Source organism: Schistocerca serialis, chromosome 4 (genome assembly GCF_023864345.2).
Source record: "Schistocerca serialis cubense isolate TAMUIC-IGC-003099 chromosome 4, iqSchSeri2.2, whole genome shotgun sequence".
Lineage (NCBI taxonomy): Eukaryota > Metazoa > Arthropoda > Insecta > Orthoptera > Acrididae > Schistocerca > Schistocerca serialis.
Window position 1 is genome coordinate 638,510,971 of NC_064641.1, and position 576,716 is coordinate 639,087,686.

At 40.3% G+C, this 576,716-nt stretch overlaps 2 protein-coding genes across 2 annotated transcripts; both read right to left on the bottom strand.

Moving 5' to 3' along the window:
• Window positions 1-2,647: 2,647 nt before the first annotated feature.
• LOC126474653 (fatty acid synthase-like) lies at window positions 2,648-335,193 on the bottom strand. The gene is made up of 28 exons (XM_050102131.1): window positions 335,123-335,193; window positions 291,116-291,247; window positions 290,541-290,771; window positions 272,059-272,248; window positions 238,262-238,491; window positions 233,142-233,443; window positions 226,793-226,937; window positions 226,598-226,714; window positions 209,327-209,435; window positions 197,803-198,057; window positions 197,439-197,600; window positions 175,366-175,679; window positions 165,672-165,935; window positions 149,709-149,899; window positions 128,643-128,894; window positions 127,281-127,395; window positions 115,489-115,659; window positions 91,173-91,352; window positions 90,823-91,021; window positions 85,796-85,979; window positions 76,869-77,017; window positions 76,533-76,780; window positions 63,735-63,947; window positions 47,813-48,077; window positions 37,393-37,919; window positions 34,534-34,770; window positions 14,604-14,846; window positions 2,648-3,051 (listed from the first exon to the last, which is right to left on the bottom strand). The coding sequence occupies exons 1-28, from the start codon at window positions 335,147-335,149 to the stop codon at window positions 2,908-2,910; spliced, it is 5,796 nt and encodes a 1,931-aa protein (XP_049958088.1). The 5' UTR covers window positions 335,150-335,193; the 3' UTR covers window positions 2,648-2,907.
• A 28,618-nt stretch (window positions 335,194-363,811) lies between these two features.
• On the bottom strand, window positions 363,812-533,327 carry LOC126474654 (fatty acid synthase-like). The gene is made up of 6 exons (XM_050102132.1): window positions 533,270-533,327; window positions 444,941-445,082; window positions 418,074-418,226; window positions 417,723-417,896; window positions 397,187-397,387; window positions 363,812-363,960 (listed from the first exon to the last, which is right to left on the bottom strand). The coding sequence occupies exons 2-6, from the start codon at window positions 445,080-445,082 to the stop codon at window positions 363,812-363,814; spliced, it is 819 nt and encodes a 272-aa protein (XP_049958089.1). The 5' UTR covers window positions 533,270-533,327.
• Window positions 533,328-576,716: the final 43,389 nt, after the last annotated feature.

Sequence of the window (576,716 nt, forward strand, 5' to 3'; positions counted from 1 at the left end):
TGGGCAGTTATGAGGCAGTATTGGAACAGCCTTCTGTATTATTTGGAAGTGGAATCATTTGATCCCTGTAAGAAGAAATAGAGAAAATAGAATGGGAAATTCTACTACGTCTCCTGCAAATCTAATTAACATGATCAAAATATTTACCTGTCAAACCAACATTACTGGACAACATAAGCAATTCATAAAGCAATGTAAATATGTGTACAATGCTCTGATAAAGGGTACTCTCATAGGCACATAAAAACACTTTCAGAGCAATGGAACCAAGATATCTATCAGTGTGAAAATTGTATGATAGTAATACAAATTTCCATTTTCTGTAAGTTTCCCATCACACTGCCTTTACTCAGCCTTTTTCAGAGAGTGTGTCCTGGTGTATCTTCTAAGATCACTTACTGAAGACTCTATCGCATGCCTCCTAGGAATCATGTTTAGAAATGCTTCTTAGGTGGACTTAGCCATTTCTAGATGCTCAGTACTATATTCACATATGAGAAGAGAGAGAAATTATGTGGTACCAGTACTTGATATGGCCTGTGATGTTGGTTTAGGAGTTGCTAGATTTACATTATCTCACAGGAAACTTGTTGTTTACTTGGAACAGATCTGTTGTCCATTTTGTAGAGGAAAAGGAACCGCCAAACAGCTACAACTTTTTTACTTGAACTTCATTTGCAGGTTAGTTTCAAAAGTTTATATCCATTCTCAGTGCTGTGTGATGTGCCAGTATAACAGCAAACATACGTAAGACAGCCACTGCGACAATCTCTTGGAATCTGCCTCATGTTGAGGTCAGCCCCTGAACACGATGTGAGAGCTTGTAGTTGTTCTTCTCTTGTGTTTGGTGTGGTGTTATATTGGCACATCAAACAGCATTGAGAATGAAAATTAACTTTCAGAATTAGTCTGCAAATAAAGTTTAGGAAAAATATTTTGTAACTGTTTAGTGGATTCTTTCCCTCTACAAAATGAACCACACAGCTGAATACCCAACCGCCACATGGAACTGCATCAAGATTTATTGGTATTGTAGGAAAATATCACATGCAATTGTACATTTAGCTGCTTCTCCAGAATTCTTTCAAAAGTTGTAGGGTGGCATATTCAGCACTCCACTGTGTAGTACTCTCTGTCCTTGATATTATTGTAGTGTTCCAATGTGCAGCAAAATACAAGGTGTTTTAAAAAAAGTCACAGATTACTACAAGAGGTAGTATTAGTCAAAACTAGAAGAAAAGCCCCAGTAATTATATGTCCAGAAAGTGATACCTGTTAAGATAGGGACATTACCTATATTTGAAGCAAGTACGTTGTAGTATTCGGTAGTGTAGGCCACCTTACTATTGCAGCACACTGCACAAAGAATTACCACCACTTTGGAGAATGTTACTATTGTAGAAAGGCAATGATCATGGTTTACACATAATGGGGCACCAACCATTGTCTACAACTCGTGTGACAATATCTCACCACAATGTTTCAGTGGCAATCTATTCATTGAGGAGGTCCTGTAACATTGCCTCTCCATTCACTGGACCTGAATCTGTTGGATTTGTGGCTCTGGGTATATTTAAACGCATTGGTGTATGCTGAACCCATTGACAATGTGCAGATGTTACAGGAGTGTGTGATCAGTGCACGTGACACAACCCAAATAGAGAAAAGAAAGCATGATTCACTGGGATGATGGGCTGAAGGATGTGTCGGGATGAATGGAAACCAATTGCAGCACTGCTGCACTACTGTTTAACAGACAGATGAAAATGAAAGGGCAGACTGACCCATGTCTCAAAAGGTATTGGTTTGTGGACATGTCATTATAGGAGCTTTACATCTAGTTTTGACCAATACTATCCCAAATATGTGGCTCTTTTTTAAACAACCCTTAGGTGCATTACATTCACATACCCACACTCCTTTTTGCCTCCATTTTAACTGGATGACCTTAAATCATGAAGACCTAGATTCATGTCTATCTCATTATCCCTAGGTCAGATTTATACAGGTTACACTAGAAACTGCAAGGGATAGAATTTGCCAAGTGTATACTGACACAACACCTAACAAAGAGCTTTCTGTTCTTTCACTATATGGTGCATCTCCCTTCCTCAAAATCACATTGTAGGTTCTTAGAGATAGCTCATAATCTAACCATTATAAATGGATCAATTTCAACTCCAAAGACGACAGAGTAAAATATGACACAGGGAGAAGTTGTTTCCTTTAAACTACATTAGGATAAATTACCAAAATACTTTCTTAAAGGCAGTTTTGCTACTGAAACACTTATAATGTAAAACTCAAAGGCTAATTATTCCTTCTTTAGTCCAGGATTTCAAGAGGAATTTCATCATTTCATATAAATGATCAGTAACCGAAAATAGTGGAAAAATCCATTTATATACAGCTGTATTGAACATAATCAACATAAATTATTGAAACAGTAATTTTGATTGTGACTTGTAATTAGAACTACAGCTATTAAAAATGAATACATTCTTCAGTATGATCTCTTCACAACATGAGTTTATAACTAAATTTAAAATAAAAATAGCAGTTTTTAATTACATGAACTGTTAGAAGAAATCTGTTATACATATACATCAACACATATTTTTACTGATAATTCATGTGATATAAAATTATTAATACAGTTTTCTATTTCAGTGCAATACAATTTTATAATATTTTTAGTACATTATAGGAATGAGTAATACAATGACAGTAATAATAATTATCCTTATATTTTCCAGTCCATCCAACATAATATTGTAAATAATAAACATGATATAACACCAATAAAAAAGATCTGTAGGTGATGCATGTATTATACATGCCAATTATGTGAGCAAAAGAAAAGTATTTGCCTAATGCACTTGTATGGCCCTGTTTCACAGTTTATTGTCAAAAACCATCTGGTAGCAGAGACTTGTGTTCTTCTAACCATTCATTAATGTTATCAGCTACTGCTTTACATCTCTCAGGACCTTGCAAAAATGTTGTATGGTTGCCTTCTACATATTTTATATCAAAAGGTCCAGTGGTTAGCTGTCATTAAAGAAAAAAAATATTAATTATCTTACAATGGTTTAATATCTTTTCATGAAAATATTAGGTTTAAGTATGAATATCAACTAAAAATACAAATTACTGTAACCAGTTAAGTTTACTGCTTTTTCCACTATGGATTTTGGAGAAGTATATCTCCATAATCAGGTGGCTTTATTCAATAATAAGGCATAGATGAATTGTGTGGATAAGTTTTTATGGGCAGCATGTGGTACTCTCTGGCAGCACGAGACAAACCATTGTGTAAGTACAAGGCTCAAAGTAATGTGCATGCCTTGACCGCACAGGTGAATGGTAGTGCAAATGTAAATTACAGGCTAATTTTCTGTTCGTGTTTCCTTTATGTCTGCTTCCAACAAACTGAACTATATAGTGCAGCTGTAGAAATATGTGTCTAGATGAAACATGTACAGTTTACTTATTTATATGTCCATATAAATCTCTTTTTCAATACATATATTGTGACAAGATATTGGACAGAAAACCTTTTTAGCTCTTGGTTTTACAACTATCAAACATATGTCATGTAAATTTTTATAAAAAATTGGATCCATAATGTTAATACTTAGAAATTTCATTAACTACTATACATTTATAACTTGTTTCTACAATTAAAAGCATGAATTAAATTTTTTCTTGCATAACACACTATGAGATTGAACGGCAGCAGTTTTACAGTTAATAAGTTGCCACAGACTTTTTAAAGTTTTGTAGTTCAGGAAGAGATTTTATGTTTTGATAATCTGTTGTATAGATTTGTTCCTGCATGATATACACCTTTTTGGCATACTGTGGTGTTACAATGACTAACATGTATGACAGTGTGACACTGTCTGACATGGTACTGTTTACCTTCAGAGAGTGTGCAGACACACATTTATGTATTAAACTCCATTACTCAATTAGAGACAGTAATAATAAAACTTAATAGATACATATAGAGTGAATCAGGAGGACATGTACATGCTTTGAGGGATGATACCATTAGCAATTCTGAACAAAAAACACCATATGAACATATGTCCTGTTATTAACAGTTTCCGAGAAAACTAATTAAAACAATGGGGAACACAACAAATGCAGATGATAGTAAATGAAAAATATTGATCTAATGCTTTGTTTGATTCTATTCATTTCCCCACAAAATATGTTAAAAATATACACCATCAACTGCATTGCATTTTACAGCTGTTATAGGCAGCTGGTGTGTAGCGGATTTGAGCTCACTCATGTTACTTGAGTACCTGGGCGGCATCACGTCCTTCTCACCAGTACTTACATGCAAATACAAAGCAATATTAGGCTATGTGGTGTTGCCTTTACTGATTATTTCAATGCTCATTTCACTTCGGGTGACCTCGGTGGCCAAGAAATGACTTCATGGTGACTTATCCAGTGTGCAGGATATGTTTGAGTGAGGTACTGTGTGGCTGCCATACAGGTGTTCATTGGAAGTCTTTCATTCAGAATCACCAACACTATCACCCCTCAAATCATGTACCTTCCTGCATCCAAGGTACATCACTGTATGTAGAGATTTTAACACTGATTTAAACTTGGGAAGTACACTAAACTCTCACTAATTCAGCTCTCAGTAGTTCAACTTCTCAGTAATCTGGGTCTACATCCAGCCTCTTGTTTATCAAGCAGAAATGAATCATCATGTGCAACAATGTTGATATTTCATTTAATGTTAAACAATGCTATACATTCCAAGAGGAAGAGAAACTGAGGAAGAATATGTTGCTAAGTGGCTGAATAGGAAAAACTGTCAGTTACACAAAATTTTAACAGCGGAATAAATAATTGAAAGTGTGCAGAAAAGTAATGACTAAAAGGGGAAGCAAAACAGGAAGAGAGATCATGAAGATGTCTTACACTGCTGGTGCTGAAGCTGCAGACATCTTCCTGGAGCACATTATGCAACAACCAGAAACATGCAGTACTGATGTAATGCTTGTAAAGTGGTTGTGAGTGGCTGGAGACACGTATCATCATTAGTCACATACCATCATTGCATCAACTAAAAGTTCAGTACGTGCTTCAGAGTGAGCAATACTACTGTATATGTACACACTCAAGAACAAAGTTTTCTATGAAGTGAATGTATAAATCCCAATGGTGACTTTTTTTTATTGCATTATGTGTAAAAGTGTTGTACAGGACTATTAATACTTCTGCATGTGTGATGCAATTGTTTCTATATTCTACTGTTCCAATTGTTTATGTTATGTGAAACTACAAATGCACTAGCTGCTTCATCATGAGTGGTCTCTGTTCTGTCACTCATGCCTGGTAGAACATCACACTTATCTACACTAATGTACTCTATAAGTTTGCTTTTCAACTAACAAAGCAAAAGCAGACTGCCGAAAGAACATTGCTACAAACTCCGCAAAGCCTTTTCACATGTCCAGGAAATGTTCTCCCATATAACAGTTTCATGCATAAATAAAAACAAATTGTCATCACTGGGGTTTGTACATGCAGCCTCTGGTGTGACAGTCTCACACACTACCAACTCACCTGCATGAGATCTGCAGAACGGTCACTCACTGATATACTTGACCTGTGCTACGTAGCACTGGTGACACTTTTAATTACCATTTACCCCTGTTCTACTGAACAACAGTACATAGCATGAACTCAACTGGTGTTTTGGTTGATACTCTATTTACAATGTTTGGTACCTATCTGAGTATGTGATATCTGGAGGCTTGGGTGTTAGTAGCATCTACTTTAATTATCTCTGTAATAAGTCAGTGAGTCAAGGTGTACTTCCAGAAAGACTGAAGCTAGTGCTAATATCCCCTATTCACAAAAGTGGCTATAAACTAGTGATATCTAATTATGAATCCATCTCTCACCTTTATTTGTTCTCATAATTGTTTTAGAATATAGCTTATAACAGAGTATTAAGAACAATTTCGTAACAATAACATTTCAAAAACAGCTCAGTTTCACTTCCATAAAGACATCTCCACAGTGAAAGCATTTTTTTATCATTTATCAGACTCAATTCTGGTTCAATGGAATTTTCTATGATCTTGCCATGGACTACAGTTGTGTAGATTACAATATTCTACTAGCTAAACTAAAATGTTATGGTGTCAAAGGCATAATTCCTACATGGAAGACAAACTTGACTCATTTCACATTGCTAAAGGCTCTCCTTCATTATGGAGTTTATTGAACACAATGTATGTCTGTACACTATATGATCAAAAGTATCCAGACACCTGGCTGAAAATGACTTACAAGTTCATGGTGCCCTCCAGGTAATGCCTTGACGACAGCTTCCACTTTCACAGGCATACATTCAATCAGCTGCTGGAAGGTTTCTTGGGGAATGGCAGCCCATTCTTCATTGAGTGCTGCACTGAGGAAAGGTATCGATGTTGGTCGGTGAGGCCTGACAAGAAGTCAGTGTTCCAAAACATCCCAAAGGTGTTCCATAGGATTCAGGTCAGGACTCTAAGGAGGCTCATGTTATTGTTGTGTAACCACTCCGCCACAGGACATGCATTACATCATATGCTCGATCATGTTAAAAGATGCAATCGCCATCCCTGAATTGCTCTCAACAGTGGGAAGCAAGAAGGTGCTTAAGACATTAATGTAGGCCTGTGCTGTGGTAGTGCCATGCAAAATAACAAGTGGTGGAAGCCCCCTCCATGAAAAACATGACCACATCATAACACCACCACCTCCAAATTTTACTGTTAGCACTTCACATGCTGGCAGATGACATTCACTGGGCATTCGCCATACCCACACCCTGCCATCAGATCGCCACATTGTGTACCATGATTTGTCACTCCACACAACATTTTTCCACTGTTCAATTGTCCAATGTTGAAGCTCCTTACACCAAGCAAGGTGTCATTTGGCATTTACCGGCATGATGAGTAGCTTATGAGCAACCGCTCGACCATGAAACCAAAGTTTTCTCACCTCCCGCCTAACTGTCATAGTACTTTCAGTAGATCCTGATGCAATTTGTAATTACCGTGTGATGGTCTGGATAGATGTCTGCCTATTACACATTATGACCCTCTTCAACTGCCGCTGGCCTCTGTCAGTCAACAACCGAGGTTGGCCTGTACACTTTTGTGCTGTACATGTCCCTTTATGGTTCCCCTTCACTATCACATTGGGAACAGTGGACCTAGGGATGCTTAGGAGTGTGGGGATCTTGAGTACAGACATATGACACAAATTACATCCAATCACCTGACCACGTTCGAAGTCTGTGAGTTCCATGGAGTGCCCAATTCTGCTGTCTCGTGATGTCTAATGATTACTGAGGTTGCTGATATGCAGTACCTGGCAGTAGGTGGCAGACAATGCACCTAATATGAAAACTGTATGTTTTGGGGGGTTTCTGGATACTTTTGATCATGTAGTGTATGTATAAAATGAATGAATGAATGAATGAATGAATGAATGAATAATTTCCAACTTAAACTTCACTATGTACATGTCAGTTTGTATAACTGAATAAATGACTGAAGATTTTTGTCATGGCAAGTATTACCTTTCATTGCCCCACAGTTAACTTTAATGAATAAAAATGCTCTTATATTGTTTGTTGGCAGCAGCACATATTATTAAAGGTGACATGTAGCAGCTCAAGAAATATTGAAATTTTCCTCATAATTTCCAGTCAATGATCACAAATAAGTACCCACAGATTATTAATTTCAGTTCTGCTTCTGTTTAAGTTTGGTTGGTAGGTTGGTTGATTTATGGGAGATCATCCATCCTACTGGATTGAGGAAGGATGGGGAAGGAAGTTGGCCAAGCCCTTTCATAGGAACCATCTTGGCATTTGCCTGATGCGGTTTAGAGAAATCACAGAAAACCTGAATCAGGATTGCTGGATGTAGGTTTGAACCATCGTCCTCCTGAATGCAAGGCCAGTGTGCTAAATACTGTGGTACCTCACTCAGTGTTTAAGTTTACATAGTCTTTTGAGTATATTGATACGAATGCACACAAATTTATCTACATTGTCTCAGCTGACTACATTCTATCTACACTGCTGCTCATCTGGGGATAGGCACTGTGTGGCATGGAGCAGATGAGGGGAAAAAGGAAGGGAGGGAGGTTTGGAGGGTTGAATGAATGACTGACAGCTGGGAGGCAGAAGTAACAAGTACACAGGATATGGGTGTGACACCAGAAAGCTTGCTCTGGCACAAATAGGGTGTTGCAAGTGGTGCAAATGATTTGGAGGGCTGGATTGCAAAGGGGAAACAATGGACAGGAAAAGAGAGACCACAGAGAGGAGGGTGTGAGTGTAAAATGATGAAGTAATGGCAAAAGGGTGGGGTGGGGGTGGGGGGTGGGGGTGGAGATAATGGTAGGATAGGGCAAGAGGAGATTGAGGTCAGGAGGATTGATTGGAAGATGCGTTTAAATGAGAATTCCCATCTATGTAATTCATAGAAGTTACTATTGGGTAGGTGGATCCATACGGCACACATTGCGAAGCAGCCATAAAGTTGAACGTGTTGTGTTTAGCTGCATGTTCCACCATGGGGTGGTCATGTAAACACAAAAGGTTGTGCACAAGCCACAGTGCAAATTGTGCATAATATTACTACTTTAATAGATGATCCCGACATTGATGGAACTGGACTAGGATTTGCTGAGTTAGTGCACAGGACAGGTTTTGCTCCTGGTCTTCCACTTGGTTATGACCCGTGTAACAGGGGTCGGCAGCAGATATGGCAGCAGAAGTATCAACCAGCATATTTCAGAATAAGACCTTCAGAGTATTGTGCAAAAAATTGTTTGTCACAGCAGATGTGCCATCCACAGATGGTAAGATTGCACAGAAGAGACTTTTTAGTGAGGAAGGGAAGGTATCTATCAGAATGGAGGTACTGTTGAAGGTTAGTGGGCTTTATATGGGCATACATATTTAAGAAGTCATTAGAGATGAGGTAGGAGTCACTAGGAAGGTGGCACACTAGATGTAGGAAGAACATATAAAGCAGATATGAGAGAAGGTGTTGAGGAGTGAGGTGAAGTCTTGATCCTCAGTTCAGATGATAAAAATAGCATCAATGAACCTGAACCAGAAAATGAATGTAGAATCTTGGGTGGCTACAAAGGTTTCCTCTAGATGGCTCATAAACAGGTTTGCATTAAAGGGTGCAATGCATGTGCCTGTGGCCATGCCACAGATTTGTTTATTTACTGTCATTACAAATGAGAAGTAATTATGGCTAAGGACATAGTCTTCCAGGTGTATAAGGAATAACATAGTGGTTTCAGAGTCAAGAGGATGTTGGGAGAGGTTGTGTTTGTGAACAGCAAGCTCTGTGCCAAGGAGGGTGTGGGTGTATAGTGAATAGCAACAACAGTGACAAGTAAGAGTCCAGCCAGCTGGATAATGGGATGAGGATGGTTGAGAGGCAATAAAGGTAGTGGTTGTGTCTTTCACATGGGAAGCTAGGCTACAGGCGACCCCACACCCTCCTCTCCACACTCTCCCTCTTCCTCTGTTTTGTCACCCCTCCCAATCCACTCTCCCACTTTACTATGTGCCACATGCAGCTATGCAGCTCACCCAGTCTGCACCAGAGGTGGGGACAGTGTTAGTGTTGGTGGTGGTGGTGGAAGATGGGGGTGGGGGGGTTGGGGGTGGGGGGGTGGGGGGGGTGGGGACCTCACTGTTGCCACGTTCCAATCCTACTTGCTTTGTTGCCCCCTTTCCATGTATCATCCACTCTTCCCTCCAACCTTTCCTCCTCCTTTCTCTCCTTGCCCACTTCACCTACCACAATATCTTTTGACTCCTTTGAAAGTGAGACAATGTTGCAAATCATAAAACTGATGCTACATTTGTGCACTTCCTGAATTTCTGTGTTCTGCATTGTGACAATGTTGCAACTAAAAAGCAACAGGAAATACTGAACGGTGCCTAACAACGTGGGCTGTAAATCACATATGATTTTATACAGTAGCAATAAACTGGAAACATGTGAAGCATTTCAGTGTTCACACAGTAGGACCAGATAGGCAATAAACATAAGTTATAAGTTACTAGTGTCAAAACAGTTTTCTGCACTTAATTATTGTAGCATAACAACTTAAGTGAATATGGTCAAACTGATTAATTATATATTTAAATTGTGGAATACCAGATGCCAGTCCAGCACACATTCTGTTTGCATTTCCGTACCCTACTAATATCTACCCCGTCTTTGCTTGTCACTCCACCTTCGTCCTGGCATCTACTATGACACATGTGTTAATGAGCAATGGTAGCAATGTTATACTTGGTTCCTACATCATAAAATTGTTTGCAGACAGCAGGATGCCACCTGTATACATGATGAACATACTAGGGTGACATCTCTTATCTACGTGAACAATAGCTGCAATAACCAAACTGCGGTCACCACTGACATCAGTATTCATGAATGCAAAATAAAAATTTACCCCGTTATAGACATCAAGACCATGTAACAGTAGCAGTAGTCTTAGCAATATTATATGTGAGTGCTTCATCACAAAGTTGTTTGTAGATCGTAGGACACCACCTATAAACATTATAAACAGCTTACACATCTACTGAGCACCCAGTGGGAGCCACAGAGGACAGGATGCTGCAGTGAGCACCCTGTGTGGCTACTGAAGAATAAACCACTTCTCATCTTTCGACAAGACCAATGTATAAATTAATTTATTAAAACGCACGCACAGTACAGTCACCAATTAATCAAAATTTAGCAATATCAGCATAGCCTTCACTCCAAATACATATAATAAAGATCTAATTTGCAACTATGTGAAGTAAGAATACAACAGAAACATATGCCCCTGCAGTAGCAGAACATAGCTACACAGTCTCCGACAACATTAAAGTCTTGTAAGCAACAATCTCATGTTGAAGAAAGTTTTCCAAAGAAATAATTGTGGCAATATTATTGTTATCTATATGAACAATAGCTACAGTGGTCACAATGAATATCAATATTCATCAACAAAATGCCATTGCAAAGTGTTGTCACTGCCACACTAGTGTGTAGGTGTTTTCTTTATACACCCATTCAGGATAGTAGCAGTTTGTAGTGGCTGAAATTATTAGAAAACTGTTATCAGTGACTTACCTCATCCAGATTGTGCATTGTCATATAAGTAACCACACAGTTACACAGGTACTCAGTCAGTGAGATGCCACCCCAAAATGTTCATTAAGTGTATAAGTGGTTTCCTACTGTCTAATAAGAAATTTATAATATAGAAATCAGGTGTAACATTGATTTTTCTACTGCCACTTATCAGTAACTGCTTCATTGTCCTTCTGTCTATTGTGATGTGAAATTTGATTTTGCTTTGAGCAGCAATAATGTTCATGGTGGTCAGAATGTGGTTACTGCCATTATTTGAGTTGATAAGAATAACACTGCCAGAATTACCACTCTGGAAAACTTTCTTCCCTGAAATGTTGTAGCCTACAAGACTTTAATGTTGTCTGAGACTGTGTGGTCATTTACTGCTAGTTCTAGTTCATCTGTCGCTGTCAAGAAACCTGTGTGTATTCCTTCTACATGTACTTGCAAGTTAAGTCGTGAAGACACATTATGTATTTGGGTTAAAGGATGTTGATATATTGCTAAATTTAATACGTGACTGTCCTGTGTACACATCATATTGAAAATAAAGATTAATACAAAAACCTTTAATTATGACGTCTAAAGTGATGCACACACATCATCTTAGTTACTAATCTGATTCAAAAGTCCAAGAACTGTCAGCCTATGGGAATGTACCATCTGTATGTTGCATGTGAAGTTTGCTCTTTAATATCAGCATTGCAGATCCTGGACTCAAATCCCACTTTTGGATGATGTATTTCAGCATGCTTTGTGTTGGCTGTCATCCTTCACTAACAGGAGCCCACAATCTTTATTGAAAACAACAGCATTTTAAGCAGGCTTGAAATAATGTTGTGCGGGGACAAAACAAAACAGTACAGTATACCTGTGAAATATATAATGCCCTCCCCATGCACTTGAAAATGAAATCCAAGCTGACAACTGCTATTGACTTGGTTGCTTTCAATGAAGAGCACAAGTGGCTCACTTCTCTAATAGCACTGAGCTTGAATACTGTTGACCTTCCTGTTAAGCAGCAGCAGCAATAATGGCAACTGTTTTGTAGAGAAATGTTTTGTTGTTTGCTACAAGCTGAGAAATATTAGTTCTCATTTATGGCTGCAATAGCAAATTAATGAGAAAAGGAAGAAGTACAAGAGTGGTCCACAATTTAAACATACAAAGCACTACTCTTGTGTATTAATTTGATTTAATGCAGAACATTCTTACGCTACTCAAACTGATAATATACTTCTTTGAGAGGGTAGGAGCCATTTAGTTCCAGTGTCATAGGAGTTTTCCACCTGCACTCTTGACATAGCCGTTACTGTCTAAAGGAATTCACTGGTGTCTACAAAACTATATCCTCAGGTACATTACTTTGGAATCAAGGTAACACCGCTTGAAGTGAGGTCTTGATTGACAACAAATGCATCAAAATTTCACACTCTAATAATATCAGCAGTTCTTGTGTAGCACACTAAGTGTGTGAATGGTCATTGTAATACTATGAAGTATCTATGATTCAGAGCACAAAACTTAAAATACATTTTGAAAAAGGAAATGTAGTACTACATTCATCAGAGTACTGTGCAGTCCTTAACAATCCCAGTCTGATATGGTGTACTACAAGGCTTGTTACTTGGTTCCTCATTCCTTCTATTATATACAGGTCAGATGAACACAAAGCTGACATTTAGACATGCTATACTATTTGCTAATGATCCAAGCAGTCTGATAATGTCATCTTTGAGTGAATAACTCTGTGAGACCCATTGTACCACATGTTAGGGCTTTTCCCCTATTTGATTCACATATGGAGTGCAAGAACAATTGCTCAAATGCTTCTGTGCACATTGTGAGTAGTCTAATTTTGAATTTGTGGTCACCATTGGAGATGTACTTAGGTGTTGTAATATATCTCTCAGTTCCTCACTTAACACATGGTAAGTAGACTTTTACAGTATAGTTGGCCATCTGATTTCAAGCATATACCAATTCAGGTTTTTGTACATCTCCCATGTGACCTTCCATGTTGCCCTACTTTGTATGCATTCAGTATCTGCTATTTGTTCTATATGTGGCATGTGTCCCACACACATAAGTGATATTCTAAGATAGTTTGTACAGGTGTATTTTTAGCAATCTCCTTAGTAGACTGATTTCACTTTTCCAGTATCCTACAAGCGACTCTGTCAGCCATCTGCTTTACCTGTGACTGAGCCTCTATCGTCATTCCATTTCATATACTGACAAATTATTACTCACAGGTATTTATATGATTTGACAGATTTCAATTGTGACACATATATGTCGTTTTGTGAAGTTCATAATTTAGCATTGCTGCTATTAACACTGTATGCCTGGTCATTAATGTACAAATCAATAGCAAGGGTCCTAAACACATCCCTGCTGCATGCCTGAAATTACTTCAACAGCCATTGATGACTCTCCCATCTGAGATAACATACTGCATTCTCCTTACCATCCTCCCTCCCAGTCACAAATTTCATTTTATACCATATATGATCATACTTTTGTTAATAACAAGTGGTGTACAATACAATGATCCTCGCTTGTTGTGTTCAGATGTCATTGACCAGAACTTTGATGACGAGTATACCTGCCCTCAAGTTCCCATGCAGTGCAACATCGGGCCACTATCGTATCTGAGTGCTCCACAAATCTGGATATCATACCATTCAACCAATGCCCAGATGGAGATAACCAATGAGGCTGCTTTCCCATTATATACCTCATCGAGCCTAGTAAGAGCACTAAAAATCGACAACACTAATGCGCTCTGGTGTCCGTTCTACCTGTCACAGAGAATTGCAACTCTAATAATTTACATACCCACTGATCGTAACTTTATGCCAACCTTCACACTGAGTCCTGACCACACAATTGTGCATGCCATTTTAATTTCTGTCTTGGTGTATTCCAGTTTCTTGTTTACTGCTGAAATACACTAGCTCCTTTTCCATTAGTGTATCCTTACTGTTAGAACATGCATTACAAATTTTGTGAACTGTTGCACTACATGTTAAGACAACAGAAGAATCAGTTGTTGAACAATGATACATAATTCAAGTTTTAGGAAACTTAAATTTTCATTTTCTTCTTAATACTTTGAAAACAAACTGACCTATTTTTTTAGAAAGTCATAAAAGTGAAAATAAATATGTATCAAGAAATTGTGTGACTGGTGCAAGCATTACAATTTGACACTACATCAACAGCTTGCAGAAAAACATAGAATATATGAGGTTTTGTACCAAGTGTAGAAATATAAGAGTGTAGGGCACCTGTTTGTGTTCAAATCTCAATATCAGCTGAGGACACTCTTATAAAAATCATAAATTTTGTTTTGTTATTGTTAGTCAATTACCACTGTAATTAAAAGTTGGAGCGTACCTTTTGAAAATTATAGCGTTTGTTTATTCTGTGTTTAATGATGCCATCAGTTGCCGCTACAAGCAGGAGAGGTGCTTTCACTCCTCTGTCAGATGGAATTCTGTATTCATTAATGGCTTTCATCAGCCAGTAGCAGTTCTCAAGAGCTGACTGAAGATCTTTGGGGTGGTGTGGACCAACAAGGTGGAGACAGTACTCAAGTCGTGCGCACCAATCAGGCAGAGAAAATAGTTTTGATTTCAGCTGTAACGAAAATTTAAATCCTCATTAGTTGCAATCTGGGATGGAAAAACAATAATGTATAAAGGATAGACTGCTACTCACCACACAGAGGAGGCACTTCCAGTCAGGCCTCAGTACCATGAAATGACAGTGGCTTTGTGTGTGAGAGTTGTGCATGTGTGAATGTCTGTGAATTTTGTCTACATCTGACAAATTGCTTAGTGCAATAGTTAATAATATCTAGCAGTCTTTATTCAGTGTGCCTGTCTGTCACTCTATACCTCCTGTATGTGGTGAGCACCAACCTATCCTTTTCATATAGTTGTGTTTACAAATTATTCAAATGGTTCAAATGGCTCTCAGCACTATGGGACTTAACATATGAGGCCATCAGTCCCCTAGACTTAGAACTACTTAAACCTAACTAACCTAAGGTCATCACACACATCCATGCTCGAGGCAGGATTCTAACTTGCGACCATAGCAGCAACGCGGTTCAGGACTGAAGCATCTAGAACTATTCGGCCACAGTGGCTGACTACAAATTATTCAAAAGATTATTTTGTTGTTAGCTATAACAATTTCTTGCTTATGAATGAAAACACAAATTGTTTACATTTTACAAAGGATATTTTTAAAATAAGGTTCATTTTAATAAGAAGAAAAATACTGTGAACATCACTGAAATATATTTTTGTCCATATTCTACAGACTTTTATCTACATTAATAAATAATTTCCATTGTTGTTCAAACATTTGTCATACCACCCAACTAATTTTTGAATTCTGGCAACAAATAAATCTCCTGCCTGCAAAGAACCCCAATCCATGACCGCAGTTTTCACTTCTTTATTGTTGTTGAACTGTTGATTACCAAGAAACACCTTTCAAGGTCTGGACTGTAAGGTGCTTGTTCCCATCCAAAAGATGTGATAAGATGATGTGTCTGTGCAGAACACGCGGCCTTGCATTGTCACAGATCATCATCACACCGGAAAACAGTAGACCATGTCACCTGGTTTGTATGTCCCACCGGAGTCTCATGCACTCAAGAATAACACATTCAGTGGGTGATTCAATTTTCTTAAACATCATGAACTCCTACAGCTCAGTGAATGGACATGTAGCTGCAAATAGCATCTAACCACATTCGAAGCTTGCTGGTAACAGAGCTGCATATGCACTTTTGTGATTGCAAGTCACTCTCACACACATTTACAAATGGGTCTTATCTGAAAAGTAACCCTTATACAATATGTATTTATCTTGGTAACCACTCAAGCACCAAGACTGGCTAATATGAATGTAACATTGTTTCAGAAGTCTAACATAAAACTTCCTGATATTGTGAGGAAAGGTCACAACTACAAGAAGTCACCCACTTGACAAACTATGAGCAAAGCTCAATCTTTGGAAGCACTTTAGAACAACTAACACCTGGTGGGTGGTCTTCACTTGTAGGCGATTAAACTCAGTTTAGTATGGTTCCATACCATATTTGACGTAACATTAGATAGAACACTCACAAGAAGATTACTGCTGCTTATGTCTGTATATGTGTGAATGGATATGTGTGTGTGTGCGAGTGTATACCCGTCCTTTTTTCCCCCTAAGGTAAGTCTTTCCGCTCCCAGGATTGGAATGACTCCTTACCCTCTCCCTTAAAACCCACATCCTTTCGTCTTTCCCTCTCCTTCCTTCTTTCCTGATGAGGCAACAGTTTGTTGCGAAAGCTTGAATTTTGTGTGTATGTTTGTGTTTGTTTGTGTGTCTTTCGACCTGCCAGTACTTTCATTTGGTAAGTCACATCACCTTTGTTTTTAGATATATTCTTCCTACGTGGAATGTTTCCCTCTATTATAACATAAAACACTTGTATATAATACTCACTACCATGATAATTTGTTAGGAGATTGTCAAAATAGGTGAATACATTACAGTACACTAGAACTGCTAATATTTACAGAATTAATACAGTCAGAATTAAATACTGTTATGCACTTTTAATAAATTTATCGTACACAAAATACCTAATCTTGCCTGTTGTGACCAAGTTTTGTCAAAACTGAAATCTAAAGACATTTTTACGTAAGCTGGTCTAACAGTCCCTGTTAAGATATTCATCTATAGAGCACAAGGAGTTGCCTATAAAAAAGTCTTTCAAACTCTGTTTAAACTGTACTTTATGTGAAACCAAATTTTTAATGGTTGCTGGCAATTTATTGAAAATGTTCATTCTTGAATATTGGGCCCCGTTTTTGGATAAAGGTAGTGATTGTAGGTCTTTATGCAGATTGTTCTTATTCCTAGTATTGATACTATGTATTGAGCTATTAATTGCAGGTAGAGGTATATTACTTGCAAGAAATTTCATTACGGACTAAATATTCTGAGAAACAGTGATTGGAATGCAAAGTTCCTTGAACAGGTTTCTACATGATGTTCTTGAATTTACACCACAAATGATTCTTAACATGCTTCTGCACACTAAAAACTTTTACCCAGTTTGTTGAGGTATCCCAGAATATGATCCCATATGACATAATAGAAAGAAAGTAAAAAAAGTACGCAAGTTTTTTATATTTATATCTCCTACATCTGACATCATTCTCACTACAAAAACAGACATGTTTAGCCACTTCAGCAATTCTATGGTATGGCCCTCCCCAACTGTTTTTATTATGAGTTGTAATCCCATAAATGTAACACAGTCAACCTCTTCAATCTGCATGATTTCATATGCTATATACATGGTGGAAAGAGATCTCTCACATGTTGGGAACTGCATATAGTGGATCTTTTCAAAGTTTAATGAGAGTGAATTAGCTTTAAATCATTTATTAATGTCAGTGAAAATTTGATTAGCAGCCATTTATAAATCTGTACTTGACTTGCTACCTATTGCAAAGTTTGTATCATGTGGAAACAAAACAAACTTGGCATCTAGCAATGTAACAGATGGGAAGTTATTGAAGTATGGAAGAAAAAAGGAACGGACCAAAGATGGAACCTTGAGGAACACCACTGTAATTAATTGCCAACCAAATGAAGACTGGCTGTTTACTGCACTGGTGTTTTGCAACGACTCCATTTGTTTCTGTTACTTAGATAAGACACAAATCATTTTGCACCACTGCCAGTGACACCATAATATTCTGATTTACTTAAAAGAATACTGTGATTCACACAGTCAAAGGCTTTTGACAGGTAACAGAAAATTCCCATAGCCTCTAATCTATTATCTAATTAATTAAGTACATTCTCACTGTGCGTTAAATAGTTTATCAAACAATGGAAAGTCCAGGATGGAATAACATCAACATGAAAAAGACAGACTGCTACTCACCACATACAGGAGACAATGAGTCATAGACAGCCACAATAAAAAAATTCAAAAATATTTCAGCTTTCACACAAAGTACTACTTCTGAAGTAGGAAACACGAACACACTCACACACACACACACACACACACACACACACACACACACACACACACACACACACACACACACACACACACACAAGCTGAGACTTTGTTGTAGAGCAACATGAGGTTCTTCAGAATAACATATGCCACTATTATCTCTTAGCTGACATAATATGTGTGTGTGTTAAAGAAGTATTTTAAGTAGTTAGTAAGTGAGGGGCAGCAGACTGTGTGGCCCCTTTGTGGTGTATGTGCAGATCTGTGAAAAGAAGAATGATCTCTGAATATCTGCAAGGTGTGTTAGTGATTGTGAATCTCCACCTGCTGTGGAGGTCTGTTTAGGCTTTGAAGTTATGGCTTGGTGGTGCCTTTGAACTCAAGGAGAAAAGTTGCATTCACAAGAATGGTCACATCCAGAAATGGAAGAAGATATAGTCTGTAATCTATTCACTATTCTGTCATAACATGTTTAAATGAGAGCTTCTGTTATAAGCCTAACTACATGAGAGTAATAGCACAGCAATCTGTGAACATGCAACTGTACTTATTTTATGAAGGAAGCATAATATATAAAAGTTTGTTAAAAGTGGATATGTTATTTCACAGTGCGTTGGAGTAGTTGTGTGCTCTCTTACCCTCGACCCTCTGCAAATGGAAATGAAGTAACATGGACAGAAGCAGCAGCATTGCATAGCAGGTTCATTGCATCAAGCCCGAAAATGTGACCATCAAGATTAAAGAAGTTAACATTTATTACAAATAGCATCAGTGGACAGCTTGTAAATGAAGTTGTTTGGAGCAGTTTACCTCAAGAATCCTCTTTTATTTCATTTCTGTTTGCATCCAAGGTGAAGGATGCAGAAAAGAGGCATAGAAATAAGAGAGCTTTTGAGATACAAGAAGGAATTTTCAAGGCAGAACAGAGAAATATATGACATTGCCTAGAGGAACTGACGTAAACAACATAGAAGATGTAGGTGAACACATGCTATACTATCATCCAATATAACTCTTATGCTTAAGAGGTTATTGGCAATTTGGTACAAACCTAATAAGTGACTTATCACATCAGAAGACATAAATGAAATTAGTTGACCATATCATCCTGGCCAGGAACAAGAAATATTCAGATGTTGAAATAACTGTAAAGATTCTAGTCAAGAAACCTTATATTGATGAAATGGAAGGTTTTGGTATGCTGATTCTGAGGCTATGGAGCAGCAGTGATCTTCAAGAGCAACTCTGTGGCAGCTGACCAACACAATAGCAGCACACCTTCACTTTGCAGAATGGTAGCTGGTCAGCTGAATACAGCAAAGGCTACACAATTTGCAGTTAGTAGTGTGACTCATTAGGTGAGCTGAACCAGTCCCAAGTGGGAAATGTTTTCTTGTAGTTTGTTCATGAAGTGGTGTAGACACACACAATTGAGTCTTTTGAGTCTTTGTGTTGGTCTCAAAAAAAAAATCACAGGACATCAAGATCCATAAGAGTAGAGACTGCTGACATTGGGTGCCAATTACTAGAGGCAACATGGAAAATAGCTGAAGATGTAGAGAAATTCAGAACATTAGAGGAACTGTCAAATACTGTTAAAAATCTTAAAACTCAAGAGGAAAAATGGAGAAATAGTATTAAAACGTGTAAGGCAGAGTTAAAAAATAATATTAATACAGAAGGACAGCCCTAGAAGAAGTATCTACACAAGTAGACTCATCAAACAGTAAAACTAAAATATGGACATGACTATAGCAAATTTATTAAAGCAAATAGTGAGAAGAATGTTTTAAGTAGTTTGGAGGACTACTTAAAGAAGTAGATGAATCAGACGTACATGAGGAACTTTAATTCATAAGCACTCTCACCAATTCTTTGAACCATATTGTGATACAGCAGAAGGAATTTCTAAAGTTGACATCAGATGGTACAACCTGTTGCCTTTTTGAAGCACTTTAAGGTAGTGGTACCCAAAGATTGGGCGGACATGACTAAAATTAAATTAAAAAAAAAAAAAAAAATTACAGTACAGTTACCAGTATAGGTTTAAGGCATTGAGTTAGTTTTACATAGTGTTTAAAAGAGAATTTCTGTATCCTGGTGAACTTACTAAAGTTTATGAAATTGTAAACCCCAGAATGAGAAATACTTGTGCTGTAGAGAATATGAAAAGGAAGAAATGATTATGGATTTCATCAAACATATACAAAATACTGTATTTACTCGAATCTAAGCCGCACTCAAATCTAAGCCGCGTCTGAAAAATGAGACTCGAAATCAAGGAAAAATAATTTCCCGAATCTAAGCCGCACATGAAATTTGAGACTCGAAATTCAAGGGGGAAGAAAAGTTTTAGGCTGCATCTCCAAATTGAAACAAAGTTGGTCCATTGTAATATGAGACACAATTTAGGTCGAATGAATGACGACACAGCTACAGTAGTTTGCTTCGAGTCTTAAGCTTAGCAGTTAAGCTTTACCAGGTAGCCATTGCTATGTGTCAGGCACTCCGTCCGTATATATAAGGGTACCCTTCCTTTTTCACGTGCTTCATCTGGTTTGAATTGATTGATTATTTTTCTTTGCTCTTATAAGTGCCATTCTCTTTGTTATAGGTGTTTACATTACTGTACTGTGTCATTAATTGTTTGTCGCATTCTGATAATGAGTGTTTACGGCCTGTCGCCGCTCGCGGCATGGCTTGCTTTTGTGCACGCTACCTCCCCTTACAATTAAAAAAAAAAAAAAAAGAGATAGGAATCGTCTCATTAGCAAAACAATGGCAAGAGACTGCTATTTGTTGTTACTTACACTGCTGCTTTCTTCGATAATGATCAACAAGAACCAAATAACAGACTGCGTATGATAGATGATGTTCTGAACGAGAGTTTAGCGAAAATTTTTCTCCATTTGAAAATCTTTGCAGATGCCTCTGTACATTACATTCTGCACAGAAATTAGAGTCATCTTAGATTTAAAAATCTAGTCAATTGCCGTGCTTCATTTCTAACTGTATCACTATTAGGCATAAGAATAATACGAGTATAAACATGACACCATATGCATATTCTTCCGCGTTTGCTGTTGTCTCACTGTAGTTTCGTAGTTTATTAGGCAGACAGGATTTAAATGAGATAGCAGCAAACACGAAAGAATACATGGCAAAATGTTTATATTCATATTATTCTTATGGTGAAGAGAATGCTGCATGTGATTCACAATTCATCAAGTTCCTATTAGCAGCCATCTCTTCTCACAGGTAGGAAAAAAATCAGAACGTAAAGTTGGCCATATTGACAAACAGTCTTGCCAGTCGGATTTTCGTAGTACATTGAAATGCTGCTACATTCGAAGAGGAACAATACAGAATTTGTATTTACTTCGTTGGATAATGTATGAAAATGCAGTGGTCGAAACTCGGGGCTGAGAAAAAAGCTCGTCTTCCACCTTTTTTTTTTAAATTTATTTACTGACGCAGAGGTTTTTGGCGCCAGTATTTATCTTTGTGCCTGCAAAGCATGCCTTTGTAGCGCTACATATATTTGACGGCATAAGTTAGTTGTGGCGGCACCTACCAACATTTTTCAGAACTTCCGCTTACTTTGCACTCGATTCTAGGCCGCAGGTGGTTTTTTGGATTACAAAAACCGGAAAAAAAAGTGCGGCTTAGATTCGAGTAAATACGGTAGGCTTACTAATGAAGATATTTGTATGTGTACTGACTTTGAACTTTCTGGTAATATAAGTACAAGTGAAAATGAGTATTTAAATGAAGCTTTAAGCTACACTCCTGGAAATGGAAAAAAGAACACATTGACACCGGTGTGTCAGACCCACCATACTTGCTCCGGACACTGCGAGAGGGCTGTACAAGCAATGATCACACGCACGGCACAGCGGACACACCAGGAACCGCGGTGTTGGCCGTCGAATGGCGCTAGCTGCGCAGCATTTGTGCACCGCCGCCGTCAGTGTCAGCCAGTTTGCCGTGGCATACGGAGCTCCATCGCAGTCTTTAACACTGGTAGCATGCCGCGACAGCGTGGACGTGAACCGTATGTGCAGTTGACGGACTTTGAGCGAGGGCGTATAGTGGGCATGCGGGAGGCCGGGTGGACGTACCGCCGAATTGCTCAACACGTGGGGCGTGAGGTCTCCACAGTCCGTCGATGTTGTCGCCAGTGGTCGGCGGAAGGTACACGTGCCCATCGACCTGGGACCGGACCGCAGCGACGCACGGATGCACGCCAAGACCGTAGGATCCTACGCAGTGCCGTAGGGGACCGCACCGCCACTTCCCAGCAAATTAGGGATACTGTTGCTCCTGAGGTATCGGCGAGGACCATTCGCAACCGTCTCCATGAAGCTGGGCTATGGTCCCGCACACCGTTAGGCCGTCTTCCGCTCACACCCCAACATCGTGCAGCCCGCCTCCAGTGGTGTCGCGACAGGCGTGAATGGAGGGACGAATGGAGACGTGTCGTCTTCAGCGATGAGAGTCGCTTCTGCCTTGGTGCCAATGATGGTCGTATGCGTGTTTGGTGCCGTGCAGGTGAGCGCCACAATCAGGACTGCATATGACCGAGGCACACAGGGCCAACACCCGGCATCATGGTGTGGGGAGCGATCTCCTACACTGGCCGTACACCACTGGTGATCGTCGAGGGGACACTGAATAGTGCACGGTACATCCAAACCGTCATCGAACCCATCGTTCTACCATTCCTAGACCGGCAAGGGAACTTGCTGTTCCAACAGGACAATGCATGTCCGCATGTATCCCGTGCCACCCAACGTGCTCTAGAAGGTGTACGTCAACTACCCTGGCCAGCAAGATCTCCGGATCTGTCCCCCATTGAGCATGTTTGGGACTGGATGAAGCGTCGTCTCACGCGGTCTGCACGTCCAGCACGAACGCTGGTCCAACTGAGGCGCCAGGTGGAAATGGCATGGCAAGCCGTTCCACAGGACTACATCCAGCATCTCTACGATCGTCTCCATGGGAGAATAGCAGCCTGCATTGCTGCGAAAGGTGTATATACACTGTACTAGTGCCGACATTGTGCATGCTCTGTTGCCTGTGTCTATGTGCCTGTGGTTCTGTCAGTGTGATCATGTGATGTATCTGACCCCAGGAATGTGTCAATAAAGTTTCCCCTTCCTGGGACAATGAATTTACGGTGTTCTTATTTCAATTTCCAGGAGTGTATAATGAGTTTTCAGCTTAAGATTTTGAAATAAAAATTTCTGTAGTTCAACATGGCAGAACTACAAGTGAAGATACTCAAGTACATATTAAATTTGAAGCTTTGTTGCAGAAAGAATATGAGATTGAATAGATATGTGGATGGAGACTTGATACTTTATCATGCATCCTATGTTACGTACATACATGATATCTAACAGTGAGAACTGTATTGTTTAATGGATTGATGGGAACCAAAGACTGAAGAGATATTTACAATCAGACCCTGGTGGTTATTCTCTAACCTTCTATAGAGTACTCACAGAATCTTTGCAGATGTAGTGTACTCATGTAATCTGTGCCTGAATAGACAAGAGTTTTGTTTATTTCATTAGTTGGTTATTGGGATTTGAATGTTTTTGTTGTTATAAGTACTTACTTGAGGTGAATTTAGCCTTAATCCCCCCTCCCTCACATCAACTGATTAATAAATGAAATGAATTTAATTGAAAACATTTGCGTGTTTGCTTAATGTAAGTAGTTTTATGATGTATTCATTTAGCACTGAATAAAATATTTCAGAGGCACTGAGGCATTACTGTGGATTGTATTGGTTAGTCAATAAGTTAGACTTGCATATTAAATAAATATAATAATTGATAATAATGGATATTAAAGATGACTAAGGCACTTTTTATGTGAGAATGCAGCGTTGCTGCACAATATACATGGTATTCACTATATTGTAGGAGTGGATGAAGTAAGTGTGAAGATGATGAGAGCATCTGGCAAGTCTGGATTGCAATGGCACTATCGAGTCATGAGAAAAGTATGGAAAAATAAGGAGGACACCTGAAGACTGGTAAAAGGGAATCATTGTGTCACTTTTTAAGAAGGCTCATGGCAGATTATGTAAAAATTATGGGGGAATTGGGATGGGATGGGATGGAATTGGGATGGGATGAATAGGGAGAGAGGGGTGCAGGAGGAGATGTAAAGAAAGAGAGGAAAGGGAGGAGGAGATGAACAGCAATACAAGGTGCATAAGAAGGAGAGAAAGAGGGGAGGGTATGGACAGAGAGAAATGGGAGGAAGAGATGGACAGATATGGAGCTGAGAAGGTGATGGGCAGAGTGAGAAAATAGGTGACGATGGACCAAGAAATGTGCACATTATATGTGACATACATGTATGCAGGTGAAGCCATGGAGAAAAGACTAGTATATACACTGTAATAACCACCTTCCTGGCATGGACAGAAGTGACACATGCAGGAATGGAGTGAATGACGTTCTGAAAGGTACAAACAGGGGAGGGGGGGGGGGGGGGTGGAGCCATGGCTACTCCAGTGCTGAGGCCAACTGTGCTAGGTTTCTCAGTTGAGGATCTGTGGCACAAAAGCCTGATTGTGGTGGTCCCACAGATTTTCAAACGGGTTTGAATTTGGGAAGTATGGTGGCCTAGAGAGTATGCCAAACTCATCTTGGTGCTGCTAAAATCGTGCACATACACTACAAGCTGTGTGACGCACTGCATTCTCATGCTGATAGATTTCATCATGCTGGGAAAAACAAACTACATTTAGGATATAATGTAAATGGATAGATAAAAAGATCTACTTGCCAAGTGGTGGCAGGAGAACACAAACCAAAGAAAGTTTAACTTTTACAAGCTTTCGGAGCCAGTGGCTCCTTCCTCTGGCAGAAGAGTTGATGGGGAAGGAAGAGGGCTGAAGGAAAAGGACTGGAGTGGTTTAGAAAAAGGGGGTACAGTTCAGAAAACTCTCCTGGAATCCTGGGTCAGGGGAGACTTACTAGACAGGATGAGAATGAAAGTGACTGTTGGGGACTGCACTGGATGAGATTTGAAAATCTGAGTGGTTAATGGTGGAAGATAGGTTAGTATGCAAGACAGAGATTACTACTAAAACATTGTGCACAAGTTAATAAGGGCAAAACATTTAGTAAATTGTAACAGATTTGGGAGGGGAAATGGTGAAAAATAGACAGGTCAGGAAATGGCAGATGTATAAAAGTAAAATGGACTGAAGAAAGGAGTAGTTACAGCAAATAACTGCTGAGACAGAAGGAATTAACATAAATTAAGACCAATTGGTTGGTGAGAAACAAGGACATGTTGTAGTGCTAGTTCCTACCTTTGGAGTTATGAGAAACTGGTGTCTGGGGGGAACAATCCAGATGGCGCATGTGGTGAAACAGGCACTGATGTCATGATTGTCATATTGTAGAGCATACTCTGCAACAGGACATTGTGTGTTGCCAGTATACAGCCTCTGCCTATACCCATTCATCCTGACTGATAACTGGGTGGTGTGTGTATTGTGTATTAAACTGGGACCTAGAAACGACAGAGAGGCCGCCATAGCCCTCAATGGTTCACAACCCCACAACAGGCCACAGCAGTCCACCCAATCCACTGCCACCCCACACTGAACCCATGGTTCTTAACTGAGTGGTAGTCATGCCGATGCAAAAGGCCACACAGTGTTTGCATAACAACTTGTAAAAGGTAAACTTTTTTATGTGTGTGTTCTCCAGCCACCGCTTGGTGAACAGATTTTTTTATCTATCCATTTACATTAAATTGTTAATAATAAATTACATGTAGGGATGAATATGGTGCCCAAGAATAGATGCACACTTGCATTGATCCATTGTGCCTTCCAGAATGATGAGACCCTGCAGGGAATGCCATGATAACATTCCCCAGATCATAATGCTCCCTCCTTGTTGGCTTTCAGGGCTTCCATACCGTAGATGCCAAAGGCCAACTGTCTGATGGAGCATAAAACACGATTCATCAGAAAAAGCCAGTTAAAGCCTCTCAGTGAACGTCCATTTGCAATATTGGTGTGGAAATTCCAGCTTTCATCGCTAATGAACACCAGTTTGCATGGGTGCATGACCTAGGTGACTGCAGCGGAGGCCTATACACAGCAGCATTCATTGAATCGCCATTGAATTGAAACAGTTGGTAGCCCAATGCTTCATCCGGGTGGTCAGTTGCTTGACTGTTACATGTCTATTTGCTTGTATGCACCTCTGCAGCCAACAAACATAGACAGCGTTCAGATTATTGTGACTGGACCACATATAAAGCAGCATGTATATACATATGTTTGTATGTATGTATGTCTAGCATCTCCTCCCAAACCCCTGGATTAATTTCGGTGAAATTTGACAGACAAAACGCAAATTTCATGAGTTTCGGTAATGTGGCATTAATGGCCTCCTAGTTCCAACAGGAGCACTGATGCAGGCAAAAACATGTTTTTCAGCCTCATCTATATAGGCTGCACTGCATGAAGGATGTGTTGAGGGAGTAGTCTCAGCCTGCTTTATTGACCTGTTTGCTGGGGCTACATGTGTGGATGGGCATGACAGGGCGAAGGATGAGACTGACAGAGGAGTGAATGGACAGCGAGAGAGGCCAGGAGCGGATCGATACGGAGAACGGATAGGAAGAGACAAACAGAGGGAGGGAATGGATGAGATAGTTGGCTGATTGGTTGATTTGAGGGACGGGACCAAACTGCAAGGTCATCAATCCCATCAGATTAGGAAAGGATGAGGAAGGAAGTCAACCATGCCCTTTCAAAGAAACCATCCTGACATTTGCCTGTAGTGATTTATGGAAATCACAGTAAACCTAAATCCAGATGGCTCGATGTGGGTTTGAATTGTCATTCTCCCAAATGCGAGTACACTGTGCTAACCACTGTGCTACCTTGCTTGGTGGTTGATATGGACAGAGGGGGAGGGATGAGGAGGATATCGACAGGGAGACAGGAAGGAGGAGATGAACTGAGAGAGTAGGAGTAGGATATGGACAGAGAGGGGGGGGGGGGGGGACAGGAGAAGATGGACAGAGAGAGAGCTGGGAGGGTGAGGTTGACACATAGATGGGGCAGCAGTGTATGTGCGCAATGTATACGTTAAATGTGATTGCAAGAGAAGCCACATGGGAAAACCTAGTATACAGAGTGAAGCTAAATTCACGCACTCAGGATTCACAGCACGATTCCTCACATGCCAGTGATAAAAAAATGCCTGTCACAAAATTTTGTCCAGCAAGTATATCCAGCAGACAAAGGATCTTCAAGAGTGGCAATCTGGCAACACTATAACCACATATATAGTAACACCCTCTGTCAGCTCACATTTGTTGTGCTGTGCATTTGGTGCAGTGGATACAGTTTTGGAGTAGTATGCAGGAGGTTGAGGGTTCAATCCTGGGTTGGGGCACACTTCTTTGATTTGCTTATTTCATTGTATCATTTCCTACTCTAATATACACTGTTTCTTAGTTACATTTACCCTAAATTTACAATATTTTGTAACGCTGAACATAATAAATATGTGGTTAGACAAATAAGAAATAGACAGTTGAAACAAATGACCTGTCATAGGACAGAGTAACTACAAAAACATTATCAGTTTTGAGATGCTAAAGATGATAGCACAGCACAACAACGCAACATCTACTTGTCATTTATACTACAAGTAATATGAGTGCTAAGACATTGCACATAAGCAACCAGTGACAATAATGATGTCCATATTAATGACCACATGACCTTCAGAAGAGAATACATTGTCCTCAGCACAATAGATGCTCAAAGCAACTTCCCTAGCAAAGACACATCCAGCCATTGCGTAACCCGCCAGGTCATACAGCTCTGGACCCTTCACAGCAAAGCTGCAACCACAGTAGCAAGAACAACATGAATACAATCTACCAATTCTTCCACATCCATCGTTGGAGTAGAGTGCACATGCTCCTTCAGGTGTCCCCACAGGAATAAATACAGGGGATTTAGGTCAGGTGAATGGGGTGGCCATACAATTGGACCTTCATGTCTGAGCCAGTTCCCTAGAAATGTTCTCTCCAAATACTGTCGCACATTAATTCCAAAGTGAAGGTGCACTATCATGTTGGAACCATAACTTCTGCCAAACATGTAGTGAAAGATCTCCCAGCACATCAGGCAGCTACTTTGAGAGGAATGCATGATACCTTCATGCAGTTCACCGATCAGGGAACATGTATGGGCCCAAACACGTGTCACCTAATATTCTGGCCAAGACGTTGATACCAAAGCAAACTCGATAGCCACGGTCATGGTTTATGTGCGGGTTAACCTCACACCAATGGTGGGCACTATGCATACTGAAGACATGCTCATGATGGAATGCTGCTTCATCCGAAAATATTACGGTGTTGATGAAGTCATCGTTGGCTTCCTGTTGTTGTTGGAACCATTCACAGTATTGCATCCACTGATGGCGATCTGAAGAATGCAGGTCTTGCATGAAAGCATAAGGATAGGGGTGCAGCCCTCTGTGGAAGACCTCTGTCACGCAATTGTGGAAGAAGAGAACCTGACTACTGAAGATGCAGCTCCAGATGACGAAACACATATTTATCTGGATGGCATTGAAGAGGATATCTAGCAGCACATTCACGAGTTGCAACACCAGCCTGGTTATCAGATGCACCAAGGACCAGAAAAATATCCACATATTCATTGTTTGTGTATGCCATACATCTACCACACTGGTTTAAATGTTTACAATGAGAAAATTCGATACATGTACACATGTAGATTGGAGTCTATCACAGGCGCGTTACTCTGCTCAGCTCACAACTACTACTTGTCTGGCAGACAGTGCATACAGTATAAATATGTCATCAGTCTTGCACGCTGTTGTACCTAACATGCATTACCCCTCTGACAGATATTGTTCTGCATGATTCATCCCGACACCGCTAATTGTGAAATGTTCAGTTTCGAATTACACTGTTTCTCTAACTGTAATAGATGTGATGTTTCCACAATCCCATTGATAGAATAATAATAATAATAATAATAATAATGCATTGAGATATGTACTGAACAGCATGTGGTTACCAGATTCAGTGTTGAAAGGCATAATTAGTGGGACCATGGTGATAACACATACAAATAGTAACTGAGTTTGGACATTATTTGCAAAGCACATTGCTAGTACTACTGGTAACGTAAGGCCCTAAAGAAATGCCATGGACCTCAATGAGGCAAGTCTATGAGACCACTGGAGAAGGGTACAAAGAAAACAAGTTTTGCATCTAGAAGGTGAAGCGGTGCGAATAAATTCATGCCCATGGCATGGAAAGGGCTTCTTTCAAAGCTGACCAATCTTCAATTTCTATGATTGCAGTATGTAAGTGCATACATTTTATAGAGGACCTGCTGCAATCACTGTTGATGATTAAGATGCCAGATACCATATAATGTGGACTACATAAAAAACATATGCCTCAGCCCAGGGTCGAACCATCGACCTCCTGCATGATAATCCAAAACTCTATCCATTGCACTAACTGTACAGTGCAAGTAATGTGAGCTGACAGAGTTAGTTACCATACATGTGGTTACAGTGTTGCCAGATTGCCACTCTTTAATGTCCTTTTTTTGCCGGATGTACTAGCTGGGCGAAATTTTACGAGAGACATTTTTTTGTCGCTGGTATGTGAGGAATCACACTGCAAAGCCCGAGTGCATGAATTTCTCTCCACCCTCTACATACAAAGCAGCTTGTGTATATGTCCATGATCACCTCTCAAATGCCTGGATCAACCAAACTTGGCACACAAATATGAAACTTCATGATTATCACCACTGTCAAATTCATAATCTCCTAGCTCCAAGAGGAATGGAGAGATACAGGCAAGGACATGTTTTCAGTCCCTGTCATACAGGCTGCCCTCCACAACAACAGTCAACTTCACAATTATCAGCAGTATGTGGTTTATAAGCTCCTAGATACAAAAGGAGCAGATGTATGAGCAGAAATATATTTTTCCAGCATTTTCCATATAAGTTGCCTTCCAAGATAGGCATGTTGTGTGGGGATAGTATCAGCCCACCTTATCAAACTGCTCTGCATGACAGGCTATACATCATGAGCAAAAATTGTTTTTCAGGCCTTTGATGTGTAGGCTGCACCGCACAGTAGGCATGTTGTGGTAGCAGTTATCACCTTCATGATCTGTTTTGCAAGGGTCACACATGCAAATGGGCACAGCTGGGGGAAGGCTGAGATAAATGGATGGAGGATGGCCAGAGATGGAGCAGGAAGGTATGGATAGAGACAAGGGAACCAAAGCAGATGGATAGGCAGAGGGAGAAGGAGTGAAGTGGCAGAGAGATGGGGCAGGAGAAATGGATAAGGATAGGGAGAGGATGGGACGGATAAAGAGGGCAGGTAGGAGGGGATGAACAGAGAAAGAAACAACAGAGAGGAGCAGGCATGTTGAGTGGGTATTATCAGCATGCCTTCCAAGGACTACACATATAGATAAGCATGGCTGAGGAGAAATGGGAGAGAACATAGTGAGAGATAGGCAGGTGACTATGCATAGGGAGAGGGGGCAAGGGGAGATGAATCAGGAGAGGAGGGAGATGGGCAGAGAGGGGCCGAGAAAGGGATGGAAAGAGAGAAGTTGGAGGTGTAGGAGGTATGTGGAAAACGGAGAGGGGTATTCAGCAGATGAAAATGGAAGAGCATGTGGAAACATAGGTAGAAGAGAGAGAAGTTGTGAGGTGTAAGACAGAAAGTGTTTGAGGAGGCATGGGGAAATAGATAAATACCCACAAAACGCACAGGCATTCGGATAGTATATGTATAAAGCTGTATGCATATATATCTAAAAACAAAGATGCTGTAACTTACCAAACAAAAGCATTGGTATGTTGATAGAGACAATAAAAAACACACAAACACACACACAAATTTCAAGCTTTCGCAACCCAAGGTTGCCTCATCAGGAAAGAGGGAAGGAGAGGGAAAGACGAAAGGATATGGGTTTTAAGGGAGAGGGTAAGGAGTCATTCCAATCCTGGGAGCGGAAAGACTTGCCTTAGGGGGAAAAAAGGATAGGTATACACGTGCGCACACACACACATGTCCATCCGCACATATACAGACACGGGCAGACATATGTAAGTGCAAAGAGGTTGGGCAGAGATGTCAGTCGAGATGGAAGTACAGAGTCAAAGATGTTGTTGAATGACAGGTGTGGTACGAGCGGCGGCAACTTGAAATTAGCGGAGGTTGAGGCCTGGTGGGTAACGGGAAGAGAGGATATATTGAAGATTAAGATCCCATCTCCAGAGTTCTGACAGGTTGGTGTCAGTGGGAAGTATCCAGATAACCTGGAAGATGTAACACTGTGGCATGATGTGCTGGCTGTGCACCAAGGTATGTTTAGCCACAGGGTGATCCTCATTACCAACAAACACTGTCTGCCTGTGTCCATTCATGTGAATGGACAGTTTGTTGCTGGTCATTCCCACATAGAAGGCTTCACAGTGTAGACATGTCACTTGGTAAATCACGTGGGTGCTTTCACACGTGGCTCTGCCTTTGATCGTGTACACCTTCCGGGTTACAGGACTGGAGTAGGTGGTGGTGGGAGGGTGCATGGGACAGGTCTTACACCGGGGGCAGTTACAAGGGTAGGAGCCAGAGGGTAGGGAAGGTGGTTTGGGGATTTCATAGGGATGAACCAAGAGGTTACGAAGGTTAGGTGGACGGCAGAAAGACACTTTTGGTGGAGTAGGGAGGATTTCATGAAGGATGGATCTCATTTCAGGGCAGGATTTGAGGAAGTCGTATCCCTGCTGGAGAGCCACATTCAGAGTCTAATCCAGTCCCAGAAAGTATCCTGTCACAAGTGGGGCACTTTTGGGGTTCTTCTGTGGGAGGTTCTGGGTTTGAGGGGATGCATATATGTATTTATGAATAGCTGGGGACTCCTCCTATGCCCCTTGATTGATTTCAACTAAATTTGATGCACAAACAGCAAATTTCACAAGTATGAGTACAGTGGGGTTTACAGTATCCTAGCTCCAGTAGAAGATGAGACATGTGTAAACCCGTGTTTTTTCAGCCCCTTCCATATGGGCTGCCCTGCACAACCAGGTATATATTGAAGTGTGACTTGGGATTGATTGATTTCAACTAAATTTGGCATGCAAACAGCAAACTTCATGAGTATCAATACTGTGTGGTCTACAGCATCCTAGCTCCAGTAGAAGATGAGATATGTGTAAATCTGTGTTTTTTCAGCCCCTGGCTGCGGTAAGGTAGAGACTGCTGGAGGAGATGGACAGAGAGTGAGAGGTCAAAAGAGGGGTGTATAGGGAGAGGGAGAAGTAGAGGAGAGCCATAGGCTGAGTAGGAGGAGATGGACAGAAAGAGAGGGGCGACAGATAATGAGGGAAGGGAAGAGGAGATGGTCAGAGGGATGGTGGCAGGAAGAGATGGACCAAGAGAGGCAAAGAGATAAGGAGGGAGAGGGTGAAGGAGGGGAGGGACAGAGAGGAGGAGGTGACGGTTAGGGAGAGGGGGAGGAAGAGGTGGATAGGGATACACAGGCAGAAGTAGATGGGTGGGGAGAGACACGGAGGAGAAGGTACATAGGAAGAGAGGGGCAGAAGGAAACAAACAGGGAAAGTTGGGGAGGAGGAGGTGGATATGCAGAGGAGTGAGGGGGCTATGAGAAAATGAGTGGGGAGAGGGGGACAGGTGGAGATGGCCGTGGGAGGGAAGGAGGGGAGAGATGTACAGAGAGAGATGTGGAGAGGAGGCAGGAGATGGAAAGAGAGAGAGAGAGAGAGAGAGAGAGAGAGAGAGGAGAGAGGGGAGGAAGAGATCCACAAAGAGAGAGGGGTGAGGAGGAGATGGGCAGAGGTATGGGGAGAAGTAGTTGGGCAAAGAAAAAGTGGAGGAGGAGAGGCATAGGGGAATGGGGTGGAGGAGACAGACAGAGAGCTGGTAGGAAATGATAGACAGAGAGAAAGGAAAGGTGTTGATGGACAAAGGGGGTATGGGGGTAGGAGGCATTTGGAGGATGATGCAGATGAAAACAGTTTGCACATGAAAAAAGAACTGGCTGTGCAAACACAACTGGAAGAGGGAGAAGGCATGAGGCCAAGAGGGAGAGTCTATGAGGAGGCAGGTGAAAAGAGGACAGGTTGTGAGGAGGCATGTGCAAGATAAAATTTATATATACCCGTGCAAGGCCAGGGTACTCAGCTAGTGAGATAACAAACCATTCAAATGACTCCTTGAGAACATTCTAAATAGTTCATATATAGAACTGTGCTCTCGTGTTAGAAAGAGAGAAATGATATAATAACTGAAATAGCAAATACCATAAAAGGAAGATACACAAATAAAATACAAAACACAGTTATTGCTTCTAAAGAGCTTTATTTAGATCTGGTAAAACATATTCATTATTTTGTAAAAAGCATATTTGTGCCATTAGTTGTATAATTGTGCATTCACATGAGAAAGATAGTGTACATCAATGGGTTGAAAAGACATTTTCACAAAATATGACCCAACCAAATGTAGGACATACATAATTGTCACAATAGTCAGTCTTAACACAGTCCATAGAGAAACACTATGCCTTGGCACAATTACAATTAAGTGTGGAGTTGTCACCAAGTATGCACTACTGTAATTGTACCAAGGTAAGGTACAGCATATATATATATGAACTGTAATACGACAGACTATTACAACAATTACATATGTTCTACATTTATTTGGATCATATCTGATAAAAACGTATTTTTATTTTGATCCATTGATGTACACTGTATTTCTCTTGTGAAGATGATTACAATTATAAAAACCAGTAGAGAATAAACATACAACTGTACAGCTGATGACACAAATATGCGTTTTTAAAATTATCTAGCGGCTGTAGATGGTTACCTATGAAAATCTCTACATTCATTATTGATTTTCATCTCTGATGTTTTATTGTTAATAAGTTTGTCTTTGTTGGAATTCCATTCCTCACCATACTAATTTTTAATGTTGCCTCTCAAGAGGCCCATACATTTTTCTTATTCTCCGTTTCTTGAATTCTCTTTTAATAATAAAGGGTTGATAAATTAATGCTTAATAACTTTAGTTTCCTTTGTTATTCAATCGTATTATAATTTTATTTGTTCTCATACGACTGAATGCTGTTCACATTCAGTAAATATTAAATCTAGGTGTGTGTACTTACCTTTTCTTCATCAAGCTTGGAAAGGAAGTGTGATACTATTTGTGTTAGTAATCCAACTTCCAAAGTCAACAATGTTGAAAAACCAGTTTCCAATGGATTCGGTAAAAAATCTAATATAATTAGAAGCACTGTTTCTCCAACTGCTTCCATCTGCCTGGCCATTTCAAAACTGATGGCACCACCCGCAGAGTAACCAAGAAGTATATAAGGACCAGTTGATTGTACTGCATGCATTTGCTGCAAAAGGATTCATATTGGGACTAAGTTGTATTGATTTATAAATATTATTTATTTCAAGTAGAAAATAAGAGGGCACTACTTTATTCTTTAAATCCAAATGCATTTGTCTTCAGTTGAATCCTACCTATGTGTAAGTGCTCTATGACTGCAAGAGTTGTTTAATGATTATACCATTTGTATGACATCTTTCTAAGCTTGTTATCAATAGATGTATGAATTTAATTAAAGTGAAAGGCCAGATCGAATTACTGATAAACAATATGTTGAAAGCAAATTTCCTGCCTCTGCATGTAGGACACTTTCCTCACTTTTGGAGCTAGTACTTTCTTTTTCAGGTGGAGAAAGGAATAGGTTGATTCAGGTTTAATGGAAGAGTAAGTCACTCATACTCCAGACCTTAGGATAAGGAGGACCCAACTACTGTGAGGACAAAGACAGCCAATCTTTGTGTCCTCCTATTGATGTTGTGCAGTTCCCTCTTTTCTATCTAATCTAGCTAACTTTTATTAAATGAGTATTATTTTAATATATTTGTTAAACTTATAACTTTTTACATTTTTCTTAAATCATATAGTAGTACAATTAATAGCATTAAACATTTGATATCTCACACCTCTACTTTTAACTGAAGCAATAAGAGAAAAGTTTAACAGAAGATCTATGTGCCACAGAACTAATTTGCATTAGATGTAAATCTAATATTTTATATATATATATATATATATATATATATATATATATATATATATATATATATATATATCTAAAAACAAAGATGATGTGACTTACCAAATGAAAGTGCTGGCAGGTCGACAGACACACAAACATACACACAAAATTCAAGCTTTCGCAACAAACTGTTGCCTCATCAGGAAAGAGGGAAGGAGAGGGGAAGACGAAAGGAAGTGGGTTTTAAGGGAGAGGGTAAGGAGTCATTCCAATCCCGGGAGCGGAAAGACTTACCTTAGGGGGAAAAAAGGACAGGTATACACTTGCACACACGCACATATCCATCCACACATACAGACACAAGCAGACATATTTGAAAATATGTCTGCTTGTGTCTGTATGTGTGGATGGATATGTGCGTGTGTGCAAGTGTATACCTGTCCTTTTTGCCCCCTAAGGTAAGTCTTTCCGCTCCCGGGATTGGAATGACTCCTTACCCTCTCCCTTAAAACCCACTTCCTTTCGTCTTCCCCTCTCCTTCCCTCTTTCCTGATGAGGCAACAGTTTGTTGCGAAAGCTTGAATTTTGTGTGTATGTTTGTGTGTCTATCGACCTGCCAGCGCTTTTGTTCGGTAAGTCACCTCATCTTTGTTTTTATATATATATATATATATATATATATATATATATATATATATATATATATATATAAATGAAAGTGCTGGCAGGTCGACAGACACACAAACAAACACACAAAATTCAAGCTTTCTGCTTGTGTCTGTATATGTGTGGATGGATACGTGTGTGTGTGCGAGTGTAGAGTGTATACCCGTCCTTTTTTCCCCCTAAGGTAAGTCTTTCCGCTCCTGGGATTGGAATGACTCCTTACCCTCTCCCTTAAAACCCACTTCCTTTCGTCTTTCCCTCTCCTTCCCTCTTTCCTGATGAGGCAACAGTTTGTTGCAAAAGCTTGAATTTTGTGTGTTTGTTTGTGTGTCTGTCGACCTGTCAGCACTTTCATTTGGTAAGTCACATCATCTTTGTTTTTAGATATATATTTCCTACGTGGAATGTTTCCCTCTATTTTATATATATATATATAACGGGAAGAGAGGATATATTGAAGAGCAAGTTTCCATCTCCGGAGTTCGGATAGGTTGGTGTTAGTGGGAAGTATCCAGATAACACGGACGGTGTAACACTGCGCGAAGATGTGCTGGCCGTGCACTAAGGCATGTTTAGCCACAGGGTGATCCTCATTACCAACAAACACTGTCTGCCTGTGTCCATTCATGTGAATGGACAGTTTGTTGCTGGTCATTCCCACATAGAATGCGTCACAGTGTAGGCAGGTCAGTTGGTAGATCACGTTGGTGCTTTCACACGTGGTTCTGCCTTTGATCGTGTACACCTTCCGGGTTACAGGACTTCCCGTTATCCACCAGGCCTCAATCTCCGCTAATTTCAAGTTGCCACCACTCATACCTCACCTGTCATTCAACAACATCTTTGCCTCTGCACTTCTGCCTCGACTGACATCTCTGCCCAAACTCTTTGTCTTTAAATATGTCTGCTTGTGTCTGTATATTTGTGGATGGATATGTGTGTGTGTGCGAGTGTATACCTGTCCTTTTTTCCCCCTAAGGGAAGTCTTTCCGCTCCCGGGATTGGAATGACTCCTTACCCTCTCCCTTAAAACCCACATCCTTTCGTCTTTCCCCTCCTTCCCTCTTTCCTGATGAGGCAACAGTTTGTTGCGAAAGCATGAATTTTGTGTGTATGTTTGTGTTTGTTTGTGTGTCTGTCGACCTGCCAGCACTTTCATTTGGTAAGTCACATCATCTTTGTTTTTAGATATATTTTTCCTACGTGGAATGTTTCCCTTTAAAAAAATCACCACTTACTCCTAATAAGAAATGTATGATTGTGCTAGATTTCTATCTTACTCACTCTGACATAAAATGTAGCAAGCTCCATAAATGTTGTTCGTGGTGACTCATAGGAAAATTGCAGTCCATAAACTGTTCTCTTCATGCTGTGTGCAGTTTCTTTTAAAAGTCTGCAGGTTCCATCTATTGGATGCACAAAGAAAATGGGCAATGTCTGATGACAGGGTTCATCAGCAAGCACCACCAATGTCTCTTCTGGGACAAGTGGAGAAACACTGAAGTCCAGAAGAACAAATTGCTTTTCGGCTGCATTCGAAGGTATCTCATCCGTCCTTTCCATTTGGAAGTGATTCATGTTTTCTGGTGTCTCAGCTTCAGTAACAGAACTAGCTCTACCACTGAGATCTGATGTGTGTGCTCTTTCAAAATCAAGCAGATTCTGAACAGTCAGAGAGCGAGCTTCCTCAGCACTAAGAGATTTTCCAAAATATTGTTCAATGCAGAGACGTATCTCTATTTGCATTAATGAATCCATGCCAAGTGATTCTAATGTAATATCTGGTGATAAGCTGCTAATGTCAGGTAGTCCTGGAATTGGAAATAGATATATGTAAATTTTTAGTCCAATTTTACATTTTACATGTAACTAAAGATCACTGAATAGAGTTATTGCACCTGAGACAGTAGCACCAATTGAAATTTGTTATGTCGGACATACATATCATTTCAGACAATTAAATTTGTGGAGGTGTGGGAGGAAGTCAGCAGCTCAGTAACAACTGCTGCGCCAAACTTCATAGATTGTGCTTCAAAACTGTTCCATCACCACAAGTTTCCTGCCTATCTTTTCTTAGGTGTTCTTGTACTTTTTCTATGTGGACAATACTTGGAGAGAACATGATTGGTAAATTTATATCTGAAGCATTTTTCAAAATCTGTTTTCTCCATGGATAACTATGACTATTATTGAAATTATACTAGTTTTCCAGATTCAGAAGGATAACTAGTATTTTCTACACACAGTATAGGAGGTGGGAATATAGACTTTTCCAGCATTTACTGCTGATCTTTAGTCTCCAGCCTGGTGACGGTGTTAACATTATACACAAGTTTGATGAGTGCCACATCCATCTTCTTCAGGCAAACTATCAAAAGACTTTGGACATTTTATTTACCTACTGAGAGACAGTTAAGCTCTCACTCTGCATATTGAAACTGTGGTTCATTGTGGACAACTTGTGGTGCTGGCAGTGATGGTGGCAGTAGTGCTGCTGATGGTGCTGGTGGGGAGGGTTGAGTTGGAGGTGGTATGGCAGTGGTTGTGCTCTTAACCCTCTGGGTGTCATATCTGTGCACAACCACATGAACTCATATTGCATAGCTGCTACAGCAGCATTCCACATCAAGGTGATCTGATAGCCTTGTTGACTAAACTGTCATTAACCCTTATTTCTGTTGATTCATTTTAAGAGCCACTGTTTCAGAACAGTAACTTGCTGTTTTTAAAATTAAACAAATGTTTTTTGTTGAGGCTCTGTTACGCTACCACTTACTTTCCTTTGTGACCCAGACAAATACATCCAATGTGTTCTGTACAGTACTGAAAGATACAGCACCACATTTGCGTACTGTATTAATGGCTGCAGCACTGAATTTGTCTGCTGTATTAATGACCACATGTACACATTGAAAATGAACTATAATACGGGTGGGCCTTGCCAAAGTGGGGGAACACTTTTGTTTCATATGAAAAGACCTGGACAGTAGGTGCAAAACTAACTCATGTGCTGCCTACATATTATACATACCTACATCTGGGTAGATTACAGTTCAGATGCTGACACTGAAGTAAAGGAATGCCACACTGACACTAAACAACATAGAAATTGTACAAACAACAACAATAACAACAAAAAACACAATAGGTTACAAGCAGAAAGATAACACATTCGCTGTAAACAACCAAAGATAGCCAATGTCTTAAGTTATCAATATCGAATATTAATTAACAACTGATGAAAAAGTACATTAACTCTCTTCATCTATTGTTTGACCATAGAGAGAGAATGCTGGTTGAAATCTGAAACTGATAGCTGTGAAATTTTTGATGAAAATTTAAGTGTATATCAAAAGGATACGCAAATTGGAAATGGAGGTGCTGTATTTGTCACAGTAGACAAGAAACTCAGATCCACTGAGACAGAAATTGAAACTGCATGAGAGATTGTTTGGGCAAGACTAATTATCATGGGTGGGCATAAAATGATAACTGGATCCTTCTACTGACCACCAGCCTCATCTCCTGATGTAACTGAAAACTTTAGAGAAAACCTCAGTTCATATGTACATATGTTCCAAAACCTTACTACATTGATTGGTGGAGGCTTTCATCATCCAACAATTAATTGGGAAAATTGCAGTTTTGTTAGTAGAGGGCAAGATAAGACATCCTGTGAAACATGATGACATGTTTTTTCTGAAAACTACTTAGAACAGACAGTTGGGAACCTCACTCATGATGGAAATATATTTGGCCTAATTGCAATAAATAGACCTGATCTCTTTGAGGATGTCCACATCAAAACTGGTATAGGTGATCATGATGCAGTTGTGGCAACAATGATTACCAAGGCACAAAGGACAACTGAAACAAGCGGAAAAGATAAAAAAAAATCAGTACATGGCGGGAGCATGCTGAGGAACTATGGCTCAAGTTTAAAACAATAGTTGATCATGCACCAGATAGATAGGTTCCTAGCAGAACAGTTCATAATAGGAGGGAAACTCCTTCGTATAACGTTGCTGTGAAGAAATGTCTAAAGAAACAGAGACTATTGCATAATAGGTGCAAAACAAAGCAAAGGACTATAGACAGAGAGATGCTGAATGAAATGTGTTTGGCTGTCAAGAGAGCAACGCATGATGCTTCAATGGCTACCGTAGCAGAATATTGTCAAGTGATATTTCACTAAAACCAAAGAAATTTTGGTCATATCTAAAGTCTGCTAGTGACACTTAACTTAGTGTCCAGTCCCTAGCAAATGAGGCAAGGACTGAAATTGAGTGTAGCAAAGTAAAAGCTGAAATGGTTAACTACATTTTCTGGCATTCCTTTACACAGAAAAACCTAGGAGAATTGCCAAATTTAATTCTCATACCACTGAAAAGAAGAAGGAAATAAATATTAGTGTCAGTGGCGTTGAGAAACAGCTGAAATCATTAAAACTGAGCTAAGCTCCATGGCCTCACGGAATCCTTATAAGATTCTACACTGAATTTATGGCTGTGTTAGCTCCTGTTTTAACTATAATCTATCATAGATTCTTCGAACAAAAAGCCATGCCTAGTTCTTGGAAAAATTCATAGGAAGCACCTGTCTGCAAGAAGGGTAGTAGAAGTGATTCACATAACTATCATCCAATACCCTTGAAATCAATTTGTTGTAGAACAGGACCAGCCACAGCAGCCAAACTTTATGCATGCAGTGTGTGTGGGCCACTGGCAGGCCGAGTCATGGACTGTCACTTGGCTTTGGCTTTGCTCGGTCCTTCCCATAAGTACCCGCAAATTCTCAAGATTTCATTTAGCATTATGGTGCGGCATTTTGCAGTCAGCTCAATGGGAATGACTGGAGAGAGGGATGAGAACTCTCAACACATATAAGTGAAGGGTACTGCATATTTGCTATGAGACAACGTTATAGTACCATGCAAAAACAATGATGACAATTTAGATGACAATGAAAGCATAAAAAATTACAATGATCAACAGACCAGATTTATTTTTCTGTACATCAAGAAGGACTTCGTGCTAAATTTACAGGCATGGATGGCTTGAAAAAAATTTATGGTACGAATAGTAAAATTTCTGAAGTCACAAACGATATTCCGTTTTCAGTTGCTATAGTTTTCAATGGAAATGAATAAAGAGTAAGGAGACTTCTTATATTATTGCAAAGTGCGCTGGTATTTTCAATTTCAATCTTGCTATTGTTAAATTTATGAAGGAAATGGGGTGCAGGAATGAAAATTAGAACATCTGGAATGGATTGCAGACTTCACATTTTGGACTTAACTGCACATGCCCACAATAAAATATTGCAAGATAACTTCTTTCTGATTTTATGGGGATGCATTTAAAAAATAAAAAATTTAAAAAAACATGCTGTAGAAGGGACATATTCTGACAAAAACAATTCAGTTCCCTACTCTTAATTGTGTTAAAGAAAGTAAATGATTTGAAGAATTCATTGTGGCCTTGCAAGAATTACAATAATAGTTTTATAAAGGTTTTGAGGATACTATCAATCTTACACCTGTTTTCAAGGTCGTTGGCCATTTCAGTTGAATGTGCCCCTACACATGTTCAAATGTAACTGATTGATCAGTATGTAATTCCAGTTTCAATTACAAATCTTTTTCCATAAAAACTGTCCAGGATGTCTTAATTGCTTTTCTTGTATAGATTTTCTGATTCTCCATAATGAGGTTGCAAAAGTGCCATAATATTTCAATTGATATATTTGTGTGAAAGACCTTTTTTCGATTATCAAACTCCATAATGAGGTTGCAAAAGTGTTATAATATTTCGATCGACATACTCGCATGAAAGAGCTTTCTTCAATTATGAAACCAAATAAGTCATAATCATGTGGCAACTTGAAAGCCAAACTCTGAGAAATTGTCTGTGTCTTCTGTATGTCAACAGTTTGGACCAAATAAAAATTAAGTCTCCAGCATGCCAAAAGTAATTAATTACACTGAAAACTTGTTTTGCTTGGGATCTATGTTGCTGAGAAATGTGAAATACAAAACCAAGTCATATGTTGTATGACTATACAGCTAATTAAATGTGGTACTTTTACTATTTTTCCCTCTTCTCCCTCCTCATGCTCAGACAGTGCAGTGTGGCGATGGGGGCAATGAGAAGTGAGGCTGAGTACTTTGGCACTCAGGCCTGTCCAAGGTCTGTGAACCAAAATCTTGGTCACCCCTGTTGTAGAATCTTAGGATGTAGTCTGAGCTCAAACATAGTGAAGATTCTTGGACAGAATGACCTCCTCAATGCCAATTAGCATCAATTTCGAAAGCATCGATCATATGAAACCCAACTCACACTTTTCTCACACAACATGCTGAAAGCTTAGGGTCAAGGCAGTCTGGTAGATACAGTACTTTTTGTTTTGTTAAAAGCATTTGGCCACACATATGCTTACTGTCAAAAGTACAATCATATGGGTTAACAAATGAAATTTGTTACTAGATTGAGAACCTTTTGGTAGGGAGAACACAGCATTTTATCTTGGGTGGAGAGTCACATCAGATGTAGAAGTAGCTTCAGGTCGTGGCTCAAGGGAGTGTGTTGGGACCATCACTGTTCATGATGTATATTAATGACACTGCAGACAATATTAATAGTAACCTCAGACTTACAGCAGATGATGCACTTATGTATAATGAAGTGCTATCTGAAAGAAGCTGCTTAAATATTCAGTTTTATCTTGATAAGATTTCAAAGTGGTGCTTTAAATGTTCAGAAATGTAAAACCGTGCAATTCACAAAAAAAAAAAAAAAAACCTTCAATATCATCCTGCCTAATAAAAAATCACACCTTTCAGGTTGTCTGTCATACGCTCAAGGGTGGCTGGAGAGCTGCATAGCCCAAATGGTGTAATTTTGAAGCATTCAGGTATTATGAAGGCAACGGAATGAGGCAGTGCAACTGTTAAGACAATGAGCTCATATTCAGGAGAGCGCAGTTGCTCTGTCCAGCTAAGCTGATTTGGGTAAATTCCAGGATGGTTTCTCTGCTGATCATCTGAGCTATCCTCATAGACTACCTGTCCTATTCCCATAAAGCATGTTATGTATGCTGTGCATTGTATATTTTGACCTACTGATTTTCATAGTGTTACCTTGAAAATTCCTATATCATTCTGAGAGGATTCTTGGATGAATAAAGATAAATACATAAATAATTTTTCCCTGGTCAGCACTGTCAACTTTGATTTACCAGTAGCCTGTCCACATATCTTTTGATGTGAAATATTTTGTTCCTTTCAAGCAGTCTGGGGTGTCTTCAATGCGTGGCAGTAGGTAAAATCTTTTTTCATGATTTTGTTGTCTTTGGTACAGAGCAGATAACACTTGCTGATGTTGTTCCTCAGTCATGACTGGTTCTATTGACAGTTTGATAGTAACTTCCAACAATGCATTGTCTACAGGGACAGCAGAGCATGATTTTTCGTCAATGGCACTGAGCCAAGTAACTTTCTGCAATCAACATAATATTCACAGTTTAACTGACACCTAGACTGATTATTGGAAGTCATCTCATTGATGACAGTAGGATAATACATCTTCAATGGCAAACAGCTGCCCCAAGCAATCTTTCTTATGTTTGTGTACTGATTCTGGAGTTCTGATGTTCCACAGATTTGAAAGCCTCTGTTCTGTCATTGATAGTTATTCTTGCAATATAAGTTCCTGCTCACTGGACGTATTTCCCATGGGTGACCTTCAGCATGATTACTTTTGTACCATGGAATACAGCCTTCTTTAGCTGTTGACAATAAGCATTTGGCAACAAGCATTTGACATAACAGGAAAAAAACCTGGGTCTTCTAGCGCCAGACATGTCAGCCATTGACAATATTCTGTGATATCTTGGTAAGTGTTGTCCATGAAACCAGAATACTATCAGGACATTGTTCTTAAGATGTGTAAATTCAGGAAACACATGGATTCAAAAACAACAGTAAGTAAATGTGACAAAGTTGCTCCTCAAGAGCCCATAGCCATTGCCCATCACTATACAGAAGTACCAGCCACTGCCTTGCTGTTGAAGCATCAATGGAGGTGAGGCTCCCCCCCCCCCCCCCCCCCCCCCCTGCTTCATTTGGTGACCCAGTTGAATCATTTGAGCTATTCTGTCATGTCATTACTAGGACATCTGGAAAACACAGGTGAATGTTTCATGTGCAGCTGACTTATTGTTGTTTTGGAATAGATCGGTTTCCTGAATTTATGGATCTTAGGAACAATGTTGTAATAGTATTCTGGTTTCTGTCAATGTAAATGATGGCTTTTACATTGCCTAGTTGGAGCCACAGGGATACAGGTGTTTCACACTACCTGATGTGACCACGAATATCATAGCATAACCACAATCAAGTCCAAATCCAAAAGTACGGTCATCAATTAAATACAACATCTAGTACAGAAAGTAAGTTTATTATTCACTCCACTGTGTAGACAGAACAGAACTGTCACCTGGAGTGAGGGTGGTGCTATTTATAAAAAGACAGAATATTCCAGAATATGCAAACATTGCATATACGAGGGGGGACCCAAAAGAAACCGGATTGTTGTCATAAAAAATTTATTGATGAACCTTTTCACAAAATTACTTCAGTCACCTTCAAAATATTCTCCATTACATGTGATACACTTGTCAAGTCTCTTTTCCCACTGTTGGAAGCATGTTTGGAACTCTTCAAGTTTGATATTGTCCAGTGTCCTTTGCGAAGCTGTTTCTACCGCCTCCACATTGTCATAATGCTCCCCTTTTAGCGTTTTTTTCATTCGTGGAAATAGGAAAAAGTTGCATGGGGCTGGGTCTGGCAAATATGGAGTGTGGGGAATGACAGACCACCTCCGAGATGCCAAATAGTGGGTCACTCGTAAGGCCGTGTGTGCTGGAGTGTTGTTGTGATGCAGAAACCAGTCACCTGATTGCCAAAGTTCCAGGCGTTTCCTCCTCACATCCTCTCCCAGATGCCTTAAAACATCCAAGTAAAAGTGCTGGTTAACAGTCTGGCCAGGGGGTATGAATTCCCGATGCACAATTCCACAAACATCAAAAAAGACAATGATCATCGTCTTCACATTTGACCTCACTTGTGTTGCTTTTTTTGGTCTAGGAGAGTTGGGAATCCTCCACTGGCTTGATGCTTGCTTGGTTTCTGGGTCATACCCGTAACACCAACTCTCATCCCCTGTAATGACTTTGTTCAAGAAGTTTGGAACACATGAACTTTCTGTTTTCACCTCCTGACACACATTCATGCAGATGGTTTTTTGCTCCTGTGTGAGAAGGCGTGGAACAAATTTAACAGCAACATATCTCATGTGCAAATCCTCACTCAAGATCAGCTGGCATGAGCTCCAACTGATTCCTGTCTCTGCTGAAATTTGGTCGATCGTTTGGCGATGATCCTCATTGATCTTTTGGCGGACCTTTTCAATGTTCTCCTCATTTCGCGATGTTGAAGAGTGTCCAGAACGAGCTTGGTCTTCAACACACGCCTCACCATGTTTAAATCACCCAAACCACTCGAAAACCTGTGTGCAGCTCATAGTGTCCTCCTGGAAAGCTTCCTGAAGCATTTGGTGTGTCTCCATTGCAGTTTTTTTAAGCAGGAAACAAAATTTCACACACATTCTTTGTTCTTTTAAAGTTGCCATAACGACTTCGGAGAGGTAACCCGCCAACAGTCAGAGAAACACAATACCACACATGCACATTCAGCTCTACACTGATGCCGTCTGAACACTGTTTCATGAAGGTCTCTACTAACACCATCTAGCATGAGGACCCTGCACTACGTCTACGAGTGGCAGCGCCCTCAGAATCCAGTTTCTTTTGGGTCCCCCCCTCGTGAATGTAATTTTTAGAATCTTCTCGAAATGATAAATACTACAAAACAAAAATTTCTGGTGATCCGAATTTGAATCTGCAGCACATCAGCCAGCAACATTAAACACTATTCAAAACAGCATGCAGCATAGGTTGTGGAAAAATTGCAGTCATACGATACTATGTTTTTCCACTTCATGACATGCACAGTTTGACAGTTCTGAACATTTACAGCAAACTGCCAATATTTTTGCCACTTTGAAATCTTACCAAGTTCTGACTGAATATTTGAGCAACTTTTATCAGACTGAATTTCATTATAAATAACTAACTGCATCAACTGCAAGAAGTATGAGGTTATCAGCATTGTCTGCAACATAGTTAATGTACAGTACTAAACACATCCTGGGGCATGCCTAAATTACTTTTACATCTATTGATGACTAACCATCTGAGATAACAGGCTGTATTCTCCCTACCAAGAGATGTTCAAGCCAGTCACAAATTTTGCTTGATAACTAATACATTCACACTTTTGTGAGCAAGTATTGCTACAATATTGAGTCAAATATATTTCAGAAATCAGGAAATAATGTGTCTCTCTGCTTGCTTTGAGTCATGGCTCTCAGGATGATATGTGGTAAATGTGTGAGTTGAGTTTTCTCTGACTGATGTTTCCAGAATCTATGGACAATGGCATGGAGGGGGGGGGGGGGGGGGGGTGAGGGTCATTCTGTTCAGGATATCTCATTCTGTTCAATCTCAGAATATGTTCTAAGATTCTAGAATGGACTGATGTTGATGATATTGGATAGTAGATTTGTGCTTCACCTCTGGCACCCTTCTTGCAGGTAAGTACATCTCACCAATGCTTTCTGCCCTATGATGTGCATAACTTTTGGCTCATCAGATCTACAATACGTTGTGGTTAAAATAGAGCTAACTCATCCGCAAGTTCAGCATAGAATCTGACAGAAATTCCAACACACGTGCAAGAACTGGATCAGGGCAAAGGAACATCTGAAAATGGCGTTCAGCATTTTTGCTTTTGACTTTGTTTTGCTATCCACTATTCAGCTCACCCATGATTGTCTGTGCACTGGCCTTGGTACCACTAACAGTCTTTACATATGACCAGAATTTCTTTTGAGTTTTGTGAGAGATTCTTTGGTAATATTCAGCTATGGTAGTCACTGAAGGCTTCAGACATTGTCTTCTTAATAGACAAATGTGTTTCATTTAGCTTTCTTCTGTCTATAGCCCTATACTTTATCTTACACCTACTATCCAGTGTCTCTGTTTCTTTAAAAGTTTATTTACAGTGACTGTATACATGGAGGGTCCCTCCAACCATGAACTGTTCTATTAAATTCCTACCTATCAGGTGCATGATCAATTATTGATATAAATTGGGGCCATAGTCCTACTACATGCTACTCTTCAATGCTAAATGTTTCAAGTTCCTATTGGCATATGATGCAACTGCCTCATTATCTAGTTTGCTGAATACATAAATCCTTCTACTTGCTTTAAGTGCCCTTTGTACTTGTTGCTACAGCTGGCTCATTGTCACTGATACCAGTTGCGATGTTGACATTCTAAAAGAGGTCAGGTCTATTTGTAGATATTAGATCCAATACATTCTTCTGAACAATTTCCTTCTGCGCTTAAATCTTTGAAGTTTAGAATTATTTTACCACCACACTGTTACTTTAACAAACCATCTAACAAACAAGTTATGTGACACATGAAGTAATAATATTATGTACTGGACTGTCATATGGTTGACAAAGAGAAAATAGTATTCAATATGAAGTATATAAAATTCAATTTGTTAACAAACCTAGAACTTTAGTAATATTGGTTAACAGTTTATCATTTCTTTGATGTCCTTTGATGGAAATACCAGTATCTTTGGTGATCAAAATACATCTTGCTACACTTTCTTCGTGGTTTAGCATTAGCTTTTCAAGTTCCATCATGCAGGAGGCTATTGTTTGATGTTTTACTCCAAAATGAAATTCCAAATCAGCTGCAAGTCCAACATCAGCAATTGGTCCCCACTGAATAGCTAAACCAGGTAATCCAGATTCTCTGCGGTATTCAACCTAAAAATAAAACAGTTGCAACGAATTAGAAATTAGCGTTCACTGAGACATCTTCTACCCCTTTAATGAAATAGTTATTCTCAGTTAGTCGTGCATATCCTCCCAAAAGGCAAAGGTCCTGCATCCAAATACCAGTCTAGCACATAGTTTTAATCCTAACTTTGTATGAAGATACCAAGTCACTGCTCCATCAAGCAATTACCAAACCTACTTTTTTTTGTGGAGTAATAGAAATGAAAGAGAAACAAAAGAGAAAAATCTCAAATACAAAAGAAAAGGAAAAGCTTCAAAACACTGCATTTATTACTCTCACTCATTAAAAATCACTATTAAGAGATTTTTGTGAGAATTGGAAGCTTGTCAACTGCATTCAGGATTAATTGATTTATATGGTGCCCCACTTGCTACAGTGGTAACTTCTGGCACTAACAATCAACAGTATCGTTTTTCTATTTATTAAGTGTTAAGAATTGACTGCACAATATAATGGCTTGAAGAACTTGAAAGAAGTTGAAGTGCAGTGTTACGTACGGCATAATACTATGTTCAAGAGATTACTATTTTTAAATGATTATCTATGACATAATCCTTGACTTATATTTTCTCTTTGTTTTATATATGTTTTATTCTGTTGCTGAATGTGCTATTAAATGGAGTTATGTGAGTTTTCATTTGGTTTTTATGTTGCAATAAAATTAATTTATCTAGTTCCACAACAATTGGCGACCCTGATGGTCACTGACATGAAATTCAATGAACATACACATCAACGGCATCACACATCTTCTGCAAACCATTTCACTATAAGTGACGATATTCTGCAGAATATCTGCTATTGTGCCTGACACCCAATGCACAGACGTTAATGACAGTGTGTGCCAATGATCTAGATGCACTCGAGCAAATCGCAGATCACAAAACAGAAACATATTTGTCAATGTACGTTGCAACAGTTTGCCCACAGCCTCAGGCAGATAACACCCTCACCATGTTACAAGCACAGGTTGCTGAGCTCACTGAGCACGTTGCTACACTACAGACCCACACTACCAGTCACCTACCTCATCGTCATTGCTCACAGGGAAATCAAAGCCGCTAACCTTCGTCAGCCAGAATCTGCTTGTACCACCGACAGTATGGTTCCGAAGTGGAGAGTTGTAGCCCACTATGTAAACAGGAAAACTCAGCAAGAAGTCACTGAAGAAGGCCAATGGCTCTCCAAACAGCAGCCATTAAGCGTTTGTAATGGAACATGGCACAAAGCTACCGTTTTTCGTAGACCCAGTTGCTGATGTGTCAGTCTATCCCCCTGCCCATCTAATGAGTCACAACTGTGATGACTGCCACCTTTTCATCGCTAATGCTTCATGATTGCAATTTATGGTCATGTCACAATGGCACTGAACTTAGGCCTGTGGTGCAAATTTGAATGACACTTCATTGCACAGGACATGAAACATCTCATACTTAGAGTGGATTATTTTTATCATTTTTGGACTCCTTTCTAACCTCCATCACTGACACCCTCTTGACACCACTTTGAAACTAGCATGTCAAGGGCAAACACATCATGTGGAAGACACAGCAGTATAGATGGTTACTGGTGATACTCCATTCACAGAGTTCATCAGACAATTCCTGGAGATGCTCATCAGACAGTGCTTGGATATCACATGCCAGAATCCCATAGTAGCACCTATGTAGCACTTGACAATGCGCTATATTTTGGCTACACCCGCTCGACTGCACCACTTGATACCCCAGAAACTGAAGACACTGAAGCAGTAATTCTCATCCATGCTTGCACAAGGAATCTGATGCCCATTGAGCACTAGTTGGTCATCTCTACTACATGTGGTCCCAAAGAAGAATAATGGATAGTTTCCATGTGGTGACTATAGACAGCTAAAACCATTTCAGATTGATATCCAGTACCACATATCAAAGATTTTACATTCCCAGTAAGCTCATCTTTCCCACAATGGACTTGGTTTGTGCATTCCACCAGCATCGGAAGACATTGCTGGGACTGCCGCCTGAATATGGTTCATGAATAAAGTCGCACCCAACTTAGACTTTTGTCCTGTGTATTTTGATGACATCCTGGCCACTTCAAACCCAGAGGCACAACACCTGTCACTCTTATGACAGATCTTCACTCGCCTATGTACACATGGACTGCTCATCAACCCATTGGGGGGCATCATCAGAGCAGCTGAAGTACAATTCCTAGGCTATACTATCAATGTGCAAGAGATACGGCCACAACAAGAGAAAGTAGAAGCTACCCTTCAACTTCCTATAGTGAAAGACAGTTAAGGAATTATGACAGTTCCGTGACGTAACCAATTTTTCTTGTCAGTTGGTTTGCAATCTTGCACTCCTAGAAGCACTCCTGAATAAATTCGTGCATGGTGCACTAAAGTCAAAGGACAAACTCCAATGGAATAGTGAAGCCTAGTTGGCATTTACCAAGCTGAAGACTCTCACAGCAGAAGCTACTCTTTTAGTGCACCCAGTTCTGCATGTGCCTCTCACCCTGACTGTTGATGCATCTACTGCTGCAATTGGTGCTACACCACAACAACCAAATAGATGAGCACTGGCAGCTTTTAGCCTTTTTCTGTAAAAAATTATTGCTGTATCAACAGAACTGATTGCAAACTGTATGCTGCTATTAAGAAATTTTGTCACATGTTGGAGGGACAGCAGTTCACTCTCATCACAGAACATACGAGGTGCATTCAAGTTCTAAGGCCTCCGATTTTTTTTCTCCGGACTGGAAAGAGCACTGTTTTAAAATGAGGCCACGTTCATTGTCAATACGTCCCAGAGATGGCAGCACCGTATAGCAGATGGAATTTTACCGCCAGCGGCGAGAATGAGAACTGTTTTAAATACTTAAAATGGCGATGTTTTCCTTACTTGAACAGTGTGCAATCATTCGTTTTCTGAATTTGCAAGGTGTGAAACCAATTGAAATTCATTGACAGTTGAAGGAGACATGTGGTGAGGGAGTTATGGATGTGTCAAAAGTGTGTTCGTGGGTGTGACAGTTTAGTGAAGGCAGAACATCGTGTGACAACAAACCGAAACAATTTTGGGCTCGCACAAGCCGGTCTGACGACATGATCGAGAAAGTGGAGAGAATTGTTTTGGGGGATCGCCGAATGACTGTTGAACAGATCACCTCCAGAGTTGGCATTCTGTGGGTTCTATGCATACAATCCTGCATGACGACCTGAAAATGCGAAAAATGTCATCCAGGTGGGTGCCACGAATGCTGACGGACGACCACATGGCTGCCAGTGTGGCATGTTGCCAAGCAATGTTGACGCGCAATGACAGCATGAATGGGACTTTCGTTTCGTCGGTTGTGACAATGGATGAGACGTGGATGCCATTTTTCAATCCAGAAACAAAGCGCCAGTCAGCTCAATGGAAGCACACAGATTCACCGCCACCAAAAAAATTTCGGGTAACCGCCAGTGCTGAAAAATGATGGTGACCATGTTCTGAGACAGCGGGGGCATAATTCTTACCCATTGCGTTCCAAAGGGCACTATGGTAACAGGTGCATCCTACAAAAATGTTTTGAAGAACAAATTCCTTCCTGCACTGCAACAAAAACATCCGGGAAGGGCTGCGCGTGTGCTGTTTCATGAAGACAACACACCCGCACATCGAGCTAACGTTATGCAAAAGTTTCTTCATGATAACAACTTCAAAGTGATTCCTCATGCTCCCTACTCACCTGACCTGGCTCCTAGTGACTTTTGGCTTTTTCCAACAATGAAAGACACTCTCCGTGGCCGCACATTCACCAGCCGTGCTGCTATTGCCTCAGCGATTTTCCAGTGGTCAAAACAGACTCCTAAAGCAGCCTTCGCTGCTGCCATGGAATCATGGCATCAGCATTGTCAAAAATGTGTACGTCTGCAGGGCGATTACGTCGAGAAGTAACGCCAGTTTCATCGATTTTGGGTGAGTAGTTAATTAGAAAAAAAATTGGAGGCCTTAGAACTTGAATGCACCTCGTAAAACACTGACATATGCTTTCTGCCATCGTGAGAATGCGTCCTTGTGTCAGCAGTGGCATACTGTGGTACATTTCTTCCTCCAAATCACGGATTTGAACATGCCCAGCTAGACCTCAGAGTACCTCTCCCACCACCAGAAGGATGCACCTACTGCCCTACAGCCATCAATTGTTTTACAAGCTGCCTCGAGGCATTCTTGACTGCCGACATAACTTTCAAAACTGTCACAAATGTGTTCTTTTGGAGACAAGATTTCACTGATGAAAAGCATGAGGTCAATTATTTGATGTCAAAAAGAAAAGCTGAAGAAATACAAATGAGATGCAGTTGGCCTAGATGGAAGATTAATACATGTTTCATTCAAACAGGTACCATATTGTTCAATACCAAATGAAACTAATATTTTGTAAAAATATATGCTAACACTATTGAATTAGGAAGTGAATGTTGAAATAAATCTATACTTTACTGATATCTGTAGAGTAGTAGACAATGATACAGCAGTGTCACAAATCCCTCAATATCATTCTCATTCTAACTATATTTTGTTGCATTTAAAATACATATTTTCTTTGTGTGAGTTTGTAAATCCATTATGATGTATAGTAACTATTTTTTTTTTGAAAATTCATTTATCGCATTATTTTTTTTCAATATATATGTTTCTTCTTACTTTCACCTAGTTACTGAAAACATCAATTATCCTATAAGATCATTGCTTTCTATATCAGTTATAATCAAATAAACTTATTCTTGCCAAATCGAAAATAATAAAAATCCATTATAAAATCTACATTTAAAAGAATTATCCAACAATTTATATTTTACAAAATGTACTTGTCATTCAAATATTATTTTCTACATAAAAGTTACTGCAATTGAATTGTATTGTTATCTAAGAAACTCTGTGAGCTGTTGTTTTACTTTGTGATATTCGGTTAGTTGGTATGTGGAGAGTTGGTATGAAGAGTTGATTGTAAACAGACACAGTGAGGCAAGACTGGAACTTCTTTCGATTGCACTCAAGTAAAATGCATTCATAAAGTTATGTCGATGTACATAAAGTGTCCGCACTCAAGATGTGATTTGTCAAATATGTGAAATATATAAAAGTGATTCTTTAAAAAGTGTTTCATTTACAATGTAACAAGTTTACACACTTATATTAATTCAGGCATGAACAGTACTTCATTATTAACCTTACTGTTTGGTGAGTGGATTGAATAGATTTTGTTCTGAAATGTGACAAACTCTGGCTTCTCTCACTGAGAATATACACCATTTTATCACAGGACAGCAAGCAACATCACATTTACTTCAATATCAAGAGAATTAAGGTGAGTACAATTTTTTAACTTCAGATTTCAACAACACTTAATTAACGTAAGTAGCATCCATCTGCACTCCTCATCCCATGAAGTGATCTGTAAACATTTCTGTGACTATTACTGTAGACAGAAGTTTTGAAGAAATAATTTTAGTCAGTTGGCTATCATCACTGTTGAATTAAACTATGAGACTGGGTTGTTTAAATGTGTGGGCTCTGTCTGAGATCATATGCAGCTCAGGCCCAAGCTGCCAGAGCTGACAGTGATGTATGCATGAGGTGTGCATACTTGTGTGAATGAATCGTATGTGTTCCTCTTTTTCTGATGAAACCTAGTAGTGTTTTGAGAATTTCCGCATAAATTCAAGAACCACTCACCCTTTGACCATCTTGAACACATGATATTTTAAATATAAGTGTGAGAGAGCCTATCTACTGCGTGTCGCCTGTCTGTGTGTGCAGGTCTGAAGTGTGTTGTAGACCGGCGGTTGAACAGCACTGACAAATGTTTGCCAGTCGCACCATGGAAGTTTAATGAAAGAACATGACAGACTCAAGAAACTTCCATGTTATTCCACACTGCTTTATAACTTTGAATATTGCAGTGAAAAAAAAAAGAAGAATAGTTGAAATATTGTTAAAAGGATGCTCGTTTTGGACTTGGAGAGGATAAGACATGTATTCCGATTCAGGATGAGAATGGACATGGTTTTTAAGCCAACTTTCTCTTATGTGTAAATGAACTTTGTTTCTAACTTTTGGATATATGAGGAGACTTACTTGACAATGTTTGTTTATGTGGAGAATAAGATTTGTAAAAGTTTGATGTTTAAATATACATCGTTAAGTGAATCAAAAGAAACTGTGTACGTCTGCTTATTTTTATAAGTAGAAAGAGTCTTGAGAAATTCCTGTTCCTAGCAAATATACTTCAGAGAAGAAGAGAAAAGAAGGTTGCAGCAGCAAGCTAACCAGCAAGGAAAGTTGGCTGACAATCTCAAGTAAGTCATATCGTTAAGGAAGTGGGAATTTACACACATACTTCAACACTTTAAGTCATCCAAAGCATTAGAACATGCAACCAGTGAAAAAGGACTCAAAAAACAGGAATTCTAAGACCAAAAAATGAGAAAAGTGGATGTTGTACGTTGCTATAGCAACTAAACCAAACACGATAAAGAATTTACTCCGAGACTTCAGGACATGCCCGAGTATTCAAAAGAGAAAAAAATTGAATTGAGAAATAGTGAAGAAGATTCTAGTGTGTTTTCCTAAGAAGAAATACGCCAAGATCACTTTGACTAAGAAGATCAGGTGCGGGGAATTGATAGCTCTCACACACATCGAGGGGATGCACATGCGGAAACCAACATCCGACACCACCAGCACCAGTTGCTGTTCACCAGTGCTGACCCACTTCCACTTCTGCTCACCAACACCTATGCAGAAACCAATGACCAATGCCACTGGCACCAGTTGCTGTTCACTGCTGCTGATTACACATTCACTCATCGACGCAGCCCAAATTCTACGCCGGGTGAGCATGAAGCAGAACTTCATTGTTTAAATACAATGTGGTAGAAACTGATGCATGAACTACATTAGTGTAGTTATTATGCTTAAATTTAATTTTTAAATGCTCACAAGGTCCAAAGTTGGTAAAATTATGAATAACAAACAGCAAGTTGGGGAAACTCACAAACCAACAATGGCTGTGAGAGTTACGAAAGAAGGACCTAACTGGTCGGAGTTAGTAAATTTGACGAAAACTTTAAATGATAAATTAGAAGATCAAAGTACTCAATTAAATACTAAATTAGATGGCCAGAGGACAGTTTAAATTGCTCAAAATGCTACTTTAAGTAAGGAACTAAATGCAACTCAAAGTAAAGAAGTAGGTTTAGTAATTCTAGTTTAAATGCTCAGAGTGAAGTTCTAAATAACCAGAGTGAAATCTTTAGTAGTGAAGCAACAAACCTAGGTTTGTTAAATGCCAAAGTTGATGCACATCATTAAGTGAAGCAAAAGAAACTGCGTACATCTGCTTATTTTTATAAGTAGAAAGAGTCTTGAGAAATTCCTGTTCCTAGCTAGTATACTTTGGAGAAGAAGAGAATAGGAGGTTGCAGCAGCAAGCTAACCAGCAAGGAAAGTCAGCTGAAAATCTCAAGTGAGTCGTATCGTTAAGGAAGTGCGAGTCTACACATATACTTCACCACTTTTAAGTCGTCCAGAGTGCTAGAAGCTGTGGCTGAGAGCTTTGTGTAAATGTCTTTTAATTGTGCCTGTCTGTTAATTGATATGTCATCTTTACAGTAATTAGCAATCTATCTTTTGCTACATTGTTGATATTCCTAGCTGCAGGTTCTAATGTTTAATTTTACATTAAAAATAATTATTTTTGGTTTGGTCAACTAAAAATGAAACAGTGTGTTCACTCTAAATGTAGTATGTGTCTTACAGTCGATAGAAAATCCTTTCATCTTCTTCTGAAATGTAAATATGATTACATGCACAGTGTAAAATCTATGGTTATGTTACTGGGAACTTATTACCATGTTTTGTACTTAGTCTTAGTAACTGCTGGAACCGACACCTTGCTTAAAGTCTTTTACTGTCATGAACAATTTTCCCTTTTATTATGTCATATCTTTCTACTACACTAATCTTAAGACGAAAATAGCTTTAGAAACCTACGTCTGACTTTCTTGGAAAGAAAAAAAAACTGGTGAAACAGACATGCTGAGGAGACTTCAATAATGATATGAGTACTAAACACAAAAGAAGGAACTTAAAGTGAATGAGATGAAGGAACCATTACTATTAATTACAAGTGGACTAGAAATAGGAGGAGTAAGTGACAAGAACTTTTATACTTGACAAAAATGATTATGATGACATGGTTCTTTAAATCAGTGTAGAACAGTGATGAAAGAGTGAAGAAAAGTTTTAGAGAAAGGGTTTCATAACAAATTTTATAATCTATTACATCTTACATGTACTACATTATGTGAATGTAAATGAATACTACTAACCGTATGAACAGTGATTTAAAAAATGAATAATAATAATAATATTTTGTAGTGTAATAAAATGTGTGAGGCATCAAATTTTTTTTCTTTTTGTATATAAGTTAGTGATATCTGTGCAAATACTGCGTCATTCTACTTTGAAACTGAAGAAAGTCAAATATTCAACAATTAACACAGCCAAAAAATCACAAATATCTATTATTTACACTAAAGTGTTTGACATTTTGAAAACTGGAGTCAAAGTAGAAACTAAAGTCCATAGGATAATTAATGGTATCATAATATACTTAGGGTTCCATAGGGTCCCATACATAATTGTGTATGGTATTAAATGGGAGAGTATTGAAATGAATATATACTTTTATGATGTCTGTCACTAGCAGATGATGATACAGCTGTGTCACATGAACCTCTTGATGCCATTTTCATTCTAACATTCGCAAAACATATTTTCTGTGTGTGAGTTTGTTGATCCATTATGATGTTTTGCAACCATTTTTGTGAAAATTCATTTCTCATACTCTTTTTTTCATTATATTTTGAACATCTGTTTCTTCTTATTTTCACTCAGTTACTGAAAATATTAATTATCCTATGTGATCAGTCTTGTTTTCTAAGCCAGCTAACTTCAGACAATATTATTCTTGCCAAATATAAAAAAATCTGTCATTAAATCTATATTTAAAAGAATTACCCAACAATATATTTTACAAAGCGTACTTGTCATTTGAATATTATTGTTTGATGAATGGATTATCATGAAACATCAATTTCAGGAAGAGTTAGACTTTGTTCTGTAACAGGAGAGGCTCTGGTGTCTCTCACCAAGGATATACCCTGCTTATCACAGAATATTGAGCAAAAACAATACATACTTTGGCATTGAGAGAATTAAGATGAGTGTAACTTTTTTATACAACAGGTATCACAGGCAGTGTCTATCTGCACTTCCTGTTCCATATAGTGAACTACAAACATTTCTTGAACTACAAACATTTCTGTGTATTCATTTAGACAGAAATTTCAAAAAAGTAATTTTTGTCAGTTCACTATCATCATTGTTTAATTAGGCAGTGAGACTGGGTTGTTTAGAATGTGCACGCCAAACAGAAGTCAGAAGCCTCCACTAAAAGCAGCTGCATTTACATTTTCCTCATTTCCACATCTCATTGAAATTTGGAGAGATGTTTACTCAGGTTTTCTCATAAAGAGATGTAAATACACAAAGAACATAATATCCAAGCAAAAGTAACAGCATGATCCTGATGATTGTGCAGTGTGTGTGTGTGTGTGTGTGTGTGTGTGTGTGTGTGTGCGTGTGTGTGTGCATGTGTGTGTGTGAAACCAGTGAATAAATAGTGTCCTAGCAGTTTTTGAGGTTATTTGTTAACTTACTTATAAATACAAGTACACACTGCCATTAAAACTGTGACCCCAAGAAGGATACCAAGAAACAAAATGTTACTTATTGTAACAGAATAGTTGGATGAATACATGATTAAATTATGTAAATGATTTATGGGGTGTAAAGGGTAAGAAATTCTGTACGCAGAGCAGCCATCTCTGGCTACAACAGAGGCTCTAACACAGCAGGGCTTCAAGTCAAACAGAGCTTAGATGACAAATACTGGTATGTCATTCTATACTGCTTCATCTATTCATCAGAGTTAATGTTTCATAGTGGCCAGCAAATGGTGGAATGGCTGTCTCTTGGAAATACATTGCTATTAAGTTTTCAACAAGTAAGAGATCTAGAGAATGTGCAGGCCAGGACAACAGGTGAACACTTTCTGTATCAGTGGCGGATACATATGGGGGTGCGCACCCCACCCCCTTTGTGTGGCCGCCCGCATTGCAACCACACCGTCCCCGCCAGTCAGCCCACAAGCTATTTGTTCATTTCTTTTGTCAGTTGACTCAACTGAATCGACTTATCGAGTAGTTGTACTTTCCTATGTAATCTTATTTTATACATTTCTGTCCAGCACATAGATAGCTAACACATACCCAGGAGAAAAGTCATGGCCATTCTAGTGATCTTGATACATTATTCTATCTTGGATTTGTTCAAGAAAAGTCATGAATCTTCAATAAATAGCATTATAAATACGGATTATTTGCTAAATACAAAGCTAGTTTACATTTAGAAGCAGAAATATTAAGACTGAAGAATGAAAAGTAAAAAGTCCAAGTTGAAGCAAGTGCAAATGTGAAGATTAGTCAAGAGTGAGAGTTATCAGTTGATTGTGAAGTATTAATAATAGTAATACAGTAATTTCTCAGTAAAACTATTGTTACGAGACTTGTAACAACATTTTTACTAATAAAGTAACAATAGTTTCTCATACCTAACTCGTAATATGAGTTAGGTATGGGAAACTATTGCTGTGTATATATCCATTAATAGTGACTTGCAAGAAGATTCCTAAAAATGCATTGTTACTACATAGGCCCTCTATCGAATGCCTTAGAAAGGAACGGAATTGACAATAAAAGTTCAACACACACAAATTGCCGGATGACATCAACATCAGAAACTCACCCTTGTATTATACATCATAAGATACATATTGGCTTGTCGCTTTCACAGTAAGTATTTGTTCATACTCCATAAAGGTCTGGAAGTGTACATTCTGGCAGCAAATGTTCTCAAAACAACCGAACCACATACCATATGTAAATCAAGCAGGGTCACTGCCTGGTAGTCAGTTTGAAAGCTACAATCATTGCGATAACTTGGAAGTGATAAAAAGTGAACAACTGTGATTATTGGCTATTACCACAGACTTCAGTCAGTGTTGTGCTCAGTGATATTAGAAAAATGTGGAGTGTGACCATGTGTGATTTAGTGCTAAGAGTACTAGTGTTGCAGTTTTCAGCGTGAATAAAGTTTTAAGTTGAGAAAAATTGGCATCTAATTTACATATGTCATAACAGTATAATAGAATGGATTGTTATGTAAAAAAAAAAAAAAAAAAGAAAAGTAGAAAAATCTGAAGATTCTGATCACCATTCGGCCATAAAAACACCACCTGATGTACAGTCAGAGCCCAGCACTTCATCGAAACTTCCACAACACAATTCATCGACTAATTCCTTTAATCCCATGGCTATTGGCAATTATTTGGATATATTAGTGTCAGGAAATATTAGTGATGATATACAATACAAGCTTCTCACATCTCCAAGGAAAACTGGAAACAGTTATATCTTTCCTACTTCCAAGCACAACAAGAGGGGATAGGTTGAACACTGACAGGTGCATAATAATCACTTTAAACAGCATCCATGGCTGGTGTTCTCACAAGTTAAAAAGGGACTTCTTTGCATTAACTGTTCAGTTTTTGTGAATTATAAGATAGTTGGAGGAAAGAAATCCATTATCACCAAGGAACTTGTGACTGAACCACTAACAAAGTTTGCCAAACTTACTGGTAAAGATGGTGACCTCGACACCCATGCTCAACTCAAGCACCACATTTAAGTATCAACAGATTCAAAATTATTTTTGGCGACACGAGACAAACGCGAACTTGAGATCATAAATTAATTTTCAAGACAGGGAATGGAAAGCATTAGGGAAACAGAGACCATGTTGTATCTATAACAAAAACAATCATATTTCATGTAAAGCAAAATATTCCTCTGCGAGGGGATAGAGATGATGGGAGTCTATTAGAAAACAAAATGATCATGAAAGTATAGTGAGTAATGAGGGAAACTTTAGAGCTCTTCTAAGATTTATAATTGACGCTGGAGACTTGCAACTAAAACATCACCTTGAGACCACTAAAGCAAACACCACTTGCATAAGTAAAACAACACGTAACAAACTTATGTCATGCTGTGAAATAGTGATGTTATCAAGAATACTGGAGGAAATCAAAGATTCTCATTATTACAGCATAATCTTCAATAAGACCATGGACATACTGCACGTGCCCAACTGAGTTTAGCTGCTAGATATGTTGACGGTGGTGGCAAATTACACGAAAGATTTTTGGGTTTCGTTGATATCCATAAAGACAATGATTGTAATGGAAACATTGACAATGAACCTCTAAGAGAGTCAAGATGTAGAGCATAGAGTTACTGGTGAAGTATTAGGAACTACAATTCTATGGAGACTGAAAAGCCTTTCTCTGTCACTGGAGAACTGTGTGGGTATAGGCTGTGTGATTGCTCAGTTAATATGTCAGAATTGAAAGGAGCTGTGAATACAATAAAAAAGAAAGCTATCAATGTGCAAGTAGCACCTTGTTGAAGTTATCAGCTCAACATTGCTGTTTCTCACAGTTGCAAAGTTACAAGTGTGGAAACTAGCTTGTAACTATTGAAGAAACAGTAGTATCGTTCTTTACAGCATCTAGCAAGCCATTCGCAACACTGAAGAGTCACGTAAAACAATTGCGCAGTCACGTCAAACAAGGTGGGTTGAGCAACATGACGCTGTTATTCAATTTGCAGCTGATCTTGCAACAGTTAGCAAAGTTCTTAAAGAAATACAGTTTTGGAGTGATAGAACAATGGCTGCCAAAGCCAATATTTTCCTTCGAGCTCTCTCTAATTGTGAGTTTATTATCACTCTGTTTACACTGAGTGACATTATGAGCATTGCATAACCACACAGCAAAATTTTATGAGACCCTAGCTTGGACATCACGATGGCAAAAGCAAAATTAGATTCAATGCTCAAGGTGTATGATGGCATGAGAGCTAATTCTGATAGCCACTTTGCTCATACTGAAGAGGTGAAGGCAGTTACGGAAGAATTACAGGCAGACAAAGACACAGTGAAAACTGCAATCATAATGATGATGCTATGAGGTATTGGAAAAGAATTGTTTTTATTCCAACACTGGACCATGTTATGACTGACATGAGAAAATGTTTTGCTGAAGAAAATATTTATCATTTAAAATTCAACATACATTTGCCCTCACAACTACTGAAACATGACAGTAATGATCTGGCAGATAAATTGAATCAGTGCTTAACTGAACTACTTTTCTTTGAAGAAGAATCACTCTTTGTGATTAAAAAGAGATGCAAACGGTGTCTGTTTGTCCTAGATCTGACTATCCTACTTTGCTCAAGCTGTACAAAATATCTGATTGTCTACCTGCATCTACTGCTACAGTAGAAAGAAGTTTATCAACATTGTGGCATACAAAACGTGGCTGAGGTCGACAATGGAGGAGGATCAACTTAATGGCTTAGCTCTATTGAACACTCACCCTGACATTGATTGTCGTATTGATGATGTAATCAACCAATTTGCCAGGAAGAATAGGCACACAGAATTCATCATTTAGGGAAGAGAACCACTATTGTAACTTTTTTATATCATAAGATAATATTGTCTTGTATATGTGTAGAATCAGTTTAAATAAAACTTTCTTAACCTTTTCATGTGACTTGATTATTTTTTATTAGGGTAAAAGTAAAGATAGCTCAGGATATCTTTAGTGCCCGCTCCTTGAGGTTTTTCTGTTCCTGCCACTGTTCTGTACTGAGGTAGATCAGGACACCACAGGCAACATGATGTTTGCATTATATGGCTGAAAGATAACATCATGCAGATCTTAACATAGGGCACAGCTATTGGCGTTAACACTTAAGAAATGTAAGAGTTGCTGTCTGTATTACCAGCTAGGCATACCAAAGGTGGACATGTTGTATATGTAATGACACACCACAGCATCACACCAGATGCTTAGCTTGTATGATGATAGTCTGACAACATTTGTTCTTCTTGGATTCTCCAAGCATGGATATGTATGCAGGTCAAAGACGACATGGTGCCACTCCTGTGGCCAGTGATGTCATTGTCTGCTCCATTGACTCTCTCTGTCATCATGTCAAGGAAAGCAATAACAATTGTCACTATATTGATGTTATGTGCTCCTTCGGAAGTTACTGAACTACTTGTGTTCATACATGTCTTGCTCAAACCAAGCCTGTTTCTTGAGTCAAGATACATGACACAACTGTATGAACCTGGACACTGAGTGAACAATACGTCTGGCCCCTCAGGCAATACCCACATGGGGTCACTGAGATCCTGCATGTGATTGGGTGTTACCCTCCCCCACCAACTGGTTCTATATTTGCATGACACTTTTGGGATTTGGCCAGCACAAGTAGCAGTATCATGGGATAATAAACTGCAGTGATACTGTGATACTGCCACTGATGAATTGTGACACATGTTGGTAGGTGTTTCACGTTCTACCAAGATCTTCTCACAAACAAACATCATTCAAATGTGATTTTTGCATGAGAAACACACTGCATAATCTTTCCTTATATACAAAATGTATTTGGTATTATACCTCCGTAGTTTGTGTAATTGCTATGAAATGTTAGTAGTTTTCATATAAAAATGTGTGGTACACTTTATGCCAGTTTGACATTTGTGGCATACTGCATACCAAGGGTGCCCATAGAGTAGTTTACAGTTGAGGAGGGGGGGGGGGGGGCTAGATCTGGGAGTAAGAAGTATTTATAGTATTTTGGAAGATGGGAAACCAACTTTTAATAGATCACTTTCTTGAAAGAAAAGCATCTGACTACACCATGTTTATTCCTTTCTCTAAGAGCTCGGAGGGTGGGGAGGCTCCCCATGCTCTTCGGTACGGGTGGCCTTGCTGCATACAGTGCTTCAATTTTTAACAAGCATACAAAGAAAAATAGTATACACTACATATAAACCCTTCATCAACTAAACCTATCTGTCATAATATGGTTTGTGGTGAATAACTGACTAATATTCTTCTTCTTTTAGAACACGAGACCCATGTACTATCAGGGGCAGCACTCATTGCATCATTTATGTGTTTCATTATTAACTGTTGTTACTACATTACAGGTTTTTTTTATAATTACCAGAAAATAAAGTCAGCTGTACTCTATCAAAGCAAATTAATACTTTCAAGATAGGTCCAAGTCTCACTAGAACACTGGCTCATAGCCACAGATGTCTTCTGAACTATGAGTCACAGAATGCTGTAATTTTTCAGGTTTATTCAGTAGCATATGTTGATACTGTCTGAAAAATGCAGTGTGAATACAGTTAGTAATAACGAAATAATAAATTAAAACACCAACTTGTAAGACTCAGGCTACATCTTGAAAGTGTTAATGTTACCTTAACAGAGATGTAATTTCTAAAAGAACAATCTCTTGTTCAGCTATAGAGATGATAGAAAATTTAAAATTAAAACAATAAGAATTTTTTTTTCTCTCATACACTTACTAGACGTTCTACTGCACAGTTGGCAAAGGCATAATTTGATTGGCCAGGCATACCACATCCTGCAGCTACACTTGAGAAAACTACAAAGTACTTAAGGCCAGGGCATAGTGTTCTAGATTCCATATCTAACCAGTGTGCTCCTGTATATTTGGGCTCCCACACTTCACGGAATGTTTCCACTGACTGATTGTATATGAAGCCATCTCTTATCACCTGTTACGAAACAATGCAACAGATCTGTTATCAATATGATTAATGCAAATTATATAATGTGAGTAGATAGTGCACAAATTAAACAAATGAACATTCACAGTTCTGGGAACATTACATAGCCACACTTCATTGGTAGTAAAGGTCATGTGTGACAAATTAACTTTAGAGAACCTGAATTTGGAAACTCAAAGACATTCATAACCCAATAACAAAGTATGTTATTAGACTGTTTTCTATAAAGTAAGTATAGGATTTTAAAAAATCTTATGCATGTTACATTGTACATTCATTCAGTCACCAATATAGAAGAACCAAAGACTGAAAATGCACATAAAATTGCCAATAAATTCAACAGCTATTTTTCAGAAATTTGCACAAATCTCCTAACCAACTCTTCAAATACTGTACACTCTCTTCCCAAAAATCTCCTGACTAACTCTCCACACACTGTACATCTGGCTGTTCCAACCGAGCTCCAGGGAGCCGGAGCGCTCCAGAGCACTCACTGTGGCAGCTCGGAGCCTGCGTGGAGGGGGGAAAGTGAACTCACTGCCCCTGGCCGCATGCAGCCACAACTGATGCAATAATACATGTTAAATGACAGCTATGACTAGCCGTGGGAGCCCTTTACATCTATTGGAGGATACCTTTCTATTCATTAAGAGGGGTGGTCATCCGCAGTGTCTTGTATGTCATAAAGTATTTAATTCTGCGAAGAGGTACAATATACAATGACATTATACACATCTTCACGCAGTGCACTATGATCAGGTAGAAAGTGTTTCATGCAGAGAACTGGTAGACAGGCTTAAGAACGACATACCAAGAGACGTAAGTTTAAAAACGGTTTTATAATACGGAGGGTATCAAAACATTCAACATAGTTCGTGTTCTGTAATGAGTTTATAATTTTCAGGTGAATGAGAACAGAGAAAGCACTACTGAATCTGCAATTCGAGAAAGCTAAAGGGCTGCTCACATCATTGCGATGAGTGGCAAGCCGTTTTCGGTGGGACAACTCGTAAAATTGTGCATGGTAGCAGTTGCAGAATGTTTGTTTCCTAGAGAGGTGCAGGCAATTGAAGGGGTTTGCCTGTCGAAGCAAACAATGTCTCATAGAATCCTGGACATGACAGCTGCTTTAGAGACAAAGCTCAGGAAAAAGGCGGAGAGCTTTGTTGTATTTTCGATAGCGCTTGACGAAAGCACTGACATATCGGACTGTGCTCAGCTTGCAGTCTTTGTGCGTGGTGTCGACATGGAGCTGCAAGTAACTGAAGAACTCTTGGATGTGGTACCACTCGATTGCACCACAACAGGACGTGACATTTTATAAAGCTGTTTGTGAATCAGTGTACAATATGAATTTGCCAAGGGATAAGCTCCATTCTGTAGCGACAGACGGTGCACCACAAGTGATCGGGCATCACCAAGGTTTTGCTTCTCGTTTGAAAAATAAACTTCAGGGATGAATTTGGGAAAGACATTTTGACTCTTCATTGTTTTATTCACCAAGAGGCACTGTTTGCTGAAATAGTAGAGCTAGGTCGTATAATGAAAGATGTCGTGAAGTGTGTGAATTTTGTGTGGCATCACCAATTCAAAGGATGTCTGAAAGATATGGAAGCCGAGTATGGGGATATACCTTACCACAGTACAGTTCATTGGCTGAGTCGGGAAAGGTTCTTGATGATTTCTTTGCCATTCATGAGGAAATATCCCTTTTTCTCAAAATGAAAGGGGAAGAAATGCATTGTCTGAAAGGTATAAAATGAATATCAGACCTGGCGTTCCTAGCTGGCATAACTATGCATCTGAATAATTTAAATCTGTCATTGCAGAGCAAAGGGCAGCTAATCGTTGACATGCATGACCAGATCAAAGCGTTCATGGAAAAGTTACGTTTATTTGAGAGGCATATGAGTAATGGACATTTAACATTCCTCATTCGTCTTGCTTCTTTAAAACTACCTGAAGGTACTACTTTTGTGGATTACCAAGCAAAGTTAAAGCAGGTCATCACGTCGTTTGAAACACGATACTGAGGCCTCACTAGTTCGGAAATGGAACTTAAGGTGTGCAGCACTCCTTTTTCAGTTTCCCCCGATGACTTGTCATCGTCACTTCAATTGGAGATTATTGATTTGCAAAATTCAACTTTGTTGAAAGAGAGCTACTACAAAACATTGGATTTGTCATGATGGTATTGTTCATTACAGCAAAAAACATTTCCCAAGCTTCACAACAGTGCCGCTCAGATCAAGTGCATGTTTGGATCTACGTATTGTTGTGAGCAGCTTTTCTCAGCAATGAAAAGAGTAAAACATAAGAAATGATCATTTCTTCAGGATGCATCAATGGTTGCCATCCTCTTCATTAACACTATGAACACTTTGGCGCCTGATAGTTCCGATCATGTAATGAAAATAAAATGTCAAGCCACAGAGGCCCAATAAATTTAGTATGCAATTTCTTGTAAAACAGTTGTTTCTTATTTATTTCCTGAACATCGTATTTCCTGTTGTAGCATTTCACTACGTCCTAGCAGCTAAGAGTATGAGGTTGTCAATCTTGTAAGATGCATCTGGTACATCAAAACGCTTGCCTTGCCACCTGCCTCAGCCAGTCGTGCCACGTGCCGGCCCACTTGAATGGTCACAGCGAGCAACACGGCTCCCTGGATCAGGGAGCGCTCCATGGCTCACAACGGAGCCGACGAGCTGGAACAGCCTGCTGTACACTCTTTTCTCAAAAACAATACTCCTCTGAACTCCTTTCTCCTATCTCCTACAACACCATCTGAAATCGAAGATATTATTTAAAAAAGAGTTCAAAAGATTTATTCTGCAGGGCATGATACGATACCCTGCTTCTTACTTCACAAATGTTCAAATTACATCAGTGGACCCCTGTCAAATATCATAAATACCCCATTTCTAGAGGGAACATTTCCAAACCAACTGAAACTTGCTAAAATTATACTTCTCTACAAGAAGGGAGAGAAAACGGACATAGCAAACTATAGGCCAATTGCTATACTATCTGCCTTCTCAAAAATATTTGAACAGTGTACGTCAATTAGATTAGAAATATTTTTAAATTCTAACAACATAATAACATCATCCCAATATGGACTTCGGAAAAATATGTCCATCAGATATGCTTTGTATGCATTTGTAGAAAATTGCTCAAGTTTTGTTGACCATAAACAACCTGCTGTTGGTATATTTCTTGATCAATCCAAGGCATTTGACATGGTGGACCACCAGCTGCTTCTTATGAAACTCTAGAAGTATGGGATTAGAGGTGTAGGCCACAATTGGTTCCGTAGCTACCTGCCACAATTGGTTCCATAGCTACCTCAGTGAAAGAAAGCAATACGTAGAAATAAGAAAATCAAAGACACCCAGGCACTGCAGGTCAGATACACTACATACAACAAATGGCGTCCCTCAGGGCTCTGTTGTTGGCCCTGTTCTTTTCATATTGTTCATAAATAATCTCCCAGAACACATACCAAATGCCAGTTCCTTATGCCAATAACACAAATATCCTGATAACCAGTAGGGGTGACACATTGCAAGATGCAGTCAATGAAACTACTTGTCAATTACAATCTTGGTTTGAAGCAAATAGATTACTCATAAATACTCAAAAAACTGTAAGTATGAACTTCCACACTAGACAAAATCTTACCCCCTTCAATGCAGTTATAGTTATTGGCAAAGATGACATTACAAGGAGGCAGGACACTGAATTTCTTGGACTTACCATCAATAACACTCTAAACTGGAAACCACATATTGAGGTACTGTCACAAAAGTTTAATAAAACCTGTTTTCTATTAAGATCATTAAAAGACACAGCCAGTGAAGATACCTTGAAGCTGGTGCAACATGCCCTGTTTGAGTGTGTCTTGATGTATGGTCTAATCTTCTGGGGAAATAGCTCTGATTCTCTCATAATTTTCAAGTTGCAAAAACAAGTGGTAAAAAAAAAAAAAAAAAAAAAAAAAAAAGAGAGAGAGAGAGAGAGAGAGAGAGAGAGAGAGTCACACCTAGTGATTATGTGGCTGGTGACCACGGGGCCCCGAGCTGAGTCCTGGCATTGGTTCCACTTACTTATGCCAGGCTCCTCACTTTTATCTTTCCTATTTGGCCACCCTCGGCCAGCCCTTGTTCTTTTCCAACCCTGATGCTATTTGCTTTAGAGGGCTAGGGGTCTTTCATTTTCCAACCTATAATTCTCATGCAGTGTCTGAGTCAGAGCGGGCGGCTGCAAAAGGTGTCTGTATCCCATGTTAGGGGTGGCCTCCAGAACTGCGGAAGGCAATGGAATACCACTGCAGATTATCTTCCCTACATGTTGCAGTCTCCATTTTATGCACAAAAATGGCTTCCTCTCATGTTAAATCAATGTCCGGAGGTAAAATAGTCCCCCATTCAGATCTCCAGGGAGGGGTGAACAACTTGAAAGGAGGCAAAAAAAATCAAAATGAGAATTGGTACTTGGAATGCTAGAACTCTGCTACAAGCAGGAAAAATAGAAAACCTTAAAAGAGAGATGGAAAAGAATCATATGGACCTCGTAGGAGATGCTGAGGTAAGATGGAATGGACACGGAGAGTTGCAGTCAGATGAATATGTGTTGTACTACTCAGGAGGAGAAGTAAAAGGAATAAATGAAGCAGAAATGATTATAACAAAGGAATTGGCTAAATGTGTGGAATATGTAGACTATGCAAATGACCGGGTTATTGGTGTAAGGCTGAAAAGAGCACAAAAAGATTTACTAATTGTCCAGGTGTATATGCCAACTTCAGGACATGATGACCAAATTGTAGAGGAAACGTACAATGTAATAGAGAGAATAATGGACGAAAATAAAAAATGCTGCAAAATAGTAATGGGAGACTGGAACGCCATTGTGGGAAAAGGGAAAGAGGGAAACATAGTAGGCAGTTATGGTCTTGCAAAGAGAAATGATAGAGGTGAATGGCTAATTGACTTCTGCAGGGAAAGGCAGCTGATAGCGGCAAACACATGGTTCAAGAACACAAGAGGAGGCTCTACACTTGGAAATCACCAGGGGATAGATACAGAAACCAAATCGATTTTATACTGGTAGAAGGAAGATACAGGAATGGAATCAAGAAGGTGCACACATTACCAGGTGCAGATATTAATAGTGATCACAACTTACTTATGGCAGAAATAGAAATAAGAATGAAAAAACTGAAGAAAGCAACCATGGTGAAGAAGTGGGATCTAGAGAAGATAAGATCCAACAAAGAACAAATTACAGAAATGCTGTCTCGGGGGTTTCTAAACATATTATGAGACAAAGAACCACCCGATAATGTCAACGAGTACTGGAATATCTTTTATTAATAATATATTAATTTGCCAACAAGCTTTCAAGCTTCTGTGGAAGTATAGATTTTAACTGTAATGATTATACACACACATGAATTTCATTTAGTCCCTTGGTACATTCATTTTCACTCTTTTCCTGAAACACTGTGTTTCTGAGGTAAACTGCTCCAGTTCCTTCCTCCTTTACCTATGAAAGAATATCTCTTCACAGTCTTTCAAGGAAATAGTCTTACTACTTTTTAATATTAGTCTATGCACTGCAACCAGAAGCAGCCCTACAAACATTGTCCAATCTGGGAATTTTTCTCCAGCTCTCCACTGACTTTCATTTTAATGCCTTTATTAAGATAATGACACACTGCATTTCTCGAAACTAGATAGATGTTGCTGCTTTCCTTTCTACATTTTCCAGGTCTGAAATCACCTATGACTGGTTTGGTTCCCATTTAGTATTAGAATACTCCAGACAAGGCCTCAGAATGGGCTCCTTTCTTCACCTTCTTTGAACATGCCATGAAAATCTCATCGTGGAGACAAGGATGCTGTTTGCCTTGCAAACTACCCTCCTCAAAGACCCTAATGAAGTTTGCTATGAAATATCACTCTTAGATACTTGAAATTAGTTTGCACTGAGACTATCTCTGTCCCCAAACTTATTCTTAAATATTGTCTTAGATTTCCTGGAGCAGAAACTGAACAACTGGTTCTTGCTTACATTCATGCTCATTCTATTTGTGATTATAGGTTCACAATCGCATATCAACCCAGATAGTCTCACAATCTTGTAATTGCTTAATTCTGCAATATACACTCAGATAATCTGCAAAAATTCTAATATTAGAGCAGATTGCTGTCATATGTCATTTACATGTATTATAAAGAACAAGGATACCAGCACACTTGCCTATGACAGTACCTGCACTTTTGCAGAGACATCTTCTCTTATAGTTACCCTCAGGATTCTGACCTTCAGCAATACTTTTACCCAAGCTGTGTCCCATGGCAGCTTATTGAAGACATTGGCATCAGAATAAAGAACCTTGCTCTGAACACTAGTCAATAAGACAAAGTCTACATGGAAATTATTTTTCCCTCTTGTGTTGTGGTTGTAGGATTCACAATTAAACTGAAATGATACCACGAGGTACTGGCAGAAGTAAAGCTGTGAGTACTGGGCGTGAGTCGTGCTTCGGTAGCTCAGTTGGTAGAGCACTTGCCCGCGAAAGGCAAAGGTCCCAAGTTCGAGTCTCGGTCGGGCACACAGTTTTAATCTGCTAGTAAGTTTCATATCAGCGCACACTCCGCTGCAGAGTGAAAATCTCATTCTGGAAACTTCCCCCAGGCTGTGGCTAAGCCATGTCTCCCCATATCCTTTCTTTCAGGAGTGCTAGTTCTGCAAGGTTCGCAGGAGAGCTTCTGTAAAGTTTGGAAGGTAGGAGACGAGGTACTGGCAGAAGTAAAGCTGTGAGTACCGGGCGTGAGTCGTGCTTCGGTAGCTCAGTTGGTAGAGCACTTGCCCGCGAAAGGCAAAGGTCCCGAGTTTGAGTCTCGGTCGGGCACACAGTTTTAATCTGCTAGGAAGTTTCATATCAGCGCACACTCCGCTGCAGAGTGAAAATCTCATTCTGGAAAGTTTATACAGTTCATAGGCAGTTGGCACACCTGACTTCCCACCTTCAGGTAACTGCTGACTGTGATGGCAGGGAGGACATCTGACCACAAATTTAAATAAAATAAATTTGCCATATCTTGAGTACAGTGGATCCCATACAATATGGGATTAATGCTGTGAAGAAGAAGGACAACAACACAGTTTGACAACTAACATAAGACAGAAAAAGTCAGTTACTTAGGAGAATGTAGGTTTCCCCTTGTCCTCTTAGCTGTTGCCTCTCATTCTGCGATCTGAGTACCTGTGCTTTTAAAGCTATCCTTTTTTGCTCCATTAGGAAGAAACCAACAGTTCCAAAAGGTAGGATAGTTTTGTATGTTTTTATCTTTTATTGATTCCTGAAGATAAATACTGACCAGAAATTCTGCCTCATATATTTATCTTTTATTATTCATCCACACAATAAAATACGTATCTCATAAGTATTTCTTTTACAGTTTTTGTTTTTGAAGGAGCAGAATTGTATGTTCTAAAGCAGGACAGCTATATTTTTCATTGTAGAATGATTTCTGATTAATCGTTGGTTAGGTGGATGAATGCGAGTTTTCAGAATTTCCCAACAGATCTGTTGTAAATACTTTCTTCAGGTTTGTTGCTGGATCTTATTGTGTAAATTGTACAATATTTCTTTGCTGCAACAGTTCGACATCTTCAAGTGGTGGCAGTTGCTGCTGTCACTGCTGCAAGGTGCAAATTCTTTTGCTGTACCCTTTGGTGTGATTCAGTGTCTCTTTCTTTACCCCAAATTAATTACATTAGCAAAGTGTAGAGGACTGGCAACATACTTAATTATTTTAGCCTTGGGTTGGCAACTGCTCTTTTTGAAACTTGTTTCTTAGAAAACTTTCTTTGATGAAGACTATGTTTGTGTGTGCTGTACCTGAGAATGAAATGCCATATAAAATGAATGAATGTGCCACACTATAATAAACAGATTTCAATGTTTTTACATAACATTATTCCCAGAGAACTGTATATGCTTAATAGGTATTGTTCAGTTCCTGTGGAATTTTCTCTGTATGATGATAACTTTATAAAATGCTATTTATTCACTCATCAAGAAATGTTGTCATCTTCTTTTATGATGTTTCTGTGCCTTCAATTGTTGTGGACTTCTAATGAGGAGGGTGAGTTATGTCTGAGCAGGAAAGCCCATGAGCAAAACTCACTTGTGTATGGAACAGCAGTTTATTTTTACATGTCCACAAGAACAGCCTACTGACATGATCAGTATCTAGAATGTTGAATGAAAATATCTTTCATCCATCAAAATTTCCAGTTGTTATTTTGTTTGAGTAGCCAGTTTTGGTGTTACATTACGCCGTGTTTATGTGCAGTCAAAATAGGGGCTAGCATTCAGTCACTGGTATCTGCAAATTTTTGACACAGCGATCTCTTCAATCATCACTCTGGTCAGCAAGTGATGATCAAAGGGATCGCTGTGTCAAAAATCCATGGATACCAGTCACTGAAGCTGGCCCCTATTTTGAGTAGAGCAGAAGTGGAAATCTTCCTACAAGTCAGTCACGAGGCCTGAAGATGGTACAGGGTGATTCAAAAAGAATACCACAACTTTAAAAATGTGTATTTAATGAAAGAAACATAATATAACCTTCTGTTATACATCATTACAAAGAGTATTTAAAAAGGTTTTTTTTCACTCAAAAACAAGTTCAGAGATGTTCAATATGGCCCCCTCCAGACACTCGAGCAATATCAACCCGATACTCCAACTCGTTCCACACTCTCTGTAGCATATCAGGCGTAACAGTTTGGATAGCTGCTGTTATTTCTCGTTTCAAATCATCAATGGTGGCTGGGAGAGGTGGCCGAAACACCATATCCTTAACATACCCCCATAAGAAAAAATCCCAGGGGGTAAGATCAGGGCTTCTTGGGGGCCAGTGATGAAGTGCTCTGTCACGGGCTGCCTGGCGGCCGATCCGATCCATCGCCTCGGGTAGTTGACGTTTTGGTAGTTACAGACAGATAAGTTCCAATGTGGTGGCGCTCCATCCTGCTGAAATATGAATTGTTGTGCTTCTTGTTCGAGTTGAGGGAACAGCCAATTCTCTAACATCTCCAGATACTGTAGTCCAGTTACAGTAGCACCTTCGAAGAAAAAGGGAACAAAAACTTTATTGGCTGAAATGGCACAGAAAACGTTCACCTTAGGTGAGTCACGTTCATACTGAGTTGTTTCCCGCGGATTCTCAGTGCCCCATATACAGACATTGTGAAGGTTGACTTTCCCTTTAGTGTGGAAAGTTGCTTCATCACTAAACACAATCTTTGAAACGAAAGATTCATCTGTTTCCATTTGAGCAAGGATAAAATCACAGAAATCGATTCTTTTAATCTTATCAGCTGCAGACAGTGTTTGAACCAATTTCAGACAATAAGGTTTCATAACTAACCTTTTTCGTAGGACTCTCCATACAGTTGATTGTGGAATTTGCAGCTCTCTGCTAGCTCTGCGAGTCGATTTTCCTGGGCTGCGAACAAATGCTTGCTGGATGCGTGCTACATTTTCATCACTTGTTCTCGGCCATCCAGAACTTTTCCCTTTGCACAAACACCCATTCTCTGTAAACTGTTTATACCAACGTTTAATACACCACCTATCAGGAGGTTGAACACCATACTTCGTTCGAAATGCACGCTGAACAACTGTCGTAGATTCACTTCTGCCGTACTCAATAACACAAAAAGCTTTCTGTTGAGCGGTCGCCATCTTAGCATCAACTGACGCTGACGCCTAGTCAACAGCGCCTCAAGTGAACAAATGTACAACTAAATGAAACTTTATAGCTCCCTTAATTCGCTGACAGATAGTGCTTAGCTCTGCCTTTTGTCGTTGCAGAGTTTTAAATTCCTAAAGTTGTGGTATTCTTTTTGAATCACCCTGTATAATGTAGTGCCAAATTGGTTGCTCAAATAACATAAAGACTGGAAATTTAGACAGCTGAAAGGTATTTTGATTTGACATTCTATATTGAACAGCTGAGGTCCAAAAACCATCTGTATGAAGATGGACTTACAGAAACTGACCAGTGTCTGGTCCTTCACTTGTTGAAGAGATGCACCAAGCTACAAGAAATCTGTACAACCAACAAATAACACAGGGGATGCAGATGAAATGTCTAGAAGTAGTCCACTTCTAAATAAGAAAAACAAAATATCTCTAGTCCTGTCCCATTGCAACAATCCAGATTTAGGCTAATTAGACAATATGAATTGTTTGATACCATTTTCACTCGTGAAGTTTTTGATACCCTCTCAGGCTTAAAAAAAAAGCAATACATGATTTTTACAGAGGTGCATAACACACAGGAATATTTTCAGTTCTTCTATTTGCCTTATTTGGTTATGAGTGACAAGAACATTTTCACAAACTGCAACCTGCAAAAATGAAACACCAGAAAGAAAGCAATCCTAACAATTTTGCATTCAAACAATGAAAAAGCATTTGTAAATAATGTAAATTGCCTTCATTTAAGCCACTCAAGCAGTAATAAATGCCATGTGTAATTACAAAACTTTCAAAGTTAATGTAAGTTATGCCAGACTGTAATGTATTTTCCATCAGGTAAACAGCCATCTTTGTACTGTGAAACATACCTCGCTTCACTAAAAATGGTTTTGTTTGATGCCAAGCCAAACTATTTCAAAATATAAACAAAATTTTTTACATGTTACATTCTGGAAATATCAATTTTGAATTGTTTGTTATTTCACACATCTTTTATCGCTGTTCTGACTCTCAAATTTTTTTATACATAAAAACATACAACTTTATCAAAATGTTCTCCATTAAGAAAACTGGATGTTAATGGAATAATTAACTTGAGAATGGAGGCTTCCAGAATATTCTGGTGAGCCAACACAGATTATAAATACTAGTCAAAAACATGCCAGATGTTAGTTCTATGTGATTTGTTTCACAGTATAGTTCATAATTTGCATTCCACATAGAGACATCAGTTTTATGTTAGCATTATCTTTGCAAGTAGTTCATGGATCCTTTTGTTCTCTGAAAATATGTGCAAACTTCCCTGTTCCTTGCACTAGTGCTTGTGATTTGTTTCAAATGTATTATGGTGCGAATTTTTAGAATCTTTGGTGGAAAAACTTGAAGTTACTGTCAATGTGATCTCCTGCTGTGATATTTTACTAATTTTTCAAGTTATTGATGGGAAATAATGCAAATTAATGACTAACAAGACGAATCAACATGTGCCCTTTCTACAGATAAAACCCATCATATTTCCTAGTCAATAAGCTACTCTTCAATAGAGGTCCATGAAAATTAGAAGTATATTATCATTCAAATAATAACTCATTTAAACCATTGCTCATCCTCATGTACATCAATTCTTTCATATTAGCATTCAAACTGCTAGAAGAGTGCATAATATGTCATAGACATTTTTCAGTTTGTACATCTATTTAAGTTGAATAGGAGAGAGTGGGGTTACACCATGTGGCACAGTCATTTATAATACTGTCAGTAGAGGCTGAAATTTTCACAATTCACTTACTTTTGTATGATACCACTGAACCCATTGACTGCCAGTGCCTTTAGTGTAACATGATTCTACCTTTTACATCAAAAGTGATTGACTTAAAACATCAAAAGCTATTAACGATAATGGAAACTACCATCTGTTCCAGCTGGAAATAGCAAGAAACCTTGTCATAGACAAACTATGTAAGCTGTGTAACTGACAGCTTTCTGTGATACTACTGCATGAAAATAATCAATTTGACAATGATAAGGTGACTATTATCACAGATGGTATTTAGAGCAACCCATAGGCTTCCTGCAGAAGTGCACACACTCAATTAACACATGTCCAGTGATCTACAGGTACACCATGTCTGATCTGGCAGGGTTCTGCATAGAGGGTTTACTTTTACCATTATAAAGCTGAAGACGGGTAAGATACTGTGCTGGCATATAGTGACTGAAAGTTACAAACATCCAGCAGCTCTCTTAACATTTCATAGAACTACCTTAATGCTGCAAACTTACAATCATCACTTAAAGGAATATGTGAAATGGCAGGTACTGAAAGGCACATGAAAAAACAGAAATTAAGATAATTATTGGAATAAAAGTGTACTATGGCTCACCACTAACCTGAAAGTCAAAAGCAACTTTTGCTCTTCAGTGTGCTAATCTCTTTCTTAAAATAGTCAGTAAAATGTGTTCTGCTTTGAATGAGTCATTGTTACTTCATTTACATTAGACCAGTACAGTCTCTGCCCTCAAGACAGTCTCCTCAAAACAGCCAAATATTATTGTTATGTACATTCATGACTTTTCACAGATGTAATTCAATATGTTTCTGTAATATTTTATGTACCCGGAATGTAATTGTATATTTAGTACAAAAATGTGCTCATCATAGCTGGTAACAATCTATCATGCTACATTTTGTGTCACATTTTTGGTGCATCTAACGTTTGTCTCCATCATACAAAACTGGTATTGCTGTAGGTACTTTCATTTTAGACAAAAAATGTGTCACTTACTGCAGCCAGATGAAATATACCTATGACAGTGCCCATTTTATTTGCCTGAGCTACAATGCTTTTTGTTCCATCACTTGTGCAGATATTATCCACTGCAATATGCACTGTCACACCCTTTTTCCTCCACCTTTCTACGCAGTGCTGCTGATATGCTGTGCAGGCCCCTCTTCTAGATGTTATGACCAACTGTTGCAGGCCACGTGAAACTAGCCAGTTTGATAGTTGAAGGCCAACTCCTCCAAGACCACCTATGTATTGCAAATTTGTAGATAATTTTACCATAAATCTTAAGATACTATTTACATGAATGTTTTTATTTTTGTAATAATTATATACCTGTTACAATACAGACTGCACTGGGGCTGAAGCTAATTCTAGGTTTTGCCTGTACCCTCAAGGGCTGTGACACCTTGGACTCATTATGTTTTTCTTCTTCCCTGATACAAAGCAGCACTTTTCCTATATGGTGCGCACCAGCCATGTACCTGAAAAAAAGGTGTCAATGTATATATTAATTTACTCTTTAAAAATATAACAAATAGCAGTTATACATACCGGTGTGTTTGTTTCTTATTGTGGTGGGACTCAGTGCTGAAAATTTTATCTGAACATACAGAAATACAAAGCTAGTCTACTTTAACAAAGAAAGACAACAGGAATGCACACAGGTTAACACATCAAGTTATGAATAATTTGTACAAAATTAACATATTAATCCAAAGAACATGTTCAAGCTAACCTTCCCTTCCTTAATTTCATACAGATTCAAACCATTGTGGATGGTAGAACATTTAATGACAATACATATATTTTTATAAATATGTAAATGCCCCATTCCTCCAGTTTCCTCAGTGCACTATTCTCAATGTTCTTTCACCTATGACTGAATACCAACATTCCATGAAAACTGCAGTCCCCAGAAAGAACGGGCTAAATGAATAACAGAGAATGTGTAGAAAAATGTACCAGCCAAATGTCATGGTAATTCCATCAAATGGCATACATGGATGCCCACCAGCATCATCTCTTGTGTGACCACAAACATCAGTATTGCACCAAACTCATTCAATGACTAACACTACATCAAAGTAGAAATGTAAAAACTGCTAACGATATGCCTCACTGAAGCTGAAGAACAACATGTCAACTTATTAAGTTTCGTGAAATGGATTTATATCATCATAAAATTTTCATTTCTACAGAGTATACTACTAGAACAGTGATCCACATGTGGAATTAGTGGACATAAAAGGCAAGATCTAGCAGCAGCTGAGGGTGGAATGGGAAGAGTACCATCTTCTCGACATGGGCATATTAGGGGTTGCACATTCATCCACATTGCTGGGTCAGTGCTGCAGCATTACAAGGGGTCCAAATCTTCCTGTACTTGTGGTGGTTTGATACCACATGCTATAGGCTGGACTTGGAGTGCACATGCAATTTTTGTAAGTTTACATTTTCCTAAAATGTCCCCACAGTACAGACACGAAATTAGTCATTGACATGCTAAGTGGCAAATTGTTTTGTTTGATTGTGGATAACTTCCAATTTGAATGTCCCACACTGATGGTTAGACACCTATTAGACACTACCATAGTGACTGTAACCTGGCAGTCTGCACTATTGGGTGGCAAAACAGACAAATGTGAAATGGCAATGTCTGCATCTATGTCTACATCTATACTCTGCTAGCTAACTTTTGGTGTGTGGTGATGATACTTCATGTACCACTGCCACTTCCCCTTTTCCTATTCCAGTCATGAATGGTGGCATAATTCCTTTGTGGTGCATCTTTTCTGTTTTTTCTTTTTTGTATTTTTAGCTAAACTTATTAACTCAGTTTATAGTTTGTCTTTTGTTATCATATAAAGATAATTGATATATAAGACATTCACATAATGATTTGACTGATTGAACTATGCCTTAAATATTTCTTTAATCTATTTAAAAACATTCAAGGTAATTGCTTTTATTCATAGTCTTTTGTTTAGCAGTTCTTATTCCTTTTCAGATGTTGTATTATTATCTTCAAACTTTAATGGTTTGCAGTTGTAGAAACAAGGACATAAAAATTATTTTTCATTACTTTTTAGCAGTACTTACCTTGATTTGGGGGAATAGTTATTTATTTTTCAGGCAGACTCTATTTAATTTTAATGTTGTTTTGTGTAATAGTTGGACAATGTGCACACTTCAGTGATGTTTACAGTGGAAATCCTCGTCTGTTTTGATGTCATTATTGTAACAGAGTGTCTGAACATATGGCTTTGATCCATTTACTGATTTAAAGTAAGACAAAAACTTCTCAGGATTTTCTGTCAAATCAGTACATAGAATTTTACTTTTGAATTTGCTGAATGCTTCATGCATGGCTCTCCTTACACTAATTTTGGCTTAATTCAGTTTTTGTTAGTATATGAGGCTTTGGCTACATTTAAATTTGCAGTGAAGCACTCTTTGGTTTCGTAGCAGCTTTCTAACATGGCTGTTGAGCAATAGGGGGTCTTTCCCACCTCTCATAACCGTGCTCGGCATATGTACCCATCTAAGGCATATTGTATATGGACTTTGTGCATTTATGCTCAACATTTTTGGTCCTGGGGACAAATTTTTCATATTAACTACTGAGGTAATCTGAAATTCATAGTTTGTTGCTCTTGCTAAGCAGAAATATCTTTCTACCTTTCCTGCAATTTACAAACATTCAGTGATGCTGTAATGGCCTTAGATCACTGATTCCTTGTTCTACCCTGAGTTGGAAGAAGTTTGTCCTTTTGGTGCCCAGGAGAGCAAATACATAATTTTCATGAGTTGATTCTCTGATAAGCTGCCCAAGGTAATTTCCAGATATGACATTTAGAACAATTTTGCATGAGTCCTTGTCCCTGCTGCCTGGCTAAATCACTTGAGTGTCCCAGTCTATAGCTAGTAGGTTGAAATCTCTACCTAATACTATAACATGATTAGAAAATTTACACAAAATCTTCTTTAAATTTTTCCTCAGATGCTCCACTACTTCTACTTCTGAGCAAGGGCCCTAGAAAAACATCCAATGACCATATTTATCCTCCTTAGAACTTACCTTCAGCCAAATTATTTCATTGTGAATCTGTACTAACCTTAAAAGATATTATTGTGTTATTTACACCTATAAACATACCTTCACCACCAGCCATACCTTATTTTTGCAAGGGACATTCCAATCAGAATATAGAATTTCATTACTATTAACATTTTGTTTCAGCCAGCTTTCTGTCCCTAGTACTATGTGGATATTATTGCCATTTATAAGCAACATTAGTTCTATAGCCTTCCTATAGTTCCTCCTGCAGTCAACTAATATTATATTAACATTTTATTTCTCTGATCTGAAATCAAAAATGTATCTCATTGGACATGTTAAGGGGTTTCTCTACCCTAAAAAACTGCTACGTGCATGCTGCAAATACCTGCTACTCTTGTAGCTGCTTTCTCAACTCAACAGCAAAAGTCAAGAAATTCACATCTCAGATTGACAAAGAGTCATCTGATTCACTAGTTCAAGCCATCCACTTGGCTCCAAACCAGAGCACTCCAATCAGTTCCGGGAATGATGCTGCAAAATGCTATCTCTGCTTCCACATTAAATGCAGGGCTAGCTGCCTTCACCAGAGCAGCCAGCCACCTGTAGCAACTGATGATGGCCTCTGAACCCAGGTGGTAGGCTTCACTAAAGCTGACAAGAGCCACGTTTGCGGTTGGTTGCAGCCAGTGCACTAAACTGTTAGAGCCTGCTTCACATTTCAGGTGTGACCTCCACCCCCCTTCCAGAAAGCAAAGACAGGCCTCCATTACCAACCTGTCCACTATTTCCCTAGGGAGCTCCAACACCTGCCTAATGTTAGGGCTCCCAGTGACAAAAACCCCTACCTTTGCGTTGGTTCAGATCTTTCAGGAAGATTATGCCCAGTTCCAATGAACAAATTGTCCCACACTGGCTCACATGTGCTTTCCGCAGAAATAAATCAAACCAGGTTTTAAGGCTAAAGGGGACAGCTCTGTGGTCATTATACAATTTTGCCATCCACCTAGTGATTTGTGACCCAGCCACTTCTTCCCACTCATTGTCAGGTGAGTGCCAACCAGCCAGGATGACTGAATTTGAAGGTGCTGCAACATCAGGGCAGCACCCAGAAGCCTGTAAACTGCCATCAACACAGCTTACAGCTGTTTACGGACAGCAACCAATTCCTTTTGCATCCATGAACACCAGGTGCAGTCCCTACCCGACTTTAATCAATGTTCATCTGTACTGTAAGGAATATAACACTAACCCAATTAGTCACGGGATGCAATCTAAATACTGCTGCTATCCTACTTCTAGTTTTTATTACATTCCAAAGTCATCTCATACAATGGAAATGCACTAAAATGGAAGCAAAAACTTAGAATAAATTAGTACATATTAGTCAACACATCAAAAGACACAGATACCATTCATTTCTTCACAGAAGAATGGAGAACAAAAACTAAACTAAAACATGTCCATAAACAGAAACTGCTGCTGCTCCCAGCACAACCACTCAACTGAATGACAGCAACAACACTGAGTAAGCCAGTACTGTATGCAACTATCATAAGAATTAATGATCTGGGGCAGCATAGGACACAACACACAATATCTACACCAACATACTGAGTGCAGTCCAGATAGTGATCACTATATCAGGGTGATTTTAGGACCCAAGATAAACCACTTATTCACACAACACCACATGCAAATATTTAAGCAATACAGTGCCTAGCTGTGAGAAATGAGCAAAAATTTTTCATTGAATGACTGATATTTTCCTGACCTGCAAATTCGCATGATATATTGCTAACTGAACATGTCTGCAATATTTCTGGTCAAAAATTTGTTTTCCATGATCCTCTGACAACTCCCATCTGTCAACAAAACTCACATGCAAATTTTGTAAAAGGAGATTCCTCACTAACATTTCTACGTTATGTTTGATTCTTTGTCCAGATTGCAGCATATGGAAGCTCCATACCATGAAGAATCCTCACTACTGGCTGTTGTGTATAATTCTGCCTCATTAAATATATCCCGAGAATCAGCTAGGATTGAACCACAAACCTTCAGATTTGTAGTGTGGCATTTACCCACTGTACCATGAAACTGCAAGTCTGCAAATACTCAGGTGACAGAAATATGTCAAGTGGCATGGTTATTCTTGTAATGCAAAATATTAAGCATGAGGGTAGCTAAGTAACCAACTTTTTAAATATTTACAGTGTGAATCTTGTCCATGTCATGACCTATTATACAACTGAATTATTAACTTGACTGACCTGGTACTTATAATGTTTCAGGTTGAATTAAATGATCATTGCTTCAAGCTTTTATTAGCTGCACTTAAGAATTTTATCAGTTGGTACTGTGGAAAATTATCTACAGGGGGAAAAGTTCTGAGTGACACTGAAGTGAAATTATAGTAAGAAGTACGAGCAAGATGACATATCATATTTTTTATTCAGTAATATATATGAACCATGGACCTTGCCGTTGGTGGGGAGGCTTGCGTGCCTCAGCGATACAGATGGCCGTACCATAGGTGCAACCACAACGGAGGGGTATCTGTTGAGAGGCCAGACAAACGTGTGGTTCCTGAAGAGGGGCAGCAGCCTTTTCAGTAGTTGCAGGGGCAACAGTCTGGATGATTGACTGATCTGGCCTTGTAACAATAACCAAAACGGCCTTGCTGTGCTGGTACTGCGAACGGCTGAAAGCAAGGGGAAACTGCAGCCGTAATTTTTCCCGAGGACATGCAGCTTTACTGTATGATTAAATGATGATGGCGTCCTCTTGGGTAAAATATTCCGGAGGTAAAATAGTCCTCCATTCGGATCTCCGGGTGGGGACTACTCAAGAGAACGTCGTTATCAGGAGAAAGAAAACTGGCGTTCTACGGATCAGAGCGTGGAATGTCAGATCCCTTAATCGGGCAGGTAGGTTACAAAATTTAAAAAGGGAAATGGATAGGTTAAAGTTAGATATAGTGGGAATTAGTGAAGTTCGGTGGCAGGAGGAACAAGACTTTTGGTCAGGTGAGTACAGGGTTATAAATACAAAATCAAATAGGGGTAATCCAGGAGTAGGTTTAATAATGAATAAAAAAATAGGAGTGCGGGTTAGCTACTACAAACAGCATAGTGAACGCATTATTGTGGCCAAGATAGACACAAAGCCCATGCCTACTACAGTAGTACAAGTTTATATGCCAACTAGCTCTGCAGATGATGAAGAAATAGATGAAATGTATGACGAGATAAAAGAAATTATTCAGGTAGTGAAGGGAGACGAAAATTTAATAGTCATGGGTGACTGGAATTCGTCAGTAGGAAAAGGGAGAGAAGGAAACATAGTAGGTGAATATGGATTGGGGGGAAGAAATGAAAGAGGAAGCTGCCTTGTAGAATTTTGCACAGAGCATAACTTAATCATTAACACTTGGTTCAAGAATCATAAAAGAAGGTTGTATACCTGGAAGAATCCTGGAGATACTAAAAGGTATCAGATAGATTATATATTGGTAAGACAGAGATTTAGGAACCAGGTTTAAATTGTAAGACATTTCCAGGGGCAGATGTGGATTCTGACCACAATCTATTGGTTATGAACTGCAGATTGAAACTGAAGAAACTGCAAAAAGGTGGGAATCTAAGGAGATGGGACCTGGATAAACTGAAAGAACCAGAGGTTGTAGAGAGTTTTAGGGAGAGCATAATGGAACAATTGACAGGAATGGGGGAAAGAAATACAGTAGAAGAAGAATGGGTAGCTCCGAGAGATGAAGTAGTGAAGGCAGCAGGTAAAAAGGCAAGTGCTAATAGAAATCCTTGGGTAACAGAAGAAATATTGAATTTAATTGATGAAAGGAGAAAATATAAAAATGCAGTAAATGAAGCAGGCAAAAAGGAATACAAACGTCTCAAAAATGAGATCGACAGGAAGTGCAAAATGGCTACGCAGGGATGGCTAGAGGACAAATGTCAGGATGTAGAGGCTTGTCTCACTAGGGGTAAGATAGATACTGCCTACAGGAAAATTAAAGAGACCTTTGGAGAGAAGAGAACCACTTGTATGAATATCAAGAGCTCAGATGGCAACCCAGTTCTAAGCAAAGAAGGAAAGGCAGAAAGGTGGAAGGAGTATATAGAGGGTTTATACAAGGGCAATGTACTTGAGGACAATATTATGGAAAAGGAAGAGGATGTAGATGAAGACAAAATGGGAGATAAGATACTGCGTGAAGAGTTTGAAAGAGCACTGAAAGACCTGAGTCGAAACAAGGCCCCGGGAGTAGACAACATTCCATTAGAACTACTGATGGCCTTGGGAGAGCCAGTCATGACAAAACTCTACCATCTGGTGAGCAAGATGTATGAGACAGGCGAAATACCCTCAGACTTCAAGAATAATATAATAATTCCAATCCCAAAGAAAGCAGGTGTTGGCAGATGTGAAAATTACCGAACTATCAATTTAATAAGTCACAGCTGCAAAATACTAACGCGGATTCTTTACAGACGAATGGAAAAACTGGTAGAAGTGGACCTCGGAGAAGATCAATTTGGATTCCGTAGAAATGTTGGAACACGTGAGGCAATACTAACCTTACGACTTATCTTAGAAGAAAGATTAAGAAAAGGCAAACCTACGTTTCTAGCATTTGTAGACTTAGAGAAAGCTTTTGACAATGTTAACTGGAATACTCTCTTTCAAATTCTGAAGGTGGCAGGTATAAAATACAGGGAGCGAAAGGCTATTTACAATTTGTACAGATATCAGATGGCAGTTATAAGAGTCGAGGGGCATGAAAGGGAAGCAGTGGTTGGGAAAGGAGTGAGACAGGGTTGTAGCCTCTCCCCGATGTTATTCAATCTGTATATTGAGCAAGCAGTAAAGGAAACAAAAGAAAAATTCGGAGTAGGTATTAAAATTCATGGAGAAGAAGTAAAAACTTTGAGGTTGGCCGATGACATTGTAATTCTGTCAGAGACAGCAAAGGACTTGGAAGAGCAGTTGAACGGAATGGACAGTGTCTTGAAAGGAGGATATAAGATGAACATCAACAAAAGCAAAACGAGGATAATGGAATGTAGTCAAATTAAATCGGGTGATGCTGAGGGAATTAGATTAGGAAATGAGAAACTTAAAGTAGTAAAGGAGTTTTGCTATTTAGGGAGTAAAATAACTGATGATGGTCGAAGTAGAGAGGATATAAAATGTATACTGGCAATGGCAAGGAAATCGTTTCTGAAGAAGAGAAATTTGTTAACATCGAGTATAGATTTAAGTATCAGGAAGTCGTTTCTGAAAGTATTTGTATGGAGTGTAGCCATGTATGGAAGTGAAACATGGACGATAACTAGTTTGGACAAGAAGAGAATAGAAGCTTTCGAAATGTGGTGCTACAGAAGAATGCTGAAGATAAGGTGAGTAGATCACGTAACTAATGAGGAGGTATTGAATAGGATTGGGGAGAAGAGAAGTTTGTGGCACAACTTGACTAGAAGAAGGGATCGGTTGGTAGGACATGTTTTGAGGCATGAAGGGATCACAAATTTAGCATTGAAGGGCAGCATGGAGGGTAAAAATCGTAGAGGGAGACCAAGAGATGAATACACTAAGCAGATTCAGAAGGATGTAGGTTGCAGTAGGTACTGGGAGATGAAGAAGCTTGCACAGGATAGAGTAGCATGGAGAGCTGCATCAAACCAGTCTCAGGACTGAAGACCACAACAACAACAATATTTCAAGCACTTTTTCGTGACATGACAACTGCTTCAATGATTTTAATGACTTTCTAATACTAACACATGTCTGTGAAATAAAATTACATTCTTCACCTTGAATTAGTGTTATGTGTTTAGTAACAAGAAATTAAGGTAACTTACTTTTTCATTAACTGTCACAAAGTCAATCATACATACATTTCAGTGATTCAGCATTACAAAAAGACAAGATTAAGATGTGATGCGCATGTTAAAAAAATGAGAGTTGGCAGGATACCAACACAGGAGGCAAGAAGCAATAGGCCTAGTGCAAGACTGTGAGATAGACAGATTGTTGGAGTAAGGCAATGTGTGAAGAAGAGAGGGGCTATAGATGATGATAATGATGTTGATGATGGTGAGTGTGACAAAGTGATGGTTCAACTAAACAATTTTAGCACAAAACTGTGAACAAAATTTAAGTGAAGAATAACAAAACTCACCTGAAGGCATCTTCTGCTTGATTTCTTGAAAATACTTTCCTGGGCAGAGGTTTTACAACACCTGTCCTTAACCCTTCCTCCATCAACTTCTTCAGCTGATAAATTTCATCATCATGATGAGATCCAAAGAGTAGATCCAGACGAACTCCATGAAAAGAAATATTTTTCAGGAACACACCAAGACCTACAAAAGAGTCACTAACTTAAGAAATTAGCAACCAACTTAGTATTTATAGGCAAAATATGTGATAGAACCACATTTATACTGCTAAAAGAACTCTCTGAGTCAGTGGTTTTTAACTGTTAGCATAATTGTCTTCTGCCTTTAAGGTGCAAGATTTGATTTGTTAATTTTTTATTATGATTATAAATAAAAATCACATACTGTAGTGGCTAACTGCAAGTGATAAAAGTCAGAATGCAAAATATTATGAGTTTCATTGTGGTGGGGAAATTTTAATAGAGTTACAGGCTTATTTTAAATGTACCGAGGGTTAGTGAAGTGAAACGAAAAAGAATGTGAATATTTACATTCATGTGATTATAAGCTATAGTGTGGTTCATGAACAATAGCAGTTCATGCAGGTCAAGATATACAGTGGGATTGCAGTACTGCTAGTTCTAAGTGACAGTTGTGGTATGTGCATACTCATGTTTTGCACTTGAAGGCAGCATGTTTCCTGCAAATTATGTCTCTTGCTTGATTATGTAGAATTTGGCACTTACCACCACCATCAGGAATGACAACTGACACCAAATGAAATGAAAATTCACTCACTAACTCATTATGATCACTTTGCCTACAACATTCACAGCAGAATGCTCAGAACACTATCAAATACTCATAGGCTGTCACAGAATGCATGATGTAGGTGCACAGAACAAGCCTAAAACGGACCACCACTGTTCGTGACTCCAATGATGTAGGTGCACAGAACAAGCCTACACTGGACCACCATTGTTTGTGACTCAATCAAATTACTAGTGAATGGTGTAACACTTGCTGGTATCATTATGCATAAGAAAAAGGGTCACAGAGTGAGTTACTATGACAAATAAAGTCTTGTCATTTCCTTCCTAAAACTGAAATAGTTATACACAAAAACACTGGTTAGAAATTGAATTACTGTACACAAAAACTGGTTTTACACAAAAACTGGTTGTATACAAAAACTGGTTGTACACAAAAACATTGGCTAGGAATTGAATTAGAGGTAGGTGTTGAGGTGTCAACCAAAGAGCGGGGTGCAAAAGCGAGTTTGGGACCTTGCATCGAAACCACAGAAGAGAATAGTCGCTGCATGCCAAACCAACAAATGAGCAACATCTGCATAGTCATGCCTCCTAGAGCTTCTCTTCACCACCGCAACAGCTCGTCTACATATGGCTGAGCAGAGAAATGCTTGGCCCAGTTCACAGTCAACAATCAAGATGACAGCGTCATCTTAGAATGGTCACAAGTGTATTAAATGCCTTAGGCAGAACATTAATGTGAATATTATGTTGCTTAGTCATCAAGTGAAGGATCTTCAAAATTTGTCTGTATCATGCGATACCTTAGTATCCAGAGGCAGTTCTAAATACTCAGAACATTCTTGAGGAAATGGACTGTACAAAGTTCAGTCAATATTCATGTCTATATTGTAGTAAAGTGAAATTTTATAAATTGTAATTCCACTCAATCTCCTTCCAGAGCATACCAAAGAACCTGCTGTGCTGGTAAGTGTATTTTCATGAAGCACTGCCAAATTTCATATGAAAAGAGAGCACTTTTGTAAAATCAATGAATGGAATAAACTGGTGAGGCAAATGGATGTTATGTCTCTTTAATATGATCTCCATCATAAGGCATGAAGTGAGGTACTCAAGCTCTAGTGAAGGATATGGTTGAGTTTGACAAGGCCTGGATAAATATTACATGATAGGAAAGCACTGGTTATCAATTGATGGAATCTATGTAACAAGAAGAATAAATTAATGATGAATGGCAATGAATTTATTACTTTTGAACACATTATGGGAGAGGCAGTGATCAATGTCTTACAAATATTCAGTATTAAAAACAGTCTTGATCACGATTTATTTATCAAGGTGATCAGTTTCGACCACTACTGTGGTCATCTTCAGACCATTGAGTAGGAACCTCTTTCTGTTGGAGAATCACTACTCTAGTGATTCTCCAACAGAAAGATGTTCCTACTCAATGGTCTGAAGATGACCACAGTAGTGGTCGAAATCGGTCACCTTGATAAATAAAGCGTGATCAAGACTGTTTTTAATAGTAAATGATTTTATTGGCATCATGGGGAGGAATGGTATGGGCAATCTATTTGCAGATCATTCAACAGCATTTGTTATGCCACAGAAGTATTTGATTATGTTGAATAATTGAGGAGAAAAGTAGATTAAGTACAGACAGATGGATAATCAATCACAACAGACCATGTGATTTATATATGGAGAAAATAAAGAAAGAAAACTGTACCTGTTATAAAAATGGCAAGATGGGGCAAAAAGCTGTAAGACAAGGATGTAACTCAGTCTCACCGATGTTTAGCTTGGATGTTGGAAAGACACAAAAAGAAGTGAAAGCAAAGTTCAAAGGAATAGTGCAAGGGCAATATTTACCAGTATTAAGGTCCATTTATAATTTAGCTCTTCTGCAACTAAGAAAGGAGGAAGACTGAAATGAGCACTTAAATGAAACGGGCAGTACTTCTAAACTCAGATTAAAAAGTAAGAGAACAAAGACACAAATGACATAGAAGTATGAAAGTTAGTTGCAAAACATCAAAACTGAGGATGATACAGTAGGATAAATCAGTTAATTTTTCTATCTACAAAACAGGAAGGATGTCATAAATATAACAGTGCAAGAACAAAAACATTCCTTAAAATAATCAAGTCTGTGGTATGAAACAGTGGCTTTCAATCAGGTAAATAAATCTCTGAGACAATATACAGCACTGTGCAAAAGTAAAATATATTTGGGGAGTCAAACAGAAAAAGAGGAAGCTTGAAGTACTGGGTGATCAAAAAGTCACTATAAATTTGAAAACTTAATAAACCATGGAATAATGTAGATAGAGAGGTAAAAATTGACACGTATGCTTGAAATGACATGGGGTTTTATTAGAACAAAAAAAAAAAAAAAAACACCCCGTATTGCTAGTCGTGTGAAAGATCTCTTGCGCGCGTCGTTTGGTGATGATCGTATGCTCAGCTGCCACTATGGTCATGCTTGGCTTCCCAGGTCCCCAGACCTCAGTCCGTGCGATTATTGGCTTTGGGGTCACCTGAAGTCGCAAGTGTATTGTGATCGACCGACATCTCTAGGGATGCTGGAAGACAACATCTGACACGAATGCCTCACCATAACTCCGGACATGCTTTACAGTGCTGTTCGCAACATTATTCCTCGACTAGAGCTATTGTTGAGGAATGATAGTGGACATATTGAGCATTTCCTGTAAAGAACATCAGCTTTGCTTTGTCTTACTTTGTTATGCTAATTATTGCTATTCTGATCAGATGAACCGCCATCTGTCGGACGTTTTTTGAACATTTGTATTTTTTTGGTTCTCATAAAACCCCATGTCATTCCAAGCATGTGTGTCAATTTGTACCTCTCTATCTACATTATTCCATGATTTAGTCAGTTTTCAAATTTATACTGACTTTTTGATCACCCGGTATATCAAATCTTTTCATAATGAGGTGCACTAAAATTTAAGTGCAAATTAAGAACAAAGAAATTATATTAATGTTATGTGTTCTAAAAGACCAATGAGTAGATAATTTGGTTGTGCAGAGAAGAAAAAGAGAGAAATAATAACTGGAGCAGACAAAAACTTGAAAACTGAACAGTGACCATCAAAGACAATTTGTATGATGAAATTAGCACAGAACAGGAAAAATTGAGCACTGTATCACAGTTTCCTTAGGTATCTCATTTACGTGTGGTGTAATCCCGAAGTTTAAAATAAAATCCTGGACTTGGCAGAAACAAAAGTAATTTGATTTTCATAGATAACATATTATAACTGAGAACAATAAATGTAAAGTTGTACATTGTATCTAAGGCAAATATCCAGACCCAAAAATATATAATAATAATAATAATAAAAACAAACCATAGAATGATAACGACGTTTTCCTCAGGAACAGTTCAATTTAGTTCTTTTGTATATGTTACTTTTACAGCAGTGTTAGTAGAATTTTGGCACTACAGTTATAAAATATTTTAGTTTATAAATGAATTACTGACAATTTCTCATGAAATTAGATAGATATTTCCATGCTATTTATGCATGTATTTTCAGACAATTTTAATATATAAAAGAAGAGTCCCTAGTTCAAGATTTTTTCCTAATGTGAAATGTGAGATATGCTGTGCTGTGAGAAACAATATAACTTGAATATCATCACACATTCCTATGTAGGAGAAATGCATTATACTGTATTGTAATACAGAAGAGGGTATTAAAAATAGTGCTGTCCTGGTCACGTAAATATTTTTTTCCAGATGTGTGCAAGAGCAAGTTACATGTTAGTAATTGCAACAGGTAATCATCACAACTGAAAGCTACAACACGTCACTTGTATCTATGCTCCCAAATGATAATATTATGGTAGTTAACTATGAAAATACGGATCATTTAAAACTTGGACAAACTGATAAAGTTGTAAAATAACACAGAATTTGAAACAAGTTAAAAGCATGAAAAGATTTTTAAAAAGTAAACGTAATATTCAAGCTCCTTTGGGCACTGAAATTATTACAGACAAAGCATTAATTCATATAGAAAATCCTGGGATTGTAAATAGTCACAGTAAACAAGCATTATTTCATACACGGGTCTGTCTCCTACAAAATCAGTAGTTCATGTATAATTCAAAAACTTTAATCATGAAATTTGTTGAGTTTTGAGTATTACAATGAAACTGGTCAACACTTCCTTCTCACAGAATGTGTAAGTGTGAGATCTTATTGTGCATTTATTTTAATGAACAGACCCAAATTTTACCTAGCTGTTTGTCAGTATACAGATCATACTGTCCAATTTCTATGAAACGTCCATATTCAGCAACACATCGAACTGAGGCTTGTAGTTTATCTCCAGAAAGAGAATTGAGAACAAGGTCCACCCCTCTTCCTTGAGTTTGCTGCAGAATATGTTGTTCAAAGCTCGTATCTCTTGAATTTGCAAAGTTGCATTCCTTTAGCTGGAATTAAAAACAGAAAACAAAGTCCTAGTAGCTCAAGCATCTTTTAAGAGTTACTTCCGTTTATTGACAAAAAATAATTGATTCATCAGTGCAATAACTTTACCACTCAAGTCTTGTTTATAGGGCATAAACTGAATATTGCTCTTACCTGTGGGAATATTGAACGAAGTGTTTGTTTTTTATGGTGGTTGCTAACTGTAGTATATACAGTGCAATTCATGTGCAGTGCAATTGAGATAGCTGCTTGTCCCACACCACCACTTCCTGCATGAATCAGAACAGTCTCACCATGTTTCAATCTTCCTCTTATGATAAGAGCATAATATGCCTGAAATAATAAAAAAAATGCTGTGCATGAGTCATACATTTATAAACCAAGAGAAAATTACAAAGAAAGGTGCATATTGTAATGGTAGTTTCATAAATATTAATGTGTTTTTTATTGTTCTTGCTTTATTGCTTTGCACTATGACCTTGCTGACTGACATGAGGAAGACGTCTGTCCTATAATATTTACTGTAACTTCAAATAAAGTTCTACATTGATTGCGTTAGTAATTTTTTGCTTTGGCTACTTACTTTCTATTCTTTGAATGTGTGCATTTATTTTCTGTGAGTCAAGAAACAGATTTAAAATAAGCAGAGCAAGGAGAGAATAAATGTACAATCCATTTCTAATCTATTAATGTAATCTGGTAATTGAAATATGACCCCACACTCATTTTATGTTACCCAAGAGTCAATAATCAACATATTTTTCAATATGAACTGGAAGGATGCTCACAGTATATATGGATAAATTGTATACCTGTACCATTGTCACAGGCTGTTTCAAAAACTGAGTCCTCAAAAATATAGCCCATGTTTGTAGATTAAACATTGCTCAGCCATGGATTACATGATGAATGACCATCTGTTCTCAAACCACCACTTCATTTCTTGATTGTTTTATTGTTCCTAATGATCACTCTTATAAACCCCTGAGTATATTAATTAAACAATGGAAAACTCAGAACGGAATAATAAGAATCTTATGAAAAGGTTAGATTGTAGTGTAGGTGTTGAGTCGCAGACAGGCACAACAGAAAGACTGCTAAACAAGTATGCTTTCAGCCAAAGGGCCTTCTTCTGAAGTAGGCAACACACACACACACACACACACACACACACACACACACACACACACACACATGACAACTATCTCTGGCCTCTTTAGGTCAGACTGCCAGCAGGGAGAAGCATACTGAGTGGTAGGGGTATGGAGGCTAGGGGTATGGAGGAGGCGGGGCAGGTGGGGGAGAGATAGCATTGAGGGGTGGAGGATGGTAAAGTGCTGCTTATGGAAGCATACAGGGATGGAATGGGGAGAGGGTAGGGCATCTAGGTGCATTCAGGAGGTTAGATGGAGAAAGGGAGGGGGGAGATGAAAGGGGGGAAGGCAGGAAGGGAGTGGAAAAGGTGAGAAGTAGAAAGACTGTGGGTGGATTGGTGTTTGTGGAATAGAAGGCTGTGTAGTGCTGTAGTGGGATAAAGGAAGGGGATAGTTGGGTGAAGGATAGTGACTAACGAAGTTTGAGGAGTTATGGGAATGTAGGATGTATTGCAGGGAGAGTTTCCACATGTGAAATTGTGAAAAGGTGGTGTTGGTAGGAAGGATCCAGATGGCACAGACTCTGAAGCAGTCACTGAAGCGAAGAACATTGTGGTGGGTAGCATGCTAGCAACTGGGTGGTCCAGCTGGTTCTTGGCCACAGTTTGTTGTTGGCCATTCATGTGGACAGGCAGATTGTTGGTTGTCATGCTCATGTAGAATGCAGCACACTGGTTGTAGCTTAGTTTGCAAATCACATGACTGCTTTCACAGATAGCCCTGGCTTTGATGGGATAGATAATGTTTGTGGCTCGTCTGAGTAGGTGATGGTGGGACAATGTATGGGACAGGTCTATCATCTAGGCCTATAACAGGGATATGAGCAATGAGGCAAGGGATTGGAATAGGGGTTGAGTAGGGATGGACAAAGATATTGTGTAGGTTCAGTGGGCAGTGAAATACCACTGTGGAAGACATGGGAATGGGTAGAGGGTGGGACATTCCTCATTTTAGGGCATGATGACAAGTCGTTAAAACCCTGGCAGAGAATATGATTCAGTTGCTCCAGTCCTGGGTGATATGACTCATAACAGAAAAGTTCCTGTGTGCCCTCTGTGGCCAGACAGTGGGACTGTGGGAGGTGGTGGATGCATGGAGAAATGAAGCATGGGAGATATGTTTCTGCACACAGTTGGCAGGGTAATTTCCATCTGCAAATGCATCAGTGAGACCCTTGGTATGTGGGAGAGAGGCTGCTCATCACTACAGATGTCATGATCACAGGTGGATAGTCAGTATTTAGGGACTTCTTGGTAAGAAATGGATGGAAACTGTCAAAGTGGAGGTATTTCTTGTGGTTAGTGGATTTGATATGGACGAAGGTACTCATGTACTCATCTTTGAGGTAGAGGTCAACGTCAAGGAAAGTGATTAGTTGCATTGAGGAGGACCTGGTGAAGTGAATCGGGAAGTAGGTGTTGAGGGTTTGCATGAATATGCATAGGGTGTCATCACCCTCAATCCAGATCACAAAGACATTATCAAACTGAATCAGGTGAGGGGCTTGGGATTCTGGGTGGTTAGGAATGATTCCTCTAGATGGCCCTCGAATAGGTTTGCAGAGGATGGTGCCACGGAGGTGCCCAGTGCTGTACATTATGTCGTGTCAAGTAGTAAGACTGGATACTTTGTTAATTTATACTAGCAGTGGTACTGCTCCAATTCCGCAGTATCGACTCAGCAGGATGGGTGGTGAGAGTCTCACTTTGTTTGTATCTGATTCAGTGGCTGTTCTCAGTTGTCAATCCTAATTTATGTAAGTACTGGATGGACTATGTTTAAGGTTACATTTTCAAAGTCACATGAATCTTTGGACTTATCACTCTTTAAGATTAATGCTAGACCAAATAGCATAGTACCAGTAAGGTATCAGTTTTGGAATCTTGCAAGGCTGAAGTGAGGCTGCAGCAGCCACATGTGTTATGTGTAGAAATGTTAGTCATTTGGTTCACAATTGTTTATGATCTAGATGGGCAATAATACATGGGATGAAGCAGTTTATAAGAGTTTTTGAGTACTGAGTGCATTAGTTAGATAATTGTGTTTCTGATATTGAACTAGGTGTAATGTATGCAAAATGGTAGAAACACATGCTGCTACCACTGAAGTGCCTTATGCTCCTCTAACACAGCAAGTGTGAGTGCTAACAGAGGAAAATATTTGCCAAAAGCAGCAGCATGAAGAGCTCCTTCATAGATTGAGGATTTGGAAGCTTTTCAGGTACAGTCACAGTTTGGGCCAGGGGAAAATGAGGCAGAGTTGGGAATGGATTTTTCTCCTTTTGATTGAGCTGTAGCCACACTTATCAATCCCTTTTCATGTAAAAAAAAGCAGAATATGTGTCAATATTTATTAATGATAAGGCAACTATTGCTTTAATGAGCATTTGGTCAGCTGAAGTAATGCTTCATGTAGCTAACCTACATTTAACAGGGGAAGCAAAGGCAGATGTGTTATATCATGAGACCTTCAGTAAAGCACAGTCATTTCAGCAGTGTTTGTTGGACTATGCCAGCATAACAAAAAAACAAAATGTCGTGTGGTTTTTTCATGAGAAGCTCCACACTTTGACTTTGAAATACAGTGAATCAGTGGAAGTATTTTCAGACAGGATTCAGAAAGTCAACATGCAGACATATGTGCCTACCCAGGATGCAGAGTCCAATAAGGTGTTACTGCAGGGAGTAAAAAACAGAGCGTCACATATTTTCTTGCTGGGAATACTCATAGAAATTACACAAAGATTTCACAGTGAGAATACAAATGATTTAACAGCAGCTCTTAGAACAGGAGCACAATGAGAGGAGACAGATTTTATCACAAAACAACAGATGGATCACCATTCATTCTCTCCAGAGGTCAAATGTTACAGGTTTGGACATAAGAGCTGTACACAGAAACAGGTTAGGCAACTAGAGTGTTATTCATGTGGGAAAATGGTTCACAAGCATCAGATTTTTGGAAGAGGAAAAATAGGAAACATTTTCAATAGAGGCAGCTATTAAACTCAAACAGAAATGCTTCTACTGCTGGATAGCAGTCATGATAGACAATAACACTCCACATGTTAATGGACAGACAGAATGCTACTTAGTTTGCTTAGTGAGTGGTATGGCACAGAGGTTTCTTGTCAACATGGGGGAGCATGTGTCCATATCAGCCTGGATCTGGTGAGCAGGGGAGACTTGGTGCACCATAATATAAGTTACATGGAGTCAGCAATAACAGTGTAGAGTCATTGGTTACAACAGTACTGGATTTTACTATTGGGAAAACTAAGTTTATGGAGCAAATGAAATTTTGCCAAATGTGGGTGAAGGATATTCAGTGATTCTTGTGCTATATTTTCTTTAAGAACTGCATGCTAGGACTGATTTCGACAATGCATATATGGTTCCAGTTAGCATTGATAAATCTGACAGAGATGATGTTAGCATGTCAAAAGGTATACTGACAACCTCTCTGGAAAGATTAGAGGAAGAAGCCTTTGATAGGTTGAGTCTGGGTATAAGCCATAAGCAAATGGTCAATACAACAGCATTATGTGAGAAGGTGGGTTACTCGAAACGCACTAATCACACAGCTTGGAAGAAATAGTGACTTGTTTTGTACAAATGGGTGATTACCAGCAACTCCCTTAACTGAGCACCATATACTTAAAGGGGATAGTGCACAGATTTATAGGAAATGGTATTGCATAGTGAGATATATACAGCATTTAATGGGGGAGTGCACTGAACAGCAACTATGAGATGGGATCATAGAACTTAGTGACAGCTTCTGGAGCAAAAATGTAGTTATTGAGCCTAAAAAATCATTAGATGTAAATAAGAATTATAGGTTTTGCTGTGATTATTGGCTTCTGAATGCAGAGACTGTTGGAGATGTTTGTCTGATCTCTAGTATTATGGAGCCCTTGGGTAATTTGGATCAGTGTTGTTACTTTACTATAATGCATCTCAAAAGCAGTTATCATCAGTTACAAATAGTGCCCTAGGGGTAGGCTAAAGAAAGCATTTATGACACCATGTGAACATTATCGGTGTTAGTGGATGCCATTTGGTTTACAAAGCCACATGTGACTTTTTTGTGGTTACTGGATGGAGTTTTAAGAGGGATGAAGCCAAAGAGTTGTATGGGTTATTTAGATGATACAATAATTTTTCAAAAGAGCATGTGAGATGATTGGAGGATGCTTTTAATAGTTTGCAGTCAGCATATCTGACTCTTCTGTTGGGAGAGTTAATTTGGAGTTGGAATGGCTGCTTGGATCGGGTGCGGGGGCTCATATTGGTGTGGTTCCTGTTGATTATCTCAGTAGGTGGTACTATACCAGGCACGGCCTACATCTCAACAGGAAAGGGAAGGGGAAACTGGCTGGGGTAATAGCAGGAAATTTAAGGGGGGGAGGCACTGCCATGAATGGTAAAATACCATTGGAGCAGCACCTTTTTTAGGATAGGTAAGACAGAAAGATGTCAAGTTCTAAGAGAGGTCAGGATTGAAACAAATCTTCAGTTTAGGAAAGAAATTAAACAGCACAATTCTAGCGCATTGGATCACCAATCACAGCTATCAATTATAAATTTTCACCAATCACCAGAAATTTTATCTCCACCAAGTTGTATCTCAGTCCTAGGTAATTCCATTGATGAATTAAAGTCACCCAACCCAGTTGACATAATCTGCCTCTCTGAACACCATGTGACCACTGGTATAGGAACTAGGCCTAAGCACAATGAGAAACTCAGACAGGAGAGTACTGCAAATGTTAGAATAAGGAAAGGTTCTCATAAAAGTATAATTAAAAATAATGTAAGTATATTTCATCAAAATATTGGGAGTTTAAAGAATAAAGTAGATGAGCTTCTGGTTTGTTTAGAAGATTTAGAAGCTGAGAATGAAATAGATATACTATGCCTGTCTGAGCATCACATTGTTACTGATATGGATAAGGTAAATGTAAGTGGTTATAAGCTCTCTGCACATGTAATGAGAGAAAATATGGAGAAAGGAGGAGTTGCCATATATGTCAAAAGTTATCATTGTGCAAAAAGTATAGAAACAAAAAAGTTTTGTGTAGAGAAACATATAGAAGCATGTGCCTGTGAGCTTAAATTAAATAAAGGCACATTTATAATTGTAACTGTATATAGGTCCCCATCAGGAAATTTTCATCTATTTCTGAAAAATTTGGACTCCTTGTTGTGCTATCTGTCAGACAGGGGGAAGCAAATTATTATTTGTGGGGACTTCAATGTAGATTCTCTGAAAGAGGGTAATAGGAAAAATGACCTTGAAGTATTACTTGGTTCTTTCAATTTGACACCCGTTATTGATTTTCCTACTCGGGTGGTAAAGGATAGCAGCTCACTGATAGATAACTTCTTTATAGACCAAGATAAGTTTAACCAGATAAATGCTCAGCCTGTTGAGAATGGTCTTTCTGATCATGGTGCACAGCTGGTTACAATATATGACATAGCTCCATTCAGCAATACTAAACAGTCCTCCAAAGTAGTACGTTCAGTCAACGATTTAACAATTGCAAATTTCAGGGAAAGCCTACAGCAGTTAGACTGGGATGAGGTGTACCGTGAACCTGATGCCAATTTAAAATATAATTTATTTCATGACATTTTTGTAAATGCATTTGAAAACTGCTTCCCCAAGAAAATAGTTAAATATACTCGTAAGAAACCTTGTAACAAACCATGGCTTACTAAGGGTATACAAATATCTTGTAACCGGAAAAGGGAAATGTATCTGACAGCAAGAAAGAGTAGTGACCCAGAAACTATCAAAAATTATAAAAACTACTGTGTTATATTAAGAAAAGTTATTAAAAAATCCAGGAGTATGTGTATCATGTCTGAAATCAGCAACTCTGATAATAAAATTAAAACAATTTGGAATATTATTAAAAGAGAAACAGGTCAACCAAGAGCAGAGGAAGACAGTATTACCATCAAATTGAATGAAAACTTTACGAACAAAAAGTCAGAAGTTGAAAATATTTTTAATAATCATTTTCTAAATGTTGTGGATATAGTAGGATCCAGGTGCTCATTAGAAGATGCTAGGCTGTTAATGGAAGAGGCCACACCTATGCAATTTGATACAATTGAAATCTCACCCACTTCTCCCTCTGAAATTAGGAAAATAATAAACTTGCTTAAAAGCAAAAACTCACATGGAATTGATGGCATTTCCAGCAAAATACTAAAAGCTTGTTCTCAACAGATAAGTAAGATTCTCAGCCACCTGTGTAATAGCTCTCTGTAACAGGGCATTTTCCCTGATAGACTGAAATATGCTATTGTTATACCTTTGCATAAAAAGGGGGATAGATCTGATGTCAACAATTACCGTCCAATCTCCCTTCTAACAGCTTTATCCAAAATTTTTGAGAAAGTAATGTATTCAAGAGTAGCTTCACATATCTGTAAAAATGAAATACTAACAAAATGTCAGTTTGGTTTCCAGAAAGGTTTTTCAACAGAAAATGCCATATATGCTTTCACCAGTCAAATTTTGAATGATCTGAATAACCGAACACCTCCCATTGGGATTTTTTGTGATCTCTCAAAGGCTTTTGATTGTGTAAATCATGAAATTCTGCTAGACAAGCTCAAGTATTGTGGCATGAGTGGGACAGTGCACAAATGGTTTAATTCGTACCTAACTGGAAGAGTGCAGAAAGTTGAAATAAGTAGTTCTCGTAACATGCAAAGATCAGCACTTTCCTCAAACTGGGGAACTATCAAGAATGGGGTTCCACAAGGGTCAGTCTTGGGTCCTTTGTTGTTCTTATTATATATTAATGACATGCCATTCTATATTCATGAAGAGGCAAAGTTAGTTCTCTTTGCTGATGATACAAGTATAGTAATCACACCTGAGAAACAAGAATTAACTGATGAAATTGTCAATACTGTCTTTCAGAAAATTACTAAGTGGTTCCTTGTAAACGGACTCTCACTGAATTTTGATAAGACACAGTACATACAGTTCCGTACAGTGAATGGTATGACGCCATTAATAAATATAGACCTTAATCAGAAGCATATAGCTAAGGTAGAATATTCCAAATTTTTAGGTATGTCCATTGATGAGAGATTAAATTGGAAGAAACACATTGATGATCTGCTGAAACGTTTGAGTCCAGCTACTTATGCAATAAGGGTCATTGCAAATTTTGGTGATAAACATCTTAGTAAATTAGCTTACTACGCATATTTTCACTCATTGCTTTCATATGGCATCATATTTTGGGGTAATTCATCACCGAGGAATAAAGTATTTATTGCACAGAAGCGTGTAATCAGAATAATAGCTGGAGTCCACCCAAGATCATCCTGCAGACATTTATTTAAGGATCTAGGGATATTCACAGTAGCTTCTCAGTATATATACTCTCTTATGAAATTTGTTATTAACAACCAAACCCAATTCAAAAGTAATAGCAGTGTGCATAACTACAATACTAGGAGAAAGGACGATCTTCACTATTCAAGATTAAATCTAACTTTGGCACAGAAAGGGGTGAATTATACTGGCTCTAAAGTCTTTGGTCACTTACCAAATAATATCAAAAGTCTGACAGATAACCAACAAGTATTTAAGAAGAAATTAAAAGAATTTCTGAGTGACAACTCCTTCTACTCCATAGAGGAATTTTTAGATATAAATTAAGAAAAAAAATATTAAAAAAATAAAAAAAATAAAAAAATAAAAATAAAAAAAACAAAAAAAAGTAGTTATATTAACTTAAGTATGTTGTTAAATTAACCTAATTATGTCATGTATTGGAAAATTCGACTCGTTCCACATCATTACGAAATATCGTATTCATGATCCATGGAACTAGTATTAATCTAATCTAATCTAATCTCTAATCTGAGCACGTTCAAGTGCCATTGTGCTCAAACTCGAGTTAACTATCTGGGACACATAATTAGTGTAAATGGTATGGTGTGCAGGGACTTTCTTGTCTTACAGAATGATTCAAAATTTTCCACCTGCTATGAACAATCAAACAGATACAGCATTTTGTCAGTTTGTGTAATACTACTATGAATTCATATGAGATATTGCAAAAATAGCTGAATCTTTGAACAGGTTACTTAAAAGGGTGTAAAGTTTCAGTGGACATAATGAGTGAAAGCTAGCACTTTAGAAATTAAAGGAGGCATTGATTTTGGATTTGGTACTGATTTTTCTCAGTTGTGTCTGTATATGTGTGGATGGATATGTGTGTGTGTGCGAGTGTATACCCGTCCTTTTTTCCCCCTAAGCTAAGTCTTTCCGCTCCCGAAATTGGAATGACTCCTTACCCTCTCCTTTAAAACCCACATCCTTTCGTCTTTCCCTCTCCTTCCCTCTTTCCTGACGAAGCAACCGTTGGTTGTGAAAGCTAGAATTTTGTGTGTATATTTGTGTTTGTTTGTGTGTCTATCGACGTGCCAGAGCTTTCGTTTGGTAACTCACATCATCTTTGTTTTTAGATATATGAAAATGATGTCTTAGACAAGATTGTGATTCCTTTTATGTGATGGTTCACTAGTATTCAATTCAGTTTTAAGATGAGCAGTGTATTATGTTTGAAAATAACAATTTACTTTACATACTTCACATTCTATTATTTTATCTCTTTTAAATGACAATATCATTTACAAAGTTTTAGCACTAGTGATGGTATGCATGCACAAAAGTAATTTGTTTCCCATGTTGGGGATTCTATTGTTGTTATCTCATTTAAAGTAAGGTATTATTTACAAATCATACAAAAGCTCTGCAAGAAATTGAGGATTTCATAACCACTTTTCCAATGAGCAACCAATATTACTCAGCAGGGTAAGTGATTTTCTTTTTTTACATCATAGTACATCTTTCAACTTATATTTTTCATCAAAATTTAAAAGTGATGAACTGTAACACCTTTTAAGTATGAATGTTGTTTTCTTAAACTGTCATCAATTGCAAGTAGAAAAGAGTATTTATATCTTCCTGTATGGGTGGTATTCACTCTCAAAGGCATAGTTTACAACATACACATTTCACTGTATTTTTAGTGCATGATGTCTTCATATTCAGTTTAACTCCAGCCACCCAGGAAAGAGCAGCAGCGGCAGTTGTTTATGTTAGACACAGTGTTTAGTTTAGTTCTTTTCTCATGATCTTCTATCAATAAGTGAATATTGTCAGTGATTTTATCTATGTTGATTACTGCTTACTCTCTTTGTCAGAAAAGTTCCAAGACAGGTTTTAAAAAAAACATAAAATTGCACTTACCAAGTAATGATCCTAACTCCTATCAAAGTAGTCCCCTTGGCTATCTATGCACAGTTGCTAATGTTTCTCGAGGTCTTGGAAGCTAGCAGGGAAATTTTCAGCTGTGATGCTTGTAAGCTCATTTGTCATTGCCCGTTGGATGTTTGAGATATCTTGATGAAGCTTTCCTTTAAGTCACCTTTTCATGTGCAAAAACATGAAAAATTCACAAGTCAAGATGCCAGGCAAACATGACGGATGTGAGATGGCAATAACAGAATTTCTGATCGTTTACTTAGTAACACATAAGGCTGTATGGGGTGTTGCATTGTCATGCAATAAGAACCAGTCATGAGGATGTCACAAATCCAGGAGGCAACATTGAATTGCTTGTCACAAACAATTCAAGACTTTGACGAAAATTTTTGGTTCACTGTTTGACCTGGAAGATCATGCTCATGATGAATTAATCCTTTACTATCAAAGAACATAATAAACATTTTCTTTGTTCTTGAAGGTTGTTATTTGACTTTCTTCAAGGCTTGTGATCCAGGTTCCTGTCATTCAGCATTCATGTGAGAGTCATACTGGTAGCACCAACTTTCATCCCCAGCAATAATCTTTGACAGTAATATGGGATCACTTCTGGCTCCATCCAGTGGTTCAGCAGAAATTCTTATCTTTCCTCATTCCCTTCATCTGTTAGTATCTGAGGGATGGGCTTTGCACCAAGTTTCTTTTTCCCTAAGTCTTTGTGTAAAATCTTATGACACAAATCATGATTCAAATTAAGTTCTTCTGATATTGGATGCACAGTTATGTCTATATCTACAGGGATACTCTGTGAATCATTCTTAAGTGCCTGTCGAGGGTTCATTGAACCACCCTCACAACAATACTCTATCATTTCTCTGCTGAACTGAGTGCAGAAGAGACGAATATCTATATCTTTCTGTGCAAGCTCTGATTTTCCTTATTTTATTGTGATGATCATTTCCCCCAATGTAGGTTGGCATCAACAAAATATTTTTGCATTCAGAGGTGAAAGTTGGTTGGTGAAATTTTGTGAGAAGATCCTGCTACAATGAGAAATGCCTTTACTTTATTATGTCCACATCAAATCCTGTATCATGTCCATGACACTCTCTTCCCATTTCTCAATGTTACAAAATGTGCTGCTCTTCTTTGAAATTTTTCCATGTACTCAATCTTATCTTATCTGGTAAGGATACCACACTGCACACCACTACTCCCAAAGAGGACAGACAAGTGTAGTGTAGACATCTCTTTAGTAGATCTTTTACATGGCACTCTCTTTAGTGGATCTGTTGCATATTCTAAGTGTTCTGCTAATAAAATGCAGTCTTTAGTTTGCATTCCCCACAACATTTTCTATGTATTCTTTCCAATTTAAGTTTCATAATTGTAACTCCTAGGTATTGAGTTGAATTTACAGCCTGTAGATTTGATTGGTGTATCATGAAACTGAAGTTTAACAGTTTCCTTTTAGTACTCTTGTGTGGTCTTCTTGCAATAACTTCCTTACAAGCTACACATTTGCATCGGTTTGTACTGTACATGGGTGAATAGTTCTGGGATTGTCTTGCACTGATTTTCTGCCTTCATGAAACCTTTTGTGCCACTCGAAAACATGACTTCTTGGAAGTGCCTTGCCTGCATATGCTTGCTTAATCAATGTTCACATTTCAGTAGGGGTTTTCCTGAGCACAATGCAGCACTTAATTTCGCTCTTTGCTCACAATCAGCATTTTTTGTGTCACTGTAACTAATGCATCAAATCCAAACATTGTGCTGCTAAACACAGCACTGTCACCTACTAAGTTCACATGGAAACACGGGCACAGTCATTTCAATCAACATTTGCTCCTTTTTAGTATTGTAAACTCAGAAAAAAAGACCTGTCCTGGAAATTTTTCTGACAAGGAAAATATTTACATTTTTAAGAGCTTGTGTGTGTGTGTGTGTGTGTGTGTGTGTGTGTGTGTGTGTGTGTGTGTGTGTGTGTTTGTGTGTTTCTTTGTCATTAGCTTTTGTGTGAGGTGACTTTACAGTGAAAAGTAACAGTTGATACATCTATTCTTCAGCAGTGTGATTTATATTTGTTTTAAGAACTTGTGGGTTTTGCAACCTTAGTGTATAGTGAGAAAGTTGCAGTTGTATGCATCCCAAGTTCAGTAGCACAGTAGTCAGGTAATTTTATCTCTTGCTGAGATCTGTTTGTTCTTCCTCTATTACTCTTGAGTGCTTTTTTGTATTCTTTGAGATTCTATACAGTTTTTAAACAGTTCAGTGTGAATGGGAACTGTCCTTGTTGTGTGTGAACACAAGGACAATTGGCTGCTGTCCAGAAGCAGCTGGAAGCTGTATTGTCCAAGGTCACCAGGCTTCTACCTACTGCACAAAGCTGTGCCAACATTGGGACACCAAAGGCAAGACCTACAAAACCTTTGGTGCCTTGAAATCTCTTGATTGCCATGTTGTCACTGTGTCTTCCATTACACAACATATAACTGGTCTGTCTTCACTTGAGAGTGAGTGGCAGGCATTGGTGTGTTTGCATATCTCTAGGCAGAGGGAAAATGTGGGAAGTGGCTGCACTGCTGGCTTCTTATGCCTCAACAACAGGTATGAGGCACTACTCATAGTTGATAACATTTCTGAATCAGCATGGGTAGCTTCTCCTGTTGGGCCAGTGGCCGATTTTTCAGCCCAGTCCCAACAAGCTCAGAGGGTGAGTATGCTAGTCATTAGGAGCTCCAACGTTACATGGGTAATGAAGTCCCTCAGAGAAATAGCAGGCAGGTCAAGAAAGAATGGCGGTGTACGTGCAGTATGTTTGCAGGGAAGTCTCTTCCAAAATGTGGAGAAAGCTGTGCCAGTGGCTACTGCACACATTAGTTGCATAGTTGGAGCAGAGTGGAAGGTCTAAGCCAGAGGCTGAGACAATCCTGCAACAATACTGGATCCAAATTTCTTGAGCTCTATCAAGAGGAGAACTGTGTAGGCTCCTCTCAGTAAGACAGGTGTGCACTACATGCAGGAAGCAGTTACTATGATAGTAGACTGGCACGTGTGGCATGAACATGGGCTTTCTTTTTAGGTTAGGGGAACCAGCCTTTGGGATCAGAAATGAACTGCTTGCTGGATTATTCTCAGAGAATGTTAATTAGCAGAGATTGTAAATATAAAAGATTAATATGATATAAGTGAACTGCAGGACCATCCAGAACTAGTATTGCTTATTAAAGATAATAACGACCAGACATTATTATGAATGGAAAGCTGGTTGAAACCAGAAGTGAATAGCAATGAAATCCTAAATGCAGATAGGAATGTACACTAAGGAGACAAAGAAACTGGCACACCTGACTAATATCGTGTAGGGCCCCCGGAAGCATGCAGAAGTGCTGCAACACAAGGTAAAATGAACTCAACTAATGTCTGAAGTAGTGCCGGAGGGAATTGACACTATGAATCCTGCAGGGCTGTCCATAAATCCATAAGAGTACGAGGGGTTGGAGATCTTTTCTGAACAGGACGTTGCAACGCACCCCAGATATCCTCAATAATGTTCATGTCTGGGGAGTTTGGTGGCCATCAGAAATGTTTAAACTCAGAAGAGTGCTCCTGGAGCCACTCTGTAGCAATTCTGGACGTGTGGGGTGTCACATTGTTCCATCAGAATTGCCCAACTCCATGGGAATGGACAATGGACAGGTGATCAGATAGGATCTTATGTACATGTCATCTGTCACAGTTGTATCTAGACATATCAGGGGTCCCATATCACTTTAACTGCACATGCCCCACACATATTACACACCCTTCACCAACTAGAACAGTCCTCTGCTGACATGCAGAGTCCATGGATTCATGAGATTGTTTTCATACCCGTACACATCCATCTGCTCGATACAATCTGAAATGAGAGTTGTCCGACAAGGCAACATGTTTCCAGTCATCAACAGTTCAATGTCAGTGTTGACGGGCCCAGGTGAGGCATAAATCTTTGTGTCATGCAGTCGTCAAGGGTTCATGAGTGGGCCTTCGGCTTGGAAAGCCTATATCGATGATGTTTCGTTGAATGGTTTGCAAGCTGACAGTTGTTGTTGGCCCAGCATTGAAATATGCAATTTGTGGAAAAGTTTGTGTGAAGCAAGCTGAGATATTTTTACTTCCCATCTTGTTTTGCCATCTGCCTCCTCAAATTTGTTTTTTCACTTTTAACTTATTACCATTAACATATGTGAGTGTAATCTGCATTTTCATCAAAGAGAAAGGTTGGCCCTCAGTTTTAAAGAATATAACACCAGATCTAATTTCGTGTATGTATTTTTTTATGTATGTAATTGATTTTCTAATTTATTTCAACTATTCCTAGTTAGTACTTTCATTAAATGGCGAAATCAGTAATTGTTCCGTATCTTAAATTCTAGTGTTGACTTATAAGGTCTGTAATAATTATAAACATTTGGAGGAACAACTAACAGTATTCTTAAAGTATTTATTTGGCTCTATTTGAAAACATGTTAGCAAAATCAGCTGGAGGTGTGGCTGCAAGCTATTAATGAGGCTTATGGAAAGTGAAAACAATAGTGCACTGGCTATATATAACTGTGTATTATTGGGGGTTGTGAACAGTGAAAGTAAACTACTGTCAAACACAACTTCGCATCTGTTGGCTACATTATTATAAGTAGTCAGTGTTGTACTTCCACTACCCATTTTTAAGCCAGTATCACAATGCAGTACGTCGGCATCAAGGACAACACATGAAGAAATGAAGCAGGTGAACCGTCACAGGTTCCACTTCTGTCATGTTAAACAATTCTCTTCAGTCATCATTGGTCCCGTTCTTGCAGGATCTTTTTCCGGCCACAGCGATGTTGGAGATTTGATGTTTTACCAGATTCTGATATTCAGGGTACACTCGTGAAATGGTCATAGGGGAAATTTCCCACTTCATCACTACCTCGCTGATGCTATATACCATCACTTGGGTGCTGTCTATAACACCAAGTTCAAACTCACTTAAATCTTGATAACCTGCCATTGTAGCAGCAGTAACCAATTTAACAACTGCGCCAGACCCTTGTTGTCTTATATAGGCATTGCCAACTGCAGTACCATATTCTGCCTGTTTACATATCTCTGTATTTGAATATGCATGCCTATCCCAGTTTCTTTGGCGCCCCATTGTATATTAAAATGAGAGGTTAGATGCCAGTGATCATGGCGCATTTATTGCAGTAAAGAATTCAATAATATTTAGTGAAATTATGGATTCCAACTGTGAAATAATGTGGCTGAAGTTAAGCATAAATGATGGGTCAAACATAGTAACTGGATGCTTTTAGAGACTGGCTGCATAAGCAGCTGTAAGACTGTGATAGTATCAATGACATCATACATCGTAAGGACTCTTAAGAAAAGTAGGAAAATATTTCTGCTTAGCGAGAGTGGCAGGATACAAATTATGGAGACTATCTGAGTAGTCAAAATCAAATACTCAGTTCTGAGGAGGAAGATCTGGAGCACAAATGGATAAAATTGAAATCATCATTCAGTAGGCCTAGACAAGTAGTTCTAAGAAAGGCTTAAGGGGTGGATAAGATGCATGGGGTCTTAATAGCAATGTTGGAAAGTTTCTCTGTCAACAAAGAAAGCTTCATTACACATTTAAGAGAAGTCAAAACTTAGTTGACAAACAAACACTAAATGAGGTGAAAATGAGCATAAGAAGAGCAATGAGAGAAGCATTCAATGACTTTGAAAGTAAAATTTTGATAACTGATCTGACTGCAAACTCTAACAAATTTTGGTTATACACAAAATAAATGAGTGGAAAGCGGGGCTGAAATCATCTGATAGTTCACTCAGTGACCATATTGGCATCAAACTGGAAGATGACAATGAGAAGGCTGAAATACAGGGTTTGGTATTCCAAAACTGTTTCACTGTGGAAGATCATAATAGGGACAATCCTTTCATTCATTGCAAGGACATTGAAATGGCTGCTGTTGGGATAAGTGACATCAGAATACAAACGCAACCAGAACTGCTTAGCGAAAGAACAGCACCTGGATGATATGACATACCCATAAGATTCTACAGAGATTATGTGAAAGAATTTCCTCCCCTTCTAGCAAAAGTCTATAACAGGTCACTGAGCAACCAAGGTTACTAATCAACTGGAAAAAAGTGCAGGTCAATCCTGTTTTCAAGAGAAGCCTTAGGACAGATGCACATAATTGTATGCGTATACTAATGAAGTCAGTTAGATGTATAATTATGGAACATGTTTTGTGCTTATGTATTATGACATTATTGGAGAAAGAAAATATCTTCTACAAAAATCAACAATGCTTTCACAAACAGCAATATGGATTCAACAAACAGAGATCTTGTGAAACTCAGCTGAGATTCACAGCACTGTAGACATTGGCACTCTGGTTGATGCCATGTTCCTTGACTTCAGGAAGGCATTTGAGACAGTCCCACACTGTCATTTAGTGAAAAAATATGAGTGTAATGAGTATCAAGTCACATCTGTGACTAGAATCAAGATTTCACTGCAAAAAGAACTCAATAGAAGATCTAGTGGATAACACCAGAACCTCAAAGAGACTGTTTTAAAACGATGCAGTTGTCTGTAAGAAGATGTACTGAACTGCAGGAAGCTCTGCAGAGGATTAAGGAATTCTGCAGGGCCTCGCAGGTTACCCTGAACATAAATAAATGCAACATATTGTGCATACATATGAGAAGAAATCCACTTCTGTACAATTACACTATCAGTGACAAATTGCTGAAAACAATAACGAATATCTAGGAGTACCATCCAGAGCAGCTTAAAAAGGTGGGTTGACCACATGAAGGACTGTGATTCAAAGGAAGAACCTTAAGGAAATAAAGTTCATCCATGAAAGAAGTGACTTGACTTATTTGTGAGCATTGCTTATCAGTATGGAACCCTTTACCAGTTGTATTAACAAAAGAGACAGACAAGATCCTACAACGAGCAGCGTATTTCGTCATGCGATCATTTGGTCATCAAGAGAGTGTTATGGAGAGGAGATTCTCAATCTACTCCAGTAGTAGATATTACAATAGAGGGAATGTACATCACAGAGGGTTTTACTACTGAAATTCTGAGAGTATGTTCTGGGAAGAATCGGATAAAATATTAGTTCCTCCAATATACGGCAAAATGACTACAATGAAAAATTCAAGAAATTAGAGCTAATACAAAGGTTTGCTGACAATCATTCTTCTCACATGCCAATTCGCAAATGGAACGGGAAAGAGGGGATCAGATAGTGGTGCCAGAAGCCCTCACAACCAGATGGCTTGCAGAGTTTTGACACAGATGTGGGGTACTACTGCACACACATGGGAAAAACATGGATCTAGTATGCCACACAGCATACAACACAACTCTCAACATTGCTCCCTCTCCTGGGGAAACAGTGGCCCATTTTCATAGTTCTCACTGGAGTCAACTACAGCACCTGGAGCTAGATCTTGTTATTGGTCCTCTGTATGGCAGTGCTGACGAATCCTCATATTCTGGTCATGTTGTCTCATCCTCTTCATTATGATGACAATCAAAGATAGCCCCTCCCATCAAAACTTTGTGATTGCCATCACAGTCTTCAGTTTCCTTGAATGAGAAGCCCTCACAATGATCTGCACCTCAGGATTGTAGTAGGGCTTCATGTGGAGGACATTGGATGACGTCTCTGTGCTTTTATATTTTCGATGAATGATCACCATCCTCAACTTTCTATTGATAACTGACAATCAAGGAAGAATAGAAAATGATCCAAAGTAACATTTTAGTAAATTTTCTGACAGTTCCACTTTCCACACAGGAACAAAAACCCATAAAAAGCTTCTCAGGCTGTGTCTCACTGGCTGGTGCTCGCTCTAATAGCAATCTCTATCTTTCTCCCGGGTGTCAACTGGGAGCCAGCTGTCTTGCTTCTTTGGTCCTAGTGATGAGGTGCTTCACATAGCTATTCAGAGTAATGTCCAGCTCAAAAAGGAATAGTACATCCATTGTCATTTCAGCCTAGCAACCGTGGAGCAGAAAGAATGGTGTGAGGCCTGTAGTGTATTTCTTTGCTTGTTGTATGTAAATGTCATGACAAGCAATATTGTATCCCAATGTCTCTGTTAGACATTGTCCTATCTAGAAAGCATATCTACGAATATCTTATCAAAGCATTCTGTGTGGCCACAATCTGTGGGTGGTAAGCATTATCAACCTGTATGTGATGTTGCAATGTGACATTACCTCTGAGGCCAGTTTCGATTGGCAAACTTTTCCATGATCAGAGATCACCCCATTAGGTGCTTTATGCTTCAAAATGATGTCTTCTACAAGGACTTGGCAATTTATGGAGCTTTGGCAGTTGGCACAATTTTGATGATAGAACAGCAAGTGAGGTTCACGTTCTTCGACTTTAGGATCCCACCCAAAAGGTCAACTCCAGTTCACTGGAATGGTGCTGTTGCATGTGGAAATGGTATTAGATGTCCCAGAGGTAAATATGACACATGCTTCTCACACTGACATTCCTTACAGTGGCTCACATAGTGTCTAACAGATTGATAAAGTCCTCACCAATGGTACATGTGTCTGATTGTGTCTAGAGTCTTTACGAATCCCATGTTAACAGATGTTGGAGCATCATGGAAAAACTTCAGTATAACTGGCCATAGAGGAGTCCAGACGATGAGCAATCATTTCCAAATCACTGAATAATGGTTCCTCTTACATAATGCTATGTATATTAATGGAATTCTCCTTTTGGTTGGTTCCTAATTCTTCAAAGCTTCTATGGATTGCCCTGTGTTCAGTTGCAGTGTCATTTAATTCAGGGAAGATGGAGGTTCATATTCTGCCACACAATTTCTTGAAAGTCAGCCAGCATCCTTGTGTAGGCATCCAATTTTGTACGCCACTGTGAAGTTGTATACCTGGAGCCTTAGTCCCCATCTTGCCAGTCAACTCAATGGATCCTTCAGGCTAGACAGCCAGCACAGAGAATGGTGGTCCATCACAACAGTGAATGGCTTTTCAAGTAAATATAGTCAGGACTTGTTGATGGCCAAAACAACTGCAGGGTACTTTTTTTAAATTGTGGAGTAGTTCTGCTCAGACTTGCAGATTACTCTGGAAGCACAGGCCATCACCATTTCAGCATCTTCTGAATTTGAACTAGAAGTGTACCTATGCTGTAACCACTAGCATCAAAGTGAAGTTTTGTCTTGGCACTCTTATTATACAATGCAAGGACTGGAATATATGTTAGTGTCTCCTTAATAACAAGGAAAGACCTTCCCTTCACCTTGTTCCACAAAAATGTGGCATATCCCTCTAGCAGTTCTTGCACAAATCCTAGTGTCCTCCCCAAAAATGAAAATCTTCATCATCATAACACAAAACAGAAAACTGACTTTTACATGCATCAAATAAAGACCCGTTTGTACCAAAAAGGAACATTACACCATGGTAAAGTTATTTACAATAGATTTCCAACAGAAATTACAATAATAAATGGTTTAAAAAATTTAAAGCAGTATTAAAGGAATGTCAATTAATGTATTCCTTCCATAGTCTGGAAGAGTTCCTCCAAAATCTTTGAGAGCCTAAGTAAGTTAATGGTAAGTGTATAAGTCACATTCCTTATCACCTACAAAAATACTGTGTAGATGCCTATCTACTTGTAGCATGTACAGACTGTAATCATTAATATTAATTTATTCATATTTTCAGTTGTAATTTTCTAGATGAAGAGGTTTAATTATAAGCCAAAGCTGGAAAAAATTGTATTCATTAATACACAGAAAACATAATGTAAACATGAAGATACATTTGCACTGACCTGTTCAATATTAGATGTGCTGTACTCCACATGCAAGATTTACTGGACCAAATAATAAATACAAATACAAGAGCTGTGCCTTGGTACATAAATCCTTTATGAATCACCAGCAGTACAAGTACAGTCTACAAAAGTTTCTCACATAGTGAATGTGTTGAGGAGTCAGAAAATCTGAGAGTGCTCTTATTTTCTCTGATCCTGAATAGACCCCATCTCCATTCACTATATTATGTTTGACAAAATGAAAGTCTTATCCCATGGCTCTGCCTACTGGTTATCTGTCTCAAGGAAATCAATGAGATCAGAACGTGCAACCACTTCAACTGGTATAGCCACTATACCCATAAGGGTGGATGCAAATGGGCTTCAATGCTGAAAAGCTACAGAGAAATAACCTAAGTCATCTTCCGTCTAATGAAATCGGCATTGCTACAAATGTTCTCCACTCATAAACATCACCTTAACCTCTGGTAGGATATGCGAGTTCCATGATTTTGTGGCATCTCCATAACATAATTCAGCCAACTAAATAATGTATCATAAGGTTACAGATAACTTCCAATGATGATGACAGAGGAAGTTATTGAAAGAGTGAAATTAGATACAAATCTGATGTGACAAGAAACCCACACTCATTTATTCACATATCACCAACATATTGAAAGAAACATGAGGGCTCACAAAATGTTGACACCAGGATTTCTTCTTCAAAGGCCTCCATAAACATTTTTGCAACATCTGAACTCCTTCCACCATTAAATTAGATTCATAAAGGAGACAGAAGAAAACCAACCTCTGTTTTTTGAAGTGCTCATCAAGTGAAGTACACACAGCACACTAGGACACAGTTTTTACTGTAAACCTATGCATACAGAGTTATACTTCTGTGTGTCCAGCAGTCATGTCCCCTCACAATGTGAAGTTATCCTAAGCACTCTAGGATTCACAAAATCTCTGAACAAGAGTTATTAGCAATTTCCTGAAAGGGTTGTTACAACAACTGTCAGATACAGTGCCCCTCAAAGCTATGAAAGTCTGAGCCACAGCTTGCACAGGAAAAGGAAAAGCCTGTTGCAATGGTGCTTACCCCTTATGAGGAAAACACATCAGTGATATCTGGGAGAACATTCTGGAAATATAGTGAAAGCACCACCAAGACAAAAGCCTTGTAGGATTCTGTTAAGGATAACCTATAACTCTGGAAACCAGGAGTCTTCTGCATTGTTTGACAATATAAGAAAATGTAGACAGCTCTGACTGTGTGGATGCCCAGGAGAGATGTGTGGAGCCCGATGGTCACATGAATAAAGAGTATGAGTATAAAGTCAGCTTTCCTGGAGCACTACATCTCCAAAAGATATATCATGAATTAAGATGGCATCAATTTGTTACAATCAGCCATCACATTCTGGTACTTCATCTTGAAAATATCTGTAGAAATCCAGGTATGAAATGAATTTTTAAATGAAGACAGCAGTTTATAATTAAGTAATGCTTTGTATAAGGGGCATTCAAAAAGAAACAAGCCGGGGCTTAATTACAGAAACCAGTACCTGTATGTTAGAAGTATTGACCATGGCTGTTGAAACACTTGTCCCACTGTGACACAAGGTGGTGGATGGCTGTCTCATAAAATTGCCGGGGCTGCGATGTTAACCAGTTCTGCATGTATAGCTGGACGTTGTTGTCCAAAGTGAGTGCAGGAAAGGTTATCCTGATGTTCTTCTTTGACCAAGGTGGCCCCCTTCTGATTCACTTCCTACAGCAAAGGACAACAGTGAAAGCCCAGCATTACTCGCAAACCTTGACCACTCATCACGAAGTGATCAAATCAAAAGGACCAGGTAATCTCACCCTTGGTGTCATTCTGCACCATGACAATGCAAAGCCTCATACAGCCAATACAGTTGCAGCACTCCTGAAGAAATTCAAATGGGAGGTTCTCAGCCACCCTCCATGTAGTCCAGACCTCTTTCCCTGTGATTACGCCATTTTTGGTCCCCTAAAAAGGATCTGAGGGGCAAATGATTCGCCTCGAACGATGATGTCCAGCTATACGTGCAGAACTGGTTAACATCGCAGCCCCCAGAATTTTATGAGACAGCCATTAATCAGCTTTTGTCACAGTGGGACAGGTATTTCAACAGCCAGCATCAGTACTTCTAACATACAGGTATTGATTTCTGTAATTATACCTCTGGCTTGTTTCTTTTTGAACACCCCTTATATCCATCCTTGAGTGATCCCCAAAAACAACAATAGGCAATGGGAAGTTTTGCTTGCATCATGCTGCCTGAAGAACTAAGACTTCAGCATAGTCACGGCTGCCACACTCCAGCAGTGTTGTGAGTTTGGTAGTTGTGGCATAGTATCTGAGGACCACTGTCATGAGTTTTGTAGTTGTGGCACTGGATCTGAGGACCATAGGACATTTCCTGACAGTGCACTTCTCCTTCCACTTCATTAGCAGAGCCATGTCCAAGCATTGCAGGATTGATAGCAAGATGGCGGGAATGCACAAGACAGTGTGAAGCGGAAGAAGATCAGTCATCAGGACCACTGCAAATGGCAACAAGGTAGTTTGTTGAAGTAATATACCATCTCAACAAAGTCACGTGGCTGTTTGTGTGTGTGTGTGTGTGTGTGTGTGTGTGTGTGTGTGTGTGTGTGTGTGTGTGTGTGTAAGTACAGTCTAACTTCTGCACAATTTCAGTGCAGTAATGTGTTCATTGTAAATAACTATTGTAGTAGTTGTATTATATGTTTTTGAACTTATAAATAAAAAACATTTTTTTAAATTTTAAATTCAGTGCATTAATGTGATCTTAGTAAATGAGTGTTTGTAAGATAATTCTTTCATATAGAGTTCATTACAAAAATGACAATCATTCCACTTGGGAACTGTGGCAGGTACATTAGCTTATTTGTTTCAGTTGTAAATATTTGTCACGTATTTTTTTTTCTGACATCTTCTACAGCCTGGAGGACCTCCTCACTATGGATCAATTGTAATAAACGTAAATCTAATCTAATCTAAACACATGAGAATTGTTGAAAATTGTCATACACTGGAAAAATCTTAAAATCATGAGAATGAAAATTATTCTCAGCTTTTAAACTTGCATTCTTCTACAGAGCTGCCATAAACCAAGACAAAGAAAGTCACTCTTCTGTGTTATAGGCATACATCAAATAATGTCCTCAGAACTATGATATGTGTCAGTCACATTAGTTGAGAAAAATACAAGATTGATATCTAAGAAAACATGTGCTCATTCACTACTAAACATTTCAGTTTTTAGATAGCTTTACTATTTTTGTGTTATATTAGTTTGTTACCTGTAAACGACAGTATCTCTTACAAAGGTTTATGAGGAGTGGTGATGTGTAGCAACAAAACAATTCATTTAATATGTTGGAAATTCTGCTGTTGTTACCTCTTTTAAGGGAAATTATAATTTACAAAGTTCAGGAAAGGTCAAAAAGAAAACTTAGGATTTCATAATCAGTTTTCTAATGGACAGCACAATTTCAATAAGCAGGCAGTGTAATTTTCTTTTCGTACAACATATTACATCATTCAGCTTATACTTTTCATCAAAAGAAAAGGTAACTGTGACATCTAAAGTATACAATTTATTTTCTCAAACTGTCATTCACGAAAAGTGTAAAGGTGTCAATTATTTAAACATGTTTTCGTGTCTGCTTTTATGTGAAGTGTTCACTCTCAATGACATTTATACACCCTACACATTTTCACTGAATTTATACACAAGATGTCTAAAGCTATTTGTTCAATGAAGCATATTTTTATTGAAGGAATAACTACAATAATTTGAAGCAAGTCCAAAGAAATTTTATTGGCTGACATAAAACACCTAAAAAATGGGTTGTGCACATTTCATCACTTACACCAACTAAGCCATACAAAAACAGACATTAACTACCTGTTTATAATGTCACAAGGTAAATCATATTCATTATATGGGTTTGCTCAAGATGTGGAGACCAGGAGACCAAATATAAAATCTGAGTCACTGCATCTGTTTGACACAGTAACTTGCTGCCTTTTTTTTTTTTTTTTTTAAAAACTCCTTTATGCCACACAAAATCATGAATGCAACTTACTGTAGTGTATACAACAGGTACTGTAGCTGCATCCTCCAAACTCCATGACTGTGGGACATCATAAACATTCTCAGCAATAACATAAGTTGCTAAGCCTTGGCCAGGTAGAAGCCCCATTACTCGTCTACCATTTTTATCTTTACCAGAGAATTCCAGACCAAGTATGCTGTTCTGAAAACGTATTCAAATGGCAATATACTGAAAATGAAAAACATAGCTGTAATATATAAGATTTGAAAGTGTCACATAGTGACTTACCTAGTTGGCTCCCTTGGCAAGTACTGAAGAGGACTCAATAAATAGTGTTAAACCATTCTCATTACATATGCGATGTACACCTACCAGTATTACTCTTGATAGTTTGCTAAGAAGATGTGTTATAACAGGCAGTAACATTGATACTTTTAATAGTGTGAGTTCTGATGCTTGTTTGAGGCATATGCAAAAAGTATGCTTGAATTTAAATGTTGGCTGCTAGGAACAAAGTTGCATGAATGCAGTACCCTCTAATTATTGTTTACATACAGTAGTCATTTTACAGAGGGGGAAACAAACAATAATGATTTCAAAACTCTTTTCCTCCACCAGTTGTGAAACATGTGCTGTAATTTGATTTTTGTATGCAGTAGGATCTGCAGGTGCTCAGATCCTTCCTGCGTTAACCCTAGTTTATGAGCCTACATAAATGAAAGAAGGAAAGCTTAGGCAGAGGTGTTGATACTTTAAAGTGACCATACAAATGTACATAATGAAGAACAGAGTGGCATGCTCAGCTCCAAACCTGGTGAAATCATGCAACAAGTTGACCAAAAACTGTGATCCAATCACTGATTGACTATGGGTGCTCAGCTGACAAATGTCCTCAAGTTGGACACATCAATATTTACATGGCTGTCATGGAAAACCATAGATATCACACACTGTGTGTAATGTAGATACCAGAAATGCTTACTAACAAACACCAAGACCAAAGAATGTCAAACAGATTTGCATTTTTGGAGCTCTGTCAACAAGATGGCATTGATTTTTCTGTCATATTGTTGTGGGTGATGAAACATGGACATCCTACACCAGTGCAGAACTAAACAACAGCCAGTGCAAAAATATCATTTGGCTTCACCAGATCCAAAAATTTCAAGTAATAATTTTACTCATGTCAAAAAATAAACACTACCATTTTCTGTGTCAAAAGAGCATTCTTTTGCTTGATTTCATCGAATATGGGTCAACAGCTACAGCTGATCTTCACAGCAATATACTCACCAAACTGACCATGCAATAAAAATTGACACCCCTTGAAAAATGTCTTCTCAGATAGTCCTCCCATATGACCATGCATGTCCATACACCGAGGCCTGTACCTAGTATGAGATTCAGTATTCCTGTTGGTAGCTTTTTGATGACTTCATCTTGCATCTTCTTGTATTGGAAACAGTGGATTGGTGGATAGCAATCTGATGGTTTCAAGGGATTCAAGACTATTGTTATGAACTAGTTCAGTATCCAATTGGAGAACTTCTATGCAGAGGCTTAGGAAGGTAATGTAACATTATGTAAAGTGCATGGAAGTGAATGGTAATAATGTAGAAAAATGAAGTAAGTTTGTAGAAAACTTAAACCAACAGTAAATGGGTTCCTTTTCATGAATATATTATGCTGTACTGCAGAATAATGTACTTGGCATGGCTGAGCTGAACCAAGACACCTTCCTTAGTAATGCAAGAAGCCAAGGAAATTGATTCAAGCCATGACAGCTACGTAGAATTCGAACAAGGAAGTCCACTGATATAGCAAGTATTACAGCCTCACCACCAAGACGATTTCTTCACACCATTTCCAGACTGGTCTACCTGAGTTGCAAAATTATGAACACAGCAGAAAGAGGGGGCATTTATTATGTGGCTGGCCTGATTTCCTGATGGTCAGGCCACAGCTCTGTCATGGTTTGACTGGAAGGAACCAGTGCCATAGATGTGCACCAGGCACCTGCTCATTTTTGGCAGAGGTATTTTCAGTCTGAAATCAGCCAGCTTTGATGAGGGGCCTATGATGGTCCACCACACACTCATCTAGCATCTACAAGCTTCTGTGTTACTGGAAACTCAGTTCTGGGATTTGAACACTGTTAGCCATAGTGCCACTGTTCAAGAAAAGCCTGATGTGGTGGACGTACCACATTTTACCAGCGGGTCATTTGGTGGCCTCCAGCATGAGCATGCACGAGCAGCTGCTCTTCAGCCATCAGATGGGTGAGCTCCATGCAGAGTTGTTGGACTTCCACTAGGCAGAGTAGCTGATGCCCATTGGAAGTCCTGCCAGCTCTGTGCCCTTGGACCACCTCTGTGTCCCTGCCACAGCAACACATGCCATATGTTGATTTTGCTGGCTTCCTGGCTAGCCACTTACTCCTACTGCCTTGCTGCCATCAGTGGCCTGTAATGGTGTTGCAGCAACTGTTGTATTCAAGCAATAAATGATTGGTTTGTTAATATGGTTTTACTAATGCCCCAATGGGTATCCAACAGATCTCCACCAATTCATCATATACTATTGCACCCTATAACAGTAGAGGTCACAACTTCAGACTTACAGTTATTTTTATGATCAAACAGCACATTCTTTTGAATATGCCTCAGATTATGAGTAAAGGATGTACAGGCTTCACAACTGTAAATCATATGTCCTTAAAGCCTGTACCCACATGAAGCTGAGTTAACCTTGGAGCAGAAATTGGTAAAATGAAATTCCATTTTTAAAGAGGACTGTTTAGCAAAAATATGTGGAGAAATCTATCACCTAATAGAATGTCTGTTTTTAACAAATAAATTTATAGGGAGATCTGGAAATGAAAACTAGGAAATCAAATATAAAACATATCCACTGTAAGATTTGATGGGCCTACAAGAGGGCATAGAAATGCTTTGCTTAGGCTTCTTGTTGAAGGCTTCTGCCTTGGTCTTCTGGGATGACAATTACATCTGAGATTTCCTGTTGAACAATTCTGCTTGAAACTCAGACCAAGGCTTTTGTCATGAGCAGTGATATATATGATTGCTGTGGAACAGGATAGTGCTGCATCCTGCATGGGTCATATGCAGATGTGGACTAAATGCCTGGTGATGATATAACTGCTTTTCAGGAGCTGTCCATCTGTCAGAAGACTGCATTTACCTCCTGCTACCCAGAATTAAGATGCCCTGGTGCATGTGAGTTGCTCATAGCTGTTCAACAGCCATCAACCATGAGGAGAAGCCAGGGACAGTATCAAAAATGAATTACTATTGAATATGATGTATGACTATAAAATTGAACACTGTCTCTTTGTGAGTCTTGTATTGTACTGACTTTTCTCTGCCATCCAACAGTCCACAGCTCATTTATTAAGAGGTCTACTACATGTAAAAAGTACATGTGTTTTATTGAAAACTGATCCAACTGATTGGTGAGTGTCATTCCATTCACAGATTTGAAGAAATAGAAGTTTTGTTTGCTGTGGTTAATGGAGGAATGCTATTTGGATGAATACAGTACCCATTTGTATGGTGATATATTGCAAAATTTCATACATTCGCAAGTGCTGTGATAAACTTGTACTGTTATCATTAATTGTAGGCTTTAACTTAATTATGCTCTTCTGAAATTTTGGAAAACAGTAGGCCTATCCTTGTTCAAAACAATTATTATCTGATTTCATTGCACAATTACATGAGATGTAAGTTATTTTGAGAATTTTCAGATGCTCACAGAACTGCATTCTGGATATATAATTTATTTCATAGCAAATCAGAGTTTGTGGTTCACAGTTCTGCCAAGAATATATCACCCCTGAACTTCATTTTATATCAACACAAATAAATGTGCATTTTTGAGAACTTCCAGAAGCTACCATTATCTTTTGCATAATCTATGAGGAATTTGTAGCAAATCGGTGTTTGTGGTTTAGTTACTGTAGCAGATATTCTAACTAACATACTGTGCTACATCTAGTTTTCCCTTAAAGAGGAGTAGCTCTATATATTATCTGCATTTATCATTAATTAACTCTGTTTTTGAGTTCACTATTAACTATAATTAACCCCAAAATGTTTTAAGAAATTAGGAGTTTTTACCACAGTTTTTTCATGTTGCATTAATAGAAATCTTGTTTTGCGTGTTGCTTCAATTCTTTAGGAAATTAGAAAATTTTTAGCTCAATGGATTAAAAGACAAACAGTGGGCATAATTTAAACTTATTTGTTCACTGCTTCATAATACATTGCACCAGCCAAAATTTTTGCCCCACTGTATATGCTGTTCTTGAACACTGGAGAAGTTGGTTGACATTCATAAGCAGCTGGAAATCGCCCTGAGTACTGTCAAATGATTGTCAGTTGCTCGAATCAGTGTGTTGGAAGAGCTCTCTAGAGTCATGTACCTGTGATATGAGTACCATGGCACTTCAAGTACCAACTTCTCCTGTGCATCCTGTCTCCTCTCCGGAAAGTATAAAATTTGTCATTACTCATCCACTTGACTGTGAATGGCAGGTCAATGATATACCTAGGTGTCCTGTACAGGGTGGTTGGGGATCAAGTAGGACTCAGAGTTGTACCAATCCCCCTAACCAACGAGTTTGAGGTACTGTCTTTTACTGAAACTGAGCCATTGGGGCTCACGTCACCTGCTTTGTCATATCAGGAGGGGGCAAACAAAAAAGGGTCTATTTATTGTCAGCAGCTTAAACTTATGGCAAATGATGGTAACCCTCAGGGAAATGGCAGCAAGAGCTAAGAAAGGACACCAGGTGCACTCAGTGTGTATGCCAGGGGACCTCAGTCAACATGTTGAACAGGCTATTCCAGCTGCCACAGAGGGAAAGGGGTGCAACCAGCTGCAGATTGTGGTGCACATTGGAACAAATGATGCCTGTTGTTCCAGTTCTGTTGTCATTCTTGGGTCATTCCAGTGACTGGTAGAGAAGGTTGAGAAGACCAGCCTTGAGCATGGAGTTTCAACGAAACTCATAACTTGCAGCATTGTCCCAAGAACTGATCATGGCCCTTTGGTTCTGAGTTCAGTGAAAGGGCTGAACCAGAGACTTCAAAAGTTCTGTGACAAGCTAGGCTGCAACTTCCTGGACTTGCACCATACGATTGAGAACATACATATCAGAGGCTGCTACTCAGGTAGCTGACTATGTGTGGTGTGCACATGACGGTCTTTTAGATTAGGCAACTCTCCATTCAATCCACATAACAACAGCTGTAGGAAACCCAGAAGTATCAGTGTAAGATTGTAATACCTCCCACAGGTGAGAGTATTAAAATCCTAATGGTAAACTGCCAAAGCATTCACAACGAAGTGCCATAGTTTGAAGTGCTAATGAATAGCAGTGAAGCTCACATAATACTAGGTACAGAAAGCTGGTTGAAACCTGAAATTGATAGCAGTGACATTTCTGGGTAAATTTTAAGTGTATATTGAAAGGATAGGCAAATGTGAAATGGAGGTGGTGTATTTGTCACAGAAGATAAAAAACTCAAATCCATCAAGGTAGAAATTGAAGACACAAGTGAGATTATTTGGGAAAGACTGAGTGTCAGAGGTGGGCTTAAAATGATAACTGGTTCCTTCTGTCACCCACCAGACTGATGTAACCAAAAACTTTAGAGAAAACCTCAGTTCACTTGTACGTAAGTTCCCCAACCATACAGTAATCATCAGTGAAGAATTTAATCATCCAACAATTAATTGGGAAAATTATGATTTTGTTAGTGGTGGGTGTGATAAAACATCCTCTGAAACTGTACTAAATGCCTTCTCTGAAAACTACATAGAACAGATAGTTAGAAACCCAATTAATAATGTAAATATATTGGATAAAATGGCAGCAAATAGATCTGACCTCTTTTAGGATGTCAGCATTGAAACTGGTATCAGTGACCACAATGTGGACGGTTGTGTCAACAATGACTTCGAAAATACTAAGGACAGCTAAAACAATAAGAGGGATATATATGTTCAGTAGACTAGATAAAAAATCAGTAGTGTCATAATCCATTGAGAAACTTGAAACTTTTATCTTACAGCAGGAGCATGTACAGGAACTATGACTCAAGTTTAAAAGAATAGTTGACCATGGACTGGACAGAAATGTCCCCAGTAGAACAGTTCATAATGGGAGGGAAGCTCCATGGTATTCAGTCACTGTAAAGAAACTTTTACAGAAACCAAGATTACTGCACAATAGATGTAAAACAAACTGCAGGGCTATGGACAGGGAGATGCTGAATGAAAGATGTTTGGCTGTCAAGAGATCAACATGTGATGCCTTCAGTGACTACCAGAGCAAAATTTTGTCAAGGAATCTTTCACAAAACCCAGAGAAATTCAGGTTATATGTAAATCCAGTTATTGGCACCAAAGTTAATGTCCAGTCCCAAGTGAATGAGACAGGAGCTAAAATTTTGGGAAGCAAAGCAAAAGCAGCAGAAATCTTAAACTCAATTTTCAAATGCTGCTTTACAAACAAAAACCCAGGATAATTGCCACAATTTAAACATTATACCACTGAAAAGATGAATTACGTAAGTGTTAATATCAGTGGTGTTGAGAAATTGCTGAAATTATTAAAATTGAGCAAAGCTCTAGGGCCCAATGGAATCTCTGTCAGATTCTATACTGAATTTGCAGCTGAGTTAGCTCCTCTTCTAACTACAGTCTTTCATAGATCTCTCTAACAAAAAACCCTGCGTTCTTGGAAAAAAGAACAGGTCACACCCATCTACAAAAAGGGTAGTGGAAGTGATCCACAAAACTACTGTTCAATGCTCTTTTCATTGATTTGTTGTAGAATCTTAGAACATATTCTGAGCTCAAATATAATGAGGTATCTTGATCAGAATGACCTCCTCAATGCCAACCAGAAATGGATTTCAAAGCCATTGGTTACCTGAAACCCAACTTGTGCTTTTTCTCACATGACATACTGAAAGCTTTCAATCAAGACAATCAGGTAGATGCTGTATTTCTTGATTTCAAAAAAGCATTTGACTCAGTATCACATCTACGTTCATTATCAAAAGTGCAATCATGTGGGGAATCAAGTCAAATATGTAACTAGATTGAGGAGGTTTTGGTTAAGGAGGACACAACATGTTATCTTGGATGGAGAGTCATTGTCAGATGTAGAAGTAGCTTTGGGTGTGCTCCAGGGAGTTGTGTTGGGGCCCTTGTTATTCATGTTGTATATTAATGACCTTGCAGACAATATTAATAATAAAATAAAGCTTTTTGCAGGTGATGGACTTATCTGTAATGAAGTAGTATCTGAAAGAAGCTTCACAAATGTTCAATCAGATACTGATAAGATTTCAAAGTAGCGCAGACATTGGCAACTAGCTATAAATGTTTACAACTGTAAAATTGTCCACTTCACAAAATGAAAAAACATAGTATCCTATGAGCGTAATATCAACGAGTCACTGCTGGAATCGACCAACTCATATAAATACCTTGGTGTAACACTTTGTAGGGATATGAAATGGAATGAACACATAGATTCAGTCATAGATAAAACTGATGGTAGACTTTGGTTTATTGGTAGAATACTGGGGAAGTGCAATCAATCTACAAAGGAGATTGCTTACAAATCACTCGTGTGACCAGTTCTAGAATATTGCTCAAGTATGTGGGACCCGTACCCGGGAATCTTGAATGTATACAGAGAAGGGCAGCATGAATGATCAAAGTTTTGCTTAATCCACTGGAGGGTGTCACAGAGATACTGAAGGAAATGAACTGGAAGACTCTTGAAGATAGACATAAACTATCCTGAGGGAGTCAGTTGTATTCAAAAGTTTCTTCTTTTCTACAACTTCATGTAAGCATGAATTAGTCAAATCTGCATAGTTATGAAAAGTTAAGAACATATAATCAAAGATACTGAAAGCAATAGGACTGTTAACCCTAACATAACAAGGCATACAGCATCTAATCTGGTTTGGCACCTTTCGCAGCTTGTGGTCTAGTGGATAGCATTGCTACCTCTGGATCATGGGGTTCTGGGTTCAATTCCTGGCCAGGTTGGGATTTTCTCTGCCCAGGGACTGTGCATTTGTGTTGTCCTCATAATTTCATCATTATCATCATCATTTGTGACAGTGATAGACTGGATTGTGTAAAACTTGGACTGTTTGAAAATTGGGACTTTGTACAGGCACTTACGACTGCGCAGTTGAGTGTCTCACAAACCAAACATCATCATCATCTGGTTTGGCACTAAAACTAAATAGATGCCAGCACACTTCATTTCTGGCTCTCTAAACAAGATGCACATTTTACACAACATACACTGTTGGTGGTTTGTTAGTCTGATGTGAGCCAAGGTTCTTAGTGATCATTCAGTGAGGTGGTGGTCAAATTCTTGCCAAAATAAGGAGGACAGAACAAAGAAAATAGGATAGAAAATGTTGGGTTCTGTAAGAAGAAGGAGATGTGTAGATCCAAATAATGCATAAATCAGAAACCAGTAAGAGACTTATGATTCTGAGAGGCTAGAAACACTGCTCAGTACCTTCAAAGGAGAAATCAGTTTAGGTGGTGATGTTGCTCTTGTTTACTATGAAGGAGGTGATGAGTTTGGAATCAGCCAATGTTGCGAGCAGTAATGTTTTGTGGTGTAAAGACCATGGGCATTGGTGAAGCTGACACAGAGGAAAGCAGCATCAAAGGTAATAAGCAAGTGCCAGGTGCTGAAGAGAAAGGAAAGACAGAGACCTGATCGAGAAAACAAATTAGTGTCCTTAATATAGGAGGGTAGGCTTTAGGAATTAATTTGAATGCCTTCCTTCACACAAGCAGAGATTCATTCAGTGAGAGTGCAGTAACTTCCCACAATAGGATGACATGGTGGCTTTGGTTAATGGATTTAGGAGAGAGTATTGAGGATTTTTAATGGATGTAGAAGTTAGGAGTTGCAAAGCAGGAGATTTTTACAGAGAGAGTGAAGTTAGTTCATCAACTTAAATTTCAGGATATTGTGTTTGTGCCATACTAAATTGGTGAAGACTGATGAAGCTTGAGTAGACAGAAACCAATGTGCAAGGAAGATTTGCAGCCAGGCAGGGAAATTCAGTGGTCAGGCTAATGGACTATGAGAATGGGGTGGAGAGGAGCCCATGGTTTAACACCAAAGCAGTAACATTATTGACTTTTGCTAAATACCAGGAAAGTTTCCTGTCTTGCAGGAAGTAAACAAAAGGACAATTAGGGTTTAATATTACATCAACAATGAAATCATCAGTTATGGAGCACAAGCTTGGATAAGAATAACAATGAAGTCATCTGAGATGGAGCACAAGCTTGGATAGGACAAAGTTATGCAAGGAAATCAGTTATATACAAAACTGTATTAAGGTAGGGGCAAACTAGCGAACTGATCAGAGTGGCAGGTTTTGGGTGGCAATTTTTGTGGAAAACTGTATAAAAGCCATGAGCATCAAACAAGTTCCTAAGGTTTAAATCTCCCACTCGCAAGAGAAAATTAATTCATGCACATTAGCAGTGCTGAACAGTTTCCATCCTACTTTCACACTCCAAAAATTTAAATCTCTCATTCACTGTGGATTATTAGATGATATACATACAGAAGTGTGTTACATAGTATTGTTTATTTTTTACACTATTCACAAGGTAAGAAATACTTCGATACAGTGATGTTAATTAGTTATTTTTATAACTTATGAGAGAGGATTCTTACATATTTAATATTCATTTGTTAATTATATTACATTGTGGTTGGAATGGCATTAAGGTATGTCCACAACAGCATGGTTTCTTTAATTATGTTAATAAACTCTTAACAAAAGTTATTCAAGAATAGTTTTTTTCCTGTTCATAATAAAGAAACATATTTTTGAAACTTTCTGGGTATGTTTTATAAAGAGATTTTTTCAACTTCTGTCAGGCAAATGATGAATTAACTTATCATCACATTTATGTCAACTTTATTACATTGTACATGCACCAGTAATAGCAAGTAGTAGCAGGTCCACACTGGATGATTTTTACACAGATGACTGAATACTGTCTGCTTTAGTTCATTAAATCAAATGGGAAGTAACTTTTAATGTGATTCCTACCCTGTTGTCATTGGGTTCTGCTTTGCAATATTTTGATAATCACTGAAGATAATTACTGAAAGAAAGTGAGTAGGTGGAGCTCAGTACCATCTCTGGCAAAAGAAAAAATAAAACAAAAAGAAGAAGCACTGAAGAAAGTTCTGTGCCGTGACTTTTTAAAAAATCCGGTAGACAGGAAACACTGTGCTCAAGTGAAATTGTAGAAGAATCAGGAAGTTACACCCCAAATTAACATCAAAAAGAAGAAAAAACACTTTCACCAAAGGAAGGCGAAAATTGATACCCCTGGTTGTTGAAGAGCATTTCACACCCAGTGATGTATCCTTTTCTTGGGGTGGGGGGAGTGACTAATAAAACCTGTGACTATATCACAATGATGCTAAAAAATTGCAACTTAGAAAATGTTAATGCAAATTAGAATACAGCTCTTCAAACATACTTTAATAATCCTGCATCTAATCGCTGAAGAGAAAAATCATTTTCTGCTGCAAGATGCACAAAAAATTATTTAAGGACTTCAAAAACACAAGATCATCTCAGTTATCTTGAGGTCCTTGCTACTGAATCAGACTTCACAATGAAACTGGTCTATGAAGATGTTGTAAACGTGTCTGCAAATGACAGGGCAAGGAAAAAAAACCTTGTTATTTAAAAAGTCAGTGTTTCGCCTCTGGTACCTTTCTAAAAGAAATGTAACTTATTCGTACTGTTCGTATTTAATTTTAATAAATGCACTGTTATAGTGTTTGCATTTGTATTTATTGTATGGAACTTTATTAAGTTTTTTTTTTATTTGTAATTTTTCTAAACTACAAAATGTCCAAAGATTCTAGTTAGACTACATCAGGATCAGGCAGAGATTCCAAAATCAGATATTGGATCGTAAGGCATACCTAACCAGAGGCAGACACAGACTCAGACTACAATTTAGTAATGATGGAAGAGTAGGCTGAAGATTAAGAGACTAGTGAGGAAGAACCACAGATCAAAGAACTGGGATACGGAAATACTAAGGAATGAAGAGATATGATTCAAATTTTATGAGGCAATAGATACTGCAATAATGTATAGCTCAGTATGAAGTTCAGTTGAAGAAGGAATGGACATCTCTAAAAATAGTAATCACAGAAGTTGGAAAGAAAAATGTTGGTACAGGGAAGGTAACTACAAAGAACTTAACCACACCATCACAGTATTTCGGGTACAGGTTGGAGCAATGCCGTATGGTATGTGCTGTATGGAGAAAAGCATAATTACAAAATACAACAGAATAAATAAATGTACTGTAAAAATGAAAAAGCAATGGAAAAATAACTCAATGGATGAAAAATCTAGGAAAAACAAACAAATAAAGTAGAATAATGTGCAAAGGATGCTGGCATCATACAACAAAGCATGGGGAGACAACAGTAGGTGTGTGTGTGTGTGTGTGTGTGTGTGTGTGTGTGTGTGTGTGTGTGTGAGTGCATACACATTGTTAGCTCTATCTGTTATTTTCAATAATTTTGTTTTATCTTTCCTGAGTTGATTTGCATACTGCTGTAGCATCACACTAGAGGTAAATTATTACAAGTTGATCTGATTCATGATGTGTTTACACATATGATTTTTATTACTTTTTGAAGCAGAAATAAGAAACTTCTTAAAAATTTCATTCAATGAAAAGCTTACCTGTTGTGATAATTTTTCTGGGAGAACATTAATTGGGAGTTTTCCACTTGCCATCATTATGTCTTTGAAATTGAGGGCAGAATAATATACAGAGAAATAAGTTTCTGGAAAATCCCTGTTAAATAAAATACATTTTGCAATTTTCTCATTTGGGCAATATTTTCTGTATACAAGAAACACATACATGCAGACACACACACACACACACACACACACACACACACACACACACACACACACTTTATGACATGAAAAAGTTCTTGAATATTCAAAGTAGTAGTATTATATTATTAAAAGAAAATAAACATTTGTGTTCACTAATCTCTGTGAACATAAAATGTTCTTGCTCTTTAAGTGTTTTTATGACACAAGAAGGACAAATGTTATTGCTTTTGGGAATATTTGGTTAGAAAGGAATAAATACAGTGGAAGTTTTAAATCATTCTTTAAACATTTTTTCTGGGTGAGATAGCAGTATGGCGTACCAGCACATACCATGAAAAATCAAGCACTGAGTAAGTGAGTCCACCTCCATAGATGAAAACTCAACATGGTGACTATGCAGAGGACCCAGATTCAATTTCTGACCATGCCAAGGTTTTTGTCTTTGTGAGAGGGCTGGAATACAGTTCACTGTTTCATGAAGACAATAGGAACTACTTAAATGAGATGCAGTGATTCTATGGTCTGGAAAGCTGATGACACCTTGGAGAGCAGTGTGCTGATACCATGCCCTTCCACACCTATCCAAATGATGTCTTAAGACAATTCACTCAGGGACAGAGTACGCTGAAAAGCTCTATGAGAGGCAGGACTTGTCTGGTGAAGTGCTAGTTGAAGAAACAGGAGTTGACGCAGAAGAGATAGGGGATCCAGTATTAGGATCAGAATTTAAAAGAGCTTTTTAAAAGAACAGCACAGTGGCTGGTGAACATTGTGTATTCACTCTGGGTCAGATTACAAAGTTATTTTAAGAGTAAGTGAAGATCTTTGATAGCAAACAGAAATGCCATAATTTTTATAATTCTATCAAGTGGGCCTCTGTTGTTCTCAGTGCTAAATTAATGTGCAAGCATACTTCACCAGGTACACATAAAGGGAAATAAGAGTGTTTCTGTTACATAGGTTGTCAACAAATATATGTTTAATAAGATTCAGTAATTTCAGGCGTCTTGTAGGAATGGTATTACTATCATACAAAAAACATAAGTTCCTACAAACATTGCTATTATATGTTGTTTGTTCTTCAGAATGATACCAATATGCACTATCCTATTGCATCTCACATTAAATGTGACTGTAGAGATAGTTGGAAAGAAAGACAATGAAAATTGAACAAGAAACATGCATTTTTTAACTCACGCTGTATTACTCATCAATGGTGGCTCTGCCTGCACCCAGTATAGACTTGACAAATTTCCTGGGTTCTGTATGTTCATGTAAGCATATTCTGTCATTACTGAAAGTGGTTCTGGTGGTTGCAAAGTGTATCTGTAGCTTCCCCAGCACCGATCTTTATATACATTCACTGCCAATCCTAATGCAAGTTGATTATTGTAGAATGGAAGATTAGGATCGAATTTGGGAACATCAGAATCAAGAAGTACCAGACACCTGCAACAGACAAAATAATTCAATTGCATACATGAATAAGAAACTTTCAACTCTTAAGGTACAGTATTATGTCAGAAATGACAACAATGAATCCAACATTTTCACTAGATGTCTCTGAACAATTATTTTTACCACCACACGAATAGTTGATTCATAGCCATGCATTGTTTACCTCACTTTGAAAATCATTGCATGAAACACTTCAGAAGAAGACTTAATGTTACCACAGACTGGTATAAAGAGTGTTTTAATGCAACTACACTGTGTAAGCATTATTAAATCCACCACATATTCCTGTTAATGCTGTGATCATTATACGTAGTTATTCATGAACTCTGCAAGTACTGAAAAAAGACAGTTAAACTTGTTTAAATGGAAATGGCTGATCAGACTATACTTGCTCATTTTTTAACAATATTTATTTTATGACAAGCCATGTCAATACCAATTGTTCAGTTCTGCTAGACCAATGGGTGGCATTATTAACTTCCATTAGACAATACGTCTCTTTGTCAAGAATGCAAAACCTGTATGGTGCAAAAAGTGGCAACTGTCCCTGAATAGGGAACAGTGAGAGATCACACACATGAGTACAAAAAGAAAGGCATTAAATTTTGGTTACATGATAAACTACACAAATTTAAAGGCTGCTAATTCAACCAAATAACTAGAAGCTACAATTAAGAACAATTGACATTGGAATGATCACATCGGTAATGTTGTGGAGACGGCAAACCAAAGACTGCTTTTTATTGGCAGAACAATTACAAGATGCAACAGAACTACTAAAGAAACTGCTGACACCATGCTTATTTATCATCTGCTAATATAGTATGGGATCCTTACCAAGTAGGATTGATATAGGATATCTAAAATGTCCAAAGAGGGGTAGCTCCTTTTGTATTATCACAAAATAAGGGAAAAAGTGTCATGGATATGAAAAGTGAGTTTGTGTGGCAATGATTTAAACAAAGGTCTTTCATATTGCCTCAAGATATTTTCCAGAAATTCTAATCACCAACTTCCTCCTCTGAATGCGAAAATATTTTATTGTCATCAACCTACATAGGGAGAAATGATCATCATAATAAAATAACAGAAATAAGATTTCACACAGAGAGGTTTAAGTGCTCATTTGCCCCAGGCTCTGTTAGAGAGTGGAACAGTTGAGAAATAGACTGAAGGATGTTCTAAGAACCCTCTGCCAGACACTTAGGTGTCAACTGCAGAGTAGTGATGTAGATGTAGAAACTATACACTGATGGGAATTTCTTCACATTCCTCTCCACTTCCTTTCTCAGTTAGATGTGTTTAGCACTGGTCACTTTGCTGGCAAAATTATTTTTATTGCACTATTTCACTGTAGGATTGTACAGAAATATAAACAGAGGAAAGGCCAAGATGTAGTTTTCTTAATATTTTTTTGCAAAATTTCTCTACTGCAGTGTCACAATGGGTGGTAGGTTCACCTGACATGCCAGTGACGGAATCCCACTGCACACATTTGTTGATTCTTTGGCTATTAAACAATGAAAGTTCTCTTTTTCTTGAAAACTGTGTTAAATAGACTCTGAGTCTGAGTTTTCTTGCCTACAGTATTTTAGGAATGGTCACTCTATCAGTAAGAGGATTTCACAACACTGTTTTCAAATATGACTGAACCATCACTAGAAGACCATATCTAGGCAACCAGCACATGAGTCAAAATGTTATTAATCACACAGGTTTTGTGGTGATATGGAATAACACGTGTAACAAAAAGATTGGCAAATTGATCATCAGATTTCTTGTAACAAAGATATTGCCAAATTGATCATCAGCTTTCTTTAAACAAATAATTTCATAATTAAGTGACATCAACAAAATTATATCTTCCATCTTTTTTCTTGGTGAGATTCATTTTGTTCATTCATTCACTTATTCAGTAAGTAACTCATCGTACCCTACAGAACCTGTTAGGAAGAGGAACCTTCCACTATGTTAATGAGCAAAAATATACATTAACAAATTGAAGCAGCTGAATTAATAATTAAATATCATTAGTTCAATATAAACTATTTGAACACACTAAAGTTAAATTTAACATAATACAGGCAGAAGGAAAGCCATTACTTCCAAATGAAAACTTCTATTTTCCTCACTATCAGCTGTTACCACTTTCTTACATACATATGAATACAAAAAAGGATAGTTTGGTGCTCACCACCTAAAGGAGACATTGAGTGGCAGATAGGCACATTTAAAGTACATTTATAAGTATATTAAAATGTCAGACAAAGTCTTTCCTCAGGCATAGAAACAAACAAACACACACACGCACACAAAACACATAACTCACAAGTACACATGGCATATTGAAGTGCTAAAGCCTGACTGCTGTAAGCAGGAAGCACAGCTGGGGTTGAGCAACTATGATCGTGCTCTCTACCAGGTTTTAGACTACCTCTCACCATGCCTTGAAAGGAGAGATATCTTTAACACTACACTATCCTCCTCACCCCTCCCAGAATGGCATTCTGCCCATCCACCCAACCTATGGAATATCATTGTCCATCCCTGTTCCACAACTCCTCCCAATCATCCCTGTAACAGATCTAAATGTAAGACCTGTTCCATACATCCTCGCACTACTCCACCACATCAGAGGCAGGGCCACATGTGAAACCAGCCTGATCTACCAACTTAGTTTGAACACTGTGCAGCATTCTTTATTGGTATTACCACTATAAGGCTGTTTGTTCACATGAATGGCCACTGCAAAATCGTGACACAAGAGACAGCTGGGCTACCTAATTGCCTGTGTCATCTGCCTCTATCCTAGCCAAGGTTACTGCTCACTGCAGTAAGGCCTGAGTGCCCAGAGCAATGGTGGTCATCTGTGTTTGAGTTGTGCATATATGAATGTGTGTGTGAATGTGTGTGTGTGTGTTTTCTCTCTATGTGTGAGGAAGGACTTGTCTCATAGCTTAGTGTATCCTTAAATGTGATTGCCAGCCACTCATTACCCTCTCCAAGTGGTGAGTAGTGGCCTATCATATTTCAGTGATGTTATTAGAGAGAGAGAGGAGAGGGAAGGGGGCAGGGGAGAGAGACAGAGAGAGAAGGAAGATAAAGACAATCCAAAGCAGACCAGCACATTTCATCACATGTTCATTTTGAAAGTACAAGAGCATATTGGAAATGCTGATCAAACTACAGTGGCAAACATTACAAGAGAGGTGAGTTTCATGGGGAGATTTACTTTTAAAATTTCAAGAATGAAAATTATGAAAGGAGGTACTTAATATACTACTCAACACTTTATGAAAGATTAAAACGGTGTGCCATACCAGGATTGAAACTGGGACCTTTGCCTTTCGCAGGCAAGTTCTCTAACAACTGAGCTACCAAAGCACTACTCATGACCTGCCCCTCAACTTTACTTCCACCAATATCTCATCTCTAATCTTCCAAACTTCGCAGAAGTTCTCCTGCATAACTTGCAGAACTAGCATTCCTGGGTGTAAGGCTATTGCAAACACATGGTTTAGCCACATCGTGGGGGATCATTTCTAGTATGAATTTTTCAATCTGCAGTGGAGTGTGTGCTGATATGAAACTTTCTGGTAGATAAAAATTGTGTGCCAGACTGGGGCTCAAATCTGGAAACTTTGCCTTTCACAGGCAAATGCTCTAGTGACTGAGCTACATGAATGTGACCCACGACCTGTCCTCATATCCTACCTTCCAGACTCCATAAGAGTTATGCAGGAAAACTTCTGTGAAGTTTGAAAGGTAGGAGACCAAGTTCAAGTCCTGGTCTGGCACATAGTTTCAATCTGTCAGGAAGTTTCAAATCAGCACACACTCTGCTGCAGAGTGAAAAATTCATTCTGGATGTGGCTAAGATCCTTTCTTCTCCATGTTCTGGAATATATTAGTTTTTCACATATTTGTCTTGGAAATGACCATGGAGGGAAAATCAGAGAAACTGGGCAATTATTGAAGCTTTCAGCAGTTAGTCCTCTAGCATATCATTTGTAAATAGAAAGGAATGGGAGAACTAATAGTTGTTGTTGTTGTGGTCTTCAGTCCTGAGACTGGTTTGATGCAGCTCTCCATGCTACTCTATCCTGTGCAAGCCTCTTCATCTCCCAGTACCTACTGCAACCTACATACTTCTGAATCTGCTTAGTGTATTCATCTCTTGGTCTCCCTCTACGATTTTTAACCTCCACGCTGCCCTCAAATACTAAATTAGTGATCCCTTGATGCCTCAGAACATGTCCTACCAACCGATCCCTTCTTCTGGTCCAGTTGTGCCACAAACTTCTGTTCTCCCCAATCCTATTCAATACTTCCTCATTAGTTATGTGATCTACCTATCTAATCTTCAGCATTTTTCTGTAGCACCACATTTCGAAAGCTTCTATTCTCTTCTTGTCTAAACTATTTATCGTCCATGTTTCACTTCCATACATGGCTACACTCCATACAAATACTTTCATACATGACTTCCTGCCACTTAAATCTATACTCGATGTTACCAAATTTCTCTTCCTCAGAAACGCTTTCCTTGCCATTGCCACTCTACATATTATATCCTCTCTATTTTGACCATCATCATTTATTTTGCCCCCCAAATAGCAAAACTCCTTTACTACTTTAAGTGTCTCATTTCGTAATCTAATTCCCTCAGCATCACCCGACATAATTCGACTGCATTCCATTATCCTCGTTTTGCTTTTCTTGACGTTCATCTTATATCCTCCTTTCAAGACACTGTTCATTCCATTCAACTGCTCTTCCAAGTCCTTTGCTGTCTCTGATAGAATTACAATGTCATCGGCGAACCTCAAAGTTTTTATTTCTTCTCCATGGATTTTAATACCTACTCAGAATTTTTCTTTTGTTTCCTTTACTGCTTGCTCAATATACAGATTGAATAACATCGGGGAGAGGCTACAACCCTGTCATACTCCCTTCCCAACCACTGCTTCCCTTTCATGTCCCTTGACTCTTATAATTACCATCTGGTTTCTGTACAAATTGTAAATAGCCTTTCGCTCCCTGTATTTTACCCCTGCCACCTTTAGAATTTGAAAGAGAGTATTCCAGTCAACATTATCAAAAGCTTTCTCTAAGTCTACAAATGCTAGAAACGTAGGTTTGCCTTTCCTTAATCTTTGTTCTAAGATAAGTCGTAAGGTCAGTATTGCCTCACATGTTCCAGTATTTCTACAGAATCCAAACTGATCTTCCCCAAGGTCGGCTTCTACTAGTTTTTCCATTCGTCTGTAAAGAATTCGTATTAGTAATTTGCAGCTGTGGCTTATTAAACTGATTGTTTGGTAATTTACACATCTGTCAACACCTGCTTTCTTTGGGATTGCAATTATTATATTCCTCTAGAAGTCTGAGGGTATTTCGCCTGTTTCATACATCTTGCTCACCAGATATTAGAGTTTTGTCAGGACTGGCCCTCCCAAGACCGTCAGTAGTTCCAATGGAATGTTGTCTACTCTGGGGGCCTTGTTTTGATTCAGGTCTTTCAGTGCTCTGTCAAACTCTTCACGCAGCATCGTATTTCCCATTTCATCTTCATCTACATCCTCTTCCATTTCCATAATATTGTCCTCAAGTACATCGCCCTTGTATAGACCCTCTATATACTCCTTCCACCTTTCTGCTTTCCCTTCTTTGCTTAGAACTGGGTTTCCATTTGAGCTCTTGATATTCATACAAGTGGCTCTCTTCTCTCCAAAGGTCTCTTTAATTTTCCTGTAGGCAGTATCTATCTTACCCCTAGTGAGATAAGCCTCTACATCCTTACATTTGTCCTCTAGCCATCCCTGCTTAGCCATTTTGCACTTCCTGTTGATCTCATTTTTGAGACGTTTGTATTCCTTTTTGCCTGCTTCATTTACTGCATTTTTATATTTTCTCCTTTCATCAATTAAATTCAATATTTCTTCTGTTACCCAAGGATTTCCACTAGCCCTCGTCTTTTTACCTACTTGATCCTCTGCTGCCTTCACTATATCATCCCTCAAAGCTACCCATTCTTCTTCTACTGTATTTCTTTCCCCCATTCCTGTCAATTGTTCCCTTATGCTCTCCCTGAAACTCTGTACAACCTCTGGTTATTTCAATTTATCCAGGTCCCATCTCCTTAAATTCCCACCTTTTTGCAGTTTCTTCAGTTTTAATCTACAGGTCATAACCAATAGATTGTGGTCAGAGTCCACATATGTCCCTGGAAATGTCTTACAATTTAAAACCTGGTTCCTAAATCTCTGCCTTACCATTATATAATCTATCTGATACCTTTTAGTATCTCCATATATACAACCTTCTTTCATGATTCTTAAACCAAGTGTTAGCTGCTCTGTGCAAAATTTTACCAGGCGGCTTCCTCTTTCATTTCTTAGCCCTAATCCATATTCACCTACTACGTTTCCTTCTCTCCCTTTTCCTACACTCGAATTCCAGTCCCTCATGACTATTAAATTTTCGTCTCCCTTCACTATCTGAATAATTTCTTTTATTTCATCATACATTTCTTCAATTTCTTCGTCATCTGCAGAGCTAGTTGGCATATAAACTTGTACTACTGTAGTATGTGTGGGCTTCGTATCTATCTTGGCCACAATAATGCGTTCACTATGCTGTTTGTAGTAGCTTACCCGCATTCCTATTTTCCTATTCATTATTAAAACTACTCCTGACTTAACCCCTATTTGATATTGTGTTTATTACAACGTAGTCACCTGACCAGAAGTCTTGTTCCTCCTGCGACCGAACTTCACTAATTCCCACTATATCTAACTTTAACCTATCCATTTACCTTTTTAAATTTTCTAACCAACCTGCCCGATTAAGCGATCTGACATTCCACGCTCCGATCCGTAGAACGCCAGTTTCCTTTCTCCTGATAACGACATCCTCTTGAGTAGTCCCCGCCCGGAGATCTGAATGGGGGACTATTTTACCTCCGGAATATTTTACCCAAGAGGACGCCATCATCATTTAATCATACAGTAAAGCTGCATGCCCTCAGGAAAAATTACGGCCGTAGTTTCCCCTTGCTTTCAGCCATTCGCAGTACCAGCACAGCAAGGCCGTTTTGGTTATTGTTACAAGGCCAGATAAGTAAATCATCCAGACTGTTGCCCTTGCAACTACTGAGAAGGCTGCTGCCCCTCTTCAGGAACCACACATTTGTCTGGTCTCTCAACAGATACCCCTCCATTGTGGTTGTACCTACGGTACGGCTATCTGTATTGCTGAGGCACGCAAGCCTCCCCACAAATGGCAAGGTCCATGGTTCAGGGCGAGGGGGGCAGGGGGGGGGGGGGGGGGAACTAATAGTCATACTGATTAAAAATTGTAGGGTATGTGAATAAATGTGGATGTTGTTGAGATCTTGCTGCATACCATTATACTAAAAACACAACTATACTCTGAACCATAGCAGAGAGACAAGTGTGCACTGAAATTATCTTTGTGTCCTGTAACACAGTTGTGTAAGTCACAGTCCATCTTGTGAAATGAGTGTAAGAATTCCAAGATCTTTGTAGAGTCCTTTGCAAGATGTTTCATTAACATGTGATTTACCAACTGACCTGCCGACACTGTGAAGCTTTCTATGTGGGAATGACCAGCAACAAACTGTCCATTCGCATGAAGGGACACAGGAAAACAGTGTTTGGTGGTAATGAGGATCACCCTGTAGCTAAACATGCCTTGGTGCATGGCCAGCACATCTTGGCACAGTGTTACACCGTCCTGGTTATCTGGATACTTCCCACTAACACCAACCTGTCAGAACTCCGGAGATGGGAACTTGCCCTACAGTATATCCTCTCTTCTCGTTACCCACCAGGCATCAACCTCCCCTAATTTCAAGTTGCCGCCGCTCATACCTCACCTGACTTTCAACAACATCTTTGCCTCTGTACTTCCGTCTCGACTGACATCTCTGCCCAAACTTTTTGCCTTTACAAATATCTGCTTGTGTCTGTGTATGTGCGGATGGATATGTGTGTGTGTGCGCGAGTGTATACCTGTCCTTTTTTCCCCCTAAAGTAAGTCTTTCGGGTCCCGGGATTGGAATGACTTCTTACCCTCTCCCTTAAAACCCACATCCTTTCATCTTTCCCTCTCCTTCCCTCTTTCCTGATGAAGAAACCGTTGGTTGCGAAAGCTTGAATTTTGTGTGTATGTTTTTTTTAGATATATTTTTCCCATGTGGAATGTTTCCCTCTATTTTTTATATATATATATATATATATATATATATATATATATATATATCTCTGTGTGTGTGTGTGTGTGTGTGTGCGCGCGCTTGTGTTTGCATATGTGTGGATGGATATGTGTGTGTGTGCGCGCGAGTGTATACCCGTCCTTTTTTCCCCCTAAGGTAAGTCTTTCCGCTCCCGGGATTGGAATGACTCCTTACCCTCTCCCTTAAAACCCAATTGCTTTCGTCTTTTCCTCTCCTTCCCCCTTTCCTGATGAGGTAACAGTTTGTTGCGAAAGCTTGAATTTTGTGTGTATGTATGTGTCTGTTTCTGTTTCTATCGACCTACCAGCGCTTTCATATGGTAAGTCACATCATCTTTGTTTATGATGAGGTGACTTACCGAACGAAAGCGCTGGCAGGTCGATAGACACACAAACATACACACAAAATTCAAGCTTTCACAACAAACTGTTGCCTCATCAGGAAAGAGGGAAGGAGAGGGAAAGACGAAAGGATGTGGGTTTTAAGGGAGAGGGTAAGGAGTCATTCCAATCCCGGGAGAGGAGAGACTTACCTTAGGGGGAAAAAAGGACGGGGATACACTCGCACACACACACATATCCATCCACTCATATACAGGCACAAGCAGACATATTTAAAGACCCTATATATATATATATATATATATATATATATATATATATATATATATATATATATATATATATATATATATAATAGAGGGAAACATTCCACGTGGGAAAAATGTATCTGAAAACAAAGATGATGTGACTTACCAAACGAAAGTGCTGGCAGAAACAAACACATACATACACAAACAATTCTAGCTTTCGCAACCAATGGTTGCTTCATCAGGAAAGAGGGAAGGAGAGGGAAAGCAGAAAGAATGTGGGTTTTAAGGGAGAGGGTAAGGAGTCATTCCAATCCCGGGAGTGGAAAGACTTACCTTAGGGGGAAAAAATGGACAGGTATACACTCGCACACACACACATATCCATCCGCACATACACAGACACTAGCAGACACAAAATTCCAGCTTTCGCAACCAACGTTTGCTTCATCAGGAGAGAGAGAAAGAGAGGGAAAGACAAAAGGATGTGGGTTTTAAGGGAGAGGGTAAGGAGTCATTCCAGTCCCGGGAGCGGAAAGACTTACCTTAGGGGGAAAAAAGGACAGGTATACACTCACACACACACACACACACACACACATATGTCTGCTTGTGTCTGTGTGTATGCGGATGGATATGTGGGTGCGCGTGCGAGTGTATACCTGTCCTTTTTTCCCCCTAAGGTAAGTATTTCCGCTCCAGAGATTGGAATGACTCCTTACCCTCTCCCTTAAAACCCAGATCCTTTTGTCTTTCCCTCTCCTTCCGACTTTCCTGACGAAGCAACTGTTGGTTGCGAAAGCTTGAATTTTGCGTGTATGTTAGTGTTTGTTTGTGTGTCTATCGACCGGCCAGCGGTTTCTTTTGGTAAGTCACATCATCTTTGTTTTTAGATACATTTTTCCCACGTGGAATGTTTCTCTGTATTATATTCATATATATATATATATATATATATATATATATATATATATATATATATATATATATATATATATATATATATATATCTAAAAAAAAAGATGATGTGACTTACCAAAAGAAAGTGCTGGCAGGTCAATAGACACACAAACAAACACAAACATACACACAAAATTCAAGCTTTCGCAACCGACAGTTGCTTCAACAGGAAAGAGGGAAGGAGAGAGAAAGACGAAAGGATCTGGGTTTTAAGGGAGGGTAAGGAGTCATTCCAATCATGGGAATGGAAAGACTCACCTTAGGGGGAAAAAGGACGGGTATACACTTGCGCACACACACAGACATATCCATCCACACATATACAGACACAAGCAGACATATTCAAAGACAAAGAGTTTGGGCAGAGATGTCAGTCGAAACGGAAGTGCAGAGGCAAAGATGTTGTTGAATGACAGGTGAGGTATGAGAGGTGGCAACTTGAAATTAGTGGAGATTGAGGCCTAGTGGATAACAGGAAGAGAGGATATATTGAAGGGCAAGTTCCCAACTCTGGAGTTCGAATAGGTTGGTGTTAGTGGGGAGTATCCAGATAACCCGGATGGTGTAACACTGTGCCAAGATGTGCTGGCCATGCACCAAGGCATGTTTAGCCACAGGATGATCCTCATTACCAACAAACACTGTCTGCCTGTGTCCATTCATGCGAAGGGACAGTTTGTTGCTGGTCATTCCCACATAGAATGCGTCACAGTGTAGGCAGGTCAGTTGGTAAATCACTTGGGTGCTTTCACATGTGGCTCTGCCTTTGATCATGTACACCTTCCAGGTTACAGGACTGGAGTAGGTGGTGGTGGGAGGGTGCATGGGACAGGTTTTACACTGGGGGCGGTTACAAGGGTAGGAGCCAGAGGGTAGGGAAGGTGGTTTGGGGATTTCATAGGGATGAACTAAGAGGTTACGAAGGTTAGGTGGATGGCGGAAAGACACTCTTGGTGGAGTGGGGAGGATTTCATGAAGGATGGATCTCATTTCAGGGCAGGATTTGAGGAAGTCGTATCCCTGCTGGAGAGCCACATTCAGAGTCTGATCCAGTCCCGGAAAGTATCCTGTCACAAGTGGGGCACTTTTGGGGTTCTTCTGTGGGAGGTTCTGGGTTTGAGAGGATGAGGAAGTGGCTCTGGTTATTTGCTTCTGTACCAGGTTGGGAGGGTAGTTGCGGGATGCGAAAGCTGTTATCAGGTTGTTGGTGTAATGGTTCAGGGATTCCGGACTGGAGCAGTTTCGTTTGCCACGAAGACCTAGGCTGTAGTGAATGGACCATTTGATGTGGAATGGGTGGCAGCTGTCATAATGGAGGCCCTGTTGCTTGTTGGTAGGTTTGATGTGGACGGACGTGTGAAGCTGGCCATTGGACAGATGGAGGTCAACGTCAAGGAAAGTGGCATGGGGTTTGGAGTAGGACCAGGTGAATCTGATGGAACCAAAGGAGTTGAGGTTGGAGAGGAAATTCTGGAGTTCTTCTTCACTGTGAGTCCAGATCACGAAGATGTCATCAATAAATCTGTACCAAACTTTGGGTTGGCAGGCCTGGGTAACCAAGAAGGCTTCCTCTAAGCAACCCATGAATGGGTTGGTGTACGAGGGAGCCATCCTGGTACCCATGGCTGTTCTGGGTTTGAGGGGATGAGGAAGTGGCTCTGTTTATTTGCTTCTGTATGACAGCTGCCACCCATTCCACATCAAACGGTCCATTCACTACAGCCTAGGTCTTCGTGGCAAACGAATCTGCTCCAGTCCAGAATCCCTGAACCATTACACCAACAACCTGATAACAGCTTTCGCATCCCACAACTACCCTCCCGACCTGGTACAGAAGCAAATAACTAGAGCCACTTCCTCATCCCCTCAAACCCAGAACCTCCCACAGAAGAACCACAAAAGTGCCCCACTTGTGACAGGATAGTTTCCGGGATTGGATCAGACTCTGAATGTGGCTCTCCAGCAGGGATACGACTTCCTCAAATCCTGCCCTGAAATGAGATCCATCCCTCATGAAATCCTCCCCACTCCACCAAGAGTGTCTTTCCGCCGTCCACCTAACCTTTGTAACCTCTTAGTTCATCCCTATGAAATCCCCAAACCACCTTCCCTACCCTCTGGCTCCTACCCTTGTAACCGCCCCCAGTGTAAACCCTGTCCCATGCACCCTTCCACCACCATCTACTCCAGTCCTGTAACCTGGAAGGAGTACACGATCAAAGGCAGAGCCACGTGTGAAAGCACCCAAGTGATTTACCAACTGACCTGCCTACACTGTGACGCATTCTATGTGGGAATGACCAGCAACAAACTGTCCATTCGCATGAATGGACACAGGCAGACAGTGTTTGTTGGTAATGAGGATCACCCCGTGGCTAAACATGCCTTGGTGCACGGCCAGCACATCTTGGCACAGTGTTACACTGTCCGGGTTATCTGGATACTTCCCACTAACACCAACCTATCCGAACTCCAGAGATGGGAACTTGCCCTTCAATATATCCTCTCTTCCCGTTATCCACTAGGCCTCAATCTCCACTAATCTCCACTAATTTCAAGTTGCCACCACTCATACCTCACCTGTCATTCAACATCTTTGCCTCTGCACTTCCGCCTCAACTGACATCTCTGCCCAAACTCTTTGCCTTTGAATGTCTGCTTGTGTCTGTATATGTGTGGATGGATATGTGTGTGTGTGCACGAGTGTATACCCGTCCTTTTTTCCCCCTAAGGTGAGTCTTTCCGCTCCCAGGATTAAACCCAGATCCTTTCGTCTTTCCCTCTCCTTCCCTCTTTCCTTACGAAGCAACCGTTGGTTGCAAAAGCTTGAATTTTGTGTGTATGTTTGTGTGTCTATTGACCTGCCAGCGCTTTCTTTTGGTAAGTCACATCATCTTTATTTTTAGATATATTTTTCCCATGTGGAATGTTTCCCTCCATTTTTTTAATATATATATATATATATATATATATATATATATATATATATATATATATATATATATATCGCAGGTTTCAGGCCAAATAGATCTTGCCCAGAACAGATTTTAGTCCTCAAACTAATTCTCAGACATCAAAAAATTTACAATAAAAAACTATTTTGTACCATTGTAGATTTTAGAAAGGCTTATGACTCAGTGGATCGTGAATCTCTTTTCCAAATTGTGAAAGAACAATGCCTGGATCCTAAAACCACGGCAATTATCAGAGACACGCTAGCTGGTACAAAATCAAAAGTAAAGTTCAGAGGAGAAATTTCAGAATCCTTTGAAATAAAAACAGGTGTGAGGCAAGGTGATGGACTCTCTCCGTTGCTATTTAACTGCGTTCTAGAAAAAGTAATACAAGAGTGGCGCGAACGAAAATTGGAGTTAAAAATTGACCAACCAGTGAAATTAGGACGAACAAATATTCGAATAGACTGTTTGGCCTTTGCAGACGACTTGGTTATTCTAACGCAGGACATCCAAATTGCTCAGAAACAAATAGAAATTCTTAAAGAAACAGCAGAAAGAGTAGGTCTCCAAATCTCATTTGAAAAAACACAGTATATGACTAGCAACAAACTGGCACCCAAACTTTTGGAAACTAAGTATGGAAAAATCAAAAGAGTTTCGCAATTCAAATATTTAGGTGAAACAATCTCAGAGCCTGGTCTAGAAAAAATTGGAAATGAAATTCGTTGTCAAAAGATGGAGACAGCTTTTAGACTTACAAAAGACATCTACAACAAAAAATGTCTCTCGAGGTACTCTAAATTGAGATATTACACTACGGTCATAAAACCAGAGTGCCTTTATGGGGCTGAAACGCTAATTTTAAACAGAAAAAAGGACATTCAAGAAATCCAAAAAAGAGAAAGAAAAGTAATCAGAAAAATTCTAGGTCCAAAATATACTGAAGAAGGAACATACAGGCTAAGAGCAAATAGTGAAATTCAACAATACACCAGCATATATTCGGATATGAAAAAACGCAGATTAAAATTTTATGGGCATATTAAAAGAATGGATGCTACCAGACTAACTAAACAAGTAGTGGAATTCTACGAAAATCGAAGTAAAGCTAAATTTGAGACAATAAAATGGATTGCTGCTATAAAAGAGGACATGAAAGAGGCAGATATAAAACAAGATGAAATTCGAGACAGAAAATTATTTAGACAAAAAATTCATGACTGGGTAGTTGGTCAAGCTGAAAAACCAAAGAAAACTGGAACCACATGGTCTGATGAAAGGAAAAGAGCTCATTCCGAGAGAATGAAAACAATTTGGGCAGAGAGAAAGTCTAAAAGAAAATAAATATATATATATATATATATATATATATATACACACTTATTTTACAATACTATTAATCTAGTAACTAACAGATAAATCCAGAAATATCGATTAAGTTAAGAGCTTCTTAAGACTGTATTTTTTCTGCTCAATAACAAATAAAAGTACTTAAAGAGACAGTAATATTTTAAGATGTACTTAATTTTGATTGCTGTTTGTAAATTTGGTTTCAAGCTAAGTTGGTCGCTTACTTCAGAGCAGATGGGTAAGTAGTGGAGCCACTGTAAACCTAAAGGACGTGAGAGGGGGAAATGTTTTACACTTTATCTTCTAGTACTGACAACTAAGTTTGCCTCATGTTGATCAGCTGTTATGGTATAAATTTTGACACATAACATGGATTAGTGAATGTGCATTACAGAGACAGTCATCTTCAAATGTGGTACTGCTTTGTAGCAAGGGATATATATATTGTAGAAAAAAGTGACATCAAAACAGTTACTAAACATTTCTGGTCATGTATCATATTATGTAATGCATTTAGATATAAGTGCAATTACTGTTATTAAACACTTCATAACCTGCTCACACACACAAAACAACACTTCGTCAAGCAATTACTGTGGCACAACTTTAGGGTTGCTGTGGGTGGCAGCAATCTGAAACAGTTGACACACAGTGTTCCAAACGGTGCAGACTTTTAACAGTACTTTGGGGCCGGTGACCAACAGTTGCATCCTCACTATAGTCAGTCTACTGGGGGCTGATAACATACTGATTTATGTAGGTTACCAATTAATAGTAACATCAGAATATATGCAGCCCGAGATGCTGCCCCACAATATTAGTATTGGCTCTTGAGCAAACCACTGGCTTAAACCATTGATTATTATGCTTGTTCCACCAGAAAATACCACAGGTTTTTAATTGTCTCTTAAACCACTGTTAGGTAATGTAAGTGGAAAATATAAGTAAACTCAACACCAAACTTTCCATGTTCTCAAATTTTATGTTCCCTCATCCTCAGTTTACTTTTAGTCTTGTAGTATACATCTTCGGTGGAATACCCCGCTTTCTGTCATATAGATACAAACACTTGTAAGAGGGATACTGTGGTGTCACCGCCAGACACCACACTTGCTAGGTGGTAGTTTTAAATTGGCCGCGGTCCATTAGTACATGTCGGACCCATGTGTCACCACTGTGTGATCGCTGACCGAGCGCCACCACAAGGCAGGTCTCGAGATACGGGATAGCACTCACCCCAGTTGTACGACGACATTGCTAGCAACTACACTGACGAAGCCTTTCTCTCATTTGCCGAGACACAGTTAGACTAGCCATCAGCTAAGTCAATGGCTATGACCTAGCAAGGCGCCATTAACCATTTTAAGATAGAGTCTCACTTGTATCATCAAGGAATGCTGTACACAAATAATGGATTAAAAGTTAAGTATTATAGCAGCTACATACTTTTATTGTTACCATTTATTACGTATCCTGTTTCAGACCTCTCTCTAGCCTAAGTGAGATTACGCGTGCCTTTCGGCTACTTCAGTGTGGCGTAGCTGTCTTGTTACGTCACCACAGTTGGCGACGAGTCAACGGAAAGGGTCTTGTTCTTTCTAATTGCTTACATTTACTTGTGCCATGGCTTCGCCAGATGTACTGTCCGAATTTTATCGCTTGCAGAATCAGCAGACGCAGGCATTATTGGATGCCCTGGGACAGCTCGTCCAGGGTCTACGTGCACTGCAACACGATGCGGCAGCCGCCGCTTCACCGCTACCGCAGTTGCACCGCCGTTTCGCAAGTTTGACCCAACCCAAGAGACATGGACTGAGTGGTCACGCCAGTTTGGATTTCATCTCGCCGCCTACAGAATTCAAGGTAACGAGCGGCAGCCTCATTTATTGGTGTGTGTAGGGGTGCAAATGTACCGTGTGATAGTGAAATTGTTTCCCCGATGCGACGTAGCAACACTGTCCTATGACGAAATTTTGTTGGCATTGGACGCCTATTTCAAAGAAACAGTCAATGTCGTTGCAAAAAGGTATACGTTCTTTCGTACAAAACGTATGGCCGGTCAAACTAATAGGGAGTGGGTTGCAACATTGCAAGGCCTTACACGGGATTGTGCTTTTGAGTGTGAATGTGGACTCCCTTATTCAGATACAATGGTACGTGATGCAATTGCACAGAACTTTTCTGATGTTCGTATATGGGAACAAATTTTGAAACTAGTTAATCCCTCCCTTCAACAAGTGATAGACATCTTGGATAGACAAGACAAGCTTGACTTTGCTCAGGAATCATTTGAAACTTTGCCAGCCGTGTGTAACATTAACCAGCCCGCCGGGCGCGCTGCGCGGCCCGGTAAACTGCCCTCACGCACGTCCACGCAGCTGCCGCCACGCTCTAAACCAGGTGTGCCGCGCCAGCATACAAATGCAGTGAAATCATGCCCGCGGTGTGCTCCTAGACATTCGCGTGAACATTGCCCGTCACGCCAAGCTATTTGCTTTTTCTGTAATAAGAAAGGACATGTTCAAAGTGTTTGCCAGAAAAAGCTCCGATCAGACAATCATAATCATTCCAGGCCTTTTGCTTTGTGCCGGAATTGAACCAAGGACACTCAGGCTCGTGGACCTTCGCCCATGGACGTTCATGTAGTTAATTCCACTTCGTCCAGTGCCACTTTCTCTAACAGTGACTGTGTTCGTCCCACAAAAAGTGTGCGTCGACGTCGCTGGAAATCACGTCAATTAGCAAGTGATGCTGTACCTGTATCAGTTCAAATTGCACAAGACAGTCGCACTTGTCGCCAGCAGGACAATAAACTTTTTGTAGATTTGGACTTTAATGGCAAGGTCATACCATTCCAGCTCGATACCGGAGCTGCAGTTTCATTGCTCAATCACGACACGTACACACAACTGGGCAAACCTCCGTTGCGTGCCGTAACTGTTAAGCTCACTACATATTCAGGACAGCAGATCCCTGTGTTAGGACAGTGCACTCTTCTTGCAACATACAAGGGACAAACAAGACTTGTGTCATTTTACGTTCTTCGTTCTTCTACTGCAGTGAACTTGTTTGGTTTGGATTTATTTCAGTTGTTTAACATGTCTATAGTAAATCAGGTCCTATCAGTGAATCAGACTGTGCCTTCAGACAGTGTTTCTCGTCTGTGTGAAGAATTTGCAGACATTTTTGCACTGGGCCTTGGTTGCGCTAAGAACTATGAAGCACATTTGGAACTAAAAGTCAACGCGCAACCGAAATTTTTCTGTGCGCGCAATGTTCCCCACGCATTGCGTGATGAGGTCGCAAGAACATTACCCGATTTCGAATCACAAGGTGTGAGTGACTGTGCGCAATGCATCTTCCCTTTCAGCTCCGCTTCATCGCTTACACCGTACAGGTGTTCCGTTTCTCTGGACGACGGAATGCGAATGCGCTGTTCACCAGTTGAAATCGGCGTTGCTTTCTAATACTTGTCTTACGCCATTCGATCCCCAGAAACCCCTTTTGTTGATGGTAGATGCATCGGATTTCGGGATCGGTGCTGTGCTTGCGCACAAAGTTGGCTCGCATGATCGCCCTATTGTCTTTGCGTCCAAATTGCTCTCGTCTGCGCAAAGAAATTACTCACAGATAGAGAAAGAAGCTTTGGCTCTCGTGTTTGGTGTTACTAAGTTCCATGATTTCTTGTATGGTTGTCACTTTACCATCATCACAGACCACAAACCTTTGACATCGCTTTTCATCCGAACAAGCCTGTGCCTCCGCGTACAGCGCAGAAATTTATTCGCTGGTCTATTTTCCTCTCGCAGGAAAGCTACGATATCTTGTATCGGTCCACTGCTACGCACGGAAACGCCGATGCGTTGTCCCGTTTGCCTGTTGCTGAGAATAGAGCATTCGATTCTTCCGAACTTGCTTGCATGTTCATTGATGCGGAAACCGATGAAGTGGTCGAATCGTTTCCGATTGATTTTCGTCGTGTAGCTACAGCCACAGCTGCTGACCCTGGCCTTGCTACCGTTTTGCGTTTTGTTGCTACGCAATGGCCTTTGTCAAAGTCTCGGATCGAGGATCCATTGGTTCGCCGATTTTTTGCTCATAAGGAGAGACTTTTTGTAAGACGTGGTGTTTTGTTGTTGCGTTCTGATAATGATCAGTCCAGAGTCGTGGTCCCACGTTCCTTACAGTCCACTGTTTTACGGCTTCTTCACCAAGGACATTGAGGTATAGTGCGCACGAAACAACTTGCTCGTCAGCACTGTACTTGGTTCGGAATCGATGCTGCGATTACGAATATGTGTTCTTCTTGCATGGCGTGTGCCGAACAACACTCCGCACCGCCGCGGAAAGTCTTTGCATGGCCAAAAGCCACTTCCCCTTGGCAACGCTTGCACAACGATTTTGCTGGTCCATTCTGGAATGCTCGATGGTTGGTTCTGGTAGATGCCTTCAGTAATTTTCCTTTTGTTGTCCGGATGTCTTCCACGACGTCATCTGCCACCATCCAGGCGTTGTCTGCTATCTTTTGCATTGAAGGTCTTCCGCAGACTATTGTTTCCGACAATGGCCCACAATTCATGTCCGCAGAATTTCAGTCATTCTGCCAGGCCAATGGTATTCAACATCTGACATCCGCGCTGTTTTCGCCTCAGTCAAACGGTGCCGCTGAACGATTGGTCCGGACTTTCAAGTCACAGATGTTGAAGTTGAAAGAGTCACATTCTCGGGAGGACACGTTGCTGCTCTTTTTGTCTTCGTATCGCTCTCAGCCCCGAGATGGTCGCTCGCCAGCTGAGTTGCTCCACGGTTGTCCTCATCGAACCTTGATATCTTTGCTGCACCCGCCGCATCAGGTTCCTGTGCAGCGGTAGACTCCTGCTTTTGCTCCAGGCGACGTTGTATTCTATCGCAACTTTCGCGGTTCACGGCGTTGGCTCGCAGGGCGCATTCTTCGCTGCCTCGGCCGCGCGATGTCTTTGGTTTTGGGGGCCTCTGGTGAGGTGCGTCGGCATCTCAATCAGCTGCGCCTCCGTCGTCGCACGGGTTCTGCCGCTCCCCGTCTGCTTTCAGTGATGGTGCCGTCCGGTCAGTGCCCTGGGGACCCATCTACTGGCTCGCATCATCCCCAGGTGTTACCGACGATGCCTTCTATTTTGCCCCATGGCGACGCGCCGCTGCCGCCTCCGCCGCCGCCGCCTGTCCTCCAGCCGGCGCCGCCCGCAGTGGATGCTTCGCTGCAGCCGCCAAGCGCCTACCTGGGTCACGCGCCGCCGATCGCTTCCCGTGACCAGCTGTCCTCCGCCATGGAACTCTTGCCCGCTCCGGACCACATGACGTCATCGCGCGTCGGGTACCCCGACGCAATGGAGGTCGACCCTTCGGCCCCTCCTGTCTCTTTACGGACGCATACACCGCATGTTGTCGTGCACCCTGGACTAGGTTTTCAGGCGTTTCCTAGATCCCCTCGGACCAAATGGCCGGGTGCAGGTGGCACAGCCTCGCCTGTTGTTAGGCTCCCCACCTCATCGCATGCGTCAACATGGGGTCCTCCCCACGGCGGGCAGAAGCCTTATAACACGACCGTTCGCCGATTTGCGGGGGAGGAATGTGGTGTCACCTCCAGACACCACACTTGCTAGGTGGTAGTTTTAAATCGGCCGCGGTCCATTAGTACATGTCGGACCCACGTGTCGCCACTGTGTGATCGCAGACCGAGCGCCACCACAAGGCAGGTCTCGAGATACGGGATAGCACTCGCCCCAGTTGTACGACGACATTGCTAGCGACTAAACTGACGAAGCCTTTCTCTCATTTGCCGAGAGACAGTTAGACTAGCCTTCAGCTAAGTCAATGGCTACGACCTAGCAAGGCGCCATTAACCATTTTAAGATAGAGTCTCACTTGTATCATCAAGGAATGCTGTACACAAATAATGGATTAAAAGTTAAGTATTATAGCAGCTACGTACTTTTCTTGTTACCATTTATTACGTATCCTGTTTCAGACCTCTCTCTAGCCTGAGTGAGATTATGCGTGCCTTTCGGCTACTTCAGTGTGGCGTAGCTGTCTTGTTACGTCACAACAGATACCATTAAAGGCATAAAATTTTAGCCTCCCAAGTAGAAGCCAATTGTCCACAGAATCGGAGATTTTGGCAACATCACTAAATACAAGTACATCAACATAGTTTTTGTTACTTATTTCTAACATAATTTCATTTTTAATGTCACATACCTTTTCGGGTGAGTGTATTACTTACAATCTTTATGAAAGCTTAACTGAGAAAAATTAAAACATTTCATTTTGAAAAATGACACAGTAATCTATTGTAGGCCACTTCATCGAAACATTGTGAAAAGCCTGGATAGAGTAAAATGAGTACCTAATTGGATATTATTTGCTTACTTCATTTTTTCTAAATGGACATCACTAGATCATATGTCATTAAGCAACTCTGTGTTGAGTCACTGACTGATCACAAAGAAGCTTAAAAGTGGTCCTACCAAGATGGTACAATATTTTAATGCCCCACAGGAAACATCATCATAGCCAGAAGAATTGCTGTTTCTTAGTAAAATGATAATTTTAATGTTCTCCTCAGGAGTTGTTCCTTTGAAAACATTTTCTGTTATTGGAATACACAGTGTCCACATCAGTAAAATTTGTTTATATTTGTTCTCCCTACTTACCTGATTTTCTCCCCTCCAGGTTCTTTTCTAAGGCAGTTGACTGAACCCACTACACCATTTGATATCTTATCTTCTGAAATTAGAAGTATATCATGCTCTCCACCTTCTACACACTGCTTCAGGTCCTTCACCCATGAAAACTGCTTGTCACTTGTAATGGTTATTGTCTTCAATTTTGGTCTTGCAGTTTTCTACAAACAATGATAACTAGTACATTTTACTAAATAGGAATACATGCATTTGTAGAAATAACCATCAATGCCAAAAGTAACCAACAAATGTACTTCACTAAACCCAAAAATGTAGATTTTTGGGAGAGTATATTTCTCACAACAGTAAAATGGGTTGCTAGTATACAGGGTGTTACAAAAAACTACAGCCAAACTTTCAGGAAACATTCCTCACACACAAAGAAAGAAAATATGTTATGTGGAGATGTGTCTGGAAATGCTTACTTTCCATGTTAGAGCTCATTTTATTACTTCTCTTCCATTCACATTAATCATGGAATGGAAACACACAGCAACAGAACGTACCAGCGTGACTTCAAACACTTTGTTACAGGAGATGTTCAAAATGTCCTACGTTAGTGAGGATATATGCATCCCCCCTCCATCGCATGGAATCCATGATGTTCTGATGCAGCCCTGGAGAATGGTGTATTGTATCACAGCCGTCCACAATACGAGCATGAAGAGTCTCTACATTTGGTACCGGGGTTGCGTAGACAAGAGCTTTCAAATTCCCCCATAAATGAAAGTCAAGAGGGTTGAGGTCAGGAGAGCATGGAGGCCATGGAATTGGTCCACCTCTACCAATCCATCAGTCACTGAATCTGTTTTTGAGAAGCGTACGAACACTTCAACTGAAATGTGCAGGAGCTCCATTGCGCATGACCCACATGTTGTGTCGTACGTGTAAAGGCACATGTTCTAGCAGTGCAGGCAGAGTATCCCGTATGAAATCATGATAATGTGCTCCATTGAGCGTAGGTGGACGAAACTAAAATGAAATCTAACATGGAAATTAAGCGTTTCCGGACACATGTTCACATAACATCTTTTCTTTATTTGTGAGTGAGGAATGTTTCCTGAAAGTTTGGCCGTACCTTTTTTAACACCCTGTATACATGTACTTTAATCATGTATTTGTAAGTGATAAAAAAATTAATAAAGTGACTGTATATGAAATAAGAAAATATTGGCATAATAACTCAACAACCATGTTGCCATACTGTATATTTATCTTCTGTAGCAATGGCATAAGTATATTCCTAATTTTCATAGAACAATCCTGAATTAGTGAAGATGCAACACTTTTCAATCATTATGTGGTGAACACTTCCTTCAGGTACCACTACAGAGCTTAGTGTACTGAGCAAAACAGTCTCAAAGCTTAGTAAACTACACACTACTTTCAGAGTCTGTCTAAGAACTAGTGTAACTAATTTCCTGGTCATTTGGAAGGAGTGAATGGTTATCTTTATGCTGGGATTAATGGTGGGGGATATCATATGATCTAGGGGACCTGGTTCACTTGCTGCTGAGCCTTTGCAGTGTGTAGATAAAATGTTCCAGAACTGTTTCAGTAAACTTAGGATTAAACTGAATAGCTCTGCAAAGCAAATTGTTAATATGACCTGTGAAACTTACAAGGAGTGAAGAATGACATAATTTTGAGGTACTAGTAAATGAAATAATTCATATGCTTAAATGAGTTGCATCAACAGCCTCATGCTTGTTAACTGCAATGGGCTTACTAAGCTTAAAAAGTTTCTGGTAGTGGTGTACTGATGTAAGATGAGGTGTACTGATGTGAGACAGGCATATTTTGAAGACTATTAATTGATTGTACATGTATTGGACAAACCATAATCTCTTGCTATTAAAATTCTCTTGAAAACCATAAACTAATTGCAGTAAAAGTTACAGCAGTCACAACAGTAGTCTGGATGATTTTAGTCTAAAGTGGAAAATTATATTGACAGTTTCAGCCACAGTATTATTAGAGGCACTATTTTAATAGAAAAGTTGTACAGTAACTACAAAGAACAGGAGGATATTATTTACAATTTTATATGAGAACAAAGAACATACAGATAGCATTGGATTTAGAATGAAAGTACATGTAAAAGTATTGGAGTGTAACAAGTTTTTAAATGTAACCATATGTTTCACTTCTTCCTATTAAACCAATGAAAGGCATTCATGGGAAAACATTCTTTAGATAAGTGTCATAGAAACAACTTCCCACTGTGCATGCGTTTGTGTGACCTATGTCCAGAAACGAGAAGCCTTAGGACAGAGCATTAGTGATAATAATGATAAAAAAATTTCAAGAAATAATGGAAAAAGATACAACATTAATGGGAGCAACCCAAGTAAACAACAAAGAAGATATAGGTGAGCACATGCTGTAGTGTCACCCAATGTAATCACAATATTTGAGAATATTTGAGAAAAAGTAATTTTGTGATTTGGTAAAAACCAAGAGTGTTAATTATGACAACAGATGGGATAAATGAGATTACCTGTCCATATCAACCACATCAACAACAAACATTTACATGTTGAAACAACCATTAGAATGAGTCAAGGAACAATATGCTGAAACTAAGGTTTTGGCATTCTGATTCTGAGCCTACAAGTGCAGCTGCAACTTCCAATGGCAACACAACAGTAAACCATTGTGATGGCAGTGCAGGATCACTTCATAGCATAGCAGCTGGTCAGTTGATTACACAGTGAGCACACAATAGGCTCATTGCTATGACACCAAGCTCATGCAAAAGATATCAGCATAACTGTAGAGCTTGCTGAGCAACCGATTAGGTGAGGTATAAAAAGCCTCAGACTAAGATTCTTTTTACTGATTTGTCTGTGAAGTGCTGTAGATACATGTTCTGTTGCTTCTTTGTGTTAGTATCTAAACAGAATCACAAGATTTCATTGTTCTTGAGTGTATATATAGCTGTTATAACTATATGCCTGTTACCATGCACAAGGTGAAAAACAATGTAGCCAAAATACACATATCAAAAAAAGTTTTGCATCACCTCAGTTACAAGAGTTCTGGAACCTGTACAGAAAATTGGAATAGAGATCAACATAAACATCATTTCCACCCTTTTTAATGCTCATGAAAACCACACATTGCATGTTGTACCACCAAACAGTGAGACCTTGAGAAGTGGTGGTTCAGATTTCTGTACACACCAGTACCTCTAGTACCCAGTAGCATGTCCTCTTGCATTGGTTCATGCCTGTATTCATCATGGCATACTATCCACAAGTTCATCAAGGCACCATTGCTCCAGATTGTCCCACTTCTCAATGGCGATTATGCATAAATCCCCCAGAGTGGTTGATGGATCACATTGTCTGTAAACAATCCTTTTCAATCTATCCCAGGCGTGTTCGATAGTGTTCAGGTCTGGAGAAGTTGCTGGCCACTTTATTCAAGCAATGTCATTATCCTGAGGGAAGTCATTCACAAAATGTGCATGATGGGGGCATTAATTGTTGTCCATGAAGATGAATGCCTCACCAATATGCTGCTGATATGGTTGCATTGTCGATCGGAGGATGGCATTCACATATTGTACAGCTGTTATGGCGCCTTCCATGACCACCAACAGCATACATTGGCCTCACACAATGCCACCCCAAAACAGAAGGAAACCTCCACGTTGCTGCACTTGCTGGACAGGGTGTCTAAGGCGTTCAGCCTAACTGGGTTTCCTTCAAACACGTCTCTGATGATTGTCCGGTCGAATGCATATGCAACACTCATCAGAGAAGAGAACATGATGTCAATCCTGAGCGGTCCATTTGGCATGTTGTTGGGCCCATCTGTACAGTGCTGCATGGTGTCATGGCTGCAAAGACGACTCGCCATTGACATTGGGAGTGAAGCTGCACATCATGTAGTCTATTGCGCACAGTTTGAGTCATAAACGTCGTGTGGCTGCATAAAAAGCATTATTGAACATGGTAGCATTGCTGTCAGGGTTCCTCCGAGTCATAATCTATAGGTAGCGGTCATCCACTGCAGTAGTAGTCCTGGGCGGCCTGAGCGTGGCATGTCATCAACAGTTTCTGTCTCTCTGTATCTCCTCCATGTCCGAAAAACATCACTTCAGTTCACTCAGAGGTGCCTGGAAACTTCCCTCATTGAGAGCCCTTCCTGGCACAAATTAACAAATATCATTACCATCCAGTGATAAAGCAATGCTTCTTCTCCAGTGATTGTCTTTAATTTCGGTAATCTAACAACTGATTTCTGACTACTGAAGCTACTGACATTTCGTTCATCACATAGTTCAAAATCTCTGATTTAGCTTTGATTAACCACTAAATAAATTAGTAATATAGTGCTTCAGATAAGTAAATGAAGATAACAGGTATAAAGAAAATATTTTTGTAACCCTTATACAAACAAAAAAAGTACGCACAGCAGTGTTCGAGGTTAAGCGAGACACTGGGTGGTTACATCCTCTCTATTTTTCATCTTACCATTTATCTCTTTAAACTGGTCTTGAATTTCAGTCAGTTTGAGTCATAAATGTCGTGTGGCTGCATAAAAAGCATTATTGGACATGGTAGCATTGCTGTCAGGGTTCCTCCGAGCCATAATCTATAGGCAGCGGTCATCCACTGCAGTAGTAGTCCTGGGCATCCTGAGTGTGGCATGTCATCAACAGTTTCTGTCTCTCTGTATCTCCTCCATGTCCGAAAAACATCACTCCAGTTCACTCAGAGGTGCCTGGAAACTTCCCTTGTTGAGAGCCCTTCCAGGCACAAATTAACAATGTTGACATGATCGAACCACCGTATTGACCATGTAGGCATGGTTCAACTACAGACAACATGAGCCGTGTAACTCCTCCCTGTTGGAATGCCTAGAACTGATTGGCTGTTGAACCCCCTCTGTCTAATAAGTGCTTATCATGTATGGTTGTTTACATCTTTGGGTGGGTTTAGTGACATCCCTGAACAGTCAAAGGGACTGTGTCTGTGATACAACGTCCACAGTCAACGTCTATCTTCAGGAGTTCTGGGAACCGGGGTGATACAAAACTTTTTTTGATATTTGTATTAGAAAAACTAAAAACAAAAAGTGAGCTGTCCAACTTTGTAAAAATTCAAGCAGAAAAAGTAAATAAATTAGACAAAACATCTAATAATAGAAGTAACCACAGACAAGCATTATATGAGGTAACTATAAAAGTAGACAAAATTTGTAAAATAGAAGAAACATTAAGAAGTTAAAGCTCGAAATGGAAAAACAATATGGTTTAGTCAGGAAATGATCATATAAGCAATAGTTAGATTTCTTATATCTTTTATAGGGTCAGGTTAGACAATATAAGTCATTAAATACAGATGTACTTATGACATTGACAAAATAAGTTGGGTAATTATGTGTGTACATACATTTCACAGGGCTGAAATGATGTGATTGACGTTGACATTTAGACTCACAAATATAACTAAATGATGTATGACACGTGGTTACCCGTTATCTATTGCCTGTCCACAGGGAAGAGTTAGAATCAATTTTTGGGGCCTGTATGAGTGAAGCTGGGACAAGGCTATTCTGTAATTGGGATGGGAATCTGTCTTTTGGGGACTGTCTTCTTTCTTCCTTCAATCATGATGCACCAATACTTACCTTTCACTTCATTCTTCTCCAACAGAAGCACCAGTGCTATCTTTTCTCTTTACATATTCATAGGCTACTTTTGCTATAACCCTTCTCTTATCTATATCACATGGAGTAATTACAATTTGTTTCCACAGGACAAGCTGAGATATTATGAATAAGTTGTGGAGTACCACATATATGATGTACGGACAGATTTCTTTTTGGCACATAGTAGATGAGAAGATCATTTAAATTGTGACAGAATGCACATGTTATTGGTATCAGTTAAATGGAGGATACAGCAAGGTTGCTAATACTGCCCCTAAAGCAAAATGTGATGTACTAACACATATGAGAAAATGGGATAGCAAGGCATGCAAACTGTTTGGCTGATGCTACAATAGATGGCATTAGCATTACACTGATAAAAAAATGCTAATAACTGTTTTAACAAATGAGGAACAAAGTTAGCAAAAAAAACCTCTTGTTATCTCTGATAAGAGTCCACTAGTGCACAAAAGATTTATGTGAAATGCAATAGTTATTGATTTACTACATCTTTTACCATAAAATGGAAGAACTGCATGACAGTTGAGTAAAGGATCTGTATATTGTAATTATTAAAAAGATTAATAACAATCTTATGAAAAGGATGGATTGCTACTCACCATATAGTGGCAATATTGAGTCACAGACTGGCACAACAGAAAGATTGGTAAACAAGTGAGCAGGACACACTGCAATAGATCACAAGCATCACCTATCCTGTCAAAGTCAGGGCAAACTGTGAAAGCAGTCAAATGATCTGCACGCTAAGCTGCAACCACCATAGTGCATTCTATGTGGGCATGACGACCAACAAGCTGTCTATCTGCATGAATGGTCACTGACAAACTGGCCAAAAGACAGCTGGACCACTCAATTGGTAAGCATGGTGCCCAACACAACATTCATTCTTCACTTCGATGACTGCTTCAATCCTGTGCCATCTGTGTTCTTCCTATCAACACCAGCTTTTCTGAACTGTGCATGTGGAAACTATCCTTGCAATGTATACTACGTTCCCAAAAACTCCATAGCCTCTACCATCATTAGTCACTGTCCTTCACCCACCTCGTCCCTTGCTGGCTCCCACTCATGCTGTACACAGCCTTCTGTTCCACCAATGCACCCATGGCCTGTTTACTTCTATCCTTCACTGGTTTCTTCCCACCCCCCCCCCCCCCTCCCCCCTCCCCACCCAGCCTCAGTCTAACCTATCCACTGCACCTAGGTGCTGTAACCCTATTCCCACCACATCCCTGTATGCTCCCACAACCAGGACTTTACTGTCTCCCACCTCCACTCTGCTATCCTTCCCCTCCCTGCCCCTGCCTCCTACTTAGCTCCACCACCCAGATTGCTTCTCCCATCATCAACAATGCAGCTGCTCACAGTCTGGCCTTGGCAGCCAGAGACAGTGGCCATGTGTGTATGAGGTGTCCTTCAGAGATTTTAGCAACTTTTTGTTGTGCCTGACTGTGACTCAACATCTTCACTACATGGAGAATAGCAGTCTATTCTTTTCAATAAGATTGTTATTTTTCCACCTTGAATTTTCCATTATTAAAAAGACTGAATAGAGACTGACAGCAAACTAGAAGGTGTTCCCAACAGGATTTATAAATATATGTTTTAATGTACATAGCGATTATTTGTACACATAAATGAAAGAAAATTAACGAAAATGTATGTCAACCCTCAGTATTTCTGCACAGTTTTTAAGGAAAGCAAAGTGTAACCACGTGAATAATAAAGGACAAAGAAAAATATTATATATTATAATGTAGTAACAAGGAATATGTTATTGGAAAAACAAACCTTAAAGACATGTGTATGAAAGTAAAGCTTTTTATTAAATACTTTAGTAATATATATGTTAGAAACAGCATTATGAGAAGCTTAAGAAAAAGGATACAAACGAAACAAGCAGTTAAGTTTCTAATGTTTTAATTAGCTGCATCAGGTCACTAGGCTATGGACAGACTTTGATTTTGGCAGGTATAAGGGGATTAGTCAGAGACTCTGCATAAGATCGAAAAATTTATAAAATGAGGTGTATCTGGATTTTATGTAGATAGGGGAGAGATGAAGGCTAGGCAAACTCATAGAAGGAATCATCTTATCTGTGCTCAGATGTATCTATGGAAAGAATGACCAGAACCGCTTTTGTATGCAAGAGAAAATGGAGAAACAATTACATAAAAAATAATACAATGTATATACACAATATCCTGCCCAGAGAATAAGGTGTAACCATTGCTAGTACACAGACACGAAGCTGTAAAGTGACTATGAGACTCACTAACAAAGCATTCTCCAAAATAATTCTAAGTACATAGACTTAAATGTGTGATATTCATTCTTTGAATCTTTGGTTCTGAACATATTTGACTGAATTTGTGGAAATGAGAGTGTAAGTCCTTATAGTAAATAATGGTTGAAACCTTTCCAGACTAATCAATTGGAATTACATTTGACTAGAAATAATGTACTAATGGTGGAGTCTGACCAATTATGACAAATGCTTCATGTGGATTTCTTATGATGGTGCAATGATGTATAAGCAAAGTAACTGGCTGTTAATAACAATGCAGCAAAATATGTAATGAGAAAGTCATTTATGAGGGGATCCCATAAGTAGCTGACCCAACAAAGAAAACACAAAAATTTTGGAGGAAAAGTATTTATTTTTCAACATAATCTCCTTTCAGCTCCACACACTTTTCCCAATGATGTTCAGTAAGTTTGGTACCCTTTTTATAATGAGAACTGTCTAACTCCTCAAAAAGCCATTAGCTGCCAACATCACCTCTTCATTTGTTGAAAATCTTTGACCTCCAAGCCATTTTTTCAAGTTTGGGAACAGAAAATAATCCAAGGGGGATAAATCTGGTGAATAGGGTACATGAGGTAGCAATTCAAACTTTAATTCATTCATTTTGCCCAATGTGATAACAACCTGTGAGATGGTGCAATAGGTTTGCATAATACTTGCTGTTGATAGTTTTTCCCTTTTTAAAGAAAGTCAATGAAAATTATCCCACATGCATCCCAAAAAACCAACAGCATCTCCTTTCCTGCAGATGAAATGGTCTTCGTCTTCTTTGGAGTTGGTTCTCCAATTTATGTCCATTGTTTTGATTGTTCTTTTGTCTCAGGAGTGAAGTGGTAGACCCATGTTTCATCCATGGTTATGAAATGGCACAAAAAACCAGGTTTGTTGCTGCAAAACTTCGCTAAACACTCAATTCAAACACATTCATGACACTGTTTTTGTTCAAGTGTGAGCAAACATGGCACAAACCTTGCACACAGTTTTCTCATGTCCAAATTTTCAGATAATATGCAATGTACCACACTTTTTGAAATGCCTACTATGTCTGCTAGCTCGTGCACTTTCAGTCAACGATCATCCAGTATCACTTTGTTGATTTTCATCACTATTTCTGGTGCTGTCACCTCGACCACTGTGATGCTCATCTTGGCAGCTCATACAGCCTCATTTAAAAAAGAGTATCTAATAACAATGACCAATTTTCCCCATTTCCATAAGTTCACTCACAACGTTCACTATTCATGGCTGCCAACAATGACTGGCATCTCTTGGTGAGGCCAGGTACTTTGGGACAACACTTGTACTAGATTTAATAAAGGAAACAATTTAGTGTTTTAATCAATATTTGTTGTTAATCTGAACAACTTACATTAAGAAAGAATGGAGATCTGTGATATCTTTAGGTAAGTATTATAGAGAGAACTTCCCACAGTGCACACATTTGCTTAAGTTATGTACATATGTGGGGAGAGAAATGTGAGCACAGAGCTTCTGTAATGCATGGCAGTGATCATGTGTCTCTATCTGTCATGGAGGGTCACTTATACATTGGCTTTGCAGCTTGGAGATGTCGCAAAAGTATCAGAAAAAGAGTGGCTGTTGACAACATCAACATCCAGAAATAAATAAAGGATGTTCTGTAATCTGTCACATACTTCAGGAGTAACATGCTGAGAGCTGCTGTCATAAGCTTGGCTGTGAAAAAGTGAATAGTAGCTGTACAACTGACATTGTAACTGCTTTATGAGAGAAGCAAAATACAGAAGAGTTCATGAAAACTGGATACATGATATTGTAGCTAAATAGCATAGATGAAAGCTCTCTTACAGTCCTCAACCCTCCGCAGATGGAGAAGAAGTCACACGGTACAATGAATGGCACTGTATAGCAGATCCACTGCATCAACAAAATACAAGAAAGCATCTGTGAGAAAGTAATCAAGGTAAAAGTTATCGCGAAGAGCATCACATGACAGATGATTAGTAAATGAAATTACAATGAAATTCAGATTTTTAGCTGCTTACAGGTGTTGATAAATATTGACAGAGAGAGTTAAAAATGTGTGCCCTGACCGGGACTCGAACCTGGGGTCTCCTGCTTTCATGGCAGGCGGTCTGTCTGACTGAGCCACCAAGGACACAGAGGACAGTGCAACTGCAGGGACTTATCTGTGGCACTCTCCCCGAGAGACCCACACTTCCAAATTACTGTTCACACACTACATTTGTAGTGCCCCTGCCCACTATGCTCATTACTCGTGGCAGTCAATCTTCCAATTCCTGTCGGAGTTCGGGCAATGTGAGGGCATACGCACTGAAGAAGTTTACTGGCCAGTAAGCCTTATATATATGAATGACATGTCAGAAAGAACAGATACCATCTTCTTATGGTGATTAGTGAAGTTTTTAACTCAATTACAACCCATAACTGGAGCTTAAACTATTCAATAGATGAAGGTAACAAATTAAATGTACATCTAACATATACATATATACTCCACAAGACCTGCCCTATTGCATATATGTATGGAACAAAGAAAAATGATTGTCTGTAAGCCACTGTATGAGCTCATTCTTGAACCACCTTATTTGTATGATCCCTGTGCAAGACATATTGAAGAGTCAGCAGGATCATCACACAATTGTCCTTGAACACCAGTTCTCTAAATCTAAGTAAAATGTTTTTGTAAGAAAAACAGTGCTATTTCTATAGATATTCGAATTTAAGTTCTTTGACCATTTTCATTACACTTTTGTATGGGCTGTGCTGATCTTTTACAATCCTAGCAGCACTTCTCTGAACTCATAATTCAATATCTGGTCCTATACCTACCCCATAAGTACTCCAAAAGCTGCTAGTATAATATGGTGTTGATCACATTGGCCTAAAGTATGTGATTTTCCTTACAGAGCCCATGCATTTCCTCAGAATCTTTCATCTAATGTAATTCTTCATTTGATTTGATTATGATTGATTTGACTTGTTCATTCTACTTCATACTGCTTATCCTTCATTTCTTTATCATCATCATCATCATCCATTCAAGATAAGTGTATGTTGAATGAATGGATGGATGGATGGATGGATAAAAAAGCCTATTCTAAACATTTCCAGGCATTACAGTTCTCAGTTATATGCACTGAGGTTGTCCATGTGTATTCCCTAATGTCATTTATGCACCTTCTATCAGAAGCTTTAGAGGGCTGCCTCAACCCCTTTTTAATTTCTTGTAATCCAGCAAAAAACTTCAGTGATTCACATATCACAAATACTAAATTTTTACCTGCAACTACTGTTTTCAAGGTAATGTTTAATAAAGTGACATATGTGTTGACAGGGTGATTCTTTTGAACCCAGGGTGATTCTTTGAGAGATGCTTCTTTTCCTCCAGCAACATTTTAATTATCAAGCTTAAAATGTACTCCAAGATCTTATCACAGATGAATGTTAATATTATTTGTCTTTAAGGAGAATGGGTAGCTATGAGAGATGAAATAGTGAAGGCAGCAGAGGATCAAGAAGGTAAAAAGATTGGATAACACAAGAGATATTCAATTTAATCAATGAAAGGAGAAAATATAAAAATGCAACAATAAAGCAGGTGAAATGGAATACAGATGTCTAAAAAACAAGACTGACGGGAAGTGCAAAATGGCTAAGCAGGAATGGCTAGAGGACAAATGTAAGAATTTAGAAGTATATATCACTAGGGGTAGGATAGGTTCTTCTTACAGGAAAATTAAAGAGACCTTTGGAGGAAAAGGAACCACCTTTATGAACATCAAGCACTCAGATGGAAAACCATTCCTAAGGAAAAAAGGTAAAGCAGAAAGGTGAAAGGAGTATATAGATGGTCTACACAATGAAGATGTAATTGAGGGAAATATTATGAAATAGAAGAGCACATAGATGAAGATGAGAACAGAGATATGATACTATATGAAGAGTTTGACAAAGCACTGAAAGCTTTAAGTCAAAACAAGGCACCTCGAGTAGACAGCATTCCATTAAAGCTGCTGATAGCCTTGGGAGAGCCAGCCATGACAAAACTCCTCCAGCTGGAGAGCAAAACGGATGAGACAGGCAAAATACACTCATATTTCAAGAAGAATATAATAATACCAATTCCAAAGAAAGCAGGTGCTGTCAATTGTGAAAATTATAGAACGATCAGTTTAATAAGTCAAGGTTGCAAAATACTAACATGAATCCTTTACAGAAGAACGGAACAACTGGTAGAAGCTGCTCTCAGGGAAGATCAATTTGGATTCTGGAGAAATGTAGGAACACGTCAGGCAATACTGACCCTACGACATCTCATACAAGATAGGTTAAGGAAAGACAAACCTAAATTTACAGCATTTGTAGACTTAGAGAAAGCATTTGACTTTGCTGACTGAAATACTCTCTTTCAAATTCTAAAGGTGGCAGGGGTAAAATACAGGGACCAAAAAGCTATTTACAATTTGTACAGAAACCAGAAAGCAGTTATAAGAATTGAGGGGCATGGAAGGGAAAGAGTGGGTGAGAAGGGAGTGAGACAGGGTTGCAACCTATCCCCAATGTTATTCAATCTGTATATTGAACATGCAGTAAAGGAAACAAAAGAAAAATTTGAAAGTAGCAATTAAAGTCCAGGGAAAAGAAATAAAAACTCTGAGGTCTGCCAACAACATTGTAATTTTGTCAGAGACAGCAAAGGACTTGAAAGAGTAGTTGAATGGAATGAACAGTGTCTTGAAAGGACGGTATAAGATGAACATTAACAAAAGCAAAACGAGGTAGAATCTTCAGGCATGAACTTAATATTAAATACTTAAGATGAGATTTCAGATTTTGTCTGCTATGGTTTTGATTGATCTTTCATTGCTTCTTGTAAATCCCTTGTTATAGAGGTATTAATTAATATTAAGTTTTCTCTCACAGTTTAACTCAATTCTCTTTTGTAGTGAACTACTTTACTTGTTATGTATTTTTCTGTAGTATGGCTTGTATCAGTTTCAGCTTTAGCTATAGTTTTTCTGAATTTTTTTTAAGTTGATATAAATTTTTGCAAGTGATATTTTAAACAGATTGTCAGTGACTGTGTGTTAGTTCTAAGGTGAAGCTTTCATTATCCTGAATATTGGTTTTAAAACTATAATGCTTTATTAGACATGGTATTATCAGAAATGGTATTATGCTGTTGCCTTCCTCTGAGCTTTTGACTTACCCAGAAAGTTGTTTGACAATCTACAGTTTAATGAGAACTCTGAACCACAGAACAACTAAAAATTTTTTGCATGTAAACTTATGCCTGTTAAAATTGCAACACCAGGCAAGAGAGGAAATAATTAACTTTTACTTGTGCACTCAGAGTATAAAAAAAAAACAGAAATAATACATCAGTGCATTTGTAGCTGATTTGAGAGTATCAAAATACAAAATTAATTACATAGACCTGCCACCTCTAACAGCCAGAGTCACTGGCTCTAACCCGGTTGGGCATCGAGTCAAACAGAGGCAGGATGTCACATTTTGGTGTCATTCCATGCTGCTTCAACTTTATGTCTGAGTTAATCAATTGTAAAGGTGGTGTGCCATTCATTAGACAATTCACAGTCAGATGTTTTCAATGGTTGAGATGTCTGGAGAACTCGTTTTCCAGCACAACAGTTGAACACCCCCTATATCAAGAAAGATCGCGGAAACAAGGGTAATATGTAGTATTGTGTTATCTTGTTAAGAGATAATGCCATGGAGACCCCAAATGTAGGTATGGTCACCGGCCTTAATACATCACAAACATGATGCCTGTTGTCCAAATTATCAGCTAGGTGAACCAGGTGTAACCGTACTGTTTACTCAATGGCATACTGTACCAACACACTAGATGTTAGGCCCATTATGATGATGATTTATGCAATGTAGCAAATATTGTTCTTTTCAGAGCTTGCCCACACATACAGGTCCAATGTGACCTTGTACAAGTATTTGGAGCTCATCTGAAAAGAAAAAATTGTGCCACTCATGTGCCCCACAACATTGTTTGTTGCATCAATGTTAGCACAATTGTCTCTGGTGTAATATAAAGAGCAGCCCCAACAATGGTCACTGATCTGAAAGCCTGTGGTGCTCCAGACATCATAACACTGTAAGTGTTGTGACTCAAGGTGCATGAGGCAGTGCAATCCCGTACAGCCAAACAATGTATTCTCATCCACAAGTCACTTGATGCCACTGAGATCCTGCATGGCATGGAGTATGGTGCTCCTGAATCCATCAATTCCATATCTGCATGAGAGCCATGGAATCCCTATAAATATAAGCAGCATATGCTGAATGATTAATTGCAGTGTCAACAGAACACAATTCTGCCACTGTCAAATTCTGACACAAGCTGGTAGACATTTCTCCTTGACACATAACATGATCTTCTCACAAACAATAAACATTCAAATGCACTTTCTGACTGGCAAATACATTGCATAATCTTTCCTTACATACAGAATGTAGATGGCATTACTCCTACCTTCTATGAGCAGTTGAATTGAAATGTTAATTATTTGCATAAACAATAATTTAGTACCCTTCATGCCATTTTCACTGTTAGTTGCACATTGTCCTTGTTGTGTAGCAATTTTAATGGTGAAAGGTGTATAAATTATTTCCAGAGGTGAAAAAGTGAATATAGATAAGAAAAATCCTAGGACTGAATCTTAAACTTTGGATTAAAAGGCTCATCCTTATTTAGATACTGAAGTCCTATCAAACACAACTACTCTTCTAGCTATCTTCATGATATTTTTACCTTTAGTGGCTGTCATCTGTATAGTAGCATCATTCTTGCTAATTTCTGTCTCTTAGCTAACACAGCTAATTTAGAGTCCACATGCAAAAAAGATTGTAAATTTCCTTTTGCATGCAGACTCTAAATTACATATTTGAAGCAGTTGTCTGATGTCACATTCAGTATGTATGTTTCACATCTTAGCTTGAATTAGTACTGATTTTGCACATAGCAAATTAAATCATCTAGTTTCGCCATCCAGCAAACACCGTGAAAATCTATCTATCCTTTTTTTTTTTTTTTGTAAATCACAAGTTGAAATGTCAGGTAAAGAATTAGTGGCTCACACTTGTAATAATCTATGTATTATAATACATATGGTCACCAGTTATCATAGATAAATACATTCTGTTCATTTGAATTGTTTGATTTAGGGAATAATTCTATAGAGGGAGACAGACACATGTTTCAGCAAATATTAGTGACAGAACATACACTGAGTCTGGATTGTGTAACCAGGTAGGCTTTTTGAAAGAAAATATGATCCAAATTAATAGAATCTGATGATGTGGATTAATAAGTTACAGAAGGGTAGTAATGATATAATCAATATTATGTACCTTGAATGGACAATACTTGCTTGAGTTTACAAATAACTGATTGTTATTTCTTTGAGCCGTACTGTGTATCAATTGGCTGGCTCTCCCTTTCTCCCAGATATTCTTGGACTGGTATGTCCTTGTCCATTTAGATTAGTAGTATAACAAAATCTCTGACCAGACAGTCAGGGAAAGCAAAAAATTATCAATTCCAAATGATACACTACAACTATCCAAACAAGAGAACATAAGGACCATTATCATGAGAAAAGAAGTAAAATTCTTGCTTATTATAAAGTTATAATTTATTAAGATATGTTTTTTAGAATGAATTAACTGGAGATTGCTCCAGAAAATTTATCTCTTAGTAAATATGAAACTAGAGACTTTTTTCCCATATGTCATTAGATTTTTCTTAAAGACTGATTCAATTGTTTTGTAAAGACATTAGTCAAAGACTGATTACCGAGTTTTTAAAGATATGCATACTTACATATGAAACATGGCATTTTGTACATTGTTATTTCCATAGTCATTCTTGTGTCTTCAGAATACAAGTCAAGTGTACTTACTTCCTTTTGGAGCAAGTATATGTATGTTCCATCCCTTGAAGAAATCTTTGAAAGTACTTTCATTTCTGGAGGTAGACTACTGGAGTTTGAATTCAGAATCATGAAACCATCATTCTTCATTGCCACCCTTCGTTTCTGATCTAAAGTGTCAGTTAACACTAGATCAAAATCATTTATTGTTGGTTTATTACAGACTGTTATTTCTGAACCAAGTTTTGTGTCAACTTCTGCCGAATTTGTCTCAGAAATCAAGTACTGTTTCATCTGAAACATAGTAACATATGTTATTATTAATAAAACTTACAAACTTCTACATATAAAGACAACTTTTTTAATGGAACTGAATGATTGTAGTTAGGGGCTTTCAAAAAAAGTTTATCAGTGGACTTAAATGACATGATAATGAAATAGTTCCACAACTTCTTGCATTCATATAAAACTGTGCAAAATTATGAACCAGAATTGCTGGCTTATATTTATGTTCTGGAATTGAAATATTTATTACTGCTGCCTCATCAGGAAAGAGTTTGTTCCGAAAGCTTGAATTTTGTGTGTATGTTTGTGTTTGTTTGTGTGTCTATCGACCTGCCAGCGCTTTTGTTCGGTAAGTCACCTCATCTTTGTTTTTATATATAATTTTTCCCACGTGGAATGTTTCCTTCTATTTTTTTATATATATATAAAAAAACAAAGATGAGGTGACTTACCGTGGAATGTTTCCTTCCATTATATATATATATATATATATATATATATATATATATATATATATATATATATATATATATGACAGTATCCTAGCTTTTAGAACTACTAGCACCTTCTTCCTTGGAGATAGGAAGGGATAGGAAGGGATAGGTTGGGGAAGGTTGAAAAGGAAGAGCAGGTGACTCAGACCCCAGGATGAGAGAGGCATATGTTGTGACAAAAGGGGGACAAATATCTTTATCTCTCCTTCTCCTCAAGTCAGGGTGTGAGTGACCTCAACATTCTGCAACAGATGCTTCCTTCTTTTCCTAGAAAGAAGATACTATTAGTTCTGAAGGCATGTCCATTAGAATTACTGATATTTCACCCCTTTGCGAAAACCACATTCTGTTTGCAGAGCAGTGATTTGATTTATTGTAAGATATTTCACACAATCACTTTTTTGTGATACAATCATAACTGGTTTAGGCCTTCAAAAGCCATCTTCAGGTACTGTGGGGAGCATTTGATGAACTAGTGTTCATGTGCTATCAACTCACAACAATACATGAGCACTAGTTCACTAAATGCTGCCCATTGCCTCAGAAGATGGTCTTTGAAGGCCTAAACTGACTGGATTTGTATAATGAAAAAAGTGAATACATCAAAAATAAGAAAAATAATACCTTACTATTTCAGAAATTGAAGGTAAGTACTTGCCAACAATTCTTGTTCATAATTTTATAGTCAAGTATAGTATTGTTACACAAGCCAACCCACTACTGGGCTGAAATTTTTTGAACAAATCAAGCAAAAATAAGAATTGTAGAATAATGCTGTGTATCTTAATTTTCCTAAACACATGTTCATTATCAACCAATGTGCCATCTGATTCCATTGCAATCAGCTGCACCTGAAGAAACTGTAAATGGCGATTATGTCATCTTGCTAAGTGATCTTTCCTTTCTTTTTTTCCCCCGTAATATCTCAGTATGTTACAAAGGTACAAGTGTTACCAACACAGCCAATTATTTGCCCTGAAGCATTTATAAATATTCTGGGAAGCCAAGGTTCATGATTTGTGCTACAGGTCAGTCATCCAGTGTTGGAGAATGACCTTCTCAACATTTTTCAGTGTATTATTATTTTCAGTGATAGGCATTGATGTTGTTCTTACATGTTTTTTAATTTGATGTAACCACCTACTACTAGGTCAACATCATTGCCTTGTCTTATATCTTGGAATTCAACAAAGATTTTCTATCCATTTGCCTGCCCATGTGTCTCATGGATCTCTGTTTAATATTCATTACCACTAGAATTAAGTCTTTCATGTCAGTCTCTTCCCTGACACATTTGTTTGTTTTCCTGTTCCTCCAAATAATTCCCCACATGTTCTCTCTACTGCTTACTAAGCAACTCTCACTTACTGAATTCCTTTCATATTTAAAGTCAATTTCTCAGTGTTGTAACTCACAACTCATAATTCACACTAATGGCCATTTCGTTTTCAGACACCTAAAAACCTACATTTTATAAATTCTATTCTGGTTTTATCAAAAGCACTCAAGGCCATTTGTACTCATTTATATATTTTTCTAGAACATACCAAGTCATCTTCAGCTACACTGCAAATGAAAACTCACCGACAGGTTCTATGGATTCAATATTAATTTGTGACATTTTCTGTTTGTTACATCACTTTTACATTATTTCAGTCTTGATTTTCTTGAAAGAAATTTTGAACATGACAAAAGGTACCATCCACTAATTTCAGCAACTGCTCACTCCTATTCAAAAAATCCACCTAATTGTAGTAGCAGTCAACAGGAATCAGCTGTATTGGGCCAACCCAGATGACCACTTTAGCCAGGAGATGTCCAAGGGCATGTTTTTGCTTCAGCCAGCTCATTCTTTTCTCAGATGAAGAAACCATTGTGTGATAGACATTACATGAGTAACGGAGAGTTGATTTTTGACATAGGACATTTTGTATTTTGTATTTTTGTATCTTTTTTTTTTTTTTTTTTTTGCATGGAGACACCAACTGGTGTCTTTTGCAAACGTCATAGCATTTTTTTACAAGTTTAGTACACATATACAGGGTGTTACAAAAAGGTACGGCCAAACTTTCAGGAAACATTCCTCACACACAAAGAAAGAAAATATGTTATGTGGACATGTGTCCGGAAACGCTTACTTTCCATGTTAGAGCTCATTTTATTACTTCTCTTCAAATCACATTAATCATTGAATGGAAAGACACAGCAATAGAACGTACCAGCGTGACTTCAAACACTTTGTTACAGGAAATGTTCAAAATGTCCTCCGTTAGCGAGGATACATGCATCCACCCTCCGTCGCATGGAATCCCTGATGCGCTGATGCAGCCCTGGAGAATGGCGTATTGTATCACAGCCATCCACAATACGAGCACGAAGAGTCTCTACATTTAGTACCGGGGTTGTGTAGACAAGAGCTTTCAAATACCCCCATAAATGAAAGTCAAGAGGGTTGAGGTCAGGAGAGCGTAGAGGCCACGGAATTGGTCCGCCTCTACCAATCCATCGGTCACCGAATCTATTGTTGAGAAGTGTACGAACACTTTGACTGAAATGTGCAGGAGCTCCATCGTGCATGAACCACATGTTGTGTCGTACTTGTAAAGGCACATGTTCTAGCAGCACAGGTACAGTATCTCGTATGAAATCATGATAACGTGCTCCATTGAGCGTAGGTGGAAGAACATGGGGCCCAATCAAGACATCACCAACAATGCCTGCCCAAACGTTCACAGAAAATCTGTGTTAATAACGTGATTGCACAATTGCATGCGGATTCTCGTCAGCCCACACATGTTGATTGTGAAAATTTACAATTTGGTCATGTTGGAATGAAGCCTCATCTGTAAAGAGAACATTTGCACTCAAATGAGGATTGACACATTGTTGGATGAACCATTCACAGAAGTGTACCCGTGGAGGCCAATCAGCTGCTGATAGTGCCTGCACACGCTGTACATGGTACGGAAACAACTGGTTCTCCCGTAGCAGTCTCCATACAGTGACGTGGTCAACGTTACCTTGTACAGCAGCAACTTCTCTGACGCTGACATTAGGGTTATCGTCAACTGAACGAAGAATTGCCTCATCCATTGCAGGTGTCCTCATCGTTCTAGGTCTTCCCCAGTCGCGAGTCATAGGCTGGCATGTTCCGTGCTCCCTAAAACGTCGATCAATTGCTTCGAACGTCTTCCTGTTGGGACACCTTCGATCTGGAAATCTGTCTCGATACAAACGTACCGCGCCATGGCTATTACCCCGTGCTAATCCATACATCAAATGGGCATCTGCCAACTCCGCATTTGTAAACATTGCACTGACTGCAAAACCACGTTCGTGATGAACACTAACCTGTTGATGCTACGTACTGATGTGCTTGATGCTAGTACTGTAGAGCAATGAGTCGCATGTCAACACCAGCACCGAAGTCAACATTACCTTCCTTCAATTGGGCCAACTGGCGGTGAATCGAGGAAGTACAGTACATACTGAAGAAACTAAAATGAGCTCTAACATGGAAATTAAGCGTTTCCGGACACATGTCCACATAACATCTTTTCTTTATTTGTGTGTGAGGAATGTTTCCTGAAAGTTTGGCCGTACCTTTTTGTAACACCCTGTATATATATATATATATAGACACACACACACACACACACACACACACACACACACACACACGAATTAATAGAGGGAAACATTCCACATACACAATAATTTATTTTAGTTTAATATTAATATTCACTTAAAGAGTATAAACACTTGTCAATCAAGAAATGTTTCAGTTTCACTTTGAATAAGTTCCCTTTGTGGCACCTTATAGAGCTCGGTAATCTGTTGTACCATATTTGACCACTAATACATGGACTATGGTCTGTTGTTTTTAATTTTGTTCTTTGTCTGTAGTAGCAGTCTTTATATTTTGTATTACAGGCATGCATATCAGAGCGCTTTGTTTCTTTGTTTTGATGCGTCACAAAAAATATAATTAATTTGTAACGATACAGTGAGTAGACTGTTAGGTATTTATGATGAACAAAGATTTCCCTGCATGAATCTCTATACCCTAATCCATGGATAATTCTGATTGCTCTTTTCTGTAGGGTTAATATTCTGTTCATATGTATGTCGGCAGCACAACCCCATATCTCTATCCCGTAGTTAATCTGTGGAAAAATGGTTCCATAATAAATTGTTTTTAATGTCTGATATGGGACTACTTTTGATAACTGGCTGATTAGATGTAATGAACTGCTGATTTTATTGCATAAAAATTTGATATGGTTTACCCATCTTAGATTTTCATCTAGGTGAATACCTAGAAATCTGCAGCCTTCTGTGTCCACTACTTCAATTCCACCTATGTTACTGATAGAGGTTTGGTGTGAGTTTGTAAGTTTAAATGGCAATAACTGAGATTTACTGATATTAACTTTCAAACCCCTATCTTGGAAATAAGTAGTTATTTGCTGTAGTCCCCCAGTGGATACCAACATTAACTCATCATTTTGTTTACCAAGAAATAACAGTCAGGTATCGTCTGCATAGGTTACCAATTGGGAGTTGAAAGGTTGCTCTATATCATTTATGTACACTAGGAAAAGGAAAGGGCCTAAAATTGAGCCCTGGGGTACACCTTGTGTGACTGTCTCAAACTCATCATTTTGTTTACCAAGAAATAACAGTGAGGCATCGTCTGCATAGGTTACCAATTGGGAGTTGAAAGGTTGCTCTATATCATTTATGTACACTAGGAAAAGGAAATGGCCCAAAATTGAGCCCTGGGGTACACCTTGTGTGACTGTCTCATATTTGGACTGGAAATTAATGATCTGATTATTGATTTTGTAAGTCAGCATTGTACACTGCATGCGGTTAAATAAATATGTAGCCAGCAATTGCATGGATGCAGCATTTACATTGTATGACTCAAGTTTACTTAAAAGTAACTCATGTTTTACCGAGTCAAAGGCTTTAGTAAGGTCTAGAAATATGCCAGCTGTTTGCATTCCTTGATCAAGGGCACCATACATTTTGTGAAGAAATTCCGTAATTGCTGTGATAGTAGTATGATCTTTTCGGAATCCGTGTTGTGTCTCTGTTAGGAACTTATTTTTCAAGAAATAGTCACTAAGTTGTGTCAGCAGCACAACTTCAAATACTTTGCTGAAGACAGGTATTAATGATATGGGCCTGAAATTTGAAACCTCTTCCTTGGATCCTTTTTTATGCACTGGTTTAACTGTGCTCCATTTCAATACATTTGGAAATGTATGTTCTCTGATACTGCAGTTTACCAGGTGGGTGATTATTTTAACTAATTCCTTATTACATTTTTTAATCACGATACTACTCAAACCATCCCATCCAGATGAGATCTTATTCTTTAGGTTATTTATTATCCTGCCTAGTTCTTTTTCACTTACTTGTTTGTATTCAAAAGGTGGCTCTTCAAAGCGGCAGAGCTTTACCTCACTACTCACAACTGTGTTATTAATTGGACTAACAGCTGCAGGTATAAAGTATTTATTGAAAACATTGCAGACTTTATTAGGATCTTTAATTGTGTTTCCTTCATGTCTTATAATTAAAATTTCAGTTTCTGGCTTCGGTGTGGCTTTGCAAAATTGATTTACAATTCTCCATGAGGTCTTGGCTATATTGTCTGATTGAGCTATTTCACTGCTGTATATCTGTTTTTTTAGATTTGAAAGCTCTTTCTTAAAGATTTTCTTGGCTTCGTTGTACTTGGCCTTAAAAACCTGCAGGTTTGTTAACTTGTGTAACACATCCAGGTCCTGGATGTTTTGCCTGAGTTTTATCATATTTGCTGGAAGTATCAGTCTGTTGGTTTTTGCACTTTGGTTATGGGTGAACACTCTTTGTATTTTCTTAACAGGGCAGCATCTGTCAAAGTGTCTTAGCATAGTATCATAGAATTTGGCCCATTTGTTTTCAGATCCTTCAGTCTGGTAAACCGGATCCCAGTCCTCTATAGCTAATTTATTTCTTAAGGCAAGGATGTTACCCTGTTTTAGGATTCTTTTATTTTCGATAACTTTTGTCATTTTTGGGATGCTTGTGTTTACATACTCTACAAGCTGGCATTTGTGGTCAGAGTAGTGAAAATCCATATTCCAGCACCTAACACTGTCTTTAATATGTTTACATAGTATAACGTAATCAATTCTGCTAGATATGGACTTTGTTACCCTGGTATCACTATTTACTACATTTATGAGATTATATGAGTTAAGAGTATCTATTAACCTTATATTACACAAACTGGAAGATTTTGCCTCAATATTCAGATCACCAAGTATAGTTAGGTCACTTGGACCACAACATCCCACTACTCTACTAAATATGTCTATGAAGCTAACTACATCCGCCTTTGGTGGATGGTAAATCCCAATAACTTTCTCATAACCTCTCTACACTCTTTGGTGTGGACTTCAATGCCTGTCACTTCAATCAAGCCTTCTTTGTTGTACTGGTCTAGATAGTTTATTTTCTTGTACTGGAGGTTCTCACTAATTTAAACTGCCACACCACCACCCTTATGTTGCTGTCTACAATAACTATTTGCTAAGGAGTAGCCCTCTAGTTTACAGTAAATAATTTCATCAGATTTTAATCCATGCTCAGTTAACACTACTATATGAGGTGACTGTTCACTTACAAAAACCTGTAATATATTAAGCTTATTTCTAAGGTACTGTATGTTTAGGTGCATGAGCCTTAGTGGTATTTTTAACTGGTCACTCTGATTATCTTCCTTTAAAATGCACTGAGTTGGTTCACTTACATAAGTTCTGGATCCAGGCACTAAAAGTGTTCCTGTTCTTTGGCAATCTTGCATTTCTCAATCTACTACCCAACCTGGCTTCTATCTGTCTAGTTGTCAAGGTAGCTGTTGAGGTGCCTTCTTGCTCCGTACAGTCCGAGGAGTTGCCGAACTGCCTGGTGTTGCAGTAACTGGGGTTGTATACTCCACCACATTTGATTGAGTAAGTGATGCTGAAGAGTCTGCAGTTGATGCAACAGCTTCTGTTGTTTTAACTAGCTGGCTTGGCCAGTTGTTTTTACCCAGTCCTGGGAATTTGTTAGTTGCTTTACTTTCCCACAGAAACATGTCACTTTGAACTCCGGGTTTTATTGGTCTTGAGGATCTTCTACGAGTACAATGTGTTTCTGGACTTTTGAATATCTTGTTCCTGCAAACTGATCTTCCTACTCCATTGTTCGTTACTGTCCTCTTGACAACATTGTGGTTGATTTCTGGTACTGTAATTTTTTCTTGCTGTGGTATTATTTGCTCAGTTCCATCTGGATCCTTCCAATCAAGTGATATTGCAGGATTTAGTTGATTTTTTGGAGAGATGGCTGCAAGTAGAGTTCCTGAACAGCCAAACTGCAGACTTCTACAATCAAGGTCTCTGCCACATCATATCTGTTGGGAGTCATGTCTCACTGAATAGTCAATATGTAGAGAAATATCATCATCGGTGTGGAGGGTAAAAATCGTAGAGGGAGACCAAGAGATGAATACACTAAGCAGATTCAGAAGGATGTAGGTTGCAGTAAGTACTGGGAGATGAAGAAGCTTGCACAGGATAGAGTAGCATGGAGAGCTGCATCAAACCAGTCTCAGAACTGAAGACAACAAAAACAACAATCATCATCAAGTTTCATAGTCACAGCTTTATTTTTCAAGGTGAGAATCAAAACTTTATGACTAGTTCTCATGATTATATAGCTACATAACAAACACTACAGTTATATTGGTTGTTTTATACACAGTGGCCCTAGCTGGCTGAGTGAGATAGAGGGAAGGAGTGTGGGAATTGGTTGAGGTAAGTATGTGTGGAACAAGGGGAAGTTAGCTAGGTTTGGAGAGCAGCAGAGGGTGATGTGTTGCTCTTAGCATCAATAGTAAAATGAGAATTGAATAAAAGGGTACGAATCAGAAAACTGAGAAGATGGGATAAGGACAGAAAATTTACATCAAAGTGAGTACAATGGCTGAACGGGGGACGCATGGGATGGAAAATGAGAGGAGAGGAATGGGGAAAAAAACAAGGTGTATGGGTGGAGTTAGTGAAGTTTCAGGCTCAGAAGAGCTATCGCTTGAAGAAGCAAAGAGAGGAGACATAGGGAGGGGTTGATATAAATTGAATTGGCATTGAACCAGCTGTTGAAATCACTAATGTTGCGGAATGCAGTATGTTCAACAGCTGGGCAGAACATCTTCAGCAGCTAGTCAGTCGACCTTATGGGTAGCCACAGTTTGGCAGTGGGCATGCTTTAGGTAGACAGTTCATTAGCTTTCAGACTCACATAAAACACAGCACAGTAACTGTAGTACAGCTGATGTATCATATGGCTGCTTTTGCACATGGCCCTACATTTGATAAGATAGGAAATGCCTGTGAATTGACTGCAGTAGGAGATGATGGGTTGGTGGATAGTACAGGACTTGCATCTATACTGTCCATAGCAAAATGACCTATGTGGTGTAACACTGTGAATGAGTAAGACACAGGGTTGAATTAGGCTATTACATCGGCTGCGTGGGTCATGGAATATTAATTCTGGTCATGAGTGTAAAGTTTTGGATAGGAGGTCCTTCATCTCATGGCATAAAGTGTCAAGCCCTCTTGAGAAGCTGTTGACTGTTTCACAGCTTACACACTATTGGGTAATTTTATTTCCTGTGTCAACTTTCACATTATTCTAGAAAAGGTGGCTTTCTGTTGAGTTAGCACTGTATCATCTGCAACTTCATACAGCCTTTCTCATTACATTACTAATACACATGAACTGGGAGAGTATGACTTAATATCACAAAATGATAATTATAAGGCATATAAGATTTAACAGTCTTAGTATTACCAATTTCAAAACATTAAACTCATTCTGTTATGATAAAGATAACTGCTTACCATCATCCATGGGTTTTCAGAAAACCATTTTGAAACTGCAGAAGTATATTTAACTTTATCATTGTCAGAAAAAACAGCAGTTTTAATGTTAACCTGTTTAACACAGTTTTCAATAAAGATCTGTAGACAAATGCCAAGAGCTGTAAATGTATCTGTAAGGAAATTATGATAAGGAACAAAATTTTTGTAACTGCACGATGGCTGTTCATTTGGTGAACGGCGTGGTATTGCTGCTGTCTCTGCGTCAGAGAACTGCATTCCCTCACAGCCTACAGTTTTTAGTGCTTCGTCAACAATGACAAATACAGCTTCACCTGAAATAAAGGGACCTTTCTGAACATTACATTTGGTACTAAATGATTATAATTTGTTACGTATAAATTGTATAAAATCAATGTTTACTTTTCACTCCAAATGAAAGAATATTAGTCATGAAGTACACAGAAGAAATATTATCTAACTAAGTTATGAATAAAATATGTGGAGACAAAACAAGTACAGCTGAAGAGCAAACACAGAGGTGAAGATGGTAACTATCAACCTGGGTGTGTCACTATGCTGTGGAAAGCAAGAAGAAGCAAACATGTAAGTCATACTGCTGCAGCGAAGCATTTGTAACTTTTACTCCTTCTGCTGTGACTTAATTTTCTGGAGATAAAATAGTCCCTCATTCAAATATCCAGATGGGGGCAGTCTCAGAGGAGCTTAATAATGGTAACCAAGACTAAAATAAGATTAAAGCAATTAGCAACATGGATTTTTAGAGCACTTATAGCATGAGGTAAACCGGAGAACATAAAATGGGAGATGACGAGGCTAAAACTAGCTATACCTCTACATATATAATCTATCAGCCACTGCATGCAGCATGGTGGAGGGTGTTACATACCACTATTAGTCATTTACTTTCCTGTTCCACTCACAAATAAGGCAAGGGAAAAACAACTGTCTATAATCCTCTGTAAGTGTCCTAATTTCTCTCATGTTATCTTCAAGGTCCTTACGTGATATGTATATTGACCGCAATAGAACTGATCTGCAGTCAGCCTCAAATGCTGGTTCTCTGAATTTCCACAACCATACCTCATGAAAAGAGAGTCATGTTCCTTCCAGGGATTCCCACTTTATTTCATGAAGCATCTCCATCGTACTTGCACACTGATGAAAACCTACCAGTAACGACTTTAGCAGCATGCCTCCAAATTGCTTCAATGTCTTTCTTTAAGCTGACATGGTGAGGATCCCAAACACCTGAGCGGTACTTAAGAATGGGTCACACTAGTGTTCTACACACTTTGTCCTTTACAGATCAGCTACACTTTTCTTACCAAAATTTCTTCCAATAAAATGAAGTCAAGCATTCACCTTCCCCATAACCAACCTGACTGACTCATTCCATTTCACATCTTTTTGCAATGTTATGCATACATATTTAATCAGTGTGACTGGGTCAAGCACCATGCTACTAATGCTGTATTCAAACATTGTAGGATTGGTTTTCTTGCTCATCCATGATAACTTACATTTTTCTACATTTAGAGAAAGCTGTCATTCATCACATCAACTATAAATTCTGTCTAAGTCACTTTGTATTCTTCAGTCACTCAATGACTACATGTTCACATACACCACAGCATCATCAGCAAACAGCAATAATTTGCTATTCACACTGTCCGTCAGATCAATCACATATATAAAGAGTAAGAGCCATCCTACCACACTTCCCTGGGGCACTCCTGATGCTACCCCTTTCTCTGATGAATACTCACTGTTGAGGACATGCTGGGTTGTATTACTTAAAAAATCTTTGAGTGACTCACAAATCTGGGAACGTAATCCATATGCTCAGACCTTTGTCAGCACTCTGTAATGGGATACCATGTAAAAAGCTTTCTGGAAATCTAGGTATGTGGAATCTGGCTGTTGCCCTCAATCCATGGTTGTCAGGATATCATGTGAGGAAGGATAAGTTGAGTTTCATACAAGTGTGCTGATTTGTGGACAGTAGCTTTTCTGTCTCATAGAAATTTATTATATTTAAACTCAGAATGTGGTCAAGAATTCTGAGAAAACTGGTGTTAAGGATACTGATCTGTAATTATGTGGGTACATTCTTACACCTCTCTTGTATTAGGTATGAGTCAAAGAAGATTTCTGGTTTGGACAATTTCCATGTAATATACTTAGTCAACTAAAACAAAATAACTAGAGCTGGTGTAATATTCTCAATGGAATGGGGAAAAAATGAGTCAAAAGCTAATTGCTGCATAGTGACAGGAAGTCATCATTATCATCTTGGGATCCTTCCAGAGAACTGGACACAACTTGTGGACAATATGCATTAATCTGTTTCAGTCATTACAAGCATCTTCTCTTTTTACATCTTCCAGTGTTGCTCCTTTCTGAAGAAGGTATTCACGTGTTTGGTCTAGCCACCTTCTTCTGGGTTCTCCAATAGGTCTTCCTCTATGTACTGTCATTTCCAATTAATGCCTAGGGGTGCTAGTCCCTTACATCCTTTGCATATGCTCAAACCATTTCAACCATGCAATGCATAATCTTTTCTCCATTGCGTAGGTCATTTGCATGTCACTCCTAATGCACTCATTTCTTGTCTCTTATTGTTTTTTTGCATACTAGATTATAAAGAATTGATTTTGCATGATTGTAGTTTGCTGATGCACCTTTTTCATAACACATTGTCCTACAAGCCATATGTTATGATTGGCACAAGATATGATTTGGACATTGCTTGTTTGGCTTTTATGGGAACTGCTGTATACTGCACTAGTCTTCATATTGGATACAAGAACATGGAATCTTCTGACACTCTGTTCTGAACTTCTAGCTCAGCAGTTCCTGGTTTGATACAATGCATCCAAGATAAGTAAAGCTTTCTAGACAGTCAATTATTTCTCCAAGGAGTCTAAGGTTACATTAACCAAGTGTTCTGCTCAATTTCATTTTTACATTTTTCTTCTTACTCACAGTTAACTTGTACTCATTAAATTTATTAGTCCAGCGATATGATTTCCTATGAATCTCTTGTTTTGTCTCTTGTAAGAAGGCAAATATCACCAGCAGAATCCAATCCAGTCAAATCTCCAGATTCTACAGCTTTAATTTCTTTAATAATTCAGTCCATTAGTGCAATGATATATACTGTGAATAGTGCAATATCTTGTTGTATGCCTCTCTTTTTCTACTGTACACTGATTTCACAGTTTTTGGACCCTCCAAATTAGAGAACTTGGAAGCTCTAGTTTATGCAAACATTCTGATATATTGCTCTTTGAAACAATGTTGTCAGCTTTTTCTATGCCTAAATAGACTACAGTTGGATCTTTCCGCTATCACTGCAATTTTCAATTAGGTGTCTAACTCTGGAAACTTGGTAAATTACTACTCTGTTGCCTCTGAGAAGGATAATAATAATTAAACAGAAAGCAGAACCAGTAGATTTAACTGTCATTCAAGCAAATATAACAACATTTGGACATGGTGATCATGATCTTGGGAACACTACAACCAACCCCCATTGTCTGGCTTCCAGTCCTATCACATTATGAACCTCCACACATCTGATGACAATCAGCAGCTCAGTGGGTAGCTATATCAGTCATTGTCAATCAAACCCTATGCATCCACCAATATTTTCCTACTGGGGACCGTCTCAAATCCCGAAAACCATTCAGTATGGATGAAGCAACACCCAAGGATGAAAGGACTGCACAGAGAGACGAGTGACAGTGGATAGCTGTGAAGAAGAGCAGCCTGGTGCCTGACCCAACAGTGCAAGTGCCAGGCTTCGAGCTACCATGGAGTCACTGGATTGCACTGAACAGACTACGAACCAGATTTGGACAATGCAGACAATTAATGGTGAAGTGGGGACTAGCCAAATATCCCAGGTGATTGTGGAATGGAACGGACTATGGAATATATTTTAAGTTGTGATGTGTATGGTTTTCCTAAAAAAAGTCTTAAAACATCCACTTACTGACAGTCAATGACAAAAAAGATTGGATACACAATTCCATGTTTATATTGTCATAATCTACATATTTATGAACATTGCTGATTTTTGTTTAGTTTAAAATTTATTTTCTGTAGTCTGGATGTGGAATACAAAATAAATAAAATAAGAAGATGTGTACAAACACCTGGAGTAAGTTTTGCTATATGTGTTAGACATAAATAATCTTATTACTGTGGGTAACTGAAATGCTGTGGGAGGAGAAACACAAGAAGCTGAAATGACAGGAAGGTATAGATTAGGAATTAAAAATAAAAGAGGAAAAAGGTCTTTCAATTTTTGCATAAAAAGAGAGCTTTTCATCAGAAATACATAATATTAGAACCACCCAAGAGGATGCTTTTCATGGATAAAACCAAAAACTGAATACAAATCGTTAGTTCAAAAGATAGCCAAAAAGTTGAACAATAGGTAAATTAAAAACACTGAGTAGCACAGAAAACTATAGAAATTCCAGAATGAGATTTTCACTCTGCAGCAGAGTGTGCACTGATACGAAACTTCCTGGCAGATTAAAACTGTGTGCCGGACCGAGACTCGAAGTCGGGACCTTTGCCTTTCACGGGCAAGTGCTCTGCCAACTGAGCTACCCAAACACAACTCACGCCCGGTCCTCACAGCTTTACTTCTGCCCAATACCTCATCTCCTACCTTCCAAACTTTACAGAAGCTCTCCTGCGAACCTTGTAGAACTAGCACTCCTTTCTTTCAGGGGTTTGAGTTGTGCTTGGGTAGCTCAGTTGGTAGAGCACTTGCCAGCGAAAGGCAAAGGTCCTGAGTTCGAGTCTCGGTCCGGCACATAGTTTTAATCTGCCAGGAAGTTTATTTACTGTAGAAATTCATTGCAGTTATAACTGAAAGACAATATAGGTCAAACAATAAACCTCTGTTGGGAAGGAAGTAGCAAAGGACAAAACTAGTCCCTCACAAAATGAACCTAGGGAACCACAGATAAATGATCACTTAACAGCATTAACAGGACACAGGAAAAGTTCAAAGGAAAGAAAATGAACTCAAATAAAGTAGACTAAGAAACTTAGTTAATGGAAAAGCAAAAAGAGCTAAAGCATAATGATGACAAGCCACATGTCACAAAATTAATTAATATTACAGACACATGACCAGATAAGAAACCAGGAAAAAAAAACCAAAGAAATTCAATCTGCTCCAAGCAGGGAATTTTTTATAGATGATGAGGACATAGCTAACAGATGGAAACAATATATTGAAAAGTTTTATTATGAGACAGAACAATTAAGCAAAATGGATGGAGAAAAAGTAGAAAAAATGGAAATGAGGCATGACATTACAAAAGAATTTGAAAAGGCATTAAATGGTTTGAAATAAAAGAAGGATAGTGGTATTGCTAACATCACAGGTGAAATGATTAAAGCCTTAGATCCAGAAACAAAACAAACTTCTGACATATCATTTAATCAGTCATATCTATAAAGACAGTAAATCATCTGTTACATTTTATGTGTAGTGAAGACTCTTTGACTGTTCATGTTTTCTTTGAACTACAAAACATACATAGATGTTCTTTGCGGTTTACAATTGCATGATGTAACAAACTATTTATGATGTGTTGAATAAACTGTATTTCCACACTAAATTTGGTAACCCCAAATTTGCAAATAAAATTCCAGAACAATTGCTTTGTATGCCCAAAAACTGAATTGCATACTGAAATGATGAAATGCATCTTACATAAGTTTTTGTGTTAACTGCACCACTTGGAACTAATTGTGAACAACCATGTCAAATATTTAATGCCTACATGACGTACACATAGGGTCCTGGAAGCACATTGACAAGAGTGGCAAATGTGAACCTTAGTCTGGCTGTGGTGAAAACTTGCCCTTCTGGTCAGTTGGAAAATACAGTTTGATAGTTTGCCCAACTTGAGAGACAATTTCTCTCAGTCCACATCACCTCAGATGAAACTACATATATTTATGTGGAGGCTGCAGTTAATGATCAAATGGCTACAAAAGTACAACAGCCTAGCTTCACCATCAGGCACTGAAAAGTAGACTTCCATCACGCAGGTGCTTGCAATGTGCATACTGCAGTCAGAAGCCAAGCAACTTCAAAAACGGTTCACCACTTAGAAAGTCTGTAACTGCACACCATCCCAAATACTTCATCATCTTTGCTCACTATCGGGTGATGCAATTAATGATGATTTTCTGTGAAATATATGGCTGTTGGTCTTGCCTACAGCTGCACACAAAATACTCACAGTTATCAATGGTGATCTTGAAACTGTTGATCAAACTGCTGACACAATAATTGATATGTATCCATTACAGGTGTCATAACCATCTCTACTAAGACAAAGGACTGCTAGAACAAGTAAGTGAACTATGTAAACAAGCCACAGACTTAAAAATATAGTGCTCCACATGTGTTGCAACAATGACAATATTCTTGCAGAAACGAGCATTCAACTTCATGCAGAAACAAGCATTCACCCTCCAGGGAGAATATCTGCTGGTATCACAGACAATTTGGAACTGTAAAAAGTGTTGAACATCCTGAGACAAGGAAAATGCTGCTGGAAATCAGTAGCAACAGTGGCTTATTTCAAACCAGACAGCAGAACTGTGTACTAAGTTACAGTTCCTCATAAACGTAGGTCCTGATGCCTAAATGCTGATGGCAGCCACCTGTATCCTGCAAATGACTGTTCCATCAAGACTTATGAGCATGTCTCCTTACATTTATCCTTCAAAGTTTGACATGAATTAGTATGGAGATTCTTTGTCATTGAAGTGATACCCCCAGTAGTTTGAGCATATTTCTTATCACTTTACAGCCTCCTCCCAGATCTTTGGCATTGACATCTACTTGACTCTAAAACATTGTTGTCTACTCACGCATTACACAATGCCAGTCTTGCTGGCATCAAGGTGACTGATGGTGATTCACCATATAATGGCCTGCTCTGCCATTTCCCTGAAGGCACATGTCCTTCACCTACTCCAGCATCAATAAAACACTCAACAGTTCATCACATTGTCACCATACCATGACAACCAGTTCACATACAGTCTTACTGTCACCTCCACACACACTCAAGTTCACAAAGTAGAGATCTCCTCCATGTTTGCATAAGCGATTTGTCATCCTTCAAATAGTAGCTGGGCCTCATAACTTCATATTGTCCCTAACAAGAAGAAGGTGACTATTGTCAGCTAAACACCAGAATAATATCTATCACTTCCCTCTTCTACATAGCAAAAACTTTGCTGTGAACATTAATGGGAAGACAGTTTTCTCCACAATACATCTTGTCCATGCTGTTTATCATGTACCCATTGAACAAGAAAACATACCTAAAACTGCAGTTTGGATTCCGCTCATACTTGCCATTTGGATGTGCAATGATACACAGGCTTTCCAGCATGTCATGGATGAAATATGTAGAGACTTAGAGTTCTGTCATGTCTATACTGATGACCTGCTCGTTATTATTATCCAATGAGGTAGAGTATCTAGCATGCCTACAGCGACAGTTCATCAGGTGCAAGAAAATGGCTTAGTGAGTAATCTTTCAAAATGTGATGTTAGAGTGACAGAAGTAAAATTTTTAGAGTATCATATCTATGCACAAGGTATTCTGCCACTTCAAGACAGAGTTTAAGCTGTTTCAAACTTTCTACAGATCACTACAACACATGAATTATGGCATTTCTTGGAATTGACAATTTTGTTTTTGGTGCTTTGTGTGAAATCATGCAGTGTTAGCAACTTCTCTCAATGAAATGCTGGAAGGTTTGCCTCAACCCTTGCCAGGCGCAACAGTGGACTGATAAGAAAGCATCCTCCAACAGAGTGAAAGCCACTACTGCAGAAGCTGCATTATGAGCTCACCCATTTCCTGATGCACCTCCAACACTTATGGTGGATGCATCATCAACTGCCAATGGAGATGCATTATAACATGTAAAACATGACTGGCAACTCTAACTTGCTTCTGTAAAAGATTATCACCATTACAAGCTAATTGGTCAACATATGACCATGATCTCTAAGCAGTATACATCTCCATCAAAAAGTTTATGCACATGCTCAAAGCAGATTTCCATTCTTATTACAGACCATAAGCCATTTGTGTTTGCCTTCGATCAGAAGCCAGACAACACGTCACTGCCCCAGTTGCGGTATTTGGTCTTCATTCAAAATTTACACTGGATGTTCGACACGTTAAATGGTGAGCAGAGTGAACCAGCAGATGTGCTTATCTTGATGAACTGCGAAGAAGCTCGACTTCATAGTACTTGTAGACACTCAGGAAAGAGAGAACAAACTGAAGGCTTCCTTAAAACACCATCAGACCTACAGATCCAAACTATTAAAATACCATGCTTGAATTTAGTTCTATACTGTGACGTATCAATGACACAAGTGTAACAATTTGCTACAGTAGATTTCTGATGGCAAGCAATTTTCCCTGACCATGGCCCCTCTCACCAAGCAGTATGGGCTACTGTATGACTAGTGAAAAAGGCATTTGTTTGGCTAAATACTGCAAAGCATTTGTCTACCAGTGTAAATCTTGTCATCATAACATAATAACTCTGCACATTACAGCTGTGCTTCGTACTTTATCCCCACTGAGTCAATGATTTGATCATGTCCACGCTGTCAGTATTGGACCTTTACCACTCTCAGAAGGATACCAATATTGCCTAACAGCGACTGACGATTTCTCTCAAGGTCCTGAAGCCAACCCAATAAAAGATGCAACAGCAGCAACTGTAGCCACAACCCCCCTCCCCCTTTTTTTTATCAGAGTATGCAGGTCGTTCATACCTCTTCAAAGTACTTGCAAAACTGCCTGCCATGAACTAAATTTGAACCTGCACCTCCCACCTTGCCACTAATGTTGTTGTAGAATGGCTCCATCAACAATTAAAGGCCTCACTTAGATGGCATGCCACAGAGCATTGCACTGACAGCCCCCTGTTGTGATACTAGCCCACCAAACAGATTTCAAAGAAGAATTCAACATGATTGCCTGCAGAATTCTCCACTGACACATCAAATATTATTACTGAAACTGCAGAGTTTGCACAACACCAGAAGAATATTCTATCCAGCAGACATTAATTTTCTTTGACTTAAAATCCTGCAAACCATTCTTCATCCTACACAACGCCATTTGGAAACCTCTCGAACCACCATATTATTGTCCATACACAGCATTGGCACACCAGGACATAAGGCAGATTTTACCTCAGATCAGGCTCACACTGGTTCAGAGAAAGCAACTAACGCTGACACACTATCAATGTGTGATTCAATGAGGGCACAGAATGCACCCAGCTTTTCACCATCACAGCCTGTGCCTGTGCGGAAACTTCCATTCACCGCTCATTGTAAGTGTTATGCACTGCAAACAAAGTATCACTGAGCAACTAAAACTGTTAATACTCATATCATTTAGTAGCCTAATATACTGAATTTGCACATAATCTTCTTATGTATCTCTAACCATTAGTTTCACTCAAACAGGAATAAGTAGGTAGGACACATCGTTAGGTATCAAGGAGTCATTAATTTGAAAATCAGAGAGAGAGAGAGAGAGAGAGAGAGAGAGAGAGAGAGAGTGGAGGAGGAGAGGAGGTGGAGTAGGAGATTAATGGTTAACATCCTGTCAAAAACAAGGTGTATGGAGGGGGCTTGGATAAAAATTATAGAGTGAGACAAAGTTTGACTACAGAGAGCGGGTTCAAACTGTTGCAATAGTTATGGAGATACTAAACGTTTTGGAACAGATTAGCTAGCAAGAAGAGTAATATCGAATCAATCTTCTGACTAAAAACAAGAACATGAACAACAGGATTCTATGTGGGCTGTTAACTTTGCTTTTACAATGAGACACTGTCCAGTGATTATTATCCGTGATGGAGAAGCAAACCAGACATTTTGGACTGCCAGTCAGTCAACTTTCAACAATGAAATTTGTTACTATAAAGTACATATTTATTGCAGAGACTACTTCATCTCCTGCAGCCTCTCTTTGGGCATATACTGTACACTGGATCAGTGGCATAGAATGGGCCATCAAATCAATGATAGCTTCTGATACAGTTGTCTAGAAAGCACTTGATCTATATCTACTTGACTGATTCAGATGTAAAGTTCGTCATTCATCATAACCTAAATTATCGTGTAATAAAAGTTGTGTCTGATGTAGCATAACAATTACTTCCCTCTACAACACGAAATTTCTTGAAATTATCTATCTCTTTTCATAACACTCCTTTTTAATTATATTTAATTTATTAGCTTACCTCATTTAATTTAAGAGTTTGTACTTTATTTCCTATTTTGAAATTATCCATAACATTACTAACATTTATTGGAAGTCAGAACCAGCTCTTATTCTTGGCGGCATCGTAAGTTTCTGAGTGGTAACTTCCGTGGGCCTCTCCCATGAAGCCTGCCTGCGTGAAATATCAACATTATGATACACCTGATTTACATACAAAGAGAAACTTCAGTCTGTGAGGGTCCCCAAATTCTTTTCTGAGCCACTGATTCAAGCTTAAAATTAATTTTCAGTGTCACCTAAAATGCATAAATAATAATCTAAGACAAAAAACATTGTGTTATCCAACATACAGCTTATTTGATGGCATACAAATGATGTCACATGCCACCATTCTGAAAGTGTGTATTTCAGCTGAGCATGGCAGTTTTTAAGTGAGTTATAGCAGCTCTAGCAGAGTGATAGGAGGGACAGGTGGTGGTTGTGCTACACAAGTCCAGATGGCACTGCATATAATCTGTCCTGAGTAACAGTGTGGTGGTGATTCTGATGGTAACCATATTGAACGGAAGCAGACACAAGTATTTATTTGTGGTGGAGCATAATAATAAAAATAAATAAACACTATCTAAAGTTTTCATTTGTTATTAAAACCTTGCACATCATCCCAAACACTAATGAAATCTTGGAAAACATACTTTTTGTAATAGTGTAGCACAGCTTCTTCTTTTGAGTGCACCTGTTAAATTTGTAAACTCTTATTATCATTGTTTTTAAGTCAGGGTACTTGAAAATGGCCAAAAACCAAAATTTTACTAGAGTACAACAATTAATGTAAAACTGACAGGTGAAAATAGGATGCAATCTTTAAACAAGTCAAGGTATGATTTAACAAAACACAAGGAAATCAGAGAAATTTAATGTGTATACTGCATTAACAATAAACTGTCATTATACTGCTCAGTAGTGTTACGTTTATCACACCTAAATTTAACCACACAAATTACAAAGAAAGCTGTTACTTTTCTTAAAAAGAAGAAGAAGAAGAAGAAGAAGAAGAAGAAGAAGAAGCTGTCATCTCCATTATACTAAGTAACTACTGTTTATCTGCTAAAGGTAGCTTAATATTTGTATGATTAGAATGGTATTCTTCAAAGGAAATATTTACCTCCGTCTCCAAACATCAGAGTCCCACTTATAACACATGACTTATTATCAAGCAGCTTTACAATAAACACTGCTACTTGTCATGCAATTAAAGATGTTGCAATCTATGAACATCCCAAAGTAAAAAGACGAGCAATATTTATATAACTATTGGCACACGACATATGTTGTTTCATAGGTGAATCTTGCTTCGATGTTCTGCCAGTTACAGGGCTGGTATAGGTGGTGGTGGAAGGGTGCATATGACAAGTCTTGCAGCTGGGACAATCACAGGAGTAAGAGCCACAGGGCGAGGTGGTGGTAGAAGGGTGCACATGACAAGTCTTGCAGCTGGGGCAATCACAGGAGTAAGAGCCATAGGGCAGGGAAATGGATGCATAGTGTCTGACAAGAATACTGCAGAGTTTGTGGAGAGGCAGCACAAAAAGCTGTTTTAGGAGTTGTGGGTTGGACCTCAGTATAAGGCATGATTTTAGGAAGTCATAGCCTTGTCAAAGTAGCTGATTAATACATTCTTCTGTAGAATGAGTCTTTCCCTCTCATCACACCTGGTAAATTTTCCTTGGCCTGTGGTACTATGTGACTTTTCCAAACTCTCCCCATTTCCTAAACCTCTCCAGTCCTTTCTTTCATCCCGCTTTCTTTCCCTTCAATGCTCCTGCCAGAAGGAGCCACTGGCTCCAAAGGCTTGCACATTTCTTTAACATTTACATGCATTTTCTCTTGCTGTCATTACTAGTTGAGTATTTTTTTTTATCCATTTAATATATTATATTTTCAAAAACTGACTGTTTTAGTTAATATGTGAACATAGGTATTCATAATTGTTATAGATTTCCAGGAAGTACAATAACTAAAACTTTCTCATCCAAACTCATCTTTAAAATAAACTTAAGAAAGAAAGGAAGAAACATATTATTATAGCAGCTGAACTAAGTGTGAATGTGATGAGTCATGAGAATGTCCGTCCCTGGTAGCTGAGTGGTCAGCATGACAGAATGGTTCGATTCCCAGCTGTGTTGGAGATTTTCTCTGCTCAGTGGCATCAAATTGAAAGACTTGAACTTGGCGAACGGTCTCCCCTATGGGAGACCCTCATTACCCAACATTTAGATTTTTTAGTCATGACAATAGCTCAAAACAGTTTTTTGACTTAACTCAGAACATTTTTGTCAAGTCACTAGAGAAAATGCCCATTCAGCTACATGTATAGACAATGTATTATCAAATTAGATGTTCAAAGTGAAAATAAGATCTGTTTGGATTTACGAATTTTTGACAATTCTGTGTTGTTTATTCAGCTGCCAGGAATAAAGAAACCAAATGGTAAGAATGGTTATATGAAAATAAACTTTTGTAAAAAAACTTGAACATATTCCATGACAAGACAGACACAGTAAAATGACATATAGATAACAGTGTGTCAAGTACTGAGAACTTCAATAATTTTTAAGAACATTTCTAGAGGTAATCAATGAATCATTCTCACCTAGGATCTTGCACCGCAAAGCCAAAAGTAAACTAAACTGATTTACTCCAGGCTTAAAAAAAATCTAGTGTGAGAAAATGAGAACTACATAATGTTCTGAAACACAATTAAAACTCTGACTTCATTAGCTACGTGAGACAGTAAGAAGTTATATTTAAAAGTGTTGTTAAAACTGCCAAAAGAATGTCAAATGATGAGTTTATTTTAGGACATATGAATAAGTCTAAAGTAGTATGGTCTGTTATTAAATACAAATTAGGTACAATAGTTAACTATCAAGAAATTTAAAAAATAAAATGAAATACCAATATTATTGTAGGTTATATTCAAATGTCTCAATGCTCTGATAAATTTCTCATAAATATATCAAACTCCAACAGAGATATAAGTACTTATCAAAACAGTGTGAATTTCTTTGGCCTGGATGGGAATAGTGAGCCCTCGTGATATTTAGTAAGGAATCACACACACACACCAAAGAAAGTACATTTTTGTGTGATAAAATAGTTCACCCTTTGCCTTAAATAATCAATCTGTCATTTGAAAAAGCCAACTTCCCTGATGTACTTAAGTATACAGAGATAAAAATACTACACAAAAAATGATCAAAAAAGGATTAGCAAACTTATACTCCTGTCTCTATCTTCCCAGTCTTATCCAAAGTATTTGATAAAATAGCTACAGTCCAGATAAAAAATTTTAGCACAAAAAATTATGTTATTCTCAAAAACAAATGTGGATTCCCAAAAGGGAAAAAGCACCTGAATGCAATTAATGAATTGATTGAAAAAAATCAGCTCATCACTGGACAAAATCAATAAAGCGGCATGTGTCTTCTGTGACCTTACAAAAGCTTTCGATTCAGTGACAGTCCATGCTACTTCACAAATGAGACAGATACACCATCAGACAAAGTGCTCTGTAGTGGCTTATGTATTATCTGACAAACAAGAAGCAAAGGAAAATCATAACATTTAATAACATGAATTATGATTCTTAGCGAAATACAATTTCACAAGGATTCCCTCAAGATTCAATCTTAGGGCTAATCTTGTTTCTCATTTATAATAATGATTTACCGCTCAATGTCAGAGTCCAACCAGTCTTGCTTGCCAATGATAACTCAGTACTTATTGAAAAACAAAATGTGAGAAAAATTTTGGATGGCACCATAAACACACTAAACAACCAAGATACATAGTTTCAACATAATGGTCTTAAACTTAATGTTTCATTACACAACTTAAAACCAAATAGTCAAAAATCTGTTACACTAGTATTGCACATAAAAATCAAGTTATGGAAAAAGCTCAGTCCATCAAATTCTTGGGACTAAACTTGAACAAAAATTTATGCTGGCAATCACACATAGATTATTTAGCAGCAAAATAAACAGCCCTGATATTGCAACAGAAGTACTATTTGAGGTAACAAATATAAACAGCAGGAAAGTGGCATACCACAGTTACTTTGAATCCACATAATTATGACGGTTTTTTTTTGGCGGGGGGGGGGGGGGGGGGGGGGGGGGGGATTTCAAGCCATGTGCTGCTCCTCCAAGAACATCCTTTTGTCCATTATTCAATAACCTAAAAATATCATCAGTCCATTATTCAATAACCTAGAAATATCACCAGTCTCTGGATCGTACACATTTGTGATTACCATCTTACTATACAGAAATCCTGAGCTAGGTGAAGAAAACCATTTCAAATACAAGCACAACAATAGATGCAAAGAAAATTTCATTCTTTCAAAATACCACTTAAAACTCTACCAACAGGAACTCCAACACATGAGAATGAAAACGTACCTAAAACTCAAGGGTAGAGATGTACTGAGCATGTAGATAGGTTCACTGAAGATAAATCTTCATGATTTCCTGGTATAAAAGTGCTAGTACTCAGTGGAGCAGTTTATGAATGATGAGATGACCACTTGCACAGACTGGCTTGTTTAGTATCACAGTGTCATAAATAATGTTGTATTTATAAAATAATGCCTGGGAAATTTAGACACCACTTTGTGGTGGTCATCACCAGCTGATACCCATACCTGAGTTTTCATTTTTATGCAGCATCTCCATTATTGCATGGCAGTGCATTTGATGGCTTAGCAGATCAATTCTGGCATGAAGAATAGGGCCACATAGATTACATATAATAGACAGTGGAGGGTGCATCTCTGATGTTTTTCATTTTCCTGCCTCTGATGTTAGTGGTCAAAATGTAAAACAGCAGCTGAGCTAGTTGTGCATCAGCAATTACAACCATCTGCTGCATTGCACCAATTACACAGGTCAATGTTTAAGCTCTTTAGATTATTCTTGAATTGGACCTTATAGTGCTTCAGGAACTTCTACCTTTGCTCACTTCACTATACAAAATTTAATGACTAAGTCTGTTGTTTCTTATCCACTGGACATGTCCATTGTGTGTTGGTGACCAGTAATGGTGGCTTAGAGTTTACATCTTTGCCTTCTCAAGAATAGTAATGTTTGATATGAAATTACCTCATTTGATATTCATAATGTTTCTAAGCTCCTGTTGATTGCAGCATTCTGGTTTCTTAACATCACAGTCATACAGCACTTAGGTTTTGCAACCACAGAGCAGGGTAGGAGCAACATCTGCTTGATACACCATCAGTCTGGTGCATAGAGTCAATTGAACAGTGTTAAGGGTGGGTATCGGCGACTCTTGGTCTGCCACAATTTCAAATACATGTGCCACCAGTTATGGTGCCACATTTCCTACAGCCATCACTGTGGCATGAGAGCACTGCTACAAATGGTTAACCACTGCCAATGAGATGCAAGCATCCCCTCTCCAGAGCTCCAGCAGTAGGTGTTCTTAAGTGCAAACACTCATGCACTGAGCCATTTTGTGTGTTTGCCAGGATGACCCGACATAGGAGACATCCAAAAGCAACATGTGTGGCATTAATTCTGTTCTCCATGTTGTTTTCTGATGAACATTTAGCTGATAATGTACTTTCCAGAAAGAGGAAGTGATTTACTTGTTAGAAACGTGTACAGGAACAAGAGATATTGAAATCCGAAAGGCAGTTCCAGGAGCAAGTAACCTCATTTATGGATGTTGGTAACAGGTCAAACCATTTACATGCAGTACTGCAGCACTTTACACACAGTTGCAGTTCTGCAGGTCTGCAGGTGTGTGAGCTAGTGAAGCATCCTGCAGTGCAATTGCCTGGGTGAGACTCATAAATCTTTTAGAACACAGTCTGGATTGATTAAATAGTCCTCCATCATAGCTGTATTTAAGTCCACTAGTGTGATTGCTTCCAGATGATGTCTTATTAAACACAGCTGCTACAAGCAGAGCAAAAACATTTGCGTGAGGATACATCCTTGTTTGAGACCATTTGTGATAAGAAATATGTCACATGTTTCATTTTGGTATAGCACTTGCCCAGACATGGGGAGCTTGAATGAATTGAACAGTGTTAAGGGTGGGTATCGGCCACTCTTCGTCTGCCACACTTTCAAATACACGTGTCACCAGTTATGGTGCCACATTTACTACAGCCATCACTGTGGCATGAGAGCACTGCTACAAATGATTAAGCCACTGCCAATGAGATGCAAGCATCCCCTCTCCAGAGCTCCATCAGTAGGTGTTATTAAGTTCAAACACTCAGACACTGAGCCATTTTGTGTGTTTACTAGTTGAGTAACATTTACAGACTTTTATTGTGGCCAGGGCTCAACATCTTCTGAATTGAAATTGTATTGAAGAGTGATAGACTTATAAATCTTTTGTTATCTATATACATTTCTAGATTCAAATCTACTGTTAACAACTGACACAGCAAATACAGCAATGAAGTTATGTATTATTTTACTATTCGATGTTACATATACAATAAATTAATATCTGAATTCTCTGTGCATGAACAGCATCTGTTCCTTGCTCCTGTATCCACTAAAAACCCAACAGCATGCAAAGGAAGATATAAGAAAGCATAACCCAAATGTTTTAAGGCCTAACACGTAACTTTTCTGTGCACAGTATCAAAGGTCTTTTTTAGGTCATAGAACACAAATACATTGACAGAAAAAATGCAATATCAAAAAATAATTAATGTACAGTAGTGAAATGTTGGGAACACATTTGTTTAGATAACATATTTAAGTGACTAATATTTCAAGATCACAGGTTAATGTAAGCGTGTGATAAGCCATTGCAAATGTGAAATGCTGGTACATTAACAACCAATGTAAATGGCAGAATGTTGAATATGAGCATGCAAACATGCATGCATTGTATTTCACAGGTGCTGGATGTCAGTTTATGGGAGGGAGTTCCACGCCTGCTGCACTTTGTCAGTCAATACAGGCATAGCTAATGCTGTTTGTGGATGATACTGGAGTTGTCATTTGATGACATCCCATATGTGTTCGATTGGAGGCAAATTTGGTGATTAAACAGTCCAAAGCAACACACATTAGAGTATGTTGAGTTACAACAGCTGCAAGTGGGTGAGTGTTACCCTGTCAGAAAACACCACCTGGAATGCTGTTCATGAATGGCAGCACAACAGGTCAAATCACTCGACTGACATACAAATTTGTGGTCAGGGTGCATGGGAGAACCACAACAGTGTTCCTGCTTTTATATGAAATCGCATCCCAGGTGTAGGTCGAATGTGACTAGCATGCAGACATGTCGGGTGCAGGTCCTCAACTGACCTCCTACTAACCAACACACAACTGGCACTGGCACAGAGGCTGAACCAGATTTCATCAGAAAACACAACAGACCTCCACCCTGCCTTCCAATGAGCTCTCATTTGACACCACTGAAGTCGCAAACAGCGGCAGTTTGGGTTCAGTGGAACGCACGCTACAGGTTATCTGATTCAGAGCTGTCCTTGAAATAACCAATTTGTAACAGTTTTTTTTCTGTCACTGTGGTGTCAGCTGCTGCTCAAATTGCTGCTGCAGATGCAGTACAACGTGACAGAGCCATAAGTTGAACACAATGGTCTTCTCTTTTTGTAGTGGCATGTGATCATCTGGAGTCTCAAGACCACTGCTGCCAGCAACCATGTACAGTGGCTACATTTCTGCCAGGTCTTCCTACTGTATCACAGATGGAACATCCAGCTTCACATAACCCTATTACACAAACTCATTCAAATTCTGTGAGGTGTTAGGCATTTTTGACTAACATCACTTGTATGCGACTGGTGCAAAATTTGAATAGACATCATCTTTCAGTTTTGTTTATGTCACATGACTACTTCTTGATGTCACCCTTTTTTTTCATCAATTCAGTAAAGGCTCATGTTATTCCTTGCACTTCTCCTGCAGTTGTCATGCACAGAGGATTATATCAATAGTTCATCTGGAGCAGCAAAATCAGCAGCACTGAGATTAAGAAAGTACAGTCTCAGAAACAGTCTGGAGGTCATTCAACAGAACTGTACCAAAAATTTAATGAATCATAGAGCAAGAGTATGCCCCAGTAATTGCCACATATGCTACAGTCACTTTTTTAAAAAATATTGAAAATTTTGGAGTTCTTTAAGTCTGCTGGTACCTTATGGGTTTCTCACATTAAAAGAGACTGGGAGAAGAGTCTGGCTTTTGGAGACAAGACACTACTTTGAATGATCTCCATGGGGATGTTGTCAGGTCTTGTTGCTCAGTTTGATACTATCTAGAGCCTTGCTGAATTCATGAAATGTCAGTGAAACTGCCACCCAAGTTTGTGTTGGATGTTGTGGAACATGTATGAGAAAGTGTCAGAGGCAGAACAATTTTCCAAGAGTGAGATGAAATGCTGTTTCCAGTAAAACAAGATGTGCTGACTTACAGTGAGAATGCTCATACTTGTGGCAGCTTTCAGAGTTCCTGATGAAGAATGAAGTGATCCACATATTTTTCTTATTCAAGTGTAAAAATTCTGCAAGTCCCTGGAATCTAAGAGACTTTGAAGTTTGGGAGTTCCTTGGTTTTCTGTTGATTCCAGTCATTCTTGATTGTTCTTATTTTAGCCAAACATTTCTGCTTGAATTCTTAAAGCCATCTTTTCTTTTCCATGGAGGATGGATCTTGAGCAAGAGACAGGTAAGCGTCCCATTTGACATTTATGAGATTCTTAATCCCCTCATTGTTCCCTCATTGTTGTCATCAAATCAGTCATTTCTCTTCTTTGCATCAGAACTAATGAGATCCTCTGCAGTCTTTCTGAAGATGTTTTTAAAGTGGCCTGCCCTGTTCAGTATTTTTTGAGTTAACTGTTGTACTGCTAAGTCAATCCAAAAGCATGTCTTGCAAGAGAGAAAAAACTTTTTCATTTCTGCAGGGTGTGTATGTAGAATTTTCTCGTGGAAGGTTTTGAGATGTAGGATCATGGTTTATGATGGACAGGAATCCTTTCAGATGGCTAACCAGCAGTTGGTGATCAGTCCTGCAGTCATCACTGTCTTGAGCTGTGTCTGTGATCAAGACATCATTTTTGTCACACTGCCGAGTGATGAAATAGTCAATGAAATGCCAGTGTTTGGACTGTGGATGCATCCACATAGTCCGTCTTATACTGATTAGCTAAGCGAGATTGCCAGTTGGTAATAAAAAGTTCATGCTCATGTGAAGACCAAGAAATGGCAGCCCACTTGCACTGCAGTTTCCAACATCTTGATTAACCCTGCTGTTTCCCCAAAAACGACTCTCTCTTCCTACTCTAGAATTGATGTTACCAAGTAACACAAGTTTATCTTTGGTAGATATCTTGACGATAATTCTGCACAGTTGCTTGTAGAACTGATTTTTTGTATGCTCTTTACTGTCTAAAGTGGGAGCATAGGCAGAGTTTAGGGTGACGAAGCAATCTCCAGCAAGGGGAATTAGAAGAATCATAATTATTTTACTGATAGCAACAGACATTAATATTGCTTCACTATTTGCTGCAAATCCTACACCGAGGACCATGGTTCTCCTGCATCCTTTCCTTTCCGGAAGACGGTGTACCCTGAGCTGACCTCGCTAATGTCTCCTTCACCTGATAGTCTGGTTTCACTTTAGGCAGCAATGTCTATATCTAATCCAGCTGTCTCAAGGATGATGAGAGCTGTTCTTATTTCTGGTCTGTTACTTAAGTAAAGAAGAATACGGACATTCCATGTTCCTATAGCTATAGTCCTCTTCCTTACTGTAGCACTGTCCTTGCTGGTGGAGAGGTCTGCATGTTCTTGTGAAGCTACGCCAGTGGTGTAGCTACTTGCACAGCCTCCTAAGCCAGACAGGTCTCAATGGATGACCCTGAAGAATTGTGTTCCAGAATGCCCTATCTCTCTATTCATCCCTTTCTGTTGTTTTTTTCCCCAATGCCCTAGGACCCAACAGAGAAGTGGAAAGAAGAGGAACATCTCATACCAGATATTCCAAATGATGATTTAGGCAGAAGAGGTTATGACAGATGAACTGGGTGTAAAGCCACTGCTCAACTGTCCTGGAGTTCCCTCCTGATCATTGCAGTTCTAATGTCTGAAATCACATGTCTCATACCCTTGTGCTGTGATGGTATTGTGCTAAGTGATTTGAAATGTATCAAATAGCTCATGCCATTGGCTTATCAAAAAAAGAAAGAAAAAACATTGCATGTTTTACATGGAGAATTTACTATGAGAAAACTCTGAGAAAGAGTCAGTCATAAAAACAATTTCCTCAGCAATGTAGAGGCTACATTTCAAAATAATTCAACTGATTTGGTAAGTTGACTTGTTATTGTGGATGAGATGAGGATCAATTACTTAACATTAGAAAAGAAATTGCAATCAAGTTGGTGAATAAAAGCCAGTGATCCTGAACCAAAACAATCAAAGCCAATTCCACCTGCCAGAAAGATTATTTCCAGTGTTTCCTTGCAAGAAAACGCTGTTCAAAAAGTATTTGATCTTATTTTTTATTGCTGAAAGCAACAATGGTGTCATGGTGTGTGCACTTTCTATGTTTGTAGGCATACATAGTGGACATGTCTGATTTTTTTACAACTGTGGAAACAACCAATCACTGGCTAGCCATTGACAAGTGAACATGTGAAAGTGATAGTCACCAGATTTTGTATTGTGGGCAAAATGACTGAAATGTGGAACAACTTTACTGCATCAAATTTTGTTTTAAGCTCGGTGATTCTCAATTTGAAACAATCTGCAATATTTGACAAGTGTTTGGGGATGAAACAATGGATACCACACAGATAAACAAGTGGTAAAACTGCTTCAAAGATGGCAGTGGAAAGTTAAGCATGTTCAGTTAGGCCCTCAACATCCACATATGAGGTTGTTATTGATCACATAAGGACACTGATGATGCAGGGTAGATGAATCAAGATAAGAGAACCTGCAGACATGATTAAAATTAGTACTGGATCCATTCATTCCATTTTAACAGAATGTATGGACCTCATGAAGATTTCAGCATTACCTATGCCCGAGTTGCTAACAACTGTGCAGAAACAACTTCATTCAGAGGTTGCACAGGACGTGCTGGATAATATGAACAGTAGTCATAACTTTCTTAACATAGAGATCACTGGAGATGAGTCTGGGGTTTATGGGTACAACCCAGAAACAAAGTTGCAGTCATTGCAATGGTAGTGTCCACCATCCCTAAGACCCAAAAAAGCAAGGCAGGCCTGCAGCAGTGTAACAGTAATGCTAACAGTCTTTTTTGACTCCAGTGGCTTGGTCCATGATGAGTACACTCCAGATGGTATTAACGTTAAGGAGCACCGCGAAGGGGTTCTGCATCACCTTCATGAAGCAGTGAGAAGCAAATGGCCAGACTTGTGGGCAGTGGGCAGTTGCCTCATTCACTGCAATAAAGAACCTGCTCATTGTCCTCCATTAATTGTGTTGGGATGGGTGTGTAGAAGCTGGAGGGGACTACTTTGAAGGTGAATAGATTGATTTTGTCAGTAATAGTCAGATACTTTATAAATAGTCCTCATTTGAATAGCCTTCATTCTAACTGCTACAAATGTCATCTGGACAAAATAAATGAAAGCTAAACAAAAAAGAAGAAAAACAATAGAAAAGTGACTAAAGTTTAATACTCTTTGAATACCAACCTGCCTGACAAATTTTCTCTGGATTGATAACCACCTTCCGAAGCTTTGTTGGGACACAGACATGTGAGAAATATCTCCAAGCACTCTTCATTAAGGCTACCTGCAAGACAGTGTCCATTAGAGCAACCCAGTTCTTGGTGAAACACACTTTGGCTCCACTGTCTGCAAAAAATGTAATTTGTTCAGTTATTCACCAAATATCCACTATGATTTAAACTAAAAGGGAGAAAAATTATTGCACACATGAAATAAAGAGTGAGAAACTATATCTTGTCAGAACGTTTGTATGTACATAATTGAAGAAATTTTTTATATACTGTTATATGACAAACAGGCATTAAATATTTTGCATTAGTTTTCATACCATCTAATTCCAATATTCCTTTAAACACTCCTGTGTACTGATATCCTTGTAAGTGCAAATCCAAGTACACATCCTTACTCTTGAGTAATGGTACAGCACTTTGTTGAGCAGTCTGAGAAGCATTATTCATGGTAATAAATTCCTTGTCTGGTTCCTGACAGACAAATATGTGACCAGACACAACTATTTCATCACTTTCACAAATAACAAATTGCCCTTCTCTAAAGAGGATCTCGACACTGAAAGTGAGCTTCCCTGGAATGAAATATGCAATGTTTTTATTCTTTAATATTATTCCCAAATAAAGTTACTGGAATGGTTATCCATGTGTCTTAATGTTTAATTTTTAAAAAGCTACCATAAAATTAAGATACCAAGCTCACTAGTAGTCAGTACACAATTCCGTCATCAACAGTTGCTTCTAAGTTAGAAAACATCATTATCAATCGAGAGAGAGAGACCAGGATGGAATAACAACAATATGCAAAGAACACATTGATGCTTAGCACAAAGAGGAGTTGAGTCACAGAGGAACACATTGAAGAATAATGCTGGAAATATTTCAGCTTTTGGACAAAGCACTTCTGCAAAAGTAGGAACTCTCACACTTTCACACGAGAATGACTCATACATATGGCCACCATCACTGGTCACTAAGGCTTGACTGTGGCTATGACTGACATGAGCTGCAATGTAGTGTGTGTAAGGAAGAGGTGTGGGGTGGGGGGATGCAGGGACAGCAGGGGAAACGCTACTTCTTTCCGTTGAAGTGTGCAGGGATGTGGTAGAGGCATACCCTGAGATGAGAGTATTCTCTCCATTATCCTCCCTACCCCTCCCACCATGGTATTCCACTGTCTATCCAACCTGTACAAATCTTTGGCCATACCTTCTTCACCCCTGCTCACAACCCTTTGCCTCATGGATCATCTCCCAGCAGTAAACCTAGATGGAAGACCTGTCACATTCATCCTTTCACTATCATCTAGTCTACCCCTGATATTGGTATCTCATAACAATTCATCTCACCCCCTTCCTACCACAAGCACAGCCACCCCATGCTGCACCTAACAGCCCTATCCTGTCCCCACCACATCTCTGCACACTCCCACAAGAAGAAATAGCATCTTCCTCTGCATTTCCAGTCCTTCATCACCCCATAACTTTTTCTTACTCCCACCACCCACCCCAGCTAGATTGCTTCTCAGGTCGGATGCAGTTGGAATCAACATATAGTGCTCAGTGCAGTGGCCATGCACACACGAGTTGTTCTGTATGAATAAGGTCTTTGTCCGAAAGATGAAATATTTGTAGTATTCACTCTTTTTCAATGTGCCTGTCTACAGCTCAGTGCCCCTGTTACATGGTGAATAGCCTTATCAGTAATACAAAATCATGAACAATCCTACAAATAAATAAAAGTTAATGTTTGTCATAATTGAAAGCCATGAGATGATCAAGAGACATTAAATTACTGAATCTTAGGTATCATAATAGCTTTTCTTATTTGAAGAGAACTATAAGAAATGAGAAGTCAGAAGAAAGCTGTCAGTAAAAGAGTAAATGTGCCACAACCCAATGTCAATCAAGGGTGTCAGCAAAAGAGAAAGTGGTGATACACAGAAAGTAATAAGGCTTTATATATGTACATTTCAATAAAAATGTGGAAGAGAAAAACAACAGTCCTGCACAGGAGAAATACAATAGGGCCAAGTGAAATGGGTTAAGAGGCAAAATATTAACGTGAGAATGGAAATAGGAAATGTTTTTGTGCCAACAACAAATGTGTTGTATGTCATAACAACCACTTCACATGTATCTGGGGTTGGGGAGGTGAGTTAGACAAAAGTCCATTAAGGAAGCAGTCAGTCCATATCCTGAGTACACTTTACAATATGAACTTATGTATGGTATGCATATGTGATACAGATGATCATATAAAATTAATCATTTCATTCAGTATGGATTCTAACACACTCAACAATACTATGAAAAGAACAGTTACTACTCACCATATAGCGGAGATGCTGAGTTGCAGACAGGCACAACAAAAACATTGTCAGAAAGTGAGCTTTTGGCCAACAAGACCTTATTGGCAATAGACAACATAAACACACATGCTCAAGCAAATGCAGCTCACACACACATGATCAGAGTCTCTGGTTGTTGAGGCCAGTGCGCAAGCAACAGTGGATGATGTGAGAGGCAGTCAGGCGGTGTACATACGGATGAAATTGGAATGACGAGGGGGAGGAATAGTAGGGTAGGGGTGAGGGGTGGCAAAGTGCTGCTTGTGGGAGCATACAGGGAAAAGCTGGAAAGAGAATAAGGCAGCTAAATGAAGTCAGGCGGTTAGACAGAGGGAAGGGGAGGATGTAGTGGAAAAGAAGAGAAGTAAAAAGACTGTGGGTGCACTGGTGGAATAGAGGGTGCTGTAGTGCTGGAATGGGAACAGCGAAGTGGCTAGGTGGGTAAGGACAGTGACTAACAAAGATTGAGGCCAGGAGGGTTATGGGAATGTAGGATCTGCTGCAGATTGAGTACCCACCTGAACAATTCAGAAAAGCTGGTGTTGGTGGGAAGGGTCCAGATAGCACATGCTTAAAGCAGTCACTGAAATAAGGAACGTCATGTTGGTAAGTGTGCTTGGTTGTTTCTTGGCCACAGTTTGTCAGTGGTCATTCATAAGGACAGACAGCTTATTGATTGTCATGCCCACACAGGGAGCAGCAAAGAGGTTGCAGCTCAGCTTGTAGATCACATCTGGTTTCATAGGTAGCCCTCCCTTTGATGGGATAGGTGATGCTTGTGAGCAGACTGGAGTAGGTGGTGGTGGCACAATGTATGGGACAGCTCTTGCTGTGAAGTAGTCATTGAAGTGAAAAACATCGTGTTGAGCAGCATGCTCAGCTTTGTTGATGGTCATTCATGCAGACAGAAAGCCTGTTGATTTTCATGCCCACATAGAATGCAGCACAGTCATTGCTGCTCATCTCGTAGATCACGTCTGGTTTCACAGATAGCCCTGCCTTTGATGGGATATGCGATTCTTGTGACCCAACTGGAATAGGTGGTGGTGGCAAGATGTATGGGACAGGTCTTGCATCTAGGTCTATTACAGGGATATGAGCCATGAGGAGCAGGTGTTGTGTTGGGATGGACGAAGATATTGTGTAGGTTTGATGGGAGGTGGAATACCACCTTCCTGTGCCACACGAACGTGTATCTCATCCTACCAACCACTCACCATTGCCCACTCCTTGTCCTCTCCATTCCAATTTGCATGTAATAGCTTCACCTCATCTCATCCCCCTTCTTCACACTTATGCACCAGACAGACCTGTAACCAACACTACAATCTTTATGTTTATTTTTTCTTTGACCTCATTGTGTCTTCACACCAATTTCTGTTGGTTTTTGCATTGCACTATCCGCTACTTCCTCAAATTTCATCTCGTTTTCCCTTACTTCATCAGTTTCATTCTTCTTGTGATTTTTCTTGTTTGGGTGTATTTTTGTGAAATTTTTCGGACATATTTCTACATTATTTAAGTATTTTTGCGTGTTTTTATCCATCACCATGGATCATTGCTCCTTCCATCTGCTTCAATACAGAAAAGGTTTCTTAATCCCTAGCCAAAACCAGTCTCACATACTATTCCTGAGTTGTTACTTGGCTCATTGAATCCCTCCAAATAGCCTTACCATTATTTATTCATATCCGACTACCACTCTTTCTTCCACAATGACTTCCATATATTCAGATTTTGTCAATCCTTAGCCTTCACCAACATAGCCCTGCAAAACCATATCAATGAGGCCCAAACCTCCTTGCAACACTTCCTCTCCATCTGAAAAATTCTCCTGTTATGCAATCCCAAATTCCTGGATCCCATATAATACACTGAAACTCTTGCCCTCCAGGAACTATAACAACATGCGCAATGCAACCTCAAAAAACTCTTCACTCTGTTCACTTCATACTCCTGCTTTGGACTACCATTGTCCATCAACTCTACAACAACTAAACTTCCCCCACACCCCCTCATAGCAGACAATCCCTGTCTTGCAGACCTACTACATTTACTCCACCCTCAAAAAATTCCTCCCACCTTCATACAGAATCTGTAACCTAAACAGACCCAAAACATAGTCATGAATCTTTCCTCCAAAAGCCTTAGACCTGCAGAAGTATCAGTCCTTTCCAAAGGCCTCACATTTTGTCCCACTCTCAAATTCAATAATGCTGGATTTGTTAAAAACATTCTCTCCTTCTCCCAGTCCATACAGTGGGAACACTTTTTTGCCATGGACCCTACTAATCAAACTCAACCGAAGATGAATTTTGAACTCTTCCTGACTCAGTTCACCCCTCCATCCAATCGTGATCCACCCCTACTGTCCCCAAATCACAGCCTGTTAACTTTCCAGAATTTATTAACCTTAAATCTTGCCTCACCATCATTCCCAAAATCCCTCAATATGAAAACAAATCTTACATTCACAGAAAAAACTGCACCGAAAAAACCACAATTCAATTCACTACCTAAAAACTGATCCTGGCCTTATAAACCTGCTCACAAAGGCTCCACCACAAGGATTACCTGGCAGAAGGACTCCACCAACTGTCAGATTCATCCACCTACAGCCCCTACCACAGTGACCCCATTCTTGAAATCCAGCAGGATCTCAAGTCTCTTCTCAAATCCTTCAGTCCATCCCAGATCCTCTCCCCAAGTCCATCTCTCTATTCACCCCTACTACTACCCACACCCATATCTTCTACATGCTTCATAAAGCCCATAAACCTAATGATCCACGACACACCATTGAGGCCAGTTACTGTGTCCCCAAGCCTATTACCCACAACCTACCCCAAAAATAAAAGATACCAATCATTTCCTCTAACAACTCTCCATGGTTCCTATTCCCTTACCACTGGTGCATTGTGTGTCACTATTGCTGCCACCTCCCTTCACACTAACATCCCTAATACCCATGGCATTACTGCTACTGAACACTACCTTTCTCAATGCCCAACAGATTCCAAACCTACAACCTCCTTCCAAATTGCCATGACAAACTATATCCTGATCCACAATTACTTCTCCTTTGAAGGTATTGCCTACAAACAAATCTGGAGTATGGCTATGGGCACCTGCATGGTACCCTCCTAAGCTAACCTATTCATGGGCCATCTATAGGAATCCATCCTAAACACTGAGAATCCCAAAACCACTCAGCTGGTTCAGAGTCATTGATTACATCTTTGTAATCTGGCCCTACTCAACCCAAAAAGCCAACTTCCTCCATGTTGACTTCCACCTCAAAGATGCCATATCAGTACCTCCATCCATATCAAACCTACCAACCACCAGCAATACCTCCACTCCAATGCCTGTGATCCACTCCATGCCAAGAAGTCCCTTCCATACAGCCTAACCACTCAGGCCATCGCACCTGCAGTGACAAGCATTCGCTCTTGAAATCTACCAAGGGTCTCACTGAGGCTTTCACAGACCACAATTACCTCCCAACCTTGTATAAAAACTGATCTCATGTGCCTTATCTCTCCAGTCACAAACCACTTCCCAAAGTTTCACTATCCAGCCACAGAGGAGCATTTCCCTGATGACTCAGTACCACTCAGGACTGGAGCCACTGAATCACATTCCCCATCAGGGTTTCAGCTACCCCTCTTCGTGCCCTACTATCCTTACCACTCCTCACACCATGGTAATCCTCCACCCACTGAACCAACACTATATCCTTGTCCATCGCTACACAACCCCTGCTGCCAAAACTTGCCTCATGGCTCATATCCCTTTAATAGAGCTAGATTCACGTTCCGTCCCATACAGCCTGCTACCACAACTTACTCCAGTCTGGCCAAAAGCATCACCTATCCCATCAAAGGCAGGGCTGCCTGTGAAACCAGTCATGTGATTTACAAGCTAAACTGCAACTACTTTGATGCATTTTATAAGGGAATGACAACCAACAAGCTGTCTGTCCACATGAATGGCAACTGACAAACTGTTACCAAGAAAGAGCTGGACCATCCTGTTGCTGAGCAAGCCACTGAACATGATGTTCCTCATTTGAATGACTGCTTCAGAATGTGTGCCATCTGGGTCATTCCTACCAACACCAGCTTTTCTGAATTGCACAGGTGGGAACTGTCCCTGCGATATATCCTATATTACTGTAACCCTACGGGTCTCAACCTTCGTTAGTCATTCTCCTTACCCACCTAGCCCCTTCCCTGTTCCTCACCCAGCACTACACAGCCCTCTATTTCATCACTGCATGCACAGTCTCTCAGATTTTCTTCTTTTCTACTGCTAACACCCCCCCCCCCCCCCCCTTCGTCTAATGTGCCGACTGGATGTGGCTGCCCTACCATCTCTCCACCTTATCCCTGTAGGCTCCCACAAACAGCAGTTTATTGTCCCCCACCCCTACCCTGATATCCCTCCCTCTCCCTGCCCCTTCCTGACTGCCTCTCCCACCATCAGCTGCTGTGCACAGCCTGCCCTCAACAGCCAGACACTGTGGTCATGTGTGTGTGTGAGTTGTGTTTGCATGAGTATGTGTGTGTATGTTGTCTGTTTCTGACAAAGACCTTGTTGGCCAATCGCTCACTTTCTGATAGTCTTTTTGTTGTGCCTATCTGTGACTCAGCATCTCCCCTATATGGTGAGTAGTAACTACCCTTTTCATAATGTTGTTACATTCCATCCTGGATATACCATTGTTTCATTTTGTTTTAAATAATTGAAGCATTTCTTTTGGGCTGTTGTCATATGCAATACATACTGGTATGTATAACATATAGCAATAAATCTCCATCATTTCATCATATATTTTCAAAAAGAGGAGTTATTTTGAAATAAAAAAGAAAGATCAGTGTATATGTTTCACACTGTTGTCTTGTATTACTTAATGTATTGATTCGAAATGGGTTGACATATACGTTTCTGAAGTTGTAAAAAAATTAATGTAAAATGTTTTGGATTGAAATTTATTATTCTGTATTTAGGTATCTGTTAATTGTTCATAAAAATGTAATATGTTTCATTGAAAGCATAATTTAAAGAAAAAATAACAAAAGTTCCACATTACATAAAATTACTACGCAGACAGAAGTTACCTGGACTAAATGCCAACTGTCGCATGAGTGGAAACATTTTGTTAGCTATTGATAAAAGCATAATATATTTTGACAAAAAAATATTTATTTCAAAAACACTGTTTGCAAAAGAAACTAAAAAAATGTACAACTTTAAAGTATAAATTTGAAATTAATTTAAACAACAATTATTACCCTTTTGTAGCACCAACTAATAAGTTCCAAAAATGTATACTTCTCTAAATTTATGTTTTAATCATAAAATTACTGTAATTAAAAAGTGTATTGCTTGAGAAGGTTTCGGCATGAACAACTATGCTGTAAATAGAAGTAAGTCATACCAAGTGCATTCAGATGCTCAGATGTTATTAAGCAGATCAGTTGTTCAGATTGTTAAGAAGAGCTTTGTCAAATCTTATTTTGATGTGGATTTTAATTTTGTTGACATTTTAAAATGTTTAAAAGAATTATGGACAGAAATAATCATCAAGAGTTAAAATGGTGAACAGTGTTTCAATCAGTACAAGAACAAACATACTCCTGTAGACAATGGCTAGATATCAAATGAAAATGATCGACAAGAGAGTCAGAAAATATAAGTGAAAATATTCTAGTATTTGTAAATGAGAGTAATTTGTAATGTAAGAATTGATAGCGCATCATGTCCACCCATTCTGTTATGTGACATCCTTTCATGGTCAGCTAATCTTGGCCAGTCTCTCACTACACCACGAATACGTTTCACATCTCTGCCAGTGTTGGTTGTATGGTTATACTGCTTTCTTTGTCGTCCTGTCAGTCAGCAATCCTGCAAATTGTGAAGTGCACTCGGCTATTTGGTTCTTAAATGCTGCTCAAATTCACAGCAGCTTTTTGAAGTTTATGGTGCAGGTTTAATGAATGATGGAAATGAGCATAAATGGTATAGGCTGTTTAATGAAGAAAGGGCAAATGTTCATAATGAAGAATGATCTGGATGGCCTAGTGTCATGAATGAAGACTTGACAGAAGAAACTGGTGAGACAATTCGCCAAAATAGACACTTTGCTATTGATGAGCTGCATCAGAAATTTCCACAAGTTTCAAGGTCAGTAGTTTTATCATGCTGTTACTGACTAACTTCACAACAACAAAAATGTGTGCAAGATGGGTGACAAAAATGTTGACAGAAGAACACAAAACAAAGCAAATGACACATTCTTTGTTCATTTTGGAGAGCTGTCACAAGGAGGGTGACAAATTCTTGCATCACACTGTGACCGGTGATGAAACATGGATTACGCATTACACTCCAGAGAGTAAATATCAATGCGGTGAGTGGCATCATTCAAACTCCCTGATCAAGCCATGAAAATTCACACAACAACCTGCAATATGGAAATGCCAAGTTTTTAGGGACTGGAAAAGCATTCTCCTGTTCGAATTTTTACTAAGAGGGATGTCAATAAATGCTAAGAGGTACTGTGAAACGTTATTATGGCATAGGCACGTTATTCAAAATTGCCAGCAGGGACTGCACTCTGGTGGTGTCTAACTGCTTCATGACAATGCTCGGCCTCACACTGTGGCAAGAAAAAAAGACATAACTGAATAAGTTTCATTGGGATCATCCACCATACAGCCCTAAGTTAGTACCATCAGACTTTCATCCATTTCCAGAACTGAAGGCATTTCTTCATGGAAAGCACTTGGAAAATGATGAAATGTTAAAAGAAACTGTTACTATGTACTTTGACAGTCAGGTGGCAGAGTTCTTTGATGCTGAGATCCAAAAGCTGATGCCATGACCTGACAAATGTCTAAATGTTCATTGTGACTATGCTGAGAAGTGAAAAAATGTCCATGTTGTAGTTTGTGATACAATTTACATTAATAAATAACATTTCTCTTACTTCATTACAAATTGATCCTTACTTTAAAAATTACCTTTGTAGTTTCTTCCCAGCAATAATTAAATAGCGCCACATGAGTTTTTGAAATGTACCAGAAATACATTTACAATAATTAATGTTCAGTTTTATGATTATCATCATTCTGGAGGAGGTCACAGTACAATAAGTGATCTCTTGTCCAGGATGAATATTAGAATATGCACAGCTTACATGGATACACATCTGGAAACACTGTAAGATTTCAGATTTATTATATAATGGTAAGATAGAGATTTTTGAAATAGAGTTTAAACTAGAACACATTTTCAGGGGCATATGTGGACTCTGACCACAATTTACTGGTTGTGAACTGTAGATTATAGCTGAAGAAACTGCAAAAGGTAATAATTTAAGGAGATAGGACCTGGATAAACTGAAAGAAACAAATGTTGTAGAGAGTTTCAAAGGGAGCATTAGCGAACGACTGACAAAAGCAGGGGAAAGGAATACAGTACAAGAAGAATGGGTAGCTTTGAGAGATGAAATAGTGAAGGCAGCAGAGGATCACATAGATAAAAAGATGAGGGCTAGAAGAAGCCCTTGGGTAATTTAATTGATGAGTGGAGAAAATATAAAAATGCAGCAAATGAAGCAGGTGAAAGGGAATACAAACGTCTAAAAAATCTGCTTGACAGGAAGTAAATGGCAAAGCAGGAATGGCTAGAGGACATATTAAAGGATTTTGAAGGATATATGACTAAGCAATGATAGATACTGTCTACTGGAAATTTAAGGAGGCCTTTGGAGAACAGAGGAGCAGCTGTATGAATATCAAGAGCTCAGATGGAAAACCAGTCCTAAGTAAAGAAGGGAAAGCTGAAACATGGAAGTATACAGAGGTTCTACAGAAGGGAAATGAACATGAGGCAATATTATAGAAAAGGGAGAAGATGTATATGAAGATGAAGTGGGAGATATGATACTGCAAGAACAATCTGATACAGCACTGAAAAAACTAAGTCGAAACAATGCCCCATGAGTAGATGACATTCTGTCAGAGCTACTGATAGCCTTTGGAGAGCCAGCCATGACAAAATTCTTCCATCTGGTGTGCAAGATATATCAGACAGGTGAAAAACCCTCAGACTTCAAGAAGAATATGATAATTCCAATTTCAAAGAAATCAGGTGCTGACAGGTGTGAATATTGCTGAACTATTAGTTTAATGAATGATGATTGCAACATACTAACATGAATTCTGTACAGAAGAATTAAAATTTGGTAGAAGGGAACATCAGGGAAAATGAGTTTGGAGTCAAGAGAAATGTAGGAACATGTGAGGCAATACTGAGCCTATGATTTATCTTAGAAGGTAGGTTAAGGAAAGGCAAAACTGCATTTATAGCATTTACAGACTTGAAGAAAGCTTGTGACACTGTTGACTGGAATACTATCTTTGAAATTCTGAAGGCAGCAGGAGTAAAATACAGGCAGTAAATGGCTATTTACAACTTGTACAGAAACAAGATGGCAGTTACAAAACTTGAGGGGCATGAAAGAGAAGCAGTGGATGAAAAGGGAGTGAGACAAGATTGCAGCCTATCCCTGATAATATTCAGTCTGCGCAGTGAGCAAGCAGTAATGGAAAGCAAACAAAAATTTGGATTAGGATTTTAAGTTCAGGGAGAAGAAATAAAAACTTTCAGTTTTGCTGATGTCACTGTAATTCTGTTAGAGATAGCAAACCAAGTATTTGGAAGAGTAGTTCAATGGAAAAGTCAGTGTCTTGAAAGGTGTGTGTAAGATGAACATCAACAAGAGCAAAATAAGGATAATGGAAGGTAGTCAAATTAATTAAGGTGATGCTGAGAGAATTAGGTTAGGAAATGATACACTTAAAGTAGCAGATGAGTTTTGCTATTTGGGCAGCAAAATAACTGGTGATGCCAAAGCAGAAATGATATAAAATGTAAACTGGCAATGGCAAGAAAACTTTTCTGCAAAAGAGAAATTTGTTAAGATCAGATATATATTTAAATGTTTGAAAGTCTTTTCTGAAAGTATTTGTATGGAGTGTAGCCATGTGTGGAAGTGAAACATTGGTGATAAACAGTTTAGACAGAAGAGCTGCAGAAGAATACTGAAAATCAGAAAGGTAGATTACATAACTAATGAGGTGGTACTACATAGAATTGGAGATAAAAGGCATTTGTGGCACAGCCTGAGCAGAAGAAGGGATTGGTTGATAGGACACATCCTGAACCATCAAGGAATCACCAATGTAGTATTGGGGAGAGACCAAGAGACGGATGTCGAGAGCAGATTCAGAAGGATGTAAGTTGTAGTAGTTACTCAAAGATGAAGAGTCTTGCACAGGATAGAGCAACTTGGAGAGCTTCATCATACTAGCCTTTGGACTGAAGACCACAACAACATCTGGAAAGAAACATTACACACTCATTTGTTTACAGTTAAATGTTTTGCATTAAGAGTTTTTATGCATACAAAATGTCAGAAGTACCAGTGGATGGAAAAATACTCGCCCTCTGAAAATGCACATTGTGAAAAAGGACTGGTAGCTTCTCATACTTGATGCTTTTATGCGCTGCCAGTGTCTTCCAAGCGAGAACCTGGGAACATACAGAAAATATTACTATACTGTAAATATAGGGATTCTAAATCTTTGGTAGAATACAAATAATGGCAGGGGTAATGTAACAACACTCTATATTTGTTTCCACCCAAACCCACATAATACTGTGGGTTCAGTTTTTATTTTCTTCTGTCAGGCTGTCTCTCCTACCTTGCAACAATTGTGCATTTTCTGCACTATGTATATCTCATTTTGATTGTCTGCTTGGTGCCAAAAGATTGCAGCACATGCAGTTGAGTTTCTGAAGACAAAACATCATGCCATCATCAGTTTATCACCTCATATTTAGGTTAAATTGAGTTGTTCCAGTGATCTCTGGCTAGGACTGTTGGGGAAACAAATATGTAATATCGTACTATCAACAGTTATCAGTAATCTTATATCTATACACAATAATTTTGTGTAATATTGTACTATCAACAGTTATTAGTAAACTTATGTTCATGCATAACAATTTTGTGTTTAATTTGTAATAGCGTGGTTGTGCAGGTTGGGTTTTTACAGCATAACATTATCATTGAATAGACACTGTTGGGTGCTTGCTTTATCACTGATTTTTGCATATTTCTAATGGAAAGACTTGATATACATTAGCTTTGTTGGATACAGATCTAACAAAAGATCAAATTTGTTTTATTTCAGAGGATTCTGATTGAGTGCTGTTTCATCTAGTCTCTACTGCACTTCATAGATATTCCAGTTGTCAACTGCTGGCTTCTCTAAAGAGAGCACTGCTGTGAAAAACAGACTGCAAAAAGAGCATTATGGATCCTCTTAAATTTAGGAAGTCTCTGGCAGAGGCTCTTTTGGCTTGCCAGTCAGAAAGACGAAGGGCAGAAAAATGTGAGGTACTGTTCATAAATGAGTTAGGTGCCTCAAAAAAGACAAAAATGTACATACCTCATCCAAGACCAGATCTGGGCAAGCAGTACAGCGGGTACGATCACTGGCTCACAGTTGATGACATTTAATTGTTAAAAGGCTGCTCCAGTTACTGATATTGAGTTTATTTAAGTCTACGAGTGATTTGGGTCTTCACACACACAAGTGATTTTCAAAAGGATCTGAAAACTGAGCTGCCATGAATAAAGGTCACATGATCATTTGACCTTGCTCCAAAACAGAACAGTTTTCAGATCTGTTTGAAAATGGCCTTGTTGTGAAGGCCGAAACCAGTCATGGACTTATGTAGTATATATCAACAGATGAAAGGGCCTTTCATTAATCGAATATACAGTTGTAGGGTAACAGTTCGGTTCAAACATATGGAAACTAATAAGGATGAGAGTTTATTATCACTAACATGTTAATATGAGAGCTACAAAAGCAGTATTAAAACAAAATGCATAAAATGAAATCAATACCTCTGTCTTGAAGAGGGAAAGGATTGTTTCAAACTCTTTCATAAAAAGTGAAGCAGTCTGTGTTTTTATTACAAACCTTATGAACTTGACATGATTATTACATTTTTATAACATAAAATATGAGTTGTTAGCATTTATATCAAACAAAAGTAAAGTAAGAACAAGTTTCTATTCATTATTGTTCTTCACAGTATCACACATATTGCAGTACGTCAGACGACAATTAAGCTGAAATAAAACCCAACATGCACTATTATGCTAGTGCTTTTGCCATTACATTTTTATTGAAATAATTTTTTTACTATTTTTTGCATTACCTAATATGTCATAATATTCAGATACTTCAACTGAAGTCAACTTTTTAAAAACAAAACATTTTCTTGGTGCAAAGTGATGTACTTAAGGTATTGAGGCATCAACAGACAAATGAACAGGACTCAGAGCATTGCTGAGTTTTCAGACAAAACCTTTGCCGATCTAACAGAATACCTATGTGTGGACATACACACATTGTGCAGAAACATTTTCCTGGCTACCAATAATGAGCTGGGACTGCAGGCTGGCTGCAGGGTAGAGAAGGACAAGGGCTAGCAGACAGTGAGGCCAGAAGGATTGCTGGAGCAAAGGTGGCATTTCATCTCCTTTACACACAGAGGTTAGTGCTAGGGTGTAGGATCCAGGTTCACAGGTTATGAAGCCACCATTCACGTTGAGTATATTGTGCTCAGTAACAAGTGCCATCTCTGCTTTTAGTCACTCCCAGCTGTGGTCACTGATTCAGATCAACAGCTGGTTTTTGGTCATTCCCACATTAAATGCTGTACATAACTTATAACAGACCTGATTTGACACAGCTGTTTCCACAGGTGGCCCCTGCCTCTGATGTGGTAGGATATGCCTGTGACAGGACAGGAGTAAAATGTACTAGGTGAGTGAGTACAGATGCAGGCCTTGTGTGTGGGATGATTGTCGGTAGGATGTTCCTCATTTCCATGACGACAAGCAGCCAAAACCCCTGCAAAGGCTGTTCTAGTTCAGGGTGATACTGAGTCATGAGGGGAGCGCAGCTTTTCAGTTGGTTCATGGGGGTGATGGGGGTGATTCGAAGATCAGTTGCTTGTGTAAATGTGGTAAGGGAAATCTGTTTGTTAACTAGGTTTTGGAAGTAATGCCTGTCTGTGAAGGCCTTAGTAAGACCTACAGTTTACTGAGCAATAGATTGCTCATCACTTTATATGTGCTATCCAAGGCTGGCCAGACTATGTCTGAGAAACATTTTAGTGTGGAAGGGATGACACCAATCTAAATACTGGTAGTATTGGTGATTAGTAAGTTTGCATGCACAGAGGTTTTTATGCTTCCACTGGTGAGGTGGAGGTCAACATCTGAGAACATGCCATGCTGTGTGGAAGAGCACCAGGTGAAACAGATGGTAAAGAAGAAAGTGTTGAGTCTCTGAGGGTATGAGAATAAAATGTCTTCACCCTGGGTCCAAATCATGCACATATTACCAACAAATCCACACCAGACAAGGGCTTTGGGATTCTGGGTGACTTTGAAGGTTTCCTTAAAACAGACCAGAAACATGCTAACACAGGAGGGCATCAGGTGTGTATCCTTGGCTGTGTCATGAACTTGTCTGTGTATAATCCCTACAAACAAGAAGTTGCTATGGATGTGGATGTAGTCTGTCAGGTGTATCATGAATTAAGTGATGATTTGGAGGTGGTAGGCTGTTGGAAGAGTTAGTGTTTGAGAGTGCCAAGGTCATCAGCATGGGGTATGTCACTGTATAGGGTGGTGGTATCAACAGTAACAACTAGGGTTCCAGATGGTTAAAAGATGGTGAAGGAAGTGGTTAGTATCTTTGATATGGTACGCTAGGCTGCAAGCAATGGGTTGGAGGCATTGGTCAATAAGAACTCAGATTCTTTCAATGGGGGCACAGCAACCAGTTAAAATGGGGCATCCAAAATGGCTAGCTTTATGAGTTTTGGGAAGCATGTAGAAGGTAGGTGCACTTGGGGTACCTAGGGAGGGATTCTGGGATGGACTGAAGAATTTCTATAGGGATTGGAGGTTATGCTGCACTTCTGGGATGTCATGACTGTGGCAGTAAGAATCAGACAGTTGACAGAAACCTGCAGTTCATTACATCTGTGGTGGAGCCTTTGTCTGGAGTGAGGATGATTAAATCAGGGTCTGACTTAAGGGTGTGGCTGGGTATCATTTAGTCCATCAAGAAATGGAAAATCAAGGCTAGAGTATAACAACATTATGAAAAGAATAGTCAGTACTCATCATGTAGTGGAGATGCTGAGTCACAGATAGGAACAACAAAAGACTGCCAGAAAGTAAGCTTTTGGCTAGCAAAGGCTTTCATCATAAATAGACACCACACACACACACACACACACACACACACACACACACACACACACACGCACGCACGCACGCACATGCACACGCACATCTCTCACAAATGTGACCACAGATCCTAGCTGCTGAGGACCCCCCCCCCCCCCCACACACACACATCTCTCACAAACGTGACCACAGATCCTAGCTGCTGAGCCTATGTCCTCTATCTGCAACTCAGCATCTCCACTATATAGTGAGTAGCAACTGTACTTGTTGCTGTGGTCTTCAGTCCAGTAACTGGTTTTATGTAGCTCTCCATGCTACTCTATCCTGTGCAAGCTCCTTCATCTTCGAATAACTACTACAACCTACATCCTTCTGAATCTGCTTAGTGTATTCAACTCTTGGTCTCTCTCTGCAATTTTTACCTTGCGCACTTCCCTCCAATACTAAATTGGTGGTCCTAGATGCCTCAGAACATGTCATACCAACCAATCCCTCCCTCTAGTCAAGTTGTGCCACAAATTCCTCTTCTACCCAGTTCCCTTCAGCGCCTCCTCATTGGTTACATGATCTACCCATCTGATCTTCAGAATTCTTCTGTAGCACCACACCTCAAAAGCTTCTATTCTCTTCTTGTCTAAACTATTTATCATCCCTGTTTCACTTCCATACCCTGGCTACGCTCCATACAAATACTTGCAGAAAAGACCTCCTGACACTTAAATCTATACTCGATGTTCACATATTTCTCTTCTTCAGAAATTCTTTCCTTTCCATAGCCAGTCTACATTTTATATCCTCTATGATTCAACCATCCTCAGCTATTTTGCTCTCCAATAACTAATCTAATTCCCTTGGCATCACCTGATTTAATTCAACTACAATCCATTATCTTTGTTTTGTTTTTGTTGATGTTCATCTTATATTCTCCTTTCAAGACACTGTCCATACCATTCAGCTGCTGTCCCAGGCCCTTCGTTGTCTCTGACAGAATTACAATGTCATTGGCAAACCACAAAGTTTTTATTTCTTCTCCCTGGATTTTAATGCCTACTCTAAATTTTTCTTTTGTTTCCTTTACTGCTAGCTCAAATACAGATTAAATAACAATTGGGATAGGCTGCAACCCCGTCTCAGTAACTTCTGAACCACTGTTTCCCTTTCATGCCCGTCGACTCTTATATCTGCCATCTGGTTTCTGTACAAGTTGTAAATAGCCTCTCGCTCCCTGTATTTTACACCTGCCATCTCCAGAATTTGAAAGAGAGTATTCAGGTCAACATTATCAAAAGCTATTTCTAAGTCTACAAATGCTAGAAGTTTAGGTTTGCCTTTCCTTAACTTACCTTCTAAGATAAGTCGTATGGTCAAAATTGCCTAGCATGTTCTAACATTTCATCGAAATCCAAACTGATCTTCCCCGAGGTCAGCTTCTACCAGTTTTTCCATTCATCTGTAAAGAATTCATGTTAGAATTTGGCATCCGTGATTTATTAAACTCATATCTTGGTAATTTTCACACATGTCAACATCTGCTTTCTTTGGGATTGGAATTATTATATTCTTCTTGAAGTCAGAGGGTATTTCGCCTGTCTCACCAGATGGAAGAGTTTTGTCATAGCTAGCTCTGCTAAGGCTATAAGTAGTTCTAATGGAATGTTGTCAACTCCCAGGGCCTCATTTCGACTTAAGTCTTTCAGTGTTCTGTTAAATTCTTCATGCAGTATCGTATCTCCCATTTCATCTTCACCTCCGTCCTCTTCCATTTCCATAATATTGCCCTCAAGTACATCACCCTTGTACAGACTCTCTAATAGTCCTTCCAACTTTCTGCTTTCCCTTCTTTGCTTATTGTTGGTTTTCCATCTGAGCTATTGATGTTCATACAGGTGGTTCTCTTTTCCCCAAAGGTCTCTTTAAATTTTCTGTGGGCAGTAGCTATCTTACCCCAAGTGATATATGCTTCTACATCCTTACATTTGTCCTCTAACCATCCCTCCTTAGCCATTTTGCACTTCCTGTCGATCTCATTTTTGAGATGTTTGTGTTCCTTTTCGCCTGCTTCATTTACTGCATTTTTATATTTTCTCCATTCATCAATTAAATGTAATATCTCTTCTGTTACCCAAGGATTTCTACTAGTCCTTGTCTACTTGATCCTCTGTTGCCTTCAGTATTCCATCTTTCAAAGCTACCCATTCTTTTTCTTCTGTATTTCTTTCCCTTGTTATTGTCAATTGTTCCCTAATGCTCTATGTGAAACTCTTTATAACCTCTGATTGTTTCAGTTTATCCAGGTCCCCTCTCCATAAATTCCTACCTTTCTGCAGTTTCTTCAGTTTTAATCTACAGATCATAACAAATAAATTATGGTCAGAGTCCACATTTGCCCCTGGAAATACCTTACAATTTATAACCTGGTTCCTAAATGTCTGGCTTACCATTATATACTCTATCTGAAACTTTCCAGTGTCCCCAGGCCTCTTCCATGAATACAACCTTCGTTCATGTTAGTTATCATTAAGTTATGCTCTGTGCAGAATTCTACTAGACAGCTTCTTTTTTCATTCCTTACCCCCAGTCCATATTCACCCACCACTTTTCCTTCTCTTCCTTTTCCTTGTATCGAATTCCAGTCCACCATGTCTATTAAATTTTCATCTCCCTTAACTATCTGAACAATTTCTTTCATCGCATCATACATTTCTTCAATCTCTTCATCATCTGTGGAGCTAGTAGGCATATTAACTTGTACTACTGTGATAGGTGTAGGCTTTGTGTCTATCTGTGCTACAATAATGCATTCACTTTGTTGTTCATAGTAGCTTACCCGTGTTCCCATCAGTTGATTTTGTATTTACAACCCTGTATTCACCTGACCAGAAGCCTTGTTCCTCCTGCCACTGAACTTCACAATTCCCACTATATCTAACTTCAATCTATCAATTTTCCCTTTTTCAATTTTCTAACCTACCTGCCCAACTAAGGGATCTGACATTCCTCACTCCGATTCGTAGAATGTCATTTTTGTTTCTTCTGATAACGATGTACTCCTGAGTAGTCGCCACCCAGAGATCGAGATAGGGGACTATTTTACCTCCAGAATATTTTACCTAAGAGGACGCCATCATCATTTAACCATACAGTAAAACTGCTTGCCCTCAGGAAAAAATGATTGCTGTTCACAGTACTATCACAGCAAGGCCGTTTGGTTGATGTTACAAGGCCAGATCAGTCAATCATCCAGACTGTTGCCCCTGCAACTACTGAAAAGGCTTCTGCCCCTCTTCAGGAACCATACATTTGTCTGGCCTCTCAACAGATAACCCTTCATTGTGGTTGCACCTACACAAGAGGTTTTTGATATTCAGAAGGGATCTAGGAAAAGAGAATGAGGCCCAGGGATTAATTGAAGGTATTAGAGAGGATCTGGTTAGGAGGGAATATGTGACAGACAGGGTTGGACATATGTATAAATTGGAAGAGGCAAGGAATCTTGATTAGCCTTAAATAATGTGCTGCAGATGAAGACAATCTATTCCCCAGAGAAAAATTCTTTAATACAAAAGAACATATTAATTACTCCTTCAAAGAGGATTTCATTTAAACTTTGTATGTACTTTGGACATTGGTTAAATAGGTTGATATCCATATGACAGGGATTGTTGTCTGCACCTTTTGTGGTATTCATTGATAGGGGCTAATTACAGTCTCTCCATGTGTTAGCAAATATGTTTATCTTTGTTGAAACTATTGTACTGCCCATATTTTAAAGTTAGTTGCATGCTTTTAGAAATATATATTGATCGCAATGTAAGTAATTTCTTACTTTAGAACACCTTTTACATGCTCATTATACCTGAGATTGCACAGAATTCTAACTGCCTCCTTGTGAAGGATGAATACTCTGTTTATAAGTTTGGATGCAGCACATCCACTTACTTCAATTCCTATGTGACACACAGATGTTGAAACGTGCTTCCCATGAATGGATCAATATGCATACATGTACTTTCAAACAACTGACAGTTATGTACTGATCTCATGCTGGCTGCCAGATACCTTGTAACTGTGTCATCTGAACAAGACACAGCCAGGGAAAAAGCACCATAGGGGCAAAGATGCCAGCTGCCATAGAGACTCGTGACTTGAGCAAGTTCCACCGCCACCACAGGTAGTGCTGAGGATGAAGATATCAACTATGCCTCGGCCCACCAATGAAAGGATGACAACAGACAGAAGTCTACTCAGAAGATAGAAGAGCAGCTCTTGCCCACTTGGGTACAGATCATCGTTCATGGCTGACTTAGGCAGGGAATGTTGTGTAGTGAACTCTTAGAAGTGAACAGATAGTTGTTGGAAAATGCATTTGCTATTTACTGTAAAGTTTTACAGTAAATAGCAAATGCAATTTACCTATGATTATTTGCACTTAACCATTGAGGGCCTTTTTTGTGTTTTACATGCAGTATTGCAGACTTCATTATTCAACAAGTCACCAAAACAAGTAAACCTTTCTCACTCATATGTATGACTTTGTTACTAATTTGCTGGAGTGTTGTAGAACCTTTATTCTCCTATCCTGGGGCATAGATGTGTCAAAATGGTAGGCAGAAATTGTCTTAGCAGTGTACTACACCAGAAGCTGTTTCAAAAACTCACAAACTCAGCCTACCATAACAACACTGGCAACTCAGCCTCCACAGCAGTAGTGACAAGGTCTTTACAAAACTGCAGATGAGGGCTTACAAAAGGGATGGCATCAGTCAACTGCTCATTTCCTGAAAGAGACATACATGCATTCCAACAAAAATGAGTGACACACTGTAGTGGGGGTGGCAAGTTGAAAAGGTCTTTACAAAACTGCAGATGAGGGCTTACAAAAGGGATGGCATCAGTAAACTGCTCATTTCCTGAAAGAGACATACATGCATTCCAACAAGAATGAGTGACAGACTGTAGTGGGGGTGGCAACATTCATATTCTGTTATTATGAATGGAAAAAGGAACGGTGGGTTGGATTTATAGGTTTTCTCTAACTACCTGAAGAAATAGTTCCTCCAAAGCAGTTTATTCCCAAAGATAACATATAAAAAAATTTGACATAATTACAAATGCAGTTGCCCATGAAGTTAAATAACTTCCAACACGATTTTTACACACAAGGCAATACAGCTGAGGGTCATATTAATGGGATATAGGGAAAGCGTTAACTGGTGTGCTGTTTCCATGTCTGTTTAATTAATCCTGTGTGCCCACTATCATGTTTGTCTCCATCTCACCACCAAAGATTCACACAGTTCTTTCATTTTGCACTCGTTTGCTCAAAATGTAGGAGGTCACATGTCCCATGATAAAATCTTAACTTTTCATTGCCACATTCCACAAAACACTGCCAAAATCTTTCCCCACCATACAACAAGATTGCAACATCCTCCTTTTATCACTTGGCTTCCAAGTAAGGCAACCTTTGGAATTTTATTTTCTGATTGGCAAAGTTAGCCAGAGCGTCATTCCGTATTTGGTGATATTCTGTGACATTGGTTGCAACTGCTTGTTTCTTCCTTCCTCTGGATGCTGGAATCTGGCAGTGGTTCTCACTAATTTCATGCCATTTCCCACCAAGACACAGAAATTTCAAGTGGCCACTTCTGGTCTCTGAGTAATGGAACTGCAGTTGCTGCCATAACAAATCTCCAGCTTCAGTGGTGCCATGTGTATAGGCACTTCATAGAACACTTTCGTGGAGGACTTGGTGGCCGCAAAATGAATTGCAAAGCAATGTGAATCCATTATTGGATTTCTAGTGCTAGTGCATTTTATTGACATATTGTGATCTGAAAGCTTGTTCCTGTCCTCCACTCATGCAAGCAATGCATAATTAATTCCAACAGAATATTGGCTTCTCACCTGTGATCTCCATGGATTATTACTACAGTCATTGCCAGTTTAAAACCATTTTTCCATACAAGTGACTTATCATTTAGCATCCCGACCTTCCCTCTTTTTCCGTCACACACTTCCACATACATCATTATTTTGCTGCTAACTAAAATGCACCGCTTATAAATCTTACACTTGTGGCACTGCAAGAGGCCACTATCAACTGTGCTATATATTGCATAGAAATCTTACAGTTGTGCATCATCTGGGTCCCCTCTCAGATTGATGCCACAAGTAGTGTCTTGTGTTGCTTGTGTCTTAAACTGGCTCTGATTACAATACAATGGTGCATAAAACATCACATTTAATTGTTCATAATTCAGTCTTGTGTCACTGTTCTTAATGCATAACCCGAGTTTCTTATAGTTTGGCACAAAAAAAAAAAAAAAAAAAAAAAAAAAACAATCTGATGTTCCCAAGCCAGACACCTATCTAACATTACACTATGAAAGTGACCACACCATGATTTACCATAGCTCTACTAGAGCTACACTTCGTAATATTGTTAGCCTCTTCTTGTTCAATTTGAATAACCTGATAACTCTCTTTTATGTCTGACTATAAGAGACTCTTATATGATACCATAAGTTTACAGTAGCAACTCTTGAGAATCTGGATCAACTGCATTAGATTTGAAGATGATATTACCATAATAGCTGATAATGAAACACAAAATATGCACAATATGCTTTTTAAATTTGCAACAGTCCTGGGAAAGTTGTAACTTGAAATTTATAGTCAATAACTCAAAATTGTGATACTAAAAATATCAAATTAAAAAAGGACACCTGACACAAAACAGTGGGAAACAAAAAAAAGTTGATAAATTTTGTTAGGTAAACACCTTAAACACTGAAGATATAGCATGGAAATCAGAAAACAATGTAACAACAAAATATGCTTTCACTGAAAGATCTGGAGGGTACTTCTCTACGGCTCTGAAAGCTGGACACCGGTGAAGACCGACAGAAAGTGCTTAGAAATACAAGAAGTTAGTTACAAGTTCCATGGATCATGTTGTATGACAGATCGTATTGCTGTGGAATGAGTCACTTTACATTCACATCAGAAATTAATTTGTGCATACAGCTACATTCTGAATCTTTTTAAGTCTTTTTTTATTTTATTTACCTTTTCAACAAAAAGAAAAAAAAATACAGATCTTTATGCTTTACAGTAATAGTAGTTCTTCTACTGAATAAAAGGAGTTGTCAAGGAGAAACTTTCTCAGTTTGTTAGCAAATTTTGCTTTGCTTTCTGTCAGACATTGTATATCACTGTGTAAGTGGTCAAAAATTTCTGTTTCAGCATTGTGTATCCCCTTTCATACTGAAGACAACTTTAATGTGGAGTAATGAATGTAATTTTTGCTTTTGGTATGGTAATTATGTGCCTCATTGTTCCTTTTGAACTGTTGGGTGTTATTTACAATAAACTTCATGAGGGAATAGATATACTGTGAAGCAGTAGTTAAAATACCCAACATCTTAAACAGATGTCTACAAGATGACTGTGGGTGAGATCCACATTTTACTCTTACAGAACATTTTGGTGCAACAAAGACTTCAAAAGATGAGTTGCTATAGGATATTATTCTGTATGACATTATTGAATGAAAATATGCAAAATATGTCAACTTACTGATTTGTCTATCCCCAAGATTTGCAAGGACTCTAAGCAGAAATATGGCTGAACTATGTTGTTTTAGGAGCTCCAAAATGTGTTTTTTCCCAATTTAAATTCTCATCAATACAGACCCCTAGGAATTTTCAATTTTTCACCCTCATCGTTCGTGTAGTAGGCATAGAAATGCAGAAATGAATATGCTGTGTCTTTTGAAAACTGAGGATGAGACCATTTGCAGAAAACCAAGCAATGATACTTCTATGAGCTTTATTTACTATTTCTTCTGTTTCTGTGTGTATGCTTGTATTGATAAAAATAGTAACATGCCTTTGGAAAAAATTAATGAGCAACAACTGAACTGAAAGAAAAATCATTGAAGATGTATTCAAAGAAATCAATTAGCAAAGGAACCTCAGAACAACTACTTACAAAAAGGAAACTAAGGCTCTCGAATATCTATATTTAAAACACACAATGGCCTAGGAAAATAACAGTAGAATTTGTATTGGAAGAAACAAAACATCAAAATTCTCAAGAAATAAAGAGGACAGCACAAAATAGACAAGAGTAGTTATAGCAAAAATGCATAGCCTTTAGAATTTGATGATGATGATAACAAATAAGTTGCATTATCTATAATATGTAGACAGTGGAGTTTACTTCTGTATTCAGTTCTTGATTGATTATTGAAGATAGAGCATTATATGTTGTAGAAAACTTGGATCAGGCATTCAATATATGCTGCAAAAGACAAAAAGGAAATGCCACTCTAAATGCAATGATCTATTATCCTGTATGGAGTGCAGTATCACAAGGTATGCCTCAAAACTCCATTCTAGAGCCAATCTTCTTTGTATTCTATGTGGATGACTTTCCCTGGATAAATTCTCCAACAAATATTTTGGCAGATAGTACTTGTATTAACTTAATCTGAACATCACAAAATACATTATTGTGTAGTTCAACACAAAAAATTCAGTATACCAGAGAATTAAAGTGGATGATAAAACATAATGAGTGGAAGAAGTTGACATGGTCAGATGCCTTGGATTACTCTGGGACAAAAATTTACGCACCATACACATGTCAAATTTCTATCATGTAAATTAAGCAGTTGTGCTTTTGCATGGAAAATACTTATAAATGGTACTGATATCAACACACAAATAGCAGATTATAGTTATTCTGAATCTGTCATTAGGCATGATAAAGTTTTCTGGAAAGTTGAAGAACTATATCTTGGGCACTGAAGCTACAGAAGAAAATTGTTAGATATATGTATACTGCACTGTCAAAAGAATCTTGTTATCCACTACTTTTGAATCTACAAGTCTGAACTGTCCCTCTCTTATAAATGTATGACATTATAGTCATATCGCACAGCAGTTAAAATCATTTGGGGAAAACCATTTTGGTCACACTTACAACACAAGAAAGGTAGATAATATTATCCTTCTTGCTCACAACCGAATTTACATGAACAGATTTCACTATATATGGTGATGAAAGTTTGAAACAACTTAAAAGACAAACATACTCAGTATGAAAAAAGGTAATCTAAAAAAATAAGGTTATAAGACATTCTGTGAAAGAAATATTATTATTCAGCAGCAGAAAGAACTGATAATTTGTATGAGATGTACCTTAGTGTTAGATTTACTGGATAACTTTTTAGACTACTGTTATTATGAGAGCAGTAATGCCCGGATAGCTGACACAAGATACAAAGAAAAGTTTTACAATAGCCATCAACTGGGTTGGAAAAAATTTATCTCTGTAAATAAAAAATAGGTCATTCATGCCACAGAGAGCTGGTCTAGGTGTTGGCAAAGAGTTGTTTTCATATCACAATCTCAGGAGGTGGTAGTGGATTGCATAACAGAAGATTCATCAGTAAACAGTTGCCAATTTGCCCATGAAAAGCACACACTGAAAAATAAAGTGTAGAGTGTACTGGTGGAGCAACAATGATCTCCCTTGCCATGGTGTGGAAGCAATGGGGCCAGAGTTTAGTTTTGTCAATGGGTTATTCAGCACAGTACTGGAGAACAGTGTCTGATAAAGTTTGTGTTGTTCACGGATGAAGCCCACTTCGCTCAGAATTGTGTTAATAATTGCTGCAATAGCCACATCAATACCACAATCACCAGCCGTTGTGGCTGAGCAGTTCTAGGCGCTTCAGTCCAGAACCGCACTGCTGCTACGGTTGCAGGTTCGAATCCTGCCTGGGGCATGGATGTGTGTGATGTCCTTAGGTTAGTTAGGTTTAAGTAGTTTATAAGTCTATGGGACTGATGACCTCAGATGTTAAGTCCCATAGTGCTTAGAGCCAACACCACAATCACAATAGTACACCAGCAAATCTGTTAATAAAGCCACATTTGCTTCCACACTGTTTGAGTGATGCATGTTACTTGTTGTTCACTTTAGATGAACTGCCACAATTGTTGGAGACAGTACCTTTTGTTTATCAGAACAGAGTGTGGTTTCAACATGATGGTGCACCACCCCATTTTGATTTTATGCATGGAAGCATCTTAACAGCATACACTCTCATCATTGGACTGGAGAGAGAAAATCCTTCCCGTGCCCAGTGTGACTGTCGATTCTAATTTCTGCTGATAATTCCCCGTGGAGTTATATGAAGTCGTTGATCTCTGTGGAAAGTGTACTAATATTTTCAACAAAATGAATACAGGTATGAATCCATACAGACAGACAAACTGATAGCACAATTTATGGTTTTTTACCACAATCTTTTACAGTAGAGATGGAAGCATTTTACCATATCTGCTTTAATAACAATGCATTCTCTGAATCTGTACATGTGTTAGGGTACAGTACTCTATACTTGGACTTAAGGAGAATTACTAATAAGTGAATCAGTAACCCAGTAAGATAAGAGAACAAATCTTTCAGATTTAGAATCAGAAGCTGTTCTATGAAGATTTCAGAAAGAGGAGCAGCAAAAAACAAGATGTAAATAGGCAACAGATTTTGGAAGAAAGAGTTACCTAATTCATTTACTTTCTCACTAACTAGTACTCACTTTCCATTCAACACAAAATGAGGGGAATTCTTCAGGGGGGGGGGGGGAGAGGGGGGGGAAAGGGGAGAGAGGCAACTGCTATAGAAGAATGATATATTATACTGACTACAAATGAGTAGGGTGTACTACTGAATTACACTAATCTAATTTTTCTTGGGCAGGCTGATAGCATTTGTTTGCTGTGTTGTGTTTTAGGTGCCAAGTTCATGAGGAGCAGTGGGCAGCAAAACTTTTGTTGCTGTAATACTCTTCACTGTAGGGTACATGCAAAAATGATTTCACATTATATAGGTAGATTGTAGTGTGAGACTAAATTAAAGATTGATACTAAATTAAAGATTGATATCTGTTCTAAGGAATGAAGGGAAAGCAGAAAGGTGGAAGGAGTATATAGAAGGTCTATACAAGGGTGATGTATTTGAGGACAATATTACAGAAATGGAAGACGATGCAGATGAAGATGAAATGGGAGATACGATACTGCGTGAAGAGTTTGAAAGAGCACTGAAAGACCTGAGTCGAAACAAGGCCCCCGGAATAGACAACATTCCATTGAAATTACTGACGGCCTTGGGAGAGCCAGTCCTGACAAAACTCTACCATCTGGTGAGCAAGATGTATGAAACAGGCGAAATTCCCTCAGACTTCAAGAAGAATATAATAATTCCAATCCCAAAGAAAGCAGGTGTTGACAGATGTGAAAATTACTGAACTATCAGTTTAATAAGTCACAGCTGCAAAATACTGCTGCGAATTCTTTACAGAAGAATGGAAAAACTAGTAGAAGCCAACCTCGGGGAAGATCAGTTTGGATTCCGTAGAAATGTTGGAACACGTGAGGCAATAGTGACCCTACGACTCATCTTAGAAAATAGATTAAGGAAGGGCAAACCTACGTTTCTAGCATTTGTAGACTTAGAGAAAGCTTTTGACAATGTTGACTGGAATACTCTCTTTCAAATTCTGAAGGAGGCAGGGGTAAAATACAGGGAGCGAAAGGCTATTTACAATTTGTACAGAAACCAGATGGCAGGTATAAGAATCGAGGGGCATGAAAGGGAAGCAGTGGCTGGGAAGGGAGTGAGACAGGGCTGTAGCCAATCCCCGATGTTATTCAATCCGTATATTGAGCAAGCAGTAAAGGAAACAAAAGAAAAATTCTGAGTAGGTATTAAAATCCATGAAGAAGAAATAAAAACTTTGAGGTTCGCCGATGACATTGTAATTCTGTCAGAGACAGCAAAGTACTTGGAAGAGCAGTTGAATGGAATGGATAGTGTCTTGAAGGGAGGATATAAGATGAACATCAACAAAAGCAAAACGAGGATAATGGAATGTAGTCGAATTAAGTCGGGTGATGCTGAGGTAATTAGATTAGGAAATAAGACACTTAAAGTAGTAAGGGATTTTTGCTATTTGGGGAGCAAAATAACTGATGATGGTCGAAGTAGAGAGGATATAAAATGTAGATTGGCAATGGCAAGGAAAGAGTTTCTGAAGAAGAGAAATTTGTTAACATTGAGTATTGATTTAAGTGTCAGGAAGTCATTTCTGAAAGTATTTGAATGGAGTGTAGCCATGTATGGAAGTGAAACATGGACGATAAATAGTTTGGACAGGAAGAGAATAGAAGCTTTTGAAATGTGGTGCTACAGAAGAATGCTGAAGATTAGATGGTTAGATCACATAACTAATGAGGAAGTATTGAATAGGATTGGGGAGAAGAGGAGTTTGTGGCGCAACTTGACTAGAAGAAGGGATCGGTTGGTAGGACATGTTCTGAGGCATCAAGGGATCACCAATTTAGTACTGGAGGGCAGGGTGGATGGTAATAATCGTAGAGGGAGACCAAGAGATGAATACACTAAGCAGATTCAGAAGGATGCAGTAGGTACTGGGAGATGAAGAGGCTTGTACAGGATAGAGTAGCATGGAGAGCTGCATCAAACCAGTCTCAGGACTGAAGACCACAACAACAACAACATCTGTATGTATAATGTGGTGGTCATACATGTTCATTAGAAACAAGAAACAACATGTTTTAATTGTAGCAGTATGCTCTAAATATTTAATTTATGATTTAAATTAAATGACATCTGAGTACTGAGAACATGATCAAAATAAAAAAGAGATATAAAAAATAATATGTTTTTGTCTATAAAACTCATTGTCTGACAACATTGAGAGGTAGGCAATCACCTCATTTTAAACTATATGTATGTTACATTAAAATATAGCACATATCCATATTAAAATCCTCTTATTATTAATACAGCAAAGCAATACCATTTTGACATGCAAAAATTATTGTAAATAAGATATAAATTATGAGGAAACCTACTACTTAGAAAAAAGCTATTGCCTTTCAGATTATACAGTTGGAATGCAGTTCATCTACGCTTTCAGTTAAGTACATAGAGAAACAGCAGTTAACACTACACTGTGAAAGAAAAATTTAGAAAAATTACTACACAGAATGTCAGCTATCATGGAGCAACTAATGTTGAATTGAAAATTACTGTGAGATGACATAAAGAAAATAACTAAAACTAAAGTATAACAAATAGAAAAGAGAAACCTAATATCACAGAAAGCAGTTATTCAAAAATGAAATAGTGTCATAAATAAACCTGAATCAATCAGTATTGTAAATATTGAAATATTAAATTAAATTTATTCTCTTGCACCACATGAGAAGAAATAAACAGAAAAATTATAAGGAAAGATCAATAAACAGCAGGCATATGTTGATTTCTTCTGTTAAATATTCCTTAATTGTGACCAGTATATTACCAGATATCCAGATGCTGGGAAGATTATTCTTCCATCAATTGTATGACCCCTGTACCACTCATCTTCAGGTTTGTTGAGATCAATCTCGTATGTATGGTAATGTTTATTTAGCCAGTCCTAGAGAAATATAAAAACATGTCAAATGCATGAATCAACCTCAGTTTTTGGTTGTGTTTCCTTGTGTTAGAGTTTTACCTTATCAGAGAAAACTGGTACAAACCACTCCCGATCATGGTTCCATTTTACTAGGGATGAAATCTGTGGTGTGCCAGTGGGGACTGGGTACTGAATGCGAGGGTATAGTTTTGTAAGACATATTTGCGATCCAGACAAGTACAACCTGGAATACATTTCATACCATTATAAAGCAAGTCATATTTTTCTCTTGAGAAGTGCAAATAAGAATTAAAGTGCTTTTAGTTCTCTGGGTAGTTACTGAAACTTGTTTTATGATGAAATAACAAATAGCCCAAAAATAGGTTGTGCACCACACTCTGACGCATAGTTTACGTAATTTTGATCAGCAACCACTTTCTCAATACTCTTTTGACCACAGGAAGTTACTACATTCAGCCACCTATGAACTAAATGTGAATTCTTACTTCAGTAAAGAGAGCTGTGTCTCCAATCATGGACAGTCTCTTATTGTGCCTTAGAGGGCCATTTCAAATTTAGACCATATGTGCTCATCAAATTGTAATAACCATAATTATGTCATTCAAACACTGCACCACTATTGCAGAACACAAAAAAATCAAGATATGCTTCAAATTGGTTGCTCACAATGAAAGTAAATAAACAAAAATAAAAGAAAAAGCTAATAATTACCATATGATAATTATACCTTGATTGTACAGGATGACAGAGAATAACGGGAATATTTGAAATGAGTAATGCCAGCCATGTGCAGGTGGCAGCACTGCAGGTTCATGACAGTTAGTGAGTAAACAGTCCGCCATTTCAGTAATCATGGATCATTGGAACAGACATCAGCGTGCATTAGCCATAAAAATGTTTTATAAAAACAATGATAGTTTGGTAGTGGTGCACAGGGAGTTTTGACATTTTTATAATTTAGGACAATATTATGACATTCTGTCAAAACATGCAATAAAATGTTGGATTAATAACTTTGAATAGACTGGATCTGCCCTCAAAAAGAAACCAGCAGGACAACCAAGAAGTGTGCATTCTCCAACGAACATTGATGTTGTACGCGAGTCTGTCTTACAGAGCCTATGGAGTTCAATTCATAAGCAAGCAGCTGTGGTTGGAATGTCCCAGGAGAGTGTTCACAGAATTCTTCATCTTGATTTAAAATTGCATCTGTACAAACTACAGATGGTGCAACAATTGAAGGACAATGATTACGAGTTACAATTAGGATTCTGTCAACAAATGATAACAAAAAAAAACAAGTTGTGGATGTCAGATGAGGCACATTTTCATCTCATAGGTTACCTGAATAAACAGAACTGCCATTACTGGGTAAACACAAATCCTAATGACGATCATGCGTGCCCTTTACAAGCTAGTAAAGTGACATCATGGTGTGGCATTTCATCACATGGTTTATCAGATCGTATTTTTTTGCAAATGAATGGGGAACACAATAACTGGCAGTGCCGGTCATTACATGGAGATGTTATGAACTTTTGTTATACTTGCACTGAAAAACTTTCCAAATGTTCAAGAAGCCTGGTTTCAACAGGACAGAGCGACATCACACACTGTAAGGGAGTCAATGACATATGTGCGAGAAGTTTTTGGCAATTGTGTGCTCTCACAATTCAGTAACATTCTCTGGCCCCCAGATTTATCATTTGTGATTTTTTTCTTGTGGGGCTATCTCAAAAGTAAAGTCTATACAACTCGATCAAGAACCCTGGATGAGTTAAAGCAGAGAATTTGGGATGTAATTCACAGTATCCCAGCTGAGATGTGCACTGTCTTTTAGGAGCCAACTGAGAGTGCTGTGTCAGCCCAGATAGTATACAACTTCCTCCACACAATCAGTTTGGTCTCATAGTACCCATTACTAACAATGCCCCCCCCCCCCCCCCAATCTCACTCAAGTAACCTGTATCATAGTGCATGGAGATGGTCAGTAAATGACACCCAGAATGGAGCCTGGATCAACAGTATCATGTTCTTTTCAATGATGAGTGAGAAATTTTAGTATTTGACACCTGATGATCACCAGAGAAGAGCATGGATGTGGCCAGGTATCATGCACATTCCAAGTATGCAATTTCACAAGTTTAGCTGGAAGATAGGACAGTCATGTTATGGGATGGTGTCATACACATGTATCAGACACTTCTCATGGCTACTGAGAGTAATTTTACAGCTGTGCTGCATCAGGACAGGATACTTCAAGCTATTGTCCAGTGCTATAATCAAGATTTTGATAATGGGTTCATCTTTAAAGATGATAATCAATGAGCACACTATGGCCACCTCATGAACACTTTTCTCTAGGAGCAGTCATCAATCAAACTGAATGTTCTGTGGTATCTTCTGATATGAACAGTGCTGGTTCAAGAACATTTTACCACATGAGCAACTTAACATTTGGTACCCACCTTCCCCTCTTTTCCCTCATTCCCTTTCAGCTGTGTCAGTTTTCTCCATTAATTTTGATATGCACCGTATACAAATCTTATACTTGGGCAGCCCTGGCACCCTTGTAACATGGCACCCCAAGTGGATGCTAATTATGGTTTGTCCTGCTAAGGAATCTTGCATTTGTGGCACCTCTGGTCCGTTCTCACTTCAGTGCTCCAAGGGGTGACTTGTACTGCTAGGGCCTTAAAATGGGCCTAGATGTGAATCTGATTAAGCATACTTGCAGTGCACCATTGCCAGAACACTCCTCACACAATGGATTACCTCAAGAAAGCTACCATTAAAGAGTGGGACAGGCTTGAGTAGCAACATCTCATCCACTTTGTGGATAGTGTGCCAAGGAGTTTCCAAGACTGTTAAAATGTGGCTAGTTACCGTTGTCACCACCTATCAGCAAATGGCGGAAGCACAGTTGTACGACCGAGCGAGGTGGCGCAGTGGTAGCACACTGGACTCGCATTCGGGAGGACGACGGTTCAATCCCGTCTCCAGCCATCCTGATTTAGGTTTTCCGTGATTTCCCTAAATCGTTTCAGGCAAATGCCAGGATGGTTCCTTTGAAAGGGCACAGCCGATTTCCTTCCCAATCCTTCCCTAACCCGAGCTTGCACTCCGTCTCTAATGACCTCATTGTCGACGGGACGTTAAAAACTAACCTAACCTAAACCTAACCACAGTTGTACAAAGATATACGCTTTCATACCTTTATTTTGATGTTGTTTTGTTTTTACTCCACAGCAATTTTTTTATCTCCTTCTGACTTTAAGCCCACATCCAGTGACTGTTTTCTTGTAACAATACAATTATTATTTAATTAGCAAGTTTAAGAAATAGAATCTAAGAAATGAATGTAATGAAGTCTCACTCAGGATATGAGGTGTTATGGTGATTGGCCCTGAATACAAATGTGAATATTTCAAAGTGAATGGAGATGTACAGGGGCAAGATGGAAGCACTGTGAACAGGATCAAATACACTCCTGGAAATGGAAAAAAGAACACATTGACACCGGTGTGTCAGACCCACCATACTTGCTCCGGACACTGCGAGAGGGCTGTACAAGCAATGATCACACGCACGGCACAGCGGACACACCAGGAACCGCAGTGTTGGCCGTCGAATGGCGCTAGCTGCGCAGCATTTGTGCACCGCCGCCGTCAGTGTCAGCCAGTTTGCCGTGGCATACGGAGCTCCATCGCAGTCTTTAACACTGGTAGCATGCCGCGACAGCGTGGACGTGAACCGTGTGTGCAGTTGACGGACTTTGAGCGAGGGCGTATAGTGGGCATGCGGGAGGCCGGATGGACGTAACGCCGAATTGCTCAACACGTGGGGCGTGAGGTCTCCACAGTAAATCGATGTTGTCGCCAGTGGTCGGCGGAAGGTGCACGTGCCCGTCGACCTGGGACCGGACCGCAGCGACGCACGGATGCACGCCAAGACCGTAGGATCCTACGCAGTGCCGTAGGGGACCGCACCGCCACTTCCCAGCAAATTAGGGACACTGTTGCTCCTGGGGTATCGGCGAGGACCATTCGCAACCGTCTCCATGAAGCTGGGCTACGGTCCAGCACACCGTTAGGCCGTCTTCCGCTCACGCCCCAACATCGTGCAGCCCGCCTCCAGTGGTGTCGCGACAGGCGTGAATGGAGGGACGAATGGAGACGTGTCGTCTTCAGCAATGAGAGTCGCTTCTGCCTTGGTGCCAATGATGGTCGTATGCGTGTTTGGTGCCGTGCAGGTGAGCGCCACAATCAGGACTGCATATGACCGAGGCACACAGGGCCAACACCCGGCATCATCGTGTGGGGAGCGATCTCCTACACTGGCCGTACACCACTGGTGATCGTCGAGGGGACACTGAATAGTGCACGGTACATCCAAACCGTCATCGAACCCATCGTTCTACCATTCCTAGACCGGCAAGGGAACTTGCTGTTCCAACAGGACAATGCACGTCCGCATGTATCCCGTGCCACCCAACGTGCTCTAGAAGGTGTAAGTCAACTACCCTGGCCAGCAAGATCTCCGGATCTGTCCCCCATTGAGCATGTTTGGGACTGGATGAAGCGTCGTCTCACGCGGTCTGCACGTCCAGCACGAACGCTGGTCCAACTGAGGCGCCAGGTGGAAATGGCATGGCAAGCCGTTCCACAGGACTACATCCAGCATCTCTACGATCGTCTCCATGGGAGAATAGCAGCCTGCATTGCTGCGAAAGGTGGATATACACTGTACTAGTGCCGACATTGTGCATGCTGTGTTGCCTGTGTCTATGTGCCTGTGGTTCTGTCAGTGTGATCATGTGATGTATCTGACCCCAGGAATGTGTCAATAAAGTTTCCCCTTTCTGGGACAATGAATTCACGGTGTTCTTATTTCAATTTCCAGGAGTGTATATTAACCACTTAATAGCAACTCAGAGTTACTTGTTTCCCACCAACATTTCTGAATAGTTTCAGAAAACAATAAACACTGTTTAAATATTTAGTACATGCAAGCTGAATTCACTCCTGCACATTGTCAAAATGTAGCTAAACATTTGCACAGCAAATGTATTACTTTTATATAGCATCTGACACATTCAACATTATAGAGACAAACTATGAACAAGACCCAACAGTCATTATATTAACTACGTAATGGGTATTTAAGCTTTGGAACTCAATATTCTTTATTGTATATTTCAACACAAAATAACTATCAATGAGGCATTAATAAAATACATAATATTATTACCCCACTAGAAGAAAAGGGAAGGACAGATTGTTATCCAACACATAGAGAATGCATTGATTTGCAGACAGGTGCAGTGAGAAAGACTTATAAAACATTTAAGGTTTTGCATACAGTCCTTCTTCCACAGTAGAAAAAAAAATGCACACATTCACACAAGCACAACTCACACACACATGGCTGCTGTTTCCAGGCACTGGGGCCCAACTTCAGCTGTGTCTGACATGAGCAAGAAACTGTTGGGATGGGTGGTTGGGGATGAGGTGAAGGCATGTATTGGGGAAGGGAACAGATATAGGAGTAGTGGTCAGTGAAGATGCTACACTGCCTGTGGGAGGGTGCAAGAACAGGGCACGGCTGCTAGATGGGGTGTTGATATGCTTTGCTTGGGGAAGGGGGGGGGGGGATGGGAGGGGAGGGAGAGAGGTAGAGACAAGGAAAGGACTATGTAGGTGGACTGCTTGGATAGAAGGCATTTGATTTGATTCAGTTATTATTTACTTCAGTGTCATCACTTTCTTCCAATATGTGTAATTTCATTACAATACATGTACCTTATTGACAAGTACAGAATTTGTTTGGTGCTTGATGGTCATTGTAGACTAGTCAGTAGATGATAAAATAACCATTGCACATCTCAGGTATGCATTTCTGTTCTGCCTTTGGCTGGTATCATTATCAGGATCCTCTGACTTAATGGCCAGCTCTAGAGTCAACATTTTGGTAATGGGTTTCTCTATCTAGGTGTCAATACATCACCCACCAAATAAACACCTTCCTCCAGGAGGCTATGGTATGTGCTCACTTGTGTTAATTTGAGCATGTTTGGGAACAGTTAGTTGTCACAGGGACACTCCTCACATACTGGGTGATCCCAGAATTGCTGCAATCTAAGAATGGTGTAGATTTGAGCAGAAACATCTCACCTGCATAGTAGACATAGTGTCAACAATGAAGTTAAATCAAACAATGTCAACAGACTTATTAGCCCATGTCTTCTGTAGTCATATTCTCCACCTTAAGATCTTATGCAGAACATTTCCTCTTTATTGTTTAATTTTACCACTAGTTTACCCAAACATACAACATATGAATAAACCTAAGTTATTAGTGGGTAGGTGGTGTTACAGTCTGCTTAATCTCCAGAAAAAAGTTGGCTGCTGACTGTGATACAACTTACCTTCCCAAAACAAGAGAATACTGCAGCAAAGAGTTGTCATAACGTGACATTGTACTTGCTGTTGACACAGAAGTAGGCAGTGCCCCACGCATTACTCCCTGCAATATTCCTTGTGGAGCTATTTCTATTACAAATGCATTGTGCGGTATCATAGACACAGCATCTGAGAATAATACTGGTGACATCATGTTGTGTGTTAGGTATTCAGCAGAGCATTCTTTTGCAAATGAAGAGTCCCATTCATTCTTATGTACACTGGAACTAATCCATTTCTCTGAACGTTTCCTTGATTTTGGTATCACCTGTTTAAATTAAAGACAATTTTAACACTGAATTAGCAACATATTCTAGGAAATGTAAAGGAAGTTAGTGATCTTATGTAACAAAATTAGCTGGCAGAAAAACATCAGAGGTTTATAAATGCCTTTCTCATAGTAAGTAATGTATATCACAAGCCTATAGTTTATTCAGCTCTACTAATAAATAGATTTATCTCCGTCAACAATCATTCTGGCCCAAAATGATGAAAATAGCTGGCGCTAATACCATATTGCACTCTGGACCACAGCACTGTGATATATGACAGAATTTGCAGTATTTATTAGAAAAGTCATGAACTACAATTCATGTACAACACAGAACAAGATAGAAACAATGTGCACAACTATAACTTGTAACATTCAGATCAATTTGGTTTTAGTATGAAAATAAAAGATGAGAAAATTGATTCACTTAGTGATAGAAACTGTCAAATAAATTTACCACTTTCTGAAAAATTGTGAAGACCTTTGATAGTGAGACCTATAACATGTTAAAGGAAAGTTCAAAAATCAGACAAACTAGAGGAAGTAGAAACCATAACGGGACTTCATGACATGCACCTACAGTTTGATCAGAGAAACATAGACTCAGTGGTTATTTGTGTGTTCTTCTTAAAGTATGTAAATGATACGTCTGTCCCATAAAGTAGCCCAACAAAAACATACTCAATAAGAAAGGATTCATGGTCAGTAATGTACTGAGAATGAAAATAATCACAAAAAAATCTGTGTAAAATTCATAAGTATGTGACAATATTAGAGAAGGAAAGCTGCTACTCACTACACAGTGGAGATGCTGAGTCATGGTAGGCACAACAAAAAGATTCACACAATTATAGCTTTTGGCCATTAAGTCCTCTGTCAGCAATAGACACACATTCACACACACGCATACACACACACACACTTACGGAAACGCAACTTGCACACACGTCTGCAGTCTCAGACAACTGAAAACGCACTGCAAGCAGTAGCACCAGTGCATGATGGGAGTTGTTACTGGATGGGGGTAGAGAGGAGGCTGCGGCTGGGAGAGGGAGGGATAGTATGGTGGGGGTGGCGGGCAGTGAAGAGCTGCAGTTTAGACGCAGGGCAGGAGAGAACATGGTGAGGAAAGGGGGGTGGGGGGTGGGGGTGGGGGGTAAGTAGAGGAAAGGAGAGAAATAAAAAGAAAAAGAAATTAAAAGACTGTGTGTGGCAGTGAAATGACAACTGTGTAGTGCTAGAATGGGAACAGGGAGGGGGCTGGATGGGTGAGGACAGTGACTAACGAAGGTTGAGGCCAGGAGGGTTACGGGAACATAGGATGTATTGCAGGGAAAGTTCCTAACTGCACAATTCAGAAAAGCTGGTGTTGGTGGGAAGGATCCATATGGCACAGGCTGTGAAGCAGTCATTGAGATGAGGAATATCATGTTGGGCAGCATGTTCAGCAACAGGGTGGTCCACTTCTATTTTTGGTCACAGTTTGTCAGTGGCCATTCACACGGACAGACAGCTTGTTGGTCATCATGCCAACATAGAATGCAGCACAGTGTTTGCAGCTTAGCTTGTAAATCACATGACTGGTTTCACAGGTAGCCCTGCCTTTGATGCGAAAGGTGATGATAGTGACCGGACTGGAGTAGGTGGTGGTAGGAGGATGTATGGGTCAGGTCTTGCATCTAGGTCTATTACAGGGGTACTGGCCATGTGGTAAGGGATTGGGAGCAGGCATTGTGTAAGGATGGACGAGTATATTGTGTATGTTCAGTGGACGGCAGAATACCAATGTAGGAGGGGTGGGAAGGATAGTTGGGGGGGGGGGGGGGGAGGACATTTCTCATTTCAGGGCATAACGAGAGGTAATTAAAATCCTGGTGGAGCATTCAATTTAGTTGCTTCAGTCCCGGATGGTACTCAGTCACGAGAGAAATGCTCCTCTGTGGCCGGACTGTGGGACTTCGGGAGACTGGAAAGATAAGGCACGGGAGATTTGTTTTTGTATAAGGTTGGGAGGATAATTACAGTCAATGAAGGCTTCAGTGAGACCTTTGGTATATTTTGAGAGGGACTGCTCATCACTGCAGATGTGACAACCACGGGTGGCTACACTGTACGGAAGGGACTTCTTGGTATGGAAGGATGGCAACTGTCGGACTGGAGGTATTGCTCGTGGTTAGTAGGTTTGATATGGAAGGAGGTACTGATGTAGCCATCTTTGAGGTGGAGGTCAACATCTAGGAAGGTGGCTTGTTGGGTTGAGTAGGACCAGGTGAAGCAAATGGGGGAGAAGTTGTTGAGGATCTGGAGGAATGTGGATACTGCGTCCTCACCTTCAATCCAGACAGCAATGATGTCATCAATGAATCTGAATCAGGTGAGGAGTTAAGGATTCTGGTTTTTTAGGAAGCATTCTTGTAGGTGGCCCATAAATAGGTTGGTATAGGATGGCCATGTGGGTGCCCATAGCCATATCCCAGATTTGTTTGTAGGTGATGCCTTAAAAGGAGAAGTAATTGTGGGTGAGGATATAGTCGGTCATGGCAGCTAGGAAGGGGGTTGTTGCTTTGGAATCCATAGGGTGAAGAGTTTGACAGAGCACTGAAAGACCTAAGCTGAAACAAGGCCCTGGGAGTAGACAACATTCCATTAGAACTACTGATAGCCTTGGGAGAGCCATCCCTGACAAAACTCTATCATCTAGTGAGCAAGATCTATGAGACAGGCGAAATACCATCAGACTTCAAGAAGAATATAATAATTCCAATCCCAAAGAAAGCAGGTGTTGACAGATGTGAAAATTACCAAACTATCAGTTTAATACACCACAGCTGCAAAATTCTAATATGAATTCTTCACAGACGAATGGAAAAACTAGTAGAAGCCAACCCCAGAGAAGATCAGTATGGATTCTGAAGAAATGTTGGAACACGTGAGGCAATACTGACCCTACAACTTTTCTTAGAAAATAGATTAAGGAAAGGCAAACCTACATTTCTAGCATTTGTAGACTTAGAGAAAGCTTTTTACAATGTTGACTGGAATACTCCCTTTCATATTCTGAAGCTGGCAGGGGTAAAATACAGGCAGCGAAAGGCTATTTACAATTTGTATAGAAACCAGATGGCAGTTATAAGAGTTGAGGGGCATGAAAGGGAAACAGTGGTTGGGAAGGGAGTGAGACAGGGTTGTAGCTTATCCTCGATGTTATTCAATCCGTATACTGAGCAAGCAGTAAAGGAAACAAAAGAAAAATTCGGAGTAGGAATTAAAATCCATGGAGGAGAAATAAAAACTTTGAGGTTCACCAATGACATTGTAATTCTGTCAGAGACAGCAAAGGACCTGAAAGAGCAGCTGAACAGAATGGACAGTGTCTTGAAAGGACAATATAAGATGAACATCAAGAAAAGCAAAATGAGGATAATGGATGTAGTCAAATTAAATCAGGTGATGCTGAGGGTATTAGATTAGGAAACGAGACGTTTAAAGTAGTAAATGCATTTTGCTATTTGGGGGCAAAATAACTGATGATGGTCAAAGTAGAGAGGATATAAAATGTAGTCCTTCAATGGCAAGGAAAGGGTTTCTGAAGAAGAGAAATTTGTTAACATCGAGTATAGATTTAAGCATCAGGAAGTCGTTTCTGAAGGTATTTGTATGGCGTGTGGCCATGTATGGAAGTGAAATGTGGACAATGAAGAGTTTGGCCAAGAAGAGAATAGAAGCTTTCGAAATCTGATGCAACAGAAGAATGTTGAAGATTAGATAGGTAGACCACATAACTATTGAGGAGGTATTGAACAGAACTGGGGAGAAGAGAAATTTGTGGCAAATGGGTTGACTAGAAGAAGGGATCGCTTGATAGGACATATTCTGAGGCATCAAGGGATCACCAATTTAGTATTGGAGGGCAGCATGGTGGGTAAAAATCGTAGAGGGAGACCAAGAGATGAATACACTATGCAGATTCAGAAGGGTGTAGGATGCAGTAGGTACTGGGAGATGAAGAAGCTTGCACAGGATGGAGTAGCATGGAGAGCTGCATCAAACTAGTCTCTGGACTGAAGACCACAACAACAACAGGGTGTCTAGAAAGGTAGTGCTCAATAGCAGTAAGGCCATGGGCATTAGGAATGTTTGTGTACAGGGAGGTGGCTTCAATAGTGATGAGCAGGGCACCGTGTGGTAAAGAGACAGGAACTGTGGAGAGTTGGTATCTTTTATATAGGAGAACAGGTTCTGGGTAATAGGTTGAAGGTGTTGGTCTATGAGAGCAGAGATTCTCTCAGTGGGGGTGCAGTGGGTTGTCCTGGGTGGTTTGGTTTGTGGACTTTAGGAAGCATGTAGAAGGTGGGAGTGCAGGGAGTGGTGGGTGTAAGTAGAGATATGGACTCCGGGGAGAGGTTCTGAGATGGGCCTAAGGATTTGAGTAGTGACTGGAGACCCTGATGGATTACTGGAATGGGGTCAATGTGGCAAGGTTTGTAAGTGGAAGTATCTGACAGCTGACGGAGTTCTTCCGCCAAGTAATCCTTGCTGTTCAAGACAATGGTGGTGAAGCAGTCATTGAGATGAGGGATATGTCAGCAGGTAGGATTATAAGGTCGGGATCAGTTTTTAGGTAGTGGACTGCGGTCCTTTCTGCAGATGTAAGGTTAGTTTGCATGTTGAGGGATTTGGGGAATGATGGTGAGTCAAGGTTCGAGGTTGAGAAAATCTGGAAAGTTAACAGGGGGTGGATCACGGTTGGATAGTAAGTATGCGATGCACACATTTCTTTTGCTGATGAATCAAGTAATTCCTTTAGCTACTTACCTTCTTCATATTCTGTAGGAGTACGTGTTCAGCAGACTTTATATATCTGCTATGGAAGGCGACTCCACCTGATTCAATTTCCTTCACAATCACATCCTGTCTGCTCAGCTTCTTCTTCAACATCATGATGTCTGAGATTGGGCCTGATAGTGCAATATGACTAGAACTATTGTGGCATGCAATATCAACACAGGGATGGATGATATCTTTTGCTTGCTCTGCTGAAATCCCTGTTAAATTAAACTGTTTCAAGTTAATGTAATCACAGCAATAAGAAAAATATTAACTGCTTTTGCAGTGTATAAAACACATTAAATACAAAGCAAAAATTACTTTTGATAAGTTACTAGTGTGTCTCTTATTGAGACAGGGTAGGCACACATGATGCAAACTGAGATTATGAGATAGACTGCATACTTAAGCAATTTTGGATTTTTCACAGGAGTGCGTCAGGAAGTTTACACTTTGCTCTATGACTACATTTCTAACATAATCTTAGTTGTTTCAGCCAAAAGTGGGCTGTAATACTTCATTTACAGTGTTACTCGCTCGTCAGCTCATAACATGCATTTTCTTAAACCACATTCAATTTCTTAGAGCTGAAGCTAGATGAAAAGCTCTCTTCATTCAGGATGTGAAGTAGAAACTAAATGCTGAAATTTTTACAATGACAATTTTCTTCACTATCTCTGAAACTAAAATTCAAAATTTTGTTTATTTCAAAAACTTTTATTCTACTACATACTATGGTATCATATTTTGAGACAATTTTGTGCATTCACGAAGAATATTCTTAGCCTAGAAAAGGGCAGTCAAAATTGTCTGTAGTGCCAATGTACAAATTTACATAAGCCTTTGTTTCCACTAACTCTGCTATCCTTGTATACATTGTAGGGATGAAAAATTTTTACTGTGCCAAAAAGAAATTTGCCATCTTCGTCATGTATGATATGTTGGTATCTTATGTAATAAATGCAATGATTTTATTATAGTAATATCTGTTTAGTGAAAAAAATACAAAGCATCCCCCACCCCCCACCCCTGCCCCTTTTGCATGTACATCAAGGAAATTTGGTGAGCAGTGAAGGAATATCTTATGACCAAGTTCTCTAGTCACCTCACCAATGGTCATCTGCCATAATAAGAAGCCTGAACCAAGGCCACATCTCCTGCAGACATTATGATTGTCTAATGAATTATTATGATTGTCTAATGAAAATGTGGTTCATGGTGTGGGTTCCTGTTGTCATGTCCTAGTTCATGAATCATGGGCAACGTATGAGTGGCCAAGTAAGTGGTCCCGACAGTCGGGATACCAGTTACTTTGGAATAAGGCTGGGCATCTCGGACATATTCCGAGTCATGGTAACCTTTGTGCTCATACGGCAAAGACTACCAAATCCACCGGTTAGTCCCTCAACCATTAGGGGTAAAACTCAATGGGACTCGGGGCAAGTAAGGCTAGCAACCTGCTTCCCTGGTGCTTTAAATATGATGCTGGCAACAATCAGCAAAATGCCTCAGACCTTTGGAGGTGACAAAGTCCCACCTCTAACTGACAAACCAGGGACTCCTAAGATACGACTTGGCAAACAAATGGTAATGAGATGGGGAGCTATTAATATCAATGGGGGCTACTCTGGGAACAAGGTAGAGCTAGCTGGCAGAGGCTGCAAGTAAGATGGGGCTGGACATTTTAGCTGTTAGTGACATTCGGGTAAGAGGTGAGAAAGAAGAGGAAGTGAGAGAATACAAGGTCTACCTGTCAGGAGTCAAAGCAGGAATAGCTCAATGGGGTGTAGGTCTTTACATCAGGAAAGAAATGGAACCCAGCGTAGTTGCAATAAGGTATGTAAACGAATGACTGATGTGGATAGATTTGACATTGTCTAGCAAGAAAATTAGGATTGTGTCAGTATATTCGCATTGTGAAGGGACAGATCAAGATAAGATGGATAGTTTTTATGAGGCACTCAGTGATGTAGTTGTTAGAGTAAAGGACAAGGACAGTGTTCTGCTCATGGGTGATTTTAATGCCAGGATTGGAAATCGAACAGAAGGGTATGAAAAGGTTATGGGTAAATTTGGAGAGGATACAGAGGCCAACAGGAACGGGAAACAACTCTTGAATTTCTGTGCCAGTATGGGCTTAGTAATCACAAACTCCTTCTTTAAACATAAGAACATTCACCAGTATACTTGGGAAGGCAGGGGAACCAGATCTGTCATTGACTATATAATAACAGATCAGGAATTCAGGAAGGCTGTGAGGGACACATGTGTATTCAGGGGATCCTTTGATGACACTGATCATTATTTAATCTGCAGTGAAATTGGTACTGTGAGGCCGAAAGTGCAGGAGGTCAGGTCCATATGTAGGAGGATAAGAGTGGAGAAACTTCAGGATAAGGAAATCAGGCACAAGTACATAACAGTGATCTCAGAAAGGTACCAGTTAGTTGAATGTAGTCAATTACAGTCATTGGAGAAGGAATGGACAAGGTACAGGGACACAGTACTGGAAGTGGTTAAAGAATGTCTTGGAACAGTAGTGTGTAAAGGTAGGACGAAGCAAACAGCTTGATGGAATGACACAGTCAAGGCAGCCTGTAAAAGAAAAAAGAAGGCTTATCAAAAATGGCTACATACTAGAACTCAGGTAGACAGAGAAAGTTATGTTGAAGAAAGAAACAAAGCCAAACAGATAGTTGCAGCATCTAAGAAGAAATCTTGGGAAGACTTTGGAAACAGGTTGGAGACTTTGGGTCAAGCTGCTGGAAAACCATTCTGGAGTGTAATTAGCAGTCTTCAAAAGGGAGGTAAGAAGGAAATGATAAGTATTTTGGACAGTTCAGGAAAACTGCTGGTGAATCCTGTGGGTTCCTTTGGCAGATGGAGGGAATATTTTGAAGAGTTGCTCAATGTAGGTGAAAATACGATCAGTAATGTTTCAGATTTTGATGTACAGTGGGATAGGAATGATGATGGAAATAGGATCACATTTGAGGAAGTGGAGAAAATGGTGAATAGATTACAATGCAATAAAGCAGCTGGGGTGGATGAAATTAAGTCGGAACTCATCAAATACAGTGGAATGTCAGGTCTTAAATGGCTACACAGGATAATTGAAATGGCCTGGGAATTGGGACAGGTTCCATCAGACTGGACAAAAGCAGTAATCACACCAATCTTTAAACATGGAAACAGAAAAGATTGTAACAACTAAAGAGGTATCTCTTTAATCAGCATTGTGGGTAAAATCTTCTCAGGTATTGTTGAAAGTAAAGTGCGAGTACTAGTTGAGGACCAATTGGATGAAAATCAGTGTGAGTTTAGGCCTCTTAGAGGTTGTCAGGACAAGATCTTTACCTTACGGCAAATAATGGAGAAGTGTTATGAGTGGAACAGGGAATTGTATCTATGCTTTATAGCTCAAGGAAAGGCATATGACCAGGTTCGTAGGAGGAAGTTATTGTCTGTTCTACGAGATTATGGAATAGGAGGCAAACTTTTACAAGCAATTAAAGGTCTTTACATGGATAGTCAGGCAGCAGTTAGAGTTGACGGTAAATTGAGTTCATGGTTCAGAGTAGATTCAGGGGTGAGACAAGGCTGCAACCTGTCTCCACTGTTGTTCATATTATTTATGGATCATATGTTGAAAACAATAGACTGGCTGCATGAGATTAAGATATGTGAACACAAAATAAGCAGTCTTGCATATGCGGATGACTTAGTTGTGATGGCAGATTCGATTGAAAGTTTGCAAAGTAATATTTCCGAGCTAGATCAGAAATGTATGAAGATTAGCATCTCCAAAACGAAAGTAATGTCAGTGGGAAAGAGATATAAACGGATTGAGTGCCAAATAGGAGGAACAAAGTTAGAGCAGGTGGACAATTTCAAGTACTTAGGATTCATATTCCCACATGATGGCAACATTGTGAAAGAACTGGAAGCGAGGTGTAGCAAAGGTAATGCAGTGAGTGCTCAGCTACGATCTACTCTCTTCTGCAAGAAGGAAGTCAGTACCAAGACTAAGTTATCTGTGCACCATTCAATCTTTTGACCAACTTTGTTGTATGGGAGCGAAAGCAGGGTGGATTCGGGTTACCTTATCAATAAGGTTGAGGTTACGGATATGAAAGTAGCTAGGATGATTGCAGGTACTAGTAGATGGGAACAATGGCAGGAGGGTGTCCACAATGAGGAAATCAAAGCAAAACTGGGAATGAACTCTATAGATGTAGTAGTCAGGGCGAACAGGCTTAGATGGTGGGGTCATGTTACACGCATGGGAGAAGCAAGGTTGCCCAAGAGACTCATGGGTTCAGCAGTTGAGGGTAGGAGGAGTTGAGGCAGACCAAGGAGAAGGTACCTGGATTCGGTTAAGAATGATTTTGAAGTAATAGGCTTAACATCAGAAGAGGCACCAATGTTAGCACTGAATAGGAGATCATGGAGGAATTTTATAAGGGGGACTATACTCCAGACTGAACGCTGAAAGGCATAATCAGTCTTAAATGATAATGATGATGATGATGATGATGAATGAAAATAAATGAATATTGTTGTTGTTGTTGTGGTCTTCAGTCCTGAGACTGGTTTGATGCAGCTCTCCATGCTACTCTATCCTGTGCAAGCTTCTTCATCTCCCAGTACCTACTGCAACCTACATCCTTCTGAATCTGCTTAGTGTATTCATCTCTTGGTCTCCCTCTACGATTTTTACCCTCCACGCTGCCCTCCAATGCTAAATTTGTGATCCCTTGATGCCTCAATACATGTCCTACCAACCGATCCCTTCTTCTAGTCAAGTTGTGCCACAAACTTCTCTTCTCTCCAATCCTATTCAATACCTCCTCATTAGTTATGTGATCTACCCACCTTATGTTCAGCATTCTTCTGTAGCACCACATTTCGAAAGTTTCTATTCTCTTCTTGTCCAAACTGGTTATCGTCCATGTTTCACTTCCATACATGGCTACACTCCATACAAATACTTTCAGAAACGACTTCCTGACACTTAAATCTATACTCGATGTTAACAAATTTCTCTTCTTCAGAAACGATTTCCTTGCCATTGCCAGTCTACATTTTATATCCTCTCTACTTCGACCATCATCAGTTATTTTACTCCCTAAATAGCAAAACTCCTTTACTACTTTAAGTGCCTCATTTCCAAATCTAATCCCCTCAGCATCACCCGATTTAATTTGACTACATTCCATTATCCTCGTTTTGCTTTTGTTGATGTTCATCTTATATCCTCCTTTCAGGACACTGTCCATTCCATTCAACTGCTCTTCCAAGTCCTTTGCTGTCTCTGACAGAATTACAATGTCATCGGCGAACCTCAAAGTTTTTACTTCTTCTCCATGAATTTTAATACCTACTCTGAATTTTTCTTTTGTTTCCTTTACTGCCTGCTCAATATACAGATTGAATAACATCGGGGAGAGGCTACAACCCTGTCTCACTCCTTTCCCAACCACTGCTTCCCTTTCATGCCCCTCGACTCTTATAACTGCCATCTGGTTTCTGTACAAATTGTAAATAGCCTTTCGCTCCCTGTATTTTACCCCTGCCACCTTCAGAATTTGAAAGAGAGTATTCCAGTTAACGTTGTCAAAAGCTTTCTCTAAGTCTACAAATGCTAGAAACGTAGGTTTGCCTTTTCTTAATCTTTCTTCTAAGATAAGTGTTCCAACATTTCTACGGAATCCAAACTGATCTTCCCCGAGGTCCGCTTCTACCAGTTTTTCCATTCGTCTATAAAGAATTCGCGTTAGTATTTTGCAGCTGTGACTTATTAAACTGATAGTTCAGTAATTTTCACATCTGTCAACACCTGCTTTCTTTGGTATTGGAATTATTATATTCTTCTTGAAGTCTGTGGGTGTTTCGCCTGTCTCATACATCTTGCTCACCAGATGGTAGAGTTTTGTCATGACTGGCTCTCCCAAGGCCATCAGTAGTTCTAATGGAATGTTGTCTACTCCCGGGGCCTTGTTTCGACTCAGGTCTTTCAGTGCTCTGTCAAACTCTTCACGCAGTAGCTTATCTCCCATTTCATCTTCATCTACATCCTCTTCCATTTCCATAATACTGTCCTCCAGTACATCGCCCTTGTATAAACCCTCTATACACTCCTTCCACCTTTCTGCCTTCCCTTCTTTGCTTAGAACTGGGTTGCCATCTGAGCTCTTGATATTCATACAAGTGGTTCTCTTCTCTCCAAAGGTCTCTTTAATTTTCCTGTAGGCAGTATCTATCTTACCCCTAGTGAGACAAGCCTCTACATCCTTACATTTGTCCTCTAGCCATCCCTGCTTAGCCATTTTGCACTTTCTGTCGATCTCATTTTTGAGACGTTTGTATTCCCTTTTGCCTGCTTCATTTACTGCATTTTTATATTTTCTCCTTTCATCAATTAAATTCAATATTTCTTCTGTTACCCAAGGATTTCTATTAGCCCTCGTCTTTTTACCTACTTGATCCTCTGCTGCCTTCACTACTTCATCCCTCAGAGCTACCCATTCTTCTTCTACTGTATTTCTTTCCCCCATTCCTGTCAATTGTTCCCTTATGCTCTCCCTGAAACTCTGTACAACCTCTGGTTCTTTCAGTTTATCCAGGTCCCATCTCCTTAAATTCCCACCTTTTTGCAGTTTCTTCAGTTTTAATCTACAGTTCATAACGAACAGTTTGTGGTCAGAGTCCACATCTGCCCCTGGAAATGTCTTATATGAATGAATATTATATGGCAGTATTTGTACTGAATGATGTTAATGATGTAAATGGTCTCATTTTGGCCACAATCAAATCAAATTCTGTTTTATAACAGTTTTTAACATGCAGCATTATGCTGAACATACAATGGTAAATAAACTCAGCTGAAGTTATTCCAAAGACAAAAAAATAATCATTCAGTTTAGTGGCATCGATAGGTCATATCGACTATAGACAACATTAATCCTTGGGACTCAGGTCGCTCATACAAGTCACCATGTTAATTCAGTCTGTTCTTATACCTTGTACTGTGTGCACGTGTATGATAATTGTCAAAATATATGTATGTGCAGATATTAGTGGGGACAGTTTATTCCATATACCGACTTTTGTATCCTGTTCCCATATTGGTGACCCTGCAGTTTCTACATCTTCTGCGACTTCTGTGCCAGGTGTTGTAAATCAACAGGTTACACACACGCCGCCATGGCCACCTCACCCAAAGCTTTGTTCGAAGATTTGGAAGCCCAACTATGGCTGCCAGACCCCTTCAATCCTTCGCCAATGGCCGGCTCTCCATTACTCCACAGTTATTAGTGATCTCCAACCATGTTAACCTCAAACTTTGTTGTTCTACAATGGTCGAGTGCTACATGATTATCTCAAACAATGGACTCAGGTTTCATGTCACCGGACTGTGCTCGCCAACATGTGAAATGTGAAGTGGATAATATACAGAGCAGTGTACCTACTGATTGATCATATAATGTTCAAAGTGATCTACATTTGCACACATGCTTTGACTCTCAATGGGCCGCAACAACAGTTACTGTCGTGCCATATGAAATGCCACCATTTGTGCAAAATGCACCCGGCCACTATCAATCACGATCTATACCAGTTTTGCAGACTAACGATGGACATTTTTGTGCGTGAAATTTTCCTTGCTCATCTCCCAGACCTGTTGCTCAATTTTTCGACCACGTGGGTTCGAGTACATCTTTCAGTGTTTTGCCAAGGGCATCTTAACCACACTGCAGTGATCTTCTGCAAGCTCCACTGGTAATTTATAATCTGACCCCATGGGGCATGTTTTCAATGTGTGTGGAGAACTCACACTTTTGTCTCACGAGTTACCAACCCCCCACACACACACTCGCAGGGGACCCTGGTTCCGACTGCTCAGCCGCTCGCCTCTCCCACAGCTCCACCTATGTCTGCCTCGCCGGGCTTCCGCATTATTTCTGTGGTGGGCAAATTCAAATCAGTACCTGTAGCCTATGGTCCAGTTTATGGGGCCTTTACACATATCAAGCAAGCACTCATTCCCACGGTAATGAGCGTGCCAGCTGCATTGTGTTTTTGCGACACGTGAAGGACAATGTAACCCACCGTAGCTACCAACATTCTTGCCAGTAACGCACCCACACCTACTGTGCCAGCCCGCTGTACGGCCTCTCCTGCCACAGACCAGCCGGTTTTCCAAGGGACACCGAAGCCACCTTCGCAGGTCGTCTGCCGAAGCTGCCACCTTTATCCGAAGACAACCCTGTATCATGGTTTGCGCTTGTCAAGCATCTTTTTGAGTTGCATCATGTGTCCAATGACAACTCTAAATTCCTGTGTCTTGTCACACACCTCCATGATCACTCAGACTTAATTGAAATCTACTCCTCCCATCACCACCTCCACCAAAGTACGAGTTCACAAAGAAAACGATCATGGAATGACTCGCCTGCTCACCAGAAGAATTAATCGTCAAGATCTTGTATGAGGGACACCTGAGGGACCGAACTCCATCACAACTCTGGCCCCGCCTTCAGTTACTTGTGAATGAGTATAACATGCCAGACATCACTCTGTGGACGGTGTGGTCTGCCAAATTGCCTACCAACCTACAGTTCCACCTGCTTCCACACTCCTTCGAGTCAATTGGCTCTCATCTGCGCATTGCAGACCAACTGTATTCATTGCTACGACAACACCAACCAGCTCACCACTCACCACTAGTTGGCACAACTGCTTCTGCTTACTGGCCGTCTGCTGGCAGAGGCAGGGCTCGCTCCACCTCTGCACCTTCTACACCACCCGGCAATATCCGCTCACTCTCGCCACTGTCCGAGCACTCCAGGATCACCCACACACCATACATGCTGGTATACATGCCGGAACAAATCAACAAGGACAACCACCACAGCAACCAGCTCATCTGTGCTGTTGGTACCATAAGACTTTTGGTGATAATGCCAAGAAGTGCTGATTGCCTTGCCAGCACCCAAACGCTGACTGCAGGACCTAAAAGATGACGAGTCCTGTGGGGAACCTCACAGGCATGACATTTCGTCATGGCTCGTTTTCCTAGTCGACACTGGTGCTGACTTCTATGAGCTGTCAACGCATCAACGTTACACACCTCAGGCTCTGTCAAAGTTACGGTGCACCTATCTCCTTCTCTGTGTTTTCTGTGGACTTTCTACATTGCTGAAATCGATGAACCAATTCTCGGTATGGATTTTTTGTCCCATTACAAACTCTCTCTGAACGTAGTTCAGGGCTCAGTGCTACACCATCCCACTAACACTCAGATACTGTGCTCCCGCACTTATGTTTCATGTTCTGTTTTTCTTGTGACATGTGAGTTGGTACGCGAGTACTCCACCCTCGCAGGTGACATTGTGACCTGCGTCACTAACCTACTGTCAGAATACGACTGGGCAGCACAACTCCACCGGGAAAATGATGACCTGAAACAACGAATAGCACAGACTTACAACGAGCTTGTCGCGGCTCATATCTGACTGCTGAAACTGCAGTCCACAGTCTCGCCACCTAATCATGTTTCTCCAGCAGACACCAGCTCAGATACTCATCAGGTTAGTCCAAAAATGTTAATTGTGTGTGATGATTCGCATCTGGTAGACTCCACTTCCCCGATGTGCTCACCACATTCACTGCCATATGTGTCAGACAGTGCTTCTAATAACAGTCGCACACGCGATACAACCACACCCACCATGCAGCCCCCCTATTAGGCACAAGGTTAGGCACCTCAACCGTATTAGGTTGCATGCAGGGCGTCAGCAAAATAACGAACTTTTGGAGGCAGACATCCTGCAACTGTCAGAGAGCAACTGGTCTTCACCGATCCACCTCATCCTCAAACGTGATGGTTCTTTCTGAATGTGTGGTGATTACAGACATTTAAATGTTCATACTGTCATGGACAATTACCCCTTACCTAACATCACTGCTGAGACCATGGCCAAGGGTTTTATCTCCTCATGGATTGCTAGGTTCGGGTGTCTGACCACCATCACCACCGACCAGGGTCGGCAGTTTGAGTCTTTCCTGTTCACCATTTTATGTAATGTCTGCGGCATAAAGAAAATTCACACCATAGCCTACCACCCACAAAGCAACAGGTTAGTGGAATGGTGGCACCGCACTCTAAAAACAGCACTCAGGTGGTGCGACTGCTTCTGGTCCGAAGCACTTCCATGGGCACTGCTCAGCCTCCATTCAACTTTCAAGCCAACTTACAGGAAACTATCTCAGAATTCGTTTTCAGGGAGAACTCCATCCTACCAGGGGAATTCAGCCTCAAGAACCTGAAGAATCCCCCCCCCCCCCCTTCCTCCAGGGATTTCATAAGTCACATGCGCACTCACTTCAAACATGCATGCCCACACCCACCTATCAGCCACTCCTCGCTAGACACTTACATGCCAACTGTTCTCAACACTTTCTCCCACATAATGCTGAGAGATGATTCGGTCTGACAACCTCTGCAACCACCTTATCTCGGACCCTTTAAAGTCCTCCGGCAGGGTGATACAACTTTTGACATCATTGTCAAAGGCAGTCCACAAACTGTTTCATTACACCGACTCAAGCCAGCATTCTTGGACCCCGACGTCCCTCTGCTGGCTCAGTCTGATTCTCCTAACGACTCTCCCGCCAGTCCCCCTCCCTCCGTGGAGTCTGACAATGTTTCTCCTCGGGCCACAAAGACACTTTGCTCACCCAATGCCTCCCCATCACCTTTTGTGGGTTTCTCAGACATGTCATCCTCCACCCTGTATGCGGGCTTCGCTGCTACCTCATTGACTATGGAGACACTGTCTCCCATAGTCACCCTGCTCTGCAACGTACCCCCACACTGGGTGGATGACATTTCAGTCACCACTCTTGATGACTGAGTTCTCATTCTACTCACAGACACCATGGCCCCGCCAGCCAATGACCAGTTAAACGTCAGTGTTGTTCATAGCCTCACCCTCCCATGTGAGTGTAACCTGATGACAATTTGTGCCTTCAACTCGCCAGACAGCTCGATTAGCATCCGGGCTTGCCACACCTACAAACCACCATCCACCATTCAATCTGCCTGCTCTCAGGCTGGCCGCCGCATCGTCCGTCCTCGCTGGCTCAACAATTTCAAGGTGGACCTGCCTCCCGTCGCTCCGCCTCCGCACTCTGTCCTAGTCGTGTGTCTACCAGCTCGTATGACCACAAACAGCATCAATGCCCACATGGTCTTCCCTCAAGATTCACATGTGGTACTCCGTACTGCGGGGTGGAGGGGGGGGGGGGGGCTGGGGAGGGGGCTGTGTGGTATCGATAGGTCATAACAACCATAAACAACATTAATATTTGGGACTCAAGTCACTCATCCAAGCCTCCATGTTAATTCAGTCTGTTCTTATACCTTTTACTTTGCGCACGTGTATGATAATTGTCGAAATATGTGTATGTGCAGATATTAGTGGGGACAATAGATTCTGTATACTGATATTCGTTAGAAAATTTAAAAAGGGAAATGGATAGGTTGAAGTTAGATATAGTGGGAATTAGTGAAGTTCGGTGGCAGGAGGAACAAGACTTCTGGTCAGGTGACTACAGGGATATAAACACAAAATCAAATAGGGGTAATGCAGGAGTAGGTTTAATAATGAATAGGAAAATAGGAATGCGGGTAAGCTACTACAAACAGCATAGTGAACGCATTATTGTGGCCAAGATAGATACGAAGCCCACACCTACTACAGTAGTACAAGTTTATATGCCAACTAGCTCTGCAGATGACGAAGAAATTGAAGAAATGTATGATGAAATAAAAGAAATTATTCAGATTGTGAAGGGAGACGAAAATTTAATAGTCATGGGTGACTGGAATTCGAGTGTAGGAAAAGGGAGAGAAGGAAACATAGTAGGTGAATATGGATTGGGGGACAGAAATGAAAGAGGAAGCCGCCTGGTCGAATTTTGCACAGAGCACAACATAATCATAACTAACACTTGGTTTAAGAATCATGAAAGAAGGTTGTATACATGGAAGAACCCTGGAGATACTAAAAGGTATCAGATAGATTATATAATGGTAAGACAGAGATTTAGGAACCAGGTTTTAAATTGTAAGACATTTCCAGGGGCAGATGTGGACTCTGACCACAATCTATTGGTTATGACCTGTAGATTAAAACTGAAGAAACTGCAAAAAGGTGGGAATTTAAGGAGATGGGACCTGGATAAACTGAAAGAACCAGAGGTTGTACAGAGATTCAGGGAGAGCATAAGGGAACAATTGACAGGAATGGGGGAAATAAATACAGTAGAAGAAGAATGGGTAGCTTTGAGGGATGAAGTAGTGAAGGCAGCAGAGGATCAAGTAGGTAAAAAGACGAGGGCTAGTAGAAATCCTTGGGTAACAGAAGAAATATTGAATTTAATTGATGAAAGGAGAAAATATAAAAATGCAGTAAGTGAAACAGGCAAAAAGGAATACAAACGTCTCAAAAATGAGATCGACAGGAAGTGCAAAATGGCTAAGCAGGGATGGCTAGAGGACAAATGTAAGGATGTAGAGGCCTATCTCACTAGGGGTAAGATAGATACCGCCTACAGGAAAATTAAAGAGACCTTTGGAGATCAGAGAACGACTTGTATGAATATCAAGAGCTCAGATGGAAACCCAGTTCTAAGCAAAGAAGGGAAAGCAGAAAGGTGGAAGGAGTATATAGAGGGTCTATACAAGGGCGATGTACTTGAGGACAATATTATGGAAATGGAAGAGGATGTAGATGAAGATGAAATGGGAGATACGATACTGCGTGAAGAGTTTGACAGAGCACTGAAAGACCTGAGTCGAAACAAGGCCCCCGGAGTAGACAATATTCCATTGGAACTACTGACGGCCGTGGGAGAGCCAGTCCTGACAAAACTCTACCATCTGGTGAGCAAGATGTATGAAACAGGCGAAATACCCTCAGACTTCAAGAAGAATATAATAATTCCAATCCCGAAGAAAGCAGGTGTTGACAGATGTGAAAATTACCGAACTATCAGCTTAATAAGTCACAGCTGCAAAATACTAACACGAATTCTTTACAGACGAATGGAAAAACTAGTAGAAGCCAACCTCGGGGAAGATCAGTTTGGATTCCGTAGAAACACTGGAACACGTGAGGCAATACTGACCTTACGACTTATCTTAGAAGAAAGATTAAGGAAAGGCAAACCTACGTTTCTAGCATTTGTAGACTTAGAGAAAGCTTTTGACAATGTTGACTGGAATACTCTCTTTCAAATTCTGAAGGTGGCAGGGGTAAAATACAGGGAGCGAAAGGCTATTTACAATTTGTACAGAAACCAGATGGCAGTTATAAGAGTCGAGGGACATGAAAGGGAAGCAGTGGTTGGGAAGGGAGTAAGACAGGGTTGTAGCCTCTCCCCGATGTTGTTCAATCTGTATATTGAGCAAGCAGTAAAGGAAACAAAAGAAAAATTCGGGGTAGGTATTAAAATTCATGGAGAAGATATAAAAACTTTGAGGTTCGCCGATGACATTGTAATTCTGTCAGAGACAGCAAAGGACTTGGAAGAGCAGTTGAATGGAATGGACAGTGTCTTGAAAGGAGGATATAAGATGAACATCAACAAAAGCAAAACAAGGATAATGGAATGTAGTCTAATTAAGTCGGGTGATGCTGAGGGAATTAGATTAGGAAATGAGGCACTTAAAGTAGTAAAGGAGTTTTGCTATTTGGGGAGCAAAATAACTGATGATGGTCGAAGTAGAGAGGATATAAAATGTAGGCTGGCAATGGCAAGGAAAGCGTTTCTGAAGAAGAGAAATTTGTTAACATCCAGTATTGATTTAAGTGTCAGGAAGTCATTTCTGAAAGTATTCGTATGGAGTGTAGCCATGTATGGAAGTGAAACATGGACGATAAATAGTTTGGACAAGAAGAGAATAGAAGCTTTCGAAATGTGGTGCTACAGAAGAATGCTGAAGATTAGATGGGTAGATCACATAACTAATGAGGAAGTATTGAATAGGATTGGGGAGAAGAGAAGTTTGTGGCACAACCTGACCAGAAGAAGGGATCGGTTGGTAGGACATGTTCTGAGGCATCAAGGGATCACCAATTTAGTATTGGAGGGCAGCGTGGAGGGTAAAAATCGTAGAGGGAGACCAAGAGATGAATACACTAAGCAGATTCAGAAGGATGTAGGTTGCAGTAGGTACTGGGAGATGAAAAAGCTTGCACAGGATAGAGTAGCATGGAGAGCTGCATCAAACCAGTCTCAGGACTGAAGACCACAACAACAACAACTGATATTCGTATCCTGTTAGCATAGTTTCAATATTTCTTAATGTGTCTATGAAAGAATTTAATTTTCAAATGCAGTCAGTGAGAAAGTCATGATCAACTAAATACACATACGGAAAGAAGTATTTTAATTGTGAGAAGTACAAAAAGTGGGAAATGATATCTCTGGTTTTGAAACAGCTTGCTGATATAAGATTTCCAAACTAGTAAATGGTGTTTCTAAGACTGAAGTGAGCTATCAATTGAGTGGGGATGAAAGATATTTTACTTCCACTAGCTGAAAGTAATCACAAAGCATATTAATGTGGAAAATTTTAATTTGAATGGTACCACAAAAGCCAGGAACTCACAGAATTTATCTGAGTGTCAGATTAAGTATTATTGTTGGTTGTCTGAGTAATTAACAGAATCAACAACTATATTACAAAGACTTCTGGTAAAGACTACAGAAAATAATATGTCCTTCCTTGCACTGTTCTCCTTTAAATGATATGAAGTTGCAAACATGACAGTACATGGCCAATGCATGCAATAAATATGATGAAGACAGGAACCCATTTTTGTCATAGTTGTTGTTGTTGTTGTTGTGGTCTTCAGTCCTGAGACTGGTTTGATGCAGCTCTCCATGCTACTCTATCCTGTGCAAGCTTCTTCATCTCCCAGTACCTACTGCAGCCTATGTCCTTCTGAATCTGCTTAGTGTATTCATCTCTTGGTCTCCCTCTACGATTTTTATCCTCCACGCTGCCCTCCAGTACCAAATTGGTGATCCCTTGATGCCTCAGAACATGTCCTTCCAACCGATCCCTTCTTCTAGTCAAGTTGTGCCACAAACTCCTCTTCTCCCCAATTCTATTCAATACCTCCTCATTAGTTATGTGATCTAACCATCTAATCTTCAGCATTCTTCTGTAGCACCACATTTCAAAAGCTTCTTATCTCTTCTTGTCTAAACTATTTATCATCCATGTTTCACTTCCATACATGGCTACACTCCACACAAATACTTTCCTACATGACTTCCTGCCACTTAAATCAATACTCGATGTTAACAAATTTCTCTTCTTCAGAAACACTTTCCTTGCCATTGCCAGTCCTCATTTTATATCCTCTCTACTTCGACTGTCATCAGTTATTTTGCTTCCCAAATAGCAAAACTCCTTTACTACTTTAAGTGTCTCATTTCCTAATCTAATTCCCTCAGCATCACTCGATTTAATTTGACTACATTCCTTTATCCTCATTTTGCTTTTGTTGATGTTCATCTTATACCCCCCTTTCAAGACACTGTCCATTCCGTTCAACTGCTCTTCCAAGTCCTTTGCTGTCTCTGACAGAATTACAATGTCATCGGCAAACCTCAAAGTTTTTATTTCTTCTCCATGGATTTTAAATAAATGGCCTTTCTGATTTGTAAGTAGTAGTACAAGCTCGTTACAAGGTAAATGACACATTCACCCACTAAACACTAGAGGAAAATTATTTGAACATTATTAACTTTTCTTTAATCATTATGCAGAGAGCCATATAGTAATCTAGAGGGTTTCTTTCAGAACTGAAAAATTTGAGGAATAAACTCTACATTCTGAAATCTATGTTGAAAGGCTACATTGTGGCATACAGCTATTATTTTGTACAGTACTTCCTGTATCAATATCTAGATCTACTGCCATAATCTGCAAATTACAGTGCCTGTACCATTCACATACAGAGCACAGGAAGAATGGCTGCTTAAGTGCCTTTGTGTGTGATTAATCTAATCATGAAACTGTCTCCCAGATCAAAACTGTATGCTGGACCAAAACTTGAATCTGGGACCTTTGCCTTCAATGGGCAAGTGCTCACTAACTAAGCTAGCCAGTCATGACTCATGACCTGTCCTCATAGTTTTACTTCCACCAGTTACTAATCTCCTATTTGCAAAACTTTACAGAAGTTTCATATCAGGATATGCTCTGCAGCAAAGTGAAAATTCATTCTGAAAACAATTCCCAAGGCTGTGGCTAAGCCATGTCTCAGCGCTACCCTTTCTTCCAGAAGTGGTAGTCCAACAATTTATGCAGAATTACTGTGAAGTTTGGAAGGTAGAAGATGAGGAAATAGTGGTAGTAAAACCTCGAGGGCAAGATATGAGTCAAGCTCAGGTAGCACAGTTGGTAGGACACTTGACCATAAAAGGCAAAGGCCGTGAGTTTGAGTCCCAATCTGGCACGTAGTTTTAATCTGGCACACAGTTTAATTTGCCAGAAAGTTTCAAATCAGCACACTGTATGCTGCAGTATGAAAATTCACTCTGGAAACCTAATCTTGTCCAGATACTACAGAAGCATTGTATAGAGGGCTGTAGATTTGCTACTTAATACTGTTCTCAGAACTTTGTAAGTAGGCTTTCATATGAGTACTGACATCTTCCTTTGAGAATCTTCCAGGATAGATTTTTCAGTATTCCATGATATTGTCTCGTGGATCAAACAAACCTACTACCATGAATACGGCCCTTTCTGTATACAATCAATACTGGAAATTAGTCCTATATGACATGTGTCCCACACACTTAAGCAATCTTCTAGGATGGCTTACATGAGTGTTTTGTAAGCAACAGCTATGGTACCTGTGACTGAGCCCATGTGATCGATCAATTTCATACCCACACAAATTTTTACACCAAAGCATTTGAACGAGTTGACTGAATTCATCTGTGTTGCCAGCAGATAATATACATGATGACAATATGATGAAAAGTATAGATTGCTACTCAGCATATAGTGGAGATGTTGAGTCACAGAGTGACACAATGTACATTTAAGGTAAATTGTCAATGATTGGAACACTTTGAAATTGTAACAGTATCTGCCTACACATTGCCAGAAATTGATTCAGTGTAGACAACCACATCACTTGCAAAAAGTATGAGGTTACTGTGACTGTGCAGGCTTTCCTGACATTAGTAAGTCTCTGTACTCTGGTCAAGTTAGTTGCCCGATCCCACAATAAACATGGCTCAGTGTTTCAGTGACCCATATGTCTGCCATCTTCAGGAGGGATGCTGTTGCTGTTGCTACTGCTGAGTCCTGCTGAAAATTCATGGAAAGATTAGAAATGGTCATCCTACATAAATGCACATGATGTACAAGGCATATGCAACACCCATCACCAGTGCTGCCCCCAATAGTGGGCTTGTGGCATCACCTATAGTAGAAATTATAAACAATATCTCAAAAACTGGACACCTGGTAATCATCAGTCATCTCAAATTTCATTCCAGGGCCCTGAAACAATGTTCCACTATTGTCAATTTTGCCACCTGTTACAGGCTTGAGTGCAGACAATGTTATATGCACCTGTCCTGAACCATGCAAATTGACCAACCAAAGTAAGCCTTCCCATAATGACATGGAATTTTTTATATGCAAGGCTCCCTAAGTCCCAAATCATCCTCGACAGGGCAGAGTAGTGCCTAATCTTGATTGGTTTTCAGAAAACACTCTTAATGTCAATGTGTGCACATCCATAGTGCAGCGGTAGCTTTACCGCCTACCACGCACGGGGGCCCGGGTTCGATTCCCGACATGGAAGTGGGTGTTGTGTGTCCTTCATAATCATTTTCATCATCATTAGCACACAAGTTGCCAAAGTGGCATCAACTAAAAAGACTTGCAATACGGCGGCCGAACCCCATAGGGATATCCCAGCCAATAAATGTCATATGATCATTTCATTTCATTTTTCAATGTCTTAAATTTCTTCCAGTCTTAAAGGATATGATGCCAGCAGAAGGAATAAATGCCACATGCTCCCAGCATAATGAATAAATGCCACACGTCTATGCCCCTCTTCATGCACTTCCACAAAAGGTACACCTCTGTACGTAGATGAATCTGCTACTCAGTATATCTCTTTTCCTTAAACAGAGGTGCCAAGTGTACAAGAGCCTGTTAACCTGATCAGAAATAGCAGGTGTTCTTTGTACCAGAGTCCTAAACACACCCCTGCATTCATATGGTTGGAAACTCTTTGCATGCAGAAATCAGTTACCACGAGCCAGTTTTTTGTGAACACACTTTCCCAGTCTACCATCACATTTTTTCCACGCCGTTACATCCAAAATTGAAAACTATTCAGAATTTTCAACCTCTGTGATTAGTTTAATGCTTGGGTGAAGACAACTGAACTTGTTCAAAAATCATTTAAGAACATCATGTATACAAGCCAGACAAAAACAGAGGTCATCATTGTATCTCCAGAAATACATTGCTTTTACAGTCAATGTTCTTAGTGCCCTGTAGTCCTCCATGAATGAACTGGCAACTCTGGCTGATGCAGGACTGCCTGTAGCAGCTTGGTTAATCTGTTCAAATATATTTCCATTTAAAAACATGTTAGATTTCAGAAAATTAATGAGTGACTGACTTTTTTTATTGGTCCAGTTAGATCAGACAGCAGAAATTGTACAACTGATGCTGAACAGATCAAAGAAAAGTTAAAGTAATATATAGTGTTAGCAAGTAGAAGCAAATTAAAATTAGTTACATATTCTTTAATAGTCATTGGGGACTGGAATTCTATAGTAGGGACAGGAAGAGAAGGAAAAGTAGTAATGTGAGTATGGAATGGGGTCAGGAACGAAAGAGGAAGCCGCCTGGTAGAATTTTGTGTAGAGCATCACTTAATCATAGCTAACATTGGGTTTAAGAATCATGAAAGAAGGTTGTATATGTGGAAGAGACCTGCAAACACTGTAAGATTTCAGATAGATTACATAATGGTAAGACAGAGATTTAGGAACCAGGCTTTAAATTGTAAGAGAATTACAGGGGCAGATGTGGATTCTGACCACAATTTATTGGTTGTGAACTGTAGATTAAAACTGCAGAAACTGCAAAAAGGTAGGAATTTAAAGAGATGGGACCTGGATAAATTGAAAGAACCAGAGGTTGTACAGAGTTTCAGACAGAGCATTAGGGAATGATTGACAAATACAGGGGAAAAAATACAGTAGAGGAAGAATGGGTAGCTTTGAGAGATGAAATAGTAAAGGCCAGAGGATCAAGTAGGTAAAAAGACAAGGGCTAGTAGAAATCCTTGGGTAACAGAAGAGACATTGAATTTAACAGATGAAAGGAGAAAATATAAAAATGCAGTAAATGAAGCAGGAAAAAGGAATACAAACGTCTTAAAAATGAGATCGACAGGACATGCAAAATGGCTAAGCAAGGATGGCTAGAGGACAAATGTAAGGAGGTAGAGGCATATATCACTAGGGGCAAGATAGATACTGCCTACAGGAAAATTAAAGAGACCTTTGAAGAAAAGAGAACCACCTACATGAGTATCAAGAGCTCAGACTGAAAACCACTCCTAAGCAAAGACTGGAAAGCAGAAAAATGGAAGGAGTATATAGAGTGTCTATACAAGGACGATGTACTTGACGGCAATATTATGGAAATGGAAGAGGACGTAGATGAAGATGAAATGGGAGATATAATACCATGTGAAGAATTTGACACATCACTGAAAGGCCTAAGTCAAAAAAAGGATCTGGAAATACACAACATTCCATTAGAGCTACTCATAGCCTTGGGAGAGCCAGCCATCACAAAACTCTACCATCTGGTGAGCAAGATATATGAGACAGGCGAAATACCCTCAGACCTCAAGAAGAATATGATAATTCCAATCCAAAATAAAGCAGGTGTCAACAGGTGTGGAAATTACTGAACTATAGTTTAATAAGTCACGGCTGCAAAATACTAACACATATTCTTTACAGACAAATGGAAAAACTGGTAGAAGCTGAACGCAGGGTAGATCAGTTTGGATTCTGTAGAAATATTGGAACACATGAGGAAATACTGACCTTATTACTTATCTTAGAAGATAGATTAAGGAAAGGCAAACCTACGTTTCTAGCATTTGTAGACTTGGAGAAAGCTTTTGACAATGTTCACCGATATACTCTCTATTAAAATCTGATGGTGGCAGGGCTAAAATACAGGGAGCAAAAGCCTATTTACAAGTTATACAGATACCAAATGGCAGTTATAAGAGTTGAAGGGCATGAAAGGGAAACAGTGGTTGAGAAGGGAGTGAGACAAAAAAAAAAAAAAAAAAAAAAAAAAAAAAAAAAAAAAAAAAAAAAAAATTGGAGCACGAATTAACATCCATGGAGAAGAAATAAAAACTTTGAGGTTTGCCGATGACATTGTAATTCTGTCAGAGACAGCAAAGGACCTGGAAGAACAGTTTAACGGAATGCACAGTGTCTTGAAAGGAGAATATAAGATGAACATCAACAAAAGCAAAACGAAGATAATGGAATGTAGTCGAATGAAGTCAGGTGATGCTGAGGGGATCAGATGAGGAAATGAGACACTTAAAGTAATAGATGAGTTTTGCCATTAGGGGAGCAAAATAACTGATGATGGTTGCAGTAGAAAGGATATAAAATGTAGACTGGCTATGGCAAAGATAGCATTTCTGAGAAAGAGAAATTTGTTAACATCCTACATCTACATCTACATCCATACTCTGCAAGCCACCTGACGGTGTATGGCAGAGGGTACCTTGAATACTTCTATCGGTTCTCCCTTCTATTCCAGTCTCGTATTGTTCGTGGAAAGAAGGATTGTCGGTATGCCTCTGTGTGGGCTCTAATCTCTTTGATTTTATCCTCATGGTCTCTTCGCAAGATATACGTAGGAGGGAGCAATATACTGCTTGACTCCTCAGTGAAGGTATGTTCTCGAAACTTCAACAAAAGCCCGTACTGAGCTACTGAGCATCTCTCCTGCAGAGTCTTCCACTGGAGTTTATCTATCATCTCCGTAAGGCTTTCGCGATTACTAAATGATCCTGTAATGAAGCGCGCTGCTCTCTGTTGGATCTTCTCTGTCTCTTCTATCAACCCTGTCTGGTACAGATCCCACACTGCTGAGCAGTATTCATGCAGTGGGTGAACAAGTGTACTGTATCCTACTTTCTTTGTTTTCGAATTGCATTTCCTTAGGATTCTTCGAATGAATCTCATCTGGCATCTGCTTTACCGACGATCAACTTTATATGATCATTCCATTTTAAATCACTCCTAATGCCTACTCCCAGATAATTTATGGAATTAACTGCTTCCAGTTGCTGACCTGCTATATTGTAGCTAAATGATAAGGGATCTTTCTTTCTATGTATTCGCAGCACATTACACTTGTCTACACTGAGATTCAATTGCCATTCCCTGCACCATGCGTCAATTTGCTGCAGAGCCTACTGCATTTCAGTACAATTTTCCATTGTTACAACCTCTTGATATACCACAGCATCATCCGCAAAAAGCCTCAGTGAACTTCCGATGTCATCCACAAGGTATACTGCGAATAGCATTGAGTAGTATAGATTTAAGTGTCAGGAAGTCTTTTCTGCAAGTATTTATATGGAGTGTAGCCAGGGTATGGAAGTGAAAGATGGATGATAAATAGTTTAGACAAGAAGAGAATAGAAGCTTTTGAAATGTGTGCTACAGAAGAATGCTGAAGATTTGATGGGTAGATCATGTAACTAATGAGGAGGCACTGAAGAGAATTGGGGAGAAGAGGAATTTGTGGCATAAATTGACTAGAAGAAGGGATCAGTTGGTATGACATGTTCCTAGGCAACAAGGACCACTAATTTAGTATTGGAAGGAAGTGTGGAGGGTAAAAATTGCAGAGAGAGTCCAAGAGTTGAATACACTAAGCAGATTCAGAAAGCTGTAGGTTGTAGTATTTATTCAAAGATGAAGAAGCTTGCACAGGATACAGTAGTACGGAGAGCTGCATAAAACCATCTCTGGACTGAAGACCACAACAACAACAGCAACAACAACAACAACATATTCTTACAATTTAATTTTTAAGCAACTTTTTTTGTAGCATATTCAGAACTGCTTTTACAGAATAGAAATAGTGCTTTGTTAGAAATGTCTGTAGTTCAGTTTAAGTTTTAGATACGTAGCGATGTTTATTTCCTCTAGTGTCTTATTGTGTAATGTTGCACCAATGTCAATTATGTTCCTTTGATACACTGTTGTTCTGTGATAATTTTTTGTCATTGTTTGATTTTCCTCTGGTACAATAGTTGTGTACATTTTTGTTTTGTAGTGGTTTGGCTGTTTTCAAGAGATAGTCTCTAGTGAACGAGATAGTTTCATAAATGAACAAGCTTGGAACATTCAGAACACCAGGTTCAGTGAAATGAGATTTGCAGGACTCCATCATATTTAAGGTCAAAAATTATTCTTTGCATTCAATTATCTTTTGCAAGTTATCTTTTGCATTCAAAAAAGCTTTAAGCTGTTTGTTGAGTGCCCCCGGAATATGAGCCCATATCAAAGCACTGAGCACAACTGTGCTTAATATGCCAGCTGTACTGTTGTTTTTCTTGTCATAGACTTTAATATTCTTAGACTACAGCACACAGATGAGAGTTTCCTTGACAAGTTATTTATGCGTGTGTTCTACTTTAAGTCTAACTGAACCCACAAACCCAAAAATTTTGTGACACATTTCCTAGCGGATAATTTTTTACTTGTGCTGGAATAGACATTTCATTAGATGAAAGAAACAAATGGAAGTTGACACACACAGTTTTTTTTAATATTTACAATGAGTTTGTTTTTTGTGAACCACTCAGAAAAACTTTTCATAAAACTTTCTGCCGTTGACTGCAAGGTGTCTGGGCTGGATTCCATAAGCAATATGCTGGTGTCATCAGCAAATAGAATAGTTTTTTGAGGACTCACATTCAGAAAAAATGTGTCCACATAAATCAAGAAGAGCAGTGGACCTAAGATTGAGCCCTGCAGTACACCATACTTTATTGGTAATCCACTAGAAAGTAAGGACTTGTTTCTTGTTTTTTTCTTACTGTTGAATTCATACTGAAGTGATACCTTCTGCCTGCAGTTTTTTTAGATATGAACACAACCAGCTATGTGCTACACCTCTTACTCCAAGTCTTTTCAATTTTTCATGCAGAATGTTATGGTTTAGGACATTGAAGGCTTTTGACAGGTCTAGAAAAATACCTGTAGCTGGCAACTCCTCATCTAGTTTTCTCTAATCAAACTCAAAGGCTCTCGCAGAGGGACTAATGTAAATAGAGATACCTCATCAAAACTAACAAGCAAATTCAAAGGGTTCAGTCTCCAAGACTTCAACCATTAAAGTGATCCCGCAGAATTAGAGATACAGTATTTGGTCTTGCCAATATGTGTGCACAGAACAAATTTTAAGTACTTCATCAGGTTTTAAGGGGATGCATCCAAATAACTAACTACAAGGCATAAGGGTATTTTCGGCAGATTATAAGATCTTGGTGAAATGGCAACACCAAGCTGGAGCTTCTTGCACAAATCTTACAACAATATGCTTGTTTTAAAAAGTGAAAGAGTCTTGCTTGTAATACTGTCCAGTATGTAATCTTCTGTAAGACTAGTTGTTGAGTAGTGAATCATTTTTAGGAAGTAATCACCATATGTCAAAACAATTATGCCTTTCCCCTGTCAACTGATAAAATGAGTACTATTACATCACCATACCAAATGGAATGAAAAGCTGGTCTCTCCACAGAAGAGGTGTTATCCCACAATGCACAAGCTCGATGGATTGTGAAGGGCAGTTTGCCCACTTACAATCTATCAACATACTTAACATATATATTCTTCACTCATTTGTTGGCAAATACAAACAGCATATCTCCAGTTCTGTGGATTTTATATGATAGCTGAAGTCTTTGAGGCTGGATCCTTCAAAATTGCATGTGACTTTTGATGTGGTATCTCTATTTACATGGGCACTGTGGAAGAGTCTTTGAGTTTTATTAGTGAAAATCTGCAAGAGGAATTGTTGAACCTTTGTTGCCATTTGGTGACCTTTATGTATTTTCCAGTTAATGGCAAAATTTTTGAACGGATCGATAGAGTTGTTATGGGAAGTCCTTCATTGTCTATAGTTAGCAGTTCTTACTTGAGGACTGTGAACATTGGCTGTGAAAGCAATGTGTTCCTGTGGATACAATGATGACACTTGTTTTTGTCTGGCCTCATTGCTCTGATGCTCTTAGCAGACTTTTAGACCACTTCAACTGCCTTCATCCTAGCATTAAATTTATCATGAAGGTTGAAAATGACAAAAAAATGATGATACTCTTGGACATATTGTTCACCAAAAACTGACTCATATAAACTAATATCTACATGTAAACAGATTCCACATACTGCACGAATGCAGTAACATTCTCAGGACTCTAGTACACAGAGTATTTGCTGTTTCTGATGTGGACTGTCTAACACACAAACCTGCAATCTGGCATATGTGTTTAAGGAAAATTAATTATCCAAGAATTAGATTCATTCGGCTATGGAGTTTGAATCATCCATGGATGTGCATGTGTGGTATTTATTCCTTATGCTGGGCATTTACCATTTAAGAAAGCAAGAACTTTAAGGACATTTCCCTTAAGACTGTATTCCATTCACCTATTGAGATTAGGGCACTACATGGCTCTGTTAAGGATGATTTGAGACTTAGGAAGCCTGGCATATAAAAAAAATCCATTTAAATATGGAAAGTCAATTTGCGCAGTTCAAGGCAGATGCATGGATCATTGCCATCACACAAGGCTATGACAGCTAGAAAAATTAGCAGTAGTGAATTGTTTAAATCGTGGACATGGATTGAAATATGACAAAAGTCTGATAAGTTGCTAGTATGTCTGGTTTTCTGAACAGCATTTATAAGGAGTGAACTGAAATTAGGTTTGCGGACAACTTGATTAATAGGGATAATAATTTTTCTCTCGGCAGGATGTGGAAGTCAACATTATCTTGCTTCAAAGCACAACAATCTTTGGTGGAGCCACCCTGAGTGTTTGAGGATAGTCTTTGTGTGAGAAAAATTGTTAGCAACAGAGTCTACTACGGGTGGTGCCAGAAGCCCAGTCTTTAGAGCAGCATTGTTGGTGGGTGTTGCACTTGCCATGTACATCATGTGGGCCTACTTAGGATGACTATTTCCAGTCTTGGCAACATTATTCAGCAGGACTTCGCTGCAGCAGCATCTCTCAATAAGATGGCAGCCACACAGGTCATCAAAAGATTGAGATACATTTAGTTTAGGATCCGGCAGCATACCCAAGGAGACTGCCAGCATGAGGTTACTTTTCATACAGGGCTATTCTAAATGATGGACCCATTTTCAAAAATTTGTATGTATTCAAGTACAAATCTAAAATGAACAAGCTTTATACCAATGAAAAGAGGAAGTTTCAAAGTTTTTGTGGGCAGTGGTGGGCGGGCAGGTGGTGCTGGTTTCAGAAGTGGGTGGTAGAGTTAGTGTGGCAATAGGGCTGTCATTCCATTTCACTGTCAGCTGTAAGTGAGATGGCCACTGTGGAGCACAAGGTTTTCTGCATTCTTAAGTTCACAAAAACTGAGTCACAAATTGTGGTGCAGTGGTCATTTCGTACCAAATTTGGTATTCAACCACCAACTTGCAAAAGCATTAGCTGTTGGTTTAAGCAAGTTTAAATAGACTGGGAGTGTGTGCAAAGGAAAAGGCACAGGTCAACTGTGTGTGTCAAAGGATGATGACTGATGGATTCAAGAAAGTTTTGTGCACACTCCCAGTAAGTCTATAACAATAGAGCCAGTCGAGAACTTGGAAAGTTCTGAGGCGGCATTTGCTGTGCAAGCCATACTGATTACAACTTGTGCAGGCTCTCAACACCAATGACAAAGAGCAGTATCTCGTATTTTGTGGTTATGTGCTAGCAAAGATGGAGGATGATGAATTTCTACAGCATGTAATTTTTAGCAATGAAGCGACAGCTCTACCTTAGTTGAAAAGTCAACAGACACAATGTTCACATATGGGATTTGGAAAATCCACATTCACCATTGCAACACAAAAGTGACTCACTGAAGATCAATGTGTTCTGTGCCATATCCCGGATAAAGGTTTACGGACCATTTTTCTTCGCAGAAAGAACTGCAATGGGAATCATGTACCTGGGCATGTTGGAACAATGGCTGTTCCTTCAACTTGTGGAAGATTCCCAGGACTTCATTTTCCAATAGGATGGAGCTCCGCCCCATTGGCACCATGATGTATAAGGGTTTTTTAATTACTCACTTCTCAGAACTGGATCGGTCATAGGGGACTTGAAGACTTGACTCTGCACTTCTGGCCACTGAGATCTCCTGATCTCACACCGAGTGACTATTTCTTATGGGGTTATGAAAAGGAAGCTGTCTGTGTCCCACCTCTACCAACCACTCTGAATGATCTGCAGAACCAGATCACTGCTGCTGTGCACTCAGTAACAGCAGATATGCTTTCACATGTGTGGGACAAATTTGGCTACCACGTTGATGTTTGCTGTGCACCCAACGGTGACCACATTGAACATTTATCACATTTCTAATTATTAAATAATTATTAAGAACAAATTAATTACAATTTATTAAATTTATTATATTGATATCAAACATTATGAAAAAAACTTTGAAACTTCCTCTTTTCATTGGTATAAGGCTTTTTCATTTTGGATTTGTACTTGAACAAATACTAAGTTTTGAAAATGGGTCAATCATTTAGAATAACTGTGTATTCTCTCCCAGGTCATTAACATACAGTATGATGAGAAAGTATTCTGACTCTCTTTCCTGGGGGGCACGCTTGAATCTACTCCCACATCTTTAAATTACTATCTATCCATGATAACATGCTACAGCCTACCTACAGGATACAATCAATCCAGTCACAAATTTCAAGTTAAAGTCTTGGGCTGTATTGTATTTCTTACTGCATGTACTACTATAAATTGTTTTTATTTTTATAATGTTACTTTTCAGTTTCTTCTTTTTATTGTCTACTTTCTGTGACTTATGTAGATATTCACTCCATCATCAAATTGCTTTGGCTCAAATGTACCCATGAAACCTGTTGAATTAAATTTACTTAAACCCTATCTGCACGGTGTTGGTGCAACATCAGTGGAGGCAGGAGTTTGAAACAGAACCACCAATCCGCCTAACAATTAAATGCATAATTGACAAGTCTGAATTGCATGGAACAATTTGTGATACTCATGAAGGAAGATTAGGAAGACAGCATACAGCCAAAAGTCCTACTTCATCAGCTCTTGAGTTGGAAACTTTGTTAATTCTCCACAGATGTCTGCTACACAATGTGCATGTGAAGTGGGGATTAGCAGTACAAGCGTACAAAGAATTCTGAAAGCTGCAAAGTGGAAAGTTTACATTCCACAATTACTGCACACGATTAACGATGATGATCCTGATCACTGAATGCAATTTTCTGAATGGTATCAACAAATGGTAACTGTTGACAAACAATTTGTGACGAGGGTAGTGTGGAGTGGTGAGGCACAATTTAACTTAATCGAACCATGGATTGGCATAACAGTGTGTACTGTGCACTGTAAAATCCACATGTTTATGTGGATAAAGCAGTCAAATTACCAGGGGTTCATATGTGGTGTGGCCTATCATCTAGGGCCTAAGTAGAACCCTTTATCTTTGATGATACTGTCACTGGAGAAGTGTACCTGGAAATGTTACACACATCAATTTTGCCAGGTATATGTGTGCTTTATGGAGCTGATGAAGAGATCTTCTACCAATATGACAGGGTGCCACCACACTACCACCTAGCCTATCTGTACGAGCTGTACTGAATGATACTTTTCCGGGGCACTGGATTGGATGAAGAGGGCCCATTGAATTCCCTCCACAGTTGCCAGATCTAACACTTATGGACTTTTACTTGTGGGGAACTTTGAAAGATAATTTCTATCAACGTAAGTCATGCATGCTGGAGGAATTTCGTAAGGAGATTACAGCAATGTGTGCAGCGAGCTCCACTGAAACACTGACTGATGTAGTTGTGGCGACCACTTGTCATTCTGTTATGTGTATAACCACCAATGGTGAATATTTTGAACATTTAGAGTAACCATGTGCTAAACTGAAGGTTGTGCAACATGTATGATCAATTATTAAATGTAAAATAAATGCATAAGTAATACTTTTCACTCTGGTGAACTCTGTATTACAATGGGGAGCTTCAGTAATAGCTAGTGGTGTGGATGTGCAGCTTATACAGGGTGTTTCAAAAATGACCGGTATATTTGAAACGGCAGACAAACTATCGAAATTACAGTAGTTACAATTTTCAACAACAGATGGTGCTGCGGTCTGGGAAACTCTATAGTACGATATTTTCCACATATCTACCATGCGTAACAATAATATGGTGTAGTCTCTGAATGAAATTACCCGAAACCTTTGACAATGTGTCTGGCAGAATGGCTTCACATGCAGATGAGATGCACTGCTTCAGCTGTTCAATTGTTTCTGGATTCTGGTGGTACACCTGGTCTTTCAAGTGTCCCCACAGAAAGAAGTCACAGGGGTTCATGTCTGGCGAATAGGGAGGCCAATCCACGCCGCCTCCTGTATGTTTCGGATAGCCCAAAGCAATCACACGATCATCGAAATATTCATTCAGGAAATTAAAGACGTCGGCCGTGCGATGTGGCCGGGCACCATCTTGCATAAACCACGAGGTGTTCGCAGTGTCGTCTAAGGCTGTTTGTACCGCGACAAATTCACGAAGAATGTCCAGATAGCATGATGCAGTAATTGTTTCGGATCTGAAAAATGGGCCAATGATTCCTTTGGAAGAAATGGCGGCCCAGACCAGTACTTATTGAGGATGCTGGGACGATGGGACTGCAACATGGGGCTTTTCAGTTCCCCATATGCGCCAGTTCTGTTTATTGACGAAGCCATCCAGGTAAAAATAAGCTTCATCAGTAAACCAAATGCTGCCCACATGCATATCGCTGTCATCAATCCTGTGCACTATATCGTTAGCGAATGTCTCTCGTGCAGCAACGGTAGCAGCGCTGAGGGGTTGCCGCGTTTGAATTTTGTATGGATAGAGGTGTAAACTCTGGCACATGAGACGATACGTGGACATTGGCGTCATTTGGACCACAGCTGCAACACAGCGAATGGAAACCCGAGGCCACTGTTGGATCACCTGCTGCACTAGCTGCGCGTTGCCCTCAGTGGTTGCCGTACGTGGTCGCCCTACCTTTCCAGCACGTTCATCCGTCACGTTCCCAGTCCGTTGAAATTTTTCAAACAGATCCTTTATTGTATCGCTTTTCGGTCCTTTGGTTACATTAAACCTCCGTTGAAAACTTCGTCTTGTTGCAACAACACTGTGTTCTAGGTGGTGGAATTCCAACACCAGAAAAATCCTCTGTTCTAAGGAATAAACCATGTTGTCTACAGCACATTTGCACGTTGTGAACAGCACACGCTTACAGCAGAAAGACGACGTACAGAATGGCGCACCCACAGACTGCGTTGTCTTCTATATCTTTCACATCACTTGCAGCACCATCTGTTGTTGAAAATTGTAACTACTGTAATTTCGAAAGTTTGTCCGCCTGAAAATGTACTGTTGTCCCAAGCATATTGCAACAAATGGTGTATTTCTATCGCTGCTCGTTCAGCATTGTCCCTTCTCATTTTCACTTCACTATCACATTGGAAATAGTGGACCTAGAGATGTTTAGGAGTGTGGAAATCTCACGTACAGATGTATGACACAAGTGACACCCAATCACCTGACCACGTTCAAAGTCCACGGGTTCCACAGAGTGCCCCATTCTGCTCTCTCATGATGTCTGCCTATTACACATTACGACCCTCTTCAACTGACAGTGGTCTCTGTCAGTCAACAGACGAGATCGGTCTGTACACTTTTGTGCTGTACGTGTCCCTTCTCATTTTCACTTCACTATCACATTGGAAATAGTGGACCTAGAGATGTTTAGGAGTGTGGAAATCTCACGTACAGATGTATGACACAAGTGACACCCAATCACCTGACCACGTTCAAAGTCCATGGGTTCCACAGAGTGCCCCATTCTGCTCTTTCATGATGTCTAATGACTACTGAGGTCACTGATATGGAGTACCTGGCAATAGGTGACAGCAAAAAGCGCCTAATATGAAAAATGTATGTTTTTGGTGGTGTCCAGATACTTTTGATCACATAGTATACTTTATTACTCCATGAGCTCAAATGGCTATGAGCACTATGGGACTTAACATCCATGAGCAGCAGTACAGAATTTGAGATCATATTTGTTGGGCCTCTTGAGCATGAAATGAGTGAACCTGCATCTTGATTTGCTTGGTAATAGCTGCTCACCTATGGTTATATTTTCTTCATGATGGTAAGAATGAATACTGTTTTCATGAACCTTACCCAAATTTTAGTTACAAGAGCAAACTTGTTGGCTGACAGGCATTCAGCTTGGATCAATCGAAATGGAGAAATATGAGAAGCTCCTGAAATCTGTCCCTTGGCATAATGTTCTTGACAAAAGAAGGCCCCAAGAATGTGATCAAAGATTATCTGCAAACATAAATTTTGTACAAGCAAATATGACTGTCATCAATTTTTCCATTTCCTCCAGTGACGTGGCCCAACATGGTTTTTTTATTACTTTTGAGTATTTGATTCTACAAATTTCTTTATAAGATATCAAAAATGAGATGAAAAGTGCTGGTAGCAGAGTTGTCTACTTGTTGTCAAGTGGAAGTTGTGGGACCTCCTCTCTCTTTTAGAACATTCAGAGTAGACCTTCTCCCACTAGATGAAAAATTTGCAAGCTCCCACTTAGTTCTATCCCTGGCAACCATCTTTGTAGAGGCATTCAACTGGGCATGCTGTGAGGTTGGAAGTAGATGAGTATCTACATCCTCCTCCACTAATCATTTCCTGTTCACACTGTCTTCATTTTTATCTTCTTTTGTCTCTGGTATAAAATATTTATCTTCATTGTGACACATGGGGTGAAACGTTTTATGAAAATATTCCACTGCAAAAGCATTTTTAAAGCCAAATCTTTGAAAATTGGTGTTTAGCTTCTCAGTTAGAGATGAAAAAATACATGTTTCACTGTTTTTAGTAATTCAACCCCTAAGGAGCTGAAATTGTATCAGACAGATTTGCTGACGCATCACTGCCCAGCTCAATTGTCCAAAATTCCATTCCTAAGAGATGAAACAGGGAATGGAAGAGTTTTTGAAAGTATGCCACTATAAAGGGAATTCTGAAGGTAGAACCTTGAAAACTGGTATTTGTTTTCTCAGTCAGAAAATTAAAAATCTGTGATTCTTCATTTTTGGATATTCAACCACTAAGGGGGTAAGATAGAGAGTGAAAGTTTTTTGAAAATAAATAATTACTAAAGAACTTGTAAAGGATTTTTAATGCAATATCTATGACAACTGGCATTTAACTTCTTGATTTCAAAAAAAAAAAAAAGAAATTGTGTTTCAGTGTTTCTGGAAATTGAACCCCTAAGGGAGTGCAATAGGAGATAAAAATTTTTAAGACAATATTTTGTTACATTAAAAAAAATTTAAGCTAAATTTATGAAAATTGGTATTTCACTCCTCAGTTAGATATAAATAAATATCTGTTAGGGGATGAAAGTGGCTATGGAAACATCTCCACAAGAATGTGAAAGGCATAATCAATAAAAAATTTGACTCCAGGTACCAGAATCAGTTTTCAGCCATGGCCACACTTCATGGCTTTCAATAGTGTAAAAACCGTAGCAGGTGAAGCTTCCTGGCAGATGAAAACCGTGTGCCACACCGAGACTCGAACTTGGGACCTTTGTCTTCCGCAAGCAAGTGCTCTAGGCAGTGCTCATGGCAGATTAAAACTGTGTGCCAGACTGAGCCTCAAACTTGGGACCTTTGCCTTTCGCAGGCAAGTGTTCTAGGCACACAGTTTTAATCTGCCAGGAAGTTTCACATCAGTGCACACTATGCTGCAGAGTGAAAATCTCATTCTGGAAGCTTAGTAGGTGTTGCAATTTGTGAACAACATAAAAGTTCAGTTGAATAAAAATTTTTTAAAATCACTGCAGGGCATACAGTCTACACGAGTGAAGTAGTGAGCACTAAGCTAGTCTCATTATAAAGAGAAGAAAAATTAGGTAGAGTCATGTGATTTCATGAACAAACTAAAGAAAAGAAATTGCTGTGACACTGAAGAAGAAAAACTGACAGTGGTTATTTTGTCCCCTTCTGCTGCTCAAATGTTAACAGGTTATGCCAATATGACCAATAAATCATCTCATATAGATGTTCAAAGTCAATAGTAGCTAACTAGAGTACCAAAAAAGAAACAGTTGCATATACAGAGCATCAACCAAAGCAAAACAAATCTTACCATGCACTGAGAGAAGAAAATCTCATAAAACAAAAAAGGAGGAAAAACATAGCTTAGAAGACAAAGTCACATACTGCAATACTGAAAATGTAAAATGAAGGACAGTGGTCACATGGAAATTATGTGCCAGCTCCTCGCAACCTGTTCAGTAATGTTACATAAAAATAAAATTTTCTTCTCCTTCTTCTGCATCTTTTGAAAGTAGTACAGCCATGGAAAGTACTTACAGCCCTGTTTTCTGTGACCCCCTCAAGCACAATTTTCAATAAAATTTTTCTTCTATGTTTGCCTCTTTTGATGTAAATTTACACATGTGCCTGACAATGAACTTTCTCTATGCCTGCAGTGTGCAAAGACTGTGCTGGCATGCTATACATTGAAGAGGTAGCAATGAGAAAGTGTACAGGCCAGCATGCAAGAATCAACTGAGGTGATCACACCTTTGAAACAACATGTACTCGCCCAATGCACATGACAAAAATGTGTTTCTGTGCAGATGCCTCCTAATTTTGCATGAGCTCTATGTGACTGCCCAACAAAACACTACTCTAAAATGAAATTCATATTTTGACCTTGCAAAACAATTTCCAGTAATTTCCAGTCACCTAAACTGAGAATTATGCTCTCTAAGAAGCCCAAATGTAAACTGAGATTAGGACATCACCTCCCCAGCACTAGGCTTGTTTGCAAAATCTGTAATCAGTGGCTCATACATACTTATTGAAGAATGTGTGGAAACAGTAAATGTCTTTCTTATTGGTGACCTATTGGGGACAAACAGACAGATGTTAAAATTCCTTTCAAGTTACAACAAAATCTATGAGGAGTGGCTCAGGTGTTTGAGTCTTGGGAAAGAATAGCTGACCTAACATAAATTTTCAAGAGTAGACAAAAAGCTATATCCTTACTTCCATGTATGTGCATTACATTAACATTAGTTGAATAAAACTAGAGAAACCCATAGCTTCTGGCCTGTTTGTCCTACAGAAGTTTTTGAGAATATAGTGCATTACTAATCCAAGAAGTAAAACATTATGTTCTTGCACCTTAAAGGCCTTCTTATTATCTGTAATTCAATGAACACCAGAATGAAGAGACAAAGTAGATAAGATTAAAACTGAATGTTCACCTGCTGAAAGCATTGCTCCGCCACTAAACTCCATACTTCTTATAGCTTCTGCCCTGTAGTAAGCACTAAGCACTGCCTGTTGAGCTGTTAAGCAACCATCTGCAAAACCTGCTGCAATTTCTCCAAGTGAATGTCCAATGATGCCATCTGGCTGCACACCAACTGCTCTCAGTAGAGTGACTAAGCAGATCTGGAAAATACAAAAGAGGATTCAGCAGATTCTTTAGTACCTAAAATTAGATTGTTCTATCTGACTGAGTACAAACAATGTCAAATTACTTTCTAACTGTATCAACTGTAAAAGACATGAAAATGTTACTCTGTGGAAACATGGAACCTATGTGGGTGTGATACGCAATGTTGCTGGATGACTGAAGTTGAGCACTTCTATGAGGAGAAGGAAGGTGGAGATTAGTGTTTAACGTCCCATTGACAATGAAGTCATTAGAGATGGAGCACAAGTTTGCATTAGGAAAGGATGGGGAAGGATATCGGTCATGCACTTTCAAAGGAGCCAAGTCAGCATTTGCCTGAAGTGATTTAGGGAAATCACGGAAAACCTAAATTGGAATGACTGGATGCAGGTTTGATCCATCATCCATCCAAATGTGAGTCCAGTGTGCCACCTTGCTCAGTAGCACTTCTACATTTGCAACTTTCTGCAAATGAGTCATTAAGAAGAGAATGTGGACAGTACAAATAACTTAAGTATTCTATGCAACAAAGACCTAATATTCAGGTACTCTTTAATGAAGTCTATGAAAACAGATTCTGTTCCACCATGTAGCAAGAAAAAGAACTATGACCCATATAATATCAGAAAAGAATACAAAACACTGTGTGTGCCACACAATAATCTCCAAGTATTCAAACCATGTCTAACATTGTGCAGATTGCTTGGTCACTCTTAAGGGGATGAGTTCAAACAAAATTTTATTAGAGGAAAGAATTTATTACTGTTTGTTGGTAACTATCTTTGCTTGAAATTGTGCTGACCTTTTGTTGAAAAACATATTGGCATGAGTAGAAAAATTACAAATATGCAAAAATCACACAACTGTATTGCAGTTATTATTGTGATTACAATGCATTTTATCTCATGATAGTTCTATTCAGTCATTATTCTTTGTCTTTTGTCATTATCTGATGTCAGTATTGCAATGGAATTGAGTTTGTAAAATTTTGCGAAAATTTCAATTAGAAATAGGGTACTGAACAAATAATGAGAAAAGCACAATCATGCATTTTATTTAGTAGGTAAAGGTACCTGGACCCTATTGGGACAACAGAGCTATTTTCTACTGCTGACTTCAGTAAAAGAGGAATACAAAAATTAATTCTTTTTCACTTTTCTTCCCTGCTAGAATTAATAAGTGCCAAAATAGTAATGTGCTTACTAGAAGTGTACTTTTCTTTAGGCCTACTGAAATTCATGCAACTTGTAGAACAAACTGTCTGACTTATGGGAGTCATTATAATTCATCATGCATTTGTTGCATTTTTGAAAAATTTTCATAACATTGTTTATCGAGGGAAAGGAGTTTACAAGATCTAATTCTGTATATGTAATTATGTATATTTTAAACATGTTAGATGCTATACAAAGCATGTTAATACTACATGGTGCATTTTAAATCCTTAAAAAATATCTTAAGAATTTGAATCTGGTCGCATAAAGAATGTATTAACTTCCAAAAAGGATATATGATTGTGCACTGATGATAAATTCTTCCTGTAAAACATCCTATTCTGTGCTGAACAAAAATGCTCTTGGGATGGGCACCACATTCAGCAACAGAATTTAAGCTTGTAAGACAATCCCAAGAGATATGATATTGGACAGAGGTCCACGTTGAGAGACCAAAAAATAAATTGAAATGGATCACTTCTTTGTTGCTGAGAGGAATATTGGTCTTACACTGTATCATGTATAACAGATTTTATTATTTGTCTAGGCTGCTTTTATTTTTAAAATGAGCAGCTTTGGTTCCACATGAACCATCCTCAAACATGTAAATAAAAATAAAACAACTAACCAATGTACACGGTGTCTGGGAATTCCCATTACAAACTTCTAGAACTTGTTGATGAGAGTGAGTATGTAATATTTTGAATAGGAACCCACATACCATTTCTGTTCTATGATGGCTTCAATTCAGATGGATAACACACCCATGTCTGCTGAGGGAAAGAGGAAAGTCTCAGAGTTGCCTGTCTTGGTATGCAACAGGGTAGACAGCATGATGTGTACTATGTCAGATGGTCATCTGATACCACTTAATGTCTACCATGCTGCGAGACTCCTGTAGAAACAGAGGAAGGTCTGCTGGGACAAGTTCTGGTCACTGCACTAGGTGGAGTGTGTGTACCAGAACAGACTTCACAGGTACAATATCTGTAACTATGTTGGTGGACAACATAATGTATACACATAACATATAAGTGTTAATAGAAACAAATGTGCTTAAGTGATAAATGGACATTTCGTTATGTTTCCTTTCAAATTGCACTGTGTCATGCCTAATTCAGTTTTAAAGCTGAAGTGGATGAATTAAACATCTGAATTGAAACCATCATAGTATGGAAATGGAATGTTTCTGGGCATGGGTTCCTATTCAAAATATTATGTGCTCACTCCTCTCTACAAGTTCTAGAAGTTTGTAATTGGAATTTTTGAACACTCTATATAATCTATGAAGATTTTGTTTTGGTTAATTGCACACATCAAAACTGTGAAAGGAATAAATCAAAAACTTGAAATATTAAAAGAAATGAACAAGTTAAAAAACTTAATGGAAGTGAATATTACATTAGTCATTTATCATTCTACCAGGTTACCATTTAAACAAAGTTGTTAATTTGTGCTGTTACACAGATTATGATGTCACTGTAGTGACAATGGTTACTAAAGTTAATAAATCCATCTAGAAGGCTAGGAGAATATTTTTGCTACATAGAGCAGATAACCAGTCATTAGCACCCCACTTGACTGAAAGGATATCATATAGATGAATTTTGGACAAATTTAAACTAATTGCAAATCACACACTGGCAGAATATGTGGTATGTAAGTAGGAAGTGTATTAAGGATGGAAAAGACCCACCATAGTTTAATAAAAAATTCAGAAAATGCTAAATAAGTAGAGAATGTTGCACTCTAAGATCAAATAAGAAAATACAAATAGTGAAGGATGGAAGTTATTAGAAATTTGTGCATCTCTAAAAAGATCAATATGTGAAGCGTACAACAGCTTCCACCATCAGACCTTAGAAAAATATCTTGCAGAGAACCCAAGAAAATTCTTGTCCTAACGTAAAATCACTGCATGGGCCAAAAACATCTATCCAATCAGTCATCGATCAGTCTGGTGTGACAATAGAAGACAGCAAAATGAAATCTGAAGTTTTCAATTTCACGTTTAAGAAATCATTCATTGAGAATCACACAAATGTACCGTCATTTGACCATTGCGCAGGCTCCCATATGGAGGACATAGTAATAAGTATCCCTGGCATAGAGAAGTAACAGAAAGAGATGAAAACAAATAACTCAACAGGTTCAGATGGAATCGCAGTTTGGTTTCACTGAGAGTGCTCTATGGCAGGGTCCATTACTTTGCCTGCATTTATCAAGACTCTCTTGCTCAGCACAAAGTCCAAAGTGACTTGAAAAAAGTACAAGTGACTCCTGTTTTGACCACATTCCAAGCCCAAATATAATAAATTTATTTGAGACTCAAAAGCTTCTGTCCATGAGACAGCATGAATTTGGAAAGCATAGCTTGTGCAACACTCAGCTTCTCATATATTCTCATGAACCATGGATGAAGGGTAACAGGTTAATTCCATATTCTTAGAATTCTGAAAATCACTGAAATGCTTGCCCACTCAAGACCGTTAATAAAGGCCCAAACATACATATCAGGTTCACAGATATGTGAGTGACTCGAAGACCCATTATATTTTCCTCAACAGCAAGCATTCATGAGACACAAGGGTATTGCCAGAGATGTCTCAGAGAAGTTTGATAGGACTACTCTTATTCTCTTTATAAATAAATGAACTGTTGTTACCAGTAGGTTTGATCAACATTTGATTATTATGGAGATACTTAGTGAACTCAAATGTGAATCTATGAAGGGAAGATGACATTCTTTCTGCAAAACACTACTGGTAAAATTTAGAGAACTGCCATTTCAAACTCACTGCAAAACATTATTTCTGCTGCAACATACATTTTGGGTAGGGCCCACAAAGATAACATTAGAGAAATTAGGCTCATACAGAGGCATATAGACAATTGTTTTTCCCTCATTCTGTCTGTGAGTGGAACAGAAAAAGACATGACTACTAGTGGTACAAGGTACCCTTTGCCATACTCCATATGGTGGCTTGTTAAATACGTACCAGTCTGTTTTCAACAGGAGACAAATAATAACTGTTTAAAATCATAATAAACAGTTAAGAAAAGTTAAGAATAGATTTAATGATGGTAGGACATCATCATTTAAACCATAATGAAATGTTTAAAATGATTGGCATAACTGCAAATGACAGAACACAAGGTGATGCTGCAGTGGCTCTACACAATGGAAGAGGCACAATTTCAAGAATGCAAAGTCATTATCAAGCATATGACAGTTCAGAAGACAAGCTCCAAGGAAAACCAAAGGTTACCATGAAAAGGCAGATTTCTGTGCCTTACACCCCTGGGAAAAAGAACTTCAACAGCCAGAATGTTAAGAAGTGTCTTGTAAAATCTAACATAATTATGTTAACTCGAACTATTAGAAATAGACTGCATGAAAGAGGCCTTCACACTGGTTGACTCTTAAGGGCTCCAGCTACTCGCTGAGTAAATCACGCATGTCATGTTTTATAGTGGCAACAGCAACAAAATTGGACAGTGAATCATTGGGATCAAGTCCTTTTTACAGATGAATCATGCTTCGGTTCACACCCAGAGAAAAGAAGAATGCTCATATGAAGGTGGCAAGGTGATGCACAAAGGCTTAGGAATGTACAGGAGATCCACAAATTTCAAGGAACTTCTGTCATGTCTGCGGAGAAATAATGACCAATTGAAAAATTGACCTAGTGAAACATGGTGAGCAAATTTTTATACTTAAATATTTTGCAACCTCTGGTGCTTCCAATCACTGAATAGTATGTGTCTGAATTTCTCCACATACATGATAATGCCAGACCACATACTGCAAGTGCAGTGTCTGAATCACCTGAAAGATGCAGTATTCAAGTGCTACAGAGGCCTGCTCAATTTTCTAATCTAAGCACTGTACAGCACCTATGGAATAATGTGCAAAGAAAAGTTTTGGAAGATGTAGACAACATCCAGTATATGGGTCAGCTGCACACTCAGCTTATACAGGGCTTTTATAAATGAATATCAGGGTTTTAATGCTTTATAATATTTATTATATTAAACTTACAGTTATAAATGATAAGTCAAATGAAAGAGCAACTCAAACAGTTTTACCAAGAACCTTGTTAACGTTCAATGTGAGCACCATTTGTCAACATCCAGTATATGGGTCAGCTGCAGACTCAGCTTATACAGGGCTTTTATAAATGAATATCAGGGTTTTAATGCTTTATAATATTTATTATATTAAACTTACAGTTATAAATGATAAGTCAAATGAAAGAGCAACTCAAATAGTTTTACCAAGAACCTTGTTAACGTTCAATGTGAGCACCATTTGTCACACACCACACACCAAGTCTATAGCCGAGTTCTTCCCAAACATTGATAAGTGTGTCTTCAGTGATTGTGGTAACAGCTGCTTCAATCCAGTTTCTTAATTCAGGAAGGTCTGCTGGTAGTGGAGGCATGTACACACTATCCTTGATGAAGCCCCAAAGGAAAAAAACCATATAGCGTTAGGACTGGTGAATGTGGAGGCAATGCAAAGCAAGCCCTGTCATTGGGCCCCTTGCAGCCTATCCAGTGCTTGGGTACAGTGAAGTTCAACCAACTGTGGCAGAAACATTGTGCACTGTGCATGCCCACTGGTGCCAAACAATCTGTTTGAGTTGCTCTTTCATTCAACATATCATTTATAACTAAGTTTAATGTAATAATATTATAAAGTGTTAAAACTCTGACATTCATTTGTAAACACTCTGTACATCACTGGCGGAATATTTCTCAAGATGAACTCTCACATCTCATCTCATCAATGTCAAGGAGGTGCTAAATTGTGCATAGCTCAAGAGGAGGTGCTAACACTTACTAATGTTAAAAATATACTAACAATAGAGATTGGTAAGGTTTTACAAACTTCATAATTGTATGGCCATTTACAATTCTCTTGCTGCATTACTTATTCAGAAATCATTGAATATTGTTACAAAGTTATGTAATGAAATGATTAAATATTGTCAAAAAAGTTATCTAATGACATGTTACAGGGAGCAAACAAAACTATGAAAACACCATGTTTATACAGTGTAGGGAAACATTTGGCATTGAGAACAATTTCCAGTCATCTTAGAAAAGATAATTATAGGTTTTCAAGGGAATCTCACACCATTCTTCATGCAAAATAATGGCAAGCTTATGTAACAGTGCTAGAGTGGATGGTGATCAAACACTCTCCTCTCTAAAGTAGATGACATAGACTCGATAACATTAAGACCTGGGGACCGAGGTGGTCAGGGAAGATGCAATAATTCATCCTCATGCTCATAAAACCAGTCCTAGATGATGGGAACCTTATCATCTTGAAACATGGCATCACCATTGAGGAAGAAGTACTGTACCACAGAATGGACCCGTTCAGCCAAAATGGTCACATAATCCTTAGCAGTAATGTGACATTGCAGAGTAGCCATGGGTCCAATGGGAAACCACAATATGGCTGCCCAGATCATCACTGAATGCCTGCCATGTTACATTCTTGGCAGAGGCAGCCTTTATAATACACTTTGAAAAGTAACAGCTCATTGCCCACACAATTTTGAAGTTAATTTGGATTGCGTGATTAACTGTTGTTTCCTTATGTAGGGCCCATATAGGTAATTTCACTGTTTGAGCTCTGTTAACATAATTTACAACAACTTCATGTCAAAGTAATCACTAATATTGCTTCCATTCACCAACTCTGTTTATCACACTGTCAGTTGGCTATGCTAATGGCTAACATAACAACATATAATTACCCCATAATTACTGTAACTCATAAAATGATACCAGATTAATAACGTAAACAAAGTGTTTATTTGGGCTGCTGCATTATATATGATATTCTGTTCACACTAAGAAATAATGTAACTATATTTGAAACATGAAACATGGTAGGAATGCTTGGGATATTGTAGTTTTGTTTATTCATATTATTTCATTTATTTTTTCATGAAAAAAAGTGAATTTACTACATGCAACAATAGGTCAATTGTTAGCAACACTATATAACATCCATGAGAAATTAGTGGGAAGCCCAGTATCAGTATGATGTAAGATCTTGAGCAGTGAATTTTTATCTGCTTTTTTGCTGATACTATATCTCTGAATTCAAGCCACATCTGGTCTGCACCTATATTGTTAATTTGGAAGGAGTGGAGATTGTCCCTCAGACAGGCGTCAAGTGAATTTTTATCTACTTTTTTGAATAGGTACCTTTTTCGTTTATTTTGGGGGGATTTGGGAGTTAAAATATTCAATCTCACTACAACAACCCTGTGTTCACTAATCCCTGCCCATTTTGTTACTCATTACTAATTCAGGATTATTAATTGCTAAGAGGTCAAGTGCGTTTTCACAACCTTTTACTATTTGCATGGGCTCATGAACTAACTGCTTAAAATAATTTTCAGGGAATGCATTCAGCAAAGCTTTAGATGATGCTTTATGTGTACCTCCACAATTAAACATGTATTTTCACCAGCATATCGAGGGTAAGTTAAAGTCACCACCAACTATAATTGTATGATACAGGTACATGTTTGAAATCAAACTCAAGTTTTCTTTGAACCTTTCAGCAATTGTATACTCTGAATTGGGAGGTCAATAAAAGAATCCAATTATTATTTTATTTTGGTTGCCAACAATGACCTCTGCCCATATTAACTCAATCTACGTCAATTTTGCGAGAAGATAAACTATTTCTAACAGCAACAGACACACGACAGCCAACCATGTTTAGCCTATCCTTTTGGAAAACCATTATGTTCTTTGCAAAAATTTTGGTTGAGCTTATCTCCAGCTTTAGCCAGCTCTCAGTGCCTGTAATGATTTGAGAATCAGTGCTTTCTATTAGCACTTGGAGCTCTGGTACTTTCCCAACACAGTTACAACAGTTTACAACTGTTATACTGATGGTTCCTGTATCTACGTTCTTCTTGTGTTCAGCCTACACCCTTTGTGACCAAAGCCCTTTTTGTGTTTTCAGAGACCCTCTACCCTAAAAAACTGCCCAGTCCATGCCACACAGCCCCTGCTACCCCTGTAGCTGCCTCCTGCATATGGTGGCCTCCTGACCTATTCAGCAGAACCAGAAACCCAACCACCCTATGGCGCAAGTTGAGGAATCTCCAGCTTACACAGTCACAGATCCAGCTGAGCCTCTGATTCAGACCCTCCATTGGGCTCTGCACCAGAGGTCCACAATCGGTCCTGTCGACTATGCTCTGCTTTCATCTCACACGCAAGACTGGCAGTCTTTACCACTTCTGTTAGCCACTCAAAATCAGAGAGAATCTCTTCCAATCCAAAGTGACACACATCGCTGGTACTGACATAACCACCACCTGCAGTTGGTTGCATTGCTTATGGCAGGACCTATTCCATGTCTGGAATGACTCCACCTGGTATGCACATGGAGTGAACTCTGTGATCTGCAGCTGAAACAATAACTGATTTCTCACATGTTCTGAGAACAATGGTCTTCTCTGGCCCTTTTCACTTAAGAAACATACTGGAAACATCAACTACAGTGAAGCAATGAACCAAAGATAAGTTCTGGTCAGTGTTTATTATTTTGAACAAATTTCAAGAACATTGATTTCAGTTGCCATTGACAGAAGTAATATTCTGTAAAGACATTTACTTTGAATTATTTTCAGTTGACAGGATTTATCTCCAACAAGAAGTTTACAGAGCGGCTTGGAATGGGATACATCATATGTAAACTCACCCAGAAATTGGATATTCAATGAAACAGGACTCAACTGACCAAATGGCTTTCTTCAGTTTCTCCATAGTCCAGGTGTTATGGCTTCAGCACCATGTTTTCCAAACCCTGTACATGTATATGACACATATACAGCAAACAGATCCCCTATGATTTTTCATTGAGAGTATACTAGTTTCCTCTTTAGAATAAACCTACTTCGTCTTTCTATATGGTGGTGATGATTTCATTGTTTATGTTGTATGAAACTGTTTGCTAGATTTGATGGTGGAGGGAGGGAAGGAAGGAGGAGTGAAAGACAGAGACAGAGATGTTAATTTATGGCTTAATTTTGACAAGCTGTCTGTACGTGCAAATTTAATTCATGCAGGTTTTTTAACTAATGATAATAATGTTAGATTCCATTTAACATTGGTATTTTGATATGCTTGACACATGAACCATGGACCTTGTGGTGGTGGAGTGTCTTGCATGCCTCAATGATACAGATAGCCATACCTAGGTGAAACCACAATGAAGGGGTATCTGTTGAGAGGCCAGACAAACGTGTGGTTTCTAAAGAGAAGTAGCAGCCTTTTCAGTAGTTGCAGGGGAACAGCCTCGATGATTGTCTGTTCTGGCTTTGTAACATCAACCTGCCAAGCTAGTACTGCAAACGGCTTACAGCAAGGGGAAACTATAGCCATAATTTTTTTCACATGCATTGTGTGCGGTGTATGGCTAAACAAAGATGATGTCCTCTCAGGTAAAATATCTTGGAGGTAAAATAGTCTCTCATTTGGATCTCCAGCCAGGGAGTGGTCAGCAGCATGTCATCATCAGGAGAAATGATACTGGGATCCTACGGATCGAGCATGGGATGTTAGGTACTTTAATCAGGTTGGTAGATTAGAGAATTTAAAAAGGGAAATGAACAGGCTGAAGTTAGTTATAGCAGAGATTAATGAAGTTCAGTGGCAGGACAAACAGGATTTCTTTTTGGTGAGTACGGGCCTATAAACACAAAATCAAATATAGGTAATCCATGAGAAAGTCTAATAATGAATACAAAAACAGGAATGCATATAAACTACTATGAGCAGCATAGTGAATGCATTATCATAGCCAAGACAGATACAAAGCCACCATTCTCCAGTGCAGAACAAGTTTATATGCCAACTAACTCTGCAGATGATGAAGAGACTGAAAAAAAAATGTATGATCAGATAAAATAAATTATGCAGATAGTTAAAGGAAATAAAAATTTAATTCTAATGGGGGACTGGAAATCAATAGCAGGAAAGGAAGAGATGGAAAAATAGTATGTTAATATGGCCTCAGGGAAAGGAATGAAAGAGAAATCCACCTGACAGAATTTTCTACAGACCATAATTTAATCATTGATAACACTTGTTTTAAGAAACATGAAAGATTGCAGAACCATTAAACTGCAAGACATTTCCAGGAGCAGCTGTGGCCTCCATCCACAATTTACTGCTTATAAACCATAGATTAAAAAGGAACAAATTGCACAAGGCAGTAAATTAAAGAGATGGAACCTGTTTAAGTTGAAAGAAGTTATTTACAGTTTCAGAGAGAGTATTATGCAATGGTTGACTGAAAAAGATGAAAGAAAGCAGAATGGGTAGCTTTAAGAGATCAAATAGTGAAGGCAGGAGAGGAGCAAGTAGGTAAAAGGACAAGATCAAATAGAAATTTATTTGATGAAAGGGGAAGATGTAAAAATGCACCAAGTGAAGCACGTGAAAGAGAATAAAAATGTCTGAAAACTGAGATTGAGAGGCAGTGCAAAATGGCTAAGCAGGAATGGCTAGAGGACAAATGCAGGAATTTAGAGGTGTATTTCACTAGGGGAAAGATAGATACCACCTACAGGAAGACTAAAGAGATGTGTGGCAGCTGTATGTATATCACGAACTCAGATGGAAAACCAGGTCTAAGTAGAGAAGGAAAAGCTGAAATGTGGAAGGAGTCTGCAGAGGCTCTGTTCAAGGAAGATGAACTTGAATGCAACATTATAGAAATGGACGAGGACATAGACAAAGATGTGATGGGAGATATGACACTGCAAGAAGAATATGACAGAGCACTGACAGAAGCAAGGCCCCTGGAATAGACAACATTCTGCCAGAACTACTGATAGCCTTGGGAAACCCAGCCATGATAGAACTCTTCTATGTGTTGTGCATGTTGTGTGAGACAGGTGAAATACCCTCAGACTTCAAGAAGAATGTAATGATTCCAATTCCAAAGAAAGCAGGTGCTGACAGTTGTTTATGTTAACAAATTATCAGTTTAATAAGACATAGTTGCAAAATTCTAGCAATAATTCTTTACATAAAAATGGAAAACTGATAAAACACTAACCTTAGAGAAGATCAGATTGGATTCTGGAGAAATGCAGGAATGTGCAAGGCAATACTGACTCTATGACTTAACTCAGAGGACAGATTAAGGAAAGACAAATCTACATTCAAAGCATTTGTAGACTTGGAGAAAGCGTTTGGCATTGTTGGCTGGAAAGCACTCTCTGAAATTACGAAGGTAGCAGAGGTAAAATACAGGGAATTAAGTCTATTTACAACTTGTACAGAAACCAGATGGCAGTAGTAAGAGTCAATGAAACAAACAGATGCTGAGAACGCCTATGATTGTAATTTTTGTTGCGGACTGGATGTCATTACAACTCTTCAATAATAATAATTCCAAGTCACTCAATGGTCTCACTCAAGTCTTTCAACTGGATGCCACTTCAGCAACTTATGTGGGATCTGCAGTTTATCGTGGAATGGAACCATACCCTGCAAATTTTCGGATTGTTGGGAGGTAAAGAGTAGGTTCATAGGAGGCTGAAATATTTTATGGTCTGACTGGGATTACATCTGCAATCTTTCAGTTTCCAAGCATGCACTTTACCAGTAGACCACTGAGCTTGCCACCTCTTTAATGAAAAGGGTATCATCTGAGGGAAATCAGGTAAAACTCTGAAGATAATATTTTCTATTTTGCATTTTTAACGTGTTTGTTTTTATTATTCAGCTAAGTATACCAAATCTGCTCTCACAGAGAAAGGGGACAACCTACAGATGGCCACAGATGGCATAATGTAACATAATTGACTCACAGAAAAGGAAACATAAAACATTCATATCATCTGATCCACTTTTAGAGGAATTTCAGTGTAACCATGTGGCCATTTTGTTTCAACATCAGGAGGAAGTGAGGAATGAAAAAGTTACAAAAGGAGCAAATATAGAAACAGGCCTTTATATCACCACATAAAAATAAAATGTATCACAAAGAACAGGAAAATATTACCAAAAAAAAATTTTAGGAACAGATACAGAAATTCTCAAAGCCAAGAAAAAAAGATTTTTTAAAAAAAGTTGACATACAGTTGGAAGAATTGGGTGAAATTTAATCTAAATTGGTCAAGTCAGCTCATGAAGTCACCACAACACAGAGAACAAAGGAACACACATGATAGAATTCACAACGTGAAGAAGCACTATAAATAAGGAAGTTTTGAAATAAAAACAATCTAGGCTTGTATGTAAGTTGTTAAAATATAAACTTTATTAATCAGTAACCAGTTTAGATCATGGTCCGGTCATCATCACACCATTAAAACTCCATGATGATGGCTCGAGAGAGTGGCAAGGATCAGCCCACTATGTAAAGACAATAAACAGTGGTTATCGGCAGGCTGATCCTTGCCACTCTCTCCAACCATCATCGTGGAATTTTAATGGACAGTTTATGATCGTATCATGGTCAAAACCAGTTTGAAGATTTACAGTTGTCATATTTTCAGCAAATTCAACAAATTATTAAAGAACTAGAAAACAACAAAGCTCTAGGGAAAGACAGTGTTGTTGCAGAAATGTCGAAGGATGCACATGATGGAACTGTTAGGCAACCACAAAAGCAATCAATAACATATAGGAAACTGAAAAAATACAAGAAGACTGGAAAATATGACTTACTCATCCTTTACACAAAAAGGGTGACAAAACAGATGTAAACACATACTGAGGAATATCTCTTCCCCGAGTCACATATAAATTCTGTCAAAAGCTGACCAAAGTAGATTGGAAAATCAAATGGAGGAGCAATTAAGGAAATACCAGGGAGTGTTTAGGAGAAGAAGATCATGCATTGAACAAATACCAAACTTAAAGCTCTTAATTGGGTATCAGAAACACTGAGCCCAAATTGTTTATGTGTCCTCTGTTGATTTTAGAAGAGCTCATATTTATGTCAATAGAGATACACTGAATTCAGAGCTGACAATAAAACAATGACAATCATCAAGCAAACTTTGACTCATACAACTTCCAAAGTCAAATTTTTAGGTGAAAGAACAAAACTTTTGAAACTAAAACAGGGATGAAGCAGGGGGACTGGCTGACTCCATTACCATTCAATTGCATTTTAGAGAAAGTAGTACAAGAATGGAGAAAATAACAGTTAACACTAAAAGACAGTTCTCATGCAAGAGACCTGTATGACCTGATGAGAATTCACAATCTAAGCTTGGAAGTGAAAAATCCCATAAGGCGCTGTTCCACTTTAGAAACCCTGATAGACCATGTTATCACAAATATACATCAGTCTATATAAAAAGTTACTGGATTAAATACTGTAATTTGAAACCATTCAGGACTGTCACTGAAGTAATGGACATCTCAGAACACAATGAAGTCATATTTACGGAAGTAAGACAGATGGAAGAAACCAATATAAATACGTTAAATATTATGATTAGATCAGAAAAATAGAGTAATATGTATATTGCAAAATTAACTGATGAATGCAGGAAAGCTTTCAACTCAAAAACTATTACATAAATACTGTATACACCAAGAAAAACAAAAATGTACCTAATGAGGAAGTTGGGTAAGGAACAGAGCACATTAAAAAAAAAAAAAAAAAAAAAAAAAACACTCCAATGCAGTCCACCAGAACAGAAAGAGTGGTTACTGGAGATAGTTAACAAAACCAAATCAGTGTACTTCAAGAAACCAACTGAAAGTCCACATAATACAGCAAAGATTATCTGGCCTTTCAGTAATGGAGATAGAAATGTAGTGAGCAGCACAAACAGTGGAAACATATGCAAGTGTGAAGGCTTTTGTAGCCATTGTCCTTGTAGGTAAAATGTTGTAGGTTGTTAGGCATGCCACTGTATTTTTCAATTTTTTCTACATGACTGACATTTTGATCCATCTGCTGGGCTCTTATTCAGGATCCCGTAATGTTCCCAGTAAGCTGAACACTCAGCCAGCAATGAAGACTGCAAGACCCTGAAGAAGATCTCAGCAGATGGGTCAAAAGATGGTAGCATAGAAGAAAGTGAAGATTCGCCTACAACAGACAATAAATGAGAAAGGGAAGACCCACATGAGGTGGTTCCATTTTCAGTGAACACTACACCACTGTAGTAAACAAACTCAGGTGGCAAAATGCCACAAAGAAAAAATAATAGAAAATAATCTAAATGTAATATGTTTGCTCCATTATTATACAGAGAACAGAGTAGTATGAAAACTAATAAGTAGGATGAAAACAAAAAATATAGAATTACTGCTCATGGTATTTAGAACAGTCACTGACACATTTTTAATAAACAAGTCTGTGGAAGATTCTCTGAAGCCCTCAAAGCCAATAGAGTGATTGATTACATGGTGTGATCAAAAAGTATTGGAAGGAAGGAAGATTGGGTACCAATAACAGTGAGGTCATTAGAGATGGAGCACAATCTCGGATTGTGTCAAGGGTGGGGAAGGAAATCAGCAATGCCCTTTCAAAGGAACAGGTGCATGCCAGCAGAAATGTTCATGCTGAAAATAAAGTTGGGGATGCAGACCTACATGAGACAAGCAGTTACAAGTTCTTGGGAATGGTAGTCAACAAGGACTTGTTTTGGGAAAAACAAATAGATAATGTAGCACCGTCACTAAGTTTTGGCATGATTGAATAATTGCCTCTGCCACAGATAATGCAAGAGGTTTTGGAAGCAAGCGAGATCAGAGCTGACCAAATGCAGTTGCAACTGGAGCTAGCTGCTGATAAGGCAAATACTGGCTCCAAGGTACTAAGTCAATTACTACGTGCTGCAACTCACTGGAGGAACCAGAGGCATAATAGGAATGATACTGCAGAAAAGCAGAGCCACTACAGCCTGTGTGATCTAGCTGTCTTACACCTGAGTTGTAGTTTGTTGTTGCTTGCGCAACATTAACCCAAGCTGTAACAAAACAAGGACAGGCCAAGTCTGTATAAATACTTGTAATTCCTCATCGAAGTCTGCCAGTCGCAAGTCCTGAGGGGGAACTATGTTGACCTAAGAGCCTATGAGTCTACAAGGATCAACAAGTCACCGGCTTCAGACTCTGCCACTACTAATTGCAGCACTGTTGCTTGCATCATGCCTGATGATGTGGATTTAGCACCCTCCAACCAGCAGGCTACCTGAGGCCCTACTTCAGCTGATGCCAGCTTCCTACCTTAGGAGTCAACCATACAAGCCTGGGGTCTTGCAGCCACTCAGCCATCGTTTCCTGTTCAGGGAAAACGCTATGCTGCCTGCATTTGTTTGTGTGGGTGGATTCTGATGCTGCTGTGAGCATCTAACCCATACTAGGGCTACAGTGTGATTCGGCATGCCTTAGCACACATCATCAAGTGCAACTGGATAGCCTTTAGTCTGCAGTCTGGGCAAACTGCTTGCCACCAGCTGCTACATACAGTTAGCACTGTTGCAAGGTCATTGCTATCATTAATTTATTGCGCAATGCTACTGATGGTCGTACCTCTTCTCCGACTGCCTACAACTTACCTACTGGGGACATTGACTTCTCTGAAGATCACTGTGACTGCTGTAGTTTATTGAGTAATAAATGAATATACCAATCCTGATGTTTTCATTTTGATGTGAGAGATGACTACTAGGCTCCAAAAGGACCCTACCCAGAATGGTGTACTACTGGCTTCCTGACACTAATAAGTCAGTACCATCACCCACCACAGAAGCCATCCACTCCCAGCCATTGCAGTAATATAGGTCTAATCAAACCTATTCCTAATGAGGATGTTGTCTAATACAGTAAATGAAGACACATTAATAAAGATGTACTACCATCTCATCTATGCATTCTTGTCACATAATGTACCGATTTAGTGTCTTGCTGCCAACAATCATATTGAAAGAACAGTTAAGCTTCAAAAGAAAGCTTTGAGGTATATTGTAAAGTTACATATATAAATGATTATTTACCTTAAAGAATATTGCACCAAATCCCCAAATAAAGCTTTGCATACGTATAACACTAGAAACTGGACCGATTACCATATGACAAGTAAACGAGTGAAAGCAAAAGCTAAGGTCCTTATAGAAGGAGAGTGTATTTTTTACAATATGCTCCCAGATGACATAAAGAGTATAAAAATATTGTCAGCATTTACAAGAAAATTAAAATATTACTTGCTATGAATTGTCACTACAGCATATCAGAACACCGACACAAACTTCACAGCACCTAAACACAAAACTGTATGTGCTTATGGGTAAATGTGTGTGTGTGAGTGAAGAAAAGAATTAACAACGAAGTTGTATTATCATATTTGTTGTCTGTTTTTCATTTTTGTGTATTTAAATATTCTAATTAAACAATGGAAACTTCAGTTAGAAATCTTTACAATATAGGGAAAGACAGATTGCTATTTACCATTTAAAAAAAATTATGTCAAGTTGCAGACAGGCACAATTAAAAGTTGCTGACATAAAGCTTTCGGCCACAGCCTTCATCAGTAAAAGAGAGACACACACCATTCACACACACAAGCAAGCACAGTTCATGCAACATATGACCATCAACTCCAACATCTCGGGCCGGAATGTCATTTACCTATAAGCACATACAGTTTGTGTTTAGGTGCTGTGATGTTTGTGTAGGTATTATGATATACTGTAGCGACAATTCATAGCATGTAGCATTCTGGCCCGAGATGCTGGAGTTGGCGGTTATGTGGTGTGAGGTTTGCTCGCTTGTGAGTGAGTGTGTGTGTGTGTGTGTGTGTGTGTGTGTGTGTGTGTGTGTGTGTGTGTGTGTGTGTGTGAATGGTGTTTGTCTCTCTTTTAATGATGAAGCCTGTGGCTGAAAGCCTTATGTAAGTGCCTTTTAATTGTGCCTGTATGCAACTTTATATGTCTTCCTTACAATAAGTAAAATCTGTCTTTTCCTATACTTTAAATATTCTCATTGTTAGTAGACAAACACGAAATAGTAATAAATATTATGTGAAAGAAGTTAGGACAAAACATAAAACAAAAAGAATAACTCTCCATGAAGATGAACCATGTACATATATATTTAACTTTATATGTGGGTGAAAATGTATTTAGGTACTTTTTGCTTTGGTAAGTAGTGTGAATATTTCTGTTTCTGTGTGCACCTGTATAGCTGTAACCAGGTGAGTAACAAATAACAGTGCTGTTTCTTGCTTGTTTTTAAATGGTAATGTCTGATATCATGTAAAATGATCTAAGGGCAAATAAATAAATAAAATATAATAAATTGTGCAAAGAACAGCAAAAGTTTGGAGAAAGAAGTAGACTCACTAGTTGGAAACAGTTTTAAGTGTTGCATTGGTCCAAGACAAATTGTGTGAACTGAATGTGCTACAGAGGCTGGTATTACACTAGGTTGCAGCCACTGGCAGACTGTTTGACAGTTAACCATATTGAGGGCTGCACCAAAGGGAAGATAACTACATGGGTGAAAATCTGCTTAAAACCATTACAAATCTAGATTTCTTAAATATAGTGTTTTAATAATGTGTTTATCACATCTGCTCCCGTTTTTCTTGTTTCAGGTTGTAAAATGATACACTCCTTTTGCTAATATTAGATTAGATTAGATTTACTTTCATTACAATTAATCCATAGTGAGGAGGTACTCCAGGATGTAGAACATCTCAGAAAAACAATAATACATGACAAATATTTACAACTGAAACAAATAAGCTAATGTACCTTCCGCAGGTCCCAAGTGGCACGATTGTCATTTTTTTTTTTTTTTTTTTTTTTTTTTTTTTTTAATGAACACCATATGAAAGAATCATTTTACAAACACTAATGCACTGAATTTAAAATAAAAAAGTGTTTTTTATTTATATGGTTATAAACATGTAATAGAACTACTATAATACTTACTTATAATGAACACATTACTGCACTGAAATGGTGCGGAAATTAGATTGTATACACTATGATAAATTTTATTTCTCCTTAATTATTATAAAATTCAACTGTTATTCAAAACTCACCTGGATTGTAACTATGGAAATGAATGCTTTAGTATGATTTGTGTATATATCATTTTGTTCATCTTGGAGGATCTCAAAAAGATCAATTTTGAATGGATACAGTGACTCTGCACATTGTCTTATGATGTCTTTTAAGACTGATAGTTGCAGAAATATCCTTCCTGCTGCCGGCCATTGGCTACCAAGTCCAGAGAAAATAAACCACACTGATTTTCTTTGTTTGTTGCAGACCTGTTAAGGAATATAAAATGAAGATTAGCTGGTGAAATACCTGCTAAATAACAGAAGTTCAGTGCAAATTATAGTTGTATACACTCTGTTATATGTTTTCTACTGTAATTAAAAAAATTGTATTTACCCATCATATTAAGAGATATAAGGTAACTTTTTTGGTAAACAAACCATTGTTCTTCACAGTAAAACTAAGATTCAGGATTTCATAAACAATATGCCACTATCTGAACTTGCTTGTAAGTTCTACGTTCTGTTGACACAATTCACATCACATCATAATGTTTGTAGTAATTGCGATCAATGGAACAAACAACTACCTAATAATGAAGAATTTCACTTACTTGTACGTCTTGCAGGCTGCTGCCATTGGGATTCATCACCATGTAGCCCCTCCAGTCATGTCGTATGATGTTTACTGAGTGTATTTCTTGTATAAGTGCTTGGAATGCATGATTTTTATTCTCATCTTGAAGCTGCTCATGTAAAACAGAAGGGTAGGCTAAATATCTGGCTTGAAAGCTATCCTGGTCAAGATCTTCTACTCTTATGGTTTTGAACTAATAATTTGGAATTATAACATTAGATACATAAACAGTATAATATAAACATTTATTAACCATAAACATCATTAAGGGCAAATTATAATAAATTTTTATGTTTTATATTATATGTATATGTACAATTCTCATCGAATGTAGCATTAAAATTAAATGAAAATAGTCGCAAAATATGCACTTAGTAAAAGATTCTTTCTCATCTCCCACATTCTTAATTCCAGTATCAACCCATTATAATGGGATATGATATTCAGAATAACATAAATTTAGCTGTTTCACTACAGGAGACATAAGGGATTAAAGCCATTTGATTCCATTAGACAAAAATGTGTACACAGGACCTCAACTACAAACTCTGTTTCCTGGAAAAAGCTTTTTAACTAAGCAGTTGAATTTCATATAGTACAGTATAGAATAGTACTTTGTTGATCATTTTTTATCTTTTCTGTATATAGTTACAGTGAGATAGCCTATAGCAACTACTACACACTGACACCACAGTCAGCATGGGTGATAGCCACTCACATCGAAGTTTGCGCATGAGTGCGAAATGAAGACAAAAAATGCTGTCCTTATGCAGAACATTTTTACCGCTAGGGGTGCAGTGATTCGCCTTCAGTGATGAGCCACATATGATCTTAGAATAGCAGAGCAACTATCGATTTTTACCCTTTGTTTTTTTTAGAGATTCTGTGACTCTCATCAATGTAGTAACTCTTACACAACTGTGAATGTGGAGAGTTAACAAAACTATTTGAAGTTCCATCTCATCTTCGATTGTACGGAAGTTCAAGTGCAGGATTTTCTCACATAGTTATACCTCTCATCAGTGGTGACCCCTAAATGATTTTGTCGTATGGAATTAGCAAACATTGATGGAACCATCTATGGTATCACACCTGGCAGTGCGCCTCCCACCCTTTTGGCCCCACAATCCCGTATTGTGGTTTGCTCAGGTGGAGGCAAGCTTTTCCTACACTGGAATAACTGTCAATAACACAAAATTTTCTTTGGTCATAAGCCAGCTAGACCAGTGTTATGCTATGGAGGTCCAAGACATAATAACAGCTCCTCTGACAGAAAACACCTATGACAGATTAAAAGCAGAGCTCAACGTCATATAGCGGCTTCACAGGAAGATCACATACGCCAGGTATTGACTCAAGAAGAAATGAGTGACAGGAAACTCTCACAATACCTTCGCCATCTTCACGACAAAGTGGACATTGGCACCATTCCTGACAACCTCCTACACACGATTTGGAGTAATCGTCTGCCAGCCCAGGGAAAAGTCATCATTGCTACACAGTCGGGCATGTCACTGGACGCGGTTGCGGAACTTGCTGACCACATTCAAGATGCCATCATGCCATGCTAGCAGGTCAGTACAGTAACTATTCCTTCCAGTGTTATGTCCATAACCCCTACAGTGTTGTGTGCCGATTACAATGCCCTGGCCACTAAGGTAGATCTCTTAAGTGCACAGATGGCAGCTTTGCTTTCACGTCATAATACGAGCCACTGTAGTCAGCATAGCTGATTACATTCAAGGAGTCACTCTACTTCACATACTATGTCAGAGTCAGGCCCCACAGTTTTCTGGTACCACCGCAGATATGGCAAGCAGGCGGAAAAGTGTACAAGCCCATCCACTTTCCTAAATGAGAACAACGGTCATCAGTAGGCACCACCAACTGCCCCAACACCTCTCACTGCCTAATTATAAAGGATTGAACCACGGGAAGGAAATACCTAACTGATACTGGAATAATGAGAACAACGGTCGTCAGTAGGCACCACCAACTGCCCCAACACCTCTCGCTGCCTAATTATAAAGGATCGAACCACGGGAAGGAAATACCTAATTGATACTGGATCTGATCTGTTTTACCAAGGAAGTCAATCCACTTCTACAGGCCATGCAAGGCAGTCAGCTTAGAAGCTGCAAACAATACGGAGATCCCAACTTACAGTACACGGCGAATCTAGGCCTGCGTAGGCAATTTACATGGAATTTCACAGTAATGGATGTGGCTGAGGCAATAATAGGTGCTGACTTCTTAGCGTATTTCAAACTTTTGCCTGATGTATCTAATGCCTGCTTTGTGGGCAGCCTTACTGGTCTGACGACCTCCAGATATCACCGTGGTACTAGAACCAGTAGCATCAAGCTTGTGCAAGTAGCAGATGAAGAGTATCGTGGAATTTTGTAAGATTTTCTGGCCTTAACTAGACCACAAGGAATGCCACAACAGGTGTTGCATGACACTGTCCACCACATCAAAACTACTGATGGACCACATGTGTCATGTCGCAAATGCAGATTAGCATCTGTATGCCTTGCAATAGCAAAGGCAGAGTTTGATCTTATGTTGAAGGAGGGAATTATTCGCCCATCATCTAGTCTGTGGGCATGAGCATTACACCTAGTACCTAAAAAAGGTGAAGTCTGGCGTCCATGCGGCAATTATCAAGCACTGAATGCTAGGACTATTCCCGACCGCTACCTGGTACCATTAGTACATGACTACAATAATGCTCTTCATGGCTCAACAATATTTAGCATCACTGATTGTGTGAAGGCCAACATGTAAATCCTGGTCATGCCAAAGGACATTCCCAAGATGGCTATAATTACACCCCTTGATTGTTCTACTCAAAGTTTTTGACTTTCGTGTTGTGGAACACTGCATGGAACTGGCAGCGGTTTATAGATTCCATCTTGTGTAGTAGAGGCCATCTTATAACTGCCAAAGCCTACCACCATAAAAGAGCAATGCAGATACCTTGGGATGCTGAATTTTTACCAGCATCACTTACCACATACCGCCGAGCAACTATCGCCTTTAAATGCAGCACTATCAGGCACAAAGGTACAAGGTAATGCTCCTGTGCAAAGGAATGAGATTATGGACGTGGCATTCAAAGCAATGAAAGACAGCCTTGCTCATGCCACCCTACTCACTCACCCAAAACTTGACGCTCCGTTTGCCTTAGTGGCAAAAGGCAGCCAGTTTGCAATCGGCTCGGCTTTACAAAAATGGGTAGATGGTGCATGGCATCTGTTGGCATATTTTTCACATAAATTGATGCCTTCACAGCAGTGCTGGAGTGCATATGATAGGGAGTTGTTACCAATTGATCAAGCATTTCAAGTCACAGGTTGAAGCACAGGATTTCGCAATTTATACTGACCACAAACCATTGGTATACACATTCAGTAAGAACAGTGATGATTGCTCACCACATCAGTACTCTCAACTAAAGTTTATAAGCCAATTCACTACAGACTTGCAAGCACATTTCCAGATAGACCAACATGGTGGCTGACTGCTTAACCAGAGTATCTGGTGTTTCACAACCACTGAACATGACGGAGCTAGCAGTAGCACAGAAAGAAAACCACGAACCACAAGCAGTATTATGCAATGACAAAACTTCACTAAAATTGCAACTGGTCAACATTCTGGGCGAAACTGGCATGGTCTGCTGCGACATACTGCATGGCAGATCATGATCATATGTACCGACCGCATTCTGCCAGACAGTGTTATATAACATCCATAACCTCTGTCACCCTGGAGTGCGCACAATGGTTAAGATGGTGTCAAAGAGGATTGTGTGGCCGGGCATGGACAGAGATTGTCATCAGTGGACTAGAGCTTGCCTGTGCTGCAAGTGATGCAAACTTGCCTGGCACGTGTACGCTCCAATAGGGGAGTTCACAGATGTCAATGAGTGTTTTGCTCACGTTCACCTAGATGTGGTAGGACCACTCCCTTCCTCAGATGTCCATCACTATTTAATGACAATGATCGACAGGTACATGCGTTGGCCGGAAGCAGTACCTAATGATGACACTTCAGCAGAAATGCTAGCAGCAGATTTCATGTCAACATGGCTCGCAAGATTCACCTGTCCTCTCCATATAACAACTGACAGGGGGAGGCAGTTCGAGTCTGAATTGTTCACGCAGCTAGCCAAGTTCTGCAGATACTCGCACCATAAGACCACTGCCTACCACCCAGCTAGTAATGGTATACTGGAAAGATAGCACCGCACTTTGAAGGCGGCACTGATGTGCCACGGGACCACATGGACTTCAGCACTGCCCATTGTCCTGTTTGGTCTGAGGACTGCATACAAACCAGACACTGAGGCTTCACCAGCAGAGCTTGTATGTGGAGAGTCACTGAGTCTACCAAGCAAATTCATCGATGCCACAAAGACATGTGACTTTAACCATCAACCACAATTCCTACATACTTTACATAAGACTGTGGACCGCGTGAAACCAGTGAAAGTCACAAGGCATGGAAAGCATAGGACTTTCGTCCATAAGGATCTGGACACGTGCACGCATGTTATGCTTTGCACAGACACTGTCAAACCACCACTGCAACCACCCTACACTGGACCACACCGTGTGCTGTATAGGAGCTTACATACGATGGACATTCTCATTAATGGCACAAAAGTTACAGTTTCAATAAGTAGAGTTAAACCAGCCTACATGTTCAAAGAGGTGCCGAGTACACTGCCAAAGATTCCGAGAGAGGAGAAGGAAGGGACCACAATCCAGCCTCCCATTCCACCACCACCTCAACCACATCAAGAAAAGTAAAATGCATGATTCACTTGGGAAGACACGTTCATTTTCCTGCCAGGTACCGAGATGACTTACCACTTTCCGCTTTCGCCAAGGGGCTCCTGTAGCAACTACTACGCACTGACACTGGAGTTGGCACATGCGATAGTCACTCATGCCAAAGTTTGCACATGAGTGCGAAATGAAGACAGAAGAATGCTGTCCTTACGCCAAGCATTTTTGCCACTTGGGGCGTAGTGATTCACCTGCAGCAATGTGCCACATTTGCTCTTAGAATAGCATAGCAGTTACTGATTTTTACTTTTTGTTTTTTGTAGAGATTCTGTGACTCTCATTGATATAGTAACGCTTACACAACTGCGAATGTGGAGAGTTAATAAATCTGTTTGAAGTTCCATCTCATCTTTAATTGTACGGAAGTTCAAGTGTGGGATTTTCTCACATAGTTATACATCTCGTCAGTGGTCAGTAACCTGAAACCTCCACCATTTGATGTTTTATGTGATTAAACCATATCTATCTTGTAATAGAACTTGTTTAAGAGGTACATTTTAAGAGTTGCATTTTATTGTTAATGTATGCCCATTTAATTTATAGTAAAGTTTTATCTGTTCTTGCTATGATTCATTTTTCCTCATTTTTTTGTGAAAGTTCTGTACACAGTTGTAGCTTTTGCACAGTATTATCACTTATTGTGAAAAGAAGCTGTTCTTTGTTTTCTATATCTCTTACACAGATGTTATGACCTCCAAGATATATAAACAAGGCAACATAGCATGTCATGATTTTGGAAAAAGTGGCTTACATTGTTTCTGAAAGTTGTATTTCCAACTGTCTTAATAATTCTTCATGTTGTGAAGCATCTTATACTTCCAGAATAGTTTCCTCAAAAAAAATTCATATCTTAGCAATGATTCCACATGTCCACAGTATACATTTTTAATAATCTACTGTGTTCTGCATCCTGTTAGAATTTCAACACAACAACATGTAATACTTATTTTATTAGTTATTTTGTTGGTTATTCATAAGTAGATGTGTCATCTTAGTTGGAAAAGTAAACTATTTTTATAAAAATAACTAAATCATGCATACAATAATATTATCTCATGTAGGGCTAGATTAACCTCTGTTTTTTTAAGTTGTGATATATTGTGTACAATGTCTTTCTCTTCATATTTGCATATAAAGTTACAATTAGTCAAAAAAAAAAAAAAAAAAAAAAAAAAAAAATACTTCCACTCTAGGGATTCTTTTGTAACATACAATTGGTCCCTGCCTGCACTATACAGAAAAACACACTACACTTCACTGCATAGCACTGTGCACACATGTGCACTTTCTCTCTCTCTCTCTCTCTCAGCTGGCATCAAAACCTTAATGATATTTCCACCATTCTATTGAATTCTTCATGCTGACACATTGTTCATTAAGTCCACAATTCATCCCTTTTTGATTATATCTATAGTCCAGAGATTTTAGTGCCATCCGCAGTTTATAGTTGCTTTCTAGTCACAGAGTATTTCTAGAGTTTGTGGGCATTTGCTTTGTGAGGCAAGTACAAATATTACAAGTGGTGTTTTCCTTCTGCATATATTATAAAGCTGTTTTTTGAGAAATACTCTGCGGTATGTGGCATGAATTTTACTTCATTTAGCTCATTTTCAACTTTGCTTCTAATTAGCACATTTGTCTCATCTGAAAATCTAATTCATTTTTGCTTATGTGCAGATGATCCAAATCATTTCATGAAAATTAAGAACATGATTGGGCCTCAGAGTAATCCTTCAGATACATTGTATTTAACTTGCTCTTTTTCAGAGTGGCACACACTCATCCTTTTTCCTGCTTCTACATTTACTTCAACTATTTCTGCCTGTTTGGAAGCTAGGAGTTGTGTATTATATTCTGTATACTTAACAGGTCCATTTAATGAGTTACAGCCCATGGCTCTTAGCTTCAGAAGTCTTTGTGGTGTCTAGAAATATAACTGTTACATTTTATACACTGAAGCACCATAGAAACTGGTATATGCATGTATATTCAAATACAGAGATACATAAACAGGCAGAATATGATGCTGCCATCAGCAATGCCTATATAAGACGACAAGTGTGGGGCGCAGTTATTAGATCCGTTACTGCTACTACAATGGTAGGTTATCAAGATTTAAGTAAGTTTGAACATGGTGTTATAATCGTGACATGAGCAATGGGACACAGTATCTCTGAGGTAGCGATGAAATGGGGATTTTCCCATATGAGCATTTAAAGAGTGTACCATGAATATGAGGAATCCTGCAAAACTTCAAACCTCCAACATCGCTGCAGCTGCAAAAAGATCCTGCAAGAATGGGACCAACAATGGCTGAAGAGAATTGTTCAGCATGACAGAAATGCAATCCTTCCACAAATTGCTGCAGATTTCAATACTGGGCCATCAACAAGTGTCAGCATGTGAATAAATCAATGAAACATCATCAATATGGGCTTTCAGAATCAAAGGCCCACTCATGAACCCTTGATGACTTCACAACAAAATGCTTTATCCCTCGCCTGGGCCTGTCAACACTGACATTGGACTGAGGATGACTGGAAACATGTTGTCTAGTTGGACAAGTTTCATTTCAAATTGTATCAAGCAGATGGACGTGTATGGGTATGGTGATAATCTCACGAATCCATGGACCCTGTTTGTCAGCAGTAGGCTGCCCGGGCTCGTGGAGGCTCTGTAATGGTGTGGGGCATGTTCAGTTGGAGTGTTATGGGACTCATGATATGTCTAAATATGAGTCTGAAAGGTGACACATATGTAAGTGTCCTAACTGATCAGCTGCTTCCATTCATGTCCATTGTGCATTCCAACGGACTTGAGCAATTCCAGCTGGACAATGTGATACCCCACACATCCATAATTTTTGCAGAGTGGCTCCAGGAACACTCTCCTGAGTTTAACCACTTCTGTTGGCCACTAGACTTACCAGACATGAACGATATTGGTCATATCTGGGTTACCTTGCAACGTGTTGTTCAGAACAGATCTCCACCCCTTCATACCCTTACGGATTTACAGGCAACCCTGCAAGATTCATGGTTTCAATTCCCTCCAGCACCACTTTAGACATTATTTGAGTCCATGTCATGTTGTTTTGCAGCACTTCTGCATGCTTGCGGGGGCCCTACATGATACTCAGGTGAACCAGTTTCTTTGGCTCTTCAGTATATATTGCATAATCAAGTCCACACCTCACTGGGAAAATTAAAGATAGCTCTTTCTGTACAGCTACATTCATGAAACAGTACTGTGAGTTACATAACAATTTTTCTTCTATGAACCTTAGAAGTCTTTATGTAAAACATTTGTTTTTCTAATATTTTGATTAAGCTAGATAACAGAAAGAAATATTCCTGATGATAAGAAAGAACTGTAGATATTAATAAGGGATTTGGCTATTACTGCTGCATACATCTTTACAATAAAATTATCAATGCTATCAATTCCAGACAAAAACTTTGATTTTAGTTCACTAGTAACTTTTAACATCTTTTCCTCTTCTGCCAAGCATAGAAGTGTGTATTTTTGTTCATAATGCTTCCTACTTGTTCTCCTCTGTCATTTAGTGTATGCAATTTTGCAATATTTTCTGTTACTTCTGTAAAACTGAAATTCACTTATTTGCTACCTTGTAGGGGTTTGTTAATTTGATTATTCTTCCAGATTAGCAAGGTGGTGCTCTCCACATATTTCCCTATTTCTTTCCTAATACTGTCCCACATTTTCTTCATTTTATTTGGACTATTTCTTGAAATTATCATTTATCATCCTTACAGATATTCTAGTGGTTTTGTTAAGATTATGTTTTATTTATTTATTGTTATTGTACCTGTAGGTCATAGAATTTATTCAGCAAAGCACATCATGATATAGGACAAGTCAATTTGAAAATGATGTTGAGACAGTGTATGATGAGAGATGACAGTAATGGTACATAACTCACATAGCAGAATACATATAGGATCATCATCATTTAAGACTGATTATGCCTTTCAGCGTTCAGTCTGGAGCATAGCCCCCTTATAAAATTCCTCCATGATCCCCTATTAAATGCTAACATTGGTGCCTCTTCTGATGTTAAACCTATTACTTCAAAATCATTCTTAACTGAATCCCAGAACCTTCTCCTTGGTCTGCCCCGACCCCTCCTACCCTCTACTGCTGAACCCATGAGTCTCTTGGGTAACCTTGCTTCTCCCATGCGTGTAACATGACCCCACCATCTAAACCTGTTCGCCCTGACTGCTACATCTATAGAGTTCATTCCCAGTTTTTCTTTGATTTCCTCATTGTGGACACCCTCCTGCCATTGTTCCCATCTACTAGTACCTGCAATCATCCTAGCTACTTTCATATCCGTAACCTCAACCTTGTTGATAAGGTAACCTGAATCCACCCAGCTTTCGCTCCCATACAACAAAGTTGGTCGAAAGATTGAACGGTGCACAGATAGCTTAGTCTTGGTACTGACTTCCTTCTTGCAGAACATCTACATCTACATTTATACTCCGCAAGCCACCCAATGGTGTGTGGCGGAGGGCACTTTACGTGCCACGGTCATTACCTCCCTTTTCTGTTCCAGTCGCGTATGGTTCACGGGAAGAATGACTGTCTGAAACGCTCCGTACGCGCTCGAATCTCTCTAATTTTACATTCGTGATCTCCTCGGGAGGTATAAGTAGGGGGAAGCAATATATTTGATACCTCATCCAGAAACGCACCCTCTCGAAACCTGGCGAGCAAGCTACACCGCGATGCAGAGCATCTCTCTTGCAGAGTCTGCCACTTGAGTTTGCTAAACATCTCCGTAACGCTATCACGGTTACCAAATAACCCTGTGACGAAATGCGCCGCTCTTCTTTGGATCTTCTCTATCTCCTCCGTCAACCCGATCTGGTACGGATCCCACACTGATGAGCAATACTCAAATATAGGTCGAACGAGTGTTTTGTAAGCCACCTCCTTTGTTGATGGACTACATTTTCTAAGGACTCTCCCAATGGATCTCAACCTGGCACCTGCCTTACCAACAATTAATTTTATATGATCATTCCACTTCAAATCGTTCCGCACGCATACTCCCAGATATTTTACAGAAGTAACTGCTACCAGTGTTTGTTCCGCTATCATATAATCATACAATAAAGGATCCTTCTTTCTATGTATTCGCTATACACTACATTTGTCTATGTTAAGGGTCAGTTGCCACTCCCTGCACCAAGTGCCTATCCGCTGCAGATCTTCCTGCATTTCGCTACAATTTTCTAATGCTGCAACTTCTCTGTATACTACAGCATTATCCGCGAAAAGCCGCATGGAACTTCTGACACTATCTACTATGTCATTTATATATATTGTGAAAAGCAATGGTTCCATAATACTCCCCTGTGGCACGCCAGAGGTTACTTTAACGTCTGTAGACGTCTCCCCATTGATAACAACATGCTGTGTTCTGTTTGCTAAAAACTCTTCAATCCAGCCTCACAGCTGGTCTGATATTCTGTAGGCTCTTACTTTGTTTATCAGGCGACAGTGCGGAACTGTATCGAACGCCTTCCAGAAGTCAAGGAAAATAGCATCTACCTGGGAGCCTGTATCTAATATTTTCTGGGTCTCATGAACAAATAAAGCGAGTTGGGTCTCACACGATCGCTGTTTCTGGAATCCATGTTGATTCCTACAGAGTAGATTCTGGGTTTCCAAAAACGACATGATACGCGAGCAAACAAACATGTCTAAAATTCTACAACAGATCGACGTCAGAGATATAGGTCTATAGTTTTGCGCATCTGCTCGATGACCCTTCTTGAAGACTGGGACTACCTGTGCTCTTTTCCAATCATTTGGAACCTTCCGTTCCTCTAGAGACATGCGGTACATGGCTGTTAGACGGGGGCCAAGTTCTTTCGCGTACTCTGTGTAGAATCGAATTGGTATCCCGTCAGGCCCAGTGGACTTTCCTCTGTTGAGTGATTCCAGTTGCTTTTCTATTCCTTGGACACTTATTTCGATGTCAGCCATTTTTTCGTTTGTGCGAGGATTTAGAGAAGGAACTGCAGTGCGGTCTTCCTCTGTGAAACAGCTTTGGAAAAAAGTGTTTAGTATTTCAGCTTTACGCGTGTCATCCTCTGTTTCAATGCCATCATCATCCCGGAGTATCTGGATATGCTGTTTCGAGCCACTTACAGATTTAACGTAAGACCAGAACTTCCTAGGATTTTCTGTCAAGTCGGTACATGGAATTTTACTTTCGAATTCACTGAACGCTTCACGCATAGCCCTCCTTATGCTAACTTTGACATCGTTTAGCTTCTGTTTGTATGAGAGGTTTTGGCTGCGTTTACACTTGGAGTGAAGCTCTCTTTGCTTTCGCAGTAGTTTCCTAACCTTGTTGTTGAACCACGGTGGGTTTTTCCCGTCCCTCAAAGTTTTACTCAGCACGTACCTGTCTAAAATGCATTTTACGATTGCCTTGAACTTTTTCCATAAACACTCAACATTGTCAGTGTTGGAACAGAAATTTTCGTTTTGATCTGTTAGGTAGTCTGGAATCTGCCTTCTATTACTCTTGCTAAACAGATAAACCTTTCTCCCTTTTTTTATATTCCTATTAACTTCCATATTCAGGGATGCTGTAACGGCCTTGTGATCACTGATTCCCTGTTCTGCACTTACAGAGTCGAAAAGTTTGGGTCTGTTTGTTATCAGTAGGTCCAAGATGTTATCTCCACGAGTCAGTTCTCTGTTTAATTGCTCGAGGTAATTTTCGGATAGTGCACTCAGTATAATGTCACTCGATGCTCTGTCCCTACCACCTGTCCTAAACATTTGAGTGTCCCAGTCTATATCTGGTAAATTTAAATCTCCACCTAAGACTATAACATGCTGAGAAAATTTGTGTGAAATGTATTCCAAATTTTCTCTCAGTCGTTCTGCCACTAATGCTGCTGAGTCGGGAGGTCAGTAAAAGGAGCCAACTATTAACCTAGCTCGGTTGTTGAGTGTAACCTCCACCCATAATAATTCACAGGAACTATCCACTTCTACTTCCCTACAGGATAAACTACTACTAACAGTGACAAACACGCCACCACCAGTTGCATGCAATCTATCCTTTCTAAACACCGTCTGTGCCTTTGTAAAAATTTCGGCAGAATTTATCTCTGGCTTCAGCCAGCTTTCTGTACTGATAATGATTTCAGCTTCAGTGCTTTCTATCAGCGCTTGAAGTTCCGGTACTTTACCAATGCAGCTTCGATAGTTTACAATTACGATACCGATTGCTGCTTGGCCCCCGCATGTCCTGACTTTGCCCCGCACCCTTTGAGGCTGAGTGGATCGTAGCTGACAGCTCACTGCATTAGCTTTGCTACACCTCGCCTCCAGTTCTTTCACTATGTTGCCATCCTGTGAGAATATGCATCCTAAGTACTTGAAAGCGTCCACCTGTTCTAACTTTGTTCCTCCTATTTGGCACTCAATCCGTTTATATCTCTTTCCCACTGACATTACTTTCGTTTTGGAGATTCTATCTTCATACCATAGTCCTTATATTTCTGATCTAGCTCTGAAATATTACTTTGCAAACTTTCAATCGAATCTGCCATCACAACTGAGTCATCCGCATACGCAAGACTGCTTATTTTGTGTTCACATATCTTAATCTCACCCAGCCAGTCTATTGTTTTCAACATATGATCCATAAATAATATGAACAACAGTGGAGACAGGTTGCAGCCTTGTCTTACCCCTGAAACTACTCTGAACCATGAACTCAATTTACCGTCAACTCTAACTGCTGCCTGACTATCCATGTAAAGACCTTTAATTGCTTGTAAAAGTTTGCCTCCTATTCCATAATCTCGTAGAACAGACAATAACTTCCTCCTAGGAACCCGGTCATATGCCTTTTCTAGATCTATAAAGCATAGATACAATTCCCTGTTCCACTCATAACACTTCTCCATTATTTGCCGCAAGCTAAAGATCTGGTCCTAACAACCTCTAAGAGGCCTAAACTCACACTGATTTTCATCCAATTGGTCCTCAACTAATACTCGCACTTTCCTTACAACAATACCTGAGAAGATTTTACCCACAACGCTGATTAAAGAGATACCTCTGCAGTTGTTACAATCTTTTCTGTTTCCATGTTTAAAGATTGGTGTGATTACTGCTTTTGTCCAGTCTGATGGAACCTGTCCCAACTCCCAGGCCATTTCAATTATCCTGTGTAGCCATTTAAGAACTGACATTCCACTGTATTTGATGACTTCCGACTTAATTTCATCCACCCCAGCTGCTTTATTGCACTGCAATCGATTGACCATTTTCTCCACTTCCTCAAATGTGATCCTATTTCCATCATCATTCCTATCCCATTCTACCTCGAAATCTGAAACATTACTGATCATATTTTCACCTACATTGAGCAACTCTTCAAAATATTCCCTCCATCTGCCCAAGGCATTCACAGGATTCACCAACAGTTTTCCTGACCTGTCCAAAATACTTGTCATTTCCTTCTTACCTCCCTTTTGAAGACTGTTAATTACACTCCAGAATGGTTTTCCAGCAGCTTGACCCATAGTCTCCAACCCATTTCCAAAGTCTTCCCAAGATTTCTTCTTGGATGCTGCAATTATCTGTTTGGCTTTGTTTCTTTCTTCAACATAACTTTCCCTGTCTACCTGAGTTCTAGTATCTAGCCATTTTTGATACACCTTCTTTTTTCTTTTGCAGGCTGCCTTGACTGTGTCATTCCACCAAGCTGTTTGCTTCATCCTACTTTTACACGCTACTGTTCCAAGACATTCTTTAGCCACTTCTAGTACAGTGTCCCTGTACCTTGTCCATTCCTTTTCCAATGACTGTAATTGACTACATTCAACTAACTGGTACCTTTCTGAGATTGCTGTTATGTACTTGTGCCTGATTTCCCTATCCTGAAGTTTCTCCACTCTTATCCTCCTACATATGGACCTGACCTCCTGCACTTTCGGCCTCACAATCCCAATTTCAACTGCAGATTAAATAATGATCAGTGTCATCAAAGAATCCCCTGAACACATGTGTGTCCCTCACAGCCTTCCTGAATTCCTGATCTGTTATTATATAATCAATGACAGATCTGTTTCCCCTGCCTTCCCAAGTATACCGGTGAATGTTCTCATGTTTAAAAAAGGAGTTTGTGATTACTAAGCCCATACTGGCACAGAAATCCAAGAGTTGTTTCCCGTTCCTGTTGGCCTCCGTATCCTCTCCAAATTTACCCATAACCTTTTCATACCCTTCTGTTCGATTTCCAATCCTGGCATTAAAATCACCCATGAGCAGAACACTGTCCTTGTCCTTTTCTCTAACAACTACATCACTGAGTGCCTCATAAAAACTATCCATCTTATCTTGATCTGTCCCTTCACAGTGCGAATATACTGACGCAATCCTAATTTTCTTGCTAGACACTATCAAATCTATCCACATCAGTCATTCGTTTACATACCTTATTGCAACTACACTGGGTTCCATTTCTTTCCTGATGTAGAGCCCTACACCCCATTGTGCTATTCCTGCTTTGACTCCTGACAGGTAGACCTTGTATTCTCCCACTTCCTCTTCTTTCTCACCCCTTACCCGAATGTCACTAACAGCTAAAATGTCCAGCCCCATCTTACTTGCAGCCTCTGCCAGCTCTAGCTTCTTCCAAGAGTAGCCCCCATTGACATTAATAGCTCCCCATCTCATTACCATTTGTTTGCCAAGTCGTATCTTAGGAGTCCCTGGTTTGTCAGTTAGAGGTGGGACTCCGTCACCTCCAAAGGTCTGAGGCATTTTGCTCTGATTGTTGCCAGCATAATATTTAAAGTACCAGGGAAGCAGGTTGCTAGCCTTACTTGCCCCGAGTCCCATTGAGTTTTACCCCTAACGGTTGAGGGACTAACTGGTGGATTTGGTAGTCTTTGCCGTATGAGCACAAAGGTGACCACGACTCAGAATATGTCCGAGATGCCCAGCCTTATTCCAAAGTAACTGGTATCCCGACTGTCGGGACCACTTACTTGGCCGCTCATACGTTGCCCGTGGTTCATGAACTAGGACATGACTACAGGAACGCACACCATGACCCACCTACAAATAGAATATTTAGACAAAATATAAAAAGGTGGTGTGTGATAAGAGACAATAGTGATGGTACATACTACCCATAGCAGAGTACATATAAGAGATACAGTCAGAAATCAATAACATACAATAATTAAATTATCTTACTACGTAGAAATCCCTACAAGTGAATTAACAGCTTATTACAAGTAATGAAAATTTTGTGGCACATACTTCACACAGCAGACTACATATATGAGACACAGACAGAATGTAAATAAGATACAATGATTAAATTATCTTACTAAGTAGAGATAACTACAAGAGAATAAACAGCTTATTCACAGTAATTAAAATTTTGTATTAAGAAATTCATGTACAGAATAGAAACAATGATTTAGTAGTAATTCCTTTAATTTAATTCTCATTATTTTGGGGTTTTTGCTTGTTTTTATGTCTGTTGGGAGGTGGTTGTATATTTTAATGCCCATACACTTAACACCATTCGCATATAATTTTGTGTTGCGAGCTATAATTTGTAATTGGGTTTTGTTTCAGTGTCATGTGTGTGACAGTCTGCATTTCTGTGGAGGGATTCCAAGGGCTGTATTGTAAAACAAGCTATTTCCATTATACATACGTTTTAAGATGCCCATCAAAAGGTGGTGTGGTTTCTGTTGGTTTTGATATGTCATTAAACAATCCCTGTCTTTTTTTCCCAGTGTAATTCAAATACTCTGTCTATTCCTTGTTTTTATTTTAATTAATTTTTTTCAAGGAATAGGAAATAAAACTTAAACAACAGATTAGAATACTTATGAATGAAGTGCACTTTTCATAATGACAGTTTTATGAAATGGAAAGATGGCTACTTTCCATATAGTGGTGATGCTGAGTCAAACAAGCCAGCTTTTGCTAAGAGGACCTTTATCAGAATTAGATAAAACACACACACACACACACACACACACACACCAGATCAGATGCATACAAACACAAATGACCACAGTTGAGATTTTTTGTTGTTGTGCCTATCTATGACTCAACATCACCACCATATGGAGAGTAGCAATCTTTTCTTCTCATAATGTTGCCATTGTTCTACCTTGATTTTTCCATTGTTTGATTTTGCACTTTATATAGCTGCTTCTACCTCCTTCCATATTCCTTAGCAAGTTAGTCCACAAATGATCATTGTAATTTCTTACAGAGTTTATTATATACTGATCCAAAAACTTCACTTAAGAGAATAATGACCCAGGTGGCCATTATATGTGTATGTACCGTGAGTTCATTATATAGCAGCAAAAACCACATTTCCAAGTGATCTCTGTACAATAGTTAAAATGTTGTGGATGATCCTATGTCTGCTGTCATATTCTAATAAAAACAGTGGAATGGAGATACAATTAAATAAATGCTTATGTATGAACTTCAGACAAGATCATCTCACAAATGATGCGTACTCTAATAAAGAAACAATGCAAAACTTCACAAAAGAATCACAAAAGAAAAAATGATTAGCATCTTAGTGAAAAAACAGTGAAATTTCGAAAGGACTTGAAGTGCCTATCTTCACATTATACTCAAAATGAAAATAGGTGTTACCCTCGTGTGTTTGTAAAGTGAGACAGTCATGGCAAAAACAGAGTGGAATGTAATAAGATTTTTGGAATGCTAACAACAAACATTGTTCCAGCAACAAAAGCTTACCACTTTAAAGACCAGATAGGGCCAATATCTCATTAGTGTATCTCATTAGCATATTAGTGCATGTATCTCATTAGTGTATTATGCAGGAAAAGGGATTTAAAATTGAATACCTAACAGACAAAAGTCAGTTGAAAACAATGGTGCACTTATTCTTGTGGACAACCACAGACATCATTTGACAACAAAAATTGTAATCATTATATGAGGGACAAACAAATGTTGAAATGTACAGTCTTGACTTCAAGAATTCATTAAATATGTTCTTACCCACACTGTCACACTTGTCTATATTGTTCAGTGTTTTACACAAATTTGATTTGCAAAACATTAAAATTAGGTTCTATGAATATAATAATCATATTATGAGCTGTGAAGCAAACTATGAGTATGTGACTGTGCTTGAAATAAATTATATTCTCCACCAACATTTGACACACAGGAGGAAGAAAAAAATGCAAAAAATATTGTAAATAGAACAATACATCAGTGAAAATAACCAGTTTTTTAAAATATACTATAATAGGATAGACAAAAAACCCTACTCACCATGCAGTTGCAGGAGTACACACATATAAAGATATTGCAATTTGCAAGCTTTGGAGTCAGTAACTCCTGCTGCTGGCAGAAAGGTTATATGGGAAGGAATAAGGGCAAAGGAAAGGTACTGGTGAGATTCAGGAAATGGGGAGAGTTCAGGAAAGTCTTAAATGGCCTCAGTTCAGGGGAGACTTACCAGATAGGATGAGAAGTAAAGATTGCATCAGATGAGATTTGAAAGCCAGAGAGTTTAAAGATGGAAGATAGGGTAATATGCAAGACAGAGGTTACTGACAAAACATTGTGTGCAGGTTAATAAGATCATAAAGCTAAATGCATTGTACGAGGGTGGTTTAAAAGTTCTCGGAATCACCATGAGAGGTCAGTGCTAGCACAAGTTGTTCACATGATATTCATTGTTGCCTGTAAACACGTGCCACATCAGTGCCCTTGGAAGAGAGCTGCGACAGTGAGCTGGCTCTGTTGTTGTTCCCACATAGTGATTTGCAAAGATGGAAAAAATTGAGATTTGAGCAGTGATTAAGTACTTTGTAAAGAAAGGTATGAAAGCAAAGGACTTTCATGCTGATTTCCAGAATACACTGGGGGACTCTGCTCCTTCATATTCAACTGCTGACAAGTGGACAAACAGATTTAAATTTGGTCGGTAGAGCTTAGATGATTATCCATGCAATGGTTGGCCAAGATGTGTCACTACTCCAGAAATCATTGCAAAAGTGCACAAAATGGTCATGGAGGGTCGACAATTGAAAGTGCGTGACATTGCTCAAACTTGCCAGATGTCATCTGAAAGGGTATATCAGATTTTAACTGAAGAATTAGAAATGAAAAAATTATCTGCAAGATGGGTGCCACGACTCTTGACAATGGATCAAAAATGCATGAGAATGGACATATCAGAACAATGTTTGGCCCGTTTTAGGAGAAACAAACAATGTTTTTTGTTCCGGTTTGTGAACACAAATGAAACTTGGGTGCACTACTATAAGCCAGAGACAAAACAACAGTCAAAGCAGTGGAAACATGCTGATTCTCTGTCACCACAGAAAACAAAGACAATTCCTTCAGCAGGAAAAGTCATGGCATCAGTGTTCTGGGATGCAAAGGGGATTCTGTTTGTAGATTATCTCCCCACTGGGCAAACAATTACTGGAGAATATTTTGCTAACTTCCTGGACAAACTGCAACAAAAGACATGCAAAAAAAGGCTAGGTTTAGCAAGGAAGAAAGTCACCTTCCATCAAGACAAAATGGTTCCAATGGCTCTGAGCACTATGGGACTTAACTACTGTGGTCGTCAGTCCACTAGAACTTAGAACTACTTAAACCTAACTAACCTAAGGACATCACACACATCCATGCCCGAGGAAGGATTCGAACCTGCGACCGTAGCGGCCGCGTGGTTCCAGACTGTAGTGCCCAGAACCACTCGGCCACCCCAGCCGGCTTCAATCAAGACAATGCGGGCCCAAACCCATGTACCATTGCCATGTAAAATTACATGAACTAAGTTATGAACTGTTGCCACACCTGCCGTATTCACCTGATATGGCTCTGTCAGACTTCCATCTCTTCCCAAAACTGAAATTTTTCTTGGTGGACAGAGATTCACTTCAAACAAAGAACTGTTGCCAGAGTTGACAACTATTTTACAGGCCTGGAGAAAACTCATTTTCAAGTTGGGATCAAGGCACAGGAACAGCATTGGACCAGTGCATTAATCTACAAGGAGACTGCATTGAAAAATAAAAGATGTTTCAGTGATGTAAGTGCTTTTTCTCTATTCTTTTCTGAGAACTTTTCAAACAACCCTTGTATGCAATAGATGTGTGTGGAGGGGAGTAATGACTTGTCAGAAAATGAAAGATATAGAAAACTAAAACATGGTGAAGGAGGAACAGTTACTGAGAACAAATGCTGAGACTGAAGAATGTAATGTAAATTAAGGTCAAGTGGGTGGCAAGAATGAAGGAAATGTTGTATTGCCAGTTTCCAGCTGCGGAGATCTGAGAAACTGGTATCTGGGGGAAGAATCCAGATGGCGTATTACAGTACCTGGTACATAATGTATCATTTCACAGATGGTCTTCTCTTTGCAAATTACAGGGCTGGTGTAGGTGGTGGTATGAGTGTACATACGGCAAGTCTTATGGTGGGGACAATCACTGGGGTAAGAGTCACAGAGTAGGGAAGTGGGTGCTGAAGGAGCATATGGTATACAAGGATACTGCACAAACTGGAGGGTGACAAAAAGCTATTCACTTGGTGAGTAGATTTTTTATCTACGTAAAAATAATAAGATGTTCTTGGTTTAGTCTAAGATTCTAAACCCAATTCCCAGGACATCAGATTACACAAACAGAGCCAAACAGAAGTTAAGCACTTAATCAAAAATACCACGCTGAAGGCAATCAAACAAACCTACACAACTTACTCCAAATCCAGCAGCAAAATCCCAACTGAAGAGTCAGCTTCTAAACTCTGATTCAGTAATTTGAAGAACATGACTCAAGGGCCATCAAACAGTCTGCTCAATATGTGGCATGGCAGGCTTTTCTTCCCTACCCACAAAATTTTCAATACATTTATTTGTCGACACGTAATACCTATACGTAAATCTTTAAACTTATACTCTATTAAAACAATTATTCAGATAATCACTTCAAGTGCTCTGATTCCATTTGTGTAATTAGTTCTCATTAGGCACTCTCAATTAAAAGTTACAGGTAATAAAGTCAGTATTAGGGTTTGTTACATGCATAAGACTATGAACTAAGGCTTGTATTTAAGAAAGGTAACCTACACCATTTGAAAGTTAAACATTCCAACTTCCCAGTAAAGTATATTTAAATTGCCTACAGCTCTTTATCTTTTGCAATAACTAAACTTAAGAGTTCAGAGCAAGTCCCATTTTCTGTTGCACATTTTGCAATAAACACTGTTAGATTCTCAGCTTGGGCTGCATATTTTTGCTATTTTAATTTTTCTGTACAGAATGACATACAGTATTGATTGACCAACTCATTAATTAACCATTTCAGGTAATTCACCCTAATTTGCAATGTGGTTTTCATGCATGTAAATGAGGGGATTCGCATTGCAGAAGAAAAATACTTTCCACTTATTTTTCTAAATCTGTAAACAGCAGCATTTTCTGTAACCAAAAATTCTATTGGTTCTCATAATTAATCAAAAACAATATATCCCATAACAGTTTGTTCTTATACCATTCTTTATAAGACCAACAGGCAGTCTGCAGTTTGAAAGTAAATGAGTAACATCTATGTAAGTCTGCAGGTTTTCATGACGTAAATTCTCCTGGGTTGTTAGGCTGCAGCATACTTCTTTTACACAAACAATGGTTCAAGCCCTCAGCTACAATATTCTGCCCACACCTATATGAACACTGTCAGATATCAGCATGACATTCTCTTACACTGAAGAGCCAAAGAAATTGGTACACTTGCCTAATATCGTATAGGGCTGCTGCAAGCACACACAAGTGTCACAACACAACATGGCAGGGAATTGACTAATGTCCGAAGTACTGCTGGAGGAAACTCACAACATGAATCCTATAGGGCTGTCTGTAAATCCATAAGAGTACGAGGGGGTGGAGATCTCTCCTGAACATCACATTGCAAGGCATCCCAGATATGCTCAAAAATGTTCATGTCTGGGGAGTCTGGTGACCAGCGGAATTGTTTAAACTCAGAATAGTGTTCCTGGAGCCACTCTGTAGCAATTCTGGATGTGTGGGGTGTTGCATTGTCCAGCTGAAAGTGCCCAAGTCCATTGGAATGCACAAAACAAATAGTGGGAAAAGCAGGCGCCAGGTTGAGATTCATAGGAAGAATTCTAAGAAAATGTGACTCATCGACGAAAGAAGTAGCTTACAAAACGCTTGTTCGTCCGATTCTTGAGTATTGCTCATCAGTATGGGACCCTTACCAGGTTGGATTAATAGAAGAGATAGACATGATCCAGCGAAAAGCAGCGCGATTCGTCATGGGGACATTTAGTCAGCGCGAGAGCGTTACGGAGATGCTGAACAAGCTCCAGTGGCGGACACTTCAAGAAAGGCGTTACGCAATACGGAGAGGTTTATTATCGAAATTACGAGAGAGCACATTCCGGGAAGAGATGGGCAACATATTACTACCGCCCACATATATCTCGCGTAATGATCACAACGAAAAGATCCGAGAAATTAGAGCAAATACGGAGACTTACAAGCAGTCGTTCTTTCCACGCACAATTCGTGAATGGAACAGGGAAGGGGGGATCAGATAGTGGTACAATAAGTACCCTCCGCCACACACCGTAAGGTGGCTCGCGGAGTATAGATGTAGATGTAGATGTAGAATGGATGTAGGTGATCAAACAGGATGCTTATGTATGTGTCACCTTCAGAGTTGTATCTAGATATATCAGGGATCCCATATCACTCCAACTGCACATGCCCCATGCCTTTACAGAGCCTCCACTAATTGAACAGTCCTTTGTTGAAATGCAGGGTCCATGGATTCATGAGGTTGTCTCCATACTTATACACATCCATCTGCTTGATACAATTTGAAATGAGACTCCTCTGACCAGGCAACATGTTTCTGGTCATCAACAGTCTGTTGTCGTTGTTGATGGTCCCAGGTGAGGCATGAAGCTTTCTGTTGTACAGTCATAAAGGGTACACGAGTGGGCCTTTAGCTCCAAAAGCCAATATTGATGATGTTTCATTGAATGGTTCACACTTTGAGACTTGTTAATTGTCCAGCACTGAAATCTGCAGCAATCTGCAGAAGGGTTGCACTTCTGTCACGTTGGATGCTTCTCTTCAGTCATCATTGATCCCGTTCTTGCAGGATCTTTTTCCGGCTGCAGCGATGTCAGAGATTTGATGTTTTACGGGATTCCTGATATTCATGGTACACTCATGAAATACTCATATGGGAAAATTGACACTTCATCGCTACCTCAGAAATGCTGTGTCCCATCGCTCATGCGCCAACTGTAACACCACATTCAAACTCACTTAAACCTTGGTAACCTGCCATTGTAGCAGCAGTAATCGATCTAACAACTGCACCAGATATTTGTTGTCACATATAGGCATTGCCAACGGCAGCATAATATTCTGCCTGTTTACATACCTCTGTATTTGAATACGCATGCCTATACCAGTTTTCCTAGGTGCTTCAGTGCATAAAAGGAAAGCTTTGCTGCACTTATGTTGGAGAACTTAGATATTGTATGTACTTGTGGTGCTGGCTGAGGTCACAATTATGCATGTCATGTAAGTCAAAATACACAAACCAGCAAACATAATAGTGAAGAATTTTAACGTTAAAATCTTTCACATGATTACAAAATATTGCTCCAGATGATCGACCATTTCAGAATACGGGGAGTAGCTCACAATTGGTTCACCTCTTACTTTAACAACAGACACCAAATGGGCATTTTCCACAGTGTTAAGATTGGCTGTGATTTGTGGTCTGAGTGGGGTACAGTCAAATGGGGGTGCCCCAGGGATCACTCCTGTTCCTTATTTATATAAATTACATACGCTCTAGTATCACAGGTAACTCCAAAATATTTCTGTTTGCTGATGACACTACCTTGGTAGTAAAGGATGACGTGTGCAACATTGGCTCTGTTTCAAATAGTGCAGTTCATTACATAAGTTTATGGCTTGCAGAAATTAAACTAATGCTAAATCACAGTAAGACTCAGGTTTTACAATTTCTAACACACAATTCAACAAAACCCAATGATTTAATTTCACAGAATACAATTAGTGAAACTGAACAGTTCAAATTTCTAGGTGTTCAGATAGATAGTAAACTGTCATGGAAAGCCCACATCCAGGGTCTTGTTCAAAGACTTAATGCTGGCATTTTTACTCTTCAAACAGTGTTCAACATGAAAATTAGTCAACTTTGCTTATTTTCATTAGCTTATGTCATATGGTATTATATTTTGGGGTAACTCTTCCCATTCTAAAAGGTAATTTTTGGCTCAGAAATGGGCAGTTCGGGTAATAACTGGTGTTAGTTCGCAATCCTCTTGTCGACCCCTGTTCAGTAGTCTGGTTATTTTGACATTGCCCTCTCAATACATATATTCTTTATTGTCATTTCTTGTTAACAATATCAGCCTATTCCCAATTAGCAGCTTTCACTCAGTTAACACTTGGCAGAAATCCAATCTGCATTTGGATCACACTTCCTTAACCCTTGTGCAGAAAGGTGTGCGGTATACTGCTGCATCCATTTTCAGTAAGCTACCACAAGAATTCAAAAATCTTACCATTAATCCATGCACTTTCAAATCAAAATTGAAGATTTTCCTCAAGGGTCAGTCCTTCTAATCTGTTGAGGAATTCCTTGAAAAATTAAGCTGAATCTTATGTTATATTGTTGGTTGTGTTTGCGTAAACTTATGGCTTGACTTTTTTTGGGTTCATAAACATTTTATTTTATCTGTTATTACTTTTATGTTTTAATTTCATTGACATGTTCTATGACCTTGGAGATCTGCTCCTCAATTTGGTCTTAGGGAACTAGGAGATAGACATTTAAATAAATAAAATAACTCTAATTAATATGAACTGTGACGGAATTGTATTATGACTAACAAGTACTGTAAAAGGTTATTGTTGTACAAGTGAGTGACTGTTGCAGTCGGTGATGTTAATTATGGACCAACTTAAATGAACTACTTTATTGAGTAATTATAAAGTGTAATTATATCTGATGAATCACTAAAGCAGTGTGCTAAATGCAAACAGTTTATTTTAGGCAAAAATTGAATACATCACCATTGCAGAGTGATTGTTAAGCATTGTAAGATCTTATTCTGGACAGTTGCGTTAATTTTCTTTTGTAGTGTACAAGCTGTTCACCACACTTAATAAGTAAACTTTGCAAGGAATAAAGGAGTATGCTAATGGAATCTACTTGTTGGATTCATGCAAATTTTCGAAGGAACTCCATTCCATGCTTCTGTAGACTTTCAGCTTTGGAATGATCAAGATTGGTGCTTCTGACAAGACAGTGAAATATGTGTCAATTCCATCACAAACAATATTTAAAAGGGGGAGACATTGATCTTGACCAAACCTGAACAGTCTGTGGAAGTGGTGTGATGCAAAAAGTCAACAGTAGCTCAGATAAAGCCAAATTGATGGACAGCTCAGTGGTTGAAAAGACTCTGATGGAAAACTGCAATGGATGCAGGCAATGATGGAAGTAACGTGATCGAGGGATCATCAGTAATACAGAGAGGTTGCCATATCGATGAATCATGTGACAGAAAGGACTTAGACATCAATAAGACGAAAGTCTCGAAACAGCTTCACATATGATTTATATGGACATGTCATCAACAAATATGACAGAGTTGAGTGAGGTAATAAAACGGCCTCAAGAAATTTGAATGTTAATGGAAAAAATCAGTAAATAAATTATAGCAACAAAAGTCTTTACATGTGCCAATAAAATATGCTATCGGTCACAAACAGGTAAAAAAGGTAAAGAGAAGTATCCTATGCATCCAGTGCAGGTCTTGGTATCACGACAAATGTGTTAAAGTGAATCTAAAATATATAAAAGACGAACATGACTGGACATGCCGTCAGTGCGTTGTGAGTGTCACGAAAAACGAGGTAATGGACACGATAAAATCAAAAGAAAAAATAATAAGTGTGCTTACAGAGGATTTAATGACTATAAATACGAAATATGAAGAACTTCGGCAGAAATATCAAGAACTGGAAACGAAATACAAAGAGATAGAGCGAGATCATCGTCTAGCACAAGACAGTGTTGTTAACCGTCGTTCTGCGCAAAAAACGTGGCGTTTGCCGAAAAAAACAAACAGACAGACAGTGAGTACAGTTCCGGCGATACCGCTAGCAAATAAATTCACAACACTAGACGAAGACTGTGATAAGACAAAGAACAATGATGAACAAAAATCAGTGACGAAACTTCCAATCGAGTGCGCAGCCAAGAAAACATCTAATACGAAAAATAAACCAGTGAACATCAAACGACGAGTTGTTGTACTTGGTGATAGCCACGCCAAGAAAATTGCCGAAAAAATAAATGAGTACAGTACATTATTCACGGCTACAGGTATGACGAAACCCAGTGCACCTTTGACTTAGATAATTAAGAGCAGCAACTCACTTAATGAGCTATCTAAGAATGATGCCGTCATAATCATGGGTGGAAGTAATGATGTATACAGAAATGAGAGTAAACATGCGACCCAGTGTTTAAAAACTACATTACTTGACCTGAAAGTTCCGAACATCATAGTTACTAGTTTGCCTCACAGATACGACCTGCAAGACAATTCCATCGTAAATCTGGAGCTTGCAAAAGTAAACAGACAATTCTACAAAATATGCAAGTCCCAACAAAATGTAACATTTCTTGATCTTCCAGATGCAAGAGATTTGTTTACGAAACATGGGCTACATTATAATAACGCTGGCAAGTCATACGTTGGCAAAATGCTAGCGAAATTAATACAAAAAGACGACGACGTTGCAAGAAAACCAATTGCTGTGCAACCAGTTTCGACCAAGGAAATGGATAAACGAGAAAACAATTTCAAAATCGCAGCCACAGCGCCAGCTCAAACAGGAACATCACGTCCAGAAGATGAGACGGTGCCAGAACCAGCCTCAGAACATACAGCAGAGACTGAAATTATTGTCAAGAAAACTGTACCTACTCATCATACAGATGCTCACACACAGGGAAACTGATGAAGGGGGCCAGTTCTATCCGAATTTGGCCCAATACAACGAATCCAGAACAAGCAGTCAACACTCAGGTGGACGTTCCGTTACTTTATAGTCAAATTAGTTTTAAAGACCCTCTACCTAATAATATATGCAATAGTAATTTCGTTATGCACTTGAACATAAGAGGTCTGTCTGAAGGAACGATCAAGAAGCTTTATGATATAGAAATTTTGCTAGAAAATGTGAAACAATCTGTGAAAGTAATATGCCTTAATGAACATTGGCTAAAATCTGAAAATATCAGTCTCCTGAATAAACTTACAGGTTATAAACTGGCTACCAGCTTTTGTAGGACCAATGGGTATGGAGGCTCTTGCATATTAGTTCATTCCATGGTAGACTATGATATCAGACAGAATTTTAGCCATCTGAATGAAGAAGGCACATTTGAAAGTTGTTGTATAGAACTTAAAGAGTATAACACACTAATTATCAGCATATATCGCACCCCTGGGTACCATATAAGCTCTGTATTTTTAGATAAGTTTGATACATTGCTACATAAATTAAAATGTGAGGAACTGTGCAAGAAAGTGGTTATATGTGCTGACTTCAACATAGATGTAAGGACTGATGACAAATTTTCTTCACACTTAAAGAACCTGGTAGCCACAAATGGGCTAAATCTCAATTTCGATCAGTATACAAGAATTACAGCAAGCTCTGCAACATGTATTGACAATATTGTAAGTAGTTATAATTATTATGTAAAAGAAAAGTTTCTTCTAGATTTAGGAGTATCACACCATAAAGCACTATTTGTATCACTACTGAAGCAAAATTCAGTCTGCACAACAAAAAGATGTAGGAATTTCAGTCAAGAAAATGTGGAAGTATTTTGCAAAAAACTAAGCCAAACCAAGTGGACAGTCAGCAAACACACTTCCACAAGTGACAATTACAATAACTTTTTAACTGAATTATTGGGTATATTCAATGAATGCTTCCCTTTTGTAACAGTGAGGACCAGGTCCCAAAAAAGTAGATACTGGGTAACAAAAGGAATTAGAGTGTCTAGTGCTACTAAGAGGAAACTGCATATGGAGGCAAAAGTAAAGCGAAGCCCTCAATTTCTTAAGTATGTAAGCACATACAAAAAAACATTTGACAAAATACACTCCTGGAAATTGAAATAAGAACACTGTGAATTCATTGTCCCAGGAAGGGGAAACTTTATTGACACATTCCTGGGGTCAGATACATCACATGATCACACTGACAGAACCACAGGCACATAGACACAGGCAACAGAGCATGCACAATGTCGGCACTAGTACAGTGTATATCCACCTTTCGCAGCAATGCAGGCTGCTATTCTCCCATGGATGTAGTCCTGTGGAACGGCTTGCCATGCCATTTCCACCTGGCGCCTCAGCTGGACCAGCGTTCGTGCTGGACGTGCAGACAGCGTGAGTCGACGCTTCATCCAGTCCCAAACATGCTCAATGGGGGACAGATCCGGAGATCTTGCTGGCCAGGGTAGTTGACTTACACCTTCTAGAGCACGTTGGGTGGCACGTGATACATGCGGACGTGCATTGCCCTGTTGGAACAGCAAGTTCCCTTGCCGGTCTAGGAATGGTAGAACGATGGGTTCGATGACGGTTTGGATGTACCGTGCACTATTCAGTGTCCCCTCAACGATCACCAGTGGTGTACGGCCAGTGTAGGAGATCGCTCCCCACACCATGATGCCGGGTGTTGGCCCTGTGTGCCTCGGTCGTATGCAGTCCTGATTGTGGCGCTCACCTGCACGGTGCCAAACACGCATACGACCATCATTGGCACCAAGGCAGAAGCGACTCTCATCGCTGAAGACGACATGTCTCCATTCGTCCCTCCATTCACGCCTGTCGCGACACCACTGGAGGCGGGCTGCATGATGTTGGGGCGTGAGCGGAAGACGGCCTAACGGTGTGCGGGACCGTAGCCCAGCTTCATGGAGACGGTTGCGAATGGTCCTCGCCGATACCCCAGGAGCAACAGTGTCCCTAATTTGCTGGGAAGTGGCGGTGCGGTCCCCTACGGCACTGCATAGGATCCTACGGTCTTGGCGTGCAACCGTGCGTCACTGCGGTCTGGTCCCAGGTCGACGGGCACGTGCACCTTCCGCCGACCACTGGCGACAACATCGATGTACTGTGGAGACCTCACGCCCCACGTGTTGAGCAATTCGGTGGTACATCCACCCGGCCTCCCGCATGCCCACTATACGCCCTCGCTCAAAGTCCGTCAACTGCACATACGGTTTGCGTCCATGCTGTCGCGGCATGCTACCAGTGTTAAAGACTGCGATGGAGCTCCATATGCCACGGCAAACTGGCTGACACTGACGGCGGCAGTGCACAAATGCTGCGCAGCTAGCGCCATTCGACGGCCAACACCGCGGTTCCTGGTGTGTCCGCTGTGCCGTGCGTGTGATCATTGCTTGTACAGCCCTCTCGCAGTGTCCGGAGCGAGTATGGTGGGTCTGACACACCGGTGTCAATGTGTTCTTTTTTCCATTTCCAGGAGTGTAGTTAAACTAGCAAAACGTACTGCAAATAACGACTTCATTTCAAATGCAAAAAACAAATCAAAAGCTGTTTGGTCTGTTATAAGAAGTGAAGTTGGCAGTGAGGCAGAGAGAAAATGCCCTTCTAAAATAGTGATAAATGGTAGGGCTGTTACAGAACCCAGTGCCATTTGTGAATCATTCAATGACTTTTTCATAAACTGTAACAAATTTGGTGACTGTTCACCACCAAATACAAAGCCCAATATGACAGATAGCAATTGCACATGTTTTAAGTTTTCTCATGTTTCCATCTCAGATGTCATCAAAATCATAATGTCCCTAAAAAATTCAAAATCTGCGGGGTGGGATGAGGTCCCCACTGAAATAATAAAAATAGTCCGTCACAGTATTGCATATCCACTCTCTTTCATAATCAACCAATCATTTGATGAGGGATGTTTCCCAGATCGATTAAAATATGCAGAAGTTTGGCCCATACACAAAAAAGGCAAACAAGATGAATTGGGCAACTATAGGCCAATCTCACTGTTACCAATTTTCTCAAAAATATTTGAAAGAGCTGCATGTGATCAGATTGAAAATCACAATTCATCTAACAGCATTATCTTAGGCAATCAATATGGTTTCAGAAAAGGCCGCAGCACAATCCATGCAATAAATGAATTAGTCACAAAAGTCAGCAGATGTCTTGATGATAGAATGTGTGTGTCAGGCATCTTTTGTGACCTGTCCAAAGCCTTCGACACAGTAAATCATGACCTGCTTCTCCAAAAATTGGCACGCTATGGTTTTCAAGGCAAATCTCTTAGCTGGATGTCATCATACTTGGCAAACAGAAAACAAAGAGTACTTATTAACATCAACGGCAAGAAATTTCTCTCTGGCTGGAAAAACACTCAATTAGGTGTTCCACAAGGCTCAATATTAGGGCCACTGCTTTTTCTATATTATATTAATGATATGCCATGTCAGGTCCAGTCTGATACTATCCTCTATGCAGATGACTCAACAGCTTTAGTCTGTTGTAAAAATGAGGTAGACCTAATTCGTCATATTAAACAAACACTTGGGGAAGTGGAGGCATGGGTCAAAAACAATAACTTGACATTAAACTTTACAAAAACAGAAATTGTTCATTTTACCACAAAACAATCTGCACAGTCTATAAGTGAAATAAGGTATATGGAGAAAAAATTAGAGACTGCAGACTGTGTCAAATTCCTTGGCGTGTTAGTCAATAAAAACCTGTTATGGAGTCGCCATGTGGACAACATACTGGGTCGACTGAATAGCCTTGTATATATTATGAATATCTTGTATAGTATTACTGATTTAGCTGTAAGAAAAACCATATATAATGCATATTTTGTTTCAGTCATTAGGTATAGTATAATTTTCCGGGGGTCTGAAAAAACAAATTTACTTAGAGCTTTTAGACTACAAAAAAGAATCATCTGGGCAATGGTGGGAGCAAAACCAAAGCAACACTGCAAACCTTTATTTGTAAAACTGGATCTAATGAGCATTCCTAGCATATACATCTATGAAACTCTCACTTTCACGAAAAGAAACCCACAACTTTTTGAGGGCAACTTCTTCTTGCATCAATATGATACAAGACATAGAACGAGCTACATGTTACCTACCCACCATTTAAAATCATATGAAAAAACCCCATACTATATGGGCATGAAATTTGTAAATAAAATATGGAAAGATATGGATGACCCAAATGGAAAAAGGCACCTAAAGAGACCTGGAAAAATATCTGAAAGATAAATGTTACTATAGTGTAGAAGAGTTAATGAATGGTAACAATGCATTATAATTGTAATTAAAATACCTCTTTGAAGATGTTACACCATGTATATTATTAGTTTATTGTATTTTTAGTATTGTTATATATAGTGTAAAAACTGACAAGTCACCTATGTCACAATCTTTGATTGTATAAGACATGTTATGTGATAATAAAAATTGAATTGAATTGAATTGAAAACAAGCCACCAAAATATATTGTCAGTCACAAACAAAGTTATGGGTACTGAGATTTTGCTAAACATCAAACTACATTTTATTAGCACTCTTTACATCATACGACACTAGCCAAAGTCATGTCACATCATCTCACTTTCTATGCCAGACTACATACTACCAAATTACTTCTGTACAAGTATTTTCAAAAATGGAGACTTGCAATCTTAATCAAGCATCAGTTTTGGCACCTCACTGCGCAAAGAGACTTTGACTAGAAGTCAATGGTGCAAATAGAATTGTTGCATGCATCTATTGCTCCTAAATTTGAATTGTGAGTCATTCCAATACAGAACTGAAAATGTTCTACACAGTCTTCATCTAGCCAAGAAGTCTGGAGAGCTATGTGGAGTCTTCAATATTGACTTTCCAGAGTTCAGGAAAAGGAAAGAGTGATTTCTAAATCTTACAGATACTTACAATCCCAGTAAAAAATCCTACTGTTCCTTTCCTGGATCAGATATTTGTTGAATGCCAAATTGTTCTTCACTGGACTCATTGTCCACTGAAAACTATTAAAGAACTATAACACCAAGATGGTTCAATAGACATAACTTAGAAGTATTCAATGCCTTATTACCTATGGTAAGATGGGAAGGATTTTCTCATATATATGACACCGCCAAGAAGTTTGAGCAGTTTTAATGATTAATTTTAAATTGCTTTCCCTCTCAAAACACAAGTAGTAAGAGACACAACTCCAAAAACAGAGCCACGATTTACAACAAGCCTCAAAAGCCAATGAGTAAGGAAAAGAGAATTACTTAAATACAAAAATGCCATAACATAAATTATCTTTCAGTCATATATATGGCTGTATTATAGGTGCAACAACAACAAAGGGGTATCTGTTGAGAAGCCACACAAATGTATAATTCCTGAGGAGGGACAGCAGCCTTTTCAGTAATTGCAGAGACAACAGTATGGATGACTGACTAATCTGGGCTTGAAACCAAAACAACCTAGCTGTGCTGGTACTGAGAACACCTTAAAGCCAGGAAAAACTACAGCCTTAATTTTCCCCCAGGGCTTGCAGCTCTACTGTATAGTTAAATATTAACGGTGTAATCTTGGGTAAAATATTCCAGAGGTAAAACAGTCCCCCATTTGCATCTTTGGACCAGGATTACTGAGGAGGATGTCTCCATCAGGAGAAACAAAACTGGCATTATACAGATTGGAGAATGAAATTTTAGAGCACGTAATTGGGCATGTAGGTTAGAAAATTTAAAAAGGGAAATGTGTGGGTTGAAATCAGATGAGGTAGGAGTTTGTGAAGTTCAGTGGCAGATGCAACAGGACTTCTAGTCTGCTGAACACAGGGTTATAAATACAAAATCACATAAGTAATGCAGCAGTAGGTTTAACAATGAGTAAGAAAATAGGAATGCAGGTAAGCTACTACGAACAGTATTGGCAATGCATTATCATAGCTATAATAGACAAAAAGCCCACACCTACTATAGCAGCCCAAGTGTATATGCCAACTAGCTCTGCAGATGATGAAGGGAATGAAGAAGGAGATAAAAGAAATTATTCATATAGTTAGGGAGACGAAAATTTAACAGTGACGGATTACTGCAATTCTATAGCAGGAAAAGGAAGAGAAGGAAAAAATAGCAGTTGAATACTGACTGGAAGAAAGGAATGAAAGAGGAAGCTGCCTGGTAGAATTTTGCTTAGAGCTTAGTTTAATCATCCCTAACACTTGATTTAAGAACTATTAAAGAACACTGTATATGTGGAAGAGACCTGGAGACATTGGAAGGTTTCAAATTGATTATAATATGGTAAGACAAAGAGTTCAGAACCAGATTTTAAATTGTAAGACATTTCCAGAGGCAGATGTAGACTATGTTTTACTAGTTATCAACTGCAGATTGAAACCAAAGAAATTGCAGGAAGGTAGGAAATTAAGAAGATGGGACTTGGATAAGTTGAAAGAACCAGAGGTTCTTGAGAGTTCCAGAGGGAGCATTAGACAATGGTTGACTAGAATAGGGAAAAGGAACACTGTAGAAGATGGATGGGTAGCTTTAAGAGCTGAAGTAGTGGAGCCAGCAGAGGATCAAATAGGAAAATGACAAGACCTGAAGAAATCCTAGGAAAACACTGTAGATATTGAATTTAACTGGTGAAAGGTGAAAATATAAAAATGCACCTAGGAAGCATGTGAAAGGGAATACAAATGTCTAAAAAATGAGATTGATAGGCAAAGCATAATGGTTAAGTGGGAATGGCTAGATGACAAATGAAAGAATTGAGGAGCATATTTCACTAGGGGAAAAATAGATACCAACCACAGGCAAATTAAAGAGATTCTTGGAGAAAAGAGAAGCAGGTGTGTGACTACCAAGAGGTAAGATGGCAAACCAGACCTAAGCAAAGAAGGGAAAGCTGAAATGTGGAAGGAGTATATAGAGCATCTATACAAGGGAAATGAACTTGAAGGAATTATTATGGAAACCGAAGTGGATGTAGCTGAAGGTTAGATGGGAAATATGATGCTGCAAGAAGAATTTGACGGAACACCAAAAAACCCAAGTTAAAACAAGGCCCCTGGAGTAAACAACATTCCATCAGAACTATTGATAGCCTTGGGAGAGCCAGTCATGACAAAACTCTTCAATCTGGTGTGCCAGATGTATGAGACAAGCAAAATACCCACAGATTTCAAGAATAATGTATTAATTCCAATTCCAAAGAATTCAGTTGCTGGCAGGTGTGAAAATTACCAAACTATCATTTTAACAAGTCATGGTTACAATACACTAACAGAAATTCTGTACAAAAGATTTGAAACACTGGTAGAAATTGACCTCAGGGAAGATCAGCTTGGATTTTGGAGAACATACAAAGCAGTTTTGGTTCTACAACGTGACTCAGAAGATCAGCTAAAGGAAGGCGAACTGACATTTATAGCATTTGTAGACTTCGAGAAAGGTTTTGACAATGTTGACCTGAATACTCTCTCGAAACTCTGAAGATAGCTGGGGTAAAATACAGGAATTGAAGGGCTATTCAGAACTTGTGTAAAAGCTAGATACAGTTATAAGAGTCAAGAGGCATGAAAGGGAAGCAGTAGTTCAGAAGGAAGTGAGACAAGGCTATTATTGCCTACTCCTGATGTTTCATTCTGTACACAGAGCAGCAGTACAGGAAAATAAAGAAAACTTAGGAGTATGAAATAAAGTTCAGGGTGAAGAAACAGAAACCTTAAAGTTTGCTGATGACATTGTAATTGTGTCACAGACAGGAGAGGACTAGGAAGAGTAGTCAGATGGAAAGGTCAGTGTCTTGACAGGAAGATATAAGATGAAAATCAACAAATGCGTGACAAAGATAATGGGACATATTCAAATTAAATCAGGTGATGCTGAAGGAATTAGATTAGGAAAGGAGACACTTAAAGTAGTATATATGTTTTGCTATTTGAGCTGCAGAATAACTGATGATGGTTAAAGCAGAGAGAATATGAAGTGTAGAATGGCATTGGTACAAAAAGCATTTCTGAAGAAGATGAAATTTCTGGATATCGAATACAGACTTAAGTGTTAGGAATTCTTTTCTAAAGGTATTTGTCTAGAGTGTAGGAATAGAGTTTTTGTAATGTGGTGCTACAGAAGAAAACTGAAGATTAGATGGATAGATCACATAACTAATGAGGAGGTACTGAAAAGAATTGGGGAGCAAGAAATTTGTTGCACAACTTGACTAATAAAAGGGTTCAATTGATAGGACACATTCTGAGACATTAAAGGACCACCAATTTATTATAGTAGGGAAGTGAGGGGGAATTGTGAAGGGAAACCAAGAGATGACTAAAAAGAGCAAATTGAAAATGATGTAGGTTGTAGTAATTATCTGGAGATAAAGAGGCTTGCACAGGATACAGTAGCATGGTGAGCTGCATCAAACCAGTCTTTGGACTGAAGACCACAACAATAATGATACCTCTCCCCTATGCCATTATATTCAGAAATGCATTCAGATATGCAAAATAGTTAAAACCAGGCAAAGAAAAGAAAGAAAGAAAGCATAAGTTCATATCAGAGATACCAAGTAAAATCCAAGTAGTCTGCAAAGTAATAAAGAAGGAAGCAAATAAAACAAACCTTAAAAGGAAAATGTCAAAGTAATAAAGAAGGAAGCAAATAAAATAAACCTTAAAAGGAAAACGTCACACTGTACGGTGATAATATGAGAGTTATTAATTCCCAATAGATACTGTGACATAGTTTTTCAGGCAGTATTCTACATATGTCACAAGTAATTTAATAGTCAGTGATAACAGAAGTAGTCCAAACAAACGTCAAACAAAGTACATTCTATTTATCCTCAATATAAATTTTTGAAACAATTCCATAGGATATCGTTCACATTGAAATAACATTTAAAAATGTTCTCAGGAACTGACAGAGTGCCAGACTTTATCATAAATCAATTCATTAGAAATATTTCAGTTGTTGTTGTTGTTGTGGTCTTCAGTTCAGAGACTGGTTTGATGCAGCTCACCATGCTACTCTATCCTGTGCAAGCTTCTTCATCTCCCAGTACCTATTGCAACCTACATCCTTCTGAATCTATTTAGTGTACTCATCCCTTGGTCTCCCTCCATGATTTTTACCCTCCACGCTGCCCTCGAATATATTTCAGTACCTCTTGTAAATTAGCTGATTGTCAAAAATTTCCAAACTTATCTCTACTCTTTAGACAGGAGAGACAGCAAATGAAGAGACCATAGATTGGCTGAAACTTCCTGGCAGATTAACCCTTCTGATACCGAGTATTTTTTGTTACACTGAGTACCATTGGGGTCTTTAGTGACCCCAAAGGAATTTATTTTTTATTATGGATAGTTTTAATAATGGTAGGATAAAATCACATTCCTTATTTTTTCCACAATCTAAAACATAATTTCAGTGACATTACATTATATTAAAATGCATATTTTTTAAATTATTTGTTTCCGTAAAATTTACAAACTATTCTCATGAAACAACAAACATTTTTGATTAAATTCCGAATTGACATTGATGACACATTACACTTACAGCAATAAATTGCAGAGTGGTTTTTACACACAGAACATCCACATTTTGAACATTTATGGGTGAATTTTTTATCCTCAGACCTTTTTTTTGGTTGTACTGTTGATGGAAGTACCATGGAAATAATTTTGTCTGGCTTTCTTCCGACAAGCTGCTTTCCTAATGCTATGAGAAATGCCTGTCTCTTGTAGTTGGTCCTTTCTGCCCAGTCTAGTGTAAGATGTAGCAATATGATAAATGCATTCAGTGCACTGATATCAATCATGTTGTAAAATAATACCATTGGCCACCTTCTGCTCACCCTCTTTGTAGTGTATGTTCTAACCAGCTTGTCCATGGTATCTACTCGTAATTTTGTTTTATTATAATCCAGAATCATTACTGGCTTGCATTCTTCACAATCTTCCATTTCCTTCCTTGAATGCATTGTACTGAGCAAAGTTACAACTTTCCCCTTTTTCGGACAATATGAAACATTTGAAGCATGCTCTTGGAATCCAAAAATAGATGAATGTTTGACTCGACCTTTGGTCTGTCTGAAAGCTTGTGGTAGTTCTCCTTCACTTTTTCTAATTGTTCCTATGAGTGTGAGATTGATTTTCAGAAGTTCTCTCGCCAAACTAAGGCTAGTGAAAAAATTGTCAGTTGTTACATTTCTGCCACTGTTTTCCAAGCGTTTCACCATATCTAAAGCAACTCTCTTGCCTTGACCAACTTCAAGAGATTGATTTTCTTGTTAACCAGTGTAAACTTGGAGATTGAGAACGTAAGATGTTGCACTATCACATACTGCCCATAATTTCAATCCATATTTTCCTGGTTTTGAAGGAATATATTGCCGAAATGGATATCTACCATGAAATGCCACAAGTCAGAAATATATGTTACTTCTTGTTCAGGCTGGACATCTGCACTGTCCAATCTTCTTCTGAACTTCCGTCTGATTGAGGAATATTCTCTTCCAAGATGACAATTTCTCCATCGCTGCATGAGACATCAGGAACTATATCGCTGATATCACTACTTGATTCTCCAGATAGAGGATTATCCTGCAGTAATATTTCAAGCACTTCATCTTCGGAAAGGTGATGAGACATTTTCAACTAAATGCAACACATACAATAGTAGTCTCCACGTGTATGGAACAAATAACTGTCGACTTATAAAGTATTGGTAACAATCACATGCTACAACAATATTTACAAGAATAAAACAAAGGAAATACAGCAACAGTTCCAGGTTCAATGTAGCATTATTGGGTAATAATACGGCAAGAGAGCATTGGGGTCGCATTTGACCCCAATGGTATTCAGTGGCTCTTTCTTGATTTTCTGCAATACTAAATATTTTCAAAAAGTTATAGTAATATATTATGAACCCATTACTTAATTCAGGAAAAGTCCGAATTTTTCATAATTTTTAGGAATAGGAAATAAGGTATATTTTACAGAAAATTATGGCCTGCGGTCATTACAGACCCCACGGTATTAGAAGGGTAAAAACTGTGTGCTGGACCGAGGCTCAGACTTTGGAACTTTGCCTTTCGCAGGCAAGTGCTCTACCAACTGAGCTTCCAAAGCGGGACTCATGCCCCGTCCTCACAGCTTCATTTCTGCCAGTACCTCGTCTCCTGCTTTCCAAACTTTACAGAAGCTCTCCTGCAAACCTTGCAGAACTAGCACTGCTGAAAGGAAGGATACCGAGGAGAGTTTGAGTCTCGGTCCAGCACACAGTTTTAATCTGCCAGGGAGTTTCATATCAGCGCACACTCCGCTGCAGAGTGAAAATCTCATTCTAGAGTACTTGAGATTTTATCACTTATAATAAGTGTTGTTTTTTGCTGAAATATGTCAAGCACCACTAACCTGGGGCATTTTTACAGAGAGACTGAAATATGCCATTGCTAAAACTCTCTGTAAGAAAGATGATAGGAGAGATATAAACAACTACTGATCTGTTCCACTGCTGCTATCATTTTCCAAACTGTTTGAGAAGGTTACTATTTTAGAACAGTATCCCAGCTGAGCAACAATAACATCCTTAGCAAAATATTATTTAGATTTCAGAAGAGTTGCTCAACTGAGAATGCCACCTACACATTTAATCAGCAAATTTTACAAGCATTAAATAACATAGCACCTTTGGTATTTTCTGTGAGCCATGTCACAGACTAACTACATTACAATGACATTTTAAGCTGACTGCAGAACAATCCTGACTGACACTACGTACACTTTGTGTAACGATTACAAAAATAAGTTATGAGAAATTAGGCCTCATACGGAGGCATACAGACAGTCATTTTTCCCTCACTTTGTTTGCAACTGGAACAGGAAGGAAATGACTAGTAATGGTACAACGTACCCTCCACCATACTCCACATGATGGTTTGTAGAGTCTGTCTGTAAATGTAGTCTTCTATTGTTTCTCATATATTTAAAAGACCTTCTGTCAAATAATAGTCTTTCTGCAGATGACACTACAAATGTAACCAATCTAAACACACATGCATCAACAGAAGAATGGTACATAATGTTCTTAAAACTATTCTGCAAATAATCTCACTCTCAATTTCAAATAGACACAACATATTCAGCTCTGCATACTGCAATGACATAAAGGTTTTCCTCTTTTTCAAACAGAATCTATTGATGGTGGCTGAACTGTTAATGAATCACTCAATACCACTTCCATTCAGTATTTTGCTGGGGAGCTGGTTTTGATATTGTATTCAGCCATTACTTTTATTTCTCTATCCTACCCATAAGTTATGAAAATATTTGTTTTTTTTTTTATACATAAAAACATGTGCACTCTGAAAAACTAGTCATCCAGGTATTTTTATATTTAACTTTAACAAAATTGGATAAAATAATTATTCTTGTTAATGCAAAGTATATTTTACAATAATGTATGAATCTATATTTTTCTAATGTACAAAATTAATCTTGTAGTGCAGATCAGTGAACTAAACCAGCAACAGCAACAGCAACAATTAGTATTCAGTAATCTGCAAAGCAAAAGCCAGACCACCATACTGCAAAGTTTTGATACATAGATTTTAGCACCTAGACCACTGAGGTCATGAGAAAGATAAGCAGTGTCCAATGTTTCATATAACTACCACTCAATGGACAATTTTTTTTTTTTTTTTTTTTTTTTTTGCAAGAATGCAATGACTCACTAGAGTGCACAGTACCTATTTTTTCAAGTGTTTTCAGTAATACCACTGCAAAAGATAGTTATAACATCTAGTTGTGTTACACCAACAAATAGCATAACACATTTTAAGGAAACTGTATTTTCATAGGGATAAGGTACATTGCACTCGATTACACTGATCCACTGTATCCTTTCTTTTAGTTTATTAAAAACTGATCAGCAGCACTTTATGGTATTTTCTATGCTTCCAAACATGGTGGCAGTAATTTTGTGAAAATCCTGTCTTTGGCCCATGCTACCATATTGATTATTTCCGTCAGTGCCAGCCAACAGTTAACCACCATGAATACATCACTAAAAATTTAATTGTTGCCAAAATGGCACGTGTCAACACTCAGTTTGGATGAATAAATCCTTCAAAATGTAATTATTGTCAAACCAGCACATGGAAATTTAAAATTCTTATTGCCTATATTGAAGAATTTCAGTATCATAAACGTAGCTGATCATTATCAGCAACAACACAATAATTTTATTTGATGAAGGAGTCAGGTGCAGCCGACAGTTGCAGAGAGTTATTTTAAAATGTAGATTTTCATTTGTAACAACTGTTAACATTAACAGCTTCTGAAGAAGGATAACTTATGATTATCTGAAACCAGTAAAGAATGAATACATACCATCTGCAACTGCTGGTTCTACCTGATGCCATCCCTGAATCAAAAATATACCAGACAAAGTATAGTATGTGCATAAAAAGTTGCCAGTCATCTTAGGGTGCTGATTGTAGGGGCAGGTAGATTTGTCTTTGTGGGATGAGGGGATGATATGCGAGAACGTTTTATTGTTTGTCTTCCAGTCTTGACAACTCAGGGATGTGCATTCCTCATACCAATTAGCTGCTATGCTATAAATTTCATATGTAAGTAACATGGCTTAGTGAATGCACATTATAGAGATGGCCATCTTCAAATGCAGTTCATATTTGTAGCAAGGAATATGAAACTGAATTAAGACTGTTGTTATACAATTCAATGAGTAGAAGAAAAATGACATTCCAAACATTTAGTAAATATTTGTGACTGTGTCTCATATTGTGCAATGCTTTTAAATACAAGTACAATTAATTTTATTAATCAATTAATCATCCACTCACAAAACAACACAACAACAGTGTAAAAGTTTTGGAGTGGCTCAGACTTGCAGCCATGTGGAACAGAGAGCAGTCAGCAAACAAGAAGAGTTGCGAATGGTGCTGACTTTTATTGACCAGTGGTTGGAGGTTGGTGGCCAGTTAACCATGTCCTTCCTATAGCTAGTCTACTGGGGACTCATAACATACTAATTTATTTAGGTTAGCAATTATATAATATAATAATTCCAATCCCAAAGAAGGCAGGTGTTGACAGATGTGAAAATTACCGAACTATCAGTTTAATAAGTCACAGCTGCAAACTACTAACGCGAATTCTTTACAGACGAATGGAAAAATTGGTAGAAGCCGACCTCGGGGAAGATCAGTTTGGATTCTGTAGAAATGTTGGAACACATGAGGCAATACTAACCTTACGACTTATCTTAGAAGAAAGATTAAGGAAAGGCAAACCTATGTTTCTAGCATTTGTAGACTTAGAGAAAGCTTTTGACAATGTTGACTGTAATACTCTCTTTCAAATTCTAAAGGTTGCAGGTGTAAAATACATGGAGCGAAAGGCTATTTACAATTTGTACAGAAACCAGATGGCAGTTATAAGAGTTGAGGGGCACGAAAGGGAAGCAGTGGTTGGGAAGGGAGTGAGACAAGGCTGTAGCCTCTCCCCGATGTTATTCAATCTGTATATTGAGCAAGCAGTAAAGGAAACAAAAAGAGTTGGAATTAAAATCCATGGAGAAGAAATAAAAACTTTGAGGTTCGACAATGACGTAATTCTGTCAGACAGCAAAGGACTTGGAAGAGGAGTTGAACGGAATGGACATTGTCTTGAAAGGAGGATATAAGATGAACATCAACAAAAGAAATATGAGGATAATAGAATGTAGTCGAATTAAGTCGGGTGATGCTGAGGGAATTAGATTAGGTAATGAGACACTTAAAGTAGTAAAGGAGTTTTGCTATTTGGGGAGCAAAATAATTGATGATGGTCGAAGTAGAGAGGATATAAAATGTAGACTGGCAATGGCAAGGAAAGCATTTGTGAAGAAGAGAAATTTGTTAACATTGAGTATAGATTTAAGTGTCAGGAAGTCGTTTCTGAAAGTATTTGTATGGAGTGTAGCCATGTATGGAAGTAAAACATGGACGATACCAGTTTGGACAAGAAGAGAATAGAAGCTTTCGAAATGTGGTGCTACAGAAGAATGCTGAAGATTAGATGGGTAGATCACATAACTAATGAGGAGGTACTGAATGGAATTGGTGAGAAGAGGAGTGTGTGGCACCACTAGACCAGAAGAAGGGATCGGTTGGTAGCACATGTTCTGAGGCATCAAGGAATCACAAATTTAGCATTGGAGGACAGTGTGGAGGGTAAAAATCATAGAGGGAGACCAAGAGATGAATACACTAAGCAGATTCAGAAGGATGTAGGTTGCAGTAAGTACCGGGAGATGCAGAAGCTTGCACAGGATAGAGTAGCATGGAGAGCTGCATCAAACCAATCTCAGGACTGAAGACCACAACAACAACAACAGCAATTATTGATACATATGCAGCACTAGGTACCTGTTCCCCCTCCGCCAATGTCAGTATCGGCTCTTGAGCAAAAAAGTTTTAGACTTGAAGTCCTTGCCTTCCATTCCCTGTTGTTGGCCATCTTTACCTGTGAAACATTTACTCACCAGAGCTGTTCAATGTGGATGAACATTATTGTCCATGAAAAAAGGTAGACTGAAGGAATTGCCGTTCTTAAGAGTCATCTATGTATTTTAAGTAGCTGATCTCTGTACCTCAGGGTGTTTCCCTTCAACCACTAACAAACAAGTGAAACTTTAAAAGCACATTAAATAGCACACCTTCCAACTTCAGGACACATCACCATCACTGAACTGGTCTCTTTCCTTGATAATCCCTTGATTTGACCAGTTATAACTTCCCCTTCAAATCAACATGTAATGATAGTAATGCTATAGGTTTAAGATCCACTTGCAAAAAGAACATCCCTCCAATCAGTCAGCCCCACTCTTTATGCTGCTGACCCCACATTAAATAACACAAAGTTTACACTGCTCTACACATGACACACACTATTTGATGTCTGCCATATAGGCCATATGCTCTAACTCACCAACACAAATTTTGTCACAAAACTGCAACTTCTCGTGCAACTGTAAGCTCTACAGATAAATTCTTTCAGATGTTGCAGAATTTACCAAACATTCAAAGCCCAATAATGGTTCATTTTGTGGAATGATTACCTTCTACTGCTTATATGCCGACCTTATGCTGGCCTGTGATCCATAGTCACTGTGTGTAACAAGGGAAACTCCCCATCAGCCCTCTCCCCCCTCAGATTTAGTGGTAAGTGGGCCCAGTAGACAGCCCATCAAAAACTGAACATCAGGCGTGAAAATAGGAAGAAGGTCTACTGGACTGTGAAAAAGAAAGCAAAATAGATATAGTGAATGGCCCAAGAACAAGATTTGCAATATAGGGCTACTAGGAAGAGAAATGGCTCATGGTTAATGCTGGCACGGTAGCTCAGCATGTTCAGTCAGAGAGCTGGTTGGCCTCTGCAACAAAAAAACTCAGTGACAAGATCAACAACGAACTTCAATAGATGTCATGTGACGTCCGCTACGACAAAATACAACGAACCATGCCGGAAAAAAAAAGTGGTTACAATGTTGCACTGCCAAGTGGGTGATCCATGTTCAACCCTCCCTGTGCCAATTGCCCCCCCCCCCCCCACCCCCCAAATTTGTGTCTGTGTCACGGTGTAACATCCGTTTGCAATAGTGACAAGGTGACAAGTCAACCGAACCTCATATGATAGGAATCTCTTACCAACACACCAAATAAGTATGCCTTGTGAGTGAGTGAGATAAGCCTTCTTGCTCAATATAGGTGTTTGTATGAATGTGAATGTGCTCACTCCCAAGGAAATGATGAAAACATAATAGTTTCTCACATATGCTGCAACAAATGAATGCAAGAATTTTGCACTCACACAGTTTCTCTGTGCTCTATCAAAACATATATATTTAACATTTTTGAAGTTGCTTCCCTTTTGGTAGTCTTGACTATTAAATTCCTTTGTTGTAACATAGTTCACACCCATTTACTTGTTGTCTTCATTTCTGTAAGATGTCTATGCAGTATCTCACCTGCGATGATAACATATTATTACCACATGATTCACATTCTACAAGCTATGCATAGTATGAATAACAGCCAAGATTACAGAAAGAGAGCAAACATTTCAGTGACCAGACAGACAGTTCATAATGTTCTGGAAAGAAAAAAATAAAGAAGTACATAAAAACACAAAAAAGAAGGCAGGAGGGAATTTTGAACACAGCTCACCCTCTTGGCAGTCCAACACCATGACCACTTAAACATAACACTGATCTATTGTTTCCTCCTCTTTATTCCACTTTTTGTTCTTGGATTGCTCACTGTTTCTATCTTGCCTTTCTTTCCACAGTTCAGAACACTTCTTTCTGTTTTCATGCTTGATTTGTGTTCAGTTTTTGACAGGATATCCACTGGGCCATCTTACCATTCAATCTGAGTGAGGTGTGTTGGTGTCAGAACCATGACAAAAGTGTTGAAATCACACTTTGTGACACATTCAGTGTTACTGAAATAGTGAGTAGTCTGCTTTAGTGTAACTCAGGTTTTTATTCCAAAGAAGAGGAGCCAAACAGTATCTTTGCTGCATTGCATTATGAACATCACCAGGAGATATCCCTCTGGTCACAAAATGATGTACACATTACTGAGACTCTGTGGATCTATAACACTGGTTTTAATTGGTTCTGAATCATTCCTACCAACACAGTGATTTTGGTTTGTGAGGAAGTCTTCACTTTAATTTATGGTGATTATTCACGTTCTCTACTTTCATTTTTCACTTTTACAAGTTATATTAGAGTTTTAGACATTAATATATCTAAAATTACACACATTAGTATAATAATATAGTTATGGACAAGCAAAAATAGGCAACTGTACCTTACTCAGCAGGGTCTTCACAGCCATCTGATTGCGTCCAGATACGCAGATCACTTTAGTCAGGGGATATATGTAACAATCTTTTCTCTGGGCTGTTTGTGGTCTCCTCAGAATTACATGTGCATTTGATCCACCAAGTCCAAAAGAATTAATTCCGATTAAATTACCATGAAAATTAAGTCGCTTGGTGACCACCTAAAATAGAAATTACCTATCAATAACATAATTACTGTGCAAATAATGACACTACAACACAAATATTACAATAAAAGTAACAAAATTTGGAATTTTTATTTAGCTGTGAGCTAAGAGGGGTAGCAGCCTTTTCAGTAGTTGCAGGGGCAATAGTCTGGATGATTGACTGACCTGGCCTTGTAACAATAACCAAAGCGGCCTTGCTGTGCTGGTACTGCAAACGGCTGAAAGCAAGGGGAAACTACAGCCGTAATTTTTCTCGAGGGCATGCAGCTTTACTGTATGATTAAATGATGATGACGTCCTCTTGGGTAAAATATTCTGGAGGTAAAATAGTCCCCCATTTGGATCTCCGGGCGGGTACTACTCAGGAGGATGTTGTTATCAGGAGAAAGGAAACTGGCGTTCTACGGATCGGAGTGTGGAATGTCAGATCCCTTAATTGAGCAGGTAGGTTAGAAAATTTAAAAAGGGAAATGGATAGGTTGAAGTTAGATACAGTGGGAATTAGTGAAGTTCGGTGGCAGGAGGAACAAAACTTTTGGTCAGATGAATACAGGGTTATAAATACAAAATCAAGTAGGGGTAATGCAGGAGTAGGTTTAATAATGACTAAAAAAAATGGGAGTATGGGTAAGCTACTACAAACAGTATAGTGAATGCATTATTGTGGCCAAGATAGACACGAAGCCCACACCTACTACAGTAGTAAAACTTTATATGCCAACTAGCTCTGCAGATGATGAAGAAATTGATGAAATATATTATGTGATAAAAGAAATTATTCAGGTAGTGAAGGGAGACAAAAATTTAATAGTCATGGGTGACTGGTATTCGACAGTAGGAAAAGGAAGAGAAGGAAACGTAGTAGGTGAATATGGATTGGGGCTAAGAAATACAAGAGGAAGCCGCCTGGTAGAATTTTGCACAGAGCGTAACTTAATCATAGCTAACACTTGGTTTAGGAATCATGAAAGAAGGTTGTATACATGGAAGAACTCCGGAGATACTAGAAGGTTTCCGACAGATTATATAATGGCAAGACAGAGATTTAGGAACCAGGTTTTAAACTGTAAGACATTTTCAGGGGCAGATGTGGACTCTGACCACAATCTATTGGTTATGAACTGTATATTAAAACTGAAGAAACTGCAAAAAGGTGGGAATTTAAGGAGATGGGAACTAGATAAACTGAAAGAACCAGAGGTTGTACAGAGTTTCAGGGAGAGCATAAGGGAACAATTGACAGGAATGGCGGAAAGAAATACAGTAGAAGAAGAATGGGTAGCTTTGAGGAATGAAATAGTGAAGGCAGCAGAGGATCAAGTAGGTAAAAAGGCGAGGGTTAGTAGAAATCCTTGGGTAACAGAAGAGATACTGAATTTGATTGATGAAAGGAGAAAATACAAAAATGCAGTAAGTGAAGCAAGCAAAAAGGAATACAAACGTCTCAAAAATGAGATCAACAGGAAGAGCAAAATGGCTAAGCAGGGATGGTTAGAGGACAAATGTAAGGATGTAGAGGCTTATCTCACAAGGGGTAAGATAGATACTGCTACAAGAAAATGAAAGAGACCTTTGTAGAAAAGAGAACCACTTGCATGAATATCAAGAGCTCAGATGGAAACCCAGTTCTAAGCAAAGAAGAGAAAGCAGAAAGGTGGAAGGAGTATATAGAGGGTCTATACAGGGGCAATGTTCTTGAGGACAATATTATGGAAATGGAAGAGGATGTAGATGAAGATGAAATGGGAGATATGACACTGCGTGAAGAGTTTAACAGAGCACTGAAAGACCTAAGTCAAAACAAGGCCTTGGGAGAGCCAGTACTGACAAAACTCTACCATCTGGTGAGCAAGATGTATGAGACAGGCGAAATTCCCTCCGACTTCGAGAAGAATCTAATAATTCCAATCCCAAAGAAAGCAGGTGTTGACAGATGTGAAAATTACCAAACAATCAGTTTAATAAGTCACAGCTGCAAAATACTAATGCAAATTCTTTACAGACGAATGGAAAAACTGGTAGAAGCCGACCTCGGGGAGGATCAGTTTGGATTCCGTAGAAATGTTGGAACACTTGAGGCAATACTGACCCTACAACTTATCCTAGAAGAAAGATTAAGGAAAGGCAAACCTATGTTTCTAGCATTTGTAGACTTAGAGAAAGCTTTTGACAATGTTGACTGGAATACTCTCATTCAAATTCTGAAGGTGCAAGGGGTAATATACAGGGAGCGAAAGGCTATTTACAATTTGTACAGAAAGCAGATGGCAATTATAAAAGTCGAGGGACTTGAAAGGGAAACAGTGGTTGGGAAGGGAGTGAGACAGGGCTATTCAATCTGTATATTGAGCAAGCGGTAAAGGAAACAAAAGAAAAGTTCAGAGTAGGTATTAAAATCCATGGAGAAGAAATAAAAACTTGAGGTTCGCCGATGATATTGTAATTCTGTCAGAGACAGCAAAGGACTTGGAAGAGCAGTTGAACGGAATGGACAGTGTCTTGAAAAGAGGGTATACGATGAACATCAACAAAAGCAAAACAAGGATAATGGAATGTAGTCGCGTTAACTCAGATGATGCTGAGGGAATTAGATTAGGAAATGAGACACTTAAAGTAGTAAAGGAGTTTTGCTATTTGGGGAGCAAAACAACTGATGATGGTTGAAGTAGAGAGGATATAAAATGTAGACTGGCAATGGCAAAGGAAAGTGTTTCTGAAGAAGAGAAATTTGTTGGCATCGAGTATAGACTGAAGTGTCAGGAAGTCGTTTCTGGAAGTATTTGTATGGCGTGTACAGGGCCAGCCTTAGCCATCCAGGTGCCCCGGGCGAGTCGTCCAGTTGGCACCCTTTATTGTATAAATAGCGAACCTGGCTGTGCTTTGCAACAGGGTATTTGACTGTTTTCTAGAAATCGTCTTAAGTGGTTAATGGCGTCATCTTATGATCATAACATGGTTTTTTCCACCTTAAATTTGAGTATTTTATTTTTTTAAATGGAAATGAAATCCAAATAATCTGAAAGCCCGCTAAGACGCTCCATGTGAGTCTTGTGTAGCCTGTGACGTCAGTCCAGCATGCTGCTGTCGCTGCCGTAACAGTCAGTATAGCAGTGATATATTGTATGGGCATTCACGTTTTGGGAAATTGTCCAAAAATATTGCGTAGTACTGCACTGTACATCTACAACAACTCCAGAAAATTGTTTTTGCGTGTTCCAAACAAAGAAAAGATGCGTAAAATGTGGTTGAAACACGCTCGTATATCCCAAATATTTCTTTTCTTTTCTGAAGCACCTCTGTACTAAAGCGAACAAAACAAAACAAAAATTATTCAAATTGGTCAAGCCATTTCTTTGTTTTGGTGAGACTAACACACAACAATTGATTTTTATATATAGGAGGTAATATGTATAACGAAAAAACACTAATTTTGAATTGGGTACCATATTTTTATTGAATTTAATATAACTGTAAGCCATAAACCTATATTTTCTGTCAGTCATCTGAACACAAAACATATTACGCCTAATGAAAAACAATTATAAACGACTAAAATTTTACTTTTGTCGCTTTTCTGTCGGCAAAGTCTCTGATCAGATTAGCAAAGTCCAGGTTTTCTGCAACTTCATTTTCAATGGACAGTGAGGCCAAACTGGTTAGTCTTGTTTGAGACATTGTAGACCGCAAGTACGTTTTTATCAACTTCAGTTTGGAAAAACTGCATTTGCCGCTTGCGACAGTCACTGGTATTGTTAGCAAAATATGTAACGTTATCCAGATGTTGGGATATAAGTCTTGAAGATTATGCTTTTTTATGAAGTTTAAGGCTTCAATAGGCGTTGCCTGACTGTCTTCAAGATAGTGTTGCAGGCCTAAAATTTCGTCGCACAGCAAATTTCCATCAATATCTGACTTCATGTTGACAGTTAACTTTTCTTGTAATTTAGAACAGCATTGTATTAGTTCTTCTTTATTTTGATTTTTTTTAATGTCAAACAAGAAACTCCACGTCGCAGAAAATTCTTGCATCTGTTCAAATCTTTCTTTCATGGATATGTGCACGGTGTCCAACAGTGCATTGAAAAACTCTACTTTAAACTTCTTTTTTGGGTCAGTTATTTGATCATCAACAGCCTCTTCACCCGGCCTGCATTTAATACGTCTTAATCGCATTTGTGGTTTAAATAATGGCTGCGTATCAAGATCCGAAGCCAGTTCAGTTGCTGTTACAATAGCTTGTTCGAAACCTGTTTGTCTGTATGTTTCCAAATAAGAGCAACATTTGTCAAGGATTCCCATAAACTCGACAAAGTTGATTGTGGGTGACTGACTTGCTTTACTCACAACGTTAATTTGAAACAGAACTTCATACCATGTCACGAGAGAAACAATGAAGCTGAAGTCTTTTAATTGTCCTCCTAGTGTTGTCGCTTCGTGTGACACCGCAGCATCACTCTGTTCAGTAGCATCGGCCAAGGAAACCAAAGCATCATGCATTTCGCATAATTGATAACGAACTGCTTTGACGCTATCAATTCAAGCTTCCCAGTGTGTGTCACTTACATTTTTCAGGGTGTATATCTTCAAATGGTCGGTCAAAATTTTCCATCTATTTACCGATCCAGCAAATAGATTAAACATTTTTTGTAACATTCCGAACAGTGTCATGGATTTTACTGATGATTTTGCCGCATCACACAATACCAAATTATAACTATGGCATCGACATGGCACAAAAAAAGCTAGTGGATTTAACTTCTTAATTCTGTTCTGGACGCCTTTATTTTTCCCCTTCATGTTCGCGCCGTTATCGTAGCCCTGTCCTCTGCAGTCATTAATGTTAAGGTCAAGATCACTCAATGTTTTTAAAATGCTTTCTGTGAGGCCTTCACCGGTTGTATCATCTATTTGCAGAAATGAGATGAAATGTTCTTTTACACTTACGCCATCCTCTGTTATGTCGGCGCATCTTAAAGTTATCAAAAGTTGTTCTTTGTGGCTTGTATCTGGAGTACAGTCAGCTATGATTGCATAATACTTTGAACCCTTTATGCGGGATACGATTGTAGACATAACGTGTGATGCCATGAGTTCTATTAATTCATTTTGTATATTTTTGCCGCAATAATGGTCAGCCAAATCACCATTCAATGCCAGTCTGACGTGCTCTTCCATGATTGGATCAAAGTTTGCCAATAACTGTACAAGACCTAAGAATTTTCCATTATTTGGGGTAAATAATTTATCTGATAACCCTCTGAATGCCATATTATTTTCAGCCAAATACAAAGTAATGTGCATCAATCTTTGAAGCACATTGCTCCATCATAAACTTTCTTTAGAAATTAGCTTTTGTTCTTCCTTGTCAATAGTTAATCCAGCTTTAAACCTGATTTCAGCTTCAGTCCATTGAGTAAATGCTTTTTTGTGGTTAGGACTATTTTCATGCAGTTTCAGAACTTCACTTAAATGTTTCCAATTTCTGAAACCCACAGTGGTAGTCAAATTAGTAATTGACTTTAAATCAAACAGTCGACAACAAAAGCAAAAGACACTGTCGTTTGATACAGCATAAACTAGCCACCGTCGTCTGATAGTTTCTTCGTTTGATAGTTTTCTTGTGTAATGAGTTGAAGAGAAATGACGCCCATTTTCATCTTTTGGAAAGTTATTTAGACATACTTGTGAGGGTCCACACATTATAATGCGATCTATATCTCTAGCATTAAATACTTTTGGCCACGTACCTACATCAGAAACATTGTATTCTTTTATTGCAAGAACGTTGATACTTTCATCGACCACAGATGTCATGTGTTGATTTTGACTTGGAGAAATATCAGAGGATTCATGCTAAGATGTAATGCGCTGGTCAATTTGATCACCTTCAATAGATGATTGTATATTTTTTGTGTATAATTGTTCACAGTCTGAAGAAATATTTCCTGATACATGGACTTTTGATTCAATATCTGAAGTATTTGCCTTAGAATTTCCTTTAAGGTACTTATAAATCTTCATGTGCTTTTTAGTTTCTTCAAGAACTTTTTCTTTTTCAGCTTTTCATTTCCGATTTTCTGAACCAGAAAGCTTTTTTTTAATCATTTCCTTCTCTTCTGGCATGATTTAATAATTTGACAAATTATTGCTTGGACACTGCTCTATTTCGTGACCACAATATTCGATCTATAACAAATAAAGAAATTCACCTATCAGTAGACGTAACTAGAAAAAAACCTGAACTGAAAGATAAAAATGTTTTTCGCACCTACCAGAAAATTAAAATGTTGACACAGTCACGACACTCGTTTCACTCACAATTATTCAGCCACGAAAACATGACCGCTGCCTCCGACTCTTACTGACAATTACTGACATGCGGGTGCAAATCGTAGCGCTGCCAACATATGCAGTCTAACAAACATTGTGTGGCGCTGTATTATTTCAGTAAGTTAGGGGAGAATTCTCTATGAATGCAGTGCATGCATTTCATGATCTATTAATTAATGCACATGAGTCATTAAGTCACAAATATTCGATATAAATACATTCGTATTAATTAAATCATAATGTAATGTATATTTCACAGTCTGTATTTTCTTTTATTTGGAGCGACCGGTAGTTTCTGTTGTAAACGAGAGATGGTGTGGCTGCATGGGCTCTTCCTTGTTGCAGTTCTTGAAACAAATAAGAGAGGCGCTTTGGTAGAGCCCGTGCTAGCCCGCGTCAAACATGGATGGTTGCAGACAATACGAAGATTGCATTCAGCATGATTTCTCTTCTGCTACCCCGAATTCATCGCGCATTCATGAGATTAGCGACATATGTTGAATGAGACTGAATAATATTTTAGTTTCGTGAAATGGGTGATTGTAAATTGTAATTTTTTTTTTTTACATGCGTTCAGTACGTGGCGCCCCTTGGGCCCCGGCATCCTGGGCGACCGCCCGAGTCGCCCCACCCTAAAGCCGGTGCTGGGCGTGTACTCATGTATGGAAGTGAAACATGAACAATAAATAGTTTGGACAAGAAGAGAATAGAAGCTTTCGAAATGTGGTGCTACAGAAGAATGCTGAAGATTAGATGGGTTGATCACATAACTAATGAGGAGGTATTGAATAGAATTGGGGAGAAGAGGAGTTTGTGGCACAACTTGACCAGAAGAAGGGATCGGTTGGTAGGACATGTTCTGAGGCATCAAGGGATCACTAATTTAGTACTGGAGGGCAGCGTGGAGGGTAAAAATTGTAGAGGGAGACCAAGAGATGAATACACTAAGCAGATTCAGAAGGATGTAGGCTGCAGTACGTACTGGGAGATGAAGAAGCTTGCACAGGATAGAGTAGCATGGAGAGCTGCATCAAACCAGTCTCAGGACTGAAGACCACAACAACAACAATGTGAGCTAAGAGTATGCTCAAGTGTTGTAAAACAGCAGACATTTCCTCACTAGCTACACAGATGGAAGAATAAAACTAAAGGAGAAAAATGTATCAGTTATTGCAAAAGGAAGAATATGTACAAAATTGAGAACAAATGAGATGTGTAAGACAAAGAGATGCAACATTCTAAGTTGCTGATATAACAATACAAAAACAAACAATGCATAAGGCTATAGATCACAAGTTGTTGAAGGAAATGCATCTGTCTGTCAAAAGGGCAACACATGAAGTTTTCAATAATTACCATTGCAGAATCGTATGGAAAGATGCCTCACAACATCCAAAGCAATTCTGGTTATATGGAAAGCTTCAGTAGCATCAAAGTTAGGGCCCAGACTAGACTTTCATGGATGACACAGGGACAAAAATAGAGGGTAGTAAAGTGAGAGTAGGAATGCTGAACTATATTTTCAAATGTTCCACTATAGTTTGTTTCTCGCACCACTGAAAAGATGGAATTCTTGTCAGATTTTATGCAGAATTGGCAGCTGAGTTAGTTCCCATTTTAACCATAACAGGCTCTATACTGTAGTACAAAAACAGTGCTCAACTGTTGAAAGAAACCACATGTCACACACATCTACAAGAATGGCAGCAGCACTGATCCACGAACATATCAACAGTTTCACAGATGTCCACCTTAAAACATACTCTGAACTCAAACATAACGAGGTATCTATAACAGAATGGCCTTCTCCATGCCAATCAGGATGGATTATGGATTCTGAAAACATTAGTTAAAAAAAAACTCCAATTTTGACAATTATGAGAAGGGTAGATTGCTACTCGCCATAAAGATGACACATTAGAGTTGCAAACAGGCCACAACTAGAGGACTGTTTAACACTGAGCTTTTGGCAAAAGCCTTATTCAGAAAAGAAAGAAAAGGAAAACACACACACTGTTACACAAGCAGGTGCACTTCACATACTCTTGACTGCTATCTTCAGCCACTATAGCTGTTGCATTCAAGGAAAGCAACAATTGGGAGTGGAGCAGTGAAGGAGGAGGGATAGCAAGATTATGGGTTCGGGTGGGAGGAAGGGGTGGAAGCTGGGGATTGAGTGCTGTCTGGAGGAGGGAGCTGGAACTAAAAGACAGCACAGCAAGGTTCCCTGGTGTAGTGTTGGGAGGCTCTGGGGGAGGGGAGGTGGGAAATAGGAAACAGAAAAGGAGAGGAGAAGGAAGGGGGAAAGACTGGTGGGTGCATTGCCAGAGAGTGGCACACATTGTTTGAAAGAAGGGACCATGTTACAATTTACCACAGTGAAACAACTTCAGAAGACTGAATTCAATATTTTGCCATCTCTCTGTTATCTTCCATTTTAGTGCCAGTATGATCACTGAGTTACTGAATAGATGATTCTAAACCACCCATTGACTTTGTGTAAGACCAAAACCTCTTAAGGATTTTAGTCAGATCAGTTGACAAAATTTTACTTTCAAAAGTCATTAAACTCATGTCTCATTGCTATCCTTACACACATTTGTACTTTGTTCAGCTTTTGTTTGTTAGCTAGGTTTTGACTTCTCCCAAATCTGTGATGAAACTCTCTTTGTTTACATTGCAGTTCTCTAACACAGCTATTAAACAATGGTGGGTCTCTCCCATCCCTTAAGATCTTGTTCAGAACATACTTATCTAAGGCATATTGTACAACGCTTTTGAATTTTTTCCATTTGTGCTCCACGTCATCATCCTCAGTACTGAATATTTGATAATAACTACTCAGATACTATGCAATTTGTACCTTCCCACTCTTGCTAAATAAAAGTATTTTCCTGTATTTCTTAACATTGCTTGTAATACCCATAGTCTTAGTTGCTATCAGAGCCTTAAGATAACTGATACCTTCCTTTACACTAACTGATTTGATAACTTCAAGTCTGTTTGTTGCTAGGAGGACTAAGTCGTTACCTTCAAATGTTGGCTCTCTAACTATCTGTTTACAGTAATTTTCAGACAAGATATTCAGAATAATGTTACACAAATCCCTGTCTCTTGCACCAGTTATGTTAGCATGACTCTCCCCACCTATACCTGGGAAGTTGAAGTCACCCCCTATTTCAAAGGTATAATCAGGAAAGTTATTAATGATCTCTGTAACTTCTCTCTGAAGTGCTCTATCATTACAGCCCCTGATGCAGACAGTCTATAACAGCGTCTGATTACCATTTTTGACTGACCTTTGATGCTTGAATTCACCCAGATTAGTTCACATTCAGAATACATTATAACCTTTCGAGATATTATCAAGTTCTTGACTGCAATAAATATGCCACCACCCTTGGTGACTGACCTATCCTTACAACAAATATTCTAACTTGAGCTCAGGATTTCATTACTATTCACTTCCAGTTTCAACCAACTTTCAGTTTCTAATACTACTTGGTGTTATAACCTTCAATAAGTGATACTAATTCTGGGATCTTTCCTTGGAATCTCCTGCACTTACTAATATCACGCTGAACTTTTTCTATTCTGATCTGTGAGGTTGAGCATTCTCTGAGGAAACAGTGGCTGATATGTCTTCAATTTTGGCAGGCAATTCATCTCTGAAGCCAAGGTGGGGTTCCTGTAACGTAAAAAGCCCCTGTGTCACACCTCACATACTCTGCTACATTACACTCTGTGTTTAATGTACACCTGACCTATTAAGGGGAACCCTACAATTCTCCACGCAACAGAGCAGGTTGAGAAATTTGCATCCAATAACATAGCAATATTATCTGAGCCTCTGGTGTAGGCCTTCCACTCTGCTCAGAAAAAGGGGACCATGATCAACCCTGGGTATGATGCTACAAATAGTGACCTTAGCGTGCACCCCATATGCAATGCTAGTTGCCTTCACCAAATCAGCCATACAGGCAGTTGCACCCAGTGTGCTCGACAGCCACTGGAAGAGCCTCCTATACGTCTCAGACAAGACCCTGGCAAACATTGTGAGTGCACATTGGCATTCTTTCATACATTACCTGCTATTTTCCTGTAGGGCTACATTACCTGCCGATGTTGGAGCTATCAATGACTAGCATACCCACCCTCTGCACTTGCTGTACTGGGCAGGAAAAATCAGCTGGTGGCCCAACAGGAGAGGCACTCTGCACTGGCTCAGAAGTATTGTCAAATCTGGGTAGCACCACATACCTGTTGCTAAGGTGTAAGTAGCCAGCTGTGTGGCCCATTCCCTGTTTCACCTTCCACCCAGTGATGCACAAACCCATCACTGTCTGCCACTCACTTTCAAATGAAAACAGAGCAGTCAGATGTTGCATATCAGCAGACGCAGTGGCAACCAGATCACCTGAGGATTCAAACAGCAGAAAAACTGCCACAGGTCTCATCACAAGTTCCCAAGGTCGCTGTCGCCTGTCGACCACAGACAATGCAGCTTCTAGCTGTTTATGAACAGCAGCCAATTCCCCTTCTGTCCCCTCACAACAAGTATGGTCCCTATGGTATCATACTGTGTAAAAAAACTAAATGAGAGCTCAAAAATGCAAAGCAGTTAGTGGTATGGAGAAGTACAAACAGCCCCCTCTCCCCCCCTTCTCCCCCCACCACTGCAACGAGAAAATAGCCAGAATGTAGTGCTACTGAGGTTGGAATGTATCATACCTTCAGACTGAGAGCCCTCTCAGGCAAGCTGCTGTGTGATGGACCTCTAAAATTTTGCAAATATGCTTATATAACATATCAACTATAGCAGATAACTGTCATTCTTATGTTGATTGTAGGACATGCAATTCAGCAAAATGGACTCACCTTCAGTCTTCCATCTGAAAGAGCTGGCACTTTAGGATTTGGCTTATTGTAATGCAGGTTGGGAGGAATTTCATTACTTTCAAGAATTAGTAGTGATTTAATTATAGAACACATTCCTGAAGCTCCTTCTGCATGACCCATATTTGATTTTACTGACCCTATCAACAAAGGAGATGGTCTGTTCTTCAAAAACACATTTGACAGTGCACCTAGTTCTTCAGGGTCACCTGCCTGCAATTGTAAAACATACTTTACTTTAAACCAATGAGAGAGATAATTGCATATACACCATGTGATCGAAAGTAAACAGACACCTGACTGAAAATGACAGTTCGTGGTGCCCTCCATTGGTAATGCTGGAATTCAGTATGGTGTTGGCCCACCCTTAGCCTTGATGACAGCTTCCACTCTCACAGGCATATGTTCAATCAGGTGCTGGAAAATTAGTTGGGGAATGGCAGCCCATTCTTCATGGAGTGCTCCACTAAGGAGAGGTATCAATGTCGGTGGTGAGGCCTGGCATGAAGTCAGCATTCCAAAACATCCAAAAGGTGTTCTATAGGATTTAGGTCAGGACTCTGTGCAGGCCAGTCCATTACAGGGATGTTATTGTCGTGTAACCACTTCATCACAGGCTGTGCATTATGAACAGGTGGTCAATCATGTTAAAAGATGCAATCACCATCCCCGAATTCCTCTTCAATAGTGGGAAGTAAGGAGGGTGGGAAGTAAGGAGGCACTTAAAACATCAATTTAGGCCTGTGGTGTGACAGTGCCATGCAAATCAACAAGGGGTGCAAGCCCCCTCCACGAAAAAACGTGACCACACCGTTACACCACAACCTCCGAATTTTACTGTTGGTACTACACACACTGGCAGATGACATTCATAGGGCATTTGCCATACCCAAAACCTGCCATCGGATCATCACATGTGTACCGTGATTTGTCAGTCCACATAACATTTTTTCACTGTTCAATTGCCCAATGTTTACACTCCTTACACCAAGCGAGGAGTTGTTTGGCATTTACCGGTGTGATGTGTGGCTTATGAGCAGCTGCTTGACCGTGAAATCCAAGTTTTCTCACCTCCCACCTAACTGTCATAGTACTTGCAGTGGATCCTGATGCAGTCTGGAATTCCTGGTTGATCGTCTGGATAGATGTCTGCCTATTACACATTACAACCCTCTTCAACTGTTGTCGGTCTCTGTCAGTCAACAGATGAGGTCGGCCTTTATGTTTTTGTGCTGTACATGTCCCTTCACATTTCCACTTCACTATCACAGTGGAAAGAGTGGACCTAGGAATGTTTGGGAGGGTGGAAATTTCATGAACAGACGTATGATATAAGTGACACCCAATCAAGTTACCACATTTGAAGTCCATGAGTTCTGCAGAGCGCCCAATTCTGCTCTCTCACGATGTCTAACGACTACTGAGGTTACTGATATGGAGTGCCAGGCAGAAGGTGGCAGCACAATGCACCTAACATGAAAAACATATGTCTTTGAAGGTGTCTGGACACTTTGGATCACACTGTGTAATTTGTTAAAAATCATCTCATATTAAAAGCAATATAGGTAGAAAGCTACACAATGATTTTATAGTAAGATGTTAACAGTGTAGGAAAAGATAGATTGTTACTTACCGTAATGGAGACATGTTATGTTGCAGACAGGCACAATTAAAAGAGACTTGCGTAAAGCTTTTGGTTGCAGCCTTCATCAGCAAAAGAGAAAGAGAGACACATACACCATTCATACACACAAGCAAGCACACCTCACACAAGCATGACCGCCCACACCTCACGTACATATGACAGCCAACTCCTGCAGCTCAGTCCAGAATCCTACATGAAGTTTCCATTGTTTGATTTTATAATAAGATGTGTTATGCATTTACATTATAAGCTACATTAATTATAATCAATGAGGGGAAATACAGAGTTTGAAAGTAAACATAAAGAGAGAAATATACACTGCTACCTTGACTCATTGTTAATGTTTATTTTGATAAAATCATTTTTAGTACTTTGTTTTTACATATGGTTTGTACAAGTCAAAGAATAAGACAATTAAATTATAATTACAATGGTTAATAAGTGAGAATCAGGCAAAATGGAGTATGTAAGTCTAAAAAATGAGATTGACAAGAAGTGTAAAATGGTAAAGCAGGAATGACTAGATGGGAAATGTAGGGATGTAGAAGCATGTATGGCTAATAGTGCGTAGGAAAATAGAAGGGCCTTCAGAGAAAAAGAGAAAAATCTGCATGAGTATTAAGAACTCAGGTGCTGAGCCCACACTACACAAAGAAAGGAAGGTTAAAAGGGCAAAGGAATATATAGTGTGTCTACATAAGGAAAACAAACATGTAGACAGTACAGAAATTGAAGGAAATAAATGAAGATGAGATGGAAGATGTGATATTGCGAGAAGATTTTGCCAAAGTTCTGAAAGATCTAAGTTGAACCACGTCACCTGGAGTAGATGACATTCCCTTAGAATTATTAAGAACTTTGGGAGAACTAGCCAAGACAAAACTACTCCAATTTTTATGAAAAATATATTAGGCAGATGACATACTCTCAGAATTCAAGAAGAATGTAATAAATCCTGTTTCAGAGAAAGCAGGTGCTGACACCTGTGAATACTGCTGAATTATCAATTTAATGATACGTGATTGCAAAACAATGACAAAAATTATTTACAGGAGAATGTAGAAACTGGAAGAGGCCAACCTTGGACGAGATCATTTTTGGTTCCAAAGAAATGTAGGGACATATGATCCCATACTGATACCATGACTTATTTCAGAACACAGACTAGAGAAAGGTAAACTTACCTTTACAGCATTTGCAGAAGAAAGCTTTTGACAACGTTGACTGGAATACACTTTTTTTAAATTCTGTAAGTAGCAGGGGTAAAATATAGGTAGCAAAAAGTTGTCTACAACTTCTACACAAACCAGAGCGCATTTATACGAGTTGAAAGACATAGAAGGGAAACAGTGACTGAGAAGCAGTGAGACCGGGTTACAGCCTGTTTCTAATGTTGTTCAAGCTATGCAGTGAGCAAGCAGTAAAGGAAATCATGGAGACATTTGGAAAAGAAATTAAAGGTCATGGAGCATAAATACAAGTTTTGGGTAATACTGTCAGATATAACAAAAGATTGGAAAGAGCAGTAGAACAGAATGGACAGCATCTTGAAAAGAATTTATAACATGAATGTCAACAAAAGCAAAACTAGAATAACGGAATGTAGTCAAAATGAATCAGGTGATGCTGACATAACTGGGTTAGTAAATGAGGCACTAAAAGTAGCAGATTAGTTTTGCTGTTTCAGCAGAAAAATAACATGATCGTCAAAGAGGAGAGGATATAAAATGCAGAGTGCCAAAAGCAAGAAAACCTTTGTTGAAAAACTGAAATGTGTTAAAACTGATTACAAATGTGAGTGTTAAGAAGTCTCTTCTGAAGGCATTTGTAGGGAGTGTAGCCTTGTATGGAAGTGAAACATGGAAATAATCAGTTCAGACAAGAAGTGAATAGAAGCTTTTGAAATGAGGTCCTACAGAAGAATGTAGAAAATTACATGGGAAGATTGAATAGCTAATGAGGAGATATGAAACTGAATTGGGGAAAAATGTTTCTGCCACAAACTGGCTAAAAGGAGGTATCAGTTGATAGGTCTCATCCAGAGGCATCAATGTATCATCCTTTCCATAAAGGAAGGAAGTGTGGACAGTAAAAGTTGAAGAGCAAGACCCTGGCTTGAAGACAATGAACAGATTCCAACAGATATAGGTTGCGGAAGTTATGTAGAGATGAAGAGGCTTGCACAGGGTAGAATAACATGGAGACCTGCATCAAACCAGTTTTCAGACTAAAGACCACAACAACAACAACAGGTGAGGTTACAAGTTCAACACAATAAATGTAAATAATAACATGAATGGAATATACAGTGTAAATACTCCCAGCCATGACAGCCACACTGTTATATTTGCAACAAAGAAATCAACAATATGCATTCTAATATTGATACGAGTCAAGTGGTGTTAAACATTTATGATCCAGCAACAACTATACATGGATTATCATTCTCATTTTTGCAACATGCCTCCCATATTATCACTCTGAGCACTTTTTGTTGCACTGTAATGTATGTGAGTAAATCTCACATGTATATAAATTACTGGTTATGGATATTCTAATGCCATAAATCACTTTTCACAACACCATGTTTTCCTTTGTTAATAATAACTTTTTTGTCTTGGTGTTTTAAAACCCAAATGTCATAGGTACAACAATATCTCTGGAGGTCTTTTTCTAGTTTTGAAGTCCAGTACTCACACAGTTGATGAACCAGTACATCCTTTATAATACAGGAATTGTTGCCTAACAACTTAGTTATTCATATCTCCAATGAAACTGGTACTGTCATCATTTTATTTGTTTATTCTGGGAGTTGTCATCTTTTATAACAAAATCTCATAGATACTATAATTATTACTGGAGGTTTATTTCTAGTTTGTAGTCAAGTTTCCACAGAGTAAATGGTCTATTACATTGATAATCATACTGTAGAAATTACTGTCTGAAAACAGAGTTATCTATAACGCCACTGAAGTAGTACTATCATCACTTTATTTGTTTATTCTGGAAGTAATAATTTAAAAAAAATCAAATCTTACAGATACAATAATTTTTACTGGAGGTTTTTCTTCTATTTTTGAAGTCCAGTATTCAGAGAGCTGATGGCCATTACCTTGTTTATAATGGTTTGGGCTCCCTCTGTATGGAAGAAGACTGACATAACTTTTTAGTACAAAAACAAAAATTTTATCTTTCATTTCTCCATACTGAAATGTGGTAGCTGGCTTCGGCATTGGGCAGCTGCCACTGTCACACATCTGTGGCATGGGATGCTGAGGTATTTAAAGTTCCCACAGTGAGGGCTGCTGAACGAGGGATGCCTTCAGTGCAGTTGGTCAACCTCCTCGATCAGTAGGGTGGTGTGACGGGAATCATACATTGCCTCAGGCACCAGCGTTTGACAAAATGGGCAGGGGCGCACAGCTCTCTTGCCTGCCAGCACTCATCTGGTTAACATGCTCCTCTCCCATTCCCCTATGACATGACACTGAATTCCATGTGGTTCCTACGGTCACCTCTCCCTTTCTCCACTCACTGATGTAAAGCCACATTTTGCTATAAACCTTCTTTGGGGGTCAGTTTTTACCAATTAATCTTTGTTCACTATTTAGACCAACTAAAATCCAGGAATTATTGCCTAACAATTTAGTTATTTAATCTCTGATGAAACAGTTACTGTTGTCACTTTATTTGTTCATTTTTGGGGTCATCATTTTTTTTAAACCAAATTGCACAGGTACAATAAATTTCAATCAACATTTTTTTCTAGTTTGGAAGCCAGTACTGGCAGAGTAATGGTGCACTGCATTGTTTATAATACCAGTATTGTAGAAATAATTGCCTACTATGCTGCAAGGACAACTGACACTAATTACGTCTGGCAGGCCATTGGAATTTGCTCGCACAATGACCTAATTGGCCATCTTCAATCCTAACTGACTCATAAACAGTGCAAGATATCACATTTTTTCCTTAACAGTTATTTCTCAGCACAGCGTAGCCTGAAACACCCTTACAAGGTTCTCAGACTGTTTTCATCACCACATATAACACTTCCCACCAATGGTAAGCATCATTTAAGACTGGCTATGCTTCTGAGAGGTGACAGGGCATAAACACTCTGCAGCATTGATATGCAGTGTATGATGCTTATCATCCAGTCATCTGTGTCGCGTCAACGGCAGTAGGCTGAGCAAAATTGATGTTCTTGGTTCACTTCTAAAATGTCTTTCTCTCCTCAGTGACACTCATTCTTATGTTTTATTTGTTGAAAACCAGTCAGTCAGTTTACTTGGGTATGCAGCATACTGCACACCTGGTTAGTAGATCCTGCCAGTTCAGCGAAATCTCATCGTCCCAGGGTCGACAAATACTTGAGGATACCTACCATCATTAGGATGCATCAGCGAATATTTTATCTTAACAAAATTTGTTCCTCTTGACATTGTCTACCATCTCTATACATTTGCCGCAAAGACCTCGAATCACCATGTATATACTTTGTCTTCAGGCTCTTCCATACTTTACGGTTTCCTTTGCTTCTTCTTCCATCTCTGCTTTTTTTCACTTCTATTTTTTCTTTAACGATAATGTTTGCAAATAATTTTTCCTTAGAATGTGTCCAATACAATTTACTTACTTCTGCAGGAGAGTCATTGTCTCCTTCACACTTGTAAGCCTTCATTATTCCTTTCATTGTCTGCCCACTTAATTATCTCTGTTCTTTTCCATACCGCGATTTTCAGTTCCAAACATCTGTGGCTTTTGGGATAGATACTGAAATTTCACTTCAAATTGGGATTGGGATTGTACTATCACTTTACTGAATGTAAATTCCTCACATTTTAACTCGCAAATGGACTGTGGGCACCAATGGAACTGATCATATTAACTGTTCTTTCTATCACAGGATAGTATACAGTTACAGAGATGGACATATAAGAAAGCATCATCTGATGACATCAGGGAGATTCGTGTTCTCTGTAAATCCACCATGTAGAAAGAATGTTCACAACATAATATCCATTGGAAGAAACAGGATTAAGATCAAATTAGCCATACCAAAACCATGGCTAGTTTAAGGCCCAAGCAGCATAAGTTGGCACTTGGAGCACCAAGTTGAGAGGGGCAGCAGAGGCACCACAACTACAAGATTTCTGTATGTAATGCATCATAATTAGTAGCAGACACATGTGGTGCCAAGCTGACATGGGCATATACAGTGCGTAGCACACGTAGGGACAAAGACAGGAAGTGTATGAGGGAAAAGGGGGGCAGGAAGTGCACCAGATGATGTGTCACTTGTGCAAAAAAATGTTCTCAAACCAGTACTGACCAAAGCCAGCCAACTCATTGGTAGAATGCTCAATGTTTTCAATACAAAATCTTGAAGCATACATTCCTTACTATATAACTCAGTGTCAGGGTCTAATATGGAATATGGACACTCATCTTACTGAAGAAGATATTTCTAATGCTATAGCGTCTGCTATTCTGGCACTTGCAGTGCCATCCATATATGACAAAGAAGGTAAACAAAAGTGGGAAGATCAGGGTCATCATATATAAAACACGTGCAGTTACTTTTAACTCACAAACACTGCCTTATTTATCATGGTGTATGGGATGTTGTGCTCTGCAGAGATGCATATACTGCCAGTGCATCAGTGTTTTGTCTCTGATTTAATCATGTTAGTACTCAGTGTCTGTCTGCCCCATGAAGCACAAATTTTGGAGGAGATCACTTTTGGACTGAATGCTCAACTACACACTTCAGAGACTTTGTTGCAGCAATACACATAATGAAATGAAATGGATTTTCCCTGAATACATAGCTCAGTACCAGATCAAGGAAATTGCAATGAAACAAAGAATAATATTCATGCAAGCTAAAAGCTTAGCAAGTAGCTACTCAAATGTGGAAGTAGCACTAATAGCACCAGCACATGATGACAAATGTGCATTGTCAAGCTAAAAAACACCGTAAGACTCCTTATTGTCAACAATGGTGACCTATTCTTTGCTCACCACAGTGGGACCCTTCACCTCTGCACTCAAACACACTCCATTTGAGTCCTACCATCAATAGCTCATATCCTTATCAATATCATGTCACTGAATATAACAAAAATCCCCACAGAGAATATTAAATGCAACCCCAAAATTCTGGAAGACAGCCAAATTAAGTAGAAATATCTCCATACTAAAAACTTTTTAATTTAATTATGGAAAATATAACTCAACATCAATCTGCTCCATCAGGACCATTCAACCTCATTTCAATACACCAAATGATAACAATGTATTAATTAACTGACTAGAACCAACATTTATGTTTTGCAGGGATTTCAAAGCACACTGTCATGTTGGGTTGCAAAATAAGTGACATGTATGGAGAGGCCACAATGGATGTGGTCAATGATTTTAATTTAATCATTCTAAATGATGAGTCACCAATGCAATAATTACTTCCAGATCAAAGATCGTTGACAACAGACCTTACACTTTGCACTTCAAATACCATGCAAGACTTTAAATGGGAAGTATACCCATATCCTACAGGTTCAGGCCACTTCCCCATCACATTAACTTCACAAAGCTCCACTGCCTCAAGGCTATATCAAATTGGAACAAAAGAAGGACTAACTGGAACAATAACAAATTTATGCCCATAGATTCCTAGAGGACTAATGCAAGGTAAAGATAAGAGGTGTTTCTGCTTGCTAACTGAAATAATCTGTGATGCTGCAACCCATGGAAATTTCCAGTTTGAAGCAGTCAAGAAAATGAAAGGAATGACAATACCCAAGCATGCTTGTGTGTGATTGCAAACAGCAGATATGCATATAAAGCATACAACAAATAGCATAGCTGGAAAGTTATTTAAACTGATATCATTAGTTCCTTTTACTTCCCTTCTTTTCTCTCCCCCCTCCACCTTCAATTTACATAATATCTATCATAGCTGTGGATTTAGTGTGCTGTCCATTCCTTCAGCCATGTCCTGCAGAACAAGCACCTCGCATTCAAATAACTGATTCACCTCAGCAGACAATGACTCCACTATCTTCAGTGCAAATGCACATTTCCTTTGATCTCAAGAAGAAATGTAAAAATCGGTGGACTTGGAGAACATGGACGGGGACAGTAGATAGGTGGTACTACATGGGAATGTGAATCGACCTAGGGAGTGTACGAGGATAGTCTGTGCATTTTCAGTAAACACTATGACCAGGTGGCACAGTGGTTAACACAATTGCTTAGTAAGCAGGAGATCCTGGGTTCAAGCCCCACCAGGGCACCTGTTTTCACTCATCACCACTAATTCTACATAAAGTCCAATGCAGCTTTCAGTTTTTATCAACATGTACACCTAAGACCTAAGAATTTTCTATTCTGTTTATTATTTATTGTTGATATAATAAGTTAACTGGAGGTAGTTTATTTTGACAGTAGAAAACAGGATGAGCAGTGTTCTTCCAATGTTTAAAGCTAGCCCATTTGTGCAAGACTCTCACCTACTTTCCGAAAACATCATTCACTACCTTCTACATTGCTGTTTCTTTGCTCAGCTTCAAAATAATGCTTGTATCATTGGCAAACAGGACTAATTCTCACTCCTGTTTCAAATAAAATAGCAGATCAGTCACATAAAGCAAGAACAGCAGTGAACCAATGATTGACCCTCTAGGACTCCGATTGTAATTGATCCCCATGGAGATGATGTGACTTCCTTCTCTGGAGTATTCGAACAGCGTAGGATAAGTTTCGGTATTCTGTAACTTAAATAATAACTTAAATAAATCCACAATCCACACTAATATAATAAATGCAAAAGTGGGTTTGCCTGTTACTTTTTTATGACTATACCATTCAACCTACTGAATACTGAGGAAGAATATGTAAAAAAAAAGGAGAAAAGGAGAGAGAAAGAGAAAGAAAGAAAGAGAAAGAGATGTAAAGAGAGAGAAAGAAATATATAAATGACCTAGTAGATAGTGTCGGAAGTTCCATGCGGCTTTTTGCGGATCATGCTGTAGTATACAGAGAAGTTGTAGCATTAGAAAATTGCAGCGAAATGCAGGAAGATCTGCAGTGGATAGGCACTTGGTGCAGAGAGTGGCAACTGACCCTTAACATAGACAAATGTAATGTATTGCGAATACATAGAAAGAAGGATCCTTTATTGTATGATTATATGATAGCAGAACAAACACTGGTAGCAGTTACTTCTGTAAAATATCTGGAAGTATGCGTGTGGTACAATTTGAAGTGGAATGATCATATAAAATTAATTGTTGGTAAGGCGGGTGCCAGGTTGAGATTCATTGGGAGAGTCCTTAGAAAATGTAGTCCATCAACAAAGGAGTTGGCTTACAAAACACTCGTTCGGTCTATACTTGAGTATTGCTCATCAGTGTGGGATCCGTACTAGGTCGGGTTGACAGAGGAGATAAAGAAGATCCAAAGAAGAGCAGCACGTTTTATCACAGGGTTATTTGCTAAGCGTGATAGCGTTACAGAGATGTTTAGCAAACTCAAGTGGCAGACTCTTCAAGAGAGGCACTCTGCATCGCGGTGTAGCTTGCTGTCCAGGTTTCGAGATTTTGGATGAGGTATCGAATATATTGCTTCCCTCTGAGGAGATCACGAATGTAAAATTAGAGAGATTCGAGCACACACAGAGGCTTTCCGGCAGTCGTTCTTCCCGCGAACCATATGCAAGTGGAACAGGAAAGGGAGGTAATGACAGTGGCAAGTAAAGTGCCCTCCGCCACACACCACTCGGTGGCTTGCAGAGTATAAATATAGATGTAGATGTAGAAAGGGAGAGAGAGAGAGAGTCAGCCCCTAAGTGGGTGATGTAAGGAATGGACCATCTTTTTTTAAATCAGTGAATGTAAGCTGTGATGAAAAATAATTTAATTTGTTGCCTGATGCACACATTGTATAATGTGTAGCTACTTCATTAGTACAGTGCCACAACCCTCCTCGTGCATCATTTGGCAGCAATGCTGCGCCTGCTGCATCAACATGTATTATGGCAGCTGGGAGGGTAGGGGGGGGGGGGGGGGTGGAGGGGGGGGCGTAACATCGTGAGCTTTGTTTACTTATATGGGCAGACACATGCAGGGATGTTCTGATAAAATTTTCAAGTAAGTACTTGATATTTTTGTTTTGATACCAAGTACTTTTAGAATCAAATCATTCTTTCAGTACTTACTCAATATCAAAAGAAAAGTACTTGTATCAAATCAATTTTACGGGCTTATCCCTGAAGTGCATGAGTGACTGCTTGTGTCTATGGTAATGCCTTCCATCCCCCACACTGAGTTTTGACCACTGGGCCTGCGACTCTATTCATTGGCCATATTGTTTGTCATGGTTTGCAGTCATGCAGTGACTGCTTCTTGTCAAAGGTTTGTTGGCTTTTATTGTGTCCTGACGCCACTGAGATCTAAAGGATGGACATATTTTACTTAAATTAATGATACCATGAAAATGTAAAACAATGTTTTAAAACTGTTTTGTGGCAATATGTCCAATTTATTTAAACAAGCTGGTGCCCATGAAACTGCTGTAGAATGAAAGCAACAAAAAGTTAGAAGTGCCTCTGAACCTGATAAAACAACTAAAAGGTGTGTCTGAAACCAATAATAATTCTCCTTTGATAATCTCTGAAACAAAATTGTTACACCTGTTCAGGCTTATTTTTTACATTATGAGTCATATTTTGATCTTTGTCAGTAATTTAATTTCATTCTCGATATTGTATGAGGAAAAATCTTTTTAAATTTTGAAGTTAAAATATGACCCGAGAAAACAGTATATCAGAATTAAAATTAAAACTTATAGTCTGGGAAGTGTAATATTTTGACAAATACAGTGGAGCTTAAAACAATATCTTATCATTATAGCAACTTACATGCCTAGTAAATGTATATTTTTAAAAGCTGGTGTAACTATGATTCAGAATAGAAATATGTTGTCTCCTAAATATTTATAGCTATTTCTCTTCCATGAAGACATGTGACATCACACACACAACCCTTGAACTCCTATCTATGTGACTAAAAGTTATAAACAATGTGCAAGCATAAATTATCAGAAGGGATGAGAAAAATCAACATCCAGTCTATGAAGGAAACACTAGTGCAGGGAATGCTGCAGGTGTTGTTAGTGCAAGTATTTCTTTTTCTCATATTTGTACATGATATTGTAGAACCTTCTAATTCCCATGTAATTAATTACACTGATGACATATCTCTGTTGTTTTCTGATGATAATATGGAGGATGTAACATATTTTTCAACACATAAGGCATCAGAAGTGATTAAATAATTTAGTAATTGGGGCCTGACTGTCAATATCAGAAAATCATAGTAAGTTGAGTTCAAAGCAAGCAACTCATGCAACAGATGTGTAGACAATGTTTGTGGAATTTTGTACACAGACGATGAAGACTTTAAATTCCTTGGTCTGTACTTGGCAGCCACAATAGGAAAACTATGTCAGTTTCATGTGTAGGAAAATAAGCAGTGCATAGCACTTATTAAGTCAACTATCCAAAATGGTGTGTAACAACAATGGAAATGATATACTACCAATTAATTTTCCCATTTGTAAATTATAGGATAGAGTTGAGGTGGTGTGCCACTTATGAGCACCTGAAAAGAATACTGGTACTACAAATGAGAGAGGTTAGGCTGATACATGGTCTGGGTACAGGGAGACCTGTCATTGCGATCTTATCAAAACTAAATATCTCTTTGTATAATGTTTGTAAGCCATTAGGGTCACACACCCAAATGTTATTACATACAAAATATTTCTTAAAAATAAATGCCTGTATTCATTGAAGGAATTCCAAGCTGTATGTTTTATGTATTAACCTTTGTAGATAAATATGTTATGTAGTAAATCTGTGTACACAAATATGATACATAATATACCTTTGTTAACAAAATGATGTTTACAAAAGTCAAGATGTGATGACTACATCCAAAAAGAAATGTAAATAAAAAATTAAAAAAGATGAAGTTGAAAATTTTATTTTAAATCATACTCTGCTGTTTTCAATGTTACACCACGAACTTCTCAGAGAACTGCAATACTTCACATGGTAAGTGACATTTCATATTTTAAGAGTCCTACACTTTGACAAAAACATAGCTGAGTTTTGGATTTCATTGATAATCTTCTACCAATTGACAACACTTGGTACCGCACTTTCCATGAAAAGTAAAAGATTTTGTTTCATCCTTAGTGAGGCACACAGTTTTACCTCCCACGTAAGTAAACATTCCTTTTATTAATTAAAATTTCAGATTAAAGTATGTAGCATGCTAACTTTATCTACATTGGTGGAATGATTAATCACTACCAGCACTAACACCTTATAACTTGGATGTGAGTAGTTAAGTGAAAATAGCATCAAATCAAGTAAACATTCATTAGAATTTAGGGAATCAAGAAGGGAATACACAAAAGGAGACAAAGATAATGCAACATTAAAATATAGATCAGAAGAAGCCAGAAAACGAAATACACTATCAATAAGGCACGAAGACTTAAGATATGAAAGCAGAGAAAATATAAGATAAAAACTGACTAATGTATAAAAGAAGGGAAGACACAGATATATACAGAAGAAGATAGGATGGAAATAATAGAAGAAGGAATGTCAATCAGTATAAGACCTAGTCTTTGAGATATTTCTACTTTTTTTATTCTTCTTCCATCTTCTCTCGACTGTGCCAGAAGGAATGTCAGGTCTCAGAACTGTGAGTTCAATTAATCTTTCTACTTGTGGAGGTATTTAAGCATTGATGTCACTGAATATATATTTGATCTGACTTTTACTAGTCTGTAAATTATTATTTGAAGAATAATGATTTATCATCTTAAGTTTGAAGTTTGCCATCCTAGAATGCTAATTAAACATAATTACACACACTACACAGGATTGTTACCTTTGTGCCTGTTCCATGGGCTTCAATATAATCCACACTTGCTGGGTCAATAGAAGCTGATCTGTAGGTCTCTTCCAGCAAACGTGACTGCATTTCTCTTGATGGGTAAGACATGCTTGCGGTTTTATGGCCATCAGTGTTTATACCAATATGCACAATTTCTGCATAGTGACGGCGAGCAATATCAGATTTTTGAAGAAATATTGCAGCTACTGCTTCACTTCTTACATATCCATTAGCTGTTATCAGAACAGAGGTTAAATATTACTCTTGAGCATAATTACATGACACTGCATATCCTTCCCAAACAATTTTCCCGTGATCAAAACTGCTAAACCTATAAAATGTGGAAGAATATGGGTACAAATATTTTTCTGTGCATGAAAAATAAAATTCTTTATTTAAGAGTAGGCATTCCAGGTGGTTAAGACATATTATTATTCATTTCTTTTAATTTAGGAAATACACAGACCATGTATATGGTAACACTTCTCCAAATATATAAGCTTGGGTCCTTTATTACAAAGACATTTGCCAAACTTTATCTCATCTAGTTTGTATATACCGCCCTACCTTCTTTCAACTCTCCAGTGTCTTCTGACTTACATCAGTAGCCTTTTCATGAACCTCTCCGAAGGTACCAGTTTTGTAATGATTGAAACAATACCATTCGATGTATCAAAATATATCCTGAAATAACCATTCTCTCCAGAAAGGAAGAGTCATGTGGCATTGTTGGCTGGTAGCCATTGAAGATTAGGTTCAACTACCTGATCAGAAAAGCTTTTCTTCCTCAATGAACAACAGGCTGTATCTTCGCGGCACATGAGAGTTGAGTCTACAGTGTATTTGTTCATTACTATTGGACATGTATAAAGTGTGGCCAAGCTGTATGTTCCTATCTGTTGCATGCATCACCATCAACCATGTCACATGCCCTCATTCCACAAGACACAGCAGAAAGGTTTGGAATTCAATTGAAAACACTGGCATGATGGTGATCAGGAACTTCACACTATCACATCTCCTTCTGTTGGTCAAATACGGTGGTGAAAATTTCTTACACTATCAGCAATTGAACTGCTACCTCTGAGTCAAGCATAACTGAATTGGCAGTCCCATCTAAAAACAATGTTTCAACCACTGAGGTGCAAAACTGATGGAAGCTCTTGGCCAGACACTCCACTTGCAAATTTAGCTTCAGTTACATCATTCCACTTGGTCAGTAAGACCTCCAAGGCTGACATAAAATACATTCTCTACCTCATCACCACAAGAACAATATCTACAAGTTTTCCAAGTTCAAAAATCCCAACTACCCACACTCACTCCATTTTGGCTACTTATTATACACTGAGAGGATTGCCACTATTTGGAGTAGCATCTTAAGCCCATTGCCCTTAGCCTACCTTCATAAGGATAACAATAACACTCATCTCATCCCCCCTCCCACCCTAAAACTTCAGCATCTGTTCAAATCCAAAGCTTTGCTGTCATTTAACAATACATTCTATTATGTCCCTCACATTGTAATTTACTATGCCCTTCATTGGACTTTTCATGCTCATGTATGTCTCCTTTAAAAGTTAGATCTTCAAACAAAGTGATGTAACACAAATAGGTAATCATATAGCAACTTCTCATGCTAAGCTGTTAATGAGCCATTCACACTTTGTAGGAATTTAAAACTTTTTTGTGGCTCAGAAGTGTGATAACGACCTTATGATTTGGATCCAGAGCAAAAAAGCCCTGCATCAGTTTCTCTGACACTTCAAATGCTTTCCAATTTATGTTCATCCAGTCCTCTCTGCCTCTGAAGCCATATTGTTGGGCATTGCTTTCTGGATCTTTAAAAATCTTTGTCAGCTTAAATCTGCTAACCACCATCTCCAGTCTGACAGTTACCACTCCTTTCATTTCAAAAATTTCCTCTCTATATTCTAGGTAGACAAAACTGCACATGGAAGTGACAACAGTGGAAAATCATCACCAAACTGAGGAGAACATACAAATATGCAGAAGCACATAGGAAGGTCAATAGAAACATAAAACATAGAAAAATGTGGGAAACAGTCTGTCTTTAAACAGCAAACATAGAAAAATGTTGGAAACTGCCCGTCTTTCTCAGTTAATAAATTAATCTGATGAATAAAAACCATTTTCAAGCACAAACTCCATTATTAACCTTTCAAATAATTCCTTATCTTGAAGAAATTTAATATCACATGGAAGTGAGTAAAAGATTTAGGTTAAATTCTATGGGTCACAGTGTATGACATACTTCCTTCTTGTGTTATGATTGTGATATGTTTAATTTGTTTTATGGTATAACAAATTGTTGCTTGTTAAGCCATGAACAAATAATTACATTCTGAGTAGTGATATATATCCTTACTTGCTTAAAAAGAGCAAAACAGTGGGTTCTTGGAAGCACTTGATACATAAATCTGACAACTTTTTTTCAGTGGAAACCATGTTTTTGGTACCAGTGAACTGATCCAGAGGATGATTCCATAGCACTTAAATGTATGAAAATAATCACAACAAACAGATTTTAATATACTGTTATCTCTGATATTGGATATTACATGCAAAGGTTACTGGGCAAAGTCTTTCCAAAACAAAGAGAATGTGATATTACCAGTTAATTACATATGCTGCAAACCACTGTGAAGGGATGGCAGAAACTACTTAGCACTATACTATGCATTAGTGCCTCTGTAATTTGTCTAATCTTGTCTTCACAGTCCCTATGGGAGTGATACATAGGGATCTGAAGTGTATTACTAGGGTCTTCTCTTAATACTGGCTCTTGAAATACTGGACATGGGCTTTTGAAAAAAATTGTGGTAAGGTCTTATGGGACCAAACTGCTGAGGTCATCAGTCCCTAAGCCTACACACTACTTAATGTAACTTAAACCAACTGAAGCAATAGATAAAACACCCACTCATGCCCGAGGGGGGACTCGAACCTCCAACAGGGGGAGCTACAAGGAATGTGACAAGGCGCCTTAGACTGCGTGGTATATAGCAATGTTTGATGGGATGTCTTGTCATGCCCACTATAACAAAACTGTGATTTTCCCAGTTGATTGTTGGATGACTAAAATCTCCACTGATTACAGTATGATTGGGAATTATATATGCAAGTAAACTGAGGTTTTCTCTAAATATTTCAGTTGCAACAGGAGATGAGTATTGTGGGCAACAGAAAGAACCAATTACCAATTCATGCCCACCCCTAAAACTGAGATGTGCCCAAACACTCTTGCATTCAGCTTCAACTTCTATCACAATGTATAGGAGTTTCTTGGCTACTATGACAAACACACCACCTCCATTTCCCATTAGCCTATCCTTTTGATATATACTTAAATTTTCCCCAAAAATCTCACTAATATCAATTTTAGGCTTCAACCTGCTTTTTGTACCTAGCGTTATGTGAAATTCTCTGCTTTTCATGAGCTCTTCAAACTCTGTTCTTTTGTTGTGAATGCTTCAGCAGTTAATTATTAGGATTTTAATAGTTTTATCAAAATAGTTTTATCAAATAAAAACAGTCTCAATCACGTTTTCAGAGTTTTGTTTATTAGCAGCCAGTTTTGGCCCCTTCCTCAGACCATCTTCAGGCTTTTTTCCACCATTATGCCTGCTGGTGGTGGTAGATGGAGCAAGACATCTTTATTTCTACAGATCTTGCTCTGTCTGCTACCACCAGCAGGCATAATGGTGGGGAAAAGCATGAAGATGATCTGAGGAAAGGTTTGAAGCCGGTTGCCAATGAATAAAAATCTGAAAATGCGATCAAAACTGTTTTTATTTTTTAGCATTTTATACTGATCGCTGCTTTGCGCCAATTACAAAATGCTTTCTACAATTTTAATACTTTTACCTGTGAGATGAATTCTGTTGAATTTACACTTATACTTCTGGGCCTCCTACAGCTGTCATTCTCTGGACTGTCTGGAGAGTTGCCTAATCTAAAAATACCCTTGTGTGCACCCCACATACTGTCAGCTACCTTGGTAACAGTCTCTGAAGAGTAGTTCATAATTGACCCATTTAGAGTCACTCTACAGCTCTCAACCCTATGGCACAAGTCCAGAAAGTTGCAGCCTAGCTTGTCACTGAGCATTCCTATTGCATTCCTATTGCCTCGGAACCAGGGGGCTGTGATCAGTTCTGAGGACAACGCTGTAAACTGTGAACTTCATTGAAATTCCATGTGAAAGACTGGTCTTCACAACTTTCTCTGTCAGTCACCGGAATGACCCAAGTATTACCTCAGAGCCCAGATGACAACCATCATTGATTCCAACATGTGCCACAATCTGCAGCTGGTTGCACCCTGTTGCCTCAATGGCTGCAGGAATAGCCACTTCAACATGTTGAATTACACCCCCTGGCATACACACTGAGCTCACCTGTTGTCCTTTCCTGTCTCTTGCTACCATTTCCCTAACGGGTATCATTATTCACTATACATTTAACTGCCAACAATTAATATACCCCAATCTTTTGTGTTTGTTTTTTCTCAACACAGAACAAAACACGTAGCCCTAAATTTGGTGAAGTGAATCCCACTGACCCAGTTTCAGTTTCAGTGAAAGACCATCTTGAACTTGGTTAGAGGGATGAGTATAACAACCTGAGTTCTCCCTGGGCCCCATCTACACTGAACAGAGTGCCTAGATTTACCACTGACATGCCACTTGCAGTCACGTACGAGATAGAAGAATCCTTCTCACCCCGTACGGTAAGCCTCCCCTGACCTATGGTTCTGGGTGACTTTCCCAAAATCTACCACTTTTCCTAGACCTTTTCTTTCACCCTTCTTCCTTCCCCTTCAACCCTTCTGCCTGAAGGAGCCATTGGCTCAGAAATTTTGCCAATCACAAGAGTCTGTTATGTGTCTGTTCTGCCATCACTTGGTGAGCAGATTTTTTATCTATCCAATTAAATAATTCCCTATAAGAATTGAAATAAATACACAATATGAGATTTCTATAAAGGCAACAGGAAAAGCTGTGGCAAAAACTACTCATTACCCAAAAACTTTCTCAGGTTAGTTATAGTCATAACAAACTCAAAAATTAGGTAATTTATGATAAATGTAGATAATATACACTCCTCTTGAAGGAAAAATTAAGTGACACAATATGTAATCACAGTATCTGCTACAGTAACTAAACCACAAATGCCAATTCACTACAAATTTGATTATGCACAGGACATTAGTAACTTCCTCAAATTCTCAAATATGGGATGGGATCCCAAAGATGGGATGCACAGGTGTTTTGTGAGCAGTCTTCTTCATGGGCTAGGCACTTCCCCAGTAACCGGCTAAAGAACCAAAGTTTGTCATCCACTTTATTTACAACAGAGGCTAAATGATAACTGATTTTCATACACCCAAAAACTGTAAATCCAAGTATTTATATTTATTTATTTATTTATCCTTTGAAAAAGTACATTGTATGGATCAAGATATATTTTCATTTCATGCACCAACAGGTACATAGTTTTAACTGTCTACTGTTTAAAAAAAATATAATTTATTACAAAATTATTCTAGGGCTATTTCATATTAAATTAGATTTTGGTCTCTTGGTATCTTTTGAAACAATAACGGTATTGCAGTTGTTTTGAACTGTAGTGCACGTAAATTCATTAACACTGAGACTTTTTTGAAAATGTTTTTATTGTTTATTTCTCTCAAGAATGAAGGGAGTTTTTAAAGGGCTTTTGGCCCAGCATATGATGGATTTTTTTTTGTGTTTTGTGGTGTTGTGTGTAGGCTCATGTACGACTTACTCCAATTATGACTCATTGATACTGTAGTTAAAGGATACAACTTTTCTGGATTTTAGGAAGTGCACACTTTTATTTTTCTGTGCATTTAAAACAAGTTGCCAATATGTGCAACGCTTTGATACAGTATCAGGATCTGCCTGAATATTTGTACAGCTTTTTCAGACAGTACTTCATTAGAGGTAATTGCATCATATCCAAAGACACTCAAGTTACTGAGGTCATTAATATACAACAATCATATATTATAAGAACAGCAGTGGTCCCAATACACTTCCATGAGACATGCCTGAAATTACTTCTCCTTCTGTCAATGACAGATTACATGCTGCATCCTTCTTACAAAGAAATACTCAATCCAGTAACAGATTTTGTTTATTATCTAGTATCATCACGCTTTTGTTAATAAACATTGGTGTGTTAGTGAGTTAAATGCTTTTTTGGAAATCAAGAAATATTGCATTCACCTGACTGACTTGATCCTCAGCTTCTACAAAGACATGTGAGAAAAGTATAAGTTGGGTTTTGTATGACTGATTTTTTTCAGAATCCATGCTGATTGCTAAGGAAAAGGTCATTCTGCTTGACATATTTCATTATGTTTCAGCTCATAATTCAGCAATAGATGGACACCAATGGATGGTGTTTTTACAGATCACTGCCATTACACAGCTGAGTCTGACCAGTGCTTTCTTCCAATAAGTGGCCACAGTTTTTGATCAAGGAAGCCAACTCAGCTGCAAATTCTGCACAGAATCTGGCAAGGATTCCATCATGCTATGAGCCTAATTTATTTTTAGCAATTTCAGCTCTTTCTCCATGTCACTGGCACTAATATCAATATCATTCATCTTTCCAGTGGTGTGATAATTAAACTGGGGCAGTACTTCTCTATCTTTCTTTTAAAAGAACATTTGAAAATGGAGCTTTTATCCATGAGTCTCTGAACACCAGCTTTGGCGCCACTGACATCCTTTGGAAGGTTATTGTGTTTTTTGACAGTTCTATTGATAACATTCTGCTATGGTAGTCACTGAAGGTTTTACACATAGTCCTTTTAACAGCCAAACAAGCTTCATTCAGCATCTCTCTTCCAATAATCATGCAAAACTCTAACTATCCTAAGCAATTATATGATGATTAAAGCCTGAGGGTTTCTCCAAAATTTCTGTTACATCCGGAAATGTAGGCACAAGGAACACCCCATTATATGTTTATTACATGACCACCCTTGACACTGAGGTTTGCCCATTCAGTCTCACATGCTGCTTCAATTTCTATCTCAGTGGATTTGAGTTTCTTATCTACTGAAACAAAGCCATTACTTTCATTTCACCTTAGACTATGCTACACTGATTTAGTTAAAAAATCTCACCTCTGTCAAATTTGGGTTTTATCTACCTTCCTGTACATTTTTTCAGATGTCTACTCTTTTTTAGAAGTGTTTTAAACTCTGAGACTTGGCTTCAGATGCTTGATCACTAGGATTTTAAATGTCTCACCTGTGGCTGGAATTTCTTCAGGTCTTACGATAGCAAGTACTTTAGTATTCTGCTAGATACCCCCTCGAATCTATGAGAGTTATTAGTCTTTAGTGATTCAATTATTTACTCAATCTCCAATCTCACAGTATCATGAAGGAGTATTTCAGATAAACGTGTTGGAAATCTATTTCGTGAGAGAGTTATATGATTCCCTGTAGGAAATAAGTTTCTATTTAGCTCACCTGCTACATTCAGTTAGTGACTATTAAAAACTCTACATGTATCCAACTTACAAGTAACTCAAACATTTCTACTACACACTGTCTATACATTCTCAGCCCAGTGCTGCTGATCAATCACTTACTTCATGCCTGACCATATTGTTTTAATTTTATCCTGAGAATTAGCTATTGTATTTGCATACAACATACTTTTTTGCCTTCCTAATAACATTTCGTAATGGGCTGTTCGTAATGGGCTGCTGCAGCTTGATTGTGACTGCTTCTGATATTTTTATATAATCCCCACTTTTTTCTACATGATATTCTTATCCTCCTAGTCAGCCACCCAAGCTGCCTGTTAATGTTAATACCTTGTTCTGAATGTTCTAATGGAGAGCAACTTTCAAAGAGCATGAAAAACATGTTGCATTATATTTATCATTTAGCTCATCAGCTCTATGAACATCCTGCCCCATTTGTTCCTTAATGATGTTTTAAAAGGTCTCTATTGAAATTGGATTAGATTTCCTACATAGTTTGTCACTATGTTTAAAGGGTGATTGAGAATACAGTTTGCATCAGGTGACATGAACTAAGGAGACCTACCAGCATCCTCTTTCTTGCACATTCACTTACAAAATACCAAGAACCCTCTCTGGCTTGAGCAGAAATTTCCTGAAGTCAGAGCCAGTGAACCAATAATAACAACAATTAGAAGTTTAGTTCCACTAAAGTCAACCACAAAATTCAAATACCTGTTCTGTGAAGTGCTTCGGAACATCAACAGACTCAAATAGAATACCATTTTTCACATACATAGCCACTCCCCCACACTGCAATGAACTGCTAGAAAAACAGTCAGCTAACCTGTATCCTGGTAAAGGAAACCACTGATTTATTATATTATTTAAGAAGTGCTCTGAAATACTAATAATGACAGAGTCAACATCTATAAGCAGTTCATTAATGTTATCTCTAATACTGTGTATATTTTGATGAAATATACTAACTCGGTCATTACCTGGATACCTAACCTTTGTCAAAAGTGGTTTCTTTGTTAGAGAGGCTTCCTTTAAGTAGGAATACCTATCAGCTGACTTCAGTCCAAAAAAGGTGCAGCTCTAATATAAATTACTACACAACTTTTCCCATGACTAATCCCACCAACCCCCCACTACATTGTCACCTACAAACTTTGCCAACCAATCTTTCCCATACCTACCGAGGTGCAGACCATGCCTACTGAAGCCTGCCCTGTTGATAAGACTAAGCTGATACCACTCAGTGTGATCCACGCCCTCTGTCACCAGTACCTTCTCAAGCCTCTTGTTGATATGCCTGACAGCAGTATTAAGACAAGGTCTATCATGACACTGAAACAGTTGCACGAAATGCACATTACACCATCAGTTTGAGTAACTATCTTTTCAAGGTCACCACCTATGTCATACTCTCCATCCCCATCAAGACTCCCAGCTCCACCCACAATCACAACCTGATCTTCTTTTGCATAATTCCACTCCCCTATCTTAACACCCTAGCCAATCCTGCACTAAATTCGCAATGATGTTTGTCTTAATGTGTGGCCTCAGTACTGATGAGTGAAAAGCTACTGAAAAACTGTCCATTTTCTTGATGTCACTTATCATAATTTTCATTAATTTTTCTTCCTCGTTTGATGATTCACTCTCCAGCTGTGTTACAGTCATTGGCATAAATCAGAAAATGGAAAATCCTGGATGGAATGTAACAATACCAGAGAAGGAAAGTTGCTACTCACCATATACCAGAGATACTGAGTCGCGATAGGCACAACAAAAAGATTCACACAATTATAGCTTTCGGCCATTAAGGAATTTGTCAGCAGTAGAAACATATAAACACATGCACACACACACACACACACACACACACACACACACACACACACACTCTCAGAGAGCTGAAACTACACTGCGAGCAGCAGCACCAGTGCATGATGGGAATGGCAACTGGGTGGCGGTAAGGAGGAGGCTGGGGTGGGGAGGGGGAGGGATAGTATGGTGGGAGTGGCGGACAATGAAGTGTTTCAGTTTAGACGGAGGGCAGGAGAGAAGGTGCAGAGGGGGTAGGGGGTAAGTAGCGGAAAGGAGAGAAATAAAAAGAAATTAAAAGGCTGGTGTGGTAGTGAAATGACTGCTGTGTAGTGCTGGAATGGGAACAGGGAGGGGGCTGGGTGGGTAAGGACAGTGACTAATGAAGGTTGAGGCCAGGAGGGTTATGGGAATGTAGGATGTATTGCAGTGAAAGTTCCCACCTGCGCAATTCAGAAAAGCTGGTGTTGGTGGGAAGGATCCATATGGCACAGGCTCTGAAGCAGTCATTGATATGAGGGATATCATGTACAGCAGTATGTTCAGCAACAGGGTGGTCCACTTGTTTTTTGGCCACAGTTTGTTGGTGGTCATTCATGCGGACAGATAGCTTGTTGACTGTCATGCCTACGTAGAGTGCAGCACAATGGTTGCAGCTTAGCTTGTAAATCACATGACTGGTTTCACAGGTAGCCCTGCCTTTGATGGGATAGGTGATGTTAGAGACCGGACAGGAGTAGGTGGTGGTAGGAGGATGTATGGGACAGGTCTTGCATCTAGGTCTATTACAGGAGTATGAGCCACGAGGTAATGGATTGGGAGCAGGGGTTGTATAAGGATGGACGAGTATATTGTGTAGGTTCAGTGGACGGCGGAATACCACAGTAGGAGGAGTGGGAAGGATAATGGGCAGAACATTTCTCATTTCAGGGCACGAAGAAAGGTAATCAAAACCCTGGCGGAGAATGTAATTCAGTTGCTTCAGTCCCGGATGGGAAATCCTCCTCTGTAGGCGAACTGTGGGACTTTGGGAGGAGGTGGATCCTTGCTCCTTCCATCTGTGTCAATACAGAAAAGTTTCCTTATCCCTAGCCAGATCCCAGTCCTGCCTACTGTTCCTGCATTGTTGGTTGGCTCATAAAATCCCTCCTAATGGCCTTACCACCAAATTATCCATCTCTCGTTGCCACCCCTCCTTCCACAATGACCTCCACCTGTTCATATTCCGCCAATCCTCAGCGCTCACCAACAAAGTCCTGCAAAACCATATCAACCAAGTCCAATCCTCCTTGCAGTACCTTCTCTCCATCCACAAAATTCACCTGCTATGTAATCCCAAATTCCTGGAACCTATAACACACATTGAAACTCTTGCCCTGCAGGAACTTGAGCAACATGCACAACGCCACCTCATAAAGCTCACCATCCTACTCACTTCCTACTCCCACCTTGGGGTACCACTGTCCACCACTCCTACTACAACCTCCAAACCTCGACTAAGCCCCCTCATAGCTGACAAACCCTGTCTCGCAGACCTACTACACTTACCCCACCATCAAAAACTCCTTCCCACCGCCACACACAACCCAGAACCTGAACAGGCCCACAACACAGTTATGAACCTTTCCTCCAGAAGCCTTAGTCCCACAGAAATATCAGTCCCTTCCAAAGGCCTCACCTTTTGCCCCACTCCCAAATTCAACCATGCAGGGCTAGTTAAATACCTTCTCTCCTTCTCCCGGTCCCTGAAGTGGAAACACTTTTTTGCCACCAACCCGACCAATCAGACTCAACCTAAGACCAATACTGAACCTTGCCTAACTCAGTTCACTCCTCCATCCAACCATGATCCACCCCCACTGTCTCCAAACCACCCCCTGTTAACTTTCCAGAATTTATTAACCTTGAACCTGGCCTCAGCCTCATTCCCCAAATCCCTCAACATGCAAATTAACTTTACATCTGCAGAAATAACTGCAGTCCACCATCTAAAAACCAACCCCAACCTTATAATCCTACCTACATCTACATCTACATCTATGTGATTACTCTGCTATTCACAATAAAGTGCCTGGCAGAGGGTTCAATAAACCATCTTCATGCTGTCTCTCTGCCGTTCCACTCTCGAACGGCATGCGGGGAAAACTAGCATTTAAATATTTCCATGCGAGCCCCGATTTCTCTTATTTTATTGTGATGATCATTTCTCTCTATGTAGATGGAAGCCAACAGAATGTTTTCGCAATCGGAGGAGAAAACTGGTGATTGAAATTTCATGAGAAGATCCCGTCGCAATGAAAAACACCTTTGTTTTAATGATGGCTACTCCAATTCATGTATCATGTCTGTGACACTACCTCCCCTATTTCATGATAATACAAAATGAGCTGCCCTTCTTTGTACTTTTTTGATGTCATCCATGAGTCCCACCTGATGCGGATCCCACACCGCACAGCAGTACTCCAGAATAGGACGGACAAGTGTAGTATAAGCAGTCTCTTTGGTAGAACTGTTACATCTTCTAAGTGTTCTGCCAATGAATCGCAGTCTTTGGTTTGCTCTTCCCACAATATTATCTATGTGATCATTCCAATTTAGGTTATTTGTAATTGTAATCCCTAAATATTTAGTTGAATTTACAGCCCTCAGATTTCTGTGACTTATCGTGTAATCAAAATTTAGCTGATTTCTTTTAGTATTTATGTGAATAACTTCACACTTTTTTTTTATTCAGGGTCAATTGCCACTTTTCACGCCATACAGTTATCTTATCTAAATCATTTTGCAAGTCATTTTGATCATCTGATGACTTTACAAGACGATAAATGACAGCATTATCTGCAAACAATCTAAGACGGCTACTCAGATTGTCTCCTATGTTGTTAATATAGATCAGGAACAATAGAGGGCCTATAACACTTCCTTGAGGAACGCCAGATATTACTTCTGTTTTACTCGATGACTTTCCATCTATTACTATGAACTGTGACCTTTCTGACAGGAAATCATGAATCCAGTCACACAAATGAGGTGATACTCCATAGGCACGCAGTTTGATTAGAAGACGCTTTTGAGGAATGGTGTCGAAAGCCTTCTGGAAATCTAAAAATATGGAATCAATTTGATATTCCCTGTCGATAGCACTTATTAATTCATGAGTATAAAGAGCTAGTTGTGTTTCACAAGAACGATATTTTCTGAATCCGTGCTGACTATATATCAATAAATCGTTTTCTTCGAGGTACTTCACAATGTTCGAATACAGTATATGTTTTAAAACCCTACTGCAAATCGATGTTAGTGATATAGGCCTGTAATTCAGTGGATTAGTCTTACATCCCGTTTTGGGTATTGGTGTGACTTGAGCAATATATCCCTCATCTCAATGACTGCTTCACAGCCTGTGCCATATGGATGCTTCCCACCAACACCAGCTTTTCTGAATTGTACAGGTGGTAACTTTCCCTGCAATACATCCTACATTCCCATAACCCTCCTGGCCTCAACCTTCATTAGTCACTGTCCTCACACATCCAGTCCCCTCCCTGTTCCCATTCCAGCACTACACCCAGTCTTTTAATTTCTTTTTATTTCTCTCCTTTCTGCTACTTACCCCGTCCCCCCTCCGCACCTTCTCTCCTGCCCTCCGTCTAAACTGAAACACTTCACTGTCCACCACTCCCACCATACTAACCCTCCCTCTCCCCACCACAGTCTCCTCCTTACCCCCACCCAGTCACCATTCCCACCATGCATTGGTGCTGCTGCTCGCAGTGTAGTTTCAGCTCTCTGAGACTGCAGACATGTGTGCAAGTTGCGTTTGCGTGAGTGAATGTGTGTGTGTGTGTGTGTGTGTGTGTGTGTGTGTGTGTGTGTGTGTGTGTGTGTGTGTGTGTCTACTGCTGACAAAGGACTTAAGGGCCGAAAGCTATAATTGTGTGAATCTTTTTGTTGTGCCTATCATGACTCAGCATCTCTGCTATGTGGTGAGTAGTAACTTTGCTTCTCTGGTATTATTAGTCATAGGCATAATATTTGCTGAAGGATGATGGCACTTCAGATAGAATGAACCCATAGTGTAGCCTTTTTAGGAATTGGTTTTATATTTATTTTCAATATAAAATGCTAACATTTCATTAAATACCCCTCTTCTTTTACATTTTGAAAAGTACATTCTGGTACAGACATGCCTACAGCCACTCACACTTCTAATGTTATGTGTAGTCTGCTGTGGAGGACTAATCACTTGGGTTTACTCAGTTCGGAAGCCCACCTGAGTCTACACAATTGATGATGAAATCAGGAATATGACTGAGAACACTCCTCACAAAAATTTGCAGATTGTGTTATTCTCTAAGTGGTATAACAAATCCTGGTGAAGCATTCAGTTGAATGTGTAAATGCAGAGGTTCAGGAGAAGCTCAAAGAGGGTTGATCACACATGTGTGATTCATGTGTCACCCCTCACATGGTTGCACTACTCATGATGAGAGTCTACATCTGAATGTTTCTTAGAAGAGATTAATTGCACAACTGATTTCTAGAAGCACCAAATGAAGCAAGACCACTGTCTATCCAACAACTGTGATTTCCTTTATTTTCACTAGACCTTTCTTATGGTAAATTGTAAAATTGGAAGACAGCTACCAAATAAATATAGACACAGTTGCAACAATCAGTGGTGAAACAAGAAATGACAGATTGGATAGTACAAAGGGTAACAATCATAATACACTAAGATTTTTCCTTCAAAACATAGGAAGTTTGTCATTTCTACAGCTGTGCTATGTAGGCATAACAGGACTTTAATTGGAAGCCACAGAAATTGCAGTTATGAACACAGAGGGATACACGTTATTATCACTTTACTGTAGGGGTAATATGGAAAGGGGTAACGGTTGTATATTAGACTTGAAAACATACACGGCAGGTTTTCTCTTACTTTAAAGGTCTTCAGTGGGAAACTCGTAGACGTTATTAAGCAATTAGAGATGGTACTAATAAAACTTAGTTGAAATAATTGGGAAATCATTTTATATGGACATTTCAATTAAGGTTTCATCTTACAAATTTCTGATTGAGGACAATTTCAGTTACTTTGGTTTGATCCCTACAGCAGCATTTCACAAATAATAAAAGGAGTTGGTGCAACATGAACTGATAATTTATTTCCAAATCAAACTTTCTTGCATGAAATCAGCCCATAATAAATGGTTTACCAGACAATGACAGTCAAATTCCAGTAAAAAAAAAAAAAAAAAGAAAAACGGAAGTGAATTTGGCCATGATATTGCTTCCGTTGAGATTGACATACCATTCTACAACAGATGGGTGCCACTACCATTGATATGTTGAGTGGAAACAATGTCAAGACAACCCCACACACACACACACACACACACACACACACACACACACCTCCTTTCCTTGGGAGAGATTACTCCTGAACCCATGAACATGTTCTGTTTGTTGTAAGTATGTTGGCAGTCCTCATTCTGCTCTTTGATTTATATCAATACAAGAGCATGTTTACAGATTGGCACTGTTTTGACTATTACTGTGCATCTTCCTATGTTATGTTTGGCAAAATGATCACGAAATGTATGGTCAGTGAATCAAGAAATGAAAAAAGTAATGAATCAAGAAAGAGAAACATATTACAGTGTGTTAAAGGAAGACTACAATTAAATCTGCCAGACATGAAGGACAGCGTTGTACCAGTCACTCAGGAAAGGGAGTGTCAGCTAAAATGCCTGGTGAAGCACGTAGGCGAGTGTCATGGACTTATTATGTAACAAACTAATGTACTATAACAGATATATAAAAAAGCTACTTATCATGTAATGGCAGGAGAAAACACATAAAAAATTTGAGGAAATGTACAAACTTTCACAGGCAATGGCTCCTTTTTCTGGCAGAAGGACTGAGGAAGAAAGAAGAGGGATGAAGGGAAAGGACTATCGAGGTTTAGGAAAAGGGCAGAGTTATGGAAACATTGCCCAGAACACTAAGTCAGAGGAAACTTAGCAGACAGGATGAGAAGTAAATACTGATTGTTGGGGACTGCACCTGATGAGATTTGAAAACCTGATAGCTTGAAGGTGGAAGACATTGAAATAAGCAAGACAGAGATAACTGAGAAAAAATAATTCAAGAGTTAATAAGAGTGGAAAGCTAATTGCATTATACATGGTAGACATGCGAAATGGGAGCAAATAAAAGACACAGAAAATTATGAGGGAGTACAGAAAGGAATAATTACTGAGAAGCAGTGCTGAGATGAAAGAAAACGTAAATTTAGGCCATTTTTTTGGTGAGAATGAAGGACATATACTAATGCCAGTTCCCAAATGCATAGTTAGATGCCAGGGAGGAGAATCCAGATAGTAAGTGTGTTGAAACAGGGACCGAGGTCGTGACAGTCATGTTGTACAGCATGCTCTGCAACAATATACACCCTCTGTCTATCCCCATCCATCCTAATTTATAACTTGATGATAGTCATACCAACAAAAAAGGTTGAACAGTGTTTACATAATATATGGTACATGATGTGCTGTTCCACAGGTAGCTCTACTTTTGATAGTACATGTTTTGACAGTTACAGGGCTGGTATAGGTGGTGGTAGGAGTATGAATAGAGGAAGTCTTTGAGTGGATACAGTTACAGGGTCAGAAGTCATAGGGTAGGAAAATTGATGCAGGAGGAGCATTGGAACTATCCAAGATATTGCAGATATTATGGGGGAGGGGGTGAAAGAAAGCTATTCTAGGTGGGTGGGCAAAATGTAAGAAAGAATGGACCTCACTTAAGTGCAAGCATTTAGGAAGTCCTGGCCTTGTTGAAGTAGCTGATTAATACCTTCAAGTACAGCATTAAATGACAAGAGGTGTATTCCTAAATTGTTTCTTGGAGATATACCAGTACCAGGATTGGATGTGATGGCCCGGGAAATATGGTTTTGAACTAAGATGTTGGGGTAATTACGTGTAGTGAAAGGTGAGGTGAGGATGTTGGTGTATTGCTGTAAAGAGTCTGCATCTGAACAAACATGTTTGCCTCAAATGCCATGGCTGTACTGGGAGGAAATGTTTAAAATGGAAAGGATGGCAACTTTCAGAATGTAAATACTGTTGCCTGTTAGTATGTGTAATGGTCATGGAAATGTATAGCTGATCCTCAGTGAGGATGAGGTCAGCATCAAGGAAGGTGGACAGAGATTTGGAAAATGAACATGTGAAATTTAATTGGAAGAATGTATTTTGATATTTCAACAAATTTTTCATGTCAGCCTCACTGTCAGTCTATATGCCAAAGATGTCTTCATTGTATCTAAACCAAAGCAAGGTTGAAGCCTAATGGATCCCAGGAAAATCCCCTCCAAGCAATCCATGAAAAAGTTGTCATGCAAAGGAGCCACACTGGTCCACAGGGCCTTACCCCTGATCTGCTTGTATGTCTGCCCCTCAAAGGTAAAGTAGCTGTTTGCAAGTACAAAATTGATTAAGGTGAGCAGGAAGGATGTCATAGATTCAGAATAAGGAGGGTGCTAGCTCAGGTAATGTTCAGCAGCAGACAGACCATGTATATGAGGAATATTGATATAGAGGAAGAAGATATCAATTGTGACAATCAAGGTGTGTGGTGGGAGTGGGATGGGCATGGATTTCAGACGATCTAGGTAATAATTGGTGTATTTAATATAGGAAGGAAGTCTTTGTACTAAACGTTGCTGGTGTTGATCAACTAAGGCAGTTGGTACTTTGGAGTTAGCAACTGTGGGATGGCTAGGGTGACTGGGTTCGTGGATCTTTAGTGAGAGGGTGAAAGGTGGAGGTGTGTGGTTTGGGTAGAATAAGAAGTTATATGGTTTGAGGTGTTAGTCCTTGTGAGGGGCTTGAGGTTTTAAGGAGGGACTGTCAGTCAGTTTATATCACAGGGATTGGATCTTGATGGCAGATGATGTATGTAGAAGTGTTGGAAAGCTGGCAAAAACCAGACAGACAGGAGCTGGAAAATTGAACATCTATGACCAGTCCATTTCCTTGGAAAATCATTTGTCCACTGCAAGGATAATGGTGGAGTCACCAGTTTTCAGGGGATGGGGAGCCTGGAGTTCTGTAGAGAACAGCTTAGGATCATGTTGCAAAGATCTGAGAAAGGACTGTGAAGCAATGCTGGAAGCTAAGAATTCTTGGAATGCTTGAAAGAGTGACTTCACAGTAGTAGTGATGGATCGAGTTGGGATCATGGTCAGAACTGTTCACGACAGGGTTCAATGTCACATTTGCTGTTGGAAAGAGTTTGAGATTGGGTTGCAAAATGATATTTCCAGTTGGTCTTGACCAAAGCAGCATGGTTAAATGCAGGTCTATTGATGAAAGTGAGACCCTTGAACAATACAGATAATTCAGGAGGGGAGAGGACCTCAAATGAGAGGCTGAGAACAATGTACTGTTGTGGGCTCTTGTGATCATGAGTTGTCATTGTTCTCAAAGGCAGTGGTGAAGACTGAGGGAAGTTAAGAAGGTTGGCCAGCCTTGATTTGGAGAAGAGGAGTGGTGGTTGATGGTATGGCAGTTTAGGAAGCTGGAGAGGGACAGGAATGGAAATACCCCTATTGAAGTAGTTTAGGAGAAGTTAGGACAGCTTTTTCAGGTCTGGTCTGCTGTTGTAGTCTGAAGTTCACTTGGCAGATGGTACCAAGCCAAGGAAACATGAAGGGCATGTAACTGTGGGATTCTGTAGAATTTAGAAATATGGTGGAGCCAAAATAGGCAGATGAGACATATAGGTCACAGACAGTAGGGTAAATGCAAGAGACGGCTGTACTTGAATCTGTAAGATGAGCAATTGTAGAGAGTAATTACATCCAGAAAGAGGAACTTTGAGTGTCAGATCTTTCTGGGTAGTTCCCAGGGACAAGCAGGTTTCAAGAAACAAAATTTGGACTCTTAGTTTAGATGGCGCAAAAGCAAGTTTTTGAAAAGAGAGAAGAGTTTGGAGTATAAGAGACAGTGTGAGTGGTGAAAAAGAAGCAGGAGTGGTTAGGGGGGGGGGGGGGGGGGGGAGGTGAGAGAAAAAAGGAAGACAAGCAAGGGAAAGGGTCAGAAAAATGTAGAAAAATTGGCACAAAAATCATGAGAACAGACAAGGGTTCACAAGAGTCAACAATGTGTAGGCAAGGATTTCTCGCAAGAAAAATGGACTGTATGATAGGAAACAATTATGACAGAAAAAATTATGATGGTAAACTGTGATTGAGAAAGTTCATGGAAAAGACAAGAAAGCAGCAGAAAGCTTAAAAATAGGGCAAACAGAAAGAGAAAATCATGGGAGAAAACAGAACCTCTGTGTTTAGGATATAACATAATACAGGAGATGGCAGTAACAGTTGATCAGTGCAGTTTGGTGAAAACCAAATGACCAAATATGTGGAAGAATCATGTAGAAGCAAGGTAAGTGGTGAGAACAAAAGAAATTAAAAGTGCTGTAAAGTTTTCAAATAAATCAGCAAAAGATGATCGGAAGAGAGCCCTGCAGTGATATAGTGAACCATAAACAAAGAGTTACAAGCAAATCCATAAATAACAATGGACCCATCCATACACATGGAAATCAGTACTAGGAAAGATGTTGGAGAAAGATGTTATTAACACAGGTGGTACAGATAAATAAAGGAGCAAACTATCACAAATAGTTGACAGTTTGAGCAACATAGCAACAACAAAGACAGACAAGGGGGTTACATAATTAGGAATGATGGCTACAGGAGCAAATGTATCAATAAAAAAACCAGTAATCAATTTTTGAAAGTATAATATAATTGCATAGATAAAAGACCCACTCACCATGTGACAGCAGAAGAAAACACATATAAAAATTAAGTAAATATGCAAGTTTTTGCAGCCATGGCACCTTTTTCTAGCAGAAGGGATGAATGGGCTGGAAGAGGGATGAAGGAAAGAGTCCAGTGACTAACAAGTAACAGTACTTACATTTTGACAGTTACCATCCTTTCTGTCACAAATATTCCCTCCCAAATAGGATTGGCATCTGACTCAATTCATGTCCGATTTCCCGGACATCACATCCAATTCCAGTAAAAAGGATACCTCCAGAAAACAACTTAGAAATACAGCTCTTGTTATACAGTACAATCCTGGACTTGAAGGTATTAATCAGCTCTTCAACAAGGCTATAACTTCCTGAAATCCTGCACTGAAATGATGTCCATTCTGTCTGACATTTTGCCGACCACATCTACTATAGCTCTTTGTCACCACCTCCCCTCTAATGTCCACAATATCCTCGTTAGTCACTATGCTCCTTCTGCACCAATTTCCCTACCCTATGGCCCCTACCACTGTGAGTGTCACCACTATAAGATTCCCATTATGCATCCTCCTACCACCACCTATACCAGGCCTGTAACTAGCAAAAGAAATACTATTGAAGGTATTGTCACCCGTAAAATGACATGTTGTGTACCAGCTGGTACATAAACACTGTTCAGCCTTCTATATTAGCAATATCCTGTTGCAGAGAATTCTCTACAATACGACAGTCATGACCTGAGTGCCATTTTCACCACACAGTTCTTCTGGATTCTCCAATTTGACAGCAGTCTCCCAGAGCTGCACAGGTGGGAATTGGCATTACTACATGTCCTTAGTTCTCCCCAACCACTTAGCCTTGTTTTATGTTAATTTCTTTTGTCTCAGCATTTCTTCTCAGTAACTATTCCGTTCTTCACTTCCTTTTAATTTTCTAAACCTTTTATTCCCCTCCCCCCCCCCCCCCCCCCCCCCCCCACTTCACATGCCTACCATGCATAATGCACTTAGTTTTTCACTCGTATTAACTCTTGCACATTTTGTCAGTAATTTCTGTCTAGCTTATTACCATATCTTCCACCTTTAAGCTCTCAGGTTTTCAAATCTCATCCACTGCAGTCCCTAACAATCAATATTTCCTTCTCATCAAGTCTAGTAAATCTCTGGGGTTCTGGGTGATTTATCCATAATTTTCCCATTTTCCTAAACCTGACAGTCTTTTTCCTTCATCCTTCTTCCTTCCCCTTCAACCCTTCTCCCAGAAGAAGGAGACACTGGTCTTGAAAGCTTGCACATTTTCTTAAGTTTTTCCTGTTGCCATTTGGTGAATAGATTTTTTATCCATCCAACTGTATTATTTTTTCAAAAACTGATTATTTTTATTGACAAAAACTATATGTACACTATGTCAAAATATAACAGGTTAAAATGAGCTAATACTTCCATAATAATTTTATTCATACCATATACTGTAGATAATACTTTACAGTTCTTGCCTCATTTTTGTGACTGCAGGTGAGAAAAAATTTTTTTACATGGTACCAAAGGTTCAGCAAGGCAAAATTCTCACTCCCTTACATGAAATGCATACAAAGGGTGGTCAAGATATCTTCAAAAAGAGGTTCACTAATACATGTGAAATTCAATGCTGTCAACCAAGGAAAGAAGAGCCAACAAGATCAAAGAGTCCACCATTAAAATATCATGTTTTGAAACATGATAATCAGCAGCAGGGGGTGTACTTAAAAGTGTTTTTGTCAATACTTTTTGTATCTGAAAAAGTGTGAAAAGAATCAGACAGTTGAGCTTCACAGGTAAAAGCACATAAAACATGAGGCGTAAGCACATTCTCCAATAAGGCTCAGTGATGAAACAAGCTCATTTACAACAAAATCCATTTGCTTAGCAGTTGCCCTGTTAAGAATCTCAATGCCAAATTAAATATACAGGTTATGTATGAGTTGTTTGAGTAGAAGCATCCAAAATTGAAAGTCAGTTACTAGTTTCATTACCAACTTTTTAATGAAAATTTCAAGCTATCATTTGGGTGACCACACATGCCAACATAATGAAGCAGAAAAGCTTTGATCTCAGTAATGTGAACAAAAGACGTCCAGCTGTAGAATACATTGTTCACTTATGAAGTAATTAGTTCTATTCTGGTATGAAAATGGAAAGTGAAGAAGGAAGTAAACATCCCAGTACTTAAACAACAGCAACAGACGATATGCAAACACTCAGCTGCTTGTTTCTCCATTTCAAAAATTGTTTTATTTGAGGCAAGTAATAGTGAATCTATTCTGTATTCATGATATCAAGAAAACCATTGCTGTTTGTTATATGTCCTGGGGGACTTCAGTACAATTAAGGGAGTCTTGAAAAAATGGCTCTAAATTGTTCATAAAATAACAGAACTTATTAATAGTACAAAAAACAAATTCACCATAAGGAAATATATTATTCAACAGCAATCACAGATTATGGAACTTGGTGGTTGGAATATTATAAGAAAAATTTCATTTCTGAAGAAACTAACAAAAAACCAGTGCCTCAAGAGAATAAAGTTAAGTCCCTCATCTAATCATTTCCCATTTCAATTACAGGCCAGACCTTCGAGGCATGTGGTAGCTCTGTCATACGTTAATGGTTTGTTTCAGCATATTTTCCAACTGGCTCATTGTCGGCATGATTCAGTATTGCCAACAGTGCCTACTTACCTTCTGAGGTCGGTCCATGATGAGTGAAACAGAGATAATAAAAAGTGTTCTGATGATGTAAAAGGAATGAAATAATAATTAAATGAACATTTTTCTTGTTTCAAATAAATTTACATTTCTTTTACAATAATAATATGAGAAGAAGTGAGACTTTTTCAAAAGGATGTAAATCCTTGAATTTAGGCATCTATCACACTTTTTATAAAATATTTTTGATTCATGTTTATATACTTTATGTATGTAATAAGACTACATCATTAAAAAGATGCTGTAATTGAGATTTGGTAGTATTAAACAGTTTTTTTCAAGTTTGCTCAAAACTATGTTTATTGGACTAAGGCCCTTTTGAAAAAGAGTGATCCAAATGCTAATTCAGTTACACTACGTAGAGAAAATTAACAAAAACATAAATGGAAAGAGGTTTATCAAGGGCACACAGCAAATGAAAAATTTGAAGTTTTCTTGAAAAGCATTCTTACAACATTAGGAAGCCAGTTTTTCTTCACAGCAGGTGAGAAAAACTTAAGGTGGAAGTCAATAAAATGGGTATCTAACATCTGCCATCAAATTTCATTTGCTATGAAGAGAGAGTTTCATTTAAAGCACAGGGCTAGCTCTAATAAAAACTTAAAAGTGCACTATACTCAGTACTACAATATTCTTCAGTGTGTTAACAAAAAGGCAAAAATGTATATTATGTACAAAAAATTCAAAATTCCAAGAACAAGACAAAAATGATTTGAAAGATAACTAGCAGGAAACAAATTCAGTAAGGTGAACTCCCAGATGGCAGCAGCAGTGAAATGAATGATACAAATTCTAATAGCTCATTAGGTTCCTGATGGAGTAACTTTTTCTTGGTATGATGGTATCTCATTCAAAGTTCTAATATGTTGTGCTGACTTAGTAGCACCACCCTTGAGCTACCTTTGTAACTAGTTGACGAATCAAGGTGTATTTCCTGAAAGACTGAAATTTTTAGTAGTAACATCCATTTATAAAAGTGGATATAATATTTGACTCATCTCCCTCCTTCCTATGTTCTAAAAAATTTGTGAAGGTAGCTTACAACACAATATTGAACAATCTCTCTGAGCATAGCTTTTTAACAACAACTACATTTGACTTCTGTTAAGACTTCTCTTCTGAGAAAACAAAACATTATCTTATGAACTCAATTCTAGCAGGACAGGACTAAACAAGAAAAACTGCCCTGTTGGAATTTTCTGTGAGCTTATCAAAATCTTTGATTGTGTAGATCATAAAATTCTACCAGGGAAACTGACACTGTAGTCTTGTCTTAACAACAGAAAGCAGAGGATCACATCAGCAAGTGATGTGATGGAAAAAAGATCAAATTCAGACAAGGGAAAAAATTAAATATGGTGTGTCGCAAGGTTCTTGACCTAAATAATGATTTACTCAGACAACTGGAGGATTATTCTGAAACTGTAATGTTTACTAAAGACTAGAGTCTTGATAAAGAGTTTGAACACGTCAATACCAGACTCAGACAGGTGAATACTGGAAGAACATGCTTACAACAGGTTCGTGGCTAACAGCCTAACCCATAATCTTACAAAAAACTTATATTACACAATTCCGAACAAATAATAATGGCTTATAGGAATCAGAAGTAGAGATTAGTGGGCAGATGCTGGATGAGGCTCCATATTTGAAGTTATTGGGTATCCAGATGGATAATAAATGTAGAGGCAACAGAATTAAAATGCTCAGTTCTGTCTGCACTGCAGTTACGAGTCTTTCTCACTGTGTTAGCATGCAGACAGGACTGCAAGCATACTTTCATTCAGTACTATCCGCATACATAGTATTCTGGGGCAATGCAGCTAAGGTGTAAAAAGTATTTATCCTACAGAAGCATGATAGAAAAATATATAATAATAATAATAATAATAATAATAATAATAATAATAAAGCATGAAATAAGAAGTCAAAAACTGAACATTTTCCAGAAGCTTCTTCGGGGACCTAGAGATCTTTACACATATCTTCTAATAGATATACTTCCTAATTGAATTTCTTCTTAATAACAAGAGTGAATTATGATGAACTCAATAATTTTCAGTGACAATACTAGAAGCAAAAACAATTTTATTATAGACTATGCATCCTTCAGGGTTTTAGAAGCATGTTTTATAATCCAACGTAAAAGTTGTTGCAATGAGCTGGTGTGGCCGGGCGGTTCTAGGCGCTACAGCCTGGAACCGCGCGACCGCTATGGTCGCAGGTTCGAATCCTGCCTCAGGCATGGATGTGTGTGATGTCCTTAGGTTAGTTAAGTTTAAGTAGTTCTAAGTTCTAGGGGACTGATGACCTCAGAAGTTAAGTCCCATAGTGCTCAGAGCCATTTTTTTGTTGCAATGTTACTAACAATGAGAGGTACCTACTGCTGCTTCCAAACCAGCAGAGGGCAAGTGCACAATCTCTTAAATGGCTCATCTGCACAGGGATCTCACTGCACACCATTACTTTATGCCCTTACATAAATGATTAATAAACTGGCCTATGAGGTCAGTCAGCGAACTACAGATATATAAGAGTAAATGGAGCAACGACATCGAGAATTAAGGATATTAATGTATGTTTAGCACACATCAAATGTATATCATTGCTTTATTCATAGATACGTGCTTAGTTGTGAGTGATGCTCCTACATATAATCGTCCAGTTGAATCTGTGAATAATTTTAGCACAGCAGTGGCAGGAAATAATAAACAGTTAACTACATCACAGTCACTTTAATTCAACTATGTTCACAGCTCACAAACTTATAAACCAAGCCTAGCTTCTGAACAATATTATAGGTCTGATCCTGCCTCAGAATCAAAACACATGTGGCCCCAGGCCGTTCTAGCCCACCTTGTCTTCATGGGTCCCAGCACACCAAAGACCATAATCTGTGCCTTGCATCTCTGTCCTGCATTTTGTCATGTGACACATCGCTCTAGTCAAATTAACATCCATATACCTGACCATAATTCAGTTACAAACACCTTTCACAGTAAACAAATACTTAGACCAAATACATTATACAGTTCTGTAAACTTATTCTATCACCTACTATTATATTTTCTCATTACTATTATTTTTATTTTAATATATTGCACGGACTGCAACAGCAATTGCTTGTCAAAACAACTACTTAATTCTTTCTTGCCCTTTTTGCAGTATGTTATTCAGTCCTTCTGTAAGTATTAATACATAAAATTATTATTAAATGAATACAGAAAATGAAATATTGGTACAAATTACCCACACAAAGACTAATAGCTTCATGTATTTGTAGATGACTCCATTTTATGTGCACAGTTTCACCTGTTATGTTACATTGTGACAAAGCAAGTGGATCCTGTCCGCCTTTTATGTTTTTCTACTCCCATGACTAACCAAAAATTTTCTCTAAATCTTACCTTATTTTTGACATCTGAAACCTGGTTGGTAGGTACTCAGAGAGCGCACACGATAAAGTTATGATTGTGGATGGGGCCATAAACAGTGACTGAGTTGCTCAATCAAACACACTACTTTATTTTTCTAAGAACCACTTATTTGCACATTGCTTTAAAAGATCGCAACTAGACAATATGGCTGAAGGCCTAGTTAAAGGAAACTTGAGATGCTTTCTGGGCTGCAGGCCCAAAACCACACCAAAAACCAGAACAGCTGAAGGCCTGACATTGAAATTAAATAATAATAATAATAATAATAATAATAATAATAATAAATTAAAAAAATAAAAGTTATAAAAACATGTGATTGAAAACAATTAGCGGCTGAAGGCCTACACTACACGTCTGAAGGACAAATATAATTAAAACACATGAATAAACAATTTTTCTAACCAAGAAATTTCTTTTTAAACTTACAGCAGAACGGCTGAAAGCCTAATTACAGAAAAATTAACTTATTGCGTGGCTGAAGGCCACAAACAAATCTAAAACAATGGATGAAGGCCTGAACAACAAGTCAGACAAGCAGTTTAAAATAAACCCCTTCCTTCTTGTAAAAAATTTTCCTTTAAGAATACACATGGCTCAAGGCCTTATTAAAAGGGGTTCAAGTAAATCCTCAGCTGAAGGCCACATATAACACATCGAACAACTAACAGCTTAAGGCCTGGATTACAAACAATTTCAGATAGAACAAGTTTCAAGGACAAAAATTTTTTAAAAATAAAATCAATCCTCAAAATTTTAATTTAACATGATTGAAGGTCTTTATATAACATTTAAAAAGAACTGAATTAATACGCAGCCGAAGGCCTCGCACAATCTAAAACAAACAGAACAAGTGGTGCCCAGAAGCGTTCCAAGGGTCGGCCTGAGAAGGAAGCTCAAATGTAACGTGAGGTGAGACAGGCAGCCAAAAGTTGAAGTTAAATAATCTGATGGCAGCCCAAACTAGAGATGGCCCAAGGACCGTCCAACAATTTCACCAGTTTCCTTCCGTCCGACCAATGGCACAACGATGGAAAATATCGGACGAGGACAAGGATACGAACAGCACTACATCTTCAGAAATTGGCGTCTAAAAACAGCCAACTGAACAATAATCACTCTAAGCAAAACATGAACCAAACAACTTAAAAGGCTGCCAAACTACATGCCATGCCAGACAGCATCAACACGATGAGGAAAGGCACACTGCCGGAAAACTACGGTAACGACCAGGGCAGGTAAATGGGGCGTTAGCGACCACAGGGCAGAAAATACCACTGGTGCACTTCACTGGCAAATAACAGTCAATTTAATAATTAACCACAGTATAGTAAGATGGCTGCAAGATTTCGCTGACTCCAACATATCATACGTTGCTGCTAGTCCGAACGGCCCAGGGAGCAACAACCGCAAATGAACAAAGAGATTTCACAATAGTTGAGGTTTCATAACAGGTTAACTGATCACTCAGCTTCAGCATACAGGTTCAGTGGGAAATGAACTTGGTCGCTCTCGCAGCTAGTGCCTCACAATCCGACAGTGCATGCATGCTGCCAGCGGTCCTGGCCTGGCTCCGCGCCGCGGAGACTTCCTCGATGTTCCATCCCAACCGACTGACCACCACACACACCACCAACACCAAGAAATACTAACAGTCACACCAAAGATAGTACGACAGTACCAGTATCGATAAGCACTGCTGCTGCCACTCAAGGAGGCAAGCCAGCAACTTTGTTATGCCAATAAGTAAGGAAGAAACAAGACCCCATTCGATGTGACAAAATGCCAAAGAACAAATGGCATGAATGTGAGCTGCACACAGCTCAACATCTTTATGAGAGTAAGTCAAAAATTAGTTATCTGGACTTTTCATAAAATACTTTATTTGCTTAAAAAATACAGTTTGATTTACACATTATTTTTCAATATAGTCTCCCTTCTTTAAAATGCACTTGGTTCAGCAGTCCATAAGCTTGTGTATTCCTGCCAAAAAGGTTTCCAGTTGGTTGCAAAGCCCCTGGTGCAGGCTTCATGTACCTCTGTGTCTGAGGTAAATCAGTGACCTCATAAAGTGTCTTTCAGGGGTCAAACAATTGAAAGACTGATGGAGCAAGATCATAACTGTACAATGGATGTTCCAGCAACTCAAAATCCAATTTCTGGATGGTTTCAAGGGTGAGTTGAGAAGTGTGAGGATGGGCGTTATCGTGAAATAGCAATACCTTTTATGACAAAAGACCTCACTGTTTGCAGCGAATTCCTGTTTTAAGTTTGTTGGTCAACAATGCACAGTAATAGTCTTTGTTCACGGTTTTCCCCTTCTCCATGTAATCTTTTCTTTCAGTATAGGCCCTTTTGCGTCCCTAAACACAGTTAGCATATCATTTCCTGTTGATGCCGCAGACTTGAGTTTTTCCTTCTCTGGTGATCTGGGATGCTTCCACTCCATTCTCTGGCATTTTGGTTCTGGCTTGTAGTGATAAGTCCACATTTCATCACAGGCCATTATTCATTCCAAAAAACAACTTGCCTTCTCTGTTGTAATGGTCGACTAAGCATTGGCAGATCTCAAGATGTTCGAGTTTGTGTTCTTCAGTGAATTGTCGTGGAACCAATCAAGAAAAAACTTTAAGGAAGCCAGGTTCATTATGGATGATATAATAGGCAGAACCATGACTGATGTTCAATGCAGATGCTACACCATCAATAGTATCTCACCCATTCATCAAAGTCATCAATTGAGTTTGTTCCATTTTGTCAGCCGCTGTGGATGTTGACGGGTGCTATGCTTTCTCTTTGTGCATCACATTTCTCTGGACACTTTTGAAATTCTTGTTCACTCAAAAACATTTGACCACTGCAATATTCTGTCTCCCTACTGTGGTAACAGTCTATGATGAATTTCAAGCCCTTTCACTCCTTCTGACCAAAGAAATCATATCACTGCGCTTCGTTCTTCCTTCCTCCAAAATGCCATTGGAGTGGATATGTCTATGCTGCCACTGCCAGCTCACTTCTGGTGCAGTGAAGGTCAAGTGAGGCACATGGCATCACCGTAGTACCAACTGTAAACACTCACTCATGGAACACAGTGCAACTACCACAAAAGTGTTTCTAAGAAAGTCTAGATAATTTTTGACTTACCATCATATCTAGTAAAATGTAGCACCTATCTGTAAACCTCAAGTTCTTGTTTAGCTTGCATTTCTCTGGAATTTATTATTCACATTATTGTTTGAAGTGCTCTGATTCCATTTATGTTATTAGTTATCATTAGGACACTGTTAATTAAAATGTACAGTTAATTAATGTTAGCACAGCAGTTCACTACAGCCAAAAACCTATGAGTCAATGAGGATAATTTCATGAAGTGATCCACATCATTTGAAAGTATAGCTTTCCAACTTTCCTGTAAAGTAATTTAAATTACAGAGAAATAATTATCTTCTGCAATAATTAAATTGGAAGTTATGAATCACCCCTTTTTCCATTGCAGGTTTCATTAAAACCACTATTAAATTTTGGACTTTGATGACTTAGTTTTGTTACCTTCATTTTTCCATAAAAACTGACATTCTGCATTAATTAATTAGATTGCTAATTAATAAATTCATGTAATCTATCATCATGCATTCCTGTAAAGGAGGTGGTTCACATTACAGAAGAAAAGTAGTCTGCTCTTATTTTTCTAGATTTGTAACCAGCAACATTTTTTGTAATTCCAGTGATTCTCATAGTTTATCGAAAACTCTGTAATATTATATACTGTGATACTAATACTGTAATCATCAATGGAGACTTTTATCATCCAATAATTAATTGGGAAAATTACAGTTTTGTTAGCCATGGACATGATAAGACGTTCTGTGAAACATTACAAAATACCTTCTCTGAAAACTACTTAGAACTGATACTTAGGAACCCCCCTTATGAAGAAAATATATTGGATCTAATGGCAACAAATATACCAGACCTCTTTGAGGATGTTCACATCAATAGTGGTATCAAAACTGGTGGTTGTGTCAACAATGATTACCAAAATACAAAGGAAACTAAAACAAGGAGAAAGATACATACGTTCAGTAAACTAGATAAAAAATCGGTAGTGTCACATCTCAATGAGGAACTTGAAACTTGCAGCAAGGGCAGGAGAATATAGAGGAACTATGGCTCAAATTTAAAGGAATAGTTGACCATGCACCAGATAGATACGTACCCAGTAGAACAGTGCATTATGGGAGGGAAGCTCCATGCTATACAGTCACTGTAAAGAAATTTCTAAGGAAACTGAGGTTACTGCATAATGAGGTAAAACAAAGTTAGGGCTATAGATAGACAGATGCTGAATGAAATGCATTTGGCTGTCAAGAGAGCAAAACATGACGTGTTCAGTGTCTACCATGACAGAGTATTGTCAAATGATATTTCCCAAAACCCAAAGAAATTCCTGTGGTATACAAAGGCTGTTAGTGGCACCTATGTTAAGATCCAGTCCCTAGCAAATGAGACAGGAATTGAAATTATGGGTAGCAAAGCAAAAGCTGAAATATTTAACTCCATTTTCAAATGTTTCTTTACAAAGGAAAACCCAGGAGAATTGGCTCAATTTAATCCTCTTACCATTGAAAAACTGAATGAAATTAGTATTAGTGTCAGCGTTATTCAGAAGCAGATGAAATTGTTAAACTGAACAAAGCTCCAGGGCCTGATGGAATCCCCATCAGATTCTATACTGAATTTGTAGCTGAGTTAGCTCCTCTTCTAACTAGAATCTATCATAGATCACTCAAACAAAGACCTGTGCTTAATTCTTGCGAAAAAAAACACAGGTCACACCCATCTACAAGATGGGTAGCAAAAGTGATCTACCAAACTACTGACCAATATCCTTGACATTGTTTTGTTATAGAATCCAAGAACATATTCTGAGCTCAAACATATTGAGGTACCTTGAAACGAATGACCTCCTCAAAGCCTACCCACATGCATTCTGAAAACATCAATCACGTGAAACCCAAATCGCACTTTTTTCTCACATGACATACTGAAAGCTTTGGATTAAAGCAGTCAGGTAGACACAGTATTTCTTGATTTCTCAAAAGCATTTCACTTAGTCCCACACCTATCCATATTGTCAAAAGTATAATCAAATGGGGTATCAAGTGAAATTTGTGACAAGATTGAGGACTTTTTGGTAGCAAGGACATAGCATGTTATCTTGGATGGAGAGTCATCGTCAGCTATAGAAGTAGGATCAGGTGTACCCCAGCGAAGTGTGTTGGGACCCTTGCTGTTCATGTTGTATATCTATGACCTTGCAGACAATATTGATAGTAGCCTCAGAATTTTTGCAGATGATGTAGTTAGCTATGATACTGAAAAAAGCTGCTTAAATATTCAGACAGATCTTAATAAGATTTCAAAGTGGTGCAAAGATTGGCAACTTGCTTCAAATGTTCAGAAATGTAAAATGATGCAGTTTACTAAACAAAAAAGCATAGTATGCTATGACTATAATATCAATGAGTCGCTGCTGGACAATTCCAGCCAACTCATACAAGTACCTGGATGAAATGCTTTGTAGAGATAAGAAATGAATGATCACTTAGGCTCAGTATTGGGTGAAGCAGGTAGCAGACTTTAGTTTATTGGTAAAACACTGGGTAAGTGCTATCAGTCTACAAAGGAGATTGGTTACAAATCATTCGTGCAACTGGTTCTAGAATACTGCTCAAGTGTGTGGGACCTGTACCAAATAACACTAACGGGGGATATTGAACATATACAGAGAAGGGCAGCATGAATGGTCACAGTTTTGTTTGACACATGGGAGTGTGTCACATAGATACTGAAGGAACTGAACTGGAAGACTCATGAAGACAGACGTAAACTACTTCAGGAAAGTTTGTTAACAAAGTTTCAAGAAATGGCTTTAAATGACGATGCAAGGTACATATTACAATCCCTGACATATCGCTCATATAGGGACCATGAGGCTAATATCAGAATAATTACCACATTCACAGAGGCATTCAAACAATCATTCTTCCTGCACTCCATACATGAATGGAATGGGAAGAAGCCCAAATAACTGGTATAATGGGATGTACCCTCTGACATACAGCTCAGGGTTGCTTGAATGAGTATAGATACAGATGCAGATGTAGGAACAGTAAATTCCAACCTAGCCATTTTTCAAACTATTATATAGTTTTCTAAATAAGAATTTATTCTTATATCTGTCTATTAGACATCAATGAAAGTAGTCAGTCCACAGTTTGAATGCAAACAAGTAACACCTGTGACGTGTGCACTGTTGTTGCTTGTCCCACACCATAATTATGTACATCCTGTTCAGGAAAATATGAGCACCTAAAATTGCAAATCTCAGGAACTTTAATATTTAATTACTTTTGAGTGAATTCAGTACGTAAGATTAACGAATACTCTGCCTGAATTGTGGTGTGATCAACAAGTACTGTGTACTATCATTGTTATCAGATTGAGCTATTTTTAGACTCAGTGATTTATGTTTTGGACTGATTTAAATGAACTACCAGAATGTACTTGTCTTTAACAGCAGCTGTGATAACTGCGAACCGTAACAATTTCATATAAATATGAAATGTTTATTTTGGGTCACAATTAAAAACATGACCACTACAATTGTGGATGCTAGCCTGAGGACTTGTGCTAATTATCTTTCATGATGTAAAAACTGGTCACCATAATTAATAAGTGAACTGCGTATGAAATAAAATGTGTGTGTTAATGTCAACAAAAATATGGCGTCATGTACATCAATAACAAACACTATCCTACACTCAATTAGATTTTTAACTCTATGATGATCAAAATTGATGCTACTGAGGACAGACTACAAAATTCAGATCTGTTCCATCACAAAGTCTACAACAGATTGCCCAAGAAATGAGGTAGGATACTGAAAATCTTCAAATATTAAAAAGTAAAGTAAAGAACACCTTGTTAGCCACTCCTTCTACAATTCATCAGAATATTTGCACGGGCCACTCAGACTCCAAGATGAGAAGGAAGCATCTGTTGTGTGTGTGTGTGTGTGTGTGTGTGTGTGTGTGTGTGTGTGTGTGTGGCAGTTTATCAGTGGTTTGTTTAAACTGGAAGAAGTGATCCAAGCTGTTAAGCCAATAGTCCTATTCTCCATCACACAATAGTCCACTGCTACACACAGTATTAGTTTCACTGACCTTACTGTGACAATTACCTTATAGCGTATATATTAGTTTCACCGACCTTACTGTGAGAATTACCTTATAGTGTAATGAGAAAGCTTTGGTGGCAGTGACATGCCTGCAGCTTTGGGACACAAAATTCAAATGCAATTGTTTCTGACTAAGCTGTCTGGGGCACTCACATTCAATATCAGCCAGGGAGCATTTGAAATGGGTGTGGGATGCATTTCCTCCATTACTGCTATCTTATGGGGAGTGCATTGTACAGCATGGTTTGTGTGTTGTCAGTATGAGGCAAAGGAGAGTAATTCTCCTCCAGCCAGTGTACGATTTTGTATTTTAAGTAAATAAATCATTTATTTTATAATGTAATTCCCTTTTAATAAATATAATTCATCATTTATTTCCAGTGAGTAGATTCCGTCTTTTAAGTGTAAGATCTGCAAAATACTGACCACAGTGAGACACACAATCTTAGTGATTCTTAACTATGTAGTGAAATATCAACATTCATTGCACTGGTTTGTCAGTGCAACACCACTTTTTAAAAAATTAACAATACAGAGTGCATCAAAAAGAATCATCTGATCTGGCACATCTATATTTCTGAAACTGATAAACATATAGAATGTATTTTGTTCTTCGATGAATGGTAAACACAAAAAGTTTTTTTTTTTTTTTTTTCATACCTTTTCATAGTGGTTCAATATGCCCCACCTGAGATGCATGGTATATGCCAATGCAATATTCAAGTTGTTTCCACACTACACAGATTCCACAGCTGCTGTTATGCAATGTCTCAGTACGACTTCATGTGATTGTTCCATACCCCATATTTTCACATTATGACGGTTCTCCTTTCCATTTAAATGGAATTTTGCCTCATCACTATGCACTAAGCATGGAAGAAAACTGTCATCCTCCATCTTGTCAAGAACAAAATTACAGAACTCCATACACTGTTGTCTGTCACCTTCACAAAGAGCTTGCAGTGGCTGAATTTTGTATGGTTTCATGTGTAAACATCGACACATCACACGCTGGATGGACATCAGGGCATGTTGAGCTGTTGAGCTGCATGATGAACAGATTTCTGCAGACTGCTCGTTGAACTATAGCAGATGCATTTGACATCTGTCTCAGACATTCAGGGATGGCCCAGTGATTTGCCTTTACATAAACAACTGTTTCTCAAAATTGTTCATGCCATTGTCTAATGCTCTGTGGTGCAGGAGGATCCACACCATATCTAGTACAAAAGTCACGCTGAACGGTTTCTACTGACTCACACTGCACAAAATGTAGAACATAAAATGCTTTCTGTTGCCTGACACCACTTTTACTAGATCTGAGGTAGGTGCACACTGCTGCTACCTAGCTAGCTACCTAGTGGGAACCAAGTAAAACTTGAGAGTCTGCTCTTTCCAACAGTACATTGTTTATGCACATATCTCATATAACATAACTGCTATGATTTTCTTAAATCAGATGATTCTTTTTGAAGCACCCTATAGTATGAAAAGGATAGTTGCTACTCACCATATAACAGAGTTGCTGAGTCGCAGATGGGCACAACAAAAAGTCTGTAGGAAAGTGTACTTTTGGCCAACAAGACCTTCACCAGAAATAGACAACAGACACAAACACACACACACACACACACACACACACACACACACACACACACACACACTTGCCCAAATGCAACTCATACACACATGACCACAGTCTCTGGCTGCTGAGGCCAGACTGTGAGCAGTAGCACATGATGGGAGAAGCAACCAGGCAGAGCAGGAAAGGAGGAGGCTGGGGTGGGAAGGAGGAGAGATAGCAGAGTAGGGGTGAGGGACAGTAGATTAGATGGGGGGGGGGGGGGGGGTAGTGGAAAAGGAAAGAAGTAAAAAGACTGTGGGTGCGTTAGTGGAATAGAGGGCTGTATAGTGCTGGAATGTGAACAGAGGAGGAGCTAAATAGGTAAGGACAATGACTAACAAAGGTTTATGCCAGTAGGATTACGAGAACATAGGTTATATTGCAGAGTCCCTACCTGCACAATTCACAAAAGATGGTGTTGGTGGGAAGGATCCTGGTGGCACAGGCTGCTTCAAAGCACAGAATTGGATCACATAATATGATCTCTCAGCAATGTAGTTATTTGTTTGTGCCCCAACACCCTTAGAAGCCACAAAATTGTTGTGGTCTTCAGTCTAAAGACTGGTCTGATGCTGCTCTCCAGGCCTCTCTAACCTGTGCAGGCTTCTTCATCTCTGAATAATGACTGCACCTGATATACATCCGAACCTGGTTACGGTATTCATTCCTTGGTCTCCCACTACAATTCTTATCCCTCACACTTTCCTCTATTATGAAATTGGTGACTGTGTCCTATCAACCGATCCCTCTTTAGTCCAGTTCTGCCAGAAGCATCTTTTTCTCCTATTAGATTCAGTACCTCTACAATAGCTAATCAATCTAACCATGTAATCTTCGGCCTTCTTCTGCACCACCACATTTCTAAAGCAGCTATTCTCTTCTTGGTTCAAGTTTATTATCCCTGTTTCGATGTTCCAGTTCTACACAAGGATATACTCCAGACAAATACCTTCAGGAAATACTTCCCAATGCTTAAATTGAAATTTACGTTTTATATCTTCTATATTCCAACCGTCATTAGTTATTTTGCTGCCAAAAGAGCAGAACTCATGTATTAATATTAGTAACTCATTTCCTAATCTAACTCAGCATTGCTTTATTTAATTTGACTACATTCTATTACTTTTATTTTGCTTTTGTTACACACACACGTACACCTACACTGTGCTGGCTGGACAAACAATGTAGAATTAGGCTGTCATTAGCATCCATCAAAGTTTTATTTCTTCTCCCTGAACTTTAATTCCCTCTTTCAATTTCTCCTTGCTTTCCTTTACTGCTGGCTCAAAGTATGTATTGAATAATGGGATAGGCTGGGGGGGGGGGGGGGGGGGGGGTGAGTATAAGCCACAAACTGGTCTCACTTTCTTCTTATACAATGCTTATACAATGCTTGCCTTTGAAGTCATTTGTGCCTCATTACAGCAGTCTACCATCTGTACAAGTTTGTAAATAACCTTTAATCCCCAAGATTTTATTCCAGCTGACTTCAGATTTTCAAAGGGTGCATTCGAGCCATTGCTGTCAAAAGCTTTCTCTAAACTATCTTCTACAATAAGTCACAGGTCAGTATGACCTTGCCTGTTCCTTCATTTCTCCAAAACCCAAACTGATCTTCCTACGAGATTGGCTTCTACCAGTTTTTTTTCCATTCTTCTATAAATAATTTGTGTCAGTATTTTGCAAACATAACTTATGAAGTTGACAGTTCAATAGTATTCATATTTGACAGCGCCTGTGTTCTCTGAAACTGAGATTATTACATTCTTCTTACAGTATGTGTGTAATCTGCCTGAGCCTCATTATGAATATCCACTAACTTTGGATGAATTTTCATAATCCAAAACAAAGAAATTTATGATGTCATGATATTACAATTCATCTATGTTAATAAAACACACACAACATAACACCATTACTTTAAAAAGCTTAACAAACAAAACTATTCTGCAGATAAAATTGAAAACTGATGTACATTATAGCAAAACTTTTACCCTTGCAACACAAACAGAATTTCACTGATATAGATAGTGGGCAGAGACATTTTCTTCTTGCCCACCAATAAACTATGAGTGGGCACAGTCCATCCCACCAACAAAGTAGTAACCACTATGATAACAGAGGAAAGGAGACCTATGTTGCCAATTAATTTAACAGTGATGGGATCAGATGATACAATAGAGGTATGGTGTCAAGAGTCATAGGAGAGGATGGTCACTTTAATATAAAAAGAACAATAAGGAACTGGACTGACACAATATCTGCACACAGTATGTGAATGCGCACAGTAAGTGAATGATGAAAACTGCACTGACTGATGTAGAGGCAATAAATTCTGCATTTTAAAAATATACAAATGGGAAGAAATAGATGATGTAACCACTCAGCATGAAAATCACTTAGTATGATGATACTAATGAATCATTTGCTTACACAAGGAAACTGTCAGTTAATAACCAATGATCCTTTGGAAAATGCACTTCATCAGAGTCTGAAATTCATGAACTGCATCAGAAAAGGATGACCTCAAGCATAATCTGATAGACTGAAAGCTGAGGTATGGTGCTTCTGATAAAAGTGTAACTTGTTTCAACATGTAATATGGAATAAATACAAAATGAAAATTAAACAGCTCATTTCAAAAGCAATTTCTTTTAAAAAAATCAACTTTTTGTAACACATCTAACAAGGATTAGTAACTTGGGGATGGACATTTTCTCCCTTTGTATTAGTTATCAAGTCTAATTTCTCATAATAGCAACAATACATACCTGCTTCATCAAAACTGCGGCAACAGCCTCTTGTACTTGTTGCATTGATGAGTTGTAGCATTGATGATGTAAGGGGGTTGAGTAGCAGGTTACAGCCCACAATCACTGCAGCATCACATGTTCCATCATAAAAGCTGGAGGTAGCTTTTTCTAGTGCATAGATACTGGATGAGCAAGCAGTGTCAAGCATTATGCTTGGCCCTGAATGACAGAACATAAAAAGAGTTGAGAGTGTTTTGCACCATAATACAAAGTTTTGGACATTTTAAATTTATGTCAAGGAGGAAAGATGAGAACTGATACAGAATTGTTTTGATAACCGCTGAAGTATTCTAATATGCTTAAAATAGCACCTACACTCTTACAAAAACCACTGCTCTGAGAAAAGAAGTATCACTTTGTTAACTTGCACTGAAGTTTGAATATTTCTTACTTTTTCAGTTTGCCACCAGTTAGATTTCAAAAGAAAGTTATGGAATCAGGAGACAGAATTAGAATGCTCCAAGACCAGTATTTGAAAGATGCAAATACTAATACCCGTCCAGCCATTCTTGTATAAATTGTCCACAATTCCCTTAAACTGCATCCGTTGACTGGGACAGCTGATTACTTATACTGTCTTTATCTTAGTAAACACATTAAACAAAATTATATTAACAACAGCAATAATAACAATGAATTATAAAAATATTACACCATAATATAGTTCTAAAGTATCACTCCAGTACTCATAATATTATAAATATTAGACATAAAGCACACTATAAAATGACCGGTGGTCAACATATTTGAACCAAGCAATACAAACAGATCACAGAATATCAACAAGCCATTCTGACACAATGCTCCTAGACAAATAAAGGTACAGTGCATTAATCATTGATAGTTTCAAACAGCAACTTACACTTAAAGTACACAGATAAAATAAATATTTATCTTGTATTGATTACAGCTTTACAGAGTTGATATAATGTCATAAAAGTTTCTATAAAACAGGGCAGTCCAGCAAAACTCTGAAGTAAATGATAATTAATTGAAATCCTCAGCTGCCGACAGATGTTGATGATATACCTCGATGGGGACAGCTGAAAATGTGTGCCCCGACCGGGACTCAAACCCGTGATCACCTGCTTACATGGCACATGCTCTATCCATCTGAGCCACTGAGGATACAGATGAATAGCATGACTGCAGGGGCTTAACCCTTGCACGCTTTCCGTAAGACCCACATTTCCAACTATCCACAATCTACATACGTAATGTACCTAACAGATATTTGCCCACCCACTCATTCATTGCAAGCACTAAGGTGACGATTCCCGTAAGAGTTTGGGTATATATATATATATATGAAGATAGTAACTGTTCTCAAAAGAACAGATACCATTGATGACCGTGCAGCTTCTCTAGAATAAATGATAATTAAATGAAATCCTCAGCTGCCAACAGGTGTTGTCATCAGCAACACCTGTCAAAGAATGTGAAAATGATCTTAGGCAGATTGGTAACTCAGAGAGAGAAATTCCTGACAGGAACAAATTTAGAAGATTGATTTTAAAATGGCATCAACCTCCAAAAGACACAGAGGACCTTTGTCCTAAGAGTATAAACAGGAACTTCTTGGTGGGTTCAGAAGATACTGGCAGGAAGTCAAAGCTGGAACAAGAACAAGACCTAGACGCTAAAATAAAATTGGTTGTTACCACACAGTCCATAGAAGCTCAACTCGAAAAGAAAAGAAAACTGTAGGCTCTATCTCAAACACTGAACTTGAAGGATAGCTAGCCTATTCCATCAGCATACTTGTAATGTTCCTTTCTTCTTCTTGTTTGTATTAACGCATTCAAGTTTCTTGTTGATATACACAATAACATTTAAATTCTGAAGCTCCTAAAACTCAACAATAGCCAAACATAGATTGATAGTTTGTGAGCCTAATTTATCTGAATTCAGTAATGTGTTTTATTTGGCCTGAAGTGGTGATTTAATGAAATAACTAAAATTCTAAATTTTGATTATTTTAAATACAGCAAAGTTAAGACAGAGATTCCTGTATGCATCTCCTTAATGAGAGTAATTACCTCTGTTTCCACTGTAACAAACAGCCCATACTGCAGTTATCAATTTTGGAAAATACTTTCAAATAAGTACTAAAGTCACACACTCAAAATATGCTCTATGCATTATACTTCTGCACCATGTTTATCAATTTATACATAAATATGTGATATTCAATGTTTTTACACTTATTATTGCCTCCTGGTAAAATTCCCATTGTCAAAGATGTTGATGGACTGACAGGAGAACCATCCTGACCTGACTATAAGGTAGCAAGAATTCTCTGAAAAGTAGAGATTATAGCTCAAATATATACCTAAAGAACTAGCCACTGTATTTGGGAAATTCTTTATTTGAAGTGCACAAATGTAAATTAAAGACTGTGATGTAAATAGTCCAGTGGAATTGTTAGAACGATTTATGGCTGAAGTGTTATACGAGTTTGGTGAGGCAGGAATACACAGCCAAGGTATTACTGTGTTTGTCTTCTAACGTTATCTAAGTACCAGTTTTGAACGTCTACATATAAACTATAGAGATTGGAACATATTTAAGTCGGAGTCCAATAGCATGTAATGCAAATTATTTTGAGTGTGCACTCAAGAAGATCTTGCCTGTTAAAGGAAATATGGATATTAACTGTCACTTCCCAATACATTATTCTCTGATGAAATTGCCACAAATAATATAGCGCTTTTTCAAAGCAATAGCTCAGTTCATGAAATCAGTACTATATGTACAAAGAATCTACAAAAATATTTCATGTCGGGTGTGGTCCAGAAACGTTTTCATTACTCATGAACACACATTTTCAATGTGTTTTAATTTTATTTCATGTTCCGGAGGTCCCACTGTGTTGGGCTTGCAAGAACACGAAATGAGTCAGTTCTTATATCTACAGTAGAATTTTTGTAGCATAATTACTGTCAGAGTCAAATAACATTACAGGAATTCAAATTCACAATTATATTACAATTTATATTCTCATAGACACTAAGAAACTATATAGAGCACAAGGAAAATTACATTATTAGTGATCAGACCACCATAAATAATTTTAGTCATATAATATTACACTCACATTGTTCAGCTATTTTTTAAGAAATGATGTAAATTATGAAATGCCTTTTTCAGCAAGAATATTTTTGTGAGTTCTTAAACTTAATTTTGTTGCTAGTCTGTGTGGTTATGCGTGCAGGAAGACCTCTAAAAAACTTTGTTCCAATGTCGTGCACTAAGCTCAGATTTTTATACTCATTGTGCAGATTATTTCTTCTCCATGTGTTATGTTCATAAAATCTACTGTTCATTTGAAACATCTCTGTATTTTATATAGCTGGTTACAACATAAAACAATGCCATACTCAACCAGTGTAAGAAAATAACCACACTGCTTTTACAATATTACATTCTTCACACATAGTGTCAACATGTAAATCAAGAATAACAGACTCAGTCTCTTACAGATATCTAAAAAATGAAAAGGCCAGTTTGTTTTCTCATCTATTTGCACTCCATGTAATTGAGTCACCTATATCCATTCTATTGATTGGTTCTGTCTCTTTTTCTGTTTTGTACAGAAGTAAATAATAATGATTTTATTAGGATTTAGCAACAGACTATTTGTCTTGCAGCCCAGCCACATGTACTGATGAATCAACTGAAATAATTACACTTGCTTCTGATGAGGTCACTAGCCATGATGCAAAGTAATAAATCTGATGGTACCAGGTCACATGGGTAAACAACAGCAAAAGATTTAAGGACTGTCACAGGCCATTTTGGCTCACTTGTCACAACTTGCTTATGTGTATTACCTGGTCTCTGGTCAGCCTTTTTACAATGACCTTGTGATACTCAGCTATTTTATGGACACTGAATTGTACTCTGTTATTTCCAGCCACTAATGTTTGCCTTGTACATGGACAGGTCTATTTTCCTAGTTTGGTGCTAGCTCCACTTTCCTTTCAAGCACATATTGTGCCTACAATGGGTGCACCAACAGCATGTGCATGCACTAAGAGAATGGTTTGTATTAGAGTGCTTCCCAACATGGCAAAGTTATCATCCTCTGCAACTTATGTTTTAAGTTATTCAGTAAATCTGCAGTGCACTTTAACTGCCAAGAGGTGCCCATCTCTATAAATCTTTGTTTCTGTTCAAGAAAAGTCAAGATCTATAATTTCCTATGATTTTTTGTACATCATTGAAGTTCACTGAAACCTGCATTGTTGGAGTAGCAGACATAAAATAGTTGGTTTTTGGTAACAAAACACTATGCCATGCTGGAACTGGACTTATCAGGGCACTTTGCTGAGTGCTACAACCAAGATGAACAAGCAGTTCACTGTCTCAGTGTATGCACATGCTGTTGGTGCACTCATGGTAAGCACATCATATGGCTGGAACAGAGACAGCCTCACACCATGAAAATAGACCTCTCTATGTGCAAGTCAAACATTGATTGCCAGGAATAACAGAGCCCAATTTACTGTCAAGAAAATAGCCAAAAATTGCAAGGTCATGATAAACACGTAGTACATATAAGTGATCTGGGACAAGTGAGGCTGAGATGGTACAGCAGCTCTTAAATCTACTGCTGTTGTTTACCCACATGACATGGTGCCAGGGTATGTATCACCATGCACTGGCACTAGTGATCTCACTGGTCATATGCATACTTATACATCCAGTGGTATTAGGAGATTCCTCACTCCATGGTCAGTGTAGAGAACAAGGTGGGTGTGGCACTGCCTGCTGTGAAGGCTGGGGTGTTGCTCCAGATGCTGATGGTAGTGGTAGAGGAGCTGGTTCCGGGTCTGGTTCAAGAGATGTGAGAAATGATGGTACTTCAGACTTTTGGTTTGCTATTGATTCCTGTGTGAGCTCTGAGTCTGACATCAGACCTGACTCAGATCGGAGGTCATCCTGTGTGTCATCTGAGTCCAGATCCCAACAGGTGTTCAACAACTGGAGAAGCTGGAATGTCAGGTGTCTACCACCTGGGATGTTGTAATGAAACTGTACACTACATCTCCTTTTGTTTGTCCTTGGAATAAGTGATGTAGAGTGCCTCCACTAACTTGACAGTCCTGGTGGCAAAGCTTACCCCAGATGGCACTAATAAAGCTGGTTCCAGTGCTTGCAAAGAATGCACCTAAGTGTCATCACCAGGACCAGCTGGCGGCCTTACTGTGAAGATGTGGAGCCACATACATAGATGGGCATATGCCAGAATGTGTCTCAGACAGGGCACCCACCTCAAGAGGTATAACTTTCTCTTCTTTTTTCAAAAGGTAGACACCTCAACAAATCTAGAAAAGAATGATGGTGGCATCCTTGCAGAACCTGTGGCAGATTTTGATCTTGTATCGTGTTGCCTATAAGAGGATAAAAAGGAGATTGGTGCAGAATCAGTAGGAGTGGATGTTAATATTTTTTTTCCATATGCTTCATAAATATTTTTACAGAATGTTATGCAATGCCATTAGATGCAGGGTGAAACTAAGATGTGGCACAAAATCAACCACATGGCCCCATAGAATGGCCCCACAAAATCTATATGCACCCAGTGTAATGACTGGGTAGGCATAGGTCATAACTGGTAAGTTTGGGATGGTACCAGTTTCTGAGATTTACAACCCTGATATTTTTGACCACTAGTGCAACATCCTCATCTACAAATGACCAATACACATACTCTTTGGCATGATTCATCATTCTGGAAATGCCCCAGTGGGACTGAAGCAGGAGTTGCGATGTATAGTAGCGCAGATTCTCAGACTATCCAGAATCGCTGCTCAGTACTGATTGTCATCCTCATTCAATAACAGGTAACTTTGAAAAGATGAAGGGCAAGGCATCATGAAAAAGAAAAAAAATCTGCTGAGGTTACTGAAGGAAGCTCATCTGGCCAGCTGGTGTGCACAATATGGCAAACCTGTCTCAATAGTGGATCTTGGAGTGTGGCTGCTGGAAGTGAAAGAAAACTCTTCCACTGACTGTATTGATTTGAATCAGTAAACAAGCAACTAGTTTCTTTTCTATCAATTCCTCATCTGTTTCATCAGAACATAAGAGGCCTATACTGCAAGCTGGATCAGTTCACAGCAAATATAGAAGACACAAAAGGTATAAACAGTGCCCATATTCTGTGTCTCACAGAACACCACATCACTGCTGGTATTGAAGTGGTCCCTATTCCCAACTATGTTTTGGTAACGTCTTATTGCAGGAACTATATGGACAAAGGAGGAGTAGCTGTATAGCTGTATATGTAAAAAACAATGTCTTGTTCACGGCAATAGATGTACAAAGATTCTGCTTTGAGCTACATTTTGAAGTATGTGTTATAGAGGTGCCAGACACTGTCTCCAGATTAACAGTTGTGGCAGTTTACAGGGCACCATCTGGTAATTTTAAAGTGTTTGTTAAACAATTAGATACTCTTTTGTTGTACTTAAGTAGAAAAAACAGGGGCATGGTAGTTGTTGGGGATTTTAACATAGATTTCTTGGTTAATTCTCCCTGCAAGGTGGAGTTTGAAAATCTCATGGGTACGTACAACCTTGTTCCCATGGTTAGCTCGCCCACCAGAACCACAACCTCTTCCAGTACTCTCATTGATAACATTTTTGTTGATCAGAGTAAAGTCAACCATATTAATATTGAAATGGTTATAAATGGTCTGTCTGACCATGACAGACAATGAGTTACTTTCAACAGCTTGGGAATTCCTCTGAGTGACACCTCACTTAGATGGAAAACAGTAAGGAAAATAAGTGAGGAAGCTATTCAAATGTTCAGATCATGTCTTCAGCATACTGACTGGACACCTGTTTATCTAGCAGAAACTGCTAATTCAAAATACAATTTATTCACAAATGAGATAGCAGGTACCTTTGAAAGTGTATTTCCAAAAAAGTCATACAGAGTCCAACCTGCTAGGTCTGCAAAAAAACCATGGCTCACTAAGGGCATCATAGCTTCCTGTCAGAGAAAAAGACAACTCTACATAGCATCAAAGACTTCTAACAACCCTGCTCAGCTAAAACATTATGAACTCTACTGTAAAATTCTTGCCAAAGTAATTAAAAACTCTAAAAGTATGTGTATAGCATCTGAAATTACTAATTCTGAAAATAAAATTAAAACAATCTGGAATGTGATAAAGAGAGAAACAGGGACTGTAAACTACACCAAAGACGAAAATATTGTTTTAACTGTTGACAACTCAGAGATAACTAATAGTGAGGAAATTGCTGAAATCTTTAACCAACATTTTTTAAGTGTCCCAACACAGATAGGTTGCCATGGTTCTGTGGATAAAGCTGCCTGTATAATGAAAAATAATTTTCCAGAACCTTTCAGTCAAATGAGTGTGCTTCCCATTACTGCCAATGAAATCAAAAAAATCATACAGTCTTTGAAAAATAAACTTTCTGCTGGTATCGACGATATTTCAAGCAAGCTGTTGAAGGCTTGCTGTAGTGAAGTGGCCAAAGTTTTATCTCACATCTGCAACACATCCATGCAACAAGGAGTGTTTCCAGACAGAATGAAATACTCTGTTGTCAGGCCCCTGTACAAAGCAGGGGATGCTACAAATGTGTCAAACTATCGCCCTATCTCTCTATTAACAACATTTTCAAAAGTCCTAGAAAAAGCTCTGTACAACAGAATTGTGGCACACCTTGGTGACCTGAACATCATTAACAGTCAGCAGTTTGGTTTTCAAAAGGGAGTTTCAATAGATAACGCAATTTTCTCATTCACAAATGATGTTCTAGAGCCTATAAACAGCAAGAGGCTGCCAATTGGTGTCTTATGTGACCTATCAAAGGCGTTCGACTGTGTAGATCACCAGATACTCTTCAAGAAGACCTGTCATTATGGAATTACAGGACCTGTAGGGAACTGGTTAAAATCATACCTCGAAAATAGGAAGCAGAAGATTATTCTAGATGTTTCAGATAGTGTATCACAATATATAGTGGACTCTGAGTGGGGAATTGTGCAGCATGGAGTGCCACAGGGATCAATGCTTGGGCCCTTGCTGTTCCTCATATATGTTAATGACCTGCCTTTATCCATCAATAAGCAGTGTAAATTTACAATGTTCACTGATGATACGAGCATTGTGGTGGATAATGTGTCAACTACTGACTTAGAATCCGAGGTCAATGATATCCTTAAAGAAGTTCTGGGTTGGTTTAGTATTAACTCCCTTTCAATAAACCTGAAAAAAACCAATTTTATCCAGTTCCAGGCAACCCACAAAAACCCAAAAGAAATAGTTATCACACAGAATGATCAGATGATAAAGCAAGTGTACTTATCAAAATTCCTAGGTGTGTACGTGGACAGTAGGCTGAACTGGGAACATCACGTTCTACAAACACTAAAACGGCTGACGTCGGCAACATTTGCTTTACGAATTTTGTCACGCTTCAATGACATTACCATCTCAAAGTCAGCTTACTTTGGCTATTTTCATTCAGTCATGTGTTATGGCATCATCCTCTGGGGCAATACACCTGCCGCAAAGAAAATCCTCACAGCACAAAAAAGAGCAATAAGAATCATTTGTGGTGTACCCCCACAAACCTCATGTTGAAATCTTTTTAAACGACTTGAAATACTGACAGCAACATCTCAGTACATATATTCACTGATGTGCTTCATAATAAATAACCCCACTCTGTATGAAACGAATTGCCTACATCATGAACATAACACCAGAAGAAAAGAGGATTTCCACTGTGAGTTAAAGAACTTGACACTTATTCATAAAGGGGTAAAGTACGCTGGAACGAAAATTTTCAATTCCCTACCCAACAGCATCAAAAGTATAAGGAGTAGTACATCAGTATTTAAATGTAGCTTGAAAAATTATTTACTTGAGACCTCACTTTATTCACTAGAGGAATTCTTTCAGAGAAATAAGTAAAACCCAGATTGGAAAGATGTTTTTAAATTTTTTGACACTGTTTACTGTTAAACTAATGTAATAATGTCCTAATGTAAAAATTCCTGTTTTTTTCATTTCCATTTTTGGGTCACTTTTAAACCCAAAGTGGGAAGTTTTGATTACTGTTCAAGGTTAAAATAAATGCAATAATGCCCTAAATATGAAACTGCTATCTTCACATTTATGTTGACTAGTTTTTAAGCTAAAAAGTATGACTTTTGTGCACTGTTATTAATACTATAACAATGTCTTTATTCTATGTATTTTATTATGTATATTGACACGTTCCACATCTGAGTGACTTGCTCACATGTACAGATCTATGGAACAAGTATATAAATAAATAAATAAATAAATAGGGAATCTTGATAGTGCACTGGTATATGCATGCTGAGCTGACATACTTTGATTTATCAAAATATTAGTAATTCGATAAGTAAACAGCCTGGTGTTGTAATCTCTGAGATGTTCATTCAGACAACTTTGACCTAGGGCCAAATGTGGACAAAAATGTTTTATGGTCTGTGACCAGATGTAATTCATTGTCATTCAGGAAATGCAGAACTTCTGAATTCCAAATATAATTGTAAATGTCTCATTCTCTATCTATGAATAATTTTCTTGTTCTATGCTAAGCATGTTAAAGGTGAACACAATACACTGTTCCAAACCATCTAAGTAACTATGTCATAGAGTGACCCCCAATGCTATTTGTAACAATGTTATGAAAAGGATAGTTGCTACTCACCACATAGCGGAAATGCTAAGTCACAGATAGACACAACAAAAAGATTGTCACAAAATAAGCTTTTGGTCAACAAGACCTTTGTCAAAAATAGACAACAGACTTACACACACACACACAAACACACACACACACACACACACACACACACACACACACACACACACACACACACACACACACAAATGCAACTCACACACACATGGCCACAGTCTCTGGCAGCTGAAGCCAAATTATGAGCAGCAGCAGCAGTGCATGATGGGAGAGGCAACTGGGTGGGGGTAAGGAGGAGGCTGGAATGGGTAGGGGGAGAGATAGCAGGGTAGGAGTGGGGGACAGTCAAGTGCTGTTGAGGAGCATGCAGGGATGAAGTGGAGAGAGGGTAGGGCAGCTGGTGCAGTCGGGAGGTTAGACGGTGGGTGGGGGAAAGAGCAGGACTGAGCAGAAAAGGAGAGAAGTATAAAGAGTAAGTTCGTTGGTAGAACAGAAGTTTGTGTAGTACTGGAATGGGAACAGGGAAGGGGCTAGATGGTTGAGGACAATGACTAACAAAGGTTGAGACCAGGAGGGTTATAGGAACATAGGATATTTTGCAGGGAGAATTCCCACCTGCACAATTCAGAAAATCTAGTGTTAGTGGGAAGGATCCATATTGCACAGGCTGTGAAGCAGTCATTGAAATTAAGAATGGCATGTTGGGTGTCATGCTCAGCAACAGGGTGGTCCAGTTGTTTCTTGTCCACAGTTTTGGTGGCCACTCAGAGATTACAACACCAGTCCGTTTTCTAATCGAAATACTAATATTTTGATAAATCAAAGTATGTCAGCTCAGCATGCATATGCCAGCTTGTTGGTTATACACTACTGGCCATTAAAATTGCTACACCAGGAAGAAGATGTTGTGATACACAAATGATTAGCTTTTCAGAACATTCACACAAGGTTGGCACTGGTGGCGACACCTACAATGTGCTGACATCAGGAAAGCTTCCAACCGATTTCTCATACACAAACAGCAGTTGACCGGTGTTGCCTGGTGAAATGTTGTTGTGATGCCTCATGTAAGGAGGAGAAATGAATACCATCACATTTCCAACTTTGATAAAGGTCCGATTGTAGCCTATAGAGATTGTGGTTTATCGTATCACGACATTACTGCTCGCATTGGTCAAGATCCAATGACTGTTAGCAGAATATGGAATCGGTGGCTTCAGGTGGGTAATACAGAATGCTGTGCTGGATCCCAACAACCTCGTATCACTAGCAATCAAGATGACAGGCATCTTATCCGCATGGCTGTAATGGATCATGCAGCCACGTCTTGATCCCTGAGTCAACAGATGGGGATGTTTGCAAGACAACAACCATCTGCATGAACAGTCCAATGACGTTTGCAGCAGCATGGACTATCAGCTCGGAGACCATGGCTGCTGTTACCCTTGATGCTGCCTTACAGACAGGAGCACCTGCGATGGTGTACGCAGCGATGAACCTGGGTGCATGAATGGCAAAAAATTATTTTTTTGGATGAATCCAGGTTCTGTTTACAGCATCATGATAGTCCCATCCGTGTTTGGCGACATTGCGGTGATCGCACATTGGAAGCATGTATTCGTCATTGCCATACTGGCGTATCATCTGGCGTGATGGTATGGGGTGCCATTGGTTACAGGTCTCAGTCACCTCTTGTTCACATTGATGGCACTTTGAACAGTGGATGTTACATTTCAGATGTGTTACGACCCATGGTTCTACCCTTCATTCGATCCCTGCGAAACCCTGCATTTCAGCAGGATAATGCACAAGTGCACGTTGCAGGTCCTGTACGGGCCTTTCTGGATACAGAAAATGTTCGACTGCTGCCCTGGCCAGCACATTCTCCAGATCTCTCACCGATTGAAAACTCTGTTTGACTCAATGCCCAGGTATATCAAGGCCGTTATTAAGGCCAGAGGTGGTTGTTCTAGGTACTGAATTCTCAGGATCTAGGCACCCAAATTGCGTGAAAATGTAATCACATGTCAGTTCTAGTATAATATATCTGTCCAATGAATACCTGTTTATCATCTGCATTTCTTCTTGGTGTAGCAATTTTAATGGCCAGTAGTGTAGAAGGCAGCACAGTGGTTGCAGCTTAGCTTGCAGTTCACATGACTGGCTTCACACATAGCCCTGCCTTTGATAGGATATGTGATGTTTGTGACCGGACTGGAATACAGTCAACTGAGTGTTTAGCATGTTTTTAAAATCCCTACAAAGACATAATGCTCTACCTGGATTGTGAATGATGACTAGAGATGATGCCCATTTGCTATAAGAAAACTGGAACAGCACTTGTAGCCCCTATAAATGACCCAGTTCTTCTTTAATTTTATCTTGCAACACTAAAGGTATTGGCGGGCTTTGAAAAATTTTCTCACTGACAACTCTATTAATATCAGGAGAAAAAAAAAAAAAAAAAAGAAAGAAAAAAAAACTAGTAGCATTACCCAGGCCTGGAGTAAACATGGGAGTGTACTGGAAAGACAAAGAATCCATTTCTGCACACGGGAGGGCATTATGTATTGCTTGCACTGGATTTTGGTTATAAAACCCAAATATTGTATAGGCGTCAAGGTGAAAAGGATTTTCCACAGAGGGTTCTGCCACTACAAAGAAAGGAAGGTTTCAGGTAACTTCCTTACACATTAATTCCAGAGCTATCTGTCCTAGTACCAGTATTTCATGGTATGTGTTAGGCCACAGCATAGCGGAGATCCGAGATGGAGATACATAGGTTGATTAATAGAGATTGGAACTCCTGAATCAAAAAGAAATAAAATTGGAGTATCATGAGTCATTGCTGACAGCATAAGATGATGTGGTACTACCCTTGAATTTGTGATGTCATTTATTTGCATAGGCACACTCATCCTCTGGTGGCTCAATTAAACATCTGCTATTCGACTGTGGCCAAAATTCTGTTGGCACAAATCATTATAATGAGGGCTAAAACGTCCAGCATGTAAAGGCAGAAAATCAAAACAGTTGGTCATTCCACAAAAATTTCAGTAGCTGAGCTGAGAAACTGTAACGGCACAGGGTCTAATGCCTGTCTGGTTGAGTGCAGGCTGCTCCACTTCTACCTGAACTGTGCAGCAATTTTGTGGTTTCACAGATAAACAGTCTGGGTCAAACCACATTAGCTGATCAGTATGACTGTTCTGATATATAACATTCTGTGGAAAAGGTAGCCTGAGCTGCTTGTGAAATGTCGAAAGCCCTAGCAACATGCAAAACTTCACCAAAAGAATGATCCTACTGCCTTAATGCTTGAGCACTCACCCAACTGTCTGTTGTTAATGTTCTCATCATATCATGTATTAATGATTCTGCATATTATCCTCCACGAGAACACATAAAATTGCATTTTCTCTCAGACCCTGCAGATCAATGATATTGCTCTGTAGTGTTGGAGGAGCTCTAAATGAGTGGCCACCTTCAGCATTGTTGTAACAAAGTGTTCACTTAAAAGTGAGTTCTAGTGGTTAGGAGCAACACTGGTCATTCTGCTAATTGGGGTAATTTTTCCCATCGGCCAATTTTTGCACAACAGAGATCTGAGCTGCTGATAATAAAAAAAAGATCCATGGCTCTTGGGGCACTCGGTGTCACTTTCTGTGTGAAATGCTATGCTAAACACTTTTAGTATACTTACCAGTCTTCTTAAACCTCATTAAATGATTGGAAAGCCAGGTTGGACAGAAGTGATTGCAGACATGCCAGATCCAACACCCTCCTCATGAGCTTGTGCTCGTGCCAAAGCTAGACTGTGATTCATATACATCTACATCTACATGATTACTCAGCAATTCACAATTAAGTGCGTGGCAGAGGATTCATCAAACCATATTTAAGCTACTTCTTTGTGGTTCCACACTTGAAACGCACCTGGGAAAAACATTATGTTTTCTCGAGCATTCCCATATTTTATCCCTTGGTACACTGTCATATGCTTTTTAGAAATCCACAAATACTACTATCAGGTCCTTTCCTTTTTCCCAATACTTCTCCATTAACTGATGGAGGGAGAAAATGAGATCTATTGTTCCCCTATTACTTCTGAATCCATGCTGTTGTTCCTCTAATTGGTGTTCTAGAATTTTCTGCAATCTTTTTTCTATGACCTTTTCCATTATCTTAAGGCAGTGTGATACCACTGTGATTCCTCAGTAGTTGGTGCATTTCTTTCTACTACCTTTCTCGAGCAATGGTATTATAATTCCTTTTTTTCCATTCATCTGGCACTTTGTTTCCTTTTCATATCACCCCCAGCACAAAGTGTAACCGCTGTATTCCATGGATTCCTGCAGCTTTAATCATAACTGCTGTCAGCTCATCTACTCCAGCCGCCCTCACACTTTTCATCTGTTTCAGGGAATTCTCAGCTTCTAATCAAGACATTGGATCCTGCTCCTACTCTAATTCAATGACTTTGGTGTATTTTTCTTGTACACCTTCCCCATTCAGTAAGATTTCAAAATAATTCTTCATCTCTTCTCTGATACCTTCTATGTCCCTGATGAGGTCCCCATATAGGAGTTTTTGGTTCCCTTTGTCATCCTGCTCTAGTTTCTGGGTGAATATTTCCCAACTTTTCTCCTTTTCTTCTTTCACAATTCTCTTTGCTTGGAGTTTCTTTTGTCGGTATTCCTTCTCCAGTGTTGTTACCTTGTGATCATCTTTTGGCACCAACCCCTGGTCCTGATTTCTTTATTCAAACTCCATGTTTTTCTTTGGCATATTTTGTTTTTTAATTGCGTCTTTCACTCTGTTGTTCCACCAACTACTTTCTTTGTCTTTCACTTTACCCTTTGTCTTGCGGCATATCTGCACAGCACTGTTAATGATTGATGCTTTAAATAGGTTCCACTCTTCCTCTACACTACCCCTTTCTGTTTTTGGCAATTTTTGTGCTACTAGATTTTGGAAACTTTTCTTATTTTCTTCTTCTTTCAACTTCCATGCTTTAATTTTTGGCATTCTTTGTACAGCATTCAAACTTTTCTTCTTATAATTTAGATCAGCTACTAGTAGCCTGTGGTCCTTATCCGAGAACTCACTTGGTATGACTTTAGTGTCCCTTACTTTTCCTCCAATTAATTTGTCTGTTAATATGCAGTCTATAACTGTCTTAGATTTGCCATCCCAGCCATATCTAGTAATCTTATGGCTACCTTGTTTCTTGAAGAATGTATTCTTCACTAAAAGATGATTCCTTATGCACAGATTTAGAATTTGTTCACCCTTAGTACTTCATTTTCCATATCCAAAAAGGCCCATCACCTCCTCATATCCAATTCTATCCATGCCGATCTGAGCATTCAGATCCTCAATTATCATAAAGTATCTTCTCTTACTTGGTCTTCCAGTTCTTCAAGGAATTTCACGTTTTTCTTCCTCACTGCACCCTTGCTGAGGTGCGCACACTTGGAGTATAGTAAAACTATTCTTTTCCAAATTCACTCTTGCTCTAATTATTGTTTTACTTACAAAGCTCACATCTGTAACTGGGTCAATGTCTTTGTGAAACACAAACCCCACTTTATTTTTTGCCTCTTTATTGTGACCTGCCAGTATAATTTGTACCCACCTCTCAGAAGTTTATAGTTTTTTCCCTTCCACTTGGTCTCACTCAAGTCAAGAATATGAATCTTTCTCCTCTCCATCATGTCTACAATCTCTTCAGTCTTTCCTGTCAACGTTATTACATTTGATGTTCCCACTCTCAACTTGTTTTTGTCTTTTTGTTGGGTTCTAGTCTTCTGTTCTTGTTTAGTGTATCTTCTTGTGTTCCTTGGCTTTTCTTCAGGCTGTGAAGAGCCATCATTTGTTCCAGGGGTACAAGAAGTGCTGTTTACTTAGGTATTTTTAATCCAAGGCTCATTCTTTTATTGAAAGCAATAACAACTTTTTCTCATCTGCTGGTCTGCTAAGCCTAACATATATGAGGATTCTCTTTCAGGGGTTACTCCCACAGCCTTTGAAGATCCCTCTTCACCACAAGGCATTGGTTCCACTCCTCATTTGCCCTTAGGAGGGAAAGGATGCCTCCTCTGCCAGCTGCGTCGTACCAAATATGTTCTTCTCCGCCATAGCTGCAGTTAAGGACTTCACCATATCCCTGGCAAGGGCTGATAATGGTAAGGAAAAAGGAGAGGTTTAGGATAGGATGGGGTAGGAGGCATGCTAATGATAGGTCATTGTGGGACACACTACGTCTGGCTCCTCCCCTTTGGCCCGTCTGGCCTGGGTGACCCTGCTGGTAGCTACGCCACCACCGGCATAGCCCTCCGGATCCAGAGCAAGCAAACCTCCTTGTCCACAGGGATAGTGCTATGTTAAGGTGGTGTCCCCTGAGGGTTTTTTTTCACACCCAAATGAAATGTAATGTAAATAAAAAGCTTTAAACTATGTAGGTAAAGAGGGAGTCGTAGTTAATGTGGGTTTATTTCTTTTCCATGCCACAAGCATTGGAGAGATGAAGAGACACTCTGTGATAGATGAGGGCATGACCATTTGTTGTGCATAATGGTAACTTGAAGGAAAGAACACAACAGTTAACACAAGTGACCCCAGTGAGTGAGTGAAAAAAACCTAAACAGGAACATTGAATTTTTTAAAATGGGCAGCAGTAGTGTTATTGTGCTTAATAAATGATGTTTCTTGTTTTTGCAATGTAAGAATACAATTAATTAATTTTTCTGTCATTTTACAGAAACGAAAAATGTTTAGGTTTATTCTGCATTGTTAACAGACAGACACTGGCCTATGGACATGGAAATGATTATGGGATAAAGTGAGATATTAAAAACAGATGGAATACAAGAGGGATTGTTTTAAGTTGTAAAGATAAGATTCAGAAAGACTGTTTGCAATTGTGAAACATTTGTAAATAAATGTGTATTAGAATATAGTGTAAGTAATCAGATACATTTCTTTTCTATTTCATTATTCAGACTGCACTCTACTTCTTTTTTTCAAAAGATTCCAGTTACAGCTTTTAGTGAATAACATTTCTGGGGTTTGCTATCGCTATGATAGAGGAAAGCACCAATTTCAAATCAGACCACACTGCACTTAATATCACTATGACTTTAATTTACATAAGCCTGTCTTATTCTTGACTTTAATTTACATAGCCTTGTGTCTTTTTCTCAAATTACATAAAAAAATCATCCATTTCACAAGACTAGCTGACATGAGTGTGACTTATATCATGGCAGTTGCAGTTTATCAAAGGATGAGGGATTCAGCAGATAATGTCACATGATTTGTGAAGCGATTTTACATCTGAAAAAACTGAAAAAGTCCTATGAACATGTATCCGATTTTCAATCCTTACATAGTTGGAGTGTAAGAGGACTACACACATCCATGAATGGATCTGAAGGCAAATGTGAATATTACCTACCACAATTCTGTGTAGGCACTATGACGGACAGAATAATGGTGGGGCAGATGAATGATCCATTCCAAAACAGGTGCGAGGGTTCTCCAATGTACGGCAACACTGTGTCATCACATTGAGGCAACAGCTGCAAGCATACCCAGTGCGTAAGTGTGGATTGGATCAGTGAGCAGACAGGAGATCAAATGAATGTCATGCTACGGTGCTGTTTAATTGAACAAGTCCACTATGTCCAGCCGGCCGGTGTGGTCGAGTGGTTCTAGGCACTTCAGTCTGGAACTGTGCGACCGCTACGGTCACTGGTTCGAATCCTGCCGCAGGCATGGATGTGTGTGATGTCCTTAGGTTATTTAGGTTTAAGTAGTTCTAAGTTCTATGGGACTGATGACCTAAGATGTTAAGTCCCATAGTGCTCAGAACCATTTGAACCACTGTCTCCACGAATAACACCATCTTGCATATGTTCACCCAGAAGAATACACAGACGCGTATCTGTGTATCAGTACTGTAATGGCAGTGCCCTTGCGGCTGCGACAGGATAACAGAGATGTTTACCTGATCAATGAACCTGTACGCCATAGTATACCGGGGTTTTTCAAACATTACATGAATTCAGAACACTACTTCGTGTACATGTAACATCAGAACATGAGGCTGTCTAGTCAGCTGAAAAAGGGATGACACTACTGCAATGGTGCATTGGAGTCTCACCACTAGTACATGGGGCATTAGCAGTCAGCTCGATACTCCACAAACTTGAGTATGGCACACATTACATTCTGAGGGCTTATTTCCTTTCCATGTGCAGTCTGTGAAACATCTGCATCAGATGACTCAGTAAGCAGACAACAATCTTCTGAATGGTTGGCCATACACAGAGACATCATGCAATTAAGTTTATTTAACAAAGAGGCAACATTTACTCAATGGGATCACGAACACCCACAACTCTCATACATGGGTGATGGAGAACCCACATGACACAATGGAAACAAGATTCCAAGGTAGATTCTCAGTAAATATTTGGTGTGCTATGACTGATGATCTGGTGATAGGGCATGTACTCCTACAAAATCGCATGACAGACGCAACATAAGCATGTTTCCTGACTGAAGATCTACCTGCATGTTTTTGCCTGCATTAAAGATCGACAAAACAAATATGCAAAACACAACACACCCTCCAATGCACTGACAAGTGCACTGAGTTGGGTGAGGGACTTTTTGAACACCTCTTGTAGGGTGAATCAGTCATCAGTCCCTCCTCTATTCCGACTATCACAGCACTTACACAGCATTTTGGTAAATAAAATTCACATTTGTCTTCATAATCATTCATGTATATATGTAGTCTTAAACTGGACACATGTTCATGGGACTTATTTGGTTTATTTCCAGATGTAGAATCACCTCACAAATCAGATACTGGTTTTTGGCCTGGGATCTTGGTAAACAATTTTCAAATACTTACTACATATAGTACTTTGTTCACCTCATGGACACAGTTCAGTATACACAGTTTTTGTGCTCTTATAATATTCTTTCTGGCACCTCTTCATTTGATATCTTAATATCTGTACGCAGGATCAAGGCGATCTGTCCTTATCCATCAACAACAGAGGCATCTGCTTTCCAGTATATTTCACTTGGTCCTCTTCAGCTCTTTGGATCATTTTCTTGAATAACAGTGTCCACTTCTCCTATCCTTGCCAAAACATTTTATCAGTGTTAAGCTCTTCAACAATACTAGCACATCAACAACTTACTTCCCCTTCAGCATGAAACAAATCTCCCTTACAGGCTTTCCACCTACAGACATTGCACAAATGAGTCGTATTTCTTCTAGACCACATCAGGCTGCCTTCATAACTACCATATTTCATTTTATCCACAACTATGTTAATATTATTTTTAAAATATATGTAATCAAGAATCACATATTGTGTATAAATGGAGTCTTGCTTCATAATTACAACATAGTTTTGAAACTTCCTGGCAGATTAAAACTGTTACCAGCTCAAGGCACTAACTTGTAACTTCTGATTTTTGTGGAAACATGCTCTACAGACTGAGTTATCTATGCCTGACTCACAAGCCACTCTCAAAACCTTAGTTCCACCAGGAGCTCTCTCTTACTTCTCAAACTTTATAGAAGTTTTCCTACCTGCCTTGTAGGTCTAGTAAGCCTGAAAGAAAGGATATAGCTTAGACATAAGCTAGGGTATTGCTTCCAGACTGGATTTTCACTCTGCAGCAGAGTTTGTGCTGACGTGGAACTCAGCTTTAGTTCCACCAGTACCTCTCTCCTCAAATCAGCATACAGTCATCTGCAGAGTGAAAAGATCATTCTAGACAACCTAGGTTATTTGAAATATGTAACAAAAGCTCCTTGCTTGCTTACTTGTTAAAGTCTATGCTACAGGGAAGTTACAGTAGTGTAAGTCCTGGCAGAATGTGCATGATTTAGGAGCAAAGGTAACAACTTTGGAATGTCACTTTGCTGTGGACGGCTGTTCAGTTTCACTGGCTGCATCACAACCCCTGCCATCTTGATCTGTCCCCTCCGTATTAGCTACAAAGATGGGAACTGTCCTGTGACATATTTTTCATTTGCCTAATCCTCCAGGCTTCAATCTCCACAAGCCCCATAATCTCTCCACCCTGCTCCAAGGCACTAGCTTTACTCATCCTGTGCCTACACCCTGTTTTCTGCAGTCTCTGCTTCCTCTATTCTGTCACCCACTCTCAGTCCACTGTTCCAAATCATCATCATTGTGCACTGCACTAGCTCACCAGAGCTGGAGCCCATATCGCATTCCTATCCTTTGCATCTGCTGCATTCCATGAGCCATCAGCCACTCTTCTTCAACCCTCCTTTCCACTTCTGCTGCCTTTCTCCCCTCCCCCATTCGACCCGACACAACCCCCCATTGTAGTCAAACTGTAGAACTGCAGCTACAGAATTGTGTATTCAGCCTGTACAGAAGTGTGTGTGTGTGTGTAACTATCTATGCCTGTGGTAGTAAACGTGGTCTCCAATGTCCACTACTGGGCATTCCAGCTTTCTTGGTGGACAGCAGGCAGTAAAAATTTTAAATACATTTTCATTAGGTTTTCATAAAATTTTGATGTAAAGTTTGTTACTTTCCTCCTTCATAAAGCACCACTGCTGTGGAACCATTGTGTGAATAGAAAAGTTTACTAGTAACAGAATACAGAAGTGGGCAGTAGATAAAAAAATGTTCACTACCCCCAGTCCATGGCAAAAGTTAAGCTATTTTCAATCTTAATTTATAGTATGTACAAATACGTACCTTTGAAGTCAAAGATGTATGATATTCTATTTGCAAGAAGACTTCTGAAAGAATGTAATGCCCCTGTTTTGTTGAACAAGTGCAGACCAGAAAACCAGTAAAACTCAGAATCACAAAAGCACAGTCCCACAAAAACACCAGTACGAGAGCCTCGGAGTGTTAAAGGATTCACACCTGTAACACAAGGACAGCAGATATAAAAATAAGTGTTACTAAAGAAGGCCGTAAAAAGGACATTTGCTTGTCTATATGACACATAGAGTTAAAATATTTGGATAGAAAGGCGGACTGTATTTGAAGAAGATTAATTTATTGATTATTATATTATTTATAGTTCAGTTAGTTACGTACCAGCATCAATTATAGCTTCACACACAACTTCAGTCATTATGCGAGCTTGTGGATCCATTCTATCAGCTATTGCAGGGGGAAGATTAAAGAATTCTGCATCAAAATGTGAAAGGCTGTTTAGCTTGCCTATATGGGGTTCTTCACCCCACAATCCTGTGAATTAATTGAAAACATGGTTATACAATAGTAATTGTTTTCACATTCTCTCTGTAAGATAACACAAACTGCAAATCTTTTCTAATATTATTTCTATATGAGATATAGTGTGTAGTATATAGATCTGCTCCAAAGTGTGGACAATTAATAGCCCCATCCCTTTTGCACTTGCTTCCCCTGACATGTGACACAGCTGACTTTCCAACTGATGAAGTGCACCACTTCATGTGGGTTTCAGTTTCAGTGCAAGAGAAAAGTTCAGAATTGTTTTTTTTGGGGGATGGGGTTATTGTATTCAGTCCTTGATGGGCCCTGTCTCCCCCATACAGGGCCCCTCTGGCAAGCCATGCACAGTAAAGTCAAGCAGTGGTGATATGTCATGTACTTCCTAGAGAGGCGTCAGTATCCAAGGGTAAGGATAGTACCTGAGCTACATTTGGTACTGTAACTCAGGTTTGTGACTCTTGGCAGCTCAATCCAATACAGCTATTTGCTACAGGGCAAATTTATTTGCCCAAGTGTCAGTTTGTCACACTAAAAACAGGGAAAACTATGGAACACAGCAAAGGACATCTATTGCAATCCATTTATAAGAAGGTAAGCACTTAATATCACCAACATCCACCTACAATGTGAAGTAGCCTCTGCCATGCTCTTCACAATAGCTTACAGAGCATGGGTGTAGATATGGATGCATGCTAAACATAACACACTAAAAGCAACAACATCCTGAATTCTAAATTTCCCACAACAGCAGCAGCAGCAGCTCACATTTGTTCACTGCTCCTAGTTTAGTCTTTATGTAAGCGTAATCTAGCTTCACACTTACTTCCTACAGTTATTTTATCATCGAAAGAGACACATTCATATATAGAGATTGCTAATTATTATGACCATTACAATATCACAATGAAGGGGTTGACCAGTGTTCATGAATGGTTGGAAGCTGCACTAGACACTGCTAACCAGTTCCATATGACCACTTCTAACTGCACTAGTGATGGAGTGGCAGGGCAATCCCATGTTGTAAAGATGTTGTGAAGCTTGAGAGCTACTCTTTTTGGCAATGTGGCCTGCAGAGAACCCCCAACCCCAGTCTGGCACCAGATGGCCATCTGATGATGATGCATGTGATGCGTCCAGATATGAAACTGTTCCACAAGAACACCGTACGTGGTCAATGGCCAAAAGACAACCCACACACTTCTAACAAACTGGCTGTAAGTTTTGCTTCCTGCTAGTAATCAGAGACCTTATTTTTCCTGCTCATGCAGCAGTTGCTCCTCTGTCATGGTCAGGGCACCGACAGAGTGGAAAGACAGAGCTTACAGTTCTAGACAGTTCCACTGTTAGCGCATTGTGGCCTCTCTTGAGGTAACTGTATTACAGAAGTGAAACAAAACAAATATGCATGAAGTGTATATCCCAGGAGGAACTGTCTGCCAAGTGGCCGAGGTCATACTAAGTGCATTTGAGAGCACAGGATGCAGTCAGCTGCAGAACATTTTTCACATAGGGACCGATGATATCTTTTTGGAGACTGCTGGAAGTGGTGAAGGCAGCTAGCCATACTTGTGAGGACTCTGCACAGCTGTGCATTTACAGTGTCATTCTGAGGAATGATCAGAGCCCTCTGGTCTGGAGCTGAGTGTAGAGTCTAAACCAGAGGATTCTTGATTTCTGTGACAAATCGCTGTAATTTACTTAACATCCATTACACAGCAGAAACTTGTAAATCTGCGCACTACCACCAAAAAATTGGCACAAGTGTTGCAGGGAACATGTGGAACACACATTTTTTTCTTTACATTGGACAAAATCCAAGCCTCCCATAGAAAATGGCCACCAGATAAAGCAATTATTTCAGAAGGCCAGATAGCAAATTCAGCACATGAGAACTGCAAAGTATTTGCTGTTAACTGTCATAGTATTCACAGGGTGTAAGTAGTCTGAGGACACCTGGGGAAGTACATAACGTGGGTCTCCCTCCACCTCCTTGATGCTGACTCCCCTCCAACCCATCCATCTCAACAAAATGTCGCTCACACATCATCTCTCACAGAATTGAATTAAAATTTGTGCTACGACTCTTTTTCATGAAATTGAGGTATTTAAAAAAGTGTTTGGGAGGTCTTCTTAATACCTGCTGCTATCCATCTGTTTTTGTAAGGTGTTGATACAGACATGCATACTTTTGGAAATGCCTTTTAAAAGTTCAATTTAAATAATGTGGAGAATTTAGAAAATTTCATATTCACATTGGTTTCCTTGTGCACTTCGTCCCAACTTTGTTTTGCTAGTTCTTTTGAAAAATCTTTTATTTTGATTTTCTGACAGATGGCGTTTGTAGGCTTGTAGTTTAGGGAATGATTATACAACTGCACTATAAAACAAAAACGAGTAGACAATTAAAAAGAAGTACATAAGCCGGAATATCCGCGTAAAATATAAACTAGTCCTACTAATCAAAGCAAATGCTATGGGCCCCCCACATTAGGGGATCCCGAGCCTTGGCGTAGGACAGATATGAATGGTATTGTACGTAGTATCAAATGCAGAGACGGTGGTGTCCAAAGCTAAAATGAGTAGTAACGACTTTAGCTCATTCCTGAAACTGAGCGCTGGCCACATTATGTGTCGAAAGTTGACAACACCGCAAAACTTACGGGGGAATTTCCTAAAGTTGTTTGAGCTAGTCGTAATAACCCGATCAAGTACGATGGTTGTCCAGAAAGTAAGTTCCAATCGGTTGTGAAACCGAAACCACTGGGGAAATCCAGTAAAGCTTTGCACAGATGTGTTGGGCAGTATCTCTAGTATGCCCGTCAATCGTGCTGCATCGCTCTTTTCAGTTTTGAGTGAACAGTGAGCACGTAAAGATGCGTAGGGAATAGCGTCTCCCACCAAGTATGAGGGCCAAGTTAGAGATTTCGCCTGTGTCATGCAGCCCACATAACACAACTGTCGAGCAGTTCCTTCTTCGTTCCAATTCTCGGCCGCACACTGCAGGGGCATTGAAGATGCTTCTGCAGCGTTTCCGATTAGAACTGTTTGATCACCCACAATACAGACCGTAATTGGCTCCCCCTGAGTCTCATCTCTGCTCATAAGAACCACTGTCTATGAAGACAAAATTTTTCCGCAGACAACGAGCTGCAGACCAGTGCAGATAACTGGCCGAAAGCACAGCCGGCTGCTTTCTATGATGAGGATATTGGGAAGTTGATATAACACTACGACAACACTCGAAGTTGGAGCGGTGACTACGTAGAGAAGTAGGTGGAAGGTGTACCTAACTGTTGGAAATAAAACGTTTCTGGTTTTCACTGTGGTTTCCATTTCACGACCGATCGGAACTGCCTTTCTGGACAACCCTCGTATAATATCGTTATACTGATTGTAATTAGAAAGAAAGTAACCAATGGTTTATTTTTGTGAGTCTGCTATTACACGTTCTAAAGTGTGTGAAGCTACTTTTCGTAGAATACTTTTGATACGAGTCATCTAGAGCAGGGGTGCCCAAGCTTTTAACTTACCTGGGTCACACTGGAAGAAGGCGAGTATTTTTGGGCCGCACGTAAGGTACTTACTTAACACTAAAAATAACAATAAAGAAGTTCGATGGAAATGGTTGCTGTTCTCAGGGTGTTCTCAAAGTCTTCATCTGAGATTTTGGTTCTAGTTTTACTCTTTAAAATAACTGTTCTTAAACGTAAGTGCTTCCAAACAAAGATGATGTATACAGGGTGGTCAGGAACGGTGTGGAAAGCTCGTAAGGAGGTTGCAGGTTAGGGTGCGCTGAGAAATAACTTAAGAAATATATTCGATATGCTGCGCCGTTTCCGTGTTTGCTAATCAGGGAGTTGCGTGTGCAAATTCAAGCGCCCTGTCTGATACAATTAGTGCAGGTGTTCTCATAGCGTAGGTGATAGCTCACGACACTGCTCAGCCCTTAGCTCAGGTTTCATTGTTACTATCGTCCCATGTCCAATTGTTGTAATGTTCTCTTCTTTGGTTTTAGGAAACCATCTCTGGCGTGCTGCTGGAATTTGTGTGAGCAATTGCCTGATAGGCGAACATAATGCTAATTGACTCGAAAACAGCACAACGTATCGATTTTTTATAACTGTTGTATCTCAGCACAACCTACTCCGCAACACCCTTAAAAGCTTTTCAGACTGTTTCTGACCACCCTGTGTAGCGCATGAGTATGCAACAATGGATATTTGTCTCTGCGCGGATACGATTTGTAAAAGTCCGACAAAGATACATGATCAGATTGTTCTTTTGCCTGGATGCCGGACTGCAGCTCTATGCATTCCATCTGAAAATCTTTGGCAACGTACCTGTAGTGTTTGTAAAAGGTCTAGCATAAATACAAAAGTTTTGGTTATTTTTCAAAAGTTCTGAAATCGATTTTCAAATTCTTGCATCCGATTGAAAAGTATGGGTGCATATTTCATTCCTTTCTTAGGATTATGTTTGACCAATATGCTGAAATGAAGAAAAAAAATGTTTGCATTTACTTGTGCTTGCCACAATTACAGTTTCATTCCGAACGTATTTATTGTTTGAAACATTTTACTGATAAGTAGATTTCTGTATCTGCCCACCCAGTTGGTATCGTCAAGTTCCAGCACAGGTTTTGCTTTTGATATCATGAACAATTTAGTTTCACGAATTACGCAAAAAAAATTTATTTTTATTTTTCATCTTGCCTCAAGTGAGCCACCTTGCTTCTGTCAAATATACGGTATCATTAATATTCAGCATCCAAGCTTCTAAGGAATTTCTGGAACTGATGATGATTCGGTCCTGTAGGAAGCTAGTCCGTGGGCTGTCCAATGACGAATTTTGTACAATTATCAGCTATTTTAGAAATGCCACACTACAGTAAAAAGATTTCGTGAAAGCCCATTGTAGAGATGTTAATGTTAAAATGTGGCTCTTATTTGCAGCAATGGATGCAATATCAGGTCAAACCTGTTATAAAAGTAATACGATACTTTTAGATAGCAAATATTGGCAATAATTCCAGTCCACATGAATATTGCTAACTTCTACCAACTTGTAGTGATCAGAACTAAGATGAAAAAGATTCTTTATCACAATTGTACAGGAATAGCACAGGATATCCTTGTATATCTATAAATTAATTTTTTACTTGCTTTGGACCGGACGCGGCCCGTGGGCCGCGTGTTGGACACCCCTGATGGGCCACGTGTTGGACACCCCTGGTCGAGACTGAAAGTTGCTTTCTTGTTGATGGACTGTTGCATAACGTATTGTCGTTTCCCGGTGTCTGTGTTCTGTATGTGTTGTTCCTTTGCCGTTCGCTGCGGACTAATGGGATACAATACAACAGAAGAAGAAGAAAGCACTTAATGTAGGCGATCGATAATTTTGGTTCTTAGTTCACAAAAACAAGTATGCGCCTGCCGATACTCAACTTGAGAGTCAGACTGAGACCAACCAGAAGTATGGCAGACACTCTTAGAACGAATTATTGCCGTTATAACTTTTTTAGCAAAATGAGGTCTTGCCTTTCGGGGTAGTGATGAAATTATTGGGAACCACACAACGGAAATTATTTAGGTTATTAGGCTTAACAGCCAAATTTGACATTTTTCTTGCTCAACATACACATATTCACGCAAACAACGGAAAGGGACAAACGTATTTGTCAAAAACAATATGCGGGGAATTTATCCATCTACTTGCATCAGTCATTCGGGATCAGAATATTTACGAAATTAAGAAATGCAAATATTATTTGGTTTCATTGGATTCCACTACAGAAATATCGCATGTAGACCAACTGACTCTGACAGTGCACTGCATCCTGTCATCTGGGCCAGTGGAAAGATTTGTAAAATTCCTGGACATGGAAGGCCATCCTGCTGAGCATCTCGCACAAAGCTAATTAGATTTTTTATAGATGAGAATGACGTGATAGCGAATACTGTCGTGGGCAAAGCTATGACAATGCCAGCAACACGAGTGGGACGTACAGTGACGTAGAGGCACGAACTAAGAAGAAAAATAAATATGCAAAGTACATTCCCTGCGTTGCAAATTCATCATATTTGGTTGTCAAGTGTGCTATAGAACGCTGTACAGGAGGGATGTCCAAAACGCGGCCCGCATACGGCTCAAAGTATCAAAGCGGTCCAAGAGGTGAGCATCTACCGCACGATCGGTATAAAAAAAATTAAAAATCCTGTTATGTAAAGTCGTGATAAACAGAATATTTTTGATCTGAAACTCTTGCGATATGATACTATTCTCTCTCTCTCCTTTTTTTCTCAGCGATTACTGTTAGTAGCGCAAAGATTAAGTATACTATGTACAGCCCAAAAATACTTTTCTTCTTCCAATGTGGCCCAGTCAAGCTAAAAGATTGTGCACCCCTGCTGTACAGAAACATCACCCCCCCCCCCCCTTCTCCACCACCAGATCTACCTATCGATGAGGTCTGCTTTTGAAAACACTGAAAGAAATTAGTTAAAAAATCCCGTCTTTGGAGAGGTTGTCGGATACTAGGTGATCGATCCGAGGAGGTGCTACGAAAGTACTTTTATGGGGTTTTTACAATATCAGGCATGTCTTGAATGACATATCTAATAACATGGATCAAAATGCAGAATTTCATTATCAGGCTTACTGGCAAGTTTCGAGGATGGATAATTTGGCCAATGCGGTCCACATTTTCAGATATTGAAGCAAACGCCAAAGTGCTGAACGTCTGTGAAGAATATTAGCAACAGATTTCAAGACGACGCAGACGAAATACAAAGTACGAGCATTCCAGCTGGTTTACCACTCTCGATGAAGATGGAGAAAATCAAACACCTGGACAATATTTCGAAATTCAGATGTTTATTGTCTTAACTGATAAGCATTAGCTCAGCGCAAGGAAGCATACCAACAAGGGGCCAGTGTATTTGGAATATTTCGGCAATTTAAGTATTTAACAGTAGAAGAGATTTTGGAAAGAACACCAATTATCGTCAGTGCTTACCCTGACGGCTTGGAAGAAAGCCTAGGTGCTGAGCTGGTGCAGTTTTATGAGCAGCTCAAAACAAATTTGTGTGCTGCTTTTGGCAGCAAAAGGCACACGTCCCTGCAAAGGCGGTTTTGTGAACTTTTCGTGGAAAATTCATTAGAATCGTGTTTCCCAAACGTAGAAATAGTCTTATGCGTTTACCTGTCTTTGATGATCACCAGCTGCAGTAGAGAACGTTCTTTCTCAACACTGAAGCGCATTAAAAATGGGTTGAGGAACGCCATGGAACGAAAACGTCTTAACCATCTTACCTTAATGAACACAGAAAGTGATTTCCTTAGATGCATTGGTTTGACTAGTGTTCTCTCTAAATTTACCCAACTTAAATAGAGAAAAGCTCGTTTTGTAAAGTGCTGTTTCATTTCATATCCTAAAATATGAGGCGTAAAGCAAACTAAGGACCTTTTCTTAGAACATGCTACGGGCCCCGTGCTAGCTGAATACGGCACTGATGAAATGTACTCGTATTTGTGTACTTAATGGTTTTTGTTTTATGGGCGTCTGACCATGGACCTAAGGTTCGGCTCCAATGCGACGACTGTAGTCGCTAAAGCGCTGAATTCAGGGCGTATCCCGTGTAAAAAGGTCTTGATCAGACGACTGCAGCAAATAGCTAGTCGCTTGCAAGAGTTCTAGGATTTCGTTCCAAGCAATTCCAACTTTACCACAGTGTACAAAAGTGGAAGAAAGCACCAAGATGCCGACTGTCTCTCAAGAAACCCTGTGCAAGACCATCAAGACTTTGATGAAGATAGTGACTGTCTCGTTGCACTTCAGGATCTCTCTGCTGAGCAGAAGAAGGACGCCAACCAAGATATCTCAAATTATGCTTGCCTTAAATCGGTCAGAGGAAGTGAAAGGGCAATTTAAGGTAGTTGATGGGTTACTTTGCAAGAAAAACTTTGATCCGTTTGGAAAGAGGTGACTACCAGTGATTTCTATGTGATTAGATATTCTACAGAAATTCCATGACACACCAGAGGCCGGACATACGATAGGATCCGCAAGATATTTTTCCGGACAGGTTTATTGAGGAGTGTCCAGAGTTCCATGCTGTGTCGCAGCCAAGAGAACATCAACTGCCCTCCCCCTAGCCATTCTCCTAGTTATTAAAATTATGGCCATTGCCATGTATCTGTCTCTCTCTAGTCACGTGGAAAAAATAGTTGCCACACACCTCTATATGTACTCCAAGTTCTCGTTGCAGGTGTTGTGCAAGACAAGTGGAATAAAGTAATGTACTACCTAGGTCGTACACTCTCGAAAGTACAATATTTCTCTTATAGCATCTACATGGGCAGCTCGTTGCTGACCGTCCTGCAATATTTTCGCGCTGACTAAACGATCGAAATTCTTTAATTCATTGTGTCATTTACCACATCTGCTGGCGACTATGCTAATCTACCGCAACGGTGAGGTAGAACAGCAACAGACGTATTCCATCTTTCAGCATCGGAATGGGTAAGTGTTAAACCAAACTCTCTTTATTCAAAGGTGTGTATATAACAAAAGATTGCGACAGGGAGAGTATACAAACGCCGTCACGTGTGCCTGAGCAGACCCGTCCAAGGGATTTCGATTTAATGGTCAACTTTACACACATTGCAGGCATCTGTCTGCACACTGCAATACTGCCGCACGGTGGTGAGGATTCCCAGATTTACTGTCGTGGAGACAATGACTTTTCCATATTCTTAACATTGCTTTTATATCAGAAATAAACTTTCTTCTGGTTTAGTGTGTGTGTTTTTCGCACTCTATGTTAAGAAGGTGGATCGTACTTCCTACACCACTACAGTTTTCCCCTTTTTGATATTTCATTCGCGAATGTTGCACTAGAGGAACGACTGCTATAAACCTAGATTCTCTCTCTAACTTAACCATCATGCTCATTCCGCAAGATATACGAGGGTCGTTCAATAAGTAATGCCCTACATTTTTCTTAAAAGGCCATTAATATACGTAGACAAAACTCCTTGACCGTGCTTCACATTTGATGTTTGTTCTGTGCACCGGTGAAGTTTCGAACGGTTCTGGCAGATGGCAGAGCCGTAGTACAGCGTCAAAATGGCGTCTACATACGAATCACGTTACAAGCAGCGTGCAGTTATTGAATTCGTACGTGCAGAAAAAGAAACCGTGGTGAACATCCATTAACATTTGTGTGCAGTGTATGACGATGCTGAAGTTGATAGGTAGTACAGTTCGGTGGTGAGTAAAGAAAGTTACAGCCTCAGGAAACGCAAAAAGAGCTCCATGATCAGACACGCTCGGGACGTCCTGTCACAGACACTGCTCTAGACTTTCTGAATCGTGCGGATGCCATTATTCGTGCCGACCGGCGCATCACAACTCGACAATTGACTCACAATGGGTTCCACGAAGGCTCACAGCGGACACAAGATTCAAAGAAAGGCCATTTCAAAAAATGGTGCAAATGGCTCTGAGCACTATGGGACTTAACATCTATGGTCATCAGTCCCCTAGAACTTAGAACTACTTAAACCTAACTACCCTAAGGACAGCACACAACACCCAGTCATCACGAGGCAGAGAAAATCCGTGACCCCGCCGGGAATCGAACCCGGGCGTGGGAAGCGAGAACGCTACCGCACGACCACGAGCTGCGGACAAGCCCATTTCATCTGAATTGTTGGAGCCCACAGATTCTCTACGGGGAACACACTTTGAAGGTGACGAGAGTGTCAGTTATGCAGTGAAAACATGGCTACGCCTATAGGACAAGAGCTTTTACCTGCAGGGAATACATACTCTCCCACAATGTTGGCGTTGGTATAGAAAAATAGGACATGGACAAGACATGTTGATGTATATTGTCACCCAATTTTGACTCTTAACAATTAATATGTTAAGAGAAAAAAATGTGGGGCATTACTTATTGAATAACCCTCGTATTACATGGTGGACAAGCAATACATTACCATACCTAATATGGTGGGAAAAATGTCGCCATTCAAAAACACGGATAAATACAGGTCTGCCATGGTTTTCAAGGAACTCGTCAACCATTGTTTCTTCAGGAAACGATTATGGAGGTGGATGGCAATCACACACTTTCTTTCCAAAGCAAACAACACAAGCTCGAAAATATTGAGATCTGGTGACTGTGGTATTCAGGGGAGACATGACAAAGTGGGACCAACACTGCTACATATTAGAAGAAATAGGTGTGGAAGCGGCGTAGATGTGAAACAAAATTGGCTAACTCTTGCAATGGCTTCGTACAGATGACTAACACGCAGCAGTTTATGGAATTGGACGAACTTCGACACGTGCGTCATACGTTTAGTAACATTCCTTGTGTAACATTGGCAACAGCATAGTATTATCCTTTTTTTTTTAATGTGACCACACAAAAAGAAATCTAAAGGCGACATGTCTGGTGATCCAGCAGACCAAGCAGTGAGAAATCACATTAGTCTACATGACACTCAGTTACAGCTAACAAGGGAACCTCCCCATCGCACCCCCCTCAGATTTTGTTATAAGTTGGCACAGTGGATAGAGCTCGAAAAACTGAACACAGATCAATCGATAAAACAGGAATAATTTGTGTGGAACTATGGAAAAAATAAGCAAAATATGCAAACTGAGTAGTCCATTCGCAACATATGCAACATCAAGGACAGTAAGAAATCAGGAGCGCTGTGGTCCCGTTGGTAGCGTGAGCAGCTGCGGAACGAGAGATCCTAGGTTCAAGTCTTCCCTCCAGTGAATAATTTAATTCTTTATTTTCAGACAATTATTATCCGTCCGTTACTTTTTTGGGAGTGATTATCACATCCACAAGCAAACTTAAATCGGGCAAGGTAGAAAAATCTTTTTACCCAATCACCAAGTGTACAAGTTAGGTGGGTCGCAACATATTCCTGTCATTTGACGCACATGCCGTCACCAGTGTCGCACAGAATATATCAGACGTGTTTTTCTGTGGAGGAATCGGTTGACCTATGACCTTGCGATCAAATGTTTTCGGGTCCCATTGAAGAGGCACGTCCTTTCGTCTACTAACCGCACGGTTTTGCGGTGCGGTCGCAAAACAAACACTAAACTTATTACAGTGAACAGAGACGTCAATGAACGAACGGACAGACCATAACTTTGCGAAAATAAAGAAAGTAAATTTTCACTCGAGGGAAGAATTGAACCAAGGACCTCTCGTTTCGCAGCTTCTCACGCTAACCACGGGCCCACGGTGCTCCTGAGCTCAGACTCTCCTCGATGTTGCCTATGCTCCGTATGGACTACTCAGTTTGTATATTTTGCTTATTTTTTTCATAGTTCCACACAACTTCTTCCTGTTTTCTCGATTGATCTGTGTTCAGTTTTTCAAGGCCTATCCACTGTGCCAACTTATAACTAAGTCTGAGGGGGGGTGCGATGGGGAGGTTCCCTTGTAAGCAATATGATTTCTTCGACAAACGAACACATTTATTTTGGGTAACAGGTGGCCTTTCCTCACATTGTGCCTGTTAACTTTCCCAGATAAGTGGAATGTAGCCACATCTGCAAAAGAAATTCAATGATGATTCAGGCCAGTATCTCAGGTGCAAAAGCTGCTTGGCAAGTTCCGTCATCTGGTTGCAACACATATCTTATCTGGAGCATATACGTAGAATTCTGCATGCCATGGTCCTGCGTGTCAAGTAGATTTGTAAGGACTCATTTTGCACAGCTCCGACACTTGGTTAACTGATCCATGATAGAACACACTGTCGGTCTGTTTAAACTTAATACTCGCAACAATATTCCTTCTATAAAGTGCTTCTCTTCCACATTCCTCGTGATAACACACGCCATTTTACGACAGGGATGATTGCAGTGCTCACTACCTGAAAACAAACTTGGTGTTTTATTCTTTCAGTTGTCGCAAACCACAAGTTTGTAAAATTAATATTGATAATTGTACAGAGACTCTAGACCCTCCCTGTATATTGATGATTATGGCTTTGATAACTTGACAACTGCTCTATTACATAAATATAATTAAATTACTTCAATAGCGTATTTACACACACTTCAATATCGATATGTTCTACCTCTGATGGATACAGTTGTTAGTGACAATGTACCATAGATACGCCTAATACCTACCAAAATCCTTTGCAAACATATTGTCTGAGGTGTTCTGCAAGTGCATACCATATATTTCCTAAACATCTATACACGTACTCATAGCAGTCTGAATAGCTGGGCTAGCACGCACTAGGTTTGATTTCTGAAGGTGAGTGCACTGCTCAGTATTCCAGTTGCTACGTATCTTAATTGTTTTCAGATAGTCTTCTAGAATAAGTGATATTTGACTATTGAATACTGCGTGTCATTCGTTGTGCGAAAGCATTACGTTCTCTATCTTCGTCAAACCCTCGATCTGAGGATAACTCTATGCATTTCGATTATGCATTATACGGAATAACATCATCTTAACAGGTGAAGTATATAATGGCATTCAAAGTGGGAAAAGTTTATGCATATCGCTGCCTTGTGGTCTAGAATAGAATAAGATCTCTGTTGATAGCGTTTCATAGTGATCCTGCGTTTTAGATGGTGTATTATGGATCGTCTCGGTATGAGCTATTTGAATATATGCAGTACGAATATCGAGATTAGAGGGGAGAATGCAATGCTCTCGTATTAATTTTATATCTCATATATTTTTATGGAAGCAGGTTAGATATCGATAATGTTTCTCTGCATACAATGTGAAGTAGAATAAGCATGGCTGTCAGGCGCTCCTCAAACGAGGGCTCTTATGACACGGCGCATGCTGGCGGTGTCTCGCTCAAGTTTAAAGAGCTGCTGTACAACACATGAAAACACGTTATGGAAAATTTGTGGTAAGCTTCTATGGGACCAAACTGCTGAGGTCATCGGTCCCTAGGCTTACACACTACTTAATCTAACTTAAACTAACTTACACTAAGTTCTGTATATTCACTGCACCCTGTAATGTAAAATGTGTCACGTCACTCTACAGAATATGGAGCCAGAAACCGAAGAACAAATTCAGAAAGCTGCTGTGGATCATGAGGTTTTAGTTGCTGCACCGTCTGGATCTTCTGTGGGTACCTCACCCGTGTTTTCGAATTTCATTACCATCTTTTTTTAAACCACTACATGACATCGGACCAGTCCCCAGACCTGTCGGCGATACTTCTCAGTGCAGCATTATAACTGCTACCATTCACATACGAGGGTGGTTTGAAAAGGTATAGGAACCATCACGAGAGGTCAGCGCTACAGCAACGAGTTGTTCATGTGATACTCATTGGACTGTTGCCTGTAAACATATGCCACGTCAGTGCTCTTGGAAGAGAGCTGTGGCGGTGACGTGGCCCTGTTGTTGTTCCCGCGTAGTGATTTACGAAGATGGAAAAAATAGAGATTCAAGCAGTGATTTTTTTTTTTTTTTGTGGTTTTAGGGCGCACAACTTCAACGGTCATTAGCGCCCAGAATACGTTAGGAATGCACCGCGAGTCACAAGTTTAAAACAGCAACGAAACGGAAAACACGATAAAAGACAGACTGACAGGCATAGGATTAAAAAAAACAGCATAATCAAATGTCCTTAGAGAGGGTTGTCAAGTTGATAAAATGAAGAACGCGAGCAGCTGCTCGTGGGTCATCCGCTAAAATGGCATCTAGAGTACATGGCAAGCCAAGATCAAGACGCAGTGTGTTAAAATCCGGACAGGACGTTAAAATGTGGCGGACCGTCAGCAATTGCCCACATGGGCAGAACGGCGCCGGCGCCGGCGCAGCCGTCAGCAGATGGCGATGGCTGAACCGGCAGTGTCCAATTCGTAACCGGGCCAAAACTACCTCCTCCCGCCGAGAAGGGCGTGAGGAGGACGTCCAAGCCGCGGTAAGAGGTTTCAAGGCCCGAAGCTTGTTGTCTGTAAGTGCAGCCCAATCGGCATGCCACAGCGATAAAATGCGCCAACAAATGACCCTGCTACAATCTGACGAAGGGACACAACAAGAAGCTGTCCGAGGCTGGAGGACCGCAGCCTTGGCCGCGGCATCTGCAGCTTCGTTCCCAGGGATACCGACATGGCCAGGAACCCACATAAAGCTAACCGGAGAACCGACGTCCACCAGCTGCTGAAGAGAGCGTTGGATCCGGTGCACGAAAGGGTGAACCGGGTACGGATCACTGAGGCTCTGGATGGCGCTCAGGGAATCGGAGCAGATGACATATGCAGAATGTCGGTGGCGGCAGATGTAAAGAACAGCCTGGTAGAGGGCAAAGAGCTCAGCTGTGAAGACCGAACAATGACCATGGAGCCGGTAGTTGAAACTTTGTGCCCCGACAATAAAAGAACACCCGACCCCGTCATTGGTCTTAGAGCCATCTGTATAAATGAAGGTCATATTAATGAACTTCGAACGAAGTTCGACAAAACGGGAGTGGTAGACTGAACCGGGGGTAACCTCCTTTGGGAGCGAGCTGAGGTCAAGGTGAACGCGAACCTGAGCCTGGAGCCAAGGTGGCGTGTGGCTCTCGCCCACTCGAAACGTTGCAGGGAGTGAAAAATTAAGGTGTTGAAGGAGGCGACGAAAGCGAACTCCAGGGGGTAGCAGGGCAGAGACATACAACCCGTATTGACGGTCGAGAGAGTCGTCAAAAAAGGAACGATAAGACGGGTGGTCGGGCATTGCCAGTAGCCGACAGGCATACCGACAAAGCAGTATATCGCGCCGGTAGGCGAGTGGCAATTCACCAGCGTCAGCATGAAGACTCTCGACGGGACTAGTATAAAAAGCTCCGATCGCAAGTCGTAAACCCCGATGTTGTATGGAGTTGAGGCGGCGTAAGATGGATGGCCGTGCAGAGGAGTATACGAAGCTCCCATAATCCAGCTTGGAGCGGACGATCGACCGATATAGGCGAAGTAGGACGGTTCGATCCCCTCCCCACGACGTACCACTGAGAACACGGAGGACATTTAGAGAACGGGTACAACGGGCAGCCAAATATGACACATGTGGAGACCAGCTAAGTTTCCTGTCAAATGTAAGACCTAAAAATTTTGTTGTCTCCACGAATGGGAGAGCAACGGGACCGAGTCGTAAGGACGGTGGGAGAAACTCTTTGTAGCGCCAGAAGTTAATACAGACCGTCTTCTCGGCAGAAAAACGGAAGCCATTGGCGACACTCCAGGAGTAAAGACGGTCAAGAGAACGCTGAAGACAGCGCTCCAGGAAACACGTACGCTGCGCGCTGCAATAGATGGTAAAATCGTCCACGAAAAGGGAGCCTGATACATCAGGTGGGAGGCAATCCATATTGGATTGATCGCTATGGCGAAGAGGGCGACGCTCAAAACTGAGCCCTGTGGCACCCCATTCTCCTGGCGAAAGGTGTCTGACAGGACAGAACCCACACGTACCCTGAACTGTCGATCCATTAAAAAGGAACGAATAAAAAGAGGGAGGCGACCGCGAAGGCCCCATGTATGCATGGTGCGGAGAATGCTCGCCCTCCAACAGGTGTCGTAAGCCTTCTCCAAATCAAAGAACACAGCCGCGGTCGGGCACTTCCGCAAGAAGTTATTCATAATGAAGGTCGACAAAGTAACCAGATGGTCGACAGCAGAGCGGCGCCTACGAAATCCACATTGTACATTGGTAAGTAGACGTCGAGACTCGAGCAGCCAAACCAAACGGGAGTTAACCATTCGCTCCATCACTTTACAGACACAGCTGGTAAGCGAGATGGGTCGATAACTGGAAGGCAAGTGCTTGTCCATTTGAGCAGTGATTAAGTACTTCATAAAGAAAGGTAAAAAAAGCAAAGGACATTCATGCCGATTTCCAGAATGCACTGGGCGACTCTGCTCCTTCATATTCAACTGTTGCCAAGTGGACAAACGAATTTAAATTTGGTCGGGAGAGCTTAGACGATGATCCGGGCAGTGGTCGGCCAAGATGTGTCACTACTCCAGAAATCATTGCAAAAGTGCACAAGATGGTCATGGAGGACCGATTGAAAGTTCGTGAAATTACTCACGCTTGCCAGATGTCATATGAAAGGGTATATCACATTTTAACTGTTGAATTAGAAATGAGCAAATTATCAGCAAGATGGGTGCCGTGACACTTGACGCGCGCCCGCACACATGTGTCGTCGCCTCGAACTAAGGTATGAATTGTTGCCACGCCCGCCTTATTCACCTGATATGACTCCGTCAGACTTCCATCTCTTCCTATAACTGAAAATTTTTCTTGGTAGACGAAGATACACTTCAGACGAAGGATTAATGGCCGGAGTTGACAACTATTTTGCATGCCTGGAGGAAACTCATTTTCGAGATGGGATCAAGGCACTAGAACACCGTTGGGCCAAGTGTATTAATCTACAAGGAGACTACATTGAAAAATAAAAAAAGTTTCAGTGATGTAAGTTCTTGTTTTTCTATTCCGTTCCGAGAACTTTTCAAACCGCCCTCGTAAAACATTTTCACTCTCTTTTCGACTCCCATACTTTTCAGTCACGTTATGGCTTGTCAAATGACAGAGTGGATGTCATACAGTGATACAAACAGTGTATAGCGCCAGATTTGCTTCTGGTGGCCAAAATTAATACTAATTTTTTTCAGCGTAAATCAATTCCACGTTAAAGCCTGTCTACCAAGTTTCGCTGCCATGCAATAATTGAAGTCCACAGTGGACCTCTGCGAGTACCTACACTTTAATTATAACAACCCAACATGACACACTCATATACCTACATGAGTAGGACGGGACACTCTCACATCCCTACTTTTTTGGCTTACTTATACAGTTTTACTGTCTTTTCTATCATATTACATAATTTTTAATTTCCCGACTTTTATCTTGCTAATCGCATCCTCTTACGAAATTTGGCCTCGACTCATCCAATAAAATAGTCTTTCGTCGCTCTGTCAAAAGCTCTTCCTGGAATTAACGATAAAATTTTTGATACCTTACCGATGCACTGAACAAGCAGCTACGTATGTCACTCTTATGAAATCTAATATTTACTAAAAAAATGACTGCGACTCAGACAGCAGACCATCAGCAGTTTCTTAGACAAAGAGTGTAAACAGATCTACGTCAGCACATAAGTTGGCACATTCTCCTAAACGCAAGTGTCATCACGAACTTTACAAAAGGCGAGAGGCAGGAACCTGTTATACTGACGTAACTATACTGGGGATCGAAGGGCATTCACTACTTTTTGTAAAAAGTGAAATACTCACAAGCAATAGTCTGCAGCACGCCACAATAAGAGGACGTATAGAAAAGTGGAACCATAATAAGTGAGGCCGGCCGGTGTGGCCGAGAGGTTCTAGGCGCTTCAGTCTGGAACCGCGCGACCACTACGGTCGCAGGTTCGAATCCTGCCTAGGGCATGAATATGTATGATGTCCTTAGGTTAGTTAGGTTTAAGTAGTTCTAAGTTCTAGGGGACTGATGACCTCACATGTTAAGTCCCATAGTGCTCAGAGCCATTTGAACCATTTGGAATATCGACATGCGAATGCGTTCGAACGGGGTAGAATGATTGATCTCCGGAAGTCGGGTCTATCGCTGTGTGACATTACGGCTACAACAGTGAGGCGTATGCGAAACCAGCTAAGAGAAGAGTGCTGTACGCAACGCCGACAGGGTATGGACGAGAAAATGTGACCACCATCTTGTCCGCTTGGCCGTAACAGACAGAACAGCTTCGTCCTGCCGGCCGAAGTGGCCGTGCGGTAAAAGGCGCTGCAGTCTCGAACCGCAAGACCGCAGGTTCGAATCCTGCCTCGGGCATGGATGTTTGTGATGTCCTTAGGTTAGTTAGGTTCAACTAGTTCTAAGTTCTAGGGGACTAATGACCTCAGCAGTTGAGTCCCATAGTGCTCAGAGCCATTGAACCATTTTTTGAACAGCTTCGTCCACAGTATTGGCGCGATGTTTGAACACTGAAACGGGTGTGGTCATGTCTGCGTCGATGGTTCGACGCCGTCTTCTGCGGCCTGAACAGGTGGCATGCGTGCCATTTTGTTAGCTTCCATTGACTAACAACGCAGACTGCGATGGGCATGTGAATGCCGACACTGGGGTGTCGGCAAAATGTAGTGTTTACAGACCCGCTCCTGCTGGCCCTACAGTGATGGTCGCATACGCGTTCGACGCCGCCGCCGTTGCGAGCGCAGTCGGACACACTGTATTGTTGAGTGGCATAGCCGACAAACGTCAAGTGGTGCCATTGCTTAAATAACACACGATCTCGCTTCTTTTGTCCTGAGGGCGATCTGAACAGCTGCCGCTACATCATGGAGATTTTACAATCCGAGGGACTGTCCCTCCTAAAGGCCATTCAACATGCGATATTTCAGCTGGACAACACCGGCCACATGTGGCCAGTAGTGTGCCAGCCTTCTTCGAAGAACGACTTGTACCACTGCTTCCCTGTACCGCCCGTTCAAGTGACATGTCGCCCATCGAACATTTCTGGAATGTGATCGGTCGCCAAACTGTTCGCTCTGGTCCTCCGGCAGCCACAGGTGATGGTGCTTTGTGGACGCGCCTACATACCGCGAGGCGGACTATTGTCCAGCCACATATTCACGTGCTCTTTGGTTCCATGCCAGGACGTCTAGTGGCTCTATTTGCAGTACGTGATGGCGCTACTCTGTACCGAATTTCCACAGTCACAGCGCATGTACAGATCTGTAAATCCAATCATTTGTGTAGCGTCATGTCCCTAAGCGGTGGAATAATTTTCACTGTGAGTACAGTTCTCGGTCCTTGTGTTTAACTTTCTCCGAACAATAGTGTTTTACTTATTATTTCTGTTTCCGGAAAATCACCTATTACATTACTATCATGTCTGCACCTGGCGTGTTTCACCGAGTTATCTCTATGACGCATTCATCACTTTGCCAGAGACGAAAATGCATTGTATAGTCCATGAAATTTTTATTCTGTGGGCCCAAAAATTCTTAAAATATTTTGTTGGTTTCGACGCTACGTAAGAACGATTACTTTCTAAATATCTTCAAAGCCATGTGCTTACTTTCATCTCCACGTCAGATAAACCCTTTCTGCACATACCGTAGTATTCAAACTGAAGAAAGCATTTCGTTAACGCTGAACATGCGTTATCATAGACAAAATGCTCTCAGTTTTCCAGAAGCGGAAGACCTTTTTTACCAGCTGCTCTGGACATGATGTCTACGAGAGTCTAATACATACTATGACTGACGAGTCAGCTGTCAAGAAAAAGAAAAGTGTACCTTTGTCAGACAATACTATTAGTCGTCGAATACTCGATATGACTGACGACATTATTAACCAAATCTCTAAAAAACTCAAAGTTAACGGTAATTTCGCTATTCAGTTCGATGCACAATGATCCGCAAGTGATTTGTTGCATGCATTTTATACATAACAACAAAACTCATGAATGTCTTCAGGAAAATAGGTCTTGAAACAAAATCAATAAAAGTCTTTGAAATACTACACTCTTTTGTAGAAGAAATCAACATTAATTGGGAAAACTGTGTAGGCGAGGAGGTTGTAGTATAGCTGGCTGCTATGGCGGATTGCGAGCTCTGGTTCGTAAAGGGGTTCCGGTTCCTTATGTTGTTTCGACACGCTCTTTTAGTCACCGAGGAGCACTGGAATCAAAAAAGCATGACTAGTATGCTTCAATACGGATTTCAATAAGTGTACGAAATAATAAACTTCATTAGATGTGATCCACTTAAAAGGAGATGTTTTCAATAAATGTGCGGCGGTATGGGTTTTCACGTGGGATTATCTTGAAAACAGCGTGTGTACTCAAGAATGTTCAAGACAAGCCTCTGAGTTCCGAGAAGTTCGTAGACAGTAACCGCTTTGAAGCTCGCATGTCTACATTGAAATGCCAAAACATTATTACCACTGCCCTCGCGACGTTGGATGCCGCCTGGTGGCGTTGCGTGTACATACGTCACGCGGTAACGAAAGTATGTAAGCGGAGCAGACACGGACGGGTGTTTCCCTAGCGAAGATATGGGCTGCAAATGGGGAAATCCATTGAGAAAAGCGACTTTGACACAGGGCAGATCGTTATTAAGCATCACCTGTGAACGAGTATCTCGAAAACGGCGAAGCTGATCAAATGTTCTCATGCTGCTGTCGTGAGCAGCTACGGAAGGAGGTAGAAGGACAGCGCAGCTACCACTAGGCGCTAAATGGTTGGACGAGCACCACTCTTCACAGAACGTGGGGTCTGGAGGTTTGTCTACTCTGTAAACCAGGATAGATGGTAATCTGTAGCATCTCTGCCGAAAGAGCACAATGCTGCTGCACACACAAGTGTTTCCGAGCACACCATTCATCGTACACTGTTGGACATGCAGCTCCATAGCACACCATCCCTTCGTGTTCACTTGCTGACCAAACATCGTCAATTACGATTGCAGTAGGCACGGGACCGTGAAATTCGACCGTCGACCAATGGAAACGTGTCGGCTCTTCGAATGAATCACATTTTTGCTATACTAGGTCGATGGTCGTCTCCACGAACGCTGTCATCGAGGCGATCGTCGGCTCGAAGCATGTAGCGCGCCACGGACGCATGCTGATGGGAGCAGTATCATGCAGTGGGAGACATTCTCCTGCTCTTACAAGGGACCTGAGACATTCTCCTGCTCTTACATGGAACCTGCGGTAGCAGCAGAGGATACGCTGACAGCTGCGAACCACCTGCATCCCTTCACACTTGATGTCTTCCCCGACGTCGATGTCATCTTTCAGCAGTGTAATTGCCCGTGTCTCGGAGCCAGAACGTGCTACGGTGGTTTGAGGAGTGTTATAGTGAACTCACGTTGATGTCTCGGTAAATAAATAAATGGCGTGTGACGAGGGCCTCCCGTCGGGTAGACCGCTCGCCTGGTGCAAGTCTTGCGGTTTGACGCCACTTCGGCGACATGCGCGTCGATGGGGATGAAATGATGATGATTAGGACAACACAACACCCAGTCCCTGAGCAGAGAAAATCTCCGACACAGCCGGGAATCGAACCCGAGCCCTTAGGATTGACAGGCCGTCGCGCTGACCACTTTTTTTTCTTTTTTTTTTTTATCGTTGTGTTTGGTCGTTGCGGACGTCGCTTGACATCCGTTTAAGTTCGTTGTTGATCCTTTAACTCAGTTTTTTTATGACAGAGGCGAACCAGCTCTCTGACCGAACACGCTGAGCTACCGTGCCGGCTGACCACTCAGTTACCGCGGGCGGACGATGTCTCGGTGACCAAATTCGTCTAATGTAAATGCTATGGAACCCATTTGGATCACTTTCGGGCGCCATCACCGCGTACGCAAATCAGTGGCCCCTTATTTACTCGAATTCCATGAGCTGTGCGTAGACATCTGATGCCACACACTTCCATAAAACATACCAACAAACTGTCGGATCCCTGATACACAGCACCAGCGATTTATTTCGTTCCAAAGGCGGACAAACAAGATATTAAGCAAGTGGTCATAACGTTTTGGCTCATCAGTGCATGTGACGTCTTTGAAAAATCCAGTTCGTTGAATTTATTCCTTCAAGGTAATGAGATCAACTTCCTGCAACTGTCAGACAGAACTTCAGCCTTTAGAAAGAAACTGCTATTGTGGACGAAGAGTTGGGGAATAAAGATGTACATTATGTATCTTTCTTGCTCTTGACATGTTTTTAGAAGACAAAAGACTTTTACTTGAGTAGATATTTGAAGCCTGTGTTTGTGAGTCATTTATATGAACTCAGTGGTTACTTTCTGAAGAACTTTCCAGAGGAAACTGGTTAACATAACTAGGTCAGACAGCCTTTCAGTACAAAACTTCGGTCAACACTTAACACTGAAGGAAAAAAGCAGTTTATTAGTATTTCTTCACACTCCACATTGACATCAGTGATTGTTTCCTCATCTCTGCTTGAGTTTTGGGCTTGTTGAAGCAAGAGTATTCATAAGCAGGTAACAAGGCCCTGCGAGGTTTGATACCATTTGGAACAAACTGTTTATGTGCGGTAGGTTTATCAACATTGGCAGCCCTCAACACGAAATATAGATCACCAATAAATGTGGAGAAAGAGACGCGAGTCGCTGTTTCTAATCTTGGGCCGAGATTTGAAGAACGGACGATGAAGAAGTAAGCTCATACTTCCCACTGATTTCTTGCAAGAACAAGGTTGAATAAAACTAAGCGGATGTTGATGTTCGTATCAAGGGAGCCGTGGACCCAAAATGTGTGAAAACTATTGACATAGACTGCTGACCCTGTAATTATTGAAAAGTCGTTGCCTCTTTTCAGGGACCATATGTTAGTCCAGCCTCTCCACAGAGTCCACACTCCTCCGATGTGGTTGCATCTTCTATATGGGTATCTGTAACGTTGAGGCACCTAAGCCGTCCCACTTTGTCAAGGACCATGTTTCTTTGGCGGGGGGGGGGGGGGGGGTGAGGGGGGCAGTAGAGGGGGGGGGGGGAATAACTAAGAGTAGCAATTTATATGTAGCTGTCACCAGCTGGCAGTGTTGTCTGCGGATGCACTAAGAGGCAGAACTTCAATGTTTTGTGTCTCAAGATAGCGGTTAAATGTGCAATCGAGGTCGCTGTTGCGTACGCAAATTCTTTGCTGACAAGTGTTTAAGCTCCCAGCACAACGAAGTGCGATGCAGGTCGCAAAGGGGTACCTGAAATGTAACCTTGACCAACATTTTTGCAGTAGACTGACAGTGTGTGTATGTGTAAGCCTTAATGGGTACTTCAAAGTATGTTCACAGACTGAATATTCTCGGACACGACTGAAGATCCCAGGCGCTCTACTGAACTGCTCTGAATTTACCGGTTTATCTCAATAAAACAGGTGGCTGCCCGTAACGATTATCTGCTATCAAAAGAGTATTGAGACTTCCGATAAAAAATTAAAAAAAAACACAAATTACCCAAGTAGAAAGAGTGGTGCAGAATGTGTTTTGGGCAGTTTAGTGGATGCAGATGAATAGGTAGAATTCATCGACGTAGGTTTCCAAAACGAGTTCCACATTGAACCATGTCGCCAAATAGTTATAAAACTACTATTATATGGAGTATCGCCACAGGTACTTGATTGGTTGGAACAATTTTTCACTAAAACATCTTAGTACGTCATTGTGGAAAGCCAAAGTTCGACAGACACGGAAATAACGTAGGATGTTTCTCAGAATATATAAAATATTTATCACAAATTGTAAGATGAATTATTATATTGTTCACTGGCGATTTTTACAGGAAATATGGTCGCTCTATTTAAGGAAATCCAGAAGGACCTGACCATAATTTATTCTTTGTGGAATGAATGGCAGTCCTCTGTAATTGCGAATAATTTAATACCCACCTGGCAAGTGCCAAAGGACGTATTGGAGCAGGCTTTCTTCTAATCCCAGTGCCCAGCAAAATGCAGTAGATATTATCGTGCTAGAGATGTGGAAACTGAAACAGTATGCCATTCTGCGAAAACGATTGGCAATGATACTATTGACATATTAGTACTGAGCCTACGTGGCTTGCTGTCGGCCAGTAGACAACAACAACAAGAAGTGACAGCTCGATAATCATTTGTTCGCATCTGTGTTGCCCGACTTTCCACGTCTTCTGTGGCGACCCTCGCGGTGCTGTCTGCTACCGCCATCTAGCAGCGCTATTCACGAACACAAGTGCCGTAATGCGATGTCCTAGAAACTTCACTCAGAGGAAGAGGGGTTAAAATAAGACAACACGTGTACTGGCTTATCCTGAACATTTCTGAGAAAAGAAGGTCAAAATTTTCGAAGCAATTTAGATGGCTTGATAAGTTCAAATGAAGTGTTGGAACTGTCGGTATCGCGGCTTTATATACTATTTACACTGCATGTTCAAAACTCGATTATTTTTTTCATTTTATTTTTCATATATCTCCCCATTACCTTACTAGACGAATGTTTCTCATCAAGTAAGGGAATACAAGGGCGTTATATTAAGTGTAAAATTACAACTGTTTCACAATAAGTCTCATACATCTGTCATATAATATACACTCCTGGAAATGGAAAAAAGAACACATTGACACCGGTGTGTCAGACCCACCATACTTGCTCCGGACACTGCGAGAGGGCTGTACAAGCATTGATCACACGCACGGCACACCGGACACACCAGGAACCGCGGTGTTGGCCGTCGAATGGCGCTAGCTGCGCAGCATTTGTGCACCGCCGCCGTCAGTGTCAGCCAGTTTGCCGTGGCATACGGAGCTCCATCGCAGTCTTTAACACTGGTAGCATGCCGCGACAGCGTGGACGTGAACCGTATGTGCAGTTGACGGACTTTGAGCGAGGGCGTATAGTGGGCATGCGGGAGGCCGGGTGGACGTACCGCCGAATTGCTCAACACGTGGGGCGTGAGGTCTCCACAGTACATCGATGTTGTCGCCAGTGGTCGGCGGAAGGTGCACGTGCCCGTCGACCTGGGACCGGACCGCAGCGACGCACGGATGCACGCCAAGACCGTAGGATCCTACGCAGTGCCGTAGGGGACCGCACCGCCACTTCCCAGCAAATTAGGGACACTGTTGCTCGTGGGGTATCGGCGAGGACCATTCGCAACCGTCTCCATGAAGCTGGGCTACGGTCCCGCACACCGTTAGGCCGTCTTCCGCTCACGCCCCAACATCGTGCAGCCCGCCTCCAGTGGTGTCGCGACAGGCGTGAATGGAGGGACGAATGGAGACGTGTCGTCTTCAGCGATGAGAGTCGCTTCTGCCTTGGTGCCAATGATGGTCGTATGCGTGTTTGGCGCCGTGCAGGTGAGCGCCACAATCAGGACTGCATACGACCGAGGCACACAGGGCCAACACCAGGCATCATGTTGTGGGGAGCGATCTCCTACACTGGCCGTACACCACTGGTGATCGTCGAGGGGACACTGAATAGTGCACGGTACATCCAAACCGTCATCGAACCCATCGTTCTACCATTCCTAGACCGGCAAGGGAACTTGCTGTTCCAACAGGACAATGCACGTCCGCATGTATCCCGTGCCACCCAACGTGCTCTAGAAGGTGTAAGTCAACTACCCTGGCCAGCAAGATCTCCGGATCTGTCCCCCATTGAGCATGTTTGGGACTGGATGAAGCGTCGTCTCACGCGGTCTGCACGTCCAGCACGAACGCTGGTCCAACTGAGGCGCCAGGTGGAAATGGCATGGCAAGCCGTTCCACAGGACTACATCCAGCATCTCTACGATCGTCTCCATGGGAGAATAGCAGCCTGCATTGCTGCGAAAGGTGGATATACACTGTACTAGTGCCGACATTGTGCATGCTCTGTTGCCTGTGTCTATGTGCCTGTGGTTCTGTCAGTGTGATCATGTGATGTATCTGACCCCAGGAATGTGTCAATAAAGTTTCCCCTTCCTGGGACAATGAATTCACGGTGTTCTTATTTCAATTTCCAGGAGTGTATGTGAGAATGGTCCATTACTGACTGTTCACTTTGAAAAATAGGTCTGGAATGATGTGTTTCCCTTACTGATTCCCTCAACTGACTAAACCAGCTGGACAGGACAGAATACAAGACCCTCCTTGCAAATTGCAGGAATAAATATGTTTACTTGGTGGCCAACCCAAATCCATTTCTCGGGAACAAGCATGTAACACTACCTATATTACTGACAAGACACACAACATAAATTTCACTGAAGACATTTTAAAAAATTTCTCATTCATTTATTACTTTAGACATTCACATAGTAATCTTCTACAGACATGGGTCGATAAATGAAAAATTTAAAAAACTGAGGTGTAAACAACAATCAGGTTTCGAATTATAGAGCGATAGTGTGAAATTGCGACGCTATATACAAGGCTACCACTCCGGCTGGACTAGTTACGTGCTAAAATACATATAAAGTCCTTCAAAACCTTTGACTGGCGTTTTCTCAGAAACTTTCGAGTATCTACAGATAAATCAAGACACGATTTCGCTTATATTGACCCTTTTTCCAGTGAGCGAAGTTTCTGGGAAATCGGGTTATGTTACGAGTTCTTAACGTGTTCTCATCGTCAGTCGCTGCTGCAACACTGGTTCCTCTTCGGGTTTTTCGTCCCTGTTAAAACGTACTATTAAATCGAATATCGCAACAGACACGTTGTGGGGCGCTCTATCAAACGGAAACTTGAAACCGCACTATTAAAAAAAAAGTTACACTTGTAACTCGAAAGAAACAGATGCAACATGAGCGGCGTTTGTTTGAGCTGACACCGTTTACATATTGCAAAAACGAACATTAGTTACCTGCCGAAACACCAGAGAAAACGAGGTTGACGACTCTTAGGAGAGACATCTGGTATATGTGGACTTAAAGACGTAAATCGCGGTAATTGCAGGTTCATTATAGTATTACTGAAAGTTTGGCGCCAGACTGGAAGGTAAAAAATGCTTACTCACTTGGCGTTCGAAACTGTTACATATAAAAAGATATGAACGAAGCATTTCAGTCTGCCTATTGAAGGGACTCTGATTCTTGACACGTTCATAACCTCCAGTGACTGAAGAAAACACCATTGTTCCATGAGACACATGACAAGTCCGCTGACAAACTGCTTCTGGTAAAAGACTTACCACTCCCCCAGCGGCACCCGCCGGCAGTTACCATATTCTCTCCACTGTACAGCTTTTCCTTTAGCTCCTCTACTGAGTCGCATCCCGGAAAGCGTCCGGACATGCCGGAGATGACGACCGTTGGCTTCTCAGGAGTACCCATCTGCGAAAGACAACAACGAAAACGGTTTTACAGATAACTCTTGTGGCACACCATCTATTCACATCTGATCATATTAAGGAATGTGTTACACTCTTTCCATGTCTTCTACTTTTTAAGTTTGAGCGATGTCTTATGAAAAGTATCCAGATAATCCTATGTAATGCGAAGTTGATCACTGGATGATACAGTAGGCGGACCCGCCTACATAAAAGGACGTGAGGAGTGTTGAGTTGTTACAATGCTACCGAACAGACAGACCAGCTACAGGAGGTGCCACCTCACTGCAGCACTATCAAATCCACCTACCACCACTAAACATAGCAGAAGCCACTGGAGTTGTACTGGAGACCTCCAGGGGCAGAATGCAGTTCGAGCCGCCTACAGACCACCTCGCAGACACTTTGAGACACTCGACATGCTGCTGCTAATATTGTCCGATACAGGAATCAGTAATTTGCAAAGAGGGTGTTAATGGACTAGGGACGCTGCATTGCAGCTTGTGGTAAGTTGGAATTTGAGTTGGGCAGGGACTGTGTCCGGATGACTGAAGCGGTTAAGGCAACCGCTCATGACAAGCGGTAAATCTCGGTTCACGTCCAGGTCCGACACTAATTTTCAACTTTCACCATTGCATTTCCACAACGCCCTGTGTGGCTAGAAATCCCCAAAGTTCCATTCATCCCTTTCCTCTTATTCCCCATTCTCTATTTCATATAAATATGTGTACCAGTCGTGTCATCGCAAGTGGTGTCCGTTCTGTCGGAAATTTGAGTCAGTCAGGGACTGTGTCCGGATGGCCAAACCAGTTACGCAACCGTTCATGAGAACTGGTAAATACGAGTTCCAGTCCTAGTCCAGCACAAATTTTCGACTTCCACCCTGTGCAGCTCGATGTCACGAAACCCATCCCTTTTTTTCTCCGATTCTATTTCATACAAAATATTATTTCTATATTTTTGTGTATCCTATGAGGGTAATCAATTATTCTCCGCAATTTAGTTATATTTTTGTTTATTTTGGTAGTACTGTTGTTTTACGTTGTTGACGCTTGCTTTGTTTATTTGTTGTTATACCTTTGCAATTTTCAAGGTGCTAGGTTAGTTTCGCCATCGCTGCCGTGCTGTTAATCATGGCTCCTCCGCTGTCTATTTGCACCAAAGAAGAGCAACGTTCAGTGATCCGTTTTTTGTTGTCGTTAGGCGTATCAGGGGCCCAAATTCATCGAAGACTTTCGGTACAGTACAGGAAGTGTTTTGCCACAACTGAGTGTCTACGAATGGATTGAAAAATTCCGAGCCGGCCGGAGTGGCCGAGCGGTTAAAGGCGCTACAGTCTGGAACCGCACGACCGCTACGGTCGCAGGTTCGAATCCTGCCTCGGGCATGGATGTGTGTGACGTCCTTAGGTTAGTTAGGTTTAAGTAAGTTCTAAGTTCTAGGGGACTTATGACCACAGCAGTTGAGTCCCATAGTGCTCAGAGCGATTTTTTTTGAAAAATTCCGAAATGGTCGCACATATGTTACGCAGGATGAAGGAGCCGGACGACCGTTCACCGCCACAAATGAAGAAAACATTGAGCGTTCACGTGAAATGATTCTCTTAGACAACGCTTAACTATTGACAAAGTGGTACATCTTCTGCAAATTAGTCACGGTTCTGCCTACGAAATCATTCACAACAGACTTGGGTTTCATAAAGTTTGCGCAAGATGGGTCCCAAAACAACTCACACAGTTGCATAAACAAACGCGTTTGGACATCTGCAAAAAACATTTGGATCGCTATGGTAACGAAGGGAACAAGTTAGACAGGATCGTTACTGGTGACGAAACATGGATCCATCATTACGAGCCGAAGAGTAATCGGCAGTGTATGGAATGGAAACATCCAAATTCGCTGTGCCAGAAAAAATTCAAGCCCCAACCGCCCGCAGGAAAACTGATGCTTACGGTTTTTCGGGCCGCACACGGTCCAGTACTGCAACATTATGGGGAAAGGGGCGCAACAATAAACAGTGTGCCGGCCGCGGTGGCCGAGCGGTTCTAGGCGCTTCAGTCCGGAACCGCGCGACTGCTACGGTAGCAGGTTCGAATCCTGCCTCGGGCGTGGATGTGTGTGATGTCCTTAGGTTAGTTAGGTTTAAGTGGTTCTAAGTTCTAGAGGACTGCTGGCCTCAGATGTTAAGTCCCATAGTGCTCAGAGCCATTTGAACCATTTGAATAAACAGTGTACGTTACAATGAGATGCCTGCAATTCGAAGCAAACGCCGAGGATTGCTTAAGGTGTTGTGTTGTTACACAATGCCCGTCCGCTTACTGCTGCCCACACTACTGAAACGCTCCAGAAACTCAAATTTGAAGTACTGGATCATCCTCCATATAGTCCCGATCTTGCCCCTTCTGACTATCACTTGTTTGGTCCACTCACACAGTCATGAAAGGGCCGTCGATTTGCCTCGGGCGAAGCAGTGAAAGAAGCGGTGCATTCCTGGCTCGCAGCTCAACCAAGAACCTTCTTTTATGAGGGTATCACGAAGCTTGTACAACGATGGACCAAGGGCGTTGAAACGCAAGGAGACTGTGTCGAAAAATGATGTTCTTGTCAATTCCCTATTTGATTACAGTAAAATTTTATAATACTTTGCCGATAAGCGAAGCTATTCAGTTTCAGGCGCAGCAGATTAAACGACTGCTGCCCAACGTGCAGCTAATCACTACGCCAATATCACAACAAGCAGCACCACAGCTGGTTGTTGCACCCACGTTTCTGTCATTTAATAGCAACGAATAGAATTGGTTAGAATGTCGCACACATAGAAGCCCATTTCACCGCATACAACGTCACAGACACGGCGCAGAGTTCTTTCTCTCTCAACAGTCGGAACCGACGTATACCGTTTAATGTTTAAATCTGTGCCCAGAATCTCATCCAGAAGATTTTAGTTACGACTACCTTTTTTTGGCTGCTCGCGATCATGTCACAGCACCGAGGTTTAAATTTTTTTCAACTCAAGAAACAGCCTGCTCAGACTGTAAAACAGTAGACTGCCAAACTTAGAGGACTAACAAGAGATTTCGGGTGCGTTAATGTGCACTCAATTACTGTGATGTCACGTTACGTCATGCAAACATGCAAAATGTGTCAGAGGCACGCATTCGTACCGCGGTACTCAAATTGCCAGATCCTGATCTGAAAACGGTTTTGTCTTTTGTGGAATCTCAAAGTTTTGTTTGCACAGCTGACGTTGTATTAGGCTCCACATATTTCTGTTGTTAAAAGTGCACAAGTCCCCCCTCCCCCCCTCCCCAGTGTTCTTATGAATTTATGGACAGCCCTGCAGGATTCATGGTGTCCATTCCCTCCCTATTTCAGACAGAAGTCGAGTGCACGCCACGTCGTGTTGCGGCTCTTCTGCGTGCTCGCGGGGGCCTACACGATATTAGGCAGGTGTGCCAGTTTCTTCGGCTCTTCAGTGTAGTATGTCTGCAAGACAGCTAGGGCTCGTGGCGGGCTGGCGCACGGCTTCAGCGAACCTTTCTGGAAGTGTGTGTTGTGTTGTCTGCAACGCCACTAGCGCCAACACAAGCGGTGGCTCGTATCCCCGCACTGTCGGAGAAGAAACTTTTTATCCAGTTAAGAGTGGCTCTAAAAATAATTAAATTTCAGCTACATACAGGTGGATCTGTTTCCCTCATCCGTAAAGACACTTATGAAAGGATTGGTAGCCGACGCATCTCCCTTCGTCAGCACAGTCACCAGATCTCAACATTATTGAGGTTTTGTGGTCCACTTTGGAGAGAAGGTTGCGTGATCGCTATCCCCATGCAAGGCCTGTCTTTATCCATTCCGAGACGAATGGAAGTTGTTTTGAGTGCTAACGGTTTTCCTACACAGTATTAGGCATGGCAGTGTGTTGAGTTCCGTATTTTTGTCCACCACCTTTTGGTAAGAGATTACGATCTATATTGCTAAACTGCTAATCCGATTTATGGTTCATTGCGCAAAATCTCAGTTGTGCACGACCAGCGCGCTCTGTCTGGCATATAAAGGCTATGTGCACATTTATATCTAGCATAACTTGTCAGTTACAGCTAATGAGACCACAAAGGACTGAGTTAAGAGGTTATGTCTGCAAGACCAAGAATCCGACAGATACAGACTTAAAAACCAATAGTTTCTCACTAGATTATCATTACTGAAAAAAATCATTGCGTAAAAAAGGATAAACCATAGCAAAACAAGATCGACCACATGTTGGCAGAAGGAAGTCTCATAAAAAAGGGTAAAAAATGTAGTGTAGCCGACAACATAGCTTAGTGGGACACTGCCATGAAGCATAAAGAACAGAACCACATTTCCAGACAATGGAATTCCAGTCAGAGCTTCACTGAATGCGTTCCGTAATTAGCTGCTTCCTGCCTCGTAGTTATAAGAGTACATCTTTTGCAGCGAATAACTGCTGTCTGCAAAAAGGGTAAAAGATCAGATACCCAAAATTACAGAGCAACAACACTTAAAGCTGTCTATTGTGAGGTCATAAGGTATTTTCTAAGTTCAAACACTGTGATGTAGGAAGTGAAGCTTGTGTCAAAGAATCAACACGGACGCAGAATGGCTCAAATGGCTCTGAGCACTATGCGACTTAACTTCTGAGGTCATCAGTCGCCTAGAACTTAGAACTAATTAAACCTAACTAACCTAAGGACATCACACACATCCATGCCCGAGGCAGGATTCGAACCTGCGACCGTAGCGGTCACGCGGTTCCAGACTGAAGCGCCTTTAACCGCACGGCCACACCGGCCGGCACGGACGCAGAAAAAACCACTCGTGGGAAACACAGCTCGTTATATTCACACATGACATCTTGTAAACAGTAGATGCAGACGAATGGTAGATTAAGTCTACCTAGATATCCAAAGTATTGAGCCATGCTGGCTCTATTACCGTCCATTATTGCGAAAGCGTTGCAGGTGCAGGATTTTGTGCACGAACTGACCTCTCGCTTACGTTCCATATATGTTCGAAGGGATTCATGTCGGGCAATCTGGATGGCTAAACCATTCGCTCAATTGTCCGGAATGTTCTTCAAACTAATCGCGCGTAGTTGTAGCTCGGTGACATGGCGCATTCTCGTCCATAAAAATTCATCGTTGTTTGGGAACATGATGTCCATGAATGGCTGAGAATGGTCTCCGAGTAGTCGAACGTAACCATTTCCTGTTAATGATCAGTTCAGTCGGACCAGAGAACCCAATCCATTCCATGTAAACACAGTGCACACCATTATAGAGCCACACCCAGCTTGCACAGCGCCTTCTTGGCAACTTGAGTCCATGGCTCGGTGGGGTCCGCGCCACACTCGAACCCTGCCGAGACCTTTTACCAACTGAAACCGAATCGAACTCATCTGACCAGGCAACGGTTTTCCAGTCCTCTAGGATCCAACCGATTTGGCCAAAAGTGCAGGAGAGGCGCTGTAAGCGATGTCGAGCTGGTAGCAAAAGCACTCGCGTCAATCATTTCCTGCCATAGCCCACTGACGCCAAATTTCGCCACGCAGTGCTAATGGACACGTTCCTCCTAGGTCCCACATTGATTACTGTGGTTATTTCAAACAATGTTGCTTGTCTGTTGCCGGCCGCTGTGGCCAAGCGGTTCTAAGCGCGACAGTCCGGAACCGCGCTGCTGCTACGGTCGCAGGTTCGAATCCTGCTTCGGGCATGGATGTGTGTGATGTTCTTAGGTTAGTTAGGTTTAAGTAGTTCTAAGTCTAGGGACTGACGGCCTTAGATGTTAAGTCCCATAGTGCTTAGAGCCATTTGAACCATTTGATTATCTGTTAGCAATGACGACTATATGCAAACGCCGCTGCTCTCGGTCGTTAAGTGAAGGCTGTCGTCCATTGCGTTGTCCGTGGTGAGAGGCAACGCCTGAAATGTAGTATTCACGGCACAGTCTTGACACCGTGGATCTCGGAATACTGAATTCCCTAACGATTTCCGAAACAGAATGTCCCAAGCGTGTAGCTCCAACTACCATTCCGCGTTCATTCCCGTCGTGTGATAATACAATCACCAGTCAAACCGTGCCGTTTTGTACCATGCCACCTGCAAATATGCATATCGTTATCTCATGACTTTTACCATCTGTGCAAAAGGAAGGCATATTGGGTGTAACGTTCGAAGTCATTAGAGACGGAGCACAAGCTCCGATTGTGTCAAGACTGGAGAAGGAAATCTACCGTGTCCTTTCAAAGGAACCATCCCGGATATGCCTGGAGCGTTTTAGGGAAGTCACGGAAAACCTAAATCTGGTCTGCTGGACGCAGGTTGGAACAGTCGCTCTTCCGAATGGGAATCTTGTACACTAACTACTGCGCCACCTCACTCGGTCATCCGTGTAAAGTAACGTCGGGAGATCCCTAGAAAAGCATAAATTTTCACACAATACGTAACCAATTTCTCAGATAGGATCAGCAGCATTCTCGGGCTGTCTGAAGAAGCATCGCCGTTCGAGAATCGTAATGAATATCACAAAGACTAGGATAAAATTTGCACTTGTTGTAACGAAAATCAGCACTCTTGAATTGCGGCTAGATGTAAGATATACGTATAAAGACGAAGAATCCGGATAGTATCCAATCAGGTTAGAGGTGAACATCAGAGCACGCCACATCATATATTTAGGGGTAACAGTTAGAATCCACACCATTAGGACGATAACGTAAAGTAAGTTTACGGAAGGGAAATGAGAGACTTAGATTTGTTGGATGGATTCTTGGAAGGCTCGTTGTATCTGTAAAGGAGGTGGCATATACGACGCTAGTGCAACCAAGTCTGGCCCAGAATTTGGCTTTCTCATTAAGTAAGTTCTGCAATAGATAATGAAAGAATTCTATCTACTGACTTGGCATAAAATACTATGAAGTTTCGGCACTATGTTAAATCAGTAGATGGATCGAAACCATATAATCTGTCACAGTAATGGTATCTAAACGGAGGACGATAGAGAAAAGATCGAAATGTCTAAAACTTTCTTTCGAAAACGTTTCACTGAGGAAGATCATACTCACGCTTCCCCTTTAAGTCGTTGTATGAACGTCAAGACAGCAGATATCGAAATAAGTGGCCGTGGTATAGAAAAGCAACTGAAATCGCTCAACGGGGAAGGCCAGTGGACGTGAGATACCAGCGCGATTATACGAGGGCATGCTGACAAGTAATCCCTCCCAATTTCTATGTGAAAACTCAAAGTTTTTAAATAAGACTATCTTTATTAATATTCTACATCTTTATCCTTCGTGTCTAGGTATTTATTTCTCAACTTAGTCAGCTCTGGTGACATACACATTTCTCCCAAAGAGAGAAGAGTTTCGTTGATACCATCGCTGCAGAACGTTTGACTTTGTACCGCTTCATCACTACCAAAGTGAAGTCCTCCGAGGTTTCCTTCAAGTTTTGGAAACATGAAATCGAACTGGGCTAAGTCGGGACCGTATGGAGGATAATCGATGACAGTGAATCCAAGGCCTCGGATTGTTGCAAATGACGCAACGCTCGTGTGTGGTGTGGATCGTCATGCTGAAGGGGACGGTGCTCCAAGTGTGGACGTATTCTTCTGCGGTTAGATAACTTATTACAGCACGCAGTTCCTCACGCGCCGACATAATTACGTCACACACCACTATGTTACATGCTGCAATCTGGAGCCCTCTACCGGCACCGAAGCGGGAAAGACGACCGAGTAATATGCATGACATGTAATACCTCAGCCGACATCGAGAACTGAATAAGAAGTTCGGAGCCATTACTTAACAGCACGTCCTCTTACACAGAGCAAGCGAAAGAACTTTTTCCTCTTCTAGCAACTTTGTACTGCAGATCATTCCTAGTAATTGGAAAAAAAATGCAGGTCGTTCTCGTTTTCAAGAAGAGTCGTCAAACAGATGCACGAAACTATAGGCTTATATCTCTAACGTTGGTCTGTTGTAGAATTTTGGAACATTTTTTATGCTCGCGTAATTTTTTAAAAGCGTAAATCTTCTTTGCAGGAACCAAAATGGATTCTGAAGACAAAGATCGTGTGAAACATAGCTCGTTCCGTCCTTCCACGAGACCCAGAAAGCAGCAGATATCGGCGCCCAGGTTGGCAACGTGTTCCTTTATTTCCGGATGGCGTTCGAAACTGCTTCGCACTGCCGCACGAACAAAATAAGAGGTTATGGAACATTAGATCAGCTGTACGACTGGACTGAGGAGGTTTAAGCAAACAGAACACAGCTTATCTTCCTCAATGGTGTGACATCTTTACATATAAAAGTAACTTCAGGCATACTGCAAAGGACTGTTATAAGACCATTACTTTTCATAATTTTCGCAATACACTCTGAAACAAATAAATAAACGTACCACGAAGAAATCTTGAGTATGTCAATAAAGTGTTGGTCCAACTCTGCCCCTTATGCTAACAGTTATTAGGCTTGGCACTAGCTAATAGAGTTGTTGGATGTCCTCCTGAGGGTTATCGTGTCAAATTCTGTACAATATGCACGTTAGATCGTCAAAATCCCGAGCAGGTTGGAGGACGCTGCTGCAAATATTCTTGTCGGGGGTGAGACCGGGAGACGTGATGGCTTACCTTGAAGAGCAACAAAACTGGGCATAGAATCCGTAGACGTAATACTGTGCTGAAACAGTGCAGCGGATGACAACCAAAGTGGTGTTGATATGAAAATAATGGCACCCCAGACCACGGCAGGCGACAGTCAGTTTGGTATCCCACAGCGATCCGGGGCGTCGTCTTCGGCATGGAACCACGCCAATTGGAGTAGAATAGTCTTCAGTGATGACTCTTGCTTCGAAATGAGCCCAGATGACGAGCGAAGACGTGCGTTGAGATGCCCTGTATAGTGATGGGATACCAACCTGACTGTTGCCCGCCAAACGGCCTGTCAACTTGGAGTGATAATATGGGCTGCCTTTTTTTTTCATAGCAGAACTCCTTTGGTTGTAATCCGCGGCAACCTTACACCACAGCTGCACGTCCACAGTATTCTGCTCCCAGTTTTGTTGCTCGTCAGCGCAAGCTATCCTGGGCTTATATTTCAGCAACTTAATGCCCGCCCGCACAAGGCGAAAGCTGTTCTTCGTGCTTGCCAAACCCGGCCTTGGCCAGAAACGTCGCCAGATCGCTCCTCACCTCAGAACGCTTGCAGCGTACGGGCAGGGCCCTCCAACCAGCTCGGGATTTTGACGACCTGAAGAGCCAACGGACAGAATTTGGTACTATATCCCTCACGAAAACATTCAACAGCTCTATCAACCAATGCCAAGCCGAGTAACTGCTTGAATAATGGCTAGAGGTTGAGCAATGTGTTTTTGGTTTCCTCGATTTGTGAAGCTCTTTCTCTTGAGTAAATAATCGAATACACAGTCATGTACATCACATCTACCGATTTCCACCCCATTCGGATAATTCCTTCGTAGTGTGTCCTTTTTTTCAGTCTTAGAGTATACTTATAAGAATGACAGGGTACTGACCCTTGTTAATGAACAGCAAAACTGCTCACCACAGAAAATCTTGGAAAACGTGATTTCAAAGCACCAGTCACTTGATGTTACATGTCTACGCATGTGCATCTCTGGTATGCTCTGTCCCAAATACTTCGGTACGTTGCTACGTTTGACCGACTGAGAGGAGAAAACTCGTTTAGTGACCAGTTGAATACAACACAAAGGTTTTATCGTGTAAAACGTGTGCGGACTGCTCCTGCAAGAATTAAAGACTGAAAGTGTTTTGGCAAAGAAATAAAATAAATCAAGCGTAGGGCTGCATCCACGTCAACGGCGGTCATTTCCAGCATCTTCTGTGATGTTCATTAGCTTGGGTCAATCCCACGTCCGTCTTCTTTCTACATGTATGAGGCACTTGCCTGTTACGCCCTCTTAGTTCAAATTATTGATCTTTCCATCATTTCCTCGGGATTCCTAAAGATCTTCTGGCCACTGGGTAATAATTCATCATTCATTTTGGTACACACGGAGACAAACCGCGAATTTGACCTGGTCTAAGTTTTTCCATTTCCTGTAATGGCAATTTCTCGTCCTTGGTACATGTTTTCTACTACCTTTATTATGTGCAGATGTCGGTCTTCTTTTTTTTCTTATCTCCCGCAGCTTTTCTCTGTCTATACACTATGTGATCAAAAGTATCCGGACACCCACAGAAACATACGTTTTTCATATTAGCTGCATTGTGCTGCCACTTACTGCCAGGTACTCCATATCAGCGACCTCAGTAGTCATTATGATTGGGTGTCCCTTGTGTCATACGTCTCTACGCGACATTTCCACACTCCTAAACATTCCTAGGTCCACTGTGTCCGAAGTGATAGTGAAATGGAAACATGAAGAGACACGTACAGCACAAAAGCGTACAGGCCGACTTCATCTGTTGACTGACAGAGACCGCCGACAGTTGAAGTGGGTCGTGATGTGTAATAGGCAGTTATCTATCCAGACCATCACACAGGAATTCCAACCTGCATCAGGATCCACTTCAAGTTCTATGACACTTAGGAAGGAGGTGAGAAAACTTGGATTTCGTGATCCAGCGGTTGCTCATAAGCACACATCACGCTGGTAAATGCCAAACGACGCCTCGCTTGGTGTAAGGAGCGTAAACATTGGACGATTGAACAGTGGAAAAACGTTGTGTGGAATGACGAATCACGGTACACAATGTGGCGATCCGATGGCAGGGTGTGGGTATGGCGAATGCCCGGTGAACGTCATCTGTCAGCGTGTGCAGTGCCAACAGTAAAATTCGGAGGCGGTGGTGTTATGGTGTGGTCGTGTTTTACATGGAGGGGGCATGCACCCCTTGTTGTTTTGCGTGGCACTATCACAGCACAGGCCTACATTGGTGCTTTAAGCACCTTTTTGTTTCCCACTGTTGAAGAGCAATTCGGGGATGGCGATTGCATCTTTCAACACGATCGAACACCTGTTCATAATTCACGCCAGTTGCGGAGTGGTTACATGACAATAACATCCCTGTGGTGCACTGTCCTCCACAGAGTCCTGACCTGAATCCTACAGAACACCTTTGGGATGTTTTGGAACGCCGACCTCGTGCAAGGCCTCGCCGACCGACATCAGTATCTCTCCTCAGTGCAGCACTCTGTGAAAAATGGGATGCCATTCCCCTAGGAACCTTTCAGCACCTGAGAGAACGTATGCCTGCGAGAATGGAAGCTGTCATCAAAGCTAAGGGTGGGCCAACACCACAGTGAATTCCAGCATTACGGATGGAGGACGGCGCCACGAAATTGTAAGTCATTTTCAGCCTGGTGTCCGGATACTTTTGATCACATCGTGTATTATCGGAAGTTTTCACATAGTCTATGAATGGTAAATATGTCTCTCTTTTGAACTTTGTGTTCATAAACGATTTGTCTAATTGCGAACGTACTGTCTGTGCACGATCTACCTTTCCGCTTCTAGCAGAATATTTTCAACAGTTGCTGCTAGTCGGGGCAATAAATTTTATAACCCTCACTAGCTGAGAGAAGCGCCAACAGTATTTGCAATTACTTCTGTTTCCTTTGTTGTAAATAGGTGTTGAAACTAATATCTAGTCTTCTGGGGTTTTATTATTTGTCCAGCGTATGTTAATATAGGTGAGGAGATACATATATGAGTTCTGTGTTGATTCAATTACTGCACGGTGTTCTTCTCTTTTTCATTTTACACATTTGTTTTTCTAATTCCTTATTCTGTCTACTGTCGTCCTTCCTCTTTTTCGTGCATATTTTTTTCGTCCACATTATTATTTATATTGACTCCAGTTATCCACAGTTTCTTACAATAGTCTAGCCATTGCGTCTTACTTACCACTTCTATTGTTCATAATCTTTTATATTTTTATTCAAGTTCTAGATCATTGTATTAGCAAATTCCTGTTTACTATAGACATCGCAGCCACTTCCGAAATGAGTCTTTCCCAGCTTTCTTGATTAATGTTCGGAGATAATTTTTTAGAAAGTATTTCATAGTCTTCTTTATTTTCAGCTGTCCTGTTCTGTAACTGTATCAGATACGCGTCACTTTTCCTCTTCGTTAATATATCTGTAAGGTGCAGTTAAATGATAACAAGACAGGTAGAAATAAAAGCAAGTGAACTGTTTATTATTTCAAAAATAATGGCGAGAACTGTTAACACATTTATTGCACTATGACACAGGATGGTCAATGCCTTCATGGAAGGATGTTTGTGGTTTCCTACGGAACGAAGATTGTACCCAGGCAGGCATTTCTTCGTTCGAAGCAAATAAGGACTCCAAAAATATGGAAATCGCATGGGGAGAGATCGGGACAGTATGGAGGATGTGTCAGGACTTCCCAGCGTACTCGAAGCAACTTACCAACAAAATGCCCGCACACATGTTGCCAAACGCTACAAACGCCTCGCTGGGAAGCTCCTACACTTCCCAAACAGCGAGGTCATCGGTCCCATCGGATTAGGAAGGATGGGGAAGGAAGTCGACCTCTCCCCGCATGATTTCCATATTTTTGGAGCCCTGAAAGAAAGAGATTCGTGGCCGCCGATTTGCTTCGGACGAAGAAGTACATGCCTAGGTACAAGCATGATTCCGTAGGTAACAAAACACATTTTTCCATGAAAGCATTGACCTTTCTGTCTGACAGAGGGATAAATGTATTAACAGCTATGGCGATTACTTTTGAAATAATAAACGGATTATTTACTATTTTCTCATTTGTCTCGTTGTCATTTGACAGCCCTTTATGCCTGCCCATGTGGCCGAGCGGCTCTAGGCACTTCAGTCTGGAACCACGCGACCGCTACGGTTGCAGGTTCGAATCCTGCCTCGGGCATGGATGTGTGTGATGTCCTTAGGTTAGTTAGGTTTAAGTAGTTCTAAGTTCTAGGGGACTGATGACCTCAGATGTTATGTCCCATAGTGCTCAGAGCCATTTGAACAGTCCTGTATACATCATCATTCCAGTAGTTCAATCTCTTTTGTTCTTTCTGTGACTTCTATTTCATAGAGCCTCTGCAGCTGCCTGCTCTATTACAGTTTTAATATTATTCCATCCCATCTCTATATTTTGGCATTCTTATATTTTTTTCAGTTTCTCCGATAGTGTTTCTTTATGGAACTTTTTTAGCAAATATGTTTTTCATTTCTTATTCTCTTGGTTTCTTAGAAATCTTATTCTTCGTCAGAGACCTTTTAATCGGTATCACTGCCATCAACAAATAATGGTCTGTATTCAATTTAGCCCCCTTTCTGCGTTTCGCCCTGGACGGGCCAATCGGGCCAGAACGACTGCCGTATCATCCTCTGCCATTGGCATTATTGGATGTGGTATGGAGGGCCATGTGGTCAGCACACCGCTATTAAGTCCTCTGTACATTCTCACATGTACGTGTAACCACTATTTTCTGATTTGCCAAAAACAAATCTATAATCGGTTGCTGTCTTCTTTCAACCCTGGTTATTCTGTGTATCTCCATACGTATGAAAAATGTATTCTTAATTCGGAAGTATTGGAACATGAGAAGTCTCGTAGTAATTTGCCATTTCTGTTTAAGACGTTCTCTCCAATGTTTACCATAATATTCACAGCTACGCTCTTTCCAGCTCTAGCATTTATAACGCCTCCAATTACGACAAAGTCATTTTTACAAGGCCAGATCAGAAAGTCTTTGGCCATATTTCTTTTAGTTGAAACAAGGTACATACAGATGACGACAAATATACGTCATATTCTATGTACACTACACCATTTTTTCCACGTAGTCCCCACACCGGTTCACACACCCGCAGCACTAAATTTGAGGTACCACTGCAGTAGAATCCGTCCAGCTGACTACAGAACCACCGTTGGACCGCTGTCATGGCTTCATTGTTATTCGTGAATCACTTTCCTGCCAGGAACTTCTTCAGCGTTCCGAAAAGTGGAAATAACTAGGGACGAGGTCTGGACTGTGCGGTGGGGGTCCAGAATCTACCAGTGAAATGTCTGGAGCTTTTTTTGTCACAGCCGAACCCAGATGTTTCCACATGATGCTCTGCCGCTTGGATTCTGGCGTGAAATGCAGTATCCATGTACCACCGCCAGTAACAACGCCACCCTCCTTGAAGTACCGCTCCTGATGATTCAGTTAAGACATCATTCACTTGCCTTTCATCATATCATCCAACTGCTTAGGAATATCAACCAATTGCTTAGGCACCCATTGACATGAAATCTTTCGGTACCCTAAGGACCCGATAACGATGTCGTAAGCACACCCATACGATACGCCAAGTTCCCGAGAAATGGCTGGTATGTGCACACGCCGATTTGCTTTTAAAACTGCAGCCACGCGGGAAACGTTGTCGTCAGTCAGCGACGAATGCGGTCTCCCCAACCGCTCAATGCCGTACACGACTTCACTGCCTTTGTCGAACTCACACCACCACCTCACAGTTCTCGAAGCGATGATGATGTTTCGTTTGTGAGGCGCACAACTGCGCAGTCATCAGCATCCGTAAAAGTCCCAACTTTTACACAGTCCAATTCTTTTTCACAGTCCAAGCAAAGGACTTGGAAGAGCAGTTGAATGGAATGGACAGTGTCTTGAAAGGAGGATATAAGATGAACATCAACAAAAGCAAAACAAGGATAATGGAATGTAGTCGAATTAAGTCGGGTGATGCTGAGGGAATTAGATTAGGAAATGAGACACTTAAAGTAGTAAAGGAGTATTGCTATTTGGGGAGCAAAATAACTGATGATGGTCGAAGCAGAGAGGATATAAAATGTAGACTGGCAATGGCAAGGAAAGCGTTTCTGAAGAAGAGGAATTTATTAACATCGAGTACAGATTTAAGTGTCAGGAAGTCGTTTCTGAAAGTATTTGTATGGAGTGTAGCCATGTATGAAAGTGAAACATGGACAATAAATAGTTTGGACAAGAAGAGAATAGAAGCTTTCGGTGGGTAGATCACATAACAAATGAGGAGGTATTGAATAGGATTGGGGAGAAGAGAAGTTTGTGGCACAACTTGACTAGAAGAAGGGATCGGTTGGTAGGACATGTCCTGAGGCATCAAGGGATCACAAATTTAGCATTGGAGGGCAGCGTGGAGGGTAAAAATCGTAGAGGGAGACCAAGAGATGAATACACTAAGCAGATTCAGAAGTATGTAGGTTGCAGTAGGTACTGGAAGATGAAGAAGCTTGCACAAGATAGATTAGCCTGGAGAGCTGCATCAAAACCAGTCTCAGGACTGAAGACACAACAACAACAACAACACGAATGATAATGATGATGATGATAATGACGATGATGATGATGAAATGATGAGGACAACACAAACACCCAGTCCGGCAGAGAAAATCCCCATCGCGGCCGGGAATCGAACCCGAGACCCAGTGATCCAGAGGTAGCAACGCTAGCCAGTAGACCACGAGCTGCGGATTTCTCAAAGCGAGAAAGTTTTCCCCACACGTGGGCTGCATGTCTCTTTAGATCTCGACGGGCGTTCGTCCCTTGCGCCATAGAAAACGAACCACACTTCGTTGCTATAATGCTGTGGACATGTGAAGCACAACCGCCATCCTTAAGAACTGACAGCAGCGCCGTGCGGCGGAGCTACCGGCAGATATGGACGGCACGAACCTAGGAAGATCCACCATTGGGAACGGAATGTTGACTTTGCAATTACAGCTGTAATTAGGCTAAAAAAATGGAATGTCTCTTCTTTTCCCATTTACTGTTTATAAAAGCTGCTACTCCTGCTGATGCTCATGTTTCCTGTGGGATTCCACTATAAATCACTGTCTATTCTCCTACATATTCTGATCTCTTTGGTTTCTTTTTTGAAACTGTTATTAAAGCTATATCTGTTTTCTTTTCTTTAAGTATCTTCAATAATGGTTCTGTTTCGTTGGTCGTGCTTATTAAGCGGCCTACAAACGATATGATATGGTTAGGCGGTCGGGCGAATTTAGTCAGGTTAGGAGAGTTGTTAGACGGTGTGTAACTGTGTCGAGGTGTCACATCTCTTGTCGAGTCCTTTTCAAGTGGCCGCACTATCCTATAGCCTGACAACATGGCCGCGTCAGACCGTCTGTAGCGCTGTCAAATGTCAACACTGGGTCAGTTGTACTGTGGAATTCACAGCGTGAATGTCGTGCGTCACAAATGGCCACGGTTCCTACTGAGCAAGTCATTATTAAATTCTTAGAACTTTCTAAGCATTCATATGTTTGTGCGATTGCAACAATGATGCTACAAATCGGGCACTACAATTCTTTGCAGACAACCTAAAAACAATTGCAGGTTTCTAAAACACAGATAAACGAAACTCGCCGCGTTACATGAAAAAAAAACTAGACATCATAAGAAAACAGGAAAGATTAATCGACTTCGCACTGAGATATACGGACGTGATGTTGGCGTACAGTTTACGAGAACCGGATGATGTTCGTTGACCCTTTGCGGAAAAATTAACGCCCAATGTTAGTTTTTACGGAAAATTAGAAAAGCCCACTACAACTATCGATAACGAATTTAAGTCGTATAATCCCGTGCCCTCAGCGACGCCTTCGTCGTCATCAGGGAAGTACAGATTCAGTTGTTCCAGCTCTACGTTCAGTTCAACAGCCCCCACAACTATTTCAAATACAGGGTGTTCCGAAATTCCCATTACAAACTTCTAGGACTTGTAGAGGTGAGTGAGTACACAATATTTCGAATAGAAACCCTAAACCTATCGTTTCCGATCTGCGGTGGTTTCAATGTGGTTAACTCATCCATTTATGCTTTAGGAAATGGATTAGGCGTGATGCAGTACAGTTATTAGGTAACAATTCGAACGAAAACATCTATTTATCACTCAGGCACAGTTTTTTGTTTTAACACTTAAACATTAAGTGTTTAAATTATTCCAGAACAAAAAAGAATGTAGCATACTGTACATACAGAACAAGACTGATGTATTACAACAGTGGCTCGATGTGGTGACCACCGACGTCGTCACAGATATCGTACCTACGAAGCATGTTCTGGTTAACATTCTCCATGCCACTTGATGTCTAAAAATGGCTCTAAGCACTATGGGGCTTAACATCTGAGGCTATCAGTCCCCTAGGCTTAGAACTACTTAAACCTAACTAACCTAAGGACATCACACTCACCCATGCCCGAGGCAGGATTCGAACCTGCGACCGTAGCAGAAGCGCGATTCCGGACTGAAGCGCCTAGAACCGTTAGGTCACAGCGGCTGGCCCTGGCGTCTCTTCAGTTTCTAGTGTGGCAGCCAGAACTCGTTCCAGCAGATCTTCTTCTGTCTCTACAGGAGTCCCGTAAATTTAAAAAAAATGGCTCTGAGCACTATGGGACTTAACTTCTAAGGTCATCAGTCCCCTAGAATGTAGAACTACTTAAACCTAACTAACCTCAGGACATCACACACATCCATGCCCGAGGCAGGATTCGAACCTGGGACCGTAGCGGTATCGCGGTTCCAGACTGTAGCGCCTAGAACCGCTCGGCCACTCCGGCCGGCGATCCGTAAATTAAAGTTTGCACACAACCGCACAAGTAGTAGTCCACAGGAGTTAAATCCGGCGATTGAGGCAGCCACGCAGTTGGCCCACCTAGTCCCATCCATCTTTCACGATATCGTCTGCTGAGATGTCTCCGGCACGTGAGAAGTGAGGTGGTGCACCATCACGCTGAAACCACTTTTCCTGACGGACATTCAGTGGCATAGTTTCCGAGAAGGGGCCAATACGTTTCGTAAATCAAATATGCAGTACCAGTTAGCTTGAGTTGAAGCAGGTATGGTCCAACTGCATGACCATCCAGAATGCCTACCTACACGTTAATACCAAAATGGTGCTGAAATCCCTGAACATACGGAGCACGAGGATTTTCGCCTGCCAAGACATGGCTGTTTCGCGAATTCAGAACACAATCCCTAGTGAACTTAACGTTCATCTGGGAACAGAACTCCACGTGGAAACAGGGGTGTGTCGATGCAGCAGTTCAGGAAGCACGTGCAGTAGGGAACGCGCTGTGTACCCTTTGTAACAGGCACAGATGTAACTGTTGCTCACCCAAACGACATTGTGACTAACACCCAATGCACACAATGCAGTAAGTCTTCAAATTCGGGCGTGCGGCGTTGCCATGGAGCACCTGGCGTGCGGCGTTGCCGTGGAGCACCATAGTCCTGCCTCCTCGCGGTGATGGTACTTGATTCTCGGAGCCGCTACGTAACTTGGACAAAAGTATGTGCGATAGCATGTTACGTTGTGGAAATCGTTCGTGATACAGTCGACTAGCAGCTCTTCCCTTACCTCGAGCTTCGCCATACACAAGGAGCATGTCTGTGTATTCCTAACAAGGGAACCTCCCCATCGCACCCCCATCAGATTTAGTTATAAGTTGGCACAGTGGATAGGCCTTGAAAAACTGAACACAGATCAATTGAGAAAACAGGAAGAAGTTGTGTGGAACTGTGAAAAAAAATAAGCACAATATACAAACTGAGTAGGTCATGTGAAGATATGCAACATCAAGGAAACTTGGACTGCAGGAGCGCCGTGGTCTCGTGGTAACGTGAGCAGCTGTGGAACGAAAGGTCCTTGGTTCAAATCTTCCATCGAGTGACAAATTTAATTTTTTATTTTCAGTTTATGTGACAAACTCTTATGTTTTCACCACTTTTTTGGGAGTGATTATCACATCCACAAGAAAACCTAAATCGGGAAAGATAGAAAAATCTTTTTACCCATTCGCCAAGTGTACAAGTTAGGTGGGTCGACAACATATCCCTGTCATGTGACGCACATGCCGTCACCAGTGTCGTATAGAATATATCAGATGTGTTTTCCTGTGGAGGAATCGGTTGACCTATGACCTTGCGATCAAATGTTTTCGGTTCCCATTGGAGAGGCACGTCCTTTCGTCTACTAATCGCACGGTTTTGCGATGCGGTCGCAAAACACAGACACTAAACGTATTACAGTGAACAGAGACGTCAATGAACGAACGGACAGATAATAACTATGCAAAAATAAAGACAGTAAAATTTTCACTCGAGGGAAGACTTGAACCACGGACCTCTCGTTCTACACCTGCTCACGCTACCACGGGACCACGGCGCTCTTGACCTCACATGGACCATGATGTTGCCTATGTGACCCATAGACTACTCAGTTTGTATATTTTGCTTATTTTTTCACAGTTCCACACAACTACTTCCTGTTTTCTCAATTGATCTGTGTTCAGTTTATCAAGGCCTATCCACTGTGCCAACTTATAACTAAATCTGAGGGGGATGCGATGGGGAGGTTCCCTTGTAAGAAGTGTACCGAACCATATATACTGTTTCGGAGACGCAGAAGCACTGAACAGGTCTCGCAGCAAAGCAGACGTTACTCGACATCAGGTGACCGTCTGACGCAATACATGTCACCCTGTCTACCATATCACGTACCAGAACAGGCAACTCTGAGATTTTTCTCTTTTCCTCAGCACACATGGACGCGTTACACATCTGAATTGTAACCTCCGTAGAACGGAAACGGTACGTTTCCCGACATGGGTTCGTGCTGAATATATTATGTACACACTAACCTCTACAAGTTCTAGAAATTTGTAACGGGAATTTCCGAATATCCTATACACGCAGTTCTGCTGCACAACGTGAAGTTGAAGAACAAGAACAGGAAAACAATGCGTACACTGTGAATCAGTTCTTTGTATTTAAGAAAACTAGTACACAATAGAACGCCTTTTCACGTTAAATAAAGTCTAAATAAGTGATTTGCGCACTCCGAAAGCGTTTTACTTACCTGCATACAGCTCCTCAGAACTTTCTGCCCGGGGACTAGGTGTTTGTGTTCTCCTCATCATATCATCGTTATTCATGACGGTGGCTAGACTAGACTGTGCACAGATTTGGAATGTGTACGGGCGCTGATGACCGTGCAGTTGAGTGTCCCATAAACCAAACACATCATCCTCAGAACTTTGTATATTGATTCGTACTGTTCAGGGATTATTTCTGAAAGTAACTGTTGAGAGATTGCAGTAACTGTATTTAAGATCTGCAGAGTTCATTCCAGTGACCAAAAATGTAAAAGTAGTAACCAGTCTTTCTTCAGCATGACACTGTTCTGCTTCGAAACCAATGGAGTCATCAAGTGCACGAGTGTAACAAAAATAAATGTCGTGTGACTAGGACCTACCGTCGGGTAGACCGTTCGCCGGGTGCAAGTCTTGCGATTTGACGCCACTTCAGCGACTTGTGCGTCGATGGGGATGAAATGATGATGATTAGGACAACACAACACACAGCCTCTGAGGGGAGAAAATCTCCGTCCCAGCCGGGAATCGAACCCGGGTCCTTAGGATCGACATTCTCAGGTAATTGCGAAATTCGTCAATACCTAGTTTTCTCAATAACAGCACATGACTACATTGTTTTCCCTTGAGCAGCCATTTTTTGACACACATTGTTTTCTTTCTTGCGTGAGGAGTTTCTAGTAATGCCAGCTTTCTTTGTTTCGATAGAACAAGACTCGCGGCGCGCACGAATGTATTCTCGACAGAAGCCAAGAGCCGACTGACAAAATCAGGCGCACCCTCAGCCCGTGTGGATGCCGCACCTGACTTCGTTGGTTTCGCTGTCTGCTGGACAGGTCAGGTCGTCTGTAGCCGCCTTTATATATCATGACACTTATCTCAGACGATTTTTTATTCCAAAAGTCTTGTCCTTTTTTCATTTCTGGTCGTAGGAAGTCCTTTAGTCTGAGGCTTTTCTCCGAGGGTTCTCAACAGTATCCTGTCACCCGGCCGCTTTACGAGCGCTACGCAGGGGTGAGTCGCGCGATGGGGTTGCCATTTCTAGGCATCGCGACCTGCCTGATCTTATGTCGGTGTTGTCTTCCTTAGCCGGAAGGCCCCAGTTAGCGACAGGACTCGTCATTCACCCTCCCAATCTGCTGTTCTCCAATGGAGCGCATTGCCCAGGGGCCTTCTTGAAGGTGGAAGTTCGATTTACTGGCAGGAGTGCTAAAAATGGCAGTGGCATTTCTCAGTGACTTATCATCGTGGCGCTTCCGGAATAGGTCAGGGCCCTTGAGACCATATAAGCATGTAGCACCCCCTCCCTCCACCCAAATCACTCGTATTTTCCAGGTATAAATTATGTGTATCCTTTGGAAGTTCAAATGGTTCAAATGGCTCTGAGCACTATGGGACTTAACTTCTGAGGTCATCAGTCCCCTAGAACTTAGAACTACTTAAACCTAAATAACCTAAGGACATCACACACATCCATGACAGAGGCAGGATTCGAACCTGCGACCGTAGCGGGCGCGCGATTCCATACTGAAGCGCCTAGAACCGCTCGGCCTCCCCAGCCAGCCTTTGGAAGTCAGATCTGGAAGCTGGAGAGATCTGTTGAGATTGAATAAGAGTCCCTAACCGTTCTTTCTACCAGCCTGTCATCTTCTAACGTTATGTCGCCACCTCAGAAGACAGCTCATCTTCTTCGGCGGAGGCTGCTATGCTGTCATCTCGAACTTGAACCTGTGTTTGTGCTTTTTTTGTGGGATGTTACTTGTCCAGGTTAGTCTCTGTATCTACAGAGGGCAAGATCTGTAGTACTGACAATGATCCTACGCGACACCTCTCGTTAATGTATCCTGTTTGTTTATAATTTGAAGTACCACTTTTTACACGGTCTTCTACAACACTCGATATAGCTTTCTTATTAGTAGGGTAATTTTTCTGACAACTTCCGATATAGAGTATGACATGTCCGTTTGAAACAAAGATACAGGTCCGGCTCTGAAGAACAACCAAAACAGAGTGACTTGCGCAGCCGAAGCACTTCGTCTCCCAGGCGCTCCAGAGTGGCCCGAAGGTGTCTGAAGAACTTCGGTTGCAATATCGTTACTCTTATGTTTCTCAAAACTAGTGAAATTTAATAAACAGACTCGTAGGGTAACTTGAGAGATTGCCATACTGGAAACTGGGTTAAATACAATGAAAAATATATAAATAATTAATAAGAGAAGTTAGGCGTTTTGGAGCCTAACACCCGAATGTGCCGATCAATCAGAAGCAAGTTCAGTATAATTGGCGGACTCTCCCGCGGAAACAGTACATACTGTACCATCTGCTGCTTGTACCTCACTTCACTTTTGTACCATATGCTACTTCGCATGTACCAACCTGCTTCAAGGCGAGCTTCTAGCAAGATAAAATACTGGCGGCCACAGCCAGGAATATCACACAGTCCAATTTTATTTTACCCACACAGTATTTAAGTAACGTAGCGGATAACGTTGGAAGTTTCATCATGCAGAGGATGGACGCTTGGTGCAGAGATTGGCAGTTGACCAACAACATACATAAACGCTGCATATTGTAGATAAATGGGCAGAAAGACCCCATTATTGTATGATAACGCGGTTGTTGAACAATCACTGGAGTAAGCGTATGGAGCGATTTGAAGTGAGACAACCACATAGAACCAATCGCAGCCAAGGCAGATGTTATACTCACTGGAATAATCCTCAGGAAGTGTAGTCCACCTACAAAGGAGGCTACTTGCAGAATCCTCATTCGATCAATACCGAGTACTACTCGTCAGACAGGGTTCCGTACTAGACACAATTGATAGAGGAAACAGAGAAGCTCCACAGAAGAGGCCGGGAATCGTAAGACAAACTCCTCTGAAACAGGTAAATGATTATAGCTGCCTATGTAATTAAACGACTATCCTGGAAACCGGAACCCAATACCCAGTTGCAAGTTGCCTGTCTAATAACATCAGGAGCAACAAAACGTTAATCTTCAATATTTCGCGTGATTACAGACCGAATTTAAAAATTTAAAATGCTTTCATATTCTATTCAGCAGGAGGTATAATCTTATATTAAAAGTTTAACACAATTAGACAGGTATTACAGTTAGAAACTATGAGTCTGTGTTGAGGCATAGTATATGATGGCGCGCGAACACCCCGACTTTCTGCATCCAGTATTTGTGAATGAGAGTACACAGCAGCTTGCAACAAACTTTTCAAATAATTTCAAATGCTTACAAACTTTTTCTCGTTGGTACCCTCCACAATATGGTGAAAGAAAAAACGTCCGTCGCTTACTACATTTTTGCTGTTTATGCAGTAAAACTTCAGCTTCAGACATGAAGTTTTAATTTATAACTTATTTATTATCGACCCTATTCGCAAAGCAGTTTGCAGGCAGTATGCAGTTCGCATGGATACCTCAGACTAGAGCATGTATCAAAATCCCATGCATGTTTAGCAATTGCGAAGTACTGCCGGGTTCATTAGTATACACTATGTGATCAAAAGTATCCGGACACCTGGGTGAATATTACTTACAAGTTCGTGGCGTCCTGCATCGGTGACGCTGGAATTCAATATGGTGTTGACCTAACCTTAGTCTTGACGACAGCTTCCACTGTTGCATGCATACGTTCAATCAGGTGCTGAAGGTTTCTTGGGGAATGATAGCCCATTCTTCACGGAGTGTTGCACTGAGGAGAGGTATCGATGTCGGTCGGTGAGGCCTGGCACAAAGTCGGCATTCCAAAACATCCCAAAGGTGTTCTATAGGATTCAAGTCAGGACTCTGAGCAGACCAGTACATTACAGGAATGTTATTGTCATGTAACCACTCCGCCACAGGCTGTGTATTATGAACAGGTGCTCGATAGTGTTGAAAGATGAAATTGCCATCCCCGAATTGCTCTTCAACAGTGGGAAGCAAGAAGGTACAGAAAACATCAATGTAGGCCTGTGCTGTGAAAGTGCCACGCAAAACAACAAGGGGAGCAAGCCACCTCCATGAAAAACACGACCACACCATAACACCACCGACTGTTAATTTTACTACCGAGCGAGGTGGCGCAGTGGTTAGCACACTGGACTCGCATTCGGGAGGACGACGGTTGAATCCCGTCTCCGGCCATCCTGATTTAGGTTTTCCGTGATTTCCCTAAATCGCTTCAGGCAAATGCCGGGATGATTCCTTTGAAAGGGCACGGCCGATTTCCTTCCCCATCCTTCCCCCACCCGAGCTTGCGCTCCGTCTCTGCTGACCTCGTTGTCGACGGGACGTTAAACACTAATATCCTCCTCCTCCTCCTCTTAATTTTACTGTTGGCACTGCACACGCTGGCAGATGACGTTCACCGGGCATTCGCCATACCCACACCCTGCCATCGGATCGCGACATTGTGTACCGTGATTCGTCATTCCACACAACGTTTTTCCATTGTTCAATCGTCCAATGTTTACGCTTCTTAGACCAAGCGGGGCGTCGTCTGGCATTTACCGGCGTGAAGTGTGGCTTATGAGCAGCCACTCGATCATGAAATCCAAGTTTTCTCACCTCCTGCCTAACTGTAATAGTACTTGCTCTGGGTTCAGATGCAGTCTGGAATTCCTGTGTCATGGTCTGGAAAGATGTCTGCCTATTACATATTACGACCCTCTTCAACTGTCGGCGGTCTTTGTCAGTCAACAGAAGAGGTCGGCCCGTACGCTTTTGTGCTGTACGTGCCCCTTCACATTTCCACTTCACTATCACATCGGAAACAGTGGACCTAGGGATGTTTAGGAATGTGGAAATCTCGCGTACAGACATATGACGCAATCACCTGACCACGTTCGAAGTCCGTGAGTTCCGCACAGCGCCCCATTCTGCTCTCTCACGATGTCTAATGACTACTAAGGTTGCTGATATGGAGTACCTGGCAGTAGGTGGCAGCACAATGCATCTAATATGAAAAACGAATGTTTTTGGGGGTGTCCGGATACTTCTGATCACTTAGTGTATAATAATTTCAGGCTAATGAAATTATGTTTCAGAGAAATATTGAATCTCAATTTTATCTTTGATAATGAATTCAGGCCGAAGCAATGATTTAGTCATGAATTAGAATCTGTATTAGGGAGGGAGTAACCCGAGCAGTTGTGTTAGCTGCCATGCCAGGATGACAGAGTGCTTAGTGTTTCTACCTAGTGAGGGTGCGGCCTGCTCTCGAATACTAGTTTTGGCAAAAATTTTAATTCCTTGCTTTGGCCTGTATTCATTATTACAGACAAATTTAAGTATTCAGTAGCCTTTTCTGAACATATTTGTCTGGAGTGTGGAATTCTAAGGAAGTGATACATGGAAGATAAACAGTACAGTATAGACAAAAAGAGAATATAAGCTTTTGAAATGTGGTGTTACAGAACAAAGTTGAAGTTTAGATGGATTGATTAAATGACTAATCAGAAAGTACTGAAACGAAGACAGATGAAAGAAAAATTATGGCACAATGTGGGTTTAAAAAAAAGTTAGCTGATAGGACATATCTGGAAACATTAAGGAGAAATTAGTTTGCGTACAGAAGAAGTGTTTATAGGAGGAGGGGGAGGGGAAGACGGTAAAAATTTTCGAGGAAGAGAAAGGCTGCACAACTGTAAGCATGTTGAAATGGATGTGGTTTTCAGTAGCTATGCAATGATGAAGAGACGCTGCAGAAGCTATACGAGTGGCTGCATCAAACTACTCTTCCGTCTGCACGTACCACGACAACAACAACAATGCAAATAAAATAAAAAATTCTCTCTAATTTTTGTAAGAGACTGCTGCTGTGAGGACATCTAACACTAACCACCTCAACATCAGTCTCTGTCGGTCCATTATGGCCCGGGGGACATCGGCTGCTACGTATTTCTTGATTCAAAAAACTTTACCAACAGCCGTATATTTTGGTTTATTTTATTTTATATCTCAATTGCTGCCATCTTCAGGCCCCTGCATCATAAAGAAGCATACATTAATGGCGCTTAAACTTAAAAATAATGGAAATATTATCGTTAAATCAAATCTATGTGTACATCCAGCACAAACATGCTAGAACATATGAATATACAGGGCTATTACAAATGATTGAAGCGATTTCATAAATTCACTGTAGCTCCATTCATTGACATATGGTCACGACACACTACAGATACGTAGAAAAACTCAAAGTTTTGTTCGGCTGAAGCCGCACTTCAGGTTTCTGTCGCCAGAGTGCTCGAGAGCGCAGTGAGACAAAATGGCGACAGAAGCCGAGAAAGCGTATGTCGTGCTTGAAATGCACTCACATCAGTCTGTCATAACAGTGCAACGACACTTCAGGACGAAGTTCAACAAAGATCCACCAACTGCTAACTCCATTCGGCAATGGTATGCGCAGTTTAAAGCTTCTGGATGCCTCTGTAAGGGGAAATCAACGGGTCGGCCTGCAGTAAGCGAAGAAACGGTTGAACGCGTGCAGGCGTTTCACGCGTAGCCCGCGGAAGTCGACGAATAAAGCAAGCAGGGAGCTAAACGTACCATAGCCGACGGTTTGGAAAATCTTACGGAAAAGGCTAAAGCAGAAGCCTTACCGTTTACAATTGCTACAAGCCCTGACACCCGATGACAAAGTCAAACGCTTTGAATTTTCGGCGCGGTTGCAACAGCTCATGGAAGAGGATGCGTTCAGTGCGAAACTTGTTTTCAGTGATGAAGCAACATTTTTTCTTAATGGTGAAGTGAACAGACACAATGTGCGAATCTGGGCGGTAGAGAATCCTCACGCATTCGTGCAGTAAATTCGCAATTCACCAAAAGTTAACGTGTTTTGTGCAATCTCACGGTTTAAAGTTTACGGCCCCTTTTTCTTCTGCGAAAAAAACGTTACAGGACACGTGTATCTGGACATGCTGGAAAATTGGCTCATGCCACAACTGGAGACCGACAGCGCCGACTTCATCTTTCAACAGGCTGGTACTCCACCGCACTTCCATCATGATGTTCGGCATTTCTTAAACAGGAGATTGGAAAACCGATGGATCATCGTGGAGAGATCATGATCAGCAATTCATGTCATGGTCTCCACGCTCTCCCGACTTAACCCCATGCGATTTCTTTCTGTGGGGTTACGTGAAAGATTCGGTGTTTAAACCTCCTCTACCAAGAAACGTGCCAGAACTGCGAGCTCGCATCAACGATGCTTTCGAACTCATTGATGGGGACATGCTGCGCCGAGTGTGGGAGGAACTTGATTATCGGCTTGATGTCTGCCAAATCACTAAAGGGGCACATATCGAACATTTGTGAATGCCTAAAAAAACTTTTTGAGTTTTTGTATGTGTGTGCAAACAATTGTGAAAATATCTCAAATAATAAAGTTATTGTAGAGCTGTGAAATCGCTTCAATCATTTGTACTAACCCTGTATATGTTCATAGCATTAAACCAAACCTCTCTGTATATGTAGCACAATAGATTAAAACTTGTGTACACATTTGTTATTCATAAAACTATTTTACATGACACATTTACTAGGGAGCATGTAAAATCATTAAAAAATCTACAAAATTATTCTACATAAGAGATCGCCAAGTGTACATGACTCCCAATCGTCCATTTAAAGTAAAATGACATAATAAGGTATGAATTACAATAGTTTGCCTAGGCAATATCACGGATAGTAAGACATATAGTTGTCACAGTATCAAAAATAACGTTACACAAAACCCATTGGCAATCGACATATTAAGAGAAAATAGCATGCATAGCGAACACTACGAATATTGACAACTAACTGGTAGCCTAAGTTATACAGTAACTCTCAATAAAAGATATGATTGGTTTCATTTATACTCCTGAACAGGTTAGCATTACCACAGTGAACTAAAAAATAAGAAAGTGAAATCCTACTTGAGCAGGGCGTGTCCATAAAGTTCACAGCAGACTACTTCATACAATGTCATTGGGAGTATAAAGCGTTCCTAACACAACCTATCTAGAGATGCCAAATCATCTAAATACTAAGACTAACAAATTGTGTTGTGATAAGGTAAGTGGATACGGAAAAGAATAAAAGGTAAATAAGTGTGTGCAGACCACTATATTGTCGAAGTTGAAGCCCAAAAAAAGGAGTACCATCTTCTATCTCTATGAATACCAAATCCCATTAATAATAAAAACATCATTGCAACCTCTCTAAACTGTATGGAGAAGTAAGAAGCATGCTAACACGCTGATAAAACTAACTGGGTCCTAATCATACTCGTCAGGTGCGGTCGAGACATACCGAATTCCCACAAGTGAATTGGGGTTGATTGATTGATTAATTGAGAGGGGTATGGGATCAAACGACGAGATCATCAGTCCCGCGATTCCAAATTGAGTTACAGAAGAAAGAGTGTCTGCTAAAAGTGGACGGATTCAGTCAAGGTGGTCAAATGATAAAATAATAAACATTGAACACACACAGTAAAAGCAGAAAAGCTAAGACCAAATCCTAAAACTGGAAAAAAAGGGGTCAGTCATGGGGCACAGACCGTGAGGATTGAAAAAGAAGTCCCTACCACAATCAACCCGCCCCCGTTCCAAAACTAAAGGAGAACCTTATATGTGGAAATAAACACCACTTTCACTCGAGGACCAGGTCGACCATCCGTGGATCGTCTCCTAATATTAAATTTAAGGAAACGGGAAGACTATTCTTAACACGAGGAGCCAAAAGAAGGGGACATGCCACAAATATGTGAGATATCACCAGTCTGGCGCCAGAACCACATTGTGGGGATGGGTCGTTACGTAGGAGGAAACAATGGGTGAGCCCGGTGTGTCCAATGCGTAAACATCATAAAACAGTGGACTCCTTCCGAGAGGAGCGGAAAGAAGAGCGCCAAACTGCAGTAGACTCCTTGATTGTGCGGAGTTTATTACTATGAGCAGTAGCGCTCCAGATGGCATTCCACTGTTGGGCAAAGAGAATTCGACGTAGATTCGCATATCCGCAGCTGGAATCATGAAAGGAAATGGGGGGGAGGGGGGAGGAATCTGCTTCTCTAGCCAAACGAACAGCCAATTCATTCCCTCGGATGCCCACATGATTTGGGATCCAGAGAAAGACGACTGAACAGGCGGCACACTCAAGAGCAGAAAGAAGGTCATGGATAGCAGAGACCAAGGAGTGACGAGAGTAGCATCGGTCGAAAGCCTGAAGGCTGCTCATGGAGTCAGAACGAATTAAAACACTGTCGAGCGAGACTTGAAAAACAAAAAGGAGGGCCGTGTCAATGGTTAGAAGCTCTGCTATGAACACGCTACATGATCCTGGCAATAAATGGTGCTCGAAGCCAGTAGGACACGTGAGAGCGTATCCCACCTTATCAGTAGTCTTAGAACCATCAGTGTAAATGATGGTGGCACTCCGGAGCACTGCAAGGATGGCACATACAAGACACCGGAAAATCATAGGATCAACAGAGACCTTAGGACCCTGGAATAGATCGGTCCTAATCTGTGGTCTAGGCACCATCCAACGGGGGGTATGGGAGGAAAGACAAAGGGTGCAATCTAGTGAGTGCAGATGGAGATCCCAACAGAGGATAGTGAGACACATGCCAACTGGCAATCCCACCCATGGGCGGGTGTCAGGAGGGAGACATCCCTCACTAGCGAAGAGCACAGGGTACACAAGATGGTCATGGAATTGGCGTATGGTGATTGCGTAGGATACAAGGAGTTGGCTCTGTCGGATGTGTAGAGGGGGAATCCCTGATTCTGTGAGGAGACTATCAACAGGACTAGTGCGAAAGGCACCAGTAGCCAGACGCAGTCCACAATGACGGACAGGGTCAAGGAGTTTCAAAGTGGAAGGAGATGCTGAACCATAAACCTACCTACCGTAATACGGTCTGGACAAGACTAGAGCACGGTAAAGATGGAGAAGAGTGGAACAGTCTGCACCCCAAGATGTGTAGGCCAGGAGGCAGAGAGAATTAAGTTTCCGCATGCATATACTCTTTAGGTGACGAATGTGGGGCAGCCATATCAGTTAGTGGTCACTGTAATTGCTTCCATCATTTCTTTGACGCAACATGAACACCGATACGGGTTTTTTAAGGGTATTCACCGTGCTATAGTCGGACCGCTGAGTGAGACATGTAGTTTGGTATCGGCTATCTGCATTCAAGTGGGACGATCTCTGTCATAACTTAAGTACCGTTTCGGCTACTGTTGTTGGCACGTCAGGGTCTAGCCGAACGTAATTATTGGGGCCTATTGTAGTAAATTAATATTCTTATTTTGGGGACTTTTCTCTGGCAATTTTTATGTACCTCTACATTATACAGTTATTTTCCTATTTGTTTTGTTATCCAAGATTTTTAGCATGAATGTAATTTTTCGACCTTATTATAGCGCACTTGTCGTTTACCTGAAGCTTACTATCTTTCATACGAATTTGTAGATCTTGCTTTCTGCAGCTCCTTGTATCCGTCTTATAGCAGTCTACTCCCGTGGTAGACAGCATTTAATAGTGATCATGTTTTTAGGTTATTGGTATCTTTTACGCTTGTTGTACACTTACAACAACGAAGTAATTAGTGTTTCCTTGGCCTTTTAGACCCAAACTGACACAGTCCCCAATTCACTTGTGGGAATTCGGTATGTCTCAACCACACCTGACGAGTATGATTAGGACCCAGTTAGTTTATCAGCGTGTTAGCATGCTTCTTACATCTCCATACAGTTTAGAGAGGTTGCAATGATGTTTTTACTATTGATGGGTTTTGGTATTCATACAGATAGAAGATGGTACTCCTTTTTTTTGGGCTTCAACTTCGACAATATAGTGGTCTGCGCAAACTCATTTACCTTTTATTCTTTTCCGTATCCACTTACTTTATCACTGCACAATTTGCTAGTCTTATATTTAGACGGTTTGGCATCTATAGATAGGTCATGTTAGGAACGCTTTATACTCCCAATGACATTGCATGAAGTAGTCGGCTGTGAACTTTATGGACTTGCCTTGCTTAAGTAGGATTTCACTTTCTTGTTTTTTAGTTCACTGTGGTAAAGCTAATCTCTTCAGGGATATAAATGAAACCAATCATATCTTTTATTGCGAATTACTGTATAACTTAGGCCACCAGTTAGTTGTCAATATTCGAAGAGTTCGCTTGCATGCTATTTTCTCTTAATACACTCCTGGAAATGGAAAAAAGAACACATTGACACCGGTGTGTCAGACCCACCATACTTGCTCCGGACACTGCGAGAGGGCTGTACAAGCAATGATCACACGCACGGCACAGCGGACACACCAGGAACCGCGGTGTTGGCCGTCGAATGGCGCTAGCTGCGCAGCATTTGTGCACCGCCGCCGTCAGTGTCAGCCAGTTTGCCGTGGCATACGGAGCTCCATCGCAGTCTTTAACACTGGTAGCATGCCGCGACAGCGTGGACGTGAACCGTAGGTGCAGTTGACGGACTTTGAGCGAGGGCGTATAGTGGGCATGCGGGAGGCCGGGTGGACGTACCGCCGAATTGCTCAACACGTGGGGCGTGAGGTCTCCACAGTACATCGATGTTGTCGCCAGTGGTCGGCGGAAGGTGCACGTGCCCGTCGACCTGGGACCGGACCGCAGCGACGCACGGATGCACGCCAAGACCGTAGGATCCTACGCAGTGCCGTAGGGGACCGCACCGCCACTTCCCAGCAAATTAGGGACACTGTTGCTCCTGGGGTATCGGCGAGGACCATTCGCAACCGTCTCCATGAAGCTGGGCTACGGTCCCGCACACCGGTAGGCCGTCTTCCGCTCACGCCCCAACATCGTGCAGCCCGCCTCCAGTGGTGTCGCGACAGGCGTGAATGGAGGGACGAATGGAGACGTGTCGTCTTCAGCGATGAGAGTCGCTTCTGCCTTGGTGCCAATGATGGTCGTATGCGTGTTTGGCGCCGTGCAGGTGAGCGCCACAATCAGGACTGCATACGACCGAGGCACACAGGGCCAACACCCGGCATCATGGTGTGGGGAGCGATCTCCTACACTGGCCGCACACCACTGGTGATCGTCGAGGGGACACTGAATAGTGCACGGTACATCCAAACCGTCATCGAACCCATCGTTCTACCATTCCTAGACCGCCAAGGGAACTTGCTGTTTCAACAGGACAATGCACGTCCGCATGTATCCCGTGCCACCCAACGTGCTCTAGAAGGTGTACGTCAACTACCCTGGCCAGCAAGATCTCCGGATCTGTCCCCCATTGAGCATGTTTGGGACTGGATTAAGCGTCGTCTCACGCGGTCTGCACGTCCAGCACGAACGCTGGTCCAACTGAGGCGACAGGTGGAAATGGCATGGCAAGCCGTTCCACAGGACTACATCCAGCATCTCTACGATCGTCTCCATGGGAGAATAGCAGCCTGCATTGCTGCGAAAGGTGGATATACACTGTACTAGTGCCGACATTGTGCATGCTCTGTTGCCTGTGTCTATGTGCCTGTGGGTCTGTCAGTGTGATCATGTGATGTATCTGACCCCAGGAATGTGTCAATAAAGTTTCCCCTTCCTGGGACAATGAATTCACGGTGTTCTTATTTCAATTTCCAGGAGTGTATGTCGATTACCATTGGTTTTGTATCATGTTATTTTTATACTGTGACAACTATTTGTCTTACCATCCGTTATATTCCTAGGCTGTAAATGTGCAAACTATTGTAATTCATACCTTATTATTCATACCTTATTATGACACTAGGCGATCCATCACCTAAAAGAATTTTAGAGGATTTCATTATTTTTAAAAAAAGGCGCTTTGTTTTGTATGGAGCTCTTGACTGTACGCTGTCTAGTGCTAATCTTTTTAATGATTTTACATGCTCCCTAGTAAATCCTAAGAAATTTTGGTCTTATGTCAAAGCGGCAGGTGGATCAAAACAAAATGTCCAGACACTCTGTGACCAAAATGGTACTGAAACAGGGGATGACAGACTAAAGGCCGAAATACTAAATGTCTTTTTCCAAAGTTGTTTCACAGAGGAAGATTGCACTGTAGTTCCTTCTCTAGATTGTCGCACAGATGACAAAATGGTAGATATCGAAATAGACGACAGAGGGATAGAGAAACAATTAAAATCGCTCAAAAGAGGAAAGGCCTCTGGACCTGTTAGGATACCAGTTCAATTTTACACAGAGTACGCGAAGGAACTTGCCCCTCTTCTTGCAGCGGTGTACCGTAGGTCTCTAGAAGAGCGTAGCGTTCCAAAGGATTGGAAAAGGGCACAGGTCACCCCCGTTTTCAAGAAGGGACGTCGAGCAGATGTGCAGAACTATAGACCTATATCTCTAACGTCGATCAGTTGTAGAATTTTGGAACACGTATTGTGTTCGAGTATAATGACTTTTCTGGAGACAAGAAATCTACTCTGTAGGAATCAGCATGGGTTTCGAAAAAGACGGTCATGTGAAACCCAGCTCGCGCTATTCGTCCACGAGACTCAGAGGGTCATAGATACGGGTTCACAGGTAGATGCCGTGTTTCTTGACTTCCGCAAGGCGTTCGATATAGTTCCCCACAGTCGTTTAATGAACAAAGTAAGAGCATATGGACTATCAGACCAATTGTGTGATTGGATTGAGGAGTTCCTAGAGGCAGGACGCAGCATGTCATTCTCAATGGAGAGAAGTCTTCCGAAGTAAGAATGATTTCAGGTGTGCCGCAGGAGACTGTCATAGGACCGTTGCTATTCACAATATACCTAAATGACCTTGTGGATGACATCGGAAGTTCACTGAGGCTTTTTGTGGATGATGCTGTGGTGTATCGAGAGGTTGTAACAATGGAAAATTGTACTGATATGCAGGAGGATCTGCAGCGAATTGACGCATGGTGCAGGGAATGGCAATTGAATCTCAATGTAGACAAGTGTAATGTGCTGCGAATACACAGAAAGATAGATCCTTTATCATTTAGCTACAAAATAGCAGGTCAGCAACTGGAAGCAGTTAATAACATAAATTATCTGGGAGTACGCATTAGGAGTGATTTAAAATGGAATGATCATATAATGTTGATCGTCGGTATAGCAGATGCCAGACTGAGATTCATTGGAAGAATCCTAAGGAAATGCAATCCGAAAACAAAGGAAGCAGGTTACAGTACACTTGTTCGCCCACTGCTTGAATACTGCTCAGCAGTGTGGGATCCGTACCAGATAGGGTTGATAGAAGATATAGAGAAGATCCAATGGAGAGCAGCGCGCTTCGTTACAGGATCATTTAGTAATCGTGAAAGCGTTACGGAGATGATAGATAAACTCCAGTGGAAGACTCTGCAGGAGAGACGCTCAGTAGCTCGGTACGGGCTTTTGTCAAAGTTTCGAGAACATACCTTCACCGAAGAGTCAAGCAGTATATTGCTCCCTCCTACTTATATCTCGCGAAGAGACCATGAGGATAAAATCAGAGAGATTAGAGCCCACACAGAGGCATACCGACAATCCTTCTTTCCACGAACAATACGAGAATGGAATAGAAGGGAGAACCGATAGAGGTACTCAAGGTACCCTCCGCCACACACCGTCAGGTGGCTTGTGGAGTATGGATGTAGATGTAGATGTAAATCTGTCATGTAAAATAGTTTTATGAATAACAAAAGTTTTAATCTATTGCGCTAGATATACAGAGAGGTTTGGTTTAATGCTATTAACAAATACCTATACAAATATGTTTTAACATATTTGTGCTGGATGTACACATAGATTTGATTTAACGATAATATTTCCATTATTTTTAAGTTTAAGCGCCATTATGAATACCTGTCAATTGTAAACTTGTACTGTACACCCTTATATCACCACATGTATACTCCTTTATGATGCAGGGGCCTGAAGATGGCAATACTGAGTTGCCGAAACTGGTAACAATTGAGATATAAAATAAAATAAACCAAAACATACGGCTGTTGGTAAAGTTTTTTGAACCAAGAAATACGTAGCAGCTGATGCCCCGGGCCATAATGGACCGACGGAGACTGATGTTGACGTGGTTAGTGATGGATGTCGCTCACAGCAGCAGTCTCTTATAAAAATTTGGGGTGTGTACGAATTACTAATTAACATCTGCACTTTAAAGAAGTATAACGAAAAATTAAAAAACGCTTGTATTGGTCAGCCGTATTCACAAATGAATGTGTAATGGGAATGTAAAATGATTCATTCCTAGTCACTATGATTAATCGTAGAAATAATCCACAGAATACGAAACTGACTTACAGGGTTTCGCTTCTTCAGCATAGTGTTCCTAAAGCTCGAAGATTCGTTAAATTTCAAATATCCATCGTACACAAACGCAGAGTTTTACAGAAAAATGGTCTTGATGTATGGTGCAACGGACACATCTGCGTATTTTAAAATAATTTTGATAGGTTTTCGGCGGTAGAAATTGATTACGTCTCTAGCAATTATTCTACATATATACGAGTATCACAAGCTTCTCCGACAATCTCTAGTGGCCAATGAACAACTGCTTTTCAGTTAGAGATAGACCAAGACAATAATAAATTAAACTCTACTCAGCTGACTTCGACCATCTTTTCCTATTTTTTGCACATTATTTTATTTGACTGCTGTGAAAGAAGAATGGAAACGAAAGATAACGGTTTAACGTCTGTCGAGCACGTAGTTATTACAGACGGAGTATATGTTTGGACTGGAGAAGGTGGCAAAGCAAATTGGCAGTACACCGTTGAAAGGAATCATCTCAGTGTTTGCCTCAAGCAGTTTAGGAAATGCAGAGGAAATCGGGATGGGCATACGGAGATCTGAACCTCCGTTCTCCTGCCTTCAAGTCCAGCGTCCTATCCACCGCGCCACTCCATTTTATTGCTTCCATGACGAATAATCTTATTATGAAATTATTCCAACTGTACCGCCACTAATTAGGTACGGTACTTTTGCCAATATTGCCGACTTCTCGTAAGATTCACTCATGAACTATTTTAACAACCACTTAGGGTCAGTATAATGGCAGAAAAATCAGTTACATAAACTTATTAAGATATTCCTGATCGTAAGAGATCTGTTGTAAATGCACTGAACATTGCTACTAAATGATATAAATGGACTGTACATAACAATATTTTTACCTGCTCCCTGGATGAATACCGCAAGTTCCTCTCAAATAATGTCCTTCACTATTCCTAAATGTATTTATATTCAGTCTGTGTAAGTAACAGGCATAAAACATTGTCAGTGGTTGCCGGGTACATCAGCAAGTGTCATCTATTTGCACATCTTTGAGGTATTCCTTCGTTTGCTACGGATGTTTATTAGCTTACTCTCACGTTCGTTTGCATCACTGCACGTTTCTTGCCGTTAAATATAACAACTACTAGTGTTTGTTTGCATACTCCTGGCTAAGGCCGTGTCCTACGTGAGTGGCAGAAGCGAGCGACAAAACACGACCGCAGGTATAGTTACGTAAGTGTCCTACGTGAGCGACATCTGTGTCGCTGCCTGTCTCCCGCTGCAACTGGCGACATTTGAATTCAAACGTGTTTGAGTCTTGTCGCTGCAGCACGTCCGACACAGAGCGACATCCACGTGTCTTCTTGGCAAAGCAGTGGAGCGGACGCGACGGCAGCTATGAATTACTTAACATCCGATTTTAAGAAAACTATTCGGTGAAAAAAATTGGTTCTTCCGCAACCTATATCTTGATATCCTTAAATCATAAAGGTCAGAATTTATTTTCATTATTCGTCATAGTTACTGTGCTGCACGAAATTGAGTACATGGCTGCACGAAATTTTTAAGAATTTGAAGAGGTAAAATCACATTGTGTAGACTTTTCGTGTAGTTCATTTAAGGCCATACATTATTGCGTATGAAATGTAACCAATATATCTAAACTGTATTTAAAGATGAAACCGGAATGGTATTTCTTTTCATTCTTGAGATATTGGTTGTTATATCCGCGGACGGGTCGCTCGGGGTTCAAGACGTCGAAACGACGAATTTTGGAAATGACAGCACGCAGAAAGGACTATTTTATCATATGATTAACACTCGATACGTTTTTGTAAAAGCGTGAGCAGAGCGAAAACAAGACTCCCTATAAATTACACCATGAGGTTTTGTCCAAATTTTCATAGCCAAACAAAGGGAGAGGAAACAGGTATACGGGGTATCAAAGTGTCCAGCATGAGATATAGTTTGGCATGAAAATAGTTAACTGCTTGAAAGTATTCAGGGTAATGAACGAAAACTTAGTTAATAAGCTGAGGAAAAATTGAAATATTTAACGAAAAACTGCTGTAAATGAAGTGTAAAAAATTTCATCTGTTCAAAATCTAGCTATTTTGCATATAAAAAGATACACTGGTGTGGTATTTAAATGTCAAAAAGGCTTCATTAGAATCAAGTACGTTAGGAAGGCAAACGAGAAGTCAGTCAGATCATGCTTTCTGAATAAAACTTGAAAATCAAAAATGGAAGAAATCAGGCAAATATTTTATGAAATGGTTTGTGTAAAAGAAATAAGTATATGAGAGAAGCGTTCTGCTTGCCTTTGCATGATGATCGAAATCATGAATAGAAAATGAGGTGCACCAAATGTTTCCCTAATATTTTTTATTTCATAGTTTTAGACAAATCATTACACAAAACGTTTGACTTTCTTTTAAAAAAATTTGGAAGCTTTACTTTTACAGACTATTTAACACTGACTGCTGATGAGTTACATTTGCAACATCAAATATCAGTAAAATTTCATGGTTCATTTCAATTTATTAGGAATTAAATGTGTGTGATATACTCACATAGGAGTGAACATCAAGTTCTTTGGCAAGGCCTTAAAATATACTTAACGATGCAATGTAAACAGTATACATAGAACTTAGTATACAGAATCGTAACTGAGTCAGTAAAAATATAAGAACGACCCATGACTTTTTTTAATCAGTTTTTTTAATATAATTTAATATAATTTATAAAATAACATATTTCTGGGAAACGTAAGTAAGTGGTCGTTTTTTACATAATAGTGAAAAAAAATATCCTGCTTCTGTCAGTACAAAACAATAACGGACCACGCTCCTCTTCTTGGGTGCGTACCTCGCTAATCCGGTTATACCTCGTGTTGGTGTCGGGTACGTCATCACGTGTGATGGTGGACCCTCTCCACTGTCCTGGTACTTCCTTGTTCTGATACTTATGGGCAATAATTACGTTCTCCTACCCGGGACACCCCAACTGGGTGGGGGATCAAGCAAGGCACTCCCTAAAAAAATAGTGTAATATGCACGATATCTCGGATGTCTCATAAGCTGTGAGTGATGTTCTTATAGTAAGGCCCAAAAGTCCAGTACATTCTTACTGCCGACCCGGAAAAGATAAAGCACAGTCAAACCTGAATCCAAGTCACTGCGTTTGCCTTTGTTCGGGGATAATATGTCCTATCTGGGAGAAGTAGTATCCGTGGTTCTATTGCTTGCGGCACCACCCGAAGGAGGAAGGCGATCATTTTTTGGATCAAACATCAGACGTCCGCCGAAGGCCCGCATATCAGGCGATGTTCCTCTGTGTCTATAACATTGCACTGCGGACACAGTGGCTCGCTCGCCATATGAATTGTATGCAATCTGGAACGAGTCACGTATTTCCCATTTACCACCTGATACCACAGTGCGCGCGTTCCCTTGTCAAGGTGTGGGTGGTGCACTGTACGCCATACCACTGACAACGTAATGTTGTTTGGCGGCGCTCTACGGCATTATTCGGCCGTCGTCGAGTCAAGATGCGATAGATATCACGTGCATCGTGCTTACATAAATAGCCACTGCTCGGTCGCGTACGTGGACTAGTCCAAGACCTCCACGACTACGAGAAAGGGACCTCACAAAACATCCTAATGCCGCTAGAATTCGGAGCGCCAACACCACCGGCAGAGGAAGAACTTGTGCCAGGTGGGGGATGCGAGAAGCTAGATAAATGTTGGCAAAGGTGACACGTTGTATCATGTCCAGAGCCATTAACGTGTGATTTCGGACACTCGCACGAATTGTTTGCAGAAAATGTCTGTAGCTCAGTGCCGCCGTCCGTCGAACGCCTATAGTGAAGTTAATTCATAGGCATTTCATCTTGTTGATCGGCTGTAATGGTGCTATACTTCCTGTCGGGAGTCCTCTCCCGATGTTCATCGCTCCCGACTTTGCCATGTTCATACGACTTCCCGTATCCATACAATACAAATTAATCCAATGCAGGGCCGCTCTTGTCTCGTCGCCTAACCGTGTTTAAAACACTAGGTCATCTGCGAATGTTCTTCATATAAACTTGTTGTGCCTTATGGCCATTCCTTGGAGTCGATTCCGGAGCCCGCAGAGCAGCGGCTCGACAGCGATGGCATACAATATCATCGACAGCGGGCACCCTTGTCTGACCGATCGTGAGATGGTGATGGGCCCCAACAAGCGTCCATTGATGAGCACGCTGGATGCGGCTCCGTGGAGTAGTCTCGTAACGACGGTGACAAAACTTTCTGGAAACTTCATTTGCGTCATCACTTCCTTGAGATAAGAATGGCTCAGCCTGTCAAAGGCGCGATCGAAGCCTATCGATACCAATGCACCCCAGAGACGAAATGTTGATGCCAATGCGATAACATCGCGGTAGTCGCTGAGTGCCGTTTGTATATTGCTATCCCCTCCTAGCTGAGTTTGGTCGAGTGATATCACTTGGCGTATTACGCGTTTAAAGTGTGCTGCAAGTATCCTGGTGTAGATCTTGTAGTAGCAATGAAGAAGGGTCAGTGGCCGGTAGACCTGTATCCCTGTGCCGCCAGATGGTTTGTGGTTGGGGATGATCATTCCTTCCACGAAGGAGTGTGGAAGAGGCACGTTGGAAGACATCAATTCGCAATACATGGCAGTCCATCATGGAGTCATGAGATCTTTAAATGTACGATAAAACTCTAATGGAAACCAGTCGGGCCCCGGCGATTTGTGCGACGCTCCCTTACCAAGCGCTTCCATTACTTCGTCGATTGTGACTTCCCCTGTTAACTCCCGGATGGCCGTCTCGTCAAGACACGCGGAGAGCGTTCGTCGGTCCTCATGAAAGGCTGCGTGATCGTGTTCCGCTTCTTCATAGAGATGGCCATATTGTTCCACAAAAGCGTTGGCAATGTCTTTTTGCGTTGTCATACAGCGACCATCTGGCAGTACGACCGTCTGTATTAAGGTTCTGCTGCTACGTTGTTTTTCTCTGATAACGTGACGGCGAGTAATGGAAATTATTTGGGACTGCGCTCGTTATATACCTGCACTACGATCCTGTGAAGGCGCTTGTACAGAAAGTTCGCGGAGCATCGTGAAATAAAATTCCGTCGTGTGTAGCCTCCACATCATCTGCTCTCTTCCGTATGCAATTAACGCTCGGCGAAATGCAGGCTTAACGCATTGCAGCCACCACTGCAACGTCGTCGGATATGTCGGGAGGCGTCGTTCACATATGTGCCAAGTGTCTTCGATTAAGCATCTGCACTCAGGTTCCCTGAGGTGTACTGTATTGAGTTTCCAAACACTGCGACTCCTTCACACTCGTTGACGACTCAGGGAGACCGTGCATATATATGCTATGTGATCTGAAAAGGCGACGGGCCACAATTCCGCATCGAGGATCGCAGATTCGAGACGACGTGTTACGTAAATGCGATCGAGACGACTTGCAGAGTGACTTGTGACGTAGGTGTATCCGCGTCTGTCGCCATGTATCGTCCCCCATGTATCAATGAGATACATGTCCTTTATCAGTTGCCGCAGCTCCGGGTATGAATTATAACGTGGGTGTTGGTCTTTTAGTGCGAGCACGCAGTTGAAGTCGCCTCCAAATAAGACATGTTCATACCGGCCTAAGAATAGTGTTGCAATCTCCTCTGCGTAAAATCGGGATCGATCGCGCCGTCTGTCGGACCCTGACGGTGTGTGGATGTTAACGACCCGTACTGTGCGCGCCAGTCCTCGCGTTGACGGCAGGTACACCACGTCCTGGGCCACTATGTCGACACGTAGAAGTACGAGGTATGGCTAGAAAAAAACCGGACTAGTACTGGTGAAACAATAAAACGAATGCAATAAGGCTGAAAGTCGCGTGGCCTGTCACGTGACTCTCGCTCCGCCTACTACTCGAGTTTCATCTGCCTCCTGCACTCAGTCTGCCCGTGGCGTCTGTTTTAAGTAGTTGACGTTTTGTCTGTGCGTCGGAAAATGTTGAGTGTACAGAAAGAACAGCGTGTTAACATCAAATTTTGTTTCAAACTAGGAAAATCTACAAGTGAAACGTTTGTAATGTTACAACAAGTGTACGGCGATGATTGTTTATCGCGAACACAAGTGTTTGAGTGGTTTAAACGATTTAAAGATGGCCGCGAAGACACCAGTGATGACACTCGCACTGGCAGACCATTGTCAGCAAAAACTGATGCAAACATTGAAAAAATCGGTAAACTTGTTCGACAAGATCGCCGTTTAACAATCAGAGCAGTGTCTGAGTTAACAGGAGTTGACAAGGAAAGTTTTAGGCAGATTCTTCATGAAAGTTTCAACATGAACAAAGTGTGTTCAAAAATTGTTCCAAAGTGTCTCACAATTGAACAGAAGGAACGCTGAAGAATGATTTGTTCTGACATCCTGGAAAACATTGAAAGTGATCCCACCTTCTTACAAAATGTTATTACTTGCGATGAATCGTGGTTTTTTACTTACGATCCCGAAACTAAACGCCAATCGATGCATTGGAAAACTCCTGGTTCTCCACGACAAAAAAAAAAGCACGAATGTCAAAATCGAAATTCAAGGCAATGATGATTGTTTTTTTTTTTTTTTTGACATCAAAGGGATTGTGCACATTGATTGGGTACCAGAGGGACAAACAGTGAATCAGCATTACTACATTAGCGTCCTGGCTACCCTACGTGAGCGAGTACGGAGAAAACGGAACGATTTGTGGAGAAAAAAGTCATGGATCCTTCGCCAAGACAATGCCCCAGCTCACAGTGCGTTGTCAGTGAAGACGTTTTTGGAAAAACACAACATTCCCATCTTAGATCATCCACCCTACTCACCTGATTTGGCCCCCTGTGACTTTTTTCTTTTCCCTAAAGTCAAGTCAGCTTTGAAAGGAACTAGATTTGAGACTGTTGAAGCAGTAAAAGAAGAAGCGACGGAAGTAATGTATGGACTTACCGAAAATGATCTGCAGCATTGCTATGAACAGTGGAAAATTCGTATGGAGCGGTGTGGAGACCGAGGAGGAGAGTACTTTGAAGGAGATAACATGAAATTGTAAATAATTGTAAATAAATGTTTTTTCCAGCATCAGTCCGGATTTTTTCTAGCCGCACCTCGTATCTCTGTTCCGCTGCCGCCGTCGGTAGTAGGTGTAATGTATGTATCGTACTCATAGAGATCGGGGAAGCTCTCAGCACATACTTCCTGCAGAAGAACGATGTCGACGTCTGACGCATGCAACATGTCTCGTAATAATTGCAATTTGACCGGCGTTCTGATTGTATTAATATTAACAGAGGCTGTTCGATATGCCTCCCGCTGTTCCTCAGTCCGTAAAGCGCACATGAACGATTACGTTAATTTGTGTGCTGCTGCTCGGCGACATGCTGTCTGTGCGGCAGTCTGCATCTTCTTCGTGGTTAACATCCGGTGGACTCAGCACTCGCCATTGCTGCTGCGTCGTCGGTTTGCGCGTCTGTATCGGATTCGTCGGGCCAGTTCCTGTGCTGGACGTCCAGCTCCCGTTGTTTTTCATCGGCCTGGCTGACCGAAGGCGGTGGCGTTGCTGCGGTGGGTGGAGGGACTCCTTCCGTCGGCTTTCCGTCCGGTGTGTCTGTATTCAACCCCTGTCTCGTATGATTCACGTCGTACTGCTATGTGGGAGGTAGAACCTCCCGTTGCGCATCCGGATGCACTGTATCGATGTTACGCGCAAGTCCGTCTGACGTGGACTGCATTAAGCAGGTATCCGACGGCGCTAGCCGTCGTTTCTTATGGCGCTTCGGCGATCGTTGTTTGCGCGTGTGCGCCTCCGTGTCCGAGTGCGGAAGTGTCTCCCGGTGCTCAGGGACGAAAGCAGCTGCCGGCACAACCGTAGGGTCAATTTCCATACCTCCTACCGATCCTTTCCGGTCGGTTAACGGCGTCGTCGGCGCCAGAGTGGCGGAAGTGTACGTCGTTTCGTCACATATAGCGTAAACTGTCAGGATGTTGGAGATGGTCATTCTTCGGGATGGGATCTGTTCGAAACGCGTCCGCATACCTTAGTGTCAACGTGGATAGAGGCACGGGTTTGCCATTTGGAACTTGCATAATCCTCCGCTGCATACATTGGGAACGGACGTGGCCCTCTTTCCCGCAGCCTGAGCATGTTTTGGGTTGTCCATCATAGATGACTATAGCTCTACATCCGCTGATGAACAAGTATGAGGGTACATGTTATGTTAGTTCTATTCTGATTTAACGCACCCCATTGAGAATGGGGTAAGTCGCGAAGGTGGACCATTTTTCCTCTTCGTGGCTAAGCACTCTTCCATATGGGTAAGGCATCAGTGCCCAAGTCAGACGGAACCTCGAAGGGTAGTTCGAAAATACGTATGTTTCGTCAGCCCAGTCCTGCATGATCAATAGTTACTTCTCCAACATGTCCATCAGAGTGACGAATTTTGAGTCCATGTTTAGTATCTCGGATGATTCTGTCACATACTGCATCAGTTTGATGTAAACCACACTGCTCACTATGGAGAGGTGTATTCCAATAAGTTCGTTGTAATCAAGTTTAACTTCATCTCGTAAGAACCTTTCGATTTCATAGGCTTTCGGTCTCGCATATTCATTCGAATAACTAATCTTGAGAGTCGACTTTCGGTATGCATGAGCCATTCTATATCGAGTCTTCGAAACGCGAGAGTACACCGAAGAGGTAAACAACAGCGCGAGCGCGAACTTCCCGGCAGGGACGTAAACAGACGTCCGTGCCGCAGCAGCGCCGAAGGCAGACTTGATTGAACCCACGACCTCCTCCAAACACAATATACGAACCGTATACGCTACCCCTGCATCACAGCTAGCTATTCTTCACTGCTATCAAACTGTGTGCTTATACTGTATTTAGCGTAGTTATTCATGTAATAGTCATTCCTCCGCATTTATTGGCTGTTAAAAGTTCTTGTAATATTGCTACAAGAATTTGCTATGCTGAAATCTGGTGCTAATAGTAGAATAAAAGCGGGTTAAAAGCTGTGAGCTGTCTGGGGAGAAGTTAACCGTGCATTACTGCGCAACTGTTTCACCAGGTAACTAGTCTAGGTTTACCACATTACCAATCAGACTAACATTGATTATAATCTTTTACAGTCATACAACAACCGGTAATATATCTATATATAAAAAGGAGAATTTAAATAAAAAGAAAGAAATCAGTTTATATTTGGAAATTTATTTTAAGATTGTTCATTGAAATTTCAGCATATTATACGTGAGTTATAGCTGAGCTGGTGCCTTGTTTAAGGATTGTAAAAATGTGAGATTTTAATCTTACGGAACACATCAAATATGGAGCCAAGATTGGGAGACTGCGTACAACACTGCATTCACAAAACAACAACCAAAAACGTTGAAACATAAGCAAGGAGAAATTAACGACAACCAACAGATTCAGTTTTCACCCAAAGAAATTACGTTCCTAACACAATTCTGTCCGCCATGTAATTACCACACACTGGTATACTAAATTCATATTAACTCTTTGTGAAATCTTCCCAAAAAGAATAGCTGAAGGCTACTTTGATGATTACACCACATGCTCCACGTGGTCAACTTGGTTTACAGAAAGCGTATAACTCCACAGTAATTTTGATAATTAAAATAAATTCGATCGAAAAGCAATTGACAAAAGAAAAACCTTGAACTGGTTACTAACGTCTTACTATTAACCTGATGGGTCAAACAGTTATATAAGCACGTGGTACTGGTCTCGCAAAGTACACTCCACGTGGGTTGAACATAAAGAAAAGTTGCTATCTTGTAAAATATTGTCAAGACGAGACGTTATAATCACACAAGCATTCACATTTAAGATTGATGAACTTAGAGTTACTGATCAACACGTGGTTCCACTTTACTCACAAAGTAATGACAAAGCAACTACCGCAAAATAATATGAACTTCACACGAGAATTACACTACGCTGCCATTTAAGATAACCTTAGATATTTTAGAGTTAAACCCGAAATAAAGATGATTAAATTTTCAGTTAGGCTGAACTTAACAAATCCATTGTCCTATGGACTTAGCAGACACGCGCTTAGCCGGAGATCTTACCACTTCAGACGCTCGCCACGGTCCCACAGCAACTGCCCACTACCGAGCGTGCTTCCTGAGGATCGCTCACAAAGACAAACGGAAGTGCCCAGAGGGGCAGCTTCCTATACCAACATGACAACGGACGGACAGAACCATACTAAGGATAGAAACCTCTCTGCTTTAAGAAAGCGTAGCTACCTGTTCCGACGTTGGTCCTACTGTTCTCTAGCAGACAGCCTTGTCTGCTACCCTCAAGCATGCAACTACAAACACATTTGATCATTCATCCTCTCACACAGAAGGGAAGGGGGATGACAGTATCTTATCATATACAGTATATAACAGAAAGCGGATGTAGGTTCCGTATGAGACTGTGTGACATGAATTACATATAAACTGTGCTTTAAAGTGTAGTAGTGTGACAGATCGTTCTTGTTTACGTGTAAAGGTAACACGTTCCACTACTCAGTCTCCTCCCAGATAGTCAGAAACGCCACAGTAAATTTAGAAGAGGAATTTATTCCATAAATGACAACAGATTTAAGAAATCAAACATGAAAGGAATCCAACAGAGACCTTTCATTCTTGATCATGTAAAAAATTATTCGCATTTAAATTTGTTGATGAGGTAGTCAAATGCTCCTCTGCTCATTCACGTGTATTCGAAGAATTTGTCTGGTGAGGTTCTAGTTTACGATACTTATGAAATTCTCCATGGAGATTCCTCCCTTTGTAAATTTCATGCACAGCATTCCTTTTCTCTTTATTTTCTTAAATAGACCTAATTCCTTGGGATTACTCTCCAGCTACAGTATTCTACAGGTTAAGGACGCCGTTTTATAGAAACAGCTGGTTGGCTCTAAGTAGCCATCTTGTAGCGCGACATGGTCGCTCGCACTCAGGACACCCAAAGTTGTCGCCCTATGCTGCTGCTTGTCGCTGGAGTGTCGCGTATCCAGAAGTCGCTCGCTGTCGCTCGCTTCTGTCGTTCACGTAGGACACGGCCTTTAAGAGTGCTTCTGTGTCCGCACACTAGTTGTGCTATATTGTTTCGTGTAGAAATGTGTAGTTCCGAAAACGATCGTGAGAATAGGGGGGGAGAAGGGGGGGGGCAAACAAAGGAATTCCTCAAAAATGTACAACCAGAAGACACTTCCTGACGTAAGCGAAAATCGAATTAAAAATGTCGCCATTGACGAAGTTTTGTATCTGTAAAACGGGGCGATATACGAGGGCAGTTCAATAAGTAGTGCAACACATTTTTTTCTCGGCCAATTTTGGTTGAAAAAACCGGAAATTTCTTGTGGAATATTTTCAAACATTCCCGCTTCGTCTCGTATAGTTTCATTGACTTCCGACAGGTGGCAGCGCTGTACGGAGCTGTTAAAATGGCGTCTGTAACGGATGTGCGTTGCAAACAACGGGCAGTGATCGAGTTTCTTTTGGCGGAAAACCAGGGCATCTCGGATATTCATAGGCGCTTGCAGAATGTCTACAGTGACCTGGCAGTGGACAAAAGCACGGTGAGTCGTTGGGCAAAGCGTGTGTCATCATCGCCGCAAGGTCAAGCAAGACTGTCTGATCTCCCGCGTGCGGGCCGGCCGTGCACAGCTGTGACTCCTAAATGGCGGAGCGTGCGAACACACTCGTTCGAGATGATCGACGGATCACCATCAAACAACTCAGTGCTCAACTTGACATCTCTGTTGGTAGTGCTGTCACAATTGTTCACCAGTTGGGATATTCAAAGGTTTGTTCCCGCTGGGTCCCTCGTTGTCTAACCGAACACCATAAAGAGCAAAGGAGAACCATCTGTGCGGAATTGCTTGCTCGTCATGTGGCTGAGGGTGACAATTTCTTGTCAAAGATTGTTACAGGCGATGAAACATGAGTTCATCACTTCGAACCTGAAACAAAACGGCAATCAATGGAGTGGCGCCACACCCACTCCCCTACCAAGAAAAAGTTTAAAGCCATACCCTCAGCCGGTAAAGTCATGGTTACAGTCTTCTGGGACGCTGAAGGGGTTATACTGTTCGATGTCCTTCCCCATGGTCAAACGATCAACTCTGAAGTGTATTGTGCTACTCTTCAGAAATTGAAGAAACGACTTCAGCGTGTTCGTAGGCACAAAAATCTGAACGAACTTCTCCTTCTTCATGACAACACAAGACCTCACACAAGTCTTCGCACCCGAGAGGAGCTCACAAAACTTCAGTGGACTGTTCTTCCTCATGCACCCTACAGCCCCGATCTCGCACCGTCGGATTTCCATATGTTTGGCCCAATGAAGGACGCAATCCGTGGGAGACACTACGCAGATGATGAAGAAGTTATTGATGCAGTACGACGTTGGCTCCGACATCGACCAGTGGAATGGTACCGTGCAGGCATACAGGCCCTCATTTCAAGGTGGCGTAAGGCTGTAGCATTGAATGGAGATTACGCTGAAAAATAGTGTTGTGTAGCTAAAAGATTGGGGAATAACCTGGTGTATTTCAATGCTGAATAAAACAACCCCTGTTTCAGAAAAAAAATGTGTTGCATTACTTATTGAACTGCCCTCGAATATGCGAATTTTCCGGTAGCTGCACAGACTACCTTCATTAATGGTAAACTAACAAAGTTCACTATTGCCGCACATATGCAGAACCGTTTCAAGAACGTGTTTAGGCCTTCAAAAACTAGACTGCTAACACAAAGAAAGACAAGGAAACTTTCCATCCACGATGAACGTAAATAACACATCTGTGCCAGACATTTTTATGGGCTGTCCATGATAACAAGACTGTGTTCTTATTTATGCGTCAGACATTTTTATGGGCCGTCCGTGGTAACAAGACTGTGTTCTTACCTACGGATGCCGCTACAGTTGCACTATGGAAGCGGGTTTGGCTGCGAGGCTGTTTGTTGCTACAGTCAACTGACACGGGCCGTTCACAACGTTCGAGAACAGCGGCAGAACGCGCCAACTGCGCTGCGGTAGCCGCTGAAGTCCGCTGCTTCCTGTTATCCTGTCACAGATATTGCCGCATTACTAGTTCAACGAGATGCTGATTATCTGAATTAATGTCGACCCGAGACTGCACCGCTAACTGAAAAACATGGATAATCGAAAATCACATGTTTCTACCGCAAACTGATATATATACTGTATTTATATATGAAATCCCACTGCATAACTTAACGCGTTACTCGCCAGAAACTGACAACTTATATTGTTGCACTTGAAAAACACGGTATTTTGCATCACTTGTTTTCGGTTCAATTTAGGAAAACAATCTGCCAATTTCTTCTGTTTCTGTTCTTCAGTCACTTTCTTCTTGACTATTCTTCTCGTTTTCTGGAGGGTCTAAACACCGATATGGTCATACGAAATTTGTGTTTTATACCCTGACAACAAATGAAAACAGTTCAGATTCTAGGTGTGCGTGAATGAGGGTTCCTACTATCCAGAACATTCTTCTGGTCTAGCGAGAGCAATTTGTTCATTGTATCCACGTCGCCTGGCTGCGTCTTCTTGCGGCTGTAAAACATGTCACATCCGTAATAGTGTGTTCGAAACGAAAATTTTTGTCCTAATTATAACAGAAAAATTAAAGGCAAAGTATTTTTTTCCGAAAATCGCCGTACTATTCTCTGAAATTCCGCAAACCGAACAATTCACTCCATTATAATATGGTTTATTTTCTTTAATCCGTTTGCCGCACAATCGTCTTAATTGACGGTGAGTGAGATGTCAGGACATCAATTGAAGTTACTGTTTGGCCGGCCGCGGTGGCCGTGCGGTTCTAGGCGCTGCAGTCCGGCAGCGCGGGACTGCTACGGTCGCAGGTTCGAATCCTGCCTTGGGCATGGATGTGTGTGATGTCCTAAGGTTAGTTAGGTTTAAGTAGTTCTAAGTTACAGGGGACTGATGACCTAAGATGTTAAGTCCCATAGTGCTCAGAGCCATTTGAACCATTTGAAGTTATTGTTTACAGAACCCTCTCGACCTTGCTGTGGTGGGACGACTTGCGTTCCTCGATTATTACAGATGGCCGTACAGTAGGTACAACCACAACGGCATAGCGGAGGAGGAAGTGTATCCGTGGACGGCGACGGCTCACACAAGCATTCTCCCTGAAGAGGGGCACCGGACTCTGTCCGTCGCTGCAGGCAGAATTGTTAAGATGTCTGGGAGAGCCAACGATGACAAAATTGTTCCGTATGTTAAGCTGGATACATCAGACAACTTAATTATCCTCAGACTTGAAGGAGAATTATTCCCAGTATCAATGAAGGCAGGTGCTGACAGGTGCAAATATTACCGAACCATTAGTTAATAATTCAAGGTTTTAAAACGCAAACGTGGATTATCTACAACAGAATGGAACGACTGGTAGAAGGGGGTTTTATTTTGGGATAAATATAGGAACATGTGAAGCAAAACTGACTGTTGTGACCAGACGAAACTACAGTCGTCTGGCCACAACTGTGGGTTCTTCGGTTGCTAGGTGAGGTGGCACATTAAACTAGAACACATGAAATATTAGTTCACTTTACACGAACTAATATTTTGTGTGTTCTAGTTTATTGACGAAATCATGGGGTAGAGATACGCACGTATACAGACGGTGCTGTGTCGCGTAGATGAGGTATGACAGGGCTGTGCATTGGTGCAGCTCTCATTTGTACTCGAGTGATTCATGTGAAAAGATTTCCGACGTCATTATGACGGCACAACTGGAATTAACAGACTTCGAACGCGGAATAGTTGGAGCTAGACGCACAGGGCACTCCATTTCGGAAATCGTTAGGGAATCCAATATTTCGAGATCCACCGTGTCAAGAGCGTGCCGAAAATTCCCCGTTTCAGGCATTACCTCTCACTACGGACAACGCACCAGCTGACGGCCTTCACTTAACGACCGAGAACAGCGGCGTCTGCATAGAGCTGTCAGTGCTAACAGACAAACAACATTGCGTAAAATAATCGCGGCGAAATTGGCGTTAACAGGCTATAGCAGTAGGCGACTGACGCGAGTGCCTTTGCTAACAGCACGACATCGCGCGCATTGCCTACTCTTGACCAAAGCCGTTGGACCTCAGACGACTGGAAAACCGTGGCCTGGTCAGATGAGTCCCGATTTCAGTTGGTAAGAGCTGACAGTAGGGTTCGGCTGTGGTGCAGACCCCACACATCCATGGACCTATGTTGTCAACAAGGCACAAGCTGGTGGCAGCTCCATAATGGTGTGGACTGAGTCTCCATAATTGGGTGGACTGAGTCCGATCACTGACTGGAAATGGATATGTTCGGCTACTTGGAGACCACTGCAGCAATTCATAGACTTCATGTTCCCAAATAACGATGGAATTTTTATGGATGACAGTGCGCCGTGTCAGGATATTCTGAACAATTCGAGCGAATTATTTGGCTACCCACATCTTCCAACATGAATCACAACGAACATTTATGGGACATAATCGAGAGGTCACTCTGTGCATAAAATTCACCACCAGCAACCTTCTCGGAATGGAAGGCGGCCAAAGAGGCAGCATGGCTCTATATTTCTGCAGGGGACTTCCAACGACATTTTGAGTCCATGCCATATCGAACTGCTTCACTGCGGTGGACAAAAGGAGGTCCGACACTATATCAGGAGGTATCCTGTGACTTCTGTCACATCAGTGTATTACCTAAGTGAATAAAACATTTACTTAACTTTGACACAGATCTTTGCCACAGAGTACAGGTGTAGGGAAGCGAGATAGAGATTGTTGGATTCTGCTTATGACGCCAATGTACAGGAGGCCGAGCAGCCATGAGTTTTAAGTGAGAATCCAGAACAGGAAATTAGGTAAAATAAAGAGAATATGTTACAGGGTACGGTATACAAGGGGCGCGTCTAGGGAGGAAGTTACCAGGTTGATGCCAGTCTAGGAGCTCGAACAACTAATTGAAGTGGGCAACGCAAGGTGAGGCGGTTCATGTTAACTGATGCTGATGGCCGGTCACGGGGCGCAGAGCCAGCGGCTCTGCCTCCCAGAAAGACGTCTATTCTGCTCGAGGTCTGGATCACAAGAGAGAGAAACAACTGTGTTCTCCACTGCAGAATCCTCCAGAGTCCGCACACGTGACTTCTATCCCACGTGCGCTATTGGCTAAAACCGATGGCGTGAATTCGCTAGCAATTTCAGCAGATGGCTCAAGGCCTCTTCTCAGCATCTTTAACTGGGTAGAACTGCCTCGGTTCTGAAAGACAGACAACTTGTGTCACGTAGGCAAGCCGAAGTTGCTCTGGGACAAAACTTGTAAAGATCTGACTGGGTCCTTTGAAATAAAATTTTTAAACCAGTTCCCTAAAATATTCCTTGACTGGCTGACACCCTGTACAAAAGGATTGTTTGATAAGTTACAACTGTCATTGACTATTAAAGCATCACCTGATGCACAAGTTAACAAACTGTTCTGTTGTAATTTTATCAGTCCCGCGAATTTCTGTGAATGAGTGATAGTATCTTCCTCTTTTGTTCTTTGCCCTCATCAACGCTTATCTCCTTTGCACCTTGCTGGATCACACCGAAGCTTGTAAAACCCTTTCCCTTGTTCCCATTGAGACACACCCCACGCTGATAATATTGTCTGCTGGTTATTGTCTAGTCCTCATTTCGTAAGGGGCATAAGCATTTAAGAACATTAATCAAAATATCCACGGGTGTACTGCCGGTCTACAGTGTCCAACGGGCACAATATTTCGGCGATCATACATGTCGCCATCATCAGGTGAACTGACGGACTGAGCTCCGGCGATCGGATCTCCGTGCCGGCACGTTCACAGGAGCTCAGTCCGTCAGTTCACCTGATGGTGGCGACATGTATGATCGCCGAAATACTGTGCCCGTTGGACACTGTAGACGGGCAGTACACCCGTGGATATTTTGATTATCAAATACGCCGGGAGAAACTCAAGAATCACATTTAAGAACATTGCTTCTCACGCGCTTCAAATTTCCTTCATGTATCTACATCAACAACTACATAGATACGCTACAAATCACACTTCAGTGTCTGACTGAGGGTTCACTGCAACATTTTCTCAATATTTCTATATTATTCCAACCTGGAACAGCGCGCGGAAAAAACAAACACCAATATCTTTCCGTGGGAGCTCTGATTTCTCTCACTTTATTACGATGATCGTTTCTCCCTATGTAGATTGGCGACAACAAAATATTTTGTCATTCACAGGAGAAAGTTGGTGATTGAAATTTGGTAAGAAGATGCAACCGCAACGAAAAACGCCGTTTTTTTAATGATGTCCACTCCAAATGCTTTATCATGTCAGTGACACTCTCCTCCCTATTTCTCGATAATACAAAACGTGCTACTCTTCTTTGAACTTTCTCGATGTACTCCGTTAATCCTATCTGGTACGGATCCCACACCGCGCAGCAGCACTCCAAAAGGGGACGGACAGGCATAGTGTTCAGCCAAAAAAAACGCATTCTTTGGTTCCTCTTCCCCACAATGTTTTCTATGTGTTCTTTCCAATTTCAGTTGTCCGTAACTGTAAGCGCTAGGTATTTAGTTGAATTTGCAGCCTTTTGATTTGACTGATTTGTCGTGTAACCGAAGTTTAATGGATTCCTTTTAGCACTCATGGGAATGACCTCACACTTCTCATTGTTTGGGGTCAATTGCCAATTTTCGCTCCATACAGATATCTTTTCTAAATGATTTTGCAATTTGATGTGATCTTATAATGACTTTACTAGATGATAAATGACAGCATCATCTGCAAACAACGTAAGACGGCTTCTCAGATTGTCTCCCACATCGTTTATATAGATAAGGACCAACAGAGGGCCTGTAACACCAACCTGGAGAACGCCACGAAATCTCGTCTGTCTTATCAATGGCTTTCCGTCAGTTACTACGAACTGTGATCTCTTTGACAGTCACATAAATCAGACGATATTCCATAAGCACGAAATCTGAATATAAGCCGCCTGTGAGGTACAGTGTCAAAAGCCTTCTGGAAATCTAGAAATACGGAATAAATTTGAAATCCCTTGTCAGTAGCACTCAGAACTTCGTGTGAGTAAAGAGGCAGTTGTGTTTCACAAGAACGATGTTTTCTAAACTCGTGTTGACTGTGTGTCAATAGACCGTTCTCCTCGAGGTACTCCGTAATGTACGAACACAATATGTGCACCAGAATCCTGCTGCATATCGACGTTAATGATATGGGCCTGTAATTTAGTGGATTACACGTTATGCCTTTCTTGAACGTTGGTGTGACCTCGGCAACTTTCCAGTTTTTCGGTGCGGATCTTTCGTCGAGCGAACGGTTGTATGTAATTGTAAGAATGTATGTAGGTATGGAGCAATTCCATCAGCATAGTCTGAAAGGAACCTAATTGGTATACAGTCTGGACCAGAAGACTGGCTCTTATTAAGCGATTTAAGATGCTTCACTACTCCGAAGATATCTACTGCTAAGTTACTCATGTTGGCAGCGGTTCTTGATTCGAATTATGAAGCATTTACTTCGTCTTCTTTGGTCAAGGAATTTCGGAAGGCTGTGTTTAGGAAGTCTGCTTTGGTAGCACTGTCGTCGATAGTAATTACATTGTTATCGTGCAGAAAATGCATTGATTGTGTCTTGTCGTCAGCATACTTTACGTACGACCAGAATCTCTTTGGATTTTCTGCCGGATTTCGGGACAAGGTGTCGTTTTAGAAAATATTTAAAGCATCTCGAAATGAAGTCCGTGCTAAGTTTCGAGTTTTTGTTAAAGATTGCCAATCTTGGACATATTGCGTTCGATTAAATTTGGCATTCTTTTTTCGTTGTTTCTGCAACAGTGTTCTGATCCGTTTCGTGTACCAAGGGGGATCATCTCCATCGTTTGTTAATTTATTTGGTATAAATCTCTGAATTGCTGTCGCTACTATTTCTCTGAATTCAAGCCATAGATGGTCTAAAATTACATTGTTAATTTGGAAGGAGTGGAGATTGTCTCTCAGGAAGGCGTCAAGTGAATTTTTATCTGCTTTTTTTGAATAGGTACAATTTTCGTTTATTTTTGGAGGATTAGAGAGTTACAATATTCAGTCTCGCTACGACAACCATGTGTTCACTAATCCCTGTATCCGTTTCGATGCTCGTTATTAGCTCAAAATTATTTTTGGCTAAGAGGTCAAGTGTGTTTTCACAACCGTTTACTATTCGAATGGACTCATGAGCTAACTGCTCGAAATAATTTTCGGAGTGTGGTTAGCACAATTTCGGACAATGTTTCATGCGGACCTCCTGTTCTGAACATGTATTTTCGCCTACATATAGAGGGGAAATTGAAGTCACCTCCAACTATAACAGTATGAATCGGGTACGTGAATGAAACTAAAGTTTTTCTTGAACCTTTCAGCAATTGTATCATCTGTGTTGGGAGGTCGGTAAAATGATTCTGTTATTATTTTATTCCGGTTGTCAAGAATGACCTCTACCCATACTAACTCATAGCAACTATCCACTTCAATTTCGCTACAAAGTAAACTACTTCTAACAGCAGCAAAACACGCCACCGCGAACTGTGTTTAGCCCATCCCTTCTGAACACCATTAAGTCCTTCGCAAAAATTTCGGCTGAACTTATCTCCGGCTTTAGCCAGTTTTCAGTGCCTATAACTATTTGAGCGTCAGCGCTTTCTATTAGCGCTTGGAGCTCTGGTACTTTCCCAACACAGCTACGGCAATTTACAACTGTTACACCCGATGGTTCCTGGATCTACGTTCTTCCTGTGTTCGACCTGCACTCTTTGAGACTGAAGCCCTTTGCCCGAGGCCCTCTAACCCAAAAAACCGCCCAGTCCTCGCCACACAGCCCCTGCTACACTCGTGTAACCACCTCCTGCATGTAGTGGACTCCTGAACCCGAAACCTTACCATCCTATGGCGCATGTCGAGGAATCTGGCGCCTACACGGTCGCAGAAACGTCTGAGTCTCCGATTCAGACCGTCCACTCGGCTCTGTACCAGAAGTCTGCAATCGGTCCTGTCGACTATGCCGCAGATGGTGAGACCTGCTGCCATCTCACAAGCGAGACTGGAAGCCTTTACCGCTTCTGGTAGCCACTCGAAACCAGAGAGAATCTCTTCTGATCCAAAGTGACACACATCATTGTGACCGACGTGAACAACCACCTGCAGTTGGCTGCACCCTGTGCTCTTCATGGCATCCGGGAGAACCCGTTCCACATCTGGAATGACTCCAACAGGTATGCACACAGAGTGCACATTGGCTTTCTTCCCCAGCTTGGCGGCCATGTCCCGAACGGGCCCCATAACACGCCTAACATTGGAGCTCCCAAGTACCAATAATGCCACGCTCTGTGGTTACCCATATCTTCCAGGTTTCCTCTGAAACAGGACAAGCGACTGCATCTAGCTGAGAGACAGTGTCAGCCACAGACAGCACCTGGAAACTGTTTGTCAAACTAGGGAGGCCTTACATTCAGCCCGCTGGGTAGTCTTTCGCCGCCTGCCACGCCCTGAGGTGACCTCCCTCTTGATCACAGGTGAGGGGTCAACCTCAGTGCAAGCAGTAACTAGGCTGGCCACCGGTATGGACTGATCGGCGGGATCAGGCGTGCTGGACGTCCTTTGGATCTCCATGGCCAGCCCACAATAGTGATGCCCATCCACTGCAGCTTGAACCTGTGTAACCGAAGTCATCACAGCCTGGAGCTGAGAGTGAAGTGTCACCAACTCAGCTTGCATCTGCACACAGCAATCACAGTCCCTATCGATACTAAAGACCGTGGAAAACTAGACTACGCAGACAAACAAAGGACTGCCGACACGCTCTACGAGACTCTTCGGGAGAAATTGATCAAAACGTAAGAACTGTGTCAAATGAATGAGATTAACATGCAGAGATTCAAAGACTGAATTACCAAAGCACTCAGGTGAGACTAAATAATTCACTCCTGATAAGGAACTTGTAATATGTCACAAAATCGTTTATGTCTCTGTTGTTGCATGTGTCTCAGCTGGCTGTTAATAAATCCAAAGGTTTGAATTCAATATTTTGCTTCGTGCGCCCCAGGTAATTTTCAGACACATTAGGTAATAAAGTTATCGTTAGACATTGTGTTTCTCCACATAAGGCCACAATGTGTTGCTTGTTTCCGCTGGTTTAGGAAACAGTAATTGTTTTACAAGTTTTCAGGGCAGAATTTCCTCCTACGTTAATGGCCAATGTGGCCATTACACTTATGGTGTAGGACATCATCATCAGTGGACGTGTTAAAAAGAACAACAGGAATGAGGGATTAATGGACTGCTGTCACATGGTTGCCTATTTTCAGCCAGAAAAACAGATGAAGGTCACTAGTTTACCACCGAATCATTCCATGCTAACAAACACTAAAATCACAGCCTGCACCTCATAATAGGTTGAAGAAAAGCTTTTCATAACGTTGATTGGACTACATCAACTCAAATTCTGAAGTTAATAGTGATAAAATCCTGGAGCAAAAGTCTATCTACAACCTGTACAGAAATCAGGCTGCCGGTATATAAGTCGAAGGACATGAAAGATAGGTGGTAACTGAGAATAAGCCGTGGTTGTAGCCTATCCTCCACGTTTCTCGGTTTGCATTGAGCGAACTGTGAAGGAGACCAAGAGAAGAACTAAAGCATACCTGTAAAATAGGAGAGGATAGGGAGAAATTGTTGAACAAGTTGTACCGTATGTTCGAAAAAGACTATTATTTAGAAGGACATAAAAGGGAGGATGTGAAGGAGAAATTGAAGACCTACACTGCCTGACAAAAAAAGGTGAAGTACGCAGAAGACACAGTCAGATGCCAATGTAACTTAATACTCATACACACCACTGGTGGATAGGTAAGTAATGCGAGATGCAATTCTCTGTGACATGTAGAATGCTCATCAGAGAGTATAAGTGTTGTTCATGTTTATGTTGTTACCAGGGTTGGTATAGTATACAGTGTCAGATGTTTAGTGATCACTGTGAAGGGCACGAAGATGCTGCGTACTCGTGTGAGTTTCAGCATCCGACAAAATTTGAAAGGGTCCTCATTGTGGGTCTCAATTTGGCAGCTGTTCGAATCGTGTAATATTCAGAATTGTGGAGCATTCTAATACGACAATGCCCAATGCTGATCTGCATGGGAACGTGAGGTCATGCATACTCGTCAGCAACATTCAGGTCAAGCACGACTGACTACTGCAAGGTAGGATCACCATATAGAGCACCAAGAACACAGTAACTCTGTGGTGTCACCGCCAGACACCACACTTGCTAGGTGGTAGCCTTTAAATCGGCCGCGGTCCGTTAGTATACGTCAGACCCGCGTGTCGCCACTATCAGTGATTGCAGACCGAGCGCCGCCACACGGCAGGTCTAGAGAGTCTTCCTAGCACTCGCCCCAGTTGTACAGCCGACTTTGCTAGCGATGGTTCACTGACAAATTACGCTCTCATTTGCCGAGACGATAGTTAGCATAGCCTTCAGCTACGTCATTTGCTACGACCTAGCAAGGCGCCATTACCAGTTACTATTGATGCTGTAAAACATGTACCGTCAAGAGCGATGTTCACTATTTATGGATTAAAGTTAAGTATTCCTCAGCTACGTCCTTTTTTGCTAGTCTCATTTCCTTGACCTGTTCCAGACCTCACGCCAGCCTGCGTGAGCTAAAACGCGTGCCTTTCGGCTTCCTCTCATAGTGGGTTGGCTCTCTTGCCAATCCACCACATCTGCGTTTCCCATCCAAGAACAAGTAATGGACTGACTCCCTGCACCATTGGTCAGAGACTAGCAACAACTGGACAAGGTATTTACTTTCCCATGAGAAGGGTGGGTTAAGAGCACAACACAAACTGATTTGTTTGGAATGATGCCGTGACCAGGAAGCATAGACCGCTAATGAATGGCTTCGCACCATGTTCAACAAAGAAACGCAGATCTGCACTACCCCGGATGATCATCGTTGGCCAGTATGGCCGCAACCTTGGGAGAGGTCCCATTCTCACAATGTTTTGGAGAAGGACAGTGGTGTAACTCCTGGCATTATGGCGTGGGGAAACGTCAGTTTCGATTTCAGGCCACAGGTGGTAGGGATTGAGAGAACTCCGACGTGGCACCGAGCGAGGTGGCGCAGTGGGTAGCACACTGGACTCGCATTCGGAAGGACCACGGTTCAAACCTGCGTCCGGCCATCCTGATTTAGGTTTTCCGTGATTTCCATAAATCGCTTCATGAAAATGCCGGGATGGTTCCTTTGAAAGGGCACAGCCGATTTCCTTCCCCATCCTTCCTAATCCGATGGGACCGATGACCTCGCTGTTTGGTCCCCTCCCCCAAATCAACCAACCAACCAATCTGACGTGGCAAATGATACGTCACGGACATCCTGCGTCTTCATTTACATCTATGTCAACATCTATGCTCTTCAAACCACTGTGAAGTGCTTGGCATAGGGTACTTTCCACTGTACCGGTTTTAGGGCTTTCTCCCGTTCCATTCACGTAATGAGCGCGGGAAAAATCATTGTTTAAATGTCTCTGTATGTGCTGTAATTAATCTAATCTTATCCTCATGATCCCTATAGGAGCGACATGTAGGGAGCTGTAGTACATTCCTTGAGTCATCATTTAAAGCGGATCTTGAAACTTTGTCAGAAGACTCTCTCAGGATAGTTTCCGTCTATCATCTAGAGTTACACTGTAGGAAATACTACAACTAGCCACAAGTTCTCTTTGAAATGATTTTATTGTACCATTACACATTTGTGTTTTCATCACAAGCCTCACTTCGTATATTACAAAACAGAGGTTTGATTTTCTTTTACAATCCATACTTAGTTTAATTCACTGATCAGTACGGATTGTAAAAGAAAATCAAACCTTTATCTTACAATATGTGAAGGAGGGCTTTTCATGAAGACACAAATGTAAAACTTACAAAGAAGTCAACGCTACATCTGACGATGGGCTCCGGCCAAAACTACAAATAGTACAATAAAACCATCTAAAAATAAAAAAGAAAACTTGTAGCTAGTTGCAGTATTTCCTACAGCGTAATGTACGAAAGCAGCTGCGGTGTTCTCTAACCAAAATGGATGAAATAATATCTTCAAGGGTCTGCCAGTTAAGCTCTTTCACTATCTCAGTGACACTCTTGTGTGGGTCAAACACACGCGTGACCATCCGCTCTGCCCTTCTCTGTACACGTTCAATATCACCTGCTAGTCCTATCTGGTACGGATTCCACACACTCGATCAGTATTCTAGGACTGGTCGAACGAGTCATTTGTAACCATCTCCCTTATAGACTAATTGCATTTCACTAGTATTCTATCAAGTCTGCTATCTGCTGTACCCACGACTGACTATGTTATCGTTCCACTTCATGTACCTACTAAGTGTTACACCAAAGTATTGTATGAGTTTACAGACTCCATCTGTGATTCACCAATATTAAAATCATAGGATACCATGTTAAATTCGTTTTGTTTAGTTCACAGGTTTACCTTTCTGAACACTTAGAGCAAGTTGCCAATCACCACACCACTTTGAAATCTTATCAAGGTCAGAGTGAACATTTACACAGCTTCTTTCAGTCTGTACTTCATTTGTAGGTAACTGTATCATCTGCGAAAAGTCTGTGGTTACTATTAATGTGTTACCTCTCATGTGACAGTATCGTGGTGTCACGTTTTAAAGAGGACTCTGCCCTTGTACACATGTCACGTGCCTTTACGAACTGTCTGCGTGATACTGAGGTACACCCGTGGTCCCAATAGAAAATGTGTATGACCAGGTCGCACGTCATTTACATCCCAGAGCCAATATTCTGGAGATCAAGAACAAGTTACAACAGCAGTGCTCCATCTTGCCTCACAAGAGGATACAAGGGCTTTATGACACCCTTCTCAACCGAATCAGTGAACGCAGCCAGATCAGAGTACTGCATCATCATACTCAAACGTCGGCTCATACTGCCAAGTGCTTTGTAAATTTGAGTCGATTTTGTGACATCTGAAATAAGCACACATACCCTCTCATCATGGGAAGTTTCATTTCGTTTCCTCCTGTCCTTCTTGACGCTTCACTTTTTTTGTTAGGCAGTGTATATATGGAAAGCGACATTTGAATACACGTAGAGACATCACTTAGAATCGAACATTTCTATAAAAAGTGGTGCACTGTTTAACCACATAATTGATCATGAACACGCTGATACCTGAACAACTATATATCTTTTACTCTAGCATACATTGTAGAGCAGTTGCCTAGGAACGGCCTTTCTGTAAAAGTCGCTTTCAAAGTTCGTTTCTCAAAACGTATTTAACTATTTCGGTTATTTCGAGCAGTGTTCTGGTGCATATCGTTACCGAGCAGAGTCCACTAGCTAGCTCGCTTCGAGCTGCAGAAATTACGGGTTTTACAGCATCGGAACTCCGTCTCAGCTCTCCCGGTCAAGAGTAAGGTCCGATTCCACCCTCCGCTTTGATCCATGACGTCATGTACGACGCCATTAGTTTACGTTGCGAAGGATGTAAGCCACATAGCTTAAATTGTCCACAAAATAATGAAATGAGCGTGTAGCTTACGTCTTCCGTCGAATAGACCAGTCGCCCGGTGAAAGTATTTTTTGTTGATGCCACTTCGGCGAATTGCGTGCCGATGGGGATGAAATGATGATGAAGACAACACCTAGTTCTCATGCCAGAAAAAATTTTCAGCCTAGCCGGAAATCGAACCCGGGACTCTAGACTGGCATTTTACTGCGCTGACTACTTAGCTATGGAGACGGACTTAAATAGTCTCTAGAGAAACATGTAGCACACGATGGTTGGAATCGAACCTTACTTTATTCCCGTCGTTTGTAGTTTGTTTGCTGGCCGACCTAGACAATTTTGAGTCCACAACGCTTGGTAAATGCGTTTCTATGATGTTTATTATATAATCTACTTTTGTATTTGGTTTCTGGATGGGACATTTATTCCCTGTTCGTTTTCAGTTTTGTGGCTTTTCTTTTGCAGCACTACGTTTTTGGTATCCATCATGCATTTCAGCTACACGGACATGACGAAAATTACAATATTGTTCCTCGTAATTCGAGTTCTGGCTTACGGTATCGCTGTCTTCATTTGAGCTATATAGATGAAGGTAAAAAGTCGATTCCATTTATGCCGTATTTGTATTCTTGTGTTTAATTCATCATACAAAAATTCGTGTATGTCCTTTTTCGATTATCTTTCTTCTGTTTTTGATGTTGTTGTTTTTTTGTTGTATTGGTTTAAGCTACCTAGTTAAGACAAACTATTCGATTCCAATTTTGTATTTTCTGTATATTTTCGTTCCGGTTATTTCAGATAAATTTGCATGTCGTATGTTTCAACATCTTGATTGCTCTGGAACGATATTAAGTATATTAACTTTTTTTTTTAGTTTGACCAGGTCCAAAGCTCCTCATACCCACGGTTGGCCAGCTAATTTCATTTTCTTTGCTGATTGAAATACTTTGCGTGCTTTTTTTACGTTTGTTTATGAACATAATATTCTATCTTGTCGTCGGCATCCTGAAGGATGTGCTCGGCCTGCTATTCAGTGTTATCTGTGATTATCTTCACGCGTAATAAGGCATCGTTGGTCATAGCAGGCTGGTAGATTCGGACCTTAACTGTATTCCCTTTTACCCAATACTCACCAATATGTATGGTGAACACTGTGGCGAGGGTGTAGGCCAATGTTTCCCAACCTTTCTGAGATTACTACACCTAAGTAGAATCAGATATTCGCTAGTAGCTCTACCCTACCCCACCACCACCCTCCGGTTCCCCCACCGTTGTCAACATTAGCAGCTAACTGAACTTTAGGACTAAAAAAACGCTTTTGGTCTTAAAATGACAAAAGATAAGGGATATGTAGTTTTAGTAAGTGTTTTATTAAACTACAAACTAATGAGTCAATAAGAAAACGAACTGCTTATGGAATGATAATGCCGTTCACAACGCATTGTAAGTGCAATCTGCTTACTATCCACATTGAGGGTGGACACATGTTACAAAATATGTTTCCTCTGCAACATTCCCTTCGCTAGCGACACTTGTTTTACCCACATCCTCCAACAACATTTAAAATCACTCACTGTCCGTAAATCACTTGATTGATGGACTCCTTAGTTGTGGAACCGCAGAAACTGGAGAACTTATTGGCTGCCAGTGCTTATCTGACCCAGTGGCGGCTCGTGAGTATACATTCTCGGTGTTCACACATTTTTAGATTAAGATAAATTTCACAGTATAAAATTAACAACATCTGCTATATAACATTCAACACGTTCATACAACTACGGCCACTGTAAATACACTCCTGGAAATGGAGAAAAGAACACATTGACACCGGTGTGTCAGACCCACCATACTTGCTCCGGACACTGCGAGAGGGCTGCACAAGCAATGATCACACGCACGGCACAGTGGACACACCAGGAACCGCGGTGTTGGCCGTCGAATGGCGCTAGCTGCGCAGCGTTTGTGCACCGCCGCCGTCAGTGTCAGCCAGTTTGCCGTGGCATACGGAGCTCCATCGCAGTCTTTAACACTGGTAGCATGCCGCGACAGCGTGGACGTGAACCGTATGTGCAGTTGACGGACTTTGAGCAAGGGCGTATAGTGGGCATGCGGGAGGCCGGGTGGACGTACCGCCGAATTGCTCAACACGTGGGGCGTGAGGTCTCCACAGTACATCGATGTTGTCGCCAGTGGTCGGCGGAAGGTGCACGTGCCCGTCGACCTGGGACCGGACCGCAGCGACGCACGGATGCACGCCAAGACCGTAGGATCCTACGCAGTGCCGTAGGGGACCGCACCGCCACTTCCCAGCAAATTAGGGACACTGTTGCTCCTGGGGTATCGGCGAGGACCATTCGCAACCGTCTCCATGAAGCTGGGCTACGGTCCCGCACACCGTTAGGCCGTCTTCCGCTCACGCCCCAACATCGTGCAGCCCGCCCCCAGTGGTGTCGCGACAGGCGTGAATGGAGGGACGAATGGAGACGTGTCGTCTTCAGCGATGAGAGTCGCTTCTGCCTTGGTGCCAATGATGGTCGTATGCGTGTTTGGCGCCGTGCAGGTGAGCGCCACAATCAGGACTGCATACGACCGAGGCACACAGGGCCAACACCCGGCATCATGGTGTGGGGAGCGATCTCCTACACTGGCCGTACACCACTGGTGATCGTCGAGGCGACACTGAATAGTGCACGGTACATCCAAACCGTCATCGAACCCATCGTTCTACCATTCCTAGACCGGCAAGGGAACTTGCTGTTCCAACAGGACAATGCACGTCCGCATGTATCCCGTGCCACCCAACGTGCTCTAGAAGGTGTAAGTCAACTACCCTGGCCAGCAAGATCTCCGGATCTGTCCCCCATTGAGCATGTTTGGGACTGGATGAAGCGTCGTCTCACGCAGTCTGCACGTCCAGCACGAACGCTGGTCCAACTGAGGCGCCAGGTGGAAATGGCATGGCAAGCCGTTCCACAGGACTACATCCAGCATCTCTACGATCGTCTCCATGGGAGAATAGCAGCCTGCATTGCTGCGAAAGATGGATATACACTGTACTAGTGCCGACATTGTGCATGCTCTGTTGCCTGTGTCTATGTGCCTGTGGTTCTGTCAGTGTGATCATGTGATGTATCTGACCCCAGGAATGTGTCAATAAAGTTTCCCCTTCCTGGGACAATGAATTCACGGTGTTCTTATTTCAATTTCCAGGAGTGTAAAAATAACAACAGTAATAATAATAATCATAAAAATAATAACATGCATTACTTATGGGACGAAAAAAGAATTGTTTTTGTGGAATTTTGTTGCTTTGTACAGTTTAGAGAAACAACGAAATAAGGTGTCAGCTTTCGCAACTCTCCGTTTCGCATTTTTTGTGTAAGTGAGAGTTTCCATGCTTTTCCATTCTTTCGGAGAATTTTACAATATCTCTAACAGATGTATTAGTTCACGAATTTACTTCCGGACTGAAAATCAGATATTCTTACGCTGCACCCACACAACAACTTGTGCTAACTGTACACGTCCTTGTGAAATGTTCGCTTGTAGTCGCGCTTATTTGATTTCGTCACTCTCTCAGTCAAAGGATCTGTTCTCGGAGGCCCTAATTACTTTGCGGTCAACTTTTCCTGGTAACTTAGTTTTCTGTTCCCAGAATGATATTTTCACCCTGCAGCGGAGTGTGCGCTGATATGAAACTTCCTGGCAGATTAAAGCTGCGTACCGGACCGAGACTCGAACCAGGGACCTTTGCCCTTAGCGGGCAACTGCTTACCGATTGAGCTACCCAAGCGCGACTCACGACCCGTCCTCACAGCTTTATTTTTCTGTTAGCATTTAAAACAGATTCAACATAGTTCATGTTTACGCTATACACGAAAACCGAATCATGCATAGTAAAAACCAACTCCCAACCAGCCGTTTGTGGAAATGATTAAAATCAAGTAGTAATGTTTACCAACATGTTCAATTACCCCTCAGGTTGGGAAACGCTAGTGTAAGGGAGCACCACCGTGACATCAGAAGGTATAACTGAAAGACCGCGCCGGCCTCTGTGACCGAGCAGTTCTAGGCGGTTCAGTCCGGAACCGCGCGACTGCTTCGGTCGCAGGTTCGAATCCTGCCTCGGGCATGGATGTGTGTGATGTTTTTAGGTTAGTTATGTTTAAGTAGTTTTTAAGTAGTTCTAAGTTCTAGGGGACTGATGATCTCAGATGTTATGTCCCGCCGGCCGGAGTGGCCGTGCAGTTCTAGGCGCTACAGTCTGGAGCCGAGCGACCGCTACGGTCGCAGTTTCGAATCCTGCCTCGGGCATGGATGTGTATGATGTCCTTAGGTTAGTTGGGTTTAACTAGTTCTAAGTTCTAGGCGACTGATGACCTCAGAAGTTAAGTCGCATAATGCTCAGAGCCTTTTGTTAACTCCCATAGTGCTCAGAGCCATTTGAACATTTTTTTTTCACGACCGCAGCTACCGCCAATCGTAGACGCTTCAATACAAGCCGTCAGTACGCTCAGCAGCGACGCAGTAGGTGGTGATCTAATGGACTTTGAGGCTCAAACCATAGAACTTAGTACAGTAGCGCGCCCAGGAAAAGACCAGATGACGTGGAAACAATTGTGGGGGCAGATAAAAGACTGACAGCAGAACCAGATATGGAAATAAAGGCCGCACAAAGAGTAATACAAAAGGCAGTGCTAAAGCGTACTGTATGCGAGAGTTTCACATTAGATAACGGTGAACTAAAGCAGATTCGGTTACCAGTGATAATGCGAGACAGCAACCATTTGTATCAAATACGATACATCCCTTCAAAACTGTGTTCGATAGCAAAGGGCACTGAATTTCCTACGAACGCCATTTGTATCTCATCCATCTTTCTTTCTTTTGCTTGTGCCGTTTTTCCCGCGGATATGCAGTGTCGGCATTGTTAATCGGATGTGGCAATGTTAGATGTTAGTAGAAGGGGTGGCCGGATGCCCTTCCTGCCGCCACCCCGTACCCCCCCCCCCCCCCCCACCCCCTCGGGAAGGAATTAGTGTACCCCAAATGTCTGCGACTAGTGTAATCCACGGAATAGTGCGAAAATGTTCAGATGTCTGCGAGCCGTTTAACTCATCTACATCTACATCTACATCTACATTTATACTCCACAAGCCACCCAACGGTGTGTGGCGGAGGGCACTTTACGTGCCACGGTTATAACCTCCCTTTTCTGTTCCAGTCGCGTATGGTTCGCGGGAAGAACGACTGTCTCAAAGCCTCCGTACGCGCTCGAATCTCTCTAATTTTACATTCGTGATCTCCTCGGGAGGTATAAGTAGGGGCAAACAATATATTCGATACCTCATCCAAAAACGCACCCTCTCGAAACCTGGCGAGCAAGCTACACCGCGATGCAGAGCGCCTCTCTTGCAGAGTCTGCCACTTGAGTTTGCTAAACATCTCCGTAACGCTATCACGGTTACCAAATAACCCTGTGACGAAACGTGCCGCTCTTCTTTGGATCTTCTCTATCTCCTCCGTCAACCCGATCTGCTACGGATCCCACACTGATGAGCAATACTCAAGTATAGGTCGAACGAGAGTTTTGTAAGCCACCTCCTTTGTTGATGGGCTACATTTTCTAAGGACTCTCCCAATGAATCTCAACCTGCCACCCGCCTTACCAACAATTAATCTTATATGATCATTCCACTTCAAATCGTTCCGCACGCATACTCCCAGATATTTTACAGAAGTAACTGCTACCAGTGTTTGTTCCGCTATCATATAATCATACAATAAAGGATCCTTCTTTCTATGTATTCGCAATACATTACATTTGTCTATGTTAAGGGTCAGTTGCCACTCCCTGCACCAAGTGCCTATCCGCTGCAGATCTTCCTGCATTTTGCTACAATTTTCTAATGCTGCAACGTCTCTGTATACTACAGCATCATCCGCGAAAAGCCGCATGGAACTTCCGACACTATCTACTAGGTCATTTATATATATTGTGAAAAGCAATGGTCCCATAACACTCCCCTGTGGCACGCCAGAGGTTACTTTAACGTCTGTAGACGTCTCCCCATTGATAACAACATGCTGTGTTCTGTTTGCTAAAAACTCTTCAATCCAGCCACACAACTGGTCTGATATTCCGTAGGCTCTTACTTTGTTTATCAGGCGACAGTGCGGAAATGTATCGAACGCCTTCCGGAAGTCAAGGAAAATAGCATCTACCTGGGAGCCTGTATCTAATATTTTCTGGGTCTCATGAACAAATAAAGCGAGTTGGGTCTCACACGATCGCTGTTTCCGGAATCCATGTTGATTCCTACATAGTAGATTCTGGGTTTCCAAAAACGACATGATACGCGAGCAAAAAACATGTTCTAAAATTCTACAACAGATCGACGTCAGAGATATAGGTCTATAGTTTTGCGCATCTGCTCGACGACCCTTCTTGAAGACTGGGACTACCTGTGCTCTTTTCCAATCATTTGGAACCTTCCGTTCCTCTAGAGACTTGCGGTACACGGCTGTTAGAAGGGGGGCAAGTTCTTTCACGTACTCTGTGTAGAATCGAATTGGTATCCCGTCAGGTCCAGTGGACTTTCCTCTGTTGAGTGATTCCAGTTGCTTTTCTATTCCTTGGACACTTATTTCGATGTCAGTCATTTTTTCGTTTATGCGAGGATTTAGAGAAGGAACTGCAGTGCGGTCTTCCTCTGTGAAACAGCTTTGGAAAAAGGTGTTTAGTATTTCAGCTTTAAACGTGTCATCCTCTGTTTCAATGCCATCATCATCCCGGAGTGTCTGGATATGATGTTTCGAGCCACTTACTGATTTAACGTAAGACCAGAATTTCCTAGGATTTTCTGTCAAGTCAGTACATAGAATTTTACTTTCGAATTCACTGAACGCTTCACGCATAGCCCTCCTTACGCTAACTTTGACATCGTTTAGCTTCTTTTTCTCTGAGAGGTTTTGGCTGCGTTTACACTTGGAGTGAAGCTCTCTTTGCTTTCGCAGTAGTTTCCTAACTTTGTTGTTGAACCACGGTGGGTTTTTCCCGTCCCTCACAGTTTTACTCGGCACGTACCTGTCTAAAACGCATTTTACGATTGCCTTGAACTTTTTCCATAAACACTCAACATTGTCAGTGTCGGAACAGAAATTTTCGTTTTGATCTGTTAGGTAGTCTGAAATCTGCCGTCTATTACTCTTGCTAAACAGATAAAACTTCCTCCCTTTTTATATATTCCTATTAACTTCCATATTCAGGGATGCTGCAACGGCCTTGTGATCACTGATTCCCTGTTCTGCACTTACAGAGTCGAAAAGTTCGGGTCTGTTTGTTATCAGTAGGTCCAAGATGTTATCTCCACGAGTCGGTTCTCTGTTTAATTGCTCGAGGTAATTTTCGGATAGTGCACTCAGTATAATGTCACTCGATGCTCTGTCCCTACCACCCGTCCTAAACATTTGAGTGTCCCAGTCTATGTCTGGTAAATTGAAATCTCCACCTGAGAAAATTTATGTGAAATGTATTCCAAATTTTCTCTCAGTTGTTCTGCCACTAATGCTGCTGAGTCGGGAGGTCGGTAAAAGGAGCCAACTATTAACCTAGCTCGGTTGTTGAGTGTAACCTCCACTCATAATAATTCACAGGAACTATCCACTTCTACTTCACTACAGGATAAACTACTACTAACAGCGACAAACACGCCACCACCAGTTGCATGCAATCTGTCCTTTCTAAACACCGTCTGTGCCTTTGTAAAAATTTCGGCAGAATTTATCTCTGGCTTCAGCCAGCTTTCTGTACCGATAACGATTTCAGCTTCGGTGCTTTCTATCAGCGCTTGAAGTTCCGGTACTTTACCAATGCAGCTTCCACAGTTTACAATTACAATACCGATTGCTGATTGGCCCCCGCGTGTCCTGACTTTGCCCCGCACCCTTTGAGGCTGCTGCCCTTTCTGTACTTGCCCGAGGCCATCTAACCTAAAAAAAACCGCCCAGTCCACGCCACACAACCCCTGCTACCCGTGAAGTCGCTTCCTGCGTGTAGTGGACTCCTGACCTATCCAGCGGAACCCGAAACCCCACCACCCTATGGCGCAAGTCGAGGAATATGCAGCCCACACGGTCGCAGAACCGTCTCAGCCTCTGATTCAGACCCTCCACTCGGCTCTGTACCAAAGGTCCGCAGTCAGTCCTGTCGACGATGCTGCAGATGGTGAGCTCTGCTTTCATCCCGCTAGCGAGACTGGCAGTCTTCACCAAATCAGATAGCCGCCGGAAGCCAGAGAGGATTTCCTCCGATCCATAGCGATACACATCATTGGTGCTGACATGAGCGACCACCTGCAGATGGGTGCACCCTGTACCCTTCATGGCATCCGGAAGGACTCTTTCCACATCTGGAATGACTCCCCCCGGTATGCACACAGAGTGCACATTGGTTTTCTCCCCCTCTCTTGCTGCCATATCCCTAAGGGGCCCCATTACGCGCCTGACGTTGGAGCTCCCAACTACCAGTAAGCCCACCCTCTGCGACCGCCCAGATCTTGCAGACTGAGGGGCAACCTCTGGAACAGCACAAGCAGCCATGTCCGGCCTAAGATCAGTATCAGCCTGAGACAGAGCCTGAAACCGGTTCGTCAGACAAACTGGAGAGGCCTTCCGTTCAGCCCTCCGGAATGTCTTTCACCCCCTGCCACACCTCGAGACGACCTCCCACTCTACGACAGGTGAGGGATCAGCCTCAATGTGGGCAGTATCCCAGGCAGCCACAGTCGTAGTCCGATCGGGGGATGTGTGGGACGAGCTGGCCGTCCCCGACAAACCCCCATCCGGACCCCCACAGTGATGCCCATTGGCAACAGCCTCAAGCTGTGTGGCTGAAGCCAACACTGCCTGAAGCTGGGAGCGAAGGGATGCCAACTCAGCCTGCAACCGAACTCAGCAGTTGCAGTCCCTATCCATGCTAAAAACTGTTGTGCAAAGAACGTCTGAACTAATCTACAAAGAACACAAACAATTCGACACAAAATTTAAACGGTTATTAAAATACAAGATTGCCTAGTAAATGCAGTAATGCTGCTACTTGCGCACTGCTGACACTGCTCGGCGGCGGAAGGAGACTACGCGATTTTACACTATTCAGGTACTAAAACGCGATGCTACAACTCTCAAATACTACAATACGCCCGAAATTTATGAATTAAACAACGCAAATACCAAGAACACGCAAAGAAATTAAGAATTAAACTATGTAACAAATAAGTGAGCTAAGAGTATACAACTTGCTGCTGCAGCTGCTTATCCAATGGCGGCAGGGAGCACTGTGGCGCGACGTAGGGACCAGCCCGGTATTCGCCTAGAGGGATGTGGAAAACCGCCTAAAAACCACATCCAGGCTGGCCGGCACACCGGCCCCCGCCGGGCGGATTCGATCCGGGGCCGGCGCGCCTACCCGAGTCTCGGAAGCAGTGCGTTAGCATGCTCGGCTAACCTGGCAAGTGTTTGTATATCTTGTATATCATACATATATTCTAAAAATCGGGCACGTCCCCTTTATGTCATTCTCAAACAACTTACACTAAGAGTCGTCAGAGACATTTTCTCTGGTGTTTCGGCAGATATCTGCTATTTCGTGTTTGCAATGTGTAGCTGGACTCGGCCGAAGTAAACACCATGCATCGTTCCATTCATGCGATTCCCATTGTCGACGTAAAGCGTCGATTTGTTTCTCGTTACATACAAAATGATTTTAAAGGAGAATTTTACGTGTTTATTCAATGAAGCGGTCCCAACATTAGTCTAGTGCTATATTTGTTTTATCGGCAAGTATTACCAGGAGCAGTAAGGCACGATGAATAACCAGGCCTACTCCAGCAGCGACTGAGCAGCGCTTCTTGCATGGCGGTAGCAGTCAGCGCGGGTCAGGCCGGAGCTGTCGTGGCTGGATTACTGGTTATTCCTTGTGCATTACTGACCTGTTAATACATATCGATGAAATAAATGTAGCCCTGGACTAATTTTAGACCGCTCCATCGAATGGGCTCGTAAATTTTCTAATTTTATTTGTAATGGGCACAAACCGCGACTTTCGTTGACACTGGGCGTCGCTTGAAAGAGAGTAATATTTGTTTGGGCTGACTCCAACTACACATAGCAAAAGCGAAATTGCAGTGTACCAGAAACAAAGCGCCTGACGTCTCTTAGGCAAAACACTCGGTTTAATGGGCAGTCAAATGAGAAAGAGAAAGATGGAAAAAAAGTAAACTGTTTATTATTTCAAAAGTAATCGCCGTAACTGTTAACATATTTATCTCACTGTGAGAGAAGATGGTCGATGCCTTCGTGGAAAAATGTTTTTCGATCGCCTACGGAACCATGATTGTATCGAGGGGGTGCAGCTGCTCCTACTAAGCAAATCGACCGCCGCGAAGATCTTCCTTCAAGGCTCCAAAATATGAGAACCGCATGGGGAGAGATCGAGACTGTAGAAAGGAAGTGTAATGGTTTCCGAGCAAAAAATACTAGAAACAACCTTGGCAAAGTGTGTTCGGGCATTTTGTCGGCAGGTTGTTTCGACTACGTTGCAGGAGTTTAGAAGTTTCGCTGGGAAACACTTACACATCTTCCTTACAGTCCCGATGTCTTCCCATATTTTTGGCCGCACTGTTGGTAAACGCAGCGTACAGCGCACGCACAGGAGAGCCGCTCTGCGATTTTCGGCACAGGGAGTTTGAATATGGCGCCATCTATCTGCAAATCATGCGCATGCGCATGCGTAATTTCCACGCCTTCGCATTCTTTTCGAGCGTGTTCTAGAAATGGAGCGTCGACGTGCGGATACTGTCAGTCGTACCTAGCCACCAGCCAAGTTGAACCACTTGAAGATTTCGGACAGTTGCTTCGAGGAAATATTGTGGAATTTGCACAACGTGATCCGGTGGCAAACCCGTGAAGACTATTTACAACACATCCGCCGGGAAAGCTTGAAGAGTCACAATACCGATGTAGACTGGGACATTGATGAGTACGAAATAATTGCCGCATCAGTCACAAATTAGGATTCTGTCGTAATAGAAGAATAGATGCCGGTAGAGTCTCAGCAAACCGCCGAGACGGTACGCTGTTCGGCTTACTAATTTTCGTAATTTTTTGAAGAGGTCACTCTAAACCAAACGAAGCAACTTAACGCAAACGTTGAACTTAAGGCATCTGAATTACATGCTAAAGTAACTGCACAGTTAAGTTTAGTTAAGTTTATTTAAGCCGGCCGGAGTGGTCGAGCGGTTCTAGGCGCTACAGTCTGGAACCGCGCGACCGCTACGCTCGCAGGTTCGAATCCTGCCTCGGGCATGGATGTGTGTGATGTCCTTAGGTTAGTTAGGCTTAAGTAGTTCTAAGTTCTAGGGGACTGATGACCTCAGTAGTTAAGTCCCATAGTGCTGAGAGCCATTTGAACCATTTATGTCGACCACGCGACTCTGGTAGCGTGAATTATGGGGAATGTTTAGTGCGTTGCTAGGGAAACATAGTTTTTTTCGATAGTGAATAGCAAAGAGTGAAACCGTTGTAGTTCCGAGTGCATGGTGAAATCTAATTACTCGATTATGTAGTGTGGAAAGTTGTTTCAAATATTGTTGAGGCTTCGGATTGCTTCCAAATGAGGACAGCAGGAATTATGTAGGATGTCATAAACACAACTCCATGAAACTTCGCAAGAACGGTGCCGATGGTGATTTTCCTTTCCAATTGTAGCAGTGCAAGAGAACATCTACAGAAAGAACAAATTGTTTGATAATTCCAAGTTATCCATCGAGAAGAGCACTATATTGGTTTCTTGTTGGATAAAGGACTAAACGCTACAACCGACTGCTTCTGGGTTGTCCATGAACACTGTGTGTGTTTACTAAGATTTCTACCGAGAAGTCTTATTACGTTATAGTCACGAAGGAAAGTGTCCCAATCGGTGGACAAAATAAGGTTGTCGAAATCGAGGGATCACATACAGCTACTAGGAAATACCAAACGGGACGGTCGTTGAAAATTAAGTTGAAAATACGCGTGTTTTGGTGTTTGGCAGCACTGAATGAGAATGTCGTAACTGCTTTATAGTTTAAGTTCATTCAGGGAAAGGAAACTTTGTCGCTCTGAAGCACTTTATATTGCCAGGCATGAAACCGATAGCAGACGGCTTTAAGTCACACAACACCTCAAAGAAAGAAGGATTTCAGCATGAATTTGTGAATCATTCTGTTGGATTTGTGTTATCGGTCGGTCCATCTGTCCACATACAGAACATCAACAGCTTGTGGAAATCTGTCAAATCGTCGATAAAAAGAGTGTGTGTGTGTTTGAGGTTTACGGGCGCTAAACAGCGTGGTCATCAGCGCCCATCGATAAAAAGAGAGGGACATCCAGAAGACAGGGACGAACTCTACCTCTTCAAATATCTATATGCCCAAAACTTGTGGTTGCGTGGAAAAATTGACCCTCCTGATACTCTCCCGGTTATTTCTGACTGATATACCAGTACCTCACCAGATTATAGGAATCGCTTTTGAATTTAGTTATCCACTTGAGTCTAACCACATTAAAGGTATATTCTCATCAGGATGTAAAGAAATATGTATACACTGACAAATATGGCTGTTATTCTCAAAAACAATTTTATTTGTTTGTTTAGTATATGTGCATCTTTATGTTTACATGTGTCCTATTACTAAGATGAAACAGAGACTGATGTTGAAAGAAAGTAATTTCCATTAGTACGTAGTAAAACGTAAGTGGTTTACCAAGTCAGAACTTGAAAGAATTTTTTCTGTGTACAGCACTTCCTTAGTGTAATTTAAAGCTATTCGACAAATTCATGTAAAGGAATACTTTACTAAGAATAAATACTAACGTCATGATATTCGTTTAGAGCAACATACAGATGACTGATGTCATGAACTACGCTCTTTTGTAAATTTGTGTAAATAGTAGCAATAAGTCAGTTTTCATATTGGTAAATTTATAAGACCTTATTAGATTAAGAAGTATTAAAGTGGGTCATGATACAAAGAATTAGTTCGGTTTTAAACAAGGCAGGTTTGTGCCTCGTGCTGTTTTCACTTTCTGCGTAATGTTTCCTCTTCCGTGATTAGTCTGAATACACCTGACGATTTTCACTAGTCACGAAGAAAGCAGTGATTTCCTTAGATTTCGTATGGATTACGAAACATTATATAGACACTCACGTACATGCATGCAAAGCGAGACCTCATGATCATACGACACGGTCACAGGGGAGGCTAGCATCGCGAAAGGAAGAAACCATGTAAATCGAGAAAGGAAGAAACCTCATAAATAAAAGAACTGAGCAACTATTACGCAAAATACATCACTTTAAACAATATAAAATACAAGCTGTGGTATAAGGTAAAATGTTGTCTACGGAAGACACCCACAATAATAAAAAACAGTGACTCTACAGAACAGAGCGAAGCGAATGTGTGTTATCTATAACAATTGGCGAGTGATAATGCGAAATCTCGCGATGTGAAGTGTCAAAAAAACATGAAGCCGGAGCACTGAAATGGGTGGCAAATCTAGTGTGAAACGTGGAAATCACAGTTCAGTTCACTTACGTATCTGCATTGATGGTACGACTGCGAAGGTGCAAGACGGACATAAAGCGCAGACGAACTGTCTCTCCTACATATAACTGTATTGCCTGCCGCGTGCAGTTACTTTTGAATCAGACTGTGCCAGCGGTATGTGGCAATACTCAACTCTCACTCGTGATTGTCGCCGCGCTATGCCCAAAGCGCGGCGATTTATAAATTCAGAGCCTCATGAAAATCTATATCATTTAGGCTCAAGAATGACAATTCCTTATTGCGCAAATAGGCAGTAATCGATACCGAGGAAACACATTATGTGAGCAACAACGACAAATTAAGAGGCAGTGCCAATAAACAGTTGTGATGTATAATATTATATATCTGTGTATGTATTGTGAATGAACTAATGAAATTTCCTCTACGTCCAACATGACAAAAAACCGAATATTCTGTAGTAATGACATAAATGTTTCGTGTCAGTCCGTGTTTTGTGAGCTGCTTGGCCTGCTGTAGGAGAACATAATGTATCCTGAGACCTGATGTCACCTGACAACACCCCGACCTGCACACAACGATACTGGTCCACAACCCACACTACCTTTGACCGGGAGCCTGCTCGTCTCACCAACATCAATTACCAGAACGCCAACACTCAACCAGCAACAACACAAACCATTATATCAATGTCATTGTGTATGCACTCACTGAATTGAATGCAAAAAAACGGAAAGCAATATTAAAGTAACGTATGTGATGTTTTCTTAAACTGGACTCTAATTGCAGCCTATAACTAAGTAAAAAAGGACTCTCGTGTATCATAACATAAGGAAATCCAAAAACTTTTCAAAATATTTGTAGAAATATAAAGAAAATCATCAATACTGTTGGAAATACCTGTGTTTGTATATACTAGCGAATAACTGACCAGCAAAAGAGCTGATATTTTTGTTGAAACTTAAATATTTCCATGTATTAAAAAGTTGTATTGCAAATAGCATTCATATAGAATAAAGCTAAAGATCTGAAGCTTTTCCTGCAATTTTTGTTCAGTTTCCTGTGGGACCGCTCTCGGATGCGAAGGTAACGAAACGATCTGAGCACAAGTTAAGTTTCAGACTTCAGCCAAAAAAACGACAATCCCGTAATTATTACATATAAATTTATAATGAAATATTAAAGTAACTGTAATACCGAGATAACTAAAAGCGTCGAACATTTCGGAGTTAACAATGGTGAAATAACCTTTGAGAATCTGAAGAACAAATTAGTTTTACCCATGTAAAGGAGCTGTAGAGAAATGTCGCTATGGTTGAATTTTGTGAATGAGACAAGTAAGCACGTCTATTCACAAAATTCAAGCAGGCAATCTAGTATCGTCTTTTCTTTATTATGTGCGTATGGACCCTGTCGGAACACGCATTACATTTTTGATTCGCCTTTCTAATAGCCCATATAGCTTTCATTCTTTCGCTATGTGCTTTCTTCTTTTCTTCTGACCACTTGGTCCCTGATATTTTGGGACTTTATTCTCTGGCTTTACTACCCATCTATTTAACTTGTGGCGGTAAAGTTTCCTGTCTAGTATGTCCGATGTTCCTATCTGTGGCTTTTCCATGTCATATTTGACTTCTTCTATCCATGGAATGTTCGTCAGTTTTGCAGTGTATGTCAAAATCTTGCGAGTTAGCCTTCAACATCTTGCCAGTTAGCCTTGAAGATGGGAGTCTATGAATGTGTCCATAGAATTTCGACCTTCGTTTCCTGATATCTGCGGCAAGGTTGGACAGTATTCTGTTGCTTTGCGCGATTTGATTCTGTACCCCTCTTCTGTTTTATCTGGTCCCAGCATTTTCCTCATGATCTTTCTTTCCTTCTTCAAGATGTTCTCCAGATCGCCTTTTCTATTAAGTACCAATGTTTCACTCGCATACAACACTTCAGGTTTAATCACTGTATTATAATGTTTGATCTTTGTATGAATGGACTTGTATTTCTTGTTGTAGATTTCACGCGTTCTCCCTTATACTCGTTTGAGCTTTTGTAACCGAACTTTCTGTGGTTCCTTTTCCAACCCTGTTGGTTCTAAGATCTCTCCGAGATATTTGTGGAACTCGTTTGATCTGCCCGTATTTTGTGTTCAGTTACTGAATGTCGGATTTAGTGCAAATGAACTTGGTCTTCTCTTTTTTCATACACAACATATATGTTTTGTAATTAAATATCATACGATAATAGTCAACGTTATACTGATCGACTTTAGTGTTGTTACCAGTGCTGTTTTTCTGGGGGAATGCTGGGGGATGCGTACCCCTAAACTTTTTCGTCGACAAAGTAATTTTTTTAAGATGTTCAGAACTTGGAAGAGTGCCAAAGATTTATTTCACGGACGTAAATTTTTTATTTCACTTTTTCGTGTTGGTAATTGCAATACGAACGATACCACGCAGTTTTTGGTGGTAAAACCGTCATTGACTGTTCCAAGCATTTCTAAGCTGCGGCAACCGTTTTCGACGACTGTATCGCTGGCAGCCAGTTTGACAAGCATGTAGTGCCTTCGCCCGCTAAAAGTGGGCGAAAGTAGTACTAAACGGGTATGCGTACGCTCAAATCGCATGTTTCATTTGAGGTGATGTAAAGTGAAGTGTTGGATACCACTTTCTCTTGTATGTTTCTCGGTATCGCCTGCTTCATATGAGCTGTATAGTCAACTGAAGAGTCCGATACCATTTTATTTATTTATTTATTTATTTATTTATTCTTGTAATTCGACATGTTGATGACGTCATGGCTAAAAGCAGACGGGTTGTATCCCATGCTTCTGTTATAACTAATTTTCGCTGCATTATATACCATGTCGGAGTACCCTCAAACTTTTTTTTAGAAAAAAAGCGCTGGTTGTTACTATCTTTAAATTTTTTTAGTATGATGTCTTAGTCGACACTGGAACAAAGCTACCTGCGTACGTTTCTTTTCCGTTTCGCATTAACACGGAATTCACAAAATCAGAGCGGGAGAGATCGTGTATGAATGAGGCTACCTATACAGCATGTTAAAAAAAAGAAAAAAAAAGTCGAATACTTTGAGAGGTGGCAGTACTCACCGAAACAAGAAAAATAAGTCCAATAAACATGGGTCCGAATATGCATACTTTCCGAGATAAACACATGTTTATACAAGCGGCTGCGCGACACTTGGTTGCGGATATTAGCATAGTCGTTGCACTAGATCACCGTCGTATGTGTCGCCACGGTATTATGATTTCTTACTCACTCTATCTACGAAATGGTTCAAATGGCTCTGAGCACTATGGGACTTAACATCTGAGGTCATCAGTCTCCTGGAACTTAAGAGCTACTTAAACCTAACTAACCTAAGGACATCATACACATCCATGTCCGAGGCAGGATTCGAACCTGCGACCGTAGCAGTCGTGCGGTTCCGGACTGAAGCGCCTAGAACCGCTCGGTCACAACGGCCCGCCTCTATCTACGATTAGGATTCTGTAATCAGTTGTGTGGTTCGAGTCGTGTTGTAGGCTACGTTAGTTTTCGTTGTGTTTGTGTGCCTTATTGTACATTACTGTCAACCCTCATTATGTATCATGGTGTTTCACCTTCTTATAAACGCGGGTTCACTTATGTGTTTACTGTTATTGCGCTGTTTATATGTACAAATGGTGTAGTACATTTATATTTTCTCTCTCCACCACTTGTTAGCAATCGAAGTCTACTTATCGACAAGTGAAAAGGTGGATATGATACTTGGCTATGGTATAGCAGATGGACGTAGCCTGAGAGTGCGCGCCCTCTACACTGAAAAATATCCATAGTGTAGAGTGTTCCGATAAGCTGTTTGGCAGACTTTTACGGCGTCTGAGGGACGCAGGTAGCCTTGCTCCTCGGAAGACGCATTGGACGACCCCCACAGTCCACACGCCTGACATGGAGGAGCGTGTACTACGTTTGGAGGAAGAAACTGCTGGGAACAGAGTGCGACGATTAACAGCAGCAGAAGGCGTGTCTCACTATCGGCGGTTCTCTCAATGAGTGTTGCAAATCCACTGCTCACATCGAAAATTTTACTTGTTGACGAGGCAGGATTCACAAGAGATGGTGTCGTGAATTTCCATAACCATCACGCATGGGCAGATGTGAATCCCCAAGTAATTCAGGAAATAGGATATCAACACCGATTCTCAATCAACGTATAGGCAGTCATTCTTGGTGAAAGATTAATAGGGCCATACTTGCTACCGCAAAGGCTAACTGGGGCGCATTACCTGGACTTTCTCAATAATGTATTGCCTACCTTGCTGGGAGCTGTGCCATTTCTGCAACGAATACAAATGTGGTCCATGCATGATGGCGCACCAGCACACTTTCGTCACAATGCGAGCGAACATTTCACGCAGACATTTCAGGACCGCTGGGTTAGTTGGGGAACGGGGAAGGGGGTGAGGTGGGGGGCACACTTTGACCTGCTCGTTCCCCAGACCTCAATCCCATAGACTTTTGATTATGGTGAAACTTGAAGGAATTGGTCTACGCCACGCCAATCAACGATGTGGGAACACTACAGGGTCACGTCTTCAATGTCTTTTCTGGACCCATGTTTATTGGACTTATTTTTCTTGTTTCGGTGATTACTACCACCTCTCAAAGTATTCGACACATTTTTTAAACTCTCTGTATATGCATGCAGTATGGAACGGAACAGAGTGAAACCTCATATCACATCCCTAGGACCAAACGCTGAAGAAGCGTAACGAGTATTTGACGGCTTTATTTATAGATTTTTCGAGAGCGTATGATAATGTCATGATACAAGAGCTAATGAAAAAACAGGAATTCTCCATGTTCCGGATGAAATTTTACGGAATACGTATGGTTTCCTTAGCTGTTGTAGAGTATACTACAATGACACACAGCTTTCCACAGGGTACAGCCATCATTGTACGCCCTGTACGTCGCCAATCTAGAGACTGTATTTAGTCCCAGCACCAAAGCTCTTCAGCACGTGGACGACGTTTGTAGATACACCCACCCATTCACAATGTTTTTGAGTGACAAAGTTCATGGCTAAACGATGCACATGAGATGCCTGCCAAATGGGAGTGGGCAGTGGACTTACTCTATCGCCAGCAATGTCCATATGGTGAAAAATGCGTAATCACTTATCAACATAAATACATCATGATCGATACAAATTTCTCATACAGTTGCATGCTATGCTACTTGGAGTCTACTTTGGCTGAGAACTAACGTGAAATTATTGTACTGAGTACCTAACAAACAATGTTAAAATAGTATGAATATATTAATAACAACTGCTTAGGTCTGGTGGGGAGCGGAGCCGACTATACTTTTGATTCTATATAAGATCTTGACCCGCTTTGTCTTCGACTAAGGAAGCATCGTATTCGGCAGCGCTCCAAAATCTACTTCACAGAAATTAGATGTTCTCCATTATAGGCTTAATCCTTGGAAGCAAGAAATCAACTCCCATCGACGGACTGTTTGTGGATACTTCCGAAATACCACTAAAAATAGAAAGACAGATGTTGTTAGCTACATTTCTTTTGAGTCGATCGATATCCGACCATAACTCGATAAAGGCAATGACTAAATACTGGAGACTAACACAACCGTCTCACAAGAAAAGCACAAACCGTACTCCTTTGCTACTAAGAAGCTACGAAAAATGGCGAAATCGCTGACCAGTATTTCTGTAGGCCACGAAGTACCTTGCTTTCAGTATCAGGTTGACATCTTTATTACAGCTTCAGTATCATACTTGTCGCACGACACAAGAAACGGGAAGAATATCGGTTCCCAACTAGAGCAGGTTATTGAACTATACTGTCCACAGTACCCTTGTACATACACAAATAGCTTTAAAACAGAAGACAGAATATGACACGCCTTCTTCTGCCGCTCTAATGGCATCTATCATATTATCGCATTTTCGCCTGAATCTTCCATCTACACACCAGAACTACTGGCCATATGGGAGATCATCTATTATGGAATACAGATACAGATACACATCGGCTCCCAAAGACTTCTGTAGAAATTGTAAAATCCAAAATTCGATAAGCAGATTGAAGGACAGGGTATTTCGGATGTATTGGAGACTTTCATGTAAGTAAGGAAAAATGACGTAGACATCTATTTTATGTGAATAAAGGGACCTTCTGGAATTTTACATTACGCAATAGTCAACCTCCTAACAAAACGGACAGTTCGGACTAGCAACAACCCCTCTACACATACGATCAGAAAGCTTCTTACCATGACTAGAATGATGAATGGTGTGTATCTCATCGACACATGGGTAGAAACCAAGCGACCATACAAATGGACATCTCGACCGTGATGCGACTACGCGAAGGTAAGTAAACGTCATGTGATGTCCGTCCCTCGTATGAGACTGGTTCATGGATGTTACACTGTACATTAACAGCGAATAATAATTCCAATTTTTGGAATTCGTGATCAGGGTCAAACTGACATAGACGATATGAATCATATAATAGTGGTACGCGGACAGGAAACTAGTTGCTAAGGGTTTCCCACTAGCTACAAGTATTACCTCCTTACTCTACAGATTCAATGTAAATAGGTGCAATCTGATAGCGAAATACTTGAAAGTACCTGATTACATAGATTTAAGCTTTGTAGTGAAACCATTGTAACTTTGCATACTTTTTTTTTTTTTAACTGGAAACTTGTATATGCAGACTCGAACTAAGTTGATTAAGGTACTACACATCAAACTTTTGTATCAATGGAATCGTGTGTAATATAATATCCTCAGTATATTGTCGTTTCCATAACGCAACACTTATTCTGTGGTTAACTTAATTCCCCGTCTGTGCTTGGCAGAAGATGATAGTAAAATTAAATAGAAACACTTCCTAATATTGTGCAAAGTTATTTGGTCACGAACTGGATTGCGGCTTCTTAGGCCATCTCCAGGAGGCAACTGGATGTCGCTAACACAAGCACAATGAAGTGCGACTTACACGAATATTACTTACACAGAAGATACAAAAATGATGACATGTAGTGTTTGCATAGGAAAGAATTACAGTTCTTCGTAACACAGAAACAGATATATTACCAAACATGAAACATAAAGAATTTTATGTGGAGATACGTTTAACAATGATGAAAAATAAAGTTGAATTTGCCATTTCAATCTGTTATTGGGAACTAAAACTTAATTCTGCAGCGGGGAAAAAGAAACTGAATTTGGACATTTAATACATTCTGTGTCATGTTTGTTGATTTCCAGCAGGGTCATCTTCATGCGTAGTTTTACGTTCTGTTAAGAAAAGAGGATGTCTTACACTCTGCTAAAAAAGCCGAAAGTTAATCCTACTAGAAATCGGCAAGAGTATGACACAGAATGCGAGCTTAGTAATAAATGACCGAACTAGATTTATTTTTTTTTCGCTTTGTTAAATTAAGCTTTAGGGGCAAATAATAGATTAAAACCGTAAATTCAACTTTATTTTTCATAAGTTACTAAATGTCTCTCCACATCAAAAACTTTCATTTCCTTTTTTAGTTAATGTATATTTCTCTGCGACAAAAATGTAATGCTTACATATTAAACACTATACGCAACTTCATTTTTGTGCTATTTGTATCTTCTGTTTAAATAATATCTGTGTAAGCAGCACGTCATTTTATCTTTGTCTGAGGATGGCCTAAGAAACCGAAAGCCTGTTCGTGATCGTAAGAAGTTTTCCCTGTTTATTAATATTATTCAGTCAGTTTACCCTAACCGTAGTTGGAAAAGACATTTTTTTCACATTTCTGGATTTTTATCTCATTATAAAATTTGCAGTTTTCCGAATAAAATGATGTATATATCACTTAAAAACTCACGTGGGAAGTATTTTATTTTATTTTTTTAAATATAATCTACACCGGTTGAAAAGTTAAAATTTTTACATGCATCTAATAAAATCGTTAATTTTTTATGTAGAAGACTGTGGATGAAGACTAGTGATGGGCTAAACTGCGATTTTCCGATATCAGTGATTTCTGTGAATGCTACTTTTCAGTATCTGTTATTCTTAACTGTGATTTGTCGCAGTTAAGAGTCGCAGTTAATGAACCTAGGTCGTGTATCCCTCCGCCACTGCTATTTCTGCGATTTCTGCTACTTCCGCGATTTCTGCGACTTCTGCGACTTCTGCGACTTCTGCGACTTCTGCGACTTCTGCGACTTCTGCGACTTCTGCGATTACTGCTACTTCTGCGGTTACTGCTACTTCTGCGGTTACTGCTACTTCTGCGGTTACTGCTACTTCTGCGATTACTGCTACTTCTGCGATTACTGTGACTCCTGCGATTTCTGCGACTTACCACCGTATGAAAAAGTTACATCTGTCCACACAGAAAATTGCATCCCAACAAACCTATCTTTGGTAAGTATGTTTTACGTTTGTTCTTCCGTTGGCTTTAATTTTGTATTGAAGAAACAACTGTGAAAATATTAATAGTGTAATTAATATGTAAGTAGCCATACAGTAGCGTAATAGTTCGTGTTTATAAAATGAATTCTACCATATTTTTATGTTCACAGGTATGCGAACTACATTTTAGTCACTCAGTAAAGTGATAACTCAAAATATCATTGTCAACAGATCTGGAGAAATTGCCACTGCGTCTTTAGACCGTTTTCGTCAGACGAGAGGTTAGTTTCTAAGTGTTTCGATGGACTTAATTATTTCAGTGAGATCGTTCTTGCAAATGTGAAATATACCCCATTGAGTGGCTTTCATTAGAGCAAATTTTAGCAATCTACTCTGTCAATTATATTACTTGTAATTAGTGACAGCAAAAATTGTTTAATAATCCTTGTGATTTTGCAGACACAGTTCTGACTCTGATTACTGGTTGTTGTACGTATCTATCCACATCAAGGCTGTTGAGAGAGACTCGTGAAGATTCAAGACAGCTCTTAGAAGATTTTACAGTTTAAAAGTGACATAATTGTGAAATAAGTGTGCAGATGAGTGATTAAACTGTGTTTTATTGAAGTTGTTGTGCGATTTTAAGGAATAATAAATGTTAAATACAGTGAGTGAATAATGAAAATCTCATTTTCCACATGTTTAAGCCGTCCTATACCCGTAATTTTTCGCCACTTATTTACTGGTAAACACTAGTTGGAGAGTGACATGCCGCCCCCCCCCCCCTCCCCGTCTCCACAATCATGGTGTGACACTGACCTGTAACATATCCCAAAGTCTACAATATGCATTTTGAGGCTGTTGATATGAAAGTGGGAAGTACAGATTTTCCATTTAAATTAGGAATAGGTTAAATGCATTACTTGAAAGTAACACAGGAAAAGCTTACTTATGTAGGTGGTAGTAGTGTCGGCAAAAAGTTCTTGTGTGTGAAGTTGCCATGTAGAACACCAGGTGTAAAACTTTTACCCCGAGTCTTGAACTGTGTCGGAACAAAAGTGAGGCATTCATATGACCCAATAATACTGTTTTCATTTCACTACACTTATACAGATGTCTGAGTTCCTATGAGTTAACATTGCAAAGTCCTGTAGGCATGTGGAGTATTAAGCAAAACTGTCATATTGGAAGCAGAATCAAACACATTTGTTACGTTACTTCATATTTTCGGGAGAAACAGGCAATGTTGCTTCTTATTAATATAATAATTTCAGAGTCACAGCTGTGTTTGGCCAACCATAACTGATGCTGAATGTGCATGTCGTCATATAATGTGAAGGGCTTATTTCAATAGTGGTACAAGTCCATTACCTCCACTTTTCTGTCTATAATGATTCTGAAATTAATGATCCAAACAAACATAAATAAAGGTTCATCTCTAGCAAGAAGCCATATGCTTGAATATTTCTGGTATCTCAACTGCAGATTTTTCAGCGCTCATTTAACTTTACGACTCTGTATCTCAAAATGAACAAAAATGGACTTGTACCACTAATGAAATAAGTCCTTCACATGCACACACAGCACACCGATCTCGTGAGGCACAAGGCTCTCATAACGAAGTACGTACGTCGGTCAACAGATGGCACTAGGAAAAGAATGTTAACTGCGCTTTTTAGTTGCTACTTGCGACTCTTACAAGGGAACCTCCCCATCGCACCCCCCTCAGATATACACTCCTGGAAATTGAAATAAGAACACCGTGAATCCATTGTCCCAGGAAGGGGAAACTTTATTGACACATTCCTGGGGTCAGATACATCACATGATCACACTGACAGAACCACAGGCACATAGACACAGGCAACAGAGCATGCACAATGTCGGCACTAGTACAGTGTATATCCACCTTTCGCAGCAATGCAGGCTGCTATTCTCCCATGGAGACGATCGTAGAGATGCTGGATGTAGTCCTGTGGAACGGCTTGCCATGCCATTTCCACCTGGCGCCTCAGTTGGACCAGCGTTCGTGCTGGACGTGCAGACCGCGTGAGACAACGCTTCATCCAGTCCCAAACATGCTCAATGGGGGACAGATCCGGAGATCTTGCTGGCCAGGGTAGTTGACTTACACCTTCTAGAGCACGTTGGGTAGCACGGGATACATGCGGACGTGCATTGTCCTGTTGGAACAGCAAGTTCCCTTGCCGGTCTAGGAATGGTAGAACGATGGGTTCGATGACAGTTTGGATGTACCGTGCACTATTCAGTGTCCCCTCGACGATCACCAGTGGTGTACGGCCAGTGTAGGAATCGCTCCCCACACCATGATGCCGGGTGTTGGCCCTGTGTGCCTCGGTCGTATGCAGTCCTGATTGTGGCGCTCACCTGCACGGCGCCAAACACGCATACGACCATCATTGGTACCAAGGCAGAAGCGACTCTCATCGCTGAAGATGACACGTCTCCATTCGTCCCTTCATTCACGCCTGTCGCGACACCACTGGAGGCGGGCTGCATGACGTTGGGGCGTGAGCGGAAGACGGCCTAACGGTGTGCGAGACCGTAGCCCAGCTTCATGGAGACGGTTGCGAATGGTCCTCGCCGATACCCCAGGAGCAACAGTGTCCCTAATTTGCTGGGAAGTGGCGGTGCGGTCCCCTACGGCACTGCGTAGGATCCTACGGTCTTGGCGTGCATCCGTGCGTCGCTGCGGTCCGATCCCAGGTCGACGGGCACGTGCACCTTCCGCCGACCACTGGCGACAACATCGATGTACTGTGGAGACCTCACGCCCCACGTGTTGAGCAATTCGGCGGTACGTCCACCCGGCCTCCCGCATGCCCACTATACGCCCTCGCTCAAAGTCCGTCAACTGCACATACGGTTCACGTCCACGCTGTCGCGGCATGCTACCAGTGTTAAAGACTGCGATGGAGCTCCGTATGACACGGCAAACTGGCTGACACTGACGGCGGCGGTGCACAAATGCTGCGCAGCTAGCGCCATTCGACGGCCAACACCGCGGTTCCTGGTGTGTCCGCTGTGCCGTGCGTGTGATCATTGCTTGTACAGCCGTCTCGCAGTGTCCGGAGCAAGTATGGTGGGTCTGACACACCGGTGTCAATGTGTTCTTTTTTCCATTTCCAGGAGTGTAGTTGTAAGTTGGCACAGTGGATAGGCCTTGAAAAACTGTAAACAGATCAATTGAGAAAACAGGAAGAAGTTGTGTGGAACTGTGAAAAAATAAACAAAATATACAAACTGAGTAGTTCAACGGAACATAAGTATCATCAAGGACACTGGGAACGCAGAAGCGCCGTGGGCTCGTGGTAACGTGAGCAACTGCGGAACGAAAGGTCCTTGGTTCAAATCTTCCATCGAGTGAAAAGTTTAATTTTTTATGTTCAGTTTATGTGACAAACTCTTACGTTTTCATCACTTTTTTGGGAGTGATTATCACATCCACAAGAAAACCTAAATCGGACAAGGTAGATGAATCTTTTTACCCCTTCGCCAAGTGTACAACTTAGGTGGGTCGACAACATATTCCTGTCATGTGACGCACATGCCGTCACCAGTGTCGTATAGAATATATCAGATGTGTTTTCCTGTGGAGGAATCGGTTGACCTATGACCTTGCGATCAAATGTTTTCGGTTCCCATTGGAGAGGCACGTCCTTTCGTCTACTAATCGCACGGTTTTGCGATGCGGTCGCAAAACACAGACACTAAACTTATTACAGTGAACAAAGACGTCAATGAACGAACGGACAGATAATAATTATACAAAAATAAAATTTGCACTCGAGGGGAGACTTGAACCAAGGACTTCTCGTGCAGCAGCTGCTCACGCTACCACGGGACCAGTACGCTTCTGAGCTTACTTTGTCCATGATGTTGCCTATGCGCCCCGTGAACTACTCAGTTTGTATATTTTGCTTATTTTTTCACAGTTCCACATAACTTCTTCCTGTTTTCTCAATTGATCTGTGTTCAGTTTATCAAGGCCTATCCACTGTGCCAACTTATAACTAAATCTGAGGGGGATGCGATGGGGAGGTTCCCTGTTAGTTGCGACTTGTCACTGAAATCGCAGAAAGCAGTGCTAAATTCGACCAATAGATGGCTCACGTTTTTGAATGTGAAATACTACTTGCGACTGCTAACTGTGACTGAAATCGCAGTTAGATTCTGTAAAGTTGTTATTGTGATATCTGCGACTTCTCAGTCACTGTGATTTCTAACAGATACGCGATTTCCTGCCCACCACTAGTATAAACACGCGTTGTATGTCGAATTGCTAACGTTTTTCCGAGAAAAAGTGACGAATAGGTTGGTAAATCTCTCAAAAAGTAAAGTATTACGCCAAAACGGAGTGTTTTTAAGAAACGTGGGTTTAATGATAGTAGATTTTCGAATAGAGAGAAACATTGCGACTGTAAACTGATGAAAAACTAGTACACACCTTTGCCCTCGTGGACCTGATTCGTGGTGCAATTACTGCAATGCCCAGTACTCAAACTGTTCATACAGCCATAAACATTACATCCCAGCAGCAGTCATGAATATCATAAAACCTATTTACAGAGACCTGGCAAATTCTGAATTACTGAAGAAGTGTCTGAAAAGACAGACTCAAAATCCCAGTGAGTCGTTCAATAATCTTATATGGACTCGCTTAAAAAAATTTGTTTTTGTTGGAATGAAGACATTAAAGTGGGGGGTCGGTGATGCTGTTATTGCTGTTAATGATGGCAACATTGGTAGGGTGATAGTGCTACAGCATATGGGAATTAATCCTGGAGCAAACTGCATCAGAGAACTTGAGAGTATTCAAATTTTCAGGGAGTAATAACATACATATCCTGAGTCTACTGAGCTAAAAGAAGAACATAATATTATCTACAGTCAAAATTATTTAGGATAACGTACAAAAACGTACACAAAATTTTAACCATGCAATTAAAAAAATTGTGTTTGCGAAAGCAGTAGCTGAAATGCAATTATTGTAGTTCAGTAGACTCAGAACATACAGTTTAACACCCGGTAAAAGTTTCTTGTCAATGGCTACAGTGGTTCCTGAAATACAGGGAAGCCAGGCCACTAAATTTAACATTGTCGGGATAGGGTGTTCAAACTCCCTTTAAGTCAAACATTTACATTGGCTCTGCACAGTTATAATTATTGCTGGCCTTAAGGTCGGTGTTGAAAAGACAAAGTAAAGAAATAAACAAATAAAAACAAGAGTAGCGTAGTCGCTGACTTACCTCTGCGGCAAAACTGAGTCTCTTCTCGCAGTGTACCCAGCTGCTCTCATAGAGCGCTCTTCCGCCTCTGGGTGGAGCGCCCGGCCGCTGCCGCTGACTTTATAACCTGTCGAAAATTACCCACGCTGTCGTTAACGGGAACTGCGCCGTCGTCGGCGTGGTTCCCACAATCAGCTGTCGTCCACCCGAAACATCCCAAACTAAGACGCGTTTTCGTAAATACACATATTGTTTACCTTCAGGATCGAAGGCTTATAAAAGTAAAATAAAAGTAATGGCCAGTTCTCAAGTATTTTTTGCGATCAGTCGATCCTGCGAGCTTGACCTAGTACTCGTCAGTTGTTGTTTCTGCCTTTGCAAGGCAGTCAGTAAGAATAATTTATTTCGAATCACAGAAAAAGATATCTATGCCCGCAGGTCGGATCTGTGCAAAAAAATTTTCGTGAAATTATCAGAAAGTCATAACAAGTGTTTCGTATTAATATGTAACTTAATTATCAATATTTTCAATACAGTGTTTACAAAGAGCAGTTACAGTTCGGATAAATCACAAGTTTAGACTGACGCTGGCCTCAATATGGCCGACGTGCCAGATACGTAATCGCTTCACGCCGTTTTTTCACTTCCTTTTCGACGCTTCGTTCGGCACCGGATATTGTAGGCGTTTCGTATTCCTTTCGACACAACCTTTCCCTAACTTGCATTTCCTACAAATCCGAGGATACTTACGAGTCATATGAGATAACATCTTTCATCATTTTGTAATTTTCAATATAATACCAGTTTTCACTTAAATTCCAGCGAATATTTTTCGCTTTAGATCCTAGTAGTTCAAATGGTTCTGAGCACTATGGGACTTAAATTCTGAGGTCATCAGTTCCCTAGAACTTAGAATTACTTAAACCTAACTAAGCTAAGGACATCACACACATCCATGCCCCCCCGAGGCAGGATTCGAACCTGCGACCGTAGCGGTAGCGCGGTTCCGGACTGTAACGCCTAGAACCGTTCGGCCACTCCGGCCGGCGGTCCAAGAAGTAGTCCGCAAGTTGTTCACAATTAGCAGTGTCCTAGCTAAACGCGTTTCCACGCTACCACAGTTTATAACTTTACGCAAAACTGTTGGGTTGGTGCCTGTCCGGTTAGCTGCGCGGTTTAACCCGCTGCTTTACGAGCATGAAGGCATGCCGGTCCCTGGCACGAATCCGCCCGCCGGATTAGTGTCGAGGTCCGGTGTGCCGGCCAGCCTGTGGATAGTTTTTAAGGCGGTTTTCCATCTGCCTCGGCGAATGTGGGCTGGTTCCCCTTATTCCGCCTCAGTTACACTATCTCGGCGATTGATGCGCTAACACTGTCTCCATGTGCGCGTACACCATAATTACTCTACCACGCAAACATTTGGGATTACACTCATCTGGTATGAGATGTTCCCGTAGAGGGCGGGGGAGTCCACTGGGGGCCCAACCGCACACTAACGCTGGGTTCGGTGTGGGGCGTCGGTAGGGCGGGTGGACTACTGTGGCCTGTTGTGGGATTGTGAACCACAGAGAGCTAAGACGGAACGAAGCCTCTCCGTCATTTCTAGATCCACAGTTTAATACGCAATACACAGTTGGGTTGGTGCTTTATTTCTTAGTGTTTTCCCATAACTCTAATAAACACAACAGGTACACACAACATATGTATTCTCCTTCACCATTTACAAGTCAGCCAACACTGGGATAATTTTCAACTCCACGATTGTAGAAACCATGTGCTTTTGAGGCGCAGAACTCGAGCCATGTTCGGAGCGCACTTTCATCCGGAAAGGAAGTTGTTACAGTGTTGTTCGATAGTGAGTGGTAGAGGTAAAAATCTGAATGCGCAAGATCGGGTGAATACAATGAGTCTGCAAGATTTCTCAGTTGTTGACAATAAACTTCGGCAGTGATGGTCTTACCACGGTCGGGGAAGCAATTCATAGTATACCACTCCGTCGTTTCTCCACCAGATGCATAACATTGCTTTTTGTGGGTGTGCGCTTTGTTTGGACTCAACCATTTGTTTCTTTTTTATATTAGCGTAACGACACCATTCCTCGTCACTAGTAACGAAACAGGATAGGAATTTCACCAGCCAGCTGATGATGAAGAAGCAGAGATGCACATTTGGCCACCCGTTGACTTTAACATGCGGACCCATATGCCCGATTTTTGGACCTTCTCCATTGCATGCTAATGTTGCACGCTCATGGAACGATCACTGTTTATCACATTTTCCAGTTCTCAAGTACACTGAGGTGGATCATTGTGGATTAATACGTTTAAACCATCTTCTTCAAATCCCAAAGGTCTTCCTGAACGTGGAGAGTCACTAATGCCAGAACGATCCTGCTTTGACGAGAAAACCATTTTCTTGCCGTGCTCTGCCTAGCCGCATTATCCCCATACGCGGCGCAAATATTTCTGGCTGCCTCAACTGCTGTCACTGTAGCGAACTCAAACAGAAGGATATGTCGGAAATGTCCGATTTCTCCTCTTGGCACTCCCAGTTTCTAGCGTCCACAGGTCCACTCACTGTCTCCAAATAACAAAATGACAATAAGTAAAATCAAATACCAACAGTGAACCGTAAACCAAAAAAACAATCGATACATAAACCTATAGTAACCGGAAATATGCAAAACAAAAACGCTGCGAACTTATGCACCAACCTATAGTAACAATCAAGTGCCTAACCGCTTCAGGCAATACAAGACAAAAAACAGTTTTCTCTTTTCTTCTATTCCCCAGACATGTTAAGCTGAAGTTTCAGAATTATCAACAGGCTTTTCTTTTCTTTCTACTAATCAGGAAAAATGCTCTTTAGTAATTGTACATACGTAAATCTGAGTTTTTGAGACGGTATTCACAAACTTGAAGAACAGGCAAAGTTTTGTACATATAGCTTGTTACCACAGCGCATTAACCACGTTTCGCAGATTCTGATTTCTTGCGTAGTAAATAAATATTGTTCTGGAATGATCAGACTTACCAACCACCATTATACGCTGTCTGCGAGAAGTTTTGTGCTTTGTTCTTATTGGCCCAGAACGGCAGCCCGCGAAGTATTCAAATTTGACAGCTTGTGTACACGTGTATATCACTGTTTTGTCTGCAGTATCACATGAGTTGTATGGATTGGGCACCTCACTGTATTCGAGAAGGTGACTGTTTGTCTGGGTCCATGTATGCTTATTATTCAACTACATTGATACTACGGACTTTTAGGAACCACGTTTGATGAAGGACAATGATGTTTATTCAATTTTCTTGATTCTGTTTTTTGAATGTTTGGGTAAGGGTACAGCTTTTCAAAAATGATTCAAACGGCTCTGAGCACTATGGGACTTAACTTTTAGGGTCATCAGTCCCCTAGAACTTAGAGCTACTTAAACCTAAGTAATCTAAGAACATCACACACATCCATGCTCGAGGCAGGTTTCGAACCTGCGATCGTAGCGGTCGCGCGGTTCCAGACTGTAGCGCCTAGAACCGGCCGGCGGTACAGCTTTATTGGCTGGTAAAACATTACATTTAATTTCACTCTTTTGGCTCTGAATCCCAGGCTTGGAATTAATCATTGCTAACTAACACACTTAAGTTCATCCACTAAAACATAATGAGATATATTTAACTGCAAAGTCATTTACACTATTTAAATTTAAGTCGACCATACCTGTAGCGTTATATAGCTAAATTATAACGTCGGTATTAAAAGAAGTGTTCGTTTCCGCCTTTGGTTATATCCAGACCAATGTGGTTTGCTCTATGTTGTACAATTTATGTTTCAGCTGTATTTCTTATCAACAGTGCGTCTCATCCTTGCAGGATCGTTTGTACCATGTCCTTCCAGGATCGTTCGTGCCAAAAATGACTTACAGTGATAATTAGAACACAATGGAAGTGAGTCAATGATAATCGGTCGGCACTGAAAGCTTTCGGTAACAGCAATGTGAGAAACCTCTGCCCTGTTGCATTCCAAATCGGATGGCTATCTCTGCATTTACATTTTGCATTTCACGAGGCATTGTTCATAACACAATAGTGTATCCAATAACTGTTGTGAAAACAGTCTTAATTTGCACAGGAGGAACATTTATTTATTGATGACCATTTTCAGACTATTTATCCATTATCAAATCACCCATAAATGCATTGCAACAGTCATACAAGTGGAAAATCGGTCATGAAATCAGTAACTGTGATAACAGGTCACGTGGCCTCCACAAGTTACTGTCCACAGGTTACTGTCGCTCTGTCCAACCCCTGCTGGAGATATGCAATAGAGTGTATTTGGCTTCATTCTTCAACTTCTTTTTTTCATGAATGGATAAAGGGCCGTATTTCTTCGTCTTCGGTTCTTACAGGAAATGTAAATACTGTACACCCACACTAGAGGACTATTAGTGAGATAGTAGTAGCTGACTCTATGGGAATCGACGTATGTTGACCGGTTTTGAATGCTTTGTTGTTGCTACCAAACTAGCAGGCAACACAGTGTTTAGTGACTCCAATATCTCAATAAAAAAGATTGTAACAAACTCAGTTATACATGAAGTTTCAGTGATTATTAACGCCATGTGTTCCGCCTTCGTAGATGTGGAGACACTAAAGACAGGGTTGTCTGCCAGTTAATGTTGGCAATGAACGGAAAAGAGTCAATGATGGTCTATATCGTTCTGTTTTACTCAGCTAGCCAATCGCAACAGCCGAGAGTCATCTCAGTGTGCGTGTATAATACACACGTCATGTTAGCGAAGCTACTTGGTGGGGGTCTGCCATTTTATTGCATCCGTACTCCGTAAATCGAGTCGTAGAGCGTACCTCACTTTATCATAGTTATCTACTAGTGACACATGTTATAAGCCACGTTCACGAAAAACGTCGTGATTTAGATAGAACAATTTGAGAAAGAGTTGACCTCTATTTTTTTGAAGTATTTACAGGTATATGGATATATCGTTCCATCTGCTAATGTACTGTTTCTTCGTAATTATATCAAAAAATAAAGGACAACTTCGGCACATATTTTAAAGCGCCACCAATATTTGTTGGAGATTAAATTCCTGCAGTCTGACTGCGGAAAGGGTATATACATGGGCGGAAAAAATGCTAACAACAAAAAGTAATTGATATACTGAGTGTAAATTTTAAGTTGACAAACCAGAATAACTCGAAAAACAAGCTTCACACGAAAAAATGTGTAGAATTCAAAGGTGATTATTTTTGAGGGGGACATCTACTGGTGCTAAAATTAGCCCGCAACTTTAAAATTTCAAATGGGAACCCCCATTTTTTTATCGCAGAATCAGATTCTACATAAAAACCTTCGTACATTTTGTCTTAAACATTTGTTTTGATTCTTGGTAGTTGGCGCTGTAACTCAAGAAAATCCATGTCCTCATTTTTGCGTGGAAAATGGTAACGGATAAATAAAAAATGAGTTCATTCGTTAGTAAGTAGGATGTTTGGTTAGTTAGTTAGCTAGTCAGATGATTTGTTTGATAATTAAAAGTTGTGTGGCCTCATGACCACGAAACAAAAAAAACTTATCCGAATCTGCGGAAAAAATACAGTATTTGGGCCATCATTTGTAAAACTCTAATTCCTCTCTTTCAAACCCTACCCTTTGGGGAGAGAGGGAGAGTTTTAGTTTTAGCAAATCAAAATTTACGAAGTAAATAAGTATTTTTTATTTATCCGTAACCATTTTCCACGCAAAAGTGAGAACATGGTTTTATTGAATTACAGCGCAAACTACCGAGAATAAAAACAAATGTTTAAGACAAAATGTACGTAATTTTTATGTGGAATCCGATTCTGCAATAAAAATCATTCATGGTGATTCTCATTTGAAATTTTAAAGTTGCCTCCCGCCCCACCCCCAGTGGGCTGGAATGGCGGGCTAATTTTAGCACCAGCAGATGTCTCCCTCGGAAATAATCAACTTTGGATTCTATACATTTTTTCGTGTGAAGCTTATTTTTCGAGCTATTCTAGTTTGTCAACTTAAAATTTACACCCTGCAGAGTAAAGAAATTTTGGAAAAACTTTTGTCTAAGTAACTTATTTAAGTGATAAACGTTGCACGATAACAGGTTAATGCAAGCCCATGAAAAGCCATTGCACATGTGAAATACTGGTACATCAATAACTGGTTTAACCACCAGCATGCTGAGTGCAGGCATGCAGGCGGGCAAGCGTTCTGTCGTACAGGAGCCGGATGTCAGTTTGTGGGATGGTGTTCTATACCTACTGTACTTGGTCGATCAATATAGGAACGGTTAATGCTGTTTGTGGCTGCCTCTGTAGGCGGCTTCTCCGAAGATTTCCCATACGTGCTCGATTGGAGACAGATATGGTGGTCGAGCAAACCAAGTCAATGTGTCGACACTTTGTAGAGCAAGTTGGATTACAACAGCGGAATGTTGGCGAGCGGTATCCTGCTGGAAAACGCCCATGGAATGCTGTTCAGGTCGAATCACCAGACTGACGTACAAATTTACAGTTAGATGTGTGGGATAACCACGATAGTGCCCCTGTTGTCATACGGAATTGCACCCTAGACCATGACTCCACGTGGTTTGGGGGTCTGTGGGATGTATTCTACAGGGCATCTCTCTCGGAGCTGTCCTTGAAGTAACTGGTTTGTAACAGTTCGTTGTGTGACTGTGGTGCCAACTTCTGCTCGAATAGCTGCTGCAGACGCAGTACAATGTGCCACAGTCATATGCTGAACACGATTGTCTTTCCTCTCGGCAGTGCCATGTGGCCGTCCAGAGCCCGTTGTTCTTGCGACCATTCCTTCCAGTCATCACCGCTGTCAGCAATCACGCACAGTGGCTGCGCCGGCCGGAGTGGCCGAGGGATTCTAGACGCTACAGTCGAATCCTGCCTCGGGCATGGATATGCGTTATGTCCTTAGGTTAGTAGGTTTAAGTAGTTCTAAGTTCTAGGGGACTGATGACCTCAGAAGTTAAGTCCCATAGTGCTCAGAGCCATTTGAAGCATTTGAACAGTGGCTACATTCCTGCCAAGTCTTTCTGCAGTAACTCAGAAAAAACATTCAGCTTCTAGTAGCCCTATTACACGAACTTGCTGAAACTCAGTGAGTTGTTGATAACGATATTTTTGTTTCCTTGAAGGCATTTTTGACAAACATCAACTTACCACGTCCAGTCTCAGAGGTAACTAACTCCCACGATTTTTTTCTTTATTGTTATATGAGTGGAGGGTGAGCTGTCTGTGATATAGTACTCCGCTCTTCAGCTGAGAGCGTTCTGAATGATTTAACAAAGATGAGAGAAAAGAGAATATGAGGACTGTTATCATTTTAAATTAAAAAGATTAATGACAGACAGCTAAAAGGAAGAAAAATCTATACGGTTTAAAACACAAATGCAATGTGGTGATTTTCTTCCATGACAAAGCACTGGAGCACTGCACTTTCACTTAACAGCTGAAGGACCTGCACTGGGTGAGAGTATTGTGGAAGGAGAGAATATGATGAATAGAAGTTGAGGAGTGTGGGTATAGAGATAGGGGTCTGTTAGGTGAGTAAACTATGGAGATAATAGGTAGGAGGTGAAGCGGATAGTGGGAATACAGATGGTGGAAAAGACAGATGGTGAGGAAGAGTACGGGTTTGTGGTGAAGGTAGCAGTCCAAGAGGAAAGGGGTAGGGGTGGATGGAGAAGGAAAAGGAGACAGAAGCCCTAATGTGGAGTGGGGCAGGTGGGGAAAGGTTAAAATTGGTAGGAGGGATAAATATCGGGGTGGATCTCATTGTTTCGAGAGCAAGTTGGTTGAAGTTGCGTTAAGATAGAATATAGAGTGCGTCTGGGTGGAGGGTTGGAGGAATGTGTTTGTGTAGGCGTGGCAGCATAACAGGGTTGGTCATCAGAGGCGAGACAATGGCGTTATTGGAGTCTATTTTGCGGATAGGAGATGCGGAGATGTGGAGATGTTCGATGTGGTGAGGAGGGGTGGGAATTTGATAAGATGGTAGAGGATCCATGTGGCGGTAGGTAAACGGATGCGGAAGGCGAGAGGGAGTGTACGGCGTTCGAGGATTTCGCAGGACTTATACCGGTATTTGTAAAAAGCTGAAGAATTTTTATGAAATGAAGTTAATCATTTTCGATTCACAATTTAAAGATGCAAATCACGTTGAAGAATAGCGTACATTCTGAATATTCACTTCACTTCAATATTGTTAGATAATTACAAATACTTTCTGTGAAGTTTTTTTGTGTTAATAGCGACAGTGTGGTCCACGTTCAGTAAACGCACAGAGACTATTTTAATTAGTGATTATCGTAAGGGCGTATGTTACGTTTGTAAAGATATAAAAAGTAGCATATACATTGATGTGCTGGTCTTAACCGCAATATATGAATCTGTACAAATAAAGTGTGGAAGTACTGATTCTTTGTTCACTGCCGAGTCAGATGCTTGCGCATAATTTTTTTTTTTGTTGTTGGATTTTCATAAATTAATAAGTGAAATTATCTTGAGCTGGAACGGAGTAACCTTAGACGAACAATCTCGGAAATTACGTCGAGTGTAGTAACTATTAGTACCGTACGTCACACTGTAGGAAGTGAAATATAGTCTGCTACTTAAATTATAGGTGATATGCGTTGCAAGAAGCTCATACCGGTAATAGATCAGCGCTATTAATCGCTGCCCGATTTCTCCTCATTGTAAAACAGTATAGAAAGATCTACTCCCTATTACAGAGCAAGAAGCTTCGTCCGCAGTCAGAATCCACTTTTCACAAATTAGTGCTAGAAGTTTAACGGCTAACAGTATAAGTAGCGAACGAAGTGTGACGTTGTCTGTTAAGATGGCCACTTCTACATATCAACAATAGTAAGCGACATTTTATTACATAGAAGCGTAAAAGTTGTTCCGTCACACTGCAGATTTTAACGGAGCTCAGGACGGTTGTGTTACTGTTTATTAATTCGCTGTTTACGCTAAATGTTTTATATGTTTTACTGAAGGTGAGTACTGATAGTTCAATCACTTCTGTAAACAATATTGTGTTACTATGACATGGTACTCTAGGTAGTAACAGTAGTTCGGCATTTATAGTCCTATTGTAACAATAAGCGTCGAAGTTCATAGAATGGTGAATTGTAGGAATGGTTGGTTATTTCTGGGGGTGATGACCAGACGCGAGGGATCCAAGGATAAGGTGGAAGCTACGATCACGTTCGTGGCAATAAGGTCATCGACCAGAACGGTAGATGGGAAGTGTCAGCTTAATCCTCCTTGCATCTCACGGTTGCCTCACTGAGTTCAGCATTGCCAGTTGACAAGAGACATTTGTACAACAGAATTACTATTTATTTATATTATATTTATTTATTTTTTATTATATTTATTTATATTATAGCTAACACTTGGTTCAAGAATCATGAAAGGAGGTTGTATACATGGAAGAATCCTGGAGATACTAGAAGGTATCAGATAGATTATATAATGGTAAGACAGAGATTTAGGAACCAGGTTTTAAACTGTAAGACATTTCCAGGGGCAGATGTGGATTCGGACCACAATCTATTGGTTATGAACTATAGATTAAAACTGAAGAAACTGCAAAAAGGTGGGAATTTAAGGAGATGGGACCTGGATAAACAGAAAGAACCAGAGGTTGTACAGAGTTTCAGGGAGAGCATAAGGGAACAATTGACAGGAATGGGGGAAAGAAATACAGTAGAAGAAGAATGGGTAGCTCTGAGGGATGAAGTAGTGAAGGCAGCAAAGTAGGTAAAAAGACGAGGGCTAGTAGAAATCCTTGGGTGAGAGAAGAAATACTGAATTTAATTGATGAAAGGAGAAAATATAAAAATGCAGTAAATGAAGCAGGCAAAAAGGAATACAAACGTCTCAAAAATGAGATCGACAGGAAGTGCAAAATGGCTAAGCAGGGATGGCTAGAGGACAAATGTAAGGATGTAGAGGTTTATCTCACTAGGGGTAAGATAGATACAGCCTACAGGAAAATTAAAGAGACCTTCAGGGAAAAGAGAACCACTTGTATGAATATCAAAAACTCAGATGGAAACCCAGTTCTAAGCAAAGGAGGGAAAGCAGAAAGGTGGGAGGAGTATATAGAGGGTCTATACAAGGGCGATGTACTTGAGGACAATATTATGGAAATGGAAGAGGATATAGATGAAAATGAAATGGGAGATATAATACTTCGTGAAGAGTTTGACAGAGCACTGAAAGACCTGAGTCGAAACAAGGCCCCTGGAGTAGACAACATTCCATTAGAACTACTGACAACCTTGGGAGAGCCAGTCCTGACAAAACTCTAGCATCTGGTGAGCAAGATGTATGAAACAGGCGAAATACCCTCAGACTTCAAGAAGAATATAATAATTCCAAACCCAAAGAAAGCAGGTGTTGACAAATGTGAAAATGACCGAACTATCAGTTTAAAATGTCACAGATGCAAAATACGAACGCGAATTCTTTACAGACAAATAGAAAAACTGATAGAAGCCGACCTCGGGGAAGATCAGTTTGGATTCTGTAGAAATATTGGAACACGTGAGGCAATACTGACGCTACGACTTATCTTAGAAGCTAGATTAAGGAAAGGCAAACCTACGTTTCTAGCATTTGTAGACTTAGAGAAAGCTTTTGACAATGTTGACTGGAATACGCTCTTTCAAATTCTGAAGGTGGCAAGGGTAAAATACAGGCAGCGAAAGGCTATTTACAATTTGTACAGAAACCAGATGTCAGTTATAAGAGTCGAATGACATGGGACATGAAAGGGAAGCAGTGGTCGGGAAGGGAGTGAGACAGGGTTGTAGTCTCTCCCCGATGTTATTCAATCTGTATATTGAGCAAGCAGTGAAGGAAAAAAAAGAAAATTTCGGAGTAGGTATTAAAATCCATGGAGAAGAAATAAAAACTTTGAGGTTCGCCGATGACATTGTAATTCTGTCAGAGACAGCAAAGGACTTGGAAGAGCAGTTGAACGGAATGGACAGTGTCTTGGAAGGAGGGTATAAGATGAACATCAACAAAAGCAAAACGAGGATAATGGAATATAGTCGAATTAAATCGGGTGATGCTGAGGGAATTAGATTAGGAAATGAAACACTTAAAGTAGTAAAGGAATTTTGCTATTTGGGGAGCAAAATAACTGATGATGGTCGAAGTAGAGAGGATATAAAATGTAGACTGGCAATGGCAAGGAAAGCGTTTCTGAAGAAGAGAAATTTGTTAACATCGAGTATAGATTTAAGTGTCAGGAAGTCATTTCTAAAAGTATTTGTATGGAGTGTAGCCATGTATGGAAGTGAAACATGGACGATAAATAGTTTGGATAAGAAGAGAATAGAAGCTTTTGAAATGTGGTGCTACAGAAGAATGCTGAAGATTAGATGGGTAGATCACATAACTAATGAGAAAGTATTGAATAGTATTGGGGAGAAGAGAAGTTTGTGGCACAACTTGACTAGAAGAAGGGATCGGTTGGTAGGACATGTCCTGAGGCATCAAGGGATCACCAATTTAGTATTGAAGGGCAGAGTGGAGGGTAAAAATCGTAGAGGGAGACCAAGAGATGAATACACTAAGTAGATTCAGAAGGATGTAGGTTGCAGTAGGTACTGGGAGATGAAGAAGCTTGCACAGGATAGAGTTGCATGGAGAGCTGCATCAAAGCAGTCTCAGGACTGAAGACCACAACAACAACAACAATTACTACTTCGTATTGGGCGGCATCAGTAGGCTGTACTGAGAGCTACGTCTATCTTAGGGTACAAGTAACATATTTTATTACGACGGACAGTCAATTGAAGACCTTAAATTTGTAATAACAAATCAAATTTCGCGCCGTTATCCTGTAAGCTGGTAAACGTGCTACAAAAATCTTTAAAATCAAAAACATATAGTGGGTATGATGAAATATCAACAAAGTTAATTAAAGAATGTGATTCTGAGTTAAGTAACATATTAAGCTATCTGTGTAACCATTCATTTATCAGTGGAATATTTACTGAATGGTTGAAATATGCTGAAGTTAAGCCACTGTTTAAGAAGGGAGATAAAGAAATAGCATCAAATTTCCGTCCAATTTCATTTTTGCCAGCATTCTCAAAAATTTTAGAAAAAGAAATGTACAATCGGCTTTATAACCATCATTTCACAAATAACATACTGTCAAAGCCACAGTTCGGATTGCTAAAGGGTTCTGATATTGAGAAGGCTATCTACACTTACAGTGAAAATGTGCTTAATTGATTAGACAAAAAATTGCAGGCATCTGGTATATTTTGTGATCTGTCAAAGGCATTTGACTGCGTAAATCACAATATATTTTTAAGTAAATTAGAATATTATAGTGTAACAGGAAATGCTGCAAAATGGTACAAATATTATATCTCTGGCAGGAATCAAAGGGTGTTATTAGGAAAGAGACATGTATCAAGCTATCAGGCATCATCCAACTGCGAAATAATTACATGTGGGGTCCCACAAGGTTCCTTTTAGGGCCCTTACTTTTTCTTGTGTATATCAATGACCTTTCATCAGTAACATTGCAAGAAGCCAAGTTCGTTTTGTTTGCCGATGATACAAACATTGCAGTAAATAGCAAATCAAGTGTAGTCTTAGAAACGTCAGCCAATAAAATATTTGTGGACATTAATCACTGGTTCCTAGCCAATTCTTTGTCACTAAACTTTGAAAAAACACACTACATGCAGTTCCGAACATGTAAGGAGTGTCCCATGAGTATATGCCCAACATACGATGACAAGCAGATAGAAGAAGTGGACAGTGTTAAATTCTTGGGATTACAGCTTGATAATAAATTCAACTGGAAGGAGCACACCACAGAACTGCTGAACCGTCTTAACAAATCTCTATTTGCAATGTGAATAGTGTCAGACATACGGGATAAAAAATGAAAAAGCTGACATACTATGCTTACTTTCATTCCATAATGGGATTATTTTTTGGGGCAATTCATCAAGCCAAGCTGAAGTTTTCCGGGCTCAAAAAGTGCAGTAAGAGTTATATGTGGTGTGAACTCAAGAACATCCAGCAGAATCCTCTTTAGGGAACTGGGGATACTAACTACTGCTTTCCAATATATTTCTTAATGAAATTTGTCATTAAAAATACATCACTTTTTCAAACGAACAGCTCAATTCATGGAATCAGTACTAGAAATAAGAATAATCTTCACAAGGATTTAAAGTAATTTAGTCTTGTACAAAAAGGTGTGCATTATTCAGGAACACACATTTTCAATAACTTGCCAGCAGCCATAAAAAGTTTAACAACCAACGAAATTCAGTTTAAGAGAAGCCTCAAGGATTTATTGGTGGCCAACTCCTTCTACTCCATTCATGAATTTCTCAGTAGAACCAACTGATTTGTGTGTATATATGTATGTAAGTACAATATAAATTCTGCACAATTTCAGTGCAGTAATGTGTTCATTGTAAATAACTGTGTGTGTGTGTGTTTGTGTGTGTGTGTGTGTGTGTGTGTGTAAGTACAATCTAACTTCTGCATCAGTTCAGTGCAGTAATGTGTTCATTGTAAATAAGTATTTAGTAGTTGTATTACACGTTTATTACCTTATAAATAAGTAAAAAGCTTTATTATTTTAAATTCAGTGCATTAGTATTTGTAAAATGATTCTTTCATACAGCGTTCATTAAAAAATGACGACCATGCCACTTGGGACCTGTGGAATGGTACATTAGCTTATTTGTTTGAGTTTGTAAATATTTGTCATATATTGTTGTTTTTCTGACATGTTCTACATCCTGGAGGACCTCCTCACTACGGATCAATTGGAATGAAAGTAAATCTAATCTAATCTAATCTAATCAAACAGTGTACAGAATGGCCTGTAGGTGGCAGCATAGTACAGATGTACACACACCGTCGCAGTATCAGTATACAGATGACCGCCCCACTTGCGACTTGCACGAGGGAAAAACAGCGTTCTGTTATCCGGTTTTTGCGTAGTGAAGGTATGATACCTACTGAAATTCATCGACAAATGAAGGTTCAGTACGGTGATGTATGTTTGTCACAGCAGCAAGTCTACGAATGGAGTAAGAAGTTCGCAAATGATGTGACCTCAGTGGAAGATGCTCCTCGTCCAGGTCAGGCACAACGAGTTGTGACTCCACAGAACATTGCAGCAGTGGAAGCCATAGTGAAGGAAAGCCGCCGAGTGACACTGAATGACATTGGAGCATATTTACAGATTAGTCACGGGTCAGAACACCACATTGTGCACGATGTGCTTCAGTTTCACAAAGTGTCTGCAAGATCGGTGCCATGGAAGCTGACTCCTGAAATGAGAGAACGACGTGTTGATGCTTGTGAAGAACTTCTTCGGCGCTTTGAACGAGAAGGTGATGGCTTCCTTGCAAGAATCGTTACTGGGGACGAACCCTGGGTTCACTTCCACCAGCCAGAAATGAAGAGAGTTAGTAAGGAATGGCGCCATTCCTCATCACCAAGTGATTTCCATGTGTTTGGACCACTCAAAGACACAATGGGAGGAAAGAAGTTCCGTTCTGATGAAGAGGTACGCAACGCGGTTCTTGAGTGGTTGCGCGGGCTGCCAAAATAATTTAAAAAAAAAGGAATTTATGCACTTTGTAAGCGCTGGAGGACTTGCATTAAGCGTGGGGGAGTTTATGTTAAAAAGTGATACAGCTTTGTACCACTTCTGTACAACAAATAATATTTAAGGTTTTCATTTGACTCACGCTCGTAGAGCAGAAATAACAAATTCGATACGGTTCTGTGTTTAGCATGGGGGGAAAATCATTCCACCTTCCATTAACAAAGCATCATTCATCATCCAATACACGATGTTTAAAAATATTCAAGTTCGTGATTAACGAGTTCATAGAATCGAAATTACTAGGGTCGTTCAATAAGAAATGCAACACATTTTTTTTCCCTGGTGGACGTCGGAACCAACGTCTTCCTGCATCAGTACCCACCCCATCATCCACATACTGCTTCCCATGAAGTGCATCGTTCATTGGGCTAAACAGAGGGTTCAAATGGCTCGGAGCACTATGGGACTTAACATCTGAGTTCATCAGTCCCCTAGAACTTAGAACTACTTAAACCTAACTAACCTAAGGACATCACACACATCCATGCCCGAGGCAGGATTCGAACCGGCGACCGTAGCGGTCGTGCGGTACCAGACTGTAGCTCCTAGAACCGCTCGGCCACTAAACAGAGGGAAGTCGGAAGGTGCGAGATCCTGGCTGTAAGGTGGATGAGGAAGAACAGTCCAGTGAAGCTTTGTGAGCTCCACTCGGCTATGCAGACTTGTCTGAGGCCTTGCTTTGTATGGAGTTTGTATCTTTGTGGTGACGAACACGCTGAAGTCATTTCTTCAAATTCCTGACGGTAACACAATACACTTCAGAGCTGATTGTTACACCACGATGGAGGATGTCAAACAGAATAACCTCTTCAGAGACCCCCGAAGACCGTCGCCATGATTTTGCTTGCTGGGAATGCGGCTTTGAACCTTTTATTCGGAGGAGGGCTTGTATGGCGTCGCTCAGTGCGTTGCCGTTTTGTTTCCGGTCCGAAGTGATTCACCCTTATTTCACAGACAAAAATTGTTACAATCAGCCTCGCTATGCGCAAGCAATTCCGCACAGATGGTGTTTCATTGTTCTTTATAGTCTTGGGTTACGCGATAGGAATCTAACGGGCACACACCCTTGAGTACTCCAACTGCTGCACGAGTGTGTCAGCGCTTCAACGACGAGTCGTAAAAGAAGGTATTTGATTGTGATCCGACAGTCATCTTAAACTGGAGTGTCAGCTGTGTGCGGCCGGCCGGCGTGCGACAGATCAGGAAGGTTTGCACGACTTTGTTTCAATGATGACAGACGCCTCGCCCAACGACTCAGCGTGATTTTGTTCAGTGCCAGGTTTCCGTATGCATTCTGCATACCGCAGACATTAACGTTGGCTCACTGCAGTTCGTAATAAACTATGAGAGGCACTCCAGAAGACACGCCCTCCCTCTCAGTATAGCGGCGCCGTCGTTCTGAGATCAGTACAGTGTCGAGCATGCAAGATCTTAGCCAAGTTCGTGAGCTCAGCTGCAGTAGTCAACGTCACAGTGCAAGACCAACCGATTGTTAAAGTTTCAGATTTACTTTTACTGTTGTACATGTCGAACACTGTACTTCGAGAGCACAATTTGTTACTTATTGCATCACGTGACGCACATGTGTAAATTATCTAGAACTCCTGTAGCAAAGAAATGTGTTGAAGATAAGTGAATCTTTTTATTCACTCTTGTAACACAGTGGACTAATATTTTATGTGCTCTAACTACATGAACACCGGTCAAAGAAAGCCATCATAACGACCGGGAGAGCGGTGTGCTGATCACATGCTCCTCCTATCCGCATCCTCCACTGAGGATGACACGGCGGTCGGATGGTCCCGATGGGCCACTTGTGGCCTGCAGACGGAGTGCTTAACTAGATGAACATTTTCCCTGAGCAATCAAAGAATCCACAGTTATAAGCGGATGAAAGTAGTTTTGTATGGTCACAGGAGTCCGTTTCAAGCTGCAGACGGAATTGTGGCACAACTGAATAATAGAGCCCCTAGCGTTGATTATTCATACAATTATTCTATGCTTCTGACGAAGTCTTGCTAGGCGGGATGAGTCGGTTTGTTCCACATTAATCATCCTGTTACATTTTCCTGGCTCGTTCCCGGGATCCGCACCAAGCACGAGTTGCTAGGTTCGGTCATTTTTTGCAATGTTCGAGTACTCAGCAACGCAAAAGTGCATCAAGTTACAATATGATACTTCACTCTTGGTCACACTGTGTTGCAGCGTTGGCTGTTCAATGCGCTTCCCCCGTTGGCGATGTCACAAATCCCTCGGGGTGGGGAGTTTGACATGATGTCAGCAGTACGCACGGTGCCCTACTTGATTGGCACACTACCCGATTTGGCCTTTATTGCCTGGCAGCAGTCGGAATAAAGTTGAAAAATTTTTTACAATTCGGGTACCGAACTTTTTCTGGGTGCTGCACGCCTCCTCTCTTTCGTAAGATTCGACCCAGTTCTTCTAAGACGAGTGCGTTATTACAATTACTCTTAACCGTGACATTCTATACAGTGCTAATGGCAACACTCAGTTTTAAAAAGCTATTCTCGGTTATCTACTATTAAGACGAGCTTCTCTTAAAGTGCTTGTTACAATTCATCCCTTAATCTAACGCTTATACTATTTAAATCCAGTCGTTTTGCTTCCATTAATTGTTCCTCTGACTTACGAAGGCTAACTAATCGACTGGCAACTGATGCGTTTAGTGGATCTGTAGATTGTGCATGCCTGCATTTACTACAGAAATAAAATGTGCAAATACTTAGTAGAAAAATCCACAACTGGCAGATGAAATGCTTATCGACATAATCTGTGCTGACCTTTTACCCGACTGACGTGACCGATAGACGTTGTGGTAGGAAGCTGTACATTTACATTAACTGATGAAGGCCTCCCCACGATATTTGGTAAAGAACTTCTTCGTCTTTCCCTTCGAAGCTTAGGGATCAATGACCAATACCCACTGCTCTATACGGTATTATGATAGTTAGCCAATGCACCTGCTCCTGGAGTTCGAAAGCCATTGTGTTTGCTTTTTCATATTTTTCCGTATTAACTGTATTCTTCTCTCAAATTTCTTTATTTATTCATGGTCTGGTCCTAGCTTAGGACTTAAGACATCAAAGGAGTATGGCAACTTCCTCCCGTACACCACCTCAAATGGTGACATGTCTGTTCCTGTATGAGGCTTTGAGTTGCACGCACAGACCATGTATGGGAGATAGGTGTCCCAATCATCATGCTTAACATTCACGTGGTTGCTTGACATTTTCGAAATGGTCTTATGGACAGGCTTCGTTTTCCTGTTTGGTTGAGTGTGTAATGGGCTCATTCGTAACTTCCATTTGTGTAAAACATGGCACAGCTGTTTCAAAAGGTCTGAAATGAAGTTCGTACCGTCATCCATGATTAAGGTATCAGGTACTCCAGACTTCCATATCCAACAGTTAACTAATGCCTGTGTTTCAGTACTGATCTGTTGGTCTGGAATTGCTATCATTGCTAGTAACCGTGAATAGCGGTCGATGATCGTAAGCACATACCTGTTCTCCGCAGGTGTTTTGTTGAATGGTAGAGGATGTCGACACCAAGCATTTGCAGTGGATTCAAAGCCTCTGCAAAGGAATTTTATGATGCAAAATAAGCGTTATCTCCACACATGGTACACATTCCTTGACATAGTGCTCCACGTCGTGCTTTCTATTTCTCCGCCAAAACCATTCTACAATATGTCCACCTGTTGCTCGCCGGCCGCTATGACCTTCCAGGATAATGTCATGAGCCTGTTGTAACACTTTGTTTTGAAAAGCTGCTGGGATCACGACATGTGGGCCACATCTTGTGACTGTGCACTACAAATCCTCATGTGCAATAAAGTGCAGCTATGACTTAGAAACCTCACAATTTTGTCCCCTGCCTGATTTTGCTGTCTAACACACTCTCGCCCAATGTACTCAACATGGCTACTGTGTCAGCTTTCGAGTATTTCCTACGTGGCTAACGGATGACCGTGTACTCAAATTCACTAAGCTTGAGAGCCCAACGTGTTACACGATTATATTCGGCTTTCGACTACCAACCATTTCAGTTTTGTACCATACAAGTAACACAGGAAAAACGAAGTACCATATAAATCTGCTTATATTTCCTTCTCAGTTGTTGAGTCGTTATGCACTGCTTTATTTAACTAGCTCAGAGCGTACGCTACTGGATGCTCCTGTCCGTTGACAATTTGATCCAAAATACAGCCGACTGCTTCGTTAGAATCAATGCACAAGAGGATGAAATCTTTTTCAAAAACGGGAAAGCAAATATCGGGTCCTAAATCAATGCGTCCTTCAATTTTTCGAACGCCACTTGACAGTCCTCTGTCCCCTGAATCTCTACAACCTTTTTGAGTAATCTGTTAAGGAATTGCGCCGGCCGGAGTGGCCGTGCGGTTCTAGGCGCTACAGTCTGGAGCCGAGCGACCGCTACGATCGCAGGTTCGAATCCTGCCTCGGGCATGGATGTGTGTGATGTCCTTAGGTTAGTTAGGTTTAATTAGTTCCAAGTTCTAGGCGACTAATGACCTCAGAAGTTAAGTCGTATACAAGTCTTCGACTTAAACCTTCCTAAAACTCCATCCAATAACCAATGAAAAGTAGCTGGTGCATTTTTAAACCAAACAGCATTCTCTTATACTAATAATGTCCGCATGGTACTCTAAGCAGTGTCTTTGGTCTATCCTCAAGTGCTTCTTCGAACTGATGAGAACCACTTTTATGAACCGTTGTAGTAGAGTAACGACACTGACCCAAATTATCCGAGGTTTCGGTAATGTTAGGGTTTGGATAAGCATCTCTAACAGTTTGTGCATCCAGATACCAGTCATCACAGCAAATCCTGTATTACTTCATTTCATCTGATGATATCTTAGGCACGATACCTACATTTGTGCTCAAGGGGCTGTCCCTGGGTTCTGCGATTCCATCTTGTAGTTGCTGTTCAATGAACTCCTCCATTAATGTCTGTAAAATCCTACTGTGCGAGATACAGTTTAATGTAAGTCAGTGTACTATCCCCTCTAGGTATACGGTGCTGAGTTACTGGAGTTGCTGATAATCACCCACCTGTTCAAAAAAAATAAATAAACTTGAAAATGGTTCAAATGGCTCTCAGCACTATGGGACTTAATATCTGAGGTCATCAGTCCCCTAGAACTTAGAACTACTTAAACCTAACCAATCTAAGGACATCACACACATCCATGCCCAAGGCAGGATTCGAACCTGCGACCGTAGCGGTCGCGCAGTTCCAGACTGAAGCACCAAGAAACCCTCGGCCACTGCGGCCGGCTTAAATAAACTTCAACAATGCTTCCTCTACAGCCGTGCGATCACTGCTCTTCAAACGACCCACTTTCTCACATAACGCTGCTTCATGGTTGATTTGCTTGTGGCTCAGATTCAGTCTGGACCCATCAAAGTATTCTTCCTCCAACACCTCCAAAGTGGTTATCACTATACCTTTTGAAAGGCTAACTTAACTAGAGCCAAAGTTGTCTACGCTAACTGAAACATATATTCTCCATTAACATTACACGTGCAATGTTTCTGCGCACAAAACAATCTCAACCATTCAGCTCTTCATTGTTTGAGAGTGGCTCAACCACGTATGAGGCAAATCGGTACACACTGAGATCCTCATTGCTCAAGCCATGATCAATTAAACTGTTCCATAATTTGCCTTTCACTGCGACTGGCATAGCCGTAGCAACACTGACTTCCCCGAGCTGACACCTCGCATGCACACAGAAAACTGTGGCCGTTTTCCGGGAATCACGCATTCGCTGTTGGCCCTGGTCGATTGTTGCTGTCTATCTGTTGAGTGCAAGGATGGGGGAGGGGGGGTCAGGTCCCCCCCCCCCCCCCTCTCCCAAGCTCTCAAGGAAAGGAAGAAACAGAGTGTTGTCAGGTATTTTTTCTTTCAAGAAAACGATTTAAAAGTCGGTAATATGCCGGTTTTTAACTCCTGTGTGGCTACTTACAAGACACCATTCGTCTTTCAAAATATTAAAAATGCTCCATATTTTCAGGTCTGCCCTTCACCCTCCCTACAAACAAGATGATGGGCGTCCTTGGCTGAGTGATGTGGTTGGTTACGTCTGGTCCTTCTAAAAATTGGTGTTTAATGTTAAAAGACTACATCTAAAAAATATACATTTTTGGGGGAAACAAAAAAGTGTTGTGAATTGTGTATGCAAAATAATAGACGATTTGAGTCTGCAGTAAATTAAGTTTTATTGACTTCGGATGTAACTTCATACTATTGCACATAATTATTTTATTTTTTCTTCGAAATGAATGAATAAATAACAAATTTGATTTTTAAAAGGATGTTGGTGACATAAGGTTCTTTGACTCTAAAGATATTACACGCTTCGCTGACGCATAACTGACAGTTTCACAACATCTGTTAATTTTTGCAGTTATGAGTGTACAACAGACACTGTCACAGACATGTTCTGTATTTTCACCTGCCACTTTCTTGCATCTGTGATATCTTTGACGACGTAATCCACAATCTGACGTTGTCTGAACTCTTTTCTACAATTTTTTTTAAAGACAGAACTTCTTTTGATTATAATCATATTTCAACTGTATATAACCTGGATGATTATTTTTCTAAAGTGCAGCAAACGTCTAACCATCGCTCCAGATAACCTTCAGTACATATTGTTTTGTTTCAAGATTTTTCATTTGGCTGTTTTAAAATAGTTTACATTTGTTTGGTCTGAATTTCTTAGACCAGCCTTACTGATTTTAGAGGCCACTTCACCAGTTGTGTGCCACCCTGATGGATCATATGTCTCAGTGTCCTTACTCGCAGCCGCACGGAATATTAGTCCATTTACAGCATGCACCCAATTAACAAAATAAAGTATTCCGGATCTGTACATCACACACACTCTACATTTACACTCACGGTTTGTCAGCGGCATTATTGTTGTTCATGTGGTCAAGAACACCAAAACCTACTTCAGTGTGTTTTCTTCCAGCGGTTCTTTCTGCACATCCGATTGTTACATTGTAGACGGAGGAACTGTAAACGAAAGGTCCTCTTTTATAATTCTGTTTCGTGATCCTCCTAATTTTAGAATTTTTACTGTCGTTAATTTCCTCACACATGTAGCAACTGGTCCTTTCAAGGACCATGAACAGGGTGATTAAAATTATTTTGAAATACACGCCTCAACAAAATTTTTGAATATGATAGAGTTTACTGCAATGGCTTCTTACAGTAGTCCCATTGAGGTTTGTACAATACCTTATTTACAAAATAAACGTAATTCCTTCTGAAAACAAGAACGATCTTCGTCAATAACAAAAAATCATTACAAAACAAAGCAGACTTAACTGTACATCTTGAAAAAAAAAACCAGTGACAATCTTTATCTCATGATGATGATTATCAGCCTTTAGTAGTGATTATGTCCTCCCCGCGCACGAAGGAGTTCTTCCACTGTACGAGGCATGCTGTGGATGAGACCATCAAGTAGGGTGTGAGGTCGCACACCTCAGTGACAGCTTCAGTGAAGTTCTGAAGATTTTCAGGTGGATTAGGACGCTGTACAGTGGCCGGCCACCTTCAACAGATCCCATGCAAGCTCATTTGCATTCATGTCTGTGGACTGTGCTGGCCAATGTGCGGCTTATGTTTCATCCTTGAAGATACCGAGACACTGCCAGAGTACGGTGCGATCTTGCATTGTCATCGACTAGAATGAAGTTGTCACCGACTTCACGTTTTTAGAGCCTTACAATCATTTGTAGGATGTCTTGGAGGTATCGGAGGCCTGTCAAATTGCCGTACGTGGGAATTAGAGGGATCCGGTGTCCCTTCATTCATGCCGTGCACTTCAACGTGCAAACTGATGGACTTCCTAAACGTATCGACGTTCCTTTTGTCGTCTAGACCCTAATAAGTCTCGTGTCCAGTCGCAAATCAGTCCTGGTTTCGCCAGCAAACATGACATTACTCCATTCTCCAATGGTCCAATGTTGAAGTGCAAGAGCCCAAGTCATTCGACTGCGTCGGTTCCGTTGGCTGAGTGAAAAATTCTCATTGGTCTTCTGGATGAAGACCACCCTGATGCAATCTTCTACGCACTGTTAGCTCTGAGATACAAATCCCTGTTACCCGGGAGAAATCTTTTCCAATATTTCTGGCTGTTGACTTTGGGCGCCTGTGAGCCGACAGTTGGAAGAAACGATCCTGCATTGCTGTTGTAATATAAGGACGATCATTGCGAGGTCTGTCGTCCACATTTCCCGTTTCTTTGTACTTTCTCCACATCTAGACACACCACTCTGAGAGATGTGTAACCAGGGCCACCGACTTATAAAAAATATTGGGGGGGGGGGGGGGGGGAGGCATACAGGGGTTCTAGCCCGGGAAATTTTCAAAATTTTGGATAAAAATAGTGAAAGTTTTTTAAGCATTTTAGAGTCATATAGCGCGACTGCTACGGTCGCAGGTTCGAATCCTGCCTCGGGCATGGATGTGTGTGATGTCCTTAGGTTAGTTAGGTTTAATTAGTTCTAAGTTCTAGGGGACTGATGACCACAGATGTTAAGTCCCATAGTGCTCAGAGCCATTTGAACCATTAGAGTCATATAATCAACATTAGAACCCCGAAAACTGGACTATCGATAACTCGACACTCCGGGAAACTCGACAAGCCTGACACATTTTTTGACTTTGAAAAAAGAAACAAAAATATACACACAGTATTTTCGTAAAAAGCTAATTTAATTTACAGTACTAATCTTGCCTATAGACTATTACATAGCAGTGAATATAAAGCTCTGAAAAGACTGAAATTATATTTACATAAATCCTAAACTATAATTAAAAGAATAAAACATAAAATATTGCTGTCGCACAGTAATAGCACTTTGATTAATAAGTGAAATAGCTAATTTAAGCTTACTTTGAATAAGGCTCAGGGTTCATTAAATAAAAACAATATCTCAAAGTTAATGCTTTAATGCAGTTAATAAAGTTAATACAGCGTGCCTAATACTTTCAGTCAAAAAGTATGCAAATAGCGGATTTTAATATGGTCTTACACCCCAAAAATATTTAAGTATTTGAAAATAATTAATACAGTACTATAGTAATACAGTAAGACAGTACTATAATAATATAGTACTAAACTAGTACTAATATTTCGAAACTGAAAATTTAACATTATGTATGTATTTAATTCTCTATTTTATAAAGATTTTTAATATTGCTCTAAATGACATTATTAGGGCTAGAGTGTCTTTAGAAAGGTGCAAATGTCGACCGTCTGCCTGGATTACTGAATGTGAAGTCGTTGATGACTGGTCAGATACCCAATTCATCCAAAACATCTCGGTTGGCATGAAGAACAGTTAAGTTGTTCAATCGCTTCTGTCCCATTGTTGATAGGACATATGACTCCAGACGTCTAAGAGCGCTAAATGAACGTTCTGCTGTTGCTGTTGTGATTGGGACTATTTGGAGAAGCTTAATGCACTTCACTACTTCACATAACATTTCTCCAACTGCAGGCTCTTTTGTGATGTGCTTTCTTACATCATGCATGTTTTTTAAGACAAGTTGTTTTTTATTAGAGATATCGTCTAACATATTCAAGTGTAAGCGCAGTCTCTCAATGTCTTGGTCATTTTTGAAAAACGCAGTTGATTTTACCAAATTTGTTTCACCTCTGTTTACTAAAAGCAAGCACTGTTATTTAACTGTGGCCGCTCAGAAATGCAAGATTGCACCGTTTCACAAACTTCAATGTAAATAGCTTTCTAGTATTCCTTTGGGGTTTCGAAAGTGTGCAGTGAGCTGGCTTCGTTGTTTTCATACTTCTTTTGGTATACTTCGATTCCGAGGAAGCGCAGGATAAGGATGATCAACTTGTGAAGGTTTCTCTTTTAAACACAATTCCCAAAAGTGTTCAAAACTATCACGCCTTCCATTCAATGTACAAATCAAGCCCTCACATATTTTTTTCCAGATCAGCAACACTTAGATGAGGGTTTTGAATTTTTTCATTGACATCCTCTACTGGGTTCATTGCATGGCAATAAAGACGTAAAAAGAGATAAGTCTTGAATTGTAACATTGACTCAAGGTAGCCTGCACATTTGTAACCTGCCTCTGTTTTGTCCTCTGCAGAAAATGTTTCAAAAAACTCTAGAAGCTTTTCAAAGTTTTTCAATATTCTCAAGATACTAGAAGCTCGCACAGTCCATCGAGTCGGGCAAAAGGGTCATAGACCAGCTTGGTCGTTGGTGCTCTCCCATTCGTTTGTTGGATTCCCTTACGATGTTTATTAAGTCCTTGGCTAAAGTCATAATATCCTTCATAGACGTAAGATAGTGGGGACTGCCTACAACTGCCAAGTTTAAACTGTGAGCGGTGCAGTGCACATAACGTGCTTTTGGTTGTATATCCAAAACTAACTTCTATAGTCCTTTGAACTTACCTCTCATATTCGAGGCATCATCATAGCCCTGTCCTCTTAAGTTATCCATTAACAAATCAAGACGAGCAAAAACGTCTTTTAAAATACTAAACAGAGTTTGTGATTCAGTTTTGGGGGTCTCATAGAAGCCAATAAAGTCTTCGTTGATCATTAAGGAGTCATCGACAGTACGAATACAAAATGACACGTGTTCGTGAATCAAAGAACCACTTGCTTCATCAACCAAATTAGAAAAATGTTCCGTCTTCTTGCTTGGTGCCAATACCTCTCTCACCACAGACTTTCCTAGTAGATCAATGATGTCGTTTTGAATGTCGTGGGACATCCACTTATACTCCGAACGCACTAACCAGTCTTTAAATTCAGGTATGTCATTCTTTCGGAATTCCAACAACAGAAAAAAATTTGAGTTTACATCTTCGTGCCCTCTAATTGCTAGTCCTTATCGGCACAGAAATTACACGGTAGTAAAAATTGTCTCAAGAGCTAATGAGCCTTTCTTCATATCATTATCTAACTGTTCATTCAATTAGTGACAGAATTTAGTTTCAGAACACCTTCTTTATGCGTAAACGTATTTTCATGAAAATGGAATTTTTCCAAAGCCTTTTTCCAATTAGAAAACCCTACGGAAGTAATTCAATAAATTTTTAGAATCTGCCTCTTCGCAGGTTCTGCAGAAAACTTTTTCGGTATATGCTTCGTATTCTAGCCATGTATATTTGATCAACCAAGACTTCTCAAATGATCTTCCCTTACCGGATTGTCCAGGTTTCGGCTGTGAACGGTTCTCGCTTGAAGACGACGAAGCAATTGACGACCCAATACTAGTTGGAGGTTGACTTGCAGTATCATCAACTTCCAAGCGCAACTTTTTCGTATCAATTTTATCCATTTCAAACTTATTTCACAATATACTGAAAGACGAAAGTAAACGAATAAAATGTAGTCATATAAAATAGTCCACTAGACACTAAAGTCGGAACATTAAACACGTCTGCAGCATGCACTGAACGAAACTATCCACACTGAATGACTGTGACAGCAGGGTGGACTTGGTATAGCCGCGGCGTCGTAATGTCTCAGAGCGTAAAGACGACACGAGCGGAGGATTCCAGGCGCTTCTGCTCCAGTCCTTTTGATGTCGCTGCGGCCGCAGTGCTGACCCGCGGGCTCCAGACTTTACCCGAAGGTTAGCGCACCGGGACGAATTCTAAGTATGCCCGCAGCACCGTAACACTGTCATGATTCACACCACTCGTTTTCACTTAACCTGCTTACTATCATAATAATTATTTGTTTCAACTCATTACTGAATGCATTTTAAAAGGTAACTACCGTCAAACAAGGAAAATAAAAAATTCCAACATAATTTTGTAATTTTACAAAGCGTAATACAACTAATAATTTTCTTAAATTATTTGGGGGAGCTCGCCCCCCCCCCCCCCTCCCCCTCCAAACGAATTTTTGAGGGGGCTCGGGCCCCATCAGGTCCCATGGAGTCGGCGCCTGTACATGTAACCAATCGGCAACTTCTTGGTGTGTGCGACATGCTGAAAGTAAAGCCCACTATCCTGATTCTATCAAAGTCTTGTCTGCCTCTACGTGACATTTTACTGCAGTGCTGAACACAAGCTAAATGAAGCTGTTGTTGGTTGATACCGGACTGCTGGCGGTGTGCCCCCACGGCAGCGGTATGTTAGCATGACTGAGAAACGCTCACAAAGCATGTCAGTAGTAACCACTGTCCATTATATGGGCTTTATCTGGATAAAGCATGAAGTACCTACGTCAGCGAGACCTCTAGTATCGAAGACAGCATTTTACCGTAGTATCCCAAACTTCTGTTGAGCATTTTTTGTCGTACAAAACTAATTCTTTGCTGGTGAAATATTCCGGCCTCTGTATTTTGCTGTGCAGAACGCACACATTTCGGAAATGTTCTGATCTACTAGCAGGTATTCTTCTGCACCATCTTTGCAAGTGGTGAGATGATATTCATGGAAATGAATATGTATGTGTTCAATAATTAGTTCTCTTTGTAATTCCGATCTCTTATTAGTAGTGGAATGCTTACCCATTTTGTTATCTGCTACTGCGTTAAATTTATTTCGTTTATTTAGCATGTTCCTTATTATGGTGCCTCAGATGTCAAAAGCGATTAAAAAATGTTTCTGACACACACTTGTATTACCAATCCCCTACTACTTGTTTGTTCTTTCGCTAACCGAATTTGTTTCATTTGAATATTTCTTTTTCACTGGTCTGTATTAGCTTTCTTGTTACGATTCGTCTCTATAAAATCAGTTCTTGTGTTCCATTTTTCCCTACCGCTAACGTTAATTACAATTTATCGCTCATTATTATCTTTTATCCTTACTGTGGTATCTGAGAACTCTCTCGAGAATTATTCTTGATTAGTAGCTCACATTTTTATTGATCAAGGATCAAGAACTTAGGATAGCCAAAGAACCACAAGAAATCGCGTAAGCTGAAATGCTCCCGTGGGAGCCTAGAACAGCTCGTTGGTGGCAAAGTTTGGAGAATGAGGTAGTCTTCTTCCTTTATCTTTGAGCTTCGGGTTTGTTTTTCTCCCCTTATCTTCGAGAGAAACCTATTCAGAGTTTTTTTTAATTCTTAGAGAACTGTAACACCAACTTATCGTACGTTTGCATCTGACACTTTTCTCCGGAAATATATCTCGAGTTTCGGACAGAAAATCGCTTTGACTGCAAACGGACAGAAATCACTAGAAACTGATGTCAGGTATATGTCCGACAGATCCCGAAATGCTATGATATGTAATAAATGTACAGCCCGCTTAGGTACGTTTACAACTGACAGTTACGGCACGATACAGAGAAATGTGTCCTGTGTCGTACATCAATTTGATTCTGCTTGCCACAATGAAAGCATGGAAACGCAAAATCGCGGACCTTGTAATTATTCTAAAGACGCAGAAAAAAGGAAAAAACCTTGTGTATGCATAGGAGAGCGTATTTTGAGATGTGAAAATGTCGATGCATACAGTCAATTAACGTCTGACAATGAGCTGATTATTTTTTAAGAATAAAAGCAATTGATTTCGAAAAGATTGGTTGTAAAATTATACCGAAGCAAAATACTAAATTCAGGAAAACTACTAGAGCAGCAGAACGATTTGCTGTAACTTTCCGACTTTTAGTATCAGTGAAGTATGCACTAACAATATTTGTTGAAATAGTGTTTTATTTCATTACATGTTTACTAAAAGTGTATTGTTTGAAGTTGAACATTGTATGTTCATGGTGATCCTTTCGCAAGCCTAAGTAATTTATTCATAACAGCATAATGTACAATAAACCTTATTGTTCCTGAAATATGCAGACCAGTTACGTTACATTACGGTAATTGTTGCTGAATTGCTGAAAACGTACTTTTTGTTTCAGTCCGTATATAAGATGCTAAGATTCCTGTAGTTTGTATATATTTACATATTATTCAGATTTGCTTGACGATTCGAAAAATTCATTACCGGAAGCAACCGAATTCGGATCACTGCAGTTATGAGAAGCAGGACTGGATAGTAGTTCATCCTCCTAATTTATTTCCAGTATGATTTGCTGGAATTTTCTTTTAATTTTTTACGCAATATTCGGACAGAGACTTCTCATTCCGGCTACAACGTATCTGCCAAAAACATCACATTGATCTTCGTTCAATGTGCGTATAACCTTTAGTATGAGTAAATCATTTACTGAAACGGTTTTCCTTTTCATCTTGGGATTAATTTTATTTTTTTGCAACATAGGTGTCAAGTCAGAACGCTTCACTTTCTAACAACCCTACCACAACAAAGGTCAAAATTTAATAACGATTGTGGTGTTGCTCACGCTGCTAATACTGCATTTTCAGGCAACAACAAAGTTATTATGTGGCAGGTGTCATTAGAGCATAGTTAATAAAGTCATTTCATGTAGTAATGAGAAAAATAGGTACTCATCTTTTCGTGTTTCCCATGCTGGTCTCGTTAAATCATGGCTCAATCGTCGAAAATCTAGGTGGTGATGATTCCAAGCTCGGATGCAAAGAGGCCTAGGTTTTATTCTGCTATATTCAAAAGTTTTGTAGATGCGCTTCACAAACCATTCTTTAAGATTACACTTTTGCAGGACAATGGTGATGTAAAAAAGTAATCAGCACTCGGAATTTAAGTTACACTTCTTTTTTATTGTTCGTTTCATCCGTTCTCGGTGGGTGGCACTAGTATGCCTATTATCGATTTAGAATAACCCTCGTTCCATTCGTTTGGGCGGGGATGTCTGCTTTTTATAAAGGATATAGCTGGGGCGAGATGATAGCTCCTTGTGGTATTCCTGCTTTCGGTGTGAAAGGTATGGATCGGTTTAATTTATGACTACTTTGCATGGGCGATTGTCTAGCATGTTCGACAAACATGTGGTGAGTTTTGCTGGTATAACCCAATTTTAAGGAGTTTGTAGTGTAATCCGTCATGCCACACTTTATCGAACGCCTTTTCAGTGTCTAGAAACATTGTGGATGCACAGTCTAGGAGATTTAGGTCTTCAGTTACACCACCGTGTGATTGTACAATGAGATGTATGGTGGAATGGTGCTTTCTAAAACCAGATCAGCAATTTAGCACTCTGTTGTCATTTTCTGCGAAAGTGTTGAGTCTGTTTTTTATTATTGTTTCGAATCGTTTTCCTAATACGGGGAGCAGAGCGGCTGGACGGTAAGATCGTGGGTCGTTAAGGAAGAAGATAGTGTGTGTCACATGTTTTTGCAGCTGACGGTCTTGTCCTTTACAACCTCATATTAAGAAACCATTTAAGAGTCAAGGTTCCATGAGAATTTATAACCACAACCACTCTAGCCAAGGCGAATACTGAAAAACGCTTTTGGTGTTATGACTAGCGTATTTAGAGTACTAAGGAAACAGCTTTTCCTTGCTCCAGAACGTGTGGAGTCTGTAGCTCTTGTCGCTTGCAGTTTACGTAATTGGTTATTGTCTGAAAAATATTCTGCTTCAAAAGGCACATTCGACCGAGAAAATTTAGAAACAGGCGAACTAATACATGGGAGCTGGCGAAATGATCTGTCAGCTAATAGCCTGCTACCACTGACACAAAACTGCTCAAAGAATGCTGAAGAAATATGCGAAGGGTATAGGGAATATTTTGTTAGCAGCTAACGGGCAGTTCCTTGGCAAAACAGATTTATGTAAGAAATTAAACTGGAATTAATAAAATATTACTTATTATTTTACCTACCATCGCTAAATTGCTACTACCGGTTAGCACGTTGAGCCTGCTTGCAGAAAAAAAACCGTAATTTAATACACTTAAGTGGCCTGGCCGGTTTTTGGCTTTGCGTTTTTTTTAAAAAAATTCACTTTTAAATTGATTTATTTAGTTATAAATTTTTCTTTGAATCCTTTCTGTGGTCGTACTAAATTCTTGCGCGATTTCCGTTAAGGCATTACGTTTCTTTAATCTGTGTTTATAACTTTTGCACGAAACGTCCAGTAGTTCAGATTTTCTATGGTACATATTAATTAATTCTTCAACTTCAACTCTTGACCTCTGTTTTTTGTCACCAGCTTTCAGTGCCAGGAAAGTAGACGAGCAAAGAACTTCTGCGATATTTGGCGGACGAGTTTGAACTCGTAAAATAAACAGTTTTTGGCAGCTGTTGGTGTAGATGTGTCGACACATATCGCTAATGGTAGAAATATTGATCTCTGTCATAAATTCTTCACTGTTTATATTAGAGTCGATTTCCGTCCGATATAAATATCATCAAATAACTGTCGTGTGTAAACGTATTTATAGATTCTAAACCTTAGAAGAGGTGCTTGTTGTTTACAACTATTCTAATCAAGTGCGCCCATGTCTGGGGCTAAGGAAAAGGCCGCTCCTCCCCCCCCCCCTCCCCCCAGCTCTCAGGCAAAGGGGAAAATAAAGTGTAGTGCTGTAATCAGGTACTTTTCTTTCAAGAAAATGATTTAAAAATCAGTATTACATAGAATTTCAATGGGGTCATAACTGAAACGTCGCCATTCGCATAGCGAAAAATTAAAAATACTCCATAGCTCCAGGTCCAGCTCCCCGCCCCACCCTTGCAAACTATCGTTCAGCCCCCTTGGTTCTAATAAAGTACTTGCGTCTGTACTGTTTGCCCATTTTTAAAACAGGAATTTAAAATTCTTACATTACTTAACCCTCCGTTGTACACGCGGATGACAGTCGTCATCCATATGACCACCCCGTTCAATTTTATCTGACAGAGCTGGATTGAGTTCGCGCCATTTTCAGTACCTTTCTGTTAACTCTCCGGCTGTTAAGCTCCAATCATTGTTGCCTTTCAGTTATCAAAGACACATTTCTTATGAAACATTATTATAGCCTGGAGGACACTTATCATCCGCGCGAGTTCTGCTGCCACAATCTGAAACAAAGAAAGTCTGTATTACTTTATTGCCTTCCTAGTTTCAATCGATCTTTCATGTGCGTAAATTTAGACATATTGAAACTGATTGCAGTTACCTTCCGTGTTACCTAGTATTCTCTTTATTTTTACATTGTAGAAGAAATGTCAAAGGCAAAAACCTCGGACAGAATTTAGTAGAGATCCCAATGTATGGTTGGAATGGTTGAATGAGCTGAGTGATGGAGATGCTCACAGTGATAGCGCTGACTCAGAGACTGAGGATTCTGTTCATGAAAGCGGTCATGATTCAGGAACAGAACAAGAAGTGTCAGAAAATGATGAATATGAATCACAGGAAGAAGTAACTCAAGAGGATGCATTTCTTTAAGGGAAAGATGGAATAACTGAACGGAGGAAAAGCTGATCTTGTAATTTTTTTACGCATTTGCCTGGACCAAAAAACAAGCTCTTATAAAAAAGACAGAAATAGAAATTCTGAATTTGTTCTTGGATGGAAACATAATAACCATTATCGCATCATGCACTAATATATACATCAATTAAGTTCGTGGTAACTTCTCTAGGGAAAGGGACGCTGAAGAAACAGATGCGATAGAGATCAGAGCTTTCATTGGTTTGTTATATCTATGTGGACCTTTGAGGTGTTATAGGAAGAGTATATCGAAATTGTGGGATAACTCAAAGGGAAACGGACTTGAATCCTGTTGTTTATGCATAAGTGAAAAGCGATTCAGGTTTCTGTTGAGATATCGGAGGTTTGATAATAATCGTGATAGAGGTGTTCGCAGAGAGATTGACAAGTTGGTTGCCACAATAGCTATCAGAGAGGTACTTGAGCTATTTACGAACAATTGCCAGAAACATTATTCACCTAGTGAATATCTTACCGTTGACGAACAGCCTTTGGCATTTAGAGGAAACGGCCAGTTCAGGCAATAATACACTCCTGGAAATGGAAAAAAGAACACATTGACACCGGTGTGTCAGACCCACCATACTTGCTCCGGACACTGCGAGAGGGCTGTACAAGCAATGATCACACGCACGGCACAGCGGACACACCAGGAACCGCGGTGTTGGCCGTCGAATGGCGCTAGCTGCGCAGCATTTGTGCACCGCCGCCGTCAGTGTCAGCCAGTTTGCCGTGGCATACGGAGCTCCATCGCAGTCTTTAACACTGGTAGCATGCCGTGACAGCGTGGACGTGAACCGTATGTGCAGTTGACGGACTTTGAGCGAGGGCGTATAGTGGGCATGCGGGAGGCCGGGTGGACGTACCACCGAATTGCTCAACACGTGGGGCGTGAGGTCTCCACAGTACATCGATGTTGTCGCCAGTGGTCGGCGGAAGGTGCACGTGCCCGTCGACCTGGGACCGGACCGCAGCGACGCACGGATGCACGCCAAGACCGTAGGATCCTACGCAGTGCTGTAGGGGACCGCACCGCCACTTCCCAGCAAATTAGGGACACTGTTGCACCTGGGGTATCGGCGAGGACCATTCGCAACCGTCTCCATGAAGCTGGGCTACGGTCCCGCACACTGTTAGGCCGTCTTCCGCTCACGCCCCAACATCGTGCAGCCCGCCTCCATTGGTGTCGCGACAGGCGTGAATGGAGGGACGAATGGAGACGTGTCGTCTTCAGCGATGAGAGTCGCTTCTGCCTTGGTGCCAATGATGGTCGTATGCGTGTTTGGCGCCGTGCAGGTGAGCGCCACAATCAGGACTGAATACGACCGAGGCACACAGGGCCAACACCCGGCATCATGGTGTGGGGAGCAATCTCCTACACTGGCCGTACACCACTGGTGATCGTCGAGGGGACACTGAATAGTGCACGGTACATCCAAACCGTCATCGAACCCATCGTTCTACCATTCCTAGACCGGCAAGGGAACTTGCTGTTCCAACAGGACAATGCACGTCCGCATGTATCCCGTGCCACCCAACGTGCTCTAGAAGGTGTAAGTCAACTACTCTGGCCAGCAAGATCTCCGGATCTGTCCCCCATTGAGCATGTTTGGGACTGGATGAAGCGTCGTCTCACGCGGTCTGCACGTCCAGCACGAACGCTGGTCCAACTGAGGCGCCAGGTGGAAATGGCATGGCAAGCCGTTCCACAGGACTACATCCAGCATATCTACGATCGTCTCCATGGGAGAATAGCAGCCTGCATTGCTGCAAAAGGTGGATATACACTGTACTAGTGCCGACATTGTGCATGCTCTGTTGCCTGTGTCTATGTGCCTGTGGTTCTGTCAGTGTGATCATGTGATGTATCTGACCCCAGGAATGTGTCAATAAAGTTTCCCCTTCCTGGGACAATGAATTCACGGTGTTCTTATTTCAATTTCCAGGAGTGTATATTCCTAGCAAACCAGCAAAGTATGGGTTGATGTAAAAAACAGCTTACACTACGAATTTAGAACCGTACGTCGTTAAGTAACAAGAGGGACCATGTAATGTCAATAATTCAGCTGAAGATATTGTTTTCGAATGTTCAAACTGTTTCAAATGTTAGAATATATTATACTGTGTACAAATATTAAATGTATTTTATTTTGATTTAATAAAAAATCATAAAACCAGTCGTAAAGACCGTTCAAAGTGTGCAAACAGACCGCTTGCTTTGTGGATGACACCAGTCATCCGCGCGAGTTACGATGTCAGGAATTTTCGCGCGAGTAACGGAGGGTTAACATTCTCACTTATTCCAGACTCTCGTAATATCATTGTCATTCATTATTGTTACATCCATTTTGTGGCCAACGTCCTTTCCGTTAAATATTTTCCTCTACTTCGACAACTGCCGCTAGACTCAAAGGTGGATGCAGACGATGAAAATAATTCAGTATTGAGTTGTAGGTATTTTCTGATACTAACAACAAACGTGACAAGCTAACATTATCACAAGAAGGTGATCCTTTAGAAAAAAAAAGCTATCGTGTAATATTGTTTGATGCTGACTGGCTCTTGTGCTGGCGAGAGAAATAAGCCGTAGGCAGACGTGTGAATGGACATACAATACAGGGGGAGAATCGGTGGTTTTTTTCTGCGCCCCCTCCCCGATGGGTATTCAAGATCTTAGCAAACTGGGTTTGCATCCTAATCACCCCCACTTACACCCCCCCCCCCCTCCACACACACACATACATACCCACATGTACACTCACGATAACACACAAAGGCAGCCTATAAGTTTAGTACAGGTTTGAGGAAGGGGAGAAAATATAAAGGATAACAGGGTAATGAAATGGCCGTCACGAAATTTGACGTCTCAAGGTCGCACACTCTCCCTGGAGTTCGCCGGCGCTAAGACCTGTGATTCGCCCGCCTCATAGCCTTGTTGCCTCATGTACACTTAACAGTGCAGACGTGTGTTAATGTGTGATTTCAGTCTTGCGTCGAACTGTGCACTGACTCGTATTTGATGCTGAGCCAAATGTAGGAGCAACAGCCTACGCGTAATCCTGCCTCGGTCGGTGTACGTAAAGTTTAGGTTTCCATATCTGGCGAGGACCTCGTCGGGATACTCTGAGGTGGGGTGTAGAAATGAAGTAAAATTTTATTTAAAATAATTACTTTTTATTTAGAACAAAAGTTACGTGGAGCTTGTTGTGGCAGAAGTAGTTGCTACACCATATATTTCAGAAGATTTCGACCTTTTCAGCAAATCTTTTTGCCCTTTTACGTATTTATAAAACTCCATGTAAGTCAGCTTGTAGTTGAGCGGGCACTGTAAGACTGATTCCACATTCCCTGACAACAATCGATTTCTTTTATCAGTCCACTGGGCCATCAGCAAAAATACTCTTTTCACAGTGGCGTTGTGTGCGGAGACAGAAAATAAATGCTCGCGTAATTTTAGCACCTGGCAATTTCGTTCAAGATTTTCGGTTCCATTAAAAAAGTAAATCCACCATTCTTCCACGGGGTGTTCAGGCTTCCCGTTCTTCCGAGTCACGCTCAGTTTCTGAAAAGTTCTTCAGATACATATTTTCCTGAATACAATTGTTGCCTTAAATCTTCGCACCATTTATAGTCAGGTAAATAATAGTGTTTTCAATCATCACCCAGTCTGGGGTTTCAGGTAAAGTCAACCAATCAAATACTTAATATTTATTAAAAGAAATAGCCCATTTCTCTAAGTAATGAAATGCTGTAGTATAGAAAGCCATAGTCTCTTCCTCAAATTTCGAGATCAAATTAATTGTTTCTTGGTTAGGGTCTTCATTCTTTAATTTGTTCAAATTCATTTTGGGTTGCACGCCAATAAAATTGTCATCCTTCTTTTCATTCAGACGTCCTTGAGTGTCGATTAACGTATTTCTTTATTCAGTTATCTAGACCTTATTCTTGCCCTCGCTTCTTTTTTTTTTTTTTTCAAACATAGCCAAGCTTGACTGCAGGAACATGAAGTGAATCTCACTGGTTAGAACACTGAAAAAACCTGAAATTATTTTAGGTGGTCTGTCTTCGGCGTCAAAAAATTGTTTTAATGGAATCCAAAGCTTAACAATTCTCTCAACTGTTCACCTTAACGACAGCTTTCTTGTTTTTGAGTGAGATGGAAGAGTCTGATGATTGAGATCAACGTATAAGGAGAACTCTTTCAGCGTCTCTGTTCTTACTGTGTATATAGAAAAATAATTAAATATTTTCATGAAGATTATAAGACCGCAGCGGCGCTTGATGTAGTATTGTGGAGAATGGCAGGGTATTAAATTCCTTCTACATTTTTTCTTATTTCTTCTTAAATTTTGTGAAACATTCCTCTGGCCGCGTCGATAGAGCCCTCCGAAGTTGGTGTAAGTATGTCTCCACAAAAGCAGATTAATTTGTCTACCGGAATTTGCAATTGTCTTAAAGTGTCCAGGCAAAACTTTGTAATCGTCTCCAATATTTCGTTATTCAGCGAATCAAACTTCAATAGCTTCTTTTGGACTCCGACAGTTTCAGTAAAGTATTGAACAACTAAGGGAAACATCTTGTCAGCCTTGTGGTTCGATGCATCGGGTCTATGCCTTAAAATGTTACTTGCAATTGTTTTGAGGTGTCTATTTTCGTGGCAGCTGCTGTAGCAGGTGTACCCAGAACCATCAGTCGAGAAATCACAGAACAATTTTTCCATTAACAGTGAAAATAATGTGAGTTGCCTTCACCCTAGTCCACATCCTGTATACTTATTTTACGTACCACAGAAATAAGAGAAAATTCATTTACGGATTCACTATTTTGAAAAAGTGTTGAAGTTCGTCGTATTGCTAATATTTGTAACCATTCTCACACAGACGCTACTCCAAAGTTCTTTATCATACTGATATGAACAACTAATTACTTACCTTATTTCACTATTTTGAAAAGGTGTTGAAGTTCGTCGTATTGCTAACATTTGTAACCATTCTCCCACAGTCGTTACTCCAAAGTTCTTTATCATACCGATATGAACAACTAATTATTTACCTTACTTCACTATTTTGAAAAGGTGTTGAAGTTCGTTGTATTGCTAATGTTTGTAAACATTCTCCCACAGTCGCTACTCCAGTGTTCTTTATCATATAGATATGAACAACTAATTACTTACCTTCAGAATAGCTCAAGCAATAATTATTAGTACGTACAAGGTAAACAGGTTTGAAGTTTGTCTTAGTCTCCGTTGACATATGAATGTACTCACTCAGATGACACTGAAATTGACCTCTCCGCATCTCCAAATCGATATTTTGTAGATGTGGTTATCTGATCCCCACATCTACACGGTGTCCTATAAATTCCAGCTTTTTCCAGCGGTTCGCGAGCATCCTTGGCCAGTTTTATGTGATTTTGTATTTTCCGTGTGGGTGTGTAGTTACAGTGATGCTAAAAGATTTTTCAGGATTTTTCCTATGCGGTCAGCACGTTCTTAATGAACGGCAGGAAAACTTTAGATTTCAACGGCGCTTGAGCATCACTTTAATTTCTACGCGCTGGTCTTAACGCTCTTTTCACCTCAGTAAACGGATAACTACTCATGAGCAATGCATTGATGAGATGTTTTAATTCTGCTTCCAGCCGCTCTGATTCGCGGATTTTTCTTGCTCTAACTGCCAACGTTTTTATGATGCCTCCTTTTTGTTGTGGGTGGTGGTTCGAATCCCGTTGTAGGTAACGATGTGTGTTGCGTGGGTTTTCGGTAAACCGTGTGGCCCAAGATACCATCTTCTTTCTTGAAAACTAGTACTTCAAGAAAATTTAATCCTTGGTAAAGCGAAACTTCGTATTGACCTCGTTCAGATGTTTGTGAAAACGATCCAGTTCCTTCGTTCCATGTCGCCGCAGGACAAACGTATCGTCCACGTAACGGAACCAGATATTCGGTTCCTTGTTCGCAGTTTTCAGTACCTACTCCTCGAATTTTTCCACAAGCAAATTCGCTATAACCAGGCTTAAGGGGCTTCCCGCAGCAACACCATCAGACTCTTTTCATAGAACTCTTCGTTCCATTTGAAACACGTGGTTGTGAGACAATATTTAAACAGTTCTGCAACATCGGCAGGAAAAATCCGATTCAGCTGCAGCAGCATTTCATTGAGTGGAACCATAGTGAACAGCGACACCACATCAAAACTAACTAATACGTTTTTCATTGAATGGAACCATAGTGAACAGCGACACCACATCAAAACTAACTAATACGTCCTCCGGCTGTACCACTACGCCGTTTAATTTACTGATAAAATGTGTCGAATTCTTGATATACAAATCCGATCGGCCCACATAGGTCGTAATAATGTTGTCAAGAACTTGGCAATCTAATAGGTGGGCGAACCAATACCACTCATTATAGGCCTCAGAGGAACGTGTTCTTTGTGCATCTTCGACAATCCTTAAAGTGTTGATGCTAGCACAACTGAACTGAACAGATTTTCCTGAACGCCAGGACCTGACAAGACAGACTGTATGTAAGTTCATGTCTCACCATATTACTGTCAATAATAAATTGTGTAGTGGTGACTGGAATAGAACTGACAGACTGTTGCACGGTTGCCGCGTCCTCTTCACATAGGGGCCGCTGCTGTCGCGTTGTCGTCCTGGAGGGAGGTCCGGTCAGTGTGCGATTGGCTGACTTCTTCTCACCGCCTTCTCTTCCCTGTCATTCCTGACTAGCGTGCCGGCGCTTGACTTTACGCCGTAACACTTCCTCTATAGTTTTTACCCCTCCCCCACATCTCTCCAATTCTATACTGATGATTCCTTGATGTCTCAGAGTATGTCCTTTCAACCGATCCCTTTTTTTGCTAAAGTAGTGCCATAAATTTCTTTTCTTCCCAGTTCAATTCAGTACACACATTAGTTACTTCTTTTTTAGCGCCGCGTTTCAAAATATTCTCTTGTTTTCTTGTTTGAACTTCTTATCGTCCACGTTTCACTTCTGTACAAGCTTACACTCCAGACAAATACTTTCCTAACAAATTTATATTCAATGTTAACAAATTTCTCCTCTTCAGAAAAGTTTTTCCTGCCATTCCCAGTCTACATTTTATACCCTCTCTACTTCGGATCTCATCAGTTATTTTGATGCCCAAATAGCAAAACTCATCTACTACTTCAACTGTCTTATTTCCTAATCTAGTTCTCTCAGAATTGCCTGATTTAATTCGCCTACATTCCATTACCCTTGTTTTGCTTTCGTTGATGTCCATCTTATATCCAGACAGTGTGGATTCTGTTCAACTGCCCTTCAGAGTCCTTTGCTGTCTCTGACAGAATTACATCATCATCGGCAAAATTCAAAGTTTTTAGTTCTCCTTAATGAACTGTAATACCTTCTCCAAATTTTTTCTTTTGATTCCTTTTTTGCTTGCTCTGCGTACAGATTGGATAACATCGGGCATAGGCTACAACCCTATCTGACTGCCTTCACACTAACTGCATTCCCTTCATGCCCTTCGGCTCTCAAAGCTACCATCTGGTTTCTGTACAAATTGTAAATTACCTTTCGCTCCCTGCTTTTTACCCCAGCTACCATCAGAATTTCACAGAGTCTGTTCCAGACAACATTGACAAAAGCTTTCTCTAAGTCCACATATACTATGATCGCTATGATCGTAGTCTTTCTTTTATTTAACATATCTTCCAAGTCAGCAACTCTTGATGGTGTGGTTAGCGTAGCTGCCTCTCAGTCCCGGGTCCCGGGTAGGATTCCCCTCCGGATAGGGGGTTTTCTCCGCTCGGTACTGTGTGTGTGTGTGTTTTGTCCTCATCAGCATTTCATTGTCATCGACTCTCAAGTCGCCGAACTGTCGTCAAAGAAAACGACTTCCACCAGGCGGCCAAATTCCCCGGAAAGGGGATTCCGGCCACAAATGGTATATACACATTCTTTTTGCCTATCTGCTAAGTTAAGTCGTATCTTCAATACTGTCTCACGTATTCCCACATATCTCCGGAACCCAAACTGATCTTCCCTAAGGTCGGCTTCTACTGGTTTTGCCATTCTTCTGTAAATAATTCGTGTCAGTATTTTACAACCATGACTTATTATACTGATCGTACCGTAATATTCACACTTGTCAGCACCTGCCTTTTTGGAAGAAGAATTATTACCGTACTCATTAAGTCTGTGGGGTTTTCGTCTGTCTCAAAGGTACTGCACACCAGGCGGAATATTTTGGTCTTTTCTGCTCTCCCAAGGATATGAGTAGCTCTGAGGAAATGTGGTCTTCTCGAGGGTCCTTGGTTCCACTTAGGTCCTCCAGTGCACTGTTCAATTCTTCTCGCTGTGTCGCTTTTCCCATCGCATTAACATATTAGAGTCTTAAAATATACAGATCGCCCAAACCCACTTATGCAGATGGCAGAGGATCAGGAACTGATTAATATGAGGTAAAAAAAGTAATAATTGGAAATGAATGTTTTATTGCTTACTGATATGCACAACTTGCATCTTATAGCAACAACTTAAGATCATAGCAACTGTTTAAAAGATTAACATCATGTAACACTACCTCCTGCCACTCAGAAACAGTTAATGATATCCAGTTATAGGGCAGGCCAAGAGGCAGAATTGCTTCCAATCCAAAGTGGTCACGGTCATTGATGTATAAACGCGCCTGGGAGCTCTTAGAAAGGCAACCTGCAACTGGGACTGTGTACCATAAACGGGATTATCCATTTAGTGATAAACGAGTGGGTTCAATAAGTAAAGCAACACTTTTTTTTTTTCTCGGCCAATTTCGGTTGAAAAAATGCTAAACAGCCCATATACACTCCTGGAAATGGAAAAAAGAACACATTGACACCGGTGTGTCAGACCCACCATACTTGCTCCTGACACTGCGAGAGGGCTGTACAAGCAATGATCACACGCACGGCACAGCGGACACACTAGGAACCGCGGTGTTGGCCGTCGAATGGCGCTAGCTGCGCAGCATTTGTGCACCGCCGCCGTCAGTGTCAGCCAGTTTGCCGTGGCATACGGAGCTCCATCGCAGTCTTTAACACTGGTAGCATACCGCGACAGCGTGGACGTGAACCGTATGTGCAGTTGACGGACTTCGAGCGAGGGCGTATAGTGGGCATGCGGCAGGCCGGGTGGACGTACCGCCGAATTGCTCAACACGTGGGGCGTGAGGTCTCCACAGTACATGGATGTTGTCGCCAGTGGTCGGCGGAAGGTGCACGTGCCCGTCGGCCTGGGACCGGACCGCAGCGACGCACGGATGCACGCCAAGACCGTAGGATCCTACGCAGTGCCGTAGGGGACCGCACCGCCACTTCCCAGCAAATTAGGGACACTGTTGCTCCTGGGGTATCGGCGAGGACCATTCGCAACCGTCTCCATGAAGCTGGGCTACGGTCCCGCACACCGTTAGGCCGTCTTCCGCTCACGCCCCAACATCGTGCAGCCCGCCTCCAGTGGTGTCGCGACAGGCGTGAATGGAGGGACGAATGGAGACGTGTCGTCTTCAGCGATGAGAGTCGCTTCTGCCTTGGTGCCAATGATGGTCGTATGCGTGTTTGGCGCCGTGCAGGTGAGCGCCACAATCAGGACTGCATACGGCCGAGGCACACAGGGCCAACACCAGGCATCATGGTGTGGGGAGCGATCTCCTACACTGGCCGTACACCACTGGTGATCGTCGAGGGGACACTGAATAGTGCACGGTACATCCAAACCGTCATCGAACCCATCGTTCTACCATTCCTAGACCGGCAAGGGAACTTGCTGTTCCAACAGGACAATGCACGTCCGCATGTATCCCGTGCCACCCAACGTGCTCTAGAAGGTGTAAGTCAACTACCCTGGCCAGCAAGATCTCCGGATCTGTCCCCCATTGAGCATGTTTGGGACTGGATGAAGCGTCGTCTCACGCGGTCTGCACGTCCAGCACGAACGCTGGTCCAACTGAGGCGCCAGGTGGAAATGGCATGGCAAGCCGTTGCACAGGACTACATCCAGCATCTCTACGATCGTCTCCATGGGAGAATAGCAGCCTGCATTGCTGCGAAAGGTGGATATACACTGTACTAGTGCCGACATTGTGCATGCTCTGTTGCCTGTGTCTATGTGCCTGTGGTTCTGTCAGTGTGATCATGTGATGTATCTGACCCCAGGAATGTGTCAATAAAGTTTCCCCTTCCTGGGACAATGAATTCACGGTGTTCTTATTTCAATTTCCAGGAGTGTACTTCCATGGAGTCCCAATAGGTGGTGGCGCTAAACGTAGCCGTCAAAGTGGCGTCTGTAATGGCGTGAGTTCCAAGCAGAAAGCTGGCCGGAGTGGCCAGTCTGGAACCGCACGACGCTACGGTCGAAGGTTCGAATCCTATCCTGCCTCGGGCATTGATGTGTGTGATGTCCTTAGGTTAGTTAGGTTTAAGTAGTTCTAAGTTATAGGGGGCTGATGATCTCAGATGTTAAGTCCCATAGTGCTCAGAGCCATTTGAAACATTTTTTGAACCAAACAGAAATCTGTCATTAATTTCTTTTGGCGGGAAACCTGAGCATTGCAGGTATTCAAGGGTGTTTGCAGAATGTCTACTGATCCTTGGCAGCGAACAAAAGCACGGTGGGTCGTTGGGCGAGGCCTCTATCATCATCGCAACAAGGTCACGCAAACCTGTCCGTACGTCCGCACACATCCGTGACTCCTGGAATATTGGAGCGTGCGGACACACTCATCCGAGGTGATCAAACAACTTGCTGCACCACTGGACGTCTTTGTTGGTAATGCTGACACACTCGTTCACCAGATGGGGTGTCGGCTGGGTTCCTCGCCGCATAACAGAAGACAATAAAGACGAACGAAGGACCATCTGTGCGGAGTTGCTTGCGCTTGACAATTTTTGTCGAACATCGTCACAGGCTCCGACGTCGACCAGTAAAGTGATATCATGCGGACATACGAGACCCTCCCAGTAAAGTGGCGTAAGGCCGTCGCATTGCACCGAAATTATGTTGAAAAATAGGATTTCGTAGCCGAAAGAGTGGGAAATAATACAGTGTATTGGAATCCTGAACAAAACCAACGTGCTTTCAAAAAAAAAAAGTTTTGCATTACTTACTGAACGCCGCTTGTAGGGTCTCTCACGCAAAGACCAACAACTCCTTAAATTCTATTGCGCGAAAAATTCTTTTATGAGAACCTCCTTCCGACTGGAACGACGCAATATCCCAATGATAAATTTCTTCCAGGTCGGATGCAAGGTGTTGCCGAGGGGGCGGCTAGATGGACCCCCACCAAGGGCGCAGGCACATAGAGGAGCGAAAGCTAGCCGAAAGGAAAAATAGGGAAGAAAGGAGGATTAAG

Bases quoted from the DNA above. Each gene is read 5' to 3' on its own strand.
- LOC126474654 (XM_050102132.1), bottom strand. From the start codon at position 445,082: ATGGGTACTCCTGAGAAGCCAACGGTCGTCATCTCCGGCATGTCCGGA. The intron at 397,388-417,722 runs GTACGTATTTGT...TCTGTCATTCAG, and splicing joins ATACATCTTTGACTTCAAAG to GGCCAAGCATAATGCTTGAC. The intron at 363,961-397,186 runs GTATGTATTGTT...TCGCATTTTCAG, and splicing joins CCGCAGTTTTGATGAAGCAG to ATTTTTATTCATTGGCAACC.
- LOC126474653 (XM_050102131.1), bottom strand. From the start codon at position 335,149: ATGGCTGTGAAGACCCTGCTGAGTAAG. The intron at 233,444-238,261 runs GTAAGTAGCTAA...TAATTTAAACAG, and splicing joins TCCTACAGAATATGAAGAAG to GTGATACCAAAATCAAGGAA. The intron at 226,938-233,141 runs GTAAGTTGTATC...AATGTATTCCAG, and splicing joins TATTCTCTTGTTTTGGGAAG to GTTGTACTTGTCTGGATCGC.